This window comes from Microtus pennsylvanicus, chromosome Y (assembly GCF_037038515.1).
Source record: "Microtus pennsylvanicus isolate mMicPen1 chromosome Y, mMicPen1.hap1, whole genome shotgun sequence".
NCBI classification, from domain to species: Eukaryota; Metazoa; Chordata; class Mammalia; order Rodentia; family Cricetidae; genus Microtus; species Microtus pennsylvanicus.
Window position 1 is genome coordinate 7,136,279 of NC_134602.1, and position 576,716 is coordinate 7,712,994.

Genomic DNA, 576,716 nt, shown 5'->3' on the forward strand with positions numbered 1-576,716 from the left:
AAGGCAGGGCTGAATAGATTTGGATACCTAAATGTAATATGTTCTTAAGAAATTAATAGGAAAAGTATCAAACTCTTGTCTACAGCTCAGTATATGTGTATCAGAGACATATTCCTGCTGCAAAATGCAATTGACCTCTACTGAGAAACCTACTTCCTGACTTACTATATCAATGAGAGAGGAAGCTATGCCTATACCTAAAGTGAGAAAGAAATATCTGAACAGATGGCAAAGAATTCAAAGAACAGCCACTCCTCTCCTTACCACTCAAGCTACTGGTTAGTTGGCTGATCTATAACCACCTGCCCAAGGTCATGGCACCCCAGTCCACTGGCTCTCTCTATTGTGTCTCCTGATCCAGATCCAGGTTGATTACATAAAGATATTCTGTATCTTCATTAGAGAAGTGAGTACTGTGAGTCAAACTGCCAAAGAAAGAAACATTAATCTGTGCAACAGCACCTATTAGAAATAATTATCTTTTAAAACACATATGGACAAAGAGGATCTTTGCCATTTAAGTGGACTGAGGAATTGGACATTTTTAGCAAAGATAGAGTGGGGAGAATACCTGACATTAACCGTACCCCAGCTATCAAATATAGGAGCTGTTAACGACATAAATTTTGGACCCAGAGCAGATTTGAAAGAAACCTTTCTTTGACTACAGAGGTCCTAGTTGCTTCCTAAACATATTTACCAAAAGAAAATATCTTGGCTCTCTAGATTCCAAATTCTGGAAATTCGGTTGAACAGTTGTGGAGCCCAAGAGCTGAACTGACCTCCTCAGCCACCGTGAAGATAGTAAGCCCACCTTCACAAAAGACTAGTGCTTCATGTGGAACAGAGTTGCCACGCCCAACCAAAGCTTTGTGACATCATCAAGGCTCTACTTATGTCATAAAACTCCTCCTAGCCAGGTTTCTTCCCTACTAACCCCCAAAAATATCCAGCATACAGGTGCTAAAATGCTGCTCATACAGCCCCATGAAGACCCAAAATAAAAACCCCAATCTTCTTCCCAATTACTTGAGTCATATTTTCCAAGCAACTCAACCCCTTTATGTGTTTTTTTTTTTTTTTCTGTAAAATAATTTTTGGTCTGAGTCAACAACTCACATAAATGTTTTTTTTCCTAGCTCCAATGTCCTCATTGATTATTTTCTATTGATTTTTCCATTACTTCATAATAATAATTATCAAACTTTCCGCTTCTCTTCCTCCTCCCACATTCTTCTTGCTCCGCAAATAAACCTCTCCACTCAAACACCAGTCCAAATAGAGGGCAGGGTACTTTAGCTGTGGGAAGTCCAAGCCCACCCTTCATCCATCCAGATTTAGCAAGGTATGCATCCACAAAAAATATGATCACAAAAAGCCAGTGTATGATATGCAGACAAGTGACAGTGCCATTATCTTTGGGTTCTCCGTCTGCCACAATTGTCAGCCACATTCAGAGCTTCCAGTTTGATCCCATGTTCTTTCATTCCCAGGTCACTGGATTAGTTGAAATCCCCTTAGTTCAGGCACAGTGTCTCATAGTGTGAACCAAGCCCTTATATTCCTGACATCCTTGCTCTTTTTCTCCATCCATCTGCTCTTCCACTGGAGCTTGGAAGCTCCATCTAGTTTTCTGATTTTGACCCTGACTTGATCTCCATCATTTGCCAAACAAAAGTTCCATGGTGGTTTTCAAGATAGTCAGTCATCAGTCTGACTATGGGACAAGGCACACATAGTTCCTAGGGACATGTCACAGTGCGGACAACTTCTCCTCCCTGTTTAACTACCTAGAGAGGGTCACCCTATGGCCTTCTGAGAACCACTCGAGAGATATCGATCTTGACATCCCCAGAATGGCCCCATAAATTGAGATATCATCAGTGTATGTGAATTAACTTGTGTGTGTTTGTGTGTGTGTATTTAAATCACAATAACAAATGGATAGTAATATTGAAGTTTCTTCTCATCTTGAGAAGAATATTTGCTACAGAAACACTCTCACAGTAATAGTGAGAGTGTAAACTGTCTCATCAAGGAGAAATAACTGGAGGAATCCCCCAGGAGTTAGGCTCAGTGTCCCAGGAATTACGCCCAAGGAAAGTCAATGAACTCAGTGATGGAAGATAAAACCCAGCCTAAATAAAACCCTAAATCATTTAGGTGGAACATGAGATACTCTTACAACAGTTACAAGAGGTCTAAAATGCCTGGACTGGAACATAAGGGGAACACAATGACGTGGAGCTGAGAGTGCATGGCAAAACTGATTGGATCTGGCAAAAATTATGTAAGCATACCAAGGAAACCACCAGTGGGACAAAACCCTAAGAAATCTGTATGACAACATACCATGTTGAACATAATGAGATTTATAGACAAAGGAAAGATCTTAATTATGTCACTGTCACACAGGTGATGATGAACCAGTTCCATCATAGGGTGACTCCTTGCTGTGTTTAAGATAACCTGTCAATTCTGTCTAGTCAGTTACAAGGAAATTTGCATTAATTGCACAGATTAACTATCAGCATCATTTACTGCACAATCAAAGGCAAGGCAAAGAAATCATAGACATGTTGTTGAATGCTGATGATGTTATTGGGAGTTTTGATGGGTTTTTTTCTTAAAGGGAAATCATCGGTGACTCTCATGCATGAAGCAGATCCTTTCTCTGTGATGTTTCCTGAATAGCCACTGAGATACCAGCCCATTGAGTTGTGGTCTCTCTCTCTTTTAAAAAGCACCTTCTACCTTCAGCTTGATCTCTTGCTTGAGCTTCCCTTCCGGCTACTAGGCTCCTTTTCTGATCCTGCAAAGGGCTTTTGTCAGGTATTGTGATCTCTAAGTTTTTCCCCTTTCAAGAACTAATCATTCTATTAATCACAATTCTAAACTGCTGTGGGAATTTGTTTGTGACTTATGCCTTCACATGTGATACAAGCGACCTGTGTATATAGGGTCTTCTCTCTGTTCATGTGGGGAAGGCATGGCAGCAGGAGTAGATGGCTGCTCATTCTCTGTAAGGAAATCAGTAAACAGTGGGCACCAAGTACAAGGATGTCCTGAAATATTAAGTCTTGTCCTTTCAAGGCCCCAAAGCCTCCAGCTAGGTTCAGGGTCACGACAATCTCCAAAACCCACCGAGCATGAAGTATTCAGAACCAGAAGCCTGTGTGTGCCATATCACATAAATTCATCCTGAGTACACCAATCTGTATTTTTTTTAATGCTACATTATTTTGTCCCATCGGAACGATCTATATTACCAATTACCGAAATTTGCTGCATCTTTGGTGTCCTAGAATTGCTTTAAATTGTTACTGGGACAGTCTTACAAACCTTCCTGTGCTGTTATGAGACCTTAAGGGGACAGCACTTATTTCAGAAATCAAAGGCAGTTGGGTTCAATCCCATGGTTAGCTGTTAGCTAGACACTGGAAGGATGGATTTGACTAAGAAAGGGAGACAGCATACATGGAGGCAGGTAACCTTTCCTTTGCAAAATGACCCATTTTGAGGCCTTACTTCAGGCTCTTCTCTTCTCCTAATCTTGGTTTTTTTATTAGTTTAGGAGAAGAATTAAAACTCCATTTACAGTATCTGTGAACCTGAATGAGTTAAGTATGTGTGACCAACTTGATGTCTGCCTGTCTGTCAACAGGGCCAGAGTTCAGGGGCATCTGATGCATAGCACAGGAATGTCAGCCATCAATCTCTGGTCCACCTAACTCTACAGCATTAGAGTTGTCATGGTTGCTCATGTGATCTTCCTCATATGATCTCCATCCACAGAGATGTCAGAAAAATCATCCCCTGAGAGTGCAAGTTCTTTACAAATGAAAGATTATAAAACAGAGGACACATGGGAGATTTATATGGGCAAGCTGTTGAAAGGATAAAGTGACAGAAGAAGTTTATTGATTAATTAAAGAAAGAATCGGCATCAGCTGATAGGTTAGAACATAGGTAGGTGGAGTAAACAAAATAGAATGCCGGGAGGAAGAGGTAGTGAGCTCAGAGAAGCCATGCTCCCCTCTCCCCGGCAGATGCCATAGCTCTGCTCTCTGAGGCAGATGTCGATGCAGCCAGCCACCATGTCAGACATGCTGAATTTTTCCTGGTAAGTGCACCTCTTTATACTACACTGATTATTAGAAATGGGTTAAAATGCTGAATCTAATGGGCCAGCAGTGTTTAAAAGAATACAGTTTTGTGTATTTATTTCAGGCATAACCTTCATGCGGCCGTGGGGCTGGGGACACAGCCTCGCTGCTCAAATAACTACAGAATGATCTTGCAGCCTTCTGGACAACTGAATCCACTGAAACCCTGAGAAAGCTTCGGAAAGAGTAAAGCATGTTTTCTTGTTAGCAGCGATTTCTCGGTCTGCTCTGCTTGCTAGAAGAAAGCAAGGGCTCTCATCTAAAAGTTGCTTGCTGACTCAGCTTCAGCTGCAAAACCCTGCAGCCCTTAAGAGGTCCTGCCGCAAAACAGTTAAATGGTGTTGATAAAAGCCAACTGATTGCTTGTATGTTTTCATCATTAGCAGGAAAAAAGACTGTGTTGTTTTAAAATGCCGGCTCTCTGGGCCATCCTGCCTGGGCAAACTCTGACTGTTTGAGGAAGGGGGGCCAGCTTCAGAAAGAGGGCTTGAGTGTTGTCTGTTGCAGCCTCTTTGATGGCAAGGACCTTGAAACACTGTAGACTTGTGGCACTGAATGCGGCTCTGTTCGGTACCTCAGCCACAAGGTTGGAATGGCAGAAAGCTAAGGAATGGGCTACATATGGCCAGCAAAGCCACGGCTTTAGTCCTACTGAGATTGCTTGGTAAATGAAAGACTCATGTGGTCAGAAAAACAGAGAGAGAAATAGAGTAAAGAGAGATTCAAAGACAAAGGAAATTTTTAAATGATTTACAGTGTGTTAAAAATATGTGCAGGCTAAAATTTGAAGTTCTTAAAGTTAAAAAAAGGAAGAGAGTTGTTGGGTGTGGTAGTACACACCTGTAAACCCAACACATGGGAGGCAGAGGGAGATTGACCTTTGTACCTTCAAGGTGAGGTAGCACACACCTTTAATCCCAGTGCCTTGAAGGCAGAGACAAACAGATCTTTGTGAGTTCAATGTGTAGTAGCATACACCTTTAATCCCAATGCCTGAAAGGCAGAGAGAGGCAGATCTCTGAGACTTCAAGGACAGACAGGTATACAGAGTTATTCCAGGTCAAAGATACAGAGAACCTGTCTCAAAAGGCAAAAAATAAAAAGGAAAACTAAACAAAATAGAGGTTAAATTGAAGCGCACAAAGATGGAAAATTCACAGCGAATTTTGATATTGTATGCTATTATGCTCTTTTTGAATCATTTGAATTTTGAGGCAGTAGCAATAGCTGCTAAAAGATGTTTCTTTATAAAAGCTGCTGAAATAATCCAACATAGATATTTTGAAAATGCCTTGACTTTGAAATTTGTATCTAAGGACATGATGCTTTGGAAAGGATTTTCTATTTTGTTTTCACGGAGGGTGATAGTCTGTGGATGCCTCTATCCTAATATGGTAGGATGGACCACGCCCTAATTAAAGGTTGCTGTGAACACCTTTAAAAAATTGCTTCACTCAACTGCCAACTGAGATAAATCAATAATGATGCCACCATTCAGCAGGAAGCATTTTGGAGAGAAAAAACTGCACCCACGTTCCCAAATATGGCTTATAAACGTTCTTTTACATTTAAAGTGGGATGTGATATAGATATGAATATTTGCATTAGTATAGATTTTGCTTTACTGATAGAGATTTTAGGTCAATTTTGTTATATGTATATGCATTTTTGATCTTAATTAAGGTATTGTGATTGTGTAGTTCATTTAAAAATATAATGTATATAGGTTATTAATGGATAATCATTAATAATAGTCAAGTTTGTAGTCATGTTAGTTAGATTTTCTAGCTACATAGATATATATATTTCAGTCAGATAGGCATTATTCATATGTCTCTAGACTACAAAATAGGCTAATTAATGTTTTAGTACCTTAGGGTTTTTCATGACAGTGAGACACTCTACTCTTGGCAGCACATATCTACTTCAGGAAGAAGATGGGCATCACAGAGGATCCTTATGGAGTTTGATAGCCATTTGGGGAAGAAACTGCTCTTGCCTGGATTGTTGCATAAACTGTACACAGAAATCACGCAGAGAGAGGACTACTGAACTTGCCTAAAGGCGAGATGATCTTTTCGTGTTCCTGATTCAGGAAAGGGTCAGCAAAACATTCTTCAAGACAAGCAGATAGTGACTGCCTTTGAAATTTCCTGCTTCATGGAAATGTCTGCTGGAAACTATGGGCCTGTAGGCTGAGGATGGAAACACCAACGGTACAGAGGAACTTTGGGTGACTGTCCAGGCAGCGAGATGTCTCTGTCATTTCTAGAGTTTGAAAATGGCTTACTTTTTGTTTGCTTAGGTAATACTGTATTATTCTGGAGTCTCTGATGTAGTTGAAGAATAGATAGATAGTTATAGTTTTCCATTGTTATGATAAAAGATAAAATAGATGTAAATATTGTAACTGTAATTCTTGCTCGATAACTGTTTTGTTATATGTAATTTTGCTATGTTAAAGTTAAAGATTCCGTTCTTGTTTAAACAGAAATAGGAGTAATGATGGAGTATAGGTCATTGGTTAATTAAATAAAGAAACTGTTTGGCCTGAAAGGTTAGAACATAGGTGGGTGGAATAAACATAAGAGAATGCTGGGAGGAATAGGAATTGAGCTTAGAGATGCCATGCACCTCTCCCATGGGCAGAAATGGTAGCTCTGCACTCTGAGGCAGATGGCGATACAGCCAGCCACCAGGTCAGACATGCTAAATCTTTCCTTCTAAGCGCACCTCGTGCTGCAACATACATTATTAGACATGGGTTAAGAGGCCTAAAATAATGGAGCAGGCAGTGTTGAAATGAATAGTTTTGTGTTGTTATTTCGGAGCATAACCTTACAAGGCGGCCCCATGGGGATGCAGCCCTGCTGCTCAAATTTCTACAATCAAGGGGGAAATGGAAGAAGGGAAGAAAGAATAGAGAGAGACAAGGAAGAATGGATGGATTCAATCATTCATTGGAAAAATGAGTGAACCAATGAATGAGGAGACCTAGTAGGAAAAAATGTGCTGCATTCCCTCAGAGAGTCAGGTCAAATTAAGGATTGACAAGGTTTTCCACTAAGGAGGAGGCTTATTCCATTTTAACTTCTTTGTGCTCCAGGACCACCCACAAGAGTGATGATGAGGACAGGGAGAACAAGAGGAGAGGGGGTACCAGAATTCCCTGGTACAATTTCTCACCCAAATTGTAGCCAAATCACCTGACCTGGGACAGCTGATCTACATGCTGGACCCTAACTCCCAGTTTGACAACTCTAACATTTTAACCAAGTTTGTGAAGATGAAGGAACCAAAAATAGCCCAGTTACAGGATGGCAGGTTCCTTACAGGATGGGAGTCAGACATCAGTACCATACTGGTATTTGGCGGTTTGATGGGTGTGTGGGGTCTTTGCCAGACTCCACCTAGCATCATGGATTCCCTACTTTACTGATATTATGGAGTTCGGTGCATTCATCATATGTGTGCATGTCACACACTAGTGGGCATCATATGTACATGTTTATCCTGTGTGTGGGTGAGTGTGTTCATGAGTTTTATAGCCCAAGTACTACAGAACATGATCAATGAAAGGGAACACTGTTTTCCAGATATGGCAGGGCAATTATTTAAATGAACTGACAAGGGTTGGAGGGCATGGATAAGACCTATGAGAGTTCAAGGCATACCGAATCCAGGCATGACAAAGTAGGTGGCAGACAGAATTCTGGCAAAACTAAGTAGGTAGCTTGATGTCCAACTTGCTGGAGAAGAGCAACTGAGCGGAGACACTTTTCACTAAGCAACATGCTCTAGTGGAGATCAAACATCCTTTGACTTACAGCCAGTACGAATTAAACGATTCATCAAATGAAACCTAATTTTCTCTGATTTTGAGTATACATTTGTGTCCCTTCCTGATTAATCTACTCTTTATCCTCTTAAGTCCCAATACCTCACGCTGATATCGGTCACATCTTTCCATTTGACATGGTTTTCCCTCAAGCTTCGTACCGCCCCGAGATCATACAACTTTTTGTCCCCTCTTCACTGCTTCCTTGACAGCCATTTTGTCCTTTACCACACCACGCATCCCCAGTCCTTTACTCTCCAAGGGGAAAAGACCATAAATCCTGCTTTGTTTTGAGGCATGTATTTTTGTGATGCCCCATCCACCAAAAACAATCCATCATTGACCAAATAACACAACATGTTAACAAATTTTTATTCTTTGAAAACGAATAATCCATTGGAAAAGATACCAGGATTCATAGAAGACCTGAGGTATCTCTGAAAAAACACATTCCCAAAGAGAGCATTAAGTCTGCCCCTCAAAATTTGAGAATTTCACTTTAACAGATCTTCACCAAATCATAGACATAGATATGGAAGTCATTATCAAACTTGATGAAATACACAGAAGGTTTGTTGGGAACTTGGCAAATAATTTTACCTATCTCTTGGGTTCCATCTTTTTTGTTGTACTGCACTCTTTTGCCCTGCAAGGAATCCCTGCCTAATTCCAAAGTCACCTCTACTGGAGGACATTCAGGCGTGATGTGGAGGTTGCCTTCAATGGAATCATCATGATGGTGGTAAAGGTACAGGACCGGATCATTCTCGTTGACAATGTAGAAACAGGTCGTTATGGTCTGCACCTCACCTGGGACCACACCACTCCACTCTTCCTTAGAGCCTGGCATGATGTGGAGGTTGCCTTCCAGGTAGTCATCCAGGAGGTGGTAAATGTACAAGACTGGATCTTTCTTGTAGGTAATATAAAACCAGGTCTTCATGATTGGCACCTCTTCTAGGACCATCCCGTTCCAGTCATTCTTAGAGCCATTTGTGCCCATGAATGAATGTTTCACTGCTCTGCCAACTATGGTGTTTGAGAGATGAGTGTCTGTCACCTGAGGAATGGCACATTGTTAGGCAGGATCTTCAGGTTTACAATCCTTTCATCACTATGAAGCTCCAAGCCATAGACACAATCAATCCCATCATATTTCAACAAATAGAGAGAGGGATATGTTGGCAGTTGATCTAGAATGATGGCTTTCCAATGGGTGACTGGTTCATTGGCTTCCTTTTGGCCATGAGAAATTCTGCGGCCAACAATATTCTCCAGGGCATCAAAAGGCTTACTAAGTTTTTGCTTCTGGAGCGATGGCCCATTCTTCTTCTGGAGATGTGGCATGCCACTCATACTAAGAGGCATCTTCATCATGGCGGGAGACTTTCTGAGATAGGCCACAGCACTCCTGTTCCACTGTCTCTTGGCTCTGTTTCTGTGCTTGGGCTTCAGAGCTGCCAATCTCTGCATAGGAAGGACTCTTCAGTTTAAATCAGACACAAAGTGGTTTCCTCCACCATAAGTGCCTGCAAGGATAAGAAGGTGAGGATGTGAGGTCGAGGCTCTTTTTAGGAATAACTTTGGAGCAGGTGAAAAAGGCAGGGCTGAATAGATTTGGATACCTGAATGGAATATGTTCTTAAGAAATTAATAGGAAAATTATTAAACTCTTGCCTACAGCTCAGTATATGTGTATCAGAGACATATTCCTGCTGCAAAATGCAATTGACCTCTACTGAGAAACCTACTCTCTGACTTACTACATCAATGAGAGAGGAAGCTATGCCTATACCTAAAGTGAGAAAGAAATATCTGAACAGATGGCAAAGAATTCAAAGAACAGCCACTCCTCTCCTTACCACTCAAGATACTGGTTAGTTGGCTGATCTATAACCACCTGCCCAAGGTCATGGCACTCCAGTCCACTGGCTCTCTCTATTGTGTCTCCTGATCCAGATCCAGGTTGATTACATAAAGATATTCTGTATCTTCATTAGAGAAGTGAGTACTGTGAGTCAAACTGCCAAAAGAAAGAAACATTAATCTGTGCAACAGCACCTATTAGAAATAATTATCTTTTAAAACACATATGGACAAAGAGGATCTTTGCCATTTAAGTGGACTGAGGAATTGGACATGTTTAGCAAAGATAGAGTGGGGAGAAGATCCGACATTAACCATCCCCCAGCTATCAAATATAGGAGCTGTTAACGACATAAATTTTGGACCCAGAGCAGATTTGAAAGAAACCTTTCTTTGACTACAGAGGTCCTAGTTGCTTCCTAAACATATTTACCAAAAGAAAATATCTTGGCTCTCTAGATTCCAACTTCTGGAAATTCGGTTGAACAGTTGTGGGGCCCAAGAGCTGAACTGACCTCCTCAGCCACCGTGAAGATAGTAAGCCCACCTTCACAGAAGACTAGTGCTTCATGTGGAACAGAGTTTCCAGCCCCAACCAAAGCTTTGTGACATCATCAAGGCTCTACTTATGTCATAAAACTCCTCCTAGCCAGGTTTCTTCCCTACTAACCCCCAGAAATATCCAGCATACAGGTCCTAAAATGCTGCTCATACAGCCCCATGAAGACCCAAAATAAAAACCCCAATCTTCTTCCCAATTACTTGAGTCATATTTTCCAAGCAACTCAACCCCTTTATGTGTTTTTTTTTCTGTAAAATAATTTTTGGTCTGAGTCAACAACTCACATGAATGTTTTTTTTTTCCTAGCTCCAATGTCCTCACTGGTTATTTTCTATTGATTTTTCCATTACTTCATAATAATAATTATCAAATTTTCCACTTCTCTTCCTCCTCCCACATTCTTCTTGCTCCGCAAATAAACCTCTCCACTCAAACACCAGTCCAAATAGAGGGCAGGGTACTTTGAGCTGTGGGAAGTCCAAGCCCACCCTTCATCCATCCAGATTTAGCAAGGTATGCATCCACAAAAAATATGATCACAAAAAGCCAGTGTATGATATGCAGACAATTGCAAGTGCCATTATCTTTGGCTTCTCCGTCTGCCACAATTGTCAGCCACATTCAGAGCTTCCAGTTTGATCCCATGTTCTTTCATTCCCAGGTCACTGGATTAGTTGAAATCCCCTTAGTTCAGGCACAGTGTCTCATAGTGTGGACCAAGCCCTTATATTCCTGACATCCTTGCTCTTTTTCTCCATCCATCTGCTCTTCCACTGGAGCTTGGAAGCTCCATCTAGTTTTCTGATTTTGACCCTGACTTGATCTCCATCATTTGCCAAACAAAAGTTCCATGGTGGTTTTCAAGATAGTCAGTCATCAGTCTGACTATGGGACAAGGCACACATAGTTCCTAGGGACATGTCACAGTGCGGTCAACTTCTCCTCCCTGCTTAAGTACCTAAAGAGGGTCACCCTATGGCCTTCTGAGAACCACTCGAGAGATATCGATCTTGACATCCCCAGAATGGCCCCATAAATTGAGATATCATCAGTGTATGTGCATTAACTTGTGTTGTTTGTGTGTGTGTATTTAAATCACAATAACAAATGGATTGTAATATTGAAGTTTCTTCTCATCTTGAGAAGAATATTTGCTACAGAAACACTCTCACAGTAATAGTGAGAGTGTAAACTGTCTCATCAACGAGAAATAACTGGAGGAATCCCCCAGGAGTTAGGCTCAGTGTCCCAGGAATTACGCCCAAGGAAAGTCAATGAACTCAGTGATGGAAGATAAAACCCAGCCTAAATAAAACCCTAAATCATTTAGGTGGAACATGAGATACTCTTACAACAGTTACAAGAGGTCTAAAATGCCTGGACTGGAACATAAGGGGAACACAATGACGTGGAGCTGAGAGTGCATGGCAAACTGATTGGATCTGGCAAAAATTATGTAAGCATACCAAGGAAACCACCAGTGGGACAAAACCCTAAGAAATCTGTATGACAACATATCATGTTGAACATAATGAGATTTATAGACAAAGGAAAGATCTCAATTATGTCACTGTCACACAGGTGATGATGAACCAGTTCCATCGTAGAGTGACTCCCTGCTGTGTTTAAGATAACCTGTCAATTCTGTCTAGTCAGTTACAAGGAAATTTGCATTAATTGCACAGATTAACTATCAGCATCATTTACTGCACAATCAAAGGCAAGGCAAAGAAATCATAGACATGTTGTTGAATGCTGATGATGTTATTGGGAGTTTTGATGGGTTTTTTTCTTAAAGGGAAATCATCGGTGACTCTCATGCATGAAGCAGATCCTTTCTCTGTGATGTTTCCTGAATAGCCACTGAGATACCAGCCCATTGAGTTGTGGTCTCTCTCTCTTTTAAAAAGCAACTTCTATCTTCAGCTTGATCTCTTGCTTGAGCTTCCCTTCCGGCTACTAGGCTCCTTTTCTGATCCTGCTGAGGGCTTTTGTATATGATTGTGATCTCTAAGTTTTTCCCCTTTCAAGAACTTATCATTCTATTAATCACAATTCTAAACTACTGTGGGAGTTTGTTTGTGACTTATGCCTTCAGATGTGATACAAGCGACCTGTGTGTATAGGGTCTTCTCTCTGTTCATGTGGGGAAGGCATGGCAGCAGGAGTAGATGGCTGCTCATTCTCTGTAAGGAAATCTATAAACAGTGGGCACCAAGTACAAGGATGTCCTGAAATATTAAGTCTTGTCCTTTCAAGGCCCCAAAGCCTCCAGCTAGGTTCAGGGTCACGACAATCTCCAAAACCCACCGAGCATGAAGTATTCAGAACCAGAAGCCTGTGTGTGCCATATCACATAAATTCATCGTGAGTACACCAATGTTTTTTTTTTAATTCTAAATTATTTTGTCCCATCAGAACGATCTATATTACCAATTAACCAAATTTGCTGCATCTTTGGTGTCCTAGAATTGCTTTAAATTGTTGCTGGGACAGTCTTACAAACCTTCCTGTGCTGTTTGAGACCTTAAGGGGACAGCACTTATTTCCGAAATCAAAGGCAGTTGGGTTCAATCCCATGGTTAGCTGTTAGCTAGACACTGGAAGGATGGATTTGACTAAGAAAGGGAGACAGCATACATGGAGGCAGGTAACCTTTCCTTTGCAAAATGACCCATTTTGAGGCCTTACTTCAGGCTCTTCTCTTCTCCTAATCTTGGTTTTTTTATTAGTTTAGGAGAAGAATTAAAACTCCATTTACAGTATCTGTGAACCTGAATGAGTTAAGTATGTGTGACCAACTTGATGTCTGCCTGTCTGTCAACAGGGCCAGAGTTCAGGGGCATCTGATGCATAGCACAGGAATGTCAGCCATCAATCTCTGGTCCACCTAACTCTACAGAATTACAGTTGTCATGGTTGCTCATCTGATCTTCCTCATATGATCTCCATCCACAGAGATGTCAGAAAAATCCTCCCCTGAGAGTGCAAGTTCTTTACAAATGAAAGATTATACAACAGAAGACACATGGGAGATTTATATGGGCAAGCTGTTGAAAGGATAAAGTGACAGAAGAAGTTTATTGATTAATTAAAGAAAGAATCCGCTTCAGCTGATAGGTTAGAACATAGGTAGGTGGAGTAAACAAAATAGAATGCCGGGAGGAAGAGGTAGTGAGCTCAGAGAAGCCATGCTCCCCTCTCCCCGGCAGATGCTATAGCTCTGCTCTCTGAGGCAGATGTCGATGCAGCCCGCCACCATGTCAGACATGCTGAATTTTTCCTGGTAAGTGCACCTCGTTATACTACACTGATTATTAGAATTGGGTTAAAATGCTGAATCTAATGGGCCAGCAGTGTTTAAAAGAATACAGTTTTTGTGTATTTATTTCAGGCATAACCTTCATGCGGCCGTGGTGGTGGGGACACAGCCTCGCTGCTCAAATAACTACAGAATGTCTTGCAGCCTTTTGGACAATTGAATCCACTGAAAGCCTGAGAAAGCTTGGGAAAGAGTAAAGCATGTTTTCTTGTTAGCAGCGATTTCTCGGTCTGCTCTGCTTGCTAGAAGAAAGCAAGGGCTCTCATCTAAAAGAGGCTTGTTGACTCAGCTTCAGCTGCAAAACCCTGCAGCCCTTAAGAGGTCCTGCCACACAACATTTAAATGGTGTTGATAAAAGCCAACTGAATGCTTGTATGTTTTCAGCAGTAGCAGGAAAACAAACTGTGTTGTTTTAAAATGCCGGCTTTCTGGGCCATCCTGCCTGGGCAAACTCTGACTGTTTGAGGAAGGAGGGCCAGCTACAGAAAGAGGGCTTGAGTGTTGTCTGTTGCAGCCTCTTTGATGGCAAGGACCTTGAAACACTGTAGACTTGTGGCACTGAATGCGGCTCTGTTCGGTACCTCAGCCACAAGGTTGGAATGGCAGAAAGCTAAGGAATGGGCTACATCTGGCCAGCAAAGCCACGGCTTTAGTCCTACTGAGATTGCTTGGTAAATGAAAGACTCATGTGGTCAGAAAAACAGAGAGAGAAATAGAGTAAAGAGAGATTCAAAGACAAAGGAAATTTTTAAATGATTTACAGTGTGTTAAAAGTATGTGCAGGCTTAAATTTGAAGTTCTTAAAGTTAAAAAAAGGAAGGGAGTTGTTGGGTGTGGTAGTACACACCTGTAAACCCAACACATGGGAGGCAGAGGGAGATTGACCTCTGTACCTTCAAGGTGAGGTAGCACACGCCTTTAATCCCAGTGCCTTGAAGGCAGAGACAAACAGATCTTTGTGAGTTCAATGTGTAGTAGCATACACCTCTTATCCCAATGCCTGAAAGGCAGAGAGAGGCAGATCTCTGAGACTTCAAGGACAGACAGGTATACAGAGTTATTCCAGGTCAAAGATACAGAGAACCTGTCTCAAAAGGCAAAAAATAAAAAGGAAAAATAAACAAAATAGAGGTTAAATTGAAGCGCACAAAGATGGAAAATTCACAGCGAATTTTGATATTGTATGCTATTATGCTCTTTTTGAATCATTTGAATTTTGAGGCAGTAGCAATAGCTGCTCAAAGATGTTTCTTTATAAAAGCTGCTGAAATAATCCAACATAGATATTTTGAAAATGCCTTGACTTTGAAATTTGGATCTAAGGACATGATGCTTTGGATAGGAGTTTCTATTTTTTCACAGAGGGTGATAGTCTGTGGATGCCTCTATCCTAATATGGTAGGATGGACCACGCCCTACTTAAAGGTTGCTGTGAACACCTTTAAAAAATTGCTTCGCTCAACCGCCAACTGAGATAAATCAATAATGATGCCACCATTCAGCAGGAAGCATTTTGGAGAGAAAAAACTGCACCCACGTTCCCAAATATGGCTTATAAACGTTCTTTTACATTTAAAGTGGGATGTGATATAGATATGAATATTTGCATTAGTATAGATTTTGCTTTACTGATAGAGATTTTAGGTCATTTTTTTTATATTTACATGCATTTTTGATCTTCATTAAGGTATTGTGATTGTGTAGTTCATTTAAAAATATAATGTATATAGGTTATTAATGGATAATCATTAATAATAGTCAAGTTTGTAGTCATGTTAGTTAGATTTTCTAGCTACATAGATATATATATTTCAGTTAGATAGGCATTATTCATATCTCTCTAGACTACAAAATAGGCTATTTAATGTTTTAGTACCTTAGGGTTTTTCATGACAGTGAGACACTCTACTCTTGGCAGCACATATCTACTTCAGGAAGAAGATGGGCATCAAAGAGGATCCTCATGGAGTTTGATAGCCATTTGGGGAAGAAACTGCTCTTTCCTGGATTGTTGCATAAACTGTACACAGAAAACACTCAGAGAGAGGACTACTGAACTTGCCTAAAGGCGAGATGATCTTTTCGTGTTCCTGATTCAGGAAAGGGTCAGCAAAACATTCTTCAAGACAAGCAGATAGTGACTGCCTTTGAAATTTCCTGCTTCATGGAAATGTCTGCTGGAAACTATGGGCCTGTAGGCTGAGGATGGAAACACCAACGGTACAGAGGAACTTTGGGTGACTGTCCAGGCAGCGAGATGTCTCTCTCATTTCTAGAGTTTGAAAATGGCTTACTTTTTGTTTGCTTAGGTAATACTGTATTACTCTGGAGTCTCTGATGGAGTTGAAGAATAGTTAGATAGTTATAGTTTTCCATTGTTATGATAAAAGATAAAATAGATATAAATATTGTAACTGTAATTCTTGCTTGATAACTGTTTTGTTATATGTAATTTTGCTATGTTAAAATTAAAGATTCCGTTCTTGTTTAAACAGAAATAGGAGTAATGGTGGAGTATAGGTCATTGGTTAATTAAATAAAGAAACTGTTTGGCCTGAAAGGTTAGAACATAGGTGGGTGGAATAAACATAAGAGAATGCTGGGAGGAATAGGAATTGAGCTTAGAGATGCCATGCACCTCTGCCATGGGCAGAAATGGTAGCTCTGCACTCTGAGGCAGATGGCGATACAGCCAGCCACCAGGACAGACATGCTAAATCTTTCCTTCTAAGCGCACCTCGTGCTGCAACATACATTATTAGACATGGGTTAAGAGGCTGAAAATAATGGGGCAGGGAGTGTTTAAATGAATAGTTTTGTTTTGTTGTTTCGGAGCATAACCTTACAAGGCGGCCCCATGGGGATGCAGCCCTGCTGCTCACATTTCTACAATCAAGGGGAAAATGGAAGAAGGGAAGAAAGAAGAGAGAGAGACAAGGAAGAATGGATGAATTCAATCATTCATTGGAAAAATGAGTGAACCAATGAATGAGGAGACCTAGCAGGAAAAAATGTGCTGCATTCCCTCAGAGAGTCAGGTCAAATTAAGGATTGACAAGGTTTTCCACTAAGGAGGAGGCTTATTCCATTTTACCTCTTTGTGCTCCAGGCCCACCCACAAGAATGATGATGAGGACAGGGAGAAGAAGAGGAGAGGGTGTACCAGAATTCCCTGGTACAATTTCTCACCCAAATTGTAGCCAAATCACCTGACCTGGGACAGCTGATCTACATGCTGGACCCTAACTCCCAGTTTGACAACTCTAAAATTTTAACCAAGTTTGTGAAGATGAAGGAACCAAAAATAGCCCAGTTACAGGATGGCAGGTTCCTTACAGGATGGGAGTCAGACATCAGTACCATACAGGTGTTTGGCGGTTTGATGGGTGTGTGGGGTCTTTGCCAGACTCCACCTAGCATCATGGATTCCCTACTTTACTGATATTATGGAGTTCGGTGCATTCATCATATGTGTGCATGTCACACACTAGTGGGCTTCATATGTACATGCTTATCCTGTGTGTGGGTGAGTGTGTTCATGAGTTTTATAGCCCAAGTACTACAGAACATGATCAATGAAAGGGAACACTGTTTTCCAGGAACGGCAGGGCAATTATTTAAATGAACTGACAAGGGTTGGATGGCATGGATAAGACCTATGAGAGTTCAAGGCATACCGAATCCAGGCATGACAAAGTAGGTGGCAGACAGAATTCTGGCAAAACTAAGTAGGTAGCTTGATGTCCAACTTACTGGAGAAGAGCAGCTGAGCAGAGACACTTTTCACTAAGCAAAATGCTCTCGTGGAGATCAAACATCCTTTGACTTACAGCCAGTACGAATTAAACCATTCATCAAATGAAACCTAATTTTCTCTGATTTTGAGTATACATTTGTGTCCCTTCCTGATTATTCTACTCTTTATCCTCTTAAGTCCCAATACCTCACACTGATATCGGTCACACCTTTCCATTTGACATGGTTTTCCCTCAAGCTTCGTACCGCCCCAGGATCATACAACTTTTTGTCCCCTCTCCACTGCTTCCTTGACAGCCATCTTGTCCTTTACCACACCACGCATCCCCAGTCCTTTACTCTCCAAGGGGAAAAGACCATAAATCCTGCTTTGTTTTGAGGCATGTATTTCTGTGATGCCCCATCCACCAAACACAATCCATCATTGACCAAATAACACAACATGTTAACAAATTTTTATTCTTTGAGAAAGAATAATCCATTGGAAAAGATACCAGGATTCATAGAATACCTGAGGTATCTCTGAAAAAAACACATTCCCAAAGAGAGAATTAAGTCTGCCCCTCAAAATTTGAGAATTTCAATTTAACAGATCTTCACCAAATCATAGACATAGATATGGAAGTCATTATCAAACTTGATGAAATACACAGAAGTTTTGTTGGGAACTTGGCAAATAATTTTACCTATCTCTTGGTTCCATCTTTTTTGTTGTACTGCACTCTTTTGCCCTCCAAGGAATCCCTGCCTAATTCCAAAGTCACCTCTACTGGAGGACATTCAGGCGTGATGTGGAGGTTGCCTTCAATGGAATCATCATGATGGTGGTAAAGGTACAGGACCGGATCATTCTCGTTGACAATGTAGAAACAGGTCGTTATTGTCTGCATCTCACCTGGGACCACGCCACTCCACTCTTCCTTAGAGCCTGGCATGATGTGGAGGTTGCCTTCCAGGTAGTCATCCAGGAGGTGGTAAATGTACAAGACCGGATCTTTCTTGTAGGTAATATAAAACCAGGTCTTCATGATTGGCACCTCTTCTAGGACCATCCCGTTCCAGTCATTCTTAGAGCCATTTGTGCCCATGAATGTATGTTTCACTGCTCTGCCAACTATGGTGTTTGAGAGATGAGTGTCTGTCACCTGAGGAAATGGCACATTATTAGGCAGGATCTTCAGGTTTAAAATCCTTTCATCACTATGAAGCTCCAAGCCATAGACACAATCAATCCCATCATATTTCAACAAATAGAGAGAGGGATATGTTGGCAGTTGATCTAGAATGATGGCTTTCCAATGGGTGACTGGTTCATTGGCTTCCTTCCAGCCATGAGAAATTCTGCGGCCAACAATATTCTCCAGGGCCTCAAAAGGCTTACTAAGTTTTTGCTTCTGGAGCGATGGCCCATTCTTCTTCTGGAGATGTGGCATGCCACTCATACTAAGAGGCATCTTCATCATGGCGGGAGACTTTCTGAGATAGGCCACAGCACTCCTGTTCCACTGTCTCTTGGCTCTGTTTCTGTGCTTGGGCTTCATAGCTGCCAATCTCTGCATAGGAAGAACTCTTCAGTTTAAATCAGACACAAAGTGGTTTCCTCCACCATAAGTGCCTGCAAGGATAAGAAGGTGAGGATGTGAGGTCAAGGCTCTTTTTAGGAATAACTTTGGAGCAGGTGAAAAAGGCAGGGCTGAATAGATTTGGATACCTAAATGGAATATGTTCTTAAGAAATTAATAGGAAAAGTATCAAACTCTTGTCTACAGCTCAGTATATGTGTATCAGAGACATATTCCTGCGGCAAAATGCAATTGACCTCTACTGAGAAACCTACTTCCTGACTTACTATATCAATGAGAGAGGAAGCTATGCCTATACCTAAAGTGAGAAAGAAATATCTGAACAGATGGCAAAGAATTCAAAGAACAGCCACTCCTCTCCTTACCACTCAAGCTACTGGTTAGTTGGCTGATCTATAACCACCTGCTCAGGTCATGGCACTCCAGTCCACTGGCTCTCTCTATTGTGTCTCCTGATCCAGATCCAGGTTGATTACATAAAGATATTCTGTATCTTCATTAGAGAAGTGAGTACTGTGAGTCAAACTGCCAAAAGAAAGAAACATTAATCTGTGCAACAGCACCTATTAGAAATAATTATCTTTTAAAACACATATGGACAAAGAGGATCTTTGCCATTTAAGTGGACTGAGGAATTGGACATGTTTAGGAAAGATAGAGTGGGGAGAAAACCTGACATTAACCGTCCCCCAGCTATCAAATATAGGAGCTGTTAACGACATAAATTTTGGACCCAGAGCAGATTTGAAAGAAACCTTTCTTTGACTACAGAGGTCCTAGTTGCTTCCTAAACATATTTACCAAAAGAAAATATCTTGGCTCTCTAGATTCCAACTTCTGGAAATTCGTTTGAACAGTTGCGGAGCCCAAGAGCTGAACTGACCTCCTCAGCCACCGTGAAGATAGTAAGCACACCTTCTCAGAAGACCAGTGCTTCATGTGGAACAGAGTTGCGACCCCCAACCAAAGCTTTGTGACATCATCAAGGCCCAACTTATGTCTTAAAACTCCGCCTAGCCAGGTTTCTTCCCTACTAACCCCCAGAAATATCCAGCATACAGGTCCTAAAATGCTGCTCATACAGCCCCATGAAGACCCAAAATAAAAACCCCAATCTTCTTCCCAATTACTTGAGTCATATTTTCCAAGTAACTCACCCTTTTTATGTGTTTTTTTTCTGTATAATAATTTTTGGTCTGAGTCAACAACTCAATGTATGTTTTTTTTCCTAACTCCAATGTCCTCATTGGTTATTTTCTATTGATTTTTCCATTACTTCATAGTAATAATTATCAAACTTTCCACTTCTCTTCCTCCTCCCACATTCTTCTTGCTCCGCAAATAAACCTCTCCACTCAAACACCAGTCCAAATAGAGGGCAGGGTACTTTGAGCTGTGGGAAGTCCAAGCCCACCCTTCATCCATCCAGATTTAGCAAGGTATGCATCCACAAAAAATATGATCACAAAAAGCCAGTGTATGATATGTAGACAATTGCCAGTGCCATTATCTTTGGCTTCTCCGTCTGCCCCAATTGTCAGCCACATTCAGAGCTTCCAGTTTGATCCCATGTTCTTTCATTCCCAGGTCACTGGATTAGTTGAAATCCCCTTAGTTCAGGCACAGTGTCTCATAGTGTGGACCAAGCCCTTATATTCCTGACATCCTTGCTCTTTTTCTCCATCCATCTGCTCTTCCACTGGAGCTTGGAAGCTCCATCTAGTTTTCTGATTTTGACCCTGACTTGATCTCCATCATTTGCCAAACAAAAGTTCCATGGTGGTTTTCAAGACAGTCAGTCATCAGTCTGACAATGGGACAAGGCACACATAGTTCCTAGGGACATGTCACAGTGCGGTCAACTTCTCTTCCCTGCTTAAGTACCTAGAGAGGGTCACCCTATGGCCTTCTGAGAACCACTCGAGAGATATCGATCTTGACATCCCCAGAATGGCCCCATAAATTGAGATATCATCAGTGTATGTGCACTAACTTGTGTGTGTTTGTGTGTGTGTATTTAAATCACAATAAAAAATGGATTGTAATATTGAAGTTTCTTCTCATCTTGAGAAGAATATTTGCTACAGAAACACTCTCACAGTAATAGTGAGAGTGTAAACTGTCTCATCAAGGAGAAATAACTGGAGGAATCCCCCAGGAGTTAGGCTCAGTGTCCCAGGAATTACGCCCAAGGAAAGTCAATGAACTCAGTGATGGAAGATAAAACCCAGCCTAAATAAACCCCTAAATCATTTAGGTGGAACATGAGATACTCTTACAACAGTTACAAGAGGTCTAAAATGCCTGGACTGGAACATAAGGGGAACACAATGATGTGGAGCTGAGAGTGCATGGCAAAACTGATTGGATCTGGCAAAAATTATGTAAGCATACCAAGGAAACCACCAGTGGGACAAAACCCTAAGAAATCTGTATGACAATATATCATGTTGAACATAATGAGATTTATAGACAAAGGAAAGATCTCAATTATGTCACTGTCACACAGGTGATGATGAACCAGTTCCATCGTAGAGTGACTCCCTGCTGTGTTTAAGATAACCTGTCAATTCTGTCTAGTCAGTTACAAGGAAATTTGCATTAAGTGCACAGATTAACTGTCAGCATCATTTACTGCACCATCAAAGGCAAGGCAAAGAAATCATAGACATGTTGTTGAATGCTGATGATGTTATTGGGAGTTTTGATGGGTTTTTTTCTTAAAGGGAAATCATCGGTGACTCTCATGCATGAAGCAGATCCTTTCTCTTTGATGTTTCCTGAATAGTCACTGAGATACCAGCCCATTGAGTTATGGTCTCTCTCTCTTTTAAAAAGCAACTTCTACCTTCAGCTTGATCTCTTGCTTGAGCTTCCCTTCCGGCTACTAGGTTCCTTTTCTGATCCTGCAGAGGGCTTTTGTCAGGGATTGTGATCTCTAAGTTTTTCCCCTTTCAAGAACTAATCATTCTATTAATCACAATTCTAAACTGCTGTGGGAGTTTGTTTGTGACTTATGCCTTCACATGTGATACAAGCGACCTGTGTGTATAGGGTCTTCTCTCTGTTCATGTGGGGAAGGCATGGCAGCAGGAGTAGATGGCTGCTCATTCTCTGTAAGGAAATCAGTAAACAGTGGGCACCAAGTACAAGGATGTCCTGAAATATTAAGTCTTGTCCATTCAAGGCCCCAAAGCCTCCAGCTAGGTTCAGGGTCACGACAATCTCCAAAACCCACCGAGCATGAAGTATTCAGAACCAGAAGCCTGTGTGTGCCATATCACATAAATTCATCGTGAGTACACCAATCTGTATTTTTTTTAATTCTAAATTATTTTGTCCCATCGGAACGATCTATATTACCAATTACCCAAATTTGCTGCATCTTTGGTGTCCTAGAATTGCTTTAAATTGTTGCTGGTACAGTCTTACAAACCTTCCTGTGCTGTTATGAGACCTTAAGGGGACAGCACTTATTTCAGAAATCAAAGGCAGTTGGGTTCAATCCTATGGTTAGCTGTTAGCTAGACACTGGAAGGATGGATTTGACTAAGAAAGGGAGACAGCATACATGGAGGCAGGTAACCTTTCCTTTGCAAAATGACCCATTTTGAGGCCTTACTTCAGGCTCTTCTCTTCTCCTAATCTTGGTTTTTTTTATTAGTTTAGGAGAAGAATTAAAACTCCATTTACAGTATCTGTGAACCTGAATGAGTTAAGTATGTGTGACCAACTTGATGTCTGCCTGTCTGTCAACAGGGCCAGAGTTCAGGGGCATCTGATGTATAGCACAGGAATGTCAGCCATCAATCTCTGGTACACCTAACTCTACAGAATTACAGTTGTCATGGTTGCTCATCTGATCTTCCTCATATGATCTCCATCCACAGAGATGTCAGAAAAATCCTCCCCTGAGAGTGCAAGTTCTTTACAAATGAAAGATTATACAACAGAAGACACATGGGAGATTTATATGGGCAAGCTGTTGAAAGGATAAAGTGACAGAAGAAGTTTATTGATTAATTAAAGAAAGAATCCGCTTCAGCTGATAGGTTAGAACATAGGTAGGTGGAGTAAACAAAATAGAATGCCGGGAGGAAGAGGTAGTGAGCTCAGAGAAGCCATGCTCCCCTCTCCCCGGCAGATGCCATAGCTCTGCTCTCTGAGGCAGATGTCGATGCAGTCAGCCACCATGTCAGACATGCTGAATTTTTCCTGGTAAGTGCACCTCATAATACTACACTGATTATTAGAATTGGGTTAAAATGCTGAATCTAATGGGCCAGCAGTGTTTAAAAGAATAAAGTTTTGGTGTATTTATTTCAGGCATAACCTTCATGCGGCCGTGGTGCTGGGAACACATCCTTGCTGCTCAAATAACTACAGAATGGCTTGCAGCCTTGTGGACAACTGAATCCACTGAAAGCCTGAGAAAGCTTGGGAAAGAGTAAAGCATGTTTTCTTGGTAGCAGCGATTTCTCGGTCTGCTCTGCTTGCTAGAAGAAAGCAAGGGCTCTCATCTAAAAGAGGCTTGCTGACTCAGCTTCAGCTGCAAAACCCTGCAGCCCTTAAGAGGTCCTGCCACACAACATTTAAATGGTGTTGATAAAAGCCAACTGAATGCTTGTATGTTTTCAGCAGTAGCAGGAAAAAAAACTGTGTTGTTTTAAAATGCCGGCACTCTGGGCCATCCTTCCTGGGCAAACTCTGACTGTTTGAGGAAGGAGGGCCAGCTACAGAAAGAGGGCTTGAGTGTTGTCTGTTGCAGCCATATGATGGCAAGGACCTTGAAACACTGTAGACTTGTGGCACTGAATGCGGCTCTGTTCGGTACCTCAGCCACAAGGTTGGAATGGCAGAAAGCTAAGGAATGGGCTACATCTGGCCAGCAAAGCCACGGCTTTAGTCCTACTGAGATTGCTTGGTAAATGAAAGACTCATGTGGTCAGAAAAACAGAGAGAGAAATAGAGTAAAGAGAGATTCAAAGACAAAGAAAATTTTTAAATGATTTACAGTGTGTTAAAAATATGTGCAGGCTAAAATTTGAAGTTCTTAAAGTTAAAAAAAAAAAGGGAGTTGTTGGGTGTGGTAGTACACACCTGTAAACCCAACACATGGGAGGCAGAGGGAGATTGACCTCTGTATTTTCAAGGTGAGGTAGCACACGCCTTTAATCCCAGTGCCTTGAAGGCAGAGACAAACAGATCTTTGTGAGTTCAATGTGTAGTAGCATACACCTTTAATCCCAATGCCTGAAAGGCAGAGAGAGGCAGATCTCTGAGACTTCAAGGACAGACAGGTATACAGAGTAATTCCAGGTCAAATATACAGAGAACCTGTCTCAAAAGGCAAAAAATAAAAAGGAAAAATAAACAAAATAGAGGTTAAATTGAAGCGCACAAAGATGGAAAATTCACAGCGAATTTTGATATTGTATGCTATTATGCTCTTTTTGAATCATTTGAATTTTGAGGCAGTAGCAATAGCTGCTAAAAGATGTTTCTTTATAAAAGCTGCTGAAATAATCCAACATAGATGTTTTGAAAATGCCTTGACTTTGAAATTTAGATCTAAGGACATGATGCTTTGGAAAGGAGTTTCTATTTTGTTTTCACAGAGGGTGATAGTCTGTGGATGCCTCTATCCTAATATGGTAGGATGGACCACTCCCTACTTAAAGGTTGCTGTGAACACCTTTAAAATATTGCTTCGTTCAACTGCCAACTGAGATAAATCAATAATGATGCCACCATTCAGCAGGAAGCATTTTGGAGAGAAAAAACTGCACCCACGTTCCCAAATATGGCTTATAAACGTTCTTTTACATTTAAAGTGGGATGTGATATAGATATGAATATTTGCATTAGTATAGATTTTGCTTTACTGGTAGAGATTTTAGGTCAATTGTGTTATATGTATATGCATTTTTGATCTTAATTAAGGTATTGTGATTGTGTAGTTCATTTAAAAATATAATGTATATAGGTTATTAATGGATAATCATTCATAATAGTCAAGTTTGTAGTCATGTTAGTTAGATTTTCTAGCTACATATATATATATATATATATATATATATATATATATATATATATTTCAGTTAGATAGGCATTATTCATATCTCTCTAGACTACAAAATAGGCTATTTAATGTTTTAGTACCTTAGGGTTTTTCATGACAGTGAGACACTCTACTCTTGGCAGCACATATCTACTTCAGGAAGAAGATGGGCATCAAAGAGGATCCTTATGGAGTTTGATAGCCATTTGGGGAAGAAACTGCTCTTGCCTGGATTGTTGCATAAACTGTACACAGAAAACACTCAGAGAGAGGACTACTGAACTTGCGTAAAGGTGAGATGATCCAGATTCAGGAAAGTGTCAGCAAAACATTCTTCAAGACAAGCAGATAGTGACTGCCTTTGAAATTTCCTGCTTCATGGAAATGTCTGCTGGAAACTATGGGCCTGTAGGCTGAGGATGGAAACACCAACGGTACAGAGGAACTTTGGGTGACTGTCCAGGCAGCGAGATGTCTCTGTCATTTCTAGAGTTTGAAAATGGCTTACTTTTTGTTTGCTTAGGTAATACTGTATTATTCTGGAGTCTCTGATGGAGTTGAAGGATAGATAGATAGTTATAGTTTTCCATTGTTATGATAAAAGATAAAATAGATATAAATATTGTAACTGTAATTCTTGCTTGATAACTGTTTTGTTATATGTAATTTTGCTATGTTAAAGTTAAAGATTCCATTTTTGTTTAAACAGAAATAGGAGTAATGATTGAGTATAGGTCATTGGTTAATTAAATAAAGAAACTGTTTGGCCTGCAAGGTTAGAACATAGGTGGGTGGAATAAATATAAGAGAATGCTGGGAGGAATAGGAATTGAGCTTACAGATGCCATGCACCTCTGCCATGGGCAGAAATGGTAGCTCTGCACTCTGAGGCAGATGGCGATACAGCCAGCCACCAGGTCAGACATGCTAAATCTTTCCTTCTAAGCCCACCTCGTGCTGCAGCATACATTATTAGACATGGGTTAAGAGGGTGAAAATAATGGGGCAGGCAGTGTTGAAATGAATAGTTTTGTGTTGTTATTTCGGAGCATAACCTTACAAGGTGGCCCCATGGGGATGCAGCCCTGCTGCTCAAATTTCTACAATCAAGGGGGAAATGGAAGAAGGGAAGAATGAAGAGAGAGAGACAAGGAAGAATGGATGAATTCAATTATTCATTGAAAAAAATGAGTGAACCAATGAATGAGGAGACCTATTAGGAAATTATGTTCTGCATTCCCTCAGAGAGTCAGGTCAAATTAAGGATTGACAAGGTTTTCCACTAAGGAGGAGGCTTATTCCATTTTAACTTCTTTGTGCTCCAGGACCACCCACAAGAGTGATGATGAGGACAGGGAGAAGAAGAGGAGAGGGTGTACCAGAATTCCCTGGTACAATTTCTCACCCAAATTGTAGCCAAATCACCTGACCTGGGACAGCTGATCTACATGCTGGACCCTAACTCCCAGTTTGACAACTCTAACATTTTAACCAAGTTTGTGAAGATGAAGGAACCAAAAATTGCTCAGTTACAGGATGGCAGGTTCCTTACAGGATGGGAGTCAGACATCAGTACCATACTGGTATTTGGCGGTTTGATGGGTGTGTGGGGTCTTTGCCAGACTCCACCTAGCATCATGGATTCCCTACTTTACTGATATTATGGAGTTCGGTGCATTCATCATATGTGTGCATGTCACACACTAGTGGGCATCATATGTACATGTTTATCCTGTGTATGGGTGAGTGTGTTCATGAGTTTTATAGCCCAAGTACTACAGAACATGATCAATGAAAGGGAACACTGTTTTCCAGATATGGCAGGGCAATTATTTAAATGAACTGACAAGGGTTGGATGGCATGGATAAGACCTATGAGAGTTCAAGGCATACCGAATCCAGGCATGACAAAGTAGGTGGCAGACAGAATTCTGGCAAAACTAAGTAGGTAGCTTGATGTCCAACTTACTGGAGAAGAACAACTGAGCGGAGACACTTTTCACTAAGCAACATGCTCTAGTGGCAATCAAACATCCTTTGACTTACAGCCAGTACGAATTAAACCATTCATCAAATGAAACCTAATTTTCTCTGATTTTGAGTATACATATGTGTCCCTTCCTGATTAATCTACTCTTTATCCTCTTAAGTCCCAATACCTCACGCTGATATCGGTCACATCTTTCCATTTGACATGGTTTTCCCTCAAGCTTCATACCGCCCCGAGATCATACAACTTTTTGTCCCCTCTCCACTGCTTCCTTGACAGCCATCTAGTCCTTTACCACACCACGCATCCCCAGTCCTTTACTCTCCAAGGGGAAAAGACCATAAATCCTGCTTTGTTTTGAGGCATGTATTTCTGTGATGCCCCATCCACCAAACACAATCCATCATTGACCAAATAACACAATATGTTAACAAATTTTTATTCTTTGAGAAAGAATAATCCATTGGAAAAAATACCAGGATTCATAGAAGACCTGAGGTATCTTTGAAAAAAACACATTCCCAAAGAGAGAATTAAGTCTGTCCCTCAAAGTTTGAGAATTTCACTTTAACAGATCTTCACCAAATCATAGACATAGATATGGAAGTCATTATCAAACTTGATGAAATACACAGAAGGTTTGTTGGGAACTTGGCAAATAATTTTACCTATCTCTTGGGTTCCATCTTTTTTGTTGTACTGCACTCTTTTGCCCTCCAAGGAATCCCTGCCTAATTCCAAAGTCACGTCTACTGGAGGACATTCAGGCGTGATGTGGAGGTTGCCTTCAATGGAATCATCATGATGGTGGTAAAGGTACAGGACCGGATCATTCTCGTTGACCATGTAGAAACAGGTCGTTATGGCCTGCACCTCACCTGGGACCACGCCACTCCACTCTTCCTTAGAGCCTGGCATGATGTGGAGGTTGCCTTCCAGGTAGTCATCCAGGAGGTGGTAAATGTACAAGACCGGATCTTTCTTGTAGGTAATATAAAACCAGGTCTTCATGATTGGCACCTCTTCTAGGACCATCCCGTTCCAGTCATTTTTAGAGCCATTTGTGCCCATGAATGTATGTTTCACTGCTCTGCCAACTATGGTATTTGAGAGATGAGTGTCTGTCACCTGAGGAAATGGCACATTGTTAGGCAGGATCTTCAGGTTTAAAATCCTTTCATCACTATGAAGCTCCAAGCCATAGACACAATCAATCCCATCATATTTCAACAAATAGAGAGAGGGATATGTTGGCAGTTGATCTAGAATGATGGCTTTCCAATGGGTGACTGGTTCATTGGCTTCCTTCCAGCCATGAGAAATTCTGCGGCCAACAATATTCTCCAGGGCCTCAAACGGCTTACTAAGTTTTTGCTTCTGGAGCGATGGCCCATTCTTCTTCTGGAGAGGTGGCATGCAACTCATACTAAGAGGCATCTTCATCATGGCGGGAGACTTTCTGAGATAGGCCACAGCACTCCTGTTCCACTGTCTCTTGGTTCTGTTTCTGTGCTTGGGCTTCATAGCTGCCAATCTCTGCATAGGAAGAACTCTTCAGTTTAAATCAGACACAAAGTGGTTTCCTCCACCATAAGTGCCTGCAAGGATAAGAAGGTGAGCATGTGAGGTCAAGGCTCTTTTTAGGAATAACTTTGGAGCAGGTGAAAAAGGCAGGGCTGAATAGATTTGGATACCTAAATGGAATATGTTCTTAAGAAATTAATAGGAAAAGTATCAAACTCTTGTCTACAGCTCAGTATATGTGTATCAGAGACATATTCCTGCGGCAAAATGCAATTGACCTCTACTGAGAAACCTACTTCCTGACTTACTATATCAATGAGAGAGGAAGCTAAGCCTATACCTAAAGTGAGAAAGAAATATCTGAACAGATGGCAAAGAATTCAAAGAACAGCCACTCCTCTCCTTACCACTCAAGCTACGGGTTAGTTGGCTGATCTATAACCACCTGCGCAAGGTCATGGCACTCCAGTCCACTGGCTCTCTCTATTGTGTCTCCTGATCCAGATCCAGGTTGATTACATAAAGATATTCTGTATCTTCATTAGAGAAGTGAGTACTGTGAGTCAAACTGCCAAAAGAAAGAAACATTAATCTGTGCAACAGCACCTATTAGAAATAATTATCTTTTAAAACACATATGGAAAAAGAGGATCTTTGCCATTTAAGTGGACTGAGGAATTGGACATTTTTAGCAAAGATAGAGTGGGGAGAATACCTGACATTAACCGTACCCCAGCTATCAAATATAGGAGCTGTTAACGACATAAATTTTGGACCCAGAGCAGATTTGAAAGAAACCTTTCTTTGACTACAGAGGTCCTAGTTGCTTCCTAAACATATTTACCAAAAGAAAATATCTTGGCTCTCTAGATTCCAACTTCTGGAAATTCGGTTGAACAGTTGTGGAGCCCAAGAGCTGAACTGACCTCCTCAGCCACCATGAAGATAGTAAGCCCACCTTCACAGAAGACTAGTGCTTCATGTGGAACAGAGTTGCCACCCCCAACCAAAGCTTTGTGACATCATCAAGGCCCTACTTATGTCATAAAACTCCTCCTAGCCAGGTTTCTTCCCTACTAACCCCCAGAAATATCTAGCATACAGGTCCTAAAATGCTGCTCATACAGCCCCATGAAGACCCAAAATAAAAACCCCAATCTTCTTCCCAATTACTTGAGTCATATTTTCCAAGCAACTCAACCTTTTTATGTATGTTTTTTTTTTTTCTGTATAATAATTTTTGGTCTGAGTCAACAACTCACATGAATGTTTTTTATTTTCCTAACTCCAATGTCCTCATTGGTTATTTTCTATTGATTTTTCCATTACTTCATAATAATAATTATCAAACTTTCCACTTCTCTTCCTCCTCCCACATTCTTCTTGCTCCGCAAATAAACCTCTCCACTCAAACACCAGTCCAAATAGAGGGCAGGGTACTTTGAGCTGTGGGAAGTCCAAGCCCACCCTTCATCCATCCTGATTTAGCAAGGTATGCATCCACAAAAAATATGATCACAAAAAGCCAGTGTATGATATGCAGACAAGTGACAGTGCCATTATCTTTGGCTTCACCGTCTACCCCAATTGTCAGCCACATTCAGAGCTTCCAGTTTGATCCCATGTTCTTTCATTCCCAGGTCACTGGATTAGTTGAAATCCCCTTAGTTCAGGCACAGTGTCTCATAGTGTGGACCAAGCCCTTATATTCCTGACATCCTTGCTCTTTTTCTCCATCCATCTGCTCTTCCACTGGAGCTTGGAAGCTCTATCTAGGTTTCTGATTTTGACCCTGACTTGATCTCCATCATTTGCCAAACAAAAGTTCCATGGTGGTTTTCAAGATAGTCAGTCATCAGTCTGACTATGGGACAAGGCACACATAGTTCCTAGGGACATGTCACAGTGCGGTCAACTTCTCCTCCCTGCTTAAGTACCTAGAGAGGGTCACCCTATGGCCTTCTGAGAACCACTCGAGAGATATCGATCTTGACATCCCCAGAATGGCCCCATAAATTGAGATATCATCAGTGTATGTGCACTAAATTGTGTGTGTTTGTGTGTGTGTATTTAAATCACAATAACAAATGGATTGTAATATTGAAGTTTCTTCTCATCTTGAGAAGAATATTTGCTACAGAAACACTCTCACAGTAATAGTGAGAGTGTAAACTATCTAAGAAAGGAGAAATAACTGGAGGAATCCCCCAGGAGTTAGGCTCAGTGTACCAGAAATTACGCCCAAGGAAACTCAATAAACTCAGTGATGCAAGATAAAACCCAGCCTAAATAAAACCCTAAATCATTTAGGTCGAACATGAGATACTAATACAACAGTTACAAGAGGTCTAAAATGCCTGGACTGGAACATAAGGGGAACACAATGATGTGGAGCTGAGAGTGCATGGCAAAACTGATTGGATCTGGCAAAAATTATGTAAGCATACCAAGGAAACCACCAGTGGGACAAAACCCTAAGAAATCTGTATGACAACATATCATGTTGAACATAATGAGATTTATAGACAAAGGAAAGATCTTAATTATGTCACTGTCACACAGGTGATGATGAACCAGTTCCATCGTAGAGTGACTCCCTGCTGTGTTTAAGATAACCTGTCAATTCTGTCTAGTCAGTTACAAGGAAATTTGCATTAATTGCACAGATTAACTATCAGCATCATTTACTGCACAATCAAAGGCAAGGCAAAGAAAACATAGACATGTTGTTGAATGCTGATGATGTTATTGCGAGTTTTGATGGGTTTTTTTCTTAAAGGGAAATCATCGGTGACTCTCATTCATGAAGCAGATCTTTCTCTGTGATGTTTCCTGAATAGCCACTGAGATACCAGCCCATTGAGTTGTGGTCTCTCTCTCTTTTAAAAAGCAACTTCTACCTTCAGCTTGATCTCTTGCTTGAGCTTCCCTTCCGGCTACTAGGCTCCTTTTCTGATCCTGCAGAGGGCTTTTGTAAGGGATTGTGATCTCTAAGTTTTTCCCCTTTCAAGAACTAATCATTCTATTAATCACAATTCTAAACTGCTGTGGGAGTTTGTTTGTGACTTATGCCTTCACATGTGATACAAGTGACCTGTGTGTATAGGGTCTTCTCTCTGTTCATGTGGGGAAGGCATGGCAGCAGGAGTAGATGGCTGCTCATTCTCAGTAAGGAAATCAGTAAACAGTGGGCACCAAGTACAAGGATGTCCTGAAATATTAAGTCTTGTCCTTTCAAGGCCCCAAAGCCTCCAGCTAGGTTCAGGGTCACGACAATCTCCAAAACCCACCGAGCATGAAGTATTCAGAACCAGAAGCCTGTGTGTGCCATATCACATAAATTCATCGTGAGTACACCAATCTGTTTTTTTTTTTAATTCTAAATTATTTTGTCCCATCAGAACGATCTATATTACCAAATTTGAAGCATCTTTGGTGTCCTAGAATTGCTTTAAATTGTTGCTGGGACAGTCTTACAAACCTTCCTGTGCTGTTATGAGTCCTTAAGGGGACAGCACTTATTTCAGAAATCAAAGGCAGTTGGGTTCAATCCTATGTTTAGCTGCTAGCTAGACACTGGAAGGATGGATTTGACTAAGAAAGGGAGACAGCATACATGGAGGCAGGTAACCTTTCCTTTGCAAAATGACCCATTTTGAGGCCTTACTTCAGGCTCTTCTCTTCTCCTAATCTTGGTTTTTTTATTAGTTTAGGAGAAGAATTAAAACTCCATTTACTGTATCTGTGAACCTGAATGAGTTAAGTATGTGTGACCAACTTGATGTCTGCCTGTCTGTCAACAGGGCCAGAGTTCAGGGGCATCTGATGCATAGCACAGGAATGTCAGCCATCAATCTCTCGTCCACCTAACTCTACAGCATTAGAGTTGTCATGGTTGCTCATCTGACCTTCCTCATATGATCTCCATCCACAGAGATGTCAGAAAAATCCTCCCCTGAGAGTGCAAGTTCTTTACAAATGAAAGATTATACAACAGAAGACACATGGGAGATTTATATGGGCAAGCTGTTGAAAGGATAAAGTGACAGAAGAAGTTTATTGATTAATTAAAGAAAGAATCTGCTTCAGCTGATAGGTTAGAACATAGGTAGGTGGAGTAAACAAAATAGAATGCCGGGAGGAAGAGGTAGTGAGCTCAGAGAAGCCATGCTCCCCTCTCCCCGGCAGATGCCATAGCTTTGCTCTCTGAGGCAGATGTCGATGCAGCCAGCCACCATGTCAGACATGCTGAATTTTTCCTGGTAAGTGCACCTCGTTATACTACACTGATTATTAGAAATGGGTTAAAAAGCTGAATCTAATGGGCCAGCAGTGTTTAAAATAATACAGTTTTTGTGTATTTATTTCAGGCATAACCTTCATGCGGCCGTGGTGCTGGGGACACAGCCTCGCTGCTCAAATAACTACAGAATGGCTTGCAGCCTTGTGGACAACTGAATCCACTGAAAGCCTGAGAAATCTTGGGAAAGAGTAAAGCATGTTTTCTTGGTAGCAGCGATTTCTCGGTCTGCTCTGCTTGCTAGAAGAAAGCAAGGGCTCTCATCTAAAAGAGGCTTGCTGACTCAGCTTCAGCTGCAAAACCCTGCAGCCCTTAAGAGGTCCTGCCACAAAACAGTTAAATGGTGTTGATAAAAGCCAACTGAATGCTTGTATGTTTTCAGCAGTAGCAGGAAAAAAAAACTGTGTTGTTTTAAAATGCCGGCTCTCTGGGCCATCCTGCCTGGGCAAACTCTGACTGTTTGAGGAAGGAGGGCCAGCTACAGAAAGAGGGCTTGAGTGTTGTCTGTTGCAGCCTCTTTGATGGCAAGGACCTTGAAACACTGTAGACTTGTGGCACTGAATGCGGCTCTGTTCGGTACCTCAGCCACAAGGTTGGAATGGCAGAAAGCTAAGGAATGGGCTACATCTGGCCAGCAAAGCCACGGCTTTAGTCCTACTGAGATTGCTTGGTAAATGAAAGACTCATGTGGTCAGAAAAACAGAGAGAGAAATAGAGTAAAGAGAGATTCAAAGACAAAGAAAATTTTTAAATGATTTACAGTGTGTTAAAAGTATGTGCAGGCTTAAATTTGAAGTTCTTAAAGTTAAAAAAAGGAAGAGAGTTGTTGGGTGTGGTAGGACACACCTGTCAACCCAACACATGGGAGGCAGAGGGAGATTGACCTCTGTACCTTCAAGGTGAGGTAGCACACGCCTTTAATCCCAGTGCCTTGAAGGCAGAGACAAACAGATCTTTGTGAGTTCAATGTGTAGTAGCATACACCTTTAATCCCAATGCCTGAAAGGCAGAGAGAGGCAGATCTCTGAGACTTCAAGGACAGACAGGTATACAGAGTTATTCCAGGTCAAAGATACAGAGAACCTGTCTCAAAAGGCAAAAAATAAAAAGGAAAACTAAACAAAATAGAGGTTAAATTGAAGCGCACAAAGATGGAAAATTCACAGCGAATTTTGATATTGTATGCTATTATGCTCTTTTTGAATCATTTGAATTTTGAGGCAGTAGCAATAGCTGCTAAAAGATGTTTCTTTATAAAAGCTGCTGAAATAATCCAACATAGATATTTTGAAAATGCCTTGACTGTGAAATTTGGATCTAAGGAAATGATGCTTTGGAAAGGAGTTTCTATTTTGTTTTCACAGAGGGTGATAGTCTGTGGATGCCTCTATCCTAATATGGTAGGATGGACCACGCCCTACTTAAAGGTTGCTGTGAACACCTTTAAAAAATTGCTTCGCTCAACTGCCAACTGAGATAAATCAATAATGATGCCACCATTCAGCAGGAAGCATTTTGGAGAGAAAAAACTGCACCCACGTTCCCAAATATGGCTTATAAATGTTCTTTTACATTTAAAGTGGGATGTGATATAGATATGAATATTTGCATTAGTATAGATTTTGCTTTACTGATAGAGATTTTAGGTCAATTGTGTTATATGTATATGCATTTTTGATCTTAATTAAGGTATTGTGATTGTGTAGTTCATTTAAAAATATAATGCATATAGGTTAATAATGGATAATCATTAATAATAGTCAAGTTTGTAGTCATGTTAGTTAGATTATCTAGCTACATATATATATATATATATATATATATATATATATATATATTTTAGTTAGATAGGCATTATTCATATCTCTCTAGACTACAAAATAGGCTATTTAATGTTTTAGTACCTTAGGGTTTTTCATGACAGTGAGACACTCTACTCTTGGCAGCACATATCTACTTCAGGAAGAAGATGGGCATCAAAGAGGATCCTTATGGAGTTTGATAGCCATTTGGGGAAGAAACTGCTCTTGCCTGGATTGTTGCATAAAATGTACACAGAAAACACTCAGAGAGAGGACTACTGAACTTGCCTAAAGGCATGATGATTTTTTCGTGTTCCTGATTCAAAAAAGGGTCAGCAAAACATTCTGCAAGACAAGCAGATAGTGACTGCCTTTGAAATTTCCTGCTTCATGGAAATGTCTGCTGGAAACTATGGGCCTGTAGGCTGAGGATGGAAACACCAACGGTACAGAGGAACTTTGGGTGACTGTCCAGGCAGCAGGATGTCTCTGTCATTTCTAGAGTTTGAAAATGGCTTACTTTTTGTTTGCTTAATTAATACTGGATTATTCTGGAGTCTCTGATAGAGTTGAAGAAGAGATAGATAGTTATAGTTTTCCATTGTTATGATAAAAGATAAAATAGATATAAATATTGTAACTGTAATTCTTGCTTGATAACTGTTTTGTTATCTGTAATTTTGCTATGTTAAAGTTAAAGATTCCATTCTTGTTTAAACAGAAATAGGAGTAATGATGGAGTATAGGTCATTGGTTAATTAAATAAAGAAACTGTTTGGCCTGCAAGGTTAGAACATAGGTGGGTGGAATAAACATAAGAGAATGCTGGGAGGAATAGGAATTGAGCTTAGAGATGCCATGCACCTCTGCCATGGGCAGAAATGGTAGCTCTGCACTCTGAGGCAGATGGCGATACAGCCAGCCACCAGGTCAGACATGCTAAATCTTTCCTTCTAAGCCCACCTCGTGCTGCAACATACATTAATAGACATGGGTTAAGAGGCTGAAAATAATGGGGCAGGCAGTGTTGAAATGAATAGTTTTGTGTTGTTGTTTCGGAGCATAACCTTACAAGGCGGCCCCATGGGGATGCAGCCCTGCTGCTCAAATTTCTACAATCAAGGGGGAAATGGAAGAAGGGAAGAATGAAGAGAGAGAGACAAGGAAGAATGGATGAATTCAATCATTCCTTGGAAAAATGAGTGAACCAATGAATGAGGAGACCTAGTAGGAAAAAATGTGCTGCATTCCCTCAGAGAGTCAGGTCAAATTAAGGATTGACAAGGTTTTCCACTAAGGAGGAGGCTTATTCCATTTTACCTTCTTTGTGCTCCAGGCCCACCCACAAGAGTGATGATGAGGACAGGGAGAAGAAGAGGAGAGGGTGTACCAGAATTCCCTGGTACAATTTCTCACCCCAATATTAGCCAAATCACCTGACCTGGGACAGCTGATCTACATGCTGGACCCTAACTCCCAGTTTGACAACTCTAATATTTTAACCAAGTTTGTGAAGATGAAGGAACCAAAAATAGCCCAGTTACAGGATGGCAGGTTCCTTACAGGATGGGAGTCAGACATCAGTACCACACTGGTATTTGGCGGTTTGATGGGTGTGTGGGGTCTTTGCCAGACTCCACCTAGCATCATGGATTCCCTACTTTACTGATATTATGGAGTTCGGTGCATTCATCATATGTGTGCATGTCACACACTAGTGGGCATCATATGTACATGTTTATCCTGTGTGTGGGTGAGTGTGTTCATGAGTTTTATAGCCCAAGTACTACAGAACATGATCAATGAAAGGGAACACTGTTTTCCAGATATGGCAGGGCAATTATTTAAATGAACTGACAAGGGTTGGATGGCATGGATAAGACCTATGAGAGTTCAAGGCATACCGAATCCAGGCATGACAAAGTAGGTGGCAGACAGAATTCTGGCAAAACTAAGTAGGTAGCTTGATGTCCAACTTGCTGGAGAAGAGCAACTGAGCGGAGACACTTTTCACTAAGCAACATGCTCTAGTGGAGATCAAACATCCTTTGACTTACAGCCAGTACGAATCAAACCATTCACCAAATGAAACCTAATTTTCTCTGATTTTGAGTATACATTTGTGTCCCTTCCTGATTAATCTACTCTTTATCCTCTTAAGTCCCAATACCTCATGCTGATATCGGTCACATCTTTCCATTTGACATGGTTTTCCCTCAAGCTTCATACCGCCCAGAGATCATACAAATTTTTGTCCCCTCTCCACGGCTTCCTTGACAGCCATCTTGTCCTTTACCACACCACGCATCCCCAGTCCTTTACTCTCCAAGGGGAAAAGACCATAAATCCTGCTTTGTTTTGAGGCATGTATTTCTGTGATGCCCCATCCACCAAACACAATCCATCATTGACCAAATAACACAACATGTTAACAAATTTTTATTCTTTCAGAAAGAATAATCCATTGGAAAAGATACCGGGGTTCATAGAAGACCTGAGGTATCTCTGAAAAAATACATTCCCAAAGAGAGAATTAAGTCTGTCCCTCAAAGTTTGAGAATTTCACTTTAACAGATCTTCACCAAATCATAGACATAGATATGGAAGTCATTATCAAACTTGATGAAATACACAGAAGGTTTGTTGGGAACTTGGCAAATAATTTTACCTATCTCTTGGGTTCCATCTTTTTTGTTGTACTGCACTCTTTTGCCCTCCAAGGAATCCCTGCCTAATTCCAAAGTCACCTCTACTGGAGGACATTCAGGCGTGATGTGGAGGTTGCCTTCAATGGAATCATCATGATGGTGGTAAAGGTACAGGACCGGATCATTCTCGTTGACAATGTAGAAACAGGTCGTTATGGCCTGCACCTCATCTGGGACCACGCCACTCCTCTCTTCCTTAGAGCCTGGCATGATGTGGAGGTTGCCTTCCAGGTAGTCATCCAGGAGGTGGTAAATGTACAAGACTGGATCTTTCTTGTAGGTAATATAAAACCAGGTCTTCGTGATTGGCACCTCTTCTAGGACCATCCCGTTCCAGTCATTCTTAGAGCCATTTGTGCCCATGAATGTATGTTTCACTGCTCTGCCAACTATTGTGTTTGAGAGATGAGTGTCTGTCACCTGAGGAAATGGCACATTATTAGGCAGGATCTTCAGGTTTAAAATCCTTTCATCACTATGAAGCTCCAAGCCATAGACACAATCAATCCCATCATATTTCAACAAATAGAGAGAGGGATATGTTGGCAGTTGATCTAGAATGATGGCTTTCCAATGGGTGACTGGTTCATTGGCTTCCTTCCAGCCATGAGATATTCTGCGGCCAACAATATTCTCCAGGGCCTCAAAAGGCTTACTAAGTTTTTGCTTCTGGAGCGATGGCCCATTCTTCTTCTGGAGATGTGGCATGCCACTCATACTAAGAGGCATCTTCATCAAGGCGGGAGACTTTCTGAGATAGGCCACAGCACTCCTGTTCCACTGTCTCTTGGCTCTGTTTCTGTGCTTGGGCTTCATAGCTGCCAATCTCTGCATAGGAAGAACTCTTCAGTTTAAATCAGACACAAAGTGGTTTCCTCCACCATAAGTGCCTGCAAGGATAAGAAGGTGAGGATGTGAGGTCAAGGCTCTTTTTAGGAATAACTTTGGAGCAGGTGAAAAAGGCAGGGCTGAATAGATTTGGATACCTAAATGGAATATGTTCTTAAGAAATTAATAGGAAAAGTATCAAACTCTTGTCTACAGCTCAGTATATGTGTATCAGAGACATATTCCTGCTGCAAAATGCAATTGACCTCTACTGAGAAACCTACTTCCTGACTTACTATATCAATGAGAGAGGAAGCTATGCCTATACCTAAAGTGAGAAAGAAATATCTGAACAGATGGCAAAGAATTCAAAGAACAGCCACTCCTCTCCTTACCACTCAAGCTACTGGTTAGTTGGCTGATCTATAACCACCTGCCCAAGGTCATGGCACTCCAGTCCACTGGCTCTCTCTATTGTGTCTCCTGATCCAGATCCAGGTTGATTACATAAAGATATTCTGTATCTTCATTAGAGAAGTGAGTACTGTGAGTCAAACTGCCAAAAGAAAGAAACATTAATCTGTGCAACAGCACCTATTAGAAATAACTATCTTTTAAATCACATATGGACAAAGTGGATCTTTGCCATTTAAGTGGACTGAGGAATTGGACATGTTTAGCAAAGATAGAGTGGGGAGGATACCCGACATTAATCGTCCCCCAGCTATCAAATATAGGAGCTGTTAACGACATAAATTTTGGACCCAGAGCAGATTTGAAAGAAACCTTTCTTTGACTACAGAGGTCCTAGTTGCTTCCTAAACATATTTACCAAAAGAAAATATCTTGGCTCTCTAGATATCAACTTCTGGAAATTCGGTTGAACAGTTGTGGAGCCCAAGAGCTGAACTGACCTCCTCAGCCACCGTGAACATAGTAAGCCCACCTTCACAGAAGACTAGTGCTTCATGTGGAACAGAGTTGCCACCCCCAACCAAAGTTTTGTGACATCATCAAGGCCCTACTTATGTCATAAAACTCCTCCTAGCCAGGTTTCTTCCCTACTAACCCCCAGAAATATCCAGCATACAGGTCCTAAAATGCTGCTCATACAGCCCCATGAAGAGGCAAAATAAAAACCCCAATCTTCTTCCCAATTACTTGAGTCATATTTTCCAAGTAACTCAACCCCTTTATGTTTTTTTTTTTTCTGTAAAATAATTTTTGGTCTGAGTCAACAACTCACATGAATGTTTTTTTTTCCTAGCTCCAATGTCCTCATTGGTTATTTTCTATTGATTTTTCCATTACTTCATAATAATAATTATCAAACTTTCCACTTCTCTTCCTCCTCCCACATTCTTCTTGCTCCGCAAATAAACCTCTCCACTCAAACACCAGTCCAAAGAGAGGGCAGGATACTTTGAGCTGTGGGAAGTCCAAGCCCACCCTTCATCCATCCAGATTTAGCAAGGTATGCATCCACAAAAAATATGATCACAAAAAGCCAGTGTATGATATGCAGACAATTGCAAGTGCCATTATCTTTGGCTTCTCCGTCTGCCCCAATTGTCAGCCACATTCAGAGCTTCCAGTTTGATCCCATGTTCTTTCATTCCCAGGTCACTGGATTAGTTGAAATCCCCTTAGTTCAGGCACAGTGTCTCATAGTGTGGACCAAGCCCTTATATTCCTGACATCCTTGCTCTTTTTCTCCATCCATCTGCTCTTCCACTGGAGCTTGGAAGCTCTATCTAGGTTTCTGATTTTGACCCTGACTTGATCTCCATCATTTGCCAAACAAAAGTTCCATGGTGGTTTTCAAGATAGTCAGTCATCAGTCTGACTATGGGACAAGGCACACATAGTTCCTAGGGACATGTCACAGTGCGGTCAACTTCTCCTCCCTGCTTAAGTACCTAGAGAGGGTCACCCTATGGCCTTCTGAGAACCACTCGAGAGATATCGATCTTGACATCCCCAGAATGGCCCCATAAATTGAGATATCATCAGTGTATGTGCACTAAATTGTGTGTGTTTGTGTGTGTGTATTTAAATCACAATAACAAATGGATTGTAATATTGAAGTTTCTTCTCATCTTGAGAAGAATATTTGCTACAGAAACACTCTCACAGTAATAGTGAGAGTGTAAACTATCTAAGAAAGGAGAAATAACTGGAGGAATCCCCCAGGAGTTAGGCTCAGTGTCCCAGAAATTACGCCCAAGGAAACTCAATAAACTCAGTGATGCAAGATAAAACCCAGCCTAAATAAAACCCTAAATCATTTAGGTCGAACATGAGATACTCTTACAACAGTTACAAGAGGTCTAAAATGCCTGGACTGGAACATAAGGGGAACACAATGATGTGGAGCTGAGAGTGCATGGCAAAACTGATTGGATCTGGCAAAAATTATGTAAGCATACCAAGGAAACCACCAGTGGGACAAAACCCTAAGAAATCTGTATGACAACATATCATGTTGAACATAATGAGATTTATAGACAAAGGAAAGATCTTAATTATGTCACTGTCACACAGGTGATGATGAACCAGTTCCATCGTAGAGTGACTCCCTGCTGTGTTTAAGATAACCTGTCAATTCTGTCTAGTCAGTTACAAGGAAATTTGCATTAATTGCACAGATTAACTATCAGCATCATTTACTGCACAATCAAAGGCAAGGCAAAGAAAACATAGACATGTTGTTGAATGCTGATGATGTTATTGCGAGTTTTGATGGGTTTTTTTCTTAAAGGGAAATCATCGGTGACTCTCATTCATGAAGCAGATCTTTCTCTGTGATGTTTCCTGAATAGCCACTGAGATACCAGCCCATTGAGTTGTGGTCTCTCTCTCTTTTAAAAAGCAACTTCTACCTTCAGCTTGATCTCTTGCTTGAGCTTCCCTTCCGGCTACTAGGCTCCTTTTCTGATCCTGCAGAGGGCTTTTGTAAGGGATTGTGATCTCTAAGTTTTTCCCCTTTCAAGAACTAATCATTCTATTAATCACAATTCTAAACTGCTGTGGGAGTTTGTTTGTGACTTATGCCTTCACATGTGATACAAGTGACCTGTGTGTATAGGGTCTTCTCTCTGTTCATGTGGGGAAGGCATGGCAGCAGGAGTAGATGGCTGCTCATTCTCAGTAAGGAAATCAGTAAACAGTGGGCACCAAGTACAAGGATGTCCTGAAATATTAAGTCTTGTCCTTTCAAGGCCCCAAAGCCTCCAGCTAGGTTCAGGGTCACGACAATCTCCAAAACCCACCGAGCATGAAGTATTCAGAACCAGAAGCCTGTGTGTGCCATATCACATAAATTCATCGTGAGTACACCAATCTGTTTTTTTTTTTAATTCTAAATTATTTTGTCCCATCAGAACGATCTATATTACCAAATTTGAAGCATCTTTGGTGTCCTAGCATTGCTTTAAATTGTTGCTGGGACAGTCTTACAAACCTTCCTGTGCTGTTATGAGTCCTTAAGGGGACAGCACTTATTTCAGAAATCAAAGGCAGTTGGGTTCAATCCTATGTTTAGCTGTTAGCTAGACACTGGAAGGATGGATTTGACTAAGAAAGGGAGACAGCATACATGGAGGCAGGTAACCTTTCCTTTGCAAAATGACCCATTTTGAGGCCTTACTTCAGGCTCTTCTCTTCTCCTAATCTTGGTTTTTTTATTAGTTTAGGAGAAGAATTAAAACTCCATTTACTGTATCTGTGAACCTGAATGAGTTAAGTATGTGTGACCAACTTGATGTCTGCCTGTCTGTCAACAGGGCCAGAGTTCAGGGGCATCTGATGCATAGCACAGGAATGTCAGCCATCAATCTCTCGTCCACCTAACTCTACAGCATTAGAGTTGTCATGGTTGCTCATCTGACCTTCCTCGTATGATCTCCATCCACAGAGATGTCAGAAAAATCCTCCCCTGAGAGTGCAAGTTCTTTACAAATGAAAGATTATACAACAGAAGACACATGGGAGATTTATATGGGCAAGCTGTTGAAAGGATAAAGTGACAGAAGAAGTTTATTGATTAATTAAAGAAAGAATCTGCTTTAGCTGATAGGTTAGAACATAGGTAGGTGGAGTAAACAAAATAGAATGCCGGGAGGAAGAGGTAGTGAGCTCAGAGAAGCCATGCTCCCCTCTCCCCGGCAGATGCCATAGCTTTGCTCTCTGAGGCAGATGTCGATGCAGCCAGCCACCATGTCAGACATGCTGAATTTTTCCTGGTAAGTGCACCTCGTTATACTACACTGATTATTAGAAATGGGTTAAAAAGCTGAATCTAATGGGCCAGCAGTGTTTAAAAGAATACAGATTTTGTGTATTTATTTCAGGCATAACCTTCATGCGGCCGTGGTGCTGGGGACACAGCCTCGCTGCTCAAATAACTACAGAATGGCTTGCAGCCTTGTGGACAACTGAATCCACTGAAAGCCTGAGAAATCTTGGGAAAGAGTAAAGCATGTTTTCTTGGTAGCAGCGATTTCTCGGTCTGCTCTGCTTGCTAGAAGAAAGCAAGGGCTCTCATCTAAAAGAGGCTTGCTGACTCAGCTTCAGCTGCAAAACCCTGCAGCCCTTAAGAGGTCCTGCCACAAAACAGTTAAATGGTGTTGATAAAAGCCAACTGAATGCTTGTATGTTTTCAGCAGTAGCAGGAAAAAAAAACTGTGTTGTTTTAAAATGCCGGCTCTCTGGGCCATCCTGCCTGGGCAAACTCTGACTGTTTGAGGAAGGAGGGCCAGCTACAGAAAGAGGGCTTGAGTGTTGTCTGTTGCAGCCTCTTTGATGGCAAGGACCTTGAAACACTGTAGACTTGTGGCACTGAATGCGGCTCTGTTCGGTACCTCAGCCACAAGGTTGGAATGGCAGAAAGCTAAGGAATGGGCTACATCTGGCCAGCAAAGCCACGGCTTTAGTCCTACTGAGATTGCTTGGTAAATGAAAGACTCATGTGGTCAGAAAAACAGAGAGAGAAATAGAGTAAAGAGAGATTCAAAGACAAAGAAAATTTTTAAATGATTTACAGTGTGTTAAAAGTATGTGCAGGCTTAAATTTGAAGTTCTTAAAGTTAAAAAAAGGAAGAGAGTTGTTGGGTGTGGTAGGACACACCTGTCAACCCAACACATGGGAGGCAGAGGGAGATTGACCTCTGTACCTTCAAGGTGAGGTAGCACACGCCTTTAATCCCAGTGCCTTGAAGGCAGAGACAAACAGATCTTTGTGAGTTCAATGTGTAGTAGCATACACCTTTAATCCCAATGCCTGAAAGGCAGAGAGAGGCAGATCTCTGAGACTTCAAGGACAGACAGGTATACAGAGTTATTCCAGGTCAAAGATACAGAGAACCTGTCTCAAAAGGCAAAAAATAAAAAGGAAAAATAAACAAAATAGAGGTTAAATTGAAGCGCACAAAGATGGAAAATTCACAGCGAATTTTGATATTGTATGCTATTATGCTCTTTTTGAATCATTTGAATTTTGAGGCAGTAGCAATAGCTGCTAAAAGATGTTTCTTTATAAAAGCTGCTGAAATAATCCAACATAGATATTTTGAAAATGCCTTGACTGTGAAATTTGGATCTAAGGAAATGATGCTTTGGAAAGGAGTTTCTATTTTGTTTTCACAGAGGGTGATAGTCTGAGGATGCCTCTATCCTAATATGGTAGGATGGACCACGCCCTACTTAAAGGTTGCTGTGAACACCTTTAAAAAATTGCTTCGCTCAACTGCCAACTGAGATAAATCAATAATGATGCCACCATTCAGCAGGAAGCATTTTGGAGAGAAAAAACTGCACCCACGTTCCCAAATATGGCTTATAAATGTTCTTTTACATTTAAAGTGGGATGTGATATAGATATGAATATTTGCATTAGTATAGATTTTGCTTTACTGATAGAGATTTTAGGTCAATTGTGTTATATGTATATGCATTTTTGATCTTAATTAAGGTATTGTGATTGTGTAGTTCATTTAAAAATATAATGCATATAGGTTAATAATGGATAATCATTAATAATAGTCAAGTTTGTAGTCATGTTAGTTAGATTATCTAGCTACATATATATATATATATATATATATATATATATATATATATATATATATATATATTTTAGTTAGATAGGCATTATTCATATCTCTCTAGACTACAAAATAGGCTATTTAATGTTTTAGTACCTTAGGGTTTTTCATGACAGTGAGACACTCTACTCTTGGCAGCACATATCTACTTCAGGAAGAAGATGGGCATCAAAGAGGATCCTTATGGAGTTTGATAGCCATTTGGGGAAGAAACTGCTCTTGCCTGGATTGTTGCATAAAATGTACACAGAAAACACTCAGAGAGAGGACTACTGAACTTGCCTAAAGGCATGATGATTTTTTCGTGTTCCTGATTCAAAAAAGGGTCAGCAAAACATTCTGCAAGACAAGCAGATAGTGACTGCCTTTGAAATTTCCTGCTTCATGGAAATGTCTGCTGGAAACTATGGGCCTGTAGGCTGAGGATGGAAACACCAACGGTACAGAGGAACTTTGGGTGACTGTCCAGGCAGCAGGATGTCTCTGTCATTTCTAGAGTTTGAAAATGGCTTACTTTTTGTTTGCTTAATTAATACTGGATTATTCTGGAGTCTCTGATAGAGTTGAAGAAGAGATAGATAGTTATAGTTTTCCATTGTTATGATAAAAGATAAAATAGATATAAATATTGTAACTGTAATTCTTGCTTGATAACTGTTTTGTTATCTGTAATTTTGCTATGTTAAAGTTAAAGATTCCATTCTTGTTTAAACAGAAATAGGAGTAATGATGGAGTATAGGTCATTGGTTAATTAAATAAAGAAACTGTTTGGCCTGCAAGGTTAGAACATAGGTGGGTGGAATAAACATAAGAGAATGCTGGGAGGAATAGGAATTGAGCTTAGAGATGCCATGCACCTCTGCCATGGGCAGAAATGGTAGCTCTGCACTCTGAGGCAGATGGCGATACAGCCAGCCACCAGGTCAGACATGCTAAATCTTTCCTTCTAAGCCCACCTCGTGCTGCAACATACATTAATAGACATGGGTTAAGAGGCTGAAAATAATGGGGCAGGCAGTGTTGAAATGAATAGTTTTGTGTTGTTGTTTCGGAGCATAACCTTACAAGGCGGCCCCATGGGGATGCAGCCCTGCTGCTCAAATTTCTACAATCAAGGGGGAAATGGAAGAAGGGAAGAATGAAGAGAGAGAGACAAGGAAGAATGGATGAATTCAATCATTCCTTGGAAAAATGAGTGAACCAATGAATGAGGAGACCTAGTAGGAAAAAATGTGCTGCATTCCCTCAGAGAGTCAGGTCAAATTAAGGATTGACAAGGTTTTCCACTAAGGAGGAGGCTTATTCCATTTTACCTTCTTTGTGCTCCAGGCCCACCCACAAGAGTGATGATGAGGACAGGGAGAAGAAGAGGAGAGGGTGTACCAGAATTCCCTGGTACAATTTCTCACCCCAATATTAGCCAAATCACCTGACCTGGGACAGCTGATCTACATGCTGGACCCTAACTCCCAGTTTGACAACTCTAATATTTTAACCAAGTTTGTGAAGATGAAGGAACCAAAAATAGCCCAGTTACAGGATGGCAGGTTCCTTACAGGATGGGAGTCAGACATCAGTACCACACTGGTATTTGGCGGTTTGATGGGTGTGTGGGGTCTTTGCCAGACTCCACCTAGCATCATGGATTCCCTACTTTACTGATATTATGGAGTTCGGTGCATTCATCATATGTGTGCATGTCACACACTAGTGGGCATCATATGTACATGTTTATCCTGTGTGTGGGTGAGTGTGTTCATGAGTTTTATAGCCCAAGTACTACAGAACATGATCAATGAAAGGGAACACTGTTTTCCAGATATGGCAGGGCAATTATTTAAATGAACTGACAAGGGTTGGATGGCATGGATAAGACCTATGAGAGTTCAAGGCATACCGAATCCAGGCATGACAAAGTAGGTGGCAGACAGAATTCTGGCAAAACTAAGTAGGTAGCTTGATGTCCAACTTGCTGGAGAAGAGCAACTGAGCGGAGACACTTTTCACTAAGCAACATGCTCTAGTGGAGATCAAACATCCTTTGACTTACAGCCAGTACGAATCAAACCATTCACCAAATGAAACCTAATTTTCTCTGATTTTGAGTATACATTTGTGTCCCTTCCTGATTAATCTACTCTTTATCCTCTTAAGTCCCAATACCTCATGCTGATATCGGTCACATCTTTCCATTTGACATGGTTTTCCCTCAAGCTTCATACCGCCCAGAGATCATACAAATTTTTGTCCCCTCTCCACGGCTTCCTTGACAGCCATCTTGTCCTTTACCACACCACGCATCCCCAGTCCTTTACTCTCCAAGGGGAAAAGACCATAAATCCTGCTTTGTTTTGAGGCATGTATTTCTGTGATGCCCCATCCACCAAACACAATCCATCATTGACCAAATAACACAACATGTTAACAAATTTTTATTCTTTGAGAAAGAATAATCCATTGGAAAAGATACCAGGATTCATAGAAGACCTGAGGTATCTCTGAAAAAACATATTCCCAAAGAGAACATTAAGTCTGCCCCTCAAAATTTGAGAATTTCACTTTAACAGATCTTCACCAAATCATAGACATAGATATGGAAGTCATTATCAAACTTGATGAAATACACAGAAGGTTTGTTGGGAACTTGGCAAATAATTTTACCTATCTCTTGGGTTCCATCTTTTTTGTTGTACTGCACTCTTTTGCCCTCCAAGGAATCCCTGCCTAATTCCAAAATCACCTCTACTGGACATTCAGGCGTGATATGGAGGTTGCCTTCAATGGAATCATCATGATGGTGGTAAAGGTACAGGACCGGATCATTCTCGTTGACAATGTAGAAACAGGTCGTTATGGCCTGCACCTCATCTGGGACCACGCCACTCCACTCTTCCTTAGAGCCTGGCATGATGTGGAGGTTGCCTTCCAGGTAGTCATCCAGGAGGTGGTAAATGTACAAGACCGGATCTTCTTCTAGGTAATATAAAACCAGGGCTTCATGATTGGCACCTCTTCTAGGACCATCCCGTTCCAGTCATTCTTAGAGCCATTTGTGCCCATGAATGTATGTTTCACTGCTCTGCCAACTATGGTGTTTGAGAGATGAGTGTCTGTCACCTGAGGAAATGGCACATTATTAGGCAGGATCTTCAGGTTTAAAATCCTTTCATCACTATGAAGCTCCAAGCCATAGACACAATCAATCCCATCATATTTCAACAAATAGAGAGAGGGATATGTTGGCAGTTGATCTAGAATGATGGCTTTCCAATGGGTGACTGGTTCATTGGCTTCCTTCCAGCCATGAGTAATTCTGCGGCCAACAATATTCTCCAGGGCCTCAAACGGCTTACTAAGTTTTTGCTTCTGGAGCGATGGCCCATTCTTCTTCTGGAGATGTGGCATGACACTCATACTAAGAGGCATCTTCATCATGGTGGGAGACTTTCTGAGATAGGCCACAGCACTCCTGTTCCACTGTCTCTTGGCTCTGTTTATGTGCTTGGGCTTCATAGCTGCCAATCTCTGCATAGGAAGAACTCTTCAGTTTAAATCAGACACAAAGTGGTTTCCTCCACCATAAGTGCCTGCAAGGATAAGAAGGTGAGGATGTGAGGTCAAGGCTCTTTTTAGGAATAACTTTGGAGCAAAGTGAAAAAGGCAGGGCTGAATAGATTTGGATACCTAAATGGAATATGTTCTTAAGAAATTAATAGGAAAATTATCAAACTCTTGTCTACAGCTCAGTATATGTGTATCAGAGACATATTCCTGCTGCAAAATGCAATTGACCTCTACTGAGAAACCTACTTCCTGACTTACTATATCAATGAGAGAGGAAGCTATGCCTATACCTAAAGTGAGAAAGAAATATCTGAACAGATGGCAAAGAATTCAAAGAACAGCCACTCCTCTCCTTACCACTCAAGCTACTGGTTAGTTGGCTGATCTATAACCACCTGCCCAAGGTCATGGCACTCCAGTCCACTGGCTCTCTCTATTGTGTCTCCTGATCCAGATCCAGGTTGATTACATAAAGATATTCTGTATCTTCATTAGAGAAGTGAGTACTGTGAGTCAAACTGCCAAAAGAAAAAAAAACATTAATCTGTGCAACAGCACCTATTAAAAATAGTTATCTTTTAAAACACATATGGACAAAGAGGATCTTTGCCATTTAAGTGGACTGAGGAATTGGACATTTTTAGCAAAGATAGAGTGGGGAGAATACCTGACATTAACCGTCCCCCAGCTATCAAATATAGGAGCTGTTAACGACATAAATTTTGGACCCAGAGCAGATTTGAAAGAAACCTTTCTTTGACTACAGAGGTCCTAGTTGCTTCCTAAACATATTTACCAAAAGAAAATATCTTGGCTCTCTAGATTCCAACTTCTGGAAATTCGGTTGAACAGTTGTGGAGCCCAAGAGCTGAACTGACCTCCTCAGCCACCGTGAAGATAGTAAGCCCACCTTCACAGAAGACTAGTGCTTCATGTGGAACAGAGTTGCCACCTCCAACCAAAGCTTTGTGACATCATCAAGGCTCTACTTATGTCATAAAAATCCTCCTAGCCAGGTTTCTTCCCTACTAACCCCCAGAAATATCCAGCATACAGGACCTAAAATGCTGCTCATACAGCCCCATGAAGACCCAAAATAAAAACCCCAATCTCCTTCCCAATTACTTAAGTCATATTTTCCAAGTAACTCAACCCCTTTATGTGTGTTTTTTTTTCTATAAAATAATTTTTGGTCTGAGTACAACTCACATGAATGTTTTTTTTTCCTAGCTCCAATGTCCTCATTGGTTATTTTCTATTGATTTTTCCATTACTTCATAATAATAATTATCAAACTTTCCACTTCTCTTCCTCCTCCCACATTCTTCTTGCTCCGCAAATAAACCTCTCCACTCAAACACCAGTCCAAATAGAGGGCAGGGTACTTTGAGCTGTGGGAAGTCCAAGCCCACCCTTCATCCATCCAGATTTAGCAAGGTATGCATCCACAAAAAATATGATCACATAAAGCCAGTGTATGATATGCAGACAATTGCAAGTGCCATTATCTTTGGCTTCTCCGTCTGCCCCAATTGTCAGCCACATTCAGAGCTTCCAGTTTGATCCCATGTTCTTTCATTCCCAGGTCACTGGATTAGTTGAAATCCCCTTAGTTCAGGCACAGTGTCTCATAGTGTGGACCAAGCCCTTATATTCCTGACATCCTTGCTCTTTTTCTCCATCCATCTGCTCTTCCACTGGAGCTTGGAAGCTCTATCTAGGTTTCTGATTTTGACCCTGACTTGATCTCCATCATTTGCCAAACAAAAGTTCCATGGTGGTTTTCAAGATAGTCAGTCATCAGTCTGACTATGGGACAAGGCACACATAGTTCCTAGGGACATGTCACAGTGCGGTCAACTTCTCCTCCCTGCTTAAGTACCTAGAGAGGGTCACCCTATGGCCTTCTGAGAACCACTCGAGAGATATCGATCTTGACATCCCCAGAATGGCCCCATAAATTGAGATATCATCAGTGTATGTGCATTAACTTGTGTGTGTTTGTGTGTGTGTATTTAAATCACAATAACAAATGGATTGTAACATTGAAGTTTCTTCTCATCTTGAGAAGAATATTTGCTACAGAAACACTCTCACAGTAATAGTGAGAGTGTAAACTATCTAAGAAAGGAGAAATAACTGGAGGAATCCCCCAGGAGTTAGGCTCAGTGTCCCAGGAATTACGCCCAAGGAAAGTCAATGAACTCAGTGATGGAAGATAAAACCCAGCCTAAATAAAACCCTAAATCATTTAGGTGGAACATGAGATACTCTTACAACAGTTACAAGAGGTCTAAAATGCCTGGACTGGAACATAAGGGGAACACAACGACGTGGAGCTGAGAGTGCATGGCAAAACTGATTGGATCTGGCAAAAATTATGTAAGCATACCAAGGAAACCACCAGTGGGACAAAACCCTAAGAAATCTGTATGACAACATATCATGTTGAACATAATGAGATTTATAGACAAAGGAAAGATCTTAATTATGTCACTGTCACACAGGTGATGATGAACCAGTTCCATCGTAGAGTGACTCCCTGCTGTGTTTAAGATAACCTGTCAATTCTGTCTAGTCAGTTACAAGGAAATTTGCATTAATTGCACAGATTAACTATCAGCATCATTTACTGCACAATCAAAGGCAAGGCAAAGAAATTATAGACATGTTGTTGAATGCTGATTATGTTATTGGGAGTTTTGATGGGTTTTTTTCTTAAAGGGAAATCATCGGTGACTCTAATGCATGAAGCAGATCCTTTCTCTGTGATGTTACCTGAATAGCCACTGAGATACCAGCCCATTGAGTTGTGGTCTCTCTCTCTTTTAAAAAGCAACTTCTACCTTCAGCTTGATCTCTTGCTTGAGCTTCCCTTCCGGCTACTAGGCTCCTTTTCTGATCCTGCAGAGGGCTTTTGTAAGGGATTGTGATCTCTAAGTTTTTCTCCTTTCAAGAACTAATCATTCTATTAATCACAATTCTAAACTGCTGTGGGAGTTTGTTTGTGACTTATGCCTTCACATGTGATACAAGCGACCTGTGTGTATAGGGTCTTCTCTCTGTTCATGTGGGGAAGGCATGGCAGCAGGAGTAGATGGCTGCTCATTCTCTGTAAGGAAATCAGTAAACAGTGGGCACCAAGTACAAGGATGTCCTGAAATATTAAGTCTTGTCCTTTCAAGGCCCCAAAGCCTCCAGCTAGGTTCAGGGTCACGACAATCTCCAAAACCCACCGAGCATGAAGTATTCAGAACCAGAAGCCTGTGTGTGCCATATCACATAAATTCATCGTGAGTACACCAATCTGTTTTTTTTTAATTCTAAATTATTTTGTCCTATCAGAACGATCTATATTACCAATTAACCAAATTTGCTGCATCTTTGGTGTCCTAGAATTGCTTTAATTTGTTGCTGGGACAGTCTTACAAACCTTCCTGTGCTGTTATGAGACCTTAAGGGGACAGCACTTATTTCAGAAATCAAAGGCAGTTGGGTTCAATCCTATGGTTAGCTGTTAGCTAGACACTGGAAGGATGGATTTGACTAAGAAAGGGAGACAGCATACATGGAGGCAGGTAACCTTTCCTTTGCAAAATGACCCATTTTGAGGCCTTACTTCAGGCTCTTCTCTTCTCCTAATCTTGGTTTTTTTATTAGTTTAGGAGAAGAATTAAAACTCCATTTACAGTATCTGTGAACCTGAATGAGTTAAGTATGTGTGACCAACTTGATGTCTGCCTGTCTGTCAACTGGGCCAGAGTTCAGAGGCATCTGATGCATAGCACAGGAATGTCAGCCATCAATCTCTGATCCACCTAACTCTACAGCATTAGAGTTGTCATGGTTGCTCATCTGATCTTCCTCATATGATCTCCATCCACAGAGATGTCAGAAAAATCCTCCCCTGAGAGTGCAAGTTCTTTACAAATGAAAGATTATACAACAGAAGACACATGGGAGATTTATATGGGCAAGCTGTTGAAAGGATAAAGTGACAGAAGAAGTTTATTGATTAATTAAAGAAAGAATCTGCTTCAGCTGATAGGTTAGAACATAGGTAGGTGGAGTAAACAAAATAGAATGCCGGGAGGAAGAGGTAGTGAGCTCAGAGAAGCCATGCTCCCCTCTCCCCAGCAGATGCCATAGCTCTGCTCTCTGAGGCAGTTGTCGATGCAGCCAGCCACCATGTCAGACATGCTGAATTTTTCCTGGTAAGTGCACCTCGTTATACTACACTGATTATTAGAAATGGGTTAAAATGCTGAATCTAATGGGCCAGCAGTGTTTAAAAGAATACAGTTTTTGTGTATTTATTTCAGGCATAACCTTCATGCGGCCGTGGTGCTGGGGACACAGCCTCGCTGCTCAAATAACTACAGAATGTCTTGGAGCCTTGTGGACAACTGAATCCACTGAAAGCCTGAGAAAGCTTGGGAAAGAGTAAAGCATGTTTTCTTGGTAGCAGCGAATTCTCGGTCTGCTCTGCTTGCTAGAAGAAAGCAAGGGCTCTCATCTAAAAGAGGCTTGCTGACTCAGCTTCAGCTGCAAAACCCTGCAGCCCTTAAGAGGTCCTGCCACAAAACATTTAAATGGTGTTGATAAAAGCCAACTGAATGCTTGTATGTTTTCAGCAGTAGCAGGAAAACAAACTGTGTTGTTTTAAAATGCCGGCTTTCAGGGCCATCCTGCCTGGGCGAACTCTGACTGTTTGAGGAAGGAGGGCCAGCTACAGAAAGAGGGCTTGAGTGTCGTCTGTTGCAGCCTCTTTGATGGCAAGGACCTTGAAACACTGTAGACTTGTGGCACTGAATGTGGCTCTGTTAGGTACCTCAGCCACAAAATTGGAATTGCAGAATGCTAAGGAATGGGCTACATCTGGCCAGCAAAGCTACAGCTTTAGTCCTACTGAGTGCTTGGTAAATGAAAGACTCATGTGGTCAGAAAAAACAGAGAGAGAAATAGAGTAAAGAGAGATTCAAAGACAAAGAAAATTTTTAAATGATTTACAGTGTGTTAAAAATATGTGCAGGCTTAAATTTGAAGTTCTTAAAGTTAAAAAAAGGAAGAGAGTTGTTGGGTGTGGTAGTACACACCTGTAAACCTACACATGGGAGGCAGAGGAGATTGACCTCTGTACCTTCAAGGTGAGGTAGCACACGCCTTTAATCCCAGTGCCTTGAAGGCAGAGACAAACAGATCTTTGTGAGTTCGATGTGTAGTAGCATACACCTTTAATACCAATGCCTGAAAGGCAGAGAGAGGCAGATCTCTGAGACTTCAAGGACAGACAGGTATACAGAGTTATTCCAGGTCAAAGATACAGAGAACCTGTCTCAAAAGGCAAAAAATAAAAAGGAAAAATAAACAAAATAGAGGTTAAATTGAAGCGCACAAAGATGGAAAGTTCACAGCGAATTTTGGTATTGTATGCTATTATGCTCTTTTTGAATCATTTGAATTTTGAGGCAGTAGCAATAGCTGCTAAAAGATGTTTCTTTATAAAAGCTGCTGAAATAATCCTACATAGATATTTTGAAAATGCCTTGACTTTGAAATTTGGATCTAAGGACATGATGCTTTGGAAAGGAGTTTCTATTTTGTTTTCACAGAGGGTGATAGTCTGTGGATGCCTCTATCCTAATATGGCAGGATGGACCACGCCCTACTTAAAGGTTGCTGTGAACACCTTTAAAAAATTGCTTCGCTCAACTGCCAACTGGGATAAATCAATAATGATGCCACCATTCAGCAGGAAGCATTTTGAAGAAAAGAAACTGCACCCACATTCCCAAATATAGCTTATAAACGTTCTTTTACATTTAAAGTGGGATGTGATATAGATATGAATATTTGCATTAGTATAGATGTTGCTTTACTGATAGAGATTTTAGGTCAATTTTGTTATATGTATATGCATTTTTGATCTTCATTAAGGTATTGTGATTGTGTAGTTCATTTAAAAATATAATGTATATAGGTTATTAATGGATAGTCATTAATAATAGTCAAGTTTGTAGTCATGTTAGTTAGATTTTCTAGCTACATAGATATATATATTTCAGTTAGATAGGCATTATTCATATCTCTCTAGACAACAAAATAGGCTATTTAATGTTTTAGTACCTTAGGGTTTTTCATGACAGTGAGACACTCTACTCTTGGCAGCACATATCTACTTCAGGAAGAAGATGGGCATCAAAGAGGATCCTTATGGAGTTTGATAGCCATTTGGGGAAGAAACTGCTCTTGCCTGGATTGTTGCATAAACTGTACACAGAAAACACTCAGAGAGAGGACTACTGAACTTGTCTAAAGGTGAGATGATCTTTTCGTGTTCCTGATTCAGGAAAGGGTCAACAAAACATTCTTCAAGACAAGCAGATAGTGACTGCCTTTGAAATTTCCTGCTTCATGGAAATGTCTGCTGGAAACTATGGGCCTGTAGGCTGAGGATGGAAACACCAACGGTACAGAGGAACTTTGGGTGACTGTCCAGGCAGCGAGATGTCTCTGTCATTTCTAGAGTTTGAAAATGGCTTACTTTTTGTTTGCTTAGGTAATACTGTATTATTATGGAGTCTCTGATGGAGTTGAAGAAGAGATAGATAGTTATAGTTTTCCATTGTTATGATAAAAGATAAAATAGATATAAATATTGTAACTGTAATTCTTGCTTGATAACTGTTTTGTTCTATGTAATTTTGCTATGTATAAGTTAAAGATTCCGTTCTTGTTTAAACAGAAATAGGAGGAATGATGGAGTATAGGTCATTGGTTAATTAAATAAAGAAACTGTTTGGCCTGAAAGGTTAGAACATAGGTGGGTGGAATAAACATAAGAGAATGCTGGGAGGAATAGGAATTGAGCTTAGAGATGCCATGCACCTCCTCCATGGGCAGAAATGGTAGCTCTGCACTCTGAGGCAGATGGCGATACAGCCTGCCACCAGGTCAGACATGCTAAATCTTTCCATGTAAGCGCACCTCGTGCTGCAACATACATTATTAGACATGGGTTAAGAGGCTGAAAATAATGGGGCAGGCAGTGTTGAAATGAATAGTTTTGTGTTGTTATTTCGGAGCATAAGCTTACAAGGCGGCCCCATGGGGATGCAGCCCTGCTGCTCAAATTTCTACAATCAAGGGGGAAATGGAAGAAGGGAAGAAAGAAGAGAGATAGACAAGGAAGAATGGATGAATTCAATCATTCCTTGGAAAAATGAGTGAACCAATGAATGAGGAGACCTAGTAGGAAAAAATGTGCTGCATTCCCTCAGAGAGTCAGGTCAAATTAAGGATTGACAAGGTTTTCCACTAAGGAGGAGGCTTATTCCATTTTACCTTCTTTGTGCTCCAGGCCCACCCACAAGAGTGATGATGAGGACAGGGAGAAGAAGAGGAGAGGGTGTACCAGAATTCCCTGGTACAATTTCTCACCCCAATATTAGCCAAATCACCTGACCTGGGACAGCTGATCTACATGCTGGACCCTAACTCCCAGTTTGACAACTCTCACATTTTAACCAAGTTTGTGAAGATGAAGGAACCAAAAATAGCCCAGTTACAGGATGGCAGGTTCCTTACAGGATGGGAGTCAGACATCAGTACCATACTGGTATTTGGCGGTTTGTTGGGTGTGTGGGGTCTTTGCCAGACTCCACCTAGCATCATGGATTCCCTACTTTACTGATATTATGGAGTTCGGTGCATTCATAATATGTGTGCATGTCACACACTAGTGGGCATCATATGTACATGTTTATCCTGTGTGTGGATGAGTGTGTTCATGAGTTTTATAGCCCAAGTACTACAGAACATGATCAATGAAAGGGAACACTGTTTTCCAGATATGGCCGGGTATTATTTAAATGAACTGACAAGGGTTGGATGGCATGGATAAGACCTATGAGAGTTCAAGGCATACCGAATCCAGGCATGACAAAGTAGGTGGCAGACAGAATTCTGGCAAAACTAAGTAGGTAGCTTGATGTCCAACTTACTGGAGAAGAGCAACTGAGCGGAGACACTTTTCACTAAGCAACATGCTCTAGTGGAGATCAAACATCCTTTGACTTAGAGCCAGTACGAATTAACCCTTTCATCAAATGAAACCTAATTTTCTCTGATTTTGAGTATACATATGTGTCCCTTCCTGATTAATCTACTCTTTATCCTCTTAAGTCCCAATACCTCACGCTGATATCGGTCACATCTTTCCATTTGACATGGTTTTCCCTCAAGCTTCATACCGGCCCGAGATCACACAACTTTTTGTCCCCTCTCCACTGCTTCCTTGACAGCCATCTTGTCCTTTACCACACCACGCATCCCCAGTCCTTTACTCTCCAAGGGGAAAAGACCACAAATCCTGCTTTGTTTTGAGGCATGTATTTCTGTGATGCCCCATCCACCAAACACAATCCATCATTGACCAAATAACACAACATGTTAACAAGTTTTTATTCTTTCAGAAAGAATAATCCATTGGAAAAGATACCAGGATTCATAGAAGACCTGAGGTATCTCTGAAAAAACACATTCCCAAAGAGAGAATTAAGTCTGCCCCTCAAAATTTGAGAATTTCACTTTAACAGATCTTCACCAAATCATAGACATAGATATGGAAGTCATTATCAAACTTGATGAAATACACAGAAGGTTTGTTGTGAACCTGGCAAATAATTTTACCTATCTCTTGGGTTCCATCTTTTTTGTTGTACTGCACTCTTTTGCCCTCCAAGGAATCCCTGCCTAATTCCAAAGTCACCTCTACTGGAGGACATTCAGGCGTGATGTGGAGGTTGCCTTCAATGGAATCATCATGATGGTGGTAAAGGTACAGGACCGGATCATTCTCGTTGACAATGTAGAAACAGGTCGTTATGGTCTGCACCTCATCTGGGACCACGCCACTCCACTCTTCCTTAGAGCCTGGCATGATGTAGAGGTTGCCTTCCAGGTAGTCATCCAGGAGGTGGTAAATGTACAAGACCGGATCTTTCTTGTAGGTAATATAAAACCAGGTCTTCATGATTGGCACCTCTTCTAGGACCATCCCGTTCCAGTCATTCTTAGAGCCATTTGTGCCCATGAATGAATGTTTCACTGCTCTGCCAACTATGGTGTTTGAGAGATGAGTGTCTGTCACCTGAGGAAATGGCACATTGTTAGGCAGGATCTTCAGGTTTAAAATCCTTTCATCACTATGAAGCTCCAAGCCATAGACACAATCAATCCCATCATATTTCAACAAATAGAGAGAGGGATATGTTGGCAGTTGATCTAGAATGATGGCTTTCCAATGGGTGACTGGTTCATTGGCTTCCTTCCGGCCATGAGAAATTCTGCGGCCAACAATATTCTCCAGGGCCTCAAAAGGCTTACTAAGTTTTTGCTTCTGGAGCGATGGCCCATTCTTCTTCTGGAGATGTGGCATGCCACTCATACTGAGAGTCATCTTCATCATGGCGGGAGACTTTCTGAGATAGGCCACAGCACTCCTGTTCCACTGTCTCTTGGCTCTGTTTCTGTGCTTGGGCTTCATAGCTGCCAATCTCTGCATAGGAAGAACTCTTCAGTTTAAATCACACACAAAGTGGTTTCCTCCACCATAAGTGCCTGCAAGGATAAGAAGGTGAGGATGTGAGGTCAAGGCTCTTTTTAGGAATAACTTTGGAGCAGGTGAAAAAGGCAGGGCTGAATAGATTTGGATACCTAAATGGAATATGTTCTTAAGAAATTAATAGGAAAATTATCAAACTCTTGTCTACAGCTCAGTATATGTGTATCAGAGACATATTCCTGCTGCAAAATGCAATTGACCTCTACTGAGAAACCTACTTCCTGACTTACTATATCAATGAGAGAGGAAGCTATGCCTATACCTAAAGTGAGAAAGAAATATCTGAACAGATGGCAAAGAATTCAAAGAACAGCCACTCCTCTCCTTACCACTCAAGCTACTGGTTAGTTGGCTGATCTATAACCACCTGCCCAAGGTCATGGCACTCCAGTCTACTGGCTCTCTCTATTGTGTCTCCTGATCCAGATCCAGGTTGATTACATAAAGAAATTCTGTATCTTCATTAGAGAAGTGAGTACTGTGAGTCAAACTGCCAAAAGAAAGAAACATTAATCTGTGCAACAGCACCTATTAGAAATAATTATCTTTTAAAACACATATGGACAAAGAGGATCTTTGCCATTTAAGTGGACTGAGGAATTGGACATTTTTAGCAAAGATAGAGTGGGGAGAATACCTGACATTAACCGTCCCCCAGCTATCAAATATAGGAGGTGTTAACGACATAAATTTTGTACCCAGAGCAGATTTGAAAGAAACCTTTCTTTGACTACAGAGGTCCTAGTTGCTTCCTAAACGTATTTACCAAAAGAAAATATCTTGGCTCTCTAGATTCCAACTTCTGGAAATTCGGTTGAACAGTTGTGGAGCCCAAGAGCTGAACTGACCTCCTCAGCCACCGTGAAGATAGTAAGCCCACCTTCACAGAAGACTAGTGCTTCATGTGGAACAGAGTTGCCACCCCCAACCAAAGCTTTGTGACATCATCAAGGCTCTACTTATGTCATAAAACTCCTCCTAGCCAGGTTTCTTCCCTACTAACCCCCAGAAATATCCAGCATACAGGTCCTAAAATGCTGCTCATACAGCCGCATGAAGACCCATAATAAAAACCCCAATCTTCTTCCCAATTACTTGAGTCATATTTTCCATGTAACTCAACCCCTTTATGTGTTTTTTTTTCTGTAAAATAATTTTTGGTCTGAGTCAACAACTCACATGAATGTTTTTTTTCCTAGCTCCAATATCCTCATTGGTTATTTTCTATTGATTTTTCCATTACTTCATAATAATAATTATCAAACTTTCCACTTCTCTTCCTCCTCCCACATTCTTCCTGCTCCGCATATAAACCTCTCCACTCAAACACCAGTCCAAATAGAGGGCAGGGTACTTTGAGCTGTGGGAAGTCCAAGCCCAACCTTCATCCATCCAGATTTAGCAAGGTATGCATCCACAAAAAATATGATCACAAAAAGCCAGGTATGATATGCAGACAATTGCAAGTGCCATTATCTTTGGCTTCTCTGTCTACCCCAATTGTCAGCCACATTCAGAGCTTCCAGTTTGATCCATGTTCTTTCATTCCCAGGTCACTGGATTAGTTGAAATCCCCTTAGTTCAGGCACAGTGTCTCATAGTGTGGACCAAGCCCTTATATTCCTGACATCCTTGCTCTTTTTCTCCATCCATCTGCTCTTCCACTGGAGCTTGGAAGCTCCATCTAGTTTTCTGATTTTGACCCTAACTTAATCTCCATCATTTGCCAAACAAAAGTTCCATGGTGGTTTTCAAGATAGTCAGTCATCAGTCTGACTATGGGACAAGGCACACATAGTTCCTAGGGACATGTCACAGTGCGGTCAACTTCTCCTCCCTGCTTAAGTACCTAGAGAGGGTCACCCTATGGCCTTCTGAGAACCACTCGAGAGATATCGATCATGACATCCCCAGAATGGCCCCATAAATTGAGATATCATCAGTGTATGTGCACTAACTTGTGTGCGTTTGTGTGTGTGTATTTAAATCACAATAACAAATGGATTGTAATATTGAAGTTTCTTCTCATCTTGAGAAGAATATTTGCTACAGAAACACTCTCACAGTAATAGTGAGAGTGTAAACTATCTAAGAATGGAGAAATAACTGGAGGAATCCCCCAGGAGTTAGGCTCAGTGTCCCAGGAATTACGCCCAAGGAAAGTCAATGAACTCAGTGATGGAAGATAAAACCCAGCCTAAATATAACCCTACATCATTTAGGTGGAACATGAGATACTCTTACAACAGTTACAAGAGTTCTAAAATGCCTGGACTGGAACATAAGGGAAACACAATGACGTGGAGCTGAGAGTGCATGGCAAAACTTATTGGATCTGGCAAAAATTATGTAAGCATACCAAGGAAACCACCAGTGGGACAAAACCCTAAGAAATCTGTATGACAACATATCATGTTGAACATAATGAGATTTATAGACAAAGGAAAGATCTCAATTATGTCACTGTCACACAGGTGATGATGAACCAGTTCCATCGTAGAGTGACTCCCTGCTGTGTTTAAGATAACCTGTCAATTCTGTCTAGTCGGTTACAAGGAAATTTGCATTAATTGCACAGATTAACTATCAGCATCATTTACTGCACAATCAAAGGCAAGGCTAAGAAATCATAGACATGTTGTTGAATGCTGATGATGTTATTGGGAGATTTGATGAGTTTTTTTCTTAAAGGGAAATCATCAGTGACTCTCATGCATGAAGCAGATCCTTTCTCTGTGATGTTTCCTGAATAGCCACTGAGATACCAGCCCATTGAGTTGTGGTCTCTCTCTCTTTTAAAAAGCAACTTCTACCTTCAGCTTGATCTCTTGCTTGAGCTTCCCTTCCGGCTACTAGGCTCCTTTTCTGATCCTGCAGAGGGCTTTTGTAAGGGATTGTGATCTCTAAGTTTTTCCCCTTTCAAGAACTAATCATTCTATTAATCACAATTCTAAACTGCTGTGGGAGTTTGTTTGTGACTTATGCCTTCACATGTGATACAAGCGACCTGTGTGTATAGGGTCTTCTCTCTGTTCATGTGGGGAAGGCATGGCAGCAGGAGTAGATGGCTGCTCATTCTCTGTAAGGAAATCAGTAAACAGTGGGCACCACGTACAAGGATGTCCTGAAATATTAAGTCTTGTCCTTTCAAGGCCCCAAAGCCTCCAGCTAGGTTCAGGGTCACAACAATCTCCAAAACCCACCGAGCATGAAGTATTCAGAACCAAAAGCCTGTGTGTGCCATATCACATAAATTCATCGTGAGTACACCAATCTGTTTTTTTTTATTCAATGCTACATTATTTTGTCCCATCAGAACGATCTATATTACCAATTAACCAAATTTGCTGCATTTTTGGTGTCCTAGAATTGCTTTAAATTGTTGCTGGGACAGGCTTACAAACCTTCCTGTGCTGTTATGAGACCTTAAGGGGACAGCACTTATTTCAGAAATCAAAGGCAGTTGGGTTCAATCCTATGGTTAGCTGTTAGCTAGACACTAGAAGGATGGATTTGACTAAGAAAGGGAGACAGCATACATGGAGGCAGGTAACCTTTCCTTTGCAAAATGACCCATTTTGAGGCCTTACTTCAGGCTCTTCTCTTCTCCTAATCTTGGTTTTTTTATTATTTAGGAGAAGAATTAAAACTCCATTTACAGTATCTGTGAACCTGAATGAGTTAAGTATGTGTGACCAACTTGATGTCTGCCTGTCTGTCAACAGGGCCAGAGTTCAGGGGCATCTGATGCATAGCACAGGAATGTCAGCCATCAATCTCTGGTCCACCTAACTCTACAGAATTACAGTTGTCATGGTTGCTCATCTGATCTTCCTCATATATCTCCATCCACAGATATGTCAGAAAAATCCTCCCCTGAGAGTGCAAGTTCTTTACAAATGATAGATTATACAACAGAAGACACATGGGAGATTTATATGGGCAAGCTTTTGAAAGGATAAAGTGACAGAAGAAGTTTATTGATTAATTAAAGAAAGAATCCGCTTCAGCTGATAGGTTAGAACATAGGCAGGTGGAGTAAACAAAATAGAATGCCGGGAGGAAGAGGTAGTGAGCTCAGAGAAGCCATGCTCCCCTCTCCCCGGCAGATGCCATAGCTCTGCTCTCTGAGGCAGATGTCGATGCAGCCAGCCACCATGTCAGACATGCTGAATTTTTCCTGGTAAGTGCACCTCATTATACTACACTGATTATTAGAAATGGGTTAAAATGCTGAATCTAATGGGCCAGCAGTGTTTAAAATAATACAGTTTTTGTGTATTTATTTCAGGCATAACCTTCATGCGGCCGTGGTGCTGGGGACACAGCCTCGCTGCTCAAATAACTACAGAATGGCTTGCAGCCTTGTGGACAACTGAATCCACTGAAAGCCTGAGAAAGCATGGGAAAGAGTAAAGCATGTTTTCTTGGTAGCAGCGATTTCTCGGTCTGTTCTGCTTGCTAGAAGAAAGCAAGGGCTCTCATCTAAAAGAGGCTTGCTGACTCAGCTTCAGCTGCAAAACCCTGCAGCCCTTAAGAGGTCCTGACACAAAACATTTAAATGGTGTTGATAAAAGCCAACTGAATGCTTGTATGTTTTCAGTAGTAGCAGGAAAAAAAAAACTGTGTTGATTTAAAATGCCGGCTTTCTGGGCCATCCTGCCTGGGCAAACTCTGACTGTTTGAGGAAGGAGGGCCAGCTACAGAGAGAGGACTTGAGTGTTGTCTGTTGCAGCCTCTTTGACGGCAAGGACCTTGAAACACTGTAGACTTGTGGCACTGAATGCGGCTCTGTTCGGTACCTCAGCCACAAGGTTGGAATGGCAGAAAGCTAAGGAATGGGCTACATCTGGCAAGCAAAGCCACGGCTTTAGTCCTACTGAGATTGCTTGGTAAATGAAAGACTCATGTGGTCAGAAAAAAAAGAGAGAAATAGAGTAAAGAGAGATTCAAAGACAAAGAAAATTTTTAAATGATTTACAGTGTGTTAAAAATATGTGCAGGCAAAAATTTGAAGTTCTTAAAGTTAAAAAAAGGAAGAGAGTTGTTGGGTGTGGTAGGACACACTTGTAAACCCAACACATGGGAGGCAGATGGAGATTGACCTCTGTACCTTCAAGGTGAGGTAGCACACGCCTTTAATCCCAGTGCCTTGAAGGCAGAGACAAACAGATCTTTGTGAGTTCAATGTGTAGTAGCATACACCTTTAATCCCAATGCCTGAAAGGCAGAGAGAGGCAGATCTCTGAGACTTCAAGGACAGACAGGTATACAGAGTTATTCCAGGTCAAAGATACAGAGAACCTGTCTCAAAAGGCAAAAAATGAAAAGGAAATGTAAACAAAATAGATGTTAAATTGAAGCACACAAAGTTGGAAAATTCACAGCGAATTTTGATATTGTGTGCTATTATGCTCTTTTTGAATCATTTGAATTTTGAGGCAGTAGCAATAGCTGCTAAAAGATGTTTCTTTATAAAAGCTGCTGAAATAATCCAACATAGATATTTTGAAAATGCCTTGACTGTGAAATTTGGATCTAAGGACATGATGCTTTGGAAAGGAGTTTCTATTTTGTTTTCACAGAGGGTGATAGTCTGTGGATGCCTCTATCCTAATATGGTAGGATGGACCACGCCCTACTTAAAGGTTGCTGTGAACACCTTTAAAAAATTGCTTCGCACAACTGCCAACTGAGATAAATCAATAATGATGCCACCATTCAGCAGGATGCATTTTGGAGAGAAAAAACTGCACCCACGTTCCCAAATATGGCTTATAAACATTCTTTTACATTTAAAGTGGGATGTGATATAGATATGAATATTTGCCTTAGTATAGATTTTGCTTTACTGATAGAGATTTTAGGTCAATTTTGTTATATGCATATGCATTTTTGATCTTAATTAAGGTATTGTGATTGTGTAGTTCATTTAAAAATATAATGTATATAGGTTATTAATGGATAATCATTAATAATAGTCAAGTTTGTAGTCATGTTAGTTAGATTTTCTAGCTACATAGATATATATATTTCAGTTAGATAGGCATTATTCATATCTCTCTAGACTACAAAATAGGCTATTTAATGTTTTAGTACCTTAGGGTTTTTCATGACAGTGAGACACTCTACTCTTGGCAGCACATATCTACTTCAGGAAGAAGATGGGCATCAAAGAGGATCCTTATGGAGTTTGATAGCCATTTGGGGAAGAAACTGCTCTTGCCTGGATTGTTGCATAAACTGTACACAGAAAACACTCAGAGAGAGGACTACTGAACTTGCCTAATGGTGAGATGATCTTTTCGTGTTCCTGATTCAGGAAAGGGTCAGCAAAACATTCTTCAAGACAAGCAGATAGTGACTGCCTTTGAAATTTCCTGCTTCATGGAAATGTCTGCTGGAAACTATGGGCCTGTAGGTTGAGGGTGGAAACACCAACGGTACAGAGGAACTTTGGGTGACTGTCCAGGCAGCGAGATGTCTCTGTCATTTCTAGAGTTTGAAAATGGCTTACTTTTTGTTTGCTTAGGTAATACTGTATTATTATGGAGTCTCTGATGGAGTTGAAGAAGAGATAGATAGTTATAGTTTTCCATTTTTATGATAAAAGATAAAATAGATATAAATATTGTAACTGTAATTCTTGCTTGATAACTGTTTTGTTATATGTAATTTTGCTATGTTAAAGTTAAAGATTCCGTTCTTGTTTAAACAGAAATAGGAGGAATGATGGAGTATAGCTCATTGGTTAATTAAATAAAGAAACTGTTTGGCCTGTAAGGTTAGAACATAGGTGGGTGGAATAAATATAAGAGAATGCTGGGAGGAATAGCAATTGAGCTTAGAGATGCCATGCACCTCTCCCGTGGGCAGAAATGGTAGCTCTGCACTCTGAGGCAGATGGCGATACAGCCAGCCACCAGGTCAGTCATGCTAAATCTTTCCATGTAAGCGCACCTCGTGCTGCAACATCCATTATTAGACATGGGTTAAGAGGCTGAAAATAATGGGGTAGGCAGTGTTTAAATGAATAGTTTTGTGTTGTTATTTCGGAGCATAAGCTATAAGGCGGCCCCATGGGGATGCAGCCCTGCTGCTCAAATTTCTACAATCAAGGGGGAAATGGAAGAAGGGAAGAAAGAAGAGAGAGAGACAAGGAAGAATGGATGAATTCAATCATTCATTGGAAAAATGAGTGAACCAATGAATGAGGAGACCTAGTAGGAAAAAATGTGCTGCATTCCCTCAGAGAGTCAGGTCAAATTAAGGATTGACAAGGTTTTCCACTAAGGAGGAGGCTTATTCCATTTTACCTTCTTTGTGCTCCAGGCCCACCCACAAGAGTGATGATGAGGACAGGGAGAAGAAGAGGAGAGGGTGTACCAGAATTCCCTGGTACAATTTCTCACCCAAATTGTAGCCAAATCACCTGACCTGGGACAGCTGATCTACATGCTGGACCCTAACTCCCAGTTTGACAACTCTCACATTTTAACCAAGTTTGTGAAGATGAAGGAACCAAAAATAGCCCAGTTACAGGATGGCAGGTTCCTTACAGGATGGGAGTCAGACATCAGTACCATACTGGTATTTGGCGGTTTGATGGGTGTGTGGGGTCGTTACCAGACTCCACCTAGCATCATGGATTCCCTACTTTACTGATATTATGGAGTTCGGTGCATTCATCATATGTGTGCATGTCACACACTAGTGGACATCATATGTACATGTTTATCATGTGTGTGGGTGAGTGTGTGCATGAGTTTTATAGCCCAAGTACTACAGAACATGATCAATGAAAGGGAACACTGTTTTCCAGATATGGCAGGGCAATTATTTAAATGATCTGACAAGGGTTGGATGGCATGGATAAGACCTATGAGAGTTCAAGGCATACCGAATCCAGGCATGACAAAGTAGGTGGCAGACAGAATTCTGGCAAAACTAAGTAGGTAGCTTGATGTCCAACTTACTGGAGAAGAGCAACTGAGCGGTGACACTTTTCACTAAGCAACATGCTCTAGTGCAAATCAAACATCCTTTGACTTACAGCCAGTAGGAATTAAACCATTCATCAAATGAAACCTAATTTTCTCTGATTTTGAGTATACATTTGTGTCCCTTCCTGATTAATCTACTCTTAATTAATTAATTAATCCTCTTAAGTCCCAATACCTCACGCTGATATCGGTCACATCTTTTCATTTGACATGGTTTTCCCTCAAGCTTCATACCGGCCCGAGATCATACAACTTTTTGTCCCCTCTCCACTGCTTCCTTGACAGCCATCTTGTCCTTTACCACACCACGCATCCCCAGTCCTTTACTCTCCAAGGGGAAAAGACCATAAATCATGCTTTGTTTTGAGCCATGTATTTCTGTGATGCCCCATCCACCAAACACAACCCATCATTGACCAAATAACACAACATGTTAACAAATTTTTATTCTTTGAGAAAGAATAATCCATTGGAAAAGATACCAGGATTCATAGAAGACCTGAGGTATCTCTGAAAAAACACATTCCCAAAGAGAGCATTAAGTCTGCCCCTCAAAATTTGAGAATTTCACTTTAACAGATCTTCAACAAATCATAGACATAGATATGGAAGTCATTATCAAACTTGATGAAATACACAGAAGGTTTGTTGGGAACTTGGCAAATAATTTTACCTATCTCTTGGGTTCCATCTTTTTTGTTGTACTGCACTCTTTTGCCCTCCAAGGAATCCCTGTCTAATTCCACAGTCACCTCTACTGGAGGACATTCAGGCGTGATGTGGAGGTTGCCTTCAATGGAATCATCATGATGGTGGTAAAGGTACAGGACCGGATCATTCTCGTTGACAATGTAGAAACAGGTCGTTATGGTCTGCACCTCATCTGGGACCACGCCACTCCACTCTTCCTTAGAGCCTGGCATGATGTGGAGGTTGCCTTCCAGGTAGTCATCCAGGAGGTGGTAAATGTACAAGACCGGATCTTTCTTGTAGGTAATATAAAACCAGGTCTTCATGATTGGCACCTCTTCTAGGACCATCCCGTTCCAGTCATTCTTAGAGCCATTTGTGCCCATGAATGTATGTTTCACTGCTCTGCCAACTATGGTGTTTGAGAGATGAGTGTCTGTCACCTGAGGAAATGGCACATTATTAGGCAGGATCTTCAGGTTTAAAATCCTTTCATCACTATTAAGCTCTAAGCCATAGACACAATCAATCCCATCATATTTCAACAAATAGAGAGAGGGATATGTTGGCAGTTGATCTAGAATGATGGCTTTCCAATGGGTGACTCTTCATTGGCTTCCTTCCAGCCATGGGAAATTCTGCGGCCAACAATATTCTCCAGGGCCTCAAAAGGCTTACTAAGTTTTTGCTTCTGGAGCGATGGCCCATTCTTCTTCTGGAGATGTGGCATGCCACTCATACTAAGAGGCATCTTCATCATGGCGGGAGACTTTCTGAGATAGGCCACAGCACTCCTGTTCCACTGTCTCTTGGCTCTGTTTCTGTGCTTGGGCTTCAGAGCTGCCAATCTCTGCATAGGAATAACTCTTCAGTTTAAATCAGACACAAAGTGGTTTCCTCCACCATAAGTGCCTGCAAGGATAAGAAGGTGAGGATGTGAGGTCAAGGCTCTTTTTAGGAATAACTTTGGAGCAGGTGAAAAAGGCAGGGCTGAATAGATTTGGATACCTAAATGGAATATGTTCTTAAGAAATTAAGAGGAAAATTATCAAATTCTTGTCTACAGCTCAGTATATGTGTATCAGAGACATATTCCTGCTGCAAAATGCAATTGACCTCTACTGAGAAACCTACTTCCTGACTTACTATATCAATGAGAGAGGAAGCTATGCCTATACCTAAAGTGAGAAAGAAATATCTGAACAGATGGCAAAGAATTCAAAGAGCAGCCACTCCTCTCCTTACCACTCATGCTACTGGTTAGTTGGCTGATCTATAACCACCTGCCGAAGGTCATGGCACTCCAGTCCACTGGCTCTCTCTATTGTGTCTCCTGATCCAGATCCAGGTTGATTACATAAAGATATTCTGTATCTTCATTAGAGAAGTGAGTACTGTGAGTCAAACTGCCAAAAGAAAGAATCATTAATCTGTGCAACAGCACCTATTAGAAATAATTATCTTTTAAAACACATATGGACAAAGAGGATCTTTGCCATTTAAGTGGACGGAGGAATTGGACATATTTAGCAAAGATAGAGTGGGGAGAACCCCTGACATTAACCGTCCCCCAGCTATCAAATATAGGAGCTGTTAACGACATAAATTTTGGACCCAGAGCAGATTTGAAAGAAACCTTTCTTTGACCACAGAGGTCCTAGTTGCTTCCTAAACATATTTACCAAAAGAAAATATCTTGGCTCTGTAGATTCCAACTTCTGGAAATTTGGTTGTACAGTTGTGGAGCCCAAGAGCTGAACTGACCTCCTCAGCCACCGTGAAGATAGTAAGCCCACCTTCACAGAAGACTAGTGCTTCATGTGGAACAGAGTTGCCACCCCCAACCAAAGCTTTGTGACATCATCAAGGCTCTACTTATGTCATAAAACTCCTCCTAGCCAGGTTTCTTCCCTACTAACCCCCAGAAATATCCAGCATACAGGAGCTAAAATGCTGCTCATACAGCCCCATGAAGACCCAAAATAAAAACCCCAATCTTCTTCCCAATTACTTGAGTCATATTTTCCAAGTAACTCAACCCATTTATGTGTTTTTTTTCTGTAAAATAATTTTTGGTCTGAGTCAACAACTCACATGAATGTTTTTTTTTCCCTAGCTCCAATGTCCTCATTGGTTATTTTGTATTGATTTTTCCATTACTTCATAATAATAATAATTATCAAACTTTCCACTTCTCTTCCTCCTCCCACATTCTTCTTGCTCCACAAATAAACCTCTCCACTCAAACACCAGTCCAAATAGAGGGCAGGGTACTTTGAGCTGTGGGAAGTCCAAGCCCACCCTTCATCCATCCAGATTTAGCAAGGTATGCATCCACAAAAAATATGATCACAAAAAGCCAGTGTATGATATGCAGACAATTGCAAGTGCCATTATCTTTGGCTTCTCCGTCTGCCCCAATTGGCAGCCACATTCAGAGCTTCCGGTTTGATCCCATGTTCTTTCATTCCCAGGTCACTGGATTAGTTGAAATCCCCTTAGTTCAGGCACAGTGTCTCATAGTGTGGACCAAGCCCTTATATTCCTGACATCCTTGCTCTTTTTCTCCATCCATCTGCTCTTCCACTGGAGCTTGGAAGCTCCATCTAGGTTTCTGATTTTGACCCTGACTTGATCTCCATCATTTGCCAAACAAAAGTTCCATGGTGGTTTTCAAGATAGTCAGTCATCAGTCTGACTATGGGACAAGGCACACATAGTTCCTAGGGACATTTCACAGTGCGATCAATTTCTCCTCCCTGCTTAAATACCTAGAGAGGGTCACCCTATGGCCTTCTGAGAACCACTCGAGAGATATCGATCTTGACATCCCCAGAATGGCCCCATAAATTGAGATATCATCAGTGTATGTGCATTAACTTGTGTGTGTTTGTGTGTGTGTATTTAAATCACAATAACAAATGGATTGTAATATTGAAGTTTCTTCTCATCTTGAGAAGAATATTTGCTACAGAAACACTCTCACAGTAATAGTGAGAGTGTAAACTATCTAAGAAAGGAGAAATAACTGGAGGAATCCCCCAGGAGTTAGGCTCAGTGTCCCAGGAATTACGCCCAAGGAAAGTCAATGAACTCAGTGATGGAAGATAAAACCCAGCCTAAATAAAACCCTAAATCATTTAGGTGGAACATGAGATACTCTTACAACAGTTACAAGAGTTCTAAAATGCCTGGACTGGAACCTAAGGGGAACACAATGACGTGGAGCTGAGAGTGCATGGCAAAACTGATTGGATCTGGCAAAAATTATGTAAGCATACCAAGGAAACCACCAGTGGGACAAAACCCTAAGAAATCTGTATGACAACATATCATGTTGAACATAATGAGATTTATAGACAAAGGAAAGATCTCAATTATGTCACTGTCACACAGGTGATGATGAACCAGTTCCATCATAGAGTGACTCCCTGCTGTGTTTAAGATAACCTGTCAATTCTGTCTAGTCAGTTACAAGGAAATTTGCATTAATTGCACAGATTAACTATCAGCATCATTTACTGCACACTCAAAGGCAAGGCAAAGAAATCATAGACATGTTGTTGAATGCTGATGATGTTATTGGGAGTTTTGATGGGTTTTTTTCTTAAAGGGAAATCATCGGTGACTCTCATGCATGAAGCAGATCCTTTCTCGGTGATGTTTCCTGAATAGCCACTGAGATACCAGCCCATTGAGTTGTGGTCTCTCTCTCTTTTAAAAAGCAACTTCTACCTTTAGCTTGATCTCTTGCTTGAGCTTCTCTTCCGGCTACTAGGCTCCTTTTCTGATCCTGCAGAGGGCTTTTGTCAGGGATTGTGATCTCTAAGTTTTTCCCCTTTCAAGAACTAATCATTCTATTAATCACAATTCTAAACTGCTGTGGGAGTTTGTTTGTGACTTATGCCTTCACATGTGATACAAGCGACCTGTGTGTATAGGGTCTTCTCTCTGTTCATGTGGGGAAGGCATGGCAGCAGGAGTAGATGGCTGCTCATTCTCTGTAAGGAAATCAGTAAACAGTGGGCACCAAGTACAAGGATGTCCTGAAATATTAAGTCTTGTCCTTTCAAGGCCCCAAAGCCTCCAGCTAGGTTCAGGGTCACGACAATCTCCAAAACCCACCGAGCATGAAGTATTCAGAACCAGAAGCCTGTGTGTGCCATATCACATAAACTCATCGTGAGTACACCAATCTGTTTTTTTTTTTTTTAATTCTAAATTATTTTGTCCCATCAGAACGGTCTATATTACCAATTAACCAAATTTGCTGCATCTTTGGTGTCCTAGAATTGCTTTAAATTGTTGCTTGGACGGTCTTACAAACCTTCCTGTGCTGTTATGAGACCTTAAGGGGACAGCACTTATTTCAGAAATCAAAGGCAGTTGGGTTCAATCCTATGGTTAGCTGTTAGCTAGACACTGGAAGGATGGATTTGACTAAGAAAGGGAGACAGCATACATGGAGGCAGGTAACCTTTCCTTTGCAAAATGACCCATTTTGAGGCCTTACTTCAGGCTCTTCGCTTCTCCTAATCTTTGTTTCTTTATTAGTTTAGGAGAAGAATTAAAACTCCATTTACAGTATCTGTGAACCCGTATGAGTTAAGTATGTGTGACCAACTGGATGTCTGCCTGTCTGTCAACAGGGCCAGAGTTCAGGGGCATCTGATGCATAGCACAGGAATGTCAGCCATCAATCTCTGGTCCACCTAACTCTACCACATTAGAGTTGTCATGGTTGCTCATCTGATCTTCCTCATATGATCTCCATCCACAGAGATGTCAGAAAAATCCTCCCCTGAGAGTGCAAGTTCTTTACAAATGAAAGATTATACAACAGAAGACACATGGGAGATTTATATGGGCAAGCTGTTGAAAGGATAAAGTGACAGAAGAAGTTTATTGATTAATTAAAGAAAGAATCCGCTTCAGCTGATAGGGTAGAACATAGGTAGGTGGAATAAACAAAATAGAATGCCGGGAGGAAGAGGTAGTGAGCTCAGAGAAGCCATGCTCCCCTCTCCCCAGCAGATGCTATAGCTCTGCTCTCTGAGGCAGATGTCGATGCAGCCAGCCACCATGTCAGACATGCTGAATTTTTCCTGGTAAGTCCACCTCGTTATACTACACTGATTATTAGAAATGGGTTAAAATGCTGAATCTAATGGGCCAGCAGTGTTTAAAAGAATACAGTTTTTGTGTATTTATTTCAGGCATAACCTTCATGCGGCCGTGGTGCTGGGGACACAGCCTCGCTGCTCAAATAACTACAGAATGGCTTGCAGCCTTGTGGACAACTGAATCCACTGAAAGCCTGAGAAAGCTTCGGAAAGAGTAAAGCATGTTTTCTTGGTAGCAGCGATTTCTCAGTCTGCTCTGCTTGCTAGAAGAAAGCCTCTAAAAGAGGCTTGCTGACTCAGCTTCAGATGCAAAACCCTGCAGCCCTTAAGAGGTCCTGACACAAAACATTTAAATGGTGTTGATAAAAGCCAACTGAATGCTTGTATGTTTTCAGCACTAGCAGGGAAAAAAACTGTGTTGATTTAAAATGCCGGCTTTCTGGGCCATCCTGCCAGGGCAAACTCTGACTGTTTGAGGAAGAAAGGCCAGCTACAGAAAGAGGGCTTGAGTGTTGTCTGTTGCAGCCTCTTTGATGGCAAGGACCTTGAAACACTGTAGACGTGTGGCACTGAATGCGGCTCTGTTCGGTACCTCAGCCACAAGTTTGGAATGGCAGAAAGCTAAGGAATGGGCTACATCTGGCCAGCAAAGCCACGGCTTTAGTCCTACTGAGATTGCTTGGTAAATGAAAGACTCATGTGGTCAGAAAAACAGAGAGAGAAATACAGTAAAGAGAGATTCAAAGACAAAGAAAATTTTTAAATGATTTACAGTGTGTTAAAAATATGTGCAGGCTAAAATTTGAAGTTCTTAAAGTTAAAAAAAGGAAGAGAGTTGTTGGGTGTGATAGTACACACCTGTAAACCCAACACATGGGAGGCAGAGGGAGATTGACCTCTGTACCTTCAGGGTGAGGTAGCACACGCCTTTAATCCCAGTGCCTTGAAGGCAGAGACAAACAGATCTTTGTGAGTTCAATGTGTAGTAGCATACACCTTTAATCCCAATGCCTGAAAGGCAGAGAGAGGCAGATCTCTGAGACTTCAAGGACAGACAGGTATACAGAGTTATTCCAGGTCAAAGATACAGAGAACCTGTCTCAAAAGGCAAAAAATAAAAAGGAAAAATAAACAAAATAGAGGTTAAATTGAAGCGCACAAAGATGGAAAATTCACAGCGAATTTTGATATTGTATGCTATTATGCTCTTTTTGAATCATTTGAATTTTGAGGCAGTAACAATAGCTGCTAAAAGATGTTTCTTTATAAAAGCTGCTGAAATAATCCAACATAGATATTTTGAAAATGCCTTGACTTTGAAATTTGGATCTAAGGACATGATGCTTTGGAAAGGAGTTTCTATTTTGTTTTCACAGAGGGTGATAGTCTGTGGATGCCTCTATCCTAATATGGTAGGATGGACCACGCCCTACTTAAAGGTTACTCTGAACACCTTTAAAAAATTGCTTCACACAACTGCCAACTGAGATAAATCAATAATGATGCCACCATTCAGCAGGAAGCATTTTGGAGAGAAAAAACTGCACCCATGTTCCCAAATATGGCTTATAAACGTTCTTTTACATTTAAAGTTGGATGTGATATAGATATGAATATTTGCATTAGTATAGATTTTGCATTACTGATAGAGATTTTAGGTCAATTTTGTTATATGTATATGCATTTTTGATCTTCATTAAGGTATTGTGATTGTGTAGTTCATTTAAAAATATAATGTATATAGGTTATTAATGGATAATCATTAATAATAGTCAAGTTTGTAGTCATGTTAGTTAGATTTTCTAGCTACATATATATATATATATTTCAGTTAGATAGGCATTATTCATATCTCTCTAGACTACAATATAGGCTATTTAATGTTTTAGTACCTTAGGGTTTTTCATGACAGTGAGACACTCTACTCTTGGCAGCACATATCTACTTCAGGAAGAAGATGGGCATCAAAGAGGATCCTTATGGAGTTTGATAGCCATTTGGGGAAGAAACTGCTCTTGCCTGGATTGTTGCATAAACTGTACACAGAAAACACTCAGAGAGAGGACTACTGAACTTGCCTAAAGGCGAGATGATCTTTTCATGTTCCTGATTCAGGAAAGGGTCAGCAAAACATTCTTCAAGACAAGCAGATAGTGACTGCCTTTGAAATTTCCTGCTTCATGGAAATGTCTGCTATAAACTATGGGCCTGTAGGCTGAGGATTTAAACACCAACGGTACAGAGGAACTTTGGGTGACTGTCCAGGCAGCGAGATGTCTCTGTCATTTCTAGAGTTTGAAAATGGCTTACTTTTTGTTTGCTTAGGTAATACTGTATTTTCTGGAGTCTCTGATGGAGTTGAAGAATAGATAGACAGTTATAGTTTCCCATTGTTATGATAAAAGATAAAATAGATATAAATATCGTAACTGTAATTCTTGCTTGAAAACTGTTTTGTTATATGTAATTTTGCTATGTTAAAGTTAAAGATTCCGTTCTTGTTTAAACAGAAATAGGAGTAATGATGGAGTATAGGTCATTGGTTAATTAAATAAAGAAACTGTTTGGCTGAAAGTTTAGAACATAGGTGGGTGGAATAAACATAAGAGAATGCTGGGAGGAATAGGAATTGAGCTTAGAGATGCCATGCACCTCTGCCATGGGCAGAAATGGTAGCTCTGCACTCTGAGGCAGATGGCGATACAGCCAGCCACCAGGTCAGACATGCTAAATCTTTCCTTCTAAGCGCACCTCGTGCTGCAACATACATTATTAGACATGGGTTAAGAGGCTGAAAATAATGGGGCAGGCAGTGTTGAAATGAATAGGTTTGTGTTGTTATTTCGGAGCATAACCTTACAAGGCGGCCCCATGGGGATGCAGCCCTGCTGCTCAAATTTCTACAATCAAGGGGGAAATGGAAGAAGGGAAGAAAGAAGAGAGAGAGACAAGGAAGAATGGATGAATTCAATCATTCCTTGGAAAAATGAGTGAACCAATGAATGAGGACACCTAGTAGGAAAAAATGTGCTGCATTCCCTCAGAGAGTCAGGTCAAATTAAGGATTGACAAGGTTTTCCACTAAGGAGGAGGCTTATTCCATTTTACCTTCTTTGTGCTCCAGGCCCACCCACAAGAGTGATGATGAGGACAGGGAGAAGAAGAGGAGAGGGTGTACCAGAATTCCCTGGTACAATTTCCACCCAAATTGTAGCCAAATCACCTGACCTGGGACAGCTGATCTACATGCTGGACCCTAACTCCCAGTTTGACAACTCTAACATTTTAACCAAGTTTGTGAAGATGAAGGAACCAAAAATAGCCCAGTTACAGGATGGCAGGTTGCTTACAGGATGGGAGTCAGACATCAGTACCATACTGGTATTTGGCGGTTTGATGGGTGTGTGGGGTCTTTGCCAGACTCCACCTAGCATCATGGATTCCCTACTTTACTGATATTATGGAGTTCGGTGCATTCATCATATGTGTGCATGTCACACACTAGTGGGCATCATATGTACATGTTTATCCTGTGTGTGGGTGAGTGTGTTCATGAGTTTTATAGCCCAAGTACTATAGAACATGATCAATGAAAGGGAACACTGTTTTCCAGATATGGCAGGGCAATTATTTAAATGAACTGACAAGGGTTGGATGGCATGGATAAGACCTATGAGAGTTCAAGGCATACCGAATCCAGGCATGACAAAGTAGGTGGCAGACAGAATTCTGGCAAAACTAAGTAGGTAGCTTGATGTCCAACTTAATGGAGAAGAGCAACTGAGCGGTGACACTTTTCACTAAGCAACATGCTCTAGTGGAGATCAAACATCCTTTGACTTACAGCCAGTACGAATTAAACCATTCATCAAATGAAACCTAATTTTCTCTGATTTTGAGTATACATTTGTGTCCCTTCCTGATTAATCTACTCTTTATCCTCTTAAGTCCCAATACCTCATGCTGATAGCGGTCACATCTTTCCATTTGACATGGTTTTCCCTCAAGCTTCATACCGCCCCGAGATCATACAACTTTTTGTCCCCTCTCCACTGCTTCCTTGACAGCCATCTTGTCCTTTACCACACCACGCATCCCCAGTCCTTTACTCTCCAAGGGGAAAAGACCATAAATCCTGCTATGTTTTGAGGCATGTATTTCTGTGATGCCCCATCCACCAAACACAATCGATCATTGACCAAATAACACAACATGTTAAAAAATTTTTATTCTTTCAGAAAGAATAATCCATTGGAAATGATACCAGGATTCATAGAAGACCTGAGGTATCTCTGAAAAAACACATTCCCAAAGAGAGAATTAAGTCTGCCCCTCAAAATTTGAGAATTTCACTTTAACAGATCTTCACCAAATCATAGACATAGATATGGAAGTCATTATCAAACCTGATGAAATACACAGAAGGTTTGTTGGGAACTTGGCAAATAATTTTACCTATCTCTTGGGTTCCATCTTTTTTGTTGTACTGCACTCTTTTGCCCTGCAAGGAATCCCTGCCTAATTCCAAAGTCACCTCTACTGGAGGACATTCAGGCGTGATTTGGAGGTTGCCTTCAATGGAATCATCATGATGGTGGTAAAGGTACAGGACCGGATCATTCTCATTGACAATGTAGAAACAGGTCGTTATGGTCTGCACCTCATCTGGGACCACGCCACTCCACTCTTCCTTAGAGCCTGGCATGATGTGGAGGTTGCCTTCCAGGTAGTCATCCAGGAGGTGGTAAATGTACAAGACCGGATCTTTCTTGTAGGTAATATAAAACCAGGTCTTCATGATTGGCACCTCTTCTAGGACCATCCCGTTCCAGTCATTCTTAGAGCCATTTGTGCCCATGAATGTATGTTTCACTGCTCTGCCAACTATGGTGTTTGAGAGATGAGTGTCTGTCATCTGAGGAAATGGCACATTATTACGCAGGATCTTCAGGTTTAAAATCCTTTCATCACTACGAAGCTCCAAGCCATAGACACAATCAATCCCATCATATTTCAACAAATAGAGAGAGGGATATGTTGGCAGTTGATCTAGAATGATGGCTTTCCAATGGGTGACTGGTTCATTGGCTTCCTTCCAGCCATGAGAAATTCTGCGGCCAACAATATTCTCCAGGGCCTCAAAAGGCTTACTAAGTTTTTGCTTCTGGAGCGATGGCCCATTCTTCTTCTGGAGATGTGGCACGCCACACATAATAAGAGGCATCTTCATCATGGCGGGAGACATTTTGAGATAGGCCACAGCACTCCTGTTCCACTGTCTCTTGGCTCTGTTTCTGTGCTTGGGCTTCATAGCTGCCAATCTCTGCATAGGAAGAACTCTTCAGTTTAAATCAGACACAAAGTGGTTTCCTCCACCATAAGTGCCTGCAAGGATAAGAAGGTGAGGATGTGAGGTCTAGGCTCTTTTTAGGAATAACTTTGGAGCAGGTGAAAAAGGCAGGGCTGAATAGATTTGGATACCTAAATGGAATATGTTCTTAAGAAATTTATAGGAAAATTATCAAACTCTTGTCTACAGCTCAGTATATGTGTATCAGAGACATATTCCTGCTGCAAAATGCAATTGACCTCTACTGAGAAACCTACTTCCTGACTTACTATATCAATGAGAGAGGAAGCTATGCCTATACCTAAAGTGAGAAAGAAATATCTGAACAGATGGCAAAGAATTCAAAGAACAGCCACTCCTCTCCTTACCACTCAAGCTACTGGTTAGTTGGCTGATCTATAACCACCTGCCCAAGGTCATGGCACTCCAGTCCACTGGCTCTCTCTATTGTGTCTCCTGATCCAGATCCAGGTTGATTACATAAAGATATTCTGTATCTTCATTAGAGAAGTGAGTACTGTGAGTCAAACTGCCAAAAGAAAGAAACATTAATCTGTGCAACAGCACCAATTAGAAATAATTATCTTTTAAAACACATATGGACAAAGAGGATCTTTGCCATTTAAGTGGACTGAGGAATTGGACATTTTTAGCAAAGATAGAGTGGGGAGAATACCCGACATTAACCGTCCCCCAGCTATCAAATATAGGAGCTGTTAACGACATAAATTTTGGACCCAGAGCAGATTTGAAAGAAACCTTTCTTTGACTACAGAGGTCCTAGTTGCTTCCTAAACATATTTATCAAAAGAAAATATCTTGGCTCTCTAGATTCTCACTTCTGGAAATTCGATTGAACAGTTGTGGAGCCCAAGAGCTGAACTGACCTCCTCAGCCACCGTGAAGATAGTAAGCCCACCTTCACAGAAGACTAGTGCTTCATGTGGAACAGAGTTTCCACCCCCAACCAAAGCTTTGTGACATCATTAAGGCTCTACTTATGTCATAAAACTCCTCCTAGCCAGGTTTCTTCCCTACTAACCCCCAGAAATATCCAGCATACAGGTCCTAAAATGCTGCTCATACAGCCCCATGAAGACCCAAAATAAAATCCCCAATCTTCTTCCCAATTACTTGAGTCATATTTTCCAAGTAACTCAACCCCTTTATGTTTTTTTTTTCTTCTGTAAAATAATTTTTGGTCTGAGTCAACAACTCACATGAATGTTTTTTTTTCCTGGCTCAAATGTCCTCATTGGTTATTTTATATTGATTTTTCCATTACTTCATAATAATAATTATCAAACTTTCCACTTCTCTTCCTCCTCCCACATTCTTCTTGCTCCTCAAATAAACCTCTCCACCCAAACACCAGTCCAAATAGAGGGCAGGGTACTTTGAGCTGTGGGAAGTCCAAGCACACCCTTCATCCATCCAGATTTAGCAAGGTATGCATCCACAAAAAATATGATCACAAAAAGCCAGTGTATGATATGCAGACAATTGCAAGTGCCATTATCTTTGGCTTCTCCGTCTGCCACAATTGTCAGCCACATTCAGAGGTTCCAGTTTGATCCCATGTTCTTTCATTCCCAGGTCACTGGATTAGTTGAAATGCCCTTAGTTCAGGCACAGTGTCTCATAGTGTGGACCAAGCCCTTATATTCCTGACATCCTTGCTCTTTTTCTCCATCCATCTGCTCTTCCACTGGAGCTTGGAAGCTCCATCTAGTTTTCTGATTTTGACCCTGACTTGATCTCCATCATTTGCCAAACAAAAGTTCCATGGTGGTTTTCAAGATAGTCAGTCATCAGTCTGACTATGGGACAAGGCACACATAGTTCCTAGGGACATGTCAGAGTGCGGTCAACTTCTCCTCCCTGCTTAAGTACCTAGAGAGGGTCACCCTATGGCCTTCTGAGAACCACTCGAGAGATATCGATCTTGACATCCCCAGAATGGCCCCATAAATTGAGATATCATCAGTGTATATGCATTAACTTGTGTGTGTTTGTGTGTGTATTTAAATCACAATAACAAATGGATTGTAATATTGAAGTTTCTTCTCATCTTGAGAAGAATATTGCTACAGAAACACTCTCACAGTAATAGTGAGAGTGTAAACTATCTAAGAAAGGAGAAATAACTGGAGGAATCCCCCAGGAGTTAGGCTCAGTGTCCCAGGAATTACGCCCAAGGAAAGTCAATGAACTCAGTGATGGAAGATAAAACCCAGCCTAAATAAAACCCTAAATCATTTAGGTGGAACATGAGATACTCTTACAACAGTTACAAGAGGTCTAAAATGCCTGGACTGGAACCTAAGGGGAACACAATGACGTGGAGCTGAGAGTGCATGGCAAAACTGATTGGATCTGGCAAAAATTATGTAAGCATAACAAGGAAACCACCAGTGGGACAAAACCCTAAGAAATCTGTATGACAACATATCATGTTGAACATAATGAGATTTATAGACAAAGGAAAGATCTTAATTATGTCACTGTCACACAGGTGATGATGAACCAGTTCCATCGTAGAGTGACTCCCTGCTGTGTTTAAGATAACCTGTCAATTCTGTCTAGTCAGTTACAAGGAAATTTGCATTAATTGCACAGATTAACTATCAGCATCATTTACTGCACAATCAAAGGCAAGGCAAAGAAATCATAGACATGTTGTTAATGCTTATGATGTTATTGGGAATTTTGATGGGTTTTTTTCTTAAAGGGTGACTCTCATCGGTGATTCTCATGCATGAAGCAGATCCTTTCTCTGTGATGTTTCCTGAATAGCCACTGAGATACCAGCCCATTGAGTTGTGGTCTCTCTCTCTTTTACAAAGCAACTTCTACCTTCAGCTTGATCTCTTGCTTAAGCTTCCCTTCCGGCTACTAGGCTCCTTTTCTGATCCTGCAGAGGGCTTTTGTAAGGGATTGTGATCTCTAAGTTTTTCCCCTTTCAAGAACTAATCATTCTATTAATCACAATTCTAAACTGCTGTGGGAGTTTGTTTGTGACTTATGCCTTCACATGTGATACAAGCGACCTGTGTGTATAGGGTCTTCTCTCTGTTCATGTGGGGAAGGCATGGCAGCAGGAGTAGATGGCTGCTCATTCTCTGTAAGGAAATCAGTAAACAGTGGGGACCAAGTACAAGGATGTCCTGAAATATTAAGTCTTGTCCTTTCAAGGCCCCAAAGCCTCCAGCTAGGTTCAGGGTCACGACAATCTCCAAAACCCACCGAGCATGAAGTATTCAGAACCAGAAGCCTGTGTGTGCCATATCACATAAATTCATCGTGAGTACACCAATCTGTTTTTTTTTTTAATTCTAAATTATTTTGTCCCATCAGAACGATCTATATTACCAATTAACCAAATTTGCTGCATCTTTGGTGTCCTAGAATTGCTTTAAATTGTTGCTGACAGTCTTACAAACCTTCCTGTGCTGTTATGAGACCTTAAGGGGACAGCACTTATTTCAGAAATCAAAGGCAGTTGGGTTCAATCCTATGGTTAGCTGTTAGCTAGACACTGGAAGGATGGATTTGACTAAGAAAGGGAGACAGCATAAATGGAGGCAGGTAACCTTTCCTTTGCAAAATGACCCATTTTGAGGCCTTACTTCAGGCTCTTCTCTTCTCCTAATCTTGGTTTTTTTATTAGTTTAGGAGAAGAATTAAAACTCCATTTACAGTATCTGTGAACCTGAATGAGTTAAGTATGTGTGACCAACTGGATGTCTGCCTGTCTGTCAACAGGGCCAGAGTTCAGGGGCATCTGATGCATAGCACAGGAATGTCAGCCATCAATCTCTGGTCCACCTAACTCTACAGCATTAGAGTTGTCATGGTTGCTCATCTGATCTTCCTCATATGATCTCCATCCACAGAGATGTCAGAAAAATCCTCCCCTGAGAGTGCAAGTTCTTTACAAATGAAAGATTATACAACAGAAGACACATGGGAGATTCATATGGGCAAGCTGTTGAAAGGATAAAGTGACAGAAGTTAATTGATTAATTAAAGAAAGAATCCGCTTCAGCTGATAGGTTAGAACATAGGTAGGTGGAGTAAACAAAATAGAATGCCGGGAGGAAGAGGTAGTGAGCTCAGAGAAGCCATGCTCCCCTCTCCCCGGCAGATGCCATAGATCTGCTCTCTGAGTCAGTTGTCGATGTAGCCAGCCACCATGTCAGACATGCTGAATTTTTCCTGTTAAGTGCACCTCGTTATACTACACTGATTATTAGAAATGGGTTAAAATGCTGAATCTAATGGGCCAGCAGTGTTTAAAAGAATACAGTTTTTGTGTATTTATTTCAGGCATAACCTTCATGCGGCCGTGGTGCTGGGGACACAGCCTCGCTGCTCAAATAACTACAGAATGATCTTGCAGCCTTGTGGAAACTGAATCCACTGAAAGCCTGAGAAAGCTTAGGAAAGTGTAAAGCATGTTTTCTTGGTAGCAGCGATTTCTCGGTCTGCTCTGCTTGCTAGAAGAAAGCAAGGGCTCTCATCTAAAAGAGGCTTGCTGACTCAGCTTCAGCTGCAAAACCCTGCAGCCCTTAAGAGGTCCTGCCACAAAACATTTAAATGGTGTTGATAAAAGACAACTGAATGCTTGTATGTTTTCAGCAGTAGCAGGGAAAAAAAACTGTGTTGTTTTAAAATGCCGGCACTCTGGGCCATCCTGCCTGGGCAAACTCTGACTGTTTGAGGAAGGAGGGCCAGCTACAGAAAGAGGGCTTGAGTGTCGTCTGTTGCAGCCTCTTTGATGGCAAGGACCTTGAAACACTGTAGACTTGTGGCACTGAATGCGGCTCTGTTCGGTACCTCAGCCACAAGGTTGGAATGGCAGAAAGCTAAGGAATGGGCTACATCTGGCCAGCAAAGCCACGGCTTTAGTCCTACTGAGATTGCTTGGTAAATGAAAGACTCATGTGGTCAGAAAAACAGAGAGAGAAATACAGTAAAGAGAGATTCAAAGACAAAGAAAATTTTTAAATGATTTACAGTGTGTTAAAAATATGTGCAGGCTAAAATTTGAAGTTCTTAAAGTTAAAAAAAGGAAGAGAGTTGTTGGGTGTGGTAGTACACACCTGTCTACCCAACACATGGGAGGCAGAGGGAGATAGATCTCTGTACCTTCAAGGTGAGGTAGCACACGCCTTTAATCCCAGTGCCTTGAAGGCAGAGACAAACAGATCTTTGTGAGTTCAATGTGTAGTAGCATACACCTTTAATCCCAATGCCTGAAAGGCAGAGAGAGGCAGATCTCTGAGACTTCAAGGACAGACAGGTATACAGAGTTATTCCAGGTCAAAGATACAGAGAACCTGTCTCAAAAGGCAAAACATAAAAAGGAAAAGTAAACAAAATAGAGGTTAAATTGAAGCGCACAAAGATGGAAAATTCACAGCGAATTTTGATATTGTATGCTATTATGCTCTTTTTGAATCATTTGAATTTTGAGGCAGTAGCAATAGCTGCTAAAAGATGTTTCTTTATAAAAGCTGCTGAAATAAACCAACATAGATATTTTGAAAATGCCTTGACTTTGAAATTTAGATCTAAGAACATGATGCTTTGGAAAGGAGTTTCTATTTTGTTTTCACAGAGGGTGATAGTCTGTGGATGCCTCTATCCTAATATGGTAGGATGGACCACGCCCTACTTAAAGGTTGCTGTGAACACCTTTAAAAATTTGCTTCGCTCAACTGCCAACTGAGATAAATCAATAATGATGCCACCATTCAGCAGGAAGCATTTTGGAGAGAAGAAACTGCACCCACGTTCCCAAATATGGCTTATAAACGTTCTTTTACATTTAAAGAAGGATGTGATATAGATATGAATATTTGCATTAGTATAGATTTTGCTTTACTGATAGAGATTTTAGGTCAATTTTGTTATATGTATATGCATTTTTGATCTTCATTAAGGTATTGTGATTGTGTAGTTCATTTAAAAATATAATGTATATAGGTTATTAATGGATAATCATTAATAATAGTCAAGTTTGTAGTCATGTTAGTTAGATTTTCTAGCTACATAGATATATATATTTCAGTTAGATAGGCATTATTCATATCTCTCTAGACTACAAAATAGGCTATTTAATGTTTTAGTACCTTAGGGTTTTTCATGACAGTGAGACACTCTACTCTTGGCAGCACATATCTACTTCAGGAAGAAGATGGGCATCACAGAGGATCCTTATGGAGTTTGATAGCCATTTGGGGAAGAAACTGCTCTTGCCTGGATTGTTGCATAAACTGTACACAGAAAACACTCAGAGAGAGGACTACTGAACTTGCCTAAAGGTGAGATGATCTTTTTGTGTTCCTGATTCAGGAAAGGGTCAGCAAAACATTCTTCAAGACAAGCAGATAGTGACTGACTTTGAAATTTCCTGCTTCATGGAAATGTCTGCTGGAAACTATGGGCCTGTAGGCTGAGGATGGAAACACCAACGGTACAGAGGAACTTTGGGTGACTGTCCAGGCAGCGAGATGTCTCTGTCATTTCTAGAGTTTGAAAATGGCTTACTTTTTGTTTGCTTAGGTAATACTGTATTATTCTGGAGTCTCTGATGGAGTTGAAGAATTGATAGACAGTTATAGTTTTCCATTGTTATGATAAAAGATAAAATATATATAAATATTATAACTGTAATTCTTGCTTGATAACTGTTTTGTTATATGTAATTTTGCTATGTTAAAGTTAAAGTATCCGTTCTTGTTTAAACAGAAATAGGAGTAATGATGGAGTATAGGTCATTGGTTAATTAAATAAGAAACTGTTTGGCCTGAAAGGTTAGAACATAGGTGGGTGGAATAAACATAAGAGAATGCTGGGAGGAATAGGAATTGAGCTTAGAGATGCCATGCACCTCTGCCATGGGCAGAAATGGTAGCTCTGCACTCTGAGGCAGATGGCGATACAGCCAGCCACCAGGTCAGACATGCTAAATCTTTCCATGTAAGCGCACCTCGTGCTGCAACATACATTATTAGACATGGGTTAAGAGGCTGAAAATAATGGGGCAGGCAGTGTTGAAATGAATAGTTTTGTGTTGTTATTTCGGAGCATAACCTTACAAGGCGGCCCCATGGGGATGCAGCCCTGCTGCTCAAATTTCTACAATCAAGGGGGAAATGGAAGAAGGGAAGAAAGAAGAGAGAGAGACAAGGAAGAATGGATGAATTCAATCATTCCTTGGAAAAATGAGTCAACCAATGAATGAGGAGACCTAGTAGGAAAAAATGTGCTGCATTCCCTCAGAGAGTCAGGTCAAATTAAGGATTGACAAGGTTTTCCACTAAGGAGGAGGCTTATTCCATTTTACCTTCTTTGTGCTCCAGGCCCACCCACAAGAGTGATGATGAGGACAGGGAGAAGAAGAGGAGAGGGTGTACCAGAATTCCTTGGTACAGTTTCTCACCCAAATTGTAGCCAAATCACCTGACCTGGGACAGCTGATCTACATGCTGGACCCTAACTCCCAGTTTGACAACTCTAACATTTTAACCAAGTTTGTGAAGATGAAGGAACCAAAAATAGCCCAGTTACAGGATGGCAGGTTCCTTACAAGATGGGAGTCAGACATCAGTACCATACTGGTATTTGGCGATTTGATGAGTGTGTGGGTTCTTTGCCAGACTCCACCTAGCATCATGGATTCCCTACTTTACTGATATTATGGAGTTCGGTGCATTCATCATATGTGTGCATGTCACACACTAGTGGGCATCATATGTACATGTTTATCCTGTGTGTGGGTGAGTGTGTTCATGAGTTTTATAGCCCAAGTACTACAGAACATGATCAATGAATGGGAACACTGTTTTCTCGATATGGCAGGGCAATTATTTAAATGAACTGACAAGGGTTGGATGGCATGGATAAGACCTATGTGAGTTCAAGGCATACCGAATCCAGGCATGACAAGGTAGGTGGCAGACAGAATTCTGGCAAAACTAAGTAGGTAGCTTGATGTCCAACTTACTGGAGAAGAGCAACTGATCGGTGACACTTTTCACTAAGCAACATGCTCTAGTGGAGATCAAACATCCTTTGACTTACAGCCAGTACGAATTAAACCATTCATCAAATGAAACCTAATTTTCTCTGATTTTGAGTATACATTTGTGTCCCTTCCTGATTAATCTACTCTTTATCCTCTTAAGTCCCAATACCTCACGCTGATATCGGTCACATCTTTTCATTTGACATGGTTTTCCCTCAAGCTTCATACCGCCCCGAGATCATACAACTTTTTGTCCCCTCTCCACTGCTTCCTTGACAGCCATCTTGTCCTTTACCACACCACGCATCCCCAGTCCTTTACTCTCCAAGGGGAAAAGACCATAAATCATGCTTTGTTTTGAGGCATGTATTTCTGTGATGCCCCATCCACCAAACACAACCCATCATTGACCAAATAACACAACATGTTAACAAATTTTTATTCTTTGAGAAAGAATAATCCATTGGAAAAGATACCAGGATTCATAGAAGACCTGAGGTATCTCTGAAAAAACACATTCCCAAAGAGAGAATTAAGTCTGCCCCTCAAAATTTGAGAATTTCACTTTAACAGATCTTCACCAAATCATAGACATAGATATGGAAGTCATTATCAAACTTGATGAAATACACAGAAGGTTTGTTGGGAACTTGGCAAATAATTTTACCTATCTCTTGGGTTCCATCTTTTTTGTTGTACTGCACTCTTTTGCCCTCCAAGGAATCCCTGTCTAATTCCACAGTCACCTCTACTGGAGGACATTCAGGCGTGATGTGGAGGTTGCCTTCAATGGAATCATCATGATGGTGGTAAAGGTACAGGACCGGATCATTCTCGTTGACAATGTAGAAACAGGTCGTTATGGTCTGCACCTCATCTGGGACCACGCCACTCCACTCTTCCTTAGAGCCTGGCATGATGTGGAGGTTGCCTTCCAGGTAGTCATCCAGGAGGTGGTAAATGTACAAGACCGGATCTTTCTTGTAGGTAATATAAAACCAGGTCTTCATGATTGGCACCTCTTCTAGGACCATCCCGTTCCAGTCATTCTTAGAGCCATTTGTGCCCATGAATGTATGTTTCACTGCTCTGCCAACTATGGTGTTTGAGAGATGAGTGTCTGTCACCTGAGGAAATGGCACATTATTAGGCAGGATCTTCAGGTTTAAAATCCTTTCATCACTATGAAGCTCCAAGCCATAGACATAATCAATCCCATCATATTTCAACAAATAGAGAGAGGGATATGTTGGCAGTTGATCTAGAATGATGGCTTTCCAATGGGTGACAGGTTCATTGGCTTCCTTCCAGCCATGAGAAATTCTGCGGCCAACAATATTCTCCAGGGCCTCAAAAGGCTTACTAAGTTTTTGCTTCTGGAGCGATGGCCCATTCTTCTTCTGGAGATGTGGCATGCCACTCATACTGAGAGGCATCTTCATCATGGCGGGAGACTTTCTGAGATAGGCCACAGCACTCCTGTTCCACTGTCTCTTGGCTCTGTTTCTGTGCTTGGGCTTCATAGCTGCCAATCTCTGCATAGGAACAACTCTTCAGTTTAAATCAGACACAAAGTGGTTTCCTCCACCATAAGTGCCTGCAAGGATAAGAAGGTGAGGATGTGAGGTCAAGGCTCTTTTTAGGAATAACTTTGGAGCAGGTGAAAAAGGCAGGGCTGAATAGATTTGGATACCTAAATGGAATATGTTCTTAAGAAATTTATAGGAAAATTATCAAACTCTTGTCTACAGCTCAGTATATGTGTATCAGAGACATATTCCTGCTGCAAAATGCAATTGACCTCTACTGAGAAACCTACTCTCTGACTTACTATATCAATGAGAGAGGAAGCTATGCCTATACGTAAAGTGAGAAAGAAATATCTGAACAGATGGCAAAGAATTCAAAGAACAGCCATTCCTCTCCTTACCACTCAAGCTACTGGTTAGTTGGCTGATCTATAACCACCTGCCCAAGGTCATGGCACTCCAGTCCACTGGCTCTCTCTATTGTGTCTCCTGATCCAGATCCAGGTTGATTACATTAAGATATTCTGTATCTTCATTAGAGAAGTGAGTACTGTGAGTCAAACTGCCAAAAGAAAGAAACATTAATCTGTGCAACAGCACCAATTAGAAATAATTATCTTTTAAAACACATATGGACAAAGGGGATCTTTGCCATTTAAGTGGACTGAGGAATTGGACATTTTTAGCAAAGATAGAGTGGCGAGAATACCCGACATTAACCGTCCCCCAGCTATCAAATATAGGAGCTGTTAACGACATAAATTTTGGACCCAGAGCAGATTTGAAAGAAACCTTTCTTTGACTACAGAGGTCCTAGTTGCTTCCTAAACATATTTACCAAAAGAAAATATCTTGGCTCTCTAGATTCCAACTTCTGGAAATTGGGTTGAACAGTTTTGGAGCCCAAGAGCTGAACTGACCTCCTGAGCCACCGTGAAGATAGTAAGCCCACCTTCACAGAAGACCAGTGCTTCATGTGGAACAGAGTTGCCACCCCCAACCAAAGCTTTGTGACATCATCAAGGCTCTACTTATGTCATAAAACTCCTCCTAGCCAGGTTTCTTCCCTACTAACCCCCAGAAATATCCAGCATAGAGGTCCTAAAATGCTGCTCATACAGCCCCAGGAAGACCCAAAATAAAAATCCCAATCTTCTTCCCAATTACTTGAGTCATATTTTCCAAGTAACTCAACCCCTTTATGTGTTTTTTTTTTCTGTAAAATAATTTTTGGTCTGAGTCAACAACTCACATGAATGTTTTTTTTTTCCTAGCTCCAATGTCCTCATTGGTTATTTTCTATTGATTTTTCCATTACTTCATAATAATAATTATCAAACTTTCCACTTCTCTTCCTCCTCCCACATTCTTCTTGCTCCGCAAATAAACCTCTCCACTCAACACTAGTCCAAATAGAGGGCAGGGTACTTTGAGCTGTGGGAAGTCCAAGCCCACCCTTCAACCATCCAGATTTAGCAAGGTATGCATCCACAAAAAATATGATCACAAAAAGCCAGTGTATGATATGCAGACAATTGCAAGTGCCATTATCTTTGGGTTCTCCGTCTGCCCCAATTGTCAGCCACATTCAGAGCCTCCAGTTTGATCCCATGTTCTTTCATTCCCAGGTCACTGGATTAGTTGAAATCCCCTTAGTTCAGGCACAGTGTCTCAGAGTGTGGACCAAGCCCTTATATTCCTGACATCCTTGCTCTTTTTCTCCATCCATCTGCTCTTCCACTGGAGCTTGGAAGCTCCATCTAGTTTTCTGATTTTGACCCTGACTTGATCTCCATCATTTGCCAAACAAAAGTTCCATGGTGGTTTTCAAGATAGTCAGTCATCAGTCTGACTATGGGACAAGGCACACATAGTTCCTAGGGACATGTCACAGTGCGGTCAACTTCTCCTCCCTGCTTAAGTACCTAGAGAGGGTCACCCTATGGCCTTCTGAGAACCACTCGAGAGATATCGATCTTGACATCCCCAGAATGGCCCCATAAATTGAGATATCATCAGTGTATGTGCATTAACTTGTGTGTGTTTGTGTGTGTGTATTTAAATCACAATAACAAATGGATTGTAATATTGAAGTTTCTTCTCATCTTGAGAAGAATATTTGCTACAGAAACACTCTCACAGTAATAGTGAGAGTGTAAACTATCTAAGAAAGGAGAAATAACTGGAGGAATCCCCCAGGAGTTAGGCTCAGTGTCCCAGGAATTACGCCCAAGGAAAGTCAATGAACTCAGTGATGGAAGATAAATCCCAGCCTAAATAAAACCCTAAATCATTTATGTGGAACATGAGATACTCTTACAACAGTTACAAGAGGTCTAAAATGCCTGGACTGGAACCTAAGAGGAACACAATGACGTGGAGCTGAGAGAGCATGTCAAAACTGATTGGATCTGGCAAAAATTATGTAAGCATACCAAGGAAACCACCAGTGGGACAAAATCCTAAGAAATCTGTATGACAACATATCATGTTGAACATAATGAGATTTATAGACAAAGGAAAGATCTTAATTATGTCACTGTCACACAGGTGATGATGAACCAGTTCTATTGTAGAGTGACTCCCTGCTGTGTTTAAGATAACCTGTTGCTACACTTCCTGATCAACCTACAGGACTACACTGCCCGCCCACCTGCAGCAAGCAGTGTGGGCCCTTTGTCTGCGAGCGAACCAAGCAGCACGGAGTTTCATCAGGGCACCTAGTGAGACATCATTGTGCCCGCCTGCAGCAAGCAGGGTGGGCCCTTTGTCTGCGAGCGAACCAAGCAGCAAGGAGTTTCGATCAGGGCACCTAGTGAGACATCATTGTGGTGAGTGAGGGCTGCTGCACCCGGGAACAGCCCGCCTACACTTCCTGATCAACCTACAGGGCTACACTGCCCGGTACCTCCTCTCTCTTCCTATCCCATCCAGCTTACATCCAGATCCCCCCACCCTCTGTTTCTCTTCCCCCTCCCTTCCCTGGTGGCAGAGAGCCTCCCTGCTCTGCCTGCTTGGGCGCTGGGTCCTAACCCCAAGCGTAGGGTAAAGGGGAGCTCGGGGGCTTCTTTGTCCCCATAGCCCGCCTGCAGCAAGCAGGGTGGGCCCTTTGTCTGCGAGCGAACCAAGCAGCACGGAGTTTCATCAGGGCACCTAGTGAGACATCATTGTGGTGAGTGAGGGCTGCGGCACCCGGGAACAGCCCGCCTACACTTCCTGATCAACCTACAGGGCTACACTGCCCGGTACCTCCTCTCTCTTCCTATCCCATCCAGCTTACATCCAGATCCCCCCACCCTCTGTTTCTCTTCCCCCTCCCTTCCCTGGTGGCAGAGAGCCTCCCTGCTCTGCCTGCTTGGGCGCTGGGTCCTAACCCCAAGCATAGGGTAAAGGGGAGCTCGGGGGCTTCTTTGTCCCCATAGCCCGCCTGCAGCAAGCAGGGTGGGCCCTTTGTCTGCGAGCGAACCAAGCAGCAAGGAGTTTCGATCAGGGCACCTAGTGAGACATCATTGTGGTGAGTGAGGGCTGCGGCACCCGGGAACAGCCCGCCTACACTTCCTGATCAACCTACAGGGCTACACTGCCCGGTACCTCCTCTCTCTTCCTATCCCATCCAGCTTACATCCAGATCCCCCCACCCTCTGTTTCTCTTCCCCCTCCCTTCCCTGGTGGCAGAGAGCCTCCCTGCTCTGCCTGCTTGGGCGCTGGGTCCTAACCCCAAGCGTAGGGTAAAGGGGAGCTCGGGGGCTTCTGTGTCCCCATAGCCCGCCTGCAGCAAGCAGGGTGGGCCCTTTGTCTGCGAGCGAACCAAGCAGCACGGAGTTTCATCAGGGCACCTAGTGAGACATCATTGTGGTGAGTGAGGGCTGCGGCACCCGGGAACAGCCCGCCTACACTTCCTGATCAACCTACAGGGCTACACTGCCCGGTACCTCCTCTCTCTTCCTATCCCATCCAGCTTACATCCAGATCCCCCTACCCCCTGTCTCCCTCCATCCCTCCCTTCTTGGAGCAGAGTGCCTCCCTGTTCAGCCTGCCCGGGCGCTGGGACTGAACCCGAAGGTGAGTGCAAAGGGGAAGGTGGTAGCTCCTTTGTCTCCATAACCTGCCTGCAGCAAGCAGGGTGGGCCTTTGTTTGCAAGCTAACCAAGCAGCAAGGAGATCGGAACTGGACTCCAGGAGAAACATCACGGGGGAGTGACATCACTTGGAAGGTACATCAGTTGGCAAGAAGACCTGATCCTGTAAAAGAAGATCCATAGGAGAATATTGGAAGGAAGAGATGGGGAGACGCCAATGCAAGAATTCACCCAACAATCTGAAGAACAACACGAAACCACCAGAAGCCAGCGACCTCACAACAGGAAGACATGAACACCTTAATCATGAAGAAGGAGAAAAAACTGACTTCATGACAGTGATTGACACCCTTAAACAGCATATAAAAAACGCCCTTATAGAAATGGATGAGAAGTATAACAGAAAGTTCGAGGAATTGAGTAAATCAGTGAATGATACCCTAGGAAAGCAAGGAAAAACAATCAAGCAGATAATGGAAACAGTTCATGATTTGAAAAATGAAATGGAGGCAAAGAAGAAAACACAAACAGAGGGCCGGCTGGACATGGAAAATCTAGGTAAACGAATAGAGACTACAGAAACAAGCATAACCAGCAGAATACAAGAGATAGAAGAAAGAATCTCAGAGTCTGAGGATAACATAGAGAAAATAAACGCACTGATCAAAGAAAACAGCAAGTCCAACAAACTCTCATCACAAAACATTCAGGAAATATGGGACACAATAAAAAGACCAAACCTAAGAATAATTGGAGTAGAAGAAGGAGAAGAAGTGCAGCTCAACGGTCCAGAAAATATACTTAACAAAATTATAGAAGAAAACTTTCCCAACCTGAAGAAGGATGTACCTATGAAGGTTCAAGAGGCATACAGAACCCCAAATAGGCTGGATCAAAAAAAAACATCCCCTCGCCATATAATAATCAAAACACAAAATATACAGAATAAAGAAAGAATATTAAGAGCCGCAAAGGAAAAAGGCCAACTTACTTATAAAGGTAAACCTATCAGACTTACACCTGACTTCTCTATGGAAACCATGAAAGCCAGAAGGTCCTGGATAGATGTACTGCAAAAACTAAGAGACCATGGATGCAAGCCCAGACTACTATATCCAGCCAAGCTTTCGTTCACCATAAATGGAGAAAACAAAATTTTCCAGGATAAAAACAAATTTAAGCAATACGTAGCCACAAATCCAGCCTTACAGAAAATAATAGAAGGAAAAATCACTAACCAAGGAGTCCAACAAAGACCTCAATAACTCAGACATCTAGAGACCCTTCACCAGCACAACTCAAAGAAGGGAAACACACAAACCCTACTACTTAAAAAGTGACCGGAGTTAACAACCACTGGTCATTAATATCACTTAATGTCAATGGACTCAACTCACCTATAAAAAGGCACAGGCTAAGAGACTGGATACGAAAACAGGATCCAACATTCTGCTGTCTACAAGAAACACACCTCAACCACAAAGACAGGCACCTACTCAGAGTAAAGGGCTGGGAAAAGGCTTATCAAGCAAATGGACCTAAGAAACAAGCAGGTGTGGCCATACTAATTTCTAACAAAGTTGACTTCAAACTTAAGTCAATCAAAAGAGATGGAGAGGGACATTTTATACTCATAACAGGAAAAATTCATCAGGAAGAAATCTCAATCCTGAATATCTATGCCCCTAATATAAAAGCACCCACGTATGTAAAAGAAACATTGCTAAAATTCAAGGCAGCCATCAAACCGCACACATTAATAGTAGGAGACTTCAACACTCCTCTTTCACCAATGGACAGGTCAATCAGACAGAAACCTAACAGAGAAATTAGAGAATTAATGGAGGTAATGAAGCAAATGGACTTAACAGACATCTATAGAATATTCCACCCAAATAGGAAAGAATATACCTTTTTCTCTGCAGCTCATGGAACCTTCTCGAAAATTGACCACATACTTGGTAACAAAGCTAACTTACACAGCTACAAAAAAATATTACTAACCACCTGTGTCTTATCAGACCACCATGGATTAAAGTTAGAATTCAACAACAATGCTACCCCCAGAAAGCCTACAAACTCATGGAAACTGAACAGTCAACTACTGAACCATACCTGGATTAAGGAGGAAATAAAGAAAGAAATTAAAGTCTTCCTTGAATTCAATGAAAATAAAGAAACAACATACTCGAACTTATGGGACACTATGAAAGCAGTCCTGAGAGGAAAGTTCATAGCACTAAGTGCCCACTTAAAGAAAACAGAGAAAGCACATATTGGAGACTTAACAGCCCACCTGAAAGCTCTAGAAAAAAAAGAAGCAGACTCACCTAGGAGGAGTAGAAGACTGGAAATAATCAAACTGAGGGCTGAAATCAATAAAATAGAAACACAGAGAACAATCCAAAGAATCAATGAATCAAGAAGCTGGTTCCTGGAAAAAATCAACAAGATTGACAAACCCCTATCCAAACTAATCAAACGGCAGAGAGAAAATTTGCAAATTAATAAGATCAGAAATGAAAAGGGGGACATAACCACAAACACAGAGGAAATTCAGAGAATCATTAGATCCTACTACAAAAGCCTATATGCCACAAAACTGGAAAATGTAAATGAAATGGACACTTTCTTAGATAAATACGATTTACCAAAATTAAATCAGGACCAGGTGAACAAGCTAAACAGACCTGTCAGTCGCGAAGAACTAGAAGCTGTTATCAAAAACCTCCCTACCAAAAAAAGCCCAGGGCCAGATGGTTTCAATGCGGAATTCTACCAGAACTTCCAAGAAGACCTAATACCTATACTCCTCAATGTATTCCACAATATAGAAACAGAAGGGTCATTACCAAATTCCTTTTATGAAGCTATAGTTACTCTGATACCAAAACCACACAAAGACTCAACCAGGAAAGAGAATTACAGGCTGATCTCACTCATGAATATCGACGCAAAAATCCTCAACAAAATACTGGCAAACCGAATCCAAGAACACATCCGAAAAATTATCCATTATGATCAAGTAGGCTTCATTCCTGAGATGCAGGGCTGGTTCAACATACGAAAATCTATCAATGTAATCCATCATATAAATAAACTGAAAGAAAAAAACCATATGATCATTTCATTAGATGCTGAAAAAGCATTTGACAAAATTCAACATCCATTTATGTTAAAAGTCTTGGAGAGATTAGGGATACAAGGGTCATACCTAAATATAATAAAAGCTATATACAGCAAGCCGACAGCTAACATCAAATTAAATGGAGAGAAACTCAAAGCCATCCCGCTTAACTCAGGAACACGACAAGGCTGCCCACTTTCGCCATACCTCTTCAATATAGTGCTGGAAGTTCTAGCAATAGCAATAAGACAGCATAATGGGATCAAGGGGATTCGAATTGGAAATGAAGAAGTTAAACTTTCGTTATTCGCAGATGATATGATAGTGTACATAAGCGACCCCCAAAATTCCGCCAAAGAACTTTTACAGCTGATAAACAGCTTTAGTAATGTGGCAGGATACAAGATCAACTCCAAAAAATCAGTCGCCCTCCTATACTCAAAGGATATGGAAGCAGAGAGGGAAATCAGAGAAGCTTCTCCATTCACGATAGCCACAAACAGCATAAAATATCTTGGGGTAAATCTAACCAAGGAAGTGAAAGATCTATTTGACAAGAACTTTAAGGCATTGAAGAAAGAAATTGAAGAGGATACCAAAAAATGGATGGACATCCCTTGCTCTTGGATTGGGAGGATCAACATAGTAAAAATGGCAATTCTACCAAAGGCAATTTATAGATTCAATGCAATCCCCATCAACATCCCATCAAAATTCTTCACAGATCTGGAGAGGACAATAATCAACTTTATATGGAAAAACAAAAAACCCAGGATAGCCAAAACAATCCTATACAATAAAGGATCTTCTGGAGGCATTACCATCCCTGACTTCAAACTCTATTACAGAGCTACAGTAATGAAAACAGGGTGGTACTGGCATAAAAACAGAGAAGTCGACCAATGGAATCGTATAGAAGACCCGGACTTTATCCCACAAACCTATGAACACCTCATTTTCGATAAAGGAGCTAAAAGTTTACATTGGAAGAAAGAAAGCATCTTCAACAAATGGTGCTGGCACAACTGGATGTCAACCTGTAGAAGAATGAAAATAGACCCATATCTATCACCGTGCACAAAACTCAAGTCCAAATGGATTAAAGACCTCAATATCAGCCCGAAAACACTGAACCTGATAGAAGAGAAAGTGGGCAATACCCTACAACAGATGGGCACAGGCGATCGCTTCTTAGGTATAACCCCAGAAGCACAGACATTAAGGGCAACATTGAATAAATGGGACCTACTAAAACTGAGAAGCTTCTGTAAAGCAAAGGACACTGTCACTAAGACACAAAGGCAACCTACTGACTGGGAGAAGATCTTCACCAACCAAGCAACAGACAAAGGTCTGATCTCCAAAATATATAGAGAACTCAAGAAACTAGACTTTAAAATGCTAATTAACCCAATTAAAAAATGGGGCGCTGAACTGAACAGAGAATTCTCAACAGAAGAAGTTCAAATGACCAAAAGACACTTAAGGTCATGCTCAACCTCCTTAGCGATCAGGGAAATGCAAATCAAAACAACTTTGAGATATCATCTTACACCTGTAAGATTGGCTAAAGTCAAAAACACCAAGGATAGCCTTTGCTGGAGAGGCTGTGGAGGAAGGGGTACCCTCATCCATTGCTGGTGGGAATGCAATCTTGTGCAACCACTGTGGAAGTCAGTGTTTCGGTTTCTCAGGAAATTCGGGATCAACCTACCCCTGGACCCAGCAATACCACTCTTGGGAATTTACCCAAGAGATGCTCTATCACATGTCAAAAGCATTTGTTCAACTATGTTCATAGCAGTATTATTTGTAATAGCCAGAACCTGGAAACAACCTAGATGCCCTTCAATGGAAGAATGGATGAAGAAAGTATGGAATATATACACACTAGAGTACTACGTTGCGGTAAAAAACAATGACTTCTCGAATTTTGCATGCAAATGGATGGAAATAGAAAACACTATCCTGAGTGAGGTATCCCAGGCCCAAAAAGACGAACATGGGATGTACTCACTCATAATTGGTTTCTAGCCATAAATAGGGTTCACGGAGTCTACAATAGGCGAATCTAAAGAAGCTAAGTAAGAAGGTGAACCCAAGGAAAAACATATAGTTATCCTCTTGGATAAGGGAAGTAAACAAAATTGCTGGGGGGAAAAGTGGGATCTTGGGGGTGGGGTGGGATGGGGGTTAGGGGAGATGGGGAGAGAAAAGGTAGAAGGGAAGGAGGGTGGACTTGGGGAAACAGGAGGATCGGGATAAAGGAAGGTTGGATAGGGGAGCACGGAACCACAATTCTTAGTTAAGGGACCCACTTTAGGGTGGGCAGGTGACTTGACCCTAGAGGGGCTCCCAGGTGCCCAAGCTGAGGTCCCCAGTTAGTTCCCTGGGCAGCTGAGGATAGGGAACCTGAAATGACCCTACCCTAGAGCAATACTGACGAATATATTGCATACCATCCTAGAACTTGCATCTGGCGATGGATGGAGATAGAGACAGAGACCCACACTGGAGCACTGGACTGAGCTCCCAAGGTCCCAATGAGGAGCAGAAGGAGTGAGAACATGAGCAAAGATGTCGGGACCACGAGGAGTGCACCCACCCACTGAGACAGTGGAGATGATCTACTGCGAGCTCACCAAGGCCAGCTGGACTGTTACCAGAAAAAGCATGGGATAAAACTGGACTCTCGGAACATGGCGAACAATGAGGGCTGATGAGACGCCAAGGACAATGGCACGCGGTTTTGATCCTATGCAATGTGCTGGCTTGGTGGGAGCCTAGCCAGTCTGGATGTTCACCTTCCTAGATATGGATGGAGGGGGGAGGACCTAGGACGTACCACAGGGCAGGGAACCCTGACAGATCTTTGGACTGGAAAGGGAGGGGGAGAGGAGTGGGGGGAAGGGGAGAGGGGTAGAAGGAGGGGGAGAAGAGTGGGAGGAGGGGGAGGGAAATGGGAGGCTGGTGGGAGGAGGTGGAAATTTGTTGTTTTTTCTTTTCTTTATCCTCCTTTTATCAATAAAAAAATAAAAAAAAAATAAAAAAAAAAAGATAACCTGTTAATTCTGTCTAGTCACTTACAAGGAAATTTGCATTAATTGCACAGATTAACTATCAGCATCATTTACTGCAAAATCAAAGGCAAGGCAAAGACATCATAGACATGTTGTTGAATGCTGATGATGTTATTGGGAGTTTTGATGGGTTTTTTTCTTAAAGGGAAATCATCGGTGACTCTCATGCATGAAGCAGATCCTTTCTCTGTGATGTTTCCTGAATAGCCACTGAGATACCAGCCCATTGAGTTGTGGTCTCTCTCTCTTTTACAAAGCAACTTCTACCTTCAGCTTGATCTCTTGCTTGAGCTTCCCTTCCGGCTACTAGGCTCCTTTTCTGATCCTGCAGAGGGCTTTTGTAAGGGATTGTGATCTCTAAGTTTTTCCCCTTTCAAGAACTAATCATTCTATTAATCACAATTCTAAACTGCTGTGGGAGTTTGTTTGTGACTTATGCCTTCACATGTGATACAAGCGACCTGTGTGTATAGGGTCTTCTCTCTGTTCATGTGGGGAAGGCATGGCAGCAGGAGTAGATGGCTGCTCATTCTCTGTAAGGAAATCAGTAAACAGTGGGCACCAAGTACAAGGATGTCCTGAAATATTAAGTCTTGTCCTTTCAAGGCCCCAAAGCCTCCAGCTAGGTTCAGGGTCACGACAATCTCCAAAACCCACCGAGCATGAAGTATTCAGAACCAGAAGCCTGTGTGTGCCATATCACATAAATTCATCGTGAGTACACCAATCAGTTTTTTTTAATTCTAAATTATTTTGTCCCATCAGAATGATCTATATTACCAATTAACCAAATTTGCTGCATCTTTGGTGTCCTAGAATTGCTTTAAATTGTTGCTGGGACAGTCTTACAAACCTTCCTGTGCTGTTATGAGACCTTAAGGGGACAGCACTTATTTCAGAAATCAAAGGCAGTTGGGTTCAATCCTATGGTTAGCTGTTAGCTAGACACTGGAAGGATGGATTTGACTAAGAAAGGGAGACAGCATACATGGAGGCAGGTAACCTTTCCTTTGCAAAATGACCCATTTTGAGGCCTTACTTCAGGCTCTTCTCTTCTCCTAATCTTGGTTTTTTTATTAGTTTAGGAGAAGAATTAAAACTCCATTTACAGTATCTGCGAACCCGAATGAGTTAAGTATGTGTGACCAACTTGATGTCTGCCTGTCTGTCAACAGGGCCAGAGTTCAGGGGCATCTGATGCATAGCACAGGGATGTCAGCCATCAATCTCTGGTCCATTTAACTCTACAGCATTAGAGTTGTCATGGTTGCTAATCTGATCTTCCTCATATGATCTCCATCCACAGAGATGTCAGAAAAATCCTCCCCTGAGAGTGCAAGTTCTTTACAAATGAAAGATTATACAACAGAAGACACATGGGAGATTTATATGGGCAAGCTGTTGAAAGGATAAAGTGACAGAAGAAGTTTATTGATTAATTAAAGAAAGAATCTGCTTCAGCTGATAGGTTAGAACATAGGTAGGTGGAGTAAACAAAATAGAATGCCGGGAGGAAGAGGTAGTGAGCTCAGAAAAGCCATGCTCCCCTCTCCCCGGCAGATGCCATAGCTCTGCTCTCTGAGTCAGTTGTCGATGCAGCCAGCCACCATGTCAGAAATGCTGAATTTTTCCTGGTAAGTGCACCTCGTTATACTACACTGATTATTAGAAATGGGTTAAAATGCTGAATCTAATGGGCCAGCAGTGTTTAAAAGAATACAGTTTTTGTGTATTTATTTCAGGCATAACCTTCATCTGGCCGTGGTGCTAGGGACACAGCCTCGCTGCTCAAATAACTACAGAATGGCTTGCAGCCTTGTGGACAACTGAATCCACTGAAAGCCTGAGAAAGCTTGGGAAAGAGTAAAGCATGTTTTCTTGGTAGCAGCGATTTCTCGGTCTGCTCTGCTTGCTAGAAGAAAGCAAGGGCTCTCATCTAAAAGAGGCTTGCTGACTCAGCTTCAGCTGCAAAACCCTGCAGCCCTTAAGAAGTCCTGCCACAAAACATTTAAATGGTGTTGATAAAAGCCAACTGAATGCTTGTATGTTTTCAGCAGTAGCAGGAAAACAAACTGTGTTGTTTTAAAATGCCGGGTTTCTGGGCCATTCTGCCTGGGCAAACTCTGACTGTTTGAGGAAGGAGGGCCAGCTACAGAAAGAGGGCTTGAGTGTTGTCTGTTGCAGCCTCTTTGATGGCAAGGACCTTGAAACACTGTAGACTTGTGGCACTGAATGCGGCTCTGTTCGGTACCTCAGCCACAAGGTTGGAATGGCAGAAAGCTAAGGAATGGGCTACATCTGGCCAGCAAAGCCACGGCTTTAGACCTACTGGGATTGCTTGGTAAATGAAAGACTCATGTGGTCAGAAAAACAGAGAGAGAAATAGAGTAAAGAGAGATTCAAAGACAAAGAAAATTTTTAAATGATTTACAGTGTGTTAAAAATATGTGCAGGCTAAAATTTGAAGTTCTTAAAGTTAAAAAAAGGAAGAGAGTTGTTGGGTGTGGTAGTACACACCTGTCAACCCAACACATGGGAGGCAGAGGGAGATTGACCTCTGTACCTTCAGGGTGAGGTAGCACACGCCTTTAATCCCAGTGCCTTGAAGGCAGAGACAAACAGATCTTTGTGAGTTCAATGTGTAGTAGCATACACCTTTAATCCCAATGCCTGAAAGGCAGAGAGAGGCAGATCTCTGAGACTTCAAGGACAGACAGGTATACAGAGTTATTCCAGGTCAAAGATACAGAGAACCTGTCTCAAAAGGCAAAAAATAAAAAGGAAAACTAAACAAAATAGAGGTTAAATTGAAGCGCACAAAGATGGAAAATTCACAGCGAATTTTGATATTGTATGCTATTATGCTCTTTTTGAATCATTTGAATTTTGAGGCATTAGCAATAGCTGCTAAAAGATGTTTCTTTATAAAAGCTGCTGAAATAATCCAACATAGATATTTTGAAAATGACTTGACTGTGAAATTTGGATCTAAGTACATGATGCTTTGGAAAGGAGTTTCTATTTTGTTTTCACAGAGGGTGATAGTCTGTGGATGCCTCTATCCTAATATGGTAGGATGGACCACGCCCTACTTAAAGGTTGCTGTGAACACCTTTAAAAAATTGCTTCGCTCAACTGCCAACTGAGATAAATCAATAATGATGCCACCATTCAGCAGGAAGCATTTTGGAGAGAAAAAACTGCACCCACGTTCCCAAATATGGCTTATAAACGTTCTTTTACATTTAAAGTGGGATGTGATATAGATATGAATATTTGCATTAGTATAGATTTTGCTTTACTGATAAAGATTTTAGGTCAATTTTGTTATATGTATATGCATTTTTGATCTTAATTAAGGTATTGTGATTGTGTAGTTCATTTAAAAATATAATGTATATAGGTTATTAATGGATAATCATTAATAATAGTCAAGTTTGTAGTCATGTTAGTTAGATTTTCTAGCTACATAGATATATATATTTCAGTTAGATAGGCATTATTCATAACTCTCTAGACTACAAAATAGGCTATTTAATGTTTTAGTACCTTAGGGTTTTTCATGACAGTGAGACACTGTACTCTTGGCAGCACTTATCTACTTCAGGAAGAAGATGGGCATCAAAGAGGATCCTTATGGAGTTTGATAGCCATTTGGGGAAGAAACTGCTCTTGCCTGGATTGTTGCATAAACTGTACACAGAAAACACTCAGAGAGAGGACTACTGAACTTGCCTAAAGGTGAGATGATCTTTTCGTGTTCCTGATTCAGGAAAGGGTCAGCAAAACATTCTTCAAGACAAGCAGATAGTGACTGCCTTTGAAATTTCCTGCTTCATGGAAATGTCTGCTGGAAACTATGGGCCTGTAGGCTGAGGATGGAAACCCCAACGGTACAGAGGAACTTGGGGTGACTGTCCAGGCAGCGAGATGTCTCTGTCATTTCTAGAGTTTGAAAATGGCTTACTTTTTGTTTGCTTAGGTAATACTGTATTATTCTGGAGTCTCTGATGGAGTTGAAGAAGAGATAGATAGTTATAGTTTTCCATTGTTATGATAAAAGATAAAATAGATATAAATATTGTAACTGTAATTCTTGCTTGATAACTGTTTTGTTATATGTAATTTTGCTATGTTAAAGTTAAAGATTCCGTTCTTGTTTAAACAGAAATAGGAGTAGTGATGGAGTATAGGTCATTGGTTAATTAAATAAAGAAACTGTTTGGCCTGCAAGGTTAGAACATAGGTGGGTGGAATAAATATAAGAGAATGCTGGGAGGAATAGGAATTGAGCTTAGAGATGCCATGCACCTCTGCCATTGGCAGAAATGGTAGCTCTGCACTCTGAGGCAGATGGCGATACAGCCAGCCACCAGGTCAGACATGCTAAATCTTTCCTTCTAAGCCCACCTCGTGCTGCAGCATACATTATTAGACATGGGTTAAGAGGCTGAAAAGAATGGGGCAGGCAGTGTTGAAATGAATAGTTTTGTGTTGTTATTTCGGAGCATAACCTTACTAAGCGGCCCCATGGGGATGCAGCCCTGCTGCTCAAATTTCTACAATCAAGGGGGAAATGGAAGAAGGGAAGAATGAAGAGAGAGAGACAAGGAAGAATGGATGAATTCAATTATTCATTGGAAAAATCAGTGAACCAATGAATGAGGAGACCTAGTAGGAAATAATGTTCTGCATTCCCTCAGAGAGTCAGGTCAAATTAAGGATTGACAAGGTTTTCCACTAAGGAGGAGGCTTATTCCATTTTACCTTCTTTGTGCTCCAGGCCCACCCACAAGAGTGATGAAGTGGACAGGGAGAAGAGAGGAGAGGGTGTACCAGAATTCCCTGGTACAATTTCTCACCCAAATTGTAGCCAAATCACCTGACCTGGGACAGCTGATCTACATGCTGGACCCTAACTCCCAGTTTGACAACTCTAACATTTTAACCAAGTTTGTGAAGATGAAGGAACCAAAAATAGCTCAGTTACAGGATGGCAGGTTCCTTACAGGATCGAGTCAGACATCAGTACCATACTGGTATTTGGCGGTTTGATGGGTGTGTGGGGTCTTTGCCAGACTCCACCTAGCATCATGGATTCCCTACTTTACTGATATTATGGAGTTCGGTGCATTCATCATATGTGTGCATGTCACACACTAGTGGGCATCATATGTACATGTTTATCCTGTGTGTGGGTGAGTGTGTTCATGAGTTTTATAGCCCAAGTACTACAGAACATGATCAATGAAAGGGAACACTGTTTTCCAGATATGGCAGGGCAATTATTTAAATGAACTGACAAGGGTTGGAGGGCATGGATAAGACCTATGAGAGTTCAAGGCATACCGAATCCAGGCATGACAAAGTAGGTGGCAGACAGAATTCTGGCAAAACTCAGTAGGTAGCTTGATGTCCAACTTACTGGAGAAGAGCAACTGAGCGGAGACACTTTTCACTAAGCAACATGCTCTAGTGGAAATCAAACAACCTTTGACTTACAGCCAGTACGAATTAAACCATTCATCAAATGAAACATAAATTTCTCTGATTTTGAGTATACATTTGTGTCCCTTCCTGATTAATCTACTCTTTATCCTCTTAAGTCCCAATACCTCACGCTGATATCGGTCACATCTTTCCATTTGACATGGTTTTCCCTCAAGCTTCATACCGCCCCGAGATCATACAACTTTTTGTCCCCTCTCCACTGCTTCCTTGACAGCCATCTAGTCCTTTACCACACCACGCATCCCCAGTCCTTTACTCTCCAAGGGGAAAAGACCATAAATCCTGCTTTGTTTTGAGGCATGTATTTCTGTGATGCCCCATCCACCAAACACAATCCATCATTGACCAAATAACACAACATGTTAACAAATTTTTATTCTTTGACAAAGAATAATCCAGTGGAAAAAATACCAGGATTCATAGAAGACCTGAGGTATCTCTGAAAAAAACATATTCCCAAAGAGTTAATTAAGTCTGCCCCTCAAAATTTGAGAATTTCACTTTAACAGATCTTCACCAAATCATAGACATAGATATGGAAGTCATTATCAAACTTGATGAAATACACAGAAGGTTTGTTGGGAACTTGGCAAATAATTTTACCTATCTTTTGGGTTCCATCTTTTTTGTTGTACTGCACTCTTTTGCCCTCCAAGGAATCCCTGCCTAATTCCAAAGTCACGTCTACTGGAGGACATTCAGGCGTGATGTGGAGGTTGCCTTCAATGGAATCATCATGATGGTGGTAAAGGTACAGGACCGGATCATTCTCGTTGACCATGTAGAAACAGGTCGTTATGGCCTGCACCTCACTTGGGAACACGCCACTCCACTCTTCCTTAGATCCTGGCATGATGTGGAGGTTGCCTTCCAGGTAGTCATCCAGGAGGTGGTAAATGTACAAGACCGGATCTTTCTTGTAGGTAATATAAAACCAGGTCTTCATGATTGGCACCTCTTCTAGGACCATCCCGTTCCAGTCATTCTTAGAGCCATTTGTGCCCATGTGTATGTTTCACTGCTCTGCCAACTATGGTGTTTGAGAGATGAGTGTCTGTCACCTGAGGAAATGGCACATTATTAGGCAGGATCTTCAGGTTTAAAATCCTTTCATCACTATGAAGCTCCAAGCCATAGACACAATCAATCCCATCATATTTCAACAAATAGAGAGAGGGATATGTTGGCAGTTGATCTAGAATGATGGCTTTCCAATGGGTGACTGGTTCATTGGCTTCCTTCCAGCCATGAGAAATTCTGCGGCCAACAATATTCTCCAGGGCCTCAAAAGGCTTACTAAGTTTTTGCTTCTGGAGCGATGGCCCATTCTTCCTCTGGAGATGTGGCATGCAACTCATACTAAGAGGCATCTTCATCAAGGCAGGAAACTTTCTGAGATAGGCCACAGCACTCCTGTTCTACTGTCTCTTGGCTCTGTTTCTGTGCTTGGGCTTCATAGCTGCCAATCTCTGCATAGGAAGAACTCTTCAGTTTAAATCAGACACAAAGTGGTTTCCTCCACCATAAGTGCCTGCAAGGATAAGAAGGTGAGGATGTGAGGTCAAGGCTCTTTTTAGGAATAACTTGGAGCAGGTGAAAAAGGCAGGGCTGAATAGATTTGGATACCTAAATGGAATATGTTCTTAAGAATTTAATAAGAAAATTATCAAACTCTTGTCTACAGCTCAGTATATGTGTATCAGAGACATATTCCTGCGGCAAAATGCAATTGACCTCTACTGAGAAACCTACTTCCTGACTTACTATATCAATGAGAGAGGAAGCTATGCCTATACCTAAAGTGAGAAAGAAATATCTGAACAGATGGCAAAGAATTCAAAGAACAGCCACTCCTCTCCTTACCATTCAAGCTACTGGTTAGTTGGCTGATCTATAACCACCTGCCCAGGTCATGGCACTCCAGTCCACTGGCTCTCTCTATTGTGTCTCCTGATCCAGATCCAGGTTGATTACATAAAGATATTCTGTATCTTAATTAGAGAAGTGAGTACTGTGAGTCAAACTGCCAAAAGAAAGAAACATTAATCTGTGCAACAGCACCTATTAGAAAAAATTATCTTTTAAAACACATATGGACAAAGAGGATCTTTGCCATTTAAGTGGACTGAGGAATTGGACATTTTTAGCAAAGACAGAGTAGGGAGAATACCTGACATTAACCGTCCCCCAGCTATCAAATATAGGAGCTGTTAACGACATAAATTTTGGACCCAGAGCAGATTTGAAAGAAACCTTTCTTTGACTACAGAGGTCCTAGTTGCTTCCTAAACATATTTACCAAAAGAAAATATCTTGGCTCTCTAGATTCCAACTTCTGGAAATTCGGTTGAACAGTTGTGGAGCCCAAGAGCTGAACTGACCTCCTTAGACACCGTGAAGATAGTAAGCACACCTTCACAGAATACTAGTGCTTCATGTGGAACAGAGTTGCCACCCCCAACCAAAGCTTTGTGACATCATCAAGGCCCTACTTATGTCTTAAAACTCCTCCTAGCCAGGTTTCTTCCCTACTAACCCCCAGAAATATCCAGCATACAGGTCCTAAAATGCTGCTCATACAGCCCTATGAAGACCCAAAATAAAAACCCCAATCTTCTTCCCAATTACTTGAGTCATATTTTCCAAGTAACTCAACATTTTTATGTGTGTTTTTTTTTTTCTGTAAAATAATTTTTGGTCTGAGTCAACAACTCACATGAATGTTTTTTTTTCCTAACTCCAATGTCCTCATTGGTTATTTTCTATTGATTTTTCCATTACTTCATATTAATAATTATCAAACTTTCCACTTCTCTTCCTCCTCCCACATTCTTCTTGCTCCGCAAATAAACCTCTCCACTCAAACACCAGTCCAAATAGAGGGCAGGGTATTTGAGCTGTGGGAAGTCCAAGCCCACCCTTCATCCATCCAGATTTAGCAAGGTATGCATCCACAAAAAATATGATCACAAAAAGCCAGTGTATGATATGCAGACAATTGCAAGTGCCATTATCTTTGGCTTCTCCGTCTGCCCCAATTGTCAGCCACATTCAGAGCTTCCAGTTTGATCCCATGTTCTTTCATTCCCAGGTCACTGGATTAGTTGAAATCCCCTTAGTTCAGGCACAGTGTCTCATAGTGTGGACCAAGCCCTTATATTCCTGACATCCTTGCTCTTTTTCTCCATCCATCTGCTCTTCCACTGGAGCTTGGAAGCTCCATCTAGGTTTCTGATTTTGACCCTGACTTGATCTCCATCATTTGCCAAACAAAAGTTCCATGGTGGTTTTCAAGATAGTCAGTCATCAGTCTGACTATGGGACAAGGCACACAGTGTTCCTAGGGACATGTCACAGTGCGGTCAACTTCTCCTCCCTGCTTAAGTACCTAGAGAGGGTCACCCTATGGCCCTCTGAGAACCACTCGAGAGATATCGATCTTGACATCCCCAGAATGGCCCCATAAATTGAGATATCATCAGTGTATGTGAATTAACTTCTGTGTGTTTGTGTATGTGTGTTTAAATCACAATAACAAATGGATTGTAATATTGAAGTTTCTTCTCATCTTGAGAAGAATATTTGCTACAGAATCACTCTCACAGTAATAGTGAGAGTGTAAACTGTCTCAGCAAAAAGAAATAACTGGAGGAATCCCCCAGGAGTTAGGCTCAGTGTCCCAGGAATTACGCCCAAGGAAAGTCAATGAACTCAGTGATGGAGGATAAATCCCAGCCTAAATAAAACCCTAAATCATTTAGGTGGAACATGAGATACTCTTACAACAGTTACAAGAGGTCTAAAATGCCTGGACTGGAACATAAGGGGAACACAAAAACGTGGAGCTGAGAGTGCATGGCAAAACTGATTGGATCTGGAAAAAATTATGTAAGCATACCAAGGAAACCACCAGTGGGACAAAACCCTAACAAATCTGTATGACAACATATCATGTTGAACATAATGAGATTTATAGACAAAGGAAAGATCTCAATTATGTCACTGTCACACAGGTGATGATGAACCAGTTCCATCGTAGAGTGACTCCCTGCTGTGTTTAAGATAACCTGTCAATTCTGTCTAGTCAGTTACAAGGAAATTTGCATTAATTGCACAGATTAACTATCAGCATCATTTACTGCACAATCAAAGGCGAGGCAAAGAAATCATAGACATGTTGTTGAATGCTGATGATGTTATTGGGAGTTTTGATGGGTTTTTTTCTTAAAGGGAAATCATCGGTGACACTCATGCATGAAGCAGATCCTTTCTCTGTGATGTTTCCCGAATAGCCACTGAGATACCAGCCCATTGAGTTGTGGTCTCTCTCTCTTTTACAAAGCAACTTCTACCTTCAGCTTGATCTCTTGCTTGAGCTTCCCTTCCGGCTACTAGGCTCCTTTTCTGATCCTGCAGAGGGCTTTTGTAAGGGATTGTGATCTCTAAGTTTTTCCCCTTTCAAGAACTAATCATTCTATTAATCACAATTCTAAACTGCTGTGGGAGTTTGTTTGTGACTTATGCCTTCACATGTGATACAAGCGACCTGTGTGTATAGGGTCTTCTCTCTGTTCATGTGGGGAAGGCATGGCAGCAGGAGTAGATGGCTGCTCATTCTCTGTAAGGAAATCAGTAAACAGTGGGGACCAAGTACAAGGATGTCCTGAAATATTAAGTCTTGTCCTTTCAAGGCCCCAAAGCCTCCAGCTAGGTTCAGGGTCACGACAATCTCCAAAACCCACCGAGCATGAAGTATTCAGTACCAGAAGCCTGTGTGTGCCATATCACATAAATTCATCGTGAGTACACCAATCTGTTTTTTTTTAATGCTACATCATTTTTTCCCATCAGAACGATCTATATTACCAATAACCAAATTTGCTGCATCTTTGGTGTCCTAGAATTGCTTTAAATTGTTGCTGGGACAGTCTTACAAACCTTCCTGTGCTGTTATGAGACCTTAAGGGGACAGCACTTATTTCAGAAATCAAAGGCAGTTTGGTTCAATCCTATGGTTAGCTGTTAGCTAGACACTGGAAGGATGGATTTGACTAAGAAAGGGAGACAGCATACATGGAGGCAGGTAACCTTTCCTTTGCAAAATGACCCATTTTGAGGCCTTACTTCAGGCTCTTCTCTTCTCCTAATCTTGGTTTTTTTATTAGTTTAGGAGAAGAATTAAAACTCCATTTACAGTATATGTGAACCTGAATGAGTTAAGTATGTGTGACCAACTTGATGTCTGCCTGTCTGTCAACAGGGCCAGAGTTCAGGGGCATCTGATGCATAGCACAGGAATGTCAGCCATCAATCTCTGGTCCACCTAACTCTACAGAATTAGAGTTGTCATGGTTGCTCATCTGATCTTCCCCATATGATCTCCATCCACAGAGATGTCAGAAAAATCCTCCCCTGAGAGTGCAAGTTCTTTACAAATGAAAGATTATACAACAGAAGACACATGGGAGATTTATATGGGCAAGCTGTTGAAAGGATAAAGTGACAGAAGAAGTTTATTGATTAATTAAAGAAAGAATCCGCTTCAGCTGATAGGTTAGAACATAGGCAGGTGGAGTAAACAAAATAGAATGCCGGGAGGAAGAGGTAGTGAGCTCAGAGAAGCCATGCTCCCCTCTCCCCGGCAGATGCCATAGCTCTGCTCTCTGAGGCAGATGTCGATGCAGCCAGCCACCATGTCAGACATGCTGAATTTTTCCTGGTAAGTGCACCTCGTTATACTACACTGATTATTAGAAATGGGTTAAAATGCTGAATCTAATGGGCCAGCAGTGTTTAAAAGAATACAGTTTTTGTGTATTTATTTCAGGCATAACCTTCATGCGGCTGTGGTGCTGGGGACACAGTCTCGCTGCTCAAATAACTACAGAATGGCTTGCAGCCTTGTGAACAAATGAATCCACTGAAAGCCTGAGAAAGCTTGGGAAAGAGTAAAGCATGTTTTCTTGGTAGTAGCGATTTCTCGGTCTGTTCTGCTTGATAGAAGAAAGCAAGGGCTCTCATCTAAAAGAGGCTTGCTGACTCAGCTTCAGCTGCAAAACCCTGCAGCCCTTAAGAGGTCCTGCCACACAACATTTAAATGGTGTTGATAAAAGCCTACTGAATGCTTGTATGTTTTCAGCAGTAGCAGGAAAAAAAAACTGTGTTGTTTTAAAATGCCGGCTTTCTGGGCCATCCTGCCTGGGCAAACTCTGACTGTTTGATGAAGGAGGGCCAGCTACAGAGAGAGGACTTGAGTGTTGTCTGTTGCAGCCTCTTTGATGGCAAGGACCTTGAAACACTGTAGACTTGTGGCACTGAATGCGGCTCTGTTCAGTACCTCAGCCACAAGGTTGGAATTGCAGAAAGCTAAGGAATGGGCTACATCTGGCCAGCAAAGCCACAGCTTTAGTCCTACTGAGATTGCTTGGTAAATGAAAGACTCATGTGGTCAGAAAAACAGAGAGAGAAATAGAGTAAAGAGAGATTCAAAGACAAAGAAAATTTTTAAATGATTTACAGTGTGTTAAAAATATGTGCAGGCTAAAATTTGAAGTTCTTAAAGTTAAAAAAAGGAAGAGAGTTGTTGGGTGTGGTAGTACACACCTGTAAACCCAACACATGGGAGGCAGAGGGAGATTGACCTCTGTACCTTCAAGGTGGGGAAGCACACGCCTTTAATCCCAGTGCCTTGAAGGCAGAGACAAACAGATCTTTGTGAGTTCAATGTGTAGTAGCATACACCTTTAATCCCAATGCCTGAAAGGCAGAGAGAGGCAGATCTCTGAGACTTCAATGACAGACAGGTATACAAGGTTATTCCAGGTCAAAGATACAGAGAACCTGTCTCAAAAGGCAAAAAATAAAAAGGAAAAATAAACAAAATAGAGGTTAAATTGAAGCGCACAAAGATGGAAAATTCACAGCGAATTTTGATATTGTATGCTATTATGCTCTTTTTGAATCATTTGAATTTTGAGGCAGTAGCAATAGCTGCTAAAAGATGTTTCTTTATAAAAGCTGCTGAAATAATCCAACATAGATATTTTGAAAATGCCTTGACTTTGAAATTTGGATCTAAGGACATGATGCTTTGGAAAGGAGTTTCTATTTTGTTTTCACAGAGGGTGATAGTCTGTGGATGCCTCTATCCTAATATGGTAGGATGGACCACGCCCTACTTAAAGGTTGCTGTGAACACCTTTAAAAAATTGCTTCGCTCAACTGCCAACTGAGATAAATCAATAATGATGCCACCATTCAGCAGGAAGCATTTTGGAGAGAAAAAACTGCACCCACATTCCCAAATATGGCTTATAAACATTCTTTTACATTTAAAGTGGGATGTGATATAGATATGAATATTTGCATTAGTATAGATTTTGCTTTACTGATAGAGATTTTAGGTCAATTATGTTATATGTATATGCATTTTTGATCTTAATTAAGGTATTGTGATTGTGTAGTTCATTTAAAAATATAATGTATATAGGTTATTAATGGATAATCATTAATAATAGTCAAGTTTGTAGTCATGTTAGTTAGATTTTCTAGCTACATAGATATATATATTTCAGTTAGATAGGCATTATTCATATCTCTCTAGACTACAAAATAGGCTATTTAATGTTTAATACCTTAGGGTTTTTCATGACAGGGAGACACTCTACTCTTGGCAGCACATATCTACTTCAGGAAGAAGATGGGCATCAAAGAGGATCCTTATGGAGTTTGATAGCCATTTGGGGAAGAAACTGCTCTTGCCTGGATTGTTGCATAAACTGTACACAGAAAACACTCAGAGAGAGGACTACTGAACTTGCCTAAAGGTGAGATGATCTTTCGTGTTCCTGATTCAGGAAAGGGTCAGCAAAACATTCTTCAAGACAAGCAGATAGTGACTGCCTTTGAAATTTCCTGCTTCATGGAAATGTCTGCTGGAAACTATGGGCCTGTAGGCTGAGGATGGAAACCCCAACGGTACAGAGGAACTTTGGGTGACTGTCCAGGCAGCGAGATGTCTCTGTCATTTCTAGAGTTTGAAAATGGCTTACTTTTTGTTTGCTTAGGTAATACTGTATTATTCTGGAGTCTCTGATGGAGTTGAAGAATAGATAGACAGTTATAGTTTTCCATTGTTATGATAAAAGATAAAATAGATATAAATATTGTAACTGTAATTCTTGCTTGATAACTGTTTTGTTATGTGTAATTTTGCTATGTTAAAGTTAAAGATTCCATTCTTGTTTAAACAGAAATAGGAGTAATGATGGAGTATAGGTCATTGGTTAATTAAATAAAGAAACTGTTTGGCCTGAAAGGTTAGAACATAGGTGGGTGGATTAATTATAATAGAATTATGGGAGGAATAGGACTTGAGCTTAGAGATGCCATGCACCTCTCCCATGGGCAGAAATGGTAGCTCTGCACTCTGAGGCAGATGGCGATACAGCCAGCCACCAGGTCAGACATGCTAAATCTTTCCTTCTAAGTGCACCTCGTGCTGCAACATACATTATTAGACATGGGTTAAGAGGCTGAAAAGAATGGGGCAGGCAGTGTTGAAATGAATAGTTTTGTATTGTTATTTCGGAGCATAACCTTACAAGGCGGCCCCATGGGGATGCAGCCCTGCTGCTCAAATTTCTACAATCAAGGGGGAAATGGAAGAAGGGAAGAAAGAAGAGAGAGAGACAAGGAAGAATAGATGGATTCAATCATTCATTGGAAAAATGAGTGAACCAATGAATGAGGAGACCTAGTAGGAAAAAATGTGCTGCATTACGTCAGTGAGTCAGGTCAAATTAAGGATTGACAAGGTTTTCCACTAAGGAGGAGGCTTATTCCATTTTACCTTCTTTGTGCTCCAGGCCCACCCACAAGAGTGATGATGAGGACAGGGAGAACAAGAGGAGAGGGGGTACCAGAATTCCCTGGTACAATTTCTCACCCAAATTGTAGCCAAATCACCTGACCTGGGACAGCTGATCTACATGCTGGACCCTAACTCCCAGTTTGACAACTCTAACATTTTAACCAAGTTTGTGAAGATGAAGGAACCAAAAATAGCCCAGTTACAGGCTGGCAGGTTCCTTACAGGATGGGAGTCAGACATCAGTACCATACTGGTATTTGGCGGTTTGATGGGTGTGTGGGGTCTTTGCCAGACTCCACCTAGCATCATGGATTCCCTACTTTACTGATATTATGGAGTTCGGTGCATTCATCATATGTGTGCACGTCACACACTAGTGGCCATCATATGTACATGTTTATCCTGTGTGTGGGTGAGTGTGTTCATGAGTTTTATAGCCCAAGTACTACAGAACATGATCAATGAAAGGGAACACTGTTTTCCAGATATGGCAGGGCAATTATTTAAATGAACTGACAAGGGTTGGATGGCATGGATAAGACCTATGAGAGTTCAAGGCATACCGAATCCAGGCATGACAAAGTAGGTGGCAGACAGAATTCTGGCAAAACTAAGTAGGTAGCTTGATGTCCAACTTACTGGAGAAGAGCAACTGAGCGGAGACACTTTTCACTAAGCAACATGCTCTAGTGGAGATCAAACATCCTTTGACTTACAGCCAGTACAAATTAAACCATTCATCAAATGAAACCTAATTTTCTCTGATTTTGAGTATACATTTGTGTCCCTTCCTGATTAATCTACTCTTTATCCTCTTAAGTCCCAATACCTCACGCTGATATCGGTCACATCTTTCCATTTGACATGGTTTTCCCTCAAGCTTCATACCGCCCCGAGATCATACAACTTTTTGTCCCCTCTTCACTGCTTCCTTGACAGCCATTTTTCCTTTACCACTCCACGCATCCCCAGTCCTTTACTCTCCAAGGGGAAAAGACCATAAATCCTGCTTTGTTTTGAGGCATGTATTTCTGTGATGCCCCATCCACCAAACACAATCCATCATTGACCAAATAACACAACATGTTAACAAATTTTTATTCTTTGAGAAAGAATAATCCATTGGAAAAGATACCAGGATTCATAGAAGACCTGAGGTATCTCTGAAAAAAACACATTCCCAAAGAGAGAATTAAGTCTGCCCCTCAAAATTTGAGAATTTCACTTTAACAGATCTTCACCAAATCATAGACATAGATATGGAAGTCATTATCAAACTTGATGAAATACACAGAAGGTTTGTTGGGAACTTGGCAAATAATTTTACCTATCTCTTGGGTTCCATCTTTTTTGTTGTACTGCACTCTTTTGCCCTCCAAGGAATCCCTGCCTAATTCCAAAGTCACCTCTACTGGAGGACATTCAGGCGTGATGTGGAGGTTGCCTTCAATGGATTCATCATGATGGTGGTAAAGGTACAGGACCGGATCATTCTCGTTGACAATGTAGAAACAGGTCTTTATGGTCTGCACCTCATCTGGGACCACGCCACTCCACTCTTCCTTAGAGCCTGGCATGATGTGGAGGTTGCCTTCCAGGTAGTCATCCAGGAGGTGGTAAATGTACAAGACCGGATCTTTCTTGTAGGTAATATAAAACCAGGTCTTCATGATTGGCACCTCTTCTAGGACCATCCGGTTCCAGTCATTCTTAGAGCCATTTGTGCCCATGAATGAATGTTTCACTGCTCTGCCAACTATGGCGTTTGAGAGATGATTGTCTGTCACCTGAGTAAATGGCACATTGTTAGGCAGGATCTTCAGGTTTAAAATCCTTTCATCACTATGAAGCTCCAAGCCATAGACACAATCAATCCCATCATATTTCAACAAATAGAGAGAGGGATATGTTGGCAGTTGATCTAGAATGATGGCTTTCCAATGGGTGACTGGTTCATTGGCTTCCTTCCAGCCATGAGAAATTCTGCGGCCAACAATATTCTCCAGGGCCTCAAAAGGCTTACTAAGTTTTTGCTTCTGGAGCGATGGCCCATTCTTCTTCTGGAGATGTGGCATGCCACTCATATTAAGAGGCATCTTCATCATGGCGGGAGACTTTCTGAGATAGGCCACAGCACTCCTGTTCCACTGTCTCTTGGCTCTGTTTCTGTGCTTGGGCTTCATAGCTGCCAATCTCTGCATAGGAAGAACTCTTCAGTTTAAATCAGACACAAAGTGGTTTCCTCCACCATAAGTGCCTGCAAGGATAAGAAGGTGAGGATGTGAGGTCAAGGCTCTTTTTAGGAATAACTTTGGAGCAGGTGAAAAAGGCAGGGCTGAATAGATTTGGATACCTAAATGGAATATGTTCTTAAGAAATTAATAGGAAAATTATCAAACTCTTGTCTACAGCTCAGTATATGTGTATCAGAGACATATTCCTGCTGCAAAATGCAATTGACCTCTACTGAGAAACCTACTTCCTGACTTACTACATCAATGAGAGAGGAAGCTATGCCTATACCTAAAGTGAGAAAGAAATATCTGAACAGATGGCAAAGAATTCAAAGAACAGCCACTCCTCTCCTTACCACTCAAGCTACTGGTTAGTTGGCTGATCTATAACCACCTGCCCAAGGTCATGGCACTCCAGTCCACTGGCTCTCTCTATTGTGTCTCCTGATCCAGATCCAGGTTGATTACATAAAGATATTCTGTATCTTCATTAGAGAAGTGAGTACTGTGAGTCAAACTGCCAAAAGAAAGAAACATTAATCTGTGCAACAGCACCTATTAGAAATAATTATCTTTTAAAACACATATGGACAAAGAGGATCTTTGCCATTTAAGTGGACTGAGGAATCGGACATTTTTAGCAAAGATAGAGTGGGGAGAATACCTGACATTAACCGTCCCCCAGCTATCAAATATAGGAGCTGTTAACGACATAAATTTTGGACCCAGAGCAGATTTGAAAGAAACCTTTCTTTGACTACAGAGGTCCTAGTTGCTTCCTAAACATATTTACCAAAAGAAAATATCTTGGCTCTCTAGATTCCAACTTCTGGAAATTCGGTTGAACAGTTGAGGAGCACAAGAGCTGAACTGACCTCCTCAGCCACCGTGAAGATAGTAAGCCCATCTTCACAGAAGACCAGTGCTTCATGTGGAACAGAGTTGCCACCCCCAACCAAAGCTTTGTGACATCATCAAGGCTCTACTTATGTCATAAAACTCCTCCTAGACAGGTTTCTTCCCTACTAACCCCCAGAAATATCCAGCATACAGGTCCTAAAATGCTGCTCATACAGCCCCAGGAAGACCCAAAATAAAAACCCCAATCTTCTTCCCAATTACTTGAGTCATATTTTCCAAGTAACTCAAACCCTTTATGTGTTTTTTTTTTTTTTTCTGTAAAATAATTTTTGGTCTGAGTCAACAACTCACATGAATGTTTTTTTTCCTAACTCCAATGTCCTCATTGGTTATTTTATATTGATTTTTCCATTACTTCATAATAATAATTATCAAACTTTCCACTTCTCTTCCTCCTCCCACATTCTTCTTGCTCCGCAAATAAACCTCTCCACTCAAACACCAGTCCAAATACAGGGCAGGGTACTTTGAGCTGTGGGAAGTCCAAGCCCACCCTTCATCCATCCAGATTTAGCAAGGTATGCATCCACAAAAAAATATGATCACAAAAAGCCAGTGTATGATATGCAAACAATTGCAAGTGCCATTATCTTTAGCTTCTCCGTCTGCCCCAATTGTCAGCCACATTCACAGCTTCCAGTTTGATCCCATGTTCTATCATTCCCAGGTCACTGGATTAGTTGAAATCCCCTTAGTTCAGGCACAGTGTCTCATAGTGTGGACCAAGCCCTTATATTCCTGACATCCTTGCTCTTTTTCTCCATCCATCTGCTCTTCCACTGGAGCTTGGAAGCTCCATCTAGGTTTCTGATTTTGACCCTGACTTGATCTCCATCATTTGCCAAACAAAAGTTCCATGGTTGTTTTCAAGATAGTCAGTCATCAGTCTGACTATGGGACAAGGCACACATAGTTCCTAGGGACATGCACAGTGCGGTCAACTTCTCCTCCCTGCTTAAGTACCTAGAGAGGGTCACCCTATGGCCTTCTGAGAACCACTCGAGAGATATCGATCTTGACATGCCCAGAATGGCCCCATAAATTGAGATATCATCAGTGTATGTGCATTAACTTGTGTGTGTTTGTGTGTGTGTATTTAAATCACAATAACAAATGGATTGTAATATTGAAGTTTCTTCTCATCTTGAGAAGAATGTTTGCTACAGAAACACTCTCACAGTAATAGTGAGAGTGTATACTATCTAAGAAAGGAGAAATAACTGGAGGAATCCCCCAGGAGTTAGGCTCAGTGTCCCAGGAATTACGCCCAAGGAAAGTCAATGAACTCAGTGATGGAGGATAAATCCCAGCCTAAATAAAACCCTAAATCATTTAGGTGGAACATGAGATACTCTTACAACAGTTACAAGAGGTCTAAAATGCCTGGACTGAAACATAAGGGGAACACAATGACGTGGAGCTGAGAGTGCATGGCAAAACTGATTGGATCTGGAAAAAATTATGTAAGCATACCAAGGAAACCACCAGTGGGACAAAACCCTAATAAATCTGTATGAGAACATATCATGTTGAACATAATGAGATTTATAGACAAAGGAAAGATCTCAATTATGTCACTGTCACACAGGTGATGATGAACCAGTTCCATCGTAGAGTGACTCCCTGCTGTGTTTAAGATAACCTGTCAATTCTGTCTAGTCAGTTACAAGGAAATTTGCATTAATTGCACAGATTAACTATCAGCATCATTTACTGCACAATCAAAGGCAAGGCAAAGAAATCATAGACATGTTGTTGAATGCTGATGATGTTATTGGGAGTTTTGATGGGTTTTTTTCTTAAAGGGAAATCATCGGTGACTCTCATGCATGAAGCACATCTTTTCTCTGTGATGTTTCCTGAATAGCCACTGAGATACCAGCCCATTGAGTTGTGGTCTCTCTCTCTTTTAAAAAGCAACTTCTACCTTCAGCTTGATCTCTTGCTTGAGCTTCCCTTCCGGCTACTAGGCTCCTTTTCTGATCCTGCAGAGGGCTTTTGTCAGGGATTGTGATCTCTAAGTTTTTCCCCTTTCAAGAACTAATCATTCTATTAATCACAATTCTAAACTGCTGTGGGAGTTTGTTTGTGACTTATGCCTTCACATGTGATACAAGCGACCTGTGTGTATAGGGTCTTCTCTCTGTTCATGTGGGGAAGGCATGGCAGCAGGAGTAGATGGCTGCTCATTCTCTGTAAGGAAATCAGTAAACAGTGGGGACCAAGTACAAGGATGTCCTGAAATATTAAGTCTTGTCCTTTCAAGGCCCCAAAGCCTCCAGCTAGGTTCAGGGTCACGACAATCTCCAAAACCCACCGAGCATGAAGTATTCAGAACCAGAAGCCTGTGTGTGCCATATCACGTAAATTCATCGCGAGTACACCAATCTTTTTTTTTTTCTCAATTCTAAATCATTTTGTCCCATCAGAACGATCTATATTACCAATTAACCAAATTTGCTGCATCTTTGGTGTCCTAGAATTGCTTTAAATTGTTGCTGGGACAGTCTTACAAACCTTGCTGTGCTGTTATGAGACCTTAAGGGGACAGCACTTATTTCAGAAATCAAAGGCAGTTGGGTTCAATCCTATGGTTAGCTGTTAGCTAGACACTGGAAGGATGGATTTGACTAAGAAAGGGAGACAGCATACATGGAGGCAGGTAACCTTTCCTTTGCAAAATGACCCATTTTGAGGCCTTACTTCAGGCTCTTCTCTTCTCCTAATGTTGGTTTTTTTATTAGTTTAGGAGAAGAATTAAAACTCCATTTACAGTATATGTGAACCTGAATGAGTTAAGTATGTGTGACCAACTTGATGTCTGCCTGTCTGTCAACAGGGCCAGAGTTCAGGGGCATCTGATGCATAGCACAGGAATGTCAGCCATCAATCTCTGGTCCACCTAACTCTACAGCATTAGAGTTGTCATGGTTGCTCATCTGATCTTCCTCATATGATCTCCATCCACAGAGATGTCAGAAAAATCCTCCCCTGAGAGTGCAAGTTCTTTACAAATGAAAGATTATACAACAGAAGACACATAGGGGATTTATATGGGCAAGCTGTTGAAAGGATAAAGTGACAGAAGAAGTTTATTGATTAATTAAAGAAAGAATCCGCTTCAGCTGATAGGTTAGAACATAGGTAGGTGGAGTAAACAAAATAGAATGCCGGGAGGAAGATGTAGTGAGCTCAGAGAAGCCATGCTCCCCTCTCCCCGGCAGATGCCATAGCTCTGCTCTCTGAGGCAGATGTCGATGCAGCCAGCCACCATGTCAGACATGCTGAATTCTTCCTGCTAAGTGCACCTCATTATACTACGATGATTATTAGAATTGGGTTAAAATGCTGAATCTAATGGGCCAGCAGTGTTTAAAAGAATACAGTTTTTGTGTATTTATTTCAGGCATAACCTTCATGCGGCGGTGGTGCTGGGGACACAGCCTAGCTGCTCAAATAACTACAGAATGGCTTGCAGCCTTGTGGACAACTGAACCCACCGAAAGCCTGAGAAAGCTTGGGAAAGTGGAAAGCATGTTTTCTTGGTAGCAGCGATTTCTCGGTCTGCTCTGCTTGCTAGAAGAAAGCAAGGGCTCTCATCTAAAAGAGGCTTGCTGACTCAGCTTCAGCTGCAAAACCCTGCAGCCCTTAAGAGGTCCTGCCACAAAACAGTTAAATGTTGTTGATAAAAGCCAACTGAATGCTTGTATGTTTTCAGCAGTAGCAGGAAAAAAAACTGTGTTGTTTTAAAATGCCGGCTTTCTGGGGCATCCTGCCTGGGCAAACTCTGACTGTTTGAGGAAGGAGGGCCAGCTACAGAAAGAGGGCTTGAGTGTTGTCTGTTGCAGCCTCTTTGATGGCAAGGACCTTGAAACACTGTAGACTTGTGGCACTGAATGCGGCTCTGTTCGGTACCTCAGCCACAAGGTTGGAATGGCAGAAAGCTAAGGAATGGGCTACATCTGGCCAGCAAAGCCACGGCTTTAGTCCTACTGAGATTGCTTGGTAAATGAAAGACTCATGTGGTCAGAAAAACAGACAGAAAGAGAGTAAAGAGAGATTCAAAGACAAAGAAATTTTTTAAATGATTTACAGTGTGTTAAAAATATGTGCAGGCTAAAATTTGAAGTTCTTAAAGTTAAAAAAAGGAAGAGAGTTGTTGGGTGTGGTAGGACACACCTGTAAACCCAACACATGGGAGGCAGAGGGAGATTGACCTCTGTACCTTCAAGGTGAGGTAGCACACGCCTTTAATCCCAGTGCCTTGAAGGCAGAGACAAACAGATCTTTGTGAGTTCAATGTGTAGTAGCATACACCTTTAATCCCAATGACTGAAAGGCAGAGAGAGGCAGATCTCTGAGACTTCAAGGACAGACAGGTATACAGAGTTATTCCAGGTCAAAGATACAGAGAACCTGTCTCAAAAGGCAAAAAATAAAAAGGAAAAATAAACAAAATAGAGGTTAAATTGAAGCGCACAAAGATGGAAAATTCACAGCGAATTTTGATATTGTATGCTATTATGCTCTTTTTGAATCATTTGAATTTTGAGGCAGTAGCAATAGCTGCTAAAAGATGTTTCTTTATAAAAGCTGCTGAAATAATCCAACATAGATATTTTGAAAATGCCTTGACTGTGAAATTTGGATCTAAGGACATGATGCTTTGGAAAGGAGTCTCTATTTTGTTTTCACAGAGGGTGATAGTCTGTGGATGCCTCTATCCTAATATGGTAGGATGGACCACGCCCTACTTAAAGGTTGCTGTGAACACCTTTAAAAAATTGCTTCGCTCAACTGCCAACAGAGATAAATCAATAATGATGCCACCATTCAGCAGGAAGCATTTTGGAGAGAAGAAACTGCACCCACGTTCCCAAATATGGCTTATAAACGTTCTTTTACATTTAAGTGGGATGTGATATAGATATGAATATTTGCATTAGTATAGATTTTGCTTTACTGATAGAGATTTTAGGTCAATTTTGTTATATGTATATGCATTTTTGATCTTAATTAAGGTATTGTGATTGTGTAGTTCATTTAAAAATATAATGTATATAGGTTATTAATGGATAATCATTAATAATAGTCAAGTTTGTAGTCATGTTAGTTAGATTTTCTAGCTACATAGATATATATATATTTCAGTTAGATAGGCATTATTCATATCTCTCTAGACTACAAAATAGGCTATTTAATGTTTTAGTACCTTACGGTTTTTCATGACAGTGAGACACTCTACTCTTGGCAGCACATATCTACTTCCGGAAGAAGATGGGCATCACAGAGGATCCTTATGGAGTTTGATAGCCATTTGGGAAAGAAACTGCTCTTGCCTGGATTGTTGCATAAACTGTACACAGAAAACACTCAGAGAGAGGACTACTGAACTTGCCTAAAGGTGAGATGATCTTTCGTGTTCCTGATTCAGGAAAGGGTCAGCAAAACATTCTTCAAGACAAGCAGATAGTGACTGCCTTTGAAATTTCCTGCTTCATGGAAATGTCTGCTGGAAACTATGGGCCTGTAGGCTGAGGATGGAAACCCCAACGGTACAGAGGAACTTTGGGTGACTGTCCAGGCAGCGAGATGTCTCTGTCATTTCTAGAGTTTGAAAATGGCTTACTTTTTGTTTGCTTAGGTAATACTGTATTATTCTGGAGTCTCTGATGGAGTTGAAGGATAGATAGATAGTTATAGTTTTCCATTGTTATGATAAAAGATAAAATAGATATAAATATTGTAACTGTAATTCTTGCTTGATAACTGTTTTTGTTATATATAATTTTGCTTTGTTAAAGTTAAAGATTCCGTTCTTGTGTAAACAGAAATAGGAGTAATGATGGAGTATAGGTCATTGGTTAATTAAATAAGAAACTGTTTGGCCTGAAAGGTTAGAACATAGGTGGGTGGAATAAACATAAGAGAATGCTGGGAGGAATATGAATTGAGTTTAGAGATGCCATGCACCTCTGCCATGGGCAGAAATGGTAGCTCTGCACTCTGAGGCAGATGGCGATACAGCCAGCCACCAGGTCAGACATGCTAAATCTTTCCTTCTAAGCGCACCTCGTGCTGCAACATACATTATTAGACATGGGTTAAGAGGCTGAAAATAATGGGGCAGGCAGTGTTTAAATGAATAGTTTTTTGTTGTTATTTCGGAGCATGACCTTACACGTCGGCCACAGGGGGATGCAGCCCTGCTGCTCAAATTTCTACAATCAAGGGGGAAATGGAAGAAGGGAAGAAAGAAGAGAGAGAGACAAGGAAGAATGGATGAATTCAATCATTCCTTGGAAAAATGAGTGAACCAATGAATGAGGAGACCTAGTAGGAAAAAATGTGCTGCATTCCCTCAGAGAGTCAGGTCAAATTAAGGATTGACAAGGTTTTCCACTAAGGAGGAGGCTTATTCCATTTTACCTTCTTTGTGCTCCAGGCCCAGCCACAAGAGTGATGATGAGGACAGGGAGAACAAGAGGAGAGGGGGTACCAGAATTCCCTGGTACAATTTCTCACCCAAATTGTAGCCAAATCACCTGACCTGGGACAGCTGATCTACATGCTGGACCCTAACTCCCAGTTTGACAACTCTAACATTTTAACCAAGTTTGTGAAGATGAAGGAACCAAAAATAGCCCAGTTACAGGATGGCAGGTTCCTTACAGGATGGGAGTCAGACATCAGTACCATACTGGTATTTGGCGGTTTGATGGGTGTGTGGGGTCTTTGCCAGACTCCACCTAGCATCATGGATTCCCTACTTTACTGATATTATGGAGTTCGGTGCATTCATCATATGTGTGCATGTCACACACTAGTGGGCATCATATGTACATGTTTATCCTGTGTGTGGGTGAGTGTGTTCATGAGTTTTATAGCCCAAGTACTACAGAACATGATCAATGAAAGGGAACACTGTTTTCCAGATATGGAAGGGCAATTATTTAAATGAACTGACAAGGGTTGGATGGCATGGATAAGACCTATGAGAGTTCAAGGCATACCGAATCCAGGCATGACAAAGTAGGTGGCAGACAGAATTCTGGCAAAACTAAGTAGGTAGCTTGATGTCCAACTTACTGGAGAAGAGCAACAGAGCGGAGACACTTTTCACTAAGCAACATGCTCTAGTGGAGATCAAACATCCTTTGACTTACAGCCAGTACGAATTAAACCATTCATCAAGTGAAACCTAATTTTCTCTGATTTTGAGTATACATTTGTGTCCCTTCCTGATTAATCTACTCTTTATCCTCTTAAGTCCCAATACCTCACGCTGATATCGGTCACATCTTTCCATTTGACATGGTTTTCCCTCAAGCTTCATACCGCCCCGAGATCATACAACTTTTGTCCCCTCTCCACTGCTTCCTTGACAGCCATCTTGTCCTTTACCACACCACGCATCCCCAGTCCTTTACTCTCCAAGGGGAAAAGACCATAAATCCTGCTTTGTTTTGAGGCATGTATTTCTGTGATGCCCCATCCACCAACCACAATCCATCATTGGTCGAATAACACAACATGTTAACAAATTTTTATTCTTTGAGAAAGAATAATCCATTGGAAAAGATACCAGGATTCATAGAATACCTGAGGTATCTCTGAAAAAACACATTCCCAAAGAGAGCATTAAGTCTGCCCCTCAAAATTTGAGAATTTCACTTTAACAGATCTTCACCAAATCATAGACATAGATATGGAAGTCATTATCAAACTTGATGAAATAAACAGAAGGTTTGTTGGGAACTTGGCAAATAATTTTACCTATCTCTTGGGTTCCATCTTTTTTGTTGTACTGCACTCTTTTGCCCTGCAAGGAATCCCTGCCTAATTCCAAAGTCACCTCTACTGGAGGACATTCAGGCGTGATGTGGAGGTTGCCTTCAATGGAATCATCATGATGGTGGTAAAGGTACAGGACCGGATCATTCTCGTTGACAATGTAGAAACAGGTCGTTATGGTCTGCACCTCATCTGGGACCACGCCACTCCACTCTTCCTTAGAGCCTGGCATGATGTGGAGGTTGCCTTCCATGTAGTCATCCAGGAGGTGGTAAATGTACAAGACCGGATCTTTCTTGTAGGTAATATAAAACCAGGTCTTCATGATTGGCACCTCTTCTAGGACCATCCCGTTCCAGTCATTCTTAGAGCCATTTGTGCCCATGAATGTATGTTTCACTGCTCTGCCAACTATGGTGTTTGAGAGATGAGTGTCTGTCACCTGAGGAAATGGCACATTGTTAGGCAGGATCTTCAGGTTTAAAATCCTTTCATCACTATGAAGCTCCAAGCCATAGACACAATCAATCCCATCATATTTCAACAAATAGAGAGAGGGATATGTTGGCAGTTGATCTAGAATGATGGCTTTCCAATGGGTGACTGGTTCATTGGCTTCCTTCCAGCCATGAGAAATTCTGCAGCCAACAATATTCTCCAGGGCCTCAAAAGGCTTACTAAGTTTTTGCTTCTGGAGCGATGGCCCATTCTTCTTCTGGAGATGTGGCATGCCACTCATACTGAGAGGCATCTTCATCATGGCGGGAGACTTTCTGAGATAGGCCACAGCACTCCTGTTCCACTGTCTCTTGGCTCTGTTTCTGTGCTTGGGCTTCATAGCTGCCAATCTCTGCATAGGAACAACTCTTCAGTTTAAATCAGACACAAAGTGGTTTCCTCCACCATACCTGCCTGCAAGGATAAGAAGGTGAGGATGTGAGGTCAAGGCTCTTTTTAGGAATAACTTTGGAGCAGGTGAAAAAGGCAGGGCTGAATAGATTTGGATACCTAAATGGAATATGTTCTTAAGAAATTAATAGGAAAATTATCAAACTCTTGTCTACAGCTCAGTATATGTGTATCAGAGACATATTCCTGCTGCAAAATGCAATTGACCTCTACTGAGAAACCTACTTCCTGACTTACTACATCAATGAGAGAGGAAGCTATGCCTATACCTAAAGTGAGAAAGAAATATCTGAACAGATGGCAAAGAATTCAAAGAACAGCCACTCCTCTCCTTACCAATCAAGCTACTGGTTAGTTGGCTGATCTATAACCACCTGCCCAAGGTCATGGCACTCCAGTCCACTGGCCCTCTCTATTGTGTCTCCTGATCCAGATCCAAGTTGATTACAGAAAGATATTCTGTATCTTCATTAGAGAAGTGAGTACTGTGAGTCAAACTGCCAAAAGAAAGAAACATTAATCTGTGCAACAGCACCTATTAGAAATAATTATCTTTTAAAACACATATGGACAAAGAGGATCTTTGCCATTTAAGTGGACTGAGGAATTGGACATTTTTAGGAAAGATAGAGTGGGGAGAATACCTGACATTAACCGTCCCCCAGCTATCAAATATAGGAGCTGTTAACGACATAAATTTTGGACCCAGAGCAGATTTGAAAGAAACCTTTCTTTGACTACAGAGGTCCTAGTTGCTTCCTAAACATATTTACCAAAAGAAAATATCTTGGCTCTCTAGATTCCAACTTCTGGAAATTCTGTTGAACATTTGTGGAGCCCAAGAGCTGAACTGACCTCCTCAGCCACCGTGAAGATAGTAAGCCCACCTTCACAGAAGACCAGTGCTTCATGTGGAACAGAGTTGCCACGCCCAACCAAAGCTTTGTGACATCATCAAGGCTCTACTTATGTCATAAAACTCCTCCTAGCCAGGTTTCTTCCCTACTAACCCCCAGAAATATCCAGCATAGAGGTCCTAAAATGCTGCTCATACAGCCCCAGGAAGACCCAAAATAAAAACCCCAATCTTCTTCCCAATTACTTGAGTCATATTTTCCAAGTAACTCAACCCCTTTATGTGTTTTTTTTTTTTTTTCGGTAAAATAAATTTTGGTCTGAGTCAACAACTCACATGAATGTTTTTTTTTCCTAGCTCCAATGTCCTCATTGGTTATTTTCTATTGATTTTTCCATTACTTCATAATAATAATTATCAAACTTTCCACTTCTCTTCCTCCTCCCACATTCTTCTTGCTCCGCAAATAAACCTCTCCACTCAAACACCAGTCCTAATAGAGGGCAGGGTACTTTGAGCTGTGGGAAGTCCAAGCCCACCCTTCATCCATCCAGATTTAGCAAGGTATGCATCCACAAAAATTATGATCACAAAAAGCCAGTGTATGATATGCAGACAATTGCAAGTGCCATTATCTTTGGCCTCTCCGTCTGCCCCAATTGTCAGCCACATTCAGAGGTTCCAGTTTGATCCCATGTTCTTTCATTCCCAGGTCACTGGATTAGTTGAAATCCCCTTAGTTCAGGCACAGTGTCTCATAGTGTGGACCAAGGCGTCATATTCCTGACATGCTTGCTCTTTTTCTCCATCCATCTGCTCTTCCACTGGAGCTTGGAAGCTCCATCTAGTTTTCTGATTTTGACCCTGACTTGATCTCCATCATTTGCCAAACAAAAGTTCCATGGTGGTTTTCAAGATAGTCAGTCATCAGTCTGACTATGGGACAAGGCACACATAGTTCCTAGGGACATGTCACAGTGCGGTCAACTTCTCCTCCCTGCTTAAGTACCTAGAGAGGGTCACCCTATGGCCTTCTGAGAACCACTCGAGAGATATCGATCTTGACATCCCCAGAATGGCCCCATAAATTGAGATATCATCAGTGTATGTGCATTAACTTGTGTGTGTTTGTGTGTGTGTATTTAAATCACAATAACAAATGGATTGTAATATTGAAATTTCTTCTCATCTTGAGAAGGATATTTGCTACAGAAACACTCTCACAGTAATAGTGAGAGTGTAAACTATCTAAGAAAGGAGAAATAACTGGAGGAATCCCCCAGAAGTTAGGCTCAGTGTCCCAGGAATTACGCCCAAGGAAAGTCAATGAACTCAGTGATGGAAGATAAAACCCAGCCTAAATAAAACCCTAAATCATTTAGGTGGAACATGAGATACTCTTACAACAGTTACAAGAGGTCTAAAATGCTTGGACTGGAACATTAGGGGAACACAATGGAGCTGAGAGTGCATGGCAAAACTGATTGGATCTGGCAAAAATTATGTAAGCATACCAAGGAAACCACCACTGGGACAAAACCCTAAGAAATCTGTATGACAACATATCATGATGAACATAATGAGATTTATAGACAAAGGAAAGATCTCAATTATGTCACTGTCACACAGGTGATGATGAACCAGTTCCATCATAGAGTGACTCCCTGCTGTGTTTAAGATAACCTGTCAATTCTGTCTAGTCGGTTACAAGGAAATTTGCATTAATTGCACAGATTAACTATCAGCATCATTTACTGCACAATCAAAGGCAAGGCAAAGAAATCATAGACATGTTGTTGAATGCTGATGATGTTATTCGAAGTTTTGATGGGTTTTTTTCTTAAAGGGAAATCATCGGTGACTCTCATGCATGAAGCAGATCCTTTCTCTGTGATGTTTCCTGAATAGCCACTGAGATACCAGCCCATTGAGTTGTGGTCTCTCTCTCTTTTACAAAGCAACTTCTACCTTCAGCTTGATCTCTTGCTTGAGCTTCCCTTCCGGCTACTAGGCTCCTTTTCTGATCCTGCAGAGGGCTTTTGTAAGGGATTGTGATCTCTAAGTTTTTCCCCTTTCAAGAACTAATCATTCTATTAATCACAATTCTAAACTGCTGTGGGAGTTTGTTTGTGACTTATGCCTTCACATGTGATAAAAGCGACCTGTGTGTATAGGGTCTTCTCTCTGTTCATGTGGGGAAGGCATGGCAGCAGGAGTAGATGGCTGCTCATTCTCTGTAAGGAAATCAGTAAACAGTGGGCACCAAGTACAAGGATGTCCTGAAATATTAAGTCTTGTCCTTTCAAGGCCCCAAAGCCTCCAGCTAGGTTCAGGGTCACGACAATCTCCAAAACCCACCGAGCATGAAGTATTCAGAACCAGAAGCCTGTGTGTGCCATATCACATAAATTCATCGTGAGTACACCAATCTGTTTTTTTTTTAATTCTAAATTATTTTGTCCCATCAGAACAATCTGTATTACCAATTAACCAAATTTGCTGCATCTTTGGTGTCCTAGAATTGCTTTAAATTGTTGCTTGGACTGTCTTACAAACCTTCCTGTGCTGTTATGAGACCTTAAGGGGACAGCACTTATTTCAGAAATCAAAGGCAGTTGGGTTCAATCCTATGGTTAGCTGTTAGCTAGACACTGGAAGGATGGATTTGACTAAGAAAGGGAGACAGCATACATGGAGGCAGGTAACCTTTCCTTTGCAAAATGACCCATTTTGTGGCCTTACTTCAGGCTCTTCTCTTCTCCTAATCTTGGTTTATTTATGAGTTTAGGAGAAGAATTAAAACTCCATTTACAGTATCTGTGAACCTGAATGAGATAAGTATGTGTGACCAACTGGATGTCTGCCTGTCTGTCAAAAGGGCCAGAGTTCAGGGGCATCCTATACATAGCACAGGAATGTCAGCCATCAATCTCTGGTCCACCTAACTCTACAGCATTAGAGTTGTCATGGTTGCTCATCTGATCTTCCTCATATGATCTCCATCCACAGAGATGTCAGAAAAATCCTCCCCTGAGAGTGCAAGTTCTTTACAAATGAAAGATTATACAACAGAAGACACATGGGAGATTTATATGGGCAAGCTGTTGAAAGGATAAAGTGACAGAAGAAGTTTATTGATTAATTAAAGAAAGAATCCGCTTCAGCTGATAGGTTAGAACATAGGTAGGTGGAGTAAACAAAATAGAATGCCGGGAGGAAGAGGTAGTGATCTCAGAGAAGCCATGCTCCCCTCTCCCCGGCAGATGCCATAGCTCTGCTCTCTGAGGCAGATGTCGATGCAGCCAGCCACCATTTAGACATGCTGAATTTTTCCTGGTAAGTGCACCTCGTTATACTACACTGATTATTAGAAATGGGTTAAAATGCTGAATCTAATGGGCCAGCAGTGTTTAAAAGAATACAGTTTTTGTGTATTTATTTCAGGCATAACCTTCATGCGGCCGTGGTGCTGGGGACACAGTCTCGCTGCTCAAATAACTACAGAATGGCTTGCAGCCTTTTGGACAATTGAATCCACTGAAAGCCTGAGAAAGCCTGAGTAAAGCATGTTTTCTTGGTAGCAGCGATTTCTCGGTCTGTTCTGCTTGCTAGAAGAAAGCAAGGGCTCTCATCTAAAAGAGGCTTGCTGACTCAGCTTCAGCTGCAAAACCCTGCAGCCCTTAAGAGGTCCTGCCACAAAACATTTAAATGGTGTTGATAAAAGCCAACTGAATGCTTGTATGTTTTCAGCAGTAGCAGGAAAAAAAACTGTGTTGTTTTAAAATGCCGGCTCTCTGGGCCATCCTGCCTGGGCAAACTCTGACTGTTTGATGAAGGAGGGCCAACTACAGAGAGAGGGCTTGAGTGTTGTCTGTTGCAGCCTCTTTGATGGCAAGGACCTTGAAACACTGTAGACTTGTGGCACTGAATGCGGCTCTGTTCGGTACCTCAGCCACAAGGTTGGAATGGCAGAAAGCTAAGGAATGGGCTACATCTGGCCAGCAAAGCCACGGCTTTAGTCCTACTGAGATTGCTTGGTAAATGAAAGACTCATGTGGTCAGAAAAACAGACAGAAAGAGAGTAAAGAGAGATTCAAAGACCAAGAAAATTTTTAAATGATTTACAGTGTGTTAAAAATATGTGCAGGCTAAAATTTGAAGTTCTTAAAGTTAAAAAAAGGAAGAGAGTTGTTGGGTGTGGTAGGACACACCTGTAAACCCAACACATGGGAGGCAGAGGGAGATTGACCTCTGTACCTTCAAGGTGAGGTAGCACACGCCTTTAATCCCAGTGCCTTGAAGGCAGAGACAAACAGATCTTTGTGAGTTCAATGTGTAGTAGCATACACCTTTAATCCCAATGCCTGAAAGGCAGAGAGAGGCAGATCTCTGAGACTTCAAGGACAGACAGGTATACAGAGTTATTCCAGGTCAAAGATACAGAGAACCTGTCTCAAAAGGCAAAAAATAAAAAGGAAAAATAAACAAAATAGAGGTTAAATTGAAGCGCACAAAGATGGAAAATTCACAGCGAATTTTGATATTGTATGCTATTATGCTCTTTTTGAATCATTTGAATTTTGAGGCAGTAGCAATAGCTGCTAAAAGATGTTTCTTTATAAAAGCTGCTGAAATAATCCAACATAGATATTTTGAAAATGCCTTGACTTTGAAATTTGGATCTAAGGACATGATGCTTGGGAAAGGATTTTCTATTTTGTTTTCACAGAGGGTGATAGTCTGTGGATGCCTCTATCCTAATATGGTAGGATGGACCACGCCCTACTTAAAGGTTGCTGTGAACACCTTTAAAAAATTGCTTCGCTCAACTGCCAACTGAGATAAATCAATAATGATGCCACCATTCAGCAGCAAGCATTTTGGAGAGAAGAAACTGCACCCACGTTCCCAAATATGGCTTATAAACGTTCTTTTACATTTAAAGTGGGATGTGATATAGATATGAATATTTGCATTAGTATAGATTTTGCTTTACTGATAGAGATTTTAGGTCAATTTTGTTATATGTATATGCATTTTTGATCTTCATTAAGGTATTGTGATTGTGTAGTTCATTTAAAAATATAATGTATATAGGTTATTAATGGATAATCATTAATAATAGTCAAGTTTGTAGTTATGTTAGTTAGATTTTCTAGCTACATAGATATATATATTTCAGTTAGATAGGCATTTTTCATATCTCTCTAGACTACAAAATAGGCTATTTAATGTTTTAGTACCTTAGGGTTTTTCATGACAGTGAGACACTCTACTCTTGGCAGCACATATCTACTTCAGGAAGAAGATCGGCATCAAAGAGGATCCTTATGGAGATTGATAGCCATTTGGGGAAGAAACTGCTCTTGCCTGGATTGTTGCATAAACTGTACACAGAAAACACTCAGAGAGAGGACTACTGAACTTGCCTAAAGGTGAGATGATCTTTTCGTGTTCCTGATTCAGGAAAGGGTCAGCAAAACATTCTTCAAGACAAGCAGATAGTGACTGCCTTTGAAATTTCCTGCTTCATGGAAATGTCTGCTGGAAAATATGGGCCTGTAGGCTGAGGGTGGAAACACCAACTGTACAGAGGAACTTTGGGTGACTGTCCAGGCAGCGAGATGTCTCTGTCATTTCTAGAGTTTGAAAATGGCTTACTTTTTGTTTGCTTAGGTAATACTGTATTATCCTGGAGTTTCTGATGGAGTTGAAGAATAGATAGATAGTTATAGTTTTCCATTGTTATGATAAAAGATAAAATAGATATAAATATTGTAACTGTAATTCTTGCTTGATAACTGTTTTGTTATATGTAATTTTGCTATGTTAAAGTTAAAGATTCCATTCTTGTTTAAACAGAAATAGGAGTAATGATGGAGTATAGGTCATTGGTTAATTAAATAAAGAAACTGTTTGGCCTGCAAGGTTAGAACATAGGTGGGTGGAATAAACATAAGAGAATGCTGGGAGGAATAGGAATTGAGCTTAGAGATGCCATGCACCTCTGCCATGGGCAGAAATGGTAGCTCTGCACTCTGAGGCAGATGGCGATACAGCCAGCCACCAGGTCAGACATGCTAAATCTTTCCTTCTAAGCGCACCTCATGCTGCAACATACATTATTAGACATGGGTTAAGAGACTGAAAATAATGGGGTAGGCAGTGTTTAAATGAATAGTTTTGTGTTGTTATTTCGGAGCATAACCTTACAAGGCGGCCCCATGGGGATGCAGCCCTGTTGCTCAAATTTCTACAATCAAGGGGGAAATGGAAGAAGGGAAGAAAGAATAGAGAGAGACAAAGAAGAATGGATGGATTCAATCATTCATTGGAAAAATGAGTGAACCAATGAATGAGGAGACCTAGTAGGAAAAAATGTGCTGCATTCCCTCAGAGAGTCAGGTCAAATTAAGGATTGACAAGGTTTTCCACTAAGGAGGAGGCTTATTCCATTTTACCTTCTTTGTGCTCCAGGCCCACCCACAAGAGTGATGATGAGGACAGGGAGAAGAAGAGGAGAGGGTGTACCAGAATTCCCTGGTACAATTTCTCACCCAAATTGTAGCCAAATCACCTGACCTGGGACAGCTGATCTACATGCTGGACCCTAACTCCCAGTTTGACAACTCTAACATTTTAACCAAGTTTGTGAAGATGAAGGAACCAAAAATAGCCCAGTTACAGGATGGCAGGTTCCTTACAGGATGGGAGTCAGACCTCAGTACCATACAGGTGTTTGGCGGTTTGATGGGTGTGTGGGGTCTTTGCCAGACTCCACCTAGCATCATGGATTCCCTACTTTACTGATATTATGGAGTTCGGTGCATTCATCATATGTGTGCATGTCACACACTAGTGGGCATCATATGTACATGTTTATCCTGTGTGTGGGTGAGTGTGTTCATGAGTTTTATAGCCCAAGTACTACAGAACATGATCAATGAAAGGGAACACTGTTTTCCAGATATGGAAGGGCAATTATTTAAATGAACTGACAAGGGGTGGATGGCATGGATAAGACCTATGAGAGTTCAAGGCATACCGAATCCAGGCATGACAAAGTAGGTGGCAGACAGAATTCTGGCAAAACTAAGTAGGTAGCTTGATGTCCAACTTGCTGGAGAAGAGCAACTGAGCGGAGACACTTTTCACTAAGCAACATGCTCTAGTGGAGATCAAACATCCTTTGACTTACAGCCAGTACGATTTAAACCTTTCTTCAAATGACACCTATTTTTCTCTGATTTTGAGTATACATTTGTGTCCCTTCCTGATTAATCTACTCTTTATCCTCTTAAGTCCCAATACCTCACGCTGATATCGGTCACATCTTTCCATTTGACATGGTTTTCCCTCAAGCTTCATACCGCCCCGAGATCATACAACTTTTTCTCTCCTCTCCACTGCTTCCTTGACAGCCATCTTGTCCTTTACCACACCACGCATCCCCAGTCCTTTACTCTCCAAGCGGAAAAGACCATAAATCCTGCTTTGTTTTGAGGCATGTATTTCTGTGATGCCCCATCCACCAAACACAATCCATCATTGACCAAATAACACAACATGTTAACAAATTTTTATTCTTTGAGAAAGAATAATCCATTGGAAAAGATACCAGGATTCATAGAAGACCTGAGGTATCTCTGAAAAAACACATTCCCAAAGAGAGCATTAAGTCTGCCCCTCAAAATTTGAGAATTTCACTTTAACAGATCTTCAACAAATCATAGACATAGATATGGAAGTCATTATCAAACTTGATGAAATACACAGAAGGTTTGTTGGGAACTTGGCAAATAATTTTACCTATCTCTTGGGTTCCATCTTTTTTGTTGTACTGCACTCTTTTGCCCTCCAAGGAATCCCTGCCTAATTCCAAAGTCACCTCTACTGGAGGACATTCAGGCGTGATGTGGAGGTTGCCTTCAATGGAATCATCATGATGGTGGTAAAGGTACAGGACCGGATCATTCTCGTTGACCATGTAGAAACAGGTCGTTATGGCCTGCACCTCACCTGGGACCACACCACTCCACTCTTCCTTAGAGCCTGGCATGATGTGGAGGTTGCCTTCCAGGTAGTCATCCAGGAGGTGGTAAATGTACAAGACCGGATCTTTCTTGTAGGTAATATAAAACCAGGTCTTCATGATTGGCACCTCTTCTAGGACCCTCCCGTTCCAGTCTTTCTTAGAGCCATTTGTGCCCATGAATGTATGTTTCACTGCTCTGCCAACTATGGTGTTTGAGAGATGAGTGTCTGTCACCTGAGGAAATGGCACATTATTAGGCAGGATCTTCAGGTTTAAAATCCTTTCATCACTATGAAACTCCAAGCCATAGACACAATCAATCCCATCATATTTCAACAAATAGAGAGAGGGATATGTTGGCAGTTGATCTAGAATGATGGCTTTCCAATGGGTGACTGGTTCATTGGCTTCCTTCCAGCCATGAGAAATTCTGCGGCCAACAATATTCTCCAGGGCCTCAAAAGGCTTACTAAGTTTTTGCTTCTGGAGCGATGGCCCATTCTTCCTCGGGAGATGTGGCATGCAACTCATACTAAGAGGCATCTTCATCAAGGCGGGAGACTTTCTGAGATAGGCCACAGCACTCCTGTTCCACTGTCTCTTGGCTCTGTTTCTGTGCTTGGGCTTCATAGCTGCCAATCTCTGCATAGGAAGAACTCTTCAGTTTAAATCAGACACAAAGTGGTTTCCTCCACCATAAGTGCCTGCAAGGATAAGAAGGTGAGGATGTGAGGTCAAGGCTCTTTTTAGGAATAACTTTGGAGCAGGTGAAAAAGGCAGGGCTGAATAGATTTGGATACCTAAATGGAATATGTTCTTAAGAAATTAATAGGAAAATTATCAAACTCTTGTCTACAGCTCAGTATATGTGTATCAGAGACATATTCCTGCTGCAAAATGCAATTGACCTCTATTGAGAAACCTACTTCCTGACTTACTATATCAATGAGAGAGGAAGCTATGCCTATACCTAAAGTGAGAAAGAAATATCTGAACAGATGGCAAAGAATTCAAAGACCAGCCACTCCTCTCCTTACCACTCAAGCTACTGGTTAGTTGGCTGATCTATAACCACCTGCCCAAGGTCATGGCACTCCAGTCCACTGGCTCTCTCTATTGTGTCTCCTGATCCAGATCCAGGTTGATTACATAAAGATATTCTGTATCTTCATTAGAGAAGTGAGTACTGTGAGTCAAACTGCCAAAAGAAAGAAACATTAATCTGTGCAACAGCACCTATTAGAAATAATTATCTTTTAAAACACATATGGACAAAGAGGATCTTTGCCATTTAAGTGGACTGAGGAATTGGACATTTTTAGCAAAGACAGAGTAGGGAGAATACCTGACATTAACCGTCCCCCAGCTATCAAATATAGGAGCTGTTAACGACATAAATTTTGGACCCAGAGCAGATTTGAAAGAAACCTTTCTTTGACTACAGAGGTCCTAGTTGCTTCCTAAACATATTTACCAAAAGAAAATATCTTGGCTCTCTAGATTCCAACTTCTGGAAATTCGGTTGAACAGTTGTGGAGCCCAAGAGCTGAACTGACCTCCTTAGCCACCATGAAGATAGTAAGCACACCTTCACAGAATACTAGTGCTTCATGTGGAACAGAGTTGCCACCCCCAACCAAAGCTTTGTGACATCATCAAGGCCCTACTTATGTCTTAAAACTCCTCCTAGCCAGGTTTCTTCCCTACTAACCCCCAGAAATATCCAGCATACAGGTCCTAAAATGCTGCTCATACAGCCCTATGAAGACCCAAAATAAAAACCCCAATCTTCTTCCCAATTACTTGAGTCATATTTTCCAAGTAACTCAACCTTTTTATGTGTTTTTTTTTCTGTATAATAATTTTTGGTCTGAGTCAACAACTCAATGTATGTTTTTTTTCCTAACTCCAATGTCCTCATTGGTTATTTTCTATTGATTTTTCCATTACTTCATAGTAATAATTATCAAACTTTCCACTTCTCTTCCTCCTCCCACATTCTTCTTGCTCCGCAAATAAACCTCTCCACTCAAACACCAGTCCAAATAGAGGGCAGGGTACTTTGAGCTGTGGGAAGTCCAAGCCCACCCTTCATCCATCCAGATTTAGCAAGGTATGCATCCAAAAAAAATGTGATCACAAAAAGCCAGTGTATGATATGCAGACAATTGCAAGTGCCATTATCTTTGGCTTCTCCGTCTGCCACAATTGTCAGCCACATTCAGAGCTTCCAGTTTGATCCCATGTTCTTTCATTCCCAGGTCACTGGATTAGTTGAAATCCCCTTAGTTCAGGCACAGTGTCTCATAGTGTGGACCAAGCCCTTATATTCCTGACATCCTTGCTCTTTTTCTCCATCCATCTGCTCTTCCACTGGAGCTGGAAGCTCCATCTAGTTTTCTGATTTTGACCCTGACTTGATCTCCATCATTTGCCAAACAAAAGTTCCATGGTGGTTTTCAAGATAGTCAGTCATCAGTCTGACTATGGGACAAGGCACACATAGTTCCTAGGGACATGTCACAGTGCGGTCAACTTCTCCTCCCTGCTTAAGTACCTAGAGAGGGTCACCCTATGGCCTTCTGAGAACCACTCGAGAGATATCGATCTTGACATCCCCAGAATGGCCCCATAAATTGAGATATCATCAGTGTATGTGCACTAACTTGTGTGTGTTTGTGTGTGTGTGTATTTAAATCACAATAACAAATGGATTGTAATATTGAAGTTTCTTCTCATCTTGAGAAGAATATTTGCTACAGAAACACTCTCACAGTAATAGTGAGAGTGTAAACTATCTAAGAAAGGAGAAATAACTGGAGGAATCCCCCAGGAGTTAGGCTCAGTGTCCCAGGAATTACGCCCAAGGAAAGTCAATGAACTCAGTGATGGAAGATAAAACCCAGCCTAAATAAAACCCTAAATCATTTAGGTGGAACATGAGATACTCTTACAACAGTTACAAAAGTTCTAAAATGCCTGGAATGGACCATTTGGGGAACACAATGACGTGGAGCTGAGAGTGCATGGCAAAACTGATTGGATCTGGCAAAAATTATGTAAGCATACCAAGGAAACCACCAGTGGGACAAAACCCTAAGAAATCTGTATGACAACATATCATGTTGAACATAATGAGATTTATAGACAAAGGAAAGATCTTAATTATGTCACTGTCACACAGGTGATGATGAACCAGTTCCATCGTAGAGTGACTCCCTGCTGTGTTTAAGATAACCTGTCAATTCTGTCTAGTCAGTTACAAGGAAATTTGCATTAATTGCTAAGATTAACTTTCATCATCATTTACTGCACCATCAAAGGCAAGGCACAGAATTCATAGACATGTTGTTGAATGCTGATGATGTTATTGGGAGTTTTGATGGGTTTTTTTCTTAAAGGGAAATCATCGGTGACTCTCATGCATGAAGCAGATACTTTCTCTGTGATGTTTCCTGAATAGTCACTGAGATACCAGCCCATTGAGTTGTGGTCTCTCTCTCTTTTAAAAAGCAACTTCTACCTTCAGCTTGATCTCTTGCTTGAGCTTCCCTTCTGGCTACTAGGCTCCTTTTCTGATCCTGCAGAGGGCTTTTGTAAGGGATTGTGATCTCTAAGTTTTTCCCATTTCAATAACTAATCATTCTATTAATCACAATTCTAAACTGCTGTGGGAGTTTGTTTGTGACTTATGCCTTCACATGTGATACAAGCGACCTGTGTGTATAGGGTCTTCTCTCTGTTCATGTGGGGAAGGCATGGCAGCAGGAGTAGATGGCTGCTCATTCTCTGTAAGGAAATCAGTAAACAGTGGGGACCAAGTACAAGGATGTCCTGAAATATTAAGTCTTGTCCTTTCAAGGCCCCAAAGCCTCCAGCTAGGTTCAGGGTCATGACAATCTCCAAAACCCACCGAGCATGAAGTATTCAGAACCAGAAGCCTGTGTGTGCCATATCACGTAAATTCATCGTGAGTACACCAATCTGTTTTTTTTTAATGCTACATTATTTTGTCCCATCAAAACGATCTATATTACCAATTAACCAAATTTGCTGCATCTTTGGTGTCCTAGAATTGCTGTAAATTGTTGCTGGGACAGTCTTACAAAACTTCCTGTGCTGTTATGAGACCTTAAGGGGACAGCACTTATTTCAGAAATCAAAGGCAGTTGGGTTCAATCCTATGGTTAGCTGTTAGCTAGACACTGGAAGGATGGATTTGACTAAGAAGGGGAGACAGCATACATGGAGGCAGGTATCCTTTCCTTTGCAAAATGACCCATTTTGAGGCCTTACTTCAGGCTCTTCTCTTCTCCTAATCTTGGTTTTTTATAAGTTTAGGAGAAGAATTAAAACTCCATTTACAGTATCTGTGAACCTGAATGAGTTAAGTATGTGTGACCAACTTGATGTCTGCCTGTCTGTCAACAGGTCCAGAGTTCAGGGGCATCAGATGTATAGCACAGGAATGTCAGCCATCAATCTCTGGTCCACCTAACTCTACAGCATTAGAGTTGTCATGGTTGCTCATCTGATCTTCCTCATATGATCTCCATCCACAGAGATGTCAGAAAAATCCTCCCCTGAGAGTGCAAGTTCTTTACAAATGAAAGATTATACAACAGAAGACACATGGGGGATTTATATGGGCAAGCTGTTGAAAGGATAAAATGACAGAAGAAGTTTATTGATTAATTAAAGAAAGAATCCGCTTCAGCTGATAGGGTAGAACATAGGTAGGTGGAGTAAACAAAATAGAATGTCGGGAGGAAGAGGTAGTGAGCTCAGAGAAGCCATGCTCCCCTCTCCCCGGCAGATGCCATAGCTCTGCTCTCTGAGGCAGATGTCGATGCAGCCAGCCACCATGTCAGACATGCTGAATTTTTCCTGGTAAGTGCACCTCGTTATACTACACTGATTATTAGAAATGGGTTAAAATGCTAATCTAATGGGCCAGCAGTGTTTAAAAGAATACAGTTTTTGTGTATTTATTTCAGGCATAACCTTCATGCGGCCGTGGTGCTGGGAACACAGCCTCGCTGCTCAAATAACTACAGAATGGCTTGCAGCCTTGTGGACAACTGAATCCACTGAAAGCCTGAGAAAGCTTGGGAAAGAGTAAAGCATGTTTTCTTGGTAGCAGCGATTTCTCGGTCTGCTCTGCTTGCTAGAAGAAAGCAAGGGCTCTCATCTAAAAGAGGCTTGCTGACTCAGCTTCATCTGCAAAACCCTGCAGCCCTTAAGAGGTCCTGCCACAAAACATTGAAATGGTGTTGATAAAAGCCAACTGAATGCTTGTATGTTTTCAGCAGTAGCAGGAAAACAAACTGTGTTGTTTTAAAATGCCGGCTTTCTGGACCATCCTGCCTGGGCAAACTCTGACTGTTTGAGGAAGGAGGGCCAGCTACAGAAAGAGGGCTTGAGTGTTGTCTGTTGCAGCCTCTTTGATGGCAAGGACCTTGAAACCCTGTAGACTTGTGGCACTGAATGCGGCTCTGTTCGGTACCTCAGCCACAAGGTTGGAATGGCAGAAAGCTAAGGAATGGGCTACATCTGGCCAGCAAAGCCACGGCTTTAGTCCTACTGAGATTGCTTGGTAAATGAAAGACTCATGTGGTCAGAAAAACAGAGAGAGAAATAGAGTAAAGAGAGATTCAAAGACAAAGAAAATTTTTAAATGATTTACAGTGTGTTAAAAATATGTGCAGGCTAAAATTTGAAGTTCTTAAAGTTAAAAAAAGGAAGAGAGTTGTTGGGTGTGGTATTACACACCTATAAACCCAACACATGGGAGGCAGAGGGAGATTGACCTCTGTATTTTCAAGGTGAGGTAGCACACGCCTTTAATCCCAGTGCCTTGAAGGCAGAGACAAACAGATCTTTGTGAGTTCAATGTGTAGTAGCATACACCTTTAATCCCAATGCCTGAAAGGCAGAGAGAGGCAGATCTCTGAGACTTCAAGGACAGACAGGTATACAGAGTAATTCCAGGTCAAAGATACAGAGAACCTGTCTCAAAAGGCAAAAAATAAAAAGGAAAAGTAAACAAAATATAGGTTAAATTGAAGCGCACAAAGATGGAAATTTCACAGCGAATTTTGATATTGTATGCTATTATGCTCTTTTTGAATCATTTGAATTTTGAGGCAGCAGCAATAGCTGCTCAAAGATGTTTCTTTATAAAAGCTGCTGAAATAATCCAACATAGATATTTTGAAAATGCCTTGACTTTGAAATTTGGATCTAAGGACATGATGCTTTGGAAAGGAGTTTCTATTTTGTTTTCACAGAGGGTGATAGTCTGTGGATGCCTCTATCCTAATATGGTATGATGGACCACTCCCTACTTAAAGGTTGCTGTGAACACCTTTAAAAAATTGATTCGCTCAACTGCCAACTGAGATAAATCAATAATGATGCCACCATTCAGCAGGAAGCATTTTGGAGAGAAAAAACTGCACCCACGTTCCCAAATATGGCTTATAAACGTTCTTTTACATTTAAAGTGGGATGTGATATAGATATGAATATTTGCATTAGTATAGATTTTGCTTTACTGATAGAGATTTAAGGTCAATTTTTTTATATGTACATGCATTTTTGATCTTCATTAAGGTATTGTGATTGTGTAGTTCATTTAAAAATATAATGTATATAGGTTATTAATGGATAATCATTAATAATAGTCAAGTTTGTAGTCATGTTAGTTAGATTTTCTAGCTACATAGATATATATATTTCAGTCAGATAGGCATTATTCATATCTCTCTAGACTACAGAATAGGCTATTTAATGTTTTAGTACCTTAGAGTTTTTCTTGACAGTGAGACACTCTACTCTTGGCAGCACATATCTACTTCAGGAAGAAGATGGGCATCACAGAGGATCCTTATGGAGTTTGATAGCCATTTGGGGAAGAAACTGCTCTTGCCTGGATTGTTGCATAAACTGTACACAGAAAACACTCAGAGAGAGGACTACTGAACTTGCCTAAAGGCGAGATGATCTTTTCATGTTCCTGATTCAGGAAAGGGTCAGCAAAACATTCTTCCAGACAAGCAGATAGTGACTGCCTTTGAAATTTCCTGCTTCATGGAAATGTCTGCTGGAAACTATGGGCCTGTAGGCTGAGGGTGGAAACACCAACGGTACAGAGGAACTTTGGGTGACTGTCCAGGCAGCGAGATGTCTCTGTCATTTCTAGAGTTTGAAAATGGCTTACTTTTTGTTTGCTTAGGTAATACTGTATTATTCTGAAGTCTCTGATGGAGTTGAAGAATAGATAGATTGTTATAGTTTTCCATTGTTATGATAAAAGATAAAATAGATGTAAATATTGTAACTGTAATTCTTGCTCGATAACTGTTTTGTTATATGTAATTTTGCTATGTTAAAGTTAAAGATTTCGTTCTTGTTTGAACAGGAATAGGAGTAATGATGGAGTATAGGTCATTGGTTAATTAAATAAAGAAACTGTTTGGCCTGAAAGGTTAGAACATAGGTGGGTGGAATAAAAATTAGACAATGCTGGGAGGAATAGGAATTGAGTTTAGAGATGCCATGCACCTCTCCCATGGGCAGAAATGGTAGCTCTGCACGTTGAGGCAGATGGCGATACAGCCAGCCACCAGGTCAGACATGCTAAATCTTTCCATGTAAGCGCACCTCGTGCTGCAACATACATTATTAGACATGGGTTAAGAGGCTCAAAATAATGGGGTAGGCAGTGTTTAAATGAATAGTTTTGTGTTGTTATTTCGGAGCATAACCTTACAAGGCGGCCCCATGGGGATGAAGCTCTACTGCTCAAATTTCTACAATCAAGGGGGAAATGGAAGAAGGGAAAAAAGAAGAGAGAGAGACAGGGAAGAATGGATGAATTCAATCATTCATTGGAAAAATGAGTGAACCAATGAATGAGGAGACCTAGTAGGAAAAAATGTGCTGCATTCCCTCAGAGAGTCAGGTCAAATTAAGGATTGACAAGGTTTTCCACTAAGGAGGAGGCTTATTCCATTTTACCTTTTTTGTGCTCCATGCCCACCCACAAGAGTGATGATGAGGACAGGGAGAAGAAGAGGAGAGGGTGTACCAGAATTCCCTGGTACAACTTCTCACCCAAATTGTAGCCAAATCACCTGACCTGGGACAGCTGATCTACATGCTGGACCCTAACTCCCAGTTTGACAACTCTAACATTTTAACCAAGTTTGTGAAGATGAAGGAACCAAAAATAGCCCAGTTACAGGATGGCAGGTTCCTTACAGGATGGGAGTCAGACATCAGTACCATACTGGTATTTGGCGGTTTGATGGGTGTGTGGGGTCTTTGCCAGACTCCTCCTAGCATCATGGATTCCCTACTTTACTGATATTATGGAGTTCGGTGCATTCATCATATGTGTGCATGTCACACACTAGTGGGCATCATATGTACATGTTTATCCTGTGTGTGGGTGAGTGTGTTCATGAGTTTTATAGCCCAAGTACTACAGAACATGATCAATGAAAGGGAACACTGTTTTCCAGATATGGCAGGGCAATTATTTAAATGAACTGACAAGGGTTGGAGGGCATGGATAAGACCTATGAGAGTTCAAGGCATACCGAATCCAGGCATGACAAAGTAGGTGGCAGACAGAATTCTGGCAAAACTAAGTAGGTAGCTTGATGTCCAACTTTCTGGAGAACAGCAACTGAGCAGAGAAACTTTTCACTAAGCAACATGCTCTAGTAGAGATCAAACATCCTTTGACTTACAGCCAGTATGAATTAAACCTTTCATCAAATGAAACCTAATTTTCTCTGATTTTGAGTATACATTTGTGTCCCTTCCTGATTAATCTACTCTTTATCCTCTTAAGTCCCAATACCTCACGCTGATATCGGTCACATCTTTCCATTTGACATGGTTTTCCCTCAAGCTTCATACCGCCCCGAGATCATACAACTTTTTGTCCCCTCTCCACTGCTTCCTTGACAGCCATCTTGTCCTTTACCACACCACGCTTCCCCAGTCTTTTACTCTCCAAGGGAAAAGACCATAAATCCTGCTTTGTTTTGAGCCATGTATTTCTGTGATGCCCCATCCACCAAACACAATCCATCATTGACCAAATAACACAACATGTTAACAAATTTTTATTCTTTGAGAAAGAATAATCCATTGGAAAAGATACCAGGATTCATAGAAGACCTGAGGTATCTCTGAAAAAACACATTCCCAAAGAGAGAATTAAGTCTGCCCCTCAAAATTTGAGAATTTCACTTTAACAGATCTTCACCAAATCATAGACATAGATATGGAAGTCATTATCAAACTTGATGAAATACACAGAAGGTTTGTTGGGAACTTGGCAAATAATTTTACCTATCTCTTGGGTTCCATCTTTTTTGTTGTACTGCACTCTTTTGCCCTCCAAGGAATCCCTGCCTAATTCCAAAGTCACCTCTACTGGAGGACATTCAGGCGTGATGTGGAGGTTGCCTTCAATGGAATCATCATGATGGTGGTAAAGGTACAGGACCGGATCATTCTCGTTGACAATGTAGAAACAGATCGTTATAGTCTGCACCTCATATGGGACCACGCCACTCCACTCTTCCTTAGAGCCTGGCAGATGTGGAGGTTGCCTTCCAGGTAGTCATCCAGGAGGTGGTAAATGTACAAGACCGGATCTTTCTTGTAGGTAATATAAAACCAGGTCTTCATGATTGGTACCTCTCTAGGACCATACCGTTCCAGTCATTCTTAGAGCCATTTGTGCCCATGAATGTATGTTTCACTGCTCTGCCAACTATGGTGTTTGAGAGATGAGTGTCTGTCACCTGAGGAAATGGCACATTATTAGGCAGGATCTTCAGGTTTAAAATCCTTTCATCACTATGAAGCTCCAAGCCATAGACACAATCAATCCCATCATATTTCAACAAATAGAGAGAGGGATATGTTGGCAGTTGATCTAGAATGATGGCTTTCCAATGGGTGACTGGTTCATTGGCTTCCTTCCAGCCATGAGAAATTCTGCGGCCAACAATATTCTCCAGGGCCTCAAAAGGCTTACTAAGTTTTTGCTTCTGGAGCGATGGCCCATTCTTCTTCTGGAGATGTGGCATGCCACTCATACTAAGAGGCATCTTCATCATGGCGGGAGACTTTCTGAGATAGGCCACAGCACTCCTGTTACACTGTCTCTTGGCTCTGTTTCTTTGCTTGGGCTTCATAGCTGCCTATCTCCGCATAGGAAGAACTCTTCAGTTTAAATCAGACACAAAGTGGTTTCCTCCACCATACCTGCCTGCATGGATAAGAAGGTGAGCATGTGAGGTCAAGGCTCTTTTTAGGAATAACTTTGGAGCAGGTGAAAAAGGCAGGGCTGAATAGATTTGGATACCTAAATGGAATATGTTCTTAAGAAATTAATAGGAAAATTATCAAACTCTTGTCTACAGCTCAGTATATGTGTATCAGAGACATATTCCTGCTGCAAAATGCAATTGACCTCTACTGAGAAACCTACTTCCTGACTTACTATATCAATGAGAGAGGAAGCTATGTCTATACCTAAAGTGAGAAAGAAATATCTGAACAGATGGCAAAGAATTCAAAGAACAGCCACGCCTCTCCTTACCACTCTAGCTACTGGTTAGTTGGCTGATCTATAACCACCTGCCCAAGGTCATGGCACTCCAGTCCACTGGCTCTCTCTATTGTGTCTCCTGATCCAGATCCAGGTTGATTACATAAAGATATTCTGTATCTTCATTAGAGAAGTGAGTACTGTGAGTCAAACTGCCAAAAGAAAGAAACATTAATCTGTGCAACAGCACCTATTAGAAATAATTATTTTTTAAAACACATATGGACAAAGAGGATCTTTGCCATTTAAGTGGACTGAGGAATTGGACATTTTTAGCAAAGATAGACTGGGGAGAATACCTGACATTAACCGTCCCCCAGCTATCAAATATAGGAGCTGTTAACGACATAAATTTTGGACCCAGAGCAGATTTGAAAGAAACCTTTCTTTGACTACAGAGGTCCTAGTTGCTTCCTAAACATATTTACCAAAAGAAAATATCTTGGCTCTCTAGATTCCAACTTCTGGAAATTCGGTTGAACATTTGTGGAGCCCAAGAGCTGAACTGACCTCCTCAGCCACCGTGAAGATAGTAAGCCCACCTTCACAGAAGACTAGTGCTTCATGTGGAACACAGTTGCCACCCCCAACCCAAGCTTTGTGACATCATCAAGGCTCTACTTATGTCATAAAACTCCTCCTAGCCAGGTTTCTTCCCTACTAACCCCCAGAAATATCCAGCATACAGGTCCTAAAATGCTGCTCATACAGCCCCATGAAGACCCAAAATAAAAACCCCAATCTTCTTCCCAATTACTTGAGTCATATTTTCCAAGTAACTCAACCCCTTTATGTGTTTTTTTTTCTTCTGTAAAATAATTTTTGGTCTGAGTCAACAACTCACATGAATGTTTTTTTTTCCTAGCTCCAATGTCCTCATTGGTTATTTTCTATTGATTTTTCCATTACTTCATAATAATAATTATCAAACTTTCCACTTCTCTTCCTCCTCCCACATTCTTCTTGCTCCTCAAATAAACCTCTCCACTCAAACACCAGTCCAAATAGAGGGCAGGGTACTTTGAGCTGTGGGAAGTCCAAGCCCACCCTTCATCCATCCTGATTTAGCAAGGTATGCATCCACAAAAAATATGATCACAAAAAGCCAGTGTATGATATGCAGACAATTGCAAGTGCCATTATCTTTGGCTTCTCCGTCTGCCCCAATTGTCAGCCACATTCAGAGCTTCCAGTTTGATCCCATGTTCTTTCAATCCCAGGTCACTGGATTAGTTGAAATCCCCTTAGTTCAGGCACAGTGTCTCATAGTGTGGACCAAGCCCTTATATTCCTGACATCCTTGCTCTTTTTCTCCATCCATCTGCTCTTCCACTGGAGCTTGGAAGCTCCATCTAGTTTTCTGATTTTGACCCTGACTTGATCTCCATCATTTGCCAAACAAAAGTTCCATGGTGGTTTTCAAGACAGTCAGTCATCAGTCTGACTATGGGACAAGGCACACATAGTTCCTAGGGACATGTCACAGTGCGGTCAACTTCTCCTCCCTGCTTAAGTACCTAGAGAGGGTCACCCTATGGCCTTCTGAGAACCACTCGAGAGATATCGATCTTGACATCCACAGAATGGCCCAATATTGAGATATCATCAGTGTATGTGCATTAACTTGTGTGTGTTTGTGTGTGTGTGTATTTAAATCGCAATAACAAATGGATTGTAATATTGAAGTTTCTTCTCATCTTGAGAAGAATATTTGCTACAGAAACACTCTCAAAGTAATAGTGAGAGTGTACACTATCTAAGAAAGGAGAAATAACTGGAGGAATCCCCCAGGAGTTAGGCTCAGTGTCCCAGGAATTACGCCCAAGGAAAGTCAATGAACTCAGTGATGGAAGATAAAACCCAGCCTAAATAAAACCCGAAATCATTTAGGTGGAACATGAGATACTATTACAACAGTTACAAGAGGTCTAAAATGCCTGGACTGGAACATAAGGGGAACACAATGACGTGGAGCTGAGCGTGCATGGCAAAACTGATTGGATATGGCAAAAATTATGTAAGCATACCAAGGAAACCACCAGTGGGACAAAACCCTAAGAAATCTGTATGACAACATATCATTTTGAACATAATGAGATTTATAGACAAAGGAAAGATCTTAATTATGTCACTGTCACACAGGTGATGATGAACCAGTTCCATCGTAGAGTGACTCCCTGCTGTGTTTAAGATAACCTGTCAATTCTGTCTAGTCAGTTACAAGGAAATTTGCATTAATTGCACAGATTAACTATCAGCATCATTTACTGCACAATCAAAGGCAAGGCAAAGAAATCATAGACATGTTGTTGAATGCTGATGATGTTATTGGGAGTTTTGATGGGTTTTTTTCTTAAAGGGAAATCATCGGTGACTCTCACGCATGTAGCAGATCCTTTCTCTGTGATGTTTCCTGCATAGCCACTGAGATACCAGCCCATTGAGTTGTGGTCTCTCTGTCTTTTAAAAAGCAACTTCTACCTTCAGCTTGATCTCTTGCTTGAGCTTCCCTTCCGGCTACTAGGCTCCTTTTCTGATCCTGCAGAGGGCTTTTGTAAGGGATTGTGGTCTCTAAGTTTTTCCCCTTTCAAGAACTAATCATTCTATTAATCACAATTCTAAACTGCTGTGGGAGTTTGTTTCTGACTTATGCCTTCACATGTGATACAAGCGACCTGTGTGTATAGGGTCTTCTCTCTGTTCATGTGGGGAAGGCATGGCAGCAGGAGTAGATGGCTGCTCATTCTCTGTGAGGAAATCAATAAACAGTGGGGACCAAGTACAAGGATGTCCTGAAATATTAAGTCTTGTCCTTTCAAGGCCCCAAAGCCTCCAGCTAGGTTCAGGGTCACGACAATCTCCAAAACCCACCGAGCATGAAGTATTCAGAACCAGAAGCCTGTGTGTGCCATATCACATAAATTCATCGTGAGTACACCAATCTGGTTTTTTTTTTAATGCTACATTATTTTTTCCCATCAGAACGATCTATATTACCAATTATCCAAACTTGCTGCATCTTTGGTGTACTAGAATTTCTTTAAATTGTTGCTGGGACAGTCTTACAAACCTTCCTGTGCTGTTATGAGACCTTAAGGGGACAGCACTTATTTCAGAAATCAAAGGCAGTTGGGTTCAATCCTATGGTTAGCTGTTAGCTAGACACTGGAAGGATGGATTTGACTAAGAAAGGGAGACAGCATACATGGAGGCAGGTAACCTTTCCTTTGCAAAATGACCCATTTTGAGGCCTTACTTCAGGCTCTTCTCTTCTCCTAATCTTGGTTTTTTTATTAGTTTAGGAGAAGAATTAAAACTCCATTTACAGTATCTGTGAACCCGAATGAGTTAAGTATGTGTGACCAACTTGATGTCTGCCTGTCTGTCAACAGTGCCAGAGTTCAGGGGCATCTGATGCATAGCACAGGAATGTCAGCCATCAATCTCTGGTCCACCTTACTCTACAGCATTAGAGTTGTCATGGTTGCTCATCTGATCTTCCTCATATGATCTCCATCCACAGAGATGTCAGAAAAATCCTCCCCTGAGAGTGCAAGTTCTTTACAAATGAAAGATTATACAACAGAAGACACATGGGAGATTTATATGGGCAAGCTGTTGAAAGGATAAAGTGACAGAAGAAGTTTATTGATTAATTAAAGAAAGAATCCGCTTCAGCTGATACGTTAGAACATAGGTAGGTGGAGTAAACAAAATAGAATGCCAGGAGGAAGAGGTAGTGAGTTCAGAGAAGCCATGCTCCCCTCTCCCCGGCAGATGGCATAGCTCTGCTCTCTGAGGCAGATGTTGATGCAGCCAGCCACCATGTCAGACATGCTGAATTTTTCCTGGTAAGTGCACTTCGTTATACTACACTGATTATTAGAAATGGGTTAAAATGCTGAATCTAATGGGCCAGCAGTGTTTCAAAGAATACAGTTTTGGTGTATTTATTTCAGGCATAACCTTCATGCGGCCGTGGTGCTGGGGACACAGCCTCGCTGCTCAAATAACTACAGAATGGCTTGCAGCCTTGTGGACAACTGAATCCACTGAAAGCCTGAGAAAGCTTGGGAAAGAGTAAAGCATGTTTTCTTGGTAGCAGCGATTTCTCGGTCTGCTCTGCTTGCTAGAAGAAAGCAAGGGCTCTCATCTAAACGAGGCTTGCTGACTCAGCTTCAGCTGCAAAACCCTGCAGCCCTTAAGAGGTCCTGCCACAAAACAGTTAAATGGTGTTGATAAAAGCCAACTGAATGCTTGTATGTTTTCAGCAGTAGCAGGATAAAAAACTGTGTTGTTTTAAAATGCCGGCTTTCTGGCCCATCCTGACTGGGCAAACTCTGACTGTTTGAGGAAGGAGGGCCAGCTACAGAAAGAGGGCTTGAGTGTTGTCTGTTGCAGCCTCTTTGACGGCAAGGATCTTGAAACACTGTAGACTTGTGGCACTGAAAGCGGCTCTGTTCGGTACCTCAGCCACAAGGTTGGAATGGCAGAAAGCTAAGGAATGGGCTACATCTGGCCAGCAAAGCCACGGCTTTAGTCCTACTGAGATTGCTTGGTAAATGAAAGACTCATGTGGTCAGAAAAACAGAGAGAGAAATAGAGTAAAGAGAGATTCAAAGACAAAGAAAATTTTTAAATGATGTACAGTGTGTTAAAAATATGTGCAGGCTAACATTTGAAGTTCTTAAAGTTAAAAAAAGGAAGAGAGTTGTTGGGTGTGGTAGTACACACCTGTCAACCCAACACATGGGAGGCAGAGGGAGATTGACCTCTGTACCTTCAAGGTGAGGTAGCACACGCCTTTAATCCCAGTGCTTTGAAGGCAGAGACAAACAGATCTTTGTGAGTTCAATGTGTAGTAGCATACACCTTTAATCCCAATGCCTGAAAGGCAGAGAGAGGCAGATCTCTGAGACTTCAAGGACAGACAGGTATACAGAGTTATTCCAGGTCAAAGATACAGAGAACCTGTCTCAAAAGGCAAAAAATAAAAAGGAAAAGTAAACAAAATAGAGGTTAAATTGAAGCGCACAAAGATGGAAAATTCACAGCGAATTTTGATATTGTATGCTATTATGCTCTTTTTGAATCATTTGAATTTTGAGGCAGTAGCAATAGCTGCTAAAAGATGTTTCTTTATAAAAGCTGCTGAAATAATCCAACATAGATATTTTGAAAATGCCTTGACTTTGAAATTTGGATCTAAGGACATGATGCTTTGGAAAGGAGTTTCTATTTTGTTTTCACAGAGGGTGATAGTCTGTGGATGCCTCTATCCTAATATGGTAGGATGGACCACACCCTACTTAAAGGTTGCTGTGAACACCTTTAAAAACTGCTTCGCTCAACTGCCAACTGAGATAAATCAATAATGATGCCACCATTCAGCAGGAAGCATTTTGGAGAGAAAAAACTGCACCCACGTTCCCAATATGGCTTATAAACGTTCTTTTACTTTTAAAGTGGGATGTGATATAGATATGAATATTTGCATTAGTATAGATTTTGCTTTACTGATAGAGATTTTAGGTCAATTTTGTTATATGTATATGCATTTTTGATTTTCATTAAGGTATTGTGATTGTGTAGTTCATTTAAAAATATAATGTATATATGTTATTAATGGATAATCATTAATAATAGTCAAGTTTGTAGTCATGTTAGTTAGATTTTCTAGCTACATAGATTTATATATTTCAGTCAGATAGGCATTATTCATATCTCTCTAGACTACAAAATAGGCTATTTAATCTTTTAGTACCTTAGGGTTTTTCATGACAGTGAGACACTCTACTCTTGGCAGCACATATCTACTTCAGGAAGAAGATGGGCATCAAAGAGGATCCTTATGGAGTTTGATAGCCATTTGGGGAAGAAACTGCTCTTGCCTGGATTGTTGCATAAACTGTACACAGAAAACACTCAGAGAGAGGACTACTGAACTTGCCTAAAGGTGAGATGATCTTTTCGTGTTCCTGATTCAGGAAAGGGTCAGCAAAACATTCTTCAAGACAAGCAGATAGTGACTGCCTTTGAAATTTCCTGCTTCATGGAAATGTCTGCTGGAAACTATGGGCCTGTAGGCTGAGGATGGAAACCCCAACGGTACAGAGGAACTTTGGGTGACTGTCCAGGCAGCGAGATGTCTCTGTCATTTCTAGAGTTTGAAAATGGCTTACTTTTTGTTTGCTTAGGTAATACTGTATTATTCTGGAGTCTCTGATGGAGTTGAAGAATAGATAGATAGTTATAGTTTTCCATTGTTATGATAAAAGATAAAATAGATATAAATATTGTAACTGTAATTCTTGCTTGATAACTGTTTTGTTATATGTAATTTTTCTATGTTAAAGTTAAAGATTCCATTCTTGTTTAAACAGAAATAGGAGTAATGATGGAGTATAGGTCATTGGTTAATTAAATAAAGAAACTGTTTGGCCTGCAAGGTTAGAACATAGGTGGGTGGAATAAACATAAGAGAATGCTGGGAGGATAAGGAATTGAGCTTATAGATGCCATGCACCTCTGCCATGGGCAGAAATGGTAGCTCTGCACTCTGAGGCAGATGGCGATACAGCCAGCCACCAGGTCAGACATGCTAAATCTTTCCTTCTAAGCGCACCTCGTGCTGCAACATACATTATTAGACATGGGTTAAGAGGCTAAAAATATTCGGGCAGGCAGTGTTTAAATGAATAGTTTTGTGTTGTTATTTCGGAGCATAACCTTACAAGGCGGCCCCATAGGGATGCAGCCCTGCTGCTCAAATTTCTACAATCAAGGGGGAAATGGAAGAAGGGAAGAAAGAAGAGAGAGAGACAAGGAAGAATGGATGAATTCAATCATTCCTTGGAAAAATGAGTGAACCAATGAATGAGGAGACCTAGTAGGAAAAAATGTGCTGCATTCCCTCAGAGAGTCAGGTCAAATTAAGGATTGACAAGGTTTTCCACTAAGGAGGAGGCTTATTCCATTTTACCTTCTTTGTGCTCCAGGCCCACCCACAAGAGTGATGATGAGGACAGGGAGAAGAATAGGAGAGGGTGTACCAGAATTCCCTGGTACAATTTCTCACCCAAATTCTAGCCAAATCACCTGACCTGGGACAGCTGATCTACATGCTGGACCCTAACTCCCAGTTTGACAACTCTAACATTTTAACCAAGTTTGTGAAGATGAAGGAACCAAAAATAGCCCAGTTACAGGATGGCAGGTTCCTTACAGGTTGGGAGTCAGACATCAGTACCATACTGGTATTTGGCGGTTTGATGGGTGTGTGGGGTCTTTGCCAGACTCCACCTAGCATCATGGATTCCCTACTTTACTGATATTATGGAGTTCGGTGCATTCATCATATGTGTGCACGTCACACACTAGTGGGCATCATATGTACATGTTTATCCTGTGTGTGGGTGAGTGTGTTCATGAGTTTTATAGCCCAAGTACTACAGAACATGATCAATGAAAGGAAACACTGTTTTCCAGATATGGCAGGGCAATTATTTAAATGAACTGACAAGGGTTGGATGGCATGGATAAGACCTATGAGAGTTCAAGGCATACCGAATCCAGGCATGACAAAGTAGGTGGCAGACAGAATTCTGGCAAAACTAAGTAGGTACCTTGATGTCCAACTTACTGGAGAAGAGCAACTGAGCGGAGACACTTTTCACTAAGCAACATGCTCTAGTGGAGATCAAACATCCTTTGACTTACAGCCAGTACGAATTAAACCATTCATCAAATGAAACCTAATTTTCTCTGATTTTGAGTATACATTTGTGTCCCTTCCTGATTAATCTACTCTTTATCCTCTTAAGTCCCAATACCTCACGCTGATATCGGTCACATCTTTCCATTTGACATGGTTTTCCCTCAAGCTTCATACCGCCCCGAGATCATACAACTTTTTGTCCCCTCTCCACTGCTTCCTTGACAGCCATCTTGTCCTTTACCACACCACGCATCCCCAGTCCTTTACTCTCCAAGGGGAAAAGACCATAAATCCTGCTTTGTTTTGAGGCATGTATTTCTGTGATGCCCCATCCACCAAACACAATCCATCATTGACCAAATAACACAACATGTTAACAAATTTTTATTCTTTGAGAAAGAATAATCCATTGGAAAAGATACCAGGATTCATAGAAGACCTGAGGTATCTCTGAAAAAAACACATTCCCAAAGAGTTAATTAAGTCTGCCCCTCAAAATTTGAGAATTTCACTTTAACAGATCTTCACCAAATCATAGACATAGATATGGAAGTCATTATCAAACTTGATGAAATACACAGAAGGTTTGTTGGGAACTTGGCAAATAATTTTACCTATCTCTTGGGTTCCATCTTTTTTGTTGTACTGCACTCTTTTGCCCTCCAAGGAATCCCTGCCTAATTCCAAAGTCACCTCTACTGGAGGACATCCAGGCGTGATGTGGAGGTTGCCTTCAATGGAATCATCATGATGGTGGTAAAGGTACAGGACCGGATCATTCTCGTTGACAATGTAGAAACAGGTCGTTATGGTCTGCACCTCATCTGGGACCACGCCATTCCACTCTTCCTTAGAGCCTGGCATGATGTGGAGGTTGCCTTCCAGGTAGTCATCCAGGAGGTGGTAAATGTACAAGACCGGATCTTTCTTGTAGGTAATATAAAACCAGGTCTTCGTGATTGGCACCTCTTCTAGGACCATCCCGTTCCAGTCATTCTTAGAGCCATTTGTGCCCATGAATGTATGTTTCACTGCTCTGCCAACTATGATGTTTGAGAGATGAGTGTCTGTCACCTGAGGAAATGGCACATTATTAGGCAGGATCTTCAGGTTTAAAATCCTTTCATCACTATGAAGCTCCAAGCCATAGACACAATCAATCCCATCATATTTCAACAAATAGAGAGAGGGATATGTTGGCAGTTGATCTAGAATGATGGCTTTCCAATGGGTGACTGGTTCATTGGCTTCCTTCCAGCCATGAGAAATTCTGCGGCCAACAATATTCTCCAGGGCCTCAAAAGGCTTACTAAGTTTTTGCTTCTGGAGCGATGGCCCATTATTCTTCTGGAGATGTGGCATGCCACTCATACTGAGAGGCATCTTCATCATGGCGGGAGACTTTCTGAGATAGGCCACAGCACTCCTGTTCCACTGTCTCTTGGCTCTGTTTCTGTGCTTGGGCTTCATAGCTGCCAATCTCTGCATAGGAAGAACTCTTCAGTTTAAATCAGACACAAAGTGGTTTCCTCCACCATAAGTGCCTGCAAGGATAAGAAGGTGAGGATGTGAGGTCAAGGCTCTTTTTAGGAATAACTTTGGAGCAGGTGAAAAAGGCAGGGCTGAATAGATTTGGATACCTAAATGGAATATGTTCTTAAGAAATTAATAGGAAAATTATCAAACTCTTGTCTACAGCTCAGTATATGTGTATCAGAGACATATTCCTGTTGCAAAATGCAATTGACCTCTACTGAGAAACCTACTTCCTGACTTACTATATCAATGAGAGAGGAAGCTATGTCTATACCTAAACTGAGGAAGAAATATCTGAACAGATGGCAAAGAATTCAAAGAAAAGCCACTCTTCTAATTACCACTCAAGCTACTGGTTAGTTGGCTGATCTATAACCACCTGCCCAAGGACATGGCACTCCATTCCACTGGCTCTCTCTATTGTGTCTCCTGATCCAGATCCAGGTTGATTACATAAAGATATTCTGTATCTTCATTAGAAAAGTGAGTACTGTGAGTCAAACTGCCAAAAGAAAGAAACATTAATCTGTGCAACAGCACCTATTAGAAATAATTATCTTTTAAAACACATATGGACAAAGAGGATCTTTGCCATTTAAGTGGACTGAGGAATTGGATATTATTAGCAAAGATAGAGTGGGGAGAATACCTGACATTAACCGTCCCCCATCTCTCAAATATAGGAGCTGTTAACGACATGAATTTTGGACCCAGAGCAGATTTGAAAGAAACCTTTCTTTGACTACAGAGGTCCTAGTTGCTTCCTAAACATATTTACCAAAAGAAAATATCTTGGCTCTCTAGATTCCAACTTTGGAAATTCGGTTGAACAGTTGTGGAGCCCAAGAGCTGAACTGACCTCCTCAGCCACCGTGAAGATAGTAAGCCCACCTTCACAGAAGACCAGTGCTTCATGTGGAACAGAGTTGCCACCCCCAACCAAAGCTTTGTGACATCATCAAGGCTCTACTTATGTCATAAAACTCCTCCTAGCCAGGTTTCTTCCCTACTAACCCCCAGAAATATCCAGCATACAGGTCCTAAAATGCTGCTCATACAGCCCCATGAAGACCCAAAATAAAAACCCCAATCTTCTTCCCAATTACTTGAGTCATATTTTCCAAGTAACTCAACCCCTTTATGTGTTTTTTTTTTTCTGTAAATAATTTTTGGTCTGAGTCAACAGCTCACATGAATGTTTTTTTTTCCCTTGCTTTAATGTCCTCATTGGTTATTTTCTATTGATTTTTCCATTACTTCATAATAATAATTATCAAACTTTCCACTTCTCTTCCTCCTCCCACATTCTTCTTGCTCCGCATATAAACCTCTCCACTCAAACACCAGTCCAAAGAGAGGGCAGGGTACTTTGAGCTGTGGGAAGTCCAAGCCCACCCTTCATCCATCCAGATTTAGCAAGGTATGCATCCACAAAAAATATGATCAAAAAAAGCCAGTGTATGATATGCAGACAATTGCAAGTGCCATTATCTATGGCTTCTCCGTCTGCCCCAATTGTCAGCCACATTCAGAGCTTCCAGTTTGATCCCATGTTCTTTCATTCCCAGGTCACTGGATTAGTTGAAATCCCCTTAGTTCAGGCACAGTGTCTCATAGTGTGGACCAAGCCCTTATATTCCTGACATCCTTGCTCTTTTTCTCCATCCATCTGCTCTTCCACTGGAGCTTGGAAGCTCCATCTAGTTTTCTGATTTTGACCCTGACTTGATCTCCATCATTTGCCAAACAAATTTCCATGGTGGTTTTCAAGATAGTCAGTCATCAGTCTGACTATGGGACAAAGCACACATAGTTCCTAGGGACATGTCACAGTGCGGTCAAATTCTCCTCCCTGCTTAAGTACCTAGAGAGGGTCACCCTATGGCCTTCTGAGAACCACTCGAGAGATATCGATCTTGACATCCCCAGAATGGCCCCATAAATTGAGATATCATCAGTGTATGTGCATTAACTTGTGTGTGTTTGTGTGTGTGTATTTAAATCACAATAACAAATGGATTGTAATATTGAAGTTTCTTCTCATCTTGAGAAGAATATTTGCTACAGAAACACCCTCACAGTAATAGTGAGAGTGTAAACTATCTAAGAAAGGAGAAATAACTGGAGGAATCCCCCAGGAGTTTGGCTCAGAGTCCCAGGAATTATGCCCAAGGAAAGTCAATGAACTCAGTGATGGAAGATAAAACCCAGCCTAAATAAAACCCTAAATCATTTAGGTGGAACATGAGATACTCTTACAACAGTTACAAGAGGTCTAAAATGCCTGGACTGGAACATAAGGGGAACACAATGACGTGGAGCTGAGAGTGCATGGCAAAACTGATTGGATCTGGCAAAAATTATGTAAGCATACCAAGGAAACCACCAGTGGGACAAAACCCTAAGAAATCTGTATGACAACATATCATGTTGAACATAATGAGATTTATGGACAAAGGAAAGATCTTAATCATGTCACTGTCACACAGGTGATGATGAACCAGTTCCATCGTAGAGTGACTCCCTGCTGTGTTTAAGATAACCTGTCAATTCTATCTAGTCAGTTACAAGGTAATATGCATTAATTGCACAGATTAACTATCAGCATCATTTACTGCACAATCAAAGGCAAGGCAAAGAAATCATAGACATGTTGTTGAATGCTGATGATGTTATTGGGAGTTTTGATGGGTTTTTTTCTTAAAGGGAAATCATCGGTGACTCTCATGCATGAAGCAGATCCTTTCTCTGTGATGTTTCCTGAATAGCCACTGAGATACCAGCCCATTGAGTTGTGGTCTCTCTCTCTTTTACACAGCAATTTCTACCTTCAGCTTGATCTCTTGCTTGAGCTTCCCTTCCGGCTACTAGGCTCCTTTTCTGATCCTGCAGAGGGCTTTTGTCAGGGATTGTGATCTCTAAGTTTTTCCCCTTTCAAGAACTAATCATTCCATTAATCACAATTCTAAACTGCTGTGGGAGTTTGTTTGTGACTTATGCATTCATTGTGATACAAGCGACCTGTGTGTATAGGGTCTTCTCTCTGTTCATGTGGGGAAGGCATTGCAGCAGGAGTAGATGGCTGCTCATTCTCTGTAAGGAAATCAGTAAACAGTGGGCACCAAGTACAAGGATGTCCTGAAATATTAAGTCTTGTCCTTTCAAGGCCCCAAAGCCTCCAGCTAGGTTCAGGGTCACGACAATCTCCAAAACCCACCGAGCATGAAGTATTCAGAACCAGAAGCCTGTGTGTGCCATATCACATAAATTCATCGTGAGTACACCAATCTGTTTTTTTTTAATTGTAAATTATTTTGTCCCATCAGAACGATCTATTTTACCAATTAACCAAATTTGCTGCATTTTTGGTGTCCTAGAATTGCTTTAAATTGTTGCTGGGACAGTCTTACAAACCTTCCTGTGCTGTTATGAGACCTTAAGGGGACAGCACTTATTTCAGAAATCAAAGGCAGTTGGGTTCAATCCTATGGTTAGCTGTTAGCTAGACACTGGAAGGATGGATTTGACTAAGAAAGGGAGACAACATACATGGAGGCAGGTAACCTTTCCTTTGCAAAATGACCCATTTTGAGGCCTTACTTCAGGCTCTTCTCTTCTCCTAATCTTGGTTTTTTTATTAGTTTAGGAGAAGAATTAAAACTCCATTTACAGTATCTGTGAACCTGAATGAGTTAAGTATGTGTGACCAACTTGATGTCTGCCTGTCTGTCAACAGGGCCAGAGTTCAGGGGCATCTGATGCATAGCACAGGAATGTCAGCCATCAATCTCTGGTCCACCTAACTCTACAGCATTAGAGTTGTCATGGTTGCTCATCAGATCTTCCTCATATGATCTGCATCCACAGAGATGTCAGAAAAATCCTCCCCTGAGAGTGCAAGTTCTTTACAAATGAAAGATTATACAACAGAAGGCACATGGGAGATTTATATGGGCAAGCTGTTGAAAGGATAAAGTGACAGAAGAAGTTTATTGATTAATTAAAGAAAGAATCCGCTTCAGCTGATAGGTTAGAACATAGGTAGGTGGAGTAATCATAATAGAATGCCGGGAGGAAGAGGTAGTGAGCTCAGAGAAGCCATGCTCCCCTCTCCCCGGCAGATGGCATAGCTCTGCTCTCTGAGGCAGATGTCGATGCAGCCAGCCACCATGTCAGACATGCTGAATTTTTTTTGGTAAGTGCACCTCGTTATACTACACTGATTATTAGAAATGGGTTAAAATGCTGAATCTAATGGGCCAGCAGTGTTTAAAAGAATACAGTTTTTGTGTATTTATTTCAGGCATAACCTTCATGCGGCCGTGGTGCTGGGGACACAGCCTCATTGCTCAAATAACTCCAGGAGGATCTTGCAGCCTTGTGGACAACTGAATCCACTGAAAGCCTGAGAAAGCTTGGGAAAGAGTAAAGCATGTTTTCTTGGTAGCAGCGATTTCTCGGTCTGCTCTGCTTGCTAGAAGAAAGCAAGGGCTCTCATCTAAAAGAGGCTTGCAGACTCAGCTTCAGCTGCAAAACCCTGCAGCCCTTAAGAGGTCCTGCCACAAAACATTTAAATGGTGTTGATAAAAGCCAACTGAATGCTTGTATGTTTTCAGCAGTAGCAGGAAAAAAACTGTGTTGTTTTAAAATGCCGGCTTTCTGGGCCATCCTGCCTGGGCAAACTCTGACTGTTTGAGGAAGGAGGGCCAGCTACAGAAAGAGGGCTTGAGTGTTGTCTGTTGCAGCCTCTTTGATGGCAAGGACCTTGAAACACTGTAGACTTGTGGCACTGAATGCGGCTCTGTTCGGTACCTCAGCCACAAGGTTGGAATGGCAGAAAGCTAAGGAATGGGCTACATCTGGCCAGCAAAGCCACGGCTTTAGTCCTACTGAGATTGCTTGGTAAATGAAAGACTCATGTGGTCAGAAAAACAGAGAGAGAAATAGAGTAAGAATGATTCAAAGACAAAGAAAATTTTTAAATGATTTACAGTGTGTTAAAAATATGTGCAGGCTAAAATTTGAAGTTCTTAAAGTTAAGAAAAGGAAGAGAGATGTTGGGTGTGGTAGTACCCACCTGTAAACCCAACGCATGGGAGGCAGAGGGAGATTGACCTCTGTACCTTCAAGGTGAGGTAGCACACGCCTTTAATCCCAGTGCCTTGAAGGCAGAGACAAACAGATCTTTGTGAGTTCAATGTGTAGTAGCATACACCTTTAATCCCAATGCCTGAAAGGCAGAGAGAGGCAGATCTCTGAGACTTCAAGGACAGACAGGTATACAGAGTTATTCCAGGTCAAAGATACAGAGAACCTGTCTCAAAAGGCAAAAAATAAAAAGGAAAAATAAACAAAATAGAGGTTAAATTGAAGCGCACAAAGATGGAAAACTCAGAGTGAATTTTGATATTGTATGCTATTATGATCTTTTTGAATCATTTGAATTTTGAGGCAGTAGCAATAGCTGCTAAAAGATGTTTCTTTATAAAAGCTGCTGAAATAATCCAACATAGATATTTTGAAAATGCCTTGACTTTGAAATTTGGATCTAAGGACATGATGCTTTGGAAAGGAGTTTCTATTTTGTTTTCACAGAGGGTGATAGTCAGTGGATGCCTCTATCCTAATATGGTAGGATGGACCACGCCCTACTTAAAGGTTGCTGTGAACACCTTTAAAAAATTGCTTCGCTCAACTGCCAACTGAGATAAATCAATAATGATGCCACCATTCAGCAGGAAGCATTTTGGAGAGAAAAAACTGCACCCACGTTCCCAAATATGGCTTATAAACGTTCTTTTAATTTAAAGTGGGATGTGATATAGAAATGAATATTTGCATTAGTATAGATTTTGCTTTACTGATAGAGATTTTAGGTCAATTGTGTTATATGTATATGCATTTTTGATCTTAATTAAGGTATTGTGATTGTGTAGTTCATTTAAAAATATAATGTATATAGGTTATTATTGGATAATCATTAATAATAGTCAAGTTTGTAGTCATGTTAGTTAGATTTTCTAGCTCCATATATATATATATATATATATATATATATATATATATATATATATATTTCAGTTAGATAGGCATTATTCATATCTCTCTAGACTACAAAATAGTCTATTTAATGTTTTAGTACCTTATGGTTTTTCATGACAGTGAGACACTCTACTCTTGGCAGCACATATCTACTTCAGGAAGAAGATGGGCATCAAAGAGGATCCTTATGGAGTTTGATAGCCATTTGGGGAAGAAACTGCTCTTTCCTGGATTGTTGCATAAATTGTACACAGAAAACACTCAGAGAGAGGACTACTGAACTTGCCTAAAGGCGAGATGATCTTTTCGTGTTCCTGATTCAGGAAAGGGTCAGCAAAACATTCTTCAAGACAAGCAGATAGTAACTGCCTTTGAAATTTACTGCTTCATGGAAATGTCTGCTGGAAACTATGGGCCTGTAGGCTGAGGATGGAAACACCAACGGTACAGAGGAACTTTGGGTGACTGTCCAGGCAGCGAGATGTCTCTGTCATTTCTAGAGTTTGAAAATGGCTTACGTTTTGTTTGCTTAGGTAATACTGTATTATTCTGGAGTCTCTGATGGAGTTGAAGAATAGATAGATTGTTATAGTTTTCCATTGTTATGATAAAAGATAAAATAGATATAAATATTGTAACTGTAATTCTTGCTTGATAACTGTTTTGTTATATGTAATTTTGCTAAGTTAAAGTTAAAGATTCCGTTCTTGTTTAAACAGAAATAGGAGTAATGATGGAGTATAGGTCATTGGTTAATTAAATAAAGAAACTGTTTAGCCTGAAAGGTTAGAACATAGGTGGGTGGAATAAACATAAGAGAATGCTGGGAGGAATAGGAATTGAGCTTAGAGATGCCATGCACCTCTCCCATGGGCAGAAATGGTAGCTCTGCACTCTAAGACAGATGGCGATACAGCCAGCCACCAGTTCAGACATGCTAAATCTTTACTTCTAAGCGCACCTCGTGCTGCAACATACATTATTAGACATGGGTTAAGAGGCTGAAAATAATGGGGCCGGCAGTGTTGAAATGAATAGTTTTGTGTTGTTATTTCGGAGCATAACCTTACAAGGCGGCCCCATGGGGATGCAGCCCTGCTGCTCAAATTTCTACAATCAAGGGGGAAATGGAAGAAGGGAAGAAAGAAGAGAGAGAGAGACAAGGAAGAATGGATGAATTCAATCATTCCTTGGAAAAATGAGTGAACCAATGAATGAGGAGACCTAGTAGGAAAAAATGTGCTGCATTCCCTCAGAGAGTCAGGTCAAATTAAGGATTGACAAGGTTTTCCACTAAGGAGGAGGCTTATTCCATTTTACCTTCTTTGTGCTCCAGGCCCACCCACAAGAGTGATGATGAGGACAGGGAGAAGAATAGGAGAGGGTGTACCAAAATTCCCTGGTACAATTTCTCACCCAAATTCTAGCCAAATCACCTGACCTGGGACAGCTGATCTACATGCTGGACCCTAACTCCCAGTTTGACAACTCTAACATTTTAACCAAGTTTGTGAAGATGAAGGAACCAAAAATATCCCAGTTACAGGATGGCAGGTTCCTTACAGGATGGGAGTCAGACATCAGTACCATACTGGTATTTGGCGGTTTGATGGGTGTGTGGGGTCTTGGCCAGACTCCACCTAGAATCATGGATTCCCTACTTTACTGATATTATGTAGTTCGGTGCATTCATCATATGTGTGCATGTCACACACTAGTGGGCATCATATGTACATGTTTATCCTGTGTGTGGGTGAGTGTGTTCATGAGTTTTATAGCCCAAGTACTACAGAACATGATCAATGAAAGGAAACACTGTTTTCCAGATATGGCAGGGCAATTATTTAAATGAACTGACAAGGGTTGGATGGCATGGATAAGACCTATGAGAGTTCAAGGCATACCGAATCCAGGCATGACAAAGTAGGTGGCAGACAGAATTCTGGCAAAACTAAGTAGGTACCTTGATGTCCAACTTACTGGAGAAGAGCAACTGAGCGGAGACACTTTTCACTAAGCAACATGCTCTAGTGGAGATCAAACATCCTTTGACTTACAGCCAGTACGAATTAAACCATTCATCAAATGAAACCTAATTTTCTCTGATTTTGAGTATACATTTGTGTCCCTTCCTGATTAATCTACTCTTTATCCTCTTAAGTCCCAATACCTCACGCTGATATCGGTCACATCTGTCCATTTGACATGGTTTTCCCTCAAGCTTCATACCGCCCCGAGATCATACAACTTTTTGTCCCCTCTCCACTGCTTCCTTGACAGCCATCTTGTCCTTTACCACACCACGCATCCCCAGTCCTTTACTCTCCAAGGGGAAAAGACCATAAATCCTGCTTTGTTTTGAGGCATGTATTTCTGTGATGCCCCATCCACCAAACACAATCCATCATTGACCAAGTAACACAACATGTTAACAAATTTTTATTCTTTGAGAAAGAATAATCCATTGAAAAGATACCGGGGTTCATAGAAGACCTGAGGTATCTCTGAAAAAATACATTCCCAAAGAGAGAATTAAGTCTGTCCCTCAAAGTTTGAGAATTTCACTTTAACAGATCTTCACCAAATCATAGACATAGATAAGGAAGTCATTATCAAACTTGATGAAATACACAGAAGGTTTGTTGGGAACTTGGCAAATAATTTTACCTATCTCTTGGGTTCCATCTTTTTTGTTGTACTGCACTCTTTTGCCCTCCAAGAAATCCCTGCCTAATTCCAAAGTCACCTCTACTGGAGGACATTCAGGCGTGATGTGGAGGTTGCCTTCAATGGAATCATCATGATGGTGGTAAAGGTACAGGACCGGATCATTCTCGTTGACAATGTAGAAACAGGTCGTTATGGCCTGCACCTCATCTGGGACCACGCCACTCCTCTCTTCCTTAGAGCCTGGCATGATGTGGAGGTTGCCTTCCAGGTAGTCATCCAGGAGGTGGTAAATGTACAAGACTGGATCTTTCTTGTAGGTAATATAAAACCAGGTCTTCATGATTGGCACCTCTTCTAGGACCATCCCGTTCCAGTCATTCTTAGAGCCATTTGTGCCCATGAATGTATGTTTCACTGCTCTGCCAACTATGGTGTTTGAGAGATGAGTGTCTGTCACCTGAGGAAATGGCACATTATTAGGCAGGATCTTCAGGTTTAAAATCCTTTCATCACTATGAAGCTCCAAGCCATAGACACAATCAATCCCATCATATTTCAACAAATAGAGAGAGGGATATGTTGGCAGTTGATCTAGAATGATGGCTTTCCAATGGGTGACTGGTTCATTGGCTTCCTTCCAGCCATGAGATATTCTGCGGCCAACAATATTCTCCAGGGCCTCAAAAGGCTTACTAAGTTTTTGCTTCTGGAGTGATGGCCCATTCTTCTTTTGGAGATGTGGCATGCAACTCATACTAAGAGGCATCTTCATCATGGCGGGAGACTTTCTGAGATAGGCCACAGCACTCCTGTTCCACTGTCTCTTGGCTCTGTTTCTGTGCTTGGGCTTCATAGCTGCCAATCTCTGCATAGGAAGAACTCTTCAGTTTAAATCAGACACAAAGTGGTTTCCTCCACCATAAGTGCCTGCAAGGATAAGAAGGTGAGGATGTGAGGTCAAGGCTCTTTTTAGGAATAACTTTGGAGCAGGTGAAAAAGGCAGGGCTGAATAGATTTGGATACCTAAATGGAATATGTTCTTAAGAAATTAATAGGAAAAGTATCAAACTCTTGTCTACAGCTCAGTATATGTGTATCAGAGACATATTCCTGCTGCAAAATGCAATTGACCTCTACTGAGAAACCTACTCCCTGACTTACTATATCAATGAGAGAGGAAGCTATGCCTATACCTAAAGTGAGAAAGAAATATCTGAACAGATGGCAAAGAATTCAAAGAACAGCCACTCCTCTCTTTACCACTCAAGCTACTGGTTAGTTGGCTGATCTATAACCACCTGCCCAAGGTCATGGCACTCCAGTCCACTGGCTCTCTCTATTGTGTCTCCTGATCCAGATCCAGGTTGATTACATAAAGATATTCTGTATCTTCATTAGAGAAGTGAGTACTGTGAGTCAAACTGCCAAAAGAAAGAAACATTAATCTTTGCAACAGCACCTATTAGAAATAATTATCTTTTAAATCACATATGGACAAAGAGGATCTTTGCCATTTAAGTGGACTGAGGAATTGGACATGTTTAGCAAAGATAGAGTGGGGAGGATACCCGACATTAATCGTCCCCCAGCTATCAAATATAGGAGCTGTTAACGACATAAATTTTGGACCCAGAACAGATTTGAAAGAAACCTTTCTTTGACTACAGAGGTCCTAGTTGCTTCCTAAACATATTTACCAAAAGAAAATATCTTGGCTCTCTAGATTCCAACTTCTGGAAATTCGGTTGAACAGTTGTGGAGCCCAAGAGCTGAACTGACCTCCTCAGCCACCGTGAAGATAGTAAGCCCACCTTCCCAGAAGACTAGTGCTTCATGTGGAACAGAGTTGCCACCCCCAACCAAAGCTTTGTGACATCATCAAGGCCCTACTTATGTCATAAAACTCCTCCTAGCCAGGTTTCTTCCCTACTAACCCCCAGAAATATCCAGCATACAGGTCCTAAAATGCTGCTCATACAGCCCCATGAAGACGCAAAATAAAAACCCCAATCTTCTTCCCAATTACTTGAGTCATATTTTCCAAGTAACTCAACCCCTTTATGTTTTTTTTTTCTGTAAAATAATTTTTGTTCTGAGTCAACAACTCACATGAATATTTATTTTTCCTAGCTCCAATGTCCTCATTGGTTATTTTCTATTGATTTTTCCATTACTTCATAATAATAATTATCAAACTTTCCACTTCTCTTCCTCCTCCCACATTCTTCTTGCTCCGCAAATAAACCTCTCCACTCAAACACCAGTCCAAAGAGAGGGCAGGGTACTTTGAGCTGTGGGAAGTCCAAGCCAACCCTTCATCCATCCAGATTTAGCAAGGTATGCATCCACAAAATATATGATCACAAAAAGCCAGTGTATGATATGCAGACAATTGCAAGTGCCATTATCTTTGGCTTCTCCGTCTGCCCCAATTGGCAGCCACATTCAGAGCTTCCAGTTTGATCCCATGTTCTTTCATTCCCAGGTCACTGGATTAGTTGAAATCCCCTTAGTTCAGGCACAGTGTCTCATAGTGTGGACCAAGCCCTTATATTCCTGACATCCTTGCTCTTTTTCTCCATCCATCTGCTCTTCCACTGGAGCTTGGAAGCTCTATCTAGGTTTCTGATTTTGACCCTGACTTGATCTCCATCATTTGCCAAAAAAAAGTTCCATGGTGGTTTTCAAGATAGTCATTCATCAGTCTGACTATGGGACAAGGCACACATAGTTCCTAGGGACATGTCACAGTGCGGTCAACTTCTCCTCCCTGCTTAAGTACCTAGAGAGGGTCACCCTATGGCCTTCTGAGAACCACTCGAGAGATATCGATCTTGACATCCCCAGAATGGCCCCATAAATTGAGATATCATCAGTGTATGTGCACTAACTTGTGTGTGTTTGTGTGTGTGTATTTAAATCACAATAACAAATTGATTGTAATATTGAAGTTTCTTCTCATCATGAGAAGAATATTTGCTACAGAAACACTCTCACAGTAATAGTGAGAGTGTAAACTATCTAAGAAAGGAGAAATAACTGGAGGAATCCCCCAGGAGTTAGGCTCAGTGTCCCAGAAATTACGCCCAAGGAAACTCAATAAACTCAGTGATGCAAGATAAAACCCAGCCTAAATAAAACCCTAAATCATTTAGGTTGAACATGAGATACTAATACAACAGTTACAAGAGGTCTAAAATGCCTGGACTGGAACATACGGGGAACACAATGACGTGGAGCTGAGAGTGCATGGCAAAACTGATTGGATCTGGCAAAAATTATGTAAGCATACTAAGGAAACCACCAGTGGGACAAAACCCTAAGAAATCTGTATGACAACATATCATGTTGAACATAATGAGATTTATAGACAAAGGAAAGATCTTAATTATGTCACTGTCACACAGGTGATGATGAACCAGTTCCATCGTAGAGTGACTCCCTGCTGTGTTTAAGATAACCTGTCAATTCTGTCTAGTCAGTTACAAGGAAATTTGCATTAAGTGCACAGATTAACTATCATCATCATTTACTGCACAATCAAAGGCAAGGCAAAGAAAACATAGACATGTTGTTGAATGCTGATGATGATATTGCGAGATTTGATGGGTTTTTTTCTTAAAGGGAAATCATCGGTGACTCTCATTCATGAAGCAGATCTTTCTCTGTGATGTTTCCTGAATAGCCACTGAGATACCAGCCCATTGAGTTGTGGTCTCTCTCTCTTTTAAAAAGCAACTTCTACCTTCAGCTTGATCTCTTGCTTGAGCTTCCCTTCCGGCTACTAGGCTCCTTTTCTGATCCTGCAGAGGGCTTTTGTAAGGGATTGTGATCTCTAAGTTTTTCCCCTTTCAAGAACTAATCATTCTATTAATCACAATTCTAAACTGCTGTGGGAGTTTGTTTGTGACTTATGCCTTCACATGTGATACAAGCGACCTGTGTGTATAGGGTCTTCTCTCTGTTCATGTGGGGAAGGCATGGCAGCAGGAGTAGATGGCTGCTCATTCTCTGTAAGGAAATCAGTAAACAGTGGGCACCAAGTACAAGGATGTCCTGAAATATTAAGTCTTGTCCTTTCAAGGCCCCAAAGCCTCCAGCTAGGTTCAGGGTCACGACAATCTCCAAAACCCACCGAGCATGAAGTATTCAGAACCAGAAGCCTGTGTGTGCCATATCACATAAATTCATCGTGAGTACACCAATCTGTTTTTTTTTTTTAATTCTAAATTATTTTGTCCCATCACAACGATCTATATTAATAATAAACCAAATTTGAAGCATCTTTGGTGTCCTAGAATTGCTTTAAATTGTTGCTGGGTCAGTCTTACAAACCTTCCTGTGCTGTTATGAGTCCTTAAGGGGACAGCACTTATTTCAGAAATCAAAGGCAGTTGGGTTCAATCCTATGGTTAGCTGTTAGCTAGACACTGGAAGGATGGATTTGACTAAAAGGGAGACAGCATACATGGAGGCAGGTAACCTTTCCTTTGCAAAATGACCCATTTTGAGGCCTTACTTCAGGCTCTTCTCTTCTCCTAATCTTGGTTTTTTTATTAGTTTAGGAGAAGAATTAAAACTCCATTTACTGTATCTGTGAACCTGAATGAGTTAAGTATGTGTGACCAACTTGATGTCTGCCTGTCTGTCAACAGGGCCAGAGTTCAGGGGCATCTGATGCATAGCACAGGAAATTCAGCCATCAATCTCTCGTCCACCTAACTCTACAGCATTAGAGTTGTCATGGTTTCTCATCTGACCTTCCTCATATGATCTCCATCCACAGAAATGTCAGAAAAATCCTCCCCTGAGAGTGCAAGTTCTTTACAAATGAAAGATTATACAACAGAAGACACATGGGAGATTTATATGGGCAAGCTGTTGAAAGGATAAAGTGACAGAAGAAGTTTATTGATTAATTAAAGAAAGAATCCGCTTCAGCTGATAGGTTAGAACATAGGTAGGTGGAGTAAACAAAATAGAATGCCGGGAGGAAGAGGTAGTGAGCTCAGAGAAGCCATGCTCCCCTCTCCCCGGCAGATGCCATAGCTCTGCTCTCTGAGGCAGATGTCGATGCAGCCAGCCACCATGTCAGACATGCTGAATTTTTCCTGGTAAGTGCACCTCGTTATACTATACTGATTATTAGAAATGGGTTAAAATGCTGAATCTAATGGGCCAGCAGTGTTTAAAAGAATACAGTTTTTGTGTATTTATTTCAGGCATAACCTTCATGCGGCCGTGGTGCTGGGGACACAGCCTAGCTGCTCAAATAACTACAGAATGGCTTGCAGCCTTGTGGACAACTGAATCCACTGAAAGCCTGAGAAAGCTTGGGAAAGAGTAAAGCATGTTTTCTTGGTAGCAGCGATTTCTCGGTCTGCTCTGCTTGCTAGAAGAAAGCAAGGGCTCTCATCTAATAGAGGCTTGCTGACTCAGCTTCAGCTGCAAAACCCTGCAGCCCTTAAGAGGTGCTGCCACAAAACAGTTAAATGGTGTTGATAAAAGCCAACTGAATGCTTGTATGTTTTCAGCAGTAGCAGGAAAACAAACTGTGTTGTTTTAAAATGCCGGCTTTCTGGGCCATCCTGCCTGGGCAAACTCTGACTGTTTGAGGAAGGAGGGCCAGCTACAGAAACAGGGCTTGAGTGTTGTCTGTTGCAGCCTCTTTGATGGCAAGGACCTTGAAACACTGTAGACTTGTGGCACTGAATGCGGCTATGTTCGGTACCTAAGCCACAAGGTTGGAATGGCAGAAAGCTAAGGAATGGGCTACATCTGGCCAGCAAAGCCACGGCTTTAGTCCTACCTAGCTTGCTTTGTAAATGAAAGACTCATGTGGTCAGAAAAACAGAGAGAGAAATAGAGTAAAGAGAGATTCAAAGACAAAGAAAATTTTTAAATGATTTACAGTGTGTTAAAAATATGTGCAGGCTAAAATTTGAAGTTCTTAAAGTTAAAAAAAGGAAGAGAGTTGTTGGGTGTGGTAGTACACACCTGTAAACCCAACACATGGGAGGCAGAGGGAGATTGACCTCTGTACCTTCAAGGTGAGGTAGCACACGCCTTTAATCCCAGTGCCTTGAAGGCAGAGACAAACAGATCTTTGTGAGTTCAATGTGTAGTAGCATACACCTTTAATCCCAATGCCTGAAAGGCAGAGAGAGGCAGATCTCTGAGACTTCAAGGACAGACAGGTATACAGAGTTATTCCAGGTCAAAGATACAGAGAACCTGTCTCAAAAGGCAAAAAATAAAAAGGAAAAATAAACAAAATAGAGGTTAAATTGAAGCGCACAAAGATGGAAAATTCACAGCGAATTTTGATATTGTATGCTATTATGCTCTTTTTGAATCATTTGAATTTTGAGGCAGTAGCAATAGCTGCTAAAAGATGTTTCTTTATAAAAGCTGCTGAAATAATCCAACATAGATATTTTGAAAATGCCTTGACTTTGAAATTTGGATCTAAGGACATGATGCTTTGGAAAGGAGTTTCTATTTTGTTTTCACAGAGGGTGATAGTCTGTGGATGCCTTTATCCTAATATGGTATGATGGACCATGCCCTACTTAAAGGTTGCTGGGAACATCTTTAAAAAATTGCTTCGCTCAACTGCCAACTGAGATAAATCAATAATGATGCCACCATTCAGCAGGAAGCATTTTGGAGAGAAAAAACTGCACCCACGTTCCCAAATATGGCTTATAAACGTTCTTTTACATTTAATGTGGGATGTGATATAGATATGAATATTTGCATTAGTATAGATTTTGCTTTACTGATAGAGATTTTAGGTCAATTGTGTTATATGTATATGCATTTTTGATCTTAATTAAGGTATTGTGATTGTGTAGTTCATTTAAAAATATAATGTATATAGGTTATTATTGGATAATCATTAATAATAGTCAAGTTTGTAGTCATGTTAGTTAGATTTTCTAGCTCCATATATATATATATATATATATATATATATATATATATATATATATATATATATTTCAGTTAGATAGGCATTATTCATATCTCTCTAGACTACAAAATAGGCTATTTAATGTTTTAGTACCTTAGGGTTTTTCATGACAGTGAGACACTCTACTCTTGGCAGCACATATCTACTTCAGGAAGAAGATGGGCATCAAAGAGGATCCTTATGGAGTTTGATAGCCATTTGGGGAAGAAACTGCTCTTGCCTGGATTGTTGCATAAACTGTACACAGAAAACACTCAGAGAGAGGACTACTGAACTTGCCTAAAGGTGAGATGATCTTTCGTGTTCCTGATTCAGGAAAGGGTCAGCAAAACATTCTTCAAGACAAGCAGATAGTGACTGCCTTTGAAATTTCCTGCTTCATGGAAATGTCTGCTGGAAACTATGGGCCTGTAGGCTGAGGATGGAAACACCAACGGTACAGAGGAACTTTGGGTGACTGTCCAGGCAGCGAGATGTCTCTGTCATTTCTAGAGTTTGAAAATGGCTTACTTTTTGTTTGCTTAGGTAATACTGTATTATTCTGTAGTCTCTGATAGAGTTGAAGAAGAGATAGATAGTTATAGTTTTCCATTGTTATGATAAAAGATAAAATAGATATAAATATTGTAACTGTAATTCTTGCTTGATAACTGTTTTGTTATATGTAATTTTGCTATGTTAATGTTAAAGATTCCATTCTTGTTTAAATAGAAATAGGAGTAATGATGGAGTATAGGTCATTGGTTAATTAAATAAAGAAACTGTTTGGCCTGCAAGGTTAGAACATAGGTGGGTGGAATAAACATAAGAGAATGCTGGGAGGAATAGGAATTGAGCTTAGAGATGCCATGCACCTCTGCCATGGGCAGAAATGGTAGCTCTGCACTCTGAGGCAGATGGCGATACAGCCAGCCACCAGGTCAGACATGCTAAATCTTTCCTTCTAAGCCCACCTCGTGCTGCAACATACATTATTAGACATGGGTTAAGAGGCTGAAAATAATGGGGCAGGCAGTGTTGAAATGAATAGTTTTGTGTTGTTGTTTCAGAGCATAACCTTACAAGGCGGCCCCATGGGGATGTAGCCCTGCTGCTCAAATTTCTACAATCAAGGGGGAAATGGAAGAAGGGAAGAATGAAGAGAGAGAGACAAGGAAGAATGGATGAATTCAATCATTCATTGGGAAAATGAGTGAACCAATGAATGAGGAGACCTAGTAGGAAATAATGTTCTGCATTCCCTCAGAGAGTCAGGTCAAATTAAGGATTGACAAGGTTTTCCACTAAGGAGGAGGCTTATTCCATTTTACCTTCTTTGTGCTCCAGGCCCATCCACAACAGTGATGACGAGGACAGGGAGAAGAAGAGGAGAGGGTGTACCAGAATTCCCTGGTACAATTTCTAACCCCAATTGTAGCCAAATCACCTGACCTGGGACAGCTGATCTACATGCTGGACCCTAACTCCCAGTTTGACAACTCTAACATTTTAACCAAGTTTGTGAAGATGAAGGAAACAAAAATAGCCCAGTTACAGGATGGCAGGTTCCTTACAGGATGGGAGTCAGACATCAGTACCATACTGGTATTTGGCGGTTTGATGGGTGTGTGGGGTCTTTGCCAGACTCCACCTAGCATCATGGATTCCCTACTTTACTGATATTATGGAGTTCGGTGCATTCATCATATGTGTGCATGTCACACATTAGTGGGCATCATATGTACATGTTTATCCTGTGTGTGGGTGAGTGTGTTCATGAGTTTTATAGCCCAAGTACTAGAGAACATGATCAATGAAAGGGAACACTGTTTTCCAGATATGGCAGGGCAATTATTTAAATGAACTGACAAGGGTTGGATGGCATGGATAAGACCTATGAGAGTTCAAGGCATACCGAATCCAGGCATGACAAAGTAGGTGGCAGACAGAATTCTGGCAAAACTAAGTAGGTAGCTTGATGTCCAACTTACTGGAGAAGAGCAACTGAGCGGAGACACTTTTCACTAAGCAACATGCTCTAGTGGAGATCAAACATCCTTTGACTTACAGCCAGTACGAATTAAACCATTCATCAAATGAAACCTAATTTTCTCTGATTTTGAGTATACATTTGTGTCCCTTCCTGATTAATCTACTCTTTATCCTCTTAAGTCCCAATACCTCACGCTGATATCGGTCACATCTTTCCATTTGACATGGTTTTCCCTCAAGCTTCATACGGCCCCGAGATCATACAACTTTTTGTCCCCTCTCCACTGCTTCCTTGACAGCCATCTTGTCCTTCACCACACCACGCATCCCCAGTCCTTTACTCTCCAAGGGGAAAAGACCATAAATCCTGCTTTGTTTTGAGGCATGTATTTCTGTGATGCCCCATCCACCAAACACAATCCATCATTGACCAAATAACACAACATGTTAACAAATTTTTATTCTTTGAGAAAGAATAATCCATTGGAAAAGATACCAGGATTCATAGAAGACCTGAGGTATCTCTGAAAAAAACACATTCCCAAAGAGAGAATTAAGTCTGCCCCTCAAAATTTGAGAATTTCACTTTAAATGATCTTCACCAAATCATAGACATAGATATGGAAGTCATTATCAAACTTGATGAAATACACAGAAGGTTTGTTGGGAACTTGGCAAATAATTTTACCTATCTCTTGGGTTCCATCTTTTATGTTGTACTGCACTCTTTGCACTCAAAGGAATCCCTGCCTATTCCAAAGTCACCTCTACTAAAGGACATTCAGGCGTGATGTGGAGGTTGCCTTCAATGGAATCATCATGATGGTGGTAAAGGTACAGGACCGGATCATTCTCGTTGACAATGTAGAAACAGGTCGTTATGGTCTGCACCTCATCTGGGACCACGCCACTCCACTCTTCCTTAGAGCCTGGCATGATGTGGAGGTTGCCTTCCAGGTAGTCATCCAGGAGGTGGTAAATGTACAAGACCGGATCTTTCTTGTAGGTAATATAAAACCAGGTCTTCGTGATTGGCACCTCTTCTAGGACCATCCCGTTCCAGTCATTCTTAGAGCCATTTGTGCCCATGAATGTATGTTTCACTGCTCTGCCAACTATGGTGTTTGAGAGATGAGTGTCTGTCACCTGAGGAAATGGCACATTATTAGGCAGGATCTTCAGGTTTAAAACCCTTTCATCACTATGAAGCTCCAAGCCATAGACACAATCAATCCCATCATATTTCAACAAATAGAGAGAGGGATATGTTGGCAGTTGATCTAGAATGATGGCTTTCCAATGGGTGACTGGTTCATTGGCTTCCTTCCAGCCATGAGAAATTCTGCGGCCAACAATATTCTCCAGGGCCTCAAAAGGCTTACTAAGTTTTTGCTTCTGGAGCGATGGCCCATTCTTCTTCTGGAGATGTGGCATGCCACTCATACTAAGAGGCATCTTCATCATGGCGGGAGACTTTCTGAGATAGGCCACAACACTCCTGTTCCACTGTCTCTTGGCTCTGTTTCTGTGCTTGGGCTTCATAGCTGCCAATCTCTGCATAGGAAGAACTCTTCAGTTTAAATCAGACACAAAGTGGTTTCCTCCACCATAAGTGCCTGCAAGGATAAGAAGGTGAGGATGTGAGGTCAAGGCTCTTTTTAGGAATAACTTTGGAGCAGGTGAAAAAGGCAGGGCTGAATAGATTTGGATACCAAAATGTAATATGTTCTTAAGAAATTAATAGGAAAATTATCAAACTCTTGTCTACAGCTCAGTATATGTGTATCAGAGACATATTCCTGCTGCAAAATGCAATTGACCTCTACTGAGAAACCTACTTCCTGACTTACTATATCAATGAGAGAGGAAGCTATGCCTATACCTAAAGTGAGAAAGAAATATCTGAACAGATGGCAAAGAATTCAAAGAACAGCCACTCCTCTCCTTACCACTCAAGCTACTGGTTAGTTGGCTGATCTATAACCACCTGCCCAAGGTCATGGCACTCCAGTCCACTGGCTCTCTCTATTGTGTCTCCTGATCCAGATCCAGGTTGATTACATAAAGAAATTCTGTATCTTCATTAGAGAAGTGAGTACTGTGAGTCAAACTGCCAAAAGAAAGAAACATTAATCTGTGCAACAGCACCAATTAGAAATAATTATCTTTTAAAACACATATGGACAAAGAGGATCTTTGCCATTTAAGTGGACTGAGGAATTGGACATTTTTAGCAAAGATAGAGTGGGGAGAATACCTGACATTAACCGTCCCCCAGCTATCAAATATAGGAGGTGTTAACGACATAAATTTTGTACCCAGAGCAGATTTGAAAGAAACCTTTCTTTGACTACAGAGGTCCTAGGTGCTTCCTAAACGTATTTACCAAGAGAAAATATCTTGGCTCTCTAGATTCCAACTTCTGGAAATTCGGTTGAACAGTTGTGGAGCCCAAGAGCTGAACTGACCTCCTCAGCCACCGTGAACATAGTAAGCCCACCTTCACAGAAGACTAGTGCTTCATGTGGAACAGAGTTGCCACCCCCAACCAAAGCTTTGTGACATCATCAAGGCTCTACTTATGTCATAAAACTCCTCCTAGCCAGGTTTCTTCCCTACTAACCCCCAGAAATATCCAGCATACAGGTCCTAAAATGCTGCTCATACAGCCCCAGGAAGACCCAAAATAAAAACCCCAATCTTCTTCCCAATTACTTGAGTCATATTTTCCATGTAAATCAACCCCTTTATGTGTTTTTTTTCTGTAAAATAATTTTTGGTCTGAATCAACAACTCACATGAATGTTTTTTTTTCCTAGCTCCAATGTCCTCATTGGTTATTTTCTATTGATTTTTCCATTACTTCAAAATAATAATTATCAAACTTTCCACTTCTCTTCCTCCTCCCACATTCTTCTTGCTCCGCATATAAACCTCTCCACTCAAACACCAGTCCAAATAGAGGGCAGGGTACTTTGAGCTGTGGGAAGTCCAAGCCCACCCTTCATCCATCCAGATTTAGCAAGGTATGCATCCACAAAAAATATGATCACAAAAAGCCAGTGTATGATATGCAGACAATTGCAAGTGCCATTATCTTTGGCTTCTCTGTCTACCCCAATTGTCAGCCACATTCAGAGCTTCCAGTTTGATCCATGTTCTTTCATTCCCAGGTCACTGGATTAGTTGAAATCCCCTTAGTTCAGGCACAGTGTCTCATAGTGTGGACCAAGCCCTTATATTCCTGACATCCTTGCTCTTTTTCTCCATCCATCTGCTCTTCCACTGGAGCTTGGAAGCTCCATCTAGTTTTCTGATTTTGACCCTGACTTGATCTCCATCATTTGCCAAACAAAAGTTCCATGGTGGTTTTCAAGATAGTCAGTCATCAGTCTGACTATGGGACAAAGCACACATAGTTCCTAGGGACATGTCACAGTGCGGTCAACTTCTCCTCCCTGCTTAAGTACCTAGAGAGGGTCACCCTATGGCCTTCTGAGAACCACTCGAGAGATATCGATCATGACATCCCCAGAATGGCCCCATAAATTGAGATATCATCAGTGTATGTGCACTAACTTGTGTGTGTTTGTGTGTGTGTATTTAAATCACAATAACAAATGGATTGTAATATTGAAGTTTCTTCTCATCTTGAGAAGAATATTTGCTACAGAAACACTCTCACAGTAATAGTGAGAGTGTAAACTATCTAAGAAAGGAGAAATAACTGGAGGAATCCCCCAGGAGTTAGGCTCAGTGTCCCAGGAATTACGCCCAATGAAAATCAATGAACTCAGGGATGGAAGATAAAACCCAGCCTAAATAAAACCCTACATCATTTAGGTGGAACATGAGATACTCTTACAACAGTTACAAGAGGTCTAAAATGCCTGGACTGGAACCTAAGGGGAACACAATGACGTGGAGCTGAGAGTGCATGGCAAAACTGATTGGATCTGGCAAAAATTATGTAAGCATACCAAGGAAACCACCAGTGGGACAAAACCCTAACAAATCTGTATGACAACATATCATGTTGAACATAATGAGATTTATAGACAAAGGAAAGATCTCAATTATGTCACTATCACACAGGTGATGATGAACCAGTTCCATCGTAGAGTGACTCCCTGCTGTGTTTAAGATAACCTGTCAATTCTGTCTAGTCAGTTACAAGGAAATTTGCATTAATTGCACAGATTAACTATCAGCATCATTTACTGCACAATCAAAGGCAAGGCAAAGAAATCATAGACATGTTGTTGAATGCTGATGATGTTATTGGGAGCTTTGATGGGTTTTTTTCTTAAAGGGAAATCATCGGTGACTCTCATGCATGAAGCAGATCCTTTCTCTGTGATGTTTCCTGAATAGCCACTGAGATACCAGCCCATTGAGTTGTGGTCTCTCTCTCTTTTAAAAAGCAACTTCTACCTTCAGCTTGATCTCTTGCTTGAGCTTCCCTTCCGGCTACTAGGCTCCTTTTCTGATCCTGCAGAGGGCTTTTGTCAGGGATTGTGATCTCTAAGTTTTTCCCCTTTCAAGAACTAATCATTCTATTAATCACAATTCTAAACTGCTGTGGGAGTTTGTTTGTGACTTATGCCTTCACATGTGATACAAGCGACCTGTGTGTATAGGGTCTTCTCTCTGTTCATGTGGGGAAGGCATGGCAGCAGGAGTAGATGGCTGCTCATTCTCTGTAAGGAAATCAGTAAACAGTGGGCACCAAGTACAAGGATGTCCTGAAATATTAAGTCTTGTCCTTTCAAGGCCCCAAAGCCTCCAGCTAGGTTCAGGGTCACGACAATCTCCAAAACCCACCGAGCATGAAGTATTCAGAACCAGAAGCCTGTGTGTGCCATATCACATAAATTCATCGTGAGTACACCAATCTGTTTTTTTTTTAATTCTAAATTATTATGTCACATCAGAACGATCTATATTACCAATTAACCAAATTTGCTGCATTTTTGGTGTCCTAGAATTGCTTTAAATTGTTGCTGACAGTCTTACAAACCTTCCTGTGTTGTTATGAGACCTTAAGGGGACAGCACTTATTTCAGAAATCAAAGGCAGTTGGGTTCAATCCTATGGTTAGCTGTTAGCTAGACACTGGAAGGATGTATTTGACTAAGAAAGGGAGACAGCATAAATGGAGGCAGGTAACCTTTCCTTTGCAAAATGACCCATTTTGAGGCCTTACTTCAGGCTCTTCTCTTCTCCTAATCTTGGTTTTTTTTATTAGTTTAGGAGAAGAATTAAAACTCCATTTACAGTATATGTGAACCTGAATGAGTTAAGTATGTGTGACCAACTGGATGTCTGCCTGTCTGTCAACAGGGCCAGAGTTCAGGGGCATCTGATGCATAGCACAGGAATGTCAGCCATCAATCTCTGGTCCACCTAACTCTACAGCATTAGAGTTGTCATGGTTGCTCATCTGATCTTCCTCATATGATCTCCATCCACAGAGATGTCAGAAAAATCCTCCCCTGAGAGTGCAAGTTCTTTACAAATGAAAGATTATACAACAGAAGACACATGGGAGATTCATATGGGCAAGCTGTTGAAAGGATAAAGTGACAGAAGAAGTTAATTGATTAATTAAAGAAAGAATCCGCTTCAGCTGATAGGTTAGAACATAGGTAGGTGGAATAAACAAAATAGAATGCCGGGAGGAAGAGGTAGTGAGCTCAGAGAAGCCATGCTCCCCTCTCCCCGGCAGATGCCATAGCTCTGCTCTATGAGTCAGTTGTCGATGCAGCCAGCCACCATGTCAGACATGCTGAGTTTTTCCTGTTAAGTGCACCTCGTTATACTACACTGATTATTAGAAATGGGTTAAAATGCTGAATCTAATGGGCCAGCAGTGTTTAAAAGAATACAGTTTTTGTGTATTTATTTCAGGCATAACCTTCATGCGGCCATGGTGCTGGGGACACAGCCTCGCTGCTCAAATAACTACAGAATGATCTTGCAGCCTTGTGGACAACTGAATCCACTGAATGCCTGAGAAAGCTTGGGAAAGAGTAAAGCATGTTTTCTTGGTAGCAGCGATTTCTCGGTCTGCTCTGCTTGCTAGAAGAAAGCAAGGGCTCTCATCTAAAAGAGGCTTGCTGACTCAGCTTCAGCTGCAAAACCCTGCAGCCCTTAAGAGGTCCTGCCACAAAACATTTAAATGGTGTTGATAAAAGCCAACTGAATGCTTGTATGTTTTCAGCAGTAGCAGGAAAACAAACTGTGTTGTTTTAAAATGCCGGGTTTCTGGGCCATCCTCCCTGGACAAACTCTGACTGTTTGAGGAAGGAGGGCCAGCTACAGAAAGAGGGCTTGAGTGTTGTCTGTTGCAGCCTCTTTGATGGCAAGGACCTTGAAACACTGTAGACTTGTGGCACTGAATGCGGCTCTGTTCGGTACCTCAGCCACAAGGTTGGAATGGCAGAAAGCTAAGGAATGGGCTACATCTGGCCAGCAAAGCCACGGCTTTAGTCCTACTGGGATTGCTTGGTAAATGAAAGATTCATGTGGTCAGAAAAACAGAGAGAGAAATAGAGTAAAGAGAGATTCAAAGACAAAGAAAATTTTTAAATGATTTACAGTGTGTTAAAAATAAGCGCAGGCTAAAATTTGAAGTTCTTAAAGTTAAAAAAAGGAAGAGAGTTGTTGGGTGTGGTAGTACACACCTGTCAACCCAACACATGGGAGGCAGAGGGAGATTGACCTCTGTACCTTCAGGGTGAGGTAGCACACGCCTTTAATCCCAGTGCCTTGAAGGCAGAGACAAACAGATCTTTGTGAATTCAATGTGTAGTAGCATACACCTTTAATCCCAATGCCTGAAAGGCAGAGAGAGGCAGATCTCTGAGACTTCAAGGACAGACAGGTATACAGAGTTATTCCAGGTCAAAGATACAGAGAACCTGTCTCAAAAGGCAAAAAATAAAAAGGAAAAATAAACAAAATAGAGGTTAAATTGAAGCACACAAAGATGGAAAATTCACAGCGAATTTTGATATTGTATGCTATTATGCTCTTTTTGAATCATTTGAATTTTGAGGCAGTAGCAATAGCTGCTAAAAGATGTTTCTTTATAAAAGCTGCTGAAATAATCCAACATAGATATTTTGAAAATGACTTGACTGTGAAATTTGGATCTAAGGACATGATGCTTTGGAAAGGAGTTTCTATTTTGTTTTCACAGAGGGTGATAGTCTGTGGATGCCTCTATCCTAATATGGTAGGATGGACCACGCCCTACTTAAAGGTTGCTGTGAACACCTTTAAAATATTGCTTCGCTCAACTGCCAACTGAGATAAATCAATAATGATGCCACCATTCAGCAGGAAGCATTTTGGAGAGAAGAAACTGCACCCACGTTCCCAAATATGGCTTATAAACGTTCTTTTACATTTAAAGTGGGGTGTGATATAGATATGAATATTTGCATTAGTATAGATTTTGCTTTACTGATAGAGATTTTAGGTCAATTTTGTTATATGTATATGCATTTTTGATCTTCATTAAGGTATTGTGATTGTGTAGTTCATTTAAAAATATAATGTATATAGGTTATTAATGGATAATCATTAATAATAGTCAAGTTTGTAGTCATGTTAGTTAGATTTTCTAGCTACATAGATATATATATTTCAGTCAGATAGGCATTATTCATAACTCTCTAGACTACAAAATAGGCTATTTAATGTTTTAGTACCTTAGGGTTTTTCATGACAGTGAGACACTGTACTCTTGGCAGCACGTATCTACTTCAGGAAGAAGATGGGCATCACAGAGGATCCTTATGGAGTTTGATAGCCATTTGGGGAAGAAACTGCTCTTGCCTGGATTGTTGCATAAACTGTACACAGAAAACACTCAGAGAGAGGACTACTGAACTTGCCTAAAGGTGAGATGATCTTTTCGTGTTCCTGATTCAGGAAAGGGTCAGCAAAACATTCTTCAAGACAAGCAGATAGTGACTGCCTTTGAAATTTCCTGCTTCATGGAAATGTCTGCTGGAAAATATGGGCCTGTAGGCTGAGGATGGAAACACCAACGGTACAGAGGAACTTTGGGTGACTGTCCAGGCAGCGAGATGTCTCTGTCATTTCTAGAGTTTGAAAATGGCTTACGTTTTGTTTGCTTAGGTAATACTGTATTATTCTGGAGTCTCTGATGGAGTTGAAGAATAGATAGATAGTTATAGTTTTCCATTGTTATGATAAAAGATAAAATAGATATAAATATTGTAACTGTAATTCTTGCTTGATAACTGTTTTGTTATGTGTAATATTGCTATGTTAAAGTTAAAGATTCCGTTCTTATTTAAACAGAAATAGGAGTAATGATGGAGTATAGGTCATTGGTTAATTAAATAAAGAAACTGTTTGGCCTGAAAGGTTAGAACATAGGTGGGTGGAATAAACATAAGAGAATGCTGGGAGGAATAGGAATTGAGCTTATAGAGATGCCATGCACCTCTGCCATGGGCAGAAATGGTAGCTCTGCACTCTGAGGCAGATGGCGATACAGCCAGCCACCAGGTCAGACATGCTAAATCTTTCCTTCTAAGCGCACCTCGTGCTGCAACATACATTATTAGACATGGGTTAAGAGGCTGAAAATAATGGGGCAGGCAGTGTTGAAATGAATAGTTTTGTGTTGTTATTTCGGAGCATAACCTTACAAGGCGGCCCCATGGGGATGCAGCCCTGCTGCTCAAATTTCTACAATCAAGGGGGAAATGGAAGAAGGGAAGAAAGAAGAGAGAGAGACAAGGAAGAATGGATGAATTCAATCATTCCTTGGAAAAATGAGTGAACCAATGAATGAGGAGACCTAGTAGGAAAAAATTTGCTGCATTCCCTCAGAGAGTCAGGTCAAATTAAGGATTGACAAGGTTTTCCACTAAGGAGGAGGCTTATTCCATTTTACCTTCTTTGTGCTCCAGGCCCACCCACAAGAGTGATGATGAGGACAGGGAGACGAAGAGGAGAGTGTGTACCAGAATTCCCTGGTACAATTTCTCACCCAAATTGTAGCCAAATCACCTGACCTGGGACAGCTGATCTACATGCTGGACCCTAACTCCCAGTTTGACAACTCTCACATTTTAACCAAGTTTGTGAAGATGACGGAACCAAAAATAGCCCAGTTACAGGATGGCAGGTTCCTTACAGGATGGGAGTCAGACATCAGTACCATACTGGTATTTGGCGGTTTGATGGGTGTGTGGGGTCTTTGCCAGACTCCACCTAGCATCATGGATTCCCTACTTTACTGATATTATGGAGTTCGGTGCATTCATCATATGTGTGCATCATATGTACATGTTTATCCTGTGTGTGGGTGAGTGTGTTCATGAGTTTTATAGCCCAAGTGAAGGGGTTAAATCAGCTCCCTTTAGAGGGCGGGGTTTGCCTCAGGCGAATCCCTGCCAATAAAGGGTGCGCAGAGAGGCCCCTCACCCCTTTTTTGTTCCTCGCTACCTGTGCTATGCTGGAACTTTGGTTCAGTAAGTTTAACAATAAACTGGTAAATATTCTTTGATATCTGCATTGCCTTTATTTTGTGCGGGAACATCTGGCGCCTGCCCCGTGGGGCTATGCCGAGAACCGGCCCCGAATCGGAGTCTCTTGCACCCCCGGTCGCTGCGGCGGTCTCTCTGGGTGCGCGTGGAAGAAGTTGAGATTCTGAGCAGTCTCTCTGGGCGCGCGCTGAAACAGCTGAGATTCTGAGCGACTCGATTTTCCCTGCTGCTTGTTAGAGTATCAAGCAGTGAGTTTGATATCGACAGAGCCTTTTTAACAGTGCCTTAGCCTCTGTTCCGAGCCGCCCCGGCCAGATTTCCCGTGCCCGCCCGCCGGCGCGCGCTGCCTGTGTCTGCTGCTCCCCCTCCCACCGCCGCCAGCGCTCAGGTCACGTGACAGCGGCCTGAGAGCCCCGGCAAAAAATACTTATCAGCCTGGTGTCTGTTTCAATTTTGTTTTTGAGTCGTTTTATTTCAGATTTAGGACACGTGGATTCAACTGGACTCTTTCGCCACCACTGGCAGGAACCAGTTATTACAGGTAAGAGAACTTTTTCTTTTCTAAATAATGTGTGAGAACGTGACCGCAGCCTATTTCAATAGTTCTTTTGAGTGCACCATTTGGGAGATCTTACAAGAGGTGTCTACCACACCACATATATGGATATTCCTGGGATTCTTAATTTTCCTTAGCACTATTTGGTTTGATAATAGGAAAATGATCAAATCTCTTAAGGCAGAGGTTGAACGTTTGAAAACTATTGAGAGCGACAACAATCTTCTCAAGAATCAGTTTGAAGTTCTCCAGGAAGAAAACAAATCTTTGTTTAACATGACTTGGTTAACTGAGCAAAATCTAGAAAAAGTACAGGTTGATGTTAAGGAGAAATTCATTACTATGGAAGAAGGAACAGCTGAATTAGATCGTAAGTTTCAGCAGTCCCTTTCTGATGTTAAGGAGAAATTCATTACTATGGAAGAAGGAACAGCTGAATTAGATCGTAAGTTTCAGCAGTCCCTTTCTGATGTTAAGGAGAAATTCATTACTATGGAAGAAGGAACAGCTGAATTAGATCGTAAGTTTCAGCAGTCCCTTTCTGTAGGAACTGAAACGTTAACTGAGAGAATCAAAACTGCTGAATGTGACAATCGAATTTTGTCTAAAGCTTATGACAGATTGGCGGAAAGATTGTCAATACAAGAAGGCACGGTTTATGCCATAAAAATTATGTCCAAAGATGACAAGTTATCTCTACTGGACAAATTTCATACTCTAGAATCCTCAATGAAGGCTTTAGAACATAATTCTGGGCAGGAGATTCAGACATTACAAAAAGCAATGGTGAATAGAATTGAAAAGATTGAGGAATTTCTAAATTCTGATGAAGAAGAGCAAAGGGTAGAAAGGCAAATTTTAACTACATCTGTGGATAAATCCCTCCGGGAAAATTTTCACAAAGCTCTACCTACAGCTCTACATGCCTTTCCTGTAATAACAACAGAAAAGGTGGTTGGTTCCAGAAACCCTAGGGTCATCAAGGAAGATACATGGGAGCCTGTCCGTATGAATGATCTCAAAGAAATTAAACAGGCCATCATGTCTTTTGGGATGCACTCCCCTTTTGTTAAAGAGATGCTAAAATCTTGGGCCACAACAAGCAAAGCAACCCCCTTGGACTGGCTCCAGCTGAGTTCCGCGGTCCTTGAGAGTGGACCGCAATTAAAATGGAAATGCTTATTCAGGCAAGAGGCTAGACTTTTAGAACAGCAGGAAAAGGTGAAGGGAATTGACGTTTCCCTAGATAAAATTCTAGGTGAAGGGCTCTTTTCAGACCCTCAGGAACAAGCTAATTTGGATGAAAACATACTCTCCATGTGTACTACAGCAGCCTTAAGGGCTTGGGACAGAGTACAAGACCCAGGACAGAGAATGGAATCATTTGTCGCAGTTAAACAGGGTCAGAGAGAACCCTTTAGTGGCTTTTTACAAAGATTAACTAAGGCTGTACAAATGGGGATACCTGACCCAGAAGCAAGACGTATAATAATTGAGTCTTTGGCTTACGAAAATGCTAATGTGGAATGCAAAAGGATCTTGAGGCCTTTAATGTTCAGATCAGCGTCCTTGGAAGAATGGGTCTTGCATACACTAGATGTTGACACATTTGACTATGGCACTGAAGCATGGGTAGAAGAAGCAATTTCCAATGGTAAAAGGAGACACCAGAATACCAAATGTTTTAATTGTGGCAAAATGGGTCATATGAAAAGGAATTGTAAACAACGGGTTTTCAGAAATAATAATAATGCGTCTTCTAGAAATAACAGGAATAGAAGGAATCAGCCTTCAGGTTTATGTAGAATATGTGGGAAGGGCAGACACTGGACGAATGAATGCAGGTCTACAAGAGATAGACAAGGCAACCTGATACAGATGGGAAACGTTAGAGGGGGGGCCTCTCAGGCCCCCATGGCAAACATGGTTCAGACATTCCCAGTTTCTGCAGAGAACATGCCTCGTCAGGACAATTAGAAAGCCACATGCCTACTGTTACAAGCAATAGTAATCAGAAAGATGAGTTACGTGTGTTTTGGCAAACTTCTATAAATGATCAAAGACCTAAGCTGAGAGTGTGTGTAAATGGCATTTTTATTACTGGCCTACTGGACACAGGTGCTGATGTAAGTATCATTACCCCCAGAATCTTGGCATCCATATTGGCCTCTTCAGAATGTAAATGTTCAGCTCCTGGGAATTGGAACCCTATCTCGAGTAAGGCAGAGCACGAGATGGGTTGAATGTATAGGGCCTGAGGGACAAATAGGAAAATTAAGGCCTTATGTAGCCAATATTGCAATGAATTTATGGGGTCGTGACCTATTACAACAATGGAATACTCAAATTAACATTCCTGCTACTTCTAGAGCCCATATTTCTGAAAGGAATATTAAAAGTTATTACAAAAGGACAAAACCGGCCATTAGGGCTGTGCAGGAACAAGCAATTGATGTCCCTTCAGAAATACCAACAGCCTTGCCTCTAAAATGGTTGACTGAGAAACCAATATGGACAAAGCAATGGCCTTTAGCTGAGGAAAATCTACAGGCTTTAGAACAGCTGGTACAAGAGCAACTAGATGCTGGACATATAGAAGAATCTACCAGCCCTTGGAATTCTCCTGTATTTGTGGTTAAGAAAAAATCAGGTAAATGGAGAATGGTGACAGATCTCAGGGCCATCAACAAGGTTATTCAACCTATGGGCCCTCTGCAATCTGGAATTCCATTGCCCTCTTTATTACCAAAAGGATGGCCTCTCATAGTTATTGATTTAAAGGATTGTTTTTTCACTATCCCTTTGCAAAAAGAAGATAGAGAAAAATTTGCCTTCACAGTGCCTACTTATAACAATTCTCAACCTTCGAGGAGGGACCACTGGACCATCCTCCCCCAGGGTATGTTAAATAGCCCCTCCCTGTGCCAATATTTTGTGAACCAACCATTGCAAATAATACGCAAGAAATTTCCCAAATCTATTGTATACCATTACATGGACGACATATTGTTATCTGATTCAAACATAGATACCTTGAACAGACTGTTTGAAGAAATACAGATACTGTTACCTAAATGGGGATTGCAAATTGCTCCTGAAAAGATTCAGAAGGGAGATTCTGTTAATTATTTAGGTTATAGAATAGGTTTGCAAAAAATTAAGACACAGAAGGCACAAATTTGGAGAGATCGCTTACGGACTCTTAATGACTTTCAAAGACTGTTAGGAGACATTTCCAGTTTACGACCAACTATTGGGATAACACCTGATCTAATAATTCATTTGAACAAGACCTTGGATGGTGATAAAGATTTAAACAGTCCCAGAGAATTAACAGCTGAAGCAGAAAAGGAACTGACAAAATAAAGGCAATGCAGATATCAAAGAATATTTACTAGTTTATTGTTAAACTTACTGAACCAAAGTTCCAGCGTAGCACAGGTAGCGAGGAACAAAAAAGGGGCGAGCCGCCTCTCAGCGCACCCTTTATTGGCAGGGATTCGCCTGAGGCAAACCCCGCCCTCTAAAGGGAGCTGATTTAACCCCTTCATCTCCCCCTTTTGTCTAAATAAGACACAACTAAACCAAATATAACTATAACAATAATAACAAATGATAAATATAACAAACAATATTGAGAGCAAAAGTTTTGCTAAAGAGTAACTACAATTAAATAATCTTCAACTCCATCAAAGATCTGAGAAGGGAGTAAATATTACTTAACAAAAAAGAGATATCCAAAATGTGCAACAAATGACAGAGACAACTGACTGCCTGGGCAATCACCCAAAATCTCGTTTGCAATGTTGAGTCAACCAACTTTGGCTAAGGCCTAACATAACTGACATACCATTCTCAAATGCAAGGAACTTTCTTAGGATTATCCTACCCTGTCTTGGCAAGATAAGACAATCCTGTTTATATCTTAGTCAGTAGTTGAGGTATGGGTTTTTCTTAACCCAAAGGCCAGTTCTGCCAGGAAGACAAGCTCCCAGTGGAGTGTCTTTGGTGCTCAACGTTCTCTCGGGAGTAGAGTGGTGTTGCCAGGAGTAAATTGTGTCTCGATGGCACAGAATTCTAGGTTAGGTTAAAGGCCATTTTCTACAGCTCTTCAAAGAGGCTGAAGATTATACTATCTATACTGAAAATAATCTCTATGTATCTAAAAGACCTGATTAACCTAAAAATAATATGACAAACATGTAATTCTCAATACCTATCTAATTTGAAAACTAAGGGAATAAACAATTGTGCAATGTATGAAGACAATGATCTTCACCTGTAAACAATGTCATTACTTATCAAATGTAAACAATGTTATTACATAAATAGTACCAGAGGTAGAAATGTACATTGTGATATGATAGATGTATCCATACAATATAAGCATACTCTTATACCAAAATAGAGGTAGGAACACTCACATTCAATATTCAATATATCAATATACAAGAAACAGTACCAACATAATTTTCTAAAAACAGTAAGTCACAAATACCAATCATCCCATCAACCCAGTTAATCCCCCCTTTTTTTTTATCCCTAATTACATACAATATCTCCCCATCCCCTCACTCCTAAACCAACAACTAAAAGATGTCCCTAACCCTGTGGGCAAACTCTGTTGGGAGAGGGGACGTCGTCCTCTTAGATTGCTTCTAGCTGACATGGGGGCGACGTTCTTCTTAGGGGCCCCTGTGAAAGCAAACGATGGTAAAATTCCCAAATTAACCTTTGACTTAAGAAAATTATAACTAGTCTCTGTGTGTTTCAAGAAGGTTCGGCCAGAGCGTTGTCAAAAATGTGCATCATATGAAATTGTCTCTTGCAGTTGGTACCAAAAATCAGGTCTAAAATTAGTGCTTAAAAAAAAATTCATGACATCATAAAAACCAGATTGAGTTGATGTTGTGGGGCCCCATCTTCATCCTGGAAACTTCAAAAATTACTGTAGGAAAATATGTTGCTTGTTATGGGAAATTTAAACATTAACAACAAGGACTTATACTGACATATAAAGAAAGACACAGATGTGAGGGAAGGCAAAGAAAGTTTATCAAGTATAAAATTATTCTTATTCTGTCCCATTTCATGGCTCCTGACCTGAGACAGAAACTTTGAAATACCTCTTATCAACAGGCTTGGAAATGAAGAAGGACTGAGCCATAGTCCAACTCCAAAACCAGCTCTACACATTTATAAAGAAGTGTTCAATAAAACATATAAATATATATATATATATATATATATATATATATGTATAAAAAATCAATACTAACGATATGTATAGAATTTTATTGTTGATGTTTAATGGGTCGTAACTATTTTCCATCCATCAGTAATTAAATATTCAGGGCCCCTCAAATTCTTTGGAGATGAATATTTTCCTGTGGAGATAAGAAAAGAACCCTGCCCCCATCCTATTAGTAATCCTTACCATCTGTACGTCGGTCATCCTTGTGAATGAATTGTTATTTATCTTTTCCAAGTGACTTCCCTTCCTCAAACCGAACCTTTATTAATTTTGACGGTATCCATAATTTTTCCTCACCTCTGGAGATAAGAGCAAAACCCCTTCCCCAACGCAGCACATCTCCTGGCTTCCATTGTGAGGTCAGTACATCCTTGAAATAAACTGGTTGATTTAGTTCAGCAGACTTTTCCATTATCCAATGTCTTTCTGCAGCCGTCGTTCCCTTCTCGTTAGCGTTGAGAAAATTCAAGGTTAACAAAGCATTATGTAACCTATTTCTAAGGGTGTTTTCCACTCCTTTCTGTTTGTTCAACATATCCTTTATAGTTCGATTTGATCTTTCTATGACTGCTTGACCTGTAGGATTGTATGGTATACCTGTAACATGCTTGATATTGTAATGATCAAAAAACCGTTTCATCTTCCTAGAGACATAAGCAGGACCATTATCTGTCTTTATTTGTGTAGGTATACCCATGATAGCCATGACTTCTAATAAATGAGTGATTACTGAATCAGCTTTTTCTGAACTTAAAGCAGTTGCCCACTGAAAGCCTGAATAAGTGTCGATGGTGTGATGAACATACTTCAATTTGCCAAATTCTGCAAAGTGGAACACATCCATCTGCCAAATTTCATTTCTATGAGTGCCCTTTGGATTAACTCCTGCTGGCAGTGGCGTTTGGTTATAGAAAGAGCAGGTAGGGCATTTCTTCACAATCTCCTTAGCTTGTTGCCATGTAATAGAAAACTCTTTCTTCAAAACTTTGCTATTAACATGATGTTTTTTATGAAATTCAGAGGCTTGAAGCACACTACCAATCAATAATTGATCAATTTCTGCATTACCTTGTGCTAGAGGACCTGGCAGACCCGTATGGGATCGGATGTGTGTTATGTACATAGGGCAAAGCCGGTTCCTTACAGGATGGGAGTCAGACATCAGTACCATACTGGTATTTGGCGGTTTGATGGGTGTGTGGGGTCTTTGCCAGACTCCACCTAGCATCATGGATTCCCTACTTTACTGATATTATGGAGTTCGGTGCATTCATCATATGTGTGCATGTCACACACTAGTGGGCATCACATGTACATGTTTATCCTGTGTGTGGGTGAGTGTGTTCATGAGTTTTATAGCCCAAGTACTACAGAACATGATCAATGAAAGGGAACACTGTTTTCCAGATATGGCAGGGCAATTATTTAAATGAACTGACAAGGGTTGGATGGCATGGATTAGAACCTATGAGAGTTCAAGGCATACTAAATCCAGGCGTGACAAAGTAGGTGACAGACAGAATTCTGGCAAAACTAAGTAGGTACCTTGATGTCCAACTTACTGGAGAAGAGCAACTGAGCGGAGACACTTTTCACTAAGCAACATGCTCTAGTGGAGATCAAACATCCTTTGACTTACAGCCAGTATGAATTAACCCTTTCATCAAATGAAACCAAATTTTCTCTGATTTTGAGTATACATTTGTGTCCCTTCCTGATTAATCTACTCTTTATCCTCTTAAGTCCCAATACCTCACGCTGATATCGGTCACATCTTTCCATTTGACATGGTTTTCCTTCAAGCTTCATACCGCCCCGAGATCATACAACTTTTTGTCCCCTCTCCACTGCTTCCTTGACAGCCATCTTGTCCTTTACCACACCACGCATCCCCAGTCCTTTACTCTCCAAGGGGAAAAGACCATAAATCCTGCTTTGTTTTGAGGCATGTATTTCTGTGATGCCCCATCCACCAAACACAATCCATCATTGACCAAATAACACAACATGTTAACAAATTTTTATTCTTTGAGAAAGAATAATCCATTGGAAAAGATACCATGATTCATAGAAGACCTGAGGTATCTCTGAAAAAACACATTCCCAAAGAGAGCATTAAGTCTGCCCCTCAAAATTTGAGAATTTCACTTTAACAGATCTTCACCAAATCATAGACATAGATATGGAAGTCATTATCAAACTTGATGAAGTACACAGAAGGATTGTTGGGAACTTGGCAAATAATTTTACCTATCTCTTGGGTTCCATCTTTTTTGTTGTACTGCACTCTTTTGCCCTCCAAGGAATCCCTGCCTAATTCCAAAGTCACCTCTACTGGAGGACATTCAGGCGTGATGTGGAGGTTGCCTTCAATGGAATCATCATGATGGTGGTAAAGGTACAGGACCGGATCATTCTCGTTGACAATGTAGAAACAGGTCGTTATGGTCTGCACCTCATCTGGGACCACGCCACTCCACTCTTCCTTAGAGCCTGGCATGATGTGGAGGTTGCCTTCCAGGTAGTCATCCAGGAGGTGGTAAATGTACAAGACCGGATCTTTCTTGTAGGTAATATAAAACCAGGTCTTCATGATTGGCACCTCTTCTAGGACCATCCCGTTCCAGTCATTCTTAGAGCCATTTGTGCCCATGAATGTATGTTTCACTGCTCTGCCGACTATGGTGTTTGAGAGATGAGTGTCTGTCACCTGAGGAAATGGCACATTATTAGGCAGGATCTTCAGGTTTAAAATCCTTTCATCACTATGAAGCTCCAAGCCATAGACACAATCAATCCCATCATATTTCAACAAATAGAGAGAGGGATATGTTGGCAGTTGATCTAGAATGATGGCTTTCCAATGGGTGACTGGTTCATTGGCTTCCTTCCAGCCATGAGAAATTCTGCGGCCAACAATATTCTCCAGGGCCTCAAAAGGCTTACTAAGTTTTTGCTTCTGGAGCGATGGCCCATTCTTCTTCTGGAGAGGTGGCATGCAACTCATACTAAGAGGCATCTTCATCATGGCGGGAGACTTTCTGAGATAGGCCACAGCACTCCTGTTCTACTGTCTCTTGGCTCTGTTTCTGTGCTTGGGCTTCATAGCTGCCAATCTCTGCATAGGAAGAACTCTTCAGTTTAAATCAGACACAAAGTGGTTTCCTCCACCATAAGTGCCTGCAAGGATAAGAAGGTGAGCATGTGAGGTCAAGACTCTTTTTAGGAATAACTTTGGAGCAGGTGAAAAAGGCAGGGCTGAATAGATTTGGATACCTAAATGGAATATGTTCTTAAGAAATTAATAGGAAAATTATCAAACTCTTGTCTACAGCTCAGTATATGTGTATCAGAGACATATTCCTGCTGCAAAATGCAATTGACCTCTACTGAGAAACCTACTTCCTGACTTACTATATCAATGAGAGATGAAGCTATGCCTATACCTAAAGTGAGAAAGAAATATCTGACCAGATGGCAAAGAATTCAAAGAACAGCCACGCCTCTCCTTACCACTCAAGCTACTGGTTAGTTGGCTGATCTATAACCACCTGCCCAAGGTCATGGCACTCCAGTCCACTGGCTCTCTCTATTGTGTCTCCTGATCCAGATCCAGGTTGATTACATAAAGATATTCTGTATCTTCATTAGAGAAGTGAGTACTGTGAGTCAAACTGCCAAAAGAAAGAAACATTAATCTGTGCAACAGCACCTATTAGAAATAATTATCTTTTAAAACAATATGGACAAAGAGGATCTTTGCCATTTAAGTGGCCTGAGGAATTGGACATTTTTAGCAAAGATAGAGTGGGGAGAATACCTGACATTAACCGTCCCCAGCTATAAAATATAGGAGCTGTTAACGACATAAATTTTGGACCCAGAGCAGATTTGAAAGAAACCTTTCTTTGACTACAGAGGTCCTAGTTGCTTCCTAAACATATTTACCAAAAGAAAATATCTTGGCTCTCTAGATTCCAACTTCTGGAAATTCGGTTGAACAGTTTTGGAGCCCAAGAGCTGAACTGACCCCTCAGCCACCGTGAAGATAGTAAGCCCACCTTCACAGAAGACCAGTGCTTCATGTGGAACAGAGTTGCCACCCCCAACCAAAGCTTTGTGACATCATCAAGGCTCTACTTATGTCATAAAACTCCTCCTAGCCAGGTTTCTTCCCTACTAACCCCCAGAAATATCCAGCATACAGGTCCTAAAATGCTGCTCATACAGCCCCATGAAGACCCAAAATAAAAACCCCAATCTTCTTCCCAATTACTTGAGTCATATTTTCCAAGTAACTCAACCCCTTTATGTGTTTTTTTTTCTGTAAAATAATTTTTGGTCTGAATCAACAACTCACATGAATGTTTTTTTTTCCTAGCTCCAATGTCCTCATTGGTTATTTTCTATTGATTTTTCCATTACTTCATAATAATAATTATCAAACTTTCCACTTCTCTTCCTCCTCCCACATTCTTCTTGCTCCGCAAATAAACCTCTCCACTCAAACACCAGTCCAAATAGAGGGCAGGGTACTTTGAGCTGTGGGAAGTCCAAGCCCACCCTTCATCCATCCAGATTTAGCAAGGTATGCATCCACAAAAAATATGATCACAAAAAGCCAGTGTATGATATGCAGACAATTGCAAGTGCCATTATCTTTGGCTTCTCCGTCTGCCCCAATTGTCAGCCACATTCAGAGCTTCCAGTTTGATCCCATGTTCTTTCATTCCCAGGTCACTGGATTAGTTGAAATCCCCTTAGTTCAGGCACAGTGTCTCATAGTGTGGACGAAGCCCTTATATTCCTGACATCCTTGCTCTTTTTCTCCATCCATCTGCTCTTCCACTGGAGCTTGGAAGCTCCATCTAGTTTTCTGATTTTGACCCTGACTTGATCTCCATCATTTGCCAAACAAAAGTTCCATGGTGGTTTTCAAGATAGTCAGTCATCAGTCTGACTATGGGACAAGGCACACGTAGTTCCTAGGGACATGTCACAGTGCGGTCAATTTCTCCTCCCTGCTTAAGGACCTAGAGAGGGTCACCCTATGGCCTTCTGAGAACCACTCGAGAGATATCGATCTTGACATCCCCAGAATGGCCCCATAAATTGAGATATCATCAGTGTATGTGCATTAACTTGTGTGTGTTTGTGTGTGTGTATTTAAATCACAATAACAAATGGATTGTAATATTGAAGTTTCTTCTCATCTTGAGAAGAATATTTGCTACAGAAACACTCTCACAGTAATAGTGAGAGTGTAAACTATCTAAGAAAGGAGAAATAACTGGAGGAATCCCCAAGGAGTTAGGCTCAGTGTCCCAGGAATTACGCCCAAGGAAAAGCAATGAACACAGTGATGGAAGATAAAACCCAGCCTAAATAAAACCCAAATCATTTAGGTGGAACATGAGATACTCTTACAACAGTTACAAGAGGTCTAAAATGCCTGGACTGGAACATAAGGGGAACACAATGACGTGGAGCTGAGAGTGCATGGCAAAACTGATTGGATCTGGCAAAAATTATGTAAGCATACCAAGGAAACCACCAGTGGGACAAAACCCTAAGAAATCTGTATGACAACATATCATGTTGAACATAATGAGATTTATAGACAAAGGAAAGATCTTAATTATGTCACTGTCACACAGGTGATGATGAACCAGTTCCATCGTAGAGTGACTCCCTGCTGTGTTAAAGATAACCTGTCAATTCTGTCTAGTCAGTTACAAGGAAATTTGCATTAATTGCACAGATTAACTATCAGCATCATTTACTGCACAATCAAAGGCAAAGCAAAGAAATCATAGACATGTTGTTGAATGCTGATGATGTTATTGGGAGTTTTGATGGGTTTTTTTCTTAAAGGGAAATCATCGGTGACTCTCATGCATGAAGCAGATCCTTTCTCTGTGATGTTTCCTGAATAGCCACTGAGATACCAGCCCATTGAGTTGTGGTCTCTCTCTCTTTTACAAAGCAACTTCTACCTTCAGCTTGATCTCTTGCTTGAGCTTCCCTTCCGGCTACTAGGCTCCTTTTCTGATCCTGCAGAGGGCAGCTTCCCTTCCGGCTACTAGGCTCCTTTTCTGATCCTGCAGAGGGCTTTTGTAAGGGATTGTGATCTCTAAGTTTTTCCCCTTTCAAGAACTAATCATTCTATTAATCACAATTCTAAACTGTTGTGGGAGTTTGTTTGTGACTTATGCCTTCACATGTGATACAAGCGACCTGTGTGTATAGGGTCTTCTCTCTGTTCATGTGGGGAAGGCATGGCAGCAGGAGTAGATGGCTGCTCATTCTCTGTAAGGAAATCAGTAAACAGTGGGGACCAAGTACAAGGATGTCCTTAAATATTAAGTCTTGTCCTTTCAAGGCCCCAAAGCCTCCAGCTAGGTTCAGGGTCACGACAATCTCTAAAACCCACCGAGCATGAAGTATTCAGAACCAGAAGCCTGTGTGTGCCATATCACATATTCATCGTGAGTACACCAATCTGTTTTTTTTTTTTTTAATGCTACATCATTTTTTTACCTCAGAACGATCTATATTACCAATAAACCAAATTTGCTGCATCTTTGGTGTCCTAGAATTGCTTTAAATTGTTGCTGGGACAGTCTTACAAACCTCGCTGTGCTGTTATGAGACCTTAAGCGGACAGCAATTATTTCAGAAATCAAAGGCAGTTGGGTTCAATCCTATGTTTAGCTGTTAGCTAGACACTGGAAGGTTGGATTTGACTAAGAAAGGGAGACAGCATACATGGAGGCAGGTAACCTTTCCTTTGCAAAATGACCCATTTTGAGGCCTTACTTCAGGCTCTTCTCTTCTCCTAATCTTGGTTTTTTTTATTAGTTTAGGAGAAGAATTAAAACTCCATTTACAGTATCTGTGAAACCGAATGAGTTAAGTATGTGTGACCAACTGGATGTCTGCCTGTCTGTCAAAAGGGCCAGAGTTCAGGGGCATCTGATGTATAGCACAGGAATGTCAGCCATCAATCTCTGGTCCACCTAACTCTACAGCATTAGAGTTGTCATGGTTGCTCATCTGATCTTCCTCATATGATCTCCATCCACAGAGATGTCAGAAAAATCCTCCCCTGAGAGTGCAAGTTCTTTACAAATGAAAGATTATACAACAGAAGACACATGGGAGATTTATATGGGCAAGCTGTTGAAAGGATAAAGTGACAGAAGAAGTTTATTGATTAATTAAAGAAAGAATCCGCTTCAGCTGATAGGTTAGAACATAGGTAGGTGGAGTAAACAAAATAGAATGCCGGGAGGAAGAGGTAGTGAGCTCAGAGAAGCCATGCTCCACTCTCCCCGGCAGATGCCATAGCTCTGCTCTCTGAGGCAGATGTCGATGCAGCCAGCCACCAGGTCAGACATGCTGAATTTTTCCTGGTAAGTGCACCTCGTTATACAACACTGATTATTAGAAATGGGTTAAAATGCTGAATCTAATGGGCCAGCAGTGTTTAAAAGAATACAGTTTTTGTGTATTTATTTCAGGCATAAACTTCACGTGGCCGTGGTGCTGGGGACACAGCCTCGCTGCTCAAATAACTGCAGAATGGCTTGCAGCCTTGTGGACAACTGAATCCACTGAAAGCCTGAGAAAGCTTGGGAAAGAGTACAGCATGTTTTCTTGGTAGCAGCGATTTCTCGGTCTGCTCTGCTTGCTAGAAGAAAGCAAGGGCTCTCATCTAAAAGAGGCTTGCTGACTCAGCTTCAGCTGCAAAACCCTGCAGCCCTTAAGAGGTCCTGCCACAAAACATTTAAATGGTGTTGATAAAAGCCAACTGAATGCTTGTATGTTTTCAGCAGTAGCAGGAAAAAAAACTGTGTTGTTTTAAAATGCCGGCTTTCTGGGGCATCCCGCCTGGGCAAACACTGACTGTTTGAGGAAGGAGGGCCAGCTACAGAAAGAGGGCTTGAGTGTGGTCTGTAGCAGGCTCTTTGATGGCAAGGACCTTGAAACACTGTAGACTTGTGGCACTGAATGCGGCTCTGTTCGGTACCTCAGCCACAAGGTTGGAATGGCAGAAAGCTAAGGAATGGGCTACATCTGGCCAGCAAAGCCACGGCTTTAGTCCTACTGAGATTGCTTGGTAAATGAAAGACTCATGTGGTCAGAGAAACAGAGAGAGAAATAGAGTAAAGAGAGATTCAAAGACAAGGAAAATTTTTAAATGATTTACAGTGTGTTAAAAATATGTGCAGGCTAAAATTTGAAGTTCTTAAAGTTAAAAAAAGGAAGAGAGTTGTTGGGTGTGGTAGTACACACTTGTAAACCCAACACATGGGAGGCAGAGGGAGATTGACCTCTGTACCTTCAAGGTGAGGTAGCACACGCCTTTAATCCCAGTGCCTTGAAGGCAGAGACAAACAGATATTTGTGAGTTCAATGTGTAGTAGCATACACCTTTAATCCCAATGACTGAAAGGCAGAGAGAGGCAGATCTCTGAGACTTCAAGGACAGACAGGTATACAGAGTTATTCCAGGTCAAAGATACAGAGAACCTGTCTCAAAAGGCAAAAAATAAAAAGGAAAAATAAACAAAATAGAGGTTAAATTGAAGCGCACAAAGATGGAAAACTCAGAGTGAATTTTGATATGGTATGCTATTATGCTCTTTTTGAATCATTTGAATTTTGAGGCAGTAGCAATAGCTGCTAAAAGATGTTTCTTTATAAAAGCTGCTGAAATAATCCAACATAGATATTTTGAAAATGCCTTGACTTTGAAATTTGGATCTAAGGACATGATGCTTTGGAAAGGAATTTCTATTTTGTTTTCACAGAGGGTGATAGTCTGTGGATGCCTCTATCCTAATATGGTAGGATGGACCACGCCCTACTTAAAGGTTGCTGTGAACACCTTTAAAAAATTGCTTCACTCAACTGCCAACTGAGATAAATCAATAATGATGCCACCATTCAGCAGGAAGCATTTTGGAGAGAAAAAACTGCACCCATGTTCCCAAATATGGCTTATAAACGTTCTTTTACATTTAAAGTGGGATGTGATATAGATATGAATATTTGCATTAGTATAGATTTTGCTTTACTGATAGAGATTTTAGGTCAATTGTGTTATATGTATATGCATTTTTGATCTTAATTAAGGTATTATGATTGTGTAGTTCATTTAAAAATATAATGTATATAGGTTATTAATGGATAATCATTAATAATAGTCAAGTTTGTAGTCATGTTAGTTAGATTTTCTAGCTACATAGAATATATATATTTCAGTTAGATAGGCATTATTCATAACTCTCTAGACTACAAAATAGGCTATTTAATGTTTTAGTACCTTAGGGTTTTTCATGACAGTGAGATACTCTACACTTGGCAGCACATATCTACTTCAGGAAGAAGATGGACATCAAAGAGGATCCTTATGGAGTTTGATAGCCATTTGGGGAAGAAACTGCTCTTGCCTGGATTGTTGCATAAACTGTACACAGAAAACACTCAGAGAGAGGTCTACTGAACTTGCCTAAAGGTGAGATGATCTTTTCGTGTTCCTGATTCAGGAAAGGGTCAGCAAAACATTCTTCAAGACAAGCAGATAGTGACTGCCTTTGAAATTTCCTGCTTCATGGAAATGTCTGCTGGAAACTATGGGCCTGTAGGCTGAGGGTGGAAACCCCAATGGTACAGAGGATCTTAGGGTGACTGTCCAGGCAGCGAGATGTCTCTGTCATTTCTAGAGTTTGAAAATGGCTTACGTTTTGTTTGCTTAGGTAATACTGTATTATTCTGGAGTCTCTGATGGAGTTAAAGAATAGATAGATAGTTATAGTTTTCCATTGTTATGATAAAAGATAAAATAGATATAAATATTGTAACTGTAATTCTTGCTTGATAACTGTTTTGTTATATGTAATTTTGCTATGTTAAAGTTAAAGATTCCGTTCTTGTTTAAACAGAAATAGGAGTAATGATGGAGTATAGGTCATTGGTTAATTAAATAAAGAAACTGTTTGGCCTGAAAGATTAGAACATAGGTGGGTGGAATAAACATAAGAGAATGCTGGGAGGAATAGGAATTGAGCTTAGAGATGCCATGCACCTCTGCCATGGGCAGAAATGGTAGCTCTGCACTCTGAGGCAGATGGCGATACAGCCAGCCACCAGGTCAGACATGCTAAATCTTTCCTTCTAAGCGCACCTCGTGCTGCAACATACATTATTAGACATGGGTTAAGAGGCTGAAAATAATGGGGCAGGCAGTGTTGAAATGAATAGTTTTGTGTTGTTATTTCGGAGCATAACCTTACAAGGCGGCCCCATGGGGATGCAGCCCTGCTGCTCAAATTTCTACAATCAAGGGGGAAATGGAAGAAGGGAAGAAAGAAGAGAGAGAGACAAGGAAGAATGGATGAATTCAATCATTCCTTGGAAAAATGAGTGAACCAATGAATGAGGAGACCTAGTAGGAAAAAATGTGCTGCATTCCCTCAGAGAGTCAGGTCAAATTAAGGATTGACAAGGTTTTCCACTAAGGAGGAGGCTTATTCCATTTTTCCTTCTTTGTGCTCCAGGCCCACCCACAAGAGTGATGATGAGGACAGGGAGAAGAAGAGGAGAGGGTGTACCAGAATTCCTTGGTACAATTTCTCACCCAAATTGTAGCCAAATCACCTGACCTACATGCTGGACCCTAACTCCCAGTTTGACAACTCTAACATTTTAACCAAGTTTGTGAAGATGAAGGAACCAAAAATAGCCCAGTTACAGGATGGCAGGTTCCTTACAGGATGGGAGTCAGACATCAGTACCATACTGGTGTTTGGCGGTTTGATGGGTGTGTGGGGTCTTTGCCAGACTCCACCTAGCATCATGGATTCCCTACTTTACTGATATTATGGAGTTCGGTGCATTCATCATATGTGTGCATGTCACACACTAGTGGGCATCATATGTACATGTTTATCCTGTGTGTGGGTGAGTGTGTTCATGAGTTTTATAGCCCAAGTACTACAGAACATGATCAATGAAAGAGAACACTGTTTTCCAGATATGGCAGGGCAATTATTTAAATGAACTGACAAGGGTTGGATGGCATGGATAAGACCTATGAGAGTTCAAGGCATACCGAATCCAGGCATGACAAAGTAGGTGGCAGACAGAATTCTGGCAAAACTAAGTAGGTACCTTGATGTCCAACTTACTGGAGAAGAGCAACTGAGCGGAGACACTTTTCACTAAGCAACGTGCTCTAGTGGAGATCAAACATCCTTTGACTTACAGCCAGTACGAATTAAACCATTCATCAAATGAAACCTAATTTTCTCTGATTTTGAGTATACATTTGTGTCCCTTCCTGATTAATCTACTCTTTATCCTCTTAAGTCCCAATACCTCACGCTGATATTGGTCACATCTTTCCATTTGACATGGTTTTCCCTCAAGCTTCATACCACCCCGAGATCATACAACTTTTTGTCCCCTCTCCACTGCTTCCTTGACAGCCATCTTGTCCTTTACCACACCACGCATCCCCAGTCCTTTACTCTCCAAGGGGAAAAGACCATAAATCCTGCTTTGTTTTGAGGCATGTATTTCTGTGATGCCCCATCCACCAAAAACAATCCATCATTGACCAAATAACACAACATGTTAACAAATTTTTATTCTTTGACAAAGAATAATCCATTGGAAAAGATACCAGGATTCATAGAAGACCTGAGGTATCTCTCAAAAAACACATTCCCAAGAAGAGAATTAAGTCTGCCCCTCAAAATTTGAGAATTTCACTTTAACAGATCTTCACCAAATCATAGACATAGATATGGAAGTCATTATCAAACTTGATGAAATACACAGAAGGTTTGTTGGGAACTTGGCAAATAATTTTACCTATCTCTTGGGTTCCATCTTTTTTGTTGTACTGCACTCTTTTGCCCTGCAAGGAATCCCTGCCTAATTCCAAAGTCACCTCTACTGAAGGACATTCAGGCGTGATATGGAGGTTGCCTTCAATGGAATCATCATGATGGTGGTAAAGGTACAGGACCGGATCATTCTCGTTGACAATGTAGAAACAGGTCGTTATGGTGCACCTCATCTGGGACCACGCCACTCCACTCTTCCTTAGAGCCTGGCATGATGTGGAGGTTGCCTTCCAGGTAGTCATCCAGGAGGTGGTAAATGTACAAGACCGGATCTTTCTTGTAGGTAATATAAAACCAGGTCTTCATGATTGGCACCTCTTCTAGGACCATCCCGTTCCAGTCATTCTTAGAGCCATTTGTGCCCATGAATGTATGTTTCACTGCTCTGCCAACTATGGTGTTTGAGAGATGAGTGTCTGTCACCTGAGGAAATGGCACATTATTAGGCAGGATCTTCAGGTTTAAAATCCTTTCATCACTATGAAGCTCCAAGCCATAGACACAATCAATGCCATCATATTTCAACAAATAGAGAGAGGGATATGTTGGCAGTTGATCTAGAATGATGGCTTTCCAATGGGTGACTGGTTCATTGGCTTCCTTCCAGCCATGAGAAATTCTGCGGCCAACAATATTCTCCAGGGCCTCAAAAGGCTTACTAAGTTTTTGCTTCTGGAGCGATGGCCCATTCTTCTTCTGGAGAGGTGGCATGCAACTCATACTAAGAGGCATCTTCATCATGGCGGGAGACTTTCTGAGATAGGCCACAGCACTCTTGTTCCACTGTCTCTTGGCTCTGTTTCTGTGCTTGGGCTTCATAGCTGCCAATCTCTGCATAGGAACAACTCTTCAGTTTAAATCAGACACAAAGTGGTTTCCTCCACCATAAGTGCCTGCAAGGATAAGAAGGTGAGGATGTGAGGTCAAGGCTCTTTTTAGGAATAACTTTGGAGCAGGTGAAAAAGGCAGGGCTGAATAGATTTGGATACCTAAATGGAATATGTTCTTAAGAAATTAATAGGAAAATTATCAAACTCTTGTCTACAGCTCAGTATATGTGTATCAGAGACATATTCCTGCTGCAAAATGCAATTGACCTCTACTGAGAAACCTACTTCCTGACTTACTATATCAATGAGAGAGGAAGCTATACCTATACCTAAAGTGAGAAAGAAATATCTGAACAGATGGCAAAGAATTCAAAGAACAGCCACTCCTCTCCTTACCACTCAAGCTACTGGTTAGTTGGCTGATCTATAACCACCTGCCCAAGGTCATGGCACTCCAGTCCACTGGCTCTCTCTATTGTGTCTCCTGATCCAGATCCAGGTTGATTACATAAAGATATTCTGTATCTTCATTAGAGAAGTGAGTACTGTGAGTCAAACTGCCAAAAGAAAGAAACATTAATCTGTGCAACAGCACCTATTAGAAATAATTATCTTTTAAAACACATATGGACAAAGAGGATCTTTGCCATTTAAGTGGACTGAGGAATTGGACATGTTTAGCAAAGATAGAGTGGGGAGAATACCCGACATTAACCGTCCCCAGCTATCAAATATAGGAGCTGTTAACGACATAAATTTTGGACCCAGAGCAGATTTGAAAGAAACCTTTCTTTGACTACAGAGGTCCTAGTTGCTTCCTAAACATATTTACCAAAAGAAAATATCTTGGCTCTCTAGATTCCAACTTCTGGAAATTCGATTGAACAGTTGCGGAGCCCAAGAGCTGAACTGACCTCCTCAGCCACCGTGAAGATAGTAAGCCCACCTTCACAGAAGACTAGTGCTTCATGTGGAACAGAGTTGCCACCCCAACCAAAGCTTTGTGACATCATCAAGGCTCTACTTATGTCATAAAACTCCTCCTAGCCAGGTTTCTTCCCTACTAACCCCCAGAAATATCCAGCATAGAGGTCCTAAAATGCTGCTCATACTGCCCCATGAAGACCCAAAATAAAAACCCCAATCTTCTTCCCAATTACTTGAGTCATATTTTCCAAGTAACTCAACCCCTTTATATGTTTTTTTTTTCTGTAAAATAATTTTTGGTCTGAGTCAACAACTCACATGAATGTTTTTTTTATCTGGCTCCAATGTCCTCATTGGTTATTTTCTATTGATTTTTCCATTACTTCATAATAATAATTATCAAACTTTCCACTTCTCTTCCTCCTCCCACATTCTTCTTGCTCCTCAAATAAACCTCTCCACTCAAACACCAGTCCAAATAGAGGGCAGGGTACTTTGAGCTGTGGGAAGTCCAAGCCCACCCTTCATCCATCCATATTTAGCAAGGTATGCCTCCACAAAAAATATGATCACAAAAAGCCAGTGTATGATATGCAGACAATTGCAAGTGCCATTATCTTTGGCTTCTCCGTCTGCCCCAATTGTCAGCCACATTCACAGCTTCCAGTTTGATCCCATGTTCTTTCATTCCCAGGTCACTGGATTAGTTGAAATCCCCTTAGTTCAGGCACAGTGTCTCATAGTGTGGACCAAGCCCTTATATTCCTGACATCCTTGCTCTTTTTCTCCATCCATCTGCTCTTCCACTGGAGCTTGGAAGCTCCATCTAGTTTTCTGATTTTGACCCTGACTTGATCTCCATCATTTGCCAAACAAAAGTTCCATGGTCGTTTTCAAGATAGTCAGTCATCAGTCTGACTATGGGACAAGGCAAACATAGTTCCTAGGGACATGTCACAGAGCGGTCAAATTCTCCTCCCTGCTTAAGGACCTAGAGAGGGTCACCCTATGGCCTTCTGAGAACCACTCGAGAGATATCGATCTTGACATCCCCAGAATGGCCCCATAAATTGAGATATCATCAGTGTATGTGCACTAACTTGTGTGTGTTTGTGTGTGTGTATTTAAATCACAATAACAAATGGATTGTAACATTGAAGTTTCTTCTCATCTTGAGAAGAATATTTGCTACAGAAACACTCTCACAGTAATAGTGAGAGTGTAAACTATCTAAGAAAGGAGAAATAACTGGAGGAATCCCCCAGGAGTTAGGCTCAGTGTCCCAGGAATTACGCCCAAGGAAAGTCAATGAACTCAGTGATGGAAGATAAAACCCAGCCTAAATAAAACCCTAAATCATTTAGGTGGAACATGAGATACTCTTACAACAGTTACAAGAGGTCTAAAATGCCTGGACTGGAACATAAGGGGAACACAATGACGTGGAGCTGAGAGTGCATGGCAAACTGATTGGATCTGGCAAAAATTATGTAAGCATACCAAGGAAACCACCAGTGGGACAAAACCCTAAGAAATCTGTATGACAACATATCATGTTGAACATAATGAGATTTATAGACAAAGGAAAGATCTTAATTATGTCACTGTCACACAGGTGATGATGAACCAGTTCCATCGTAGAGTGACTCCCTGCTGTGTTTAAGATAACCTGTCAATTCTGTCTAGTCAGTTACAAGGAAATTTGCATTAATTGCACAGATTAACTATCAGCATCATTTACTGCACAATCAAAGGCAAGGCAAAGAAATCATAGACATGTTGTTGAATGCTGATGATGTTATTGGGAGTTGATAGGTTTTTTTCTTAAAGGGAAATCATCGGTGACTCTCATGCATGAAGCAGATCCTTTCTCTGTGATGTTTCCTGAATAGCCACTGAGATACCAGCCCATTGAGTTGTGGTCTCTCTCTCTTTTACAAAGCAACTTCTACCTTCAGCTTGATCTCTTGCTTGAGCTTCCCTTCCGGCTACTAGGCTCCTTTTCTGATCCTGCAGAGGGCTTTTGTAAGGGATTGTGATCTCTAAGTTTTTCCCCTTTCAAGAACTAATCATTCTATTAATCACAATTCTAAACTGCTGTGGGAGTTTGTTTGTGACTTATGCCTTCACATGTGATACAAGCGACCTGTGTGTATAGGGTCTTCTCTCTGTTCATGCGGGGAAGGCATGGCAGCAGGAGTAGATGGCTGCTCATTCTCTGTAAGGAAATCAGTAAACAGTGGGGACCAAGTACAAGGATGTCTTGAAATATTAAGTCTTGTCCTTTCAAGGCCCCAAAGCCTCCAGCTAGGTTCAGGGTCACGACAATCTCCAAAACCCACCGAGCATGAAGTATTCAGAACCAGAAGCCTGTGTGTGCCTTATCACATTAATTCATCGTGAGTACACCAATCTGTTTTTTTTTAATTCTAAATTATTTTCTTCCATCAGAACGATCTATATTACCAATTAACCAAATTTGCTGCATCTTTGGTGTCCTAGAATTGCTTTAAATTGTTGCTGGGACAGTCTTACAAACCTTCCTGTGCTGTTATGAGACCTTAAGGGGACAGCACTTATTTCAGAAATCAAATGCAGTTGGGTTCAATCCTATGGTTAGCTGTTAGCTAGACACTGGAAGGATGGATTTGACTAAGAAGGGGAGACAGCATACATGGAGGCAGGTAACCTTTCCTTTGCAAAATGACCCATTTTGAGGCCTTACTTCAGGCTCTTCTTTTCTCCTAATCTTGGTTTTTTTATTAGTTTAGGAGAAGAATTAAAACTCCATTTACAGTATCTGTGAACCTGAATGAGTTAAGTATGTGTGACCAACTTGATGTCTGCCTGTCTGTCAACAGGGCCAGAGTTCAGGGGCATCTGATGCATAGCACAGGAATGTCAGCCATCAATCTCTGGTCCACCTAACTCTACAGCATTAGAGTTGTCATGGTTGCTCATCTGATCTTCCTCATATGATCTCCATCCACAGAGATGTCAGAAAAATCCTCCCCTGAGAGTGCAAGTTCTTTACAAATGAAAGATTATACAACAGAAGACACATGGGAGATTTATATGGGCAAGCTGTTGAAAGGATAAAGTGACAGAAGAAGTTTATTGATTAATTAAAGAAAGAATCCGCTTCAGCTGATAGGTTAGAACATAGGTAGGTGGAGTAAAAAAATAGAATGCCGGGAAGAAGAGGTAGTGAGCTCAGAGAAGCCATGCTCCCCTCTCCCCGGCAGATGCCATAGCTCTGCTCTCTAAGGCAGATGTCGATGCAGCCAGCCACCATGTCAGACATGCTGAATATTTCCTGGTAAGTGCAACTCGTTATACTACACTGATTATTAGAAATGGGTTAAAATGCTGAATCTAATGGGCCAGCAGTGTTTAAAAGAATACAGTTTTTGTGTATTTATTTCAGGCATAAACTTCATGCGGCCGTGGTGCTGGGGACACAGCCTCGCTGCTCAAATAACTACAGAATGGCTTGCAGCCTTGTGGACAACTGAATCCACTGAAAGCCTGAGAAAGTTTGGGAAAGAGTAAAGCATGTTTTCTTGGTAGCAGTAATTTCTCGTTCTGCTCTGCTTGCTAGAAGAAAGCAAGGGCTCTCATCTAAAAGAGGCTTGCTGACTCAGCTTCAGCTGCAAAACCCTGCAGCCCTTAAGAGGTCCTGCCACAAAACATTTAAATGGTGTTGATAAAAGCCAACTGAATGCTTGTATGTTTTCAGCAGTAGCAGGAAAACAAACTGTGTTGTTTTAAAATGCCGGCTTTCTTGGCCATCCTGCCTGGGCAAACTCTGACTGTTTGAGGAAGGAGGGCCAGCTACAGAAAGAGGGCTTGAGTGTTGTCTGTTGCAGCCTCTTTGATGGCAAGAACCTTGAAACACTGTAGACTTGTGGCACTGAATGCGGCTCTGTTCGGTACCTCAGCCACAAGGTTGGAATGGCAGAAAGCTAAGGAATGGGCTACATCTGGCCAGCAAAGCCACGGCTTTAGTCCTACTGAGAGTGCTTGGTAAATGAAAGACTCATGTGGTCAGAAAAACAGAGAGAGAAATAGAGTAAAGAGAGATTCAAAGACAAAGAAAATTTTTAAATGATTTACAGTGTGTTAAAAATATGTGCAGGCTAAAATTTGAAGTTCTTAAAGTTAAAAAAAGGAAGAGAGTTGTTGGGTGTGGTAGTACACTCTTGTAAACCCAACACATGGGAGCCAGAGGGAGATTGACCTCTGTACCTTCAAGGTGAGGTAGCACACGCCTTTAATCCCAGTGCCTTGAAGGCAGAGACAAACAGATCTTTGTGAGTTCAATGTGTAGTCCATACACCTTTAATCCCAATGCCTGAAAGGCAGAGAGAGGCAGATCTCTGAGACTTCAAAGACAGACAGGTATACAGAGTTACTCCAGGTCAAAGATACAGAGAACCTGTCTCAAAAGGCAAAAAAATAAAAAGGAAAAATAAACAAAATAGAGGATAAATTGAAGTGCACAAAGATGAAAAATTCACAGCGAATTTTGATATTGTATGCTATTATGCTCTTTTTGAATCATTTGAATTTTGAGGCAGTAGCAATAGCTGCTAAAAGATGTTTCTTTATAAAAGCTGCTGAAATAATCCAACATAGATATTTTGAAAATGCCTTGACTTTGAAATTTGGATCTAAGGTCATGATGCTTTAGAAAGGAGTTTCTATTTTGTTTTCACAGAGGGTGATAGTCTGTGGATGCCTCTATCCTAATATGGTAGGATGGACCACGCCCTACTTAAAGGTTGCTGTGAACACCTTTAAAAAATTGCTTCGCTCAACTGCCAACTGAGATAAATCAATAATGATGCCACCATTTAGCAGGAAGCATTTTGGAGAGAAAAAACTGCACCCACGTTCCCAAATATGGCTTATAAACGTTCTTTTACATGTAAAGACGGATGTGATATAGATATGAATATTTGCATTAGTATAGACTTTGCTTTACTGATAGAGATTTTAGGTCAATTTTGTTATATGTATATGCATTTTTGATCTAATTAAGGTATTGTGATTGTGTAGTTCATTTAAAAATATAATGTATATAGGTTATTAATGGATAATCATTAATAATCGTCAAGTTTGTAGTCATGTTAGTTAAATTTTCTAGCTACATAGATATATATATTTCAGTCAGATAGGCATTATTCATATCTCTCTAGACTACAATATAGGCTATTTAATGTTTTAGTACCTTAGGGTTTTTCATGACAGTGAGACACTCTACTCTTGGCAGCACATATCTACTTCAGGAAGAAGATGGACATCAAAGAGGATCCTTATGGAGTTTGATAGCCATTTGGGGAAGAAACTGCTCTTGCCTGGATTGTTGCATAAACTGTGCACAGAAAACACTCAGAGAGAGGACTACTGAACTTGCCTAAAGGCGAGATGTTCTTTTCGTGTTCCTGATTCAGGAAAGGGTCAGCAAAACATTCTTCAAGACAAGCAGATAGTGACTGCCTTTGAAATTTCCTGCTTCATGGAAATGTCTGCTGGAAACTATGGGCCTGTAGGCTGAGGATGGAAACCCCAACAGTACAGAGGAACTTTGGGTGACTGTCCAGGCAGCGAGATGTCTCTGTCATTTCTAGAGTTTGAAAATGGCTTACTTTTTGTTTGCTTAGGTAATACTGTATTATTCTGGAGGCTCTGATGGAGTTGAAGAATAGATAGACAGTTATAGTTTTCCATTGTTATGATAAAAGATAAAATAGATATAAATATTGTAACTGTAATTCTTGCTCGATAACTGTTTTGTTATGTGTAATTTTGCTATGTTAAAGTTAAAGATTCCGTTCTTGTTTAAACAGAAATAGGAGTAATGATGGAGTATAGGTCATTGGTTAATTAAATAAAGAAACTGTTTGGCCTGAAAGGTTAGAACATAGGTGGGTGGAATAAACATAAGAGAATGCTGGGAGGAATAGGAATTGAGCTTAGAGATGCCATGCACCTCTCCCATGGGCAGAAATGGTAGCTCTGCACTCTGAGGCAGATGGCGATACAGCCAGCCACCAGGTCAAACATGCTAAATCTTTCCTTCTAAGCGCCACTCGTGCTGCAACATACATTATTAGACATGGGTTAAGAGGCTGAAAATAATGGGGCAGGCAGTGTTGAAATGAATAGTTTTGTGTTGTTGTTTCAGAGCATAACCTTATAAAGCGGCCCCATGGGGATGCAGCCCTGCTGCTCAAATTTCTACAATCAAGGGGGAAATGGAAGAAGGGAAGAAAGAAGAAAGAGACACAAGGAAGAATGGATGAATTCAATCATTCATTGGCAAAATGAGTGAACCAATGAATGAGGAGACCTAGTAGGAAAAAATGTGCTGCATTCCCTCAGAGAGTCAGGTCAAATTAAGGATTGACAAGGTTTTCCACTAAGGAGGAGGCTTATTTCATTTTACCTTCTTTGTGCTCCAGGCCCACCCACAAGAGTGATGATGAGGACAGGGAGAAGAAGAGGAGAGGGTGTACCAGAATTCCTTGGTACAATTTCTCACCCAAATTGTAGCCAAATCACCTGACCTGGGACAGCTGATCTACATGCTGGACCCTAACTCCCAGTTTGACAACTCTAACATTTTAACCAAGTTTGTGAAGATGAAGGAACCAAAAATAGCTCAGTTACAGGATGGCAGGTTCTTTACAGGATGGGAGTCAGACATCAGTACCATACTGGTATTTGGCGGTTTGATGGGTGTGTGGGGTCTTGGCCAGACTCCACCTAGCATCATGGATTCCCTACTTTACTGATATTATGGAGTTCGGTGCATTCATCATATGTGTGCATGTCACACACTAGTGGCCATCATATGTACATGTTTATCCTGTGTGTGGGTGAGTGTGTTCATGAGTTTTATAGCCCAAGTACTACAGAACATGATCAATGAAAGGGAACACTGTTTTCCAGATATGGCAGGGCCATTATTTAAATGAACTGACAAGGGTTGGATGGCATGGATAAGACCTATGAGAGTTCAAGGCATACCGAATCCAGGCATGACAAAGTAGGTGGCAGACAGAATTCTGGCAAAACTAAGTAGGTTGCTTGATGTCCAACTTGCTGGAGAAGAGCAACTGAGCGGAGACACTTTTCACTAAGCAACATGCTCTAGTGGAGATCAAACATCCTTTGACTTACAGCCAGTACGAATTAAACCATTCATCAAATGAAACCTAATTTTCTCTGATTTTGAGTATACATTTGTGTCCCTTCCTGATTAATCTACTCTTTATCCTCTTAAGTCCCAATACCTCACGCTGATATTGGTCACATCTTTCCATTTGACATGGTTTTCCCTCAAGCTTCATACAGCCCCGAGATCATACAACTTTTTGTCCCCTCTCCACTGCTTCCTTGACAGCCATCTAGTCCTTTACCACACCACACATCCCCAGTCCTTTACTCTCCAAGGGGAAAAGACCATAAATCCTGCTTTGTTTTGAGGCATGTATATCTGTGATGCCCCATCCACCAAACAAAATCCATCATTGACCAAATAACACAACATGTTAACAAATTTTTATTCTTTGAGAAAGAATAATCCATTGGAAAAGATACCAGGATTCATAGAAAACCTGTGGTATCTCTGAAAAAAACACATTCCCAAAGAGAGAATTAAGTCTGCCCCTCAAAATTTGAGAATTTCACTTTAACAGATCTTCACCAAATCATAGACATAGATATGGAAGTCATTATCAAACTTGATGAAATACACAGAAGGTTTGTTGGGAACTTGGCAAATAATTTTACCTATCTCTTGGGTTCCATCTTTTTTGTTGTACTGCACTCTTTTGCCCTCCAAGGAATCCCTGCCTAATTCCAAAGTCACGTCTACTGGAGGACATTCAGGCGTGATGTGGAGGTTGCCTTCAATGGAATCATCATGATGGTGGTAAAGGTACAGGACCGGATCATTCTCGTTGACAATGTAGAAACAGGTCGTTATGGCCTGCACCTCACCTGGGACCATGCCACTCCATTCTTCCTTAGAGCCTGGCATGATGTGGAGGTTGCCTTCCAGGTAGTCATCCAGGAGGTGGTAAATGTACAAGACCGGATCTTTCTTGTAGGTAATATAAAACCAGGTCTTCATGATTGGCACCTCTTCTAGGACCCTCCTGTTCCAGTCATTCTTAGAGCCATTTGTGCCCATGAATGTATGTTTCACTGCTCTGCCAACTATGGTGTTTGAGAGATGAGTGTCTGTCACCTGAGGAAATGGCACATTATTAGGCAGGATCTTCAGGTTTAAAATCCTTTCATCACTATGAAGCTCCAAGCCATAGACACAATCAATCCCATCATATTTCAACAAATAGAGAGAGGGATATGTTGGCAGTTGATCTAGAATGATGGCTTTCCAATGGGTGACTGGTTCATTGGCTTCCTTCCAGCCATGAGAAATTCTGCAGCCAACAATATTCTCCAGGGCCTCAAAAGGCTTACTAAGTTTTTGCTTCTGGAGCGATGGCCCATTCTTCTTCTGGAGATGTGGCATGCCACTCATACTAATAGGCATTTGCATCAAGGCCGGAAACTTTCTGAGATAGGCCACAGCACTCCTGTTCCACTGTCTCTTGGCTCTGTTTCTGTGCTTGGGCTTCATAGCTGCCAATCTCTGCATAGGAACAACTCTTCAGTTTAAATCAGACACAAAGTGGTTTCCTCCACCATAAGTGCCTGCAAGGATAAGAAGGTGAGGATGTGAGGTCAAGGCTCTTTTTAGGAATAACTTTGGAGCAGGTGAAAAAGGCAGGGCTGAATAGATTTGGATACCTAAATGGAATATGTTCTTAAGAAATTAATAGGAAAATTATCAAACTCTTGTCTACAGCTCAGTATATGTGTATCAGAGACATATTCCTGCTGCAAAATGCAATTGACCTCTACTGAGAAACCTACTTCCTGACTTACTATATCAATGATAGAGGAAGCTATGCCTATACCTAAAGTGAGAAAGAAATATCTGAACAGATGGCAAAGAATTCAAAGAACAGCCACTCCTCTCCTTACCAATCAAGCTACTGGTTAGTTGGCTGATCTATAACCACCTGCCCAGGTCATGGCACTCCAGTCCACTGGCTCTCTCTATTGTGTCTTCTGATCCAGATCCAGGTTGATTACATAAAGATATTCTGTATCTTCATTAGAGAAGTGAGTACTGTGAGTCAAACTGCCAAAAGAAAGAAACATTAATCTGTGCAACACCACCTATTAGAAATAATTATCTTTTAAAACACATATGGACAAAGAGGATCTTTGCCATTTAAGTGGACTGAGGAATTGGACATTTTTAGCAAAGATAGAGTGGGGAGAATACCTGACATTAACTGTCCCCCAGCTATCAAATATAGGAGCTGTTAACGACATAAATTTTGGACCCAGAGCAGATTTGAAAGAAACCTTTCTTTGACTACAGAGGTCCTAGTTGCTTCCTAAACATATTTACCAAAAGAAAATATCTTGGCTCTCTAGATTCCAACTTCTGGAAATTCTGTTGAACATTTGTGGAGCCCAAGAGCTGAACTGACCTCCTCAGCCACCGTGAAGATAGTAAGCACACCTTCACAGAAGACTAGTGCTTCATGTGGAACAGAGTTGCCACCCCCAACCAAAGCTTTGTGACATCATCAAGGCTCTACTTATGTCATAAAACTCCTCCTAGCCAGGTTTCTTCCCTACTAACCCCCAGAAATATCCAGCATACAGGTCCTAAAATGCTGCTCATATAGCCCCATGAAGACCCAAAATAAAAACCCCAATCTTCTTCCCAATTACTTGAGTCATATTTTCCTAGTAACTCAACCCCTTTATGTGTTTTTTTTTTTCTGTAAAATAATTTTTGGTCGGAGTCAACAACTCACATGAATGTTTTTTTTTCCTAGATCCAATGTCCTCAGTGGTTATTTTCTATTGATTTTTCCATTACTTATTACTTCATAATAATAATTATCAAACTTTCCACTTCTCTTCCTCCTCCCACATTCTTCTTGCTCCTCAAATAAACCTCTCCACTCAAACACCAGTCCAAATAGAGGGCAGGGTACTTTGAGCTGTGGGAAGTCCAAGCCCACCCTTCATCCATCCAGATTTAGCAAGGTATGCATCCACAAAAAATATGATCACAAAAAGCCAGTGTATGATATGCAGACAATTGCAAGTGCCATTATCTTTGGCATCTCCGTCTGCCACAATTATCAGCCACATTCAGAGCTTCCAGTTTGATCCCATGTTCTTTCATTCCCAGGTCACTGGATTAGTTGAAATCCCCTTAGTTCAGGCACAGTGTCTCATAGTGTGGACCAAGCCCTTATATTCCTGACATCCTTGCTCTTTTTCTCCATCCATCTGCTCTTCCACTGGAGCTTGGAAGCTCCATCTAGGTTTCTGATTTTGACCCTGACTTGATCTCCATCATTTGCCAAACAAAAGTTCCATGGTGGTTTTCAAGATAGTCAGTCATCAGTCTGACTATGGGACAAGGCACACATAGTTCCTAGGGACATGTCACAGTGCGGTCAACTTCTCCTCCCTGCTTAAGTACCTAGAGATGGTCACCCTATGGCCTTCTGAGAACCACTCGAGAGATATCGATCTTGACATCCCCAGAATGGCCCCATAAATTGAGATATCATCAGTGTATGTGCATTAACTTGTGTGTGTTTGTGTGTGTGTATTTAAATCACAATAACAAATGGATTGTAATATTGAAGTTTCTTCTCATCTTGAGAAGAATATTTGCTACACAAACACTCTCACAGTAATAGTGAGAGTGTAAACTCTAAGAAAGGAGAAATAACTGGAGGAATCCCCCAGGAGTTAGGCTCAGTGTCCCAGGAATTACGCCCAAGGAAAGTCAATGAACTCAGTGATGGAAGATAAAACCCAGCCTAAATAAAACCCTAAATCATTTAGGTGGAACATGAGATACTCTTACAACAGTTACAAGAGGTCTAAAATGCCTGGACTTGAACATAAGGGGAACACAATGACGTGGAGCTGAGAGTGCATGGCAAAACTGATTGGATCTGGCAAAAATTATGTAAGCATACCAAGGAAACCACCAGTGGAACAAAACGCTAAGAAATCTGTATGACAACATATCATGTTGAACATAATGAGATTTATAGACAAAGGAAAGATCTTAATTATGTCACTGTCACACAGGTGATGATGAACCAGTTCCATCGTAGAGTGACTCCCTGCTGTGTTTAAGATAACCTGTCAATTCTGTCTAGTCAGTTACAAGGAAATTTGCATTAATTGCACAGATTAACTATCATCATCATTTACTGCACCATCAAAGGCAAGGCAAAGAAATCATAGACATGTTGTTGAATGCTGATGATGTTATTGGGAGTTTTGATGGGTTTTTTTCTTAAAGGGAAATCATCGGTGACTCTCATGCTTGAAGCAGATTCTTTCTCTGTGATGTTTCCTGAATAGTCACTGAGATACCAGCCCTTTGAGTTGTGGTCTCTCTCTCTTTTAAAAAGCAACTTCTACCTTCAGCTTGATCTCTTGCTTGAGCTTCCCTTCCGGCTACTAGGCTCCTTTTCTGATCCTGCAGAGGGCTTTTGTCAGGGATTGTGATCTCTAAGTTTTTCCCCTTTCAAGAACTAATCATTCTATTAATCACAATTCTAAACTGCTGTGGGAGTTTGTTTGTGACTTATGCCTTCACATGTGATACAAGCGACCTGTGTGTATAGGGTCTTCTCTCTGTTCATGTGGGGAAGGCATGGCAGCAGGAGTAGATGGCTGCTCATTCTCTGTAAGGAAATCAGTAAACAGTGGGGACCAAGTACAAGGATGTCTTGAAATATTAAGTCTTGTCCTTTCAAGGCCCCAAAGCCTCCAGCTAGGTTCAGGGTCACGACAATCTCCAAAACCCACCGAGCATGAAGTATTCAGAACCAGAAGCCTGTGTGTGCCTTATCACATAAATTCATCATGAGTACACCAATCTGTTTTTTTTTTTAATGCTACATTATTTTGTCCCATCAGAACAATCTATATTACCAATTACCCAAATTGCTGCATCTTTGGTGTCCTAGAATTGCTTTAAATTGTTGCTGGGACAGTCTTACAAACCTTCCTGTGCTGTTATGAGACCTTAAGGGGACAGCACTTATTTCAGAAATCAAAGGCAGTTGGGTTCAATCCTATGGTTAGCTGTTAGCTAGACACTGGAAGGATGGATTTGACTAAGAAGGGGAGACAGCATACATGGAGGCAGGTAACCTTTCCTTTGCAAAATGACCCATTTTGAGGCCTTACTTCAGGCTCTTCTCTTCTCCTAATCTTGGTTTTTTTATTAGTTTAGGAGAAGAATTAAAACTCCATTTACAGTATCTGTGAACCTGAATGAGTTAAGTATGTGTGACCAACTTGATGTCTGCCTGTCTGTCAACAGGGCCAGAGTTCAGGGGCATCTGATGTATAGCACAGGAATGTCAGCCATCAATCTCTGGTCCACCTAACTCTACAGCATTAGAGTTGTCATGGTTGCTCATCTGATCTTCCTCATATGATCTCCATCCACAGAGATGTCAGAAAAATCCTCCCCTGAGAGTGCAAGTTCTTTACAAATGAAAGATTATACAACAGAAGACACATGGGAGATTTATATGGGCAAGCTGTTGAAAGGATAAAGTGACAGAAGAAGTTTATTGATTAATTAAAGAGAGAATCCGCTTCAGCTGATAGGTTAGAACATAGGTAGGTGGAGTAAACAAAATAGAATGCCGGGAGGAAGAGGTAGTGAGCTCAGAGAAGCCATGCTCCCCTCTCCCCGGCAGATGCCATAGCTCTGCTCTCTTTGGCAGTTGTCGATGCAGCCAGCCACCATGTCCGACATGCTGAATTTTTCGTGGTAAGTGCACCTCGTTATACTACACTGATTATTAGAAATGGGTTAAAATGCTGAATCTAATGGGCCAGCAGTGTTTAAAAGAATACAGTTTTTGTGTATTTATTTCAGGCATAACCTTCATGCGGCCGTGGTGCTGGGGACACAGCCTCGCTGCTCAAATAACTACAGAATGGCTTGCAGCCTTGTGGACAACTGAATCCACTGAAAGCCTGAGAAAGCTTGGGAAAGAGTAAAGCATGTTTTCTTGGTAGTAGCGATTTCTCGGTCTGCTCTGCTTGCTCGAAGAAAGCCAGGGCTCTCATCTAAAAGAGGCTTGCTGACTCAGCTTCAGCTGCAAAACCCTGCAGCCCTTAAGAGGTCCTGCCACACAACATTTAAATGGTGTTGATAAAAGCCAACTGAATGCTTGTATGTTTTCAGCAGTAGCAGGAAAAAAAACTGTGTTGTTTTAAAATGCCGGCTTTCTGGGCCATCCTGCCTGGGCAAACTCTGACTGTTTGAGGAAGGAGGGCCAGCTACAGAAAGAGGGCTTGAGTGTTGTCTGTTGCAGCCTCTTTGATGGCAAGGACCTTGAAACACTGTAGACTTGTGGCACTGAATGCGGCTCTGTTCGGTACCTCAGCCACAAGTTTGGAATGGCAGAAAGCTAAGGAATGGGCTACATCTGGCCAGCAAAGCCACGGCTTTAGTCCTACTGAGATTGCTTGGTAAATGAAAGACTCATGTGGTCAGAAAAACAGAGAGAGAAATAGAGTAAAGAGAGATTCAAAGACAAAGAAAATCTTTAAATGATTTACAGTGTGTTAAAAATATGTGCAGGCTAAAATTTGAAGTTCTTAAAGTTAAAAAAAGGAAGGGAGTTGTTGGGTGTGGTATTACACACCTGTAAACCCAACACATGGGAGGCAGAGGGAGATTGACCTCTGTATTTTCAAGTTGAGGTAGCACACGCCTTTAATCCCAGTGCCTTGAAGGCAGAGACAAACAGATCTTTGTGAGTTCAATGTGTAGTCCATACACCTTTAATCCCAATGCCTGAAAGGCAGAGAGAGGCAGATCTCTGAGACTTCAAGGACAGACAGGTATACAGAGTAATTCCAGGTCAAAGATACAGGGAACCTGTCTCAAAAGGCAAAAAATAAAAAGGAAAAATAAACAAAATAGAGGTTAAATTGAAGCGCACAAAGATGGAAAATTCACAGCGAATTTTGATATTGTATGCTATTATGCTCTTTTTGAATCATTTGAATTTTGAGGCAGTAGCAATAGCTGCTAAAAGATGTTTCTTTATAAAAGCTGCTGAAATAATCCAACATAGATATTTTGAAAATGCCTTGACTTTGAAATTTGGATCTAAGGACATGATGCTTTGGAAAGGAGTTTCTATTTTGTTTTCACAGAGGGTGATAGCCTGTGGATGCCTCTATCCTAATATGGTAGGATGGACCACTCCCTACTTAAAGGTTGCTGTGAACACCTTTAAAAAATTGCTTCGCTCAACTGCCAACTGAGATAAATCAATAATGATGCCACCATTTAGCAGGAAGCATTTTGGAGAGAAAAAACTGCACCCACGTTCCCAAGTATGGCTTATAAACGTTCTTTTACATTTAAAGTGGGATGTGATATAGATATGAATATTTGCATTAATATAGATTTTGCTTTACTGAAAGAGATTTTAGGTCAATTTTGTTATATGTATATGCATTTTTGATCTTAATTAAGGTATTGTGATTGTGTAGTTCATTTAAAAATATAATGTATATAGGTTATTAATGGATAATCATTAATAATAGTCAAGTTTGTAGTCATGTTAGTTAGATTTTCTAGCTACATAGATATATATATATATTTCAGTTAGATAGGCATTATACATATCACTCTAGACTACAAAATAGGCTATTTAATGTTTAATACCTTAGGGTTTTTCATGACAGTCAGACACTCTACTCTTGGCAGCACATATCTACTTCAGGAAGAAGATGGGCATCAAAGAGGATCCTTATGGAGTTTGATAGCCATTTGGGGAAGAAACTGCTCTTGCCTGGATTGTTGCATAAACTGTACACAGAAAACACTCAGAGAGAGGACTACTGAACTTGCCAAAAGGTGAGATGATCTTTCCGTGTTCCAGATTCAGGAAAGGGTCAGCAAAACATTCTTCAAGACAAGCAGATAGTGACTGCCTTTGAAATTTCCTGCTTCATGGAAATGTCTGCTGGAAACTATGCGCCTGTAGGCTGAGGATGGAAACCCCAACGGTACAGAGGAACTTTGGGTGACTGTCCAGGCAGCGAGATGTCCCTGTCATTTCTAGAGTTTGAAAATGGCTTACTTTTTGTTTGCTTAGGTAATACTGTATTATTCTGGAGTCTCTGATGGAATTGAAGAAGAGATAGATAGTTATAGTTTTCCATTGTTATGATAAAAGATAAAATAGATATAAATATTGTAACTGTAATTCTTGCTCGATAACTGTTTTGTTATGTGTAATTTTGCTATGTTAAAATTAAAGATTCCGTTCTTGTTTAAACAGAAATAGGAGTAGTGATGGAGTATAGGTCATTGGTTAATTAAATAAAGAAACTGTTTGGCCTGCAAGGTTAGAACATAGGTGGGTGGAATAAATATAAGAGAATGCTGGGAGGAATAGGAATTGAGCTTAGAGATGCCATGCACCTCTGCCATGGGCAGAAATGGTAGCTCTGCACTCTGAGGCAGATGGCGATACAGCCAGCCACCAGGTCAGACATGCTAAATCTTTCCTTCTAAGCCCACCTCGTGCTGCAGCATACATTATTAGACATGGGTTAAGAGGCTGAAAGAATGGGGCAGGCAGTGTTGAAATGAATAGTTTTGTGTTTTTATTTCGGAGCATAACCTTACAAAGCGGCCCCATGGGGATGCAGCCCTGCTGCTCAAATTTCTACAATCAAGGGGGAAATGGAAGAAGGGAAGAATGAAGAGAGAGAGACAAGGAAGAATGGATGAATTCAATTATTCATTGGAAAAATCAGTGAATCAATGAATGAGGAGACCTAGTAGGAAATAATGTTCTGCATTCCCTCAGAGAGTCAGGTCAAATTAAGGATTGACAAGGTTTTCCACTAAGGAGGAGGCTTATTCCATTTTACCTTCTTTGTGCTCCAGGCCCACCCACAAGAGTGATGAAGAGGACAGGGAGAAGAAGAGGAGAGGGTGTACCAGAATTCCCTGGTACAATTTCTCACCCAAATTGTAGCCAAATCACCTGACCTGGGACAGCTGATCTACATGCTGGACCCTAACTCCCAGTTTGACAACTCTAACATTTTAACCAAGTTTGTGAAGATGAAGGAACCAAAAATAGCTCAGTTACAGGATGGCAGGTTCCTTACAGGATCGAGTCAGACATCAGTACCATACTGGTATTTGGCGGTTTGATGGGTGTGTGGGGTCTTTGCCAGACTCCACCTAGCATCATGGATTCCCTACTTTACTGATATTATGGAGTTCGGTGCATTCATCATATGTGTGCATGTCACACACTAGTGGGCATCATATGTACATGTTTATCCTGTGTGTGGGTGAGTGTGTTCATGAGTTTTATAGCCCAAGTACTACAGAACATGATCAATGAAAGGGAACACTGTTTTCCAGATATGGCAGGGCAATTATTTAAATGAACTGACAAGGGTTGGATGGCATGGATAAGACCTATGAGAGTTCAAGGCATACCGAATCCAGGCATGACAAAGTAGGTGGCAGACAGAATTCTGGCAAAACTCAGTAGGTAGCTTGATGTACAACTTACAGGAGAAGAGCAACTGAGCGGAGACACTTTTCACTAAGCAACATGCTCTAGTGGAAATCAAACAACCTTTGACTTACAGCCAGTACGAATTAAACCATTCATCAAATGAAACCTAATTTTCTCTGATTTTGAGTATACATTTGTGTCCCTTCCTGATTAATCTACTCTTTATCCTCTTAAGTCCCAATACCTCACGCTGATATCGGTCACATCTTTCCATTTGACATGGTTTTCCCTCAAGCTTCATACCGCCCCGAGATCATACAACTTTTTGTCCCCTCTCCACTGCTTCCTTGACAGCCATCTTGTCCTTTACCACACCACGCATCCCCAGTCCTTTACTCTCCAAGGGGAAAAGACCATAAATCCTGCTTTGTTTTGAGGCATGTATTTCTGTGATGCCCCATCCACCAAACACAATCCATCATTGACCAAATAACACAACATGTTAACAAATTTTTATTCTTTGACAAAGAATAATCCAGTGGAAAAAATACCAGGATTCATAGAAGACCTGAGGTATCTCTGAAAAAAACATATTCCCAAAGAGTTAATTAAGTCTGCCCCTCAAAATTTGAGAATTTCACTTTAACAGATCTTCACCAAATCATAGACATAGATATGGAAGTCATTATCAAACTTGATGAAATACACAGAAGGTTTGTTGGGAACTTGGCAAATAATTTTACCTATCTCTTGGGTTCCATCTTTTTTGTTGTACTGCACTCTTTTGCCCTCCAAGGAATCCCTGCCTAATTCCAAAGTCACGTCTACTGGAGGACATTCAGGCGTGATGTGGAGGTTGCCTTCAATGGAATCATCATGATGGTGGTAAAGGTACAGGACCGGATCATTCTCGTTGACAATGTAGAAACAGGTCGTTATGGTCTGCACCTCATCTGGGACCACACCACTCCACTCTTCCTTAGAGCCTGGCATGATGTGGAGGTTGCCTTCCAGGTAGTCATCCAGGAGGTGGTAAATGTACAAGACCGGATCTTTCTTGTAGGTAATATAAAACCAGGTCTTCATGATTGGCACCTCTTCTAGGACCATCCCGTTCCAGTCATTCTTAGAGCCATTTGTGCCCATGAATGTATGTTTCACTGCTCTGCCAACTATGGTGTTTGAGAGATGAGTGTCTGTCACCTGAGGAAATGGCACATTGTTAGGCAGGATCTTCAGGTTTAAAATCCTTTCATCACTATGAAGCTCCAAGCCATAGACACAATCAATCCCATCATATTTCAACAAATAGAGAGAGGGATATGTTGGCAGTTGATCTAGAATGATGGCTTTCCAATGGGTGACTGGTTCATTGGCTTCCTTCCAGCCATGAGAAATTCTGCGGCCAACAATATTCTCCAGGGCCTCAAAAGGCTTACTAAGTTTTTGCTTCTGGAGCGATGGCCCATTCTGCTTCTGGAGATGTGGCATGCCACTCATACTGAGAGGCATCTTCATCATGGCGGGAGACTTTCTGAGATAGGCCACAGCACTCCTGTTCCACTGTCTCTTGGCTCTGTTTCTGTGCTTGGGCTTCATAGCTGCCAATCTCTGCATAGGAAGAACTCTTCAGTTTAAATCAGACACAAAGTGGTTTCCTCCACCATAAGTGCCTGCAAGGATAAGAAGGTGAGGATGTGAGGTCAAGGCTCTTTTTAGGAATAACTTTGGAGCAGGTGAAAAAGGCAGGGCTGAATAGATTTGGATACCTAAATGGAATATGTTCTTAAGAAATTAATAGGAAAATTATCAAACTCTTGTCTACAGCTCAGTATATGTGTATCAGAGACATATTCCTGCTGCAAAATGCAATTGACCTCTACTGAGAAACCTACTTCCTGACTTACTACATCAATGAGAGAGGAAGCTATGCCTATACCTAAAGTGAGAAAGAAATATCTGAACAGATGGCAAAGAATTCAAAGAACAGCCACTCCTCTCCTTACCACTCAAGCTACTGGTTAGTTGGCTGATCTATAACCACCTGCCCAAGGTCATGGCACTCCAGTCCACTGGCTCTCTCTATTGTGTCTTCTGATCCAGATCCAAGTTGATTACAGAAAGATATTCTGTATCTTCATTAGAGAAGTGAGTACTGTGAGTCAAACTGCCAAAAGAAAGAAACATTAATCTGTGCAACAGCACCTATTAGAAATAATTATCTTTTAAAACACATATGGACAAAGAGAATCTTTGCCATTTAAGTGGACTGAGGAATTGTACATTTTTAGCAAAGTTAGAGTGGGGAGAATACCTGACATTAACCGTCCCCCAGCTATCAAATATAGGAGCTGTTAACGACATAAATTTTGGACCCAGAGCAGATTTGAAAGAAACCTTTCTTTGACTACAGAGGTCCTAGTTGCTTCCTAAACATATTTACCAAAAGAAAATATCTTGGCTCTCTAGATTCCAACTTCTGGAAATTCGGTTGAACAGTTGTGGAGCCCAAGAGCTGAACTGACCTCCTCAGCCACCGTGAAGATAGTAAGCCCACCTTCACAGAAGACCAGTGCTTCATGTGGAACAGAGTTTCCACCCCCAACCAAAGCTTTGTGACATCATCAAGGCTCTACTTATGTCATAAAACTCCTCCTAGCCAGGTTTCCTCCCTACTAACCCCCAGAAATATCCAGCATACAGGTCCTAAAATGCTGCTCATACAGCCCCATGAAGACCCAAAATAAAAACCCCAATCTTCTTCCCAATTACTTGAGTCATATTTTCCAAGTAACTCAACCCCTTTATGTGTTTTTTTTTCTGTAAAATAATTTTTGGTCTGAATCAACATCTCACATGAATGTTTTTTTTTCCTAGCTCCAATGTCCTCATTGGTTATTTTCTATTGATTTTTCCATTACTTCATAATAATAATTATCAAACTTTCCACTTCTCTTCCTCCTCCCACATTCTTCTTGCTCCGCAAATAAACCTCTCCACTCAAACACCAGTCCAAATAGAGGGCAGGGTACTTTGAGCTGTGGGAAGTCCAAGCCCACCCTTCATCCATCCAGATTTAGCAAGGTATGCATCCACAAAAAATATGATCACAAAAAGCCAGTGTATGATATGCAGACAATTGCAAGTGCCATTATCTTTGGCTTCTCCGTCTGCCCCAATTGTCAGCCACATTCAGAGGTTCCAGTTTGATCCCATGTTCTTTCATTCCCAGGTCACTGGATTAGTTGAAATCCCCTTAGTTCAGGCACAGTGTCTCATAGTGTGGACCAAGCCCTTATATTCCTGACATCCTTGCTCTTTTTCTTCATCCATCTGCTCTTCCACTGGAGCTTGGAAGCTCCATCTAGGTTTCGGATTTTGACCCTGACTTGATCTCCATCATTTGCCAAACAAAAGTTCCATGGTGGTTTTCAAGATAATCAGTCATCAGTCTGACTATGGGACAAGGCACACATAGTTCCTAGGGACATGTCACAGTGCGGTCAAATTCTCCCCCCAGCTTTAGTACCTAGAGAGGGTCACCCTATGGCCTTCTGAGAACCACTCGAGAGATATCGATCTTGACATCCCCAGAAGGGCCCCATAAATTGAGATACCATCAGTGTATGTGCATTAACTTGTGTGTGTTTGTGTGTGTGTATTTAAATCACAATAACAAATGGATTGTAATATTGAAGTTTCTTCTCATCTTGAGAAGAATATTTGCTACAGAAACACTCTCACAGTAATAGTGAGAGTGTAAACTATCTAAGAAAGGAGAAATAACTGGAGGTTCCCCCAGGAGTTAGGCTCAGTGTCCCAGGAATTATGCCCAAGGAAAGTCAATGAACTCAGTGATGGAAGATAAAACCCAGCCTAAATAAAACCCTAAATCATTTAGGTGGAACATGAGATACTCTTACAACAGTTACAAGAGGTCTAAAATGCCTGGACTGGAACATAAGGGGAACACAATGACATGGAGCTGAGAGTGCATGTCAAAACTGATTGGATCTGGCAAAAATTATGTAAGCATACCAAGGAAACCACCAGTGGGACAAAACGCTAAGAAATCTGTATGACAACATATCATGATGAACATAATGAGATTTATAGACAAAGGAAAGATCTTAATTATGTCACTGTCACACAGGTGATGATGAACCAGTTCCATCGTAGAGTGACTCCCTGCTGTGTTTAAGATAACCTGTCAATTCTGTCTAGTCAGTTACAAGGAAATTTGCATTAATTGCACAGATTAACTATCAGCATCATTTACTGCACAATCAAAGGCAAGGCAAAGAAATCATAGACATGTTGTTGAATGCTGATGATGTTATTGGGAGTTTTGATGGGTTTTTTTCTTAAAGCGAAATCATCGGTGACTCTCATGCATGAAGCAGATCTTTTCTCTGTGATGTTTCCTGAATAGCCACTGAGATACCAGCCCATTGAGTTGTGGTCTCTCTCTCTTTTAAAAAGCAACTTGTACCTTCAGCTTGATCTCTTGCTTGAGCTTCCCTTCCGGCTACTAGGCTCCTTTTCTGATCCTGCAGAGGGCTTTTGTAAGGGATTGTGATCTCTAAGTTTTTCCCCTTTCAAGAACTAATCATTCTATTAATCACAATTCTAAACTGCTGTGGGAGTTTGTTTGTGACTTATGCCTTCACATGTAATACAAGCGACCTGTGTGTATAGGGTCTTCTCTCTGTTCATGTGGGGAAGGCATGGCAGCAGGAGTAGATGGCTGCTCATTCTCTGTAACGAAATCAGTAATCAGTGGGCACCAAGTACAAGGATGTCCTGAAATATTAAGTCTTGTCCTTTCAAGGCCCCAAAGCCTCCAGCTAGGTTCAGGGTCACGACAATCTCCAAAACCCACCGAGCATGAAGTATTCAGAACCAGAAGCCTGTGTGTGCCATATCACATAAATTCATCGTGAGTACACCAATCTGTTTTTTTTTTTTATTTCTAAATTATTTTGTCCCATCAGAACGATCTATATTACCAATTAACCAAATTTGCTGCATCTTTGGTGTCCTAGAATTGCTTTAAATTGTTGCTGGGACAGTCTTACAAACCTTCCTGTGCTGTTATGAGACCTTAAGGGGACAGCACTTATTTCAGAAATCAAAGGCAGTTGGGTTCAATCCTATGGTTAGCTGTGAGCTAGACACTGGAAGGATGGATTTGACTAAGAAAGGGAGACAGCATACATGGAGGCAGGTAACCTTTCCTTTGAAAATGACCCATTTTGAGGCCTTACTTCAGGCTCTTCTCTTCTCCTAATCTTGGTTTTTTTATTAGTTTAGGAGAAGAATTAAAACTCCATTTACAGTATCTGTGAAACCGAACGAATTAAGTATGTGTGACCAACTTGATGTCTGCCTGTCTGTCAACAGGGCCAGAGTTCAGGGGCATCTGATGCATAGCACAGCAATGTCAGCCATCAATCTCTGGTCCACCTAACTCTACAGCATTAGAGTTGTCATGGTTGCTCATCTGATCTTCCTCATATGATCTCCATCCACAGAGATGTCAGAAAAATCCTCCCCTGAGAGTGCAAGTTCTTTACAAATGACAGATTATACAACAGAAGACACATGGGAGATTTATATGGGCAAGCTGTTGAAAGGATAAAGTGACAGAAGAAGTTTATTGATTAATTAAAGAAAGAATCCGCTTCAGCTGATAGGTTAGAACATAGGTAGGTCGAGTAAACAAAATAGAATGCCGGGAGGAAGAGGTAGTGAGCTCAGAGAAGCCATGCTCCCCTCTCCCCGGCAGATGCCATAGCTCTGCTCTCTGAGGCAGATGTCGATGCAGCCAGCCACCAGGTCAGACATGCTGAATTTTTCCTGGTAAGTGCACCTCGTTATACTACACTGATTATTAGAAATGGGTTAAAATGCTGAATCTAATGGGCCAGCAGTGTTTAAAAGAATACAGTTTTTGTGTATTTACTTCAGGCATAACCTTCATGCGGCCGTGGTGCTGGGGACACAGCCTCACTGCTCAAATAACTACAGAATGGCTTGCAGCCTTGTGGACAACTGAATCCACTGAAAGCCTGAGAAAGCTTGGGAAAGAGTAAAGCCTGTTTTCTTAGTAGCAGCGATTTCTCGGTCTGCTCTGCTTGCTAGAAGAAAGCAAGGGCTCTCATCTAAAAGAGGCTTGCTGACTCAGCTTCAGCTGCAAAACCCTGCAGCCCTTAAGAGGTCCTGCCACAAAACATTTAAATGGTTTTGATAAAAGCCAACTGAATGCTTGTATGTTTTCAGCAGTAGCAGGGAAAAAAATGTGTTGTTTTAAAATGCCGGCTTTCTGGGCCATCCTGCCTGGGCAAACTCTGACTGTTTGAGGAAGGAGGGCCAGCTACAGAAAGAGGGCTTGAGTGTTGTCTGTTGCAGCCTCTTTGATGGCAAGGACCTTGAAACACTGTAGACTTGTGGCACTGAATGCGGCTCTGTTCGGTACCTCAGCCACAAGGTTGGAATGGCAGAAAGCTAAGGAATGGGCTACATCTGGCCAGCAAAGCCACGGCTTTAGTCCTACTGAGATTGCTTGGGAAATGAAAGACTCACGTGGTCAGAAAAACAGAGAGAGAAATAGAGTAAAGAGAGATTCAAAGACAAAGAATATTTTTAAATGATTTACAGTGTGTTAAAAATATGTGCAGGCTAAAATTTGAAGTTCTTAAAGTTAAAAAAAGGAAGGGAGTTGTTGGGTGTGGTATTACACACCTGTAAACCCAACACATGGGAGGCAGAGGGAGATTGACCTCTGTATTTTCAGGGTGAGGTAGCACACGCCTTTAATCCCAGTGCCTTGAAGGCAGAGACAAACAGATCTTTGTGAGTTCAATGTGTAGTAGCATACACCTTTAATCCCAATGCCTGAAAGGCAGAGAGAGGCAGATCTCTGAGACTTCAAGGACAGACAGGTATACAGAATTATTCCAGGTCAAAGATACAGAGAACCTGTCTCAAAAGGCAAAAAATAAAAAGGAAAAATAAACAAAATAGAGGTTAAATTGAAGTGCACAAAGATGGAAAATTCACAGCGAATTTTGATATTGTATGCTATTATGCTCTTTTTGAATCATTTGAATTTTGAGGCAGTAGCAATAGCTGCTAAAAGATGTTTCTTTATAAAAGCTGCTGAAATAATCCAACATAGATATTTTGAAAATGCCTTGACTTTGAAATTTGGATCTAAGGACATGATGCTTTGGAAAGGAGTTTCTATTTTGTTTTCACAGAGGGTGATAGTCTGTGGATGCCTCTATCCTAATATGGTAGGATGGACCACGCCCTACTTAAAGGTTGCTGTGAACACCTTTAAAAATATGCTTCGCTCAAGTGCCAACTGAGATAAATCAATAATGATGCCACCATTCAGCAGGAAGCATTTTGGAGAGAAAAAACTGCACCCACGTTCCCAAATATGGCTTATAAACGTTCTTTTACATTTAAAGTGGGATGTGATATAGATATGAATATTTGCATTAGTATAGATTTTGCTTTACTGAATGAGATTTTAGGTCAATTTTGTTATATGTATATGCATTTTTGATCTTAATTAAGGTATTGTGATTGTGTAGTTCATTTAAAAATATAATGTATATAGGTTATTAATGGATAATCATTAATAATAGTCAAGTTTGTAGTCATGTAGTTAGATTTTCTAGCTACATAGATATATATATTTCAGTTAGATAGGCATTATTCATATCTCTCTAGACTACAAAATAGGCTATTTAATGTTTTAGTACCTTAGGGTTTTTCATGACAGTGAGACACTCTACTCTTGGCAGCACATATCTACTTCAGGAAGAAGATGGGCATCACAGAGGATCCTAATGGAGTTTGATAGCCATTTGGGGAAGAAACTGCTCTTGCCTGGATTGTTGCATAAACTGTACACAGAAAACACTCAGAGAGAGGACTACTGAACTTGCCTAAAGGTGAGATGATCTTTTTGTGTTCCTGATTCAGGAAAGGGTCAGCAAAACATTCTTCAAGACAAGCAGATAGTGACTGCCTTTGAAATTTCCTGCTTCATGGAAATGTCTGCTGGAAACTATGGGCCTGTAGGCTGAGGATGGAAACACCAACGGTACAGAGGAACTTTGGGTGACTGTCCAGGCAGCGAGATCTCTCTGTCATTTCTAGAGTTTGAAAATGGCTTACTTTTTGTTTGCTTAGGTAATACTGTATTATTCTGGAGTCTCTGATGGAGTTGAAGAAGAGATAGATAGTTATAGTTTTCCATTGTTATGATAAAAGATAAAATAGATATAAATATTGTAACTGTAATTCTTGCTTGATAACTGTTTTGTTATATGTTATTTTGCTATGTTAAAGTTAAAGATTCCGTTCTTGTTTAAACAGAAATAGGAGTAATGATGGAGTATAGGTCATTGGTTAATTAAATAAAGAAACTGTTTGGCCTGAATGGTTAGAACATAGGTGGGTGGAATAAACATAAGAGAATGCTGGGAGGAATAGGAATTGAGATTAGAGATGCCATGCACCTCTGCCATGGGCAGAAATGGTAGCTCTGCACTCTGAGGCAGATGGCGATACAGCCAGCCACCAGGTCAGACATGCTAAATCTTTCCTTCTAAGCGCACCTCGTGCTGCAACATACATTATTAGACATGGGTTAAGAGGCTGAAAATAATGGGGCAGGCAGTGTTGAAATGAATAGTTTTGTGTTGTTATTTCGGAGCATAACCTTACAAGGCGGCCCCATGGGGATGCAGCCCTGCTGCTCAAATTTCTACAATCAAGGGGGAAATGGAAGAAGCGAAGAAAGAAGAGAGAGAGACAAGGAATAATGGATGAATTCAATCCTTACTTGGAAAAATGAGTGAACCAATGAATGAGGAGACATAGTAGGAAAAAATGTGCTGCATTCCCTCAGAGAGTCAGGTCAAATTAAGGATTGACAAGGTTTTCCACTAAGGAGGAGGCTTATTCCATTTTTCCTTCTTTGTGCTCCAGGCCCACCCACAAGAGTGATGATGAGGACAGGGAGAAGAAGAGGAGAGTGTGTACCAGAATTCCCTGGTACAATTTCTCACCCAAATTGTAGCCAAATCACCTGACCTGGGACAGCTGATCTACATGCTGGACCCTAACTCCCAGTTTGACAACTCTAACATTTTAACCAAGTTTGTGAAGATGAAGGAACCAAAAATAGCCCAGTTACAGGATGGCAGGTTCCTTACAGGATGGGAGTCAGACATCAGTACCATACTGGTGTTTGGCGGTTTGATGGGTGTGTGGGGTCTTTGCCAGACTCCACCTAGCATCATGGATTCCCTACTTTACTGATATTATGGAGTTCGGTGCATTCATCATATGTGTGCATGTCACCGCCTAGTGGGCATCATATGTACATGTTTATCCTGTGTGTGGGTGAGTGTGTTCATGAGTTTTATAGCCCAAGTACTACAGAACATGATCAATGAAAGGGAACACTGTTTTCCAGATATGGCAGGGCAATTATTTAAATGAACTGACAAGGGTTGGATGGCATGGATAAGACCTATGAGATTTCAAGGCATACCGAATCCAGGCATGACAAAGTAGGTGGCAGACAGAATTCTGGCAAAACTAAGTAGGTAGCTTGATGTCCAACTTACTGGAGAAGAGCAACTGAGCGGAGACACTTTTCACTAAGCAACATGGTCTAGTGGAGATCAAACATCCTTTGACTTACAGCCAGTACGAATTAACCATTCATCAAATGAAACCTAATTTTCTCTGATTTTGAGTATACATTTGTGTCCCTTCCTGATTAATCTACTCTTTATCTTCTTAAGTCCCAATACCTCATGCTGATAGTGGTCACATCTTTCTATTTGACATGGTTTTCCCTCAAGCTTCATACCGCCCCGAGATCATACAACTTTTTGTCCCCTCTCCACTGCTTCCTTGACAGCCATCTTGTCCTTTACCACACCACGCATCCCCAGTCCTTTTCTCTCCAAGGGGAAAAGACCATAAATCCTGCTATGTTTTGAGGCATGTATTTCTGTGATGCCCCATCCACCAAACACAATCCATCATTGACCAAATAACACAACATGTTAATAAATTTTTATTCTTTGAGAAAGAATAATCCATTGGAAAAGATACCAGGATTCATAGAAGACCTGAGGTATCTCTGAAAAAACACATTCCCAAAGAGAGAATTAAGTCTGCCCCTCAAAATTTGAGAATTTCACTTTAACAGATCTTCACCAAATCATACACATAGATATGGAAGTCATTATCAAACTTGATGAAATACACAGAAGGTTTGTTGGGAACTTGGCAAATAATTTTACCTATCTCTTGGGTTCCATCTTTTTTGTTGTACTGCACTCTTTTGCCCTGCAAGGAATCCCTGCCTAATTCCAAAGTCACCTCTACTGGAGGACATTCAGGCGTGATATGGAGGTTGCCTTCAATGGAATCATCATGATGGTGGTAAAGGTACAGGACCGGATCATTCTCGTTGACAATGTAGAAACAGGTCGTTATGGTCTGCACCTCATCTGGGACCACGCCACTCCACTCTTCCTTAGAGCCTGGCATGATGTGGAGGTTGCCTTCCAGGTAGTCATCCAGGAGGTGGTAAATGTACAAGACCGGATCTTTCTTGTAGGTAATATAAAACCAGGTCTTCATGATTGGCACCTCTTCTAGGACCATCCTGTTCCAGTCATTCTTAGAGCCATTTGTGCCCATGAATGTATGTTTCACTGCTCTGCCAACTATGGTGTTTGAGAGATGAGTGTCTGTCACCTGAGGAAATGGCACATTATTAGGCAGGATCTTCAGGTTTAAAATCCTTTCATCACTATGAAGCTCCAAGCCATAGACACAATCAATCCCATCATATTTCAACAAATAGAGAGAGGGATATGTTGGCAGTTGATCTAGAATGATGGCTTTCCAATGGGTGACTGGTTCATTGGCTTCCTTCCAGCCATGAGAAATTCTGCGGCCAACAATATTCTCCAGGGCCTCAAAAGGCTTACTAAGTTTTTGCTTCTGGTGCGATGGCCCATTCTTCTTCTGGAGAGGTGGCATGCAACTCATACTAAGAGACATCTTCATCATGGCGGGAGACTTTCTGAGATAGGCCACAGCACTCCTGTTCTGCTGTCTCTTGGCTCTCTTTCTGTGCTTGGGCTTCATAGCTGCCAATCTCTGCATAGGAAGAACTCTTCAGTTTAAATCAGACACAAAGTGGTTTCCTCCACCATAAGTGCCTGCAAGGATAAGAAGGTGAGGATGTGAGGTCAAGGCTCTTTTTAGGAATAACTTTGGAGCAGGTGAAAAAGGCAGGGCTGAATAGATTTGGATACCTAAATGGAATATGTTCTTAAGAAATTAATAGGAAAATTATCAAACTCTTGTCTACAGCTCAGTATATGTGTATCAGAGACATATTCCTGCTGCAAAATGCAATTGACCTCTACTGAGAAACCTACTTCCAGACTTACTATATCAATGAGAGAGGAAGCTATGCCTATACCTAAAGTGAGAAAGAAATGATGTGCGAGTGTCATAACAATCTGTTGATTTCATTGGCTAAGCAATAAAGAAACTGCTAGGCCCATTGGATAGGCCCATCTTAGTTGGGTGGAGTAAACAGAACAGAACACTGGGAGGAAGAGGAAGTGAGGTCAGACTCCGCAGCTCTCCTCTCCAGAGCAGACGCAAGAGAGACGCCATGCTACCTGCTCCAGAGAAGACGCACGCTATGAAGCTCCGACCCAGGATGGACCAAGGCTAGAATCTTCCCGGTAAGCGCACCTAGGGGCGCTACACAGATGATTAGAAATGGGCTAAATTAATATGTGAGAATTAGCCAGTAAGGGCTAGACCTAAGGGCCAAAGCAATGTTTAAATGAATACAGTGTCTGTGTAATTATTTCGGGGCATAAGCTAGCCGAGCCAGGCGGCTGGGGTGTTGGGGATGCAGCCCCGCCGCTGCTCTTTTACTACAAATGACGCCCAGACGTGTGGCTAACTGAACCCACTGAAAGCCTGAGAAAGCTTGGGAAAGTGTGAAGCATGTTTTCTTGATTATGGCAATTTCTCGGGTCTACTCTGCTTGCCAGAGGCAAGCAAGCGCCTCATCTAAGAGAGGCTTCCTGACTCAGCTTTAGCTGCAAAGCCTGCAGCTCATTAAGAGGTCCTGCCACGAAACACTTAAACGGTGTTGACGAAAAGCTGAACACATGCTTTTCGGTTTTCAGCCGTAGCAGGAAAAAAGCTGTGCCGTTTAAAAATGCCGGCTTTCTGGTCCATCCTGCCAGGGCAAACTCTGACTGTTTGAGGCAGGAGGGCCAGCTACCGAGAGAGGACTTGAGTGTTGTCTGTTGTAGCTCGCTGGCTGGCAGGGACCTTGAAATGCTATAAACATGGCTACAGCCAGTACCTCAGCCATGAGGCTGGAAAGCTAAGGAATGGGCTACATCTAGCCGGCAAACCCACGCCTTTAGTCCTACCGAGATTGCTTGGTAAATTAAGGACTCATGTGATCAGAAAAAGAGAGATATACAGTAAAGAGAGATTCAAAGACAAAGAAAAATTTTAAATGATTTACAGTGTTAAAATATATGCAGACTAAAAGTTAAAATTCTTAAAGTAAACCTCTGTGACTTCAAGGTGTGATAGCACACGCCTTTAATCCCAGTGCCTAAAAGGCAGAGACAAACAGATCTCTGTGAGTTCAAGGTGTAGTAGTGTACGCCTTTAATCCCAATGCCTGGGAGGCAGAGACAGGCGGATCTCCGAGAGTTCAAAGACAGCCTGGTCTACAGATATACGCTCAAAAAGCAAAGAGTTAACTTAGGACTGTCACAGCTTAGCTTCTTAAGCGCCTAGTGATTTAAAGGCGCATATCAAAAGTGCTCCTGGATGGTAAAAAATTGCAGATTCACAATAGGACAGATTCAGACCACTAAATGAGTCACACTGTTGGATGAATGTACGTAGGCTTGGGAAAGAGAAGAAAAAGAATATAGAGAATAAAGTTAATGGTTTTAAAAAAAAAGGTAAAGTCTTTAGAGTACAGATAGTTAAGAGATTAAAAGAAATAAAGAAATATAAGCCGCGTAAAGATGAAAAATTCACAGAGAGTCTGGATTTTTTGTATTATTGTGTTTTCTTTAAAATTTTTGAATGTGAAGGAGCTAAGTACAGAGAGACATTTCATTATATGGGCTGCCAATTGGAACCAGTACGGATATCATGAGGGTATGATTTCAGAATTTGGATCTAAGGATATGATACTTTGGAAAAGAGATTCTTCTTTTGTTTTCACAGAGGATGAGACTCTATGGATTTCTTCTATTCCGATTTGGTATGATGGACCACGTCCTCCTGAAGGGTTGCTGTGAACATCTTCAGAAAATTGCTTTGCTCAACTGCCAACTGAGATGAAACTAGCACACAGGTTATACCATGAAAGACCTATTAACGACGCCCCCATTCAGCAGGAAGCAGGTTGGAGAGAAAAAACTGCGCCCATGTTCCCAAATATGGTTTATAAATGTTCTTTTACATTTAAAGGGGGATATGATATAGACATGAATAATTTGCATTAGTATAGATTTTGCTTAATTGATAGAGATTTACGGTCAATTTTGTTATATGTATAAATGTTTCTGATGTAACTTTTACTTGATAACTGTTTTGTTATATGTAATTTTGCTATGTTAAAGTTAAAGCCTTCCTTTTTTTGTTTAAACAGAAAAAGGGGGAGTGATGTGGGAGTGTCATAACAATCTGTTGATTTCATTGGCAAAGCAATAAAGAAACTGCTAGGCCCATTGGATAGGCCCACCCTTAGGTGGGTGGAGTAAACAGAACAGAACACTGGGAGGAAGAGGAAGTGAGGTCAGACTCCGCAGCCCTCCTCTCCAGAGCAGACGCAAGAGAGACGCCATGCTACCTGCTCCAGGGAAGACGCACGCTATGAAGCTCCGACCCAGGATGGACTTAGGCTAGAATCTTCCCGGTAAGCGCACCTAGGGGCGCTACACAGATGATTAGAAATGGGCTAAATTAATATGTGAGAATTAGCCAGTAAGGGCTAGACCTAAGGGCCAAAGCAATGTTTAAATGAATACAGTGTCTGTGTAATTATTTCGGGGCATAAGCTAGCCGAGCCAGGCGGCTGGGGTGTTGGGGATGCAGCCCCGCCGCTGCTCCTTATTACTACAAAGAAATATCTGAACAGATGGCAAAGAATTCAAAGAACAGCCACTCCTCTCCTTACCACTCAAGCTACTGGTTAGTTGGCTGATCTATAACCACCAGCCCAAGGTCATGGCACTCCAGTCCACTGGCTCTCTCTATTGTGTCTCCTGATCCAGATCCAAGTTGATTACATAAAGATATTCTGTATCTTCATTAGAGAAGTGAGTACTGTGAGTCAAACTGCCAAAAGAAAGAAACATTAATCTGTGCAACAGCACCTATTAGAAATAATTATCTTTTAAAACAATATGGACAAAGAGGATCTTTGCCATTTAAGTGGACTGAGGAATTGGACATGTTTAGCAAAGATAGAGTGGGGAGAATACCCGACATTAACCGTCCCCCAGCTATCAAATATAGGAGCTGTTAACGACATAAATTTTGGACCCAGAGCAGATTTGAAAGAAACCTTTCTTTGAATACAGAGGTCCTAGTTGCTTCCTAAACATATTTACCAAAAGAAAATATCTTGGCTCTCTAGATTCCAACTTCTGGAAATTCGGTTGAACAGTTGTGGAGCCCAAGAGCTGAACTGACCTCCTCAGCCACCGTGAAGATAGTAAGCCCACCTTCACAGAAGACCGGTGCTTCATGTGGAACAGAGTTGCCACCCCCAACCAAAGCTTTGTGACATCATCAAGGCTCTACTTATGTCATAAAACTCCTCCTAGCCAGGTTTCTTCCCTACTAACCCCCAGAAATATCCAGCATACAGGTCCTAAAATGCTGCTCATATAGCCCCATGAAGACCCAAAATAAAAACCCCAATCTTCTTCCCAATTACTTGAGTCATATTTTCCAAGTAACTCAACCCCTTTATGTGTTTTTTTTTTTCTGTAAAATAATTTTTGGTCTGAGTCAACAACTCACATGAATGTTTTTTTTTCCTAGCTCCAATGTCCTCATTGGTTATTTTCTATTGATTTTTCTATTACTTATTACTTTATAATAATAATTATCAAACTTTCCACTTCTATTCCTCCTCCCACATTCATCTTGCTCCGCAAATAAACCTCTCCACTCAAATACCAGTCCAAGAAGAGGGCAGGGTACTTTGAGCTGTGGGAAGTCCAAGGCCACCCTTCATCCATCCAGATTTAGCAAGGTATGCATCCACAAAAAATATGATCACAAAAAGCCAGTGTATGATATGCAGACAATTGCAAGTGCCATTATCTTTGGCTTCTCCGTCTGCCCCAATTGTCAGCCACATTCAGAGCTTCCAGTTTGATCCCATGTTCTTTCATTCCCAGGTCACTGGATTAGTTGAAATCCCCTTAGTTCAGGCACAGTGTCTCATAGTGTGGACCAAGCCCTTATATTCCTGACATCCTTGCTCTTTTTCTCCATCCATCTGCTCTTCCACTGGAGCTTGGAAGCTCCATCTAGGTTTCTGATTTTGACCCTGACTTGATTCCATCATTTGCCAAACAAAAGTTCCATGGTGGTTTTCAAGATAGTCAGTCATCAGTCTGACTATGGGACAAGGCACACATAGTTCCTAGGGACATGTCACAGCGAGGTCAAATTCTCCTCCCTGCTTAAGTACCTAGAGAGGGTCACCCTATGGCCTTCTGAGAACCACTCGAGAGATATCGATCTTGACATCCCCAGAATGGCCCCATAAATTGAGATATCATCAGTGTATGTGCATTAACTTGTGTGTGTTTGTGTGTGTGTATTTAAAGCACAATAACAAATGGATTGTAATATTGAAGTTTCTTCTCATCTTGAGAAGAATATTTGCTACAGAAACACTCTCACAGTAATAGTGAGAGTGTAAACTATCTAAGAAAGGAGAAATAACTGGAGGTTCCCCCAGGAGTTAGGCTCAGTGTCCCAGGAATTACGCCCAAGGAAAGTCAATGAACTCAGTGATGGAAGATAAAACCCAGCCTAAATAAAATGCTAAATCATTTAGGTGGAACATGAGATACTCTTACAACAGTTACAAGAGGTCTAAAATGCCTGGACTGGAAAATAAGGGGAACTCAATAACGTGGAGCTGAGAGTGCATGGCAAAACTGATTGTATCTGGCAAAAATTATGTAAGCATACCAAGGAAACCACCAGTGGGACAAAACCCTAAGAAATCTGTATGACAACATATCATTTTGAACATAATGAGATTTATAGACAAAGGAAAGATCTTAATTATGTCACTGTCACACAGGTGATGATGAACCAGTTCCATCGTAGAGTGACTCCCTGCTGTGTTTAAGATAACCTGTCTATTCTGTCTAGTCGGTTACAAGGAAATTTGCATTAATTGCACAGATTAACTATCAGCATCATTTACTGCACCATCAAAGGCAAGGCAAAGAAATCATAGACATGTTGTTGAATGCTGATGATGTTATTGGGAGTTTTGATGGGTTTTTTTCTTAAAGGGAAATCATCGGTGACTCTCATGCATGAAGCAGATCCTTTCTCTGTGATGTTTCCTGAATAGCCACTGAGATACCAGCCCATTGAGTTGTGGTCTCTCTCTCTTTTAAAAAGCAACTTCTACCTTCAGCTTGATCTCTTGCTTGAGCTTCCCTTCCGGCTACTAGGCTCCTTTTCTGATCCTGCAGAGGGCTTTTGTAAGGGATTGTGATCTCTAAGTTTTTCCCCTTTCAAGAACAAATCATTCTATTAATCACAATTCTAAACTGCTGTGGGAGTTTGTTTGTGACTTATGCCTTCACATGTGATACAAGCGACCTGTGTGTATAGGGTCTTCTCTCTGTTCATGTGGGGAAGGCATGGCAGCAGGAGTAGATGGCTGCTCATTCTCTGTAAGGAAATCAGTAAACAGTGGGGACCAAGTACAAGGATGTCCTGAAATATTAAGTCTTGTCCTTTCAAGGCCCCAAAGCCTCCAGCTAGGTTCAGGGTCACGACAATCTCCAAAACCCACCGAGCATGAAGTATTCAGAACCAGAAGCCTGTGTGTGCCATATCACATATTCATCGTGAGTACACCAATCTGTTTTTTTTTTAATGATACATCATTTTTTTCCCATCAGAACGATCTATATTACCAATAAACCAAATTTGCTGCATCTTTGGTGTCCTAGAATTGCTTTAAATTGTTGCTGGGACAGTCTTACAAACCTTCCTGTGCTGTTATGAGACCTTAAGGGGACAGCACTTATTTCAGAAATCAAAGGCAGTTGGGTTCAATCCTATGGTTAGCTGTTAGCTAGACACTGGAAGGATGGATTTGACTAAGAAAGGGAGACAGCATACATGGAGGCAGGTAACCTTTCCTTTGCAAAATGACCCATTTTGAGGTCTTACTTCAGGCTCTTCTCTTCTCCTAATCTTGGTTTTTTTATTAGTTTAGGAGAAGAATTAAAACTCCATTTACAGTATCTGTGAACCTGAATGAGATAAGTATGTGTGACCAACTGGATGTCTGCCTGTCTGTCAAAAGGGCCAGAGTTCAGGGGCATCTGATGCATAGCACAGGAATGTCAGCCATCAATCTCTGGTCCACATAACTCTACAGCATTAGAGTTGTCATGGTTGCTCATCTGATCTTCCTCATATGATCTCCATCTACAGAGATGTCAGAAAAATCCTCCCCTGAGAGTGCAAGTTCTTTACAAATGAAAGATTATACAACAGAAGACACATGGGAGATTTATATGGGCGAGCTGTTGAAAGGATAAAGTGACAGAAGAAGTTTATTGATTAATTAAAGAAAGAATCCGCTTCAGCTGATAGGTTAGAACATAGGTAGGTCGAGTAAACAAAATAGAATGCCGGGAGGAAGAGGTAGTGAGCTCAGAGAAGCCATGCTCCCCTCTCCCCGGCAGATGCCATAGCTCTGCTCTCTGAGGCAGATGTCGATGCAGCCAGCCACCAGGTCAGACATGCTGAATTTTTCCTGGTAAGTGCACCTCGTTATACTACACTGATTATTAGAAATGGGTTAAAATGCTGAATCTAATGGGCCAGCAGTGTTTAAAAGTTTTTGTGTATTTATTTCAGGCATAACCTTCATGCGGCCGTGGTGCTGGGGACACAGCCTCGCTGCTCAAATAACTACAGAATGGCTTGCAGCCTTGTGGACAACTGAATCCACTGAAAGCCTGAGAAAGCTTGTGAAAGAGTACAGCATGTTTTCTTGGTAGCAGCGATTTCTCGGTCTGCTCTGCTTGCTAGAAGAAAGCAAGGGCTCTCATCTAAAAGAGGCTTGCTGACTCAGCTTCAGCTGCAAAACCCTGCAGCCCTTAAGAGGTCCTGCCACAAAACATTTAAATGGTGTTGATAAAAGCCAACTGAATGCTTGTATGTTTTCAGCAGTAGCAGGAAAAAAAACTGTGTTGTTTTAAAATGCCGGCTTTCTGGGCCATCCTGCCTGGGCAAACTCTGACTGTTTGAGGAAGGAGGGCCAGCTACAGAAAGAGGGCTTGAGTGTTGTCTGTTGCAGCCTCTTTGATGGCAAGGACCTTGAAACACTGTAGACTTGTGGCACTGAATGCGGCTCTGTTCGGTACCTCAGCCACAAGGTTGGAATGGCAGAAAGCTAAGGAATGGGCTACATCATGGCCTTAGTCCTACTGAGATTGCTTGGTAAATGAAAGACTCATGTGGTCAGAAAAACAGAGAGAGAAATAGAGTAAAGAGAGATTCAAAGACAAAGAAAATTTTTAAATGATTTACAGTGTGCTAAAAATATGTGCAGGCTAAAATTTGAAGTTCTTAAGGTTAAAAAAAGGAAGAGAGTTGTTGGGTGTGGTAGTACACACCTGTAAACCCAACACATGGGAGGCAGAGGGAGATTGACCTCTGTACCTTCAAGGTGAGGTAGCACATGCCTTTAATCCCAGTGCCTTGAAGGCAGAGTCAAACAGATCTTTGTGAGTTCAATGTGTAGTAGCATACACCTTTAATCCCAATGCCTGAAAGGCAGAGAGAGGCAGATCTCTGAGACTTCAAGAACAGACAGGTATACAGAGTTATTCCAGGTCAAAGATACAGAGAACCTGTCTCAAAAGGCAAAAAATAAAAAGGAAAAATAAACAAAATAGAGGTTAAATTGAAGCGCACAAAGATGGAAAATTCACAGCGAATTTTGATATTGTATGCTATTATGCTCTTTTTGAATCATTTGAATTTTGAGACAGTAGCAATAGCTGCTAAAAGATGTTTCTTTATAAAAGCTGCTGAAATAATCCAACATAGATATTTTGAAAATGCCTTGACTTTGAAATTTGGATCTAAGGACATGATGCTTTGGAAAGGAGTTTCTATTTTGTTTTCACAGAGGGTGATAGTCTGTGGATGCCTCTATCCTAATATGGTAGGATGGACCACGCCCTACTTAAAGGTTGCTGTGAACACCTTTAAAAAATTGCTTCGCTCAACTGCCAACTGAGATAAATCAATAATGATGCCACCATTCAGCAGGAAGCATTTAGGAGAGAAGAAACTGCACCCACGTTCCCAAATATGGCTTATAAACGTTCTTTTACATTTAAAGTGGGTAGTGATATAGATATGAATATTTGCATTATTATAGATTTTGCTTTACTGATAGAGATTTTAGGTCAATTTTGTTATATGTATATGCATGTTTGATCTTAATTAAGGTATTGTGATTGTGTAGTTCATTTAAAAATATAATGTATATAGGTTATTAATGGATAATCATTAGTAATCGTCAAGTTTGTAGTCATGTTAGTTAGATTTTCTAGCTACATAGATATATATATTTCAGTTAGATAGGCATTATTCATATCTCTCTAGACTAAAAATTAGGGTTTTAATGTTTTAGCACCTTAGGGTTTTTCATGACAGTGAGACACTCTACTCTTGGCAGAACATATCTACTTCAGGAATAAGATGGGCATCAAAGAGGTTCCTTATGGAGTTTGATAGCCATTTGGGGAAGAAACTGCTCTTGCCTGGATTGTTGCATAAACTGTACACAGAAAACACTCAGAGAGAGGACTACTGAACTTGCCTAAAGGTGAGATGATCTTTTCGTGTTCCTGATTCAGGAAAGGGTCAGCAAAACATTCTTCAAGACAAGCAGATAGTGACTGCCTTTGAAATTTCCTGCTTCATGGAAATGTCTGCTGGAAACTATGGGCCTGTAGACTGAGGATGGAAACACCAACAGTACAGAGGAACTTTGGGTGACTGTCCAGGCAGCGAGATGTCTCTGTCATTTCTAGAGTTTGAAAATGGCTTACTTTTTGTTTGCTTAGGTAATACTGTATTATTTTGGAGTCTCTGATGGAGTTGAAGAATAGATAGATAGTTATAGTTTTCCATTGTTATGATAAAAGATAAAATAGATATAAATATTGTAACTGTAATTCTTGCTTGATAACTGTTTTGTTATATGTAATTTTGCTATGTTAAAGTTAAAGATTCCGTTCTTGTTTAAACAGAAATAGGAGTAATGATGGAGTATAGGTCATTGGTAAATTAAATAAAGAAAATGTTTGGCCTGAATGGTTAGAACATAGGTGGGTGGAATAAACATAAGAGAATGCAGGGAGGAATAGGAATTGAGCTTAGAGATGCCATGCACCTTTCCCATGGGCAGAAATGGTAGCTCTGCACTCTGAGGCAGATGGCGATACAGCCAGCCACCAGGTCAGACATGCTAAATCTTTCCTTCTAAGCGCACCTCGTGCTGCAACATACATTATTAGACATGGGTTAAGAGGCTGAAAATAATGGGGCAGGCAGTCTTGAAATGAATAGTTTTGTGTTGTTATTTCGGAGCATAACCTTACAAGTCGGCCCCATGGGGATGCAGCCCTGCTGCTCAAATTTCTACAATCAAGGGGGAAATGGAACAAGGGAAGAAAGAATAGAGAGAGACAAGGAAGAATGGATGGATTCAATCATTCATTGGAAAAATGAGGGAACCAATGGATGAGGAGACCTAGTAGGAAAAAATGTGCTGCATTCCCTCAGAGAGTCAGGTCAAATTAAGGATTGACAAGGTTTTCCCCTAAGGAGGAGGCTTATTCCATTTTACCTTCTTTGTGCTCCAGGCTCACCCACAAGAGTGATGATGAGGACAGGGAGAAGAAGAGGAGAGGGTGTGCCAGAATTCCCTGGTACAATTTCTCACCCAAATTGTAGCCAAATCACCTGACCTGGGACAGCTGATCTACATGCTGGACCCTAACTCCCAGTTTGACAACTCTAACATTTTAACCAAGTTTGTGAAGATGAAGGAACCAAAAATAGCCCAGTTACAGGATGGCAGGTTCCTTACAGGATGGGAGTCAGACTTCAGTACCATACAGGTGTTTGGCGGTTTGATGGGTGTGTGGGGTCTTTGCCAGACTCCACCTAGCATCATGGATTCCCTACTTTACTGATATTATGGAGTTGGGTGCATTCATCATATGTGTGCATGTCACACACTAGTGGGCATCATATGTACATGTTTATCCTGTGTGTGGGTGAGTGTGTTCATGAGTTTTATAGCCCAAGTACTACAGAACATGATCAATGAAAGGGAACACTGTTTTCCAGATATGGCAGGGCAATTATTTAAATGAACTGACAAGGGTTGGATGGCATGGATAAGACCTATGAGAGTTCAAGGCATACCGAATCCAGGCATGACAAAGTAGGTGGCAGACAGAATTCTGGCAAAACTAAGTAGGTAGCTTGATGTCCAACTTGCTGGAGAAGAGCAACTGAGCGGAGACACTTTTCACTAAGCAACATGCTCTAGTGGAGATCAAACATCCTTTGCCTTACAGCCAGTACGATTTAAACCTTTCATCAAATGAAACCTAATTTTCTCTGATTTTGAGTATACATTTGTGTCCCTTCCTGATTAATCTACTCTTTATCCTCTTAAGTCCCAATACCTCACGCTGATATCGGTCACATCTTTCCATATGACATGGTTTTCCCTCAAGCTTCATACCGCCCCGAGATCATACAACTTTTTGTCTCCTCTCCACTGCTTCCTTGACAGCCATCTTGTCCTTTACCACACCACGCATCCCCAGTCCTTTACTCTCCAAGCGGAAAAGACCATAAATCCTGCTTTGTTTTGAGGCATGTATTTCTGTGATGCCCCATCCACCAAACACAATCCATCATTGACCAAATAACACAACATGTTAACAAATTTTTATTCTTTGAGACAGAATAATCCATTGGAAAAGATACCAGGATTCATAGAAGACCTGAGGTATCTCTGAAAAAACAAATTCCCAAAGAGAGCATTAAGTCTGCCCCTCAAAATTTGAGAATTTCACTTTAACAGATCTTCACCAAATCATACACATAGATATGGAAGTCATTATCAAACTTGATGAAATACACAGAAAGTTTGTTGGGAACTTGGCAAATAATTTTACCTATCTCTTGGGTTCCATCTTTTTTGTTGTACTGCACTCTTTTGCCCTGCAAGGAATCCCTGCCTAATTCCAAAGTCACCTCTACTGGAGGACATTCAGGCGTGATGTGGAGGTTGCCTTCAATGGAATCATCATGATGGTGGTAATGGTACAGGGCCGGATCATTCTCGTTGACAATGTAGAAACAGGTCGTTATGGTCTGCACCTCACCTGGGACCACGCCACTGCACTCTTCCTTAGAGCCTGATATGATGTGGAGGTTGCCTTCCAGGTAGTCATCCAGGAGGTGGTAAATGTACAAGACCGGATCTTTCTTGTAGGTAATATAAAACCAGGTCTTCATGATTGGCACCTCTTCTAGGACCATCCCGTTCCAGTCTTTCTTAGAGCCATTTGTGCCCATGAATGTATGTTTCACTGCTCTGCCAACTATGGTGTTTGAGAGATGAGTGTCTGTCACCTGAGGAAATGGCACATTATTAGGCAGGATCTTCAGGTTTAAAATCCTTTCATCACTATGAAGCTCCAAGCCATAGACACAATCAATCCCATCATATTTCAACAAATAGAGAGAGGGATATGTTGGCAGTTGATCTAGAATGATGGCTTTCCAATGGGTGACTGGTTCATTGGCTTCCTTCCAGCCATGAGAAATTCTGCGGCCAACAATATTCTCCAGGGCCTCAAAAGGCTTACTAAGTTTTTGCTTCTGGAGCGATGGCCCATTCTGCTTCTGGAGATGTGGCATGCCACTCATACTGAGAGGCATCTTCATCATGGCGGGAGACTTTCTGAGATAGGCCACAGCACTCCTGTTCCACTGTCTCTTGGCTCTGTTTCTGTGCTTGGGCTTCATAGCTGCCAATCTCTGCATAGGAAGAACTCTTCAGTTTAAATCAGACACAAAGTGGTTTCCTCCACCATAAGTGCCTGCAAGGATAAGAAGGTGAGGATGTGAGGTCAAGGCTCTTTTTAGGAATAACTTTGGAGCAGGTGAAAAAGGCAGGGCTGAATAGATTTGGATACCTAAATGGAATATGTTCTTAAGAAATTAATAGGAAAATTATCAAACTCTTGTCTACAGCTCAGTATATGTGTATCAGAGACATATTCCTGTTGCAAAATGCAATTGACCTCTACTGAGAAACCTACTTCCTGACTTACTATATCAATGAGAGAGGAAGCTATGCCTATATCTAAAGTGAGAAAGAAATATCTGAACAGATGGCAAAGAATTCAAAGAACAGCCACTCCTCTCCTTACCACTCAAGCTACTGGTTAGTTGGCTGATCTATAACCACCTGCCCAAGGTCATGGCACTCCAGTCCACTGGCTCTCTCTATTGTGTCTCCTGATCCAGATCCAGGTTGATTACATAAAGATATTCTGTATCTTCATTAGGGAAGTGAGTACTGTGAGTCAAACTGCCAAAAGAAAGAAACATTAATCTGTGCAACAGCACCTATTAGAAATAATTATCTTTTAAAACACATATGGACAAAGAGGATCTTTGCCATTTAAGTGGACTGAGGAATTGGACATGTTTAGCAAAGATAGAGTGGGGAGAATACCCGACATTAACCGTCCCGCAGCTATCAAATATAGGAGCTGTTAACGACATAAATTTTAGACCCAGAGCAGATTTGAAAGAAACCTTTCTTTGACTACAGAGGTCTTAGTTGCTTCCTAAACATATTTACCAAAAGAAAATATCTTGGCTCTCTAGATTCCAACTTCTGGAAATTCGGTTGAACAGTTGTGGAGCCCAAGATCTGAACTGACCTCCTCAGCCACCGTGAAGATAGTAAGCCCACCTTCACAGAAGACTAGTGCTTCATGTGGAACAGAGTTGCCACCCCCAACCAAAGCTGTGTGACATCATCAAGGCTCTACTTATGTCATAAAACTCCTCCTAGCCAGGTTTCTTCCCTACTAACCCCCAGAAATATCCAGCATACAGGTCCTAAAATGCTGCTCATACAGCCCCATGAAGACCCAAAATAAAAACCCCAATCTTCTTCCCAATTACTTGAGTCATATTTTCCAAGTAACTCAACCCCTTTATGTGTTTTTTTTTTTTCTGTAAAATAATTTTTGGTCTGAGTCAACAACTCACATGAATGTTTTTTTTTTCCTAGCTCCAATGTCCTCAGTGGTTATTTTCTATTGATTTTTCCATTACTTCATAATAATAATTATCAAATTTTCCACTTCTCTTCCTCTTCCCACATTCTTCTTGCTCCGCAAATAAACCTCTCCACTCAAACACCAGTCCAAATAGAGGGCAGGGTACTTTGAGCTGTGGGAAGTCCAAGTCCACCCTTCATCCATCCAGATTTAGCAAGGTATGCATCCACAAAAAATATGATCACAAAAAGCCAGTGTATGATATGCAGACAACTGCAAGTGCCATTATCTTTGGCTTCTCTGTCTGCCCCAATTGTCAGCCACATTCAGAGCTTCCAGTTTGATCCCATGTTCTTTCATTCCCAGGTCACTGGATTAGTTGAAATCCCCTTAGTTCAGGCACAGTGTCTCATAGTGTGGACCAAGCCCTTATATTCCTGACATCCTTGCTCTTTTTCTCCATCCATCTGCTCTTCCACTGGAGCTTGGAAGCTCCATCTAGTTTTCTGATTTTGACCCTGACTTGATCTCCATCATTTGCCAAACAAAAGTTCCATGGTGGTTTTCTAGATAGTCAGTCATCAGTCTGACAATGGGACAAGGCACACATAGTTCCTAGGGACATGTCACAGTGCGGTCAATTTTTCCTCCCTGCTTAAGTACCTAGAGAGGGTCACCCTATGGCCTTCTGAGAACCACTCGAGAGATATCGATCTTGACATACCCAGAATGGCCCCATAAATTGAGATATCATCAGTGTATGTGCATTAACTTGTGTGTGTTTGTGTGTGTGTATTTAAATCACAATAACAAATGGATTGTAATATTGAAGTTTCTTCTCATCTTGAGAAGAATATTTGCTACAGAAACACTCTCACAGTAATAGTGAGAGTGTAAACTATCTAAGAAAGGAGAAATAACTGGAGTAATCCCCCAGGAGTTAGGCTCAGTGTCCCAGGAATTACACCCAAGGAAAGTCAATGAACTCAGTGATGGAAGATAAAACCCAGCCTAAATAAAACCCTACATCATTTAGGTGGAACATGAGATACTCTTACAACAGTTACAAGAGGTCTAAAATGCCTGGACTGGAACATAAGGGGAACACAATGACGTGGAGCTGAGAGTGCATGGCATACTGATTGGATCTGGCAAAAATTATGTAAGCATACCAAGGAAACCACCAGTGGGACAAAACCCTAAGAAATCTGTATGACAACATATCATGTTGAACATAATGAGATTTATAGACAAAGGAAAGATCTTAATTATGTCACTGTCACACAGGTGATGATGAACCAGTTCCATCGTAGAGTGACTCCCTGCTGTGTTTAAGATAACCTGTCAATTCTGTCTAGTCAGTTACAAGGAAATTTGCATTAATTGCACAGATTAACTATCAGCATCATTTACTGCACAATCAAAGGCAAGGCAAAGAAATCATAGACATGTTGTTGAATGCTGATGATGTTATTGGGAGTTTTGATGGGTTTTTTTCTTAAAGGGAAATCATCGGTGACTCTCATGCATGAAGCAGATCCTTTCTCTGTGATGTTTCCTGAATAGCCACTGAGATACCAGCCCATTGAGTTGTGGTCTCTCTCTCTTTTAAAAAGCAACTTCTACCTTCAGCTTGATCTCTTGCTTGAGCTTCCCTTCCGGCTACTAGGCTCCTTTTCTGATCCTGCAGAGGGCTTTTGTCAGGGATTGTGATCTCTAAGTTTTTCCCCTTTCAAGAACTAATCATTCTATTAATCACAATTCTAAACTGCTGTGGGAGTTTGTTTGTGACTTATGCCTTCACATGTGATACAAGCGACCTGTGTGTATAGGGTCTTCTCTCTGTTCATGTGGGGAAGGCATGGCAGCAGGAGTAGATGGCTGCTCATTCTCTGTAAGGAAATCAGTAAACAGTGGGGACCAATTACAAGGATGTCCTGAAATATTAAGTCTTGTCCTTTCAAGACCCCAAAGCCTCCAGCTAGGTTCAGGGTCACGACAATCTCCAAAACCCACCGAGCATGAAGTATTCAGAACTAGAAGCCTGTGTGTGCCATATCACATAAATTCATCGTGAGTACACCAATCTGTTTTTTTTTTAATGCTACATTATTTTGTCCCAACGGAACGATCTATATTACCAATTAACCAAATTTGCTGCATCTTTGGTGTCCTAGAATTGCTTTAAATTGTTGCTGGGACAGTCTTACAAACCTTCCTGTGCTGTTATGAGACCTTAAGGGGACAGCACTTATTTCAGAAATCAAAGGCAGTTGGGTTCAATCCTATGGTTAGCTGTTAGCTAGACACTGGAAGGATGGATTTGACTAAGAAGGGGAGACAGCATACATGGAGGCAGGTAACCTTTCCTTTGCAAAATGACCCATTTTGAGGCCTTACTTCAGGCTCTTCTCTTCTCCTAATCTTGGTTTTTTATAAGTTTAGGAGAAGAATTAAAACTCCATTTACAGTATCTGTGAACCTGAATGAGTTAAGTATGTGTGACCAACTTGATGTCTGCCTGTCTGTCAACAGGGCCAGAGTTTAGGGGCATCTGATGCATAGCACAGGAATGTCAGCCATCAATCTCTGGTCCACCTAACTCTACAGCATTAGAGTTGTCATGGTTGCTCATCTGATCTTCCTCATATGATCTCCATCCACAGAGATGTCAGAAAAATCCTCCCCTGAGAGTGCAAGTTCTTTACAAATGAAAGATTATACAACAGAAGAAACATGGGAGATTTATATGGGCAAGCTGTTGAAAGGATAAAGTGACAGAAGAAGTTTATTGATTAATTAAAGAAAGAATCCGCTTCAGCTGATAGGTTAGAACATAGGTAGGTGGAGTAAACAAAATAGAATGCCGGGAGGAAGAGGGAGTGAGCTCAGAGAAGCCATGCTTCCCTCTCCCCGGCAGATGCCATAGCTCTGCTCTCTGAGGCAGATGTCGATGCAGCCAGCCACCATGTCAGACATGCTGAATTTTTCCTGGTAAGTGCACCTCGTTATACTAAACTGATTATTAGAAATGGGTTAAAATGCTGAATCTAATGGGCCAGCAGTGTTTAAAAGAATACAGTTTTTATGTATTTATTTCAGGCATAACCTTCATGCGGCCGTGGTGCTGGGGACACAGCCTCGCTGCTCAAATAACTACAGAATGGCTTGCAGCCTTGTGGACAACTGAATCCACTGAAAGCCTGAGAAAGCTTCGGAAAGAGTAAAGCATGTTTTCTTGTTAGCAGCGATTTCTCGGTCTGCTCTGCTTGCTAGAAGAAAGCAAGGGCTCTCATCTAAAAGAGGCTTGCTGACTCAGCTTCAGCTGCAAAACCCTGCAGCCCTTAAGAGGTCCTGCCACAAAACATTTAAATGGTGTTGATAAAAGCCAACTGAATGCTTGTATGTTTTCAGCAGTAGCAGGAAAAAAAACTGTGTTGTTTTAAAATGCCGGCTTTCTGGGCCCTCCTGCCTGGGCAAACTCTGACTGTTTGAGGAAGGAGGGCCAGCTACAGAAAGAGGGCTTGAGTGTTGTCTGTTGCAGCCTCTTTGATGGCAAGGACCTTGAAACACTGTAGACTTTGTGGCACACAAAGTTTGGGAAAGAGTAAAGCATGTTTTCTTGGTAGCAGCGATTTCTCAGTCTGCTCTGCTTGCTAGAAGAAAGCAAGGGCTCTCATCTAAAAGAGGCTTGCTGACTCAGCTTCAGCTGCAAAACCCTGCAGCCCTTAAGAGGTCCTGCCACAAAACATTTAAACGGTGTTGATAAAAGCCAACTGAATGCTTGTATGTTTTCAGGAGTAGCAGGAAAAAAAACTGTGTTGTTTTAAAATGCCGGCTTTCTGGGCCATCCTGCCTGGGCAAACTCTGACTGTTTGAGGAAGGAGGGCCAGCTACAGAAAGAGGGCTTGAGTGTTGTCTGTTGCAGCCTCTTTGATGGCAAAGACCTTGAAACACTCTAGACTTGTGGCACTGAATGCGGCTCTGTTCGGTACCTCAGCCACAAGGTTGGAATGGCAGAAAGCTAAGGAATGGTCTACATCTGGCCAGCAAAGCCACGGCTTTAGTCCTACTGAGATTGCTTGGGAAATGAAAGACTCATGTGGTCAGAAAAACAGAGAGAGAAATAGAGTAAAGAGAGATTCAAATACAAAGAAAATTTTTAAATGATTTACAGTGTGTTAAAAATATGTGCAGGCTAAAATTTGAAGTTCTTAAAGTTAAAAAAAGGAAGAGAGTTGTTGGGTGTGGTAGTACACACCTGTAAACCCAACACATGGGAGGCAGAGGGAGATTGACCTCTGTACCTTCAAGGTGAGGTAGCACACGCCTTTAATCCCAGTGCCTTGAAGGCAGAGACAAACAGATCTTTGTGAGTTCAATGTGTAGTAGCATACACCTTTAATCCCAATGCCTGAAAGGCAGAGAGAGGCAGATCTCTGAGACTTCAAGGACAGACAGGTATACAGAGTTATTCCAGGTCAAAGATACAGAGAACCTGTCTCAAAAGGCAAAAAATAAAAAGGAAAAGTAAACAAAATAGAGGTTAAATTGAAGCGCACAAAGATGGAAAATTCACAGCGAATTTTGATATTGTATGCTATTATGCTCTTTTTGAATCATTTGAATTTTGAGGCAGTAGCAATAGCTGCTCAAAGATGTTTCTTTATAAAAGCTGCTGAAATAATCCAACATAGATATTTTGAAAATGCCTTGACTTTGAAATTTGGATCTAAGGACATGATGCTTTGGAAAGGAGTTTCTATTTTGTTTTCACAGAGGGTGATAGTCTGTGGATGCCTCTATCCTAATATGGTAGGATGGACCACGCCCTACTTAAAGGTTGCTGAGAACACCTTTAAAAAATTGCTTCACTCAAATGCCAACTGAGATAAATCAATAATGATGCCACCATTCAGCAGGAAGCATTTTGGAGAGAAAAAACTGCACCCACGTTCCCAATATGGCTTATAAACGTTCTTTTACATTTAAAGTTGGATGTGATATAGATATGAATATTTGCATTAGTATAGATTTTGCTTTACTGATAGAGATTTTAGGTCAATTTTGTTATATGTATATGCATTTTTGATCTTAATTAAGGTATTGTGATTGTGTAGTTCATTTAAAAATATAATGTATATAGGTTATTAATGGATAATCATTAATGATAGTCAAGTTTGTAGTCATGTTAGTTAGATTTTCTAGCTACATAGATATATATATATTTCAGTTAGATAAGCATTATTCATATCTCTCTAGGCTACAAAATAGGCTATTTAATGTTTTAGTACCTTATGGTTTTTCATGACAGTGAGACACTCTACTCTTGGCAGCACATATCTACTTCAGGAAGAAGATGGGCATTAAAGAGGACCCTTATGAGTTTGATAGCCATTTGGGGAAGATACTGCTCTTGCCTGGATTGTTGTATAAACTGTACACAGAAAACACTCAGAGAGAGGACTACTGAACTTGCCTAAAGGTGAGATGATCTTTTCGTGTTCCTGATTCAGGAAAGGGTAAGCAAAACATTCTTCAAGACAAGCAGATAGTGACTGCCTTTGAAATTTCCTGCTTCATGGAAATGTCTGCTGGAAACTATGGGCCTGTAGGCTGAGGATGGAAACACCAACGGTACAGAGGATCTTTGGGTGACTGTCCAGGCAGCGAGATGTCTCTGTCATTTCTAGAGTTTGAAAACGGCTTAATTTTTTTTGCTTAGGTAATACTGTATTATTCTGGAGTCTCTGATGGTGTTGAAGAATAGATAGTTATAGTTTTCCATTGTTATGATAAAAGATAAAATAGATATAAATATTGTAACTGTAATTCTTGCTTGATAACTGTTTTGTTATATGTAATTTTGCTATGTTAAAGTTAAAGATTCCGTTCTTGTTTAAACAGAAATAGGAGTAATGATGGAGTATAGGTCATTGGTTAATTAAATAAAGAAACTGTTTGGCCTAAAAGGTTAGAACATAGGTGGGTGGAATAAACATAAGAGAATGCTGAGAGGAATAGGAATTGAGCTTAGAGATGCCATGCACCTCTCCCATGGGCAGAAATGGTAGCTCTGCACTCTGAGGCAGATGGCGATACAGCCAGCCACCAGGTCAGACATGCTAAATCTTTCCTTCTAAGCGCACCTCGTGCTGCAACATACATTATTAGACATGGGTTAAGAGGCTGAAAATAATGGGGCAGGCAGTGTTGAAATGAATAGTTTTGTGTTGTTATTTCGGAGCATAACCTTACAAGGCGGCCCCATGGGGATGCAGCCCTGCTGCTCAAATTTCTACAATCAAGGGGGAAAAGGAAGAAGGGAAGAAAGAAGAGAGAGAGACAAGGAAGAATGGATGAATTCAATCATTCATCGGAAAAATGAGTGAACCAATGAATGAGGAGACCTAGTAGGAAAAAATGTGCTGCATTCCCTCAGAGAGTCAGGTCAAATTAAGGATTGACAAGGTTTTCCACTAAGGAGGAGGCTTATTCCATTTTACCTTCTTTGTGCTCCAGGCTCACCCACAAGAGTGATGATGAGGACAGGGAGAAGAAGAGGAGAGGGTGTACCAGAATTCCCTGGTACAATTTCTCACCCAAATTGTAGCCAAATCACCTGACCTGGGACAGCTGATCTACATGCTGGACCCTAACTCCCAGTTTGACAACTCTAACATTTTAACCAAGTTTGTGAAGATGAAGCAACCAAAAAGAGCCCAGTTACAGAATGGCAGGTTCCTTACAGGATGGGAGTCAGACATCAGTACCATACTGGTATTTGGCGGTTTGATGGGTGTGTGGGGTCTTTGCCAGACTCCACCTAGCATCATGGATTCCCTACTTTACTGATATTATGGAGTTCGGTGCATTCATCATATGTGTGCATGTCACACACTAGTGGGCATCATATGTACATGTTTATCCTGTGTGTGGGTGAGTGTGTTCATGAGTTTTATAGCCCAAGTACTACAGAACATGATCAATGAAAGGGAACACTGTTTTCAGATATGGCAGGGCAATTATTTAAATGAACTGACAAGGGTTGGATGGCATGGATAAGACCTATGAGAGTTCAAGCCATACCGAATCCACGCATGACAAAGTAGGTGGCAGACAGAATTCTGGCAAAACTAAGTAGGTAGCTTGATGTCCAACTTACTGGAGAAGAGCAACTGAGCAGAGACACTTTTCACTAAGCAACATGCTCTAGTGGAGATCAAACATCCTTTGACTTACAGCCAGTACGAATTAAACCATTCATCAAATGAAACCTAATTTTCTCTGATTTTGAGTAGACATTTGTGTCCCTTCCTGATTAATCTACTCTTTATCCTCTTAAGTCCATATACCTCATGCTGATATCGGTCACATCTTTCAATTTGACATGGTTTTCCCTCAAGCTTCATACCGCCCCGAGATCATACAACTTTTTGTCCCCTCTCCACTGCTTCCTTGACAGCCATCTTGTCCTTTACCACACCACACATCCCCAGTCCTTTACTCCCCAAGGGGAAAAGACCATAAATCCTGCTATGTTTTGAGGCATGTATTTCTGTGATGCCCCATCCACCAAACACAATCCATCGTTGACCAAATAACACAACATGTTAACAAATTTTTATTCTTTGAGAAAGAATAATCCCTTGGAAAAGATACCAGGATTCATAGAAGACCTGTGGTATCTCTGAAAAAACACATTCCCAAAGAGAGAATTAAGTCTGCCCCTCAAAATTTGAGAATTTCACTTTAACAGATCTTCACCAAATCATAGACATAGATATGGAAGTCATTATCAAACTTGATGAAATACACAGAAGGTTTGTTGGGAACTTGGCAAATAATTTTACCTATCTCTTGGGTTCCATCTTTTTTGTTGTACTGCACTCTTTTGCCCTCCAAGGAATCCCTGCCTAATTCCAAAGTCACCTCTACTGGAGGACATTCAGGCGTGATGTGGAGGTTGCCTTCAATGGAATCATCATGATGGTGGTAAAGGTACAGGACCGGATCATTCTCGTTGACAATGTAGAAACAGGTCGTTATGGTCTACACCTCATCTGGGACCACGCCACTCCACTCTTCCTTAGAGCCTGGCATGATGTGGAAGTTGCCTTCCAGGTAGACATCCAGGAGGTGGTAAATGTACAAGACCGGATCTTTCTTGTAGGTAATATAAAACCAGGTCTTCATGATTGGCACCTCTTCTAGGACCATCCCGTTCCAGTCATTCTTAGAGCCATTTGTGCCCATGAATGTATGTTTCACCGCTCTGCCAACTATGGTGTTTGAGAGATGAGTGTCTGTCACCTGAGGAAATGGCACATTGTTAGGCAGGATCTTCAGGTTTAAAATCCTTTCATCACTATGAAGCTCCAAGCCATAGACACAATCAATCCCATCATATTTCAACAAATAGAGAGAGGGATATGTTGGCAGTTGATCTAGAATGATGGCTTTCCAATGGGTGACTGGTTCATTGGCTTCCTTCCAGCCATGAGAAATTCTGCAGCCAACAATATTCTCCAGGGCCTCAAAAGGCTTACTAAGTTTTTGCTTCAGGAGCGATGGCCCATTCTTCTTCTGGAGATGTGGCATGCAACTCATACTAAGAGGCATCTTCATCATGGCGGGAGACTTTCTGAGATAGGCCACAGCACTCCTGTTCCACTGTCTATTGGCTCTGTTTCTGTGCTTGGGCTTCATAGCTGCCAATCTCTGCATAGGAAGAACTCTTCAGTTTAAATCAGACACAAAGTGGTTTCCTCCACCATAAGTGCCTGCAAGGATAAGAAGGTGAGGATGTGAGGTCAAGGCTCTTTTTAGGAAAAACTTTGGAGCAGGTGAAAAAGGCAGGGCTGAATACATTTGGATACCTAAATGGAATATGTTCTTAAGAAATTAATAGGAAAATTATCAAACTCTTGTCTACAGCTCAGTATATGTGTATCAGAGACATATTCCTGCTGCAAAATGCAATTTACCTCTACTGAGAAACCTACTTCCTGACTTATTATATCAATGAGAGACGAAGCTATGCCTATACCTAAAGTGAGAAAGAAATATCTGAACAGATGGCAAAGAATTCAAAGAACAGCCACGCCTCTCCTTACCACTCAAGCTACTGGTTAGTTGGCTGATCTATAACCACCTGCCCAAGGTCATGGCACTCCAGTCCACTGGCTCTCTCTATTGTGTCTCCTGATCCAGATCCAGGTTGATTACATAAAGATATTCTGTATCTTCATTAGAGAAGTGAGTACTGTGAGTCAAACTGCCAAAAGAAAGAAACATTATCTGCAAATAACGAAAGCCTAACTTCTTCCTTTCCAATACAAATCCCCTTGATCTCCTTATGTTGTCTTATTGCTATTGCTAGAACTTCAAGCACTATATTGAAGAGGTATGGAGAGAGTGGACATCCTTGTCATGTTCCTGATTTTAGTGCGATGGCTTTGAGTTTTTCTCCGTTCAATTTAATGTTAGCTGTTGGCTTGCTGTAAATAGCTTTTATTATATTTAGGTAGGATCCTTGCATCCCTATTCTCTCCAAGACCTTTATCATGAAGGGGTGTTGAACTTTGTCGAATGCTTTTTCAGCATCTAATGAAATGATCATAAGATTTTTTTCTTTCAGTTTATTTATATGGTGGATTACATTGATAGATTTTCATATGTTGAACCAGCCCTGCATCTCTGGGATGAAGCCTACTTGATCATAATGGATAATTTTTCTAATGTGTTCTTGGATTCGGTTTGCCAGTATTTTGTTGAGGATTTTTGCGTCGATGTTCATGAGTGAGATTGGCCTGTAATTCTCCTTCCTGGTTGAGTCTTTGTGTGGTTTTGGTATCAAAGTAACTGTAGCTTCATAGAAGGAGACAAAATTATATGCTCAACTATGTTCATGGCAGCATTGTTTGTAATAGCCAGAACCTGGAAACAACCTAGATGCCCTTCAACGGAAGAATGGATGAAGAAAGTATGGAATATATACATATTAAAGTATTACTCAGCAGTAAAAAACAAGGACTTCTTGAATTTTGCATACAAATGGATGGAAATAGAAAACACTATCCTGAGTGAGGTAAGCCAGACCCAAAAAGAGAAACATGGGATGTACTCACTCATATTTGGTTTCTAGCCATAAATAAAGGACATTGGGCTTATAATGCATGTTCCTAGAGAAGCTAAGTAAGAAGGTGAACCCAAAGACAAACACATAGGCATCCTCATGAATATTAACCTTCATCAGGCGATGAAAGGAGACAGAGACAGAGGAGCACGGGACAAAAATCTCAAGGTCCAAAACAGGAGCAGAAGGAGACGGAGCACGAGCAAGGAACTCAGGACACGAGCGGTGCACCCACACACTGAGACAATGGGGATGTTATATCGGGAACTCACCAAGGCCAGCTGGCCTGGGTCTGAAAAAGCAGGGGATAAATCCGGACTGGCTGAACATAGAGGACAATGAGGAATACTGAGAACTCAAGAACAATCGCAGAGGGTTTTTGATCCTACTGCACGTACTGGCTTTGGGGGAGCCTAGGCAGTATGGATGCTCACCTTAGGAGACCTGGATAGAGGTGGGCGGTCCTTAGGCTTCCCACAGGTCAGGGAACCCTGATTGCTCTTCCAGCAGATGAGGGAGGGTGACTTGATCGGGGGAGGGGGAGGGAAATGAGAGGCGGTTGCGGGGAGGAGGCAGAAATCCTTAATAAATAAATAAATTAAATAAAAAAAATAAATAATATACCACTATAATTCTTCCCCTATTGTTCTTGTAACACTGAAAAAAAAATAAATAATGGAAATCAAAAAAAAAAAGAAAAGAAAGAAACATTAATCTGTGCAACAGCATCTATTAGAAATAATTATCTTTTAAAACAATATGGACAAAGAGGATCTTTGCCATTTAAGTGGACTGAGGAATTGGACAATTTTAGCAAAGATAGAGTGGGGAGAATACCTGACATTAACCGTCCCCGAGCTATCAAATATAGGAGCTGTTAACGACATAAATTTTGGACCCAGAGCAGATTTGAAAGAAACCTTTCTTTGACTACAGAGGTCATAGTTGCTTCCTAAACATATTTACCAAAAGAAAATATCTTGGCTCTCTAGATTCCAACTTCTGGAAATTTGGTTGAACAGTTGTGGAGCCCAAGAGCTGAACTGACCTCCTCAGCCACCGTGAAGATAGTAAGCCCACCTTCACAGAAGACCAGTGCTTCATGTGGAACAGAGTTGCCACCCCCAACCAGAGCTTTGTGACATCATCAAGGCTCTACTTATGTCATAAAACTCCTCCTAGCCAGGTTTCTTCCCTACTAACCCCCAGAAATATCCAGCATAGAGGTCCTAAAATGCTGCTCATACAGCCCCATGAAGACTCAAAATAAAAACCCCAATCTTCTTCCCAATTACTTGAGTCATATTTTCCAAGTAACTCAACCCCTTTATGTGTTTTTTTTTTCTGTAAAATAATTTTTGGTCTGAGTCAACAACTCACATGAATGTTTTTTTTTCCTAGCTCCAATGTCCTCATTGGTTATTTTCTATTGATTTTTCCATTACTTCATAATAATAATTATCAAACTTTCCACTTCTCTTCCTCCTCCCACATTCTTCTTGCTCCGCAAATAAACCTCTCCACTCAAACACCAGTCCAAATAGAGGGCAGGGTACTTTGAGCTGTGGGAAGTCCAAGCCCACCCTTCATCCATCCAGATTTAGCAAGGTATGCATCCACAAAAAATATGATCACAAAAAGCCAGTGTATGATATGCAGACAATTGCAAGTGCCATTATCTTTGGCTTCTCCGTCTGCCCCAATTGTCAGCCACATTCAGAGCTTCCAGTTTGATCCCATGATCTTTCATTCCCAGGTCACTGGATTAGTTGAAATCCCCTTAGTTCAGGCACAGTGTCTCATAGTGTGGACCAAGCCCTTATATTCCTGACATCCTTGCTCTTTTTCTCCATCCATCTGCTCTTCCACTGGAGCTTGGAAGCTCCATCTAGTTTTCTGATTTCGACCCTGACTTGATCACCATCATTTGCCAAACAAAAGTTCCATGGTGGTTTTCCAGATAGTCAGTCATCAGTCTGACTATGGGACAAGGCACACATAGTTCCTAGAGACATGTCACAGTGCGGTCAAATTCTCCTCCCTGCTTAAGTACCTAGAGAGGGTCACCCTATGGCCTTCTGAGAACCACTCGAGAGATATCGATCTTGACATCCCCAGAATGGCCCCATAAATTGAGATATCATCAGTGTATGTGCATTAACTTGTGTGTGTTTGTGTGTGTGTATTTAAAGCATAATAACAAATGGATTGTAACATTGAAGTTTCTTCTCATCTTGAGAAGAATATTTGCTACAGAAACACTCTCACAGTAATAGTGAGAGTGTAAACTATCTAAGAAAGGAGAAATAACTGGAGGAATCCCCCACGAGTTAGGCTCAGTGTCCCAGGAATTACGCCCAAGGAAAGTCAATGAACTCAGTGATGGAAGATAAAACCCAGCCTAAATAAAACCCTAAATCATTTAGGTGGAACATAAGATACTCTTACAACAGTTACAAGAGGTCTAAAATGCCTGGACTGGAAAATAAGGGGAACACAATGACGTGGAGCTGAGAGTGCATGGCAAAACTGATTGGATCTGGAAAAAATTATGTAAGCATATCAAGGAAACCACCAGTGGGACAAAACCCTAAGAAATCTGTATGACAGCATATCATGTTGAACATAATGAGATTTATAGACAAAGCAAAGATCTTAAATATGTCACTGCCAAACAGGTGATGATGAACCAGTTCCATCGTAGAGAGACTCCCTGCTGTGTTTAAGATAACCTGTCAATTCTGTCTAGTCAGTTACAAGGAAATTTGCATTAAGTGCACAGATTAACTATCAGCATCATTTACTGCACAATCAAAGGCAAGGCAAAGAAATCATAGACATGTTGTTGAATGCTGATGATGTTATTGGGAGCTTTGATGGGTTTTTTTCTTAAAGGGAAATCATCGGTGACTCTCATGCATGAAGCAGATCCTTTCTCTGTGATGTTTCCTGAATAGCCACTGAGATACCAGCCCTTTGAGTTGTGGTCTCTCTCTCTTTTAAAAAGCAACTTCTACCTTCAGCTTGATCTCTTGCTTGAGCTTCCCTTCCGGCTACTAGGCTCCTTTTCTGATCCTGCAGAGGGCTTTTGTCAGGGATTGTGATCTCTAAGTTTTTCCCCTTTCAAGAACTAATCATTCTATTAATCACAATTCTAAACTGCTGTGGGAGTTTGTTTGTGACTTATGCCTTCACATGTGATACAAGCGACCTGTGTGTATAGGGTCTTCTCTCTGTTCATGTGGGGAAGGCATGGCAGCAGGAGTAGATGGCTGCTCATTCTCTGTGAGGAAATCAGTAAACAGTGGGGACCAAGTACAAGGATGTCCTGAAATATTAAGTCTTGTCCTTTCAAGGCCCCAAAGCCTCCAGCTAGGTTCAGGGTCACGACAATCTCCAAAACCCACCGAGCATGAAGTATTCAGAACCACAAGCCTGTGTGTGACATTTCACATAAATTCATCGTGAGTACACCAATCTGTTTTATTTAATTCTAAATTATTTTGTCCCATCAGAACGATCTATATTACCAATTAACCAAATTTGTTTCATCTTTGGTGTCCTAGAATTGCTTTAAATTGTTGCTGGGTCAGTCTTACAAACCTTCCTGTGCTGTAATGAGACCTTAAGGGGACAGCACTTATTTCAGAAATCAAAGGCAGTTGGGTTCAATCCTATGGTTAGCTGTTAGCTAGACACTGGAAGGATGGATTTGACTAAGAAAGGGAGACAGCATACATGGAGGCAGGTAACCTTTCCTTTGCAAAATGACCCATTTTGAGGCCTTACTTCAGGCTCTTCTCTTCTCCTAATCTTGTTTTTTTTATTAGTTTAGGAGAAGAATTAAAACTCCATTTACAGTATCTGTGAACCTGAATGAGTTAAGTATGTGTGACCAACTTGATGTCTGCCTGTCTGTCAACAGGGCCAGAGTTCAGAGGCATCTGATGCATAGCACAGGAATGTCAGCCATCAATCTCTGGTCCACCTAACTCTACAGCATTAGAGTTGTCATGGTTGCTCATCTGATCTTCCTCATATGATCTCCATCCACAGAGATGTCAGAAAAATCCTCCCCTGAGAGTGCAAGTTCTTTACAAATGAAAGATTATACAACAGAAGACACATGGGAGATTTATATGGCAAGCTGTTGAAAGGATAAAGTGACAGAAGAAGTTTATTGATTAATTAAAGAAAGAAACCGCTTCAGCTGATAGGTTAGAACATAGGTAGGTGGAGTAAACAAAATAGAATGCCAGGAGGAAGAGGTAGTGAGTTCAGAGAAGCCATGCTCCCCTCTCCCCGGCAGATGCCATAGCTCTGCTCTCTGAGGCAGATGTCGATGCAGCCAGCCACCATGTCAGACATGCTGAATTTTTCCTGGTAAGTGCACTTCGTTATACTACACTGATTATTAGAAATGGGTTAAAATGCTGAATCTAATGGGCCAGCAGTGTTTAAAAGAATACAGTTTTTGTGTATTTATTTCAGGCATAACCTTCATGCGGCTGTGGTGCTGGGGACACAGCCTCGCTGCTCAAATAACTACAGAATGGCTTGCAGCCTTGTGGACAACTGAATCCACTGAAAGCCTGAGAAAGCATGGGAAAGAGTAAAGCATGTTTTCTTGGTAGCAGCGATTTCTCGGTCTGCTCTGCTTGCTAGAAGAAAGCAAGGGCTCTCATCTAAAAGAGGCTTGCTGACTCAGCTTCAGCTGCAAAACCCTGTAGCCCTTAAGAGGTCCTGCCACAAAACATTGAAATGGTGTTGATAAAAGCCAACTGAATGCTTGTATGTTTTCAGCAGTAGCAGGATAAAAAACTGTGTTGTTTTAAAATGCCGGCTTTCTGGCCCATCCTGACTGGGCAAATTCTGACTGTTTGAGGAAGGAGGGCCAGCTACAGAAAGAGGGCTTGAGTGTTGTCTGTTGCAGCCTCTTTGATGGCAAGGATCTTGAAACACTGTAGACTTGTGGCACTGAAAGCGGCTCTGTTCCGTACCTCAGCCACAAGGTTGGAATGGCAGAAAGCTAAGAAATGGGCTACATCTGGCCTGCAAAGCCACGGCTTTAGTCCTACTGAGATTGCTTGGTAAATGAAAGACTCATGTGGTCAGAAAAACAGAGAGAGAAATAGAGTAAAGAGAGATTCAAAGACAAAGAAAATTTTTAAATGATGTACAGTGTGTTAAAAATATGTGCAGGCTAAAATTTGAAGTTCTTAAAGGTAAAAAAAGGAAGAGAGTTGTTGGGTGTGGTAGTACACACCTGTAAACCCAACACATGGGAGACAGAGGGAGATTGACCTCTGTACCTTCAAGGTGAGGTAGCACACGCCTTTAGTCCCAGTGCCTTGAAGGCAGAGAGAGGCAGATCTCTGAGACTTCAAGGACAGACAGGTATACAGAGTTATTCCAGTTCAAAGATACAGAGAACCTGTCTCAAAAGGCAAAAAATAAAAAGGAAAAATAAACAAAATAGAGGTTAAATTGAAGCGCACAAAGATGGAAAATTCACAGCGAATTTTGATATTGTATGCTATTATGCTCTTTTTGAATCATTTGAATTTTGAGGCAGTAGCAATAGCTGCTAAAAGATGTTTCTTTATAAAAGCTGCTGAAATAATCCAACATAGATATTTTGAAAATGCCTTGACTTTGAAATTTGGATCTAAGGACATGATGCTTTGGAAAGGAGTTTCTATTTTGTTTTCACAGAGGGTGATAGTCTGTGGATGCCTCTATCCTAACATGGTAGGATGGACCATGCCCTACTTAAAGGTTGCTGTGAACACCTTTAAAAAATTGTTTCGCTCAACTGCCAACTGAGATAAATCAATAATGATACCACCATTCAGCAGGAAGCAATTTGGAGAGAAAAAACTGACCCACGTTCCCAAATATGGCTTATAAACGTTCTTTGACATTTAAAGTGGGATGTGATATAGATATGAATATTTGCATTAGTATAGATTTTGCTTTACTGATAGAGATTTAAGGTCAATTTTGTTACATGTATATGCATTTTTGATCTTAATTAAGGTATTGTGATTGTGTAGTTCATTTAAAAATATAATGTATATAGGTTATTAATGGATAATCATTAATAATAGTCAAGTTTGTAGTCATGTTAGATTTTCTAGCTACATAGATATATATATTTCAGTTAGATAGGCATTATTCATATCTCCCTAGACAACAAAATAGGCTATTTAATGTTTTAGTACCTTATGGTTTTTCATGACAGTGAGACACTCTACTCTTGGCAGCACATATCTACTTCAGGAAGAAGATGGGCATCAAAGAGGATCCTTATGGAGTTTGATAGCCATTTGGGGAAGAAACTGCTCTTGCCTGGATTGTTGCATAAACTGTACACAGAAAACACTCAGAGAGAGGACTACTGAACTTGCCTAAAGGTGAGATGATCTTTTCGTGTTCCTGATTCAGGAAAGGGTCAGCAAAACATTCTTCAAGACAAGCAGATAGTGACTGCCTTTGAAATTTCCTGCTTCATGGAAATGTCTGCTGGAAACTATGGGCCTGTAGGCTGAGGATGGAAACACCAACGGTACAGAGGAACTTTGGGTGACTGTCCAGGCAGCGAGATGTCTCTGTCATTTCTAGAGTTTGAAAATGGCTTACTTTTTGTTTGCTTAGGTAATACTGTATTATTCTGGAGTCTCTGATGGAGTTGAAGAATAGATAGATATTTATAGTGTTCCATTGTTATGATAAAAGATAAAATAGATATAAATATTGTAACTGTAATTCTTGCTTGATAACTGTTTTGTTATATGTAATTTTGCTGTTAAAGTTAAAGATTCCGTAGTTGTTTAAACAGAAATAGGAGTAATGATGGAGTATAGGTCATTGGTTAATTAAATAAAGAAACTGTTTGGCCTGAAAGGTTAGAACATAGGTGGGTGGAATAAACATAAGAGAATGCTGGGAGGAATAGGAATTGAGCTTAGAGATGCCATGCACCTCTCCCATGGGCAGAAATGGTAGCTCTGCACTCTGAGGCAGATGGCGATACAGCCAGCCACCAGGTCAGACATCCTAAATCTTTCCTTCTAAGCGCACCTCGTGCTGCAACATACATTAGTAGACATGGGTTAAGAGGCTGAAAATAATGGGGCAGGCAGTGTTGAAATGAATAGTTTTGTGTTGTTATTTCGGAGCATAACCTTACAAGGCGGCCCCATGGGGATGCAGCCCTGCTGCTCAAATTTCTACAATCAAGGGGGAAATGGAAGAAGGGAAGAAAGAATAGAGAGAGACAAGGAAGAATGGATGAATTCAATCATTCCTTGGAAAAATGAGTGAACCAATGAATGAGGAGACCTAGTAGGAAAAAATGTGCTGCATTCCCTCAGAGAGTCAGGTCAAATTAAGGATTGACAAGGTTTTCCACTAAGGAGGAGGCTTATTCCATTTTACCTTCTTTGTGCTCCAGGCCCACCCACAAGAGTGATGATGAGGACAGGGAGAAGAAGAGGAGAGGGTGTACCAGAATTCCCTGGTACAATTTCTCACCCAAATTGTAGCCAAATCACCTGACCTGGGACAGCTGATCTACATGCTGGACCCTAACTCCCAGTTTGACAACTCTAACATTTTAACCAAGTTTGTGAAGATGAAGGAACCAAAAATATCCCAGTTACAGGATGGCAGGTTCCTTACAGGATGGGAGTCAGACATCAGTACCATACTGGTATTTGGCGGTTTGATGGGTGTGTGGGGTCTTTGCCAGACTCCACCTAGCATCATGGATTCCCTACTTTACTGATATTATGGAGTTCGGTGCATTCATCATATGTGTGCATGTCACACACTAGTGGGCATCATATGTTCATGTTTATCCTGTGTGTGGGTGAGTGTGTTCATGAGTTTTATAGCCCAAGTACTACAGAACATGATCAATGAAAGGGAACACTGTTTTCCAGATATGGCAGGGCAATTATTTAAATGAACTGACAAGGGTTGGATGGCATGGATAAGACCTATGAGAGTTCAAGGCATACCGAATCCAGGCATGACAAAGTAGGTGGCAGACAGAATTCTGGCAAAACTAAGTAGGTAGCTTGATGTCCAACTTACTGGAGAAGAGCAACAGAGCGGAGACACTTTTCACTAAGCAACATGCTCTAGTGGAGATCAAACATCCTTTGATTTACAGCCAGTACGAATTAAACCATTCATCAAATGAAACCTAATTTTCTCTGATTTTGAGTATACATTTGTGTCCCTTCCTGATTAATCTACTCTTTATCCTCTTAAGTCCCAATACCTCACGCTGATATCGGTCACATCTTTCCATTTGACATGGTTTTCCCTCAAGCTTCATACCGCCCCGAGATCATACAACTTTTTGTCCCCTCTCCACTGCTTCCTTGACAGCCATCTTGTCCTTTACCACACCACGCATCCCCAGTCCTTTACTTTCCAAGGGGAAAAGACCATAAATCCTGCTTTGTTTTGAGGCATGTATTTCTGTGATGCCCCATCCACCAAACACAATCCATCATTGACCAAATAACACAACATGCTAACAAATTTTTATTCTTTGAGAAAGAATAAGCCATTGGAAAGATTCCAGGATTCATAGAAGACCTGAGGTATCTCTGAAAAAACACATTCCCAAAGAGAGAATTAATCTGCCCCTCAAAATTTGAGAATTTCACTTTAACAGATCTTCACCAAATCATAGACATAGATATGGAAGTCATTATCAAACTTGATGAAATACACAGAAGGTTTGTTGGGAACTTGGCAAATAATTTTACCTATCTCTTGGGTTCCATCTTTTTTGTTGTACTGCACTCTTTTGCCCTCCAAGGAATCCCTGCCTAATTCCAAAGTCACTTCTACTGGAGGACATTCAGGCGTGATGTGGAGGTTGCCTTCAATGGAATCATCATGATGGTGGTAAAGGTACAGGACCGGATCATTCTCGTTGACAATGTAGAAACAGGTCGTTATGGTCTGCACCTCATCTGGGACCACACCACTCCACTCTTCCTTAGAGCCTGGCATGATGTGGAGGTTGCCTTCCAGGTAGTCATCCAGGAGGTGGTAAATGTACAAGATGGGATCTTTCTTGTAGGTAATATAAAACCAGGTCTTCATGATTGGCACCTCTTCTAGGACCATCCCGTTCCAGTCATTCTTAGAGCCATTTGTGCCCATGAATGTATGTTTCACTGCTCTGCCAACTATGGTGTTTGAGAGATGAGTGTCTGTCACCTGAGGAAATGGCACATTATTAGGCAGGATCTTCAGGTTTAAAATCCTTTCATCACTATGAAGCTCCAAGCCATAGACACAATCAATCCCATCATATTTCAACAAATAGAGAGAGGGATATGTTGGCAGTTGATCTAGAATGATGGCTTTCCAATGGGTGACTGGTTCATTGGCTTCCTTCCAGCCATGAGAAATTCTGCGGCCAACAATATTCTCCAAAGGCTTACTAAGTTTTTGCTTCTGGTGCGATGGCCCATTCTTCTTCTGGAGATGTGGCATGCAACTCATACTAAGAGGCACCTTCATCATGGTGGGAGACTTTCTGAGAGAGGCCACAGCACTCCTGTTCCACTGTCTCTTGGCTCTCTTTCTGTGCTTGGGCTTCATAGCTGCCAATCTCTGCATAGGAAGAACTCTTCAGTTTAAATCAGACACAAAGTGGTTTCCTCCACCATAAGTGCCTGCAAGGATAAGAAGGTGAGGATGTGAGGTCAAGGCTCTTTTTAGGAATAACTTTGGAGCAGGTGAAAAAGGCAGGGCTGAATAGATTTGGATACCTAAATGGAATATGTTCTTAAGAAATTAATAGGAAAATTATCAAACTCTTGTCTACAGCTCAGTATATGTGTATCAGAGACATATTCCTGCTGCTAAATGCAATTGACCTCTACTGAGAAACCTACTTCCTGACTTACTATATCAATGAGAGAGGAAGCTATGCCTATACCTAAAGTGAGAAAAAAATATCTGAACAGATGGCAAAGAATTCAAAGAACAGCCAGTCCTCTCCTTACCACTCAAGCTACTGGTTAGTTGGCTGATCTATAACCACCTGCCCAAGGTCATGGCACTCCAGTCCACTGGCTCTCTCTATTTTGTCTCCTGATCCAGATCCAGGTTGATTACATAAAGATATTCTGTATCTTCATTAGAGAAGTGAGTACTGTGAGTCAAATTGCCAAAAGAAAGAAACATTAATCTGTGCAACAGCACCTATTAGAAATAATTAGCTTTTAAAACATATATGGACAAAGAGGATCTTTGCCATTTAAGTGGACTGAGGAATTGGACATTTTTAGCAAAGATAGAGTGGGGAGAATACCTGACATTAACCGTCCCCCAGCTATCAAATATAGGAGCTGTGAACGACATAAATTTTGGACACAGAGCAGATTTGAAAGAAACCTTTCTTTGACTACAGAGGTCCTAGTTGCTTCCTAAACATATTTACCAAAAGAAAATATCTTGGCTCTCTAGATTCCAACTTCTGGAAATTCGGTTGAACAGTTGTGGAGCCCAAGAGCTGAACTGACCTCCTCAGCCACCGTGAAGATAGTAAGCCCACCTACACAGAAGACTAGTGCTTTATGTGGAAGAGAGTTGCCACCACCAAACAAAGCTTTGTGACATCATCAAGGCTCTACTTATGTCATAAAACTCCTCCTAGCCAGGTTTCTTCCCTACTAACCCCCAGAAATATCCAGCATACAGGTCCTAAAATGCTGCTCATACAGCCCCAGGAAGACCAAAAATAAAAACCCCAATCTTCTTCCCAATTACTTGAGTCATATTTTCCAAGTAACTCAACCGATTTATGGGATTTTTTTTTTTCTGTAAAATAATTTTTGGTCTGAGTCAACAACTCACATGAATGTTTTTTTTTTCCTAATTCCAATGTCCTCATTGGTTATTTTCTATTGATTTTTCCATTACTTCATAATAATAATTATCAAACTTTCCACTTCTCTTCCTCCTCCCACATTCTTCTTGCTCCGCAAATAAACCTCTCCACTCAAACACCAGTCCAAATAGAGGGCAGGGTACTTTGAGCTATGGGAAGTCCAAGCCCACCCTTCATCCATCCAGATTTAGCAAGGTATGCATCCACAAAAAAATATGATCACAAAAAGCAGTGTATGATATTCAGAAAATTGCAAGTGCCATTATCTTTGGCTTCTCCGTCTGCCCCAATTGTAAGCCACATTCAGAGCTTCCAGTTTGATCCCATTTTCTTTCATTTCCAGGTCACTGAATTAGTTGAAATCCCCTTAGTTCAGGCACAGTGTCTCATAGTGTGGACAAAGCCCTTATATTCCTGACATCCTTGCTCTTTTTCTCCATCCATCTGCTCTTCCACTGGAGCTTGGAAGCTCCATCTAGTTTTCTGATTTTGACCCTGACTTGATCTCCATCATTTGCCAAACAAAAGTTCCATGGTGGATTTCAAGATAGTCAGTCATCAGTCTGACTATGGGACAAGGCACACATAGTTCCTAGGGACTTGTCACAGTGCGGTCAACTTCTCCTCCCTGCTTAAGTACCTAGAGAGGGTCACCCTATGGCCTTCTGAGAACCACTCGAGAGATATCGATCTTGACATCCCCAGAATGGCCCCATAAATTGAGATATCATCAGTGTATGTGCACTAACTTGTGTGTGTTTGTGTGTGTGTATTTAAATCACAATAACAAATGGATTGTAATATTGAAGTTTCTTCTCATCTTGAGAAGAATATTTGCTACAGAAACACTCTCACAGTAATAGTGAGAGTGTAAACTATCTAAGAAAGGAGAAATAACTGGAGGAATCCCCCAGGAGTTAGGCTCAGTGTCCCAGGAATTACGCCCAAGGAAAGTCAATGAACTCAGTGATGGAAGATAAAACCCAGACTAAATAAAACCCTAAATCATTTAGGTGGAACATGAGATACTCTTACAACAGTTACAAGAGGTCTAAAATGCCTGGACTGGAACATAAGGGGAACACAAGGACGTGGAGCTGAGAGTGTATGGCAAAACTGATTGGATCTGGCAAAAATTATGTAAGCATACCAAGGAAACCACCAGTGGGACAAAACCCTAACAAATCTGTATGACAACATATCATGTTGAACATAATGAGATTTATAGACAAAGGAAAGATCTTAATTATGTCACTGTCACACAGGTGGTGATGAACCAGTTCCATCGTAGAGTGACTCCCTGCTGTGTTTAAGATAACCTGTCAATTCTGTCTAGTCAGTTACAAGGAAATTTGCATTAATTGCACAGATTAACTATCAGCATCATTTACTGCACAATCAAAGGCAAGGCAAAGAAATCATAGACATGTTGTTGAATGCTGATGATGTTATTGGGAGTTTTGATGGGTTTTTTTCTTAAAGGGAAATCATCGGTGACTCTCATGCATGAATCAGATCCTTTCTCTGTGATGTTTCCTGAATAGCCACTGAGATACCAACCCATTGAGTTGTGGTCTGTCTCTCTTTTAAAAAGCAACTTCTACCTCCAGCTTGATCTCTTGCTTGAGCTTCACTTCTGGCTACTAGGCTCCTTTTCTAATCCTGCAGGGGGCTTTTTTAAGGGATTGTGATCTCTAAGTTTTTCCCCTTTCAAGAACTAATCATTCTATTAATCACAATTCTAAACTGCTGTGGGAGTTTGTTTGTGACTTATGCCTTCACATGTGATACAAGCGACCTGTGTGTATAGGGTCTTCTCTCTGTTCATGTGGAGAAGGCATGGCAGCAGGAGTAGATGGCTGCTCATTCTCTGTAAGGAAATCAGTAAACAGTGGGGACCAAGTACAAGGATGTCCTGAAATATTAAGTCTTGTCCTTTCAAGGCCCCAAAGCCTCCAGCTAGGTTCAGGGTCACGACAATCTCCAAAACCCACCGAGCATGAAGTATTCAGAACCAGAAGCCTGTGTGTGCCATATCACATAAATTCATCGTGAGTACACCAATCTGTTTTTTTTTTAATTCTAAATTATTTTGTCCCATCAGAACGATCTATATTACCAATTAACCAAATTTGCTGCATCTTTGGTGTCCTAGAATTGCTTTAAATTGTTGCTGGGACAGTCTTACAAAACTTTCTGTGCTGTTATGAGACCTTAAGGGGACAGCACTTATTTCAGAAATCAAAGGCAGTTGGGTTCAATCCTATGGTTAGCTGTTAGCTAGACACTGGAAGGATGGATTTGACTAAGAAAGGGAGACAGCATACATGGAGGCAGGTAACCTTTCCCTTGCAAAATGACCCATTTTGAGGCCTTACTTCAGGCTCTTCTCTTCTCCTAATCTTGTTTTTTTTTATTAATATAGGAGAAGAATTAAAACTCCATTTACAGTATCTGTGAACCTGAATGAGTTAAGTATGTGTGACCAACTTGATGTCTGCCTGTCTGTCAACAGGGCCAGAGTTCAGAGGCATCTGATGCATAGCACAGGAATGTCAGCCATCAATCTCTGGTTCACCTAACTCTACAGCATTAGAGTTGTCATGGTTGCTCATCTGATCTTCCTCATATGATCTCCATCCCCAGAGATGTCAGAAAAATCCTCCCCTGAGAGTGCAAGTTCTTTACAAATGAAAGATTATACAACAGAAGACACATGGGAGATTTATATGGGCAAGCTATTGAACGGATAAAGTGACAGAAGAAGTTTATTGATTAATTAAAGAAAGAATCCGCTTCAGCTGATAGGTTAGAACATAGGTAGGTGGAGTAAACAAAATAGAATGCCGGGAGGAAGAGGGAGTGAGCTCAGAGAAGCCATGCTCACATCTCCCCGGCAGATGCCATAGCTCTGCTCTCTGAGGCAGATGTCGATGCAGCCAGCCACCATGTCAGACATGCTGAATTTTTCCTGGTAAGTGCACCTCGTTATACTACACTGATTATTAGAAATGGGTTAAAATGCTGAATCTAATGGGCCAGCAGTGTTTAAAAGAATACAGTTTTTGTGTATTTATTCCAGGCATAACCTTCATGCGGCCGTGGTGCTGGGGACACAGCCTCGCTGCTCAAATAATTATAGAATGGCTTGCAGCCTTGTGGACAACTGAATCCACTGAAAGCCTGAGAAAGCATGGGAAAGAGTAAAGCATGTTTTCTTGGTAGCAGCGATTTCTCGGTCTGTTCTGCTTGCTAGAAGAAAGCAAGGGCTCTCATTTAAAAGAGGCTTGCTGACTCAGCTTCAGCTGCAAAACCCTGCAGCCCTTAAGAGGTCCTGCCACAAAACATTTAAATGGTGTTGATAAAAGCCAACTGAATGCTTGTATGTTTTCAGCAGTAGCAGGAAAAAAAACTGTGTTGTTTTAAAATGCCGGCTTTCTGGGCCATCCTGCCTGGGCAAACTCTGACTGTTTGAGGAAGGAGGGCCAGATACAGGAAGAGGGCTTGAGTGTTGTCTGTTGCAGCCTCTTTGATGGCAAGGACCTTGAAACACTGGAGACTTGTGGCACTGAATGCGGCTCTGTTCGGTACCTCAGCCACAAGGTTGGAATGGCAGAAAGCTAAGGAATGGGCTACATCTGGCCAGCAAAGCCACGGCTTTAGTCCTACTGAGATTGCTTTGTAAATGAAAGACTCATGTGGTCAGAAAAACAGAGAGAGAAATAGAGTAAAGAGAGATTCAAAGACAAAGAAAATTTTTAAATGATGTACAGTGTGTTTAAAATATGTGCAGGCTAAAATTTGAAGTTCTTAAAGTTAAAAAAAGGAAGAGAGTTGTTGGGTGTGGTAGTACACACCTGTAAACCCAACACATGGGAGGCAGAGCGAGATTGACCTCTGTACCTTCAAGGTGAGGTAGCACACGCCTTTAATCCCAGTGCCTTGAAGGCAGAGACAAAGAGATCTTTGTGAGTTCAATGTGTAGTAGCATACACCTTTAATCCCAATGCCTGAAAGGCAGAGAGAGGCAGATCTCTGAGACTTCAAGGACAGACAGGTATACAGAGTTATTCCAGGTCAAAGATACAGAGAACCTGTCTCAAAAGGCAAAAAATAAAAAGGAAAAATAAACAAAATAGAGGTTAAATTGAAGCGCACAAAGATGGAAAATTCACAGCGAATTTTGATATGGTATGCTATTATGCTCTTTTTGAATCATTTGAATTTTGAGGCAGTAGCAATAGCTGCTAAAAGATGTTTCTTTATAAAAGCTGCTGAAATAATCCAACATAGATATTTTGAAAATGCCTTGACTTTGAAATTTGGATCTAAGGACATGATGCTTTGGAAAGGAGTTTCTATGTTGTTTTCACAGAGGGTGATAGTCTGTGGATGCCTCTATCCTAATATGGTAGGATGGACCACGCCCTACTTAAAGGTTGCTGTGAACACCTTTAAAAAATTGCTTCGCTCAAATGCCAACTGAGATAAACCAATAATGATGCCACCATTCAGCAGGAAGCATTTTGGAGTGAAGAAACTGCACCCACGTTCCCAAATATGGCTTATAAACGTTCTTTTACATTTAAAGTGGGACGTGATATAGATATGAATATTTGCATTAGTATAGATTTTGCTTTACTGATAGAGATTTTAGGTCAATTTGGTTATATATATATGCATTTTTGATCTTAATTAAGGTATTGTGATTGTGTAGTTCATTTAAAAATATAATGTATATTGGTTATAATGGATAATCATTAATAATAGTCAAGTTTGTAGTCATGTTAGTTAGATTTTCTAGCTACATAGATATATATATATATATATTTCAGTTAGATAGGCATTATTCATATCTCTCTAGACTACAAAATAGGCTATTTAATGTTTTAGTACCTTAGGGTTTTTCATGACAGTGAGACACTGTACTCTTGGCAGCACATATCTACTTCAGGAAGAAGATGGGCATCAAAGAGGATCCTTATGGAGTTTGATAGCCATTTGGGGAAGAAACTGCTCTTGCCTGGATTGTTGCATAAACTGTACACAGAAAACACTCAGAGAGAGGACTACTGAACTTGCCTAAAGGTGAGATGATCTTTTCGTGTTCCTGATTCAGGAAAGGGTCAGCAAAACATTCTTCAAGACAAGCAGATAGTGACTGCCTTTGAAATTTCCTGCTTCATGGAAATGTCTGCTGGAAACTATGGGCCTGTAGGCTGAGGGTGGAAATACCAACGGTACAGAGGAACTTTGGGTGACTGTCCAGGCAGCGAGATGTCTCTGTCATTTCTAGAGTTTGAAAATGGCTTACTTTTTGTTTGCTTAGGTAATACTGTATTATTCTGGAGTCTCTGATGGAGTTGAAGAAGAGATAGATAGTTATAGTTTTCCATTGTTATGATAAAAGATAAAATAGATATAAATATTGTAACTGTAATTCTTGCTTGATAACTGTTTTGTTATATGTAATTTTGCTATGTTAAAGTTAAAGATTCCATTCTTGTTTAAACAGAAATAGGAGTAATGATGGAGTATAGGTCATTAGTTAATTAAATAAAGAAACTGTTTGGCCTGAATGGTTAGAACATAGGTGGGTGGAATAAACATAAGAGAATGCTGGGAGGAATAGGAATTGAGCTTAGAGATGCCATGCACCTCTCCCATGGGCAGAAATGGTAGCTCTGCATTCTGAGGCAGATGGCGATACAGCCAGCCACCAGGTCAGACATGCTAAATCTTTCCTTCTAAGCGCACCTCGTGCTGCAACATACATTAGTAGACATGGGTTAAGAGGCTGAAAATAATGGGGCAGGCAGTGTTGAAATGAATAGTTTTGTGTTGTTATTTCGGAGCATAACCTTACAAGGCAGCCCCATGGGGATGCAGCCCTGCTGCTCAAATTTCTACAATCAAGGGGGAAATGGAAGAAGGGAAGAAAGAAGAGAGAGAGACAAGGAAGAATGGATGGATTCACTCATTCATTGGAAAAATGAGTGAACCAATGAATGAGGAGATCTAGCAGGAAAAAATGTGCTGCATTCCCTCAGAGAGTCAGGTCAAATTAAGGATTGACAAGGTTTTCCACAAGGATGAGGCTTATTCCATTTTACCTTCCTTGTGCTCCAGGCCCACCCACAAGAGTGATGATGAGGACAGGGAGAAGAAGAGGAGAGGGTGTACCAGAATTCCCTGGTACAATTTTTCACCCACATTTTAGCCAAATCACCTGACCTGGGACAGCTGATCTACATGCTGGACCCTAACTCCCAGTTTGACAACTCTAACATTTTAACCAAGTTTGTGATGGTGAAGGAAACAAAAATAGCCCAGTTACAGGATGGCAGGTTCCTTACAGGATGGGAGTCAGACATCAGTACCATACTGGTATTTGGCGGTTTGATGGGTGTGTGGGGTCTTTGCCAGACTCCACCTAGCATCATGGATTCCCTCCTTTACTGATATTATGGAGTTCGGTGCATTCATCATATGTGTGCATGTCACACACTAGTGGGCATCATATGTACATGTTTATCCTGTGTGTGGGTGTGTGTGTTCATGAGTTTTATAGCCCAAGTACTACAGAACATGATCAATGAATGGGAACACTGTTTTCCAGATATGGCAGGGCAATTATTTAAATGAACTGACAAGGGTTGGATGGCATGGATAAGACCTATGAGAGTTCAAGTCATACCCAATCCAGGCATGACAAAGTAGGTGACAGACAGAATTCTGGCAAAACTAAGTAGGTAGCTTGATGTCCAACTTACTGGAGAAGAGCAACTGAGCGGAGACACTTTTCACTAAGCAACATGCTCTAGTGGAGATCAAACATCCTTTGACTTACAGCCAGTACGAATTAAACCATTCATCAAATGAAACCTAATTTTCTCTGATTTTGAGTATACATTTGTGTCCCTTCCTGATTAATCTACTCTTTATCCTCTTAAGTCCCAATACCTCACGCTGATATCGGTCACATCTTTCCATTTGACATGGTTTTCCCTCAAGCTTCATACCGCCCCGAGATCATACAACTTTTTGTCCCCTCTCCACTGCTTCCTTGACAGCCATCTTGTCCTTTACCACACCACGCATCCCCAGTCCTTTACTCTCCAAGGGGAAAAGACCATAAATCCTGCTTTGTTTTGAGGCATGTATTTCTGTGATGCCCCATCCACCAAACACAATCCATCATTGACCAAATAACACAACATGTTAGCAAATTTTTATTCTTTGAGAAAGAATAATCCATTGGAAAAGATACCAGCATTCATAGAAGACCTGAGGTATCTCTGAAAAAACACATTCCCAAAGAGAGAATTAGGTCTGCCCCTCAAAATTTGAGAATTTCACTTTAACAGATCTTCACCAAATCATAGACATAGATATGGAAGTCATTATCAAACTTGATGAAATACACAGAAGGTTTGTTGGGAACTTGGCAAATAATTTTACCTATCTCTTGGGTTCCATCTTTTTTGTTGTACTGCACTCTTTTGCCCTCCAAGGAATCCCTGCCTAATTCCAAAGTCACCTCTACTGGAGGACATTCAGGCGTGATGTGGAGGTTGCCTTCAATGGAATCATCATGATGGTGGTAAAGGTACAGGACCGGATCATTCTCGTTGACAATGTAGAAACAGGTCGTTATGGTCTGCACCTCATCTGGGACCACGCCACTCCACTCTTCGTTATAGCCTGGCATGATGTGGAGGTTGCCTTCCAGGTAGTCATCCAGGAGGTGGTAAATGTACAAGACCGGATCTTTCTTGTAGGTAATATAAAACCAGGTCTTCATGATTGGCACTTCTTCTAGGACCATCCCGTTCCAGTCATTCTTAGAGCCATTTGTGCCCATGAATGTATGTTTCACTACTCTGCCAACTATGGTGTTTGAGAGATGAGTGTCTGTCACCTGAGGAAATGGCACATTATTAGGCAGGATCTTCAGGTTTAAAATCCTTTCAACACTATGAAACTCCAAGCCATAGACACAATCAATCCCATCATATTTCAACAAATAGAGAGAGGGATATGTTGGCAGTTGATCTAGAATGATGGCTTTCCAATGGGTGACTGGTTCATTGGCTTCCTTCCAGCCATGAGAAATTCTGCGGCCAACAATATTCTCCAGGGCCTCAAAAGGCTTACTAAGTTTTTGCTTCTGGAGCGATGGCCCATTCTTCTTCTGGAGATGTGGCATACAACTCATACTAAGAGGCATATTCATCATGGCGGGAGACTTTCTGAGATAGGCCACAGCACTCCTGTTCCACTGTCTCTTGGCTCTGTTTCTGTGCTTGGGCTTCATAGCTGCCAATCTCTGCATAGGAAGAACTCTTCAGTTTAAATCAGACACAAAGTGGTTTCCTCCATCATAAGTGCTGCAAGGATAAGAAGGTGAGGATGTGAGGTCAAGGCTCTTTTTAGGAATAACTTTGGAGCAGGTGAAAAAGGCAGGGCTGAATAGATTTGGATACCTAAATGGAATATGTTCTTAAGAAATTAATAAGAAAAGTACCAAACTCTTGTCTACAGCTCAGTATATGTGTATCAGAGACATATTCCTGCTGCAAAATGCAATTGACCTCTACTGAGAAACCTACTTCCTGACTTACTATATCAATGAGAGACGAAGCTATGCCTATACCTAAAGTGAGAAAGAAATATCTGAACAGATGGCAAAGAATTCAAAGAACAGCCACTCCTCTCCTTACCACTCAAGCTACTGGTTAGTTGGCTGATCTATAACCACCTGCCCAAGGTCATGGCACTCCAGTCCACTGGCTCTCTCTATTGTGTCTCCTGATCCAGATCCAGGTTGATTACATAAAGATATTCTGTATCTTCATTAGAGAAGTGAGTACTGTGAGTCAAACTGCCAAAAGAAAGAAACATCAATCTGTGCAACAGCACCTATTAGAAATAATTATCTTTTAAAACACATATGGACAAAGAGGATCTTTGCCATTTAAGTGGACTGAGGAATTGGACATTTTTAGCAATGATAGAGTCGGGAGAATACCTGACATTAACCGTCCCCCAGCTATCAAATATAGGAGCTGTTAACGACATAAATTTTGGACCCAGAGCAGATTTGAAAGAAACCTTTCTTTGACTACAGAGGTCCTAGTTGCTTCCTAAACATATTTACCAAAAGAAAATATCTTGGCTCTCTAGATTCCAACTTCTGGAAATTCGGTTGAACAGTTGTGGAGCCCAAGAGCTGAACTGACCTCCTCAGCCACTGTAAAGATAGTAAGCCCACCTTCACAGAAGACTAGTGCTTCATGTGGAACAGAGTTGCCACCCCCAACCAAAGCTTTGTGACATCATCAAGGCTCTACTTATGTCATAAAACTCCTCCTAGCCAGGTTTCTTCCCTACTAACCCCCAGAAATATCCAGCATACAGGTCCTAAAATGCTGCTCATACAGCCCCATGAAGACCCAAAATAAAAACCCCAATCTTCTTCCCAATTACTTGAGTCATATTTTCCAAGTAAATCAAACCCTTTATGTGTTTTTTTTTTTCTGTAAAATAATTTTTGGTCTGAGTCAACAACTCACATGAATGTTTTTTTTCCTAGCTCCAATATCCTCATTGGTTATTTTCTATTGATTTTTCCATTACTTCATAATAATAATTATCAAACTTTCCACTTCTCTTCCTCCTCCCACATTCTACTTGCTCCGCAAATAAACCTCTCCACTCAAACACCAGTCCAAATAGAGGGCAGGGTACTTTGAGCTGTGGGAAGTCCAAGCCCACCCTTCATCCATCCAGATTTAGCAAGGTATGCATCCACAAAAAATATGATCACAAAAAGCCAGTGTATGATATGCAGACAATTGCAAGTGCCATTATCCTTGGCTTCTCTGTCTGCCCCAATTGTCAGCCACATTCAGAGCTTCCAGTTTGATCCCATGTTCTTTCATTCCCAGGTCAATGGATTAGTTGAAATCCCCTTAGTTCAGCACAGTGTCTCATAGTGTAGACCAAGCCCATATATTCCTGACATCCTTGCTCTTTTTCTCCATCCATCTGCTCTTCCACTGGAGCTTGGAAGCTCCATCTAGTTTTCTGATTTTGACCCTGACTTGATCTCCATCATTTGCCAAACAAAAGTTCCATGGTGGTTTTCAAGATAGTCAGTCATCAGTCTGACTATGGGACAAGGCACACATAGTTCCTAGGGACATGTCACAGTGCGATCAACTTCTCCTCCCTGCTTAAGTACCTAGAGACGGTCACCCTATGGCCTTCTGAGAACCACTCGAGAGATATCGATCTTGACATCCCCAGAATGGCCCCATAAATTGAGATATCATCAGTGTATGTGCACTAACTTGTGTGTGTTTGTGTGTGTGTATTTAAATCACAATAACAAATGGATTGTAATATTGAAGTTTCTTCTCATCTTGAGAAGAATATTTGCTACAGAAACACTCTCACAGTAATAGTGAGAGTGTAAACTATCTAAGAAAGGAGAAATAACTGGAGGAATCCCCCAGGAGTTAGGCTCAGTGTCCCAGGAATTACGCCCAAGGAAAGTCAATGAACTCAGTGATGGAAGATAAAACCCAGCCTAAATAAAACCCTAAATCATTTAGGTGGAACATGAGATACACTTACAACAGTTACAAGAGGTCTAAAATGCCTGGACTGGAACATAAGGGGAACACAATGACGTGGAGCTGAGAGTGCATGGCAAAACTGATTGGATCTGGCAAAAATTATGTAAGCATACCAAGGAAACTACCAGTGGGACAAAACCCTAAGAAATCTGTATGACAACATATCATGTTGAACATAATGAGATTTATAGACAAAGGAAAGATCTTAATTATGTCACTGTCACACAGGTGATGATGAACCAGTTCCATCGTAGAGTGACTCCCTGCTGTGTTTAAGATAACCTGTCAATTCTGTCTAGTTGGTTACAAGGAAATTTGCATTAATTGCACAGATTAACTATCAGCATCATTTACTGCACAATCAAAGGCAAGGCAAAGAAATCATAGACATGTTGTTGAATGCTGATGATGTTATTGGGAGTTTTGATGGGTTTTTTTCTTAAAGGGAAATCACTGGTGACTCTCATGCATGTAGCAGATCCTTTCTCTGTGATGTTTTCTGAATAGCCACTGAGATGCCACCCCATTGAGTTGTGGACTCTCTCTCTTTTAAAAAGCAACTTCTACCTTCAGCTTGATCTCTTGCTTGAGCTTCACTTCCGGCTACTAGGCTCCTTTTCTGATCCTGCAGAGGGCTTTGTAAGGGATTGTGATCTCTAAGTTTTTCCCCTTTCAAGAACTAATCATTCTATTAATCACAATTCTAAACTGCTGTGGGAGTTTGTTTGTGACTTATGCCTTCACATGTGATACAAGCGACCTGTGTGTATAGGGTCATCTCTCTGTTCATGTGGGAAAGTCATGGCAGCAGGAGTAGATGGCTGCTCATTCTCTGTAAGGAAATCAGTAAACTGTGGGGACCAAGTACAAGGATGTCCTGAAATATTAAGTCTTGTCCTTTCAAGGCCCCAAAGCCTCCAGCTAGGTTCAGGGTCACGACAATCTCCAAAACCCACCGAGCATGACGTATTCAGAACCAGAAGCCTGTGTATGCCATATCACATATATTCATCGTGAGTACACCAATCTGTTTTTTTTTTAATTGTAAATTATTTTGTCCCATCGGAACGATCTATATTACCAATTAACCAAATTTGCTGCATCTTTGGTGTCCTAGAATTGCTTTAAATTGTTGCTGGGACAGTCTTACAAACCTTCCTGTGCTGTTATGAGACCTTAAGGGGATAGCAATGATTTCAGAAATCAAAGGCAGTTGGGTTCAATCCTATGGTTAGCTGTTAGCTAGACACTGGAAGGATGGATTTGACTAAGAAAGGGAGACAGCATACATGGAGGCAGGTAACCTTTCCTTTGCAAAATGACCCATTTTGAGGCCTTACTTCAGGCTCTTCTCTTCTCATAATCTTGGTTTTTTGATTAGTTTAGGAAAAAATTAAAACTCCATTAACAGTATCTGTGAACCTGAATGAGTTAAGTATGTGTGACCAACTTGATGTCTGCCTGTCTGTCAACAGGGCCAGAGTTCAGGGGCATCTGATGCATAGCACAGGAATGTCAGCCATCAATCTCTGGTCCACCTACCTCTACAGCATTAGAGTTGTCATGGTTGCTCATCTGATCTTCCTCATATGATCTCCATCCCCAGAGATGTCAGAAAAATCCTCCCCTGAGAGTGCAAGTTCTTTACAAATGAAAGATTATACAACAGAAGACACATGGGAGATTTATATGGGCGAGCTGTTGAAAGGATAAAGTGACAGAAGAAGTTTATTGATTAATTAAAGAAAGAATCCGCTTCAGCTGATAAGTTAGAACATAGATAGGTGGAGTAAACAAAATAGAATGAGGGGAGGAAGAGGTAATGAGCACAGAGAAGCCATGCTCCCCTCTCCCCAGCAGATGCCATAGCTTTGCTCTCTGAGGCAGATGTCGATGCAGCCAGCCACCATGTCAGACATGCTGAATTTTTCCTGGTAAGTGCACCTCGTTATACTACACTGATTATTAGAAATGGGTTAAAATGCTGAATATAATGGGCCAGCAGTGTTTAAAAGAATACAGTTTTTGTGTATTTATTTCAGGAATAACCTTCATGTGGCCGTGGTTCTGGGGACACAGCCTCGCTGCTCAAATAACTACAGAATGGCTTGCAGCCTTGTGGACAACTGAATCCACTGAAAGCCTGAGAAAGGTTGGGAAACAGTAAAGCATGTTTTCTTGGTAGCAGCGATTTCTCGGTCTGCTCTGCTTGCTAGAAGAAAGCAAGGGCTCTCATCTAAAAGAGGCTTGCTGACTCAGCTTCAGCTGCAAAACCCTGCAGCCCTTAAGAGGTCCTGCCACAAAACATTTAAATGGTGTTGATAAAAGCCAACTGAATGCTTGTATGTTTTCAGCAGTAGTAGGAAAAAAAAACTGTGTTGTTTTAAAATGCCGGCTTTCTTTGCCATCCTGCCTGGGCAAACTCTGACTGTTGGAGGAAGGAGGGCCAGCTACAGAAAGAGGGCTTGAGTGTTGTCTGTTGCAGCCTCTTTGATGGCAAGGACCTTGAAACACTGGAGAATTGTGGCACTGAATGCGGCTCTGTTCGGTACCTCAGCCACAAGGTTGGAATGGCAGAAAGCTAAGGAATGGGCTACATCTGGCCAGCAAAGCCAAGGCTTTAGTCCTACTGAGATTGCTTGGTAAATGAAAGACTCATGTGGTCAGAAAAACAGAGAGAGAAATAGAGTAAAGAGAGATTCAAAGACCAAGAAAATTTTTAAATGATGTACAGTGTGTTAAAAATATGTGCAGGCTAAAATTTGAAGTTCTTAAAGTTAAAAAAAGGAAGAGAGTTGTTGGGTGTGGTAGTACACACCTGTAAACCCAACACATGGGAGGCAGAGGGAGATTGACCTCTGTACCTTCAAGGTGAGGTAGCACACGCCTTTAATCCCAGTGCCTTGAAGGCAGAGACAAACAGATCTTTGTGAGTTCAATGTGTAGTAGCATACACCTTTAATCCCAATGCCTGAAAGGCAGAGAGAGGCAGATCTCTGAGACTTCAAGGACAGACAGGTATACAGAGTTATTCCAGGTCAAAGATACAGAGAACCTGTCTCAAAAGGCAAAAAATAAAAAGGAAAAATAAACAAAATAGAGGTTAAATTGAAGCACACAAAGATGGAAAATTCACAGCGAATTTTGATATTGTATGCTATTATGCTCTTTTTGAATCATTTGAATTTTGAGGCAGTAGCAATAGCTGCTAAAAGATGTTTCTTTATAAAAGCTGCTGAAATAATCCAACATAGATATTTTGAAAATGCCTTGACTTTGAAATTTTGATCTAAGGACATGATGCTTTGGAAAGGAATTTCTATTTTGTTTTCACAGAGGGTGATAGTCTGTGGATGCCTCTATCCTAATATGGTAGGATGGACCACGCCCTACTTAAAGGTTGCTGTGAACACCTTTAAAAAATTGCTTCGCTCAACTGCCAACTGAGATAAATCAATAATGATGCCACCATTCAGCAGGAAGCATTTTGGAGAGAAAAAACTGCACCCACGTTCCCAAGTATGGCTTATAAACGTTCTTTTACATTTAAAGTGGGATGTGATATAGATATGAATATTTGCCTTAGTATAGATTTTGCTTTACTGATAGAGATTTTAGGTCAATTTTGTTATATATATATGCATTTTTGATCTTAATTAAGGTATTGTGATTGTGTAGTTCATTTAAAAATATAATGTATATAGGTTATTAATGGATAATCATTAATAATAGTCAAGTTTGTAGTCATGTTAGTTAGATTTTCTAGCTACATATATATATATATACATATATATATTTCAGTTAGATAGGCATTATTCATATCTCTCTAGACTACAAAATAGGCTATTTAATGTTTTAGTACCTTAGGGTTTTTCATGACAGTGAGACACTCTACTCTTGGCAGCACATATCTACTTCAGGAAGAAGATGGGCATCAAAGAGGATCCTTATGGAGTTTGATAGCCATTTGGGGAAGAAACTGCTCTTGCCTGGATTGTTGCATAAACTGGACAGAGAAAACACTCAGAGAGAGGACTACTGAACTTGCCTAAAGGCGAGATTATCTTTTCGTGTTCCTGATTTAGGAAAGGGTCAGCAAAACATTCTTCAAGACAAGCAGATAGTGACTGCCTTTGAAATTTCCTGCTTCATGGAAATGTCTGCTGGAAACTATGGGCCTGTAGGCTGAGGATGGAAACACCAACGGTACAGAGGAACTTTGGGTGACTGTCCAGGCAGCGAGATGTCTCTGTCATTTCTAGAGTTTGAAAATGGCTTACTTTTTGTTTGCTTAGGTAATACTGTATTATTCTGGAGTCTCTGATGGAGTTGATAGTTAAAGTTTTCCATTGTTATGATAAAAGATAAAATAGATATAAATATTGTAACTGTAATTCTTGCTTGATAACTGTTTTGTTATATGTAATTTTGCTATGTTAAAGTTAAAGATTCCGTTCTTGTTTAAACAGAAATAGGAGTAATGATGGAGTATAGGTCATTGGTTAATTAAATAAAGAAACTGTTTGGCCTGAAAGGTTAGAACATAGGTGGGTGGAATAAACATAAGAGAATGCTGGGAGGAATACGAATTGAGCTTAGAGATGCCATGCACCTCTCACATGGGCAGAAATGGTAGCTCTGCACTCTGAGGCAGATGGCGATACAGCCAGCCACCAGGTCAGACATGCTAAATCTTTCCTTCTAAGCGCACCTCGTGCTGCAACATACATTAGTAGACATGGGTTAAGAGGCTGAAAATAATGGGGCAGGCAGTGTTGAAATGAATAGTTTTGTGTTGTTATTTCGGAGCATAACCTTACAAGGCGGCCCCATGGGGATGCAGCCCTGCTGCTCAAATTTCTACAATCAAGGGGGAAATGGAAGAAGGGAAGAAAGAAGAGAGAGAGACAAGGAAGAATGGATGAAATCAATCATTCCTTGGAAAAATGATGAACCAATGAATGAGGAGACCTAGTAGGAAAAAATGTGCTGCATTCCCTCAGAGAGTCAGGTCAAATTAAGGATTGACAAGGTTTTCCACTAAGGAGGAGGCTTATTCCATTTTACCTTCTTTGTGCTCCAGGCCCACCCACAAGAGTGATGATGAGGACAGGGAGAAGAAGAGGAGAGGGTGTACCAGAATTCCCTGGTACAATTTCTCACCCAAATTGTAGCCAAATCACCTGACCTGGGACAGCTGATCTACATGCTGGACCCTAACTCCCAGTTTGACAACTCTAACATTTTAACCAAGTTTGTGAAGATGAAGGAACCAAAAATAGCCCAGTTACAGGATGGCAGGTTCCTTACAGGATGGGAGTCAGACATCAGTACCATACTGGTATTTGGCGGTTTGATGGGTGTGTGGGGTCTTTACCAGACTCCACCTAGCATCATGGTTTCCTACTTTACTGATATTATGGAGTTCGGTGCATTCATCATATGTGTGCATGTAACACACTAGTGGGCATCATATGTACATGTTTATCCTGTGTGTGGGTGAGTGTGTTCATGAGTTTTATAGCCCAAGTACTACAGAACATGATCAATGAAAGGGAACACTGTTTTCCAGATATGGCAGGGCAATTATTTAAATGAACTGACAAGGGTTGGATGGCATGGATAAGACCTATGAGAGTTCAAGGCATACCGAATCCAGGCATGACAAAGTAGGTGGCAGACAGAATTCTGGCAAAACTAAGTAGGTAGCTTGATGTCCAACTTACTGGAGAAGAGCAACTGAGCGGAGACACTTTTCACTAAGCAACATGCTCTAGTGGAGATCAAACATCCTTTGACTTACAGCCAGTACGAATTAAACCTTTCATTAAATGAAACCTAATTTTCTCTGATTTTGAGTATACATTTGTGTCCCTTCCTGATTAATCTACTCTTTATCCTCTTAAGTCCCAATACCTCACGCTGATATCGGTCACATCTTTCCATTTGACATGGTTTTCCCTCAAGCTTCATACCGCCCCGAGATCATACAACTTTTTGTCCCCTCTCCACTGCTTCCTTGACAGCCATCTTGTCCTTTACCACACCATGCATCCCCAGTCCTTTACTCTCCAACGGGAAAAGACCATAAATCCTGCTTTGTTTTGAGGCATGTATTTCTGTGATGCCCCATTCACCAAACGCAATCCATCATTGACCAAATAACACAACATGCTAACAAATTTTTATTCTTTGAGAAAGAATAATCCATTGGAAAAGATACCAGGATTCATAGAAGACCTGAGGTATCTCTGAAAAACACATTCCCACAGAGAGAATTAAGTCTGCCCCTCAAAATTTGAGAATTTCACTTTAACAGATCTTCACCAAATCATAGACATAGATATGGAAGTCATTATCAAACTTGATGAAATACACAGAAGGTTTGTTGGGAACTTGGCAAATAATTTTACCTATCTCTTGGGTTCCATCTTTTTTGTTGTACTGCACTCTTTTGCCCTCCAAGGAATCCCTGCCTAATTCCAAAGTCACCTCTACTGGAGGACATTCAGGCGTGATGTGGAGGTTGCCTTCAATGGAATCATCATGATGGTGGTAAAGGTACAGGACCGGATCATTCTCGTTGGCAATGTAGAAACAGGTCGTTATGTTCTGCACCTCATCTGGGACCACGCCACTCCACTCTTCCTTAGAGCCTGGCATGATGTGGAGGTTGCCTTCCAGGTAGTCATCCAGGAGGTGGTAAATGTACAAGACGGGATCTTTCTTGTAGGTAATATAAAACCAGGTCTTCATGATTGGCACCTCTTCTACGACCATCCCGTTCCAGTCATTCTTAGAGCCATTTGTGCCCATGAATGTATGTTTCACTGCTCTGCCAACTATGGTGTTTGAGAGATGAGTGTCTGTCACCTGAGGAAATGGCACATTATTAGGCAGGATCTTCAGGTTTAAAATCCTTTCATCACTATGAAGCTCCAAGCCATAGACACAATCAATCCCATCATATTTCAACAAATAGAGAGAGGGATATGTTGGCAGTTGATCTAGAATGATGGCTTTCCAATGGGTGATTGGTTCATTGGCTTCCTTACGGCCATGAGAAATTCTGCGGCCAACAATATTCTCCAGGGCCTCAAAAGGCTTACTAAGTTTTTGCTTCTGGAGCGATGGCCCATTCTTCTTCTGGAGATGTGGCATACAACTCATACTAAGAGGCATATTCATCATGGCGGGAGACTTTCTGAGATAGGCCTAGGCACTCCTGTTCCACTGTATCTTGGCTCTGTTTCTGTGCTTGGGCTTCATAGCTGCCAATCTCTGCATAGGAAGAACTCTTCAGTTTAAATCAGACACAAAGTGGTTTCCTCCATCATAAGTGCTGCAAGGATAAGAAGGTGAGGATGTGAGGTCAAGGCTCTTTTTAGGAATAACTTTGGAGCAGGTGAAAAAGGCAGGGCTGAATAGATTTGGATACCTAAATTGAATATGTTCTTAAGAAATTAATAGGAAAATTATCAAACTCTTGTCTACAGCTCAGTATATGTGTATCAGAGACATATTCCTGCTGCAAAAAGCAATTGACCTCTACTGAGAAACCTACTTCCTGACTTACTATATCAATGAGAGAGGAAGCTATGCCTATACCTAAAGTGAGAAAGAAATATCTGAACAGATGGCAAAGGATTCAAAGAACAGCCACTCCTCTCCTTATCACTCAAGCTACTGGTTAGTTGGCTGATCTATAACCAACTGCCCAAGGTCATGGCACTCCAGTCCACTGGCTCTCTCTATTGTGTCTCCTGATCCAGATCCAGGTGGATTACATAAAGATATTCTGTATCTTCATTAGAGAAATGAGTACTGTGGGTCAAACTCCCAAAAGAAAGAAACATTAATCTGTGCAACAGCACCTATTAGAAATAATTATCTTTAAAAACACATATGGACAAAGAGGATCTTTGCCATTTAAGTGGACTGAGGAATTGGACATTTTTAGCAAAGATAGAGTGGGGAGAATACCTGACATTAACCGTCCCCAGCTATCAAATATAGGAGCTTTTAACGACATAAATTTTGGACCCAGAGCAGATTTGAAAGAAACCTTTCTTTGACTACAGAGGTCCTAGTTGCTTCCTAAACATATTTACCAAAAGAAAATATCTTGGCTCTCTAGATTCCAACTTCTGGAAATTCGGTTGAACAGTTGTGGAGCCCAAGAGCTGAACTGACCTCCTCAGCCACCGTGAAGATAGTAAGCCCACCTTCACAGAAGACCAGTGCTTCATGTGGAACAGAGTTGCCACCCCCAACCAAAGCTTTGTGACATCATCAAGGCTCTACTTATGTCATAAAACTCCTCCTAGCCAGGTTTCTTCCCTACTAACCCCCAGAAAGATCCAGCATACAGGTCCTAAAATGCTGCTCATACAGCCCCATGAAGACCCAAAATAAAAACCCCAATCTTCTTCCCAATTACTTGAGTCATATTTTCCAAGTAACTCAACCCCTTTATGTGTTTTTTTTTTCTGTAAAATAATTTTTGGTCTGAGTCAACAACTCACATGAATGTTTTTTTTTCCTAGCTCCAATGTCCTCATTGGTTATTTTCTATTGATTTTTCCATTACTTCATAATAATAATTATCAAACTTTCCACTTCTCTTCCTCCTCCCACATTCTACTTGCTCCGCAAATAAACCTCTCCACTCAAACACCAGTCCAAATAGAGGGCAGGGTACTTTGAGCTGTGGGAAGTCCAAGCCCACCCTTCATCCATCCAGATTTAGCAAGGTATGCATCCACAAAAAATATGATCACAAAAAGCCAGTGTATGATATGCAGACAATTGCAAGTGCCATTATCTTTGGCTTCTCCGTCTGCCCCAATTGTCAGCCACATTCAGAGCTTCCAGTTTGATCCCATGTTCTTTCATTCCCAGGTCACTGGATTACTTGAAATCCCCTTAGTTCAGGCACAGTGTCTCATAGTGTGGACCAAGCCCTTATATTCCTGACATCCTTGCTCTTTTTCTCCATCAATCTGCTCTTCCACTGGAGCTTGGAAGCTCCATCTAGTTTTCTGATTTTGACCCTGACTTGATCTCCATCATTTGCCAAACAAAAGTTCCATGGTGGTTTTCAAGATAGTCAGTCATCAGTCTGACTATGGGACAAGGCACACATAGTTCCTAGGGACATGTCACAGTGCGGTCAACTTCTCCTCCCTGCTTAAGTACCTAGAGACGGTCACCCTATGGCCTTCTGAGAACCACTCGAGAGATATCGATCTTGACATCCCCAGAATGGCCCCATAAATTGAGATATCATCAGTGTATGTGCATTAACTTGTGTGTGTGTGTGTGTGTGTGTGTGTGTGTATTTAAAGCACAATAACAAATGGATTGTAATATTGAAGTTTCTTCTCATCTTGAGAAGAATATTTGCTACAGAAACACTCTCACAGTAATAGTGAGAGTGTAAACTATCTAAGAAAGGAGAAATAACTGGAGGAATCCCCCAGGAGTTAGGCTCAGTGTCCCAGGAATTACGCCCAAGGAAAGTCAATGAACTCAGTGATGGAAGATAAAACCCAGCCTAAATAAAACCCTAAATCATTTAGGTGGAACATGAGATACTCTTACAACAGTTACAAGAGGTCTAAAATGCCTGGACTGGAACATAAGGGGAACACAATGACGTGGAGCTGAGAGTGCATGTCAAAACTGATTGGATCTGGCAAAAATTATGTAAGCATACCAAGGAAACCACCAGTGGGACAAAACCCTAAGAAATCTGTATGACAACATATCATGTTGAACATAATGAGATTTATTGACAAAGGAAAGATCTTAATTATGTCACTGTCACACAGGTGATGATGAACCAGTTCCATCGTAGAGTGACTAGCTGCTGTGTTTAAGATAACCTGTCAATTCTGTCTAGTCGGTTAAAGGAAATTTGCAGTAATTGCACAGATTAACTATCAGCATCATTTACTGCACAATCAAAGGCAAGGCAAAGAAATCATAGACATGTTGTTGAATGCTGATGATGTTATTGGGAGTTTTGATGGTTTTTTTTCTTAAAGGGAAATCATCGGTGACTCTCATGCATGAAGCAGATCCTTTCTCTGTGATGTTTCCTGAATAGCCACTGAGATACCAGCCCATTGAGTTGTGGTCTCTCTCTCTTTTAAAAAGCAACTTCTACCTTCAGCTTGATCTCTTGCTTGAGCTTCACTTCCGGCTACTAGGCTCCTTTTCTGATGCTGCAGAGGGCTTCTGTAAGGGATTGTGATCTCTAAGTTTTTCCCCTTTCATGAACTAATCATTCTATTAATCAAAATTCTAAACTGCTGTGGGAGTTTGTTTGTGACTTATGCCTTCACATGTGATACAAGCGACCTGTGTGTATAGGGTCTTCTCTCTGTTCATGTGGGGAAGGCATGGCAGCAGGAGTAGATGGCTGCTCATTCTCTGTAAGGAAATCAGTAAACAGTGGGGACCAAGTACAAGGATGTCCTGAAATATTAAGTCTTTTCCTTTCAAGGCCCCAAAGCCTCCAGCTAGGTTCAGAGTCACGACAATCTCCAAAACCCACCGAGCATGAAGTATTCAGAACCAGAAGCCTGTGTGTGCCATATCACATAAATTCATCGTGAGTACACCAATCTGTTTTTTTTTTAATTCTAAATTATTTTTTCCCATCAGAACGATCTATATTACCAATTAACCAAATTTGCTGCATCTTTGGTGTCCTAGAATTGCTTTAAATTGTTGCTGGGACAGTCTTACAAACCTTCCTGTGCTGTTATGAGACCTTAAGGGGACAGCACTTATTTCAGAAATCAAAGGCAGTTGGGTTCAATCCTATGGTTAGCTGTTAGCTAGACACTGGAAGGATGGATTTGACTAAGAAAGGGAGACAGCATACATGGAGGCAGGTAACCTTTCCTTTGCAAAATGACCCATTTTGAGGCCTTACTTCAGGCTCTTCTCTTCTACTAATCTTGGTTTTTTTATTAGTTTAGGAGAAGAATTAAAACTCCATTTACAGTATCTGTGAACCCGAATGAGTTAAGTATGTGTGACCAACTTGATGTCTGCCTGTCTGTCAACAGGGCCAGAGTTCAGGGGCATCTGATGCATAGCACAGGAATGTCAGCCATCAATCTCTGGTCCACCTAACTCTACAGCATTAGAGTTGTCATTATTGCTCATCTGATCTTCCTCATATGATCTCCATCCACAGAGATGTCAGAAAAATCCTCCCCTGAGAGTGCAAGTTCTTTACAAATGAAAGATTATACAACAGAAGAAACATGGGAGAGTTATATGGGCAAGCTGTTGAAAGGATAAAGTGACAGAAGAAGTTTATTGATTAATTAAAGAAAGAATCAGCTCCAGCTAATAGGTTAGGACATAGGTAGGTGGAGTAAACAAAATAGAATGCCGGGAGGAAGAGGTAGTGAGCTCAGAGAAGCCATGCTCCCCTCTCCGCGGCAGATGCCATAGCTCTGCTCTCTGAGGCAGATGTCGGTGCAGCCAGCCACCATGTCAGACATGCTGAATTTTTCCTGGTAAGTGCACCTCGTTATACTACACTGATTATTAGAAATGGGTTAAAATGCTGAATCTAATGGGCCAGCAGTGTTTAAAAGAATACAGTTTTTGTGTATTTATTTCAGGCATAACCTTCATGCGGCCTTGGTGCTGGGGACACAGCCTCGCTGCTCAAATAACTACAGAATGGCTTGCAGCCTTGTGGACAACTGAATCTACTGAAAGCCTGAGAAAGCTTGGGAAAGAGTAAAGCATGTTTTCTTGGTAGCAGTGATTTCTCGGTCTGCTCTGCTTGCTAGAAGAAAGCAAGGGCTCTCATCTAAAAGAGGCTTGCTGACTCAGCTTCAGCTGCAAAACCCTGCAGCCCTTAAGAGGTCCTGCCACAAAACATTTAAATGGTGTTGATAAAAGCCAACTGAATGCTTGTATGTTTTCAGCAATAGCAGGAAAAAAAACTGTGTTGTTTTAAAATGCTGGCTTTCTGGGCCATACTGCCTGGGCAAACTCTGACTGTTTGAGGAAGGAGGGCCAGCTACAGAAAGAGGGCTTGAGTGTTGTCTGTTGCAGCCTCTTTGATGGCAAGGACCTTGAAACACTGTAGACTTGTGGCACTGAATGCGGCTCTCTTCGGTACCTCAGCCACAAGGTTGGAATGGCAGAAAGCTAAGGAATGGGCTACATCTGGCCAGCAAAACCACGGCTTTAGTCCTACTGAGATTGCTTGGTAAATGAAAGACTCATGTGGTCAGAAAAACAGAGAGAGAAATAGAGTAAAGAGAGATTCAAAGACCAAGAAAATTTTTAAATGATGTACAGTGTGTTAAAAAATATGTGCAGGCTAAAATTTGAAGTTCTTAAAGTTAAAAAAAGGAAGAGAGTTGTTGGGTGTGGTAGTACACACCTGTAAACCCAACACATGGGAGGCAGAGGGAGATTGACCTCTGTACCTTCAGGGTGAGGTAGCACACGCCTTTAATCCCAGTGCCTTGAAGGCAGAGACAAACAGATCTTTGTGAGTTCAATGTGTAGTAGCATACACCTTTAATCCCAATGCCTGAAAGGCAGAGAGAGGCAGATCTCTGAGACTTCAAGGACAGACAGGTATACAGAGTTATTCCAGGTCAAAGATACAGAGAACCTGTCTCAAAAGGCAAAAAATAAAAAGGAAAAATAAACAAAATAGAGGTTAAATTGAAGCGCACAAAGATGGAAAATTCACAGCGAATTTTGATATTGTATGCTATTATGCTCTTTTTGAATCATTTGAATTTTGAGGCAGTAGCAATAGCTGCTAAAAGATGTTTCTTTATAAAAGCTGCTGAAATAATCCAACATAGATATTTTGAAAATGCCTTGACTTGAAATTTGGATCTAAGGACATGATGCTTTGGAAAGGAATTTCTATTTTGTTTTCACAGAGGGTGATAGTCTGTGGATGCCTATATCCTAATATGGTAGGATGGACCACGCCCTACTTAAAGGTTGCTGTGAACACCTTTAAAAAATTGCTTCGCTCAACTGCGAACTGATATCAATCAATAATGATATCACCATTCAGCAGGAAGCATATTGGAGAGAAAAAATCTGCACCTACATTCCCAAATATGGCTTATAAGCGTTCTTTTACATTTATAGTGGGATGTGATATAGATATGAATATTTGCATTAGTATAGATTTTGCTTTACTGATAGAGATTTTAGGTCAATTTTGTTATATGTATATGCATTTTTGATCTTAAATAAGGTATTTTGATTGTGTAGTTCATTTAAAAATATAATGTATATAGGTTATTAATGGATAATCATTAATAATAGTCAAGTTTGTAGTCATGTTAGTTAGATTTTCTAGCTACATAGATATATATTTATTTCAGTTAGATAGGCATTATTCATATCTCTCTAGACTACAAAATAGGCTATTTAATGTTTTAGTACCTTAGGGTTTTTCATGACAGTGAGACACTCTACTCTTGGCAGCACATATCTACTTCAGGAAGAAGATGGGCATCAAAGAGGATCCTTATGGAGTTTGATAGCCATTTGGGGAAGAAACTGCTCTTGCCTGGATTGTTGCATAAACTGTACACAGAAAACACTCAGAGAGAGGACTACTGAACTTGCCTAAAGGTGAGATGATCTTTTCGTGTTTCTGATTCAGGAAAGGGTCAGCAAAACATTCTTCAAGACAAGCAGATAGTGACTGCCTTTGAAATTTCCTGCTTCATGGAAATGTCTGCTGGAAACTATGGGCCTGTAGGCTGAGGATGGAAACACCAACGGTACAGAGGAACTTTGGGTGACTGTCCAGGCAGCGAGATGTCTCTGTCATTTCTAGAGTTTGAAAATGGCTTACTTTTTGTTTGCTTAGGTAATACTGTATTATTCTGGAGTCTCTGATGGAGTTGAGGAATAGATAGATAGTTATAGTTTTCCATTGTTATGATAAAAGATAAAATAGATATAAATATTGTAACTTTAATTCTTGCTTGATAACTGTTTTGTTATACGTAATTTTGCTGTTAAAGTTAAAGATTCCGTAGTTGTTTAAACAGAAATAGGAGTAATGATGGAGTATATGTCATTGATTAATTAAATAAAGAAACTGTTTGGCCTGAAAGGTTAGAACATAGGTGGGTGGAATAAACATAAGAGAATGCTGGGAGGAATAGGAATTGAGCTTAGAGATGCCATGCACCTCTGCCATGGGCAGAAATGGTAGCTCTGCACTCTGAGGCAGATGGCGATACAGCCAGCCACCAGGTCAGACATGCTAAATCTTTCCTTCTAAGCGCACCTCGTGCTGCAACATACATTATTAGACATGGGTTAAGAGGCTGAAAATAATGGGGCAGGCAGTGTTGAAATGAATAGTTTTGTGTTGTTATTTCGGAGCATAACCTTACAAGGCGGCCCCATGGGGATGCAGCCCTGCTGCTCAAATTTCTACAATCAAGGGGGAAATGGAAGAAGGGAAGAAAGAAGAGAGAGAGACAAGGAAGAATGGATGAATTCAATCATTCCTTGGAAAAATGAGTGAACCAATGAATGAGGAGACCTAGTAGGAAAAAATGTGCTGCATTCCCTCAGAGAGTCAGGTCAAATTAAGGATTGACAAGGTTTTCCACTAAGGAGGAGGCTTATTCCATTTTACCTTCATTGTGCTCCAGGCCCACCCACAAGAGTGATGATGAGGACAGGGAGAAGAAGAGGAGAGGGTGTACCAGAATTCCCTGGTACAATTTCTCACCCAAATTGTAGCCAAATCACCTGACCTGGGACAGCTGATCTACATGCTGGACCCTAACTCCCAGTTTGACAACTCTAACATTTTAACCAAGTTTGTGAAGATGAAGGAACCAAAAATAGCCCAGTTACAGGATGGCAGGTTCCTTACAGGATGGGAGTCAGACATCAGTACCATACTGGTATTTGGCGGTTTGATGGGTGTGTGGGGTCTTTGCCAGACTCCACCTAGCATCATGGATTCCCTACTTTACTGATATTATGGAGTTGGGTGCATTCATCATATGTGTGCATGTCACACACTAGTGGGCATCATATGTACATGTTTATCCTGTGTGTGGGTGAGTGTTTTCATGAGTTTTATAGCCCAAGTACTACAGAACATGATCAATGAAAGGGAACACTGTTTTCCAGATATGGCAGGGCAATTATTTAAATGAACTGACAAGGGTTGGATGGCATGGATAAGACCTATGAGAGTTCAAGGCATACCGAATCCAGGCATGACAAAGTAGGTGGCAGACAGAATTCTGGCAAAACTAAGTAGGTAGCTTGATGTCCACCTTACTGGAGAAGAGCAACTGAGCGGAGACACTTTTCACTAAGCAACATGCTCTAGTGGAGATCAAACATCCTTTGACTTACAGCCAGTACGAATTAAACCATTCATCAAATGAAACCTAATTTTCTCTGATTTTGAGTATACATTTGTGTCGCTTCCTGATTAATCTACTCTTTATCCTCTTAAGTCCCAATACCTCACGCTGATATCGGTCACATCTTTCCATTTGACATGGTTTTCCCTCAAGCTTCATACCGTCCCGAGATCATACAACTTTTTGTCCCCTCTCCACTGCTTCCTTGACAGCCATCTTGTCCTTTACCACACCATGCATCCCCAGTCCTTTACTCTCCAAGGGGAAAAGACCATAAATCCTGCTTTGTTTTGAGGCATGTATTTCTGTGATGCCCCATCCACCAAACACAATCCATCATTGACCAAATAACACAACATGTTAACAAATTTTTATTCTTTCAGAAAGAATAATCCATTGGAAAAGATACCAGCATTCATAGAAGACCTGAGGTATCTCTGAAAAAACACATTCCCAAGGAGAGAATTAAGTCTGCCCCTCAAAATCTGAGAATTTCACTTTAACAGATCTTCACCAAATCATAGACATAGATATGGAAGTCATTATCAAACTTGATGAAATACACAGAAGGTTTGTTGGGAACTTGGCAAATACTTTTACCTATCTCTTGGGTTCCATCTTTTGTGTTGTACTGCACTCTTTTGCCCTCCAAGGAATCCCTGCCTAATTCCAAAGTCACCTCTACTGGAGGACATTCAGGCGTGATGTGGAGGTTGCCTTCAATGGAATCATCATGATGGTGGTAAAGGTACAGGACCGGATCATTCTCGTTGACAATGTAGAAACAGGTCGTTATGGTCTGCACCTCATCTGGGACCACGCCACTCCACTCTTCCTTAGAGCCTGGCATGATGTGGAGGTTGCCTTCCAGGTAGTCATCCAGGAGGTGGTAAATGTACAAGACCGGATCTTTCTTGTAGGTAATATAAAACCAGGTCTTCATGATTGGCACCTCTTCTAGGACCATCCCGTTCCAGTCATTCTTAGAGCCATTTGTGCCCATGAATGTATGTTTCACTGCTCTGCCAACTATGGTGTTTGAGAGATGAGTGTCTGTCACCTGAGGAAATGGCACATTATTAGGCAGGATCTTCAGGTTTAAAATCCTTTCATCACTATGAAGCTCCAAGCCATAGACACAATCAATCCCATCATATTTCAACAAATAGAGAGGGATATGTTGGCAGTTGATCTAGAATGATGGCTTTCCAATGGGTGACTGGTTCATTGGCTTCCTTCCAGCCATGAGAAATTCTGCGGCCAACAATATTCTCCAAAGGCTTACTAAGTTTTTGCTTCTGGAGCGATGGCCCATTCTTCTTCTGGAGATGTGGCATGCAACTCATACTAAGAGGCATCTTCATCATGGTGGGAGACTTTCTGAGAGAGGCCACAGCACTCCTGTTCCACTGTCTCTTGGCTCTGTTTCTGTGCTTGGGCTTCATAGCTGCCAATCTCTGCATAGGAAGAACTCTTCAGTTTAAATGAGACACAAAGTGGTTTCCTCCACCATAAGTGCCTGCAAGAATAAGAAGGTGAGGATGTGAGGTCAAGGCTCTTTTTAGGAATAACTTTGGAGCAGGTGAAAAAGGCAGGGCTGAATAGATTTGGATACCTAAATTGAATATATTCTTAAGAAATTAATAGGAAAATTATCAAACTCTTGTCTACAGCTCAGTATATGTGTATCAGAGACATATTCCTGCTGCAAAATGCAATTGACCTCTACTGAGAAACCTACTTCCTGACTTACTATATCAATGAGAGACGAAGCTATGCCTATACCTAAAGTGAGAAAGAAATATCTGAACAGATGGCAAAGAATTCAAAGAACAGCCACTCCTCTCCTTACCACTCAAGCTACTGGTTAGTTGGCTAATTTATAACCACCTGCCCAAGGTCATGGCACTCCAGTCCACTGGCTCTCTCTGTTGTGTCTCCTGATCCAGATCCAGGTTGATTACATAAAGATATTCTGTATCTTCATTAGAGAAGTGAGTACTGTGAGTCAAACTGCCAAAAGAAAGAAACATTAATCTGTGCAACAGCACCTAGAGAAATAAATATCTTTAAAAACACATATGGACAAAGAGGATCTTTGCCATTTAAGTGGACTGAGGAATTGGACATTTTTAGCAAAGATAGAGTGGGGAGAATACCTGACATTAACCGTCCCCCAGCTATCAAATATAGGAGCTGTTAACGACATAAATTTTGGACCCAGAGCAGATTTGAAAGAAACCTTTCTTTGACTACAGAGGTCCTAGTTGCTTCCTAAACATATTTACCAAAAGAAAATATCTTGGCTCTCTAGATTCCAACTTCTGGAAATTCGGTTGAACAGTTGTGGAGCCCAAGAGCTGAACTGGCCTCCTCAGCCACCGTGAAGATAGTAAGCCCACCTTCACAGAAGACCAGTGCTTCATGTGGAACAGAGTTGCCACCCCCAACCAAAGCTTTGTGACATCATCAAGGCTCTACTTATGTCATAAAACTCCTCCTAGCCAGGTTTCTTCCCTACTAACCCCCAGAAATATCCAGCATACAGGTCCTAAAATGCTGCTCATACAGCCCCATGAAGACCCAAAATAAAAACCCCAATCTTCTTCCCAATTACTTGAGTCATATTTTCCAAGTAACTCAACCCCTTTATGTGTTTTTTTATTTTTTCTGTAAAATAATTTTTGGTCTGAATCAACAACTCACATGAATGTTTTTTTTTCCTAGCTCCAATGTCCTCATTGGTTATTTTCTATTGATTTTTCCATTACTTCATAATAATAATTATCAAACTTTCCACTTCTCTTCCTCCTCCCACATTCTTCTTGCTCCGCAAATAAACCTCTCCACTCAAACACCAGTCCAAATAGAGGGCAGGGTACTTTGAGCTGTGGGAAGTTCAAGCCCACCCTTCATCCATCCAGATTTAGCAAGGTATGCATCCACAAAAAATATGATCACAAAAAGCCAGTGTATGATATGCAGACAATTGCAAGTGCCATTATCTTTGGCTTCTCCGTCTGCCCCAATTGTCAGCCACATTCAGAGCTTCCAGTTTGATCCCATGTTCTTTCATCCCCAGGTCACTGGATTAGTTGAAATCCCCTTAGTTCAGGCACAGTGTCTCATAGTGTGGACCAAGCCCTTATATTCCTGACATCCTTGCTCTTTTTCTCCATCAATCTGCTCTTCCACTGGAGCTTGGAAGCTCCATCTAGTTTTCTGATTTTGACCCTGACTTGATCTCCATCATTTGCCAAACAAAAGTTCCATGGTGGTTTTCAAGATAGTCAATCATCAGTCTGACGATGGGACAAGGCACACATAGTTCCTAGGGACATGTCACAGTGCGGTCAACTTCTCCTCCCTGCTTAAGTACCTAGAGAGGGTCACCCTATGGCCTTCTGAGAACCACTCGAGAGATATCGATCTTGACATGCCCAGAATGGCCCCATAAATTGAGATATCATCTGTGTATGTGCATTAACTTGTGTGTGTGTGTGTGTGTGTGTGTGTGTGTATTTAAAGCACAATAACAAATGGATTGTAATATTGAAGTTTCTTCTCATCTTGAGAAGAATATTTGCTACAGAAACACTCTCACAGTAATAGTGAGAGTGTAAACTATCTAAGAAAGGAGAAATAACTGGAGGAATCCCCCAGGAGTTAGGCTCAGTGTCCCAGGAATTACGCCCAAGGAAAGTCAATGAACTCAGTGATGGAAGATAAAACCCAGCCTAAATAAAACCCTAAATCATTTAGGTGGAACATGAGATACTCTTACAACAGTTACAAGAGGTCTAAAATGCCTGGACTGGAACATAAGGGGAACACAATGACGTGGAGCTGAGAGTGCATGGCAAAACTGATTGGATCTGGCAAAAATTATGTAAGCATACCAAGGAAACCACCAGTGGGACAAAACCCTAAGAAATCTGTATGACAACATATCATGTTGAACATAATGAGATTTATAGACAAAGGAAAGATCTTAATTATGTCACTGTCACACAGGTGATGATGAACCAGTTCCATCGTAGAGTGACTCCCTGCTGTGTTTAAGATAACCTGTCAATTCTGTCTAGTCAGTTACAAGGAAATTTGCATTAATTGCACAGATTAACTATCAGCATCATTTACTGCACAATCAAAGGCAAGGCAAAGAAATCATAGACATGTTGTTGAATGCTGATGATGTTATTGGGAGTTTTGATGCGTTTTTTTCTTAAAGGGAAATCATCAGTGATTCTCATGCATGAAGCAGATCCTTTCTCTGTGATGTTTCCTGAATAGCCACTGAGATACCAGCCCATTGAGTTGTGGTCTGTCTCTCTTTTACAAAGCAACTTCTACCTTCAGCTTGATCTCTTGCTTGAGCTTCCCTTCCGGCTACTAGGCTCCTTTTCTGATGCTGCAGAGGGCTTTTGTAAGGGATTGTGATCTCTAAGTTTTTCCCCTTTCAAGAACTAATCATTCTATTAAGCAAAATTCTAAACTGCTGTGGGAGTTTGTTTGTGATTTATGCCTTCACATGTGATACAAGCGACCTGTGTGTATAGGATCTTCTCTCTGTTCATGTGGAGAAGGCATGGCAGCAGGAGTAGATGGCTGCTCATTCTCTGTGAGGAAATCAGTAAACAGTGGGGACCAAGTACAAGGATGTCCTGAAATATTAAGTCTTGTCCTTTCAAGGCCCCAAAGCCTCCAGCTAAGTTCAGGGTCACGACAATCTCCAAAACCCACCGAGCATGAAGTATTCAGAACCAGAAGCCTGTGTGTGCCATATCACATATATTCATCGTGAGTACACCAATCTGTTTTTTTTTTAATTCTAAATTATTTTGTCCCATCAGAACGATCTATATTACCAATTAACCAAATTTGCTGCATCTTTGGTGTCCTAGAATTGCTTTAAATTGTTGCTGGGACAGTCTTACAAATCTTCCTGTGCTGTTATGAGACCTTAAGGGGACAGCACTTATTTCAGAAATCAAAGGCAGTTGGGTTCAATCCTATGGTTAGCTGTTAGCTAGACACTGGAAGGATGGATTTGACTAAGAAAGGGAGACAGCATACATGGAGGCAGGTAACCTTTCCTTTGCAAAATGACCCATTTTGAGGCCTTACTTCAGGCTCTTCTCTTCTTCTAATCTTGGTTTTTTTATTAGTTTAGGAGAAGAATTAAAACTCCATTTACAGTATCTGTGAACCCGAATGAGTTAAGTATGTGTGACCAACTTGATGTCTGCCTGTCTGTCAACAGGGCCAGAGTTCAGGGGCATCTGATGCATAGCACAGGGATGTCAGCCATCAATCTCTGGTCCACCTAACTCTACAGCATTAGAGTTGTCATGGTTGCTCATCTGATCTTCCTCATATGATCTCCATCCACAGAGATGTCAGAAAAATCCTCCCCTGAGAGTGCAAGTTCTTTACAAATGAAAGATTATACAACAGAAGACACATGGGAGATTTATATGGGCGAGCTGTTGAAAGGATAAAATGACAGAAGAAGTTTATTGATTAATTAAAGAAAGAATCCGATTCACCTGATAGGTTAGAACATAGGTAGGTGGAGTAAACAAAATAGAATGAGGGGAGGAAGAGGTAGTGAGCACAGAGAAGCCATGCTCCCCTCTCCCCGGCAGATGCCATAGCTCTGCTCTCTGAGGCAGATGTCGATGCAGCCAGCCACCATGTCAGACATGCTGAATTTTTCCTGGTAAGTGCACCTCGTTATACTACACTGATTATTAGAAATGGGTTAAAATGCTGAATCTAATGGGCCAGCAGTGTTTAAAAGAATACAGTTTTTGTGTATTTATTTCAGGAATAACCTTCATGGGGCCGTGGTTCTGGGGACACAGCCTTGCTGCTCAAATAACTACAGAATGGCTTGCAGCCTTGTGGACAACTGAATCCACTGAAAGCCTGAGAAAGCTTGGGAAAGAGTAAAGCATGTTTTCTTGGTAGCAGTGATTTCTCGGTCTGCTCTGCTTGCTAGAAGAAAGCAAGGGCTCTCATCTAAAAGAGGCTTGCTGACTCAGCTTCAGCTGCAAAACCCTGCAGCCCTTAAGAGGTCCTGCCCCAAAACATTTAAATGGTGTTGATAAAAGCCAACTGAATGCTTGTATGTTTTCAGCAGTAGCAGGAAAAAAAACTGTGTTGTTGTAAAATGCCGGCTTTCTGGGCCATCCTGCCTGGGCAAACTCTGACTGTTTGAGGAAGGAGGGCCAGCTACAGAAAGAGGGCTTGAGTGTTGTCTGTTGCAGCCTCTTTGATGGCAAGGACCTTGAAACACTGTAGACTTGTGGCACTGAATGCGGCTCTGTTCGGTACCTCAGCCACAAGGTTGGAATGGCAGAAAGCTAAGGAATGGGCTACATCTGGCCAGCAAAGCCACGGCTTTAGTCCTACTGAGATTGCTTGGTAAATGAAAGACTCATGTGGTCAGAAAAACAGAGAGAGAAATAGAGTAAAGAGAGATTCAAAGACAAAGAAAATTTTTAAATGATGTACAGTGTGTTAAAAATATGTGCAGGCTAAAATTTGAAGTTCTTAAAGTTAAAAAAAGGAAGAGAGTTGTTGGGTGTGGTAGTACACACCTGTAAACCCAACACATGGGAGGCAGAGGGAGATTGACCTCTGTACCTTCAAGGTGAGGTAGCACACGCCTTTAATCCCAGTGCCTTGAAGGCAGAGACAAATAGATATTTGTGAGTTCAATGTGTAGTAGCATACACCTTTAATCCCAATGCCTGAAAGGCAGAGAGAGGCAGATCTCTGAGACTTCACGGACAGACAGGTATACAGAGTTATTCCAGGTCAAAGATACAGAGAACCTGTCTCAAAAGGCAAAAAATAAAAAGGGAAAATAAACAAAATAGAGGTAAAATTGAAGCGCACAAAGATGGAAAATTCACAGCGAATTTTGATATTGTATACTATTATGCTCTTTTTGAATCATTTGAATTTTGAGGCAGTAGCAATAGCTGCTAAATGATGTTTCTTTATTAAAGCTGCTGAAATAATCCAACATAGATATTTTGAAAATGCCTTGACTTTGAAATTTGGATCTAAGGACATGATGCTTTGGAAAGGAGTTTCTATTTTCTTTTCACAGAGGGTGATAGTCTGTGGATGCCTCTATCCTAATATGGTAGGATGGACCACACCCTACTTAAAGGTTGCTGTGAACACCTTTAAAAAATTGCTTCGCTCAACTGCCAACTGAGATAAATCAATAATGATGCCACCATTCAGCAGGAAGCATTTTGGAGAGAAAAAATTGCACCCACGTTCCCAAATATGGCTTACAAACGTTCTTTTACATTTAAAGTGGGATGTGATATAGATATGAATATTTGCATTAGTATAGATTTTGCTTTACTGATAGAGATTTTAGGTCAATTTTGTTATATGTATATGCATTTTTGATCTTATTTAAGGTATTTTGATTGTGTAGTTCATTTAAAAATATAATGTATATAGGTTATTAATGGATAATCATTAATAATAGTCAAGTTTGTAGTCATGTTAGTTAGATTTTCTAGCTACATAGATATATATATTTCAGTCAGATAGGCATTATTCATAACTCTCTAGACTACAAAATAGGATATTTAATGTTTTAGTACCTTAGGGTTTTTCATGACAGTGAGACACTCTACTCTTGGCAGCACATATCTACTTCAGGAAGAAGATGGGCATCAAAGACGATCCTTATGGAGTTTGATAGCCATTTGGGGAAGAAACTGCTCTTGCCTGGATTGTTGCATAAACTGTACACAGAAAACACTCAGAGAGAGGACTACTGAACTTGCCTAAAGGCGAGATGATCTTTTCGTGTTCCTGATTCAGGAAAGGGTCAGCAAAACATTCTTCAAGACAAGCAGATAGTGACTGCCTTTGAAATTTCCTGCTTCATGGAAATGTCTGCTGGAAACTATGGGCCTGTAGGCTGAGGATGGAAACACCAACGGTACAGAGGAACTTTGGGTGACTGTCCAGGCAGCGGGATGTCTCTGTCATTTCTAGAGTTTGAAAATGGCTTACTTTTTGTTTGCTTAGGTAATACTGTATTATTCTGGAGTCTCTGATGGAGTTGAAGAATAGATAGATAGTTATAGTTTTCCATTGTTATGATAAAAGATAAAATAGATATAAATATTGTAACTGTAATTCTTGCTTGATAACTGTTTTGTTATATGTAATTTTGCTATGTTAAAGTTAAAGATTCCGTTCTTGTTTAAACAGAAATAGGAGTAATGATGGTTAATTAAATAAAGAAACTGTTTGGCCTGAAAGGTTAGAACATAGGTGGGTGGAATAAACATAAGAGAATGCTGGGAGGAATAGGAATTGAGCTTAGAGATGCCATGCACCTCTCCCATGGGCAGAAATGGTAGCTCTGCACTCTGAGGCAGATGGCGATACAGCCAGCCACCAGGTCAGACATGCTAAATCTTTCCTTCTAAGCGCACCTCGTGCTGCAACATACATTAGTAGACATGGGTTAAGAGGCTGAAAATAATGGGGCAGGCAGTGTTGAAATGAATAGTTTTGTGTTGTTATTTCGGAGCATAACCTTACAAGGCGGCCCCATGGGGATGCAGCCCTGCTGCTCAAATTTCTACAATCAAGGGGGAAATGGAAGAAGGGAAGAAAGAAGAGAGAGAGACAAGGAAGAATGGATGAATTCAATCATTCCTTGGAAAAATGAGTGAACCAATGAATGAGGAGACCTAGTAGGAAAAAATGTGCTGCATTCCCTCAGAGAGTCAGGTCAAATTAAGGATTGACAAGGTTTTCCACTAAGGAGGAGGCTTATTCCATTTTACCTTCTTTGTGCTCCAGGCCCACCCACAAGAGTGATGATGAGGACAGGGAGAAGAAGAGCAGAGGGTGTACCAGAATTCCCTGGTACAATTTCTCACCCAAATTGTAGCCAAATCACCTGACCTGGGACAGCTGATCTACTTGCTGGACCCTAACTCCCAGTTTGACAACTCTAACATTTTAACCAAGTTTGTGAAGATGAAGGAACCAAAAATAGCCCAGTTACAGGATGGCAGGTTCCTTACAGGATGGGAGTCAGACATCAGTACCATACTGGTATTTGGCGGCGGTTTGATGGGTGTGTGGGGTCTTTGCCAGACTCCACCTAGCATCATGGATTCCCTACTTTACTGATATTATGGAGTTGGGTGCATTCATCATATGTGTGCATGTCACACACTAGTGGGCATCATATGTACATGTTTATCCTGTGTGTGGGTGAGTGTGTTCATGAGTTTTATAGCCCAAGTACTACAGAACATGATCAATGAAAGGGAACACTGTTTTCCAGATATGGCAGGGCAATTATTTAAATGAACTGACAAGGGTTGGAGGGCATGGATAAGACCTATGAGAGTTCAAGGCATACCGAATCCAGGCATGACAAAGTAGGTGGCAGACAGAATTCTGGCAAAACTAAGTAGGTAGCTTGATGTCCAACTTACTGGAGAAGAGCAACTGAGCGGAGACACTTTTCACTAAGCAACATGCTCTAGTGGAGATCAAACATCCTTTGACTTACAGCCAGTACGAATTAAACCATTCATCAAATGAAACCTAATTTTCTCTGATTTTGAGTATACATTTGTGTCCCTTCCTAATTGATCTACTCTTTATCCTCTTAAGTCCCAATACCTCACGGTGATATCGGTCACATCTTTCCATTTGACATGGTTTTCCCTCAAGCTTCATACCGCCCCGAGATCATACAACATTTTGTCCCCTCTCCACTGCTTCCTTGACAGCCATCTTGTCCTTTACCACAACACGCATCCCCAGTCCTTTACTCTCCAAGGGGAAAAGACCACAAATCCTGCTTTGTTTTGAGGCATGTATTTCTGTGATGCCCCATCCACCAAACACAATCCATCATTGACCAAATAACACAACATGTTAACAAATTTTTATTCTTTCAGAAAGAATAATCCATTGGAAAAGATACCAGCATTCATAGAAGACCTGAGGTATCTCTGAAAAAACACATTCCCAAAGAGAGAATTAAGTCTGCCCCTCAAAATCTGAGAATTTCACTTTAACAGATCTTCACCAAATCATAGACATAGATATGGAAGTCATTATCAAACTTGATGAAATACACAGAAGGTTTGTTGGGAACTTGGCAAATAATTTTACCTATCTCTTGGGTTCCATCTTTTTTGTTGTACTGCACTCTTTTGCCCTCCAAGGAATCCCTGCCTAATTCCAAAGTCACCTCTACTGGAGGACATTCAGGCGTGATGTGGAGGTTGCCTTCAATGGAATCATCATGATGGTGGTAAAGGTACAGGACCGGATCATTCTCGTTGACAATGTAGAAACAGGTCGTTATGGTCTGCACCTCATCTGGGACCACGCCACTCCACTCTTCCTTAGAGCCTGGCATGATGTGGAGGTTGCCTTCCAGGTAGTCATCCAGGAGGTGGTAAATGTACAAGACCGGATCTTTCTTGTAGGTAATATAAAACCAGGTCTTCATGATTGGCACCTCTTCTAGGACCATCCCGTTCCAGTCATTCTTAGAGCCATTTGTGCCCATGAATGTATGTTTCACTGCTCTGCCAACTATGGTGTTTGAGAGATGAGTGTCTGTCACCTGAGGAAATGGCACATTATTAGGCAGGATCTTCAGGTTTAAAATCCTTTCATCACTATGAAGCTCCAAGCCATAGACACAATCAATCCCATCATATTTCAACAAATAGAGAGAGGGATATGTTGGCAGTTGATCTAGAATGATGGCTTTCCAATGGGTGACTGGTTCATTGGCTTCCTTTTGGCCATGAGAAATTCTGCGGCCAACAATATTCTCCAGGGCCTCAAAAGGCTTACTAAGTTTTTGCTTCTGGAGCGATGGCCCATTCTTCTTCTGGAGATGTGGCATACAACTCATACTAAGAGGCATCTTCATCATGGCGGGAGACTTTCTGAGATAGGCCACAGCACTCCTGTTCCACTGTCTCTTGGCTCTGTTTCTGTGCTTGGGCTTCATAGCTGCCAATCTCTGCATAGGAAGAACTCTTCAGTTTAAAACAGACACAAAGTGGTTTCCTCCATCATAAGTGCCTGCACGGATAAGAAGGTGAGGATGTGAGGTCAAGGCTCTTTTTAGGAATAACTTTGGAGCAGGTGAAAAAGGCAGGGCTGAATAGATTTGGATACCTAAATGTAATATGTTCTTAAGAAATTAATAGGAAAATTATCAAACTCTTGTCTACAGCTCAGTATATGTGTATCAGAGACATATTCCTGCTGCAAAATGCAATTGACCTCTACTGAGAAACCTACTTCCTGACTTACTATATCAATGAGAGAGGAAGCTATGCCTATACCTAAAGTGAGAAAGAAATATCTGAACAGATGGCAAAGGATTCAAAGAACAGAAAGTCCTTTCCTTACCACTCAAGCTACTGGTTAGTTGGCTGATCTATAACCACCTGCCCACGGTCATGGCACTCCATTAAAGTGGCTCTCTCTATTGTGTCTCCTGATCCAGATCCAGGTTGATTACATAAAGATATTCTGTATCTTCATTAGAGAAGTGAGTACTGTGGGTCAAACTCCAAAAAGAAAGAAACATTAATCTGTGCAACAGCACCTATTAGAAATAATTATCTTTTAAAACACATATGGACAAAGAGGATCTTTGCCATTTAAGTGGACTGAGGAATTGGACATTTTTAGCAAAGATAGAGTGGGGAGAATACCTGACATTAACCGTCCCCTGCTATCAAATATAGGAGCTTTTAACGACATAAATTTTGGACCCAGAGCAGATTTGAAAGAAACCTTTCTTTGACTACAGAGGTCCTAGTTGCTTCCTAAACATATTTACCAAAAGAAAATATCTTGGCTCTCTAGATTCCAACTTCTGGAAATTCGGTTGAACAGTTGTGGAGCCCAAGAGCTGAACTGACCTGCTCAGCCACCGTGAAGATAGTAAGCCCACCTTCACAGAAGACCAGTGCTTCATGTGGAACAGAGTTGCCACCCCCAACCAAAGCTTTGCGACATCATCAAGGCTCTACTTATGTCATAAAACTCCTCCTAGCCAGGTTTCTTCCCTACTAACACCCAGAAATATCCAGCATACAGGTCCTAAAATGCTGCTCATACAGCCCCATGAAGACCCAAAATAAAAACCCCAATCTTCTTCCCAATTAATTGAGTCATATTTTCCAAGTAACTCAACCCCTTTATGTGTTTTTTTATTTTTTCTGTAAAATAATTTTTGGTCTGAGTCAACAACTCACATGAATGTTTTTTTTTTCCTAGCTCCAATGTCCTCATTGGTTATTTTCTATTGATTTTTCCATTACTTCATAATAATAATTATCAAACTTTCCACTTCTCTTCCTCCTCCCACATTCTTCTTGCTCCGCAAATAAACCTCTCCACTCAAACACCAGTCCAAATAGAGGGCAGGGTACTTTGAGCTGTGGGAAGTGTAAGCCCACCCTTCATCCATCCAGATTTAGCAAGGTATGCATCCACAAAAAATATGATCACAAAAAGCCAGTGTATGATATGCAGACAATTGCAAGTGCCATTATCTTTGGCTTCTCCGTCTGCCCCAATTGTCAGCCACATTCAGAGCTTCCAGTTTGATCCCATGTTCTTTCATTCCCAGGTCACTGGATTAGTTGAAATCCCCTTAGTTCAGGCACAGTGTCTCATAGTGTGGACCAAGCCCTTATATTCCTGACATCCTTGCTCTTTTTCTCCATCCATCTGCTCTTCCACTGGAGCTTGGAAGCTCCATCTAGTTTTCTGATTTTGACCCTGACTTGATCTCCATCATTTGCCAAACAAAAGTTCCATGGTGGTTTTCAAGATAGTCAGTCATCAGTCTGACTATGGGACAAGGCACACATAGTTCCTAGGGACATGTCACAGTGCGGTCAACTTCTCCTCCCTGCTTAAATACCTAGAGAGGGTCCCATCAGAACAATCTATATTACCAATAAACCAAATTTGCTGCATCTTTGGTGTCCTAGAATTGCTTTAAATTGTTGCTGGGACAGTCTTACAAACCTTCCTGTGCTGTTATGAGACCTTAAGGGGACAGCACTTATTTCAGAAATCAAAGGCAGTTGGGTTCAATCCTATGGTTAGCTGTTAGCTAGACACTGGAAGGATGGATTTGACTGAGAAAGGGGACAGCATACATGGAGGCAGGTAACCTTTCCTTTGCAAAATGACCCATTTTGAGGCCTTACTTCAGGCTCTTCTCTTCTCCTAATCTTGGTTTTTTTATTAGTTTAGGAGAAGAATTAAAACTCCATTTACAGTATCTGTGAACCCGAATGAGTTAAGTATGTGTGACCAACTTGATGTCTGCCTGTCTGTCAACAGGGCCAGAGTTCAGGGGCATCTGATGCATAGCACAGGAATGTCAGCCATCAATCTCTGGTCCACCTAACTCTACAGCATTAGAGTTGTCATGGTTGCTCATCTGATCTTCCTCATATGATCTCCATCCACAGAGATGTCAGAAAAATCCTCCCCTGAGAGTGCAAGTTCTTTAAAATGAAAGATTATACAACAGAAGACACATGGGAGAGTTATATGGGCAAGCTTTTGAAAGGATAAAGTGACAGAAGAAGTTTATTGATTAATTAAAGAAAGAATCAGCTCCAGCTAATAGGTTAGGACATAGGTAGGTGGAGTAAACAAAATAGAATGCCGGGAGGAAGAGGTAGTGAGCTCAGAGAAGCCATGCTCCCCTCTCCCCGGCAGATGCCATAGCTCTGCTCTCTGAGGCAGATGTCGATGCAGCCAGCCACCATGTCAGACATGCTGAATTTTTCCTGGTAAGTGCACCTCGTTATACTACACTGATTATTAGAAATGGGTTAAAATGCTGAATTTAATGGGCCAGCAGTGTTTAAAAGAATACTGTTTTTGTGTATTTATTTAAGGCATAAACTTCATGCGGCCGTGGTGCTGGGGACACAGCCTCGCTGCTCAAATAACTACAGAATGGCTTGCAGCCTTGTGGACAACTGAATCCACTGAAAGCCTGAGAAAGCTTGGGAAAGAGTAAAGCATGTTTTCTTGGTAGCAACGATTTCTCGGTCTGCTCTGCTTGCTAGAAGAAAGCAAGGGCTCTCATCTAAAAGAGGCTTGCTGACTCAGCTTCAGCTGCAAAACCCTGCAGCCCTTAAAAGGTCCTGCCACAAAACATTTAAATGGTGTTGATAAAAGCCAACTGAATGCTTGTATGTTTTCAGCAGTAGCAGGAAAAAAAACTGTGTTGTTTTAAAATGCCGGTTTTCTGGGCCATCCTGCCTGGGCAAACTCTGACTGTTTGAGGAAGGAGGGCCAGCTACAGAAAGAGGGCTTGAGTGTTGTCTGTTGCAGCCTCTTTGATGGCAAGGACCTTGAAACACTGTAGACTTGTGGCACTGAATGCGGCTCTGTTCGGTACCTCAGCCACAAGGTTGGAATGGCAGAAAGCTAAGGATAATGATAGGCATTATTCATAACTCTCTAGACTACAAAATAGAATATTTAATGTTTTAGTACCTTAAGGTTTTTCATGACAGTGAGACACTTTACACTTGGCAGCACATATCTACTTCAGGAAGAAGATGGGCATCAAAGAGGATCCTTATGGAGTTTGATAGCCATTTGGGGAAGAAACTGCTCTTGCCTGGATTGTTGCATAAACTGTACACAGAAAACACTCAGAGAGAGGACTACTGATCTTGCCTAAAGGTGAGATGATCTTTTCGTGTTCCTGATTCAGGAAAGGGTCAGCAAAACATTCTTCAAGACAAGCAGATAGTGACTGCCTTTGAAATTTCCTGCTTCATGGAAATGTCTGCTGGAAACTATGGGCCTGTAGGCTGAGGATGGAAACACCAACGGTACAGAGGAACTTTGGGTGACTGTCCAGGCAGCGAGATGTCTCTGTCATTTCTAGAGTTTGAAAATGGCTTACTTTTTGTTTGCTTAGGTAATACTGTATTATTCTGGAGTCTCTGATGGAGTTGAAGAATAGATAGATAGTTATAGTTTTCCATTGTTATGATAAAAGATAAAATAGATATAAATATTGTAACTGTAATTCTTGCTTGATAACTGTTTTGTTATATGTAATTTTGCTATGTTAAAGTTAAAGTTTCCGTTCTTGTTTAAACAGAAATAGGAGTAATGATGGAGTATAGGTCATTGGTTAATTAAATAAAGAAACTGTTTGGCCTGAAAGGTTAGAACATAGGTGGGTGGAATAAACATAAGAGAATGCTGGGAGGAATAGGAATTGAGCTTAGAGATGCCATGCACCTCTGCCATGGGCAGAAATGGTAGCTCTGCACTCTGAGGCAGATGGCGATACAGCCAGCCACCAGGTCAGACATGCTAAATCTTTTCTTCTAAGCGCACCTCGTGCTGCAACATGCATTATTAGACATGGGTTAAGAGGCTGAAAATAATGGGGCAGGCAGTGTTTAAATGAATAGTTTTGTGTTGTTATTTCGGAGCATAACCTTACAAGGCGGCCCCATGGGGATGCAGCCCTGCTGCTCAAATTTCTACAATCAAGGGGGAAATGGAAGAAGGAAAGAAAGAAGAGAGAGAGACAAGGAAGAATGGATGAATTCAATCATTCCTTGGAAAAATGAGTGAACCAATGAATGAGGAGACCTAGTAGGAAAAAATGTGCTGCATTCCCTCAGAGAGTCAGGTCAAATTAAGGATTGACAAGGTTTTCCACTAAGGAGGAGGCTTATTCCATTTTACCTTCTTTGTGCTCCAGGCCCACCCACAAGAGTGATGATGAGGACAGGGAGAAGAAGAGCAGAGGGTGTACCAGAATTCCGTGGTACAATTTCTCACCCAAATTGTAGCCAAATCACCTGACCTGGGACAGCTGATCTACATGCTGGACCCTAACTCCCAGTTTGACAACTCTAACATTTTAACCAAGTTTGTGAAGATGAAGGAACCAAAAATAGCCCAGTTACAGGATGGCAGGTTCCTTACAGGATGGGAGTCAGACATCAGTACCATACTGGTATTTGGCGGCGGTTTGATGGGTGTGTGGGGTCTTTGCCAGACTCCACCTAGCATCATGGATTCCCTACTTTACTGATATTATGGAGTTCGGTGCATTCATCATATGTGTGCATGTCACACACTAGTGGGCATCATATGTACATGCTTATCCTGTGTGTGGGTGAGTGTGTTCATGAGTTTTATAGCCCAAGTACTACAGAACATGATCAATGACAGGGAACACTGTTTTCCAGATATGGCAGGGCAATTATTTAAATGAACTGACAAGGGTTGGATGGCATGGATAAGACCTATGAGAGTTCAAGGCATACCGAATCCAGGCATGACAAAGTAGGTGGCAGACAGAATTCTGGCAAAACTAAGTAGGTAGCTTGATGTCCAACTTACTGGAGAAGAGCAACTGAGCGGAGACACTTTTCACTAAGCAACATGCTCTAGTGGAGATCAAACATCCTTTGACTTACAGCCAGTACGAATTAAACCATTCATCAAATGAAACCTAATTTTCTCTGATTTTGAGTATACATTTGTGTCCCTTCCTGATTAATCTACTCTTTATCCTCTTAAGTCCCAATACCTCACGCTGATATCGGTCACATCTTTCCATTTGACATGGTTTTCCCTCAAGCTTCATACCGCCCCGAGATCATACAACTTTTTGTCCCCTCTCCACTGCTTCCTTGACAGCCATCTTGTCCTTTACCACAACACGCATCCCCAGTCCTTTACTCTCCAAGGGGAAAAGACCATAAATCCTGCTTTGTTTTGAGGCATGTATTTCTGTGATGCCCCATCCACCAAACACAATCCATCATTGACCAAATAACACAACATGTTAAAAAATTTTTATTTTTTGATAAAGACTAATCCATTGGAAAAGATACCAGCATTCATAGAAGACCTGAGGTATCTCTGAAAAAACGCATTCCCACAGAGAGCATTAAGTCTGCCCCTCAAAATTTGAGAATTTCACTTTAACAGATCTTCACCAAATCATAGACATAGATATGGAAGTCATTATCAAACTTGATGAAATACACAGAAGGTTTGTTGGGAACTTGGCAAATAATTTTACCTATCTCTTGGGTTCCATCTTTTTTGTTGTACTGCACTCTTTTGCCCTCCAAGGAATCCCTGCCTAATTCCAAAGTCACCTCTACTGGAGGACATTCAGGCGTGATGTGGAGGTTGCCTTCAATGGAATCATCATGATGGTGGTAAAGGTACAGGACCGGATCATTCTCGTTGACAATGTAGAAACAGGTCGTTATGGTCTGCACCTCATCTGGGACCACGCCACTCCACTCTTCCTTAGAGCCTGGCATGATGTGGAGGTTGCCTTCCAGGTAGTCATCCAGGAGGTGGTAAATGTACAAGACCGGATCTTTCTTGTAGGTAATATAAAACCAGGTCTTCATGATTGGCACCTCTTCTAGGACCATCCCGTTCCATTCATTCTTAGAGCCATTTGTGCCCATGAATGTATGTTTCACTGCTCTGCCAACTATGGTGTTTGAGAGATGAGTGTCTGTCACCTGAGGAAATGGCACATTATTAGGCAGGATCTTCAGGTTTAAAATCCTTTCATCACTATGAAGCTCCAAGCCATAGACACAATCAATCCCATCATATTTCAACAAATAGAGAGAGGGATATGTTGGCAGTTGATCTAGAATGATGGCTTTCCAATGGGTGACTGGTTCATTGGCTTCCTTCCAGCCATGAGAAATTCTGCGGCCAACAATATTCTCCAGGGCCTCAAAAGGCTTACTAAGTTTTTGCTTCTGGAGCAATGGCCCATTCTTCTTCTGGAGATGTGGCATGCCACTCATACTGAGAGGCATCTTCATCATGGCGGGAGACTTTCTGAGATAGGCCACAGCACTCCTGTTCCACTGTCTCTTGGCTCTGTTTCTGTGCTTGGGCTTCATAGCTGCCAATCTCTGCATAGGAAGAACTCTTCAGTTTAAATCAGACACAAAGTGGTTTCCTCCACCATAAGTGCCTGCAAGGATAAGAAGGTGAGGATGTGAGGTCAAGGCTCTTTTTAGGAATAACTTTGGAGCAGGTGAAAAAGGCAGGGCTGAATAGATTTGGATACCTAAATGGAATATGTTCTTAAGAAATTAATAGGAAAATTATCAAACTCTTGTCTACAGCTCAGTATATGTGTATCAGAGACATATTCCTGCTGCAAAATGCAATTGACTTCTACTGAGAAACCTAATTCCTGACTTACTATATCAATGAGAGAGGAAGCTATGCCTATACCTAAAGTGAGAAAGAAATATCTGAACAGATGGCAAAGAATTCAAAGAGCAGCCACTCCTCTCCTTACCACTCAAGCTACTGGTTAGTTGGCTGATCTATAACCACCTGCCCAAGGTCATGGCACTCCAGTCCACTGGCTCTCTCTATTGTGTCTCCTGATCCAGATCCAGGTTGATTACATAAAGATATTCTGTATCTTCATTAGAGAAGTGAGTACTGTGAGTCAAACTGCCAAAAGAAAGAAACATTAATCTGTGCAACAGCACCTATTAGAAATAATTATCTTTAAAAACACATATGGACAAAGAGGATCTTTGCCATTTAAGTGGACGGAGGAATTGGACATATTTAGCAAAGATAGAGTGGAGAGAATACCTGACATTAACCGTCCCCCAGCTATCAAATATAGGAGCTGTTAACGACATAAATTTTGGACCCAGAGCAGATTTGAAAGAAACCTTTCTTTGACTACAGAGGTCCTAGTTGCTTCCTAAACATATTTACCAAAAGAAAATATCTTGGCTCTCTAGATTCCAACTTCTGGAAATTCGGTTGAACAGTTGTGGAGCCCAAGAGCTGAACTGACCTCCTCAGCCACCGTGAAGATAGTAAGCCCACCTTCACAGAAGACCAGTGCTTCATGGGAACACAGTTGCCACCCCCAACCAAAGCTTTGTGACATCATCAAGGCTCTACTTATGTCATAAAACTCCTCCTAGCCAGGTTTCTTCCCTACTAACCCCCAGAAATATCCAGCATACAGGTCCTAAAATGCTGCTCATACAGCCCCATGAAGACCCAAAATAAAAACCCCAATCTTCTTCCCAATTACTTGAGTCATATTTTCCAAGTAACTTAACCCCTTTATGTGTTTTTTTTTCTGTAAAATAATTTTTGGTCTGAATCAACAACTCACATGAATGTTTTTTTTTCCTAGCTCCAATGTCCTCATTGGTTATTTTCTATTGATTTTTCCATTACTTCATAATAATAATTATCAAACTTTCCACTTCTCTTCCTCCTCCCACATTCTTCTTGCTCCGCAAATAAACCTCTCCACTCAAACACCAGTCCAAATAGAGGGCAGGGTACTTTGAGCTGTGGGAAGTCCAAGCCCACCCTTCATCCATCCAGATTTAGCAAGGTATGCATCCACAAAAAATATGATCACAAAAAGCCAGTGTATGATATGCAGACAATTGCAAGTGCCATTATCTTTGGCTTCTCCGTCTGCCCCAATTGTCAGCCACATTCAGAGCTTCCAGTTTGATCCCATGTTCTTTCATTCCCAGGTCACTGGATTACTTGAAATCCCCTTAGTTCAGGCACAGTGTCTCATATTTTGGAGCAAGCCCTTATATTCATGACATCCTTGCTCTTTTTCTCCATCCATCTGCTCTTCCACTGGAGCTTGGAAGCCCCATCTAGTTTTCTGATTTTGACCCTGACTTGATCTCCATCATTTGCCAAACAAAAGTTCCATGGTGGTTTTCAAGATAGTCAGTCATCAGTCTGACTATGGGACAAGGCACACATAGTTCCTAGGGACATGTCACAGTCCGGTCAACTTCTCCTCTCTGCTTAAGTACCTAGAGAGGGTCACCCTATGGCCTTCTGAGAACCACTCGAGAGATATCGATCTTGACATCCCCAGAATAGCCCCATAAATTGAGATATCATCAGTGTATGTGCATTAACTTGTGTGTGTTTGTGTGTGTGTATTTAAATCACAATAACAAATGGATTGTAATATTGAAGTTTCTTCTCATCTTGAGAAGAATATTTGCTACAGAAACACTCTCAAAGTAATAGTGAGATTGTACACTATCTAAGAAAGGAGAAATAACTGGAGGAATCCCCCAGGAGTTAGGCTCAGTGTCCCAGGAATTACGCCCAAGGAAAGTCAATGAACTCAGTGATGGAAGATAAAACCCAGCCTAAATAAAACCCTAAATCATTTAGGTGGAACATGAGATACTCTTACAACAGTTACAAGAGGTCTAAAATGCCTGGACTGGAACATAAGGGGAACACAATGACGTGGAGCTGAGAGTGCATGGCAAAACTGATTGGATCTGCAAAAATTATGTAAGCATACCAAAAAAACCACCAGTGGGACAAAACCCTAAGAAATCTGTATGACAACATATCATGTTGAACATAATGAGATTTATAGACAAAGGAAAGATCTTAATTATGTCACTGTCACACAGGTGATGATGAACCAGTTCCATCGTAGAGTGACTCCCTGCTGTGTTTAAGATAACCTGTCAATTCTGTCTAGTCAGTTACAAGGAAATTTGCATTAATTGCACAGATTAACTATCAGCATCATTTACTGCACAATCAAAGGCAAGGCAAAGAAATCATAGACATGTTGTTGAATGCTGATGATGTTATTGGGAGTTTTGATGGTTTTTTTCTTAAAGGGAAATCATCGGTGACTCTCATGCATGAAGCAGATCCTTTCTCTGTGATGTTTCCTGAATAGCCACTGAGATACCAGCCCATTGAGTTGTGGTCTCTCTCTCTTTTACAAAGCAACTTCTACCTTCAGCTTGATCTCTTGCTTGAGCTTCCCTTCCGGCTACTAGGCTCCTTTTCTGATCCTGCAGAGGGCTTTTGTAAGGGATTGTGATCTCTAAGTTTTTCCCCTTTCAAGAACTAATAATTCTATTAATCACAATTCTAAACTGCTGTGGGAGTTTGTTTATGACTTATGCCTTCACATGTGATACAAGCGACCTGTGTGTATAGGGTCTTCTCTCTGTTCATGTGGGGAAGGCATGGCAGCAGGAGTAGATGGCTGCTCATTCTCTGTAAGGAAATCAGTAAACAGTGGGCACCAAGTACAAGGATGTCCTGAAATATTAAGTCTTGTCCTTTCAAGGCCCCAAAGCCTCCAGCTAGGTTCAGGGTCACGACAATCTCCAAAACCCACCGAGCATGAAGTATTCAGAACTAGAAGCCTGTGTGTGCCATATCACATAAATTCATCATGAGTACACCAATCTGTTTTTTTTTAATTCTAAATTATTTTGTCCCATCAGAACGATCTATATTACCAATAAACCAAATTTGCTGCATCTTTGGTGTCCTAGAATTGCTTTAAATTGTTGCTGGGACAGTCTTACAAACCTTCCTGTGCTGTTATGAGACCTTAAGGGGACAGCACTTATTTCAGAAATCAAAGGCAGTTGGGTTCAATCCTATGGTTAGCTGTGAGCTAGACACTGGAAGGATGGATTTGACTAAGAAAGGGAGACAGCATACATGGAGGCAGGTAACCTTTCCTTTGCAAAATGACCCATTTTGAGGTCTTACCACAGGCTCTTCTCTTCTCCTAAATTTGGTTTTTTTATTAGTTTAGGAGAAGAATTAAAACTCCATTTACAGTATCTGTGAACCCGAATGAGTTAAGTATGTGTGACCAACTTGTCTGTCAACAGGGCCAGAGTTCAGGGGCATCTGATGCATAGCACAGGAATGTCAGCCATCAATCTCTGGTCCACCTAACTCTACAGCATTAGAGTTGTCATGGTTGCTCATCTGATCTTCCTCATATGATCTCCATCCACAGAGATGTCAGAAAAATCCTCCCCTGAGAGTGCAAGTTCTTTACAAATGAAAGATTATACAACAGAAGACACATGGGAGATTTATATGGGCAAGCTGTTGAAAGGACAAAGTGACAGAAGAAGTTTATTGATTAATTAAAGAAAGAATCCGCTTCAGCTGATAGGTTAGAACATAGGTAGGTGGAGTGAACAAAAGAGAATGCCGGGAGGAAGAGGTAGTGAGCTCAGAGAAGCCATGCTCCCCTCTCCCCGGCAGATGCCATAGCTCTGCTCTCTGAGGCAGATGTCGATGCAGCCAGCCACCATGTCAGACATGCTGAATTTTTCCTGGTAAGTGCACCTCATTATACTACACTGATTATTAGAAATGGGTTAAAATGCTGAATCTAATTGGCCAGCAGTGTTTAAAAGAATACAGTTTTTGTGTATTTATTTCAGGCATAACCTTCATGCAGTCGTGGTGCTGGGGACACAGCGTCGCTGCTCAAATAACTACAGAATGGCTTGCAGCCTTGTGGACAACTGAATCCACTGAAAGCCTGAGAAAGCTTGGGAAAGAGTAAAGCATGTTTTCTTGGTAGCAGCGATTTCTCGGTCTGCTCTGCTTGCTAGAAGAAAGCAAGGGCTCTCATCTAAAAGAGGCTTGCTGACTCAGCTTCAGCTGCAAAACCCTGCAGCCCTTAAGAGGTCCTGCCACAAAACAGTTAAATGGTGTTGATAAAAGCCAACTGAATGCTTGTATGTTTTCAGCAGTAGCAGGAAAAGAAACTGTGTTGTTTTAAAATGCCGGCTTCCTGGGCCATCCTGCCTGGGCAAAATTTGACTGTTTGAGGAAGGAGGGCCAGCTACAGAAAGAGGGCTTGAGTGTTGTCTGTTGCAGCCTCTTTGATGGCAAGGACCTTGAAACACTGTAGACTTGTGGCACTGAATGCGGCTCTGTTCGGTACCTCAGCCACAAGGTTGGAATGGCAGAAAGCTAAGGAATGGGCTATCTGGCCAGCAAAGCCACGGCTTTAGTCCTACTGAGATTGCTTTGTAAATGAAAGATTCATGTGGTCAGAAAAACAGAGAGAGAAATAAAGAGAGATTCAAAGACAAAGAAAATTTTTAAATGATTTACAGTGTGTTAAAAATATGTGCAGGCTAAAATTTGAAGTTCTTAAAGTTAAAAAAAGGAAGAGAGTTGTTGGGAGTGGTAGTACACACCTGTCAACCCAACACATGGGAGGCAGAGGGAGATTGACCTCTGTCCCTTCAGGGTGAGGTAGCACACGCCTTTAATCCCAGTGCCTTGAAGGCAGAGACAAAGAGATCTTTGTGAGTTCAATGTGTAGTAGCATACACCTTTAATCCCAATGCCTGAAAGGCAGAGAGAGGCAGATCTCTGAGACTTCAAGGACAGACAGGTATACAGAGTTATTCCAGGTCAAAGATACATAGAACCTGTCTCAAAAGGCAAAAAATAAAAAGGAAAAATAAACAAAATAGAGGTTAAATTGAAGCACACAAAGATGGAAAATTCACAGCAAATTTTGATATTGTATGCTATTATGCTCTTTTTGAATCATTTGAATTTTGAGGCAGTAGCAATAGCTGCTAAAAGATGTTTCTTTATAAAAGCTGCTGAAATAATCCAACATAGATATTTTGAAAATGCCTTGTCATTGAAATTTGGATCTAAGGACATGATGCTTTGGAAAGGAGTTTCTATTTTGTTTTCACAGAGGGTGATAGTCTGTGGATGCCTCTATCCTAATATGGTAGGATGGACCACGTCCTACTTAAAGGTTGCTGTGAACACCTTTAAAAAATTGCTTCGCTCAACTGCCAACTGAGATAAATCAATAATGATGCCACCATTCAGCAGGAAGCATTTTGGAGAGAAAAAACTGCACCCACGTTCCCAAATATGGCTTATAAACGTTCTTTTACATTTAAAGTGGGATGTGATATAGATATGAATATTTGCATTAGTATAGATTTTGCTTTACTGATAGAGATTTTAGGTCAATTTTGTTATATGTATATGCATTTTTGATCTTAATTAAGGTACTTTGATTGTGTAGTTCATTTAAAAATATAATGTATATAGGTTATTAATGGATAATCATTAATAATAGTCAAGTTTGTAGTCATGTTAGTTAGATTTTCTAGCTACATAGATATATATATTTCAGTCAGATAGGCATTATTCATAACTCTCTAGACTACAAAATAGGCTATTTAATGTTTTAGTACCTTAGGGTTTTTCATGACAGTGAGACACTCTACTCTTGGCAGCACATATCTACTTCAGGAAGAAGATGGGCATCACAGAGGATCCTTATGGAGTTTGATAGCCATTTGGGGAAGAAACTGCTCTTGCCTGGATTGTTGCATAAACTGTACACAGAAAACACTCAGAGAGAGGACTACTGAACTTGCCTAAAGTTGAGATGATCTTTTCATGTTCCTGATTCAGGAAAGGGTCAGCAAAACATTCTTCAAGACAAGCAGATAGTGACTGCCTTTGCAATTTCCTGCTTCATGGAAATGTCTGCTGGAAACTATGGGCCTGTAGGCTGAGGATGGAAACACCAACGGTACAGAGGAACTTTGGGTGACTGTCCAGGCAGCGAGATGTCTCTGTCATTTCTAGAGTTTGAAAATGGCTTACTTTTTGTTTGCTTAGGTAATACTGTATTATTCTGGAGTCTCTGATGGAGTTGAAGAAGAGATAGATAGTTATAGTTTTCCATTGTTATGATAAAAGATAAAATAGATATAAATATTGTAACTGTAATTCTTGCTTGATAACTGTTTTGTTATATGTAATTTTGCTATGTTAAAGTTAAAGATTCCGTTCTTATTTAAACAGAAATAGGAGTAATGATGGAGTATATGTCATTGGTTAATTAAATAAAGAAACTGTTTGGCCTGAAAGGTTACAACATAGGTGGATGGAATAAACATAAGAGAATGCTGGGAGGAATAGGAATTGAGCTTAGAGATGCCATGCACATCTCCCATGGGCAGAAATGGTAGCTCTGCACTCTGAGGCAGATGGCGATACAGCCAGCCACCAGGTCAGACATGCTAAATCTTTCCTTCTAAGCGCACCTCGTGCTGCAACATACATTATTAGACATGGGTTAAGAGGCTGAAAATAATGGGGCAGGCAGTGTTGAAATGAATAATTTTGTGTTGTTATTTCGGAGCATAACCTTACAAGGCGGCCCCATGGGGATGCAGCCCTGCTGCTCAAATTTCTACAATCAAGGGGGAAATGGAAGAAGGGAAGAAAGAAGAGAGAGAGACAAAGAAGAATGGATGAATTCAATCATTCCTTGGAAAAATGAGTGAACCAATGAATGAGGAGACCTAGTAGGAAAAAATGTGTTGTATTCCCTCAGAGAGTCAGGTCAAATTAAGGATTGACAAGGTTTTCCACTAAGGAGGAGGCTTATTCCATTTTACCTTCTTTGTGCTCCAGGCCCACCCACAAGAGTGATGATGAGGACAGGGAGAAGAAGAGGAGAGGGTGTACCAGAATTCCCTGGTACAATTTCTCACCCAAATTGTAGCCAAATCACCTGACCTGGGACAGCTGATCTACATGCTGGACCCTAACTCCCAGTTTGACAACTCTCACATTTTAACCAAGTTTGTGAAGATGAAGGAACCAAAAATAGCCCAGTTACAGGATGGCAGGTTCCTTACAGGATGGGAGTCAGACATCAGTACCATACTGGTATTTGGCGGTTTGATGGGTGTGTGGGGTCTTTGCCAGACTCCACCTAGCATCATGGATTCCTTACTTTACTGATATTATGGAGTTCGGTGCATTCATCATATGTGTGCATGTCACACACTAGTGGGCATCATATGTGCATGTTTATCCTGTGTGTGGGTGAGTGTGTTCATGAGTTTTATAGCCCAAGTGAAGGGGTTAAATCAGCTCCCTTTAGAGGGCGGGGTTTGCCTCAGGCGAATCCCTGCCAATAAAGGGTGCGCGGAGAGGCGGCTCGCCCCTTTTTTGTTCCTCGCTACCTGTGCTACGCTGGAACTTTGATTCAGTAAGTTTAACAATAAACTGGTAAACATTCTTTGATATCTGCATTGCCTTTATTTTGTGTGGGAACATCTGGTGCCTGCCCCGTGGGGCTTTGCCGAGAACCGGCCCCGAATCCGGGTCTCTTGCACCCCCGGTCGCTGCGGCGGTCTCTCTGGGCGCGCGGAAGAAGTTGAGATTCTGAGCAGTCTCTCTGGGCGCGCGCTGAAACAGCTGAGATTCTGAGCGACTCGATTTTCCCTGCTGCTTGTTAGAGTATCAAGCAGTGAATTTGATATCGACAGAGCCTTTTTAACAACGCCTAAGCCTCTGTTCTGAGCCGCCCCGGCCAGATTTCCCGTGCCCGCCCGCCGGCGCGTGCGCTGCCTGTGTCTGCTGCTCCCCCTCCCACCGCCGCCAGCGCTCAGGTCACGTGACAGCGGCCTGAGAGCCCCGGCAAAAAATACTTATCAGCCTGGTGTCTGTTTCAATTTTGTTTTTGAGTCGTTTTATTTCAGATTTAGGACACGTGGATTCAACTGGACTCTTTCGCCACCACTGGCAGGAACCAGTTATTACAGGTAAGAGAACTTTTTCTTTTCTAAATAATGTCTGAGAACGTGACCGCAGCCTATTTCAATAGTTCTTTTGAGTGCACCATTTGGGAGATCTTACAAGAGGTGTCTACCACACCAGATATATGGATATTCCTGGGATTCTTAATTTTCCTTAGCACTATTTGGTTTGATAATAGGAAAATGATCAAATCTCTTAAGGCAGAGGTTGAACGTTTGAAAACTATTGAGAGCGACAACAATCTTCTCAAGAATCAGTTTGAAGTTCTCCAGGAAGAAAACAAATCTTTGTTTAACATGACTCGGTTAACTGAGCAAAATCTAGAAAAAGTACAGGTTGATGTTAAGGAGAAATTCATTACTATGGAAGAAGGAACAGCTGAATTAGATCGTAAGTTTCAGCAGTCCCTTTCTGATGTTAAGGAGAAATTCATTACTATGGAAGAAGGAACAGCTGAATTAGATCGTAAGTTTCAGCAGTCCCTTTCTGATGTTAAGGAGAAATTCATTACTATGGAAGAAGGAACAGCTGAATTAGATCGTAAGTTTCAGCAGTCCCTTTCTGTAGGAACTGAAACGTTAACTGAGAGAATCAAAACTGCTGAATGTGACAATCGAATTTTGTCTAAAGCTTATGACAGATTGGCGGAAAGATTGTCAATACAAGAAGGCACGGTTTATGCCATAAAAATTATGTCCAAAGATGACAAGTTATCTCTACTGGACAAATTTCATACTCTAGAATCCTCAATGAAGGCTTTAGAACATAATTCTGGGCAGGAGATTCAGACATTACAAAAAGCAATGGTGAATAGAATTGAAAAGATTGAGGAATTTCTAAATTCTGATGAAGAAGAGCAAAGGGTAGAAAGGCAAATTTTAACTACATCTGTGGATAAATCCCTCCGGGAAAATTTTCACAAAGCTCTACCTACAGCTCTACATGCCTTTCATGTAATAACAACAGAAAAGGTGGTTGGTTCCAGAAACCCTAGGGTCATCAAGGAAGATACATGGGAGCCTGTCCGTATGAATGATCTCAAAGAAATTAAACAGGCCATCATGTCTTTTGGGATGCACTCCCCTTTTGTTAAAGAGATGCTAAAATCTTGGGCCACAACAAGCAAAGCAACCCCCTTGGACTGGCTCCAGCTGAGCTCCGCGGTCCTTGAGAGTGGACCGCAATTAAAATGGAAATGCTTATTCAGGCAAGAGGCTAGACTTTTAGAACAGCAGGAAAAGGTGAAGGGAATTGACGTTTCCCTAGATAAAATTCTAGGTGAAGGGCTCTTTTCAGACCCTCAGGAACAAGCTAATTTGGATGAAAACATACTCTCCATGTGTACTACAGCAGCCTTAAGGGCTTGGGACAGAGTACAAGACCCAGGACAGAGAATGGAATCATTTGTCACAGTTAAACAGGGTCAGAGAGAACCCTTTAGTGACTTTTTACAAAGATTAACTAAGGCTGTACAAATGGGGATACCTGACCCAGAAGCAAGACGTATAATAATTGAGTCTTTGGCTTACGAAAATGCTAATGTGGAATGCAAAAGGATCTTGAGGCCTTTAATGTTCAGATCAGCGTCCTTGGAAGAATGGGTCTTGCATACACTAGATGTTGACACATTTGACTATGGCACTGAAGCATGGGTAGAAGAAGCAATTTCCAATGGTAAAAGGAGACACCAGAATACCAAATGTTTTAATTGTGGCAAAATGGGTCATATGAAAAGGAATTGTAAACAACGGGTTTTCAGAAATAATAATAATGCGTCTTCTAGAAATAACAGGAATAGAAGGAATCAGCCTTCAGGTTTATGTAGAAGATGTGGGAAGGGCAGACACTGGACGAATGAATGCAGGTCTACAAGAGATAGACAAGGCAACCTGATACAGATGGGAAACGTGAGAAGGGGGGCCTCTCAGGCCCCCATGGCAAACATGGTTCAGACATTCCCAGTTTCTGCAGAGAACATACCTCGTCAGGACAATTAGAAAGCCACATGCCTACTGTTACAAGCAATAGTAATCAGAAAGATGAGTTACGTGTGTTTTGGCAAACTTCTATAAATGATCAAAGACCTAAGCTGAGAGTGTGTGTAAATGGCATTTTTATTACTGGCCTACTGGACACAGGTGCTGATGTAAGTATCATTACCCCAGAATCTTGGCATCCATATTGGCCTCTTCAGAATGTAAATGTTCAGCTCCTGGGAATTGGAACCCTATCTCGAGTAAGGCAGAGCACGAGATGGGTTGAATGTATAGGGCCTGAGGGACAAATAGGAAAATTAAGGCCTTATGTAGCCAATATTGCAATGAATTTATGGGGTCGTGACCTATTACAACAATGGAATACTCAAATTAACATTCCTGCTACTTCTAGAGCCCATATTTCTGAAAGGAATATTAAAAGTTATTACAAAAGGACAAAACCGGCCATTAGGGCTGTGCAGGAACAAGCAATTGATGTCCCTTCAGAAATACCAACAGCCTTGCCTCTAAAATGGTTGACTGAGAAACCAATATGGACAAAGCAATGGCCTTTAGCTGAGGAAAAGCTACAGGCTTTAGAACAGCTGGTACAAGAGCAACTAGATGCTGGACATATAGAAGAATCTACCAGCCCTTGGAATTCTCCTGTATTTGTGGTTAAGAAAAAATCAGGTAAATGGAGAATGGTGACAGATCTCAGGGCCATCAACAAGGTTATTCAACCTATGGGCCCTCTGCAATCTGGAATTCCATTGCCCTCTTTATTACCAAAAGGATGGCCTCTCATAGTTATTGATTTAAAGGATTGTTTTTTCACTATACCTTTGCAAAAAGAAGATAGAGAAAAATTTGCCTTCACAGTGCCTACTTATAACGATTCTCAACCTTCGAGGAGGTACCACTGGACCGTCCTCCCCCAGGGTATGTTAAATAGCCCCTCCCTGTGCCAATATTTTGTGAACCAACCATTGCAAATAATACGCAAGAAATTTCCCAAATCTATTGTATACCATTACATGGACGACATATTGTTATCTGATTCAAACATAGATACCTTGAACAGACTGTTTGAAGAAATACAGATACTGTTACCTAAATGGGGATTGCAAATTGCTCCTGAAAAGATTCAGAAGGGAGATTCTGTTAATTATTTAGGTTATAGAATAGGTTTGCAAAAAATTAAGACACAGAAGGCACAAATTTGGAGAGATCGCTTACGGACTCTTAATGACTTTCAAAGACTGTTAGGAGACATTTCCAGTTTACGACCAACTATTGGGATAACACCTGATCTAATAATTCATTTGAACAAGACCTTGGATGGTGATAAAGATTTAAACAGTCCCAGAGAATTAACAGCTGAAGCAGAAAAGGAACTGACAAAATAAAGGCAATGCAGATATCAAAGAATATTTACTAGTTTATTGTTAAACTTACTGAACCAAAGTTCCAGCGTAGCACAGGTAGCGAGGAACAAAAAAGGGGCGAGCCGCCTCTCAGCGCACCCTTTATTGGCAGGGATTCGCCTGAGGCAAACCCCGCCCTCTAAAGGGAGCTGATTTAACCCCTTCATCTCCCCCTTTTGTCTAAATAAGACACAACTAAACCAAATATAACTATAACAATAATAACAAATGATAAATATAACAAACAATATTGAGAGCAAAAGTTTTGCTAAAGAGTAACTACAATTAAATAATCTTCAACTCCATCAAAGATCTGAGAAGGGAGTAAATATTACTTAACAAAAAAGAGATATCCAAAATGTGCAACAAATGACAGAGACAACTGACTGCCTGGGCAATCACCCAAAATCTCGTTTGCAATGTTGAGTCAACCAACTTTGGCTAAGGCCTAACATAACTGACATACCATTCTCAAATGCAAGGAACTTTCTTAGGATTATCCTACCCTGTCTTGGCAAGATAAGACAATCCTGTTTATATCTTAGTCAGTAGTTGAGGTATGGGTTTTTCTTAACCCAAAGGCCAGTTCTGCCAGGAAGACAAGCTCCCAGTGGAGTGTCTTTGGTGCTCAACGTTCTCTCGGGAGTAGAGTGGTGTTGCCAGGAGTAAATTGTGTCTCGATGGCACAGAATTCTAGGTTAGGTTAAAGGCCATTTTCTACAGCTCTTCAAAGAGGCTGAAGATTATACTATCTATACTGAAAATAATCTCTATGTATCTAAAAGACCTGATTAACCTAAAAATAATATGACAAACATGTAATTCTCAATACCTATCTAATTTGAAAACTAAGGGAATAAACAATTGTGCAATGTATGAAGACAATGTCATTACTTATCAAATGTAAACAATGTTATTACATAAATAGTACCAGAGGTAGAAATGTACATTGTGATATGATAGATGTATCCATACAATATAAGCATACTCTTATACCAAAATAGAGGTAGGAACACTCACATTCAATATTCAATATATCAATATACAAGAAACAGTACCAACATTATTTTCTAAAAACAGTAAGTCACAAATACCAATCATCCCATCAACCCAGTTAATCCCCCCCTTTTTTTTTTATCCCTAATTACATACAATATCTCCCCATCCCCTCACTCCTAAACCAACCACTAAAAGATGTCCCTAACCCTGTGGGCAAACTCTGTTGGGAGAGGGGACGTCGTCCTCTTAGATTGCTTCTAGCTGACATGGGGGCGACGTTCTTCTTAGGGGCCCCTGTGAAAGCAAACGATGGTAAAATTCCCAAATTAACCTTTGACTTAAGAAAATTATAACTAGTCTCTGTGTGTTTCGAGAAGGTCCGGCCAGAGCGTTGTCAAAAATATGCATCATATGAAATTGTCTCTTGCAGTTGGTACCAAAAAACAGGTCTAAAATTAGTGCTTAAAAAAAAAATTCATGACGTCATAAAAACCAGATTGAGTTGATGTTGTGGGGCCCCATCTTCATCCTGGAAACTTCAAAAATTACTGTAGGAAAATATGTTGCTTGTTATGGGAAATTTAAACATTAACAACAAGGACTTATACTGACATATAAAGAAAGACACAGATGTGAGGGAAGGCAAAGAAAGTTTATCAAGTATAAAATTATTCTTATTCTGTCCCATTTCATGGCTCCTGACCTGAGACAGAAACTTTGAAATACCTCTTATCAACAGGCTTGGAATTGAAGAAGGACTGAGCCATAGTCCAACTCCAAAACCAGCTCTACACATTTATAAAGAAGTGTTCAATAAAACATATAAATAGACTGCCCGGTACCTCCTCTCTCTTCCTATCCCATCCAGCTTACATCCAGATCCCCCCACCCTCTGTTTCTCTCCCCCCTCCCATCCCTGGTGGCAGAGAGCCTCCCGGCTCTGCCTGCTTGGGCGCTGGGTCCTAACCCCAAGCGTAGGGTCAAGGGGAGCTCGGGGGCTTCTTTGTCCCCATAGCCCGCCTGCAGCAAGCAGGGTGGGCCCTTTGTCTGCGAGCGAACCAAGCAGCACGGAGTTTCGATCAGGGCACCTAGTGAGACATCATTGTGGTGAGTGAGTGCTGCGGCACCCGGGAACAGCCCGCCTACACTTCCTGATCAACCTACAGGGCTACACTGCCCGGCACCTCCTCTCTCTTCCTATCCCATCCAGCTTACATCCAGATCCCCCCACCCTCTGTTTCTCTCCCCCCTCCCATCCCTGGTGGCAGAGAGCCTCCCGGCTCTGCCTGCTTGGGCGCTGGGTCCTAACCCCAAGCGTAGGGTCAAGGGGAGCTCGGGGGCTTCTTTGTCCCCTTAGCCCGCCTGCAGCAAGCAGGGTGGGCCCTTTGTCTGCGAGCGAACCAAGCAGCACGGAGTTTCGATCAGGGCACCTAGTGAGACATCATTGTGGTGAGTGAGTGCTGCGGCACCCGGGAACAGCCCGCCTACACTTCCTGATCAACCTACAGGGCTACACTGCCCGGCACCTCCTCTCTCTTCCTATCCCATCCAGCTTACATCCAGATCCCCCCACCCTCTGTTTCTCTCCCCCCTCCCATCCCTGGTGGCAGAGAGCCTCCCGGCTCTGCCTGCTTGGGCGCTGGGTCCTAACCCCAAGCGTAGGGTCAAGGGGAGCTCGGGGGCTTCTTTGTCCCCATAGCCCGCCTGCAGCAAGCAGGGTGGGCCCTTTGTCTGCGAGCGAACCAAGCAGCACGGAGTTTCGATCAGGGCACCTAGTGAGACATCATTGTGGTGAGTGAGTGCTGCGGCACCCGGGAACAGCCCGCCTACACTTCCTGATCAACCTACAGGGCTACACTGCCCGGTACCTCCTCTCTCTTCCTATCCCATCCAGCTTACATCCAGATCCCCCCACCCTCTGTTTCTCTCCCCCCTCCCATCCCTGGTGGCAGAGAGCCTCCCGGCTCTGCCTGCTTGGGCGCTGGGTCCTAACCCCAAGCGTAGGGTCAAGGGGGGCTCGGGGGCTTCTTTGTCCCCATAGCCCGCCTGCAGCAAGCAGGGCGGGCCCTTTGTCTGCGAGCGAACCAAGCAGCACGGAGTTTCGATCAGGGCACCTAGTGAGACATCATTGTGGTGAGTGAGTGCTGCGGCACCCGGGAACAGCCCGCCTACACTTCCTGATCAACCTACAGGGCTACACTGCCCGGTACCTCCTCTCTCTTCCTATCCCACCCAGCTTACATCCAGATCCCCCTACCCCCTATCTCCCTCCATCCCTCCCTTCTTGGAGCAGAGTGCCTCCCTGTTCAGCCTGCCTGGGCGCTGGGACTGAACCCGAAGGTGAGTGCAAAGGGGAAGGTGGTAGCTCCTTTGTCTCCATAACCTGCCTGCAGCAAGCAGGGTGGGCCTTTGTTTGCAAGCTAACCAAGCAGCAAGGAGATCGGAACTGCACTCCAGGAGAAACATCACAGGGGAGTGACATCACTTGGAAGGTACATCAGTTGGCAAGAAGACCTGATCCTGTAAAAGAAGATCCATAGGAGAATATTGGAAGGTAGAGATGGGGAGACGCCAATGCAAGAATTCACCCAACAATCTGAAGAACAACACGAAACCACCAGAAGCCAGCGACCTCACAACAGGAGGACATGAACACCTTAATCATGAAGAAGGAGAAAAAACTGACTTCATGACAGTGATTGACACCCTTAAACAGCATATAAAAAACGCCCTTATAGAAATGGATGAGAAGTATAACAGAAAGTTCGAGGAATTGAGTAAATCAGTGAATGACACCCTAGGAAAGCAAGGAAAAACAATCAAGCAGATAATGGAAACAGTTCATGATTTGAAAAATGAAATGGAGGCAAAGAAGAAAACACAAACAGAGGGCCGGCTGGACATGGAAAATCTAGGTAAACGAATAGAGACTACAGAAACAAGCATAACCAGCAGAATACAAGAGATAGAAGAAAGAATCTCAGAGTCTGAGGATAACATAGAGAAAATAAACGCACTGATCAAAGAAAACAGCAAGTCCAACAAACTCTCATCACAAAACATTCAGGAAATATGGGACACAATAAAAAGACCAAACCTAAGAATAATTGGAGTAGAAGAAGGAGAAGAAGTGCAGCTCAACGGTCCAGAAAATATACTTAACAAAATTATAGAAGAAAACTTTCCCAACCTGAAGAAGGATGTACCTATGAAGGTTCAAGAGGCATACAGAACCCCAAATAGGCTGGATCAAAAAAAAACATCCCCTCGCCATATAATAATCAAAACACAAAATATACAGAATAAAGAAAGAATATTAAGAGCCGCAAAGGAAAAAGGCCAACTTACTTATAAAGGTAAACCTATCAGACTTACACCTGACTTCTCTATGGAAACCATGAAAGCCAGAAGGTCCTGGATAGATGTACTGCAAAAACTAAGAGACCATGGATGCAAGCCCAGACTACTATATCCAGCCAAGCTTTCGTTCACCATAAATGGAGAAAACAAAATTTTCCAGGATAAAAACAAATTTAAGCAATACATAGCCACAAATCCAGCCTTACAGAAAATAATAGAAGGAAAATCACTAACCAAGGAGTCCAACAAAGACCTCAATAACTCAGACATCTAGAGACCCTTCACCAGCGCAACTCAAAGAAGGGAAACACACAAACCCTACTACTTAAAAAGTGACCGGAGTTAACAACCACTGGTCATTAATATCTCTTAATGTCAATGGACTCAACTCACCTATAAAAAGGCACAGGCTAAGAGACTGGATACGAAAACAGGATCCAACATTCTGCTGTCTACAAGAAACACACCTCAACCACAAAGACAGGCACCTACTCAGAGTAAAGGGCTGGGAAAAGGCTTATCAAGCAAGTGGACCTAAGAAACAAGCAGGTGTGGCCATACTAATTTCTAACAAAGTTGACTTCAAACTTAAATCAATCAAAAGAGATGGAGAGGGACATTTTATACTCATAACAGGAAAAATTCATCAGGAAGAAATCTCAATCCTGAATATCTATGCCCCTAATATAAAAGCACCCACGTATGTGAAAGAAACATTGCTAAAATTCAAGGCAGCCATCAAACCGCACACACTAATAGTAGGAGACTTCAACACTCTTCTTTCACCAATGGACAGGTCAATCAGACAGAAACCTAACAGAGAAATTAGAGAATTAATGGAGGTAATGAAGCAAATGGACTTAACAGACATCTATAGAATATTCCACCCAAATAGGAAAGAATATACCTTTTTCTCTGCAGCTCATGGAACCTTCTCGAAAATTGACCACATACTTGGTAACAAAGCTAACTTACACAGCTACAAAAAAATATTACTAACCACCTGTGTCTTATCAGACCACCATGGATTAAAGTTAGAATTCAACAACAATGCTACCCCCAGAAAGCCTACAAACTCATGGAAACTGAACAGTCAACTACTGAACCATACCTGGATTAAGGAGGAAATAAAGAAAGAAATTAAAGTCTTCCTTGAATTCAATGAAAATAAAGAAACAACATACTCGAACTTATGGGACACTATGAAAGTCCTGAGAGGAAAGTTCATAGCACTAAGTGCCCACTTAAAGAAAACAGAGAAAGCACATATTGGAGACTTAACAGCCCACCTGAAAGCTCTAGAAAAAAAAGAAGCAGACTCACCTAGGATGAGTAGAAGACTGGAAATAATCAAACTGAGGGCTGAAATCAACAAAATAGAAACACAAAAAACAATCCAAAGAATCAATGAATCAAGAAGCTGGTTCCTGGAAAAAATCAACAAGATTGACAAACCCCTATCCAAACTAATCAAACGGCAGAGAGAAAATTTGCAAATTAATAAGATCAGAAATGAAAAGGGGGACATAACCACAAACACAGAGGAAATTCAGAGAGTCATTAGATCTTACTACAAAAGCTTGTATGCCACTAAACTGGAAAATGTAAAAGAAATGGACACTTTCTTAGATAAATACGATTTACCAAAATTAAATCAGGACCAGGTGAACAAGCTAAACAGACCTGTCAGTCGCGAAGAACTAGAAGCGGTTATCAAAAACCTCCCTACCAAAAAAAGCCCAGGGCCAGATGGTTTCAATGCGGAATTCTACCAGAACTTCCAAGAAGACCTAATACCTATACTCCTCAATGTATTCCACAATATAGAAACAGAAGGGTCATTACCAAATTCCTTTTATGAAGCTACAGTTACTCTGATACCAAAACCACACAAAGACTCAACCAGGAAAGAGAATTACAGGCCAATCTCACTCATGAATATCGACGCAAAAATCCTCAACAAAATACTGGCAAACCGAATCCAAGAACACATCCGAAAAATTATCCATTATGATCAAGTAGGCTTCATTCCTGAGATGCAGGGCTGGTTCAACATACGAAAATCTATCAATGTAATCCATCATATAAATAAACTGAAAGAAAAAAACCATATGATCATTTCATTAGATGCTGAAAAAGCATTTGACAAAATTCAACATCCATTTATGTTAAAAGTCTTAGAGAGATTAGGGATACAAGGGTCATACCTAAATATAATAAAAGCTATATACAGCAAGCCGACAGCTAACATCAAATTAAATGGAGAGAAACTCAAAGCCATCCCGCTTAACTCAGGAACACGACAAGGCTGCCCACTTTCGCCATACCTCTTCAATATAGTGCTGGAAGTTCTAGCAATAGCAATAAGACAGCATAATGGGATCAAGGGGATTCGAATTGGAAATGAAGAAGTTAAACTTTCGTTATTCGCAGATGATATGATAGTGTACATAAGCGACCCCCAAAATTCCACCAAAGAACTTTTACAGCTGATAAACAGCTTTAGTAATGTGGCAGGATACAAGATCAACTCCAAAAAATCAGTCGCCCTCCTATACTCAAAGGATATGGAAGCAGAGAGGGAAATCAGAGAAGCTTCTCCATTCACGATAGCCACAAACAGCATAAAATATCTTGGGGTAAATCTAACCAAGGAAGTGAAAGATCTATTTGACAAGAACTTTAAGGCATTGAAGAAAGAAATTGAAGAGGATACCAAAAAATGGATGGCCATCCCTTGCTCTTGGATTGGGAGGATCAACATAGTAAAAATGGCAATTCTACCAAAGGCAATTTATAAATTCAATGCAATCCCCATCAAGATCCCATCAAAATTCTTCACAGATCTGGAGAGGACAATAATCAACTTTATATGGAAAAACAAAAAACCCAGGATAGCCAAAACAATCCTATACAATAAAGGATCTTCTGGAGGCATTACCATCCCTGACTTCAAACTCTATTACCGAGCTACAGTAATGAAAACAGGGTGGTACTGGCATAAAAACAGAGAAGTCGACCAATGGAATCGTATAGAAGACCCGGACTTTATCCCACAAACCTATGAACACCTCATTTTCGATAAAGGAGCTAAAAGTTTACATTGGAAGAAAGAAAGCATCTTCAACAAATGGTGCTGGCACAACTGGATGTCAACCTGTAGAAGAATGAAAATAGACCCATATCTATCACCGTGCACAAAACTCAAGTCCAAATGGATTAAAGACCTCAATATCAGCCCGAAAACACTGAATCTGATAGAAGAGAAAGTGGGCAATACCCTACAACAGATGGGCACAGGCGATCGCTTCTTAGGTATAACCACAGAAGCACAGACATTAAGGGCAACATTGAATAAATGGGACCTACTAAAACTGAGAAGCTTCTGTAAAGCAAAGGACACTGTCACTAAGACACAAAGGCAACCTACTGACTGGGAGAAGATCTTCACCAACCCCACAACAGACAAAGGTCTGATCTCCAAAATATATAGAGAACTCAAGAAACTAGACTTTAAAATGCTAAGTAACCCAATTAAAAAATGGGGCGCTGAACTGAACAGAGAATTCTCAACAGAAGAAGTTCAAATGACCAAAAGACACTTAAGGTCATGCTCAACCTCCTTAGCGATCAGGGAAATGCAAATCAAAACAACTTTGAGATATCATCTTACACCTGTAAGATTGGCTAAAGTCAAAAACACCAAGGATAGCCTTTGCTGGAGAGGCTGTGGAGGAAGGGGTACCCTCATCCATTGCTGGTGGGAATGCAATCTTGTGCAACCACTGTGGAAGTCAGTGTTTCGGTTTCTCCGGAAATTCGGGATCAACCTACCCCTGGACCCAGCAATACCACTCTTGGGAATTTACCCAAGAGATGCTCTATCACATGTCAAAAGCATTTGTTCAACTATGTTCATAGCAGTATTATTTGTAATAGCCAGAACCTGGAAACAACCTAGATGCCCTTCAATGGAAGAATGGATGAAGAAAGTATGGAATATATACACACTAGAGTACTACGCTGCGGTAAAAAACAATGACTTCTCGAATTTTGCATGCAAATGGATGGAAATAGAAAACACTATCCTGAGTGAGGTATCCCAGGCCCAAAAAGACGAACATGGGATGTACTCACTCATAATTGGTTTCTAGCCATAAATAGGGTTCACGGAGTCTACAATAGGCGAATCTAAAGAAGCTAAGTAAGAAGGTGAACCCAAGGAAAAACATATAGTTATCCTCTTGGATAAGGGAAGTAGACAAAATTGCCGGGGGGAAAAGTGGGATCTTGGGGGTGGGGTGGGATGGGGGTTAGGGGAGATGGGGAGAGAAAAGGCAGAAGGGAAGGAGGGTGGACTTGGGGAAACAGGAGGATCGGGATAAAGGAAGGTTGGATAGGGGAGCACGGAACCACAATTCTGAGTTAAGGGACCCACTTTAGGGTGGGCAGGAGACTTGACACTAGAGGGGCTCCCAGGTGCCCAAGCTGAGGTCCCCAGTTAGTTCCCTGGGCAGCTGAGGATAGGGAACCTGAAATGACCCTACCCTAGAGCAATACTGACGAATATATTGCATATCATCCTAGAACTTACATCTTGCGATGGATGGAGATAGAGACAGAGACCCACACTGGAGCACTGGACTGAGCTCCCAAGGTCCCAATGAGGAGCAGAAGGAGTGAGAACATGAGCAAAGATGTCGGGACCACGAGGAGTGCACCCACCCACTGAGACAGTGGAGATGATCTACTGGGAGCTCACCAAGGCCAGCTGGACTGTTACCAGAAAAAGCATGGGATAAAACTGGACTCTCGGAACAAGGCGAACAATGAGGGCTGAAGAGACGGCAAGGACAATGGCACGCGGTTTTGATCCTACGCAATGTGCTGGCTTGGTGGGAGCCTAGCCAGTCTGGATGTTCACCTTCCTAGATATGGATGGAGGGGGGAGGACCTAGGACGTACCACAGGGCAGGGAACCCTGACAGCTCTTTGGACTGGAAAGGGAGGGGGAGAGGAGTGGGGGGAAGGGGAGAGGGGTGGGAGGAGGGGGAGAAGAGTGGGAGGAGGGGGAGAAGAGTGGGAGGAGGGGGAGGGAAATGGGAGGCTGGTGGGAGGAGGTGGAAATTTGTTTTTTTTTCTTTTCTTTATCCTCCTTTTATCAATAAAAAAAATTTAAAAAAAAAAAAAAACATATATATATATATATATATATATATATATATATATATAAAATCAATACTTACGATATGTATAGAATTTTATTGTTGATGTTTAATGGGTCGTAACTATTTTCCATCCATCAGTAATTAAATATTCAGGGTCCCTCAAATTCTTTGGAGATGAATATTTTCCTGTGGAGATAAGAAAAGAACCCTGCCCCCATCCTATTAGTAATCCTTACCATCTGTACGTCGGTCATCCTTGTGAATGAATTGTTATTTATCTTTTCCAAGTGACTTCCCTTCCTCAAACCGAACCTTTATTAATTTTGACGGTATCCATAATTTTTCCTCACCTGTGGATATAAGAGCAAAACCCCTTCCCCAACGCAGCACATCTCCTGGCTTCCATTGTGAGGTCAGTACATCCTTGAAATAAACTGGTTGATTTAGTTCAGCAGACTTTTCCATTATCCAATGTCTTTCTGCAGCCGTCGTTCCCTTCTCGTTAGCGTTGAGAAAATTCAAGGTTAACAAAGCATTATGTAACCTATTTCTAGGGGTGTTTTCCACTCCTTTCTGTTTGTTCAACATATCCTTTATAGTTCGATTTGATCTTTCTATGACTGCTTGACCTGTAGGATTGTATGGTATACCTGTAACATGCTTGATATTGTAATGATCAAAAAACCGTTTCATCTTCCTAGAGACATAAGCAGGACCATTATTTGTCTTTATTTGTGTAGGTATACCCATGATAGCCATGACTTCTAATAAATGAGTGATTACTGAATCAGCTTTTTCTGAACTTAAAGCAGTTGCCCACTGAAAGCCTGAATAAGTGTCGATGGTGTGATGAACATACTTCAATTTGCCAAATTCTGCAAAGTGGAACACATCCATCTGCCAGATTTCATTTCTATGAGTGCCCTTTGGATTAACTCCTGCTGGCAGTGGCGTTTGGTTATAGAAAGAGCAGGTAGGGCATTTCTTCACAATCTCCTTAGCTTGTTGCCATGTAATAGAAAACACTTTCTTCAAAACTTTGCTATTAACATGATGTTTTTTTATGAAATTCAGAGGCTTGAAGCACACTACCAATCAATAATTGATCAATTTCTGCATTACCTTGTGCTAGAGGACCTGGCAGACCCGTATAAGATCGGATGTGTGTTATGTACATAGGGCAAAGCCGGTTCCTTACAGGATGGGAGTCAGACATCAGTACCATACTGGTATTTGGCGGTTTGATGGGTGTGTGGGGTCTTTGCCAGACTCCACCTAGCATCATGGATTCCCTACTTTACTGATATTATGGAGTTCGGTGCATTCATCATATGTGTGCATGTCACACACTAGTGGGCATCATATGTACATGTTTATCCTGTGTGTGGGTGAGTGTGTTCATGAGTTTTATAGCCCAAGTACTACAGAACATGATCAATGAAAGGGAACACTGTTTTCCAGATATGGCAGGGCAATTATTTAAATGAACTGACAAGGGTTGGATGGCATGGATAAGAACTATGAGAGTTCAAGGCATACCGAATCCAGGCATGACAAAGTAGGTGGCAGACAGAATTCTGGCAAAACTAAGTAGGTAGCTTGATGTCCAACTTACTGGAGAAGAGCAACTGAGTGGAGACACTTTTCACTAAGCAACATGCTCTAGTGGAGATCAAACATCCTTTGACTTACAGCCAGTACGAATTAACACTTTCATCAAATGAAACCTAATTTTCTCTGATTTTGAGTATACATTTGTGTCCCTTCCTGATTAATCTACTCTTTATCCTCTTAAGTCCCAATACCTCACGCTGATATCGGTCACATCTTTCCATTTGACATGGTTTTCCCTCAAGCTTCATACCGCCCCGAGATCATACAACTTTTTGTCCCCTCTCCACTGCTTCCTTGACAGCCATCTTGTCCTTTACCACACCACGCATCCCCAGTCCTTTACTCTCCAAGGGGAAAAGACCATAAATCCTGCTTTGTTTTGAGGCATGTATTTCTGTGATGCCCCATCCACCAAACACAATCCATCATTGACCAAATAACACAACATGTTAACAAATTTTTATTCTTTGAGAAAGAATAATCCATTGGAAAAGATACCAGGATTCATAGAAGACCTGAGGTATCTCTGAAAAAACACATTCCCAAAGAGAGAATTAAGTCTGCCCCTCAAAATTTGAGAATTTCACTTTAACAGATCTTCACCAAATCATAGACATAGATATGGAAGTCATTATCAAACTTGATGAAATACACAGAAGGTTTGTTGGGAACTTGGCAAATAATTTTACCTATCTCTTGGGTTCCATCTTTTTTGTTGTACTGCACTCTTTTGCCCTCCAAGGAATCCCTGCCTAATTCCAAAGTCACCTCTACTGGAGGACATCCAGGCGTGATGTGGAGGTTGCCTTCAATGGAATCATCAAGATGGTGTAAAGGTACAGGACCGGATCATTCTCGTTGACAATGTAGAAACAGGTCGTTATGGTCTGCACCTCATCTGGGACCACGCCACTCCACTCTTCCTTAGAGCCTGGCATGATGTGGAGGTTGCCTTCCAGGTACTCATCCAGGAGGTGGTAAATGTATAAGACCGGATCATTCTTGTAGTTAATATAAAACCAGGTCTTCATGATTGGCACCTCTTCTAGGACCATCCCGTTCCAGTCCTTCTTAGAGCCATTTGTGCCCATGAATGTATGTTTCACTGCTCTGCCAACTATGGTGTTTGAGAGATGAGTGTCTGTCACCTGAGGAAATGGCACATTGTTAGGCAGGATCTTCAGGTTTAAAATCCTTTCATCACTATGAAGCTCCAAGCCATAGACACAATCAATCCCATCATATTTCAACAAATAGAGAGAGGGATATGTTGGCAGTTGATCTAGAATGATGGCTTTCCAATGGGTGACTGGTTCATTGGCTTCCTTCCAGCCATGAGAAATTCTGCGGCCAACAATATTCTCCAGGGCCTCAAAAGGCTTACTAAGTTTTTGCTTCTGGAGCGATGGCCCATTCTTCTTCTGGAGATGTGGCATGCAACTCATACTGAGAGGCATCTTCATCATGGCGGGAGACTTTCTGAGATAGGCCACAGCACTCCTGTTCCACTGTCTCTTGGCTCTGTTTCTGTGCTTGGGCTTCATAGCTGCCAATCTCTGCATAGGAAGAACTCTTCAGTTTAAATCAGACACAAAGTGGTTTCCTCCACCATAAGTGCCTGCAAGGATAAGAAGGTGAGGATGTGAGGTCAAGGCTCTTTTTAGGAATAACTTTGGAGCAGGTGAAAAAGGCAGGGCTGAATAGATTTGGATACCTAAATTGAATATGTTCTTAAGAAATTAATAGGAAAATTATCAAACTCTTGTCTACAGCTCAGTATATGTGTATCAGAGACATATTCCTGCTGCAAAATGCAATTGACCTCTACTGAGAAACCTACTTCCTGACTTACTATATCAATGAGAGAGGAAGCTATGCCTATACCTAAAGTGAGAAAGAAATATCTGAACAGATGGCAAAGAATTCAAAGAGCAGCCACTCCTCTCCTTACCACTCAAGCTACTGGTTAGTTGGCTGATCTATAACCACCTGCCCAAGGTCATGGCACTCCAGTCCACTGGCTCTCTCTATTGTGTCTCCTGATCCAGATCCAGGTTGATTACATAAAGATATTCTGTATCTTCATTAGAGAAGTGAGTACTGTGAGTCAAACTGCCAAAAGAAAGAAACATTAATCTGTGCAACAGCACCTATTAGAAATAATTATCTTTTAAAACACATATGGACAAAGAGGATCTTTGCCATTTAAGTGGACTGAGGAATTGGACATTTTTAGCAAAGATAGAGTGGGGAGAATACCCGACATTAACCGTCCCCCAGCTATCAAATATAGGAGCTGTTAACGACATAAATTTTGGACCCAGAGCAGATTTGAAAGAAACCTTTCTTTGACTACAGAGGTCCTAGTTGCTTCCTAAACATATTTACCAAAAGAAAATATCTTGGCTCTCTAGATTCCAACTTCTGGAAATTCGGTTGAACAGTTGTGGAGCCAAAGAGCTAAACTGACCTCCTCAGCCACCGTGAAGATAGTAAGCCCACCTTCACAGAAGACCAGTGCTTCATGTGGAACAGAGTTGCCACCCCCAACCAAAGCTTTGTGACATCATCAAGGCTCTACTTATGTCATAAAACTCCTCCTAGCCAGGTTTCTTCCCTACTAACCCCCAGAAATATCCAGCATACAGGTCCTAAAATGCTGCTCATACAGCCCCAGGAAGACCCAAAATAAAAACCCCAATCTTCTTCCCAATTACTTGAGTCATATTTTCTAAGTAACTCAACCCCTTTATGTGTTTTTTTTTTTTCTGTAAAATAATTTTTGGTCTGAGTCAACAATTCACATGAATGTTTTTTTTTCCTAGCTCCAATGTCCTCATTGGTTATTTTCTATTGATTTTTCCATTACTTCATAATAATAATTATCAAACTTTCCACTTCTCTTCCTCCTCCCACATTCTTCTTGCTCCTCAAATAAACCTCTCCACTCAAACACCAGTCCAAATAGAGGGCAGGGTACTTTGAGCTGTGGGAAGTCCAATCCCACCCTTCATCCATCCATATTTAGCAAGGTATGCATCCACAAAAAATATGATCACAAAAAGCCAGTGTATGATATGCAGACAATTGCAAGTGCCATTATCTTTGGCTTCTCCGTCTGCCCCAATTGTCAGCCACATTCAGAGGTTCCAGTTTGATCCCATGTTCTTTCATTCCCAGGTCACTGGATTAGTTGAAATCCCCTTAGTTCAGGCACAGTGTCTTATAGTGTGGACCAAGCCCTTATATTCCTGACACCCTTGCTCTTTTTCTCCATCCATCTGCTCTTCCACTGGAGCTTGGAAGCTCCATCTAGTTTTCTGATTTTGACCCTGACTTGATCTCCATCATTTGCCAAACAAAAGTTCCATGGTGGTTTTCAAGATAGTCAGTCATCAGTCTGACTATGGGACAAGGCACACATAGTTCCTAGGGACATGTCACAGTGCGCTCAACTTCTCCTCTCTGCTTAAGTACCTAGAGAGGGTCACCCTATGGCCTTCTGAGAACCACTCGAGAGATATCGATCTTGACATCCCCAGAATGGCGCCATAAATTGAGATATCATCAGTGTATGTGCATTAACTTGTGTGTGTTTGTGTGTGTGTATTTAAATCACAATAACAAATGGATTGTAATATTGAAGTTTCTTCTCATCTTGAGAAGAATATTTGCTACAGAAACACTCTCACAGTAATAGTGAGAGTGTAAACTGTCTCAGCAAGGAGAAATAACTGGAGGAATCCCCCAGGAGTTAGGCTCAGTATCCCAGGAATTACGCCCAAGGAAAGTCAATGAACTCAGTGATGGATGATAAAACCCTGCATATATAAAACCCTAAATCATTTAGGTGGAACATGAGATACTCTTACAACAGTTACAAGAGGTCTAAAATGCCTGGACTGGAACATGAGGGGAACACAATGACGTGGAGCTGAGAGTGCATGGCAAAACTGATTGGATCTGGCAAAAATTATGTAACATACCAAGGAAACCACCAGTGGGACAAAACCCTAAGAAATCTGTATGACAACATATCATGTTGAACATAATGAGATTTATAGACAAAGGAAAGATCTTAATTATGTCACTGTCACACAGGTGATGATGAACCAGTTCCATCGTAGAGTGACTCCCTGCTGTGTTTAAGATAACCTGTCAATTCTGTCTAGTCAGTTACAAGGAAATTTGCATTAATTGCACAGATTAACTATCAGCATCATTTACTGCACAATCAAAGGCAAGGCAAAGAAATCATAGACATGTTGTTGAATGCTGATGATGTTATTGGGAGTTTTGATGGTTTTTTTTCTTAAAGGGAAATCATCGGTGACTCTCATGCATGAAGCAGATCCTTTCTCTGTGATGTTTCCTGAATAGCCACTGAGATACCAGCCCATTGAGTTGTGGTCTCTCTCTCTTTTAAAAAGCAACTTCTACCTTCAGCTTGATCTCTTGCTTGAGCTTCACTTCCGGCTACTAGGCTCCTTTTCTGATCCTGCAGAGGGCTTTTGTAAGGGATTGTGATCTCTAAGTTTTTCCCCTTTCAAGAACTAATCATTCTATTAATCACAATTCTAAACTGCTGTGGGAGTTTGTTTGTGACTTATGCCTTCACATGTGATACAAGTGACCTGTGTGTATAGGGTCTACTCTCTGTTCATGTGGGGAAGGCATGGCAGCAGGAGTAGATGGCTGCTCATTCTCTGTAAGGAAATCAGTAAACAGTGGGGACCAAGTACAAGGATGTCCTGAAATATTAAGTCTTGACCGTTCAAGGCCCCAAAGCCTCCAGCTAGGTTCAGGGTCACGACAATCTCCAAAACCCACCGAGCATGAAGTATTCAGAACCAGAAGCCTGTGTGTGCCATATCACATAAATTCATCGTGAGTACACCAATCTGTTTTTTTTTTTAATTCTAAATTATTTTGTCCTATCAGAACGATCTATATTACCAATTAACCAAATTTGCTGCATCTTTGGTGTCCTAGAATTGCTTTAAATTGTTGCTGGGACAGTCTAACAAACCTTCCTGTGTTGTTATGAGACCTTAAGATGACAGCACTTATTTCAGAAAACAAAGGCAGTTGGGTTCAATCCTATGGTTAGCTGTTAGCTAGACACTGGAAGGATGGATTTGACTAAGAAAGGGAGACAGCATACATGGAGGCAGGTAACCTTTCCTTTGCAAAATGACCCATTTTGAGGCCTTACTTCAGGCTCTTCTCTTCTCCTCATCTTGGTTTTTTTATTAGTTTAGGAGAAGAATTAAAACTCCATTTACACTATCTGTGAACCCGAATGAGTTAAGTATGTGTTACCAACTTGATGTCTGCCTGTCTGTCAACAGGGCCAGAGTTCAGGGGCATCTGATGCATAGCACAGGAATGTCAGCCATCAATCTCTGGTCCACCTAACTCTACAGCATTAGAGTTGTCATGGTTGCTCATCTGATCTTTCTCATATGATCTCCATACACAGAGATGTCAGAAAAATCCTCCCCTGAGAGTGCAAGTTCTTTACAAATGAAAGATTATACAACAGAAGACACATGGGAGATTTATATGGGCAAGCTGTTGAAAGGACAAAGTGACAGAAGAAGTTTATTGATTAATTAAAGAAAGAATCCGCTTCAGCTGATAGGTTAGAACATAGGTAGGTGGAGTAAACAAAATAGAATGCTGGGAGGAAGAGGTAGTGAGCTCAGAGAAGCCATGCTCCCCTCTCCCCGGCAGATGCCATAGCTCTGCTCTCTGAGGCAGATGTCGATGCAGCCAGCCACCATGTCAGACATGCTGAATTTTTCCTGGTAAGTGTACCTCGTTATACTACACTGATTATTAGAAATGGGTTAAAATGCTGAATCTAATGTGCCACCAGTGTTTAAAAGAATACAGTTTTGGTGTATTTATTTCAGGCATAACCTTCATGCAGCCTTGGTGCCGGGGACACAGCCTCGCTGCTCAAATAACTACAGAGTGGCTTGCAGCCTTGTGGAGAACTGAAACCACTGAAAGCCTGAGAAAGCTTGGGAAAGAGTAAAGCACGTTTTCTTGGTAGCAGCGATTTCTCGGTCTGCTCTGCTTGCTAGAAGAAAGCAAGGGCTCTCATCTAAAAGAGGATTGCTGACTCAGCTTCAGCTGCAAAACCCTGCAGCCCTTAAGAGGTCCTGCCACAAAACAGTTAAATGGTGTTGATAAAAGCCAACTGAATGCTGGTATGTTTTCAGCAGTAGCAGAATAAAAAACTGTGTTGTTTTAAAATGCCGGCTTTCTGGGCCATCCTGCCTGGGCAAACTCTGACTGTTTGAGGAAGGAGGGCCAGCTACAGAAAGAGGGCTTGAGTGTTGTCTGTTGCAGCCTCTTTGATGGCAAGGACCTTGAAACACTGGAGAATTGTGGCACTGAATGCGGCTCTGTTCGGTACCTCAGCCACAAGGTTGGAATGGCAGAAATCTAAGGAATGGGCTACATCTGGCCAGCAAAGCCATGGCTTTAGTCCTACTGAGATTGCTTGGTAAATGAAAGACTCATGTGGTCAGAAAAACAGAGAGAGAAATAGAGTAAAGAGAGATTCAAAAACAAAGAAAATTTTTAAATGATTTACAGTGTGTTAAAAATATGTGCAGGCTAAAATTTGAAGTTCTTAAAGTTAAAAAAAAGGAAGAGAGTTGTTGGGTGTGGTAGTACACACCTGTAAACCCAACACATGGGAGGCAGAGGGAGATTGACCTCTGTACCTTCAAGGTGAGGTAGCACATGCCTTTAATCCCAGTGCCTTGAAGGCAGAGACAAACAGATCTTTGTGAGTTCAATGTGTAGTAGCATACACCTTTAATCCCAATGCCTGAAAGGCAGAGAGAGGCAGATCTCTGAGACTTCAAGGACAGACAGGTATACAGAGTTATTCCAGGTCAAAGATACAGAGAACCTGTCTCAAAAGGCAAAAAATAAAAAGGAAAAATAAAAAAAATAGAGGTTAAATTGAAGCGCACAAAGATGGAAAATTCACAGTGAATTTTGATATTGTATGCTATTATGCTCTTTTTGAATCATTTGAATTTTGAGGCAGTAGCAATAGCTGCTAAAAGATGTTTCTTTATAAAAGCTGCTGAAATAATCCAACATAGATATTTTGAAAATGCCTTGACTTTGAAATTTGGATCTAAGGACATGATGCTTTGGAAAGGAGTTTCTATTTTGTTTTCACAGAGGGTGATAGTCTGTGGATGCCTCTATCCTAATATGGTAGGATGGACCACGCCCTACTTAAAGGTTGCTGTGAACACCTTTAAAAAATTGCTTCGCTCAACTGCCAACTGAGATAAATCAATAATGATGCCACCATTCAGCAGGAAGCATTTTGGAGAGAAAAAACTGCACCCACGTTCCCAATATGGCTTATAAACGTTCTTTTACATTTAATGTGGGATGTGATATAGATATGAATATTTGCATTACTATAGATTTTGCTTTACTGATAGAGATTTTAGGTCAATTTTGTTATATGTATATGCATTTTTGATCTTAATTAAGGTATTGTGATTGTGTAGTTCATTTAAAAATATAATGTATATAGGTTATTAATGGATAATCATTAATAATAGTCAAGTTTGTAGTCATGTTAGTTAGATTTTCTAGCTACATAGATATATATATTTCAGTCAGATAGGCATTATTCATAACTCTCTAGACTACAAAATAGGCTATTTAATGTTTTAGTACCTTAGGGTTTTTTATGGCAGTGAGACACTCTACTCTTGGCAGCACATATCTACTTCAGGAAGAAGATGGGCATCAAAGAGGATCCTTATGGAGTTTGATAGCCATTTGGGGAAGAAACTGCTCTTGCCTGGATTGTTGCATAAACTGTACACAGAAAACACTCAGAGAGAGGTCTATTGAACTTGCCTAAAGGTGAGATGATCTTTTCTTGTTCCTGATTCAGAAAAGGGTCAGCAAAACATTCTTCCAGACAAGCAGATAGTGACTGCCTTTGACATTTCCTGCTTCATGGAAATGTCTGCTGGAAACTATGGGCCTGTAGGCTGAGGATGGAAACACCAACGGTACAGAGGAACTTTGGGTGACTGTCCAGGCAGCGAGAAGTCTCTGTCATTTCTAGAGTATGAAAATGGCTTACTTTTTGTTTGCTTAGGTAATACTGTATTATTCTGGAGTCTCTGATGGAGTTGAAGAATAGATAGATAGTTATAGTTTTCCATTGTTATGATAAAAGATAAAATAGATATAAATATTGTAACTGTAATTCTTGCTTGATAACTGTTTTGTTATATGTAATTTTGCTATGTTAAAGTTAAAGATTCCATTCTTGTTTAAACAGAAATAGGAGTAATGATGGAGTATAGGTCATTGGTTAATTAAATAAAGAAACTGTTTGGCCTGAAAGGTTAGAACATAGGTGGGTGGAATAAACATAAGAGAATGCTGGGAGGAATAGGAATTGAGCTGAGAGATGCCATGCACCTCTCCCATGGGCAGAAATGGTAGCTCTGCACTTAGAGGCAGATGGCGATACAGCCAGCCACCAGGTCAGACATGCTAAATCTTTCCTTCTAAGCGCACCTCGTGCTGCAACATACATTATTAGACATGGGTTAAGAGGCTGAAAATAATGGGGCAGGCAGTGTTGAAATGAATAGTTTTGTGCTGTTATTTCGGAGCATAACCTTACAAGGCGGCCCCATGGGGATGCAGCCCTGCTGCTCAAATTTCTACAATCAAGGGGGAAATGGAAGAAGGGAAGAAAGAAGAGAGAGAGACAAGGAAGAACGGATGAATTCAATCATTCCTTGGAAAAAAGAGTGAACCAATGAATGAGGAGACCTAGTAGGAAAAAATGTGCTGCATTCCCTCAGAGAGTCAGGTCAATTTAAGGATTGACAAGGTTTTCCACTAAGGAGGAGGCTTATTCCATTTTACCTTCTTTGTGCTCCAGGCCCACCCACAAGAGTGATGATGAGGACAGGGAGAAGAAGAGGAGAGGGTGTACCAGAATTCCCTGGTACAATTTCTCACCCAAATTGTAGCCAAATCACCTGACCTGGGACAGCTGATCTACATGCTGGACCCTAACTCCCAGTTTGACAACTCTCAAATTTTAACCAAGTTTGTGAAGATGAAGGAAACAAAAATAGCCCAGTTACAGGATGGCAGGTTCCTTACAGGATGGGAGTCAGACATCAGTACCATACTGGTGTTTGGCGGTTTGATGGGTGTGTGGGGTCTTTGCCAGACTCCACCTAGCATCATGAATTCCCTACTTTACTGATATTATGGAGTTCGGTGCATTCATCATATGTGTGCATGTCACACACTAGTGGGCATCATATGTACATGTTTATCCTGTGTGTGGGTGAGTGTGTTCATGAGTTTTATAGCCCAAGTACTACAGAACATGATCAATGAAAGGGAACACTGTTTTCCAGATATGGCAGGGCAATTATTTAAATGAACTGACAAGGGTTGGATGGCATGGATAAGACCTATGAGAGTTCAAGGCATACCGAATCCAGGCATGACAAAGTAGGTGGCAGACAGAATTCTGGCAAAACTAAGTAGGTAGCTTGATGTCCAACTTACTGGAGAAGAGCAACTGAGCGGAGACACTTTTCACTAAGCAACATGCTCTTTTAGAGATCAAACATCCTTTGACTTACAGCCAGTACGAATTAAACTATTCATCAAATGAAACCTAATTTTCTCTGATTTTTGAGTATACATTTGTGTCCCTTCCTGATTAATCTACTCTTTATCCTCTTAAGTCCCAATACCTCACGCTGATATCGGTCACATCTTTCCATTTGACATGGTTTTCCCTCAAGCTTCATACCGCCCAGAGATCATACAACTTTTTGTCCCCTCTCCACTGCTTCCTTGACAGCCATCTTGTCCTTTACCACACCACGCATCCCCATCTTTTACTCTCCAAGGGAAAAGACCATAAATCCTGCTTTGTTTTGAGGCATGTATTTCTGTGATGCCCCATCCACCAAACACAGTCCATCATTGACCAAATACCACAACATGTTAACAAATTTTTATTCTTTGAGAAAGAATAATCCATTGGAAAAGATACCAGGATTCATAGAAGACCTGAGGTATCTCTGAAAAAACACATTCCCACAGAGAGAATTAAATCTGCCCCTCAAAATTTGAGAATTTCACTTTAACAGATCTTCACCAAATCATAGACATAGATATGGAAGTCATTATCAAACTTGATGAAATACACAGAAGGTTTGTTGGGAACTTGGCAAATAATTTTACCTATCTCTTGGGTTCCATCTTTTTTGTTGTACTGCACTCTTTTGCCCTCCAAGGAATCCCTGCCAAATTCCAAAGTCACCTCTACTGGAGGACATTCAGGCATGATGTGGAGGTTGCCTTCAATGGAATCATCATGATGGTGGTAAAGGTACAGGACCAGATCATTCTCGTTGACAATGTAGAAACAGGTCGTTATGGTCTGCACCTCATCTGGGACCACGCCACTCCACTCTTCCTTAGAGCCTGGCATGATGTGGAGGTTGCCTTCCAGGTAGTCATCCAGGAGGTGGTAAATGTACAAGACCAGATCTTTCTTGTAGGTAATATAAAACCAGGTCTTCATTTTTGGTACCTCTTCTAGGACCATCCCGTTCCAGTCATTCTTAGAGCCATTTGTGCCCATGAATGTATGTTTCACTGCTCTGCCAACTATGGTGTTTGAGAGATGAGTGTCTGTCACCTGAGGAAATGGCACATTATTAGGCAGGATCTTCAGGTTTAAAATCCTTTCATCACTATGAAGCTCCAAGCCATAGACACAATCAATCCCATCATATTTCAACAAATAGAGAGAGGGATATGTTGGCAGTTGATCTAGAATGATGGCTTTCCAATGGGTGACTGGTTCATTGGCTTCCTTCCAGCCATGAGAAATTCTGCGGCCAACAATATTCTCCAGGGCCTCAAAAGGCTTACTAAGTTTTTGCTTCTGGAGCGATGGCCCATTCTTCTTCTGGAGATGTGGCATGCAACTCATACTAAGAGGCATCTTCATCATGGTGGGAGACTTTCTGAGATAGGCCACAGCACTCCTGTTCCACTGTCTCTTGGCTCTGTTTCTGTGCTTGGGCTTCATAGCTGCCAATCTCTGCATAGGAACAACTCTTCAGTTTAAATGAGACACAAAGTGGTTTCCTCCACCATAAGTGCCTGCAAGGATAAGAAGGTGAGGATGTGAGGTCAAGGCTCTTTTTAGGAATAACTTTGGAGCAGGTGAAAAAGGCAGGGCTGAATAGATTTGGATACCTAAATGGAATATGTTCTTAAGAAATTAATAGGAAAATTATCAAACTCTTGTCTACAGCTCAGTATATGTGTATCAGAGACATATTCCTGCTGCAAAATGCAATTGACCTCTACTGAGAAACCTACTTCCTGACTTACTATATCAATGAGAGAGGAAGCTATGCCTATACCTAAAGTGAGAAAGAAATATCTGAACAAATGGCAACGAATTCAAAGAACAGCCACTCCTCTCCTTACCACACATGCTACTGGTTAGTTGGCTGATCTATCACCTCATGCCCAAGGTCATGGCATTCCAGTCCACTGGCTCTCTCTATTGTGTCTCCTGATCCAGATCCAGGTTGATTACATAAAGATATTCTGTATCTTCATTAGAGAAGTGAGTACTGTGAGTCAAAATGCCACAAGAAAGAAACATTAATCTGTGCAACACCACCTATTAGAAATAATTATCTTTTAAAACACATATGGACAAAGAGGATCTTTGCCATTTAAGTGGACAGAGGAATTGGACATTTTTAGCAAAGATAGAGTGGGGAGAATACCTGACATTAACCGTCCCCCAGCTATCAAATATAGGAGCTGTTAACGACATAAATTTTGGACCCAGAGCAGATTTGAAAGAAACCTTTCTTTGCCTACTTAGGTGCAAGTTGCTTCCTAAACATATTTACCAAAAGAAAATATCTTGGCTCTCTAGATTCCAACTTCTGGAAATTCGGTTGAACAGTTGTGGAGCCCAAGAGCTGAACTGACCTCCTCAGCCACCATGAAGATAGTAAGCCCACCTTCACAGAAGAACAGTGCTTCATGTGGAACAGAGTTGCCACCCCCAACCAAAGCTTTGTGACATCATCAAGGCTCTACTTATGTCATAAAACTCCTCCTAGCCAGGTTTCTTCCCTACTAACCCCCAGAAATATCCAGCATACAGGTCCTAAAATGCTGCTCATACAGCCCCATGAAGACCCAAAATAAAAACCCCAATCTTCTTCCCAATTACTTGAGTCATATTTTCCAAGTAACTCAACCTTTTTATGTGTTTTTTTTTTTGTAAAATAATTTTTGGTCTGAATCAACAACTCACATGAATGTTTTTTTTTCCTAGCTCCAATGTCCTCATTGGTTATTTTCTATTGATTTTTCCATTACTTCATAATAATAATTATCAAATTTTCCACTTCTCTTCCTCCTCCCACATTCTTCTTGCTCCGCAAATAAACCTCTCCACTCAAACACCAGTCCAAATAGAGGGCAGGGTACTTTGAGCTGTGGGAAGTCCAAGCCCACCCTTCATCCATCCAGATTTAGCAAGGTATGCATCCACAAAAAATATGATCACAAAAAGCCAGTGAATGATATGCAGACAATTGCAAGTGCCATTATCTTTGGCTTCTCCGTCTGCCCCAATTGTCAGCCACATTCAGAGCTTCCAGTTTGATCCCATGTTCTTTCATTCCCAGGTCACTGGATTAGTTGAAATCCCCTTAGTTCAGGCACAGTGTCTCATAGTGTGGACCAAGCCCTTATATTCCTGACATCCTTGCTCTTTTTCTCCATCCATCTGCTCTTCCACTGGAGCTTGGAAGCTCCATCTAGGTTTCTGATTTTGACCCTGACTTGATCTCCATCATTTGCCAAACAAAAGTTCCATAGTGGTTTTCAAGATAGTCAGTCATCAGTCTGACTATGGGACAAGGCACACATAGTTCCTAGAGACATGTCACAGTGCGGTCAACTTCTCCTCCCTGCTTAAGTACCTAGAGAGGGTCACCCTATGGCTTTCTGAGAACCACTCGAGAGATATCGATCTTGACATCCCCAGAATGGCCCCATAAATTGAGATATCATCAGTGTATGTGCATTAACATGTGTGTGTTTGTGTGTGTGTATTTAAATCACAATAACAAATGGATTGTAATATTGAAGTTTCTTCTCATCTTGAGAAGAATATTTGCTACAGAAACACTCTCACAGTAATAGTGAGAGTGTAAACTATCTAAGAAAGGAGAAATAACTGGAGGAATCCCCCAGGAGTTAGGCTCAGTGTCCCAGGAATTACGCCCAAGGAAAGTCAATGAACTCAGTGATGGAAGATAAAACCCAGCCTAAATAAAACCCTAAATCATTTAGGTGGAACATGAGATACTCTTACAACAGTTACAAGAGGTCTAAAATGCCTGGACTGGAACAAAAGGGGAACACAATGACGTGGAGCTGAGAGTGCATGGCAAAACTGATTGGATCTGGCAAAAATTATGTAAGCATACCAAGGAAACCACCAGTGGGACAAAACCCTAAGAAATCTGTATGACAACATATCATGTTGAACATAATGAGATTTATAGACAAAGGAAAGATCTCAATTATGTCACTGTCACACAGGTGATGATGAACCAGTTCCATCGTAGAGTGACTCCCTGCTGTGTTTAAGATAACCTGTCAATTCTGTTTAGTCAGTTACAAGGAAATTTGCATTAATTGCACAGATTAACTATCAGCATCATTTACTGCACAATCAAAGGCAAGGCAAAGAAATCATAGACATGTTGTTGAATCCTGATGATGTTATTGGGAGTTTTAATGGGTTTTTTTTCTAAAAGGGAAATCATGGATGACTCTCATGCATGAACCAGACCCTTTCTCTGTGATGTTTCCAGAATAGCCGCTGAGATACCAGCCCATTGAGTTGTGGTCTCTCTCTCTTTTAAAAAGCAACTTCTACCTTCAGCTTGATCTCTTGCTTGAGCTTCCCTTCCGGCTACTAGGCTCCTTTTCTGATCCTGCAGAGGGCTTTTGTAAGGGATTGTGATCTCTAAGTTTTTCCCCTTTCAAGAACTAATCATTCTATTAATCACAATTCTAAACTGCTGTGGGAGTTTGTTTGTGACTTATGCCTTCACATGTGATACAAGCGACCTGTGTGTATAGGGTCTTCTCTCTGTTCATGTGGGGAAGGCATGGCAGCAGGAGTAGATGGATGCTCATTCTCTGTAAGGAAATCAGTAAACAGTGGGGACCAAGTACAAGGATGTCCTGAAATATTAAGTCTTGTCCTTTCAAGGCCCCAAAGCCTCCAGCTAGGTTCAGGGTCACGACAATCTCCAAAACCCACCGAGCATGAAGTATTCAGAACCAGAAGCCTGTGTGTGCCATATCACATAAATTCATCGTGAGTACACCAATCTGTTTTTTTCAATTCTAAATTATTTTGTCCCATCAGAACGATCTATATTACCAATTAACCAAATTTGCTGCATCTTTGGTGTCCTAGAATTGCTTTAAATTGTTGCTGGGACAGTCTTACAAACCTTCCTGTGCTGTTATGAGACCTTAAGGGGACAGCACTTATTTCAGAAATCAAAGGCAGTTGGGTTCAATCCTATGGTTAGCTGTGAGCTAGACACTGGAAGGATGGATTTGACTAAGAAAGGGAGACAGCATACATGGAGGCAGGTAACCTTTCCTTTGCAAAATGACCCATTTTGAGGCCTTACTTCAGGCTCTTCTCTTCTCCTAATCTTGGTTTTTTTATTAGTTTAGGAGAAGAATTAAAACTCCATTTATAGTATCTGTGAACCCGAATGAGTTATGTATGTGTGACCAACTTGTCTGTCAACAGGGCCAGAGTTCAGGGGCATCTGATGCATAGCACAGGAATGTCAGCCATCAATCTCTGGTCCACCTAACTCTACAGCATTAGAGTTGTCATGGTTGCTCATCTGATCTTCCTCATATGATCTCCATCCACAGAGATGTTAGAAAAATCCTCCCCTGAGAGTGCAAGTTCTTTACAAATGAAAGATTATACAACGAAGACACATGGGAGATTTATATGGGAAGCTGTTGAAAGGATAAAGTGACAGAAGAAGTTTATTGATTAATTAAAGAAAGAATCCGTTTCAGCTGATAGGTTAGAACATAGGTAGGTGGAGTAAACAAAATAGAATGCCGGGAGGAAGAGGTAGTGAGCTCAGAGAAGCCATGCTCCCCTCTCCCCGGCAGATGCCATAGCTCTGCTCTCTGAGGCAGATGTCGATGCAGCCAGCCACCATGTCAGACATGCTGAATTTTTCCTGGTAAGTGCACCTCATTATACTACACTGATTATTAGAAATGGGTTAAAATGCTGAATCTAATTGGCCAGCAGTGTTTAAAAGAATAAAGTTTTGGTTTATTTATTTCAGGCATAACCTTCATGCAGTCGTGGTGCTGGGAACACAGCCTCGCTGCTCAAATAACTACAGAATGGCTTGCAGCCTTGTGGACAACTGAATCCACTGAAAGCCTGAGAAAGCTTGGGAAAGAATAAAGCATGTTTTCTTGGTAGCAGCGATTTCTCGGTCTGCTCTGCTTGCTAGAAGAAAGCAAGGGCTCTCATCTAAAAGAGGCTTGCTGACTCAGCTTCAGCTGCAAAACCCTGCAGCCCTTAAGAGGTCCTGCCACAAAACATTTAAATGGTGTTGATAAAAGCCAACTGAATGCTTGTATGTTTTCAGCAGTAGCAGGAAAAAAAACTGTGTTGTTTTAAAATGCCGGCTTTCTGGGCCATCCTGCCTGGGCAAAATCTGACTGTTTGAGGAAGGAGGGCCAGCTACAGAAAGAGGGCTTGAGTGTTGTCTGTTGCAGCCTCTTTGATGGCAAGGACTTTGAAACACTGTAGACTTGTGGCACTGAATGCGGCTCTGTTCGGTACCTCAGCCACAAAGTTGGAATGGCAGAAAGCTAAGGAATGGGCTACATCTGGCCAGCAAAGCCACGGCTTTAGTCCTACTGAGATTGCTTTGTAAATGAAAGATTCATGTGGTCAGAAAAACAGAGAGAGAAATAGAGTAAAGAGAGATTCAAAGACAAAGAAAATTTTTAAATGATTTACAGTGTGTTAAAAATATGTGCAGGCTACAATTTGAAGTTCTTAAAGTTAAAAAAAGGAAGAGAGTTGTTGGGTGTGGTAGTACACACCTGTAAACCCAACACATGGGAGGCAGAGGGAGATTGGCCTCTGTAACTTCAGGGTGAGGTAGCACACGCCTTTAATCCCAGTGCCTTGAAGGCAGAGACAAACAGATCTTTGTGAGTTCAATGTGTAGTAGCATACACCTTTAATCCCAATGCCTGAAAGGCAGAGAGAGGCAGATCTCTGAGACTTCAAGGACAGACAGGTATACAGAGTTATTCCAGGTCAAAGATACAGAGAACCTGTCTCAAAAGGCAAAAAATAAAAAGGAAAAATAAACAAAATAGAGGTTAAATTGAAGCGCACAAAGATGGAAAATTCACAGCAAATTTTGATATTGTATGCTATTATGCTCTTTTTGAATCATTTGAATTTTGAGGCAGTAGCAATAGCTGCTAAAAGATGTTTCTTTATAAAAGCTGCTGAAATAATCCAACATAGATATTTTGAAAATGCCTTGTCATTGAAATTTGGATCTAAGGACATGATGCTTTGGAAAGGAGTTTCTATTTTGTTTTCACAGAGGGTGATAGTCTGTGGATGCCTCTATCCTAATATGGTAGGATGGACCACGCCCTACTTAAAGGTTGCTGTGAACACCTTTAAAAATTTGCTTCGCTCAACTGCCAACTGAGATAAATCAATAATGATGCCACCATTCAGCAGGAAGCATTTTGGAGAGAAAAAACTGCACCCACGTTCCCAAATATGGCTTATAAACGTTCTTTTACATTTAAAGTGGGATGTGATATAGATATGAATATTTGCATTAGTATAGATTTTGCTTTACTGGTAGAGATTTTAGGTCAATTTTGTTATATGTATATGCATTTTTGATCTTAATTAAGGTATTGTGATTGTGTAGTTCATTTAAAAATATAATGTATATAGGTTATTAATGGATAATCATTAATAATAGTCATGTTTGTAGTCATGTTAGTTAGATTTTCTAGCTACATAGATATATATATTTCAGTCAGATAGGCATTATTCATAACTCTCTAGACTACAAAATAGGCTATTTAATGTTTTAGTACCTTAGGGTTTTTCATGACAGTGAGACACTCTTCTCTTGGCAGCACATATCTACTTCAGGAAGAAGATGGGCATCACAGAGGATCCTTATGGAGTTTGATAGCCATGTGGGGAAGAAACTGCTCTTGCCTGGATTGTTGCATAAACTGTACACAGAAAACACTCAGAGAGAGGTCTACTGAACTTGCCTAAAGGTGAGATGATCTTTTCTTGTTCCTGATTCAGGAAAGGGTCAGCAAAACATTCTTCCAGACAAGCAGATAGTGACTGCCTTTGAAATTTCCTGCTTCATGGAAATGTCTGCTGGAAACTATGGGCCTGTAGGCTGAGGATGGAAACACCAACGGTACAGAGGAGCTTTGGGTGACTGTCCAGGCAGCGAGATGTCTCTGTCATTTCTAGAGTTTGAAAATGGCTTAATTTTTGTTTGCTTAGGTAATACTGTATTATTCTGGAGTCTCTGATGGAGTTGAAGAAGAGATAGATAGTTATAGTTTTCCATTGTTATGATAAAAGATAAAATAGATATAAATATTGTAACTGTAATTCTTGCTTGATAACTGTTTTGTTATATGTAATTTTGCTATGTTAAAGTTAAAGATTCCGTTCTTATTTAAACAGAAATAGTAGTAATGATGGAGTATAGGTCATTGGTTAATTAAATAAAGAAACTGTTTGGCCTGAAAGGTTAGAACATAGGTGGATGGAATAAACATAAGAGAATGCTGGGAGGAATAGGAATTGAGCTTAGAGATGCCATGCACCTCTCCCATGGGCAGAAATGGTAGCTCTGCACTCTGAGGCAGATGGCGATACAGCCAGCCACCAGGTCAGACATGCTAAATCTTTCCTTCTAAGCGCACCTCCTGCTGCAACATACATTATTAGACATGGGTTAAGAGGCTGAAAATAATGGGGCAGGCAGTGTTGAAATGAATAGTTTTGTGTTGTTATTTCGGAGCATAACCTTACAAGGCGGCCCCATGGGGATGCAGCCCTGCTGCTCAAATTTCTACAATCAAGGGGGAAATGGAAGAAGGGAAGAAAGAAGAGAGAGAGACAAGGAAGAATGGATGAATTCAATCATTCCTTGGAAAAATGAGTGAACCAATGAATGAGGAGACCTAGTAGGAAAAAATGTGCTGCATTCCCTCAGAGAGTCAGGTCAAATTAAGGATTGACAAGGTTTTCCACTAAGGAGGAGGCTTATTCCATTTTTCCTTCTTTGTTCTGCAGGCCCACCCACAAGAGTGATGATGAGGACAGGGAGAAGAAGAGGAGAGGGTGTACCAAAATTCCCTGGTACAATTTCTCACCCAAATTGTAGCCAAATCACCTGACCTGGGACAGCTGATCTACATGCTGGACCCTAACTCCCAGTTTGACAACTCTAACATTTTAACCAAGTTTGTGAAGATGAAGGAACCAAAAATAGCCCAGTTACAGCATGGCAGGTTCCTTACAGGATGGGAGTCAGACATCAGTACCATACTGGCATTTGGCGGTTTGATGTGTGTGTGGGGTCTTTGCCAGACTCCACCTAGCATCATGGATTCCCTACTTTACTGATATTATGGAGTTCGGTGCATTCATCATATGTGTGCATGTCACACACTAGTGGGCATCATATGTGCATGTTTATCCTGTGTGTGGGTGAGTGTGTTCATGAGTTTTATAGCCCAAGTGAAGGGGTTAAATCAGCTCCCTTTAGAGGGCGGGGTTTGCCTCAGGCGAATCCCTGCCAATAAAGGGTGCGCGGAGAGGCGGCTCGCCCCTTTTTTGTTCCTCGCTACGTGTGCTACGCTGGAACTTTGGTTCAGTAAGTTTAACAATAAACTGGTAAACATTCTTTCATATCTGCATTGCCTTTATTTTGGGCGGGAACATCTGGCGGCTGCCCCGTGGGGCTTTGCCGAGAACCGGCCCCGAATCGGAGTCTCTTGCACCCCCGGTCGCTGCGGCGGTCTCTCTGGGCATGCGTGGAAGAAGTTGAGATTCTGAGCAGTCTCTCTGGGCGCGCGCTCAAACAGCTGAGATTCTGAGCGACTCGATTTTCCCTGCTGCTTGTTAGAGTATCAAGCAGTGAGTTTGATATCGACAGAGCCTTTTTAACAGCGCCTAAGCCTCTGTTCCGAGCCGCCCCGGCAAGATTTCCCGTGCCCGCCCGCCGGCGCGCGCGCTGCCTGTGTCTGCTGCTCCCCCTCCCACCGCCGCCAGCGCTCAGGTCACGTGACAGCGGCCTGAGAGCCCAGGCAAAAAATACTTATCAGCCTGGTGTCTGTTTCAATTTTGTTTTTGAGTCGTTTTATTTCAGATTTAGGACACGTGGATTCAACTGGACTCTTTCGCCACCACTGACAGGAACCAGTTATTACAGGTAAGAGAACTTTTTCTTTTCTAAATAATGTCTGAGGACGTGACCGCAGCCTATTTCAATAGTTCTTTTGAGTGCACCATTTTGGAGATCTTACAAGAGGTGTCTACCACACCACATATATGGATATTCCTGGGATTCTTAATTTTCCATAGCACTATTTGGTTTGATAATAGGAAAATGATCAAATCTCTTAAGGCAGAGGTTGAACGTTTGAAAACTATTGAGAGCGACAACAATCTTCTCAAGAATCAGTTTGAAGTTCTCCAGGAAGAAAACAAATCTTTGTTTAACATGACTTGGTTAACTGAGCAAAATCTAGAAAAAGTACAGGTTGATGTTAAGGAGAAATTCATTACTATGGAAGAAGGAACAGCTGAATTAGATCGTAAGTTTCAGCAGTCCCTTTCTGATGTTAAGGAGAAATTCATTACTATGGAAGAAGGAACAGCTGAATTAGATCGTAAGTTTCAGCAGTCCCTTTCTGATGTTAAGGAGAAATTCATTACTATGGAAGAAGGAACAGCTGAATTAGATCGTAAGTTTCAGCAGTCCCTTTCTGTAGGAACTGAAACGTTAACTGAGAGAATCAAAACTGCTGAATGTGACAATCGAATTTTGTCTAAAGCTTATGACAGATTGGCGGAAAGATTGTCAATACAAGAAGGCACGGTTTATGCCATAAAAATTATGTCCAAAGATGACAAGTTATCTCTACTGGACAAATTTCATACTCTAGAATCCACAATGAAGGCTTTAGAACATAATTCTGGGCAGGAGATTCAGACATTACAAAAAGCAATGGTGAATAGAATTGAAAAGATTGAGGAATTTCTAAATTCTGATGAAGAAGAGCAAAGGGTAGAAAGGCAAATTTTAACTACATCTGTGGATAAATCCCTCCGGGAAAATTTTCACAAAGCTCTACCTACAGCTCTACATGCCTTTCCTGTAATAACAACAGAAAAGGTGGTTGGTTCCAGAAACCCTAGGGTCATCAAGGAAGATACATGGGAGCCTGTCCGTATGAATGATCTCAAAGAAATTAAACAGGCCATCATGTCTTTTGGGATGCACTCCCCTTTTGTTAAAGAGATGCTAAAATCTTGGGCCACAACAAGCAAAGCAACCCCCTTGGACTGGCTCCAGCTGAGCTCCGCGGTCCTTGAGAGTGGACCGCAATTAAAATGGAAATGCTTATTCAGGCAAGAGGCTAGACTTTTAGAACAGCAGGAAAAGGCGAAGGGAATTGACATTTCCCTAGATAAAATTCTAGGTGAAGGGCTCTTTTCAGACCCTCAGGAACAAGCTAATTTGGATGAAAACATACTCTCCATGTGTACTACAGCAGCCTTAAGGGCTTGGGACAGAGTACAAGACCCAGGACAGAGAATGGAATCATTTGTCACAGTTAAACAGGGTCAGAGAGAACTCTTTAGTGACTTTTTACAAGGATTAACTAAGGCTGTACAAATGGGGATACCTGACCCAGAAGCAAGACGTATAATAATTGAGTCTTTGGCTTACGAAAATGCTAATGTGGAATGCAAAAGGATCTTGAGGCCTTTAATGTTCAGATCAGCGTCCGTGGAAGAATGGGTCTTGCATACACTAGATGTTGACACATTTGACTATGGCACTGAGCATGGGTAGAAGAAGCAATTTCCAATGGTAAAAGGAGACACCAGAATACCAAATGTTTTAATTGTGGCAAAATGGGTCATATGAAAAGGAATTGTAAACAACGGGTTTTCAGAAATAATAATAATGCGTCTTCTAGAAATAACAGGAATAGAAGGAATCAGCCTTCAGGTTTATGTAGAAGATGTGGGAAGGGCAGACACTGGACGAATGAATGCAGGTCTACAAGAGATAGACAAGGCAACCTGATACAGATGGGAAACGTGAGTGGGGGGCCTCTCAGGCCCCCATGGCAAACATGGTTCAGACATTCCCAGTTTCTGCAGAGAACATGCCTCATCAGGACAATTAGAAAGCCACATGCCTACTGTTACAAGCAATAGTAATCAGAAAGATGAGTTACGTGTGTTTTGGCAAACTTCTATAAATGATCAAAGACCTAAGCTGAGAGTGTGTGTAAATGGCATTTTTATTACTGGCCTACTGGACACAGGTGCTGATGTAAGTATCATTACCCCAGAATCTTGGCATCCATATTGGCCTCTTCAGAATGTAAATGTTCAGCTCCTGGGAATTGGAACCCTATCTCGAGTAAGGCAGAGCACGAGATGGGTTGAATGTATAGGGCCTGAGGGACAAATAGGAAAATTAAGGCCTTATGTAGCCAATATTGCAATGAATTTATGGGGTCGTGACCTATTACAACAATGGAATACTCAAATTAACATTCCTGCTACTTCTAGAGCCCATATTTCTGAAAGGAATATTAAAAGTTATTACAAAAGGACAAAACCGGCCATTAGGGCTGTGCAGGAACAAGCAATGGATGTCCCTTCAGAAATACCAACAGCCTTGCCTCTAAAATGGTTGACTGAGAAACCAATATGGACAAAGCAATGGCCTTTAGCTGAGGAAAAGCTACAGGCTTTAGAACAGCTGGTACAAGAGCAACTAGATGCTGGACATATAGAAGAATCTACCAGCCCTTGGAATTCTCCTGTATTTGTGGTTAAGAAAAAATCAGGTAAATGGAGAATGGTGACAGATCTCAGGGCCATCAACAAGGTTATTCAACCTATGGGCCCTCTGCAATCTGGAATTCCATTGCCCTCTTTATTACCAAAAGGATGGCCTCTCATAGTTATTGATTTAAAGGATTGTTTTTTCACTATACCTTTGCAAAAAGAAGATAGAGAAAAATTTGCCTTCACAGTGCCTACTTATAACAATTCTCAACCTTCGAGGAGGTACCACTGGACCGTCCTCCCCCAGGGTATGTTAAATAGCCCCTCCCTGTGCCAATATTTTGTGAACCAACCATTGCAAATAATACGCAAGAAATTTCCCAAATCTATTGTATACCATTACATGGACGACATATTGTTATCTGATTCAAACATAGATACCTTGAACAGGCTGTTTGAAAAAATACAGATACTGTTACCTAAATGGGGATTGCAAATTGCTCCTGAAAAGATTCAGAAGGGAGATTCTGTTAATTATTTAGGTTATAGAATAGGTTTGCAAAAAATTAAGACACAGAAGGCACAAATTTGGAGAGATCGCTTACGGACTCTTAATGACTTTCAAAGACTGTTAGGAGACATTTCCAGTTTACGACCAACTATTGGGATAACACCTGATCTAATAATTCATTTGAACAAGACCTTGGATGGTGATAAAGATTTAAACAGTCCCAGAGAATTAACAGCTGAAGCAGAAAAGGAACTGACAAAATAAAGGCAATGCAGATATCAAAGAATATTTACTAGTTTATTGTTAAACTTACTGAACCAAAGTTCCAGCGTAGCACAGGTAGCGAGGAACAAAAAAGGGGCAAGCCAACTCTCCGCGCACCCTTTATTGGCAGGGATTCGCCTGAGGCAAACCCCGCCCTCTAAAGGGAGCTGATTTAACCCCTTCATCTCCCCCTTTTGTCTAAATAAGACACAACTAAACCAAATATAACTATAACAATAATAACAAATGATAAATATAACAAACAATATTGAGAGCAAAAGTTTTGCAAAAGAGTAACTACAATTAAATAATCTTCAACTCCATCAAAGATCTGAGAAGGGAGTAAATATTACTTAACAAAAAGAGATATCCAAAATGTGCAACAAATGACAGAGACAACTGACTGCCTGGGCAATCACCCAAAATCTCGTTTGCAATGTTGAGTCAACCAACTTTGGCTAAGGCCTAACATAACTGACATACCATTCTCAAATGCAAGGAACTTTCTTAGGATTATCCTACCCTGTCTTGGCAAGATAAGACAATCCTGTTTATATCTTAGTCAGTAGTTGAGGTATGGGTTTTTCTTAACCCAAAGGCCAGTTCTGCCAGGAAGACAAGCTCCCAGTGGAGTGTCTTTGGTGCTCAACGTTCTCTCGGGAGTAGAGTGGTGTTGCCAGGAGTAAATTGTGTCTCGATGGCACAGAATTCTAGGTTAGATTAAAGGCCATTTTCTACAGCTCTTCAAAGAGGCTGAAGATTATACTATCTATACTGAAAATAATCTCTATGTATCTAAAAGACCTGATTAACCTAAAAATAATATGACAAACATGTAATTCTCAATACCTATCTAATTTGAAAACTAAGGGAATAAACAATTGTGCAATGTATGAAGACAATGATCTTCACCTGTAAACAATGTATTATCAAATGTAAACAATGTTATTACATAAATATTACATAAATAGTACCAGAGGTAGAAATGTACATTGTGATATGATAGATGTATCCATACAATATAAGCATACTCTTATACCAAAATAGAGGTAGGAACACTCACATTCAATATTCAATATATCAATATACAAGAAACAGTACCAACATAATTTTCTAAAAACAGTAAGTCACAAATACCAATCATCCCATCAACCCAGTTAATCCCCCCCTTTTTTTTATCCCTAATTACATACAATATCTCCCCATCCCCTCACTCCTAAACCAACCACTAAAAGATGTCCCTAACCCTGTGGGCAAACTCTGTTGGGAGAGGGGACGTCGTCCTCTTAGATTGCTTCTAGCTGACATGGGGGCGACGTTCTTCTTAGGGGCCCCTGTGAAAGCAAACGATGGTAAAATTCCCAAATTAACCTTTGACTTAAGAAAATTATAACTAGTCTCTGTGTGTTTCGAGAAGGTCCGGCCAGAGCGTTGTCAAAAATATGCATCATATGAAATTGTCTCTTGCAGTTGGTACCAAAAAACAGGTCTAAAATTAGTGCTTAAAAAAAATTCATGACGTCATAAAAACCAGATTGAGTTGATGTTGTGGGGCCCCATCTTCATCCTGGAAACTTCAAAAATTACTGTAGGAAAATATGTTGCTTGTTATGGGAAATTTAAACATTAACAACAAGGACTTATACTGACATATAAAGAAAGACACAGATGTGAGGGAAGGCAAAGAAAGTTTATCAAGTATAAAATTATTCTTATTCTGTCCCATTTCATGGCTCCTGACCTGAGACAGAAACTTTGAAATACCTCTTATCAACAGGCTTGGAATTGAAGAAGGACTGAGCCATAGTCCAACTCCAAAACCAGCTCTAAACATTTATAAAGAAGTGTTCAATGAAACATATAAATATATATATATATATATATATATATATATATATATATATATATATATAAAATCAATACTTACGATATGTATAGAATTTTATTGTTGATGTTTAATGGGTCGTAACTATTTTCCATCCATCAGTAATTAAATATTCAGGGTCCCTCAAATTCTTTGGAGATGAATATTTTCCTGTGGAGATAAGAAAAGAACCCTGCCCCCATCCTATTAGTAATCCTTACCATCTGTACGTCGGTCATCCTTGTGAATGAATTGTTATTTATCTTTTCCAAGTGACTTCCCTTCCTCAAACCGAACCTTTATTAATTTTGACGGTATCCATAATTTTTCCTCACCTGTGGAGATAAGAGCAAAACCCCTTCCCCAATACAGCACATCTCCTGGCTTCCATTGTGAGGTCAGTACATCCTTGAAATAAACTGGTTGATTTAGTTCAGCAGACTTTTCCATTATCCAATGTCTTTCTGCAGCCGTCGTTCCCTTCTCGTTAGCGTTGAGAAAATTCAAGGTTAACAAAGCATTATGTAACCTATTTCTAGGGATGTTTTCCACTCCTTTCTGTTTGTTCACCATATCCTTTATAGTTCGATTTGATCTTTCTATGACTGCTTGACCTGTAGGATTGTATGGTATACCTGTAACATGCTTGATATTGTAATGATCAAAAAACCGTTTCATCTTCCTAGAGACATAAGCAGGACCATTATCTGTCTTTATTTGTGTAGGTATACCCATGATAGCCATGACTTCTAATAAATGAGTGATTACTGAATCAGCTTTTTCTGAACTTAAAGCAGTTGCCCACTGAAAGCCTGAATAAGTGTCGATGGTGTGATGAACATACTTCAATTTGCCAAATTCTGCAAAGTGGAACACATCCATCTGCCAGATTTCATTTCTATGAGTGCCCTTTGGATTAACTCCTGCTGGCAGTGGCGTTTGGTTATAGAAAGAGCAGGTAGGGCATTTCTTCACAATCTCCTTAGCTTGTTGCCATGTAATAGAAAACTCTTTCTTCAAAACTTTGCTATTAACATGATGTTTTTTATGAAATTCAGAGGCTTGAAGCACACTACCTATCAATAATTGATCAATTTCTGCATTACCTTGTGCTAGAGGACCTGGCAGACCCGTATGGGATCGGATGTGTGTTATGTACATAGGGCAAAGCCAGTTCCTTACAGGATGGGAGTCAGACATCAGTACCATACTGGTATTTGGCGGTTTGATGGGTGTGTGCGGTCTTTGCCAGACTCCACCTAGCATCATGGATTCCCTACTTTACTGATATTATGGAGTTCGGTGCATTCATCATATGTGTGCATGTCACACACTAGTGGGCATCATATGTACATGTTTATCCTGTGTGTGGGTGAGTGTGTTCATGAGTTTTATAGCCCAAGTACTACAGAACATGATCAATGAAAGGGAACACTGTTTTCCAGATATGGCAGGGCAATTATTTAAATGAACTGACAAGGGTTGGATGGCATGGATAAGAACCTATGAGAGTTCAAGGCATACCGAATCCAGGCATGACAAAGTAGGTGGCAGACAGAATTCTGGCAAAACTAAGTAGGTAGCTTGATGTCCAACTTACTGGAGAAGAGCAACTGAGCAGAGACACTTTTCACTAAGCAACATGCTCTAGTGGAGATCAAACATCCTTTGACTTACAGCCAGTACGAATTAAACCATTCATCAAATGAAACCTAATTTTCTCTGATTTTGAGTATACATTTGTGTCCCTTCCTGATTAATCTACTCTTTATCCTCTTAAGTCCCAATACCTCACGCTGATATCGGTCACATCTTTCCATTTGACATGGTTTTCCCTCAAGCTTCATACCGCCCCGAGATCATACAACTTTTTGTCCCCTCTCCACTGCTTCCTTGACAGCCATCTTGTCCTTTACCACACCACGCATCCCCAGTCCTTTACTCTCCAAGGGGAAAAGACCATAAATCCTGCTTTGTTTTGAGGCATGTATTTCTGTGATGCCCCATCCACCAAACACAATCCATCATTGACCAAATAACACAACATGTTAACAAATTTTTATTCTTTGAGAAAGAATAATCCATTGGAAAAGATACCAGGATTTATAGAAGACCTGAGGTATTTCTGAAAGAACACATTCCCAAAGAGAGCATTAAGTCTGCCCCTCAAAATTTGAGAATTTCACTTTAACAGATCTTCACCAAATCATAGACATAGATAAGGAAGTCATTATCAAACTTGATGAAATATACAGAAGGTTTGTTGGGAACTTGGCAAATAATTTTACCTATCTCTTGGGTTCCATCTTTTTTGTTATACTGCACTCTTTTGCCTTCCAAGGTATCACTGCCTAAGTTCAAAGTTACCTCTACTGGAGGACATTCAGGCATGATGTGGAGGTTGCCTTCAATGAAATCATCATGATGGTGGTAAAGGTACAGGACCGGATCATTCTCGTTGACAATGTAGAAACAGGTCGTTAAGGTCTGCACCTCATCTGGGACCACGCCACTCCACTCTTCCTTAGAGCCTGGCATGATGTGGAGGTTGCCTTCCAGGTAGTCATCCAGGAGGTGGTAAATGTACAAGACCGGATCTTTCTTGTAGGTAATATAAAACCAGGTCTTCATGATTGGCACCTCTTCTAGGACCATCCCGTTCCAGTCATTCTTAGAGCCATTTGTGCCCATGAATGTATGTTTCACTGCTCTGCCAACTATGGTGTTTGAGAGATGAGTGTCTGTCACCTGAGGAAATGGCACATTTTTAGGCAGGATCTTCAGGTTTAAAATCCTTTTATCACTATGAAGCTCCAAGCCATAGACACAATCAATCCCATCATATTTCAACAAATAGAGAGAGGGATATGTTGGCAGTTGATCTAGAATGATGGCTTTCCAATGGGTGACTGGTTCATTGGCTTCCTTCCAGCCATGAGAAATTCTGCGGCCAACAATATTCTCCAGGGCCTCAAAAGGCTTACTAAGGTTTTGCTTCTGGAGCGATGGCCCATTCTTCTTCTGGAGATGTGGCATGCCACTCATACTAAGAGGCATCTTCATCATGGCGGGAGACTTTCTGAGATAGGCCACAGCACTCCTGTTCCACTGTCTCTTGGCTCTGTTTCTGTGCTTGGGCTTCATAGCTGCCAATCTCTGCATAGGAAGAACTCTTCAGTTTAAATCAGACACAAAGTGGTTTCCTCCACCATAAGTGCCTGCAAGGATAAGAAGGTGAGGATGTGAGGTCAAGGCTCTTTTTAGGAATAACTTTGGAGCAGGTGAAAAAGGCAGGGCTGAATAGATTTGGATACCTAAATGGAATATGTTCTTAAGAAATTAATAGGAAAAGTATCAAACTCTTGTCTACAGCTCAGTATATGTGTATCAGAGACATATTCCTGCTGCAAAATGCAATTGACCTCTACTGAGAAACCTACTTCCTGACGTACTATATCAATGAGAGAGGAAGCTATGCCTATACCTAAAGTGAGAAAGAAATATCTGAACAGATGGCAAAGAATTCAAAGAACAGCCACTCCTCTCCTTACCACTCAAGCTACTGGTTAGTTGGCTGATCTATAACCACCTTCCCAAGGTCATGGCACTCCAGTCCACTGGCTCTCTCTATTGTGTCTCCTGATCCAGATCCAGGTTGATTACATAAAGATATTCTGTATCTTCATTAGAGAAGTGAGTACTGTGAGTCAAACTGCCAAAAGAAAGAAACATTAATCTGTGCAACAGCACCTATTAGAAATAATTATCTTTTAAAACACATATGGACAAAGAGGATCTTTGCCATTTAATTGGACTGAGGAATTGGACATTTTTAGCAAAGATAGAGTGGGGAGAATACCCGATATTAACCGTCCCCCAGCTATCAAATATAGGAGCTGTTGACGACATAAATTTTGGACCCAGAGCAGATTTGAAAGAAACCTTTCTTTGACTACAGAGGTCCTAGTTGCTTCCTAAACATATTTACCAAAAGAAAATATCTTGGCTCTCTAGATTCCAACTTCTGGAAATTCGATTGAACAGTTGTGGAGCCCAAGAGCTGAACTGACCTCCTCAGCCACCGTGAAGATAGTAAGCCCACCTTCACAGAAGACCAGTGCTTCATGTGGAACAGAGTTGCCACCCGAACCAAAGCTTTGTGACATCATCAAGGCTCTACTTATGTCATAAAACTCCTCCTAGCCAGGTTTCTTCCCTACTAACCCCCAGAAATACCCAGCATACAGGTCCTAAAATGCTGCTCATACAGCCCCATGAAGACCCAAAATAAAAACCCCAATCTTCTTCCCAATTACTTGAGTCATATTTTCCAAGTAACTCAACCCCTTTATGTGTTTTTTTTTTTTTCTGTAAAATAATTTTTGGTCTGAGTCAACAACTCACATGAATGTTTTTTTTTTCCTAGCTCCAATGTCCTCATTGGTTATTTTCTATTGATTTTTCCATTACTTCATAATAATAATTATCAAACTTTCCAATTCTCTTCCTCCTCCCACTTTCTTCTTGCTCCTCAAATAAACCTCCACACTCAAACACCAGTCCAAATAGAGGGCAGGGTACTTTGAGCTGTGGGAAGTCCAAGCCCACCCTTCATCCATCCAGATTTAGCAAGGTATGCATCCACAAAAAATATGATCACAAAAAGCCAGTGTATGATATGCAGACAATTGCAAGTGCCATTATCTTTGGCTTCTCCGTCTGCCCCAATTGTCAGCCACATTCAGAGCTTCCAGTTTGATCCCATGTTCTTTCATTCCCAGGTCACTGGATTAGTTGAAATCCCCTTAGTTCAGGCACAGTGTCTCATAGTGTGGACCAAGCCCTTATATTCCTGACATCCTTGCTCTTTTTCTCCATCCATCTGCTCTTCCACTGGAGCTTGGAAGCTCCATCTAGTTTTCTGATTTTGACCCTGACTTGATCTCCATCATTTGCCAAACAAAAGTTCCATGGTGGTTTTCAAGATAGTCAGTCATCAGTCTGACAATGGGACAAGGCACACATAGTTCCTAGGGACATGTCACAGTGCGGTCAACTTCTCCTCCCTGCTTAAGTACCTAGAGAGGGTCACCCTATGGCCTTCTGAGAACCACTCGAGAGATATTGATCTTGACATCCCCAGAATGGCCCCATAAATTGAGATATCATCAGTGTATGTGTATTAACTTGTGTGTCTTTGTGTGTGTGTATTTAAATCACAATAACAAATGGATTGTAACATTGAAGTTTCTTCTCATCTTGAGAAGAATATTTGCTACAGAAACACTCTCACAGTAATAGTGAGAGTGTAAACTATCTAAGAAAGGAGAAATAACTGGAGGAATACCCAAGGAGTTAGGCTCAGTGTCCCAGGAATTACGCCCAGGGAAAGTCAATGAACTCAGTGATGGAAGATAAAACCCAGCCTAAATAAAACCCTAAATCATTTAGGTGGAACATGAGATACTCTTACAACAGGTACAAGAGGTCTAAAATGCCTGGACTGGAACATAAGTGGAACACAATGACGTGGAGCTGAGAGTGCATGGCAAAACTGATTGGATCTGGAAAAAATTATGTAAGCATACCAAGGAAACCACCAGTGGGACAAAACCCTAAGAAATCTGTATGACAACATATCATGTTGAACATAATGAGATTTATAGACAAAGGAAAGATCTCAATTATGTCACTGTCACACAGGTGATGATGAACCAGTTCCATCGTAGAGTGACTCCCTGCTGTGTTTAAGATAACCTGTCAATTCTGTCTAGTCAGTTACAAGGAAATTTGCATTAATTGCACAGATTAACTATCAGCATCATTTACTGCACAATCAAAGGCAAGGCAAAGAAATCATAGACATGTTGTTGAATGCTGATGAGGTTATTGGGAGTTTTGATGGGTTTTTTTCTTAAAGGGAAATCATCGGTGACTCTCATGCATGAAGCAGACCCTTTCTCTGTGATGTTTCCTGAATAGCCACTGAGATACCAGCCCATTGAGTTGTGGTCTCTCTCTCTTTTAAAAAGCAACTTCTACCTTCAGCTTGATCTCTTGCTTGAGCTTCCCTTCCGGCTACTAGGCTCCTTTTCTGATCCTGCAGAGGGCTTTTGTCAGGGATTGTGATCTCTAAGTTTTTCCCCTTTCAAGAACTAATCATTCTATTAATCACAATTCTAAACTGCTGTGGGAGTTTGTTTGTGACTTATGCCTTCACATGTGATACAAGCGACCTGTGTGTATAGGGTCTTCTCTCTGTTCATGTGGGGAAGGCATGGCAGCAGGAGTAGATGGATGCTCATTCTCTGTAAGGAAATCAGTAAACAGTGGGGACCAAGTACAAGGATGTCCTGAAATATTAAGTCTTGTCCTTTCAAGGCCCCAAAGCCTCCAGCTAGGTTCAGGGTCACGACAATCTCCAAAACCCACCGAGCATGAAGTATTCAGAACCAGAAGCCTGTGTGTGCCATATCACATAAATTCATAGTGAGTACACCAATCTGTTTTTTTTTTAATTCTAAATTATTTTGTCCCATCGGAACGATCTATATTACCAATTAACCAAATTTGCTGCATCTTTGGTGTCCTAGAATTGCTTTAAATTGTTGCTGGGACAGTCTTACAAACCTTCCTGTGCTGTTATGAGACCTTAAGGGGACAGCACTTATTTCAGAAATCAAAGGCAGTTGGGTTCAATCCTATGGTTAGCTGTTAGCTAGACACTGGAAGGATGGATTTGACTAAGAAAGGGAGACAGCATACATGGAGGCAGGTAACCTTTCCTTTGCAAAATGACCCATTTTGAGGCCTTACTTCAGGCTCTTCTCTTCTCCTAATCTTGGTTTTTTTATTAGTTTAGGAGAAGAATTAAAACTCCATTTACAGTATCTGTGAACCCGTATGAGTTAAGTATGTGTGACCAACTTGATGTCTGCCTGTCTGTCAACAGGGCCAGAGTTCAGGGGCATCTGATGCATAGCACTGGAATGTCAGCCATCAATCTCTGGTCCACCTAACTCTACAGCATTAGAGTTGTCATGGTTGCTCATCTGATCTTCCTCATATGATCTCCATCCACGGAGATGTCTGAAAAATTTTCCCCTGAGAGTGCAAGTTCTTTACAAATGAAAGATTATACAACAGAAGACACATGGGAGATTTATATGGGCAAGCTGTTGAAAGGATAAAGTGACAGAAGAAGTTTATTGATTAATTAAAGAAAGAATCCGCTTCAGCTGATAGGTTAGAACATAGGTAGGTGGAGTAAACAAAATAGAATGCCGGGAGGAAGAGGTAGTGAGCTCAGAGAAGCCATGCTCCCCTCTCCCCGGCAGATGCTATAGCTCTGCTCTCTGAAGCAGATGTCGATGCAGCCAGCCACCATGTCAGACATGCTGAATTTTTCCTGGTAAGTGCACCTCGTTATACTACACTGATTATTAGAAATGGGTTAAAATGCTGAATCTAATGGGCCAGCAGTGTTTAAAAGAATACAGTTTTTGTGTATTTATTTCAGGCGTAACCTTCATGTGGCCTTGGTGCTGGGGACACAGCCTCGCTGCTCAAATAACTACAGAATGGCTTGCAGCCTTGTGGACAACTGAATCCAATGAAAGCCTGAGAAAGCTTGGGAAAGAGTAAAGCATGTTTTCTTGGTAGCAGCGATTTCTCGGTCTGCTCTGCTTGCTAGAAGAAAGCAAGGGCTCTCATCTAAAAGAGGCTTGCTGACTCAGCTTCAGCTGCAAAACCCTGCAGCCCTTAAGATTTCCTGCCACAAAACATTTAAATGGTGTTGATACAAGCCAACTGAATGCTTGTATGTTTTCAGCAGTAGCAGGGAAAAAAACTGTGTTGTTTTAAAATGCCGGTTTCTGGGCCATCCTGCCTGGGCAAACTCTGACTGTTTGAGGAAGGAGAGCCAGCTACAGAAAGAGGGCTTGAGTGTTGTCTGTTGCAGCCTCTTTGATGGCAAGGACCTTGAAACACTGTAGACTTGTGGCACTGAATGCGGCTCTGTTCGGTACCTCAGCCACAAGGTTGGAATGGCAGAAAGCTAAGGAATGGGCTACATCTGGCCAGCAAAGCCACGGCTTTAGTCCTACTGAGATTGCTTGGTAAATGAAAGACTCATGTGGTCAGAAAAACAGAGAGAGAAATAGAGTAAAGAGAGATTCAAAGACAAAGGAAATTTTTAACTGATTTACAGTGTGTTAAAAATATGTGCAGGCTAAAATTTGAAGTTCTTAAAGTTAAAAAAAGGAAGAGAGTTGTTGGGTGTGATAGTACACACCTGTAAACCCAACACATGGGAGCCAGAGGGAGATTGACCTCTGTACCTTCAGGGTCGGTAGCACACGCCTTTAAGCCCAGTGCCTTGAAGGCAGAGACAAACAGATCTTTGTGAGTTCAATGTGTAGTAGCATACACCTTTAATCCCAATGCCTGAAAGGCAGAGAGAGGCAGATCTCTGAGACTTCAAGGACAGACAGGTATACAGAGTTATTCCAGGTCAAAGATACAGAGAACCTGTCTCAAAAGGCAAAAAATAAAAAGGAAAATAAACAAAATAGAGGTTAAATTGAAGCGCACAAAGATGGAAAATTCACAGCGAATTTTGATATTGTATGCTATTATGCTCTTTTTGAATCATTTGAATTTTGAGGCAGTAGCAATAGCTGCTAAAAGATGTTTCTCTATAAAAGCTGCTGAAATAATCCAACATAGATATTTTGAAAATGCCTTGACTTTGAAATTTGGATCTAAGGACATGATGCTTTGGAAAGGAGTTTCTATTTTGTTTTCACAGAGGGTGATAGTCTGTGGATGCCTCTATCCTAATATGGTAGGATGGACCACACCCTACTTAAAGGTTGCTGTGAACACCTTTAAAAAATTGCTTCGCTCAACTGCCAACTGAGATAAATCAATAATGATGCCACCATTCAGCAGGAAGCATTTTGGAGAGAAAAAACTGCACCCACGTTCCCAAATATGGCTTATAAATGTTCTTTTACATTTAAAGTGGGATGTGATATAGATATGAATATTTGCATTAGTATAGATTTTGCTTTACTGATAGAGATTTTAGGGCAATTTTGTTATATGTATATGCATTTTTGATCTTCATTAAGGTATTGTGATTGTGTAGTTCATTTAAAAATATAATGTATATAGGTTATTAATGGATAATCATTAATAATAGTCAAGTTTGTAGTCATGTTAGTTAGATTTTCTAGCTACATAGATATATATATTTCAGTTAGATAGGCATTATTCATGTCTCTCTAGACTACAAAATAGGGTATTTAATGTTTTAGTACCTTAGGGTTTTTCATGACAGTGAGACACTCTACTCTTATCAGCACATATCTACTTCAGGAAGAAGATGGGCATCACAGAGGATCCTTATGGAGTTTGATAGCCATTTGGGGAAGAAACTGCTCTTGCCTGGATTGTTGCATAAACTGTACACAGAAAACACTCAGAGAGAGGACTACTGAACTTCTCTAAAGGTTAGATGATCTTTTCGTGTTCCTGATTCAGGAAAGGGTCAGCAAAACATTCTTCAAGACAAGCAGATAGTGACTACCTTTGAAATTTCCTGCTTCATGGAAATGTCTGCTGGAAACTATGGGCCTGTAGGCTGAGGATGGAAACACCAACGGTACAGAGGAACTTTGGGTGACTGTCCAGGCAGCGAGATGTCTCTGTCGTTTCTAGAGTTTGAAAATGGCTTACTTTTTGTTTGCTTAGGTAATACTGTATTATTCTGGAGTCTCTGATGGAGTTGAAGAATAGATAGATAGTTATAGTGTTCCATTGTTATGATAAAAGATAAAATAGATATAAATATTGTAACTGTAATTCTTGCTTGATAACTGTTTTGTTATATGTAATTTTGCTATGTTAAATTTAAAGATTCCGTTCTTGTTTAAACAGAAATAGGAGTAATGATGGAGTATAGGTCATTGGTTAATTAAATAAAGAAACTGTTTGGCCTGAAAGGTTAGAACATAGGTGGATGGAATAAACATAAGAGAATGCTGGGAGGAATAGGAATTGAGCTTAGAGATGCCATGCACCTCTCCCATGGGCAGAAATGGTAGCTCTGCACTCTGAGGCAGATGGCGATACAGCCAGCCACCAGGTCAGACATGCTAAATCTTTCCTTCTAAGCGCACCTCCTGCTGCAACATACATTATTAGACATGGGTTAAGAGGCTGAAAATAATGGGGCAGGCAGTGTTGAAATGAATAGTTTTCTGTTGTTATTTCGGAGCATAACCTTACAAGGCGGCCCCATGGGGATGCAGCCCTGCTGCTCAAATTTCTACAATCAAGGGGGAAATGGAAGAAGGGAAGAAAGAAGAGAGAGAGACAAGGAAGAATGGATGAATTCAATCCTTACTTGGAAAAATGAGTGAACCAATGAATGAGGAGACCTAGTAGGAAAAAATGTGCTGCATTCCCTCAGAGAGTCAGGTCAAATTAAGGATTGACAAGGTTTTCCACTAAGGAGGAGGCTTATTCCACTTTACCTTCTTTGTGCTCCAGGCCCACCCACGAGAGTGATGATGAGGACAGGGAGAAGAAGAGGAGAGGGTGTACCAGAATACCCTGGTACAATTTCTCACCCAAATTGTAGCCAAATCACCTGACCTGGGACAGCTGATCTACATGCTGGACCCTAACTCCCAGTTTGACAACTCTAACATTTTAACCAAGTTTGTGAAGATGAAGGAACCAACAATAGCCCAGTAACAGGATGGCAGGTTCCTTACAGGATGGGAGTCAGACATCAGTACCATACTGGTATTTGGCGGTTTGATGGTTGTGTGGGGTCTTTGCCAGACTCCACCTAGCATCATGGATTCCCTACTTTACTGATATTATGGAGTTCGGTGCATTCATCATATGTGTGCATGTCACACACTAGTGGGCATCATATGTGCATGTTTATCCTGTGTGTGGGTGAGTGTGTTCATGAGTTTTATAGCCCAAGTACTACAGAACATGATCAATGAAAGGGAACACTGTTTTCCAGTTATGGCAGGGCAATTATTTAAATGAACTGACAAGGGTTGGATGGCATGGATAAGACCTATGAGAGTTCAAGGCATACCGAATCCAGGCATGACAAAGTAGGTGGCAGACAGAATTCTGGCAAAACTAAGTAGGTAGCTTGATGTCCAACTTACTGGAGAAGAGCAACTGAGCAGAGACACTTTTCACTAAGCAACATGCTCTAGTGGAGATCAAACATCCTTTGACTTACAGCCAGTACGAATTAAACCATTCATCAAATGAAACCTAATTTTCTCTGATTTTGAGTATACATTTGTGTCCCTTCCTGATTAATCTACTCTTTTTCCTCTTAAGTCCCAATACCTCACGCTGATATCGGTCACATCTTTCCATTTGACATGGTTTTCCTTCAAGCTTCATACCGCCCCGAGATCATACAACTTTTTGTCCCCTCTCCACTGCTTCCTTGACAGCCATCTTGTCCTTTACCACACCACGCATCCCCAGTCCTTTACTCTCCAAGGGGAAAAGACCATAAATCCTGCTTTGTTTTGAGGCATGTATTTCTGTGATGCCCCATCCACCAAACACAATCCATCATTGACAAAATAACACAACATGTTAACAAATTTTTATTCTTTGAGAAAGAATAATCCATTGGAAAAGATACCAGGATTCATAGAAGACCTGAGGTATCTCTGAAAAAACACATTCCCACAGAGAGAATTAAGTCTGCCCCTCAAAATTTGAGAATTTCACTTTAACAGATCTTCACCAAATCATAGACATAGATATGGAAGTCATTATCAAACTTGATGAAATACACAGAAGGTTTGTTGGGAACTTGGCAAATAATTTTACCTCTTCTTGGGTTCCATCTTTTTTGTTGTACTGCACTCTTTTGCCCTCCAAGGAATCCCTGCCTAATTCCAAAGTCACCTCTACTGGAGGACATTCAGGCGTGATGTGGAGGTTGCCTTCAATGGAATCATCATGATGGTGGTAAAGGTACAGGACCGGGTCATTCTCGTTGACAATGTAGAAACAGGTCGTTATGGTCTGCACCTCATCTGGGACCACGCCACTCCACTCTTCCTTAGAGCCTGGCATGATGTGAAGGTTGCCTTCCAGGTAGTCATACAAGAGGTGGTAAATGTACAAGACCGGATCTTTCTTGTAGGTAATATAAAACCAGGTCTTCATGATTGGCACCTCTTCTAGGACCATCCCGTTCCAGTCATTCTTAGAGCCATTTGTGCCCATGAATGTATGTTTCACTGCTCTGCCAACTATGGTGTTTGAGAGATGAGTGTCTGTCACCTGAGGAAATGGCACATTATTAGGCAGGATCTTCAGGTTTAAAATCCTTTCATCACTATGAAGCTCCAAGACATAGACACAATCAATCCCATCATATTTCAACAAATAGAGAGAGGGATATGTTGGCAGTTGATCTAGAATGATGGCTTTCCAATGGGTGACTGGTTCATTGGCTTCCTTCCAGCCATGAGAAATTCTGTGGCCAACAATATTCTCCAGGGCCTCAAAAGGCTTACTAAGGTTTTGCTTCTGGAGCGATGGCCCATTCTTCTTCTGGAGATGTGGCATGCCACTCATACTAAGAGGCATCTTCATCATGGCGGGAGACTTTCTGAGATAGGCCACAGCACTCCTGTTCCACTGTCTCTTGGCTCTGTTTCTGTGCTTGGGCTTCATAGCTGCCAATCTCTGCATAGGAAGAACTCTTCAGTTTAAATCAGACACAAAGTGGTTTCCTCCACCATAAGTGCCTGCAAGGATAAGAAGGTGAGGATGTGAGGTCAAGGCTCTTTTTAGGAATAACTTTGGAGCAGGTGAAAAAGGCAGGGCTGAATAGATTTGGATACCTAAATGGAATATGTTCTTAAGAAATTAATAGGAAAAGTATCAAACTCTTGTCTACAGCTCAGTATATGTGTATCAGAGACATATTCCTGCTGCAAAATGCAATTGACCTCTACTGAGAAACCTACTTCCTGACGTACTATATCAATGAGAGAGGAAGCTATGCCTATACCTAAAGTGAGAAAGAAATATCTGAACAGATGGCAAAGAATTCAAAGAACAGCCACTCCTCTCCTTACCACTCAAGCTACTGGTTAGTTGGCTGATCTATAACCACCTTCCCAAGGTCATGGCACTCCAGTCCACTGGCTCTCTCTATTGTGTCTCCTGATCCAGATCCAGGTTGATTACATAAAGATATTCTGTATCTTCATTAGAGAAGTGAGTACTGTGAGTCAAACTGCCAAAAGAAAGAAACATTAATCTGTGCAACAGCACCTATTAGAAATAATTATCTTTTAAAACACATATGGACAAAGAGGATCTTTGCCATTTAATTGGACTGAGGAATTGGACATTTTTAGCAAAGATAGAGTGGGGAGAATACCCGATATTAACCGTCCCCCAGCTATCAAATATAGGAGCTGTTGACGACATAAATTTTGGACCCAGAGCAGATTTGAAAGAAACCTTTCTTTGACTACAGAGGTCCTAGTTGCTTCCTAAACATATTTACCAAAAGAAAATATCTTGGCTCTCTAGATTCCAACTTCTGGAAATTCGATTGAACAGTTGTGGAGCCCAAGAGCTGAACTGACCTCCTCAGCCACCGTGAACATAGTAAGCCCACCTTCACAGAAGACTAGTGCTTCAAGTGCAACAGAGTTGCCACCCCCAACCAAAGCTTTGTGACATCATCAAGGCTCTACTTATGTCATAAAAATCCTCCTAGCCAGGTTTCTTCCCTACTAACCCCCAGAAATATCCAGCATACAGGTCCTAAAATGCTGCTCATACAGCCCCATGAAGACCCAAAATAAAAACCCCAATCTTCTTCCCAATTACTTGAGTCATATTTTCCAAGTAACTCAACCCCTTTATGTGTTTTTTTTTTCTGTAAAATAATTTTTGGTCTGAGTCAACAACTCACATGAATGTTTTTTTTTTTCCTAGCTCCAATATCCTCATTGGTTATTTTCTATTGATTTTTCCATTACTTCATAATAATAATTATCAAACTTTCCACTTCTCTTCATCCTCCCATATTCTTCTTGCTTCGCAAATATACCTCTCCACTCAAACACCAGTCCAAATAGAGGGCAGGGTACTTTGAGCTGTGGGAAGTCCAAGCCCACCCTTCATCCATCCAGATTTAGCAAGGTATGCATCCACAAAAAATATGATCACAAAAAGCCAGTGTATGATATGCAGACAATTGCAAGTGCCATTATCTTTGGCTTCTCCGTCTGCCCCAATTGTCAGCCACATTCAGAGCTTCCAGTTTGATCCCATGTTCTTTCATTCCCAGGTCACTGGATTAGTTGAAATCCCCTTAGTTCAGGCACAGTGTCTCATAGTGTGGACCAAGCCCTTATATTCCTGACATCCTTGCTCTTTTTCTCCATCCATCTGCTCTTCCACTGGAGCTTGGAAGCTCCATCTAGTTTTCTGATTTTGACCCTGACTTGATCTCCATCATTTGCCAAACAAAAGTTCCATGGTGGTTTTCAAGATAGTTAGTCATCAGTCTGACTATTGGACAAGGCACACATAGTTCCTAGGGACATGTCACAGTGCGGTCAAATTCTCCTCCCTGCTTAAGGACCTAGAGAGGATCACCCTATGGCCTTCTGAGAACCACTCGAGAGATATCGATCTTGACATCCCCAGAATGGCCCCATAAATTGAGATATCATCAATGTATGTGCATTAACTTGTGTGTGTTTGTGTGTGTGTATTTAAATCACAATAACAAATGGATTGTAATATTGAAGTTTCTTCTCATCTTGAGAAGAATATTTGCTACAGAAACACTCTCACAGTAATAGTGAGAGTGTAAACTGTCTCAGCAAGGAGAAATAACTGGAGGAATCCCCCAGGAGTTAGGCTCAGTGTCCCAGGAATTACGCCCAAGGAAAGTCAATGAACTCAGTGATGGAAGATAAAACCCAGCCTAAATAAAACCCTAAATCATTTAGGTGGAACATGGGATACTCTTACAACAGTTACAAGAGGTCTAAAATGCCTGGACTGGAACAAGAGGGGAACACAATGACGTGGAGCTGAGAGTGCATGGCAAAACTGATTGGATCTGGCAAAAATTATGTAAGCATACCAAGGAAACCACCAGTGGGACAAAACCCTAAGAAATCTGTATGACAACATATCATGTTGAACATAATGAGATTTATAGACAAAGGAAAGATCTTAATTATGTCACTGTCACACAGGTGATGATGAACCAGTTCCATCGTAGAGTGACTCCCTGCTGTGTTTAAGATAACCTGTCAATTCTGTCTAGTCAGTTACAAGGAAATTTGCATTAATTGCACAGATTAACTATCAGCATCATTTACTGCACAATCAAAGGCAAGGCAAAGAAATCATAGACATGTTGTTGAATGCTGATGATGTTATTGGGAGTTTTGATGGGATTTTTTCTTAAAGGGAAATCATCGGTGACTCTCATGCATGAAGCAGATCCTTTCTCTGTGATGTTTTCTGAATAGCCACTGAGATACCAGCCCATTGAGGTGTGGTCTCTCTCTCTTTTAAAAAGCAACTTCTACCTTCAGCTTGATCTCTTGCTTGAGCTTCCCTTCCGGCTACTAGGCTCCTTTTCTGATCCTGCAGAGGGCTTTTGTCAGGGATTGTGATCTCTAAGTTTTTCCCCTTTCAAGAACTAATCATTCTATTAATCACAATTCTAAACTGCTGTGGGAGTTTGTTTGTGACTTTTGCCTTCACATGTGATACAAGCGACCTGTGTGTATAGGGTCTTCTCTCTGTTCATGTGGGGAAGGCATGGCAGCAGTAGTAGATGGATGCTCATTCTCTGTAAGGAAATCAGTAAACAGTGGGGACCAAGTACAAGGATGTCCTGAAATATTAAGTCTTGTCCTTTCAAGGCCCCAAAGCTTCCAGCTAGATTCAGGGTCACGACAATCTCCAAAACCCACCGAGCATGAAGTATTCAGAACCAGAAGCCTGTGTGTGCCATATCACATAAATTCATCGTGAGTACACCAATCTGTTTTTTCTTTTTAATGCTACATTATTTTGTCCCATCAGAATGATCTCTATTACCAATTAACCAAATTTGCTGCATCTTTGGTGTCCTAGAATTGCTTTAAATTGTTGCTGGGACAGTCTTACAAACCTTCCTGTGCTGTTATGAGACCTTAAGGGGACAGCACTTATTTCAGAAATCAAAGGCAGTTGGGTTCAATCCTATGGTTAGCTGTTAGCTAGACACTGGAAGGATGGATTTGACTAAGAAAGGGAGACAGCATACATGGAGGCAGGTAACCTTTCCTTTGCAAAATGACCCATTTTGAGGCCTTACTTCAGGCTCTTCTCTTCTCCTAATCTTGGTTTTTTTATTAGTTTAGGAGAAGAATTAAAACTCCATTTACAGTATCTGTGAACCTGAATGAGTTAAGTATGTGTGACCAACTTGATGTCTGCCTGTCTGTCAACAGGGCCAGAGTTCAGGGGCATCTGATGCATCGCACCGGAATGTCAGCCATCAATCTCTGGTCCACCTAACTCTACAGCATTAGAGTTGTCATGGTTGCTCATCTGATCTTCCTCATATGATCTCCATCCACAGAGATGTCAGAAAAATCCTCCCCTCAGAGAGCAAGTTCTTTACAAATGAAAGATTATACAACAGAAGACACATGGGAGATTTATATGGGCAAGCTGTTGAAAGGATAAAGTGACAGAAGAAGTTTATTGATTAATTAAAGAAAGAATCCGCTTCAGCTCTTAGGTTAGGACATAGGTAGGTAGAGTAAACAAAATAGAATGCCGGGAGGAAGAGGTAGTGAGCTCAGAGAAGCCATGCTCCCCTCTCCCCGGCAGATGCCATAGCTCTGCTCTCTGAGGCAGATGTCGATGCAGCCAGCCACCATGTCAGACATGCTGAAGTTTTCCTGGTAAGTGCACCTCGTTATACTATACTGATTATTAGAAATGGGTTAAAATGCTGAATCTAATGGGCCAGCAGTGTTTAAAAGAATACAGTTTTTGTATATTTATTTCAGGCATAACCTTCATGCGGCCGTGTTGCTGGGGACACAGTCTCGCTGCTCAAATAACTACAGAATGGCTTGCAGCCTTGTGGACAACAGAATCCACTTAAAGCCTGAGAAAGCTTGGGAAAGAGTAGAGCATGTGTTCTTGGTAGCAGCGATTTCTCGGTGTGCTCTGCTTGCTAGAAGAAAGCAAGGGCTCTCATCTAAAAGAGGCTTGCTGACTCAGCTTCAGCTGCATAACCCTGCAGCCCTTAAGAGGTCCTGCCACAAAACAGTTAAATGGTGTTGATAAAAGCCAACTGAATGCTTGTATGTTTTCAGCAGTAGCAGGAGAAAAAACTGTGTTGTTATAAAATGCCGGCTTTCTGGGCCATCCTGCCTGGGCAAACTCTGACTGTTTGAGGAAGTTGGGCCAGCTACAGAAAGAGATCTTGAGTGTTGTCTGTTGCAGCCTCTTTGATGGCAAGGACCTTGAAACACTGTAGACTTGTGGCACTGAATGCGGCTCTGTTCGGTACCTCAGCCACAAGGTTGGAATGGCAAAAGCTAAGGAATGGGCTACATCTGGCCAGCAAAGCCACGGCTTTAGTCCTACTGAGATTGCTTGGTAAATGAAAGACTCATGTGGTCAGAAAAACAGAGAGAGAAATAGAGTAAAGAGAGATTCAAAGACAAAGAAAATTTTTAAATGATTTACAGTGTGTTAAAAATATGTGCAGGCTAAATTTGAAGTTCTTAAAGTTAAAAAAAGGAAGAGAGTTGTTGGGTGTGGTAGTACACACCTGTAAACCCAACACATGGGAGGCAGAGGGAGATTGACCTCTGTACCTTCAAGGTGAGGTAGCACACGCCTTTAATCCCAGTGCCTTGAAGGCAGAGACAAACAGATCTTTGTGAGTTCAATGTGTAGTAGCATACACCTTTAATCCCAATGCCTGAAAGGCAGAGAGAGGCAGATCTCTGAGACTTCAAGACAGACAGGTATACAGAGTTATTCCAGGTCAAAGATACAGAGAACCTGTCTCAAAAGGCAAAAAATAAAAAGGAAAAATAAACAAAATAGAGGTTAAATTGAAGCGCACAAAGATGCAAAATTCACAGCGAATTTTGATATTGTATGCTATTATGCTCTTTTTGAATCATTTGAATTTTGAGGCAGTAGCAATAGCTGCTAAACGATGTTTCTTTATAAAAGCTGCTGAAATAATCCAACATAGATATTTTGAAAATGCCTTGACTTTGAAATTTGGATCTAAGGACATGATGCTTTGGAAAGGAGATTCTATTTTGTTTTCACAGAGGGTGATAGTCTGTGGATGCCTCTATCCTAATATGGTAGGATGGACCACACCCTACTTAAAGGTTGCTCTGAACACATTTAAAAAATTGCTTCGCTCAACTGCCAACTGAGATAAATCAATAATGATGCCACCATTCAGCAGGAAGCATTTTGGAGAGAAAAAACTGCACCCACGTTCCCAAATATGGCTTATAAACGTTCTTTTACATTTAAAGTGGGATGTGATATAGATATGAATATTTGCATTAGTATAGATTTTGCTTTACTGATAGAGATTTTAGGTCAATTTTGTTATATGTATATGCATTTTTGATCTTAATTAAGGTATTGTGATTGTGTAGTTCATTTAAAAATATAATGTATGGAGGTTATTAATGGATAATCATTAATAATAGTCAAGTTTATAGTCATGTTAGTTAGATTTTCTAGCTGCATAGATATATATATTTCAGTTAGATAGGCATTATTCATATCTCTCTAGACTACAAAATAGGCTATTTAATGTTTTAGTACCTTAGGGTTTTTCATGACAGTGAGACACTCTACTCTTGGCAGCACATATCTACTTCAGGAAGAAGATGGGCATCAAAGAGGATTCTTATGGAGTTTGATAGCCATTTGGGGAAGAAACTGCTCTTGCCTGGATTGTTGCATAAACTGTACACAGAAAACACTCAGAGAGAGGACTACTGAACTTGCCTAAAGGTGAGATGATCTTTTCGTGTTCCTGATTCAGGAAAGGGTCAGCAAAACATTCTTCAAGACAAGCAGATAGTGACTGCCTTTGAAATTTCCTGCTTCATGGAAATGTCTGCTGGAAACTATGGGCCTGTAGGCTGTGGATGGAAACACCAACGGTACAGAGGAACTTTGGGTGACTGTCCAGGCAGCGAGATGTCTCTGTCATTTCTAGAGTTTGAAAATGGCTTTCTTTTTGTTTGCTTAGGCAATACTGTATTATTCTGGAGTCTCTGATGGAGTTGAAGAATAGATAGATAGTTATAGTTTTCCATTGTTATGATAAAAGATAAAATAGATATAAATATTGTAACTGTAATTCTTGCTTGATAACTGTTTTGTTATATGTAATTTTGCTATGTTAAAGTTAAAGATTCCGTTCTTGTTTAAACAGAAATAGGAGTAACGATGGAGTATAGGTCATTGGTTAATTAAATAAAGAAACTGTTTGGCCTGAAAGGTTAGAACATAGGTGGGTGGAATAAACATAAGAGAATGCTGGGAGGAATAAGAATTGAGCTTAGAGATGCCATGCACCTCTCCCATGGGCAGAAATGGTAGCTCTGCACTCTGAGGCAGATGGCGATACAGCCAGCCACCAGGTCAGACATGCTAAATCTTTCCTTCTAAGCGCACCTCGTGCTGCAATATACATTATTAGACATGGGTTAAGAGGCTGAAAATAATGGGGCAGGCAGTGTTGAAATGAATAGTTTTGTGTTGTTATTTCGGAGCATAACCTTACAAGGCGGCCCCATAGCGATGCAGCCCTGCTGCTCAAATTTCTACAATCAAGGGGGAAAAGGAAGAAGGGAAGAAAGAAGAGAGAGAGACAAGGAAGAATGGATGAATTCAATCATTCATTGGAAAAATGAGTGAACCAATGAATGAGGAGACCTAGTAGGAAAAAATGTGCTGCATTCCCTCATAGAGTCAGGTCAAATTAAGGATTGACAAGGTTTTCCACTAAGGAAAACTACCTTATTCCACTACCTTATTTGTTCTCCAGGCCCAGCCAAAGGAGTGATGATGAGGACAGGGAGAACAAGAGGAGAGGGTGTACCAGAATTCCCTGGTACAATTTCTCACCCAAATTGTAGCCAAATCACCTGACCTGGGACAGCTGATCTATATGCTGGACCCTAACTCCCAGTTTGACAACTCTAACATTTTAACCAAGTTTGTGAAGATGAAGGAACCAAAAATAGCCCAGTTACAGGATGGCAGGTTCCTTACAGGATGGGAGGCAGACATCAGTACCATACTTGTATTTGGCGGTTTGATGGGTGTGTGGGGTCTTTGCCAGACTCCACCTAGCATCATGGATTCCCTACTTTACTGATATTATGGAGTTCGGTGCATTCATCATATGTGTGCATGTCACACACTAGTGGGCATCATATGTACATGTTTATCCTGTGTGTGGGTGAGTGTGTTCATGAGTTTTATAGCCCAAGCACTACAGAACATGATCAATGAAAGGGAACACTGTTTTCCACATATGGCAGGGCAATTATTTAAATGAACTGACAAGGGTTGGATGGCATGGATAAGACCTATGAGAGTTCAAGGCATACCGAATCCAGGCATGACAAAGTAGGTGGCAGACAGAATTCTGGCAAAACTAAGTAGGTAGCTTGATGTCCAACTTACTGGAGAAGAGCAACTGAGCGGAGACACTTTTCACTAAGCAACATGCTCTAGTGGAGATCAAACATTCTTTGACTTTCAGCCAGTACGAATTAAACCATTCATCAAATGAAACCTAATTTTCTCTGATTTTGAGTATACATTTGTGTCCCTTCCTGATTAATCTACTCTTTATCCTCTTAAGTCCCAATACCTCATGCTGATAGCGGTTACATCTTTCCATTTGACATGGTTTTCCCTCAAGCTTCATACCGCCCCGAGATCATACAACTTTTTGTCCCCTCTCCATTGCTTCCTTGACAGCCATCTTGTCCTTTACCAAACCACGCATCCCCAGTCCTTTACTCTACAAGGGGAAAAGACCATAAATCCTGCTTTGTTTTGAGGCATGTATTTCTGTGATGCCCCATCCACCAAACACAATCCATCATTGACCAAATAACACAACATCTTAACAAATTTTTTTATTTGAGAAAGAATAATCCATTGGAAAAGATACCAGGATTCATAGAAGACCTGAGGTATCTCTGAAAAAACACATTCCCAAAGAGAGAATTAACTCTGCCCTCAAAATCTGAGAATTTCACTTTAACAGATCTTCACCAAATCATAGACATAGATATGGAAGTCATTATCAAACTTGATGAAATACACAGAAGGTTTGTTGGGAACTTGGCAAATAATTTTACCTATCTCTTAGTTCCATCTTTTTTGTTGTACTGCACTCTTTTGCCCTCCAAGGAATCCCTGCCTAACTCCAAAGTCACCTCTACTGGAGGACATTCAGGCGTGATGTGGAGGTTGCCTTCAATGGAATCATCATGATGGTGGTAAAGGTACAGGACCGGATCATTCTCATTGACAATGTAGAAACAGGTCGTTATGGTCTGCACCTCATCTGGGACCATGCCACTCCACTCTTCCTTAGAGCCTGGCATGATGTGGAGGTTGCCTTCCAGGTAGTCATCCAGGAGGTGGTAAATGTACAAGACCGGATCTTTCTTGTAGGTAATATAAAACCAGGTCTTCATGATTGGCACCTCTTCTAGGACCATCCCGTTCCAGTCATTCTTAGAGCCATTTGTGCCCATGAATGTATGTTTCACTGCTCTGCCAACTATGGTGTTTGAGAGATGAGTGTCTGTCACCTGAGGAAATGGCACATTATTAGGCAGGATCTTCAGGTTTAAAATCCTTTCATCACTATGAAGCTCCAAGCCATAGACACAATCAATCCCATCATATTTCAACAAATAGAGAGAGGGATATGTTGGCAGTTGATCTAGAATGATGGCTTTCCAATGGGTGACTGGTTCATTGGCTTCCCTCCAGCCATGACAAATTCTGCGGCCAACAATATTCTCCAGGGCCTCAAAAGGCTTACTAAGTTTTTGCTTCTGGAGCGATGGCCCATTCTTCTTCTGGAGATGTGGCATGCAACTCATACTGAGAGGCATCTTCATCATGGCGGGAGACTTTCTGAGATAGGCCACAGCACTCCTGTTCCACTGTCTCTTGGCTCTGTTTCTGTGCTTGGGCTTCATAGCTGCCAATCTCTGCATAGGAAGAACTCTTCAGTTTAAATCAGACACAAAGTGGTTTCCTCCACCATAAGTGCCTGCAAGGATAAGAAGGTGAGGATGTGAGGTCAAGGCTCTTTTTAGGAATAACTTTGGAGCAGGTGAAAAAGGCAGGGCTGAATAGATTTGGATACCTAAATGGAATATGTTCTTAAGAAATTAATAGGAAATGTATCAAACTCTTGTCTACAGCTCAGTATATGTGTATCAGAGACATATTCCTGCTGCAAAATGCAATTGACCTCTACTGAGAAACCTACTTCCTGACGTACTACTTCAATGAGCGAGCAAGCTATGCCTATACCTAAAGTGAGAAAGAAATATCTAAACAGATGGCAAAGAATTCAAAGAACAGCCACTCCTCTCCTTACCACTCAAGCTACTGGTTAATTGGCTGATCTATAACCACCTGCCCAAGGTCATGGCACTCCAGTCCACTGGCTCTCTCTATTGTGTCTCCTGATCCAGATCCAGGTTGATTACATAAAGATATTCTGTATCTTCATTAGAGAAGTGAGTACTATGAGTCAAACTGCCACAAGAAAGAAACATTAATCTGTGCAACAGCACCTATTAGAAATAATTATCTTTTAAAACACATATGGACAAAGAGGATCTTTGCCATTTAAGTGGACTGAGGAATTGGACATTTTTAGCAAAGATAGAGTGGGGAGAATACCTGACATTAACCGTCCCCCAGCTATCAAATATAGGAGCTGTTAATGACATAAATTTTGGACCCAGAGCAGATTTGAAAGAAACCTTTCTTTGACTACAGAGGTCCTAGTTGCTTCCTAAACATATTTACCAAAAGAAAATATCTTGGCTCTCTAGATTCCAACTTCTGGAAATTCGATTGAACAGTTGTGGAGCCCAAGAGCTGAACTGACCTCCTCAGCCACCGTGAAGATAGTAAGCCCACCTTCACAGAAGACCAGTGCTTCATCTGGAACAGAGTTGCCACCCCCAACCAAAGCTTTGTGACATCATCAAGGCTCTACTTATGTCATAAAACTCCTCCTAGCCAGGTTTCTTCCCTACTAACCCCCAGAAATATCCAGCATACAGGTCCTAAAATGCTGCTCATACAGCCCCATGAAGACCCAAAATAAAAACCCCAATCTTCTTCCCAATTACTTGAGTCAAATTTTCCAAGTAACTCAACCCCTTTATGTTTTTTTTTTTTTTCTGTAAAATAATTTTTGGTCTGAGTCAACAACTCATATGAATGTTTTTTTCCTAGCTCCAATGTCCTCATTGGTTATTTTCTATTGATTTTTCCATTACTTCATAATAATAATTATCAAACTTTCCACTTCTCTTCCTCCTCCCACATTCTTCTTGCTCCGCAAATAAACCTCTCCACTCAAACACCAGTCCAAATAGAGGGCAGGGTACTTTGAGCTGTGGGAAGTCCAAGCCCACCCTTCATCCATCCAGATTTAGCAAGGTATGCATCCACAAAAAATATGATCACAAAAAGCCAGTGTATGATATGCAGACAATTGCAAGTGCCATTATCTTTGGCTTCTCCATCTGCCCCAATTGTCAGCCACATTCAGAGCTTCTAGTTTGATCCCATGTTCTTTCATTCCCAGGTCACTGGATTAGTTGAAATCCCCTTAGTTCAGGCACAGTGTCTCATAGTGTGGACCAAGCCCTTATATTCCTGACATCCTTGCTCTTTTTCTCCATCCATCTGCTCTTCCACTGGAGCTTGGAAGCTCCATCTAGTTTTCTGATTTTGACCCTGACTTGATCTCCATCATTTGCCAAACAAAAGTTCCATGGTGGTTTTCAAGATAGTCAGTCATCAGTCTGACTATGGGACAAGGCACACATAGTTCCTAGGGACATGTCACAGTGCGGTCAACTTCTCCTCTCTGCTTAAGTACCTAGAGAGGGTCACCCTATGGCCTTCTGAGAACCACTCGAGAGATATCGATCTTGACATCCCCAGAATGGCCCCATAAATTGAGATATCATCAGTGTATGTGCATTAACTTGTGTGTGTTTGTGTGTGTGTATTTAAATCACAATAACAAATGGATTGTAATATTGAAGTTTCTTCTCATCTTGAGAAGAATATTTGCTACAGAAACACTCTCACAGTAATAGTGAGAGTGTAAACTGTCTCAGCAAGGAGAAATAAATGGAGGAATCCCCCAGGAGTTAGGCTCAGTGTCCCAGGAATTATGCCCAAGGAAAGTCAATGAACTCAGTGATGGAAGATACAACCCAGCCTAAATAAAACCCTAAATCATTTAGGTGGAACATGAGATACTCTTACAACAGTTACAAGAGGTCTAAAATGCCTGGACTGGAACATAAGGGAACACAATGACAAAACTTACTGGATCTGGCAAAAATTAAGTAAGCATACCAAGGAAACCACCAGTGGGACAAAACCCTAAGAAATCTGTATGACAACATATCATGTTGAACATAATGAGATTTATAGACAAAGGAAAGGTCTTAATTATGTCACTGTCACACAGGTGATGATGAACCAGTTCCATCGTAGAGTGACTCCCTGCTGGGTTTAAGATAACCTGTCAATTCTGTTTAGTCAGTTACAAGGAAATTTGCCTTAATTGCACAGATTAACTATCAGCATCATTTACTGCACTATCAAAGGCAAGGCAAAGAAATCATAGACATGTTGTTGAATGCTGATGATGTTATTGGGAGTTTTGATGGGTTTTTTTCTTAAAGGGAAATCATCGGTGACTCTCATGCATGAAGCAGATCCTTTCTCTGTGATGTTTCCTGAATAGCCACTGAGATACCAGCCCATTGAGTTGTGGTCTCTCTCTCTTTTAAAAAGCAACTTCTACCTTCAGCTTGATCTCTTGCTTGAGCTTCCCTTCCGGCTACTAGGCTCCTTTTCTGATCCTGCAGAGGGCTTTTGTAAGGGATTGTGATCTCTATGTTTTTCCCCTTTCAAGAACTAATCATTCTATTAATCACAATTCTAAACTGCTGTGGGAGTTTGTTTGTGACTTTTGCCTTCACATGTGATACAAGCGACCTGTGTGTATAGGGTCTTCTCTCTGTTCATGTGGGGAAGGCATGGCAGCAGGAGTAGATGGCTGCTCATTCTCTGTAAGGAAATCAGTAAACAGTGGGCACCAAGTACAAGGATGTCCTGAAATATTAAGTCTTGTCCTTTCAAGGCCCCAAAGCCTCCAGCTAGATTCAGGGTCACGACAATCTCCAAAACCCACCGAGCATGAAGTATTCAGAACCAGAAGCCTGTGTGTGCCATATCACATAAATTCATCGTGAGTACACCAATCTGTTTTTTTTTTAATTCTAAATTATTTTGTCCCATCAGAACGATCTATATTACCAATTAACCAAATTTGCTGCATCTTTGGTGTCCTAGAATTGCTTTAAATTGTTGCTGGGACAGTCTTACAAACCTTCCTGTGCTGTTATGAGACCTTAAGTGGACAGCACTTATTTCAGAAATCAAAGGCAGTTGGGTTCAATCCTATTGTTAGCTTTTAGCTAGACAGTGGTAGGATGGATTTGACTAAGAAAGGGAGACAGCATACATGGAGGCAGGTAACCTTTCCTTTGCAAAATGACCCATTTTGAGGCCTTACTTCAGGCTCTTCTCTTCTCCTAATCTTGGTTTATTTATTAGTTAAGGAGAAGAATTAAAACTCCATTTACAGTATCTGTGAACCCGAATGAGTTAAGTATGTGTGACCAACTTGATGTCTGCCTGTCTGTCAACAGGGCCAGAGTTCAGGGGCATCTGATGCATAGCACAGGAATGTCAGTCATCAATCTCTGGTCCGCCTAACTCTACAGCATTAGAGTTGTCATGGTTGCTCATCTGATCTTCCTCATAAGATCTCCATCCACAGAGATGTCAGAAAAATCCTCCCCTGAGAGAGCAAGTTCTTTACAAATGAAAGATTATACAACAGAAGACACATGGGAGATTTATATGGGCAAGCTGTTGAAAGGATAAAGTGACAGAAGAAGTTTATTGATTAATTAAAGAAAGAATCCGCTTCAGCTGATAGGTTAGAACATAGGTAGGTGGAGTAAACAAAATAGAATGCCGGGAGGAAGAGGTAGTGAGCTCAGAGAAGCCATGCTCCCCTCTCCCCGGCAGATGCCATAGCTCTGCTCTCTGAGGCAGATGTCGATGCAGCCAGCCACCATATCAGACATGCTGAATTTTTCCTGGTAAGTGCACCTCGTTATACTACACTGATTATTAGAAATGGGTTAAAATGCTGAATCTAATGGGCCAGCAGTGTTTAAAAGAATACAGTTTTTGTGTATTTATTTCAGGCATAACCTTCATGCGGCTGTGGTGCTGGGGACACAGCCTCACTGCTCAAATAACTACAGAATGGCTTGCAGCCTTGTGGACAACTGAATCCACTGAAAGCCTGAGAAAGCTTGGGAAAGAGTAAAGCATGTTTTCTTGGTAGCAGCGATTTCTCGGTCTGCTCTGCTTGCTAGAAGAAAGCAAGGGCTCTCATCTAAAAGAGGCTTGCTGACCCAGCTTCATCTGCAAAACCCTGCAGCCCTTAAGAGGTCCTGCCACAAAACATTTAAATGGTGTTGATAAAAGCCAACTGAATGCTTGTATGTTTTCAGCAGTAGCAGGAAAACAAACTGTGTTGTTTTAAAATGCCGGGTTTCTGGGCCATCCTGCCTGGGCAAACTCTGACTGTTTGAGGAAGGAGGGCCAGCTACAGAAAGAGGGCTTGAGTGTTGTCTGTTACAGCCTCTTTGATGGCAAGGACCGTGAAACACTGTAGACTTGTGCCACTGAATGCGTCTCTGTTCAGTACCTCAGCCACAAAGTTGGAATGGCAGAAAGCTAAGGAATGGGCTACATCTGGCCAGCAAAGCCACGGCTTTAGTCCTACTGAGATTGCTTGGTAAATGAAAGACTCATGTGTTCAGAAAAACAGAGAGAGAAATAGAGTAAAGAGAGATTCAAAGACAAAGAAAATTTTTAAATGATTTACAGTGTGTTAAAAATATGTGCAGGCTAAAATTTGAAGTTCTTAAGGTTAAAAAAAGGAAGAGAGGTGTTGGGTGTGGTAGTACACACCTGTAAACCCAACACATGGGAGGCAGAGGGAGATTGACCTCTGTACCTTCAAGGTGAGGTAGCACACGCCTTTAATCCCAGTGCCTTGAAGGCAGAGACAAACAGTTCTTTGTCAGTTCAATGTGTAGTAGCATACACCTTTAATCCCAATGCCTGAAAGGCAGAGAGAGGCAGATCTCTGAGACTTCAAGGACAGACAGGTATACAGAGTTATTCCAGGTCAAAGATACAGAGAACCTGTCTCAAAAGGCAAAAAATAAAAAGGAAAAGTAAACAAAATTGAGGTTAAATTGAAGCGCACAAAGATGGAAAATTCACAGCAAATTTTGATATTGTATGCTATTATGCTCTTTTTGAATCATTTGAATTTTGAGGCAGTAGCAATAGCTGCTAAAAGATGTTTCTTTATAAAAGCTGCTGAAATAATCCAACATAGATATTTTGAAAATGCCTTGACTTTGAAATTTGGATCTAAGGACATGATGCTTTGGAAAGGAGATTCTATTTTGTTTTCACAGAGGGTGATAGTCTGTGGATGCCTCTATCCTAATATGGTAGGATGGTCCACGCCCTACTTAAAGGTTGCTGTGAACACCTTTAAAAATTGCTTCGCTCAACTGCCAACTGAGATACATCAATAATGATGCCACCATTCAGCAGGAAGCATTTTGGAGAGAAAAAACTGCACCCACATTCCCAAATATGGCTTATAAACGTTCTTTTACATTTAAAGTGGGATGTGATATAGATATGAATATTTGCATTAGTATAGATTTTGCTTTACTGATAGAGATTTTAGGTCAATTTTGTTATATGTATATGCATTTTTGATCTTAATTAAGGTATTGTGATTGTGTAGTTCATTTAAAAATATAATGTATATAGGTTATTAATGGATAATCATTAATAATAGTCAAGTTTATAGTCATGTTAGTTAGATTTTCTAGCTGCATAGATATATATATTTCAGTTAGATAGGCATTATTCATATCTCTCTAGACTACAAAATAGGCTATTTAATGTTTTAGTACCTTAGGGTTTTTCATGACAGTGAGACACTCTACTCTTGGCAGCACATATCTACTTCAGGAAGAAGATGGGCATCAAAGCGGATCCTTATGGAGTTTGATAGCCATTTGGGGAAGAAACTGCTCTTGCCTGGATTGTTGCATAAACTGTACACAGAAAACACTCAGAGAGAGGACTACTGAACTTGCCTAAAGGTGAGATGATCTTTTCGTGTTCCTGATTCAGGAAAGGGTCAGCAAAACATTCTTCAAGACAAGCAGATAGTGACTGCCTTTGAAATTTCCTGCTTCATGGAAATGTCTGCTGGAAACTATGGGCCTGTAGGCTGAGGATGGAAACACCAACGGTACAGAGGAAATTTGGGTGACTGTCCAGGCAGCGAGATGTCTCTGTCATTTCTAGCGTTTGAAAATGGCTTACTTTTTGTTTGCTTAGGTAATACTGTATTTTTCTGGAGTCTCTGATGGACTTGAAGGATAGATAGATAGCTATAGTTTTCCATTGTTATGATAAAAGATAAAATAGATATAAATATTGTAACTGTAATTCTTGCTTGATAACTGTTTTGTTATATGTAATTTTGCTATTTTAAAGTTAAAGATTCCGTTCTTGTTTAAACAGAAATAGGAGTAACGATGGAGTATAGGTCATTGGTTAATTAAATAAAGAAACTGTTTGGCCTGAAAGGTTAGAACATAGGTGGGTGGAATAAACATAAGAGAATGCTGGGAGGAATAGGAATTGAGCTTAGAGATGCCATGCACCTCTCCCATGGGCAGAAATGGTAGCTGTGCACTCTGAGGCAGATGGCGATACAGCCAGCCACCAGGTCAGACATGCTAAATCTTTCCTTCTAAGCGCACCTCGTGCTGCAACATACATTATTAGACATGGGTTAAGAGGCTGAAAATAATGGGGCAGGCAGTGTTGAAATGAATAGATTTGTGTTGTTATTTCGGAGCATAACCTTACAAGGCAGCCCCATGGGGATGCAGCCCTGCTGCTCAAATTTCTACAATCAAGGGGGAAATGTAAGAAGGGAAGAAAGAAGAGAGAGAGACAAGGAAGAATGGATGAATTCAATCATTCATTGGAAAAATGAGTAAACCAATGAATGACGAGACCTAGTAGGAAAAAATGTGCTGCATTCCCTCAGAGAGTCAGGTCAAATTAAGGATTGACAAGGTTTTCCACTAAGGAGGAGGCTTATTCCATTTTACCTTCTTTGTGCTCCAGGCCCACCCACAAGAGTGATGATGAGGACAGGGAGAAGAAGAGGAGAGGGTGTATCAGAATACCCTGGTACAATTTCTCACCCAAATTGTAGCCAAATCACCAGACCTGGGACAGCTGATCTACATGCTGGACCCTAACTCCCAGTTTGACAACTCTCACATTTTAACCAAGTTTGTGAAGATGAAGGAACCAAAAATAGCCCAGTTACAGGATGGCAGGTTCCTTCCAGGATGGGAGTCAGACATCAGTACCATACTGGTATTTGGCGGTTTGATGGGTGTGTGGGGTCTTTGCCAGACTCCACCTAGCATCATGGATTCCCTACTTTACTGATATTATGGAGTTCGGTGCATTCATCATGTGTGTGCATGTCACACACTAGTGGGCATCATATGTACATGTTTATCCTGTGTGTGGGTGAGTGTGTTCATGAGTTTTATAGCCCAAGTACTACAGAACATGATCAATGAAAGGGAACACTGTTTTCCAGATATGGCAGGGCAATTATTTAAATGAACTGACAAGGGTTGGATGGCATGGATAAGACCTATGAGAGTTCAAGGCATACCGAATCCTGGCATGACAAAGTAGGTGGCAGACAGAATTCTGGCAAAACTAATAGGTAGCTTGATGTCCAACTTACTGGAGAAGAGCAACTGAGCGGAGACACTTTTCACTAAGCAACATGCTCTAGTGGAGATCAAACATCCTTTGACTTACAGCCAGTACGATTTAAACCATTCATCAAATGAAACCTAATTTTCTCTGATTTTGAGTATACATTTGTGTCCCTTCCTGATTAATCTACTCTTTATCCTCTTAAGTCCCAATACCTCACGCTGATATCGGTCACATCTTTCCATTTGACATGGTTTTCCCTCAAGCTTCATACCGCCCCGAGATCATACAACTTTTTGTCCCCTCTCCACTGCTTCCTTGACAGCCATCTTGTCCTTTACCACACCACGCATCCCCAGTCCTTTACTCTCCAAGGGGAAAAGACCATAAATCCTGCTTTGTTTTGAGGCATGTATTTCTGTGATGCCCCATCCACCAAACACAATCCATCATTGACCAAATAACACAACATGTTAACAATTTTTTATTCTTTGAGAAAGAATAATCCATTGGAAAAGATACCAGGGTTCATAGAAGACCTGAACTATCTCTGAAAAAACACATTCCCAAAGAGAGAATTAAGTCTGCCCCTCAAAATTTGAGAATTTCACTTTAACAGATCTTCACCAAATCATAGACATAGATATGGAAGTCATTATCAAACTTGATGAAATACACAGAAGGTTTGTTGGGAACTTGGCAAATAATTTTACCTATCTCTTGGTTCCATCTTTTTTGTTGTACTGCACACTTTTGCCCTCCAAGGAATCCCTGCCTAATTCCAAAGTCACCTCTACTGGAGGACATTCAGGCGTGATGTGGAGGTTGCCTTCAATGGAATCATCATGATGGTGGTAAATGTACAGGACCGGATCATTCTCGTTGACAATGTAGAAACAGGTCGTTATGGCCTGCACCTCATCTGGGACCACTCTTCCTTAGAGCCTGGCATGATGAGGAGGTTGCCTTCCAGGTAGTCATCCAGGAGGTGGTAAATGTACAAGACCGGATCTTTCTTGTAGGTAATATAAAACCAGGTCTTCATGATTGGCACCTCTTCTAGGACCATCCCGTTCCAGTCATTCTTAGAGCCATTTGTGCCCATGAATGTATGTTTCACTGCTCTGCCAACTATGGTGTTTGAGAGATGAGTGTCTGTCACCTGAGGAAATGGCACATTATTAGGCAGGATCTTCAGGTTTAAAATCCTTTCATCACTATGAAGCTCCAAGCCATAGACACAATCAATCCCATCATATTTCAACAAATAGAGAGAGGGATATGTTGGCAGTTGATCTAGAATGATAGCTTTCCAATGGGTGACTGGTTCATTGGCTTCCTTCCAGCCATGAGAAATTCTGCGGCCAACAATATTCTCCTGGACCTCAAAAGGCTTACTAAGTTTTTGCTTCTGGAGCGATGGCCCATTCTTCTTCTGGAGAGGTGGCATGCCACTCATACTGAGAGGCATCTTCATCATGGCGGGAGACTTTCTGAGGTAGGCCACAGCACTCCTGTTCCACTGTCTCTTGGCTCTGTTTCTGTGCTTGGGCTTCATAGCTGCCAATCTCTGCATAGGAAGAACTCTTCAGTTTAAATCAGACACAAAGTGGTTTCCTCCAACATAAGTGCCTGCAAGGATAAGAAGGTGAGGATGTGAGGTCAAGGCTCTTTTTAGGAACAACTTTGGAGCAGGTGAAAAAGGCAGGGCTGAATAGATTTGGATACCTAAATGGAATATGTTCTTAAGAAATTAATAGGAAAATTATCAAACTCTTGTCTACAGCTCAGTATATGTGTATCAGAGACATATTCCTGCTGCAAAATGCAATTGACCTCTACTGAGAAACCTACTTTCTGACTTACTATATCAATGAGCGAGCAAGCTATGCCTATACCTAAAGTGAGAAAGAAATATCTGAACAGATGTCAAAGAATTCAAAGAACAGCCACTCCTCTCCTTACCACACATGCTACTGGTTAGTTGGCTGATCTATAACCACCTGCCCAAGGTCATGGCACTCCAGTCCACTGGCTCTCTCTATTGTGTCTCCTGATCCAGATCCAGGTTGATTACATAAAGATATTCTGTATCTTCATTAGAGAAGTGAGTACTGTGAGTCAAACTGCCAAAAGAAAGAAACATTAATCTGTGCAACAGCACCTATTAGAAATAATTATCTTTTAAAACACATATGAACAAAGAGGATCTTTGCCATTTAAGTGGACTGAGGAATTGGTCATTTTTAGCAAAGATAGAGTGTGGAGAATACCTGACATTAACCGTCCCCCAGCTATCAAATATAGGAGCTGTTAACGACATAAATTTTGGACCCAGAGCAGATTTGAAAGAAACCTTTCTTTGACTACAGAGGTCCTAGTTGCTTCCTAAACATATTTACCAAAAGAAAATATCTTGGCTCTCTAGATTCCAACTTCTGGAAATTCGGTTGAACAGTTGTGGAGCCCAAGAGCTGAACTGACCTCCTCAGCCACCGTGAAGATTGTAAGCCCACCTTCACAGAAGACTAGTGCTTCATGTGGAACAGAGTTGCCACCCCCAACCAAAGCTTTGTGACATCATCAAGGCTCTACTTATGTCATAAAACTCCTCCTAGCAAGGTTTCTTCCCTACTAACCCCCAGAAATATCCAGCATACAGGTCCTAAAATGCTGCTCATACAGCCCCATGAAGACCCAAAATAAAAACCCCAATCTTCTTCCCAATTACTTGAGTCATATTTTCCAAGTAACTCAACCCCTTTATGTGTTTTTTTTTTTCCTTAAAATAATTTTTGGTCTGAGTCAACAACTCACATGAATGTTTTTTTTCCCTAGCTCCAATGTCCTCATTGGTTATTTTCTATTGATTTTTCCATTACTTCATAATAATAATTATCAAACTTTCCACTTCTCTTCCTCCTCCCACATTCTTCTTGCTCCGCAAATAAACCTCTCCACTCAAACACCAGTCCACATAGAGGGCAGGGTACTTTGAGCTGTGGGAAGTCCAAGCCCACCCTTCATCCATCCAGATTTAGCAAGGTATGCATCCACAAAAAATATGATCACAAAAAGCCAGTGTATGATATGCAGACAATTGCAAGTGCCATTATCTTTAGCTTCTCCGTCTGCCACAATTGTCAGCCACATTCAGAGCTTCCAGTTTGATCCCATGTTCTTTCATTCCCAGGTCACTGGATTAGTTGAAATCCCCTTAGTTCAGGCACAGTGTCTCATAGTGTGGACCAAGCCCTTATATTCATGACATCCTTGCTCTTTTTCTCCATCCATCTGCTCTTCCACTGGAGCTTGGAAGCTCCATCTAGGTTTCTGATTTTGACCCTGACTTGATCTCCATCATTTGCCAAACAAAAGTTCCATGGTGGTTTTCAAGATAGTCAGTCATCAGTCTGACTATGGGACAAGGCACACATAGTTCCTAGGGACATGTCACAGTGCGGTCAACTTCTCCTCCCTGCTTAAGTACCTAGAGAGGGTCACCCTATGGCCTTCTGAGAACCACTCGAGAGATATCGATCTTGACATCCCCAGAATGGCCCCATAAATTGAGATATCATCAGTGTATGTGCACTAACTTGTGTGTGTTTGTGTGTGTGTATTTAAATCACAATAACAAATGGATTGTAATATTGAAGTTTCTTCTCATCTTGAGAAGAATATTTGCTACAGAAACACTCTCACAGTAATAGTGAGAGTGTAAACTGTCTCAGCAAGGAGAAATAACTGGAGGAATCCCCCAGGAGTTAGGCTCAGTGTCCCAGGAATTACGCCCAAGGAAAGTCAATGAACTCAGTGATGGAAGATAAAACCCAGCCTAAATAAAACCCTAAATCATTTAGGTGGAACATGAGATACTATTACAACAGTTACAAGAGGTCTAAAATGCCTGGACTGGAACTTAAGGAGAACACAATGACGTGGAGCTGAGAGTGCATGGCAAAACTGATTGGATCTAGAAAAATTATGTAAGCATACCAAGGAAACCACCAGTGGTACAAAACCCTAAGAAATCTGTATGACAACATATCATGTTGAACATAATGAGATTTATAGACAAAGGAAAGATCTCAATTATGTCACTGTCACACAGGTGATGATGAACCAGTTCCATCGTAGAGTGACTCCCTGCTGTGTTTAAGATAACCTGTCAATTCTGTCTAGTCAGTTACAAGGAAATTTGCATTAATTGCACAGATTAACTATCAGCATCATTTACTGCACAATCAAAGGCAAGGCAAAGAAATCATAGACATGTTGTTGAATGCTGATGATGTTATTGGGAGTTTTGATGGGTTTTTTTCTTAAAGCGAAATCATCGGTGACTCTCATGCATGAAGCAGATCCTTTCTCTGTGATGTTTCCTGAATAGCCACTGAGATACCAGCCCATTGAGGTGTGGTCTCTCTCTCTTTTAAAAAGCAACTTCTACCTTCAGCTTGATCTCTTGCTTGAGCTTCCCTTCCGGCTACTAGGCTCCTTTTCTGATCCTGCAGAGGGCTTTTGTAATGGATTGTGTTCTCTAAGTTTTTCCCCTTTCAAGAACTAATCATTCTATTAATCACAATTCTAAACTGCTGTGGGAGTTTGTTTGTGACTTATGCCTTCACATGTGATACAAGCGACCTGTGTGTATAGGGTCTTCTCTCTGTTCATGTGGGGAAGGCATGGCAGCAGGAGTAGATGGCTGCTCATTCTCTGTAAGGAAATCAGTAAACAGTGGGCACCAAGTACAAGGATGTCCTGAAATATTAAGTCTTGTCCTTTCAAGGCCCCAAAGCCTCCAGCTAGGTTCAGGGTCACGACAATCTCCAAAACCCACCGAGCATGAAGTATTCAGAACCAGAAGCCTGTGTGTGCCATATCACATAAATTCATCATGAGTACACCAATCTGTTTTTTTTTTAATTCTAAATTATTTTGTCCCATCAGAACGATCTATATTACCAATTAACCAAATTTGCTGCATCTTTGGTGTCCTAGAATTGCTTTAATTTGTTGCTGGGACAGTCTTACAAACCTTCCTGTGCTGTTATGAGACCTTAAGGGGACAGCACTTATTTCAGAAATCAAAGGCAGTTGGGTTCAATCTTATGGTTAGCTGTTAGCTAGACACTGGTAGGATGGATTTGACTAAGAAAGGGAGACAGCATACATGGAGGCAGGTAACCTTTCCTTTGCAAAATGACCCATTTTGAGGCCTTACTTCAGGCTCTTCTCTTCTCCTAATCTTGGTTTATTTATTAGTTAAGGAGAAGAATTAAAACTCCATTTAAAGTATCTCTGAACCCGAATGAGTTAAGTATGTGTGACCAACTTGATGTCTGCCTGTCTGTCAACAGGGCCAGAGTTCAGGGGCATCTGATGCATAGCACAGGAATGTCAGCCATCAATCTCTGGTCCACCTAACTCTACAGCATTAGAGTTGTCATGGTTGCTCATCTGATCTTCCTCATATGATCTCCATCCACAGAGATGTCAGAAAAATCCTCCCCTGAGAGTGCAAGTTCTTTACAAATGAAAGATTATACAACAGAAGACACATGGGAGATTTATATGGGCAAGCTGTTGAAAGGATAAAGTGACAGAAGATGTTTATTGATTAATTAAAGAAAGAATCCGCTTCAGCTGATAGGTTAGAACATAGGTAGGTGGAGTAAACAAAATAGAATGCCGGGAGGAAGAGGTAGTGAGCTCAGAGAAGCCATGCTCCCCTCTCCCCGGCAGATGCCATAGCTCTGCTCTCTGAGGCAGATGTCGATGCAGCCAGCCACCATGTCAGACATGCTGAATTTTTCCTGGTAAGTGCACCTCGTTATACTACACTGATTATTAGAAATGGGTTAAAATGCTGAATCTAATGGGCCAGCAGTGTTTAAAAGAATACAGTTTTTGTGTATTTATTTCAGGCATAACCTTCATGCGGCCGTGGTGCCGGGGACACAGCCTCACTGCTCAAATAACTACAGAATGGCTTGCAGCCTTGTGGACAACTGAATCCACTGAAAGCCTGAGAAAGCTTGGGAAAGAGTAAAGCATGTGTTCTTGGTAGCAGCGATTTCTCGGTCTGCTCTGCTTGCTAGAAGAAAGCAAGGGCTCTCATCTAAAAGTGGCTTGCTGACTCAGCTGCAGCTGCAAAACCCTGCAGCCCTTAAGAGGTCCTGCCACAAAACATTTAAATGGTGTTGATAAAAGCCAACTGAATGCTTGTATGTTTTCAGCAGTAGCAGGAATGAAAAAAACTGTGTTGTTTTAAAATGCCGGGTTTCTGGGCCATCCTGCCTGGGCAAACTCTGACTGTTTGAGGAAGGAGGGCCAGCTACAGAAAGAGGGCTTGAGTGTTGTCTGTTGCAGCCTCTTTGATGGCAAGGACCATGAAACACTGTAGAGTTGTGCCACTGAATGCGTCTATGTTCAGTACCTCAGCCACAAGGTTGGAATGGCAGAAAGCTAAGGAATGGGCTACATCTGGCCAGCAAAGCCACGGCTTTAGTCCTACTGAGATTGCTTGGTAAATGAAAGACTCATGTGTTCAGAAAAACAGAGAGACAAATAGAGTAAAGAGAGATTCAAAGACAAAGAAAATTCTTAAATGATTTACAGTGTGTTAAAAATATGTGCAGGCTAAAATTTGAAGTTCTTAAGGTTAAAAAAAGGAAGAGAGTTGTTGGGTGTGGTAGTACACACCTGTAAACCCAACACATGGGAGGCAGAGGGAAATTGACCTCTGTACCTTCAAGGTGAGGTAGCACACGCCTATAATCCCAGTGCCTTGAAGGCAGAGACAAACAGTTCTTTGTCAGTTCAATGTGTAGTAGCATACACCTTTAATCCCAATGCCTGAAAGGCAGAGAGAGGCAGATCTCTGAGACTTCAAGGACAGACAGGTATACAGAGTTATTCCAGGTCAAAGATACAGAGAACCTGTCTCAAAAGGCAAAAAATAAAAAGGAAAAGTAAACAAAATTGAGGTTAAATTGAAGCGCACAAAGATGGAAAATTCACAGCAAATTTTGATATTGTATGCTATTATGCTCTTTTTGAATCATTTGAATTTTGAGGCAGTAGCAATAGCTGCTAAAAGATGTTTCTTTATAAAAGCTGCTGAAATAATCCAACATAGATATTTTGAAAATGCCTTGACTTTGAAATTTGGATCTAAGGACATGATGTTTTGGAAAGGAGTTTCTATTTTGTTTTCACAGAGGGTGATAGTCTGTGGATGCCTCTATCCTAATATGGTAGGATGGACCACGCCCTACTTAAAGGTTGCTGTGAACACCTTTAAAAAATTGCTTCGCTCAACTGCCAACTGAGATAAATCAATAATGATGCCACCATTCAGCAGGAAGCATTTTGGAGAGAAGAAACTGCACCCACGTTCCCAAATATGGGTTATAAACGTTCTTTTACATTTAAAGTGGGATGTAATATAGATATCAATATTTGCATTAGTATAGATTTTGCTTTACTGATAGAGATTTTAGGTCAATTTTGTTATATGTATATGCATTTTTGATCTTAATTAAGGTATTGTGATTGTGTAGTTCATTTAAAAATATAATGTATATAGGTTATTAATGGATAATCATTAATAATAGTCAAGTTTGTAGTCATGTTAGTTAGATTTTCTAGCTACATAGATATATATATTTCAGTCAGATAGGCATTATTCATATCTCTCTAGACTACAAAATAGGCTATTTAATGTTTTAGTACCTTAGGGTTTTTCATGACAGTGAGACACTCTACTCTTGGCAGCACATATCTACTTCAGGAAGAAGATGGGCATCAAAGAGGATCCTTATGGAGTTTGATAGCCATTTGGGGAAGAAACTGCTCTTGCCTGGATTGTTGCATAAACTGTACACAGAAAACACTCAGAGAGAGGACTACTGAACTTGCCTAAATGTGAGATGATCTTTTCGTGTTCCTGATTCAGGAAAGGGTCAGCAAAACATTCTTCAAGACAAGCAGATAGTGACTACCTTTGAAATTTCCTGCTTCATGGAAATGTCTGCTGGAAACTATGGGCCTGTAGGCTGAGGATGGAAACACCAACGGTACAGAGGAACTTTGGGTGACTGTCCAGGCAGCGAGATGTCTCTGTTATTTCTAGAGTTTGAAAATGGCTTACTTTTTGTTTGCTTAGGTAATACTGTATTATTCTGGAGTCTCTGATGGAGTTGAAGAAGAGATAGATAGTTTTAGTTTTCCATTGTTATGATAAAAGATAAAATAGATATAAATATTGTAACTGTAATTCTTGCTTGATAACTGTTTTGTTATATGTAATTTTGCTATGTTAAAGTTAAAGATTCCGTTCTTATTTAAACAGAAATAGGAGTAATGATGGAGTATAGGTCATTGGTTAATTAAATAAAGAAACTGTTTGGCCTGAAAGGTTAGAACATAGGTGGGTGGAATAAACATAAGAGAATGCTGAGAGGAATAGGAATTGAGCTTAGAGATGCCATGCACCTCTCCCATGGGCAGAAATGGTAGCTCTGCACTCTGAGGCAGATGGTGATACAGCCAGCCACCAGGTCAGACATGCTAAATCTTTCCTTCTAAGCGCACCTCGTGCTGCAACATACATTATTAGACATGGGTTAAGAGGCTGAAAATAATGGGGCAGGCAGTGTTGAAATGAATAGTTTTGTGTTGTTATTTTGGAGCATAACCTTACAAGGCGGCCCCATGGGGATTCAGCACTGCTGCTCAAATTTCTACAATCAAGGGGGAAATGTAAGAAGGGAAGAAAGAAGAGAGAGAGACAAGGAAGAATGGATGAATTCAATCATTCATTGGAAAAATGAGTGAACCAATGAATGAGGAGACCTAGTAGGAAAAAATGTGCTGCATTCCCTCAGAGAGTCAGGTCAAATTAAGGATTGACAAGGTTTTCCACTAAGGAGAAGGCTTTTTCCATTTTACCTTCTTTGTGCTCCAGGCCCACCCACAAGAGTGATGATGAGGACAGGGAGAAGAAGAGGAGAGGGTGTACCAGAATTCCCTGGTACAATTTCTCACCCAAATTGTAGCCAAATCACCTGACCTGCGACAGCTGATCTACATGCTGGACCCTAACTCCCAGTTTGACAACTCTAACATTTTAACCAAGTTTGTGAAGATGAAGGAACCAAAAATAGCCCAGTTACAGGATGGCAGGTTTCTTACAGGATGGGAGTCAGACATCAGTACCATACTGGTATTTGGCGGTTTGATGGGTGTGTGGGGTCTTTGCCAGACTCCACCTAGCATCATGGATTCCCTACTTTACTGATATTATGGAGTTCAGTGCATTCATCATATGTGTGCATGTCACACACTAGTGGGCATCATATGTACATGTTTATCCTGTGTGTGGGTGAGTGTGTTCATGAGTTTTATGGCCCAAGTGAAGGGGTTAAATCAGCTCCCTTTAGAGGGCGGGGTTTGCCTCAGGCGAATTCCTGCCAATAAATGGTGCGCGGCAAGGCGTCTCGCCCCTTTTTTGTTCCTCGCTACCTGTGCTACGCTGGAACTTTGGTTCAGTAAGTTTAACAATAAACTGGTAAATAATCTTTGATATCTGCATTGCCTTTATTTTGTGCGGGAACATCTGGCGCCTGCCCCGTGGGGCTTTGCCGAGAACTGGCCCCGAATCGGAGTCTCTTGCACCCCCGGTCGCTGCGGCGGTCTCTCTGGGCGTGCGCGGAAGAAGTTGAGATTCTGAGCAGTCTCTCTGGGTGCGCGCTGAAACAGCTGAGATTCTGAGCGACTCGATTTTCCCTGCTGCTTGTTAGAGTATTAAGCAGTGAGTTTGATATCGACAGAGCCTTTTTAACAGCGCCTAAGCCTCTGTTCCGAGCTGCCCCGGCCAGATTTCCCGTGCCCGCCCGCCGGCGCGCGCGCTGCCTGTGTCTGCTGCTCCCCCTCCCACCGCCGCCAGCGCTCAGGTCACGTGACAGCGGCCTGAGAGCCCCGGCAAAAAATACTTATCAGCCTGGTGTCTGTTTCAATTTTGTTTTTGAGTCGTTTTATTTCAGATTTAGGACACGTGGATTCAACTGGACTCTTTCGCCACCACTGACAGGAAGCAGTTATTACAGGTAAGAGAACTTTTTCTTTTCTAAATAATGTCTGAGAACGTGACCGCAGTCTATTTCAATAGTTCTTTTGAGTGCACCATTTGGGAGATCTTACAAGAGGTGTCTACCACACCACATATATGGATATTCCTGGGATTCTTAATTTTCCTTAGCACTATTTGGTTTGATAATAGGAAAATGATCAAATCTCTTAAGGCAGAGGTTGAACGTTTGAAAACTATTGAGAGCGACAACAATCTTCTCAAGAATCAGTTTGAAGTTCTCCAGGAAGAAAACAAATCTTTGTTTAACATGACTTGGTTAACTGAGCAAAATCTAGAAAAAGTACAGGTTGATGTTAAGGAGAAATTCATTACTATGGAAGAAGGAACAGCTGAATTAGATCGTAAGTTTCAGCAGTCCCTTTCTGATGTTAAGGAGAAATTCATTACTATGGAAGAAGGAACAGCTGAATTAGATCGTAAGTTTCAGCAGTCCCTTTCTGATGTTAAGGAGAAATTCATTACTATGGAAGAAGGAACAGCTGAATTAGATAGTAAGTTTCAGCAGTCCCTTTCTGTAGGAACTGAAACGTTAACTGAGAGAATCAAAACTGCTGAATGTGACAATCGAATTTTGTCTAAAGCTTATGACAGATTGGCGGAAAGATTGTCAATACAAGAAGGCACGGTTTATGCCATAAAAATTATGTCCAAAGATGACAAGTTATCTCTACTGGACAAATTTCATACTCTAGAATCCTCAATGAAGGCTTTAGAACATAATTCTGGGCAGGAGATTCAGACATTACAAAAAGCAATGGTGAATAGAATTGAAAAGATTGAGGAATTTCTAAATTCTGATGAAGAAGAGCAAAGGGTAGAAAGGCAAATTTTAACTACATCTGTGGATAAATCCCTCCGGGAAAATTTTCACAAAGCTCTACCTACAGCTCTACATGCCTTTCCTGTAATAACAACAGAAAAGGTGGTTGGTTCCAGAAACCCTAGGGTCATCAAGGAAGATACATGGGAGCCTGTCCGTATGAATGATCTCAAAGAAATTAAACAGGCCATCATGTCTTTTGGGATGCACTCCCCTTTTGTTAAAGAGATGCTAAAATCTTGGGCCACAACAAGCAAAGCAACCCCCTTGGACTGGCTCCAGCTGAGCTCCGCGGTCCTTGAGAGTGGACCGCAATTAAAATGGAAATGCTTATTCAGGCAAGAGGCTAGACTTTTAGAACAGCAGGAAAAGGTGAAGGGAATTGACGTTTCCCTAGATAAAATTCTAGGTGAAGGGCTCTTTTCAGACCCTCAGGAACAAGCTAATTTGGATGAAAACATACTCTCCATGTGTACTACAGCAGCCTTAAGGGCTTGGGACAGAGTACAAGACCCAGGACAGAGAATGGAATCATTTGTCACAGTTAAACAGGGTCAGAGAGAACCCTTTAGTGACTTTTTACAAGGATTAACTAAGGCTGTACAAATGGGGATACCTGACCCAGAAGCAAGACGTATAATAATTGAGTCTTTGGCTTACGAAAATGCTAATGTGGAATGCAAAAGGATCTTGAGGCCTTTAATGTTCAGATCAGCGTCCTTGGAAGAATGGGTCTTGCATACACTAGATGTTGACACATTTGACTATGGCACTGAAGCATGGGTAGAAGAAGCAATTTCCAATGGTAACAGGAGACACCAGAATACCAAATGTTTTAATTGTGGCAAAATGGGTCATATGAAAAGGAATTGTAAACAACGGGTTTTCAGAAATAATAATAATGCGTCTTCTAGAAATAACAGGAATAGAAGGAATCAGCCTTCAGGTTTATGTAGAAGATGTGGGAAGGGCAGACACTGGACGAATGAATGCAGGTCTACAAGAGATAGACAAGGCAACCTGATACAGATGGGAAACGTGAGAGGAGGGGCCTCTCAGGCCCCCATGGCAAACATGGTTCAGACATTCCCAGTTTCTGCAGAGAACATGCCTCGTCAGGACAATTAGAAAGCCACATGCCTACTGTTACAAGCAATAGTAATCAGAAAGATGAGTTACGTGTGTTTTGGCAAACTTCTATAAATGATCAAAGACCTAAGCTGAGAGTGTGTGTAAATGGCATTTCTATTACTGGCCTACTGGACACAGGTGCTGATGTAAGTATCATTACCCCCAGAATCTTGGCATCCATATTGGCCTCTTCAGAATGTAAATGTTCAGCTCCTGGGTATTGGAACCCTATCTCGAGTAAGGCAGAGCATGAGATGGGTTGAATGTATAGGGCCTGAGGGACAAATAGGAAAATTAAGGCCTTATGTAGCCAATATTGCAATGAATTTATGGGGTCGTGACCTATTACAACAATGGAATACTCAAATTAACATTCCTGCTACTTCTAGAGCCCATATTTCTGAAAGGAATATTAAAAGTTATTACAAAAGGACAAAACCGGCCATTAGGGCTGTGCAGGAACAAGCAATTGATGTCCCTTCAGAAATACCAACAGCCTTGCCTCTAAAATGGTTGACTGAGAAACCAATATGGACAAAGCAATGGCCTTTAGCTGAGGAAAAGCTACAGGCTTTAGAACAGCTGGTACAAGAGCAACTAGATGCTGGACATATAGAAGAATCTACCAGCCCTTAGAATTCTCCTGTATTTGTGGTTAAGAAAAAATCAGGTAAATGGAGAATGGTGACAGATCTCAGGGCCATCAACAAGGTTATTCAATCTATGGGCCCTCTGCAATCTGGAATTCCATTGCCCTCTTTATTACCAAAAGGATGGCCTCTCATAGTTATTGATTTAAAGGATTGTTTTTTCACTATACCTTTGCAAAAAGAAGATAGAGAAAAATTTGCCTTCACAGTGCCTACTTATAACAATTCTCAACCTTCGAGGAGGTACCACTGGACCGTCCTCCCCCAGGGTATGTTAAATAGCCCCTCCCTGTGCCAATATTTTGTGAACCAACCATTGCAAATAATACGCAAGAAATTTCCCAAATCTATTGTATACCATTACATGGACGACATATTGTTATCTGATTCAAACATAGATACCTTGAACAGACTGTTTGAAGAAATACAGATACTGTTACCTAAATGGGGATTGCAAATTGCTCCTGAAAAGATTCAGAAGGGAGATTCTGTTAATTATTTAGGTTATAGAATAGGTTTGCAAAAAATTAAGACACAGAAGGCACAAATTTGGAGAGATCGCTTACGGACTCTTAATGACTTTCAAAGACTGTTAGGAGACATTTCCAGTTTACGACCAACTATTGGGATAACACCTGATCTAATAATTCATTTGAACAAGACCTTGGATGGTGATAAAGATTTAAACAGTCCCAGAGAATTAACAGCTGAAGCAGAAAAGAAACTGACAAAATAAAGGCAATGCAGATATCAAAGAATATTTACTAGTTTATTGTTAAACTTACTGAACCAAAGTTCCAGCGTAGCACAGGTAGCGAGGAACAAAAAAGGGGCGAGCCGCCTCTCCGCGCACCCTTTATTGGCAGGGATTAGCCTGAGGCAAACCCCGCCCTCTAAAGGGAGCTGATTTAACCCCTTCATCTCCCCCTTTTGTCTAAATAAGACACAACTAAACCAAATATAACTATAACAATAATAACAAATGATAAATATAACAAACAATATTGAGAGCAAAAGTTTTGCAAAAGAGTAACTACAATTAAATAATCTTCAACTCCATCAAAGATCTGAGAAGGGAGTAAATATTACTTAACAAAAAGAGATATCCAAAATGTGCAACAAATGACAGAGACAACTGACTGCCTGGGCAATCACCCAAAATCTCGTTTGCAATGTTGAGTCAACCAACTTTGGCTAAGGCCTAACATAACTGACATACCATTCTCAAATGCAAGGAACTTTCTTAGGATTATCCTACCCTGTCTTGGCAAGATAAGACAATCCTGTTTATATCTTAGTCAGTAGTTGAGGTATGGGTTTTTCTTAACCCAAAGGCCAGTTCTGCCAGGAAGACAAGCTCCCAGTGGAGTGTCTTTGGTGCTCAACGTTCTCTCGGGAGTAGAGTGGTGTTGCCAGGAGTAAATTGTGTCTCGATGGCACAGAATTCTAGGTTAGATTAAAGGCCATTTTCTACAGCTCTTCAAAGAGGCTGAAGATTATACTATCTATACTGAAAATAATCTCTATGTATCTAAAAGACCTGATTAACCTAAAAATAATATGACAAACATGTAATTCTCAATACCTATCTAATTTGAAAACTAAGGGAATAAACAATTGTGCAATGTATGAAGACAATGATCTTCACCTGTAAACAATGTCATTACTTATCAAATGTAAACAATGTTATTACATAAATAGTACCAGAGGTAGAAATGTACATTGTGATATGATAGATGTATCCATACAATATAAGCATACTCTTATACCAAAATAGAGGTAGGAACACTCACATTCAATATTCAATATATCAATATACAAGAAACAGTACCAACATAATTTTCTAAAAACAGTAAGTCACAAATACCAATCATCCCATCAACCCAGTTAACCCCCCCTTTTTTTTTATCCCTAATTACATACAATATCTCCCCATCCCCTCACTCCTAAACCAACCACTAAAAGATGTCCCTAACCCTGTGGGCAAACTCTGTTGGGAGAGGGGACGTCGTCCTCTTAGATTGCTTCTAGCTGACATGGGGGCGACGTTCTTCTTAGGGGCCCCTGTGAAAGCAAACGATGGTAAAATTCCCAAATTAACCTTTGACTTAAGAAAATTATAACTAGTCTCTGTGTGTTTCGAGAAGGTCTGGCCAGAGCGTTGTCAAAAATGTGCATCATATGAAATTGTCTCTTGCAGTTGGTACCAAAAAACAGGTCTAAAATTAGTGCTTAAAAAAAAAATTCATGACGTCATAAAAACCAGATTGAGTTGATGTTGTGGGGCCCCATCTTCATCCTGGAAACTTCAAAAATTACTGTAGGAAAATATGTTGCTTGTTATGGGAAATTTAAACATTAACAACAAGGACTTATACTGACATATAAAGAAAGACACAGATGTGAGGGAAGGCAAAGAAAGTTTATCAAGTATAAAATTATTCTTATTCTGTCCCATTTCATGGCTCCTGACCTGAGACAGAAACTTTGAAATACCTCTTATCAACAGGCTTGGAATTGAAGAAGGACTGAGCCATAGTCCAACTCCAAAACCAGCTCTACACATTTATAAAGAAGTGTTCAATAAAACATATATATATATATATATATATATATATATATATATATATGAAATCAATACTTATGATATGTATAGAATTTTATTGTTGATGTTTAATGGGTCGTAACTATTTTCCATCCATCAGTAATTAAATATTCAGGGTCCCTCAAATTCTTTGGAGATGAATATTTTCCTGTGGAGATAAGAAAAGAACCCTGCCCCCATCCTATTAGTAATCCTTACCATCTGTACGTCGGTCATCCTTGTGAATGAATTGTTATTTATCTTTTCCAAGTGACTTCCCTTCCTCAAACCGAACCTTTATTAATTTTGACGGTATCCATAATTTTTCCACACCTATGAAGATAAGAGCAAAACCCCTTCCCCAACGCAGCACATCTCCTGGCTTCCATTGTGAGGTCAGTACATCCTTGAAATAAACTGGTTGATTTAGTTCATCAGAATTTTCCATTATCCAATGTCTTTCTGCAGCCGTCGTTCCCTTCTCGTTAGCATTGAGAAAATTCAAGGTTAACAAAGCATTATGTAACCTATTTCTAGGGGTGTTTTCCACTCCTTTCTGTTTGTTCAACATATCCTTTATAGTTCGATTTGATCTTTCTATGACTGCTTGACCTGTAGGATTGTATGGTATACCTGTAACATGCTTGATATTGTAATGATCAAAAAACCGTTTCATCTTCCTAGAGACATAAGCAGGACCATTATCTGTCTTTATTTGTGTAGGTATACCCATGATAGCCATGACTTCTAATAAATGAGTGATTACTGAATCAGCTTTTTCTGAACTTAAAGCAGTTGCCCACTGAAAGCCTGAATAAGTGTCGATGGTGTGATGAACATACTTCAATTTGCCAAATTCTTCAAAGTGGAACACATCCATCTGCCAGATTTCATTTCTATGAGTGCCCTTTGGATTAACTCCTGCTGGCAGTGGCGTTTGGTTATAGAAAGAGCAGGTAGGGCATTTCTTCACAATCTCCTTAGCTTGTTGCCATGTAATAGAAAACTCTTTCTTCAAAACTTTGCTATTAACATGATGTTTTTTATGAAATTCAGAGGCTTGAAGCACACTACCAATCAATAATTGATCAATTTCTGCATTACCTTGTGCTAGAGGACCTGGCAGACCCGTATGGGATCGAATGTGTGTTATGTACATAGGGCAAAGCCGGTTCCTAACAGGATGGGAGTTAGACATCAGTACCATACTGGTATTTGGCGGTTTGATGGGTGTGTGGGGTCTTTGCCAGACTCCACCTAGCATCATGGATTCCCTACTTTACTGATATTATGGAGTTCGGTGCATTCATCATATGTGTGCATGTCACCGCCTAGTGGGCATCATATGTACATGTTTATCCTGTGTGTGGGTGAGTGTGTTCATGAGTTTTATAGCCCAAGTACTACAGAACATGATCAATGAAAGTTGATCATATTTTTATTTTTTTAAAATATTGCTTCGCTCAACTGCCAACTGAGATAAATCAATAATGATGCCACCATTCAGCAGGAAGCATTTTGGAGAGAAAAAACTGCACCCACGTTCCCAAATATGGCTTATAAACGTTCTTTTACATTTAAAGTGGGATGTGATATAGATATGAATATTTGCATTAGTATAGATTTTGCTTTACTGATAGAGATTTTAGGTCAATTGTGTTATATGTATATGCATTTTTGATCTCAATTAAGGTATTGTGATTGTGTAGTTCATTTAAAAATATAATGTATATAGGTTATTAATGGATAATCATTAATAATAGTCAAGTTTGTAGTCATGTTAGTTAGATTTTCTAGCTACATAGATAATATATTTCAGTCAGATAGGCATTATTCATAACTCTCTAGACTACAAAATAGGCTATTTAATGTTTTAGTACCTTAGGGTTTTTCATGACAGTGAGACACTCTACACTTGGTAGCACATATCTACTTCAGGAAGAAGATGGGCATCACAGAGGATCCTTATGGAGTTTGATAGCCATTTGGGGAAGAAACTGCTCTTGCCTGGATTGTTGCATAAACTGTACACAGAAAACACTCAGAGAGAGGACTACTGAACTTGCCTAAAGGTGAGATGATCTTTTCATGTTCCTGATTCAGGAAAGGGTCAGCAAAACATTCTTCAAGACAAGCAGATAGTGACTGCCTTTGAAATTTCCTGCTTCATGGAAATGTCTGCTGGAAATTATGGGCCTGTAGGCTGAGGATGGAAACACCAACGGTACAGAGGAACTTTGGGTGACTGTCCAGGCAGCGAGATGTCCCTGTCATTTCTAGAGTTTGAAAATGGCTTACTTTTTGTTTGCTTAGGTAATACTATATTATTCTGGAGTCTCTGATGTAATTGAAGAATAGATATAGTTATAGTTTTCCATTGTTATGATAAAAGATAAAATAGATATAAATATTGTAACTGTAATTCTTGCTTGATAACTGTTTTGTTATATGTAATTTTGCTATGTTAAAGTTAAAGATTCCGTTCTTGTTTAAACAGAAAAAGGAGTAATGATGGAGTATAGGTCATTGGTTAATTAAATAAAGAAACTGTTTGGCCTGAAAGGTTAGAACATAGGTGGGTGGAATAAACATAAGAGAATGCTGGGAGGAATAGGAATTGAGCTTAGAGATGCCATGCACCTCTGCCATGGGCAGAAATGGTAGCTCTGCACTCTGAGGCAGATGGCGATACAGCCAGCCACCAGGTCAGACATGCTAAATCTTTCCTTCTAAGCGCACCTCCTGCTGCAACATACATTATTAGACATGGGTTAAGAGGCTGAAAATAATGGGGCAGGCAGTGTTGAAATGAATAGTTTTGTGTTGTTATTTCGGAGCATAACCTTACAAGGCGGCCCCATGGGGATGCAGCCCTGCTGCTCAAATTTCTACAATCAAGGGGGAAATGGAAGAAGGGAAGAAAGAAGAGAGAGAGACAAGGAAGAATGGATGAATTCAATCATTCATTGGAAAAATGAGTGAACCAATGAATGAGGAGACCTAGTAGGAAAAAATGTGCTGCATTCCCTCAGAGAGTCAGGTCAAATTAAGGATTGACAAGGTTTTCCACTAAGGAGGAGGCTTATTCCATTTTACCTTCTTTGTGCTCCAGGCCCACCCACAAGAGTGATGATGAGGACAGGGAGAAGAAGAGAGGGTGTACCAGAATTCCCTGGTACAATTTCTCACCCAAATTGTAGCCAAATCACCTGACCTGGGACAGCTGATCTACATGCTGGACCCTAACTCCCAGTTTGACAACTCTAACATTTTAACCAAGTTTGTGAAGATGAAGGAACCAAAAATAGCCCAGTTACAGGATGGCAGGTTCCTTACAGTATGGGAGTCAGACATCAGTACCATACTGGTATTTGGCGGTTTGATGGGTGTGTGGGGTCTTTGCCAGACTCCACCTAGCATCATGGATTCCCTACTTTACTGATATTATGGAGTTCGGTGCATTCATCATATGTGTGCATGTCACACACTAGTGGGCATCATATGTACATGTTTATCCTGTGTGTGGGTGAGTGTGTTCATGAGTTTTATAGCCCAAGTACTACAGAACATGATCAATGAAAGGGAACACTGTTTTCCAGATATGGCAGGGCAATTATTTAAATGAACTGACAAGGGTTGGATGGCATGGATAAGACCTATGAGAGTTCAAGGCATACCGAATCCAGGCATGACAAAGTAGGTGGCAGACAGAATTCTGGCAAAACTAAGTAGGTACCTTGATGTCCAACTTACTGGAGAAGAGCAACTGAGCGGAGACACTTTTCACTAAGCAACATGCTCTAGTGGAGATCAAACATCCTTTGACTTACAGCCAGTACGAATTAAACCATTCATCAAATGAAACCTAATTTTCTCTGATTTTGAGTATACATTTGTGTCCCTTCCTGATTAATCTACTCTTTATCCTCTTAAGTCCCAATACCTCACGCTGATATCGGTCACATCTTTCCATTTGACATGGTTTTCCCTCAAGCTTTGTACCGCCCCGAGATCATACAACTTTTTGTCCCCTCTCCACTGCTTCCTTGACAGCCATCTTGTCCTTTACCACACCACGCATCCCCAGTCCTTTACTCTCCAAGGGGAAAAGACCATAAATCCTGCTTTGTTTTGAGGCATGTATTTCTGTGATGCCCCATCCACCAAAAACAATCCATCATTGACCAAATAACACAACATGTTAACAAATTTTTATTCTTTGAGAAAGAATAATCCATTGGAGAAGATACCAGGATTCATAGAAGACTTGAGGTATTTCTGAAAAAACACATTCCCAAAGAGAGAATTAAGTCTGCCCCTCAAAATTTGAGAATTTCACTTTAACAGATCTTCACCAAATCATAGACATAGATATGGAAGTCATTATCAAACTTGATGAAATACACAGAAGGTTTGTTGGGAACTTGGCAAATAATTTTACCTATCTCTTGGGTTCCATCTTTTTTGTTGTACTGCACTCTTTTGCCCTCCAAGGAATCCCTGCCTAATTCCAAAGTCACCTCTACTGGAGGACATCCAGGCGTGATGTGGAGGTTGCCTTCAATGGAATCATCATGATGGTGGTAAAGGTACAGGACCGGATCATTCTCGTTGACAATGTAGAAACAGGTCGTTATGGTCTGCACCTCATCTGGGACCACGCCACTCCACTCTTCCTTAGAGCCTGGCATGATGTAGAGGTTGCCTTCCAGGTAGTCATCCAGGAGGTGGTAAATGTACAAGACCGGATCTTTCTTGTAGGTAATATAAAACCAGGTCCTCATGATTGGCACCTCTTCTAGGACCATCCCGTTCCAGTCATTCTTAGAGCCATTTGTGCCCATGAATGTATGTTTCACTGCTCTGCCAACTATGGTGTTTGAGAGATGAGTGTCTGTCACCTGAGGAAATGGCACATTTTTAGGCAGGATCTTCAGGTTTAAAATCCTTTCATCACTATGAAGCTCCAAGCCATAGACACAATCAATCCCATCATATTTCAACAAATAGAGAGAGGGATATGTTGGCAGTTGATCTAGAATGATGGCTTTCCAATGGGTGACTGGTTCATTGGCTTCCTTCCAGCCATGAGAAATTCTGCGGCCTACAATATTCTCCAGGGCCTCAAAAGGCTTACTAAGTTTTTGCTTCTGGAGCGATGGCCTATTCTTCTTCTGGAGATGTGGCATGCAACTCATACTAAGAGGCATCTTCATCATGGCGGGAGACTTTCTGAGATAGGCCACAGCACTCCTGTTCCACTGGCTCTTGGCTCTGTTTCTGTGCTTGGGCTTCATAGCTGCCAATCTCTGCATAGGAAGAACTCTTCAGTTTAAATCAGACACAAAGTGGTTTCCTCCACCATAAGTGCCTGCAAGGATAAGAAGGTGAGCATGTGAGGTCAAGGCTCTTTTTAGGAATGACTTTGGAGCAGGTGAAAAAGGCAGGGCTGAATAGATTTGGATACCTAAATGGAATATGTTCTTAAGAAATTAATAGGAAAATTATCAAACTCTTGTCTACAGCTCAGTATATGTGTATCAGAGACATATTCCTGCTGCAAAATGCAATTGACCTCTACTGAGAAACCTACTTCCTGACTTATTATATCAACGAGAGAGGAAGCTATGCCTATACCTAAAGTGAGAAAGAAATATCTGAACAGATGGCAAAAAATTCAAAGAACAGCCACTCCTCTCCTTACCACTCAAGCTACTGGTTAGTTGGCTGATCTATAACCACCTGCCCAAGGTCATGGCACTCCAGTCCACTGGCTCTCTCTATTGTGTCTCCTGATCCAGATCCAGGTTGATTACATAAAGATATTCTGTATCTTCATTAGAGAAGTGAGTACTGTGAGTCAAACTGCCAAAAGAAAGAAACATTAATCTGTGCAACAGCACTTATTAGAAATAATTATCTTTTAAAACACATATGGACAAAGAGGATCTTTGCCATTTAAGTGGACTGAGGAATTGGACATTTTTAGCAAAGAAAGAGTGGGGAGAATACCCGACATTAACCGTCCCCCAGCTATCAAATATAGGAGCTGTTAACGACATAAATTTTGGACCCAGAGCAGATTTGAAAGAAACCTTTCTTTGACTACAGAGGTCCTAGTTGCTTCCTAAACATATTTACCAAAAGAAAATATCTTGGCTCTCTAGATTCCAACTTCTGGAAATTCGATTGAACAGTTGCGGAGCCCAAGAGCTGAACTGACCTCCTCAGCCACCGTGAAGATAGTAAGCCCACCTTCACAGAAGACTAGTGCTTCATGTGGAACAGAGTTGCCACCCCCAACCAAAGCTTTGTGACAACATCAAGGCTCTACTTATGTCATAAAACTCCTCCTAGCCAGGTTTCTTCCCTACTAACCCCCAGAAATATCCAGCATACAGGTCCTAAAATGCTGCTCATATAGCCCCATGAAGACCCAAAATAAAAACCCCCATCTTCTTCCCAATTACTTGAGTCATATTTTCCAAGTAACTCAACCCCTTTATATGTTTTTTTTTTCTGTAAAATAATTTTTGGTCTGAGTCAACAACTCACATGAATGTTTTTTTCCTAGCTCCAATGTCCTCATCTGTGAACCCGAATGAGTTAAGTATGTGTGACCAACTTGATGTCTGCCTGTCTGTCAACAGGGCCAGAGTTCAGGGGCATCTGATGCATAGCACAGGAATGTAAGCAATCAAACTCTGGTCCACCTAACTCTACAGCATTAGAGTTGTCATGGTTGCTCATCTGATCTTTTTCATATGATCTCCATCCACAGAGATTTCAGAAAAATCCTCCCCTGAGAGTGCAAGTTCTTTACAAATGAAAGATTATACAACAGAAGACACATGGGAGATTTATATGGGCAAGCTGTTGAAAGGATAAAGTGACAGAAGAAGTTTATTGATTAATTAAAGAAAGAATCCGCTTCAGCTGATAGGTTAGAACATAGGTAGGTGGAGTAAACAAAATAGAATGCCGGGAGGAAGAGGTAGTGAGCTCAGAGAAGCCATGCTCCCCTCTCCCCGGCAGATGCCATAGCTCTGCTCTCTGAGGCAGATGTCGATGCAGCCAGCCACCATGTCAGACATGCTGAAGTTTTCCTGGTAAGTGCACCTCGTTATACTACACTGATTATTAGAAATGGGTTAAAATGCTGAATCTAATGGGCCAGCAGTGTTTAAAAGAATACAGTTTTTGTGTATTTATTTCAGGCGTAACCTTCATGTGGCCTTGGTGCTGGGGACACAGCCTCGCTGCTCAAATAACTAGAGAATGGCTTGCAGCCTTGTGGACAACTGAATCCACTGAAAGCCTGAGAAAGCTTGGGAAAGAGTAAAGCATGTTTTCTTGGTAGCAGCGATTTCTCGGTCTGCTCTGCTTGCTAGAAGAAAGCAAGGGCTCTCATCTAAAAGAGGCTTGCTGACTCAGCTTCAGCTGCAAAACCCTGCAGCCCTTAAGATTTCCTGCCACAAAACATTTAAATGGTGTTGATACAAGCCAACTGAATGCTTGTATGTTTTCAGCAGTAGCAGGGAAAAAAACTGTGTTGTTTTAAAATGCCGGTTTCTGGGCCATCCTGCCTGGGCAAACTCTGACTGTTTGAGGAAGGAGAGCCAGCTACAGAAAGAGGGCTTGAGTGTTGTCTGTTGCAGCCTCTTTGATGGCAAGGACCTTGAAACACTGTAGACTTGTGGCACTGAATGCGGCTCTGTTCGGTACCTCAGCCACAAGGTTGGAATGGCAGAAAGCTAAGGAATGGGCTACATCTGGCCAGCAAAGCCACGGCTTTAGTCCTACTGAGATTGCTTGGTAAATGAAAGACTCATGTGGTCAGAAAAACAGAGAGAGAAATAGAGTAAAGAGAGATTCAAAGACAAAGGAAATTTTTAACTGATTTACAGTGTGTTAAAAATATGTGCAGGCTAAAATTTGAAGTTCTTAAAGTTAAAAAAAGGAAGAGAGTTGTTGGGTGTGATAGTACACACCTGTAAACCCAACACATGGGAGCCAGAGGGAGATTGACCTCTGTACCTTCAGGGTCGGTAGCACACGCCTTTAAGCCCAGTGCCTTGAAGGCAGAGACAAACAGATCTTTGTGAGTTCAATGTGTAGTAGCATACACCTTTAATCCCAATGCCTGAAAGGCAGAGAGAGGCAGATCTCTGAGACTTCAAGGACAGACAGGTATACAGAGTTATTCCAGGTCAAAGATACAGAGAACCTGTCTCAAAAGGCAAAAAATAAAAAGGAAAATAAACAAAATAGAGGTTAAATTGAAGCGCACAAAGATGGAAAATTCACAGCGAATTTTGATATTGTATGCTATTATGCTCTTTTTGAATCATTTGAATTTTGAGGCAGTAGCAATAGCTGCTAAAAGATGTTTCTTTATAAAAGCTGCTGAAATAATCCAACATAGATATTTTGAAAATGCCTTGACTTTGAAATTTGGATCTAAGGACATGATGCTTTGGAAAGGAGTTTCTATTTTGTTTTCACAGAGGGTGATAGTCTGTGGATGCCTCTATCCTAATATGGTAGGATGGACCACGCCCTACTTAAAGGTTGCTGTGAACACCTTTAAAAAATTGCTTCGCTCAACTGCCAACTGAGATAAATCAATAATGATGCCACCATTCAGCAGGAAGCATTTTGGAGAGAAAAAACTGCACCCACGTTCCCAAATATGGCTTATAAATGTTCTTTTACATTTAAAGTGGGATGTGATATAGATATGAATATTTGCATTAGTATAGATTTTGCTTTACTGATAGAGATTTTAGGGCAATTTTGTTATATGTATATGCATTTTTGATCTTAATTAAGGTATTGTGATTGTGTAGTTCATTTAAAAATATAATGTATATAGGTTATTAATGGATAATCATTAATAATAGTCAAGTTTGTAGTCATGTTAGTTAGATTTTCTAGCTACATAGATATATATATTTCAGTTAGATAGGCATTATTCATGTCTCTCTAGACTACAAAATAGGGTATTTAATGTTTTAGTACCTTAGGGTTTTTCATGACAGTGAGACACTCTACTCTTATCAGCACATATCTACTTCAGGAAGAAGATGGGCATCACAGAGGATCCTTATGGAGTTTGATAGCCATTTGGGGAAGAAACTGCTCTTGCCTGGATTGTTGCATAAACTGTACACAGAAAACACTCAGAGAGAGGACTACTGAACTTCTCTAAAGGTTAGATGATCTTTTCGTGTTCCTGATTCAGGAAAGGGTCAGCAAAACATTCTTCAAGACAAGCAGATAGTGACTGCCTTTGAAATTTCCTGCTTCATGGAAATGTCTGCTGGAAACTATGGGCCTGTAGGCTGAGGATGGAAACACCAACGGTACAGAGGAACTTTGGGTGACTGTCCAGGCAGCGAGATGTCTCTGTCGTTTCTAGAGTTTGAAAATGGCTTACTTTTTGTTTGCTTAGGTAATACTGTATTATTCTGGAGTCTCTGATGGAGTTGAAGAATAGATAGATAGTTATAGTGTTCCATTGTTATGATAAAAGATAAAATAGATATAAATATTGTAACTGTAATTCTTGCTTGATAACTGTTTTGTTATATGTAATTTTGCTATGTTAAATTTAAAGATTCCGTTCTTGTTTAAACAGAAATAGGAGTAATGATGGAGTATAGGTCATTGGTTAATTAAATAAAGAAACTGTTTGGCCTGAAAGGTTAGAACATAGGTGGATGGAATAAACATAAGAGAATGCTGGGAGGAATAGGAATTGAGCTTAGAGATGCCATGCACCTCTCCCATGGGCAGAAATGGTAGCTCTGCACTCTGAGGCAGATGGCGATACAGCCAGCCACCAGGTCAGACATGCTAAATCTTTCCTTCTAAGCGCACCTCCTGCTGCAACATACATTATTAGACATGGGTTAAGAGGCTGAAAATAATGGGGCAGGCAGTGTTGAAATGAATAGTTTTCTGTTGTTATTTCGGAGCATAACCTTACAAGGCGGCCCCATGGGGATGCAGCCCTGCTGCTCAAATTTCTACAATCAAGGGGGAAATGGAAGAAGGGAAGAAAGAAGAGAGAGAGACAAGGAAGAATGGATGAATTCAATCCTTACTTGGAAAAATGAGTGAACCAATGAATGAGGAGACCTAGTAGGAAAAAATGTGCTGCATTCCCTCAGAGAGTCAGGTCAAATTAAGGATTGACAAGGTTTTCCACTAAGGAGGAGGCTTATTCCACTTTACCTTCTTTGTGCTCCAGGCCCACCCACAAGAGTGATGATGAGGACAGGGAGAAGAAGAGGAGAGGGTGTACCAGAATACCCTGGTACAATTTCTCACCCAAATTGTAGCCAAATCACCTGACCTGGGACAGCTGATCTACATGCTGGACCCTAACTCCCAGTTTGACAACTCTAACATTTTAACCAAGTTTGTGAAGATGAAGGAACCAAAAATAGCCCAGTTACAGGATGGCAGGTTCCTTACAGTATGGGAGTCAGACATCAGTACCATACTGGTATTTGGCGGTTTGATGGGTGTGTGGGGTCTTTGCCAGACTCCACCTAGCATCATGGATTCCCTACTTTACTGATATTATGGAGTTCGGTGCATTCATCATATGTGTGCATGTCACACACTAGTGGGCATCATATGTACATGTTTATCCTGTGTGTGGGTGAGTGTGTTCATGAGTTTTATAGCCCAAGTACTACAGAACATGATCAATGAAAGGGAACACTGTTTTCCAGATATGGCAGGGCAATTATTTAAATGAACTGACAAGGGTTGGATGGCATGGATAAGACCTATGAGAGTTCAAGGCATACCGAATCCAGGCATGACAAAGTAGGTGGCAGACAGAATTCTGGCAAAACTAAGTAGGTACCTTGATGTCCAACTTACTGGAGAAGAGCAACTGAGCGGAGACACTTTTCACTAAGCAACATGCTCTAGTGGAGATCAAACATCCTTTGACTTACAGCCAGTACGAATTAAACCATTCATCAAATGAAACCTAATTTTCTCTGATTTTGAGTATACATTTGTGTCCCTTCCTGATTAATCTACTCTTTATCCTCTTAAGTCCCAATACCTCACGCTGATATCGGTCACATCTTTCCATTTGACATGGTTTTCCCTCAAGCTTTGTACCGCCCCGAGATCATACAACTTTTTGTCCCCTCTCCACTGCTTCCTTGACAGCCATCTTGTCCTTTACCACACCACGCATCCCCAGTCCTTTACTCTCCAAGGGGAAAAGACCATAAATCCTGCTTTGTTTTGAGGCATGTATTTCTGTGATGCCCCATCCACCAAAAACAATCCATCATTGACCAAATAACACAACATGTTAACAAATTTTTATTCTTTGAGAAAGAATAATCCATTGGAGAAGATACCAGGATTCATAGAAGACTTGAGGTATTTCTGAAAAAACACATTCCCAAAGAGAGAATTAAGTCTGCCCCTCAAAATTTGAGAATTTCACTTTAACAGATCTTCACCAAATCATAGACATAGATATGGAAGTCATTATCAAACTTGATGAAATACACAGAAGGTTTGTTGGGAACTTGGCAAATAATTTTACCTATCTCTTGGGTTCCATCTTTTTTGTTGTACTGCACTCTTTTGCCCTCCAAGGAATCCCTGCCTAATTCCAAAGTCACCTCTACTGGAGGACATCCAGGCGTGATGTGGAGGTTGCCTTCAATGGAATCATCATGATGGTGGTAAAGGTACAGGACCGGATCATTCTCGTTGACAATGTAGAAACAGGTCGTTATGGTCTGCACCTCATCTGGGACCACGCCACTCCACTCTTCCTTAGAGCCTGGCATGATGTAGAGGTTGCCTTCCAGGTAGTCATCCAGGAGGTGGTAAATGTACAAGACCGGATCTTTCTTGTAGGTAATATAAAACCAGGTCCTCATGATTGGCACCTCTTCTAGGACCATCCCGTTCCAGTCATTCTTAGAGCCATTTGTGCCCATGAATGTATGTTTCACTGCTCTGCCAACTATGGTGTTTGAGAGATGAGTGTCTGTCACCTGAGGAAATGGCACATTTTTAGGCAGGATCTTCAGGTTTAAAATCCTTTCATCACTATGAAGCTCCAAGCCATAGACACAATCAATCCCATCATATTTCAACAAATAGAGAGAGGGATATGTTGGCAGTTGATCTAGAATGATGGCTTTCCAATGGGTGACTGGTTCATTGGCTTCCTTCCAGCCATGAGAAATTCTGCGGCCTACAATATTCTCCAGGGCCTCAAAAGGCTTACTAAGTTTTTGCTTCTGGAGCGATGGCCTATTCTTCTTCTGGAGATGTGGCATGCAACTCATACTAAGAGGCATCTTCATCATGGCGGGAGACTTTCTGAGATAGGCCACAGCACTCCTGTTCCACTGTCTCTTGGCTCTGTTTCTGTGCTTGGGCTTCATAGCTGCCAATCTCTGCATAGGAAGAACTCTTCAGTTTAAATCAGACACAAAGTGGTTTCCTCCACCATAAGTGCCTGCAAGGATAAGAAGGTGAGCATGTGAGGTCAAGGCTCTTTTTAGGAATGACTTTGGAGCAGGTGAAAAAGGCAGGGCTGAATAGATTTGGATACCTAAATGGAATATGTTCTTAAGAAATTAATAGGAAAATTATCAAACTCTTGTCTACAGCTCAGTATATGTGTATCAGAGACATATTCCTGCTGCAAAATGCAATTGACCTCTACTGAGAAACCTACTTCCTGACTTATTATATCAACGAGAGAGGAAGCTATGCCTATACCTAAAGTGAGAAAGAAATATCTGAACAGATGGCAAAAAATTCAAAGAACAGCCACTCCTCTCCTTACCACTCAAGCTACTGGTTAGTTGGCTGATCTATAACCACCTGCCCAAGGTCATGGCACTCCAGTCCACTGGCTCTCTCTATTGTGTCTCCTGATCCAGATCCAGGTTGATTACATAAAGATATTCTGTATCTTCATTAGAGAAGTGAGTACTGTGAGTCAAACTGCCAAAAGAAAGAAACATTAATCTGTGCAACAGCACTTATTAGAAATAATTATCTTTTAAAACACATATGGACAAAGAGGATCTTTGCCATTTAAGTGGACTGAGGAATTGGACATTTTTAGCAAAGAAAGAGTGGGGAGAATACCCGACATTAACCGTCCCCCAGCTATCAAATATAGGAGCTGTTAACGACATAAATTTTGGACCCAGAGCAGATTTGAAAGAAACCTTTCTTTGACTACAGAGGTCCTAGTTGCTTCCTAAACATATTTACCAAAAGAAAATATCTTGGCTCTCTAGATTCCAACTTCTGGAAATTCGATTGAACAGTTGCGGAGCCCAAGAGCTGAACTGACCTCCTCAGCCACCGTGAAGATAGTAAGCCCACCTTCACAGAAGACTAGTGCTTCATGTGGAACAGAGTTGCCACCCCCAACCAAAGCTTTGTGACAACATCAAGGCTCTACTTATGTCATAAAACTCCTCCTAGCCAGGTTTCTTCCCTACTAACCCCCAGAAATATCCAGCATACAGGTCCTAAAATGCTGCTCATATAGCCCCATGAAGACCCAAAATAAAAACCCCCATCTTCTTCCCAATTACTTGAGTCATATTTTCCAAGTAACTCAACCCCTTTATATGTTTTTTTTTTCTGTAAAATAATTTTTGGTCTGAGTCAACAACTCACATGAATGTTTTTTTCCTAGCTCCAATGTCCTCATCTGTGAACCCGAATGAGTTAAGTATGTGTGACCAACTTGATGTCTGCCTGTCTGTCAACAGGGCCAGAGTTCAGGGGCATCTGATGCATAGCACAGGAATGTAAGCAATCAAACTCTGGTCCACCTAACTCTACAGCATTAGAGTTGTCATGGTTGCTCATCTGATCTTTTTCATATGATCTCCATCCACAGAGATTTCAGAAAAATCCTCCCCTGAGAGTGCAAGTTCTTTACAAATGAAAGATTATACAACAGAAGACACATGGGAGATTTATATGGGCAAGCTGTTGAAAGGATAAAGTGACAGAAGAAGTTTATTGATTAATTAAAGAAAGAATCCGCTTCAGCTGATAGGTTAGAACATAGGTAGGTGGAGTAAACAAAATAGAATGCCGGGAGGAAGAGGTAGTGAGCTCAGAGAAGCCATGCTCCCCTCTCCCCGGCAGATGCCATAGCTCTGCTCTCTGAGGCAGATGTCGATGCAGCCAGCCACCATGTCAGACATGCTGAAGTTTTCCTGGTAAGTGCACCTCGTTATACTACACTGATTATTAGAAATGGGTTAAAATGCTGAATCTAATGGGCCAGCAGTGTTTAAAAGAATACAGTTTTTGTGTATTTATTTCAGGCGTAACCTTCATGTGGCCTTGGTGCTGGGGACACAGCCTCGCTGCTCAAATAACTAGAGAATGGCTTGCAGCCTTGTGGACAACTGAATCCACTGAAAGCCTGAGAAAGCTTGGGAAAGAGTAAAGCATGTTTTCTTGGTAGCAGCGATTTCTCGGTCTGCTCTGCTTGCTAGAAGAAAGCAAGGGCTCTCATCTAAAAGAGGCTTGCTGACTCAGCTTCAGCTGCAAAACCCTGCAGCCCTTAAGATTTCCTGCCACAAAACATTTAAATGGTGTTGATACAAGCCAACTGAATGCTTGTATGTTTTCAGCAGTAGCAGGGAAAAAAACTGTGTTGTTTTAAAATGCCGGTTTCTGGGCCATCCTGCCTGGGCAAACTCTGACTGTTTGAGGAAGGAGAGCCAGCTACAGAAAGAGGGCTTGAGTGTTGTCTGTTGCAGCCTCTTTGATGGCAAGGACCTTGAAACACTGTAGACTTGTGGCACTGAATGCGGCTCTGTTCGGTACCTCAGCCACAAGGTTGGAATGGCAGAAAGCTAAGGAATGGGCTACATCTGGCCAGCAAAGCCACGGCTTTAGTCCTACTGAGATTGCTTGGTAAATGAAAGACTCATGTGGTCAGAAAAACAGAGAGAGAAATAGAGTAAAGAGAGATTCAAAGACAAAGGAAATTTTTAACTGATTTACAGTGTGTTAAAAATATGTGCAGGCTAAAATTTGAAGTTCTTAAAGTTAAAAAAAGGAAGAGAGTTGTTGGGTGTGATAGTACACACCTGTAAACCCAACACATGGGAGCCAGAGGGAGATTGACCTCTGTACCTTCAGGGTCGGTAGCACACGCCTTTAAGCCCAGTGCCTTGAAGGCAGAGACAAACAGATCTTTGTGAGTTCAATGTGTAGTAGCATACACCTTTAATCCCAATGCCTGAAAGGCAGAGAGAGGCAGATCTCTGAGACTTCAAGGACAGACAGGTATACAGAGTTATTCCAGGTCAAAGATACAGAGAACCTGTCTCAAAAGGCAAAAAATAAAAAGGAAAATAAACAAAATAGAGGTTAAATTGAAGCGCACAAAGATGGAAAATTCACAGCGAATTTTGATATTGTATGCTATTATGCTCTTTTTGAATCATTTGAATTTTGAGGCAGTAGCAATAGCTGCTAAAAGATGTTTCTTTATAAAAGCTGCTGAAATAATCCAACATAGATATTTTGAAAATGCCTTGACTTTGAAATTTGGATCTAAGGACATGATGCTTTGGAAAGGAGTTTCTATTTTGTTTTCACAGAGGGTGATAGTCTGTGGATGCCTCTATCCTAATATGGTAGGATGGACCACGCCCTACTTAAAGGTTGCTGTGAACACCTTTAAAAAATTGCTTCGCTCAACTGCCAACTGAGATAAATCAATAATGATGCCACCATTCAGCAGGAAGCATTTTGGAGAGAAAAAACTGCACCCACGTTCCCAAATATGGCTTATAAATGTTCTTTTACATTTAAAGTGGGATGTGATATAGATATGAATATTTGCATTAGTATAGATTTTGCTTTACTGATAGAGATTTTAGGGCAATTTTGTTATATGTATATGCATTTTTGATCTTAATTAAGGTATTGTGATTGTGTAGTTCATTTAAAAATATAATGTATATAGGTTATTAATGGATAATCATTAATAATAGTCAAGTTTGTAGTCATGTTAGTTAGATTTTCTAGCTACATAGATATATATATTTCAGTTAGATAGGCATTATTCATGTCTCTCTAGACTACAAAATAGGGTATTTAATGTTTTAGTACCTTAGGGTTTTTCATGACAGTGAGACACTCTACTCTTATCAGCACATATCTACTTCAGGAAGAAGATGGGCATCACAGAGGATCCTTATGGAGTTTGATAGCCATTTGGGGAAGAAACTGCTCTTGCCTGGATTGTTGCATAAACTGTACACAGAAAACACTCAGAGAGAGGACTACTGAACTTCTCTAAAGGTTAGATGATCTTTTCGTGTTCCTGATTCAGGAAAGGGTCAGCAAAACATTCTTCAAGACAAGCAGATAGTGACTGCCTTTGAAATTTCCTGCTTCATGGAAATGTCTGCTGGAAACTATGGGCCTGTAGGCTGAGGATGGAAACACCAACGGTACAGAGGAACTTTGGGTGACTGTCCAGGCAGCGAGATGTCTCTGTCGTTTCTAGAGTTTGAAAATGGCTTACTTTTTGTTTGCTTAGGTAATACTGTATTATTCTGGAGTCTCTGATGGAGTTGAAGAATAGATAGATAGTTATAGTGTTCCATTGTTATGATAAAAGATAAAATAGATATAAATATTGTAACTGTAATTCTTGCTTGATAACTGTTTTGTTATATGTAATTTTGCTATGTTAAATTTAAAGATTCCGTTCTTGTTTAAACAGAAATAGGAGTAATGATGGAGTATAGGTCATTGGTTAATTAAATAAAGAAACTGTTTGGCCTGAAAGGTTAGAACATAGGTGGATGGAATAAACATAAGAGAATGCTGGGAGGAATAGGAATTGAGCTTAGAGATGCCATGCACCTCTCCCATGGGCAGAAATGGTAGCTCTGCACTCTGAGGCAGATGGCGATACAGCCAGCCACCAGGTCAGACATGCTAAATCTTTCCTTCTAAGCGCACCTCCTGCTGCAACATACATTATTAGACATGGGTTAAGAGGCTGAAAATAATGGGGCAGGCAGTGTTGAAATGAATAGTTTTCTGTTGTTATTTCGGAGCATAACCTTACAAGGCGGCCCCATGGGGATGCAGCCCTGCTGCTCAAATTTCTACAATCAAGGTGGAAATGGAAGAAGGGAAGAAAGAAGAGAGAGAGACAAGGAAGAATGGATGAATTCAATCCTTACTTGGAAAAATGAGTGAACCAATGAATGAGGAGACCTAGTAGGAAAAAATGTGCTGCATTCCCTCAGAGAGTCAGGTCAAATTAAGGATTGACAAGGTTTTCCACTAAGGAGGAGGCTTATTCCACTTTACCTTCTTTGTGCTCCAGGCCCACCCACAAGAGTGATGATGAGGACAGGGAGAAGAAGAGGAGAGGGTGTACCAGAATACCCTGGTACAATTTCTCACCCAAATTGTAGCCAAATCACCTGACCTGGGACAGCTGATCTACATGCTGGACCCTAACTCCCAGTTTGACAACTCTAACATTTTAACCAAGTTTGTGAAGATGAAGGAACCAACAATAGCCCAGTAACAGGATGGCAGGTTCCTTACAGGATGGGAGTCAGACATCAGTACCATACTGGTATTTGGCGGTTTGATGGTTGTGTGGGGTCTTTGCCAGACTCCACCTAGCATCATGGATTCCCTACTTTACTGATATTATGGAGTTCGGTGCATTCATCATATGTGTGCATGTCACACACTAGTGGGCATCATATGTGCATGTTTATCCTGTGTGTGGGTGAGTGTGTTCATGAGTTTTATAGCCCAAGTACTACAGAACATGATCAATGAAAGGGAACACTGTTTTCCAGATATGGCAGGGCAATTATTTAAATGAACTGACAAGGGTTGGATGGCATGGATAAGACCTATGAGAGTTCAAGGCATACCGAATCCAGGCATGACAAAGTAGGTGGCAGACAGAATTCTGGCAAAACTAAGTAGGTAGCTTGATGTCCAACTTACTGGAGAAGAGCAACTGAGCAGAGACACTTTTCACTAAGCAACATGCTCTAGTGGAGATCAAACATCCTTTGACTTACAGCCAGTACGAATTAAACCATTCATCAAATGAAACCTAATTTTCTCTGATTTTGAGTATACATTTGTGTCCCTTCCTGATTAATCTACTCTTTTTCCTCTTAAGTCCCAATACCTCACGCTGATATCGGTCACATCTTTCCATTTGACATGGTTTTCCTTCAAGCTTCATACCGCCCCGAGATCATACAACTTTTTGTCCCCTCTCCACTGCTTCCTTGACAGCCATCTTGTCCTTTACCACACCACGCATCCCCAGTCCTTTACTCTCCAAGGGGAAAAGACCATAAATCCTGCTTTGTTTTGAGGCATGTATTTCTGTGATGCCCCATCCACCAAACACAATCCATCATTGACCAAATAACACAACATGTTAACAAATTTTTATTCTTTGAGAAAGAATAATCCATTGGAAAAGATACCAGGATTCATAGAAGACCTGAGGTATCTCTGAAAAAACACATTCCCACAGAGAGAATTAAGTCTGCCCCTCAAAATTTGAGAATTTCACTTTAACAGATCTTCACCAAATCATAGACATAGATATGGAAGTCATTATCAAACTTGATGAAATACACAGAAGGTTTGTTGGGAACTTGGCAAATAATTTTACCTCTTCTTGGGTTCCATCTTTTTTGTTGTACTGCACTCTTTTGCCCTCCAAGGAATCCCTGCCTAATTCCAAAGTCACCTCTACTGGAGGACATTCAGGCGTGATGTGGAGGTTGCCTTCAATGGAATCATCATGATGGTGGTAAAGGTACAGGACCGGGTCATTCTCGTTGACAATGTAGAAACAGGTCGTTATGGTCTGCACCTCATCTGGGACCACGCCACTCCACTCTTCCTTAGAGCCTGGCATGATGTGAAGGTTGCCTTCCAGGTAGTCATCCAAGAGGTGGTAAATGTACAAGACCGGATCTTTCTTGTAGGTAATATAAAACCAGGTCTTCATGATTGGCACCTCTTCTAGGACCATCCCGTTCCAGTCATTCTTAGAGCCATTTGTGCCCATGAATGTATGTTTCACTGCTCTGCCAACTATGGTGTTTGAGAGATGAGTGTCTGTCACCTGAGGAAATGGCACATTATTAGGCAGGATCTTCAGGTTTAAAATCCTTTCATCACTATGAAGCTCCAAGCCATAGACACAATCAATCCCATCATATTTCAACAAATAGAGAGAGGGATATGTTGGCAGTTGATCTAGAATGATGGCTTTCCAATGGGTGACTGGTTCATTGGCTTCCTTCCAGCCATGAGAAATTCTGTGGCCAACAATATTCTCCAGGGCCTCAAAAGGCTTACTAAGGTTTTGCTTCTGGAGCGATGGCCCATTCTTCTTCTGGAGATGTGGCATGCCACTCATACTAAGAGGCATCATCATGGCGGGAGACTTTCTGAGATAGGCCACAGCACTCCTGTTCCACTGTCTCTTGGCTCTGTTTCTGTGCTTGGGCTTCATAGCTGCCAATCTCTGCATAGGAAGAACTCTTCAGTTTAAATCAGACACAAAGTGGTTTCCTCCACCATAAGTGCCTGCAAGGATAAGAAGGTGAGGATGTGAGGTCAAGGCTCTTTTTAGGAATAACTTTGGAGCAGGTGAAAAAGGCAGGGCTGAATAGATTTGGATACCTAAATGGAATATGTTCTTAAGAAATTAATAGGAAAATTATCAAACTCTTGTCTACAGCTCAGTATATGTGTATCAGAGACATATTCCTGCTGCAAAATGCAATTGACCTCTACTGAGAAACCTACTTCCTGACGTACTATATCAATGAGAGAGGAAGCTATGCCTATACCTAAAGTGAGAAAGAAATATCTGAACAGATCGCAAAGAATTCAAAGAACAGCCACTCCTCTCCTTACCACTCAAGCTACTGGTTAGTTGGCTGATCTATAACCACCTTCCCAAGGTCATGGCACTCCAGTCCACTGGCTCTCTCTATTGTGTCTCCTGATCCAGATCCAGGTTGATTACATAAAGATATTCTGTATCTTCATTAGAGAAGTGAGTACTGTGAGTCAAACTGCCAAAAGAAAGAAACATTAATCTGTGCAACAGCACCTATTAGAAATAATTATCTTTTAAAACACATATGGACAAAGAGGATCTTTGCCATTTAAGTGGACTGAGGAATTGGACATTTTTAGCAAAGATAGAGTGGGGAGAATACCCGATATTAACCGTCCCCCAGCTATCAAATATAGGAGCTGTTGACGACATAAATTTTGGACCCAGAGCAGATTTGAAAGAAACCTTTCTTTGACTACAGAGGTCCTAGTTGCTTCCTAAACATATTTACCAAAAGAAAATATCTTGGCTCTCTAGATTCCAACTTCTGGAAATTCGATTGAACAGTTGTGGAGCCCAAGAGCTGAACTGACCTCCTCAGCCACCGTGAACATAGTAAGCCCACCTTCACAGAAGACTAGTGCTTCAAGTGCAACAGAGTTGCCACCCCCAACCAAAGCTTTGTGACATCATCAAGGCTCTACTTATGTCATAAAAATCCTCCTAGCCAGGTTTCTTCCCTACTAACCCCCAGAAATATCCAGCATACAGGTCCTAAAATGCTGCTCATACAGCCCCATGAAGACCCAAAATAAAAACCCCAATCTTCTTCCCAATTACTTGAGTCATATTTTCCAAGTAACTCAACCTTTTTATGTGTTTTTTTTTCTTATAATAATTTTTGGTCTGAGTCAACAACTCAATGTATGTTTTTTTTCCTAACTCCAATGTCCTCATTGGTTATTTTCTATTGATTTTTCCATTACTTCATAATAATAATTATCAAACTTTCCACTTCTCTTCATCCTCCCATATTCTTCTTGCTACGCAAATATACCTCTCCACTCAAACACCAGTCCAAATAGAGGGCAGGGTACTTTGAGCTGTGGGAAGTCCAAGCCCACCCTTCATCCATCCAGATTTAGCAAGGTATGCATCCACAAAAAATATGATCACAAAAAGCCAGTGTATGATATGCAGACAATTGCAAGTGCCATTATCTTTGGCTTCTCCGTCTGCCCCAATTGTCAGCCACATTCAGAGCTTCCAGTTTGATCCCATGTTCTTTCATTCCCAGGTCACTGGATTAGTTGTAATCCCCTTAATTCAGGCACAGTGTCTCATAGTGTGGACCAAGCCCTTATATTCCTGACATCCTTGCTCTTTTTCTCCATCCATCTGCTCTTCCACTGGAGCTTGGAAGCTCCATCTAGTTTTCTGATTTTGACCCTGACTTGATCTCCATCATTTGCCAAACAAAAGTTCCTTGGTGGTTTTCAAGATAGTTAGTCATCAGTCTGACTATTGGACAAGGCACACATAGTTCCTAGGGACATGTCACAGTGCGGTCAAATTCTCCTCCCTGCTTAAGGACCTAGAGAGGGTCACCCTATGGCCTTCTGAGAACCACTCGAGAGATATCGATCTTGACATCCCCAGAATGGCCCCATAAATTGAGATATCATCAATGTATGTGCATTAACTTGTGTGTGTTTGTGTGTGTGTATTTAAATCACAATAACAAATGGATTGTAATATTGAAGTTTCTTCTCATCTTGAGAAGAATATTTGCTACAGAAACACTCTCACAGTAATAGTGAGAGTGTAAACTGTCTCAGCAAGGAGAAATAACTGGAGGAATCCCCCAGGAGTTAGGCTCAGTGTCCCAGGAATTACGCCCAAGGAAAGTCAATGAACTCAGTGATGGAAGATAAAACCCAGCCTAAATAAAACCCTAAATCATTTAGGTGGAACATGGGATACTCTTACAACAGTTACAAGAGGTCTAAAATGCCTGGACTGGAACATGAGGGGAACACAATGACGTGGAGCTGAGAGTGCATGGCAAAACTGATTGGATCTGGCAAAAATTATGTAAGCATACCAAGGAAACCACCAGTGGGACAAAACCCTAAGAAATCTGTATGACAACATATCATGTTGAACATAATGAGATTTATAGACAAAGGAAAGATCTTAATTATGTCACTGTCACACAGGTGATGATGAACCAGTTCCATCGTAGAGTGACTCCCTGCTGTGTTTAAGATAACCTGTCAATTCTGTCTAGTCAGTTACAAGGAAATTTGCATTAATTGCACAGATTAACTATCAGCATCATTTACTGCACAATCAAAGGCAAGGCAAAGAAATCATAGACATGTTGTTGAATGCTGATGATGTTATTGGGAGTTTTGATGGGATTTTTTCTTAAAGGGAAATCATCGGTGACTCTCATGCATGAAGCAGATCCTTTCTCTGTGATGTTTTCTGAATAGCCACTGAGATACCAGCCCATTGAGTTGTGGTCACTCTCTCTTTTAAAAAGCAACTTCTACCTTCAGCTTGATCTCTTGCTTGAGCTTCCCTTCCGGCTAATAGGCTCCTTTTCTAATCCTGCAGAGGGATTTTGTAAGGGATTGTGATCTCTATGTTTTTCCCCTTTCAAGAACTAATCATTCTATTAATCACAATTCTAAACTGCTGTGGGAGTTTGTTTGTGACTTTTGCCTTCACATGTGATACAAGCGACCTGTGTGTATAGGGTCTTCTCTCTGTTCATGTGGGGAAGGCATGGCAGCAGGAGTAGATGGATGCTCATTCTCTGTAAGGAAATCAGTAAACAGTGGGGACCAAGTACAAGGATGTCCTGAAATATTAAGTCTTGTCCTTTCAAGGCCCCAAAGCCTCCAGCTAGATTCAGGGTCACGACAATCTCCAAAACCCACCGAGCATGAAGTATTCAGAACCAGAAGCCTGTGTGTGCCATATCACATAAATTCATCATGAGTACACCAATCTGTTTTTTTTAATTCTAAATTATTTTGTCCCATCAGAACGATCTATATTACCAATTAACCAAATTTGCTGCATCTTTGGTGTCCTAGAATTGCTTTAAATTGTTGCTGGGACAGTCTTACAAACCTTCCTGTGCTGTTATGAGACCTTAAGGGGACAGCACTTATTTCAGAAATCAAAGGCAGTTGGGTTCAATCCTATGGTTAGCTGTTAGCTAGACACTGGAAGGATGGATTTGACTAAGAAAGGGAGACAGCATACATGGAGGCAGGTAACCTTTCCTTTGCAAAATGACCCATTTTGAGGCCTTACTTCAGGCTCTTCTCTTCTCCTAATCTTGGTTTTTTTATTAGTTTAGGAGAAGAATTAAAACTCCATTTACAGTATCTGTGAACCTGAATGAGTTAAGTATGTGTGACCAACTTGATGTCTGCCTGTCTGTCAACAGGGCCAGAGTTCAGGGGCATCTGATGCATCGCACCGGAATGTCAGCCATCAATCTCTGGTCCACCTAACTCTACAGCATTAGAGTTGTCATGGTTGCTCATCTGATCTTCCTCATATGATCTCCATCCACAGAGATGTCAGAAAAATCCTCCCCTGAGAGTGCAAGTTCTTTACAAATGAAAGATTATACAACAGAAGACACATGGGAGATTTATATGGGCAAGCTGTTGAAAGGATAAAGTGACAGAAGAAGTTTATTGATTAATTAAAGAAAGAATCCGCTTCAGCTCTTAGGTTAGGACATAGGTAGGTAGAGTAAACAAAATAGAATGCCGGGAGGAAGAGGTAGTGAGCTCAGAGAAGCCATGCTCCCCTCTCCCCGGCAGATGCCATAGCTCTGCTCTCTGAGGCAGATGTCGATGCAGCCAGCCACCATGTCAGACATGCTGAAGTTTTCCTGCTAAGTGCACCTCGTTATACTATACTGATTATTAGAAATGGGTTAAAATGCTGAATCTAATGGGCCAGCAGTGTTTAAAAGAATACAGTTTTTGTATATTTATTTCAGGCATAACCTTCATGCGGCCATGGTGCTGGGGACACAGTCTCGCTGCTCAAATAACTAGAGAATGGCTTGCAGCCTTGTGGACAACAGAATCCACTTAAAGCCTGAGAAAGCTTGGGAAAGAGTAGAGCATGTGTTCTTGGTAGCAGCGATTTCTCGGTGTGCTCTGCTTGCTAGAAGAAAGCAAGGGCTCTCATCTAAAAGAGGCTTGCTGACTCAGCTTCAGCTGCATAACCCTGCAGCCCTTAAGAGGTCCTGCCACAAAACAGTTAAATGGTGTTGATAAAAGCCAACTGAATGCTTGTATGTTTTCAGCAGTAGCAGGAGAAAAAACTGTGTTGTTATAAAATGCCGGCTTTCTGGGCCATCCTGCCTGGGCAAACTCTGACTGTTTGAGGAAGTTGGGCCAGCTACAGAAAGAGATCTTGAGTGTTGTCTGTTGCAGCCTCTTTGATGGCAAGGACCTTGAAACACTGGAGACTTGTGGCACTGAATGCGGCTCTGTTCGGTACCTCAGCCACAAGGTTGGAATGGCAGAAAGCTAAGGAATGGGCTACATCTGGCCAGCAAAGCCACGGCTTTAGTCCTACTGAGATTGCTTGGTAAATGAAAGACTCATGTGGTCAGAAAAACAGAGAGAGAAATAGAGTAAAGAGAGATTCAAAGACAAAGAAAATTTTTAAATGATTTACAGTGTGTTAAAAATATGTGCAGGCTAAATTTGAAGTTCTTAAAGTTAAAAAAAGGAAGAGAGTTGTTGGGTGTTGTAGTACACACCTGTAAACCCAACACATGGGAGGCAGAGGGAGATTGACCTCTGTACCTTCAAGGTGAGGTAGCACACGCCTTTAATCCCAGTGCCTTGAAGGCAGAGACAAACAGATCTTTGTGAGTTCAATGTGTAGTAGCATACACCTTTAATCCCAATGCCTGAAAGGCAGAGAGAGGCAGATCTCTGAGACTTCAAGACAGACAGGTATACAGAGTTATTCCAGGTCAAAGATACAGAGAACCTGTCTCAAAAGGCAAAAAATAAAAAGGAAAAATAAACAAAATAGAGGTTAAATTGAAGCGCACAAAGATGGAAAATTCACAGCGAATTTTGATATTGTATGCTATTATGCTCTTTTTGAATCATTTGAATTTTGAGGCAGTAGCAATAGCTGCTAAACGATGTTTCTTTATAAAAGCTGCTGAAATAATCCAACATAGATATTTTGAAAATGCCTTGACTTTGAAATTTGGATCTAAGGACATGATGCTTTGGAAAGGAGATTCTATTTTGTTTTCACAGAGGGTGATAGTCTGTGGATGCCTCTATCCTAATATGGTAGGATGGACCACACCCTACTTAAAGGTTGCTCTGAACACATTTAAAAAATTGCTTCGCTCAACTGCCAACTGAGATAAATCAATAATGATGCCACCATTCAGCAGGAAGCATTTTGGAGAGAAAAAACTGCACCCACGTTCCCAAATATGGCTTATAAACGTTCTTTTACATTTAAAGTGGGATGTGATATAGATATGAATATTTGCATTAGGATAGAATTTGCTTTACTGATAGAGATTTTAGGTCAATTTTGTTATATGTATATGCATTTTTGATCTTAATTAAGGTATTGTGATTGTGTAGTTCATTTAAAAATATAATGTATGGAGGTTATTAATGGATAATCATTAATAATAGTCAAGTTTATAGTCATGTTAGTTAGATTTTCTAGCTGCATAGATATATATATTTCAGTTAGATAGGCATTATTCATATCTCTCTAGACTACAAAATAGGCTATTTAATGTTTTAGTACCTTAGGGTTTTTCATGACAGTGAGACACTCTACTCTTGGCAGCACATATCTACTTCAGGAAGAAGATGGGCATCAAAGAGGATTCTTATGGAGTTTGATAGCCATTTGGGGAAGAAACTGCTCTTGCCTGGATTGTTGCATAAACTGTACACAGAAAACACTCAGAGAGAGGACTACTGAACTTGCCTAAAGGTGAGATGATCTTTTCGTGTTCCTGATTCAGGAAAGGGTCAGCAAAACATTCTTCAAGACAAGCAGATAGTGACTGCCTTTGAAATTTCCTGCTTCATGGAAATGTCTGCTGGAAACTATGGGCCTGTAGGCTGTGAATGGAAACACCAACGGTACAGAGGAACTTTGGGTGACTGTCCAGGCAGCGAGATGTCTCTGTCATTTCTAGAGTTTGAAAATGGCTTTCTTTTTGTTTGCTTAGGCAATACTGTATTATTCTGGAGTCTCTGATGTAATTGAAGAATAGATATAGTTATAGTTTTCCATTGTTATGATAAAAGATAAAATAGATATAAACATTGTAACTGTAATTCTTGCTTGATAACTGTTTTGTTATATGTAATTTTGCTATGTTAAAGTTAAAGATTCCGTTCTTGTTTAAACAGAAATAGGAGTAACGATGGAGTATAGGTCATTGGTTAATTAAATAAAGAAACTGTTTGGCCTGAAAGGTTAGAACATAGGTGGGTGGAATAAACATAAGAGAATGCTGGGAGGAATAAGAATTGAGCTTAGAGATGCCATGCACCTCTCCCATGGGCAGAAATGGTAGCTCTGCACTCTGAGGCAGATGGCGATACAGCCAGCCACCAGGTCAGACATGCTAAATCTTTCCTTCTAAGCGCACCTCCTGCTGCAATATACATTATTAGACATGGGTTAAGAGGCTGAAAATAATGGGGCAGGCAGTGTTGAAATGAATAGATTTGTGTTGTTATTTCGGAGCATAACCTTACAAGGCGGCCCCATAGCGATGCAGCCCTGCTGCTCAAATTTCTACAATCAAGGTGGAAATGGAAGAAGGGAAGAAAGAAGAGAGAGAGACAAGGAAGAATGGATGAATTCAATCATTCATTGGAAAAATGAGTGAACCAATGAATGAGGAGACCTAGTAGGAAAAAATGTGCTGCATTCCCTCATAGAGTCAGGTCAAATTAAGGATTGACAAGGTTTTCCACTAAGGAAAACTACCTTATTCCACTACCTTATTTGTTCTCCAGGCCCACCCACAAGAGTGATGATGAGGACAGGGAGAACAAGAGGAGAGGGTGTACCAGAATTCCCTGGTACAATTTCTCACCCAAATTGTAGCCAAATCACCTGACCTGGGACAGCTGATCTATATGCTGGACCCTAACTCCCAGTTTGACAACTCTAACATTTTAACCAAGTTTGTGAAGATGAAGGAACCAAAAATAGCCCAGTTACAGGATGGCAGGTTCCTTACAGGATGGGAGTCAGACATCAGTACCATACTTGTATTTGGCGGTTTGATGGGTGTGTGGGGTCTTTGCCAGACTCCACCTAGCATCATGGATTCCCTACTTTACTGATATTATGGAGTTCGGTGCATTCATCATATGTGTGCATGTCACACACTAGTGGGCATCATATGTACATGTTTATCCTGTGTGTGGGTGAGTGTGTTCATGAGTTTTATAGCCCAAGCACTACAGAACATGATCAATGAAAGGGAACACTGTTTTCCACATATGGCAGGGCAATTATTTAAATGAACTGACAAGGGTTGGATGGCATGGATAAGACCTATGAGAGTTCAAGGCATACCGAATCCAGGCATGACAAAGTAGGTGGCAGACAGAATTCTGGCAAAACTAAGTAGGTAGCTTGATGTCCAACTTACTGGAGAAGAGCAACTGAGCGGAGACACTTTTCACTAAGCAACATGCTCTAGTGGAGATCAAACATCCTTTGACTTACAGCCAGTACGAATTAAACCATTCATCAAATGAAACCTAATTTTCTCTGATTTTGAGTATACATTTGTGTCCCTTCCTGATTAATCTACTCTTTATCCTCTTAAGTCCCAATACCTCATGCTGATAGCGGTTACATCTTTCCATTTGACATGGTTTTCCCTCAAGCTTCATACCGCCCCGAGATCATACAACTTTTTGTCCCCTCTCCATTGCTTCCTTGACAGCCATCTTGTCCTTTACCAAACCACGCATCCCCAGTCCTTTACTCTACAAGGGGAAAAGACAATAAATCCTGCTTTGTTTTGAGGCATGTATTTCTGTGATGCCCCATCCACCAAACACAATCCATCATTGACCAAATAACACAACATGTTAACAAATTTTTATTCTTTGAGAAAGAATAATCCATTGGAAAAGATACCAGGATTCATAGAAGACCTGAGGTATCTCTGAAAAAACACATTCCCAAAGAGAGAATTAACTCTGCCCTCAAAATCTGAGAATTTCACTTTAACAGATCTTCACCAAATCATAGACATAGATATGGAAGTCATTATCAAACTTGATGAAATACACAGAAGGTTTGTTGGGAACTTGGCAAATAATTTTACCTATCTCTTGGTTCCATCTTTTTTGTTGTACTGCACTCTTTTGCCCTCCAAGGAATCCCTGCCTAACTCCAAAGTCACCTCTACTGGAGGACATTCAGGCGTGATGTGGAGGTTGCCTTCAATGGAATCATCATGATGGTGGTAAAGGTACAGGACCGGATCATTCTCATTGACAATGTAGAAACAGGTCGTTATGGTCTGCACCTCATCTGGGACCATGCCACTCCACTCTTCCTTAGAGCCTGGCATGATGTGGAGGTTGCCTTCCAGGTAGTCATCCAGGAGGTGGTAAATGTACAAGACCGGATCTTTCTTGTAGGTAATATAAAACCAGGTCTTCATGATTGGCACCTCTTCTAGGACCATCCCGTTCCAGTCATTCTTAGAGCCATTTGTGCCCATGAATGTATGTTTCACTGCTCTGCCAACTATGGTGTTTGAGAGATGAGTGTCTGTCACCTGAGGAAATGGCACATTATTAGGCAGGATCTTCAGGTTTAAAATCCTTTCATCACTATGAAGCTCCAAGACATAGACACAATCAATCCCATCATATGTCAACAAATAGAGAGAGGGATATGTTGGCAGTTGATCTAGAATGATGGCTTTCCAATGGCTGACTGGTTCATTGGCTTCCCTCCAGCCATGAGAAATTCTGCGGCCAACAATATTCTCCAGGGCCTCAAAAGGCTTACTAAGTTTTTGCTTCTGGAGCGATGGCCCATTCTTCTTCTGGAGATGTGGCATGCAACTCATACTGAGAGGCATCTTCATCATGGCGGGAGACTTTCTGAGATAGGCCACAGCACTCCTGTTCCACTGTCTCTTGGCTCTGTTTCTGTGCTTGGGCTTCATAGCTGCCAATCTCTGCATAGGAAGAACTCTTCAGTTTAAATCAGACACAAAGTGGTTTCCTCCACCATAAGTGCCTGCAAGGATAAGAAGGTGAGGATGTGAGGTCAAGGCTCTTTTTAGGAATAACTTTGGAGCAGGTGAAAAAGGCAGGGCTGAATAGATTTGGATACCTAAATGGAATATGTTCTTAAGAAATTAATAGGAAATGTATCAAACTCTTGTCTACAGCTCAGTATATGTGTATCAGAGACATATTCCTGCTGCAAAATGCAATTGACCTCTACTGAGAAACCTACTTCCTGACGTACTACTTCAATGAGCGAGCAAGCTATGCCTATACCTAAAGTGAGAAAGAAATATCTAAACAGATGGCAAAGAATTCAAAGAACAGCCACTCCTCTCCTTACCACTCAAGCTACTGGTTAGTTGGCTGATCTATAACCACCTGCCTAAGGTCATGGCACTCCAGTCCACTGGCTCTCTCTATTGTGTCTCCTGATCCAGATCCAGGTTGATTACATAAAGATATTCTGTATCTTCATTAGAGAAGTGAGTACTATGAGTCAAACTGCCACAAGAAGGAAACATTAATCTGTGCAACAGCACCTATTAGAAATAATTATCTTTTAAAACACATATGGACAAAGAGGATCTTTGCCATTTAAGTGGACTGAGGAATTGGACATTTTTAGCAAAGATAGAGTGGGGAGAATACCTGACATTAACCGTCCCCCAGCTATCAAATATAGGAGCTGTTAATGACATAAATTTTGGACCCAGAGCAGATTTGAAAGAAACCTTTCTTTGACTACAGAGGTCCTAGTTGCTTCCTAAACATATTTACCAAAAGAAAATATCTTGGCTCTCTAGATTCCAACTTCTGGAAATTCGATTGAACAGTTGTGGAGCCCAAGAGCTGAACTGACCTCCTCAGCCACCGTGAAGATAGTAAGCCCACCTTCACAGAAGACCAGTGCTTCATCTGGAACAGAGTTGCCACCCCCAACCAAAGCTTTGTGACATCATCAAGGCTCTACTTATGTCATAAAACTCCTCCTAGCCAGGTTTCTTCCCTACTAACCCCCAGAAATATCCAGCATACAGGTCCTAAAATGCTGCTCATACAGCCCCATGAAGACCCAAAATAAAAACCCCAATCTTCTTCCCAATTACTTGAGTCAAATTTTCCAAGTAACTCAACCCCTTTATGTTTTTTTTTTTTTTTCTGTAAAATAATTTTTGGTCTGAGTCAACAACTCATATGAATGTTTTTTTCCTAGCTCCAATGTCCTCATTGGTTATTTTCTATTGATTTTTCCATTACTTCATAATAATAATTATCAAACTTTCCACTTCTCTTCCTCCTCCCACATTCTTCTTGCTCCGCAAATAAACCTCTCCACTCAAACACCAGTCCAAATAGAGGGCAGGGTACTTTGAGCTGTGGGAAGTCCAAGCCCACCCTTCATCCATCCAGATTTAGCAAGGTATGCATCCACAAAAAATATGATCACAAAAAGCCAGTGTATGATATGCAGACAATTGCAAGTGCCATTATCTTTGGCTTCTCCGTCTGCCCCAATTGTCAGCCACATTCAGAGCTTCTAGTTTGATCCCATGTTCTTTCATTCCCAGGTCACTGGATTAGTTGAAATCCCCTTAGTTCAGGCACAGTGTCTCATAGTGTGGACCAAGCCCTTATATTCCTGACATCCTTGCTCTTTTTCTCCATCCATCTGCTCTTCCACTGGAGCTTGGAAGCTCCATCTAGTTTTCTGATTTTGACCCTGACTTGATCTCCATCATTTGCCAAACAAAAGTTCCATGGTGGTTTTCAAGATAGTCAGTCATCAGTCTGACTATGGGACAAGGCACACATAGTTCCTAGGGACATGTCACAGTGCGGTCAACTTCTCCTCTCTGCTTAAGTACCTAGAGAGGGTCACCCTATGGCCTTCTGAGAACCACTCGAGAGATATCGATCTTGACATCCCCAGAATGGCCCCATAAATTGAGATATCATCAGTGTATGTGCATTAACTTGTGTGTGTTTGTGTGTGTGTATTTAAATCACAATAACAAATGGATTGTAATATTGAAGTTTCTTCTCATCTTGAGAAGAATATTTGCTACAGAAACACTCTCACAGTAATAGTGAGAGTGTAAACTGTCTCAGCAAGGAGAAATAACTGGAGGAATCCCCCAGGAGTTAGGCTCAGTGTCCCAGGAATTACGCCCAAGGAAAGTCAATGAACTCAGTGATGGAAGATACAACCCAGCCTAAATAAAACCCTAAATCATTTAGGTGGAACATGAGATACTCTTACAACAGTTACAAGAGGTCTAAAATGCCTGGACTGGAACATAAGGGAACACAATGACGTGGAGCTGAGAGTGCATGGCAAAACTTACTGGATCTGGCAAAAATTAAGTAAGCATACCAAGGAAACCACCAGTGGGACAAAACCCTAAGAAATCTGTATGACAACATATCATGTTGAACATAATGAGATTTATAGACAAAGGAAAGGTCTTAATTATGTCACTGTCACACAGGTGATGATGAACCAGTTCCATCGTAGAGTGACTCCCTGCTGGGTTTAAGATAACCTGTCAATTCTGTTTAGTCAGTTACAAGGAAATTTGCCTTAATTGCACAGATTAACTATCAGCATCATTTACTGCACTATCAAAGGCAAGGCAAAGAAATCATAGACATGTTGTTGAATGCTGATGATGTTATTGGGAGTTTTGATGGGTTTTTTTCTTAAAGGGAAATCATCGGTGACTCTCATGCATGAAGCAGATCCTTTCTCTGTGATGTTTCCTGAATAGCCACTGAGATACCAGCCCATTGAGTTGTGGTCTCTCTCTCTTTTAAAAAGCAACTTCTACCTTCAGCTTGATCTCTTGCTTGAGCTTCCCTTCCGGCTACTAGGCTCCTTTTCTGATCCTGCAGAGGGCTTTTGTAATGGATTGTGATCTCTATGTTTTTCCCCTTTCAAGAACTAATCATTCTATTAATCACAATTCTAAACTGCTGTGGGAGTTTGTTTGTGACTTTTGCCTTCACATGTGATACAAGTGACCTGTGTGTATAGGGTCTTCTCTCTGTTCATGTGGGGAAGGCATGGCAGCAGGAGTAGATGGCTGCTCATTCTCTGTAAGGAAATCAGTAAACAGTGGGCACCAAGTACAAGGATGTCCTGAAATATTAAGTCTTGTCCTTTCAAGGCCCCAAAGCCTCCAGCTAGATTCAGGGTCACGACAATCTCCAAAACCCACCGAGCATGAAGTATTCAGAACCAGAAGCCTGTGTGTGCCATATCACATAAATTCATCGTGAGTACACCAATCTGTTTTTTTTTAATTCTAAATTATTTTGTCCCATCAGAACGATCTATATTACCAATTAACCAAATTTGCTGCATCTTTGGTGTCCTAGAATTGCTTTAAATTGTTGCTGGGACAGTCTTACAAACCTTCCTGTGCTGTTATGAGACCTTAAGTGGACAGCACTTATTTCAGAAATCAAAGGCAGTTGGGTTCAATCCTATTGTTAGCTTTTAGCTAGACAGTGGTAGGATGGATTTGACTAAGAAAGGGAGACAGCATACATGGAGGCAGGTAACCTTTCCTTTGCAAAATGACCCATTTTGAGGCCTTACTTCAGGCTCTTCTCTTCTCCTAATCTTGGTTTATTTATTAGTTAAGGAGAAGAATTAAAACTCCATTTACAGTATCTGTGAACCCGAATGAGTTAAGTATGTGTGACCAACTTGATGTCTGCCTGTCTGTCAACAGGGCCAGAGTTCAGGGGCATCTGATGCATAGCACAGGAATGTCAGCCATCAATCTCTGGTCCGCCTAACTCTACAGCATTAGAGTTGTCATGGTTGCTCATCTGATCTTCCTCATATGATCTCCATCCACAGAGATGTCAGAAAAATCCTCCCCTGAGAGTGCAAGTTCTTTACAAATGAAAGATTATACAACAGAAGACACATGGGAGATTTATATGGGCAAGCTGTTGAAAGGATAAAGTGACAGAAGAAGTTTATTGATTAATTAAAGAAAGAATCCGCTTCAGCTGATAGGTTAGAACATAGGTAGGTGGAGTAAACAAAATAGAATGCCGGGAGGAAGAGGTAGTGAGCTCAGAGAAGCCATGCTCCCCTCTCCCCGGCAGATGCCATAGCTCTGCTCTCTGAGGCAGATGTCGATGCAGCCAGCCACCATATCAGACATGCTGAATTTTTCCTGGTAAGTGCACCTCGTTATACTACACTGATTATTAGAAATGGGTTAAAATGCTGAATCTAATGGGCCAGCAGTGTTTAAAAGAATACAGTTTTTGTGTATTTATTTCAGGCATAACCTTCATGCGGCTGTGGTGCTGGGGACACAGCCTCACTGCTCAAATAACTACAGAATGGCTTGCAGCCTTGTGGACAACTGAATCCACTGAAAGCCTGAGAAAGCTTGGGAAAGAGTAAAGCATGTTTTCTTGGTAGCAGCGATTTCTCGGTCTGCTCTGCTTGCTAGAAGAAAGCAAGGGCTCTCATCTAAAAGAGGCTTGCTGACTCAGCTTCATCTGCAAAACCCTGCAGCCCTTAAGAGGTCCTGCCACAAAACATTTAAATGGTGTTGATAAAAGCCAACTGAATGCTTGTATGTTTTCAGCAGTAGCAGGAAAAAAAACTGTGTTGTTTTAAAATGCCGGCTTTCTGGGCCATCCTGCCTGGGCAAACTCTGACTGTTTGAGGAAGGAGGGCCAGCTACAGAAAGAGGGCTTGAGTGTTGTCTGTTACAGCCTCTTTGATGGCAAGGACCGTGAAACACTGTAGACTTGTGCCACTGAATGCGTCTCTGTTCTGTACCTCAGCCACAAAGTTGGAATGGCAGAAAGCTAAGGAATGGGCTACATCTGGCCAGCAAAGCCACGGCTTTAGTCCTACTGAGATTGCTTGGTAAATGAAAGACTCATGTGTTCAGAAAAACAGAGAGAGAAATAGAGTAAAGAGAGATTCAAAGACAAAGAAAATTTTTAAATGATTTACAGTGTGTTAAAAATATGTGCAGGCTAAAATTTGAAGTTCTTAAGGTTAAAAAAAGGAAGAGAGGTGTTGGGTGTGGTAGTACACACCTGTAAACCCAACACATGGGAGGCAGAGGGAGATTGACCTCTGTACCTTCAAGGTGAGGTAGCACACGCCTATAATCCCAGTGCCTTGAAGGCAGAGACAAACAGTTCTTTGTCAGTTCAATGTGTAGTAGCATACACCTTTAATCCCAATGCCTGAAAGGCAGAGAGAGGCAGATCTCTGAGACTTCAAGGACAGACAGGTATACAGAGTTATTCCAGGTCAAAGATACAGAGAACCTGTCTCAAAAGGCAAAAAATAAAAAGGAAAAGTAAACAAAATTGAGGTTAAATTGAAGCGCACAAAGATGGAAAATTCACAGCAAATTTTGATATTGTATGCTATTATGCTCTTTTTGAATCATTTGAATTTTGAGGCAGTAGCAATAGCTGCTAAAAGATGTTTCTTTATAAAAGCTGCTGAAATAATCCAACATAGATATTTTGAAAATGCCTTGACTTTGAAATTTGGATCTAAGGACATGATGCTTTGGAAAGGAGATTCTATTTTGTTTTCACAGAGGGTGATAGTCTGTGGATGCCTCTATCCTAATATGGTAGGATGGACCACGCCCTACTTAAAGGTTGCTGTGAACACCTTTAAAAATTGCTTCGCTCAACTGCCAACTGAGATACATCAATAATGATGCCACCATTCAGCAGGAAGCATTTTGGAGAGAAAAAACTGCACCCACATTCCCAAATATGGCTTATAAACGTTCTTTTACATTTAAAGTGGGATGTGATATAGATATGAATATTTGCATTAGTATAGATTTTGCTTTACTGATAGAGATTTTAGGTCAATTTTGTTATATGTATATGCATTTTTGATCTTAATTAAGGTATTGTGATTGTGTAGTTCATTTAAAAATATAATGTATATAGGTTATTAATGGATAATCATTAATAATAGTCAAGTTTATAGTCATGTTAGTTAGATTTTCTAGCTGCATAGATATATATATTTCAGTTAGATAGGCATTATTCATATCTCTCTAGACTACAAAATAGGCTATTTAATGTTTTAGTACCTTAGGGTTTTTCATGACAGTGAGACACTCTACTCTTGGCAGCACATATCTACTTCAGGAAGAAGATGGGCATCAAAGCGGATCCTTATGGAGTTTGATAGCCATTTGGGGAAGAAACTGCTCTTGCCTGGATTGTTGCATAAACTGTACACAGAAAACACTCAGAGAGAGGACTACTGAACTTGCCTAAAGGTGAGATGATCTTTTCGTGTTCCTGATTCAGGAAAGGGTCAGCAAAACATTCTTCAAGACAAGCAGATAGTGACTGCCTTTGAAATTTCCTGCTTCATGGAAATGTCTGCTGGAAACTATGGGCCTGTAGGCTGAGGATGGAAACACCAACGGTACAGAGGAAATTTGGGTGACTGTCCAGGCAGCGAGATGTCTCTGTCATTTCTAGCGTTTGAAAATGGCTTACTTTTTGTTTGCTTAGGTAATACTGTATTTTTCTGGAGTCTCTGATGGACTTGAAGGATAGATAGATAGCTATAGTTTTCCATTGTTATGATAAAAGATAAAATAGATATAAATATTGTAACTGTAATTCTTGCTTGATAACTGTTTTGTTATATGTAATTTTGCTATTTTAAAGTTAAAGATTCCGTTCTTGTTTAAACAGAAATAGGAGTAACGATGGAGTATAGGTCATTGGTTAATTAAATAAAGAAACTGTTTGGCCTGAAAGGTTAGAACATAGGTGGGTGGAATAAACATAAGAGAATGCTGGGAGGAATAGGAATTGAGCTTAGAGATGCCATGCACCTCTCCCATGGGCAGAAATGGTAGCTCTGCACTCTGAGGCAGATGGCGATACAGCCAGCCACCAGGTCAGACATGCTAAATCTTTCCTTCTAAGCGCACCTCGTGCTGCAACATACATTATTAGACATGGGTTAAGAGGCTGAAAATAATGGGGCAGGCAGTGTTGAAATGAATAGATTTGTGTTGTTATTTCGGAGCATAACCTTACAAGGCAGCCCCATGGGGATGCAGCCCTGCTGCTCAAATTTCTACAATCAAGGGGGAAATGTAAGAAGGGAAGAAAGAAGAGAGAGAGACAAGGAAGAATGGATGAATTCAATCATTCATTGGAAAAATGAGTAAACCAATGAATGACGAGACCTAGTAGGAAAAAATGTGCTGCATTCCCTCAGAGAGTCAGGTCAAATTAAGGATTGACAAGGTTTTCCACTAAGGAGGAGGCTTATTCCATTTTACCTTCTTTGTGCTCCAGGCCCACCCACAAGAGTGATGATGAGGACAGGGAGAAGAAGAGGAGAGGGTGTATCAGAATACCCTGGTACAATTTCTCACCCAAATTGTAGCCAAATCACCTGACCTGGGACAGCTGATCTACATGCTGGACCCTAACTCCCAGTTTGACAACTCTCACATTTTAACCAAGTTTGTGAAGATGAAGGAACCAAAAATAGCCCAGTTACAGGATGGCAGGTTCCTTCCAGGATGGGAGTCAGACATCAGTACCATACTGGTATTTGGCGGTTTGATGGGTGTGTGGGGTCTTTGCCAGACTCCACCTAGCATCATGGATTCCCTACTTTACTGATATTATGGAGTTCGGTGCATTCATCATGTGTGTGCATGTCACACACTAGTGGGCATCATATGTACATGTTTATCCTGTGTGTGGGTGAGTGTGTTCATGAGTTTTATAGCCCAAGTACTACAGAACATGATCAATGAAAGGGAACACTGTTTTCCAGATATGGCAGGGCAATTATTTAAATGAACTGACAAGGGTTGGATGGCATGGATAAGACCTATGAGAGTTCAAGGCATACCGAATCCTGGCATGACAAAGTAGGTGGCAGACAGAATTCTGGCAAAACTAAGTAGGTAGCTTGATGTCCAACTTACTGGAGAAGAGCAACTGAGCGGAGACACTTTTCACTAAGCAACATGCTCTAGTGGAGATCAAACATCCTTTGACTTACAGCCAGTACGAATTAAACCATTCATCAAATGAAACCTAATTTTCTCTGATTTTGAGTATACATTTGTGTCCCTTCCTGATTAATCTACTCTTTATCCTCTTAAGTCCCAATACCTCACGCTGATATCGGTCACATCTTTCCATTTGACATGGTTTTCCCTCAAGCTTCATACCGCCCCGAGATCATACAACTTTTTTCCCCTCTCCACTGCTTCCTTGACAGCCATCTTGTCCTTTACCACACCACGCATCCCCAGTCCTTTACACTCCAAGCGGAAAAGACCATAAATCCTGCTTTGTTTTGAGGCATGTATTTCTGTGATGCCCCATCCACCAAACACAATCCATCATTGACCAAATAACACAACATGTTAACAATTTTTTATTCTTTGAGAAAGAATAATCCATTGGAAAAGATACCAGGGTTCATAGAAGACCTGAACTATCTCTGAAAAAACACATTCCCAAAGAGAGAATTAAGTCTGCCCCTCAAAATTTGAGAATTTCACTTTAACAGATCTTCACCAAATCATAGACATAGATATGGAAGTCATTATCAAACTTGATGAAATACACAGAAGGTTTGTTTGGAACTTGGCAAATAATTTTACCTATCTCTTGGTTCCATCTTTTTTGTTGTACTGCACACTTTTGCCCTCCAAGGAATACCTGCCTAATTCCAAAGTCACCTCTACTGGAGGACATTCAGGCGTGATGTGGAGGTTGCCTTCAATGGAATCATCATGATGGTGGTAAATGTACAGGACCGGATCATTCTCGTTGACAATGTAGAAACAGGTCGTTATGGCCTGCACCTCATCTGGGACCACGCCACTCCACTCTTCCTTAGAGCCTGGCATGATGAGGAGGTTGCCTTCCAGGTAGTCATCCAGGAGGTGGTAAATGCACAAGACCGGATCTTTCTTGTAGGTAATATAAAACCAGGTCTTCATGATTAGCACCTCTTCTAGGACCATCCCGTTCCAGTCATTCTTAGAGCCATTTGTGCCCATGAATGTATGTTTCACTGCTCTGCCAACTATGGTGTTTGAGAGATGAGTGTCTGTCACCTGAGGAAATGGCACATTATTAGGCAGGATCTTCAGGTTTAAAATCCTTTCATCACTATGAAGCTCCAAGCCATAGACACAATCAATCCCATCATATTTCAACAAATAGAGAGAGGGATATGTTGGCAGTTGATCTAGAATGATAGCTTTCCAATGGGTGACTGGTTCATTGGCTTCCTTCCAGCCATGAGAAATTCTGCGGCCAACAATATTCTCCTGGACCTCAAAAGGCTTACTAAGTTTTTGCTTCTGGAGCGATGGCCCATTCTTCTTCTGGAGACGTGGCATGCAACTCATACTGAGAGGCATCTTCATCATGGCGGGAGACTTTCTGAGGTAGGCCACAGCACTCCTGTTCCACTGTCTCTTGGCTCTGTTTCTGTGCTTGGGCTTCATAGCTGCCAATCTCTGCATAGGAAGAACTCTTCAGTTTAAATCAGACACAAAGTGGTTTCCTCCAACATAAGTGCCTGCAAGGATAAGAAGGTGAGGATGTGAGGTCAAGGCTCTTTTTAGGAACAACTTTGGAGCAGGTGAAAAAGGCAGGGCTGAATAGATTTGGATACCTAAATGGAATATGTTCTTAAGAAATTAATAGGAAAATTATCAAACTCTTGTCTACAGCTCAGTATATGTGTATCAGAGACATATTCCTGCTGCAAAATGCAATTGACCTCTACTGAGAAACCTACTTTCTGACTTACTATATCAATGCGCGAGCAAGCTATGCCTATACCTAAAGTGAGAAAGAAATATCTGAACAGATGTCAAAGAATTCAAAGAACAGCCACTCCTCTCCTTACCACACATGCTACTGGTTAGTTGGCTGATCTATAACCACCTGCCCAAGGTCATGGCACTCCAGTCCACTGGCTCTCTCTATTGTGTCTCCTGATCCAGATCCAGGTTGATTACATAAAGATATTCTGTATCTTCATTAGAGAAGTGAGTACTGTGAGTCAAACTGCCAAAAGAAAGAAACATTAATCTGTGCAACAGCACCTATTAGAAATAATTATCTTTGAAAACACATATGAACAAAGAGGATCTTTGCCATTTAAGTGGACTGAGGAATTGGTCATTTTTAGCAAAGATAGAGTGTGGAGAATACCTGACATTAACCGTCCCCCAGCTATCAAATATAGGAGCTGTTAACGACATAAATTTTGGACCCAGAGCAGATTTGAAAGAAACCTTTCTTTGACTACAGAGGTCCTAGTTGCTTCCTAAACATATTTACCAAAAGAAAATATCTTGGCTCTCTAGATTCCAACTTCTGGAAATTCGGTTGAACAGTTGTGGAGCCCAAGAGCTGAACTGACCTCCTCAGCCACCGTGAAGATAGTAAGCCCACCTTCACAGAAGACCAGTGCTTCATATGGAACAGAGTTGACACCCCCAAACAAAGCTTTGTGACATCATCAAGGCTCTACTTATGTCATAAAACTCCTCCTAGCCAGGTTTCTTCCCTACTAACCCCCAGAAATATCCAGCATACAGGTCCTAAAATGCTGCTCATACAGCCCCATGAAGACCCAAAATAAAAACCCCAATCTTCTTCCCAATTACTTGAGTCATATTTTCCAAGTAACTCAACCCCTTTATGTGTTTTTTTTTTCCTTAAAATAATTTTTGGTCTGAGTCAACAACTCACATGAATGTTTTTTTTCCCTAGCTCCAATGTTCTCATTGGTTATTTTCTATTGATTTTTCCATTACTTCATAATAATAATTATCAAACTTTCCACTTCTCTTCCTCCTCCCACATTCTTCTTGCTCCGCAAATAAACCTCTCCACTCAAACACCAGTCCACATAGAGGGCAGGGTACTTTGAGCTGTGGGAAGTCCAAGCCCACCCTTCATCCATCCAGATTTAGCAAGGTATGCATCCACAAAAAATATGATCACAAAAAGCCAGTGTATGATATGCAGACAATTGCAAGTGCCATTATCTTTAGCTTCTCCCTCTGCCACAATTGTCAGCCACATTCAGAGCTTCCAGTTTGATCCCATGTTCTTTCATTCCCAGGTCACTGGATTAGTTGAAATCCCCTTAGTTCAGGCACAGTGTCTCATAGTGTGGACCAAGCCCTTATATTCATGACATCCTTGCTCTTTTTCTCCATCCATCTGCTCTTCCACTGGAGCTTGGAAGCTCCATCTAGGTTTCTGATTTTGACCCTGACTTGATCTCCATCATTTGCCAAACAAAAGTTCCATGGTGGTTTTCAAGATAGTCAGTCATCAGTCTGACTATTGGACAAGGCACACATAGTTCCTAGGGACATGTCACAGTGCGGTCAACTTCTCCTCCCTGCTTAAGTACCTAGAGAGGGTCACCCTATGGCCTTCTGAGAACCACTCGAGAGATATCGATCTTGACATCCCCAGAATGGCCCCATAAATTGAGATATCATCAGTGTATGTGCATTAACTTGTGTGTGTTTGTGTGTGTGTATTTAAATCACAATAACAAATGGATTGTAATATTGAAGTTTCTTCTCATCTTGAGAAGAATATTTGCTACAGAAACACTCTCACAGTAATAGTGAGAGTGTAAACTGTCTCAGCAAGGAGAAATAACTGGAGGAATCCCCCAGGAGTTAGGCTCAGTGTCCCAGGAATTACGCCCAAGGAAAGTCAATGAACTCAGTGATGGAAGATAAAACCCAGCCTAAATAAAACCCTAAATCATTTAGGTGGAACATGAGATACTCTTACAACAGTTACAAGAGGTCTAAAATGCCTGGACTGGAACTTAAGGAGAACACAATGACGTGGAGCTGAGAGTGCATGGCAAAACTGATTGGATCTAGAAAAATTATGTAAGCATACCAAGGAAACCACCAGTGGTACAAAACCCTAAGAAATCTGTATGACAACATATCATGTTGAACATAATGAGATTTATAGACAAAGGAAAGATCTCAATTATGTCACTGTCACACAGGTGATGATGAACCAGTTCCATCGTAGAGTGACTCCCTGCTGTGTTTAAGATAACCTGTCAATTCTGTCTAGTCAGTTACAAGGAAATTTGCATTAATTGCACAGATTAACTATCAGCATCATTTACTGCACAATCAAAGGCAAGGCAAAGAAATCATAGACATGTTGTTGAATGCTGATGATGTTATTGGGAGTTTTGATGGGTTTTTTTCTTAAAGCGAAATCATCGGTGACTCTCATGCATGAAGCAGATCCTTTCTCTGTGATGTTTCCTGAATAGCCACTGAGATACCAGCCCATTGAGGTGTGGTCTCTCTCTCTTTTAAAAAGCAACTTCTACCTTCAGCTTGATCTCTTGCTTGAGCTTCCCTTCCGGCTACTAGGCTCCTTTTCTGATCCTGCAGAGGGCTTTTGTAATGGATTGTGTTCTCGAAGTTTTTCCCCTTTCAAGAACTAATCATTCTATTAATCACAATTCTAAACTGCTGTGGGAGTTTGTTTGTGACTTATGCCTTCACATGTGATACAAGCGACCTGTGTGTATAGGGTCTTCTCTCTGTTCATGTGGGGAAGGCATGGCAGCAGGAGTAGATGGCTGCTCATTCTCTGTAAGGAAATCAGTAAACAGTGGGCACCAAGTACAAGGATGTCCTGAAATATTAAGTCTTGTCCTTTCAAGGCCCCAAAGCCTCCAGCTAGGTTCAGGGTCACGACAATCTCCAAAACCCACCGAGCATGAAGTATTCAGAACCAGAAGCCTGTGTGTGCCATATCACATAAATTCATCATGAGTACACCAGTCTGTTTTTTTTTTAATTCTAAATTATTTTGTCCCATCAGAACGATCTATATTACCAATTAACCAAATTTGCTGCATCTTTGGTGTCCTAGAATTGCTTTAATTTGTTGCTGGGACAGTCTTACAAACCTTCCTGTGCTGTTATGAGACCTTAAGGGGACAGCACTTATTTCAGAAATCAAAGGCAGTTGGGTTCAATCTTATGGTTAGCTGTTAGCTAGACACTGGTAGGATGGATTTGACTAAGAAAGGGAGACAGCATACATGGAGGCAGGTAACCTTTCCTTTGCAAAATGACCCATTTTGAGGCCTTACTTCAGGCTCTTCTCTTCTCCTAATCTTGGTTTATTTATTAGTTAAGGAGAAGAATTAAAACTCCATTTAAAGTATCTCTGAACCCGAATGAGTTAAGTATGTGTGACCAACTTGATGTCTGCCTGTCTGTCAACAGGGCCAGAGTTCAGGGGCATCTGATGCATAGCACAGGAATGTCAGCCATCAATCTCTGGTCCACCTAACTCTACAGCATTAGAGTTGTCATGGTTGCTCATCTGATCTTCCTCATATGATCTCCATCCAGAGAGATGTCAGAAAAATCCTCCCCTGAGAGTGCAAGTTCTTTACAAATGAAAGATTATACAACAGAAGACACATGGGAGATTTATATGGGCAAGCTGTTGAAAGGATAAAGTGACAGAAGATGTTTATTGATTAATTAAAGAAAGAATCCGCTTCAGCTGATAGGTTAGAACATAGGTAGGTGGAGTAAACAAAATAGAATGCCGGGACAAAGAGGTAGTGAGCTCAGAGAAGCCATGCTCCCCTCTCCCCGGCAGATGCCATAGCTCTGCTCTCTGAGGCAGATGTCGATGCAGCCAGCCACCATGTCAGACATGCTGAATTTTTCCTGGTAAGTGCACCTCGTTATACTACACTGATTATTAGAAATGGGTTAAAATGCTGAATCTAATGGGCCAGCAGTGTTTAAAAGAATACAGTTTTTGTGTATTTATTTCAGGCATAACCTTCATGCGGCCGTGGTGCCGGGGACACAGCCTCACTGCTCAAATAACTACAGAATGGCTTGCAGCCTTGTGGACAACTGAATCCACTGAAAGCCTGAGAAAGCTTGGGAAAGAGTAAAGCATGTGTTCTTGGTAGCAGCGATTTCTCGGTCTGCTCTGCTTGCTAGAAGAAAGCAAGGGCTCTCATCTAAAAGTGGCTTGCTGACTCAGCTGCAGCTGCAAAACCCTGCAGCCCTTAAGAGGTCCTGCCACAAAACATTTAAATGGTGTTGATAAAAGCCAACTGAATGCTTGTATGTTTTCAGCAGTAGCAGGAATGAAAAAAACTGTGTTGTTTTAAAATGCCGGGTTTCTGGGCCATCCTGCCTGGGCAAACTCTGACTGTTTGAGGAAGGAGGGCCAGCTACAGAAAGAGGGCTTGAGTGTTGTCTGTTGCAGCCTCTTTGATGGCAAGGACCATGAAACACTGTAGAGTTGTGCCACTGAATGCGTCTATGTTCAGTACCTCAGCCACAAGGTTGGAATGGCAGAAAGCTAAGGAATGGGCTACATCTGGCCAGCAAAGCCACGGCTTTAGTCCTACTGAGATTGCTTGGTAAATGAAAGACTCATGTGTTCAGAAAAACAGAGAGACAAATAGAGTAAAGAGAGATTCAAAGACAAAGAAAATTCTTAAATGATTTACAGTGTGTTAAAAATATGTGCAGGCTAAAATTTGAAGTTCTTAAGGTTAAAAAAAGGAAGAGAGTTGTTGGGTGTGGTAGTACACACCTGTAAACCCAACACATGGGAGGCAGAGGGAAATTGACCTCTGTACCTTCAAGGTGAGGTAGCACACGCCTATAATCCCAGTGCCTTGAAGGCAGAGACAAACAGTTCTTTGTCAGTTCAATGTGTAGTAGCATACACCTTTAATCCCAATGCCTGAAAGGCAGAGAGAGGCAGATCTCTGAGACTTCAAGGACAGACAGGTATACAGAGTTATTCCAGGTCAAAGATACAGAGAACCTGTCTCAAAAGGCAAAAAATAAAAAGGAAAAGTAAACAAAATTGAGGTTAAATTGAAGCGCACAAAGATGGAAAATTCACAGCAAATTTTGATATTGTATGCTATTATGCTCTTTTTGAATCATTTGAATTTTGAGGCAGTAGCAATAGCTGCTAAAAGATGTTTCTTTATAAAAGCTGCTGAAATAATCCAACATAGATATTTTGAAAATGCCTTGACTTTGAAATTTGGATCTAAGGACATGATGTTTTGGAAAGGAGATTCTATTTTGTTTTCACAGAGGGTGATAGTCTGTGGATGCCTCTATCCTAATATGGTAGGATGGACCACGCCCTACTTAAAGGTTGCTGTGAACACCTTTAAAAAATTGCTTCGCTCAACTGCCAACTGAGATAAATCAATAATGATGCCACCATTCAGCAGGAAGCATTTTGGAGAGAAGAAACTGCACCCACGTTCCCAAATATGGGTTATAAACGTTCTTTTACATTTAAAGTGGGATGTAATATAGATATCAATATTTGCATTAGTATAGATTTTGCTTTACTGATAGAGATTTTAGGTCAATTTTGTTATATGTATATGCATTTTTGATCTTAATTAAGGTATTGTGATTGTGTAGTTCATTTAAAAATATAATGTATATAGGTTATTAATGTATAATCATTAATAATAGTCAAGTTTGTAGTCATGTTAGTTAGATTTTCTAGCTACATAGATATATATATTTCAGTCAGATAGGCATTATTCATATCTCTCTAGACTACAAAATAGGCTATTTAATGTTTTAGTACCTTAGGGTTTTTCATGACAGTGAGACACTCTACTCTTGGCAGCACATATCTACTTCAGGAAGAAGATGGGCATCAAAGCGGATCCTTATGGAGCTTGATAGCCATTTGGGGAAGAAACTGCTCTTGCCTGGATTGTTGCATAAACTGTACACAGAAAACACTCAGAGAGAGGACTACTGAACTTGCCTAAATGTGAGATGATCTTTTCGTGTTCCTGATTCAGGAAAGGGTCAGCAAAACATTCTTCAAGACAAGCAGATAGTGACTACCTTTGAAATTTCCTGCTTCATGGAAATGTCTGCTGGAAACTATGGGCCTGTAGGCTGAGGATGGAAACACCAACGGTACAGAGGAACTTTGGGTGACTGTCCAGGCAGCGAGATGTCTCTGTTATTTCTAGAGTTTGAAAATGGCTTACTTTTTGTTTGCTTAGGTAATACTGTATTATTCTGGAGTCTCTGATGGAGTTGAAGAAGAGATAGATAGTTTTAGTTTTCCATTGTTATGATAAAAGATAAAATAGATATAAATATTGTAACTGTAATTCTTGCTTGATAACTGTTTTGTTATATGTAATTTTGCTATGTTAAAGTTAAAGATTCCGTTCTTATTTAAACAGAAATAGAAGTAATGATGGAGTATAGGTCATTGGTTAATTAAATAAAGAAACTGTTTGGCCTGAAAGGTTAGAACATAGGTGGGTGGAATAAACATAAGAGAATGCTGAGAGGAATAGGAATTGAGCTTAGAGATGCCATGCACCTCTCCCATGGGCAGAAATGGTAGCTCTGCACTCTGAGGCAGATGGTGATACAGCCAGCCACCAGGTCAGACATGCTAAATCTTTCCTTCTAAGCGCACCTCGTGCTGCAACATACATTATTAGACATGGGTTAAGAGGCTGAAAATAATGGGGCAGGCAGTGTTGAAATGAATAGTTTTGTGTTGTTATTTTGGAGCATAACCTTACAAGGCGGCCCCATGGGGATTCAGCACTGCTGCTCAAATTTCTACAATCAAGGGGGAAATGGAAGAAGGGAAGAAAGAAGAGAGAGAGACAAGGAAGAATGGATGAATTCAATCATTCATTGGAAAAATGAGTGAACCAATGAATGAGGAGACCTAGTAGGAAAAAATGTGCTGCATTCCCTCAGAGAGTCAGGTCAAATTAAGGATTGACAAGGTTTTCCACTAAGGAGAAGGCTTTTTCCATTTTACCTTCTTTGTGCTCCAGGCCCACCCACAAGAGTGATGATGAGGACAGGGAGAAGAAGAGGAGAGGGTGTACCAGAATTCCCTGGTACAATTTCTCACCCAAATTGTAGCCAAATCACCTGACCTGCGACAGCTGATCTACATGCTGGACCCTAACTCCCAGTTTGACAACTCTAACATTTTAACCAAGTTTGTGAAGATGAAGGAACCAAAAATAGCCCAGTTACAGGATGGCAGGTTTCTTACAGGATGGGAGTCAGACATCAGTACCATACTGGTATTTGGCGGTTTGATGGGTGTGTGGGGTCTTTGCCAGACTCCACCTAGCATCATGGATTCCCTACTTTACTGATATTATGGAGTTCAGTGCATTCATCATATGTGTGCATGTCACACACTAGTGGGCATCATATGTACATGTTTATCCTGTGTGTGGGTGAGTGTGTTCATGAGTTTTATGGCCCAAGTGAAGGGGTTAAATCAGCTCCCTTTAGAGGGCGGGGTTTGCCTCAGGCGAATTCCTGCCAATAAATGGTGCGCGGCAAGGCGTCTCGCCCCTTTTTTGTTCCTCGCTACCTGTGCTACGCTGGAACTTTGGTTCAGTAAGTTTAACAATAAACTGGTAAATAATCTTTGATATCTGCATTGCCTTTATTTTGTGCGGGAACATCTGGCGCCTGCCCCGTGGGGCTTTGCCGAGAACTGGCCCCGAATCGGAGTCTCTTGCACCCCCGGTTGCTGCGGCGGTCTCTCTGGGCGTGCGCGGAAGAAGTTGAGATTCTGAGCAGTCTCTCTGGGTGCGCGCTGAAACAGCTGAGATTCTGAGCGACTCGATTTTCCCTGCTGCTTGTTAGAGTATTAAGCAGTGAGTTTGATATCGACAGAGCCTTTTTAACAGCGCCTAAGCCTCTGTTCCGAGCTGCCCCGGCCAGATTTCCCGTGCCCGCCCGCCGGCGCGCGCGCTGCCTGTGTCTGCTGCTCCCCCTCCCACCGCCGCCAGCGCTCAGGTCACGTGACAGCGGCCTGAGAGCCCCGGCAAAAAATACTTATCAGCCTGGTGTCTGTTTCAATTTTGTTTTTGAGTCGTTTTATTTCAGATTTAGGACACGTGGATTCAACTGGACTCTTTCGCCACCACTGACAGGAAGCAGTTATTACAGGTAAGAGAACTTTTTCTTTTCTAAATAATGTCTGAGAACGTGACCGCAGTCTATTTCAATAGTTCTTTTGAGTGCACCATTTGGGAGATCTTACAAGAGGTGTCTACCACACCACATATATGGATATTCCTGGGATTCTTAATTTTCCTTAGCACTATTTGGTTTGATAATAGGAAAATGATCAAATCTCTTAAGGCAGAGGTTGAACGTTTGAAAACTATTGAGAGCGACAACAATCTTCTCAAGAATCAGTTTGAAGTTCTCCAGGAAGAAAACAAATCTTTGTTTAACATGACTTGGTTAACTGAGCAAAATCTAGAAAAAGTACAGGTTGATGTTAAGGAGAAATTCATTACTATGGAAGAAGGAACAGCTGAATTAGATCGTAAGTTTCAGCAGTCCCTTTCTGATGTTAAGGAGAAATTCATTACTATGGAAGAAGGAACAGCTGAATTAGATCGTAAGTTTCAGCAGTCCCTTTCTGATGTTAAGGAGAAATTCATTACTATGGAAGAAGGAACAGCTGAATTAGATAGTAAGTTTCAGCAGTCCCTTTCTGTAGGAACTGAAACGTTAACTGAGAGAATCAAAACTGCTGAATGTGACAATCGAATTTTGTCTAAAGCTTATGACAGATTGGCGGAAAGATTGTCAATACAAGAAGGCACGGTTTATGCCATAAAAATTATGTCCAAAGATGACAAGTTATCTCTACTGGACAAATTTCATACTCTAGAATCCTCAATGAAGGCTTTAGAACATAATTCTGGGCAGGAGATTCAGACATTACAAAAAGCAATGGTGAATAGAATTGAAAAGATTGAGGAATTTCTAAATTCTGATGAAGAAGAGCAAAGGGTAGAAAGGCAAATTTTAACTACATCTGTGGATAAATCCCTCCGGGAAAATTTTCACAAAGCTCTACCTACAGCTCTACATGCCTTTCCTGTAATAACAACAGAAAAGGTGGTTGGTTCCAGAAACCCTAGGGTCATCAAGGAAGATACATGGGAGCCTGTCCGTATGAATGATCTCAAAGAAATTAAACAGGCCATCATGTCTTTTGGGATGCACTCCCCTTTTGTTAAAGAGATGCTAAAATCTTGGGCCACAACAAGCAAAGCAACCCCCTTGGACTGGCTCCAGCTGAGCTCCGCGGTCCTTGAGAGTGGACCGCAATTAAAATGGAAATGCTTATTCAGGCAAGAGGCTAGACTTTTAGAACAGCAGGAAAAGGTGAAGGGAATTGACGTTTCCCTAGATAAAATTCTAGGTGAAGGGCTCTTTTCAGACCCTCAGGAACAAGCTAATTTGGATGAAAACATACTCTCCATGTGTACTACAGCAGCCTTAAGGGCTTGGGACAGAGTACAAGACCCAGGACAGAGAATGGAATCATTTGTCACAGTTAAACAGGGTCAGAGAGAACCCTTTAGTGACTTTTTACAAGGATTAACTAAGGCTGTACAAATGGGGATACCTGACCCAGAAGCAAGACGTATAATAATTGAGTCTTTGGCTTACGAAAATGCTAATGTGGAATGCAAAAGGATCTTGAGGCCTTTAATGTTCAGATCAGCGTCCTTGGAAGAATGGGTCTTGCATACACTAGATGTTGACACATTTGACTATGGCACTGAAGCATGGGTAGAAGAAGCAATTTCCAATGGTAACAGGAGACACCAGAATACCAAATGTTTTAATTGTGGCAAAATGGGTCATATGAAAAGGAATTGTAAACAACGGGTTTTCAGAAATAATAATAATGCGTCTTCTAGAAATAACAGGAATAGAAGGAATCAGCCTTCAGGTTTATGTAGAAGATGTGGGAAGGGCAGACACTGGACGAATGAATGCAGGTCTACAAGAGATAGACAAGGCAACCTGATACAGATGGGAAACGTGAGAGGAGGGGCCTCTCAGGCCCCCATGGCAAACATGGTTCAGACATTCCCAGTTTCTGCAGAGAACATGCCTCGTCAGGACAATTAGAAAGCCACATGCCTACTGTTACAAGCAATAGTAATCAGAAAGATGAGTTACGTGTGTTTTGGCAAACTTCTATAAATGATCAAAGACCTAAGCTGAGAGTGTGTGTAAATGGCATTTCTATTACTGGCCTACTGGACACAGGTGCTGATGTAAGTATCATTACCCCCAGAATCTTGGCATCCATATTGGCCTCTTCAGAATGTAAATGTTCAGCTCCTGGGTATTGGAACCCTATCTCGAGTAAGGCAGAGCATGAGATGGGTTGAATGTATAGGGCCTGAGGGACAAATAGGAAAATTAAGGCCTTATGTAGCCAATATTGCAATGAATTTATGGGGTCGTGACCTATTACAACAATGGAATACTCAAATTAACATTCCTGCTACTTCTAGAGCCCATATTTCTGAAAGGAATATTAAAAGTTATTACAAAAGGACAAAACCGGCCATTAGGGCTGTGCAGGAACAAGCAATTGATGTCCCTTCAGAAATACCAACAGCCTTGCCTCTAAAATGGTTGACTGAGAAACCAATATGGACAAAGCAATGGCCTTTAGCTGAGGAAAAGCTACAGGCTTTAGAACAGCTGGTACAAGAGCAACTAGATGCTGGACATATAGAAGAATCTACCAGCCCTTAGAATTCTCCTGTATTTGTGGTTAAGAAAAAATCAGGTAAATGGAGAATGGTGACAGATCTCAGGGCCATCAACAAGGTTATTCAATCTATGGGCCCTCTGCAATCTGGAATTCCATTGCCCTCTTTATTACCAAAAGGATGGCCTCTCATAGTTATTGATTTAAAGGATTGTTTTTTCACTATACCTTTGCAAAAAGAAGATAGAGAAAAATTTGCCTTCACAGTGCCTACTTATAACAATTCTCAACCTTCGAGGAGGTACCACTGGACCGTCCTCCCCCAGGGTATGTTAAATAGCCCCTCCCTGTGCCAATATTTTGTGAACCAACCATTGCAAATAATACGCAAGAAATTTCCCAAATCTATTGTATACCATTACATGGACGACATATTGTTATCTGATTCAAACATAGATACCTTGAACAGACTGTTTGAAGAAATACAGATACTGTTACCTAAATGGGGATTGCAAATTGCTCCTGAAAAGATTCAGAAGGGAGATTCTGTTAATTATTTAGGTTATAGAATAGGTTTGCAAAAAATTAAGACACAGAAGGCACAAATTTGGAGAGATCGCTTACGGACTCTTAATGACTTTCAAAGACTGTTAGGAGACATTTCCAGTTTACGACCAACTATTGGGATAACACCTGATCTAATAATTCATTTGAACAAGACCTTGGATGGTGATAAAGATTTAAACAGTCCCAGAGAATTAACAGCTGAAGCAGAAAAGAAACTGACAAAATAAAGGCAATGCAGATATCAAAGAATATTTACTAGTTTATTGTTAAACTTACTGAACCAAAGTTCCAGCGTAGCACAGGTAGCGAGGAACAAAAAAGGGGCGAGCCGCCTCTCCGCGCACCCTTTATTGGCAGGGATTAGCCTGAGGCAAACCCCGCCCTCTAAAGGGAGCTGATTTAACCCCTTCATCTCCCCCTTTTGTCTAAATAAGACACAACTAAACCAAATATAACTATAACAATAATAACAAATGATAAATATAACAAACAATATTGAGAGCAAAAGTTTTGCTAAAGAGTAACTACAATTAAATAATCTTCAACTCCATCAAAGATCTGAGAAGGGAGTAAATATTACTTAACAAAAAGAGATATCCAAAATGTGCAACAAATGACAGAGACAACTGACTGCCTGGGCAATCACCCAAAATCTCGTTTGCAATGTTGAGTCAACCAACTTTGGCTAAGGCCTAACATAACTGACATACCATTCTCAAATGCAAGGAACTTTCTTAGGATTATCCTACCCTGTCTTGGCAAGATAAGACAATCCTGTTTATATCTTAGTCAGTAGTTGAGGTATGGGTTTTTCTTAACCCAAAGGCCAGTTCTGCCAGGAAGACAAGCTCCCAGTGGAGTGTCTTTGGTGCTCAACGTTCTCTCGGGAGTAGAGTGGTGTTGCCAGGAGTAAATTGTGTCTCGATGGCACAGAATTCTAGGTTAGATTAAAGGCCATTTTCTACAGCTCTTCAAAGAGGCTGAAGATTATACTATCTATACTGAAAATAATCTCTATGTATCTAAAAGACCTGATTAACCTAAAAATAATATGACAAACATGTAATTCTCAATACCTATCTAATTTGAAAACTAAGGGAGTAAACAATTGTGCAATGTATGAAGACAATGATCTTCACCTGTAAACAATGTCATTACTTATCAAATGTAAACAATGTTATTACATAAATAGTACCAGAGGTAGAAATGTACATTGTGATATGATAGATGTATCCATACAATATAAGCATACTCTTATACCAAAATAGAGGTAGGAACACTCACATTCAATATTCAATATATCAATATACAAGAAACAGTACCAACATAATTTTCTAAAAACAGTAAGTCACAAATACCAATCATCCCATCAACCCAGTTAACCCCCCCTTTTTTTTTATCCCTAATTACATACAATATCTCCCCATCCCCTCACTCCTAAACCAACCACTAAAAGATGTCCCTAACCCTGTGGGCAAACTCTGTTGGGAGAGGGGACGTCGTCCTCTTAGATTGCTTCTAGCTGACATGGGGGCGACGTTCTTCTTAGGGGCCCCTGTGAAAGCAAACGATGGTAAAATTCCCAAATTAACCTTTGACTTAAGAAAATTATAACTAGTCTCTGTGTGTTTCGAGAAGGTCTGGCCAGAGCGTTGTCAAAAATGTGCATCATATGAAATTGTCTCTTGCAGTTGGTACCAAAAAACAGGTCTAAAATTAGTGCTTAAAAAAAAAATTCATGACGTCATAAAAACCAGATTGAGTTGATGTTGTGGGGCCCCATCTTCATCCTGGAAACTTCAAAAATTACTGTAGGAAAATATGTTGCTTGTTATGGGAAATTTAAACATTAACAACAAGGACTTATACTGACATATAAAGAAAGACACAGATGTGAGGGAAGGCAAAGAAAGTTTATCAAGTATAAAATTATTCTTATTCTGTCCCATTTCATGGCTCCTGACCTGAGACAGAAACTTTGAAATACCTCTTATCAACAGGCTTGGAATTGAAGAAGGACTGAGCCATAGTCCAACTCCAAAACCAGCTCTACACATTTATAAAGAAGTGTTCAATAAAACATATATATATATATATATATATATATATATATATATATATATATGAAATCAATACTTATGATATGTATAGAATTTTATTGTTGATGTTTAATGGGTCGTAACTATTTTCCATCCATCAGTAATTAAATATTCAGGGTCCCTCAAATTCTTTGGAGATGAATATTTTCCTGTGGAGATAAGAAAAGAACCCTGCCCCCATCCTATTAGTAATCCTTACCATCTGTACGTCGGTCATCCTTGTGAATGAATTGTTATTTATCTTTTCCAAGTGACTTCCCTTCCTCAAACCGAACCTTTATTAATTTTGACGGTATCCATAATTTTTCCACACCTATGAAGATAAGAGCAAAACCCCTTCCCCAACGCAGCACATCTCCTGGCTTCCATTGTGAGGTCAGTACATCCTTGAAATAAACTGGTTGATTTAGTTCATCAGAATTTTCCATTATCCAATGTCTTTCTGCAGCCGTCGTTCCCTTCTCGTTAGCATTGAGAAAATTCAAGGTTAACAAAGCATTATGTAACCTATTTCTAGGGGTGTTTTCCACTCCTTTCTGTTTGTTCAACATATCCTTTATAGTTCGATTTGATCTTTCTATGACTGCTTGACCTGTAGGATTGTATGGTATACCTGTAACATGCTTGATATTGTAATGATCAAAAAACCGTTTCATCTTCCTAGAGACATAAGCAGGACCATTATCTGTCTTTATTTGTGTAGGTATACCCATGATAGCCATGACTTCTAATAAATGAGTGATTACTGAATCAGCTTTTTCTGAACTTAAAGCAGTTGCCCACTGAAAGCCTGAATAAGTGTCGATGGTGTGATGAACATACTTCAATTTGCCAAATTCTTCAAAGTGGAACACATCCATCTGCCAGATTTCATTTCTATGAGTGCCCTTTGGATTAACTCCTGCTGGCAGTGGCGTTTGGTTATAGAAAGAGCAGGTAGGGCATTTCTTCACAATCTCCTTAGCTTGTTGCCATGTAATAGAAAACTCTTTCTTCAAAACTTTGCTATTAACATGATGTTTTTTATGAAATTCAGAGGCTTGAAGCACACTACCAATCAATAATTGATCAATTTCTGCATTACCTTGTGCTAGAGGACCTGGCAGACCCGTATGGGATCGAATGTGTGTTATGTACATAGGGCAAAGCCGGTTCCTAACAGGATGGGAGTTAGACATCAGTACCATACTGGTATTTGGCGGTTTGATGGGTGTGTGGGGTCTTTGCCAGACTCCACCTAGCATCATGGATTCCCTACTTTACTGATATTATGGAGTTCGGTGCATTCATCATATGTGTGCATGTCACCGCCTAGTGGGCATCATATGTACATGTTTATCCTGTGTGTGGGTGAGTGTGTTCATGAGTTTTATAGCCCAAGTACTACAGAACATGATCAATGAAAGTTGATCATATTTTTATTTTTTTAAAATATTGCTTCGCTCAACTGCCAACTGAGATAAATCAATAATGATGCCACCATTCAGCAGGAAGCATTTTGGAGAGAAAAAACTGCACCCACGTTCCCAAATATGGCTTATAAACGTTCTTTTACATTTAAAGTGGGATGTGATATAGATATGAATATTTGCATTAGTATAGATTTTGCTTTACTGATAGAGATTTTAGGTCAATTGTGTTATATGTATATGCATTTTTGATCTCAATTAAGGTATTGTGATTGTGTAGTTCATTTAAAAATATAATGTATATAGGTTATTAATGGATAATCATTAATAATAGTCAAGTTTGTAGTCATGTTAGTTAGATTTTCTAGCTACATAGATAATATATTTCAGTCAGATAGGCATTATTCATAACTCTCTAGACTACAAAATAGGCTATTTAATGTTTTAGTACCTTAGGGTTTTTCATGACAGTGAGACACTCTACACTTGGTAGCACATATCTACTTCAGGAAGAAGATGGGCATCACAGAGGATCCTTATGGAGTTTGATAGCCATTTGGGGAAGAAACTGCTCTTGCCTGGATTGTTGCATAAACTGTACACAGAAAACACTCAGAGAGAGGACTACTGAACTTGCCTAAAGGTGAGATGATCTTTTCATGTTCCTGATTCAGGAAAGGGTCAGCAAAACATTCTTCAAGACAAGCAGATAGTGACTGCCTTTGAAATTTCCTGCTTCATGGAAATGTCTGCTGGAAATTATGGGCCTGTAGGCTGAGGATGGAAACACCAACGGTACAGAGGAACTTTGGGTGACTGTCCAGGCAGCGAGATGTCCCTGTCATTTCTAGAGTTTGAAAATGGCTTACTTTTTGTTTGCTTAGGTAATACTATATTATTCTGGAGTCTCTGATGTAATTGAAGAATAGATATAGTTATAGTTTTCCATTGTTATGATAAAAGATAAAATAGATATAAATATTGTAACTGTAATTCTTGCTTGATAACTGTTTTGTTATATGTAATTTTGCTATGTTAAAGTTAAAGATTCCGTTCTTGTTTAAACAGAAAAAGGAGTAATGATGGAGTATAGGTCATTGGTTAATTAAATAAAGAAACTGTTTGGCCTGAAAGGTTAGAACATAGGTGGGTGGAATAAACATAAGAGAATGCTGGGAGGAATAGGAATTGAGCTTAGAGATGCCATGCACCTCTGCCATGGGCAGAAATGGTAGCTCTGCACTCTGAGGCAGATGGCGATACAGCCAGCCACCAGGTCAGACATGCTAAATCTTTCCTTCTAAGCGCACCTCCTGCTGCAACATACATTATTAGACATGGGTTAAGAGGCTGAAAATAATGGGGCAGGCAGTGTTGAAATGAATAGTTTTGTGTTGTTATTTCGGAGCATAACCTTACAAGGCGGCCCCATGGGGATGCAGCCCTGCTGCTCAAATTTCTACAATCAAGGGGGAAATGGAAGAAGGGAAGAAAGAAGAGAGAGAGACAAGGAAGAATGGATGAATTCAATCATTCATTGGAAAAATGAGTGAACCAATGAATGAGGAGACCTAGTAGGAAAAAATGTGCTGCATTCCCTCAGAGAGTCAGGTCAAATTAAGGATTGACAAGGTTTTCCACTAAGGAGGAGGCTTATTCCATTTTACCTTCTTTGTGCTCCAGGCCCACCCACAAGAGTGATGATGAGGACAGGGAGAAGAAGAGAGGGTGTACCAGAATTCCCTGGTACAATTTCTCACCCAAATTGTAGCCAAATCACCTGACCTGGGACAGCTGATCTACATGCTGGACCCTAACTCCCAGTTTGACAACTCTAACATTTTAACCAAGTTTGTGAAGATGAAGGAACCAAAAATAGCCCAGTTACAGGATGGCAGGTTCCTTACAGTATGGGAGTCAGACATCAGTACCATACTGGTATTTGGCGGTTTGATGGGTGTGTGGGGTCTTTGCCAGACTCCACCTAGCATCATGGATTCCCTACTTTACTGATATTATGGAGTTCGGTGCATTCATCATATGTGTGCATGTCACACACTAGTGGGCATCATATGTACATGTTTATCCTGTGTGTGGGTGAGTGTGTTCATGAGTTTTATAGCCCAAGTACTACAGAACATGATCAATGAAAGGGAACACTGTTTTCCAGATATGGCAGGGCAATTATTTAAATGAACTGACAAGGGTTGGATGGCATGGATAAGACCTATGAGAGTTCAAGGCATACCGAATCCAGGCATGACAAAGTAGGTGGCAGACAGAATTCTGGCAAAACTAAGTAGGTACCTTGATGTCCAACTTACTGGAGAAGAGCAACTGAGCGGAGACACTTTTCACTAAGCAACATGCTCTAGTGGAGATCAAACATCCTTTGACTTACAGCCAGTACGAATTAAACCATTCATCAAATGAAACCTAATTTTCTCTGATTTTGAGTATACATTTGTGTCCCTTCCTGATTAATCTACTCTTTATCCTCTTAAGTCCCAATACCTCACGCTGATATCGGTCACATCTTTCCATTTGACATGGTTTTCCCTCAAGCTTTGTACCGCCCCGAGATCATACAACTTTTTGTCCCCTCTCCACTGCTTCCTTGACAGCCATCTTGTCCTTTACCACACCACGCATCCCCAGTCCTTTACTCTCCAAGGGGAAAAGACCATAAATCCTGCTTTGTTTTGAGGCATGTATTTCTGTGATGCCCCATCCACCAAAAACAATCCATCATTGACCAAATAACACAACATGTTAACAAATTTTTATTCTTTGAGAAAGAATAATCCATTGGAGAAGATACCAGGATTCATAGAAGACTTGAGGTATTTCTGAAAAAACACATTCCCAAAGAGAGAATTAAGTCTGCCCCTCAAAATTTGAGAATTTCACTTTAACAGATCTTCACCAAATCATAGACATAGATATGGAAGTCATTATCAAACTTGATGAAATACACAGAAGGTTTGTTGGGAACTTGGCAAATAATTTTACCTATCTCTTGGGTTCCATCTTTTTTGTTGTACTGCACTCTTTTGCCCTCCAAGGAATCCCTGCTTAATTCCAAAGTCACCTCTACTGGAGGACATCCAGGCGTGATGTGGAGGTTGCCTTCAATGGAATCATCATGATGGTGGTAAAGGTACAGGACCGGATCATTCTCGTTGACAATGTAGAAACAGGTCGTTATGGTCTGCACCTCATCTGGGACCACGCCACTCCACTCTTCCTTAGAGCCTGGCATGATGTAGAGGTTGCCTTCCAGGTAGTCATCCAGGAGGTGGTAAATGTACAAGACCGGATCTTTCTTGTAGGTAATATAAAACCAGGTCCTCATGATTGGCACCTCTTCTAGGACCATCCCGTTCCAGTCATTCTTAGAGCCATTTGTGCCCATGAATGTATGTTTCACTGCTCTGCCAACTATGGTGTTTGAGAGATGAGTGTCTGTCACCTGAGGAAATGGCACATTTTTAGGCAGGATCTTCAGGTTTAAAATCCTTTCATCACTATGAAGCTCCAAGCCATAGACACAATCAATCCCATCATATTTCAACAAATAGAGAGAGGGATATGTTGGCAGTTGATCTAGAATGATGGCTTTCCAATGGGTGACTGGTTCATTGGCTTCCTTCCAGCCATGAGAAATTCTGCGGCCTACAATATTCTCCAGGGCCTCAAAAGGCTTACTAAGTTTTTGCTTCTGGAGCGATGGCCCATTCTTCTTCTGGAGATGTGGCATGCAACTCATACTAAGAGGCATCTTCATCATGGCGGGAGACTTTCTGAGATAGGCCACAGCACTCCTGTTCCACTGTCTCTTGGCTCTGTTTCTGTGCTTGGGCTTCATAGCTGCCAATCTCTGCATAGGAAGAACTCTTCAGTTTAAATCAGACACAAAGTGGTTTCCTCCACCATAAGTGCCTGCAAGGATAAGAAGGTGAGCATGTGAGGTCAAGGCTCTTTTTAGGAATGACTTTGGAGCAGGTGAAAAAGGCAGGGCTGAATAGATTTGGATACCTAAATGGAATATGTTCTTAAGAAATTAATAGGAAAATTATCAAACTCTTGTCTACAGCTCAGTATATGTGTATCAGAGACATATTCCTGCTGCAAAATGCAATTGACCTCTACTGAGAAACCTACTTCCTGACTTATTATATCAACGAGAGAGGAAGCTATGCCTATACCTAAAGTGAGAAAGAAATATCTGAACAGATGGCAAAAAATTCAAAGAACAGCCACTCCTCTCCTTACCACTCAAGCTACTGGTTAGTTGGCTGATCTATAACCACCTGCCCAAGGTCATGGCACTCCAGTCCACTGGCTCTCTCTATTGTGTCTCCAGATCCAGATCCAGGTTGATTACATAAAGATATTCTGTATCTTCATTAGAGAAGTGAGTACTGTGAGTCAAACTGCCAAAAGAAAGAAACATTAATCTGTGCAACAGCACTTATTAGAAATAATTATCTTTTAAAACACATATGGACAAAGAGGATCTTTGCCATTTAAGTGGACTGAGGAATTGGACATTTTTAGCAAAGAAAGAGTGGGGAGAATACCCGACATTAACCGTCCCCCAGCTATCAAATATAGGAGCTGTTAACGACATAAATTTTGGACCCAGAGCAGATTTGAAAGAAACCTTTCTTTGACTACAGAGGTCCTAGTTGCTTCCTAAACATATTTACCAAAAGAAAATATCTTGGCTCTCTAGATTCCAACTTCTGGAAATTCGATTGAACAGTTGCGGAGCCCAAGAGCTGAACTGACCTCCTCAGCCACCGTGAAGATAGTAAGCCCACCTTCACAGAAGACTAGTGCTTCATGTGGAACAGAGTTGCCACCCCCAACCAAAGCTTTGTGACAACATCAAGGCTCTACTTATGTCATAAAACTCCTCCTAGCCAGGTTTCTTCCCTACTAACCCCCAGAAATATCCAGCATACAGGTCCTAAAATGCTGCTCATATAGCCCCATGAAGACCCAAAATAAAAACCCCCATCTTCTTCCCAATTACTTGAGTCATATTTTCCAAGTAACTCAACCCCTTTATATGTTTTTTTTTTCTGTAAAATAATTTTTGGTCTGAGTCAACAACTCACATGAATGTTTTTTTCCTAGCTCCAATGTCCTCATCTGTGAACCCGAATGAGTTAAGTATGTGTGACCAACTTGATGTCTGCCTGTCTGTCAACAGGGCCAGAGTTCAGGGGCATCTGATGCATAGCACAGGAATGTAAGCAATCAAACTCTGGTCCACCTAACTCTACAGCATTAGAGTTGTCATGGTTGCTCATCTGATCTTTTTCATATGATCTCCATCCACAGAGATTTCAGAAAAATCCTCCCCTGAGAGTGCAAGTTCTTTACAAATGAAAGATTATACAACAGAAGACACATGGGAGATTTATATGGGCAAGCTGTTGAAAGGATAAAGTGACAGAAGAAGTTTATTGATTAATTAAAGAAAGAATCCGCTTCAGCTGATAGGTTAGAACATAGGTAGGTGGAGTAAACAAAATAGAATGCCGGGAGGAAGAGGTAGTGAGCTCAGAGAAGCCATGCTCCCCTCTCCCCGGCAGATGCCATAGCTCTGCTCTCTGAGGCAGATGTCGATGCAGCCAGCCACCATGTCAGACATGCTGAATTTTTCCTGGTAAGTGCACCTCGTTATACTACACTGATTATTAGAAATGGGTTAAAATGCTGAATCTAATTGGCCAGCAGTGTTTAAAAGAATAAAGTTTTTGTGTATTTATTTCAGGCATAACCTTCATGCATTCGTGGTGCTGGGGACACAGCCTCGCTGCTCAAATAACTACAGAATGGCTTGCAGCCTTGTGGACAACTGAATCCACTGAAAGCCTGAGAAAGCTTGGGAAAGAGTAAAGCATGTTTTCTTGGTAGCAGCGATTTCTCGGTCTGCTCTGCTTGCTAGAAGAAAGCAAGGGCTCTCATCTAAAAGAGGCTTGCTGACTCAGCTTCAGCTGCAAAACCCTGCAGCCCTTAAGAGGTCCTGCCACAATACATTGAAATGGTGTTGATAAAAGCCAACCGAATGCTTGTATGTTTTCAGCAGTAGCAGGAAAAAAAAACTGTGTTGTTTTAAAATGCCGGCTTTCTGGGCCATCCTGCCTGGGCAAACTCTGACTATTTGAGGAAGGAGGGCCAGCTACAGAAAGAGGGCTTGAGTGTTGTCTGTTGCAGCCTCTTTGATGGCAAGGACCTTGAAACACTGTAGACTTGTGGCACTGAATGCGGCTGTGTTCGGTACATCAGCCACTAGGTTGGAATGGCAGAAAGCTAAGGATTGGGCTACATCTGGCCAGCAAAGCCACGGCTTTAGTCCTACTGAGATTGCTTGGTAAATGAAAGACTCATGTGGTCAGAAAAACAGAGAGAGAAATAGAGTAAAGAGAGATTCAAAGACAAAGAAAATTTTTAAATGATTCAGAGTGTGTTAAAAGTATGTGCAGGCTAAAATTTGAAGTTCTTAAAGTTAAAAAAGGAAGAGAGTTTTTGGGTGTGGTAGTACACACCTGTAAACCCAACACATGGGAGGCAGAGGGAGATTGACCTCTGTACCTTCAAGGTGAGGTAGCACACGTCTTTTATCCCAGTGCCTTGAAGGCAGAGACAAACAGATCTTTGTGAGTTCAATGTGTAGTAGCATACACCTTTAATCCCAATGCCTGAAAGGCAGAGAGAGGCAGATCTCTGAGACTTCAAGACAGACAGGTATACAGAGTTATTCCAGGTCAAAGATACAGAGAACCTGTCTCAAAAGGCAAAAAATAAAAAGGAAAAATAAACAAAATAGAGGTTAAATTGAAGCGCACAAAGATGGAAAATTCACAGCGAATTTTGATATTGTATGCTATTATGCTCTTTTTGAATCATTTGAATTTTGAGGCAGTAGCAATAGCTGCTAAAAGATGTTTCTTTATAAAAGCTGCTGAAATAATCCAACATAGATATTTTGAAAATGCCTTGACTTTGAAATTTGGATCTAAGGACATGATGCTTTGGAAAGGAGTTTCTATTTTGTTTTCACAGAGGGTGATAGTCTGTGGATGCCTCTATCCTAATATGGTAGGATGGACCACGCCCTACTTAAAGGTTGCTGTGAACACCTTTAAAAAATTGCTTCACTCAACTGCAAACTGAGAAAAATCAATAATGATTGCCACCATTCAGCAGGAAGCATTTTGGAGAGAAAAAACTGCACCCACGTTCCCAAATATGGCTTATAAACGTTCTTTTACATTTAAAGTGGGATGTGATATAGATATGAATATTTGCATTAGTATAGATTTTGCTTTACTGATAGAGATTTTAGGTCAATTTTGTTACATGTATATGCATTTTTGATCTTAATTAAGGTATTGTGATTGTGTAGTTCATTTAAAAATATAATGTATATAGGTTATTAATGGATAATCATTAATAATAGTCAAGTTTGTAGTCATGTTAGTTAGATTTTCTAGCTACATATATATATATATATATATTTCAGTTAGATAGGCATTATTCATATCTCTCTAGACTACAAAATAGGCTATTTAAGGTTTTAGTACCTTAGGGTTTTTCATGACAGTGAGACACTCTACTTTTGGCAGCACATATCTACTTCAGGAAGAAGATGGGCATCAAAGAGGATCCTTATGGAGTTTGATAGCCATTTGGGGAAGAAACTGCTCTTGCCTGGATTGTTGCATAAACTGTACACAGAACACACTCAGAGAGAGGACTACTGCCTAAAGATGAGATGATATTTCCGTGTTCCTGATTCAGGAAAGGGTCAGCAAAACATTCTTCAAGACAAGCAGATAGTGACTGCCTTTGAAATTTCCTGCTTCATGGAAATGTCTGCTGGAAACTATGGGCCTGTAGGCTGAGGATGGAAACACCAACGGTACAGAGGAACTTTGGGTGACTGTCCAGTCAGCGAGATGTCTCTGTCATTTCTAGAGTTTGAAAATGGCTTACTTTTTGTTTGCTTAGGTAATACTGTATTATTCTGGAGTCTCTGATGGAGTTGAGGAAGAGATAGATAGTTATAGTTTTCCATTGTTATGATAAAAGATAAAATAGATATAAATATTGTAACTGTAATTCTTGCTTGATAACTGTTTTGTTATATGTAATTTTGCTATGTTAAAGTTAAAGATTCCGTTCTTGTTTAAACAGAAATAGGAGTAATGATGGAGTATAGGTCATTGGTTAATTAAATAAAGAAACTGCTTGGCCTGAAAGGTTAGAACATAGGTGGGTGGAATAAACATAAGAGAATGCTGGGAGGAATAGGAATTGAGCTTAGAGATGCCATGCACCTCTGCCATGGGCAGAAATGGTAGCTCTGCACTCTGAGGCAGATGGCGATACAGCCAGCCACCAGGTCAGACATGCTAAATCTTTCCTTCTAAGCGCACCTCGTGCTGCAACATACATTATTAGACATGGGTTAAGAGGCTGAAAATAATGGGGCAGGCAGTGTTGAAATGAATAGTTTTGTGTTGTTATTTCGGAGCATAACTTTACAAGGCGGCCCCATGGGTATGCAGCCAGGCTGCTCAAATTTCTACAATCAAGGGGGAAATGGAAGAAGGGAAGAAAGAAGAGAGAGAGACAAGGAAGAATGGATGAATTCAATCATTCATTGGAAAAATGAGTGAACCAATGAATGAGGAGACCTAGTAGGAAAAAATGTGCTGCATTCCCTCAGAGAGTCAGGTCAAATTAAGGATTGACAAGGTTTTCCACTAAGGAGGAGGCTTATTCCATTTTACCTTCTTTGTGCTCCAGGCCCACCCACAAGAGTGATGATGAGGACAGGGAGAAGAAGAGGAGAGGGTGTACCAGAATTCCCTGGTACAATTTCTCACCCAAATTGTAGCCAAATCACCTGACCTGGGACAGCTGATCTACATGCTGGACCCTAACTCCCAGTTTGACAACTCTAACATTTTAACCAAGTTTGTGAAGATGAAGGAACCAAAAATAGCCCAGTTACAGGATGGCAGGTTCTTTACAGGATGGGAGTCAGACATCAGTACCATACTGGTATTTGGCGGTTTGATGGGTGTGTGGGGTCTTTGCCAGACTCCACCTAGCATCATGGATTCCCTACTTTACTGATATTATGGAGTTCGGTGCATTCATCATATGTGTGCATGTCACACACTAGTGGGCATCATATGTACATGTTTATCCTGTGTGTGGGTGAGTGTGTTCATGAGTTTTATAGCCCAAGTACTACAGAACATGATCAATGAAAGAGAACACTGTTTTCCAGATATGGCAGGGCAATTATTTAAATGAACTGACAAGGGTTGGATGGCATGGATAAGACCTATGAGAGTTCAAGGCATACCGAATCCAGGCATGACAAAGTAGGTGGCAGACAGAATTCTGGCAAAACTAAGTAGGTAGCTTGTTGCCCAACTTACTGGAGAAGAGCAACTGAGAGGAGACACTTTTCACTAAGCAACATGCTCTAGTGGAGATCAAACATCCTTTGACTTACAGCCAGTACGAATTAAACCATTCACCAAATGAAACCTAATTTTCTCTGATTTTGAGTATACATTTGTGTCCCTTCCAGATTAATCTACTCTTTATCCTCTTAAGTCCCAATACCTCACGCTGATATCGGTCACATCTTTCCATATGACGTGGTTTTCCCTCAAGCTTCATACCGCCCCGAGATCATACAACTTTTTGTCCCCTCTTCACTGCTTCCTTGACAGCCATCTTGTCCTTTACCACACCACGCATCCCCAGTCCTTTACTCTCCAAGGGGAAAAGACCATAAATCCTGCTTTGTTTTGAGGCATGTATTTCTGTGATGCCCCATCCACCAAACACAATCCATCATTGACCAAATAACACAACATGTTAACAAATTTTTATTCTTTGAGAAAGAATAATCCATTGGAAAAGATACCAGGATTCATAGAAGACCTGAGGTATCTCTGAAAAAAACACATTCCCAAAGAGAGAATTAAGTCTGCCCCTCAAAATTTGAGAATTTCACTTTAACAGATCTTCACCAAATCATAGACATAGATATGGAAGTCATTATCAAACTTGATGAAATACACAGAAGGTTTGTTGGGAACTTGGCAAATAATTTTACCTATCTCTTGGGTTCCATCTTTTTTGTTGTACTGCACTCTTTTGCCCTCCAAGGAATCCCTGCCTAATTCCAAAGTCACCTCTACTGGAGGACATTCAGGCGTGATGTGGAGGTTGCCTTCAATGGAATCATCATGATGGTGGTAAAGGTACAGGACCGGATCATTCTCGTTGACAATGTAGAAACAGGTCGTTATGGTCTGCACCTCATCTGGGACCACGCCACTCCACTCTTCCTTAGAGCCTGGCATGATGTGGAGGTTGCCTTCCAGGTAGTCATCCAGGAGGTGGTAAATGTACAAGACTGGATCTTTCTTGTAGGTAATATAAAACCAGGTCTTCGTGATTGGCACCTCTTCTAGGACCATCCCGTTCCAGTCATTCTTAGAGCCATTTGTGCCCATGAATGTATGTTTCACTGCTCTGCCAACTATGGTGTTTGAGAGATGAGTGTCTGTCACCTGAGGAAATGGCACATTATTAGGCAGGATCTTCAGGTTTAAAATCCTTTCATCACTATGAAGCTCCAAGCCATAGACACAATCAATCCCATCATATTTCAACAAATAGAGAGAGGGATATGTTGGCAGTTGATCTAGAATGATGGCTTTCCAATGGGTGACTGGTTCATTGGCTTCCTTCCAGCCATGAAAAATTCTGCGGCCAACAATATTCTCCAGGGCCTCAAAAGGCTTACTAAGTTTTTGCTTCTGGAGCGATGGCCCATTCTTCTTCTGGAGATGTGGCATGCCACTCATACTAAGAGGCATCTTCTTCATGGCGGGAGACTTTCTGAGATAGGCCACAGCACTCCTGTTCCACTGTCTCTTGGCTCTGTTTCTGTGCTTGGGCTCCGTAGCTGCCAATCTCTGCATAGGAAGAACTCTTCAGTTTAAATCAGACACAAAGTGGTTTCCTCCACCATAAGTGCCTGCAAGGATAAGAAGGTGAGGATGTGAGGTCAAGGCTCTTTTTAGGAATAACTTTGGAGCAGGTGAAAAAGGCAGGGCTGAATAGATTTGGATACCTAAATGGAATATGTTCTTAAGAAATTAATAGGAAAATTATCAAACTTGTCTACAGCTCAGTATATGTGTATCAGAGACATATTCCTGCTGCAAAATGCAATTGACCTCTACTGAGAAACCTACTTCCTGACTTACTATATCAATGAGAGAGGAAGCTATGCCAATACCTAAAGTGAGAAAGAAATATCTGAACAGATGGCAAAGAATTCAAAGAACAGCCACTCTTCTCCTTACCACTCAAGCTACTGGTTAGTTGGCTGATCTATAACCACCTGCCCAAGGTCATGGCACTCCAGTCCACTGGCTCTCTCTATTGTGTCTCCTGATCCAGATCCAGGTTGATTACATAAAGATATTCTGTATCTTCATTAGAAAAGGGAGTACTGTGAGTCAAACTGCCAAAAGAAAGAAACATTAATCTGTGCAACAGCACCTATTAGAAATAATTATCTTTTAAAACACATATGGACAAAGAGGATCTTTGCCATTTAAGTGGACTGAGGAATTGGATATTATTAGCAAAGATAGAGTGGGGAGAATACCTGACATTAACCGTCCCCCAGCTATCAAATATATGAGCTGTTAACGACATAAATTTTGGACCCAGAGCAGATTTGAAAGAAACCTTTCTTTGACTACAGAGGTCCTAGTTGCTTCCTAAACATATTTACCAAAAGAAAATATCTTGGCTCTCTAGATTCCAACTTCTGGAAATTCGGTTGAACAGTTGTGGAGCCCAAGAGCTGAACTGACCTCCTCAGCCACCGTGAAGATTGTAAGCCCACCTTCACAGAAGACTAGTGCTTCATGTGGAACAGAGTTGCCACCCCCAACCAAAGCTTTGTGACATCATCAAGGCTCTACTTATGTCATAAAACTCCTCCTAGCAAGGTTTCTTCCCTACTAACCCCCAGAAATATCCAGCATACAGGTCCTAAAATGCTGCTCATACAGCCCCATGAAGACCCAAAATAAAAACCCCAATCTTCTTCCCAATTACTTGAGTCATATTTTCCAAGTAACTCAACCCCTTTATGTGTTTTTTTTTTCTGTAAATAATTATTGGTCTGAGTCAACAGCTCACATGAATGTTTTTTTTCCCTAGCTCCAATGTCCTCATTGGTTATTTTCTATTGATTTTTCCATTACTTCATAATAATAATTATCAAACTTTCCACTTCTCTTTCTCCTCCCACATTCTTCTTGCTCCGCAAATAAACCTCTCCACTCAAACACCAGTCCAAATAGAGGGCAGGGTACTTTGAGCTGTGAGAAGTCCAAGCCCACTCTTCATCCATCAAGATTTAGCAAGGTATGCATCCACAAAAAATATGATCACAAAAAGCCAGTGTATGATATGCAGACAATTGCAAGTGCCATTATCTTTGGCTTCTCCGTCTGCCCCAATTGTCAGCCACATTCAGAGCTTCCAGTTTGATCCCATGTTCTTTCATTCCCAGGTCACTGGATTAGTTGAAATCCCCTTAGTTCAGGCACAGTGTCTCATAGTGTGGACCAAGCCCTTATATTCCTGACATCCTTGCTCTTTTTCTCCATCCATCTGCTCTTCCACTGGAGCTTGGAAGCTCCATCTAGTTTTCTGATTTTGACCCTGACTTGATCTCCATCATTTGCCAAACAAAAGTTCCATGGTGCTTTTCAAGATAGTCAGTCATCAGTCTGACTATGGGACAAGGCACACATAGTTCCTAGGGACATGTCACAGTGCGGTCAACTTCTCCTCCCTGCTTAAGTACCTAGAGAGGGTCACCCTATGGCCTTCTGAGAACCACTCGAGAGATATCGATCTTGACATCCCCAGAATGGCCCCATAAATTGAGATATCATCAGTGTATGTGCATTAACTTGTGTGTGTTTGTGTGTGTGTATTTAAATCACAATAACAAATGGATTGTAATATTGAAGTTTCTTCTCATCTTGAGAAGAATATTTGCTACAGAAACACTCTCACAGTAATAGGGAGAGTGTAAACTCTAAGAAAAGAGAAATAACTGGAGGAATCTCCCAGGAGTTAGGCTCAGTGTCCCAGGAATTACGCCCAAGGAAAGTCAATGAACTCAGTGATGGAAGATAAAACCCAGCCTAAATAAAACCCTATATCATTTAGGTGGAACATGAGATACTCTTACAACAGTTACAAGAGGTCTAAAATGCCTGGACTTGAACATAAGGGGAACACAATGACGTGGAGCTGAGAGTGCATGGCAAAACTGATTGGATCTGGCAAAAATTATGTAAGCATACCAAGGAAACCACCAGTGGGACAAAACCCTAACAAACCTGTATTACAACATATCATGTTGAACATAATGAGATTCATAGACAAAGGAAAGATCTTAATTATGTCACTGTCACACAGGTGATGATGAACCAGTTCCATCGTAGAGTGACTCCCGGCTGTGTTTAAGATAAACTGTCAATTATGTCTAGTCAGTTACAAGGAAATTTGCATTAATTGCACAGATTAACTATCAGCATCATTTACTGCACAATCAAAGGCAAGGCAAAGAAATCATAGACATGTTGTTGAATGCTGATGATGTTATTGGGAGTTTTGATGGGTTTTTTTCTTAAAGGGAAATCATCGGTGACTCTCATGCATGAAGCAGATCCTTTCTCTGTGATGTTTCCTGAATAGCCACTGAGATACCAGCCCATTGAGTTGTGGTCTCTCTCTCTTTTAAAAAGCAACTTCTACCTTCAGCTTGATCTCTTGCTTGAGCTTCCCTTCTGGCTACTAGGCTCCTTTTCTGATCCTGCAGAGGGCTTTTGTAAGGGATTGTGATCTCTAAGTTTTTCCCCTTTCAAGAACTAATCATTCCATTAATCACAATTCTAAACTGCTTTGGGAGTTTGTTTGTGACTTATGCCTTCACATGTGATACAAGCGACCTGTGTGTATAGGGTCTTCTCTCTGTTCATGTGGGGAAGGCATGGCAGAAGGAGTAGATAGCTGCTCATTCTCTGTACGGAAATTAGCAAACAGTGGGCACCAAGTACAAGGATGTCCTGAAATATTAAGTCTTGTCCTTTCAAGGCCCCAAAGCCTCCAGCTAGGTTCAGGGTCACGACAATCTCCAAAACCCACCGAGCATGAAGTATTCAGAACCAGATGCCTGTGTGTGCCATATCACATAAATTCATCGTGAGTACACCAATCTGTTTTTTTTTAATTGTAAATTATTTTGTCCCATCAGAATGATCTATATTACCAATTAACCAAATTTGCTGCATCTTTGGTGTTCTAGAATTCCCTTAAATTGTTTCCGGGACAGTCTTACAAACCTTCCTGTGCTGTTATGAGACCTTAAGGGGACAGCACTTATTTCAGAAATCAAAGGCAGTTGGGTTCAATCCTATGGTTAGCTGTTAGCTAGACACTGGAAGGATGGATTTGACTAAGAAAGGGAGACAGCATACATGGAGGCAGGTAACCTTTCCTTTGCAAAATGACCCATTTTGAGGCCTTACTTCAGGCTCTTCTCTTCTCCTAATCTTGGTTTTTTTATTAGTTTAGGAGAAGAATTAAAACTCCATTTACTGTATCTGTGAACCTGAATGAGTTAAGTATGTGTGACCAACTTGATGTCTGCCTGTCTGTCAACAGGGCCAGAGTTCAGGGGCATCTGATGCATAGCACAGGAATGTCAGCCATCAATCTCTCGTCCACCTAACTCTACAGCATTAGAGTTGTCATGGTTGCTCATCTGACCTTCCTCATATGATCTCCATCCACAGAGATGTCAGAAAAATCCTCCCCTGAGAGTGCAAGTTCTTTACAAATGAAAGATTATACAACAGAAGACACATGGGAGATTTATATGGGCAAGCTGTTGAAAGGATAAAGTGACAGAAGAAGTTTATTGATTAATTAAAGAAAGAATCCGCTTCAGCTGATAGGTTAGAACATAGGTAGGTGGAGTAAACAAAATAGAATGCCGGGAGGAAGAGGTAGTGAGCTCAGAGAAGCCATACTCCCCTCTCCCCGGCAGATGCCATAGCTCTGCTCTCTGAGGCAGATGTCGATGCAGCCAGCCACCATGTCAGACATGCTGAATTTTTCCTGTTAAGTGCACCTCGTTATACTACACTGATTATTAGAAATGGGTTAAAATGCTGAATCTAATGGGCCAGCAGTGTTTAAAAGAATACAGTTTTTGTGTATTTATTTCAGGCATAACCTTCATGCGGCCATGGTGCTGGGGACACAGCCTAGCTGCTCAAATAACTACAGAATGGCTTGCAGCCTTGTGGACAACTGAATCCACTGAAAGCCTGAGAAAGCTTGGGAAAGAGTAAAGCATGTTTTCTTGGTAGCAGCGATTTCTCGGTCTGCTCTGCTTGCTAGAAGAAAGCAAGGGCTCTCATCTAAAAGAGGCTTGCTGACTCAGCTTCAGCTGCAAAACCCTGCAGCCCTTAAGAGGTGCTGCCACAGAACAGTTAAATGGTGTTGATAAAAGCCAACTGAATGCTTGTATGTTTTCAGCAGTAGCAGGAAAACAAACTGTGTTGTTTTAAAATGCCGGTTTTCTGGGCCATCCTGCCTGGGCAAACTCTGACTGTTTGAGGAAGGAGGGCCAGCTACAGAAAGAGGGCTTGAGTGTTGTCTGTTGCAGCCTCTTTGATGGAAAGGACCTTGAAACACTGTAGACTTGTGGCACTGAATGCGGCTATGTTCGGTACCTAAGCCACAAGGTTGGAATGGCAGAAAGCTAAGGAATGGGCTACATCTGGCCAGCAAAGCCACGGCTTTAGTCCTACCTAGCTTGTTTGGTAAATGAAAGACTCATGTGGTCAGAAAAACAGAGAGAGAAATAGAGTAAAGAGAGATTCAAAGACAAAGAAAATTTTTAGATGGTTTACAGTGTGTTAAAAATATGTGCAGGCTAAAATTTGAAGTTCTTGAAGATAAAAAAAGGAAGAGAGTTGTTGGGTGTGGTAGTACACACCTGTAACCCAACACATGGGAGGCAGAGGGAGATTGACCTCTGTACCTTCAAGGTGAGGTAGCACACGCCTTTAATCCCAGTGCCTTGAAGGCAGAGACAAACAGATCTTTGTGAGTTCAATGTGTAGTAGCATACACCTTTAATCCCAATGCCTGAAAGGCAGAGAGAGGCAGATCTCTGAGACTTCAAGGACAGACAGGTATACAGAGTTATTCCAGGTCAAAGATACAGAGAACCTGTCTCAAAAGGCAAAAAATAAAAAGGAAAAATAAACAAAATAGAGGTTAAATTGAAGCGCACAAAGATGGAAAATTCACAGCGAATTTTGATATTGTATGCTATTATGCTCTTTTTGAATCATTTGAATTTTGAGGCAGTAGCAATAGCTGCTAAAAGATGTTTCTTTATAAAAGCTGCTGAAATAATCCAACATAGATATTTTGAAAATGCCTTGACTTTGAAATTTGGATCTAAGGACATGATGCTTTGGAAAGGAGTTTCTATTTTGTTTTCACAGAGGGTGATAGTCTGTGGATGCCTCTATCCTAATATGGTAGGATGGACCACGCCCTACTTAAAGGTTGCTGGGAACACCTTTAAAAAATTGCTTCGCTCAACTGCCAACTGAGATAAATCAATAATGATGCCACCATTCAGCAGGAAGCATTTTGGAGAGAAAAAACTGCACCCACGTTCCCAAATATGGCTTATAAACGTTCTTTTACATTTAATGTGGGATGTGATATAGATATGAATATTTGCATTAGTATAGATTTTGCTTTACTGATAGAGATTTTAGGTCAATTGTGTTATATGTATATGCATTTTTGATATTCATTAAGATATTGTGATTGTGTAGTTCATTTAAAAATATAATGTATATAGGTTATTAATGGATAATCATTAAACATAGTCAAGTTTGTAGTCATGTTAGTTAGATTTTCTAGCTCCATAGAAATATATATATATACATTTCAGTTAGATAGGCATTATTCATATCTCTCTAGACTACAAAATAGGCTATTTAATGTTTTAGTACCTTAGGGTTTTTCATGACAGTGAGACACTCTACTCTTGGCAGCACATATCTACTTCAGGAAGAAGATGGGCATCAAAGAGGATCCTTATGGAGTTTGATAGCCATTTGGGGAAGAAACTGCTCTTGCCTGGATTGTTGCATAAACTGTACACAGAAAACACTCAGAGAGAGGACTACTGAACTTGCCTAAAGGTGAGATGATCTTTCCGTGTTCCTGATTCAGGAAAGGGTCAGCAAAACATTCTTCAAGACAAGCAGATAGTGACTGCCTTTGAAATTTCCTGCTTCATGGAAATGTCTGCTGGAAATTATGGGCCTGTAGGCTGAGGATGGAAACACCAACGGTGCAGAGGAACTTTGGGTGACTGTCCAGGCAGCGAGATGTCTCTGTCATTTCTAGAGTTTGAAAATGGCTTACTTTTTGTTTGCTTAGGTAATACTGTATTATTCTGGAGTCTCTGATAGAGTTGAAGAAGAGATAGATAGTTATAGTTTTCCATTGTTATGATAAAAGATAAAATAGATACAAATATTGTAACTGTAATTCTTGCTTGATAACTGTTTTGTTATATGTAATTTTGCTATGTTAAAGTTAAAGATTCCATTCTTGTTTAAACAGAAATAGGAGTAATGATGGAGTATAGGTCATTGGTTAATTAAACAAAGAAACTGTTTGGCCTGCAAGGTTAGAACATAGGTGGGTGGAATAAACATAAGAGAATGCTGGGAGGAATAGGAATTGAGCTTAGAGATGCCATGCACCTCTGCCATGGGCAGAAATGGTAGCTCTGCACTCTGAGGCAGATGGCGATACAGCCAGCCACCAGGTCAGACATGCTAAATCTTTCCTTCTAAGCCCACCTCGTGCTGCAACATACATTATTAGACATGGGTTAAGAGGCTGAAAATAATGGGGCAGGCAGTGTTGAAATGAATAGTTTTGTGTTGTTATTTCGGAGCATAACCTTACAAGGCGGCCCCATGGGAATGTAGCCCTGCTGCTCAAATTTCTACAATCAAGGGGGAAATGGAAGAAGGGAAGAAAGAAGAGAGAGAGACAAGGAAGAATGGATGAATTCAATCATTCATTGGGAAAATGAGTGAACCAATGAATGAGGAGACCTAGTAGGAAATAATGTTCTGCATTCCCTCAGAGAGTCAGGTCAAATTAAGGATTGACAAGGTTTTCCACTAAGGAGGAGGCTTATTCCATTTTACCTTCTTTGTGCTCCAGGCCCACCCACAAGAGTGATGATGAGGACAGGGAGAAGAAGAGGAGAGGGTGTACCAGAATTCCCTGGTACAATTTCTCACCCAAATTGTAGCCAAATCACCTGACCTGGGACAGCTGATCTACATGCTGGACCCTAACTCCCAGTTTGACAACTCTAACATTTTAACCAAGTTTGTGAAGATGAAGGAACCAAAAATAGCCCAGTTACAGGATGGCAGGTTCCTTACAGGATGGGAGTCAGACATCAGTACCATACTGGTATTTGGCGGTTTGATGGGTGTGTGGGGTCTTTGCCAGACTCCACCTAGCATCATGGATTCCCTACTTTACTGATATTATGGAGTTCGGTGCATTCATCATATATGTGCATGTCACACACTAGTGGGCATCATATGTACATGTTTATCCTGTGTGTGGGTGAGTGTGTTCATGAGTTTTATAGCCCAAGTACTACAGAACATGATCAATGAAAGGGAACACTGTTTTCCAGATATGGCAGGGCAATTATTTAAATGAACTGACAAGGGTTGGATGGCATGGATAAGACCTATGAGAGTTCAAGGCATACCGAATCCAGGCATGACAAAGTAGGTGGCAGACAGAATTCTGGCAAAACTAAGTAGGTACCTTGATGTCCAACTTACTGGAGAAGAGCAACTGAGCGGAGACACTTTTCACTAAGCAACATGCTCTAGTGGAGATCAAACATCCTTTGACTTACAGCCAGTACGAATTAAACCATTCATCAAATGAAACCTAATTTTCTCTGATTTTGAGTATACATTTGTGTCCCTTCCTGATTAATCTACTCTTTATCCTCTTAAGTCCCAATACCTCATGCTGATATTGGTCACATCTTTCCATTTGACATGGTTTTCCCTCAAGCTTCATACGGCCCCGAGATCATACAACTTTTTGTCCCCTCTCCACTGCTTCCTTGACAGCAATCTTGTCCTTTACCACACCACGCATCCCCAGTCCTTTACTCTCCAAGGGGAAAAGACCATAAATCCTGCTTTGTTTTGAGGCATGTATTTCTGTGATGCCCCATCCACCAAAAACAATCCATCATTGACCAAATAACACAACATGTTAACAAATTTTTATTCTTTGAGAAAGAATAATCCATTGGAGAAGATACCAGCATTCATAGAAGACCTGAGGTATTTCTGAAAAAACACATTCCCAAAGAGAGCATTAAGTCTGCCCCTCAAAATTTGAGAATTTCACTTTAACAGATCTTCACCAAATCATAGACATAGATATGGAAGTCATTATCAAACTTGATGAAATACACAGAAGGTTTGTTGGGAACTTGGCAAATAATTTTACCTATCTCTTGGGTTCCATCTTTTTTGTTGTACTGCACTCTTTTGCCCTCCAAGGAATCCCTGCCTAATTCCAAAGTCACCTCTACTGGAGGACATTCAGGCGTGATGTGGAGGTTGCCTTCAATGGAATCATCATGATGGTGGTAAAGGTAAAGGACCGGATCATTCTCGTTGACAATGTAGAAACAGGTCGTTATGGTCTGCACCTCATCTGGGACCACGCCACTCCACTCTTCCTTAGAGCCTGGCATGATGTGGAGGTTGCCTTCCAGGTAGTCATCCAGGAGGTGGTAAATGTACAAGACCGGATCTTTCTTGTAGGTAATATAAAACCAGGTCTTCGTGATTGGCACCTCTTCTAGGACCATCCCGTTCCACTCATTCTTAGAGCCATTTGTGCCCATGAATGTATGTTTCACTGCTCTGCCAACTATGGTGTTTGAGTGTCTGTCACCTGAGGAAATGGCACATTATTAGGCAGGATCTTCAGGTTTAAAATCCTTTCATCACTATGAAGCTCCAAGCCATAGACACAATCAATCCCATCATATTTCAACAAATAGAGAGAGGGATATGTTGGCAGTTGATCTAGAATGATGGCTTTCCATTGGGTGACTGGTTCATTGGCTTCCTTCCAGCCATGAGAAATTCTGCGGCCAACAATATTCTCCAGGGCCTCAAAAGGCTTACTAAGTTTTTGCTTCTGGAGCGATGGCCCATTCTTCTTCTAAAGATGTGGCATGCAACTCATACTAAGAGGCATCTTCATCATGGCGGGAGACTTTCTGAGACAGGCCACAGCACTCCTGTTCCACTGTCTCTTGGCTCTGTTTCTGTGCTTGGGCTTCATAGCTGCCAATCTCTGCATAGGAAGAACTCTTCAGTTTAAATCAGACACAAAGTGGTTTCCTCCACCATAAGTGCCTGCAAGGATAAGAAGGTGAGGATGTGAGGTCAAGGCTCTTTTTAGGAATAACTTTGGAGCAGGTGAAAAAGGCAGGACTGAATATATTTGGATACCTAAATGGAATAGGTTCTTAAGAAATTAATAGGAAAAGTATCAAACTCTTGTCTACAGCTCAGTATATGTGTATCAGAGACATATTCCTGCTGCAAAATGCAATTGACCTCTACTGAGAAACCTACTTCCGGACTTACTATATCAATGAGAGAGGAAGCTATGCCTATACCTAAAGTGAGAAAGAAATATCTGAACAGATGGCAAAGAATTCAAAGAACAGCCACTCCTCTCCTTACCACTCAAGCTACTGGTTAGTTGGCTGATCTATAACCACCTGCCCAAGGTCATGGCACTCCAGTCCACTGGCTCTCTCTATTGTGTCTCCTGATCCAGATCCAGATTGATTACATAAAGATATTCTGTATCTTCATTAGAGAAGTGAGTACTGTGAGTCAAACTGCCAAAGAAAAAAACATTAATCTGTGCAACAGCACCTATTAGAAATAATTATCTTTTAAAACAATATGGACAAAGAGGATCTTTGCCATTTAAGTGGACTGAGGAATTGGACATTTTTAGCAAAGATAGAGTGGGGAGAATACCTGACATTAACCGTCCCCCAGCTATCAAATATAGGAGCTGTTAACGACATAAATTTGGGACCCAGAGCAGATTTGAAAGAAACCTTTCTTTGACTACAGAGGTCCTAGTTGCTTCCTAAACATATTTACCAAAAGAAAATATCTTGGCTCTCTAGATTCCAACTTCTGGAAATTCGGTTGAACAGTTGTGGAGCCCAAGAGCTGAACTGACCTCCTCAGCCACTGTGAAGATAGTAAGCCCACCTTCACAGAAGACTAGTGCTTCATGTGGAACAGAGTTGCCACCCCCAACCAAAGCTTTGTGACATCATCAAGGCTCTACTTATGTCCTACAACTCCTCCTAGCCAGGTTTCTTCCCTACTAACCCCCAGAAATATCCAGCATACAGGAGCTAAAATGCTGCTCATACAGCTCCATGAAGACCCAAAATAAAAACCCCAATCTTCTTCCCAGTTACTTGAGTCATATTTTCCAAGTAACTCAACCCCTTTATGTGTGTTTTTTTTTTTTTTCTGTAAAATAATTTTTGGTCTGAGTCAACAACTCACATGAATGTTTTTTTTTCCTAGCTCCAATGTCCTCATTGGTTATTTTCTATTGATTTTTCCATTACTTCATAATAATAATTATCAAACTTTCCACTTCTCTTCCTCCTCCCACATTCTTCTTGATCCGCAAATAAACCTCTCCACTCAAACACCAGTCCAAATAGAGGGCAGGGTACTTTGAGCTGTGGGAAGTCCAAGCCCACCCTTCATCCATCCAGATTTAGCAAGGTATGCATCCACAAAAAATATGATCACAAAAAGCCAGTGTATGATATGCAGACAATTGCAAGTGCCATTATCTTTGGCTTCTCCGTCAGGCCCACTTGTCAGCCACATTCAGAGCTTCCAGTTTTATCCCATGTTCTTTCATTCCCAGGTCACTGGATTAGTTGAAATCCCCTTAGTTCAGGCACAGTGTCTCATAGTGTGGACCAAGCCCTTATATTCCTGACATCCTTGCTCTTTTTCTCCATCCATCTGCTCTTCCACTGGAGCTTGGAAGCTCCATCTAGTTTTCTGATTTTGACCCTGACTTGATCTCCATCATTTGCCAAACAAAAGTTCCATGGTGGTTTTCAAGATAGTCAGTCATCAGTCTGACTATGGGACAAGGCACACATAGTTCCTAGGGACATGTCACAGTGCGGTCAACTTCTCCTCCCTGCTTAAGTACCTAGAGAGGGTCACCCTATGGCCTTCTGAGAACCACTCGAGAGATATCAATCTTGACATCCCCAGAATGGCCCCATAAATTGAGATATCATCAGTGTATGTGCACTAACTTGTGTGTGTTTGTGTGTGTGTATTTAAATCACAAACAAATGGATTGTAATATTGAAGTTTCTTCTCATCTTGAGAAGAATATTTGCTACAGAAACACTCTCACAGTAATAGTGAGAGTGTAAACTATCTAAGAAAGGAGAAATAACTGGAGGAATCCCCCAGGAGTTAGGCTCAGTGTCCCAGGAATTACGCCCAAGGAAAGTCAATGAACTCAGTGATGCAAGATAAAACCCAGCCTACGTAAAACCCTAAATCATTTAGGTGGAAAATGAGATACTCTTACAACAGTTACAAGAGGTCTAAAATGCCTGGACTGGAACATAAGGGGAACAAAATGACGTGGAGCTGAGAGTGCATGGCAAAACTGATTGGATCTGGCAAAAATTATGTAAGCATACCAAGGAAACCACCAGTGGGACAAAACCCTAAGAAATCTGTATGACAACATATCATGTTGAACATAATGAGATTTATAGACAAAGGAAAGATCTTAATTATGTCACTGTCACACAGGTGATGATGAACCAGTTCCATCGTAGAGTGACTCCCTGCTGTGTTTAAGATAACCTGTCAATTCTGTCTAGTCGGTTACAAGGAAATTTGCATTAAGTGCACAGATTAACTATCAGCATCATTTACTGCACAATCAAAGGCAAGGCAAAGAAATCATAGACATGTTGTTGAATGCTGATGATGTTATTGGGAGTTTTGATGGGTTTTTTTCTTAAAGGGAAATCATCGGTGACTCTCATGCATGAAGCAGATCCTTTCTCTGTGATGTTTCCTGAATAGCCACTGAGATACCAGCCCATTGAGTTGTGGTCTCTCTCTCTTTTAAAAAGCAACTTCTACCTTCAGCTTGATCTCTTGCTTGAGCTTCCCTTCCGGCTACTAGGCTCCTTTTCTGATCCTGCAGAGGGCTTTTGTCAGGGTTTGTGATCTCTAAGTTTTTCCCCTTTCAAGAACTAATCATTCCATTAATCACAATTCTAAACTGCTGTGGGAGTTTGTTTGTGACTTATGCCTTCACATGTGATATAAGCGACCTGTGTGTATAGGGTCTTCTCTCTGTTCATGTGGGGAAGGCATGGCAGCAGGAGTAGATGGCTGCTCATTCTCTGTAAGGAAATCAGTAAACAGTGGGCACCAAGTACAAGGATGTCCTGAAATATTAAGTCTTGTCCTTTCAAGGCCCCAAAGCCTCCAGCTAGGTTCAGGGTCACTACAATCTCCAAAACACACCGAGCATGAAGTATTCAGAACCAGAAGCCTGTGTGTGCCATATCACATAATTTCATTGTGAGTACACCAATCTGTTTTTTTTTTAATTCTAAATTATTTTGTCCCATCAGAACGATCTATATTACCAATTAACCAAATTTGCTGCATCTTTAGTGTCCTAGAATTGCTATAAATTGTTGCTGGGACAGTCTTACAAACCTTCCTGTGCTGTTATGAGACCTTAAGGGGACAGCACTTATTTCAGAAATCAAAGGCAGTTGTGTTCAATCCTATGGTTAGCTGTTAGCTAGACACTGGAAGGATGGATTTGACTAAGAAAGGGAGACAGCATACATGGAGGCAGGTAACCTTTCCTTTGCAAAATGACCCATTTTGAGGCCTTACTTCAGGCTCTTCTCTTCTCCTAATCTTGGTTTTTTTATTAGTTTAGGAGAAGAATTAAAACTCCATTTACAGTATCTGTGAACCTGAATGAGTTAAGTATGTGTGACCAACTTGATGTCTGCCTGTCTGTCAACAGGGCCAGAGTTCAGGGGCATCTGATGCATAGCACAGGAATGTAAGCCATCAATCTCTGGTCCACCTAACTCTACAGCATTAGAGTTGTCATGGTTGCTCATCTGACCTTCCTCATATGATCTCCATCCACAGAGATGTCAGAAAAATCCTCCCCGGAGAGTGCAAGTTCTTTACAAATGAAAGATTATACAACAGAAGACACATGAGAGATTTATATGGGCAAGCTGTTGAAAGGATAAAGTGACAGAAGAAGTTTATTGATTAATTAAAGAAAGAATCCGCTTCAGCTGATAGGTTAGAACATAGGTAGGTGGAGTAAACAAAATAGAATGCCGGGAGGAAGAGGTAGTGAGCTCAGAAAAGCCATGCTCCCCTCTCCCCGGCAGATGCCATAGCTCTGCTCTCTGAGTCAGTTGTCGATGCAGCCAGCCACCATGTCAGACATGCTGAATTTTTCCTGTTAAGTGCACCTCGTTATACTACACTGATTATTAGAAATGGGTTAAAATGCTGAATCTAATGGGCCAGCAGTGTTTAAAAGAATACAGTTTTTGTGTATTTATTTCAGGCATAACCTTCATGCGGCCGTGGTGCTGGGGACACAGCCTCGCTGCTCAAATAACTACAGAATGGCTTGCAGCCTTGTGGACAACTGAATCCACTGAAAGCCTGAGAAAGCTTGGGAAAGAGTAAAGCATGTTTTCTTGGTAGCAGCGATTTCTCGGACTGCTCTGCTTGCTAGAAGAAAGCAAGGGCTCTCATCTAAAAGAGGCTTGCTGACTCAGCTTCAGCTGCAAAACCCTGCAGCCCTTAAGAGGTCCTGCCACAAAACAGTTAAATGGTGTTGATAAAAGCCAACTGAATGCTTGTATGTTTTCAGCAGTAGCAGGAAAACAAACTGTGTTGTTTTAAAATGCCGGCTTTCTGGGCCATCCTGCCTGGGCAAACTCTGACTGTTTGAGGAAGGAGGGCCAGCTACAGAGAGAGGGCTTTAGTGTTGTCTGTTGCAGCCTCTTTGAAGCAAGGACCTAAAAACACTGTAGACTTGTGGCACTGAATGCAGCTCTGTTCGGTACCTCAGCCACAAGGTTGGAATGGCAGAAAGCTAAGGAATGGGCTACATCTGGCCAGCAAAGCCACGGCTTTAGTCCTACTGAGATTGCTTGGTAAATGAAAGACTCATGTGGTCAGAAAAACAGAGAGGGAAATAGAGTAAAGAGAGATTCAAAGACAAAGAAAATTTTTAAATGATTTACAGTGTGTTAAAAATATGTGCAGGCTAAAATTTGAAGTTCTTAAAGTTAAAAAAAGGAAGAGAGTTGTTGGGTGTGGTAGTACACACCTGTAAACCCAACACATGGGAGGCAGAGGGAGATTGACCTCTGTACCTTCAAGGTGAGGTAGCACACGCCTTTAATCCCAGTGCCTTGAAGGCAGAGACAAACAGATCTTTGTGAGTTCAATGTGTAGTAGCATACACCTTTAATCCCAATGCCTGAAAGGCAGAGAGAGGCAGATCTCTGAGACTTCAAGGACAGACAGGTATACAGAGTTATTCCAGGTCAAAGATACAGAGAACCTGTCTCAAAAGGCAAAAAATAAAAAGGAAAAATAAACAAAATAGAGGTTAAATTGAAGCGCACAAAGATGGAAAACTCACAGCGAATTTTGATATTGTATGCTATTATGATCTTTTTGAATCATTTGAATTTTGAGGCAGTACCAATAGCTGCTCAAAGATGTTTCTTTATAAAAGCTGCTGAAATAATCCAACATAGATATTTTGAAAATGCCTTGACTTTGAAATTTGGATCTAAGGACATGATGCTTTGGAAAGGAGTTTCTATTTTGTTTTCACAGAGGGTGATAGTCTGTGGATGCCTCTATCCTAATATGGTAGGATGGACCACACCCTACTTAAAGGTTGCTGTGAACACCTTTAAAAAAATTGCTTCGCTCAACTGCCAACTGAGATAAATCAATAATGATGCCACCATTCAGCAGGAAGCATTTTGGAGAGAAAAAACTGCACCCACGTTCCCAAATATGGCTTATAAACTTTCTTTTACATTTAAAGTGGGATGTGATATAGATATGAATATTTGCATTAGTATAGATTTTGCTTTACTGATAGAGATTTTAGGTCAATTTTGTTATATGTATATGCATTTTTGATCTCAATTAAGGTATTGTGATTGTGTAGTTCATTTAAAAATATAATGTATATAGGTTATTAATGGATAATCATTAATAATAGTCAAGTTTGTAGTCATGTTAGTTAGATTTTCTAGCTACATAGATATATATATTTCAGTCAGATAGACATTATTCATAACTCTCTAGACTACAAAATAGGCCATTTAATATTTATTACCTTAGGGTTTTTCATGAGAGTGAGACACTCTACTCTTGGCAGCACATATCTACTTCAGGAAGAAGATGGGCATCAAAGAGGATCCTTATGGAGTTTGATAGCCATTTGGGGAAGAAACTGCTCTTGCCTGGATTGTTGCATAAACTGTACACAGAAAACACTCAGAGAGAGGTCTACTGAACTTGCCTAAAGGTGAGATGATCTTTTCGTGTTCCTGATTCAGGAAAGGGTCAGCAAAACATTCTTCAAGACAAGCAGATAGTGACTGCCTTTGAAATTTCCTGCTTCATGGAAATGTCTGCTGGAAACTATGGGCCTGTAGGCTGAGGATGGAAACACCAACGGTACAGAGGAACTTTGGGTGACTGTCCAGGCAGCGAGATGTCTCTGTCATTTCTAGAGTTTGAAAATGGCTTACTTTTTGTTTGCTTAGGTAGTACTGTATTATTCTGGAGTCTCTGATGAGGTTGAAGAATAGATAGATAGTTATAGTTTTCCAATGTTATGATAAAAGATAAAATAGATATAAATATTGTAACTGTAATTCTTGCTTGATAACTGTTTTGTTATATGTAATTTTGCTATGTTAAAGTTAAAGATTCCGTTCTTGTTTAAACAGAAATAGGAGTAATGATGGAGTATAGGTCATTGGTTAATTAAATAAAGAAACTGTTTGGCTTGAAAGGTTAGAACATAGGTGGGTGGAATAAACATAAGAGAATGCTGGGAGGAATAGGAATTGAGCTTATAGATGCCATGCAGCTCTCCCATAGGCAGAAATGGTAGCTCTGCACTCTGAGGCAGATGGCGATACAGACAGCCACCAGGTCAGACATGCTAAATCTTTCCTTCTAAGCGCACCTCGTGCTGCAACATACATTATTAGACATGGGTTAAGAGGGTGAAAATAATGGGGCAGGCAGTGTTGTAATGAATAGTTTTGTGTTGTTATTTCGGAGCATAACCTTACAAGGCGGCCCCATGGGGATGCAGCCCTGCTGCTCAAATTTCTACAATCAAGGGGGAAATGGAAGAAGGGAAGAAAGAAGAGAGAGAGACAAGGAAGAATGGATGAATTCAATCATTCCTTGGAAAAATGAGTGAACCAATGAATGAGGAGACCTAGTAGGAAAAAATGTGCTGCATTCCCTCAGAGAGTCAGGTCAAATTAAGGATTGACAAGGTTTTCCACTAAGAAGGAGGCTTATTCCATTTTACCTTCTTTGTGCTCCAGGCCCACCCACAAGAGTGATGATGAGGACAGGGAGAAGAAGAGAAGAGGGTGTACCAGAATTCCCTGGTACAATTTCTCACCCAAATTGTAGCCAAATCACCTGACCTGGGACAGCTGATCTACATGCTGGACCCTAACTCCCAGTTTGACAACTCTAACATTTTAACCAAGTTTGTGAAGATGAAGGAACCAAAAATAGCCCAGTTACAGGATGGCAGGTTCCTTCCAGGATGGGAGTCAGACATCAGTACCATACTGGTATTTGGCGGTTTGATGGGTGTGTGGGGTCTTTGCCAGACTCCACCTAGCATCATGGATTCCCTACTTTATTGATATTATGGAGTTCGGTGCATTCATCATATGTGTGCATGTCACACACTAGTGGGCATCATATGTACATGTTTATCCTGTGTGTGGGTGAGTGTGTTCATGAGTTTTATAGCCCAAGTACTACAGAACATGATCAATGAAAGGGAACACTGTTTTCCAGATATGGCAGGGCAATTATTTAAATGAACTGACAAGGGTTGGAGGGCATGGATAAGACCTATGAGAGTTCAAGGCATACCGAATCCAGGCATGACAAAGTAGGTGGCAGACAGAATTCTGGCAAAACTAAGTAGGTAGCTTGATGTCCAACTTACTGGAGAAGAGCAACTGAGCGGAGACACTTTTCACTAAGCAACATGCTCTAGTGGAGATCAAACATCCTTTGACATACAGCCAGTATGAATTAACCCTTTCATCAAATGAAACCAAATTTTCTCTGATTTTGAGTATACATTTGTGTCCCTTCCTGATTAATCTACTCTTTATCCTCTTAAGTCCCAATACCTCACGCTGATATCGGTCACATCTTTCCATTTGACATGGTTTTCCCTCAAGCTTCGTACCGCCCCGAGATCATACAACTTTTTGTCCCCTCTCCACTGCTTCCTTGACAGCCATCTTGTCCTTTACCACACCACGCATCCCCAGTCCTTTACTCTCCAAGGGGAAAAGACCATAAATCCTGCTTTGTTTTAAGGCATGTATTTCTGTGATGCCCCATCCACCAAACACAAACCATCATTGACCAAATAACACAACATGTTAACAAATTTTTATTCTTTGAGAAAGAATAATCCATTGGAAAAGATACCAGGATTCATAGAAGACCTGAGGTATTTCTGAAAAAAACACATTCCCAAAGAGAGAATTAAGTCTGCCCCTCAAAATTTGAGAATTTCACTTTAACAGATCTTCACCAAATCATAGACATAGATATGGAAGTCATTATCAAACTTGATGAAATACACAGAAGGTTTGTTGGGAACTTGGCAAATAATTTTACCTATCTCTTGGGTTCCATCTTTTTTGTTGTACTGCACTCTTTGGCCTCCAAGGAATCCCTGCCTAATTCCAAAGTCACCTCTACTGGAGGACATTCAGGCGTGATGTGGAGGTTGCCTTCAATGGAATCATCATGATGGTGGTAAAGGTACAGGACCGGATCATTCTCTTTGACAATGTAGAAACAGGTCGTTATGGTCTGCACCTCATCTGGGACCACGCCACTCCACTCTTCCTTAGAGCCTGGCATGATGTGGAGGTTGCCTTCCAGGTAGTCATCCAGGAGGTGGTAAATGTACAAGACGGGATCTTTCTTGTAGGTAATATAAAACCAGGTCTTCATGATTGGCACCTCTTCTAGGACCATCCCGTTCCAGTCATTCTTAGAGCCATTTGTGCCCATGAATGTATGTTTCAATGCTCTGCCAACTATGGTGTTTGAGAGATGAGTGTCTGTCACCTGAGGAAATGGCACATTATTAGGCAGGATCTTCAGGTTTAAAATCCTTTCATCACTATGAATCTCCAAGCTATAGACACAATCAATCCCATCATATTTCAACAAATAGAGAGAGGGATATGTTGGCAGTTGATCTAGAATGATGGCTTTCCAATGGGTGACTGGTTCATTGGCTTCCTTCCAGCCATGAGAAATTCTGCGGCCAACAATATTCTCCAGGGCCTCAAAAGGCTTACTAAGTTTTTGCTTCTGGAGCGATGGCCCATTCTTCTTCTGGAGATGTGGCATGCAACTCATACTAAGAGGCATCTTCATCACGGCGGGAGACTTTCTGAGATAGGCCACAGCACTCCTGTTCCACTGTCTCTTGGCTCTGTTTCTGTGCTTGGGCTTCATAGCTGCCAATCTCTGCATAGGAAGAACTCTTCAGTTTAAATCAGACACAAAGTGGTTTCCTCCACCATAAGTGCCTGCAAGGATAAGAAGGTGAGGATGTGAGGTCAAGGCTCTTTTTAGGAATAACTTTGGAGCAGGTGAAAAAGGCAGGGCTGAATAGATTTGGATACCTAAATGGAATATGTTCTTAAGAAATTTATAGGAAAATTATCAAACTCTTGTCTACAGCTCAGTATATGTGTATCAGAGACATATTCCTGCTGCAAAATGCAATTGACCTCTACTGAGAAACCTACTTCCTGACTTACTATATCAATGAGAGAGGAAGCTATGCCTATACCTAAAGTGAGAAAGAAATATCTGAACAGATGGCAAAGAATTCAAAGAACAGCCACTCCTCTCCTTACCACTCAAGCTACTGGTTAGTTGGCTGATCTATAACCACCTGCCCAAGGTCATGGCACTCCAGTCCACTGGCTCTCTCTATTGTGTCTCCTGATCCAGATCCAGGTTGATTACATAAAGATATTCTGTATCTTCATTAGAGAAGTGAGTACTGTGAGTCAAACTGCCAAAAGAAAGAAACATTAATCTGTGCAACAGCACCAATTAGAAATAATTATCTTTTAAAACACATATGGACAAAGAGGATCTTTGCCATTTAAGTGGACTGAGGAATTGGACATTTTTAGCAAAGATAGAGTGGCGAGAATACCCGACATTAACCATCCCCCAGCTATCAAATATAGGAGCTGTTAACGACATAAATTTTGGATCCAGAGCAGATTTGAAAGAAACCTTTCTTTGACTACAGAGGTCCTAGTTGCTTCCTAAACATATTTATCAAAAGAAAATATCTTGGCTCTCTAGATTCTCACTTCTGGAAATTCGATTGAACAGTTGTGGAGCCCAAGAGCTGAACTGACCTCCTCAGCCACCGTGAAGATAGTAAGCCCACCTTCACAGAAGACTAGTGCTTCATGTGGAACAGAGTTGCCACCCCAACCAAAGCTTTGTGACATCATTAAGGCTCTACTTATGTCATAAAACTCCTCCTACCCAGGTTTCTTCCCTACTAACCCCCAGAAATATCCAGCATACAGGTCCTAAAATGCTGTTCATACAGCCCCATGAAGACCCAAAATAAAAACCCCAATCTTCTTCCCAATTACTTGAGTCATATTTTCCAAGTAACTCAACCCCTTTATGTTTTTTTTTTTCTTCTGTAAAATAATTTTTGGTCTGAGTCAACAACTCACATGAATGTTTTTTTTTTCCTAGCTCCAATGTCCTCATTGGTTATTTTCTATTGATTTTTCCATTACTTCATAATAATAATTATCAAACTTTCCACTTCTCTTCCTCCTCCCACATTCTTCTTGCTCCTCAAATAAACCTCTCCACCCAAACACCACTCCAAATAGAGGGCAGGGTACTTTGAGCTGTGGGAAGTCCAAGCCCACCCTTCATCCATCCAGATTTAGCAAGGTATGCATCCACAAAAAATATGATCACAAAAAGCCAGTGTATGATATGCAGACAATTGCAAGTGCCATTATCTTTGGCTTCTCCGTCTGCCACAATTGTCAGCCACATTCAGAGCTTCCAGTTTGATCCCATGTTCTTTCATTCCCAGGTCACTGGATTAGTTGAAATGCCCTTAGTTCAGGCACAGTGTCTCATAGTGTGGACCAAGCCCTTATATTCCTGACATCCTTGCTCTTTTTCTCCATCCATCTGCTCTTCCACTGGAGCTTGGAAGCTCCATCTAGGTTTCTGATTTTGACCCTGACTTGATCTCCATCATTTGCCAAACAAAAGTTCCATGGTGGTTTTCAAGATAGTCAGTCATCAGTCTGACTATGGGACAAGGCACACATAGTTCCTAGGGACATGTCACAGTGCGGTCAACTTCTCCTCCCTGCTTAAGTACCTAGAGAGGGTCACCCTATGGCCTTCTGAGAACCACTCGAGAGATATCGATCTTGACATCCCCAGAATGGCCCCATAAATTGAGATATCATCAGTGTATATGCATTAACTTGTGTGTGTTTGTGTGTGTATTTAAATCACAATAACAAATGGATTGTAATATTGAAGTTTCTTCTCATCTTGAGAAGAATATTTGCTACAGAAACACTCTCACAGTAATAGTGAGAGTGTAAACTATCTAAGAAAGGAGAAATAACTGGAGGAATCCCCCAGGAGTTAGGCTCAGTGTCCCAGGAATTACGCCCAAGGAAAGTCAATGAACTCAGTGATGGAAGATAAAACCCAGCCTAAATAAAACCCTAAATCATTTAGGTGGAACATGAGATACTCTTACAACAGTTACAAGAGGTCTAAAATGCCTGGACTGGAACCTAAGTTGAACACAATGACGTGGAGCTGAGAGTGCATGGCAAAACTGATTGGATCTGGCAAAAATTATGTAAGCATACCAAGGAAACCACCAGTGGGACAAAACCCTAAGAAATCTGTATGACAGCATATCATGTTGAACATAATGAGATTTATAGACAAAGGAAAGATCTTAATTATGTCACTGTCACACAGGTGATGATGAACCAGTTCCATCGTAGAGTGACTCCCTGCTGTGTTTAAGATAACCTGTCAATTCTGTCTAGTCAGTTACAAGGAAATTTGCATTAATTGCACAGATTAACTATCAGCATCATTTACTGCACAATCAAAGGCAAGGCAAAGAAATCATAGACATGTTGTTAATGCTTATGATGTTATTGGGAGTTTTGATGGGTTTTTTTCTTAAAGGGTGACTCTCATCGGTGATTCTCATGCATGAATCAGATCGTTTCTCTGTGATGTTTCCTGAATAGCCACTGAGATACCAGCCCATTGAGTTGTGGTCTCTCTCTCTTTTACAAAGCAACTTCTACCTTCAGCTTGATCTCTTGCTTGAGCTTCCCTTCCGGCTACTAGGCTCCTTTTCTGATCCTGCAGAGGGCTTTTGTAAGGGATTGTGATCTCTAAGTTTTTCCCCTTTCAAGAACTAATCATTCTATTAATCACAATTCTAAACTGCTGTGGGAGTTTGTTTGTGACTTATGCCTTCACATGTGATACAAGCGACCTGTGTGTATAGGGTCTTCTCTCTGTTCATGTGGGGAAGGCATGGCAGCAGGAGTAGATGGCTGCTCATTCTCTGTAAGGAAACCAGTAAACAGTGGGGACCAAGTACAAGGATGTCCTGAAATATTAAGTCTTTTCCTTTCAAGGCGCCAAAGCCTCAAGCTAGGTTCAGGGTCACGACAATCTCCAAAACCCACCGAGCATGAAGTATTCAGAACCAGAAGCCCGTGTGTGCCATATCACATAAATTCATCGTGAGTTCACCAATCTGTTTTTTTTAATTCTAAACTATTTTGTCCCATCAGAACGATCTATATTACCAATTAACCAAATTTGCTGCATCTTTGGTGTCCTAGAATTGCTTTAAATTGTTGCTGGGACAGTCTTACAAACCTTCCTGTGCTGTTATGAGACCTTAAGGGGACAGCACTTATTTCAGAAATCAAAGGCAGTTGGGTTCAATCCTATGGTTAGCTGTTAGCTAGACACTGGAAGGAAGGATTTGACTAAGAAAGGGAGACAGCATACATGGAGGCAGGTAACCATTCCTTTGCAAAATGACCCATTTTGAGGCCTTACTTCAGGCTCTTCTCTTCTCCTAATCTTGGTTTTTTTATTAGTTTAGGAGAAGAATTAAAACTCCATTTACAGTATCTGTGAACCTGAATGAGTTAAGTATGTGTGACCAACTTGATGTCTGCCTGTCTGTCAACAGGGCCAGAGTTCAGGGGCATCTGATGCATAGCACAGGAATGTCAGCCATCAATCTCTGGTCCACCTAACTCTACAGCATTAGAGTTGTCATGGTTGCTCATCTGATCTTCCTCATATGATCTCCATCCACAGAGATGTCAGAAAAATCCTCCCCTGAGAGTGCAAGTTCTTTACAAATGAAAGATTATACAACAGAAGACACATGGGAGATTTATAGGGGCAAGCTGTTGAAAGGATAAAGTGACAGAAGAAGTTTATTGATTAATTATGAAAGAATCTGCTTCAGCTGATAGGTTAGAACATAGGTAGGTGGAGTAAACAAAATAGAATGCCGGGAGGAAGAGGTAGTGAGCTCAGAGAAGCCATGCTCCCCTCTCCCCGGCAGATGCCATAGCTCTGCTCTCTGAGGCAGATGTCGAGGCAGCCAGCCACCATGTCAGACATGCTGAATTTTTCCTGGTAAGTGCACCTCGTTATACTACACTGATTATTAGAAATGGGTTAAAATGCTGAATCTAATGGGCCAGCAGTGTTTAAAAGAATACAGTTTTTGTGTATTTATTTCAGGCATAACCTTCATGCAGCCGTGGTGCTGGGGACACAGCCTCGCTGCTCAAATAACTACAGAATGGCTTGCAACCTTGTAAACAACAGAATCCACTGAAAGCCTGAGAAAGCTTGGGAAAGAGTAAAGCAGGTTTTCTTGGTAGCAGCGATTTCTCGGTCTGCTCTGCTTGCTAGAAGATAGCAAGGGCTCTCATCTAAAAGAGGCTTGCTGACTCAGCTTCAGCTGCAAAACCCTGCAGCCCTTAAGAGGTCCTGCCACAAAACAGTTAAATGGTGTTGATAAAAGCCAACTGAATGCTTGTATGTTTTCAGCAGTAGCAGGAAAAAAACTGTGTTGTTTTAAAATGCCAGATTTCTGGGCCATCCTGCCTGGGCAAACTCTGACTGTTTGAGGAAGGAGGGCCAGCTACAGAAAGAGGGCTTGAGTGTTGTCTGTTGCAGCCTCTTTGATGGCAAGGACCTTGAAACACTGTAGACTTGTGGCACTGAATGCGGCTCTGTTCGGTACCTCAGCCACAAGGTTGGAATGGCAGAAAGCTAAGGAATGGGCTACATCTGGCCAGCAAAGCCACGGCTTTAGTCCTACTGAGATTGCTTGGTAAATGAAAGACTCATGTGGTCAGAAAAACAGAGAGAGAAATAGAGTAAAGAGAGATTCAAAGACAAAGAAATATTTGAAATGATTTACAGTGTGTTAAAAATATGTGCAGGCTAAAATTTGAAGTTCTTAAGGTTAAAAAAAGGAAGAGAGTTGTTGGGTGTGGTAGTACACAGCTGTAAACCCAACACATGGGAGGCAGAGGGAGATTGACCTCTGTACCTTCAAGGTGAGGTAGCACACGCCTTTAATCCCAGTGCCTTGAAGGCAGAGACAAACAGATCTTTGTGAGTTCAATGTGTAGTAGCATACACCTTTAATCCCAATGCCTGAAAGGCAGAGAGAGGCAGATCTCTGAGACTTCAAGGACAGACTTCAAGGAATACAGAGTTATTCCAGGTCAAAGATACAGAGAACCTGTCTCAAAAGGCAAAAAATAAAAAGGAAAAATAAACAAAATAGAGGTTAAATTGAAGCGCACAAAGATGGAAAATTCACAGCGAATTTTGATAATGTATGCTATTATGCTCTTTTTGAATCATTTGAATTTTGAGGCAGTAGCAATAGCTGCTAAAAGATGTTTCTTTATAAAAGCTGCTGAAATAATCCAACATAGATATTTTGAAAATGCCTTGACTTTGAAATTTGGATCTAAGGACATGATGCTTTGGAAAGGAGTTTCTATTTTGTTTTCACAGAGGGTGATAGTCTGTGGATGCCTCTATCCTAATATGGTAGGATGGACCACGCCCTACTTAAAGGTTGCTGTGAACACCTTTAAAAAATTGCTTCGCTCAACTGCCAACTGAGATAAATCAATAATGATGCCACCATTCAGCAGGAAGCATTTTGGAGAGAAAAAAACTGCACCCACATTCCCAAATATGGCTTATAAACGTTCTTTTACATTTAAAGTGGGATGTGATATAGATATGAATATTTGCATTAGTATAGATTTTGCTTTTCTGATAGAGATTTTAGGTCAATTTTGTTATATGTACATGCATTTTTGATCTTAATTAAGGTATTGTGATTGTGTAGTTCATTTAAAAATATAATGTATATAGGTTATTAATGGATAATCATTAATAATAGTCAAGTTTGTAGTCATGTTAGTTAGAGTTTTAGCTACATAGATATATATATTTCTGTTATATAGGCATTATTCATATCTCTCTAGACTACAAAATAGGCTAATTAATGTTTTAGTACCTTAGGGTTTTTCATGACAGTGAGACACTCTACTGTTGGCAGCACATATCTACTTCAGGAAGAAGATGGGCATCACAGAGGATCCTTATGTAGTTTGATAGCCATTTGGGGAAGAAACTGCTCTTGCCTGGATTGTTGCATAAACTGTACACAGAAAACACTCAGAGAGAGGACTACTGAACTTGCCTAAAGGTGAGATGATCTTTTCGTGTTCCTGATTCAGGAAAGGGTCAGCAAAACATTCTTCAAGACAAGCAGATAGTGACTGCCTTTGAAATTTCCTGCTTCATGGAAATGTCTGCTGGAAACTATGGGCCTGTAGGCTGAGGATGGAAACACCAACGGTACAGAGGAACTTTGGGTGACTGTCCAGGCAGCGAGATGTCTCTGTCATTTCTAGAGTTTGAAAATGGCTTACTTTTTGTTTGCTTAGGTAATACTGTATTATTCTGGAGTCTCTGATGGAGTTGAAGAATAGATAGATAGTTTTAGTTTTCCATTGTTATGATAAAAGATAAAATAGATATAAATACTGTAACTGTAATTCTTGCTTGATAGCTGTTTTGCTATATGTAATTTGGCTATGTTAAAGTTAAAGATTCCGTTCTTGTTTAAACAGAAATAGGAGTAATTATGGAGTATAGGTCATTGGTTAATTAAATAAAGAAACTGTTTGGCCTAAAGGTTAGAACATAGGTGGGTCGAATAAACATAAGAGAATGCTGGGAGGAATAGGAATTGAGCTTAGAGATGCCATGCACCTCTCCCATGGGCAGAAATGGTAGCTCTGCAGTCTGAGGCAGATGGCGATACAGCCAGCCACCAGGTCAGACATGCTAAATCTTTCCGTCTAAGTGCACCTCGTGCTGCATCATACATTATTAGACATGGGTTAAGAGGCCTAAAATAATGGGGCAGGCAGTGTTGAAATGAATAGTTTTGTGTTGTTATTTCGGAGCATAACCTTACAAGGCGGCCCCATGGGGATGCAGCCCTGCTGCTCAAATTTCTACAATCAAGGGGGAAATGGAAGAAGGGAAGAAAGAAGAGAGAGAGACAAGGAAGAATGGATGAATTCAATCATTCCTTGGAAAAATGAGTGAACCAATGAATGAGGAGACCTAGTAGGAAAAAATGTGCTGCATTCCCTCAGAGAGTCAGGTCAAATTAAGGATTGACAAGGTTTTCCACTAAGGAGGAGGCTTATTCCATTTTACCTTCTTTGTGCTCCAGGCCCACCTACAAGAGTGATGATGAGGACAGGGAGAAGAAGAGGAGAGGGTGTACCAGAATTCCCTGGTACAATTTCTCACCCAAATTGTAGCCAAATCACCTGACCTGGGACAGCTGATCTACATGCTGGACCCTAACTCCCAGTTTGACAACTCTAACATTTTAACCAAGTTTGTGAAGATGAAGGAACCAAAAATAGCCCAGTTACAGGATGGCAGGTTCCTTACAGGATGGGAGTCAGACATCAGTACCATACTGGTGTTTGGCGGTTTGATGGGTGTGTGGGGTCTTTGCCAGACTCCACCTAGCATCATGGATTCCCTACTTTACTGATATTATGGAGTTCGGTGCATTCATCATATGTGTGCATGTCACACACTAGTGGGCATCATATGTACATGTTTATCCTGTGTGTGGGTGAGTGTGTTCATGTGTTTTATAGCCCAAGTACTACAGAACATGATCAATGAAAGGGAACACTGTTTTCCAGATATGGCAGGGCAATTATTTAAATGAACTGACAAGGGTAGGATGGCATGGATAAGACCTATGAGAGTTCAAGGCATAACGAATCCAGGCATGACAAAGTAGGTGGAAGACAGAATTCTGGCAAAACTAAGTAGGTAGCTTGATGTCCAACTTACTGGAGAAGAGCAACTGAGCGGAGACACTTTTCACTAAGCAACATGCTCTAGTGGAGATCAAACATCCTTTGACTTACAGCCAGTACGAATTAAACCATTCATCAAATGAAACCAAATTTTCTCTGATTTTGAGTATACATTTGTGTCCCTTCCTGATTAATCTACTCTTTATCCTCTTAAGTCCCAATACCTCACGCTGATATCGGTCACATCTTTCTATTTGACATGGTTTTCCCTCATCCTTCATACCGCCCCGAGATCATACAACTTTTTGTCCCCTCTCCACTGCTTCCTTGACAGCCATCTTGTCCTTTACCACACCACGCATCCCCAGTCCTTTACTCTCCAAGGGGAAAAGACCATAAATCCTGCTTTGTTTGGAGGCATGTATTTCTGTGATGCCCCATCCACCAAACACAATTCATCATTGACCAAATAACACAACATGTTAACAAATTTTTATTCTTTGAGAAAGAATAATCCATTGGAAAAGATACCAGGAATCATAGAAGACCTGAGGTATCTCTGAAAAAACACATTCCCAAAGAGAGCATTAAGTCTGCCCCTCAAAATTTGAGAATTTCACTTTAACAGATCTTCACCAAATCATAGACATAGATATGGAAGTCATTATCAAACTTGATGAAATACACAGAAGGTTTGTTGGGAACTTGGCAAATAATTTTACCTATCTCTTGGGTTCCATCTTTTTTGTTGTACTGCACTCTTTTGCCCTCCAAGGAATCCCTGCCTAATTCCAAAGTCACCTCTACTGGAGGACATTCAGGCGTGATGTGGAGGTTGCCTTCAATGGAATCATCATGATGGTGGTAAAGGTACAGGACCGGATCATTCTCGTTGACAATGTAGAAACAGGTCGTTATGGTCTGCACCTCATCTGGGACCACGCCACTCCACTCTTCCTTAGAGCCTGGCATGATGTGGAGGTTGCCTTCCAGGTAGTCATCCAGGAGGTGGTAAATGTACAAGACCGGATCTTTCTTGTAGGTAATATAAAACCAGGTCTTCATGATTGGCACCTCTTCTAGGACCATCCCGTTCCAGTCATTCTTAGAGCCATTTGTGTCCATGAATGTATGTTTCACTGCTCTGCCAACTATGGTGTTTGAGAGATGAGTGTCTGTCACCTGAGGAAATGGCACATTATTAGGCAGGATCTTCAGGTTTAAAATCCTTTCATCATTATGAAGCTCCAAGCCATAGACACAATCAATCCCATCATATTTCAACAAATAGAGAGAGGGATATGTTGGCAGTTGATCTAGAATGATGGCTTTCCAATGGGTGACTGGTTCATTGGCTTCCTTCCAGCCATGAGAAATTCTGCGGCCAACAATATTCTCCAGGGCCTCAAAAGGCTTACTAAGTTTTTGCTTCTGGAGCGATGGCCCATTCTTCTTCTGGAGAGGTGGCATGCAACTCATACTAAGAGGCATCTTCATCATGGCGGGAGACTTTCTGAGATAGGCCACAGCACTCCTGTTCCACTGTCTCTTGGCTCTGTTTCTGTGCTTGGGCTTCATAGCAGCCTATCTCTGCATAGGAAGAACTCTTCAGTTTAAATCAAACACAAAGTGGTTTCCTCAACCATAAGTGCCTGCAAGGATAAGAAGGTGAGGATGTGAGGTCAAGGCTCTTTTTAGGAATAACTTTGGAGCTGGTGAAAAAGTCAGGGCTGAATAGATTTGGATACCTAAATGGAATATGTTCTTAAGAAATTAATAGGAAAATTATCAAACTCTTGTCTACAGCTCAGTATATGTGTATCAGAGACATATTCCTGCTGCAAAATGCAATTGACCTCTACTGAGAAACCTACTTCCTGACTTACTATATCAATGAGAGAGGAAGCTATGCCTATACCTAAAGTGAGAAAGAAATATCTGAACAGATGGCAAAGAATTCAAAGAACAGCCACTCCTCTCCTTACCACTCAAGCTACTGGTTAGTTGGCTGATCTATTACCACCTGCCCAAGGTCATGGCACTCTAGTCCACTAGCTCTCTCTATTGTGTCTCCTGATCCAGATCCAGGTTGATTACATAAAGATATTCTGTATCTTCATTAGAGAAGTGAGTACTGTGAGTCAAACTGCCAAAAGAAAGAAACATTAATCTGTGCAACAGCACCTATTAGAAATAATTATCTTTTAAAACACATATGGACAAAGAGGATCTTTGCCATTTAAGTGGACTGAGGAATTGGACATTTTTAGCAAAGATAGAGTGGGTAGAAGACATGACATTAACCGTCCCCCAGCTATCAAATATAGGAGCTGTTAACGACATAAATTTTGGACCCAGAGCAGATTTGAAAGAAACCTTTCTTTGACTACAGAGGTCCTAGTTGCTTCCTAAACATATTTACCAAAAGAAAATATCTTGGCTCTCTAGATTCCAACTTCTGGAAATTCGGTTGAACAGTTGTGGAGCCCAAGAGCTGAACTGACCTCCTCAGCCACTGTGAAGATAGTAAGCCCACCTTCACAGAAGACCAGTGCTTCATGTGTAACAGAGTTGCCACCCCCAACCAAAGCTTTGTGACATCATCAAGGCTCTACTTATGTCATAAAACTCCTCCTAGCCAGGTTTCTTCCCTACTAACCCCCAGAAATATCCAGCATACAGGTCCTAAAATGCTGCTCATACAGCCCCATGAAGACCCAAAATAAAAACCCCAATCTTCTTCCCAATTACTTGAGTCATATTTTCCAAGTAACTCAACCCCTTTATGTGTTTTTTTTTTTTTTCTGTAAAATAATTTTTGGTCTGAGTCAACAACTCACATGAATGTTTTTTTCCCTAGCTCCAATGTCCTCATTGGTTATTTTCTATTGATTTTTCCATTACTTCATAATAATAATTATCAAACTTTCCACTTCTCTTCCTCCTCCCACATTCTTCTTGCTCCGCAAATAAACCTCTCTACTCAAACAGCAGTCCAAATAGAGGGCAGGGTACTTTGAGCTGTGGGAAGTCCAAGCCCACCCTTCATCCATCCAGATTTAGCAAGGTATGCATCCACAAGAAATATGATCACAAAAAGGCAGTGTATGATATGCAGACAATTGCAAGTGCCATTATCTATGGCTTCTTCGACTGCCCCAATTGTCAGCCACATTCAGAGCTTCCAGTTTGATCCCATGTTCTTTCATTCCCAGGTCACTGGATTAGTTGAAATCCCCTTTGTTCAGGCACAGTGTCTCATAGTGTGGACCAAGCCCTTATATTCTTGACATCCTTGCTCTTTTTCTCCATCCATCTGCTTTTCCACTGGAGCTTGGAAGCTCCATTAGGTTTCTGATTTTGACCCTGACTTGATCTCCATCATTTGCCAAACAAAAGTTCCATGGTGATTTTCAAGATAGTCAGTCATCAGTCTGACTATGGGACAAGGCACACATAGTTCCTAGGGACATGTCACAGTGCGGTCAACTTCTCCTCCCTGCTTAAGTACCTAGAGAGGGTCACCCTATGGCCCTCTGAGAACCACTCGAGAGATATCGATCTTGACATCCCCAGAATGGCCCCATAAATTGAGATATCATCAGTGTATGTGCATTAACTTGTGTGTGTGTTTTTGTGTGTGTTTTTAAATCACAATAACAAATGGATTGTAATATTGAAGTTTCTTCTCATCTTGAGAAGAATATTTGCTACAGAAACACTCTCACAGTAATAGTGAGAGTGTAAACTATCTAAGAAAGGAGAAATAACTGGAGGAATCCCCCCGGAGTTAGGCTCAGTGTCCCAGGAATTACGCCCAAGGAAAGTCAATGAACTCAGTGATGGAAGATAAAACACAGCCTAAATAAAACCCTAAATCATTTAGGTGGAACATGAGATACTCTTACAACAGTTACAAGAGGTCTAAAATGCCTGGACTGGAAAATAAGGGGAACACAATGACGTGGAGCTGAGAGTGCATGGCAAAACTGATTGGATCTGGCAAAAATTATGTAAGCATCCCAAGGAAACCACCAGTGGGACAAAACCCTAAGAAATCTGTATGACAACATATCATGTTGAACATAATGAGATTTATAGACAAAGGAAAGATCTTAATTATGTCACTGTCACACAGGTGATGATGAACCAGTTCCATCGTAGAGTGACTCCCTGCTGTGTTTAAGATAACCTGTCAATTCTGTCTAGTCGGTTACAAGGAAATTTGCATTAATTGCACAGATTAACTATCAGCATCATTTACTGCACAATCAAAGGCAAGGCAAAGAAATCATAGACATGTTGTTGAATGCTGATGATGTTATTGGGAGTTTTGATGGGTTTTTTTCTTAAAGGGAAATCATCGGTGACTCTCATGCATGAAGCAGATCCTTTCACTGTGATGTTTCCTGAATAGCCACTGAGATACCAGCCCATTGAGTTGTGGTCTCTCTCTCTTTTACAAAGCAACTTCTACCTTCAGCTTGATCTCTTGCTTGAGCTTCCCTTCCGGCTACTAGGCTCCTTTTCTGATCCTGCAGAGGGCTTTTGTAAGGGATTGTGATCTCTAAGTTTTTCCCCTTTCAAGAACTAATCATTCTATTAATCACAATTCTAAACTGCTGTGGGAGTTTGTTTGTGACTTATGCCTTCACATGTGATACAAGCGACCTGTGTGTATAGGGTCTTCTCTCTGTTCATATGGGGAAGGCATGGCAGCAGGAGTAGATGGCTGCTCATTCTCTGTAAGGAAATCACTAAACAGTGGGTACCAAGTACAAGGATGTCCTGAAATATTAAGTCTTGTCCTTTCAAGGCCCGAAAGCCTCAAGCTAGGTTCAGGGTCACGACAATCTCCAAAACCCACCGAGCATGAAGTATTCAGAACCAGAAGCCTGTGTGTGCCATATCACATAAATTCATCGTGAGTACACCAATCTGTTTTTTTTTTTTAATTCTAAATTATTTTGTCCCATCAGAACGATCTATATTACCAATTAACCAAATTTGCTGCATCTTTGGTGTCCTAGAATTGCTTTAAATTGTTGCTGGGACAGTCTTACAAACCTTCCTGTGCTGTTATGAGACCTTAAGGGGACAGCACTTATTTCAGAAATCAAAGGCAGTTGGGTTCAATCCTATGGTTAGCTGTTAGCGAGACACTGGAAGGATGGATTTGACTAAGAAAAGGAGACAGCATACATGGAGGCAGGTAACCTTTCCTTTGCAAAATGACCCATTTTGAGGCCTTACTTCAGGCTCTTCTCTTCTCCTAATCTTGGTTTTTTTATTAGTTTAGGAGAAGAATTAAAACTCCATTTACAGTATCTGTGAACCTGAATGAGTTAAGTATGTGTGACCAACTTGATGTCTGCCTGTCTGTCAACAGGGCCAGAGTTCAGGGGCATCTGATGCATAGCACAGGAATGTCAGCCATCAATCTCTGGTCCACCTAACTCTACAGCATTAGAGTTGTCATGGTTGCTCATCTGATCTTCCTCATATGATCTCCAACCACAGAGATGTCAGAAAAATCCTCCCCTGAGAGTGCAAGTTCTTTACAAATGAAAGATTATACAACAGAAGACACATGGGAGATTTATATGGGCAAGCTGTTGAAAGGATAAAGTGACAGAAGAAGTTTATTGATTAATTAAAGAAAGAATCCGCTTCAGCTGATAGGTTAGAACATAGGTAGGTGGAGTAAACAAAATAGAATGCCGGGAGGAAGAGGTAGTGAGCTCAGAGAAACCATGCTCCCCTCTCCCCGGCAGATGCCATAGCTCTGCTCTCTGAGGCAGATGTCGATGCAGCCAGCCACCATGTCAGACATGCTGAATTTTTCCTGGTAAGTGCACCTCGTTATACTACACTGATTATTAGAAATGGGTTATAATGCTGAATCTTATGGGCCAGCAGTGTTTAAAAGAATACAGTTTTTGTGTATTTATTTCAGGCATAACCTTCATGCGGCCGTGGTGCTGGGGACACAGCCTCACTGCTCAAATAACTACAGAATGGCTTCCAGCCTTGTAGACAACTGAATCCACTGAAAGCCTGAGAAAGCTTGGGAAAGAGTAAAGCCTGTTTTCTTGGTAGCAGCGATTTCTCGGTCTGCTCTGCTTGCTAGAAGATAGCAAGGGCTCTCATCTAAAAGAGGCTTGCTGACTCAGCTTCAGCTGCAAATCCCTGCAGCCATTAAGAGGTCCTGCCACAAAACATTGAAATGGTGTTGATAAAAGCCAACTGAATGCTTGTATGTTTTCAGCAGTAGCAGGGAAAAAAACTGTGTTGTTTTAAAATGCCAGATTTCTGGGCCATCCTGCCTGGGCAAACTCTGACTGTTTGATGAAGGAGGGCCAGCTACAGAAAGAGGGCTTGAGTGTTGTCTGTTGCAGCCTCTTTGATGGCAAGGAACCTGAAACACTGTAGACTTGTGGCAATGAATGCGGCTCTGTTCGGTACCTCAGCCACAAGGTTGGAATGGCAGAAAGCTAAGGAATCGGCTACATCTGGCCAGCAGAGCCACGGCTTTAGTCCTACTGAGATTGCTTGGTAAATGAAAGACTCATGTGGTCAGAAAAACAGAGAGAGAAATAGAGTAAAGAGAGATTCAAAGACAAAGAAAATTTTTAAATGATTTACAGTGTGTTAAAAATATGTGCAGGCTAAAATTTGAAGTTCTTAAAGTTAAAAAAAAGGAAGAGGGTTGTTGGGTGTGGTAGTACAAACCTGTAAACCCAACACATGGGAGGCAGAGGGAGATTGACCTCTGTACCTTCAGGGTGAGGTAGCACATGCCTTTAATCCCAATGCCTTGAAGGCAGAGACAAACAGATCTTTGTGATTTCAATGTGTAGTAGCATACACCTTTATTCCCAATGCCTGAAAGGCAGAGAGAGGCAGATCTCTGAGACTTCAAGGACAGACTTCAAGGAATACAGAGTTATTCCAGGTCAAAGATACAGAGAACCTGTCTCAAAAGGCAAAAAATAAAAAGGAAAAATAAACAAAATAGAGGTTAAATTGAAGCACACAAAGATGGAAAATTCACAGCGAATTTTGATATTGTATGCTATTATGCTCTTTTTGAATCATTTGAATTTTGAGGCAGTAGCAATAGCTGCTAAAAGATGTTTCTTTATAAAAGCTGCTGAAATAATCCAACATAGATATTTTGAAAATGCCTTGACTTTGAAATTTGGATCTAAGAACATGATGCTTTGGAAAGGAGTTTCTATTTTGTTTTCACAGAGGGTGATAGTCTGTGGATGCCTCTATCCTAATATGGTAGGATGGACCACGCCCTACTTAAAGGTTGCTGTGAACACCTTTAAAAAATTGCTTCACTCAACAGCCAACTAAGATAAATCAATAATGATGCCACCATTCAGCAGGAAGCATTTTGGAGAGAAAAAACTGCACCCACGTTCCAAATATGGCTTATCAACGTTCTTTTACATTTAAAGTGGGATGTGATATAGACATGAATATTTGCATTAGTATAGATTTTGCTTTACTGATAGAGATTTTAGGTCAATTGTGTTATATGTATATGCACTTTTGATCTTAATTAAGGTATTGTGATTGTGTAGTTCATTTAAAAATATAATGTATATAGGTTATTAATGGATAATCATTAATAATAGTCAAGTTTGTAGTCATGTTAGTTAGATTTTCTCGCTACATAGATATATATATTTCAGTCAGATAGGCATTATTCATATCTCTCTAGACTACAAAATAGGCTAATTAATGTTTTAGTACCTTAGGGTTTTTCATGATAGTGAGACACTCTACTCTTGGCAGCACATATCTACTTCAGGAAGAAGATAGACATCACAGAGGATCCTTATGGAGTTTGATAGCCATTTCGGGAAGAAACTGCTCTTGCCTGGATTGTTGCATAAACTGTACACAGAAATCACTCAGAGAGAGGACTACTGAACTTGCCTAAAGGTGAGATGATCTTTTCGTGTTCCTGATTCAGGAAAGGGTCAGCAAAACATTCTTCAAGACAAGCAGATAGTGACTGCCTTTGAAATTTCCTGCTTCATGGAAATGTCTGCTGGAAACTATGGGCCTGTAGGCTGAGGATGGAAACACCAACGGTACAGAGGAACTTTGGGTGACTGTCCAGACAGCGAGATGTCTCTGTCATTTCTAGAGTTTGAAAATGGCTTACTTTTTGTTTGCTTAGTTAATACTGTATTATTCTGGAGTCTCTGATGGAGTTGAAGAATAGATAGATAGTTATAGTTTTCCATTGTTATGATAAAAGATAAAATAGATATAAATATTGTAACTGTAATTCTTGCTTGATAACTGTTTTGTTATATGTAATTTGCTATGTTAAAGTTAAAGATTCCGTTCTTGTTTAAACAGAAATAGGAGTAATGATGGAGTATAGGTCATTGGTTAATTAAATAAAGAAACTGTTTGGCCTGAAAGGTTAGAACATAGGTGGGTGGAATAAACATAAGAGAATGCTGGGAGGAATAGGAATTGAGCTTAGAGATGCCATGCACCTCTCCCATGGGCAGAAATGGTAGCTCTGCACTCTGAGGCAGATGGCGATACAGCCAGCCAACAGGTCAGACATGCTAAATCTTTCCTTCTAAGCGCACCTCATGCTGCAACATACATTATTAGACATGGGTTAAGAGGCTGAAAATAATGGGGCAGGCAGTGTTGAAATGAATAGTTTTGTGTTGCTATTTCGGAGCCTAACCTTACAAGGCGGCCCCATGGGGATGCATCCCTGCTGCTCAAATTTCTACAATCAAGGGGGAAATGGAAGAAGGGAACAAAGAAGAGAGAGAGACAAGGAAGAATGGATGAATTCAATCATTCATTGGAAAAATGAGGGAAGCAATGAATGAGGAGACCTAGTAGGAAAAAATGTGCTGCATTCCCTCAGAGAGTCAGGTCAAATTAAGGATTGACAAGGTTTTCCACTAAGGAGGAGGCTTATTCCATTTTACCTTCTTTGTGCTCCAGGCCCACCTACAAGAGTGATGATGAGGACAGGGAGAAGAAGAGGAGAGGGTGTACCAGAATTCCCTGGTACAATTTCTCACCCAAATTGTAGCCAAATCACCTGACCTGGGACAGCTGATCTACATGCTGGACCCTAACTCCCAGTTTGACAACTCTAACATTTTAACCAAGTTTGTGAAGATGAAGGAACCAAAAATAGCCCAGTTACAGGATGGCAGGTTCCTTACAGGATGGGAGTCAGACATCAGTACCATACTGGTATTTGGCGGTTTGATGGGTGTGTGGGGTCTTTGGCAGACTCCACCTAGCATCATGGATTCCCTACTTTACTGATATTATGGAGTTGGGTGCATTCATCATATGTGTGCATGTCACACACTAGTGGGCATCATATGTACATGTTTATCCTGTGTGTGGGTGAGTGTGTTCATGAGTTTTATAGCCCAAGTAATACAGAACATGATCAATGAAAGGGAACACTGTTTTCCAGGTATGGCAGGGCAATTATTTAAATGAACTGACAAGGGTTGGATGGCATGGATAAGACCTATGAGAGTTCAAGGCATACCGAATCCAGGCATGACAAAGTAGGTGGCAGACAGAATTCTGGCAAAACTAAGTAGGTAGCTTGTTGTCCAACTTACTGGAGAAGAGCAACTGAGCGGAGACACTTTTCACTAAGCAACATGCTCTAGTGGAGATCAAACATCCTTTGACTTACAGCCAGTACGAATTAAACCATTCACCAAATGAAACCTAATTTTCTCTGATTTTGAGTATACATTTGTGTCCCTTCCTGATTAATCTAATCTTTATCCTCTTAAGTCCCAATACCTCACGCTGATATTGGTCACACCTTTCCATTTGACATGGTTTTCCCTCAAGCTTCATACCGCCCCGAGATCATACAACTTTTTGTCCCCTCTTCACTGCTTCCTTGACAACCATCTTGTCCTTTACCACACCACGCATCCCCAGTCCATTACTCTCCAAGCGGAAAAGATGATAAATCCTGCTTTGTTTTGAGGCATGTATTTCTGTGATGCCCCGTCCACCAAACACAATCCATCATTGACCAAATAACACAACATGTTAACTAATTTTTATTCTTTGAGAAAGAATAACCCATTGGAAAAGATACCAGGATTCATAGAAGACCTGAGGTATCTCTGAAAAAACACATTCCCAAAGAGAGCATTAAGTCTGCCCTTCAAAATTTGAGAATTTCACTTTAACAGATCTTCACCAAATCATAGACATAGATATGGAAGTCATTATCAAACTTGATGAAATACACAGAAGGTTTGTTGGGAACTTGGCAAATAATTTTACCTATCTCTTGGGTTCCATCTTTTTTGTTGTACTGCACTCTTTTGCCCTCCAAGGAATCCCTGCCTAATTCCAAAGTCACCTCTACTGGAGGACATTCAGGCGTGATGTGGAGGTTGCCTTCAATGGAATCATCATGATGGTGGTAAAGGTACAGGACCGGATCATTCTCGTTGACAATGTAGAAACAGGTCGTTATGGCCTGCACCTCATCTGGGACCACGCCACTCCACTCTTCCTTAGAGCCTGGCATGATGTGGAGGTTGCCTTCCAGGTAGTCATCCAGGAGGTGGTAAATGTACAAGACCGGATCTTTCTTGTAGGTAATATAAAACCAGGCCTTCATGATTGGCACCTCTTCTAGGACCATCCCGTTCCAGTCATTCTTAGAGCCATTTGTGCCCATGAATGTATGTTTCACTGCTCTGCCAACTATGGTGTTTGAGAGATGAGTGTCTGTCACCTGAGGAAATGGCACATTATTAGGCAGGATCTTCAGGTTTAAAATCCTTTCATCACTATGAAGCTCCAAGCCATAGACACAATCAATCCCATCATATTTCAACAAACAGAGAGAGGGATATGTTGGCAGTTGATCTAGAATGATGGCTTTCCAATGGGTGACTGGTTCATTGGCTTCCTTCCAGCCATGAGAAATTCTGCGGCCAACAATATTCTCCAGGGCCTCAAAAGGCTTACTAAGTTTTTGCTTCTGGAGCGATGGCCCATTCTTCTTCTGGAGATGTGGCATGCAACTCATACTAAGAGGCATCTTCATCATGGCGGGAGACTTTCTGAGATAGGCCACAGCACTCCTGTTCCACTGTCTCTTGGCTCTGTTTCTGTGCTTGGGCTTCATAGCTGCCAATCTCTGCATAGGAAGAACTCTTCAGTTTAAATGAGACACAAAGTGGTTTCCTCCACCATAAGTGCCTGCAAGGATAAGAAGGTGAGGATATGAGGTCAAGGCTCTTTTTAGGAATAACTTTGGAGCAGGTGAAAAAGGCAGGGCTGAATAGATTTGGATACCTAAATGGAATATGTTCTTAAGAAATTAATAGGAAAAGTATCAAACCTTTGTCTACAGCTCAGTATATGTGTATCAGAGACATATTCCTGCTGCAAAATGCAATTGACCTCTACTGAGAAACCTATTTCCTGACTTACTATATCAATGAGAGACGAAGCTATGCCTATACCTAAAGTGAGAAAGAAATATCTGAACAGATGGCAAAGAATTCAAAGAACAGCCACTCCTCTCCTTACCACTCAAGCTACTGGTTAGTTGGCTGATCTATAACCACCTGCCCAAGGTCATGGCACTCCAGTCCACTGGCTCTCTCTATTGTGTCTCCTGATCCAGATCCAGGTTGATTACATAAAGATATTCTGTATCTTCATTAGAGAAGTGAGTACTGTGAGTCAAACTGCCAAAAGAAAGAAACATTAATCTGTGCAACAGCACCTATTAGAAATAATTATCTTTTAAAACACATATGGACAAAGAGGATCTTTGCCATTTAAGTGGACTGAGGAATTGGACATGTTTAACAAAGATAGAGTGGGGAGAATACCCGACATTAACCGTCCCCCAGCTATCAAACATAGGAGCTGTTAACGACATAAATTTTGCACCCAGAGCAGATTTGAAAGAAACCTTTCTTTGACTACAGAGGTCCTAGTTGCTTCCTAAACATATTTACCAAAAGAAAATATCTTGGCTCTCTAGATTCCAACTTCTGGAAATTCGGATGAACAGTTGTGGAGCCCAAGATCTGAACTGACCTCCTCAGCCACAGTGAAGATAGTAAGCCCACCTTCACAGAAGACTAGTGCTTCATGTGGAACTGAGTTGCCACCCCCAACCAAAGCTTTGTGACATCATCAAGGCTCTACTTATGTCATAAAACTCCTCCTAGCCAGGTTTCTTCCCTACTAACCCCCAGAAATATCCAGCATACAGGTCCTAAAATGCTGCTCATACAGCCCCATGAAGACCCAAAATAAAAACCCCAATCTTCTTCCCAATTACTTGAGTCATATTTTCCAAGTAACTCAACCTTTTTATGTGTTTTTTTTTTTCTGTAAAATAATTTTTGGTCTGAGTCAACAACTCACATGAATGTTTTTTTTCCCTAGCTCCAATGTCCTCATTGGTTATTTTCTATTGATTTTTCCATTACTTCATAATAATAATTATCAAACTTTCCACTTCTCTTCTTCCTCCCACATTCTTCTTGCTCGTCAAATAAACCTCTCCACTCAAACAGCAGTCCAAATAGAGGGCAGGGTACTTTGAGCTGTGGGAAGTCCAAGCCCACCCTTCATCCATCCAGATTTAGCAAGGTATGCATCCACAAAAAATATGATCACAAAAAGCCAGTGTATGATATGCAGACAATTGCAAGTGCCATTATCTTTGGCTTCTCCGTCTGCCCCAATTGTCAGCCACATTCAGAGCTTCCCGTTTGATCCCATGTTCTTTCATTACCAGGTCACTGGATTAGTTGAAATCCCCTTAGTTCAGGCACAGTGTCTCATAGTGTGGACCAAGCCCTTATATTCCTGACATCCTTGCTCTTTTTCTCCATCCATCTGCTCTTCCACTGGAGCTTGGAAGCTCCATCTAGTTTTCTGATTTTGACCCTGACTTGATCTCCATCATTTGCCAAACAAACGTTCCATGGTGGTTTTCAAGATAGTCAGTCATCAGTCTGACTATGGGACAAGGCACACATAGTTCCTAGGGACATGTCACAGTGCGGTCAACTTCTCCCCCCTGCTTAAGTACCTAGAGAGGGTCACCCTATGACCTTCTGAGAACCACTCGAGAGATATCGATCTTGACATCCCCAGAATGGCCCCATAAATTGAGATATCATCAGTGTATGTGCATTAACTTGCGTGTGTTTGTGTCTGTGTATTTAAATCACAATAACAAATGGATTGTAATATTGAAGTTTCTTCTCATCTTGAGAAGAATATTTGCTACAGAAACACTCTCACAGTAATAGTGAGAGTGTAAACTGTCTCAGCAAGGAGAAATAACTGGAGGAATCCCCCAGGAGTTAGGCTCAGTGTCCCAGGAATTACGCCCAAGGAAAGTCAATGAACTCAGTGATGGAAGATAAAACCCAGCCTAAATAAAACCCTAAATCATTTAGGTGGAACATGAGATACTCTTACAACAGTTACAAGAGGTCTAAAATGCCTGGACTGGAACATAAGGGGAACACAATGACGTGGAGCTGAGAGTGCATGGCAAAACTGATTGGATCTGGCAAAAATTATGTAAGCATACCAAGGAAACCACCAGTGGGACAAAACCGTAAGAAATCTGTATGACAACATATCATGTTGAATATAATGAGATTTATAGACAAAGGAAAGATCTTAATTATGTCACTGTCACACAGGTGATGATGAACCAGTTCCATTGTAGAGTGACTCCCTGCTGTGTTTAAGATAACCTGTCAATTCTGTCTAGTCAGTTACAAGGAAATTTGCATTAATTGCACAGATTAACTATCAGCATCATTTACTGCACAATCAAAGGCAAGGCAAAGAAATCATAGACAGGTTGTTGAATGCTGATGATGTTATTGGGAGTTTTGATGGGTTTTTTTCTTAAAGGGAAATCATCGGTGACTCTCATGCATGAAGCAGATCCTTTCTCTGTGATGTTTCCTGAATAGCCACTGAGATACCAGCCCATTGAGTTGTGGTCTCTCTCTCTTTTACAAAGCAACTTCTACCTTCAGCTTGATCTCTTGCTTGAGCTTCCCTTCCGGCTACTAGGCTCCTTTTCTGATCCTGCAGAGGGCTTTTGTAAGGGATTGTGATCTCTAAGTTTTTCCCCTTTCAAGAACTAATCATTCTATTAATCACAATTCTAAACTGCTGTGGGATTTTCTTTGTGACTTATGCCTTCACATGTGATACAAGCGACCTGTGTGCATAGGGTCTTCTCTCTGTTCATGTGGGGAAGGCATGGCAGCAGGAGTAGATGGCTGCTCATTCTCTGTAAGGAAATCAGTAAACAGTGGGCACCAAGTACAAGGATGTCCTGAAATATTAAGTCTTGTCCTTTCAAGGCCCCAAAGCCTCCAGCTAGGTTCAGGGTCACTACAATCTCCAAAACCCACCGAGCATGAAGTATTCAGAACCAGAAGCCTGTGTGTGCCTTATCACATAAATTCATCGTGAGTACACCAATCTGTTTTTTTTTTAATTCTAAATTATTTTGTCCCATCAGAACGATCTATATTACCAATTAACCAAATTTGCTGCATCTTTGGTGTCCTAGAATTGCTTTAAATTGTTGCTGGGACAGTCTTACAAACCTTCCTGTGCTGTTATGAGACCTTAAGGGGACAGCACTTATTTCAGAAATCAAAGGCAGTTGGGTTCAATCCTATGGTTAGCTGTTAGCTAGACACTGGAAGGATGGCTTTGACTAAGAAAGGGAGACAGCATACATGGAGGCAGGTAACCTTTCCTTTGTAAAATGACCCATTTTGAGGCCTTACTCAGGCTCTTCTCTTCTCCTAATCTTGGTTTTTTTATTAGTTTAGGAGAAGAATTAAAACTCCATTTACAGTATCTGTGAACCTGAATGAGTTAAGTATGTGTGACCAACTTGATGTCTGCCTGTCTGTCAACAGGGCCAGAGTTCAGGGGCATCTGATGCATAGCACAGGAATGTCAGCCATCAATCTCTGGTCCACCTAACTCTACAGCATTAGAGTTGTCATGGTTGCTCATCTGATCTTCCTCATATGATCTCCATCCACAGAGATGTCAGAAAAATCCTCCCCTGAGACTGCAAGTTCTTTACAAATGAAAAAGTATACAACAGAAGACACATGGGAGATTTATATGGGCAAGCTGTTGAAAGGATAAAGTGACAGAAGAAGTTTATTGATTAATTATGAAAGAATCTGCTTCAGCTGATAGGTTAGAACATAGGTAGGTGGAGTAAACAAAATAGAATGCCGGGAGGAAGAGGTAGTGAGCTCAGAGAAGCCATGCTCCCCTCTCCCCGGCAGATGCCATAGCTCTGCTCTCTGAGGCAGATGTCGATGCAGCCAGCCACCATGTCAGACATGCTGAATTTTTCCTGGAAGTGCACCTCGTTATACTACACTGATTATTAGAAATGGGTTAAAATGCTGAATCTAATGGGCCAGCAGTGTTTAAAAGAATACAATTTTTGTGTATTTATTTCAGGCATAACCTTCATGCGGCCGTGGTGCTGGGGACACAGCCTCGCTGCTCAAATAACTACAGAATGGCTTGCAGACTTGTGGACAACTGAATCCACTGAAAGCCTGAGAAAGCTTGGGAAAGAGTAAAGCATGTTTTCTTGGTAGCAGCGATTTCTCGGTCTGCTCTGCTTGCTAGAAGAAAGCAAGGGCTCTCATCTAAAAGAGGCTTGCTGACTCAGCTTCAGCTGCAAATCCCTGCAGCCATTAAGAGGTCCTGCCACAAAACATTGAAATGGTGTTGATAAAAGCCAACTGAATGCTTGTATGTTTTCAGCAGTAGCAGGAAAACAAACTGTGTTGTTTTAAAATCTCGGGTTTCTTGGCCATCCTGCCTGGGCAAACTCTGACTGTTTGAGGAAGGGGGGCCAGCTACAGAAAGAGGTCTTGAGTGTTGTCTGTTACAGCCTCTTTGATGGCAAGGACCTTGAAACACTGTAGACTTGTGTCACTGAATGCGGCTCTGTTCGGTACCTCAGCCACAAGGTTGGAATGGCAGAAAGCTAAGGAATGGGCTACATCTGGCCAGCAAAGCCACGGCTTTAGTCCTACTGAGATTGCTTGGTAAATGAAAGACTCATGTGGTCAGAAAAACAGAGAGAGAAATAGAGTAAAGAGAGATTCAAAGACAAAGAAAATTTGTAAATTATTTACAGTGTGTTAAAAATATGTGCAGGCTAAAATTTGAAGTTCTTAAGGTTAAAAAAAGGAAGAGAGTTGTTGGGTGTGGTAGTACACACCTGTAAACCCAACACATGGGAGGCAGAGGGAGATTGACCTCTGTACCTTCAAGGTGAGGTAGCACACGCCTTTAATCCCAGTGCCTTGAAGGCAGAGACAAACAGATCTTTGTGAGTTCAATGTGTAGTCGCATACACCTTTAATCCCAATGCCTGAAAGGCAGAGAGAGGCAGATCTCTGAGACTTCAAGGACAGACAGGTATACAGAGTTATTCCAGGTCAAAGATACAGAGAACCTGTCTCAAAAGGCAAAAAATAAAAAGGAAAAATAAACAAAATAGAGGTTAAATTGAAGCGCACAAAGATGGAAAATTCACAGCGAATTTTGATATTGTATGCTATTATGCTCTTTTTGAATCATTTGAATTTTGAGGCAGTAGCAATAGCTGCTAAAAGATGTTTCTTTATAAAAGCTGCTGAAATAATCCAACATAGATATTTTGAAAATGCCTTGACTTTGAAATTTGGATCTAAGGACATGATGCTTTGGAAAGGAGTTTCTATTTTGTTTTCACAGAGGGTGATAGTCTGTGGATGCCTCTTTCCTAATATGTTAGGATGGACCACGCCCTACTTAAAGGTTGCTGTGAACACCTTTAAAAAATTGCTTCGCTCAACTGCCAACTGAGATAAATCAATAATGATGCCAGCATTCAGCAGGAAGCATTTTGGAGAGAAGAAACTGCACCCACGTTCCCAAATATGGCTTATAAACATTCTTTTACATTTAAAGTGGGATGTGATATAGATATGAATATTTGCATTAGTATAGATTTTGCTTTACTGATAGAGATTTTAGGTCAATTTTGTTATATGTATATGCATTTTTGATCTTAATTAAGGTATTGTGATTGTGTAGTTCATTTAAAAATATAATGTATATAGGTTATTAATGGATAATCATTAATAATAGTCAAGTTTGTAGTCATGTTAGTTAGATTTTCTAGCTACATAGATATATATATTTCAGTTAGATAGGCATTATTCATATCTCTCTAGACTAAAAATTAGGCTATTTAATGTTTTAGCACCTTAGGGTTTTTCATGACAGTGAGACACTCTACTCTTGGCAGCACATATCTACTTCAGGAAGAAGATGGGCATCAAAGAGGTTCCTTATGGAGTTTGATAGCCATTTGGGGAAGAAACTGCTCTTGCCTGGATTGTTGCATAAACTGTACACAGAAAACACTCAGAGAGAGGACTACTGAACTTGCCTAAAGGTGAGATTATCTTTTCTTGTTCCTGATTCAGGAAAGGGTCAGCAAAACATTCTTCAAGACAAGCAGATAGTGACTGCCTTTGAAATTTCCTGCTTCATGGAAATGTCTGCTGGAAACTATGGGCCTGTAGACTGAGGGTGGAAACACCAATGGTACAGAGGAACTTTGGGTGACTGTCCAGGCAGCGAGATGTCTCTGTCATTTCTAGAGTTTGAAAATGGCTTACTTTTTGTTTGCTTAGGTAATACTGTATTATTTTGGAGTCTCTGATGGAGTTGAAGAAGAGATAGATAGTTATAGTTTTCCATTGTTATGATAAAAGATAAAATAGATATAAATATTGTAACTGTAATTCTTGCTTGATAACTGTTTTGTTATATGTAATTTTGCTATGTTAAAGTTAAAGATTCCGTTCTTGTTTAAACAGAAATAGGAGTAATGATGGAGTATAGGTCATTGGTTAATTAAATAAAGAAACTGTTTGGCCTGCAAGGTTAGAACATAGGTGGGTGGAATAAACATAAGAGAATGCTGGGAGGAATAGGAATTGAGCTTAGAGATGCCATGCACCTCTCCCATGGGCAGAAATGGTAGCTCTGCACTCTGAGGCAGATGGCGATACAGCCAGCGACCAGGTCAGACATCCTAAATGTTTCCTTCTAAGCGCACCTCGTGCTGCAACATACATTATTAGACATGGGTTAAGAGGCTGAAAATAATGGGGCAGGCAGTGTTGAAATGAATAGTTTTGTGTTGTTATTTCGGAGCATAACCTTACAAGGCGGCCCCATGGGGATGCAGCCCTGCTGCTCAAATTTCTACAATCAAGGGGGAAATGGAAGAAGGGAAGAAAGAAGAGAGAGAGACAGGGAAGAATGGATGAATTCAATCATTCCTTGGAAAAATAGTGAACCAATGAATGAGGAGACCTAGTAGGAAAAAAATGTGCTGCATTCCCTCAGAGAGTCAGGTCAAATTAAGGATTGACAAGGTTTTCCACTAAGGAGGAGGCTTATTCCATTTTACCTTCTTTGTGCTCCAGGCCCACCCACAAGAGTGATGATGAGGACAGGGAGAAGAAGAGGAGAGGGTGTACCAGAATTCCCTGGTACAATTTCTCACCCAAATTGTAGCCAAATCACCTGACCTGGGACAGCTGATCTACATGCTGGACCCTAACTCCCAGTTTGACAACTCTAACATTTTAACCAAGTTTGTGAAGATGAAGGAACCAAAAATAGCCCAGTTACAGGATGGCAGGTTCCTTACAGGATGGGAGTCAGACATCAGTACCATACTGGTATTTGGCGGTTTGATGGGTGTGTGGGGTCTTTGCCAGACTCCACCTAGCATCATGGATTCCCTACTTTACTGATATTATGGAGTTCGGTGCATTCATCATATGTGTGCATGTCACACACTAGTGGGCATCATATGTACATGTTTATCCTGTGTGTGGGTGAGTGTGTTCATGAGTTTTATAGCCCAAGTAATACAGAACATGATCAATGAAAGGGAACACTGTTTTCCAGGTATGGCAGGGCAATTATTTAAATGAACTGACAAGGGTTGGATGGCATGGATAAGACCTATGAGAGTTCAAGGCATACCGAATCCAGGCGTGACAAAGTAGGTGGCAGACAGAATTCTGGCAAAACTAAGTAGGTAGCTTGTTGTCCAACTTGCTGGAGAAGAGCAACTGAGCGGAGACACTTTTCACTAAGCAACATGCTCTAGTGGAGATCAAACATCCTTTGACTTACAGCCAGTACGAATTAAACCATTCACCAAATGAAACCTAATTTTCTCTGATTTTGAGTATACATTTGTGTCCCTTCCTGATTAATCTACTCTTTATCCTCTTAAGTCCCAATACCACACGCTGATATCGGTCACACCATTCCATTTGACATGGTTTTCCCTCAAGCTTCATACCGCCCCGAGATCATACAATTTTTGTCCCCTCTTCACTGCTTCCTTGACAGCCATCTTGTCCTTTACCACACCACGCATCCCCAGTCCTTTAATCTCCAAGCGGAAAAGACCATAAATCCTGCTTTGTTTTGAGGCATGTATTTCTGTGATGCCCCGTCTACCATACACAATCCATCATTGACCAAATAACACAACATGTTAACTAATTTTTATTCTTTGAGAAAGAATAATCCATTGGAAAAGATACCAGGATTCATAGAAGACCTGAGGTATCTCTGAAAAAACACATTCCCAAAGAGAGCATTAAGTCTGCCCTTCAAAATTTGAGAATTTCACTTTAACAGATCTTCACCAAATCATAGACATAGATATAGAAGTCATTATCAAACTTGATGAAATACACAGAATGTTTGTTGGGAACTTGGCAAATAATTTTACCTATCTCTTGGGTTCCATCTTTTTTGTTGTACTGCACTCTTTTGCCCTGCAAGGAATCCCTGCCTAATTCCAAAGTCACCTCTACTGGAGGACATTCAGGCGTGATGTGGAGGTTGCCTTCAATGGAATCATCATGATGGTGGTAAAGGTACAGGACCGGATCATTCTCGTTGACAATGTAGAAACAGGTCGTTATGGCCTGCACCTCATCTGGGACCACGCCACTCCACTCTTCCTTAGAGCCTGGCATGATGTGGAGGTTGCCTTCCAGGTAGTCATCCAGGAGGTGGTAAATGTACAAGACCGGATCTTTCTTGTAGGTAATATAAAACCAGGTCTTCATGATTGGCACCTCTTCTAGGACCATCCCGTTCCAGTCATTCTTAGAGCCATTTGTGCCCATGAATGTATGTTTCACTGCTCTGCCAACTATGGTGTTTGAGAGATGAGTGTCTGTCACCTGAGGAAATGGCACATTATTAGGCAGGATCTTCAGGTTTAAAATCCTTTCATCACTATGAAGCTCCAAGCCATAGACACAATCAATCCCATCATATTTCAACAAATAGAGAGAGGGATATGTTGGCAGTTGATCTAGAATGATGGCTTTCCAATGGGTGACTGGTTCATTGGCTTCCTTCCAGCCATGAGAAATTCTGCGGCCAACAATATTCTCCAGGGCCTCAAAAGGCTTACTAAGTTTTTGCTTCTGGAGCGATGGCCCATTCTTCTTCTGGAGATGTGGCATGCAACTCATACTAAGAGGCATCTTCATCATGGCGGGAGACTTTCTGAGATAGGCCACAGCACTCCTGTTCCACTGTCTCTTGGCTCTGTTTCTGTGCTTGGGCTTCATAGCTGCCAATCTCTGCATAGGAAGAACTCTTCAGTTTAAATGAGACACAAAGTGGTTTCCTCCACCATAAGTGCCTGCAAGGATAAGAAGGTGAGGATATGAGGTCAAGGCTCTTTTTAGGAATAACTTTGGAGCAGGTGAAAAAGGCAGGGCTGAATAGATTTGGATACCTAAATGGAATATGTTCTTAAGAAATTAATAGGAAAAATATCAAACCTTTGTCTACAGCTCAGTATATGTGTATCAGAGACATATTCCTGCTGCAAAATGCAATTGACCTCTACTGAGAAACCTATTTCCTGACTTACTATATCAATGAGAGACGAAGCTATGCCTATACCTAAAGTGAGAAAGAAATATCTGAACAGATGGCAAAGAATTCAAAGAACAGCCACTCCTCTCCTTACCACTCAAGCTACTGGTTAGTTGGCTGATCTATAACCACCTGCCCAAGGTCATGGCACTCCAGTCCACTGGCTCTCTCTATTGTGTCTCCTGATCCAGATCCAGGTTGATTACATAAAGATATTCTGTATCTTCATTAGAGAAGTGAGTACTGTGAGTCAAACTGCCAAAAGAAAGAAACATTAATCTGTGCAACAGCACCTATTAGAAATAATTATCTTTTAAAACACATATGGACAAAGAGGATTTTTGCCATTTAAGTGGACTGAGAAATTGGACATTTTTAGCAAAGATAGAGTGGGGAGAATACCTGACATTAACCGTCCCCCAGCTATCAAATATAGGAGCTGTTAACGACATAAATTTTGCACCCAGAGCAGATTTGAAAGAAACCTTTCTTTGACTACAGAGGTCCTAGTTGCTTCCTAAACATATTTACCAAAAGAAAATATCTTGGCTCTCTAGATTCCAACTTCTGGAAATTCGGGTGAACAGTTGAGGAGCCCAAGAGCTGAACTGACCTCCTCAGCCAGCGTGAAGATAGTAAGCCCACCTTCACAGAAGACTAGTGCTTCATGTGTAACAGAGTTGCCACCCCCAACCAAAGCTTTGTGACATCATCAAGGCTCTACTTATGTCATAAAACTCCTCCTAGCCAGGTTTCTTCCCTACTAACCCCCATAAATATCCAGCATACAGGTCCTAAAATGCTGCTCATACAGCCCCATGAAGACCCAAAATAAAAACCCCAATCTTCTTCCCAATTACTTGAGTCATATTTTCCAAGTAACTCAACCTTTTTATGTGTTTTTTTTTTTCTGTAAAATAATTTTTGGTCTGAGTCAACAACTCACATGAATGTTTTTTTTCCCTAGCTCCAATGTCCTCATTGGTTATTTTCTATTGATTTTTCCATTACTTCATAATAATAATTATCAAACTTTCCACTTCTCTTCCTCCTCCCACATTCTTCTTGCTCCTCAAATAAACCTCTCCACTCAAACAGCAGTCCAAATAGAGGGCAGGGTACTTTGAGCTGTGGGAAGTCCAAGCCCACCCTTCATCCATCCAGATTTAGCAAGGTATGCATCCACAAAAAATATGATCACAAAAAGCCAGTGTATGATATGCAGACAATTGCAAGTGCCATTATCTTTGGCTTCTCCGTCTGCCCCAATTGTCAGCCACATTCAGACCTTCCAGTTTGATCCCATGTTCTTTCATTCTCAGGTCACTGGATTAGTTGAAATCCCCTTAGTTCAGGCACAGTGTCTCATAGTGTGGACCAAGCCCTTATATTCCTGACATCCTTGCTCTATTTCTCCATCCATCTGCTCTTCCACTGGAGCTTGGAAGCTCCATCTAGTTTTCTGATTTTGACCCTGACTTGATCTCCATCATTTGCCAAACAAAAGTTCCATGGTGGTTTTCAAGATAGTCAGTCATCAGTCTGACTATGGGACAAGGCACACATAGTTCCTAGGGACATGTCACAGTGCGGTCAAATTCTCCTCCATGCTTAAGGACCTAGAGAGGGTCACCCTATGGCCTTCTGAGAACCACTCGAGAGATATCAATCTTGACATCCAGAGAATGGCCCCATAAATTGAGATATCATCAGTGTATGTGCATTAACTTGTGTGTGTTTGTGTGTGTGTATTTAAATCACAATAACAAATGGATTGTAATATTGAAGTTTCTTCTCATCTTGAGAAGAATATTTGCTACAGAAACACTCTCACAGTAATAGTGAGAGTGTAAACTATCTAAGAAAAGAGAAATAACTGGAGGAATCCCCCAGGAGTTAGGCTCAGTGTCCCAGGAATTACGCCCAAGGAAAGTCAATGAACTCAGTGATGGAAGATAAAACACAGCCTAAATAAAACCCTAAATCATTTAGGTGGAACATGAGATACTCTTACAACAGTTACAAGAGGTCTAAAATGCCTGGACTGGAACATAAGTGGAACACAATGACGTGGAGCTGAGAGTGCATGGCAAAACTGATTGGATCTGGCAAAAATTATGTAAGCATACCAAGGAAACGACCAGTGGGACAAAACCCTAAGAAATCTGTATGACAACATATCATGTTGAACATAATGAGATTTATAGACAAAGGAAAGATCTCAATTATGTCACTGTCACACAGGTGATGATGAACCAGTTCCATCGTAGAGTGACTCCCTGCTGTGTTTAAGATAACCTGTCAATTCTGTCTAGTCAGTTACAAGGAAATTTGCATTAATTGCACAGATTAACTATCAGCATCATTTACTGCACAATCAAAGGCAAGGCAAAGAAATCATAGACATGTTGTTGAATGCTGATGATGTTATTGGGAGTTTTGATGGTTTTTTTTTCTTAAAGGGAAATCATTGGTGACTCTCATGCATGAAGCAGATCATTTCTCTGTGATGTTTCCTGAATAGCCACTGAGATACCAGCCCATTAAGTTGTTGTCTCTCTCTCTTTTACAAAGCAACTTCTACCTTCAGCTTGATCTCTTGCTTGAGCTTCCCTTCCGGCTACTAGGCTCCTTTTCTGATCCTGCAGAGGGCTTTTGTAAGGGATTGTGATCTCTAAGTTTTTCCCCTTTCAAGAACTAATCATTCTATTAATCACAATTCTAAACTGCTGTGGGAGTTTGTTTGTGACTTATGCCTTCACATGTGATACAAGCGACCTGTGTGTATAGGGTCTTCTCTCTGTTCATGTGGGGAAGGCATGGCAGCAGGAGTAGATGGCTGCTCATTCTCTGTAAGGAAATCAGTAAACAGTGGGGACCAAGTACAAGGATGTCCTGAAATATTAAGTCTTTTCCTTTCAAGGCGCCAAAGCCTCCAGCTAGGTTCAGGGTCACGACAATCTCCAAAACACACCGAGCATGAAGTATTCAGAACCAGAAGCCTCTGTGTGCCATATCACATAAATTCATCGTTGTAGTAATATGGGGCGGCGGCGGGGCTGCGTCCCCAAACACCCCAGCCGCCTGCCCTGCCCGGCTAGCTTATGCCCCGAAATAATTACACGGACACTGTATTCTTTTAAACACTGCTCTGGCCCATTTCTAATCATCTGTGTAGCGCCCCTAGGTGCGCTTACCGGGAAGATTCTAGCCTAAGTCCATCCTGGGTCGGAGCTGGGGCATGGTGTGCGTCTTCCCTGGAGCAGGTAGCATGGCGTCTCTCTGGGGCGTCTGCTCTGGAGAGGAGAGCTGCGGAGTCTGACCTCACTTCCTCTTCCTCCCAGCGTTCTATTCTGTTTACTCCACCCACCTAAGGGTGGGCCTATCCAATGGGCCTAGCAGTTTCTTTATTGCTTACAATGAAATCAACAGATTGATATATGACACTCCCACATCACTTCCCCTTTTTCTGTTTAAACAAAAAAAAACGAAGGCTTTAACCTTAACATAGCAAAATTACATATAACAGTTATCAAGTAAAAGTTACATCAGAAACATTTATACATATAACAAAATTGACCTTAAAATCCATACCAATGCAAATTATTCATACCTATATCATTTCCCCCTTTAAATGTAAAAGAACATTTATAAACTATATTTGGGAACATGGGCGCAGTTTTTTCTCTCCAAACTGCTTCCTGCTGAATGGGGGCGTCGTTAATCAGATTATTTAGGGTGTAACCTGTGTGCCAGGTTTATCTCAGTTGGCAGTTGAGCAAAGCAATTTTCTGAAGATGTTCACAGCAACCCTTCAGGAGGACGTGGTCCATCATACCAAATCGGAATAGAAGAAATCCATAGAGTCTCATCCTCTGTGAAAACAAAAGTAGACTCTCTCCAAAGCATCATATCCTTAGACCCAAATTCTGAAATCGTAATACCCTTATATCCATTCTGGTTTAGCTTGGCAACCCATGTAATGAAATGTCTCTCTGTACTTAGCTCCTTCACCGTCAAAAATTTTAAAGAAAACACAATGTACATAATCCAGACTCTCTGTGAATTTTCCATCTTTACGCGGCTTATTTTTACTCTATCACTTTACTTTATTCTGTCTCTTTAAAGACTTTACCTTTTTTTTTTTAAACCATTAACTTTATTCTCTATATTCTTTTTCTTCTCTCTCCCAAGCCTACGTACATTTATCCAACAGTGTGACTCGTTTAGCGGTCTGAATCTGTCCCATTGTGAATCTGCAATTTTTTACTATCCAGGAGCACTTTTGATTTGTGCCTTTAAATCACTAGGTGCTTAAGAATCTAAGCTGTGACATTCCTAGGTTAACTTTTTGCTTTTTGAGCGCATATCTTTGACCTGGAATAACCCTGTAGACCAGGCTGTCTTTGAACTCTCAGAGATCCGCCTGTCTCTGCCTCCCAGGCATTGGGATTGAAGGTGTTTGCTACTACAACTTGAACTCACGGAGATCTGTTCGTCTCTGCCTTCTAGGCACTGGGATTAAAGGCGTGTGCTACCACACCTTGAAGTCACAGAGGTCTATCTCCCTCTGCCTCCCAAGTGTTGGGATTAAAGGTGTGTACTAGGGCACACAACAACTCTCTTCCTTTTTTTTTTTTTAAGAACTTCAACTTTTAGCTTGCATATATTTTTAACACACTTTAAACCATTCAGAAATTTTCTCTGTCTTTGAATCTCTCTTTACTGTATATCTCTCTTTTTCTGACCACAAGAGCCTTTAAATTACCAAGCAATCTCAGTAGGACTAAAGGCGTGGCTTTGCCGGCTAGATGTAGCCCATTCCTTAGCTTTTCAGCCTCATGGCTGAGGTACTGGCTGCAGCCATGTTTATAGCCATACCTCTATGGCATTTCAAGGTCCCTGCCAGCAAGCGAGCTACAACAGACAACACTCAAGTCCTCTCTCGGTAGCCGGCCCTCCTGCCTCAAACAGTAAGAGTTTGCCCTGGCAGGATGGCCCAGAAAGCCGGCATTTTTAAACGGCACAGCTTTTTTCCTGCTACGGCTGAAAACCGAAAAGCATGCGTTCAGCTTTTCATCAACACCGTTTAAGTGTTTCGTGGCAGGACCTCTTAATGAACTGCAGGCTTTGCAGCTGAAGCTGAGTCAGGAAAATTTCAAAATGGAGGACGTACCATTTTGTGCTAGCTCTGGGGCCGCCAGGTAGGAGCGGCACTCAGCACTTTAATTCTGAGACTGAGTGTGCAGCACAGAAATTCTTTTCATCCAAGTTACATCCAAATCTGAGACGCAGAGCACTACGCAGTCTGAAAACACGTCTCTGTATGGCGGCAGGAATCCGCCATGCTCTTCCGCCTGCCTAAGCCTGATTCTGCCTTCTGCCCAGGAGCAGGCGGGGAGCTCTGAGTCATCGTCACGGTCTCAGAGCACTCTCCTTCCGACCCCAAGCGGGAACACAAACATAAACCCAGAGTTTGCACTGGCGGCACAGCACCAGGAAGCAGCGCTTTAAGATAACGCAGCTTTTTTTTCTGCTGCTGTTGCCGAATCAGGAAATCTCTCTACAGCACGCCACCAACAAACAGCAAAAATCTGTGTTAAACTCTCTCTCCCTTATTTTTAAGCCTTCTCAGGTTTTTTAAGTGGGTTTAGTTAGCCCCACGTCTGGGTGTCATTTGTAGTAATATGGGGCGGCGGCGGGGCTGCGTCCCCAAACACCCCAGCCGCCTGCCCTGCCCGGCTAGCTTATGCCCCGAAATAATTACACGGACACTGTATTCTTTTAAACACTGCTCTGGCCCATTTCTAATCATCTGTGTAGCGCCCCTAGGTGCGCTTACCGGGAAGATTCTAGCCTAAGTCCATCCTGGGTCGGAGCTGGGGCATGGTGTGCGTCTTCCCTGGAGCAGGTAGCATGGCGTCTCTCTGGGGCGTCTGCTCTGGAGAGGAGAGCTGCGGAGTCTGACCTCACTTCCTCTTCCTCCCAGCGTTCTATTCTGTTTACTCCACCCACCTAAGGGTGGGCCTATCCAATGGGCCTAGCAGTTTCTTTATTGCTTACAATGAAATCAACAGATTGATATATGACACTCCCACATCACATCGTGAGTACACCAATCTGTTTTTTTTTTTTTAATTCTAAATTATTTTGTCCCATCGGAACGATCTATATTACCAATTAACCAAATTTGCTGCATCTATGGTGTCCTAGAATTGCTTTAAATTGTTGCTGGGACAGTCTTACAAACCTTCCTGTGCTGTTATGAGACCTTAAGGGGACAGCACTTATTTCAGAAATCAAAGGCAGTTGGGTTCAATCCTATGGTTAGCTGTTAGCTAGACACTGGAAGGATGGATTTGACTAAGAAAGGGAGACAGCATACATGGAGGCAGGTAACCTTTCCTTTGCAAAATGACCCATTTTGAGGCCTTACTTCAGGCTCTTCTCTTCTCTTAATCTTGGTTTTTTTATTAGTTTAGGAGAAGAATTAAAACTCCATTTACAGTATCTGTGAACCTGAATGAGTTAAGTATGTGTGACCAACTTGATGTCTGCCTGTCTGTCAACAGGGCCAGAGTTCAGGGGCATCTGATGCATAGCACAGGAATGTCAGCCATCAATCTCTGGTCCACCTAACTCTACAGCATTAGAGTTGTCATGGTTGCTCATCTGATCTTCCTCATATGATCTCCAACCACAGAGATGTCAGAAAAATCCTCCCCTGAGAGTGCAAGTTCTTTACAAATGAAAGATTATACAACAGAAGACACATGGGAGATTTATATGGGCAAGCTGTTGAAAGGATAAAGTGACAGAAGAAGTTTATTGATTAATTAAAGAAAGAATCCGCTTCAGCTGATAGGTTAGAACATAGGTAGGTGGAGTAAACAAAATAGAATGCCGGGAGGAAGAGGTAGTGAGCTCAGAGAAGCCATGCTCCCCTCTCCCCGGCAGATGCCATAGCTCTGCTCTCTGAGGCAGATGTCGATGCAGCCAGCCACCATGTCAGACATGCTGAATTTTTCCTGGTAAGTGCACCTCATAATACTACACTGATTATTAGAAATGGGATAAAATGCTGAATCTAATGGGCCAGCAGTGTTTAAAGAATACAGTTTTTGTGTATTTATTTCAGGCATAACCTTCATGCGGCCGTGGTGCCGGGGACACAGCCTCACTGCTCAAATAACTACAGAATGGCTTGCAGCCTTGTGGACAACTGAATCCACTGAAAGCCTGAGAAAGCTTGGGAAAGAGTAAAGCCTGTTTTCTTGGTAGCAGCGATTTCTCGGTCTGCTCTGCTTGCTAGAAGAAAGCAAGGGCTCTCATCTAAAAGAGGCTTGCTGACTCAGCTTCAGCTGCAAAACCCTGCAGCCCTTAAGAGGTCCTGCCACAAAACAGTTAAATGGTGTTGATAAAAGCCAACTGAATGCTTGTATGTTTTCAGCAGTAGCAGGAAAAAAAAACTGTGTTGTTTTAAAATGCCGGCTTTCTGGGCCATCCCGCCTTGGCAAACTCTGACTGTTTGAGGAAGGAGGGCCAGCTACAGAAAGAGGGCTTGAGTGTTGTCTGTTGCAGCCTCTTTGATGGCAAGGACCTTGAAACACTGTAGACTTGTGGCACTGAATGCGGCTCTGTTCGGTACCTCAGCCACAAGGTTGGGATGGCAGAAAGCTAAGGAATGGGCTACATCTGGCCAGCAAAACCACGGCTTTAGTCCTACTGAGATTGCTTGGTAAATGAAAGACTCATGTGGTCAGAAAAACAGAGAGAGAAATAGAGTAAAGAGAGATTCAAAGACAAAGGAAATTTTTAAATGATTTACAGTGTGTTAAAAATATGTGCAGGCTAAAATTTGAACTTCTTAACTTTAAAAAAAAAAAGAGGGTTGTTGGGTGTGGTAGTACACACCTGTAAACCCAACACATGGGAGGCAGAGGGAGATTGACCTCTGTACCTTCAGGGTGAGGTAGCACACGCCTTTAATCCCAGTGCCTTGAAGGCAGAGACAAACAGATCTTTGTGAGTTCAATGTGTAGTAGCATACACCTTTAATCCCAATGCCTGAAAGGCAGAGAGAGGCAGATCTCTGAGACTTCAAGGACAGACAGGTATACAGAGTTATTCCAGGTCAAAGATACAGAGAACCTGTCTCAAAAGGCAAAAAATAAAAAGGAAAAATAAAAAAATAGAGGTTAAATTGAAGCGCACAAAGATGGAAAAATCACAGCGAATTTTGATATTGTATGCTATTATGCTCTTTTGAATCATTTGAATTTTGAGGCAGTAGCAATAGCTGCTAAAAGATGTTTCTTTATAAAAGCTGCTGAAATAATCCAACATAGATATTTTGAAAATGCCTTGATTTTGAAATTTGGATCTAAGGACATGATGCTTTGGAAAGGATTTTCTATTTTGTTTTCACAGAGGGTGATAGTCTGTGGATGCCTCTATCCTAATATGGTAGGATGGACCACGCCCTACTTAAAGGTTGCTGTGAACACCTTTAAAAAATTGCTTCGCTCAACTGCCAACTGAGATAAATCAATAATGATGCCACCATTCAGCAGGAAGCATTTTGGAGAGAAAAAACTGCACCCACGTTCCCAAATATGGCTTATAAACGTTCTTTTACATTTAAAGTGGGATGTGATATAGATATGAATATTTGCATTAGTATAGATTTTGCTTTTCTGATAGAGATTTTAGGTCAATTTTGTTATATGTACATGCATTTTTGATCTTAATTAAGGTATTGTGATTGTGTAGTTCATTTAAAAATATAATGTATATAGGTTATAAATGGATAATCATTAATAATAGTCAAGTTTGTAGTCATGTTAGTTAGAGTTTCTAGCTACATAGATATATATATTTCTGTTAGATAGGCATTATTCATATCTCTCTAGACTACAAAATAGGGTATTTAATATATTAGTACCTTAGGGTTTTTCATGACAGTGAGACACTCTACTCTTGGCAGCACATATCTACTTCAGGAAGAAGATGGGCATCAAAGAGGTTCCTTATGGAGTTTGATAGCCATTTGGGGAAGAAACTGCTCTTGCCTGGATTTTTGCATAAACTGTACACAGAAAACACTCAGAGAGAGGACTACTGAACTTGCCTAAAGGTGAGATGATCTTTTCGTGTTCCTGATTCAGGAAAGGGTCAGCAAAACATTCTTCAAGACAAGCAGATAGTGACTGCCTTTGAAATTTCCTGCTTCATGGAAATGTCTGCTGGAAACTATGGGCCTGTAGGCTGAGGATGGAAACACCAACGGTACAGAGGAACTTTGGGTGACTGTCCAGGCAGCGAGATGTCTCTGTCATTTCTAGAGTTTGAAAATGGCTTACTTTTGTTTGCTTAGGTAATACTGTATTATTCTGGAGTCTCTGATGGAGTTGAAGAATAGATAGATAGTTATAGTTTTCCATTGTTATGATAAAAGATAAAATAGATATAAATACTGTAACTGTAATTCTTGCTTGATAACTGTTTTGTTATATGTAATTTGCTATGTTAAAGTTAAAGATTCCGTTCTTGTTTAAACAGAAATAGGAGTAATTATGGAGTATAGGTCATTGGTTAATTAAATAAAGAAACTGTTTGGCCTAAAGGTTAGACATAGGTGGGTGGAATAAACATAAGAGAATGCTGGGAGGAATAGGAATTGAGCTTAGAGATGCCATGCACCTCTCCCATGGGCAGAAATGGTAGCTCTGCAGTCTGAGGCAGATGGCGATACAGCCAGCCACCAGGTCAGACATGCTAAATCTTTCCGTCTAAGCACACCTCGTGCTGCATCATACATTATTAGTCTTGGGTTAAGAGGCTGAAAATAATGGGGCTGGCAGTGTTTAAACGAATAATTTTGTGTTGTTATTTCGGAGCATAACCTTACAAGGCGGCCCCATGGGGATGCAGCCCTGCTGCTCAAATTTCTACAATTAAGGGGGAAATGGAAGAAGGGAAGAAAGAAGAGAGAGAGACAAGGAAAAATGGAAGAATTCAATCATTCATTGGAAAAATGAGTGAACCTATGAATTAGGAGACCTAGTAGGAAAAAATGTGCTGCATTCCCTCAGAGAGTCAGGTCAAATTAAGGATTGACAAGGTTTTCCACTAAGGAGGAGGCTTATTCCATTTTACCTTCTTTGTGCTCCAGGCCCACCTACAAGAGTGATGATGAGGACAGGGAGAAGAAGAGGAGAGGGTGTACCAGAATTCCCTGGTACACTTTCTCACCCAAATTGTAGCCAAATCACCTGACCTGGGACAGCTGATCTACATGCTGGACCCTAACTCCCAGTTTGACAACTCTAACATTTTAACCAAGTTTGTGAAGATGAAGGAACCAAAAATAGCCCAGTTACAGGATGGCAGGTTCCTTACAGGATGGGAGTCAGACATCAGTACCATACTGGTATTTGGCGGTTTGATGGGTGTGTGGGGTCTTTGCCAGACTCCACCTAGCATCATGGATTCCCTACTTTACTGATATTATGGAGTTCGGTGCATTCATCATATGTGTGCATGTCACACACTAGTGGGCATCATATGTACATGTTTATCCTGTGTGTGGGTGAGTGTGTTCATGAGTTTTATAGCCCAAGTAATACAGAACATGATCAATGAAAGGGAACACTGTTTTCCAGATATGGCAGGGCAATTATTTAAATGAACTGACAAGGGTTGGATGGCATGGATAAGACCTATGAGAGTTCAAGGCATACCGAATCCAGGCGTGACAAAGTAGGTGGCAGACAGAATTCTGGCAAAACTAAGTAGGTAGCTTGTTGTCCAACTTACTGGAGAAGAGCAACTGAGCGGAGACACTTTTCACTAAGCAACATGCTCTAGTGGAGATCAAACATCCTTTGACTTACAGCCAGTACGAATTAAACCATTCACCAAATGAAACCTAATTTTCTCTGATTTTAAGTATACATTTGTGTCCCTTCCTGATTAATCTACTCTTTATCCTCTTAAGTCCCAATACCTCACGCTGATATTGGTCACACCTTTCCATTTGACATGGTTTTCCCTCAAGCTTCATACCGCCCAAAGATCATACAACTTTTTGTCCCCTCTTCACTGCTTCCTTGACAGCCATCTTGTCCTTTACCACACCACGCATCCCCAGTCCTTTAATCTCCAAGCGGAAAAGACCATAAATCCTGCTTTGTTTTGAGGCATGTATTTCTGTGATGCCCCGTCCACCAAACACAATCCATCATTGACCAAATAACACAACATGTTAACTAATTTTTATTCTTTGAGAAAGAATAATCCATTGGAAAAGATACCAGGATTCATAGAAGACCTGAGGTATCTCTGAAAAAACACATTCCCAAAGAGAGAATTAAGTCTGCCCCTCAAAATTTGAGAATTTCACTTTAACAGATCTTCACCAAATCATAGACATAGATATGGAAGTCATTATCAAACTTGATGAAATACACAGAAGGTTTGTTGGGAACTTGGCAAATAATTTTACCTATCTCTTGGGTTCCATCTTTTTTGTTGTACTGCACTCTTTTGCCCTGCAAGGAATCCCTGCCTAATTACAAGGTCACCTATACTGGAGGACATTCAGGCGTGATGTGGAGGTTGCCTTCAATGGAATCATCATGATGGTGGTAAAGGTACAGGACCGGATCATTCTCGTTGACAATGTAGAAACAGGTCGTTATGGCCTGCACCTCATCTGGGACCACGCCACTCCACTCTTCCTTAGAGCCTGGCATGATGTGGAGGTTGCCTTCCAGGTAGTCATCCAGGAGGTGGTAAATGTACAAGACCGGATCTTTCTTGTAGGTAATATAAAACCAGGTCTTCATGATTGGCACCTCTTCTAGGACCATCCCGTTCCAGTCATTCTTAGAGCCATTTGTGCCCATGAATGTATGTTTCACTGCTCTGCCAACTATGGTGTTTGAGAGATGAGTGTCTGTCACCTGAGGAAATGGCACATTATTAGGCAGGATCTTCAGGTTTAAAATCCTTTCATCACTATGAAGCTCCAAGCCATAGACACAATCAATCCCATCATATTTCAACAAACAGAGAGAGGGATATGTTGGCAGTTGATCTAGAATGATGGCTTTCCAATGGGTGACTGGTTCATTGGCTTCCTTCCAGCCATGAGAAATTCTGCGGCCAACAATATTCTCCAGGGCCTCAAAAGGCTTACTAAGTTTTTGCTTCTGGAGCGATGGCCCATTCTTCTTCTGGAGATGTGGCATGCAACTCATACTAAGAGGCATCTTCATCAAGGCGGGAGACTTTCTGAGACAGGCCACAGCACTCCTGTTCCACTGTCTCTTGGCTCTGTTTCTGTGCTTGGGCTTCATAGCTGCCAATCTCTGCATAGGAAGAACTCTTCAGTTTAAATCAGACACAAAGTGGTTTCCTCCACCATAAGTGCCTGCAAGGATAAGAAGGTGAGCATGTGAGGTCAAGGCTGTTTTTAGGAATAACTTTGGAGCAGGTGAAAAAGGCAGGGCTGAATAAATTTGGATACCTAAATGGAATATGTTCTTAAGAAATTAATAGGAAAATTATCAAACTCGTGTCTACAGCTCAGTATATGTGTATCAGAGACATATTCCTGCTGCAAAATGCAATTGACCTCTACTGAGAAACCTACTTCCTGACTTACTATATCAATGAGAGAGGAAGCTATGCCTATACCTAAAGTGAGAAGAAATATCTGAACAGATGGCAAACAATTCAAAGAGCAGCCATTCATCTCCTTACCACTCAAGCTACTGGTTAGTTGGCTGATCTATAACCACCTGCCCAAGGTCATGGCACTCCAGTCCACTGGCTCTCTCTATTGTGTCTCCTGATCCAGATCCAGGTTGATTACATAAAGATATTCTGTATCTTCATTAGAGAAGTGAGTACTGTGAGTCAAACTGCCAAAGGAAAGAAACATTAATCTGTGCAACAGCACCTATTAGAAATAATTATCTTTTAAAACACATATGGACAAAGAGGATTTTTGCCATTTAAGTGGACTGAGAAATTGGACATTTTTAGCAAAGATAGACTGGGGAGAATACCCGACATTAACCGTCCCCTAGCTATCAAATATAGGAGCTGTTAACGACATAAATTTTGGACCCAGAGCAGATTTGAAAGAAACCTTTCTTTGACTACAGAGGTCCTAGTTGCTTCCTAAACATATTTACCAAAAGAAAATATCTTGGCTCTCTAGATTCCAACTTCTGGAAATTCGGTTGAACAGTTGAGGAGCCCAAGAGCTGAACTGACTTCCTCAGCCTGCGTGAAGATAGTAAGCCCACCTTCACAGAAGACTAGTGCTTCATGTGGAACTGAGTTGCCACCCCCAACCAAAGCTTTGTGACATCATCAAGGCTCTACTTATGTCATAAAACTCCTCCTCACCAGGTTTCTTCCCTACTAACCCCCAGAAATATCCAGCATACAGGTCCTAAAATGCTGGTCATACAGCCCCATGAAGACCCAAAATAAAAACCCCAATCTTCTTCCCAATTACTTGAGTCATATTTTCCAAGTAACTCAACCCCTTTATGTGTTTTTTTTTCTGTAAAATAATTTTTTGTCTGAGTCAACAACTCACATGAATGTTTTTTTTTCCCTAGCTCCAATGTCCTCATTGGTTATTTTCTATTGATTTTTCCATTACTTCATAATAATAATTATCAAACTTTCCACTTCTCTTCCTCCTCCCACATTCTTCGTGCTCCTCAAATAAACCTCTCCACTCAAACACCAGTCCAAATAGAGGGCAGGGTACTTTGAGCTGTGGGAAGTCCAAGATCACCCTTCATCCATCCAGATTTAGCAAGGTATGCATCCACAAAAAATATGATCACAAAAAGCCAGTGTATGATATGCAGACAATTGCAAGTGCCATTATCTTTGGCTTCTCCGTCTGCCCCAATTGTCAGCCACATTCAGAGCTTCCAGTTTGATCCCATATTCTTTCATTCCCAGGTCACTGGATTAGTTGAAATCCCCTTAGTTCAGGCACAGTGTCTCATAGTGTGGACCAAGCCCTTATATTCCTGACATCCTTGCTCTTTTTCTCCATCCATCTGCTCTTCCACTGGAGCTTGGAAGCTCCATCTAGGTTTCTGATTTTGACCCTGACTTGATCTCCATCATTTGCCAAACAAAAGTTCCATGGTGGTTTTCAAGATAGTCAGTCATCAGTCTGACTATGGGACAAGGCACACATAGTTCCTAGGGACATGTCACAGTGCGGTCAATTTCTCCTCCCTGCTTAAGGACCTAGAGAGGGTCACCCTATGGCCTTTTGAGAACCACTCGAGAGATATAGATCTTGACATCCCCAGAATGGCCCCATAAATTGAGATATCATCAGTGTATGTGCATTAACTTGTGTGTGTTTGTGTGTGTGTATTTAAATCACAATAACAAATGGATTGTAATATTGAAGTTTCTTCTCATCTTGAGAAGAATATTTGCTACAGAAACACTCTCACAGTAATAGTGAGAGTGTAAACTATCTAAGAAAAGAGAAATAACTGGAGGAATCCCCCAGGAGTTAGGCTCAGTGTCCCAGGAATTACGCCCAAGGAAAGTCAATGAACTCAGTGATGGAAGATAAAACCCAGCCTAAATAAAACCCTAAATCATTTAGGTGGAACATGAGATACTCTTACAACAGTTACAAGAGGTCTAAAATGCCTGGACTGGAACATAAGTGGAACACAATGACGTGGAGCTGAGAGTGCATGGCAAAACTGATTGGATCTGGCAAAAATTATGTAAGCATACCAAGGAAACCACAAGTGGGACAAAACCCTAAGAAATCTGTATGACAACATATCATGTTGAACATAATGAGATTTATAGACAAAGGAAAGTTCTCAATTATGTCACTGTCACACAGGTGATGATGAACCAGTTCCATCGTAGAGTGACTCCCTGCTGTCTTTAAGATAACCTGTCAATTCTGTCTAGTCAGTTACAAGGAAATTTGCATTAATTGCACAGATTAACTACAGCATCATTTACTGCACAATCAAAGGCAAGGCAAAGAAATCATAGACATGTTGTTGAATGCTGATGATGTTATTGGGAGTTTTATGGGTTTTTTTCTTAAAGGGAAATCATCGGTGACTCTCATGCATGAAGCAGATCCTTTCTCTGTGATGTTTCCTGAATAGCCACTGAGATACCAGCCCATTGATTTGTGGTCTCTCTCTCTTTTACAAAGCAACTTCTACCTTCAGCTTGATCTCTTGCTTGAGCTTCCCTTCCGGCTACTAGGCTCCTTTTCTGATCCTGCAGAGGGCTTTTGTAAGGGATTGTGATCTCTAAGTTTTTCCCCTTTCAAGAACTAATCATTCTATTAATCACAATTCTAAACTGCTGTGGGAGTTTGTTTGTGACTTATGCCTTCACATGTGATACAAGCGACCTGTGTGTATAGGGCCTTCTCTCTGTTCATGCGGGGAAGGCATGGCAGCAGGAGTAGATGGCTGCTCATTCTCTGTAAGGAAATCAGTAAACAGTGGGGACCAAGTACAAGGATGTCCTGAAATATTAAGTCCTTTCCTTTCAAGGTGCCAAAGCCTCCAGCTAGGTTCAGGGTCACGACAATCTCCAAAACACACCGAGCATGAAGTATTCAGAACCAGAGGCCTGTTTGTGCCATATCACATAAATTCATCGTGAGTACACCAATCTGTTTTTTTTTTTTTAATTCTAAATTATTTTGTCCCATCGGAACGATCTATATTACCAATTAACCAAATTTGCTGCATCTTTGGTGTCCTAGAATTGCTTTAAATTGTTGCTGGGACAGTCTTACAAACCTTCCTGTGCTGTTATGCGACCTTAAGGGGACAGCACTTATTTCAGAAATCAAAGGCAGTTGGGTTCAATCCTATGGTTAGCTGTTAGCTAGACACTGGAAGGATGGATTTGACTAAGAAAGGGAGACAGCATACATGGAGGCAGGTAACCTTTCCTTTGCAAAATGACCCATTTTGAGGCCTTACTTCAGGCTCTTCTCTTCTCCTAATCTTGGTTTTTTTATTAGTTTAGGAGAAGAATTAAAACTCCATTTACAGTATCTGTGAACCTGAATGAGTTAAGTATGTGTGACCAACTTGATGTCTGCCTGTCTGTCAACAGGGCCAGAGTTCAGGGGCATCTGATGCATAGCACAGGAATGTCAGCCATCAATCTCTGGTCCACTTAACTCTACAGCATTAGAGTTGTCATGGTTGCTCATCTGATCTTCCTCATATGATCTCCAACCACAGAGATGTCAGAAAAATCCTCCCCTGAGAGTGCAAGTTCTTTACAAATGAAAGATTATACAACAGAAGACACATGGGAGATTTATATGGGCAAGCTGTTGAAAGGATAAAGTGACAGAAGAAGTTTATTGATTAATTAAAGAAAGAATCCGCTTCAGCTGATAGGTTAGAACATAGGTAGGTGGAGTAAACCAAATAGAATGCCGGGAGGAAGAGGTAGTGAGCTCAGAGAAGCCATGCTCCCCTCTCCCCGGCAGATGCCATAGCTCTGCTCTCTGAGGCAGATGTCGATGCAGCCAGCCACCATGTCAGACATGCTGAATTTTTCCTGGTAAGCGCACCTCATAATACTACACTGATTATTAGAAATGGGATAAAATGCTGAATCTAATGGGCCAGCAGTGTTTAAAAGAATACAGTTTTTGTGTATTTATTTCAGGCATAACCTTCATGCGGCCGTGGTGCTGGGGACACAGCCTCGCTGCTCAAATAACTACAGAATGGCTTGCAGCCTTGTGGACAACTGAATCCACTGAAAGCCTGAGAAAGCTTGGGAAAGAGTAAAGCATGTTTTCTTGGTAGCAGCGATTTCTCGGTCTGCTCTGCTTGCTAGAAGAAAGCAAGGGCTCTCATCTAAAAGAGGCTTGCTGACTCAGCTTCAGCTGCAAAACCCTGCAGCCCTTAAGAGGTCCTGCCACGAAACAGTTAAATGGTGTTGATAAAAGCCAACTGAATGCTTGTATGTTTTCAGCAGTAGCAGGAAAAACAAACTGTGTTGTTTTAAAATGCCGGGTTTCTGGGCCATCCTGCCTGGGCAAACTCTGACTGTTTGAGGAAGGAGGGCCAGCTACAGAAAGAGGGCTTGAGTGTTGTCTGTTGCAGCCTCTTTGATGGCAAGGACCTTGAAACACTGTAGACTTGTGGCACTGAATGCGGCTCTGTTCGGTACCTCAGCCACAAGGTTGGGATGGCAGAAAGCTAAGGAATGGGCTACATCTGGCCAGCAAAGCCACGGCTTTAGTCCTACTGAGATTGCTTGGTAAATGAAAGACTCATGTGGTCAGAAAAACAGAGAGAGAAATAGAGTAAAGAGAGATTCAAAGACAAAGGAAATTTTTAAATGATTTACAGTGTGTTAAAAATATGTGCAGGCTAAAATTTGAAGTTCTTAAAGTTAAAAAAAAAAGAGGGTTGTTGGGTGTGGTAGTACACACCTGTAAACCCAACACATGGGAGGCAGAGGGAGATTGACCTCTGTACCTTCAGGGTGAGGTAGCACACGCCTTTAATCCCAGTGCCTTGAAGGCAGAGACAAACAGATCTTTGTGAGTTCAATGTGTAGTAGCATACACCTTTAATCCCAATGCCTGAAAGGCAGAGAGAGGCAGATCTCTGAGACTTCAAGGACAGACAGGTATACAGAGTTATTCCAGGTCAAAGATACAGAGAACCTGTCTCAAAAGGCAAAAAATAAAAAGGAAAAATAAACAAAATAGAGGTTAAATTGAAGCGCACAAAGATGGAAAAATCACAGCGAATTTTGATATTGTATGCTATTATGCTCTTTTGAATCATTTGAATTTTGAGGCAGTAGCAATAGCTGCTAAAAGATGTTTCTTTATAAAAGCTGCTGAAATAATCCAACATAGATATTTTGAAAATGCCTTGACTTTGAAATTTGGATCTAATGACATGATGCTTTGGAAAGGAGTTTCTATTTTGTTTTCACAGAGGGTGATAGTCTGTGGATGCCTCTATCCTAATATGGTAGGATGGACCACGCCCTACTTAAAGGTTGCTGTGAACACCTTTAAAAAATTGCTTCGCTCAACTGCCAACTGAGATAAATCAATAATGATGCCACCATTCAGCAGGAAGCATTTTGGAGAGAAAAAACTGCACCCACGTTCCCAAATATGGCTTATAAACGTTCTTTTACATTTAAAGTGGGATGTGATATAGATATGAATATTTGCATTAGTATAGATTTTGCTTTTCTGATAGAGATTTTGGGTCAATTTTGTTATATGTACATGCATTTTTGATCTTAATTAAGGTATTGTGATTGTGTAGTTCATTTAAAAATATAATGTATATAGGTTATTAATGGATAATCATTAATAATAGTCAAGTTTGTAGTCATGTTAGTTAGAGTTTCTAGCTACATAGATATATATGTTTCTGTTAGATAGGCATTATTCATATCTCTCTAGACTACAAAATAGGGTATTTAATATTTTATTACCTTAGGGTTTTTCATGACAGTGAGACACTCTACTCTTGGCAGCACATATCTACTTCAGGAAGAAGATGGGCATCACAGAGGATCCTTATGGAGTTTGATAGCCATTTGGGGAAGAAACTGCTCTTGCCTGGATTGTTGCATAAACTGTACACAGAAAACACTCAGAGAGAGGACTACTGAACTTGCCTAAAGGTGAGATGATCTTTTCGTGTTCCTGATTCAGGAAAGGGTCAGCAAAACATTCTTCAAGACAAGCAGATAGTGACTGCCTTTGAAATTTCCTGCTTCATGGAAATGTCTGCTGGAAACTATGGGCCTGTAGGCTGAGGATGGAAACACCAACGGTACAGAGGAACTTTGGGTGACTGTCCAGGCAGCGAGATGTCTCTGTCATTTCTAGAGTTTGAAAATGGCTTACTTTTTGTTTGCTTAGGTAATACTGTATTATTCTGGAGTCTCTGATGGAGTTGAAGAATAGATAGATAGTTATAGTTTTCCATTGTTATGATAAAAGATAAAATAGATATAAATACTGTAACTGTAATTCTTGCTTGATAACTGTTTTGTTATATGTAATTTTGCTATGTTAAAGTTAAAGATTCCGTTCTTGTTTAAACAGAAATAGGAGTAATGATGGAGTATAGGTCATTGGTTAATTAAATAAAGAAACTGTTTGGCCTGCAAGGTTAGAACATAGGTGGGTGGAATAAACATAAGAGAATGCTGGGAGGAATAGGAATTGAGCTTAGAGATGCCATGCACCTCTCCCATGGGCAGAAATGGTAGCTCTGCAGTCTGAGGCAGATGGCGATACAGCCAGCCACCAGGTCAGACATGCTAAATCTTTCCTTCTAAGCGCACCTCATGCTGCAACATACATTATTAGACATGGGTTAAGAGGCTGAAAATAATGGGGCAGGCAGTGTTGAAATGAATAGTTTTGTGTTGTTATTTCGGAGCATAACCTTACAAGGCGGCCCCATGGGGATGCAGCCCTGCTGCTCAAATTTCTACAATCAAGGGGGAAATGGAAGAAGGGAAGAAAGAAGAGAGAGAGAGACAAGGAAGAATGGAAGAATTCAATCATTCCTTGGAAAAATGAGTGAACCAATGAATGAGGAGACCTAGTAGGAAAAAATGTGCTGCATTCCCTCAGAGAGTCAGGTCAAATTAAGGATTGACAAGGTTTTCCACTAAGGAGGAGGCTTATTCCATTTTACCTTCTTTGTGCTCCAGGCCCACCTACAAGAGTGATGATGAGGACAGGGAGAAGAAGAGGAGAGGGTGTACCAGAATTCCCTGGTACACTTTCTCACCCAAATTGTAGCCAAATCACCTGACCTGGGACAGCTGATCTACATGCTGGACCCTAACTCCCAGTTTGACAACTCTAACATTTTAACCAAGTTTGTGAAGATGAAGGAACCAAAAATAGCCCAGTTACAGGATGGCAGGTTCCTTACAGGATGGGAGTCAGACATCAGTACCATACTGGTGTTTGGCGGTTTGATGGGTGCGCGGGGTCTTTGCCAGACTCCACCTAGCATCATGGATTCCCTACTTTACTGATATTATGGAGTTCGGTGCATTCATCATATGTGTGCATGTCACACACTAGTGGGCATCATATGTACATGTTTATCCTGTGTGTGGGTGAGTGTGTTCATGTGTTTTATAGCCCAAGTACTACAGAACATGATCAATGAAAGGGAACACTGTTTTCCAGATATGGCAGGGCAATTATTTAAATGAACTGACAAGGGTTGGATGGCATGGATAAGACCTATGAGAGTTCAAGGCATACTGAATCCAGGCATGACAAAGTAGGTGGAAGACAGAATTCTGGCAAAACTAAGTAGGTAGCTTGATGTCTAACTTACTGGAGAAGAGCAACTGAGCGGAGACACTTTTCACTAAGCAACATGCTCTAGTGGAGATCAAACATCCTTTGATTTACAGCCAGTACGAATTAAACCATTCATCAAATGAAACCTAATTTTCTCTGATTTTGAGTATACATTTGTGTCCCTTCCTGATTAATCTACTCTTTATCCTCTTAAGTCCCAATACCTCACGCTGATATCGGTCACTTCTTTCTATTTGACATGGTTTTCCCTCAAGCGTCATACCGCCCCGAGATCATACAACTTTTTGTCCCCTCTCCACTGCTTCCTTGACAGCCATCTTGTCCTTTACCACACCACGCATCCCCAGTCCTTTACTCTCCAAGGGGAAAAGACCATAAATCCTGCTTTGTTTGGAGGCATGTATTTCTGTGATGCCCCATCCACCAAACACAATCCATCATTGACCAAATAACACAACATGTTAACAAATTTTTATTCTTTGAGAAAGAATAATCCATTGGAAAAGATACCAGGATTCATAGAAGACCTGAGGTATCTCTGAAAATACACATTCCCAAAGAGAGCATTAAGTCTGCCCCTCAAAATTTGAGAATTTCACTTTAACAGATCTTCACCAAATCATAGACATAGATATGGAAATCATTATCAAACTTGATGAAATACACAGAAGGTTTGTTGTGAACTTGGCAAATAATTTTACCTATCTCTTGGGTTCCATCTTTTTTGTTGTACTGCACTCTTTTGCCCTCCAAGGAATCCCTGCCTAATTCCAAAGTCACCTCTACTGGAGGACATTCAGGCGTGATGTGGAGGTTGCCTTCAATGGAATCATCATGATGGTGTTAAAGGTACAGGACCGGATCATTCTCGTTGACAATGTAGAAACAGGTCGTTATGGCCTGCACCTCATCTGGGACCACGCCACTCCACTCTTCCTTAGAGCCTGGCATGATGTGGAGGTTGCCTTCCAGGTAGTCCTCCAGGAGGTGGTAAATGTACAAGACGGGATCTTTCTTGTAGGTAATATAAAACCAGGTCTTCATGATTGGCACCTCTTCTAGGACCATCCCGTTCCAGTCATTCTTAGAGCCATTTGTGCCCATGAATGTATGTTTCACTGCTCTGCCAACTATGGTGTTTGAGAGATGAGTGTCCGTCACCTGAGGAAATGGCACATTATTAGGCAGGATCTTTAGGTTTAAAATCCTTTCATCACTATGAAGCTCCAAGCCATAGACACAATCAATCCCATCATATTTCAACAAATAGAGAGAGGGATATGTTGGCAGTTGATCTAGAATGATGGCTTTCCAATGGGTGACTGGTTCATTGGCTTCCTTCCAGCCATGAGAAATTCTGCGGCCAAAAATATTCTCCAGGGCCTCAAAAGGCTTACTAAGTTTTTGCTTCTGGAGTGATGGCCCATTCTTCTGCTGGAGATGTGGCATGCAACTCATACTAAGAGGCATCTTCATCATGGCGGGAGACTTTCTGAGATAGGCCACAGCACTCCTGTTCCACTGTCTCTTGGCTCTGTTTCTGTGCTTGGGCTTCATAGCTGCCAATCTCTGCATAGGAAGAACTCTTCAGTTTAAATGAGACACAAAGTGGTTTCCTCCACCATAAGTGCCTGCAAGGATAAGAAGGTGAGGATATGAGGTCAAGGCTCTTTTTAGGAATAATTTTGGAGCAGGTGAAAAAGGCAGGGCTGAATAAATTTGGATACCTAAATGGAATATGTTCTTAAGAAATTAATAGGAAAAGTATCAAACCTTTGTCTACAGCTCAGTATATGTGTATCAGAGACATATTCCTGCTGCAAAATGCAATTGACCTCTACTGAGAAACCTACTTCCTGACTTACTATATCAATGAGAGAGGAAGCTATGCCTATACCTAAAGTGAGAAAGAAATATCTGAACAGATGGCAAAGAATTCAAAGAACAGCCACTCCTCTCCTTACCACTCAAGCTACTGGTTAGTTGGCTGATCTATAACCACCTGCCCAAGGTCATGGCACTCCAGTCCACTGGCTCTCTCTATTGTGTCTCCTGATCCAGATCCAGGTTGATTACATAAAGATATTCTGTATCTTCATTAGAGAAGTGAGTACTGTGAGTCAAACTGCCAAAAGAAAGAAACATTAATCTGTGCAACAGCACCTATTAGAAATAATTATCTTTTAAAACACATATGGACAAAGAGGATCTTTGCCATTTAAGTGGACTGAGGAATTGGACATGTTTAGCAAAGATAGAGTGGGGAGAATACCCGACATTAACCGTCCCCCAGCTATCAAATATAGGAGCTGTTAACGACATAAATTTTGCACCCAGAGCAGATTTGAAAGAAACCTTTCTTTGACTACAGAGGTCCTAGTTGCTTCCTAAACATATTTACCAAAAGAAAATATCTTGGCTCTCTAGATTCCAACTTCTGGAAATTCGGATGAACAGTTGTGGAGCCCAAGATCTGAACTGACCTCCTCAGCCACAGTGAAGATAGTAAGCCCACCTTCACAGAAGACTAGTGCTTCATGTGGAACTGAGTTGCCACCCCCAACCAAAGCTTTGTGACATCATCAAGGCTCTACTTATGTCATAAAACTCCTCCTAGCCAAGTTTCTTCCCTACTAACCCCCAGAAATATTCAGCATACAGGTCCTAAAATGCTGCTCATACAGCCCCATGAAGACCCAAAATAAAAACCCCAATCTTCTTCCCAATTACTTGAGTCATATTTTCCAAGTAACTCAACCTTTTTATGTGTTTTTTTTTTCTGTAAAATAATTTTTGGTCTGAGTCAACAACTCACATGAATGTTTTTTTTTCCCTAGCTCCAATGTCCTCATTGGTTATTTTCTATTGATTTTTCCATTACTTCATAATAATAATTATCAAACTTTCCACTTCTCTTCCTCCTCCCACATTCTTCTTGCTCCTCAAATAAACCTCTCCACTCAAACAGCAGTCCAAATAGAGGGCAGGGTACTTTGAGCTGTGGGAAGTCCAAGCCCACCCTTCATCCATCCAGATTTAGCAAGGTATGCATCCACAAAAAATATGATCACAAAAAGCCAGTGTATGATATGCAGACAATTGCAAGTGCCATTATCTTTGGCTTCTCCGTCTGCCCCAATTGTCAGCCACATTCAGAGCTTCCAGTTTGATCCCATGTTCTTTCATTCCCAGGTCACTGGATTAGTTGAAATCCCCTTAGTTCAGGCACAGTGTCTCATAGTGTGGACCAAGCCCTTATATTCCTGACATCTTTGCTCTATTTCTCCATCCATCTGCTCTTCCACTGGAGCTTGGAAGCTCCATCTAGTTTTCTGATTTTGACCCTGACTTGATCTCCATCATTTGCCAAACAAAAGTTCCATGGTGGTTTTCAAGATAGTCAGTCATCAGTCTGACTATGGGACAAGGCACACATAGTTCCTAGGGACATGTCACAGTGCGGTCAAATTCTCCTCCATGCTTAAGGACCTAGAGAGGGTCACCCTATGGCCTTCTGAGAACCACTCGAGAGATATCGATCTTGACATCCAGAGAATGGCCCCATAAATTGAGATATCATCAGTGTATGTGCATTAACTTGTGTGTGTTTGTGTGTGTGTATTTAAATCACAATAACAAATGGATTGTAATATTGAAGTTTCTTCTCATCTTGAGAAGAATATTTGCTACAGAAACACTCTCACAGTAATAGTGAGAGTGTAAACTATCTAAGAAAAGAGAAATAACTGGAGGAATCCCCCAGGAGTTAGGCTCAGTGTCCCAGGAATTACGCCCAAGGAAAGTCAATGAACTCAGTGATGGAAGATAAAACCCAGCCTAAATAAAACCCTAAATCATTTAGGTGGAACATGAGATACTCTTACAACAGTTACAAGAGGTCTAAAATGCCTGGACTGGAACATAAGGGGAACACAATGACGTGGAGCTGAGAGTGCATGTCAAAACTGATTGGATCTGGCAAAAATTATGTAAGCATACCAAAGAAACCACCAGTGGGACAAAACCCTAAGAAATCTGTATGACAACATATCATGTTGAATATAATGAGATTTATAGACAAAGGAAAGATCTTAATTATGTCACTGTCACACAGGTGATGATGAACCAGTTCCATTGTAGAGTGACTCCCTGCTGTGTTTAAGATAACCTGTCAATTCTGTCTAGTCAGTTACAAGGAAATTTGCATTAATTGCACAGATTAACTATCAGCATCATTTACTGCACAATCAAAGGCAAGGCAAAGAAATCATAGACATGTTGTTGAATGCTGATGATGTTATTGGGAGTTTTGATGGGTTTTTTTCTTAAAGGGAAATCATCGGTGACTCTCATGCATGAAGCAGATCCTTTCTCTGTGATGTTTCCTGAATAGCCACTGAGATACCAGCCCATTGAGTTGTGGTCTCTCTCTCTTTTACAAAGCAACTTCTACCTTCAGCTTGATCTCTTGCTTGAGCTTCCCTTCCGGCTACTAGGCTCCTTTTCTGATCCTGCAGAGGGCTTTTGTAAGGGATTGTGATCTCTAAGTTTTTCCCCTTTCAAGAACTAATCATTCTATTAATCACAATTCTAAACTGCTGTGGGAGTTTGTTTGTGACTTATGCCTTCACATGTGATACAAGCGACCTGTGTGCATAGGGTCTTCTCTCTGTTCATGTGGGGAAGGCATGGCAGCAGGAGTAGATGGCTGCTCATTCTCTGTAAGGAAATCAGTAAACAGTGGGCACCAAGTACAAGGATGTCCTGAAATATTAAGTCTTGTCCTTTCATGGCCCCAAAGCCTCCAGCTAGGTTCAGGGTCACTACAATCTCCAAAACACACCGAGCATGAAGTATTCAGAACCAGAAGCCTGTGTGTGCCATATCACATAAATTCATCGTGAGTACACCAATCTGTTTTTTTTTTAATTCTAAATTATTTTGTCCCATCAGAACGATCTATATTACCAATTAACCAAATTTGCTGCATCTTTGGTGTCCTAGAATTGCTTTAAATTGTTGCTGGGACAGTCTTACAAACCTTCCTGTGCTGTTATGAGACCTTAAGGGGACAGCACTTATTTCAGAAATCAAAGGCAGTTGGGTTCAATCCTATGGTTAGCTGTTAGCTAGACACTGGAAGGATGGATTTGACTAAGAAAGGGAGACAGCATACATGGAGGCAGGTAACCTTTCCTTTGTAAAATGACCCATTTTGAGGCCTTACTCAGGCTCTTCTCTTCTCCTAATCTTGGTTTTTTTATTAGTTTAGGAGAAGAATTAAAACTCCATTTACAGTATCTGTGAACCTGAATGAGTTAAGTATGTGTGACCAACTTGATGTCTGCCTGTCTGTCAAGATGGCCAGAGTTCAGGGGCATCTGATGCATAGCACAGGAATGTCAGCCATCAATCTCTGGTCCACCTAACTCTACAGCATTAGAGTTGTCATGGTTGCTCATCTGATCTTCCTCATATGATCTCCATCCACAGAGATGTCAGAAAAATCCTCCCCTGAGACTGCAAGTTCTTTACAAATGAAAGAGTATACAACAGAAGACACATGGGAGATTTATATGGGCAAGCTGTTGAAAGGATAAAGTGACAGAAGAAGTTTATTGATTAATTATGAAAGAATCCGCTTCAGCTGATAGGTTAGAACATAGGTAGGTGGAGTAAACAAAATAGAATGCCGGGAGGAAGAGGTAGTGAGCTCAGAGAAGCCATGCTCCCCTCTCCCCGGCAGATGCCATAGCTCTGCTCTCTGAGGCAGATGTCGATGCAGCCAGCCACCATGTCAGACATGCTGAATTTTTCCTGGTAAGTGCACCTCGTTATACTACACTGATTATTAGAAATGGGTTAAAATGCTGAATCTAATGGGCCAGCAGTGTTTAAAAGAATACAATTTTTGTGTATTTATTTCAGGCATAACCTTCATGCGGCCGTGGTGCTGGGGACACAGCCTCGCTGCTCAAATAACTACAGAATGGCTTGCAGCCTTGTGGACAACTGAATCCACTGAAAGCCTGAGAAAGCTTGGAAAAGAGTAAAGCATGTTTTCTTGGTAGCAGCGATTTCTCGGTCTGCTCTGCTTGCTAGAAGAAAGCAAGGGCTCTCATCTAAAAGAGGCTTGCTGACTCAGCTTCAGCTGCAAAACCCTGCAGCCCTTAAGAGGTCCTGCCACAAAACATTTAAATGGTGTTGATAAAAGCCAACTGAATGCTTGTATGTTTTCAGCAGTAGCAGGAAAACAAACTGTGTTGTTTTAAAATGCCGGGTTTCTGGGCCATCCTGCCTGGGCAAACTCTGACTGTTTGAGGAAGGGGGGCCAGCTACAGAAAGAGGTCTTGTGTGTTGTCTGTTGCAGCCTCTTTGATGGCAAGGACCTTGAAACACTGTAGACTTGTGGCACTGAATGCGGCTCTGTTCGGTACCTCAGCCACAAGGTTGGAATGGCAGAAAGCTAAGGAATGGGCTACATCTGGCCAGCAAAGCCACGGCCTTAGTCCTACTGAGATTGCTTGGTAAATGAAAGACTCATGTGGTCAGAAAAACAGAGAGAGAAATAGAGTAAAGAGAGATTCAAAGACAAAGAAAAATTTTAAATGATTTACAGTGTGTTAAAAATATGTGCAGGCTAAAATTTGAAGTTCTTAAGGTTAAAAAAAGGAAGAGAGTTGTTGGGTGTGGTAGTACACACCTGTAAACCCAACACATGGGAGGCAGAGGGAGATTGACCTCTGTACCTTCAAGGTGAGGTAGCACACGCCTTTAATCCCAGTGCCTTGAAGGCAGAGACAAACAGATCTTTGTGAGTTCAATGTGTAGTCGCATACACCTTTAATCCCAATGCCTGAAAGGCAGAGAGAGGCAGATCTCTGAGACTTCAAGGACAGACAGGTATACAGAGTTATTCCAGGTCAAAGATACAGAGAACCTGTCTCAAAAAGCAAAAAATAAAAAGGAAAAATAAACAAAATAGAGGTTAAATTGAAGCGCACAAAGATGGAAAATTCACAGCGAATTTTGATATTGTATGCTATTATGCTCTTTTTGAATCATTTGAATTTTGAGGCAGTAGCAATAGCTGCTAAAAGATGTTTCTTTATAAAAGCTGCTGAAATAATCCAACATAGATATTTTGAAAATGCCTTGACTTTGAAATTTGGATCTAAGGACATGATGCTTTGGAAAGGAGTTTCTATTTTGTTTTCACAGAGGGTGATAGTCTGTGGATGCCTCTTTCCTAATATGGTAGGATGGACCACGCCCTACTTAAATTTTGCTGTGAACACCTTTAAAAAATTGCTTCGCTCAACGGCCAACTGAGATAAATCAATAATGATGCCACCATTCAGCAGGAAGCATTTTGGAGAGAAGAATCTGCACCCACATTCCCAAATATGGCTTATAAACATTCTTTTACATTTAAAGAGGGATGTGATATAGATATGAATATTTGCATTAGTATAGATTTTGCTTTACTGATAGAGATTTTAGGTCAATTTTGTTATATGTATATGCATTTTTGATCTTAATTAAGGTATTGTGATTGTGTAGTTCATTTAAAAATATAATGTATATAGGTTATTAATGGATAATCATTAATAATAGTCAAGTTTGTAGTCATGTTAGTTAGATTTTCTAGCTACATAGATATATATATTTCAGTTAGATAGGCATTATTCATATCTCTCTAGACTAAAAATTAGGCTATTTAATGTTTTAGCACCTTAGGGTTTTTCATGACAGTGAGACACTCTACTCTTGGCAGCACATATCTACTTCAGGAAGAAGATGGGCATCAAAGAGGTTCCTTATGGAGTTTGATAGCCATTTGGGGAAGAAACTGCTCTTGCCTGGATTGTTGCATAAACTGTACACAGAAAACACTCAGAGAGAGGACTACTGAACTTGCCTAAAGGTGAGATGATCTTTTCGTGTTCCTGATTCAGGAAAGGGTCAGCAAAACATTCTTCAAGACAAGCAGATAGTGACTGCCTTTGAAATTTCCTGCTTCATGGAAATGTCTGCTGGAAAATATGGGCCTGTAGACTGAGGATGGAAACCCCAACGGTACAGAGGAACTTTGGGTGACTGTCCAGGCAGCGAGATGTCTCTGTCATTTCTAGAGTTTGAAAATGGCTTACTTTTAGTTTGCTTAGGTAATACTGTATTATTTTGGAGTCTCTGATGGAGTTGAAGAAGAGATAGATAGTTATAGTTTTCCATTGTTATGATAAAAGATAAAATAGATATAAATATTGTAACTGTAATTCTTGCTTGATAACTGTTTTGTTATATGTAATTTTGCTATGTTAAAGTTAAAGATTCCGTTCTTGTTTAAACAGAAATAGGAGTAATGATGGAGTATAGGTCATTGGTTAATTAAATAAAGAAACTGTTTGGCCTGCAAGGTTAGAACATAGGTGGGTGGAATAAACATAAGAGAATGCTGGGAGGAATAGGAATTGAGCTTAGAGATGCCATGCACCTCTGCCATGGGCAGAAATGGTAGCTCTGCACTCTGAGGCAGATGGCGATACAGCCAGCCACCAGGTCAGACATCCTAAATCTTTCCTTCTAAGCGCACCTCGTGCTGCAACATACATTATTAGACATGGGTTAAGAGGCTGAAAATAATGGGGCAGGCAGTGTTGAAATGAATAGTTTTGTGTTGTTATTTCGGAGCATAACCTTACAAGGCGGCCCCATGGGGATGCAGCCCTGCTGCTCAAATTTCTACAATCAAGGGTGAAATGGTAGAAGGGAAGAAAGAAGAGAGAGAGACAGGGAAGAATGGATGAATTCAATCATTCCTTGGAAAAATAGTGAACCAATGAATGAGGAGACCTAGTAGGAAAAAATGTGCTGCATTCCCTCAGAGAGTCAGGTCAAATTAAGGATTGACAAGGCTTTCCACTAAGGAGGAGGCTTATTCCATTTTACCTTCTTTGTGCTCCAGGCCCACCCACAAGAGTGATGATGAGGACAGGGAGAAGAAGAGGAGAGGGTGTACCAGAATTCCCTGGTACAATTTCTCACCCAAATTGTAGCCAAATCACCTGACCTGGGACAGCTGATCTACATGCTGGACCCTAACTCCCAGTTTGACAACTCTAACATTTTAACCAAGTTTGTGAAGATGAAGGAACCAAAAATAGCCCAGTTACAGGATGGCAGGTTCCTTCCAGGATGGGAGTCAGACATCAGTACCATACTGGTATTTGGCGGTTTGATGGGTGTGTGGGGTCTTTGGCAGACTCCACCTAGCATCATGGATTCCCTACTTTACTGATATTATGGAGTTCGGTGCATTCATCATATGTGTGCATGTCACACACTAGTGGGCATCATATGTACATGTTTATCCTGTGTGTGGGTGAGTGTGTTCATGAGTTTTATAGCCCAAGTAATACAGAACATGATCAATGAAAGGGAACACTGTTTTCCAGATATGGCAGGACAATTATTTAAATGAACTGACAAGGGTTGGATGGCATTGATAAGACCTATGAGAGTTCAAGGCATACCGAATCCAGGCATGACAAAGTAGGTGGCAGACAGAATTCTGGCAAAACTAAGTAGGTAGCTTGATGTTCAACTTGCTGGAGGAGAGCAACTGAGCGGAGACACTTTTCACTAAGCAACATGCTCTAGTGGAGATCAAACATCCTTTGACTTACAGCCAGTACGAATTAAACCATTCATCAAATGAAACCTAATTTTCTCTGATTTTGAGTATACATTTGTGTCCCTTCCTGATTAATCTACTCTTTATCCTCTTAAGTCCCAATACCTCACGCTGATATCGGTCACACCTTTCCATTTGACATGGTTTTCCCTCAAGCTTCATACCGCCCCGAGATCATACAACTTTTTGTCCCCTCTCCACTGCTTCCTTGACAGCCATCTTGTCCTTTACCACACCACGCATCCCCAGCCCTGTACTCTCCAAGGGGAAAAGACCATAAATCCTGCTTTGTTTTGAGGCATGTATTTCTGTGATGCCCCATCCACCAAACACAATCCATCATTGACCAAATAACACAACATGTTAACAAATTTTTATTCTTTGAGAGAGAATAATCCATTGGAAAAGATACCAGCATTCATAGAAGACCTGAGGTATCTCTGAAAAAACACATTCCCAAAGAGAGAATTAAGTCTGCCCCTCAAAATTTGAGAATTTCACTTTAACAGATCTTCACCAAATCATAGACATAGATATGGAAATCATTATCAAACTTGATGAAATACACAGAAGGTTTGTTGGGAACTTGGCAAATAATTTTACCTATCTCTTGGGTTCCATCTTTTTTGTTGTACTGCACTCTTTTGCCCTCCAAGGAATCCCTGCCTAATTCCAAAGTCACCTCTACTGGAGGACATTCAGGCGTGATGTGGAGGTTGCCTTCAATGGAATCATCATGATGGTGGTAAAGGTACAGGACCGGATCATTCTCGTTGACAATGTAGAAACAGGTCGTTATGGTCTGCACCTCATCTGGGACCACGCCACTCCACTCTTCCTTAGAGCCTGGCATGATGTGGAGGTTGCCTTCCAGGTAGTCATCCAGGAGGTGGTAAATGGACAAGACCGGATCTTTCTTGTAGGTAATATAAAACCAGGTCTTCATGATTGGCACCTCTTCTAGGACCATCCCGTTCCAGTCATTCTTAGAGCCATTTGTGCCCATGAATGTATGTTTCACTGCTCTGCCAACTATGGTGTTTGAGAGATGAGTGTCTGTCACCTGAGGAAATGGCACATTATTAGGCAGGATCTTCAGGTTTAAAATCCTTTCATCACTATGAAGCTCCAAGCCATAGACACAATCAATCCCATCATATTTCAACAAATAGAGAGAGGGATATGTTGGCAGTTGATCTAGAATGATGGCTTTCCAATGGGTGACTGGTTCATTGGCTTCCTTCCAGCCATGAGAAATTCTGCGGCCAACAATATTCTCCAGGGCCTCAAAAGGCTTACTAAGTTTTTGCTTCTGGAGCGATGGCCCATTCTTCTTCTGGAGATGTGGCATGCAACTCATACTAAGAGGCATCTGATGTGGGAGTGATTTCTTATTAATAAAGAAACTGCCTAGACCCATTTGATAGGCCAACCCTTAGGTAGGCGGAGTAAACAGAATGGAATGCTGGGAGAAAGAAGCTGAGTCAAGGAGTCGCCATGGTTCTCCCACTCCAGACAGACGCAGGTTAAGATCATTCCTGGTAAGCCAGCTTGTGGGCTACACAGATTAATAGAAATGGGTTAGATCAATATGTAAAAGCTAGCCAATAAGAAACTGAAACTAATGGGTCAGGCAGTGTTTAAAAGAATACAGTTTCCGTGTAATTATTTCGGGTAAAGCTAGCCGTTCAGGTGGCCGGGTGTGGGGACTCAGCCCGCCGCTCTTACTACTACAGAGTTGCACCCAACGTGCTAATGAACTCCACGTAAAACCTGAGAGGGCTTAAAAAGGAGAGAGAGAGAGAGAGAGTGAGAGAGAGAGAGAGAGAGAGAGAGAATTTTAGACAGCTTTTTGCTGTTTGTGGGTTGCGCGCCACAAAGAAATTGTCCTGACTCAGCAGCAGGAAAAAACTGGCTGTTTTAAAATGCTGGCTTTCTGGGCTGTGCCGCCATTGCGATCTCTGTCTGGCCTCTGTGGGAGACAGAGCTTTTGAATGGAGCATTTGGAGTAAAGCTCTACGGCTTGGTTGATGGCAATGTGGACTGCTGTGTGCCTGGAACTGTGTGTGGCTCAGGGGCACCAAATGGCTCTAAGGCAGGAGCTGAGCAGCTCTGCCATGCTGAACTGTGCTGGTCTCAGGTAGGAACTACCGTAATTACCATAAAAACAGCGCAGTTAAGGTTTAGATTGGGCAGGAAACAGGCTGTACCTTATTACCGTATTACCTGTACATGGTGCAACTTAAGTTTTTAAGAACTGCTTAACATTTTAAGAAATGCTCCTGGATAGTAAAAAAAATGTTACAGATTCACAATAAAACAGATTCAGACATAAAAGACCATACTGTTGGATGAATGTACGTAGGCTTGAGAGAGAGAAGAAAAATAATATAGAGAATAAAGTTAATGGTTTAAAAAAAAAAAGGTAAAGTCTTTAAAGAGACAGAGTACAGATAGTTAAGAGATTAAAAGAAATAAAGAAAAATAAGCCACGTAAAAATGGAAAATTCACAGAAAGTCTGGATTATGTACATTGTGTTTTCTTTAAAATTTTTGACTGTGAAGGAGCTAAGTACAGAGAGACATTTCATTACATGGGCTGCCAAGCTAAACCAGAATGGATATAAGGGTATTACGATTTCAAAATTTGGGTCTAAGGATATGATGCTTCGGAAAGGGTCTTCTTTTGTTTTCACAGAGGACCAGACCCTGTGGATTTCTTCTATTCCAATTTGGTATGATAGACCACGCCCTCCTGAAAGGTTGCTGTAACACCCTCAAAAAATTACTTCACTCAACTGCCAACTGAGATGACCCTGGCACACAGGTTATACCATGAAAGACTTAATTAACGACGCCCCCATTCAGCAGGAAGCAGTTTGGAGAGAAAAAACTGCGCCCATATTCCCAAAAATTGTTTATAAATGTTCTTTTACATTTAAAGGGGGGTATGATATAGGTATGAATAATTTGCATTGGTATGGATTTTACAGTCAATTTTGTTATATGTATATGTATTTCTGATCTTGATTAAGGTATTGTGATTGTGTAGTTCATTAAAAAATGTAATGTATAATTAAGAAATATAGGTTAATGGATAATCATCAGTAATAGTCAAGCTTGTAGTCATATTAGTTAGATTTTCTAGATATATAGAGATACATTTCAGTTAGATAGACATTCTTCATATCTTTCAAAGACTGCAGAATATGGCATTTAATGTTTTAATAACTTAGGACTTTTCATGACAATGAGACACTCTGCTCCTGGTAGCACCAATCTACTTCAAGAAGAAGATGGGCATCGAAGAGGATCCTTATGGAGTTTGATAGCCATTTGGGCAAGAAACTGCTCTTGCCTGGACTGTTGCATAAAATGGACACAGAGAACCCGCAGAGAGAGGACTGCTGAACTTGCCTAAAGGTGAGATGGTCTTTTGGGGTTCATGACTCATGAAAGAGTCTGCGAGACATTCTGCAGGACACAGCAGATAGTGACTGAACTGTCTTTGAAATTGCCTGCTTCATGGAAATGTCTGCTGGATACTATGGGCCTGAAGGCTGAAGATGGATGCCCCAATGGTACAGAGGAACTTTGGGTGACTGTACAGGCAGCGAGATGTCTCTGTCATTTTCTTGTTTACTTAGGTAATATTATATCCTTCTGGAGTCTTTGATGGAGTTGAAGAATGGATAGGTAGTTATAGTTTTCCATTGTTATGATAAAAGATAAAATAGATATAAATATTGTAACTGTGATTCTTGCTTAATAACTGTTTTGCTATATGTAATTTTATTATGTTAAAGTTAAAGCCTTTCTTTTTTGTTTAAACAGAAAAAGGGGAAATGATGTGGGAGTGATTTCTTATTAATAAAGAAACTGCCTAGACCCATTTGATAGGCCAACCCTTAGGTAGGCGGAGTAAACAGAATGGAATGCTGGGAGAAAGAAGCTGAGTCAAGGAGTCGCCATGGTTCTCCCACTCCAGACAGACGCAGGTTAAGATCATTCCTGGTAAGCCAGCTTGTGGGCTACACAGATTAATAGAAATGGGTTAGATCAATATGTAAAAGCTAGCCAATAAGAAACTGAAACTAATGGGTCAGGCAGTGTTTAAAAGAATACAGTTTCCATGTAATTATTTCGGGTAAAGCTAGCCGTTCAGGCGGCCGGGTGTGGGGACTCAGCCCGCCGCTCTTACTACTACAGGCATCTTCATCATGGCGGGAGACTTTCTGAGATAGGCCACAGCACTCTTGTTCCACTGCCTCTTGGCTCTGTTTCTGTGCTTGGGCTTCATAGCTGCCAATCTCTGCATAGGAAGAACTCTTCAGTTTAAATGAGACACAAAGTGGTTTCCTCCACCATAAGTGCCTGCAAGGATAAGAAGGTGAGCATGTGAGGTCAAGGCTGTTTTTAGGAATAACTTTGGAGCAGGTGAAAAAGGCAGGGCTGAATAAATTTGGATACCTAAATGTAATATGTTCTTAAGAAATTAATAGGAAAAGTATCAAACTCGTGTCTACAGCTCAGTATATGTGTATCAGAGACATATTCCTGCTGCAAAATGCAATTGACCTCTACTGAGAAACCTACTTCCTGACTTACTATATCAATGAGAGAGGAAGCTATGCCTATACCTAAAGTGAGAAAGAAATATCTGAAAAGATGGCAAACAATTCAAAGAGAAGCCATTCCTCTCCTTACCACTCAAGCTACTGGTTAGTTGGCTGATCTATAACCACCTGCCCAAGGTCATGGCACTCCAGTCCACTGGCTCTCTCTATTGTGTCTCCTGATCCAGATCCAGGTTGATTACATAAAGATATTCTGTATCTTCATTAGAGAAGTGAGTACTGTGAGTCAAACTGCCAAAAGAAAGAAACATTAATCTGTGCAACAGCACCTATTAGAAATAATTATCTTTTAAAACACATATGGACAAAGAGGATTTTTGCCATTTAAGTGGACTGAGAAATTGGACATTTTTAGCAAAGATAGACTGGGGAGAATACCCGACATTAACCGTCCCCTAGCTATCAAATATAGGAGCTGTTAACGACATAAATTTTGGACCCAGAGCAGATTTGAAAGAAACCTTTCTTTGACTACAGAGGTCCTAGTTGCTTCCTAAACATATTTACCAAAAGAAAATATCTTGGCTCTCTAGATTCCAACTTCTGGAAATTCGGTTGAACAGTTGAGGAGCCCAAGAGCTGAACTGACCTCCTCACCCTGCGTGAAGATAGTAAGCCCACCTTCACAGAAGACTAGTGCTTCATGTGTAACAGAGTTGCCACCCCCAACCAAAGCTTTGTGACATCATCAAGGCTCTACTTATGTCATAAAACTCCTCCTAGCCAGGTTTCTTCCCTACTAACCCCCATAAATATCCAGCATACAGGTCCTAAAATGCTGGTCATACAGCCCCATGAAGACCCAAAATAAAAACTCCAATCTTCTTCCCAATTACTTGAGTCATATTTTCCAAGTAACTCAACCCCTTTATGTGTTTTTTTTTCTGTAAAATAATGTTTTGTCTGAGTCAACAACTCACATGAATGTTTTTTTTCCTACCTCCAATGTCCTCATTGGTTATTTTCTATTGATTTTTCCATTACTTCATAATAATAATTATCAAACTTTCGACTTCTCTTCCTCCTCCCACATTCTTCTTGCTCCTCAAATAAACCTCTCCACTCAAACACCAGTCCAAATAGAGGGCAGGGTACTTTGAGCTGTGGGAAGTCCAAGCCCACCCTTCATCCATCCAGATTTAGCAAGGTATGCATCCACAAAAAATATGATCACAAAAAGCCAGTGTATGATATGCAGACAATTGCAAGTGCCATTATCTTTGGCTTCTCCGTCTGCCACAATTGTCAGCCACATTCAGAGCTTCCAGTTTGATCCCATGTTCTTTCATTCCCAGGTCACTGGATTAGTTGAAATCCCCTTAGTTCAGGCACAGTGTCTCATAGTGTGGACCAAGCCCTTATATTCCTGACATCCTTGCTCTTTTTCTCCATCCATCTGCTCTTCCACTGGAGCTTGGAAGCTCCATCTAGTTTTCTGATTTTGACCCTGACTTGATCTCCATCATTTGCCAAACAAAAGTTCCATGGTGGTTTTCAAGATAGTCAGTCATCAGTCTGACTATGGGACAAGGCACACATAGTTCCTAGGGACATGTCACAGTGCGGTCAATTTCTCCTCCCTGCTTAAGTACCTAGAGAGGGTCACCCTATGGCCTTCTGAGAACCACTCGAGAGATATCGATCTTGACATCCCCAGAATGGCCCCATAAATTGAGATATCATCAGTGTATGTGCATTTACTTGTGTGTGTGTGTTTGTGTGTGTGTATTTAAATCACAATAACAAATGGATTGTAATATTGAAGTTTCTTCTCATCTTGAGAAGAATATTTGCTACAGAAACACTCTCACAGTAATAGTGAGAGTGTAAACTACCTAAGAAAAGAGAAACAACTGGATGAATCCCCCAGGAGTTAGGCTCAGTGTCCCAGGAATTACGCCCAAGGAAAGTCAATGAACTCAGTGATGGAAGATAAAACACAGCCTAAGTAAAACCCTAAATCATTTAGGTGGAACATGAGATACTCTTACAACAGTTACAAGAGTTCTAAAATGCCTGGACTGGAACATAAGTGGAACACAATGGAGCTGAGAGTGCATGTCAAAACTGATTGGATCTGGCAAAAATTATGTAAGCATACCAAGGAAACCACCAGTGGGACAAAACCCTAAGAAATCTGTATGACAACATATCATGTTGAACATAATGAGATTTATAGACAAAGGAAAGATCTCAATTACGTCACTGTCACACAGGTGATGATGAACCAGTTCCATCGTAGAGTGACTCCCTGCTGTCTTTAAGATAACCTGTCAATTCTGTCTAGTCAGTTACAAGGAAATTTGCATTAATTGCACAGATTAACTACAGCATCATTTACTGCACAATCAAAGGCAAGGCAAAGAAATCATAGACATGTTGTTGAATGCTGATGATGTTATTGGGAGTTTTGATGGTTTTTTTTTCTTAAAGGGAAATCATCGGTGACTCTCATGCATGAAGCAGATCCTTTCTCTGTGCTGTTTCCTGAATAGCCACTGAGATAACAGCCCATTGAGTTGTGGTCTCTCTCTCTTTTACAAAGCAACTTCTACCTTCAGCTTGATCTCTTGCTTGAGCTTCCCTTCCGGCTACTAGGCTCCTTTTCTGATCCTGCAGAGGGCTTTTGTAAGGGATTGTGATCTCTAAGTTTTTCCCCTTTCAAGAACTAATCATTCTATTAATCACAATTCTAAACTGCTGTGGGAGTTTGTTTGTGACTTATGCCTTCACATGTGATACAAGCGACCTGTGTGCATAGGGTCTTCTCTCTGTTCATGTGGGGAAGGCATGGCAGCAGGAGTAGATGGCTGCTCATTCTCTGTAAGGAAATCAGTAAACAGTGGGGACCAAGTACAAGGATGTCCTGAAATATTAAGTCTTGTCCTTTCAAGGCCCCAAAGCCTCCAGCTAGGTTCAGGGTCACGACAATCTCCAAAACCCACCGAGCATGAAGTATTCAGAACCAGAAGCCTGTGTGTGCCATATCACGTAAATTCATCGTGAGTACACCAATCTGTTTTTTTTCAATTCTAAATTATTTTGTCCCATCAGAACGATCCATATTACCAATTAACCAAATTTGCTGCATCTTTGGTGTCCTAGAATTGCTTTAAATTGTTGCTGGGACAGTCTTACAAACCTTCCTGTGCTGTTATGAGACCTTAAGGGGACAGCACTTATTTCAGAAATCAAAGGCAGTTGGGTTCAATCCTATGGTTAGCTGTTAGCTAGACACTGGAAGGATGGATTTGACTAAGAAAGGGAGACAGCATACATGGAGGCAGGTAACCTTTCCTTTGCAAAATGACCCATTTTGAAGCCTTACTTCAGGCTCTTCTCTTCTCTTAATCTTGGTTTTTTTATTAGTTTAGGAGAAGAATTAAAACTCCATTTACAGTATCTGTGAACCTGAATGAGTTAAGTATGTGTGACCAACTTGATGTCTGCCTGTCTGTCAACAGGGCCAGAGTTCAGGGGCATCTGATGCATAGCACAGGAATGTCAGCCATCAATCTCTGGTCCACCTAACTCTACAGCATTAGAGTTGTCATGGTTGCTCATCTGATCTTCCTCATATGATCTCCATCCCCAGAGATGTCAGAAAAATCCTCCCCTGAGAGTGCAAGTTCTTTACAAATGAAAGATTATACAACAGAAGACACATGGGAGATTTATATGGGCAAGCTGTTGAAAGGATAAAGTGACAGAAGAAGTTTATTGAATAATTAAAGAAAGAATCCGCTTCAGCTGATAGGTTAGAACATAGGTAGGTGGAGTAAACAAAATAGAATGCCGGGAGGAAGAGGTAGTGAGATCAGAGAAGCCATGCTCCCCTCTCCCCGGCTGATGCCATAGCTCTGCTCTCTGAGGCAGATGTCGATGCAGCCAGCCACCATGTCAGACATGCTGAATTTTTCCTGGTAAGCGCACCTCATAATACTACACTGATTATTAGAAATGGGTTAAAATGCTGAATCTAATGGGCCAGCAGTGTTTAAAAGAATACAGTTTTTGTGTATTTATTTCAGGCATAACCTTCATGCGGCCGTGGTGCTGGGGACACAGCCTCGCTGCTCAAATAACTACAGAATGGCTTGCAGCCTTTTGGACAATTGAATCCACTGAAAGCCTGAGAAAGCCTTAATAAAGCATGTTTTCTTGGTAGCAGCGATTTCTCGGTCTGCTTTGCTTGCTAGAAGAAAGCAAGGGCTCTCATCTAAAAGAGGCTTGCTGACTAAGCTTCAGCTGCAAAACCCTGCAGCCCTTAAGAGGTCCTGCCTCAAAACATTTAAATGGTGTTGATAAAAGCCATCTGAATGCTTGTATGTTTTCAGCAGTAGCAGGAAAAAAAACTGTGTTGTTTTAAAATGCCGGGTTTCCGGGCCATCCTGCCTGGGCAAACACTGATTGTTTGATGAAGGAGGGCCAACTACAGAAAGAGGGCTTGAGTGTTGTCTGTTGCAGCCTCTTTGATGGCAAGGACCTTGAAACACTGTAGACTTGTGGCACTGAATGCAGCTCTGTTCGGTACCTCAGCCACAAGGTTGGAATGGCAGAAAGCTAAAGAATGGGCTACATCTGGCCAGCAAAGCCACGGCTTTAGTCCTACTGAGATTGCTTGGTAAATGAAAGACTCATGTGGTCAGAAAAACAGAGAGAGAAATAGAGTAAAGAGAGATTCAAAGACAAAGAAAATTTTTAAATGATTTACAGTGTGTTAAAAATATGTGCAGGCTAAAATTTGAAGTTCTTAAAGTTAAAAAAAGGAAGAGAGTTGTTGGGTGTGGTAGTACACACCTGTAAACCCAACACATGGGAGGCAGAGGGAGATTGACCTCTGTACCTTCAAGGTGAGTTAGCACACGCCTTTAATCCCAGTGCCTTGAAGGCAGAGACAAACAGATCTTTGTGAGTTCAATGTGTAGTAGCATACACCATTAATCCCAATGCCTGAAAGGCAGAGAGAGGCAGATCTCTGAGACTTCAAGGACAGACAGGTATACAGAGTTATTCCAGGTCAAAGATACAGAGAACCTGTCTCAAAAGGCAAAAAATAAAAAGGAAAAATAAACAAAATAGAGGTTAAATTGAAGCGCACAAAGATGGAAAATTCACAGCGAATTTTGATATTGTATGCTATTATGCTCTTTTTGAATCATTTGAATTTTGAGGCAGTAGCAATAGCTGCTAAAAGATGTTTCTTTATAAAAGCTGCTGAAATAATCCAACATAGATATTTTGAAAATGCCTTGACTTTGAAATTTGGATCTAAGGACATGATGCTTTGGAAAGGAGTTTCTATTTTGTTTTCACAGAGGGTGATAGTCTGTGGATGCCTCTATCCTAATATGGTAGGATGGACCACGCCCTACTTAAAGGTTGCTGTGAACACCTGTAAAAAATTGCTTCGCTCAACTGCCAACTGAGATAAATCAATAATGATGCCACCATTCAGCAGGAAGCATTTTGGAGAGAAAAAACTGCACCCACGTTCCCAAATATGGCTTATAAACGTTCTTTTACATTTAAAGTGGGATGTGATATAGATATGAATATTTGCATTAGTATAGATTTTGCTTTACTGATAGAGATTTTAGGTCAATTTTGTTATATGTATATGCATTTTTGATCTTCATTAAGGTATTGTGATTGTGTAGTTCATTTAAAAATATAATGTATATAGGTTATTAATGGATAATCATTAATAATAGTCAAGTTTGTAGTTATGTTAGTTAGATTTTCTAGCTACATAGATATATATATTTCAGTTAGATAGGCATTATTCATATCTCTCTAGACTACAAAATAGGCTATTTAATGTTTTAGTACCTTAGGGTTTTTCATGACAGTGAGACACTCTACTCTTGGCAGCACATATCTACTTCAGGAAGACGATAGACATCAAAGAGGATCCTTATGGAGTTTGATAGCCATTTCGGGAAGAAACTGCTCTTGCCTGGATTGTTGCATAAACTGTACACAGAAATCACTCAGAGAGAGGACTACTGAACTTGCCTAAAGGTGAGATGATCTTTTCGTGTTCCTGATTCAGGAAAGGGTCAGCAAAACATTCTTCAAGACAAGCAGATAGTGACTGCCTTTGAAATTTCCTGCTTCATGGAAATGTCTGCTGGAAACTATGGGCCTGTAGGCTGAGGATGGAAACCCCAACGGTACAGAGGAACTTTGGGTGACTGTCCAGGCAGCGAGATGTCTCTGTCATTTCTAGAGTTTGAAAATGGCTTACTTTTTGTTTGCTTAGGTAATACTGTATTATTCTGGAGTCTCTGATGGAGTTGAAGAATAGATAGATAGTTATAGTTTTCCATTGTTATGATAAAAGATAAAATAGATATAAATATTGTAACTGTAATTCTTGCTTGATAACTGTTTTGTTATATGTAATTTGCTATATTAAACTTAAAGATTCCGTTCTTGTTTAAACAGAAATAGGAGTAATGATGGAGTATAGGTCATTGGTTAATTAAATAAAGAAACTGTTTGGCCTGAAAGGTTAGAACATAGGTGGGTGGAATAAACATAAGAGAATGCTGGGAGGAATAGGAATTGAGCTTAGAGATGCCATGCACCTCTCCCATGGGCAGAAATGGTAGCTCTGCACTCTGAGGCAGATGGCGATACAGCCAGCCACCAGGTCAGACATCCTAAATGTTTCCTTCTAAGCGCACCTCGTGCTGCAACATACATTATTAGACATGGGTTAAGAGGCTGAAAATAATGGGGCAGGCAGTGTTGAAATGAATAGTTTTGTGTTGTTATTTCGGAGCATAACCTTACAAGGCGGCCCCATGGGGATGCAGCCCTGCTGCTCAAATTTCTACAATCAAGGGGGAAATGGAAGAAGGGAAGAAAGAAGAGAGAGAGACAGGGAAGAATGGATGAATTCAATCATTCCTTGGAAAAATAGTGAACCAATGAATGAGGAGACCTAGTAGGAAAAAAATGTGCTGCATTCCCTCAGAGAGTCAGGTCAAATTAAGGATTGACAAGGTTTTCCACTAAGGAGGAGGCTTATTCCATTTTACCTTCTTTGTGCTCCAGGCCCACCCACAAGAGTGATGATGAGGACAGGGAGAAGAAGAGGAGAGGGTGTACCAGAATTCCCTGGTACAATTTCTCACCCAAATTGTAGCCAAATCACCTGACCTGGGACAGCTGATCTACATGCTGGACCCTAACTCCCAGTTTGACAACTCTAACATTTTAACCAAGTTTGTGAAGATGAAGGAACCAAAAATAGCCCAGTTACAGGATGGCAGGTTCCTTACAGGATGGGAGTCAGACATCAGTACCATACTGGTGTGTGGTGGTTTGATGGGTGTGTGGGTAATTGCCAGACTCCACCTAGCATCATGGATTCCCTACTTTACTGATATTATGGAGTTCGGTGCATTCATCATATGTGTGCATGTCACACACTAGTGGGCATCATATGTACATGTTTATCCTGTGTGTGGGTGAGTGTGTTCATGAGTTTTATAACCCACGTAATACAGAACATGATCAATGAAAGGGAACACTGTTTTCCAGGTATGGCAGGACAATTATTTAAATGAACTGACAAGGGTTGGATGGCATGGATAAGACCTATGAGAGTTCAAGGCATACCGAATCCAGGCGTGACAAAGTAGGTGGCAGACAGAATTCTGGCAAAACTAAGTAGGTAGCTTGTTGTCCAACTTACTGGAGAAGAGCAACTGAGCGGAGACACTTTTCACTAAGCAACATGCTCTAGTGGAGATCAAACATCCTTTGACTTACAGCCAGTACGAATTAAACCATTCACCAAATGAAACCTAATTTTCTCTGATTTTGAGTATACATTTGTGTCCCTTCCTGATTAATCTACTCTTTATCCTCTTAAGTCCCAATACCTCACGCTGATATCGGTCACACCTTTCCATTTGACATGGTTTTCCCTCAAGCTTCATACCGCCCCGAGATCATACAACTTTTTGTCCCCTCTTCACTGCTTCCTTGACAGCCATCTTGTCCTTTACCACACCACGCATCCCCAGTCCTTTACTCTCCAAGCGGAAAAGACCATAAATCCTGCTTTGTTTTGAGGCATGTATTTCTGTGATGCCCCATCCACCAAACACAATCCATCATTGACCAAATAACAGAACATGTTAGCAAATTTTTATTCTTTGAGAAAGAATAATCCATTGGAAAAGATACCAGGATTCATAGAAGACCTGAGGTATCTCTGAAAAAACACATTCCCAAAGAGAGAATTAAGTCTGCCCCTCAAAACTTGAGAATTTCACTTTAACAGATCTTCACCAAATCATAGACATAGATATGGAAGTCATTATCAAACTTGATGAAATACACAGAAGGTTTGTTGGGAACTTGGCAAATAATTTTACCTATCTCTTGGGTTCCATCTTTTTTGTTGTACTGCACTCTTTTGCCCTCCAAGGAATCCCTGCCTAATTCCAAAGTCACCTCTACTGGAGGACATTCAGGCGTGATGTGGAGGTTGCCTTCAATGGAATCATCATGATGGTGGTAAAGGTACAGGACCGGATCATTCTCGTTGACAATGTAGAAACAGGTCGTTATGGTCTGCACCTCATCTGGGACTACGCCACTCCACTCTTCCTTAGAGCCTGGCATGATGTGGAGGTTGCCTTCCAGGTAGTCATCCAGGAGGTAGTAAATGTACAAGACCGGATCTTTCTTGTAGGTAATATAAAACCAGGTCTTCATGATTGGCACCTCTTCTAGGACCATCCCGTTCCAGTCATTCTTAGAGCCATTTGTGCCCATGAATGTATGTTTCACTGCTCTGCCAACTATGGTGTTTGAGAGATGAGTGTCTGTCACCTGAGGAAATGGCACATTATTAGGCAGGATCTTCAGGTTTAAAATCCTTTCATCACTATGAATCTCCAAGCTATAGACACAATCAATCCCATCATATTTCAACAAATAGAGAGAGGGATATGTTGGCAGTTGATCTAGAATGATGGCTTTCCAATGGGTGACTGGTTCATTGGCTTCCTTCCAGCCATGAGAAATTCTGCGGCCAACAATATTCTCCAGGGCCTCAAAAGGCTTACTAAGTTTTTGCTTCTGGAGCGATGGCCCATTCTTCTTCTGGAGATGTGGCATGCAACTCATACTAAGAGGCATCTTCATCATGGCGGGAGACTTTCTGAGATAGGCCACAGCACTCCTGTTCCACTGTCTCTTGGCTCTGTTTCTGTGCTTGGGCTTCATAGCTGCCAATCTCTGCATAGGAAGAACTCTTCAGTTTAAATGAGACACAAAGTGGTTTCCTCCACCATAAGTGCCTGCAAGGATAAGAAGGTGAGGATGTGAGGTCAAGGCTCTTTTTAGGAATAACTTTGGAGCAGGTGAAAAAGGCAGGGCTGAATAGATTTGGATACCTAAATGGAATATGTTCTTAAGAAATTAATAGGAAAATTATCAAACTCTTGTCTACAGCTCAGTATATGTGTATCAGAGACATATTCCTGCTGCAAAATGCAATTGACCTCTACTGAGAAACCTACTTCCTGACTTACTATATCAATGAGAGAGGAAGCTATGCCTATACCTAAAGTGAGAAAGAAATATCTGAACAGATGGCAAAGAATTCAAAGAACAGCCACTCCTCTCTTACCACTCAAGCTACTGGTTAGTTGGCTGATCTATAACCACCTGCCCAAGGTCATGGCACTCCAGTCCACTGGCTCTCTCTATTGTGTCTCCTGATCCAGATCCAGGTTGATTACATAAAGATATTCTGTATCTTCATTAGAGAAGTGAGTACTGTGAGTCAAACTGCCAAAAGAAAGAAACATTAATCTGTGCAACAGCACCTATTAGAAATAATTATCTTTTAAAACACATATGGACAAAGAGGATCTTTGCCATTTAAGTGGACTGAGGAATTGGACATGTTTAGCAAAGATAGAGTGGGGAGAATACCCGACATTAACCGTCCCCCAGCTATCAAATATAGGAGCTGTTAACGACATAAATTTTGCACCCAGAGCAGATTTGAAAGAAACCTTTCTTTGACTACAGAGGTCCTAGTTGCTTCCTAAACATATTTACCAAAAGAAAATATCTTGGCTCTCTAGATTCCAACTTCTGGAAATTCGGTTGAACAGTTGTGGAGCCCAAGAGCTGAACTGACCTCCTCAGCCACCGTGAAGATAGTAAGCCCACCTTAACAGAAGACTAGTGCTTCAAGAGGAACAGAGTTGCCACCCCCAACCAAAGCTTTGTGACATCATCAAGGCCCTACTTATGTCATAAAACTCCTCCTAGCCAGGTTTCTTCCCTACTAACCCCCAGAAATATCCAGCATACATGTCCTAAAATGATGCTCATACAGCCCCATGCAGACCCAAAATAAAAACTCCCGTCTTCTTCCCAATTACTTGAGTCATATTTTCCAAGTAACTCAACCCCTTTATGTTTTTTTTTTCTGTAAAATAATTTTTGGTCTGAGTCAACAAGTCACATGAATGGTTTTTTTTCCTAGCTCCAATGTCCTCATTTGTTATTTTCATTTATTTTTCCATTACTTCATAGTAATAATTATTAAACTTTCCACTTCTCTTCCTCCTCCCACATTCTTCTTGCTCCTCAAATAAACCTCTCCACTCAAACACCAGTCCAAATAGAGGGCAGGGTACTTTGAGCTGTGGGAAGTCCAAGCCCACCCTTCATCCATCCAGATTTAGCAAGGTATGCATCCACAAAAAATATGATCACAAAAAGCCAGTGTATGATATGCAGACAATTGCAAGTGCCATTATCTTTGGCTTCTCCGTCTGCCCCAATTGTCAGCCACATTCACAGCTTCCAGTTTGATCCCATGTTCTTTCATTCCCAGGTCACTGGATTAGTTGAAATCCCCTTAGTTCAGGCACAGTGTCTCATAGTGTGGACCAAGCCCTTATATTCCGGACATCCTTACTCTTTTTCTCCATCCATCTGCTCTTCCACTGGAGCTTGGAAGCTCCATCTAGGTTTCTGATTTTGACCCTGACTTGATCTCCATCATTTGCCAAACAAAAGTTCCATGGTGGTTTTCAAGACAGTCAGTCATCAGTCTGACTATGGGACAAGGCACACATAGTTCCTAGGGACATGTCACAGTGCGGTCAACTTCTCCTCCCTGCTTAAGTACCTAGAGAGAGTCACCCTATGGCCTTCTGAGAACCACTCGAGAGATATCGATCTTGACATCCCCAGAATGGCCCCATAAATTGAGATATCATCAGTGTATGTGCACTAACTTGTGTGTGTTTGTGTGTGTGTATTTAATTCACAATAACAAATGGATTGTAATATTGAAGTTTCTTCTCATCTTGAGAAGAATATTTGCTACAGAAACACTCTCACAGTAATAGTGAGAGTGTAAACTATCTAAGAAAGGAGAAATAACTGGAGGAATCCCCCAGGAGTTAGGCTCAGTGTCCCAGGAATTACGCCCAAGGAAAGTCAATGAACTCAGTGAAGGAAGATAAAACACAGCCTAAATAAAACCCTAAATCATTTAGGTGGAACATGAGATACTCTTACAACAGTTTCAAGAGGTCTAAAATGCCTGGACTGGAACATAAGGGGAACACAATGACGTGGAGCTGAGAGTGCATGGCAAAACTGATTGGATCTGGCAAAAATTATGTAAGCATACCAAGGAAACCACCAGTGGGACAAAACCCTAAGAAATCTGTATGACAACATATCATGTTGAACATAATGAGATTTATAGACAAAGGAAAGATCTTAATTATGTCACTGTCACACAGGTGATGATGAACCAGTTCCATCATAGAGTGACTCCCTGCTGTGTTTAAGATAACATGTCAATTCTGTCTAGTCAGTTACAAGGAAATTTGCATTAATTGCACAGATTAACTATCATCATCATTTACTGCACCATCAAAGGCAAGGCAAAGAAATCATAGACATGTTGTTGAATGCTGATGATGTTATTGGGAGTTTTGATGGGTTTTTTTCTTAAAGGGAAATCATCGGTGACTCTCATGCATGAAGCAGATCCTTTCTCTGTGATGTTTCCTGAATAGTCACTGAGATACCATCCCATTGAGTTGTGGTCTCTCTCTCTTTTACAAAGCAACTTCTACCTTCAGCTTGATCTCTTGCTTGAGCTTCCCTTCCGGCTACTAGGCTCCTTTTCTGATCCTGCAGAGGGCTTTTGTCAGGGATTGTGATCTCTAAGTTTTTCCCCTTTCAAGAACTAATCATTCTATTAATCACAATTCTAAACTGCTGTGGGAGTTTGTTTGTGACTTATGCCTTCACATGTGATACAAGCGACCTGTGTGTATAGGGTCTTCTCTCTGTTCATGTGGGGAAGGCATGGCAGCAGGAGTAGATGGCTGCTCATTCTCTGTAAGGAAATCAGTAAACAGTGGGCACCAAGTACAAGGATGTCCTGAAATATTAAGTCTTGTCCTTTCAAGGACCCAAAGCCTCCAGCTAGGTTCAGGGTCACGACAATCTCCAAAACCCACCGAGCATGAAGTATTCAGAACCAGAAGCCTGTGTGTGCCATATCACATAAATTCATCGTGAGTACACCAATCTGTTTTTTTTTTTTAATGCTACATTATTTTGTCCCATCGGAACGATCTATATTACCAATTAACTAAATTTGCTGCATCTTTGGTGTCCTAGAATTGCTTTAAATTGTTGCTGGGACAGTCTTACAAACCTTCCTGTGCTGTTATGAGACTTTAAGGGGACAGCACTTATTTCAGAAATCAAAGGCAGTTGGGTTCAATCCTATGGTTAGCTGTTAGCTAGACACTGGAAGGATGGATTTGACTAAGAAGGGGAGACAACATACATGGAGGCAGGTAACCTTTCCTTTGCAAAATGACCCATTTTGAAGCCTTACTTCAGGCTCTTCTCTTCTCCTAATCTTGGTTTTTTATTAGTTTAGGAGAAGAATTAAAACTCCATTTACAGTATCTGTGAACCTGAATGAGTTAAGTATGTGTGACCAACTTGATGTCTGCCTGTCTGTCAACAGGGCCAGAGTTCAGGGGCATCTGATGTATAGCACAGGAATGTCAGCCATCAATCTCTGGTCCACCTAACACTACAGCATTAGAGTTGTCATGGTTGCTCATGTGATCTTCCTCATATGATCTCCATCCACAGAGATGTCAGAAAAATCCTCCCCTGAGACTGCAAGTTCTTTACAAATGAAAGATTATACAACAGAAGACACATGGGAGATTTATATGGGCAAGCTGTTGAAAGGATAAAGTGACAGAAGAAGTTTATTGATTAATTAAAGAAATAATCCGCTTCAGCTGATTGGTTAGAACATAGGTAGGTGGAGTAAACAAAATAGAATGCCGGGAGGAAGAGGGAGTGAGCTCAGAGAAGCCATGCTCCCCTCTCCCCGGCAGATGCCATAGCTCTGCTCTCTGAGGCAGATGTCGATGCAGCCAGCCACCATGTCAGACATGCTGAATTTTTCCTGGTAAGTGCACCTCGTTATACTACACTGATTATTAGAAATGGGTTAAAATGCTGAATCTAATTGGCCAGCAGTGCTTAAAAGAATACAGTTTTTGTGTATTTATTTCAGGCATAACCTTCATGCGGCCGTGGTGCTGGGGACACAGCCTCGCTGCTCAAATAACTACAGAATGGCTTGCAGCCTTGTGGACAACTGAATCCACTGAAAGCCTGAGAAAGCTTGGGAAAGAGGAAAGCATGTTTTCTTGGTAGCAGCGATTTCTCGGTCTACTTTGCTTGCTAGAAGAAAGCAAGGGCTCTCATCTAAAAGAGGCTTGCTGACTCAGCTTCAGCTGCAAAACCCTGCAGCCCTTAAGAGGTCCTGCCACAAAACAGTTAAATGTTGTTGATAAAAGCCAACTGAATGCTTGTATGTTTTCAGCAGTAGCAGGGAAAAAAGACTGTGTTGTTTTAAAATGCCGGCTTTCTGGGGCATCCTGCCTGGGCAAACTCTGACTCTTTGAGGAAGGAGGGCCAGCTACAGAAAGAGGGCTTGAGTGTTGTCTGTTGCAGCCTCTTTGATGGCAAGGACCTTGAAACACTGTAGACTTGTGGCACTGAATGCAGCTCTGTTCGGTACCTCAGCCACAAGGTTGGAATGGCAGAAAGCTAAGGAATGGGCTACATCTGGCCAGCAAAGCCACGGCTTTAGTCCTACTGAGATTGCTTGGTAAATGAAAGACTCATGTGGTCAGAAAAACAGAGAGAGAAATAGAGTAAAGAGAGATTCAAAGACAAAGAAAATTTTTAAATGATTTACAGTGTGTTAAAAATATGTGCAGGCTATAATTTGAAGTTCTTAAAGTTAAAAAAAGGAAGGGAGTTGTTGGGTGTGGTAGTACACACCTGTAAACCCAACACATGGGAGGCAGAGGGAGATTGACCTCTGTACCTTCAAGGTGAGGTAGCACACGCCTTTAATCCCAGTGCCTTGAAGGCAGAGACAAACAGATCTTTGTGAGTTCAATGTGTAGTAGCATACACCTTTAATCCCAATGCCTGAAAGGCAGAGAGAGGCAGATCTCTGAGACTTCAAGGACAGACAGGTGTACAGAGTAATTCCAGGTCAAGGATACAGAGAACCTGTCTCAAAAGGCAAAAAATAAAAAGGAAAAATAAAAAAATAGAGGTTAAATTGAAGCGCACAAAGATGGAAAATTCACAGCGAATTTTGATATTGTATGCTATTATGCTCTTTTTGAATCATTTGAATTTTGAGGCAGTAGCAATAGCTGCTAAAAGATGTTTCTTTATAAAAGCTGCTGAAATAATCCAACATAGATATTTTGAAAATGCCTTGACTTTGAAATTTGGATCTAAGGACATGATGCTTTGGAAAGGAGTTTCTATTTTGTTTTCACAGAGGGTGATAGTCTGTGGATGCCTCTATCCTAATATGGTAGGATGGACCACTCCCTACTTAAAGGTTGCTGTGAACACCTTTAAAAAATTGCTTCACTCAACTGCCAACTGAGATAAATCAATAATGATGCCACCATTCAGCAGGAAGCATTTTGGAGAGAAGAAACTGCACCCACGTTCCCAAATATGGCTTATAAACGTTCTTTTACATTTAAAGTGGGATGTGATATAGATATGAATATTTGCATTAGTATAGATTTTGCTTTACTGATAGAGATTTTAGGTCAATTTTGTTATATGTATATGCATTTTTGATCTTAATTAAGGTATTGTGATTGTGTAGTTCATTTAAAAATATAATGTATATAGGTTATTAATGGATAATCATTAATAATAGTCAAGTTTGTAGTCATGTTAGTTAGATTTTCTAGCTACATAGATATATATATCTTTCAGTCAGATAGGCATTATTCATAACTCTCTAGACTACAAAATAGGCTATTTAATGTTTTAGTACCTTAGGGTTTTTCATGACAGTGAGACACTCTACTCTTGGCAGCACATATCTACTTCAGGAAGAAGATGGGCATCACAGAGGATCCTTATGGAGTTTGATAGCCATTTGGGGAAGAAACTGCTCTTGCCTGGATTGTTGCATAAACTGTACACAGAAAACACTCAGAGAGAGGACTACTGAACTTGCCTAAAGGTGAGATTATCTTTTCATGTTCCTGATTCAGGAAAGGGTCAGCAAAACATTCTTCAAGACAAGCAGATAGTGACTGCCTTTGAAATTTCCTGCTTCATGTAAATGTCTGCTGGAAACTATGGGCCTGTAGGCTGAGGATGGAAACACCAATGGTACAGAGGAACTTTGGGTGACTGTCCAGGCAGCGAGATGTCTCTGTCATTTCTAGAGTTTGAAAATGGCTTACTTTTTGTTTGCTTAGGTAATACTGTATTATTCTGGAGTCTCTGATGGAGTTGAAGAATAGATAGATAGTTATAGTTTTCAATTGTTATGATAAAAGATAAAATAGATATAAATATTGTAACTGTAATTCTTGCTTGATAACTGTTTTGTTATATGTAATTTTGCTTTGTTAAAGTTAAAGATTCCGTTCTTGTTTAAACAGAAATAGGAGTAATGATGGAGTATAGGTCATTTGTTAATTAAATAAAGAAACTGTTTGGCCTGAAAGGTTAGAACATAGGTGGGTGGAATAAACATAAGAGAATGCTGGGAGGAATAGGAATTGAGCTTAGAGATGCCATGCACCTCTCCCATGGGCAGAAATGGTAGCTCTGCACTCTGAGGCAGATGGCGATACAGCCAGCCACCAGGTCAGACATGCTAAATCTTTCCTTCTAAGCGCATCTCGTGCTGCAACATACATTATTAGACATGGGTTAAGAGGCTGAAAATAATGGGGCAGGCAGTGTTGAAATGAATAGTTTTGTGTTGTTATTTTGGAGCATGACCTTACACGGCAGCCCCATGGGGATGCAGCCCTGCTGCTCAAATTTCTACAATCAAGGGGGAAATGGAAGAAGGGAAGAAAGAAGAGAGAGAGACAAGGAAGAATGGATGAATTCAATCATTCCTTGGAAAAATGAGTGAACCAATGAATGAGGAGACCTAGTAGGAAAAAATGTGCTGCATTCCCTCAGAGAGTCAGGTCAAATTAAGGATTGACAAGGTTTTCCACTAAGGAGGAGGCTTATTCCATTTTACCTTCTTTGTGCTCCAGGCCCACCCACAAGAGTGATGATGAGGACAGGGAGAAGAAGAGGAGAGGGTGTACCAGAATTCCTTGGTACAATTTCTCACCCAAATTGTAGCCAAATCACCTGACCTGCGACAGCTGATCTACATGCTGGACCCTAACTCCCAGTTTGACAACTCTAACATTTTAACCAAGTTTGTGAAGATGAAGGAACCAAAAATAGCCCAGTTACAGGATGGCAGGTTCCTTACAGGATGGGAGTCAGACATCAGTACCATACTGGTATTTGGCGGTTTGATGGGTGTGTGGGGTCTTTGCCAGACTCCACCTAGCATCATGGATTCCCTACTTTACTGATATTATGGAGTTCGGTGCATTCATCATATGTGTGCATGTCACACACTACTGGGCATCATATGTACATGCTTATCCTGTGTGTGGGTGAGTGTGTTCATGAGTTTTATAGCCCAAGTGAAGGGGTTAAATCAGCTCCCTTTAGAGGGCCGGGTTTGCCTCAGGCGAATCCCTGCCAATAAAGGGTGCGCGGAGAGGCGGCTCGCCCCTTTTTTGTTCCTCGCTACCTGTGCTACGCTGGAACTTTGGTTCAGTAAGTTTAACAATAAACTGGTACATATTCTTTGATATCTGCATTGCCTTTATTTTGTGTGGGAACATCTGGCGCCTGCCTTGTGGGGCTTTGCCGAGAACCGGCCCCGAATCGGAGTCTCTTGCACCCCCGGTCGCTGCGGCGGTCTCTCTGGGCACGCGCGGAAGAAGTTGAGATTCTGAGCAGTCTCTCTGGGCGCGCGCTGAAACAGCTGAGATTCTGAGCGACTCGATTTTCCCTGCTGCTTGTTAGAGTATCAAGCAGTGAGTTTGATATCGACCGAGCCTTTTTAACAGCGCCTAAGCCTCTGTTCCGAGCCGCCCCGGCCAGATTTTCCGTGCCCACCCGCCGGCGCGCGTGCTGCCTGTGTCTGCTGCTCCCCCTCCCACCGCCGCCAGCACTCAGGTCACGTGACAGCGGCCTGAGAGCCCCGGCAAAAAATACTTATCAGCCTGGTGTCTGTTTCAATTTTGTTTTTGAGTCGTTTTATTTCAGATTTAGGACACGTGGATTCAACTGGACTCTTTCGCCACCACTGGCAGGAACCAGTTATTACATGTAAGAGAACTTTTTCTTTTCTAAATAATGTCTGAGAACGTGACCGCAGCCTATTTCAATAGTTCTTTTGAGTGCACCATTTGGGAGATCTTACAAGAGGTGTCTACCACACCACATATATGGATATTCCTGGGATTCTTAATTTTCCTTAGCACTATTTGGTTTGATAATAGGAAAATGATCAAATCTCTTAAGGCAGAGGTTGAACGTTTGAAAACTATTGAGAGCGACAACAATCTTCTCAAGAATCAGTTTGAAGTTCTCCAGGAAGAAAACAAATCTTTGTTTAACATGACTTGGTTAACTGAGCAAAATCTAGAAAAAGTACAGGTTGATGTTAAGGAGAAATTCATTACTATTGAAGAAGGAACAGCTGAATTAGATCGTAAGTTTCAGCAGTCCCTTTCTGATGTTAAGGAGAAATTCATTACTATGGAAGAAGGAACAGCTGAATTAGATCGTAAGTTTCAGCAGTCCCTTTCTGATGTTAAGGAGAAATTCATTACTATGGAAGAAGGAACAGCTGAATTAGATCGTAAGTTTCAGCAGTCCCTTTCTGTAGGAACTGAAACGTTAACTGAGAGAATCAAAACTGCTGAATGTGACAATCGAATTTTGTCTAAAGCTTATGACAGATTGGCGGAAAGATTGTCAATACAAGAAGGCACGGTTTATGCCATTTATGTCCAAAGATGACAAGTTATCTCTACTGGACAAATTTCATACTCTAGAATCCTCAATGAAGGCTTTAGAACATAATTCTGGGCAGGAGATTCAGACATTACAAAAAGCAATGGTGAATAGAATTGAAAAGATTGAGGAATTTCTAAATTCTGATGAAGAAGAGCAAAGGGTAGAAAGGCAAATTTTAACTACATCTGTGGATAAATCCCTCCGGGAAAATTTTCACAAAGCTCTACCTACAGCTCTACATGCCTTTCCTGTAATAACAACAGAAAAGGTGGTTGGTTCCAGAAACCCTAGGGTCATCAAGGAAGATACATGGGAGCCTGTCCGTATGAATGATCTCAAAGAAATTAAACAGGCCATCATGTCTTTTGGGATGCACTCCCCTTTTGTTAAAGAGATGCTAAAATCTTGGGCCACAACAAGCAAAGCAACCCCCTTGGACTGGCTCCAGCTGAGCTCCGCGGTCCTTGAGAGTGGACCGCAATTAAAATGGAAAAGCTTATTCAGGCAAGAGGCTAGACTTTTAGAACAGCAGGAAAAGGCGAAGGGAATTGACGTTTCCCTAGATAAAATTCTAGGTGAAGGGCTCTTTTCAGACCCTCAGGAACAAGCTAATTTGGATGAAAACATACTCTCCATGTGTACTACAGCAGCCTTAAGGGCTTGGGACAGAGTACAAGACCCAGGACAGAGAATGGAATCATTTGTCACAGTTAAACAGGGTCAGAGAGAACCCTTTAGTGACTTTTTACAAGGATTAACTAAGGCTGTACAAATGGGGATACCTGACCCAGAAGCAAGACGTATAATAATTGAGTCTTTGGCTTACGAAAATGCTAATGTGGAATGCAAAAGGATCTTGAGGCCTTTAATGTTCAGATCAGCGTCCTTGGAAGAATGGGTCTTGCATACACTAGATGTTGACACATTTGACTATGGCACTGAAGCATGGGTAGAAGAAGCAATTTCCAATGGTAAAAGGAGACACCAGAATACCAAATGTTTTAATTGTGGCAAAATGGGTCATATGAAAAGGAATTGTAAACAACGGGTTTTCAGAAATAATAATAATGCGTCTTCTAGAAATAACAGGAATAGAAGGAATCAGCCTTCAGGTTTATGTAGAAGATGTGGGAAGGGCAGACACTGGACGAATGAATGCAGGTCTACAAGAGATAGACAAGGCAACCTGATACAGATGGGAAACGTGAGAGGGGGGGCCTCTCAGGCCCCCATGGCAAACATGGTTCAGACATTCCCAGTTTCTGCAGAGAACATGCCTCGTCAGGACAATTAGAAAGCCACATGCCTACTGTTACAAGCAATAGTAATCAGAAAGATGAGTTACGTGTGTTTTGGCAAACTTCTATAAATGATCAAAGACCTAAGCTGAGAGTGTGTGTAAATGGCATTTTTATTACTGGCCTACTGGACACAGGTGCTGATGTAAGTATCATTACCCCCAGAATCTTGGCATCCATATTGGCCTCTTCAGAATGTAAATGTTCAGCTCCTGGGAATTGGAACCCTATCCCGAGTAAGGCAGAGCACGAGATGGGTTGAATGTATAGGGCCTGAGGGACAAATAGGAAAATTAAGGCCTTATGTAGCCAATATTGCAATGAATTTATGGGGTCATGACCTATTACAACAATGGAATACTCAAATTAACATTCCTGCTACTTCTAGAGCCCATATTTCTGAAAGGAATATTAAAAGTTATTACAAAAGGACAAAACCGGCCATTAGGGCTGTGCAGGAACAAGCAATTGATGTCCCTTCAGAAATACCAACAGCCTTGCCTCTAAAATGGTTGACTGAGAAACCAATATGGACAAAGCAATGGCCTTTAGCTGAGGAAAAGCTACAGGCTTTAGAACAGCTGGTACAAGAGCAACTAGATGCTGGACATATAGAAGAATCTACCAGCCCTTGGAATTCTCCTGTATTTGTGGTTAAGAAAAAATCAGGTAAATGGAGAATGGTGACAGATCTCAGGGCCATCAACAAGGTTATTCAACCTATGGGCCCTCTGCAATCTGGAATTCCGTTGCCCTCTTTATTACCAAAAGGATGGCCTCTCATAGTTATTGATTTAAAGGATTGTTTTTTCACTATACCTTTGCAAAAAGAAGATAGAGAAAAATTTGCCTTCACAGTGCCTACTTATAACAATTCTCAACCTTCGAGGAGGTACCACTGGACCGTCCTCCCCCAGGGTATGTTAAATAGCCCCTCCCTGTGCCAATATTTTGTGAACCAACCATTGCAAATAATACGCAAGAAATTTCCCAAATCTATTGTATACCATTACATGGACGACATATTTTTATCTGATTCAAACATAGATACCTTGAACAGACTGTTTGAAGAAATACAGATACTGTTACCTAAATGGGGATTGCAAATTGCTCCTGAAAAGATTCAGAAGGGAGATTCTGTTAATTATTTATGTTATAGAATAGGTTTGCAAAAAATTAAGACACAGAAGGCACAAATTTGGAGAGATCGCTTACAGACTCTTAATGACTTTCAAAGACTGTTAGGAGACATTTCCAGTTTATGACCAACTATTGGGATAACACCTGATCTAATAATTCATTTGAACAAGACCTTGGATGGTGATAAAGATTTAAACAGTCCCAGAGAATTAACAGCTGAAGCAGAAAAGGAACTGACAAAATAAAGGCAATGCAGATATCAAAGAATATTTACCAGTTTATTGTTAAACTTACTGAACCAAAGTTCCAGCGTAGCACAGGTAGCGAGGAACAAAAAAGGGGCAAGCCGCCTCTCCGCGCACCCTTTATTGGCAGGGATTCGCCTGAGGCAAACCCCGCCCTCTAAAGGGAGCTGATTTAACCCCTTCATCTCCCCCTTTTGTCTAAATAAGACACAACTAAACCAAATATAACTATAACAATAATAACAAATGATAAATATAACAAACAATATTGAGAGCAAAAGTTTTGCTAAAGAGTAACTACAATTAAATAATCTTCAACTCCATCAAAGATCTGAGAAGGGAGTAAATATTACTTAACAAAAAAGAGATATCCAAAATGTGCAACAAATGACAGAGACAACTGACTGCCTGGGCAATCACCCAAAATCTCGTTTGCAATGTTGAGTCAACCAACTTTGGCTAAGGCCTAACATAACTGACATACCATTCTCAAATGCAAGGAACTTTCTTAGGATTATCCTACCCTGTCTTGGCAAGATAAGACAATCCTGTTTATATCTTAGTCAGTAGTTGAGGTATGGGTTTTTCTTAACCCAAAGGCCAGTTCTGCCAGGAAGACAAGCTCCCAGTGGAGTGTCTTTGGTGCTCAACGTTCTCTCGGGAGTAGAGTGGTGTTGCCAGGAGTAAATTGTGTCTCGATGGCACAGAATTCTAGGTTAGATAAAGGCCATTTTCTACAGCTCTTCAAAGAGGCTGAAGATTATACTATCTATACTGAAAATAATCTCTATGTATCTAAAAGACCTGATTAACCTAAAAATAATATGACAAACATGTAATTCTCAATACCTATCTAATTTGAAAACTAAGGGAATAAACAATTGTGCAATGTATGAAGACAATGATCTTCACCTGTAAACAATGTCATTACTTATCAAATGTAAACAATGTTATTACATAAATAGTACCAGAGGTAGAAATGTACATTGTGATATGATAGATGTATCCATACAATATAAGCATACTCTTATACCAAAATAGAGGTAGGAACACTCACATTCAATATTCAATATATCAATATACAAGAAACAGTACCAACATAATTTTCTAAAAACAGTAAGTCACAAATACCAATCATCCCATCAACCCAGTTAATCCCCCTTTTTTTTTATCCCTAATTACATACAATATCTCCCCATCCCCTCACTCCTAAACCAACCACTAAAAGATGTCCCTAACCCTGTGGGCAAACTCTGTTGGGAGAGGGGACGTCGTCCTCTTAGATTGCTTCTAGCTGACATGGGGGCGACGTTCTTCTTAGGGGCCCCTGTGAAAGCAAACGATGGTAAAATTCCCAAATTAACCTTTGACTTAAGAAAATTATAACTAGTCTCTGTGTGTTTTGAGAAGGTCCGGCCAGAGCGTTGTCAAAAATGTGCATCATATGAAATTGTCTCTTGCAGTTGGTACCAAAAAACAGGTCTAAAATTAGTGCTTAAAAAAAAAAATTCATGACGTCATAAAAACCAGATTGAGTTGATGTTGTGGGGCCCCATCTTCATCCTGGAAACTTCAAAAATTACTGTAGGAAAATATGTTGCTTGTTATGGGAAATTTAAACATTAACAACAAGGACTTATACTGACATATAAAGAAAGACACAGATGTGAGGGAAGGCAAAGAAAGTTTATCAAGTATAAAATTATTCTTATTCTGTCCCATTTCATGGCTCCTGACCTGAGACAGAAACTTTGAAATACCTCTTATCAACAGGCTTGGAATTGAAGAAGGACTGAGCCATAGTCCAACTCCAAAACCAGCTCTACACATTTATAAAGAAATGTTCAATAAAACATATAAATATATATATATATATATATATATATATATATATATATATATATATATATATATATATAATCAATACTTACGATATGTATAGAATTTTATTGTTGATGTTTAATGGGTCGTAACTATTTTCCATCCATCAGTAATTAAATATTCAGGGTCCCTCAAATTCTTTGGAGATGAATATTTTCCTGTGGAGATAAGAAAAGAAACCTGCTCCCATCCTATTAGTAATCCTTACCATCTGTACGTCGGTCATCCTTGTGAATGAATTGTTATTTATCTTTTTCAAGTGACTTCCCTTCCTCAAACCGAACCTTTATTAATTTTGACGGTATCCATAATTTTTCCTCACCTGTGGAGATAAGAGCAAAACCCCTTCCCCAACGCAGCACATCTCCTGGCTTCCATTGTGAGGTCAGTACATCCTTGAAATAAACTGGTTGATTTATTTCAGCAGACTTTTCCATTATCCAATGTCTTTCTGCAGCCGTCGTTCCCTTCTCGTTAGCGTTGAGAAAATTCAAGGTTAACAAAGCATTATGTAACCTATTTCTAGGGGTGTTTTCCACTCCTTTCTGTTTGTTCAACATATCCTTTATAGTTCGATTTGATCTTTCTATGACTGCTTGACCTGTAGGATTGTATGGTATACCTGTAACATGCTTGATATTGTAATGATCAAAAAACCGTTTCATCTTCCTAGAGACATAAGCAGGACCATTATCTGTCTTTATTTGTGTAGGTATACCCATGATAGCCATGACTTCTAATAAATGAGTGATTACTGAATCAGCTTTTTCTGAACTTAAAGCAGTTGCCCACTGAAAGCCTGAATAAGTGTCGATGGTGTGATGAACATACTTCAATTTGCCAAATTCTGCAAAGTGGAACACATCCATGTGCCAGATTTGATTTCTATGAGAGCCTTTTGGATTAGCTCCTGCTGGCAGTGGCGTTTGGTTATAGAAAGAGCAGGTAGGGCATTTCTTCACAATCTCCTTAGCTTGTTGCCATGTAATAGAAAACTCCTTCTTCAAAACTTTGCTATTAACATGATGTTTTTTATGAAATTCAGAGGCTTGAAGCACACTACCAATCAATAATTGAGCAATTTCTGCATTACCTTGTGCTAGAGGACCTGGCAGACCCGTATGGGATCGGATGTGTGTTATGTACATAGGGCAAAGCCGGTTCCTTACAGGATGGGAGTCAGACATCAGTACCATACTGGTATTTGGCGGTTTGATGGGTGTGTGGGGTCTTTGCCAGACTCCACCTAGCATCATGGATTCCCTACTTTACTGATATTATGGAGTTCGGTGCATTCATCATATGTGTGCATGTCACACACTAGTGGGCATCATATGTACATGTTTATCCTGTGTGTGGGTGAGTGTGTTCATGAGTTTTATAGCCCAAGTACTACAGAACATGATCAATGAAAGGGAACACTGTTTTCCAGATATGGCAGGACAATTATTTAAATGAACTGACAAGGGTTGGATGGCATGGATAAGACCTATGAGAGTTCAAGGCATACCAAATCCAGGCATGACAAAGTAGGTGGCAGACAGAATTCTGGCAAAACTAAGTAGGTAGCTTGATGTCCAACTTACTGGAGAAGAGCAACTGAGCGGAGACACTTTTCACTAAGCAACATGCTCTAGTGGAGATCAAACATCCTTTGACTTACAGCCAGTACGAATTAACCCTTTCATCAAATGAAACCTAATTTTCTCTGATTTTGAGTATACATTTGTGTCCCTTCCTGATTAATCTACTCTTTATCCTCTTAAGTCCCAATACCTCACGCTGATATCGGTCACATCTTTCCATTTGACATGGTTTTCCCTCAAGCTTCATACCGCCCCGAGATCATACAACTTTTTGTCCCCTCTCCACTGCTTCCTTGACAGCCATCTTGTCCTTTACCACACCACGCATCCCCAGTCCTTTACTCTCCAAGGGGAAAAGACCATAAATCCTGCTTTGTTTTGAGGCATGTATTTCTGTGATGCCCCATCCACCAAACACAATCCATCATTGACCAAATAACACAACATGTTAACAAATTTTTATTCTTTGAGAAAGAATAATCCATTGGAAAAGATACCAGGATTCATAGAAGACCTGAGGTATCTCTGAAAAAACACATTCCCACGGAGAGAATTAAGTCTGCCCCTCAAAATTTGAGAATTTCACTTTAACAGATCTTCACCAAATCATAGACATAGATATGGAAGTCATTATCAAACTTGATGAAATACACAGAAGGTTTGTTGGGAACTTGGCAAATAATTTTACCTATCTCTTGGGTTCCATCTTTTTTGTTGTACTGCACTCTTTTGCCCTCCAAGGAATCCCTGCCTAATTCCAAAGTCACCTCTACTGGAGGACATTCAGGCGTGATGTGGAGGTTGCCTTCAATGGAATCATCATGATGGTGGTAAAGGTACAGGACCGGATCATTCTCGTTGACAATGTAGAAACAGGTCATTATGGTATGCACCTCATCTGAGACCACGCCACTCCACTCTTCCTTAGAGCCTGGCATGATGTGGAGGTTGCCTTCCAGGTAGTCATCCAGGAGGTGGTAAATGGACAAGACCGGATCTTTCTTGTAGGTAATATAAAACCAGGTCTTCATGATTGGCACCTCTTCTAGGACCATCCGTTCCAGTCATTCTTAGAGCCATTTGTGCCCATGAATGTATGTTTCACTGCTCTGCCAACTATGGTGTTTGAGAGATGAGTGTCTGTCACCTGAGGAAATGGCACATTATTAGGCAGGATCTTCAGGTTTAAAATCCTTTCATCACTATGAAGCTCCAAGCCATAGACACAATCAATCCCATCATATTTCAACAAATAGAGAGAGGGATATGTTGGCAGTTGATCTAGAATGATGGCTTTCCAATGGGTGACTGGTTCATTGGCTTCCTTCCAGCCATGAGAAATTCTGCGGCCAACAATATTCTCCAGGGCCTCAAAAGGCTTACTAAGTTTTTGCTTCTGGAGCGATGGCCCATTCTTCTTATGGAGATGTGGCATGCAACTCATACTGAGAGGCATCTTCATCATGGCGGGAGACTTTCTGAGATAGGCCACAGCACTCCTGTTCCACTGTCTCTTGGCTCTGTTTCTGTGCTTTGGCTTCATAGCTGCCAATCTATGCATAAGAAGAACTCTTCGGTTTAAATCAGACACAAAGTGGTTTCCTCCACCATAAGTGCCTGCAAGGATAAGAAGGTGAGGATGTGAGGTCAAGGCTCTTTTTAGGAATAACTTTGGAGCAGGTGAAAAAGGCAGGGCTGAATAGATTTGGATACCTAAATGGAATATGTTCTTAATAAATTAATAGGAAAATTATCAAACTCTTGTCTACAGCTCAGTATATGTGTATCAGAGACATATTCCTGCTGCAAAATGCAATTGACCTCTACTGAGAAACCTACTTCCTGACTTACTATATCAATGAGAGAGGAAGCTATGCCTATACTTATAGCGAGAAAGAAATATCTGAACAGATGGCAAAGAATTCAAAGAACAGCCACTCCTCTCCTTACCACTCAAGCTACTGGTTAGTTGGCTGATCTATAACCACCTGTCCAAGGTCATGGCACTCCAGTCCACTGGCTCTCTCTATTGTGTCTCCTGATCCAGATCCAGGTTGATTACATAAAGATATTCTGTATCTTCATTAGAGAAGTGAGTACTGTGAGTCAAACTGCCAAAAGAAAGAAACATTAATCTGTGCAACAGCACCTATTAGAAATAATTATCTTTTAAAACACATATGGACAAAGAGGATCTTTGCCATTTAAGTGGACTGAGGAATTGGACATTTTTAGCAAAGATAGAGTGGGGAGAATACCCGACATTAACCGTCCCCCAGCTATCAAATATAGGAGCTGTTAACGACATAAATTTTGGACAAAGAGCAGATTTGAAAGAAACCTTTCTTTGACTACAGAGGTCCTAGTTGCTTCCTAAACATATTTACCAAAAGAAAATATCTTGGCTCTCTAGATTCCAACTTCTGGAAATTCGATTGAACAGTTGTGGAGCCCAAGAGCTGAACTGACCTCCTCAGCCACCGTGAAGATAGTAAGCCCACCTTCACAGAAGACCACTGCTTCATGTGGAACAGAGTTGCCACCCCCAACCAAAGCTTTGTGACATCATCAAGGCTCTACTTATGTCATAAAACTCCTCCTAGCCAGGTTTCTTCCCTTCTAACCCCCAGAAATATCCAGCATACAGGTCCTAAAATGCTGCTCATGCAGCCCCATGAAGACCCAAAATAAAAACTCCAATCTTCTTCCCAATTACTTGAGTCATATTTTCCAAGTAACTCAACCCCTTTATGTTTTTTTTTTTTCTGTAAAATAATTTTTTGTCTGAGTCAACAACTCACATGAATGTTTTTTTCCCTAGCTCCAATGCCCTCATTGGTTATTTTCTATTGATTTTTCCATTACTTCATAATAATAATTATCAAACTTTCCACTTCTCTTCCTCCTCCCACATTCTTCTTGCTCCGCAAATAAACCTCTCCACTCAAACACCAGTCCAAATACAGGGCAGGGTACTTTGAGCTGTGGGAAGTCCAGGCCCACCCTTCATCCATCCAGATTTAGCAAGGTATGCATCCACAAAAAATATGATCACAAAAAGGCAGTGTATGATATGCAGACAATTGCAAGTGCCATTATCTTTAGCTTCTCCGTCTGCCCCAATTGTCAGCCACATTCACAGCTTCAAGTTTGATCCCATGTTCTTTCATTCCCAGGTCACTGGATTAGTTGAAATCCCCTTAGTTCAGGCACAGTGTCTCATAGTGTGGACCAAGCCCTTATATTCCTGACATCCTTGCTCTTTTTCTCCATCCATCTGCTCTTCCACTGGAGCTTGGAAGCTCCATCTAGGTTTCTGATTTTTACCCTGACTTTTTCTCTATCATTTGCCAAACAAAAGTTCCATGGTGGTTTTCAAGATAGTCAGTCATCAGTCTGACTATTGGACAAGGCACACATAGTTCCTAGGGACATGTCACAGTGCGGTCAACTTCTCCTCCCTGCTTAAGTACCTAGAGAGGGTCACCCTATGGCCTTCTGAGAACCACTCGAGAGATATCGATCTTGACATCCCCAGAATGGCCCCATAAATTGAGATATCATCAGTGTATGTGCATTAACTTGTGTGTGTTTGTGTGTGTGTATTTAAATCACAATAACAAATGGATTGTAATATTGAAGTTTCTTCTCATCTTGAGAAGAATATTTGTTACAGAAACACTCTCACAGTAATAGTGAGAGTGTAAACTATCTAAGAAAGGAGAAATAACTGGAGGAATCCCCCAGGAGTTAGGCTCAGTGTCCCAGGAATTACGCCCAAGGAAAGTCAATGAACTCAGTGATGGAAGATAAATCCCAGCCTAAATAAAACCCTAAATCATTTAGGTGGAACATGAGATACTCTTACAACAGTTACAAGAGGTCTAAAATGCCTGGACTGGAACAAAAGGGGAACACAATGGAGCTGAGAGTGCATGTCAAAACTGATTGGATCTGGCAAAAATTATGTAAGCATACCAAGGAAACCACCAGTGGGACAAAACCCTAAGAAATCTGTATGACAACATATCATGTTGAACATAATGAGATTTATAGACAAAGGAAAGATCTCAATTATGTCACTGTCACACAGGTGATGATGAACCAGTTCCATCGTAGAGTGACTCCCTGCTGTGTTTAAGATAACCTGTCAATTCTGTCTAGTCAGTTACAAGGAAATTTGCATTAATTGCACAGATTAACTATCAGCATCATTTACTGCACAATCAAAGGCAAGGCAAAGAAATCATAGACATGTTGTTGAATGCTGATGATGTTATTGGGAGTTTTGATGGGTTTTTTTCTTAAAGGGAAATCATCGGTGACTCTCATGCATGAAGCAGATCCTTTCTCTGTGATGTTTCCTGAATAGCCACTGAGATACCAGCCCATTGAGTTGTGGTCTCTCTCTCTTTTACAAAGCAACTTCTACCTTCAGCTTGATCTCTTGCTTGAGCTTCCCTTCTGGCTACTAGGCTCCTTTTCTGATCCTGCAGAGGGCTTTTGTAAGGGATTGTGATCTCTAAGTTTTTCCCCTTTCAAGAACTAATCATTCTATTAATCACAATTCTAAACTGCTGTGGGAGTTTGTTTGTGACTTATGCCTTCACATGTGATACAAGCGACCTGTGTGTATAGGGTCTTCTCTCTGTTCATGTGGGGAAGGCATGGCAGCAGGAGTAGATGGCTGCTCATTCTCTGTAAGGAAATCAGTAAACAGTGGGGACCAAGTACAAGGATGTCCTGAAATATTAAGTCTTGTCCTTTCAAGGCCCCAAAGCCTCCAGCTAGGTTCAGGGTCACGACAATCTCCAAAACCCACCGAGCATGAAGTATTCAGAACCAGAAGCCTGTGTGTGCCATATCACGTAAATTCATCGTGAGTACACCAATCTGTTTTTTTTCAATTCTAAATTATTTTGTCCCATCAGAACGATCTATATTACCAATTAACCAAATTTGCTGCATCTTTGGTGTCCTAGAATTGCTTTAAATTGTTGCTGGGACTGTCTTACAAACCTTCCTGTGCTGTTATGAGACCTTAAGGGGACAGCACTTATTTCAGAAATCAAAGGCAGTTGGGTTCAATCCTATGGTTAGCTGTTAGCTAGACACTGGAAGGATGGATTTGACTAAGAAAGGGAGACAGCATACATGGAGGCAGGTAACCTTTCCTTTGCAAAATGACCCATTTTGAGGCCTTACTTCAGGCTCTTCTCTTCTCCTAATCTTGGTTTTTTTATTAGTTTAGGAGAAGAATTAAAACTCCATTTTCAGTATCTGTGAAAACGAATGAGTTAAGTATATGTGACCAACTTGATGTCTGCCTGTCTGTCAACAGGGCCAGAGTTCAGGGGCATCTGATGCATAGCACAGGAATGTCAGCCATCAATCTCTGGTCCACCTAACTCTACAGCATTAGAGTTGTCATGGTTGCTCATCTGATCTTCCTCA